At 37.3% G+C, this 475,616-nt stretch overlaps 22 protein-coding genes and 3 long non-coding RNA genes across 54 annotated transcripts in view; 12 read left to right on the top strand and 13 right to left on the bottom strand.

The window, feature by feature from the left end:
* LOC125260811 overlaps positions 1-1,840 on the top strand; it is a 2,432-nt gene extending 592 nt beyond the window's left edge. The window contains exon 2 of the long non-coding RNA XR_007183131.1: positions 489-1,840. This is a non-coding gene — a long non-coding RNA (uncharacterized LOC125260811). The remainder of the gene's footprint in view (positions 1-488) is intronic.
* A 5,997-nt stretch (positions 1,841-7,837) lies between these two features.
* Positions 7,838-31,968, bottom strand: bgnb (biglycan b). The gene is made up of 8 exons (XM_048179352.1): positions 31,705-31,968; positions 23,244-23,521; positions 16,935-17,047; positions 12,534-12,747; positions 12,296-12,406; positions 11,965-12,058; positions 9,167-9,305; positions 7,838-9,089 (listed from the first exon to the last, which is right to left on the bottom strand). Exons 2-8 carry the CDS (start codon positions 23,488-23,490, stop codon positions 8,892-8,894), a joined length of 1,116 nt encoding a protein of 371 aa, XP_048035309.1. The 5' UTR covers positions 23,491-23,521; positions 31,705-31,968; the 3' UTR covers positions 7,838-8,891.
* A 7,946-nt stretch (positions 31,969-39,914) lies between these two features.
* Positions 39,915-65,575, bottom strand: si:dkey-32e6.6 (extracellular matrix protein 2). 10 transcript variants are annotated; one of them, XM_048178509.1, is made up of 13 exons: positions 64,319-64,634; positions 64,045-64,138; positions 63,328-63,828; positions 60,493-60,588; positions 59,951-60,329; positions 58,980-59,044; positions 58,156-58,594; positions 57,917-58,032; positions 57,178-57,310; positions 55,381-55,538; positions 55,148-55,287; positions 42,358-42,684; positions 39,915-41,299 (listed from the first exon to the last, which is right to left on the bottom strand). In XM_048178509.1, exons 5-13 carry the CDS (start codon positions 60,105-60,107, stop codon positions 41,125-41,127), a joined length of 1,710 nt encoding a protein of 569 aa, XP_048034466.1. In that variant the 5' UTR covers positions 60,108-60,329; positions 60,493-60,588; positions 63,328-63,828; positions 64,045-64,138; positions 64,319-64,634; the 3' UTR covers positions 39,915-41,124. The 10 variants fall into 10 exon arrangements, with proteins under 10 accessions (XP_048034466.1, XP_048034469.1, XP_048034470.1 ...); XM_048178512.1 differs by lacking the exons at positions 64,045-64,138; positions 64,319-64,634 and adding an exon at positions 65,356-65,575 and having other exon boundaries at positions 63,328-63,454; XM_048178513.1 differs by having other exon boundaries at positions 59,951-60,073; positions 60,157-60,329; positions 63,328-64,634.
* tnnc1b (troponin C type 1b (slow)) lies at positions 64,797-66,752 on the top strand. The gene is made up of 6 exons (XM_048178514.1): positions 64,797-64,960; positions 65,595-65,625; positions 65,735-65,881; positions 65,978-66,092; positions 66,190-66,326; positions 66,429-66,752. The coding sequence occupies exons 1-6, from the start codon at positions 64,937-64,939 to the stop codon at positions 66,458-66,460; spliced, it is 486 nt and encodes a 161-aa protein (XP_048034471.1). The 5' UTR covers positions 64,797-64,936; the 3' UTR covers positions 66,461-66,752.
* A 2,254-nt stretch (positions 66,753-69,006) lies between these two features.
* On the bottom strand, positions 69,007-81,970 carry tktb (transketolase b). The gene is made up of 14 exons (XM_048177913.1): positions 81,690-81,970; positions 79,379-79,496; positions 79,160-79,273; positions 76,714-76,811; positions 75,621-75,812; positions 72,644-72,771; positions 72,333-72,529; positions 72,033-72,197; positions 71,276-71,432; positions 71,030-71,160; positions 70,832-70,915; positions 70,516-70,612; positions 69,994-70,113; positions 69,007-69,869 (listed from the first exon to the last, which is right to left on the bottom strand). The coding sequence occupies exons 1-14, from the start codon at positions 81,791-81,793 to the stop codon at positions 69,697-69,699; spliced, it is 1,878 nt and encodes a 625-aa protein (XP_048033870.1). The 5' UTR covers positions 81,794-81,970; the 3' UTR covers positions 69,007-69,696.
* Positions 81,971-84,125: 2,155 nt separating this feature from the next.
* On the bottom strand, positions 84,126-88,320 carry lrrc23 (leucine rich repeat containing 23). 5 transcript variants are annotated; one of them, XM_048179081.1, is made up of 9 exons: positions 88,118-88,156; positions 87,383-87,402; positions 87,118-87,230; positions 86,846-86,955; positions 86,465-86,727; positions 86,082-86,212; positions 85,854-85,990; positions 85,525-85,723; positions 84,127-85,409 (listed from the first exon to the last, which is right to left on the bottom strand). In XM_048179081.1, exons 3-9 carry the CDS (start codon positions 87,208-87,210, stop codon positions 85,368-85,370), a joined length of 975 nt encoding a protein of 324 aa, XP_048035038.1. In that variant the 5' UTR covers positions 87,211-87,230; positions 87,383-87,402; positions 88,118-88,156; the 3' UTR covers positions 84,127-85,367. The 5 variants fall into 5 exon arrangements, with proteins under 5 accessions (XP_048035036.1, XP_048035037.1, XP_048035034.1 ...); XM_048179079.1 differs by lacking the exons at positions 87,383-87,402; positions 88,118-88,156 and adding an exon at positions 88,182-88,320 and having other exon boundaries at positions 84,126-85,409; XM_048179080.1 differs by lacking the exons at positions 87,383-87,402; positions 88,118-88,156 and adding an exon at positions 88,182-88,320 and having other exon boundaries at positions 84,126-85,409; positions 86,846-86,949.
* A 1,226-nt stretch (positions 88,321-89,546) lies between these two features.
* On the bottom strand, positions 89,547-93,138 carry si:dkey-32e6.3. The gene is made up of 5 exons (XM_048179312.1): positions 92,536-93,138; positions 91,034-91,428; positions 90,798-90,958; positions 90,588-90,720; positions 89,547-90,515 (listed from the first exon to the last, which is right to left on the bottom strand). The coding sequence occupies exons 1-5, from the start codon at positions 92,792-92,794 to the stop codon at positions 90,345-90,347; spliced, it is 1,119 nt and encodes a 372-aa protein (XP_048035269.1). The 5' UTR covers positions 92,795-93,138; the 3' UTR covers positions 89,547-90,344.
* Positions 93,139-93,387: 249 nt separating this feature from the next.
* On the bottom strand, positions 93,388-118,288 carry usp19 (ubiquitin specific peptidase 19). 7 transcript variants are annotated; one of them, XM_048179307.1, is made up of 26 exons: positions 117,900-118,286; positions 116,399-116,728; positions 112,427-112,558; positions 111,653-111,789; positions 109,450-109,956; positions 108,995-109,328; positions 108,722-108,878; positions 108,572-108,643; positions 108,358-108,473; positions 106,200-106,423; positions 105,891-106,083; positions 105,667-105,800; positions 105,399-105,557; positions 105,049-105,159; positions 104,307-104,417; positions 104,078-104,179; positions 102,856-102,996; positions 102,605-102,723; positions 102,345-102,488; positions 101,038-101,375; positions 100,845-100,958; positions 100,545-100,761; positions 99,938-100,090; positions 98,274-98,440; positions 98,020-98,195; positions 93,388-94,485 (listed from the first exon to the last, which is right to left on the bottom strand). In XM_048179307.1, the coding sequence occupies exons 2-26, from the start codon at positions 116,562-116,564 to the stop codon at positions 94,345-94,347; spliced, it is 4,365 nt and encodes a 1,454-aa protein (XP_048035264.1). In that variant the 5' UTR covers positions 116,565-116,728; positions 117,900-118,286; the 3' UTR covers positions 93,388-94,344. The 7 variants fall into 7 exon arrangements, with proteins under 7 accessions (XP_048035264.1, XP_048035267.1, XP_048035263.1 ...); XM_048179310.1 differs by having other exon boundaries at positions 106,200-106,417; XM_048179306.1 differs by lacking the exon at positions 93,388-94,485 and adding an exon at positions 94,639-96,907 and having other exon boundaries at positions 106,200-106,417; positions 117,900-118,288.
* Positions 118,289-119,061: 773 nt separating this feature from the next.
* lamb2 (laminin, beta 2 (laminin S)) lies at positions 119,062-170,193 on the bottom strand. Its single transcript, XM_048179242.1, has 33 exons — positions 169,986-170,193; positions 169,761-169,832; positions 150,647-150,816; positions 150,404-150,539; positions 146,344-146,417; positions 146,075-146,263; positions 145,926-145,989; positions 140,890-141,092; positions 140,142-140,262; positions 139,861-140,049; positions 139,599-139,778; positions 138,551-138,663; positions 137,980-138,059; positions 137,740-137,875; positions 136,347-136,505; positions 136,113-136,240; positions 135,648-135,777; positions 135,359-135,551; positions 135,122-135,265; positions 133,751-133,982; positions 133,403-133,566; positions 130,419-130,643; positions 130,055-130,326; positions 125,643-126,085; positions 124,709-124,893; positions 124,273-124,514; positions 123,811-124,014; positions 123,535-123,679; positions 122,434-122,641; positions 122,194-122,335; positions 121,937-122,113; positions 121,704-121,863; positions 119,062-119,904 (listed from the first exon to the last, which is right to left on the bottom strand). Exons 2-33 carry the CDS (start codon positions 169,789-169,791, stop codon positions 119,768-119,770), a joined length of 5,376 nt encoding a protein of 1,791 aa, XP_048035199.1. The 5' UTR covers positions 169,792-169,832; positions 169,986-170,193; the 3' UTR covers positions 119,062-119,767.
* Positions 170,194-170,927: 734 nt separating this feature from the next.
* lamb2l (laminin, beta 2-like) lies at positions 170,928-228,647 on the bottom strand. 2 transcript variants are annotated; one of them, XM_048177433.1, is made up of 36 exons: positions 228,520-228,647; positions 218,535-218,610; positions 202,114-202,283; positions 199,182-199,317; positions 196,957-197,030; positions 196,650-196,838; positions 196,495-196,558; positions 195,277-195,479; positions 195,037-195,157; positions 194,750-194,938; positions 194,466-194,645; positions 192,363-192,475; positions 192,162-192,241; positions 191,746-191,902; positions 188,746-188,880; positions 188,483-188,644; positions 187,866-187,987; positions 186,022-186,142; positions 185,665-185,857; positions 185,377-185,520; positions 183,579-183,810; positions 182,615-182,778; positions 182,317-182,541; positions 182,023-182,237; positions 180,562-180,658; positions 180,107-180,479; positions 178,369-178,553; positions 177,694-177,941; positions 177,390-177,605; positions 177,166-177,310; positions 175,941-176,148; positions 175,714-175,855; positions 174,856-175,032; positions 174,604-174,757; positions 171,869-171,997; positions 170,928-171,702 (listed from the first exon to the last, which is right to left on the bottom strand). In XM_048177433.1, the coding sequence occupies exons 2-36, from the start codon at positions 218,569-218,571 to the stop codon at positions 171,683-171,685; spliced, it is 5,520 nt and encodes a 1,839-aa protein (XP_048033390.1). In that variant the 5' UTR covers positions 218,572-218,610; positions 228,520-228,647; the 3' UTR covers positions 170,928-171,682. The 2 variants fall into 2 exon arrangements, with proteins under 2 accessions (XP_048033390.1, XP_048033391.1); XM_048177434.1 differs by lacking the exon at positions 228,520-228,647 and adding an exon at positions 219,709-219,852.
* A 935-nt stretch (positions 228,648-229,582) lies between these two features.
* On the bottom strand, positions 229,583-233,159 carry si:rp71-17i16.6 (uncharacterized protein LOC100148415 homolog). Its single transcript, XM_048178780.1, has 5 exons — positions 233,038-233,159; positions 232,786-232,889; positions 232,581-232,678; positions 230,509-230,609; positions 229,583-230,408 (listed from the first exon to the last, which is right to left on the bottom strand). The coding sequence occupies exons 2-5, from the start codon at positions 232,863-232,865 to the stop codon at positions 230,238-230,240; spliced, it is 450 nt and encodes a 149-aa protein (XP_048034737.1). The 5' UTR covers positions 232,866-232,889; positions 233,038-233,159; the 3' UTR covers positions 229,583-230,237.
* LOC125260424 lies at positions 232,847-244,667 on the top strand. 2 transcript variants are annotated; one of them, XR_007183042.1, is made up of 7 exons: positions 232,847-232,973; positions 233,085-233,192; positions 235,752-235,874; positions 240,988-241,173; positions 241,411-241,537; positions 243,840-243,993; positions 244,533-244,667. It is a non-coding gene; the product is annotated as an uncharacterized LOC125260424 (long non-coding RNA). The 2 variants fall into 2 exon arrangements; XR_007183043.1 differs by lacking the exon at positions 241,411-241,537.
* On the bottom strand, positions 240,274-247,326 carry si:rp71-17i16.5 (phosphatidylinositol 4,5-bisphosphate 3-kinase catalytic subunit gamma isoform). The gene is given in 12 exon segments (XM_048178779.1): positions 240,274-241,542; positions 241,637-241,794; positions 242,128-242,239; positions 242,377-242,507; positions 242,750-242,840; positions 242,955-243,101; positions 243,550-243,590; positions 243,593-243,643; positions 243,721-243,946; positions 244,082-244,147; positions 244,428-246,352; positions 247,194-247,326. Coding segments are annotated over 11 exon segments (3,201 nt in total). The 5' UTR covers positions 246,348-246,352; positions 247,194-247,326; the 3' UTR covers positions 240,274-241,284.
* A 5,108-nt stretch (positions 247,327-252,434) lies between these two features.
* LOC125260788 (olfactory receptor 2AG2) lies at positions 252,435-258,402 on the bottom strand. The gene has a single exon (XM_048179315.1). It carries the CDS (start codon positions 258,096-258,098, stop codon positions 256,989-256,991), a length of 1,110 nt encoding a protein of 369 aa, XP_048035272.1. The 5' UTR covers positions 258,099-258,402; the 3' UTR covers positions 252,435-256,988.
* A 14,293-nt stretch (positions 258,403-272,695) lies between these two features.
* Positions 272,696-282,910, top strand: tnnc2.1 (troponin C2, fast skeletal type, tandem duplicate 1). Of its 2 annotated transcripts, none has more exons than XM_048178350.1 (6): positions 272,696-273,345; positions 278,920-278,974; positions 279,138-279,281; positions 279,445-279,559; positions 281,839-281,975; positions 282,443-282,910. In XM_048178350.1, exons 1-6 carry the CDS (start codon positions 273,325-273,327, stop codon positions 282,472-282,474), a joined length of 504 nt encoding a protein of 167 aa, XP_048034307.1. In that variant the 5' UTR covers positions 272,696-273,324; the 3' UTR covers positions 282,475-282,910. The 2 variants fall into 2 exon arrangements, with proteins under 2 accessions (XP_048034307.1, XP_048034308.1); XM_048178351.1 differs by lacking the exon at positions 272,696-273,345 and adding an exon at positions 273,696-273,823.
* A 1,362-nt stretch (positions 282,911-284,272) lies between these two features.
* Positions 284,273-287,099, top strand: tnnc2.2 (troponin C2, fast skeletal type, tandem duplicate 2). Its single transcript, XM_048178352.1, has 6 exons — positions 284,273-284,425; positions 285,419-285,470; positions 285,556-285,699; positions 286,166-286,280; positions 286,368-286,504; positions 286,595-287,099. The coding sequence occupies exons 1-6, from the start codon at positions 284,423-284,425 to the stop codon at positions 286,624-286,626; spliced, it is 483 nt and encodes a 160-aa protein (XP_048034309.1). The 5' UTR covers positions 284,273-284,422; the 3' UTR covers positions 286,627-287,099.
* Positions 287,100-289,026: 1,927 nt separating this feature from the next.
* Positions 289,027-291,224, bottom strand: taf13 (TATA-box binding protein associated factor 13). 2 transcript variants are annotated; one of them, XM_048178953.1, is made up of 2 exons: positions 291,100-291,224; positions 289,027-289,632 (listed from the first exon to the last, which is right to left on the bottom strand). In XM_048178953.1, exon 2 carries the CDS (start codon positions 289,629-289,631, stop codon positions 289,257-289,259), a length of 375 nt encoding a protein of 124 aa, XP_048034910.1. In that variant the 5' UTR covers position 289,632; positions 291,100-291,224; the 3' UTR covers positions 289,027-289,256. The 2 variants fall into 2 exon arrangements, with proteins under 2 accessions (XP_048034910.1, XP_048034909.1); XM_048178952.1 differs by lacking the exon at positions 291,100-291,224 and adding an exon at positions 289,750-289,908.
* Positions 291,122-299,903, top strand: slc35c2 (solute carrier family 35 member C2). The gene is given in 10 exon segments (XM_048178950.1): positions 291,122-291,258; positions 291,413-291,563; positions 291,911-291,974; positions 294,115-294,151; positions 294,153-294,188; positions 294,975-295,143; positions 295,295-295,378; positions 297,296-297,471; positions 297,647-297,776; positions 299,027-299,903. Coding segments are annotated over 10 exon segments (1,086 nt in total). The 5' UTR covers positions 291,122-291,147; the 3' UTR covers positions 299,155-299,903.
* Positions 299,904-302,232: 2,329 nt separating this feature from the next.
* On the top strand, positions 302,233-341,217 carry LOC125260538 (collagen alpha-1(XX) chain). Of its 2 annotated transcripts, none has more exons than XM_048178944.1 (42): positions 302,233-302,592; positions 303,500-303,612; positions 307,431-307,535; positions 310,298-310,441; positions 311,542-311,697; positions 314,171-314,353; positions 314,923-315,090; positions 315,659-315,778; positions 322,369-322,533; positions 323,123-323,281; positions 323,383-323,552; positions 323,819-323,948; positions 327,607-327,752; positions 327,854-327,983; positions 328,485-328,624; positions 328,885-329,011; positions 329,095-329,234; positions 329,381-329,513; positions 329,596-329,738; positions 331,880-332,009; positions 332,131-332,247; positions 332,363-332,509; positions 332,602-332,658; positions 332,961-332,999; positions 333,607-333,745; positions 333,836-333,978; positions 334,099-334,208; positions 335,470-335,628; positions 335,931-336,008; positions 336,127-336,213; positions 336,339-336,392; positions 337,554-337,649; positions 337,728-337,781; positions 337,873-337,926; positions 338,009-338,062; positions 338,146-338,217; positions 338,368-338,403; positions 338,485-338,551; positions 338,683-338,871; positions 338,985-339,062; positions 340,204-340,362; positions 340,457-341,217. In XM_048178944.1, exons 2-42 carry the CDS (start codon positions 303,516-303,518, stop codon positions 340,483-340,485), a joined length of 4,704 nt encoding a protein of 1,567 aa, XP_048034901.1. In that variant the 5' UTR covers positions 302,233-302,592; positions 303,500-303,515; the 3' UTR covers positions 340,486-341,217. The 2 variants fall into 2 exon arrangements, with proteins under 2 accessions (XP_048034901.1, XP_048034902.1); XM_048178945.1 differs by having other exon boundaries at positions 302,234-302,592; positions 307,472-307,535.
* On the bottom strand, positions 318,862-320,998 carry LOC125260544. Its single transcript, XR_007183066.1, has 4 exons — positions 320,938-320,998; positions 320,555-320,591; positions 320,316-320,413; positions 318,862-319,245 (listed from the first exon to the last, which is right to left on the bottom strand). It is a non-coding gene; the product is annotated as an uncharacterized LOC125260544 (long non-coding RNA).
* A 642-nt stretch (positions 341,218-341,859) lies between the features above and the next one.
* Positions 341,860-345,192, top strand: dpm1 (dolichyl-phosphate mannosyltransferase subunit 1, catalytic). The gene is made up of 9 exons (XM_048178951.1): positions 341,860-342,056; positions 342,242-342,341; positions 342,434-342,467; positions 342,539-342,615; positions 343,871-343,896; positions 344,033-344,128; positions 344,335-344,403; positions 344,495-344,609; positions 344,864-345,192. The coding sequence occupies exons 1-9, from the start codon at positions 341,926-341,928 to the stop codon at positions 344,966-344,968; spliced, it is 753 nt and encodes a 250-aa protein (XP_048034908.1). The 5' UTR covers positions 341,860-341,925; the 3' UTR covers positions 344,969-345,192.
* A 2,883-nt stretch (positions 345,193-348,075) lies between these two features.
* adnpb (activity-dependent neuroprotector homeobox b) lies at positions 348,076-358,323 on the top strand. 4 transcript variants are annotated; one of them, XM_048178948.1, is made up of 5 exons: positions 348,076-348,185; positions 348,490-348,694; positions 352,955-353,070; positions 354,801-354,893; positions 355,014-358,323. In XM_048178948.1, the coding sequence occupies exons 3-5, from the start codon at positions 352,963-352,965 to the stop codon at positions 357,843-357,845; spliced, it is 3,033 nt and encodes a 1,010-aa protein (XP_048034905.1). In that variant the 5' UTR covers positions 348,076-348,185; positions 348,490-348,694; positions 352,955-352,962; the 3' UTR covers positions 357,846-358,323. The 4 variants fall into 4 exon arrangements, with proteins under 4 accessions (XP_048034905.1, XP_048034904.1, XP_048034906.1 ...); XM_048178947.1 differs by lacking the exon at positions 348,076-348,185 and having other exon boundaries at positions 348,197-348,694; XM_048178949.1 differs by lacking the exons at positions 348,076-348,185; positions 348,490-348,694 and adding an exon at positions 348,740-349,437.
* Positions 358,324-372,432: 14,109 nt separating this feature from the next.
* On the top strand, positions 372,433-427,905 carry camkvl (CaM kinase-like vesicle-associated, like). 2 transcript variants are annotated; one of them, XM_048178773.1, is made up of 12 exons: positions 372,433-372,658; positions 405,261-405,285; positions 415,542-415,648; positions 415,846-415,977; positions 416,319-416,393; positions 418,273-418,411; positions 420,233-420,353; positions 420,447-420,522; positions 422,568-422,704; positions 422,813-422,891; positions 422,978-423,065; positions 425,506-427,905. In XM_048178773.1, the coding sequence occupies exons 1-12, from the start codon at positions 372,450-372,452 to the stop codon at positions 426,820-426,822; spliced, it is 2,505 nt and encodes an 834-aa protein (XP_048034730.1). In that variant the 5' UTR covers positions 372,433-372,449; the 3' UTR covers positions 426,823-427,905. The 2 variants fall into 2 exon arrangements, with proteins under 2 accessions (XP_048034730.1, XP_048034731.1); XM_048178774.1 differs by lacking the exon at positions 405,261-405,285 and having other exon boundaries at positions 372,526-372,658.
* A 9,090-nt stretch (positions 427,906-436,995) lies between these two features.
* Positions 436,996-454,256, top strand: uba1 (ubiquitin-like modifier activating enzyme 1). Its single transcript, XM_048177530.1, is given in 27 exon segments — positions 436,996-437,290; positions 439,445-439,561; positions 439,764-439,822; positions 439,933-440,101; positions 442,249-442,383; positions 442,521-442,627; positions 442,709-442,799; positions 442,921-443,053; positions 444,702-444,799; positions 444,894-445,040; positions 445,187-445,363; positions 445,476-445,583; positions 445,749-445,829; positions 446,301-446,453; positions 447,078-447,243; positions 447,354-447,550; positions 447,655-447,719; positions 447,811-448,006; positions 449,170-449,244; positions 449,346-449,435; positions 449,437-449,536; positions 449,686-449,774; positions 449,860-449,952; positions 450,044-450,235; positions 450,315-450,416; positions 453,027-453,127; positions 453,231-454,256. Coding segments are annotated over 26 exon segments (3,177 nt in total). The 5' UTR covers positions 436,996-437,290; the 3' UTR covers positions 453,367-454,256.
* A 3,226-nt stretch (positions 454,257-457,482) lies between these two features.
* Positions 457,483-470,376, top strand: arhgef3l (Rho guanine nucleotide exchange factor (GEF) 3, like). 2 transcript variants are annotated; one of them, XM_048178402.1, is made up of 13 exons: positions 457,486-457,891; positions 458,114-458,171; positions 458,288-458,350; positions 459,882-459,926; positions 460,142-460,249; positions 462,734-462,898; positions 463,361-463,423; positions 463,501-463,597; positions 463,676-463,752; positions 463,921-464,178; positions 467,090-467,260; positions 467,372-467,564; positions 469,505-470,376. In XM_048178402.1, the coding sequence occupies exons 1-13, from the start codon at positions 457,836-457,838 to the stop codon at positions 469,723-469,725; spliced, it is 1,575 nt and encodes a 524-aa protein (XP_048034359.1). In that variant the 5' UTR covers positions 457,486-457,835; the 3' UTR covers positions 469,726-470,376. The 2 variants fall into 2 exon arrangements, with proteins under 2 accessions (XP_048034360.1, XP_048034359.1); XM_048178403.1 differs by lacking the exon at positions 458,288-458,350 and having other exon boundaries at positions 457,483-457,891.
* Positions 470,377-475,616: the final 5,240 nt, after the last annotated feature.

Genomic DNA, 475,616 nt, shown 5'->3' with positions numbered 1-475,616 from the left:
TGCAGCACTCTGGGCGGGACTGACCAGATACGTGCCGAAAGCGCAGTGTGTTGTAGACTGCATCCAGAAAACCCTTAACCGCCTTTTAAGGGCCTGACACAGATATCAGTTCACCCCAAGTCACACCCCTAGGGTGTGTCCTGTAAGGCCATGGTGGGTGGGACACAGGCCACACCCTGAGTTGCCAAAAAAAAACAAAAAAAAACGACGACAACCTAAAAAAAAAAGTAACTGAAATCTGAAGTAGTTAAATTCATAATGAAACACAGTCAAAAACATTTCTGAATGACGTAGCAAAACTAATGCCCAGATATGATTATTTTAAAATACGACATCTGTGATGAATTGGCCTTTTTGTCGTATTGGTTCCTAGCTCTTGTGCAGCACGCTGGGCGGGACTGACCAGCTACGTGCCGAAAGCGCAGTATGTTGTAGACTGCATCCAGAAAACACTTAACCGCCTTTTAAGGGCCTGGCACAGATATCAGTTCACCCCAAGTCAGCACTTGGAGATAGGACTAGGGTGTGTCCTGTAAGGCCGTGGTGGGTGGGACACAGGCCACACCCTGGGTTGCCAAAAAAAAAAAAAACAACGTCGAACGTTAAAAAAAAGAAAAGCTAAATGAAATCTGAAATAGTTAAATTCATAATGAAACACTGTCAAAAACATTTCTAAATGATGTAGCAAAACTAATGCCCAGATATAATTATTTTAAAATACGAAATCTGTGATGAATTGGCCTTTTTGTCGTATTGGTTCCTAGCTCTGGTGCAGCACTCTGGGCGGGACTGACCAGATACGTGCCGAAAGCGCAGTGTGTTGTAGACTGCATCCAGAAAACCCTTAACCGCCTTTTAAGGGCCTGGCACAGATATCAGTTCACCCCAAGTCATCACTTGGAGATAGGACTAGGGTGTGTCCTGTAAGGCCGTGGTGGGTGGGACACAGGCCACACCCTGGGTTGCCAAAAAAACCAAAAACAACGTCGAACGTAAAAAAAAAAGAAAAGCTAAAAAAAAAAAAAAGGGCGACGACGAACTAAAAAAAAAAGTAACTGAAATCTGAAGTAGTTAAATTCATAATGAAACACAGTCAAAAACATTTCTGAATGACGTATCAAAACTAATGCCCAGATATGATTATTTTAAAATACGAAATCTGTGATGAATTGGCCTTTTTGTCGTATTGGTTCCTAGCTCTGATGCAACACTCTGGGCGGGACTGACCAGATACGTGCCGAAAGCGCAGTGTGTTGTAGACTGCATCCAGAAAACCCTTAACTGCCTTTTAAGGGCCTGGCACAGATATCAGTTCACCCCAAGTCAGCACTTGGAGATAGGACTAGGGTGTGTCCTGTAAGGCCGTGGTGGGTGGGACACAGGCCACACCCTGGGTTGCCAAAAAAAAAAAAAACAACGTCGAACGTTAAAAAAAAAGAAAAGCTAAATGAAATCTGAAATAGTTAAATTCATAATGAAACACTGTCAAAAACATTTCTAAATGACGTAGCAAAACTAATGCCCAGATATGATTATTTTAAAATACGACATCTGTGATGAATTGGCCTTTTTGTCGTATTGGTTCCTAGCTCTGATGCAACACTCTGGGCGGGACTGACCAGATACATGCCGAAAGCGCAGTGTGTTGTAGACTGCATCCAGAAAACCCTTAACTGCCTTTTAAGGGCCTGGCACAGATATCAGTTCACCCCAAGTCAGCACTTGGAGATAGGACTAGGGTGTGTCCTGTAAGGCCGTGGTGGGTGGGACGCAGGCCACACCCTGGGTTGCCAAAAAAAAAAAAAAAAACGACGACAAGCTGAAAAAAAAAGTAACTAAAATCTGAAGTAGTTAAATTCATAATGAAACACAGTCAAAAACATTTCTGAATGACGTAGCAAAACTAATGCCCAGATATAATAATTTTAAAATACGACATCTGTGATGAATTGGCCTTTTTGTCGTATTGGTTCCTAGCTCTGATGCAGCACTCTGGGCGGGACTGACCAGATACGTGCCGAAAGCGCAGTGTGTTGTAGACTGCATCCAGAAAACCCTTAACCGCCTTTTAAGGGCCTGGCACAGATATCAGTTCACCCCAAGTCAGCACTTGGAGATAGGACTAGGGTGTGTCCTGTAAGGCCGTGGTGGGTGGGACGCAGGCCACACCCTAGGTTGCCAAAAAAAAAAAAAAACGACGACGAACTAAAATAAAAAGTAACTGAAATCTGAAGTAGTTAAATTCATAATAGTCAAAAACATTTCTGAATGACTTAGCAAAACTAATACCCAGATATGATTATTTTAAAATACGAAATCTGTGATGAATTGGCCTTTTTGTCGTATTGGTTCCTAGCTCTGATGCAGCACTCTGGGCGGGACTGACCAGATACGTGCCGAAAGCGCAGTGTGTTGTAGACTGCATCCAGAAAACCCTTAACCGCCTTTTAAGGGCCTGACACAGATATCAGTTCACCCCAAGTCAGCACTTGGAGATAGGACTAGGGTGTGTCCTGTAAGGCCGTGGTGGGTGGGACACAGGCCACACCCTGGGTTGCCAAAAAACCAAAAACAACGTTGAACGTTAAAAAAAAAGAAAAGCTAAATGAAATCTGAAATAGTTAAATTCATAATGAAACACAGTCAAAAACATTTCTGAATGACGTATCAAAACTAATGCCCAGATATGATTATTTTAAAATACGACATCTGTGATGAATTGGCCTTTTTGTCGTATTGGTTCCTAGCTCTGATGCAGCACTCTGGGCGGGACTGACCAGATACATGCCGAAAGCGCAGTGTGTTGTAGACTGCATCCAGAAAACCGTTAACCGCCTTTTAAGGGCCTGGCACAGATATCAGTTCACCCCAAGTCAGGACTTGGAGATAGGACTAGGGTGTGTCCTGTAAGGCCGTGGTGGGTGGGACACAGGCCACACCCTGCGTTGCCAAAAAAAAAAAAAAAAAAAACGACGATGAACTTAAAAAAAAAGTAACTGAAATCTGAAGTAGTTAAATTCATAATGAAACACAGTCAAAAACATTTCTGAATGACGTATCAAAACTAATGCCCAGATATAATTATTTTAAAATACAAAATCTGTGATGAATTGGCCTTTTTGTCGTATTGGTTCCTAGCTCTGATGCAGCACTCTGGGCGTGACTGACCAGATACGTGCCGAAAGCGCAGTGTGTTGTAGACTGCATCCAGAAAACTCTTAACCGCCTTTTAAGGGCCTGGCACAGATATCAGTTCACCCCAAGTCAGCACTTGGAGATAGGACTAGGGTGTGTCCTATAAGGCCGTGGTGGGTGGGACACAGGCCACACCCTAGGTTGCCAAAAATAAAGGAAAAAAACGACGACGAACTAAAAAAAAAAAGTAACTGAAATCTGAAGTAGTTAAATTCATAATGAAACACAGTCAAAAACATGCCGAAAGCGCAGTCTGTTGTAGACTGCATCCAGAAAACCCTTAACTCCCTGTACAATTAGGGAAAAGCTGCCCTTTCACGTCAGGGAAGTAGGAAAGTTGTGGCACTGAACCATGTGCAACACAATTAACAATGGACCAAGAGTGCATTCTGCGCATTACACACCTTGGCCAGTTGGATATTTTGGCAAAGCTATTAGTTCATCCAAAGTCATCACTTGGAGTTAAGACTAGGGTGTGTCCTGTAAGGCCGTGGTGGGTGGGAAAAAACAACAACAACGTTGAACTTTAAAAAAAAAAAAAAAACAAAAAAAAACAAAAAGCTAAATGAAATCTGAAATTGTTAAGTTCATAATGAAACACAATCAAAACATTGCTAAATGATGTAGCAAAACTAATGCCATATTTGTGCCATATTTGTCGTATTGGTTCCTAGCTCTGATGCAGCACTCTGGGCGGGACTGACCAGATACGCGCTGTGTGTTGTAGACTGCATCCAGAAAACGTCTCAGGTTGCGTATGTAACCATGTTTCCCTTAGAACAGGGAACGATACTCTGCGTTTACCGCATATGGGGAACATCTCTGGTGAACAGATGTCTGAAAGCCAAGAATCAAACCACTCCAATAACATTGGCTAGCGACAGCCTGTGACGTCATCATAGAGTGACATGGAAGTATATAAGGAGCGCCTAGACAATCAGTCAGTACCTTATCGTCTTGAGGGACTGTTCAGCAGGCAGCCCTAGTCATGGCATGGCAACGCTGAGTCTCGTTCCCTGTTCTCAGTGAACCATGGTTACATACATAACCTGAGACGTTCCCTTTCGAAAGGGAACTTCAACTCTGCATTTACCGCATATGGGGAATGATATACCCATGCTGCCATGCTCGAGGAGAGTGCATTGCAAAAGATGGCTTAGACAAACGTTAGCAGTTTCGAGAGAAACACCCGAAGCAACTCACCCTCGAGTCACGCAAAGGCTGTCAGTGACAGCATTCCCTATGGCCACCAGCCCGAGCTGAGCCTTATAGAGGCCTTCCGTAGAAAGCCTACCAAGGCTGCTCAAAGCTTCTGGGACCAAACATTCCAAGGAAAGGAGGTCCCTTAAAGGAAATGTGGCCAGGGAACCGAAGGGAACCCCAGCCAGTCACTAAAAGGCCACCAGTGAGGCCGACTTAATCTAACATGGGACAAACTCAGTCTTGGCCAACCCTGTCTGTATACAGAATCTCCACAAATGCAATCTTCATAGAAGACAGCAAGTTAGAGCGACTGCAAAAAAGGCAGTAAGCAACTCAAACCCACGCGTAGAGACGGGCATCCTGGAGAGCAGAACTCAGCTGAATGCTATGAACCCTCTTATTGAGGGGATAATACTCTGCTCAATCCTAGGATCTACTCAGCGCCTGACTATTTGCACTGAGGAGGCTGTGCGATAAGGAACCCTCATACAGGGGAGCACAAACCAGCCTGGGGGCTGATCTCACCGAGAGGCTTCATAGAAGTCTTCAACCAATAATCAGCTTAGGGAGCTAAGCACAATTACAAAAACTACCCTAAAAGGGGAGTACAAAGCTCAACCTATCAGATAGACCATGCTATAGGCACATAATCATGGAGGCCGGAAAGGGGCCTACAACTTGACAAAAAGTTCTGCATAGAGAACTACATATCACACTAGTATACTTAGTCACATAGTGGGAAGTCCAAAAGCAGCCTGACAAGGCCACACACCTGAACATCTTAACTTGCTGGGAGCAAGAACAGACCACATGACTTCAGTAACAGCAGATAAGACTGTGAGTACCCACATAACAGTCCATCCAACACAAACCAATGAGCAGTGCACTCGGTAAAAGAACCTTTTACTCTTTAAAGCAAGAGGAGTACAACATACGCCATCATGCACTAAGGAAGGCCCAAAAACGAGCCTATAACCTCAGTCAGACACATGGCATCAGCCCGTGGCAGTGTTTCAGGCTCCAGGAGCGACAAATAACTGAACTACAAGGAGGTTAATAAGTCACCTAGGGCCCTGGCCAACTAGCAGCATACTCAGTAAAGCACCTCTAACTCTCTCAGCGAGAGGAGTACACTATAACATACACCAGCATGTTCTCAAAGGAGGCCCAGAGGGCCTACCTGTCAACACACGGCACTAGCTAGTGGCCACTAAAGTTATAGGAGCAAAATAGAACCAAGATACTTACGAGGTAGCTACTTAGCTCAACTAGAGCTAAAGGAAAAACCATGCTCAAGGAAGCAAATGCAGAAAAACTGAACAACAGTGCGGTTTAACACAAGAACTCACCCTGAGAGGCAAGCCACTCAGAAATGTATACTCAGAAATATGTACATTTTAGAATACAGTATAGGATGCACCAAGTATTCTTCAGTTTTATGCAAAACAGAAATAAGGCAAATCGAATATCAGATCTCTGTCATATGGCCAAAAAAAAATGCAACAAAAAAAAAATGCTTTTTTGCATAGTTGTGTTTGACAAATAAAAACTGTAACAATGTATCTTAAAAGGTAATTTTTTACCTTTGTCCCCACATTAAGTCCTTGAATTTGAGGGTACTTGAAATGTCTTTGAAATGTCCTTGAATTTGAAGTTAACCAAGGTGTGGGAACCCTGTCTCTGGTTGAACCTTGCTGAGATGCGGGATGCAGACAAAGTGTTCTTGACAACCCCAATCTCGCATGGCGGCCTCTTCAGCAATACTGTTGAGGACATCGCCCAGCAGTTCTTGGAAGTCCAAAAGCAGACAGAGACCATTTAACTCAAGAATCTGTGGTTTGTTAATTCTCTTCAACCTTTATTTAACAAAAGTTCAAAGAAAAGCTTTTTAATGTTTTCACTGACCAACTTAAGTGTATTTTGTAAATATAAACACATTTCGATTTTGATGGCTGCAACACACTCCAAAAGAGTTTGGAAAGAGGCATGTTTACCACTGTGTCACATCATCTTTCCTTTTAATTACACTAACTGAGGATACTAATTTTAGCACATGCTGAATGAGTCCTGGATTGTCTTGCTTCCCAGGAAAGATGTCATCTTGATGGCAGTCCCAATCCCAATATATGCCTTCATGTCAATGATTACTTCACACATATGCAAGTCACCCATGCCGCTTAAGCTGATGCACACCATACCATGATAGATGTTTGCTTTTGCTTTTATGCCACTTTTCATCAGAAGTCATGCTCAGTAATTTTCCAATGTGCTGTAAAAGAAAAGTTTAATCTTTTTTTTGTTTCAAGTTTAAAGTTGTGTTTACTGATACAATGCATCAAAAATAAAATATGTCATAACATTTAGTATGGGGAACATATGTTCACTATTAACTACGACTTTTGCCTCAATAAACTCTTAATTTACTTGACTGACACTTTAATTGACTGACACTAAAACTCTGTAAACTTGAATTTTTTTCACACAGTAATCTTCATTTTCAGTGAACTATACACAATATACATAAAATTGTCACTATCCACAATACAGATTGTTGCATTTTTGTTTTGCGGTATACTGTATTGTGACACAATATAATGCTACAGGTAGCTAATAGTGGAATTATTTTTATTATTATTAAATTATTAATATCTCATCAAGTTATGGTTTTGCTCTTTGTTTTTATTTTCAAAGTAAAGTTTGAATTTCATCTTGATAACAAGAAATCAGTTTTATACACTACTGTGCATCATGACCTTTTTGCACAGTATCATGGGTAAAACAGTAACTTCTGGTAAGCGACATAGTAAGAAAAGTGGCAGTAATGAGATATTAATGGGAAAACCACAAATACAACACAATTCTGCCTCACTATAATAGTCAATTTTTGCTGCATCATGAAATATATCAAGAATCTGGTTTTGAGTTAAATCAGTGTGAATAAATACATTTATTAAGCATTTATAATTTATATTTGGCAGGTATTGTGTTAAAGTCGCCCTTTTTATTCATGCAGTTATAACACTTATCAATGATTTATAAGGCATTTGTAAATTACTCCTTAGTCATTAACAAACACCTTTATAAACCAAAGGGAACCTTAATGTAAAGTGTTACTGAAACTTTCCATATTCCATACTAATATTTCATGCCAAAAACTTCATTCTGCCTTTAATGTTTTTCTGAGACAGCAATGACTTTGCATTTGCTTAAATTTTGCTAATTTCCTGACCAATCATTTGTGTTTGACATTTAAAAGCTTAGTGTTTAGCCATTTTGGGCATGGCCATTTTTTCTTTTTTATTGCCCAGGTGTGTGTGTGTGTGTGTGTGTGTGTGTGTGTGTGTGTGTGTGTGTGTGTGTGTGTATATAGGTATATAAACATACACACAGAGACACAATAACCTTAACATACAATACATTAACACATCTCCCACAAAGATTTAATGATTTTATATTTTATTTTTATGTATAAAATCTGGAATTTCGCTGGCATGGTTTGCAACAAGTAGAATGATGATCCAATGACACTGTGCTTGATAATTCACTCGATCAATATTTGGCATTCGTGTTAACTCAAGTTTTATTAGTCACAGCTTTCAAACCATGATGGTATGCCACTTCTGCTCCTGAAATCAAGCTGAAAGATATTTTATTGGAACATGCAGCAGTGTGCGCCACAGTAACCTACATGCATGCAGTGGTACTGCAAGAGAAAAATTACACTTAACAACAGGCTACAAGGAAAGATTTGGAATTCATAGAGAAACTGTGCAAAACAACATATCATTACAATCCTTTTCTGAATCAGCCTCGAAGCCAAGAGGGCTGGGTAAGAACATCAGGCATCTGACCGACTGAATCTTGAAGACATAATTATATTGTGTCTGTGTAAAGTTCCTCCATTGCCCTAAAGTACTCCCACGACAATAAGACCCCTGAAGCAAGGAAGCAAGGCAATGACACAAAAAAGGAGAAAAAAAGTAATCTAAAACTTGACAAACAACACAGATACACTTATTATAAGCACCATAAATTTAACATTTAGATTCAACCTTACCATTTCAACATCCCATCCAAACCATACTATTAATAATACAACATAAACTAATATAAAATAATAACAATATAACAGTACACATCAATAATATTATTATAAAAGTGTCGAGCGAACAACAAGCCCTTACAAAGTGAACTGATAATGTTAAGACTTTACGGCAACACACTTATGAAACAATGACCATTATACTGGTTTTGCAAATTGAGCCAGTTGTAAGAGCTCAAATGCCTTAGTTTTCCTTTTTATTTTCCAATACTTATTTTTATTGCCCTTGCCTTTTCTCTTTAGACTTCACAAACAAATACATCCAAAGATACATATTAAAAACTATTTGGAAACACTGTTTGTTGACACCCACTTTCTCCAAAGTTTTTCTTCTGTTTTGTTTCAATTCCAGCATTATTATTGGTCCCCAAATTTCCCTTTCATCCTTTCTCTATTTCTTATAGTTTCCAAACTGAATGGCCAATCGGTCACCAACACAGCGGAAGGTGGCAGGCTGCACCTCCCAGTAGTTAACCGGGTTGCCAAAGAGGCTGATGCCATTGTAGAAGCTCCTCTTCATGTTAAAACCTTGAGGGCAGAAGTCATTAACGGTCACTTGACTTATATTGTTGGAATGAAGGTAGACCACCTGAAAAAGAAACAAAAATCAATGATCTTGCATGTGCGAATGGGATACTTTTCATTCATCAGCTTAATATCTCGCACCTGCAGGTACTTCATGTCTGGAAGGCCCCTCGGGACGCGGGTCAGCCGGTTGTTTTCCAAATGCAGCTCCCTCAGATTAGGGACGTATGATAGGCTGCCATTCTCAATCATGCGGATATGGTTAAAACCCAGACCCAATCTGGCAAACAATGACAAGCACGACCATGAATAAACAACAGACAATAGATGGTCCGCGCACATTGTGGCAGACACCTAGTGAGGTGGAAACACAATAGACTGGAAATACTGTGAACAGGCACTGGGTCAACTGCAGTCCCGCAGGACAAGCTGCACTATAAAAATACAGCACATGCAGGATTTTTTAACAAAAAATTATTTTGTGTGCCATTAGTTTAGTATAGTTTTGAAAAATATCACTTTTTCTTTAATTTTCTAAATTTGGCTTTCGATCTCAATTTAGTTTTAAGTTTTTTTAATTGTGCATAATGAAAGTGATTTTTTAACTTTAAATTCAATACAGTTCTCATCCCATAAAGATAGTAAATTGTGTACCAAAATACTCGAAATAATAGAAAAGTTACAAAAGTTAAACATTTCATTTGTCACATTTATATCAAAATAGATGCAGTACTTTCTGACATTGAAATGTGCCATTGTGGGTACATTTAGAAGTAAATTGAGACCATCACTCCAGCATCTCCTGGGCATGTATGACTCAGTCAGCACCATTGGATGGCCCACACAGGAGAAAAACTAGTCACTGGATTTGCCAGAGTTTGCAAATTCAAACACACACACACACACACACATACACATATATATATATATATATATATATATATATATATATATATATATATATAGCTGAATCTCTGCGTTCTCTGAGGAGATACAGGTTCAAGATGTTAACAATCCTGTTGATCTTGAGTCAAATCAATTCTGAGGACTGGTTTGTCCCAATAGATCTGAGGGATATCCATCCATCCACAACAAAAGAAGTTCCTGAGGCTCGCTTGAGGGTGAAATATTCAATATCGGGTTCTTTTAGGCTTAGATGCCTTTGTACCCTTGTCATGTGGAGGAAACTGTCCCAGGGTCCTGTATTGGGGGCATCTTGTCATTGGAAAATAGCGACAACAGATGCGTCCCTCACAGGCTTGGGAGTGGTCATGGAGGGCCACTTCATAAAGGGTCTGTGGAGAGGGCATCATCTCTCTTGGCACATACATTTTCTGGAGATGATGTCTATATTTCTAGCTCTGAGGTACTTCCTCCTAGACCTCAAGGGCCATCATGTTCTAGTAAGAACAGGGGCCTGAGGTTGTACCCTCTGTGCAGACCGGTGAATCAGGTCCTCCTTTGGTCTCAAGGCAAGTTGCTGTCGCTCAAGTTGATGTATATTCCTGGGGACCAGAATTTGGGGGCAGACATCCTGTCGAGACAGGGACTGCGGCCAGGGAATGGAGACTCCACCCCGAGTCAGCTGAGTTGATTTGGAGGAAATTTGACCAAGAAGAAGTGGATCTGTTTGCATTTCAAGAGACTACCCACTGTCCACTGTGGTTCTCCCTCACTCATCCAGCTATGCCTTAAAGTGGAACACGTTCACTTTTTGGTGTAGAGAATATCGGTTGGACCCAGTTAACTACCCAGTGGCTTCAGTGATTTTTATCAACAAGCGTTAACAAACATAATATAATAATAACAGACCTTATTGTAAACCCTTACTACAAAAATATTGTTTTATTGCTAGTTTTTATCAGCACAATAGTTTTAGTTAACAACAATAACCTTGCACACTCCTGAGAATACTCAAATTAAATTGGCATTGTGAAATTTAAAGGATTATACTTAAAGGATTAGTCCACTTTTAAATAAAATGTTCCTGATAATTTACTCACCTCCATGTCATCCAAGATCTTCATGGCTTTCTTTCTTCAGTCAAAAATAAATTAAGGTTTTTGATGAAAATATTCCAGGATTATTCTCCTTATAGTGGACTTCAATGGCCTCCAAAGGTCTCCGAAGGTCAAAATTTCAGTGCAGCTTCAAAGAGCTTTAAACGATACCAGACGAGGAATAAGGGTCTTATCTAGTGAAACGATCGGCCATTTTCGAAAAAAATACAACTGTATATGCTTTATAAACACAAGGTTTTTTCTAGATAAGACCCTTATTCTTCGTCTGGTATTGTTTAAAGCCCTTTTAAGCTGCACTGAAACTGTAATTTTGGCCTTCAACCGTTTGGAGGCCATTGAAGTCCACTATAAGGAGAATAATCCTGGAATGTTTTCATCAAAAACCTTAATTTCTTTTCGACTGACGAAAGAAAGACATGAACATCTTGGATGAGTAAATTATCAGGAAAAGTTTATTTAAAAGGGGACTAATCCTTTAAGACAGTTTTTAATGACTAAATAGTGAAGTAACTGCAGCTGTTTTCAGTATATTACAATATATTCCTGTAAATATTCACATAATAATACATTTTCAGGGTGTCGAGAAGACAAACATATGGTCTATTTTCATGACTATCATGACAATCTACGACTCCCAAAAAGTTTAAAAATCTGTGTATTTTGTGTGAAAATGTAAACTCAATGAATTTTGTTACAAATTAAACTTGTGATAAGCATTATCTGTTTTATAATTAAATAAATAAATAAGACAATGCTTTTTTATTTATTTTTTTATAAAACAGACAAAGTTAATCACAAGTTATTTTCACATCCATAAGATTTCATTCACCAGGTGGCGCTATTGCTTTACAGAAAGCCCACCGGCAAAGAAAAGGCAAGTTGTATGTTGGAGTGCAAGAGAGTCATGAGACAGTTCACCTGTACAGGTGTTTATAGCGTCTCAGGTCCTCTAGTTCAATGGCTTGGATCTGGTTATTGTCCAAATGGAGCTCATGAAGACTGTCAGGGAGGTCTGGGAGGAGAGACATTCATCATTATATTATTGGAAGTTGCACCACATCTCTGCTCTTAACATTACATTAAAACTCATGCAAATTGTGATTTATTACCAAGGATATTCCTAAAGCTCATTCAAGTGAGAAATTGCACAAAGAAGAGTATTATCCAAATGTTCTTTTTGAAAGACTATCATTTGACAAGCGTTCACTCTTTAATGACTTGACTAATGACTAATTATCATAAAGAAAACCTTTCGGTATTCCAGTGAGTTTGGCCTCAGAGATGCGCAGGTAGTTGAGTTTCAGCCCTTTGAAAGCTCCAGGCTCAAAGCCACTGTTCTGAATAGGGTTTCCGCCCATCTCTATAAGAAGCATTCAACATCAGACAGAATATCCCATCACAAAAACCAGCAGGCTCCATCTAAAAAAGGAAATGGTTTGGTCAGACTGTAACCTCTATACCACATAATGGCAAGCGCGCATACAAACCAATGCAGTTCATGCTGCCCAGACCAGAGAACGTTCCTTCTGCAACCTTCTTAATACGATTCTCATGAATCCGCAGCTCCACCAGGGATGGGGGAAGGTTCTGGGGTACCACTGTCAGGAGGTTCCGGGAAAAATAAAGCTTTTTTAAGTGTCGGAGGGGTGTGAAGGCTCGTGGGTGGACTTTGGAGATCTTGTTGTTGACCAGTGACAGGGCCTGACGGGGGACAGGAAGAGGTCAGCATTTGGTTCATGGAAACTCATGAAGACATGATTAATAATAGCTTGACCATGATCATTAAATATGTACACAAAATTAAATGACTTTTAAATGATGATATAACTTAATATCTTAATTTTTTTTCTTTTACAGGCCATGTCAAATATTGTGTTTGGTTCGAGAGGCTGAATAAATATTAGGGATAAATATTGGGGATAATATGAGTTCTAAGAAGGGAACTAAAACATTCTGTTTGGCACCGGTGCGTGTTTCCAGAACTACAGGAACATTCTTCTTCAGACTCGAACTGTTTGAACATCCTGTCAGGCTGTTTTGCACAGTGCCAAATGTAAAGCAATGCGACAGACCGATTTTTCAAGAGTTAGCCAAAACATGCTTAAAAAAGGCTGTCTTGTTGTTTCTTATGTAAAATCTGTAAAATAAAAATCTTAAATATTAATGTTAAAATATTAATATAATAAAAACAGCTAAATCTTCAGTATTAAAGTAAATAGTGGTATATGGAGCTTGATGCGCAGCATTGGCCAACGGCGAATAAAAATCAAGCTGTGAGACTGGTGCACATCAGTGTACAGCACAAGAAACCATCTATAAAGTTAAACAGTTTTTTACAATCGCTAGGACCCATTTCTCAATACTTAGGTCATTTTTTCAAAACAGTTCCCTTAATCAACTTTCAGCTTGGCACAGCAGTATATTTCACATTAAAAATGCACTAAAACACTTCATAAGTCTTAAAATCAAGTCATTCTTCCTTAACGCTAGCAACGGTTGTCACCCAACAAACACAGTTTCCCCTTTTGTATAGATGGTAATAAAACTGAATCTAATTGTTTTAATAGTATTTCATTTTTTGATTTATAATATATTTCAATTTGGTATTACTGTTGAAATGTAGCAAATTGCTGTCAGTTTTGTATTAGGTTTGAAACTTTGCTAGGACACATTTCTCAATACTTCTTTCAAAATCTTCACACAGTTCTCCAAACCAACTTTCAGTTTGGCACAGCAGAATATTTCACATTCAAAATGAACTTAAACTTCTTTCCTGTAGCTCAGTTGTTAGAGCATGGCACTAGCAATGCCAAGGTCATGGGTTCGATCCCAGGATTGCACATACTCAGATACAAATGTATATTACAATGCAATGTAAGTCGCTTTGGATAAAAGCATCTGCCAAAAGCATAAATGTTAAACTACCAAAACACTACATGCATGTCTCAAATCAAGTCATTCTTCCATAACAACAGCAAAAGTTGTCACCCTAAAAACGTTCGTGTTACTAACATAACCTCGGTTTCCTGAGATAACGGGAAGGAGCACTGCCTCAGTCTTTTCTGATGCTATGGTAAAAATCTGTTTTCTCCGAATATTGAAGCCTGATTGGTCCACGTCTGTGCATCTACACTGACAAATGACTTATCAGCCCGCCAAAACAAGTGGGGCAGACTGCCTATTTAAGTCACGCTACAAGCCATTTAGAGTCAAAATTTTTCAAATGAGCAGCAGTACAGCAAACTATGCAATGCTCGATTCCGTTATATCAGGGAACCAAGGTTAAGTTAGTAACCAGAATGTTCTCTTTCAATACGGTTCACTCGCATTGCGTCAGTCTTTTCTGATGCACTGCAAAACGCCGGAGAACGTGGCGCATCGCTTTGATGACTTCTGTGCCACCGTGAAGCACTCAGAGAAGCCATCCACCACGGAACCAAATAAGCCTGAGGGAGAAACAGGGAGTCGAGGAGGGCTGTCTTGTTAGCATCCTTGATCTCAGACAGATTAAGCCAAAGGTGGCTCTCAAAGACCACCAGATTGGCCGCAGCATGCACTCTGGGCATGAGCGAAAATGTTGCTCTGCATGGGTTGGACGGGTGGGAGACTTTCAGCCATGGGCTGTGGGTGGGCAGAGTTTAGTGTATGCTTTTTTCTCTGTGCTGTCAACTGTGGTGAGGGCCACTAAAGAGGAGTAATGGACGCGCACTGAATAGGGGGAACGCCATGATTTTGTTAATTCTTCGTGGACCTTCGGGGAAGAACTGGGCTGGTCACTGACGGGGGGCCTGCTGGCAGCTCCCGCGTTGCAAGAACAATTCATCAAGATGGCTGCGGACAGGCTCTTCTGGAGCCAACCAGTCTAAGCCCAACTCACTCACTGCTTTGTTAAGGACACGGATAAGCTCCGAGGCCTGGCTGAGTCCATCTCTTTAGCCGGCGGGAGGGCAGAGGACAGAGACGTCGAGTCATCACATTCCTCCTCGGAGCCGCCAAATAAAACCATGCCGCTTGCACCAGAAAAGGGGCGCTGGTCATCACAGGTGAAGAGTACAGGCGATTCAGCACGCTGTGGGGAGAATGAGGCATGCAGGTGCTAGGCCGACCTGAGTTCACTGCAGCCATGTTGCTTTGCCCCGCGGCTCCGCAGTTTTTTCCATCTTGGCCCAAGGGGAGAAGTCCCGAGTCAGCTGTGAGCTGTCAGGTGCTGTTGGTCCGCTGCAGGAGGCTTGCTTCAACAGCAAGTAGAGAGGCTTCTATGTCGTTGTCTTTGGAGTCAAATTCTGGAGAAAAATTCGGACTCAAAATGGCTTGTAATTTGACTTAAATAGGCAGTTGGCCCCACCCATTTTGGTGGACTGAAAAGCCATTTGTATGTGCAGGTGCACAGACGTGAACCAATCAGGCTTCAGTATTCGGAGAAAACTGAGTTTCCCCACAGCGTCAGACTGACGCAATACGAATGAACCATATCGAAAAAGAGCATTAACAACAGGTAGCATTATACTACTACAGAGCCTCTAAAGATACATGGTGAAGAAAAAACTATGAGATGTGAGGAAAAATTATTTGGCCATGCTTTTGAGTTCGCTTGCAAAATGTTTGCGTTCCCCCGAGAAACTTTGCATTCTTATTTTCTTATTTTCTGACTGACAAGAGCAGGCTGTGGTCAATTTGGTTCGGGCCAGAAATGATATTCGCCTTCGGGAGCACATCTTGGACAATAACAACATATTAAACAATGTGGAAGCCATACGTTTTCCGACTACTGAAAAGGCGTCAGGTGTCTTTAAAACAGATATACTGTGTGCCTTTTAAAAGAAAAAAAGATAGAGTAAAGCAACTGAGGACTGATTATGTTCAGGCATGATCAGTTTCAAGATGCCTGTTGTGAAAAATTTCCAAAAAATCTATATCATTGTAATCACTAACTGTTTTTCCTAAATGTTTTTTTAAGAGGGTGATGGATGCTGATGAAAACCATCACAAATTCATATTTTTGGATGAGGCAGGCTTTAACCTGGCCAAGACAAGAAGGAGAGGTCGGAATTTAATTGGCCACCGGGCAACCCTCCAAGTACCTGGACAACATGGAGCCAATATCACCATCTCTGCGGCTATATCGGAAGATGGTGTGGTAGGACATAGACCTTGTATTGGGCCATATAATGCAGTTCTCTAGCACAATGCTAAGTTTTGAACATACATTTTGAGCCTGTGTTACAAGGGATGACTGTTTTGTGTCTAGAGTTTTGAAAAATGACATCAAGGTTTTGAAATTGGTGTTGAAATTATTGAAAAAAAAACATATTTTAGAAACATGTTAATTGCGAGCATACTGTGTGAAAACAACATTAATTGTGTTAATGGTATGGTCCGCAACAGATGGATGTTGTGCTAATTGTGTTTAGTTTTGAAAATGTGACTACAGATTGGACAAGCATGTTAGCAATTGTTAAAAACTTTAACAGGTGAAATTGGCCTGTAGATACATAGAGTTTTTGCTGTGTTTGTGTCTAAGTTAGAAAAGAATTCATGTTTTTTTGAAAGAAGAACTTCTTTTGTGATCACTCTGTGAAGAGCTTTGAAAAAGTGACCATACTGAGAAATTTCTCCTAACGATTGCAAAAAAACCCCAAAAAAACTGTAATATAATGAACTTTCTCATTTGAATACTGAGAAAGTTAAGTCACCACTTTGAGGAACACATAGAAGCCAAATAGTTTTCTATTTTACTTAACAACTGCAACTTTATTTTTTGTTCAGCCTCATCTAGCTTTATTTTCCCACTTGTCTCATTATTAATGAAGAGTAGAATTAATTACTTTTCTTTAAGTGACCTTCACCCTTTCTAGTTCTCATTTCTTCAATCAGTATCAGTGTCTTACATAGAGGTTTGTAAGTCCTTTGAAGTCATTCTCCTTCAGCTCTGTGATACGGTTGTTCTGTAGGTCCAGGAGTTTTGTGTCTCTGGGAATTTCCCTGGGCACTGCAGTCAAACCTAAACAAGATATCAACATGTTAACATGCTAATTTAAAGCATGCGGGTTATACAACATAGAGATCTGTAAACAAATCTCTATACAGACACACCATTAGCTCACCATCTGGTCTGGATTTCCCCATGACAGGGCTTCTTATTTGACATCAAAATAATAGAATTAAATAGTGAACACAATTGAAAGTCTTAAACATTACAGCATGTCTTTGACAAAAAATTTAGTTAGATATGAACCAGTTATTATGGTCATTTTCCATTCTGTGTCAGATTTTGGAGGTACAGGTATGCCGAATCTTTATATTGGGGTGACCTGAGGATGTATTGCCAACACTTTAAATTAACATTTTTAAACCATTTGGGTTCTTTTGCCAGACATGGACAACATCACAAAACTATATCTAAACTCCAACAGAACCACATCAAGAGCATAAATTCAGCATTGTGTCTGTTTTAGCAGTGCAGTGTTCAAGATTCTAAATCAGGCCAATGATTCATGATGATTTCCAGCAGAGCCCAATAATTTATACTAGGCTGGGTTCAACCTCTGTTCCCCTCCAGCCATTTATAATGTTCTTGAGAACCACAACTGCCAGGTCATCTTGCCTCCCTCACAAGAGAAAAGTAAAATCATTGAGATATTAAGCACATTATAGGGATAGTTCACTCAAAAATAAAAATTCTGTCATCATTTACTCACCCTCAAGTAGTTCCAAACCTGTATGAATTTCTTTGTTCTGCTGAACACAAAGGAAGATATTTGGAAGAATGTCAGTAACCAAACAGATCTGTTTGGTTACTGACATTCTTCCAAATATCTTCGGTTGTGTTCAGCAGAACAAAGAAATTCATACAGGTTTGGAACAACTTGAGGGTGAGTAAATGATGACAACATTTTCATTTTTGGTGAACTATCCCTTTAAAGAAATACATTTTGGATTAAAAAATAATAACCTAATCTCTATAGACACCACAGCCCATTGTCAATTACCTCAGAAAATAGTTTTGACAAAAAAAAGTCTGGATACCTTAATCAACTCAAGCATTTTCACAGAAAACTGAATGAAGACTTTTGTGTTTCTGTGCGGTAGAGTTTAATATGCTCCTTATTCACATTCTAGGGAGGTGCTGTTATCACATTAGTTTTGTCCACTGACGGACATAATGCCAGACCCTCAGAGTAAAGCTGGGCTTCGACAGCTGCCCAGCACATCACAGCCCCCCCAACCACAGCTTTACAGACATCTACAGCCCCTAATAAGTACATATTTTTTGATGAAGGCACATAACCACATAAATATATACACAATTGTGAACATCTGTTATGAATAAGAATCAACATCAATTCAATTAAAGCCTACATGGCAGAATAACTTCCAGATATACAAAAGAAAATAAGAGAGCGCAGTGGATGGATCAATGTATTACAAAGAAATCTTCATCACAGTGGGAGGAAGCATATAAAGAACCGCCTAAAGCGAGAGCTGTATTTTTCGATTTTATATAAAATCCACAAGCATAAACAAAGATGCAATGACATTCACAAAAACAAAAACACTTGCAAACAGCAAAACACATGGAATAAAGCATCCATGCGCATAGGCAAACACAGTCAGACACGCACAAACTAAAAAAGAATGCATATAATTAAAATAATAAGCTCCAAATTCCTAAGTTTTCGTTGCTTCTGTCAGTTCAGTGGCTGTAAATGTTCTATGAGGATCATAACTTGGGCAAACTTGGCTGGAGAAGGAGAGAGCGTGTGTATCTATAAGTATGACTATAAGGCAACAGCGGAGCTTCAATGGGTGCTGTTGGTGCCATGCTGAAAATACACAAAACAAACTGGACAAATTTTGCCTGACATCCAATTTCTTGAACCTACATCTATAACCCTGATCTTTTCACTTTCCCACATAATAAAAAGGCAAGCTCCGCCACTGCTTTATGGGTGTGCACACATGTATGGTGGTTGGTTGGTTTGTTTTGTTTATACAATTCTTGTACATGTTTGTCCATCCACAATTTGTGTATTTAGATTTGCAAACTGAATGATCTCTGAAAAGCATAACCTTCACTTGAATGACAAAAATTCCTATAAGGTGAGGGTGAATGGTTTAACAAATCAGTTTAGTTAACAGTAGTGTTTCCTCGTTGATTGTAGGTCTGTTATTTCCCATCCTTGGAAAAGAAAACAAGAGTATCTAAAAGCATTCACACTGAAAGTGGCCCCAAATGACCATTTTGTGGATGTATTGTTGACAAGGCATAACCCAAGACTATATCTGGCCATTCTGAAATAAACAAATGCCATCAAAGACTTCAAAATCTTCCTCTTTTCTTATTCTCCCTCTCACATTCCTTCTTACTTTCCCTGTCTATCTCTCACACACTTCCTGTGTGTGTCATAAAAACAACACAGAACCCCTCCTACATTTCAGTGGGAAATTGCACAGGCATTTTTCATTGTTTCCAATTCAGCCTGCAGTTTTCTTTGAGACTGTCAAACAGTCTTTATAAGATGCTGTAATTATGGAAATTAAACTAATATTAGAAAACAATCTTCAAACGTTCAATCAAACTATCACTCTAACGCACTTTGATGATTCATCCCACATGGAAAAAACCTATATAAACATATATGTTTCAATATAGGTTTTGATATAGGTTTTACATATATGTGACATATATAAAATTGGCCGTTTTCCTATATTATATGTACATATATGTACACATATATGCACACATATATGTACACATATATGCACACATATATGTACACATATATGCACACATATATGTACATATATATATATATGTACACATATATATATATATATGTACACATATATATATATATACATATATGTACACATAATATAGGAAAACGGCCAATTTTATATATGTCACATATATTAAAAACCTATATCAAACCTATATTGAAACATATATGTTTATATAGGTTTTTTCCATGTGGGACCAATTTCACGTGTTCGTGTAGCGGTGTGTTTTCTGCGTTGTGTCGTAATCAAAGACGGACTGCGAAAAATCTTGCCATCAGGTCCTCACTTTATTCTGTATAACACAAATGGCAATATATGAGGACTTGTGCAGCATACAAACAGCATGCGGCAGCAACGCACAACGCTGAGAAAGAGAGATATTAAAAGTAACTTAAGTAAAGAAAAATAATCAACGAAACATCTGAATGTACATCACAGAGGGGTTTTGGATTACAATCATACAAATATATCATGTGCATTCAGCTGTTACATGAAATATGGCCTTAATTGAATCACCGCAAAAACTTTGGGCGACCTACCGCTGTGATGTCTCATGCAGACTGGGAAGCAGCAAAGTGCGTCAACACCCCAAGTCAGCATGGCGGCAGGAAACCCCAAATATGGTCATGGCAAGTGGAATCACAAAATAATTGTCTAAATACATAACTGCTACATTCGCACATACATAAGTTCTTGCATAATGTTTTTCGTTAATTCTTAGTTTTTGCCTTGATAATAGAAAATATGAGCTAGGCATCATGTATGACAGTCAAAAATGAGATATGAGCTACAAAATGACCAGATCCTGCCATTAGCTATATAGAAGACATATCTTGTATGTATAGGGCATATGGATATGAAGAAGCAATACAGGAGACCTATATTTCCTGTATATGCACATATATGCACCTCAATTTTGCCTATATGTGGCATATATACACATATATGCAGTATATATACGCATATATGCAGCATATATATAGCATATATGCAGTATATATGCGCATATATGCAGCATATATATAGCATATATGCAGTATATATGCGCATATATGCAGCATATATATTATCATATATGTGCATATATGCAGCATATATGTACATATACACTGCATATAGGTTTCATATATGCGCATATATCCACATATAGGTTCTTTCCATGTGGGATTGTATAATGTAAATATCTTTAATGATTAAAGGACCTTCACACAAAAAATTTTATAAAACCATAAAAATAACTATACAGTAAGAATAACTATATTAGTGTCCATACCTATGGATGATAATGCTGTGTTTATTATAAACACATGCTGCAGTTATGCAGTCTAGAGTCTATAGCATTAAAGGGATAGTTCACCCAAAAATGAAATTTTTGTCATTACTTACTCACCTTCGAGTGGTTCCAAACTTGTATGAGTTTCTTTCTTTTGTTGAGCACAAGATAAGATATTTTAAAGAATGTGGGTAACCAAACACTTAATGGCACCCATTAACAAAAAATACTATGGAAGTCAATGGCTACCATCAACTGTCTGGTTACCGACATTCTTCAAAATATCTTCTTTTGTGTTCAACAGAAGAAACTCATACAGGTTTGGAACAACATGAGGGTGAGTAAATGATGACAACATTTTCATTTTTAGGTGAACTATCCCTTTAAATGCTCAGGTAGATCTGATTTGCTGTCAAGTATTTTATCATTCATCAGCTGTCAGATGTGTAAAGTATTTGAGTAAATGTAATTAGTTACTGTACTTGAGAATTGTTTTGGCTACTTTGTAGTTCTGCTGAGTACCAAAGATATTGGCAGCCTTTACTCTTTATTTGACTACATTTTTAAATAAGTATATGTACTCTTTAATCCACAACATTTGCAATAAGCAATGCAATTACTCATTATATTTTGCATGGCACTTAACTTTTTCTGCAGCAGTTTATTTCTGCTACAACAGAAGCAATATTGCCATCTACAGGGCATTGCAAGTACTACATCTACATCGTTTTTGCCCTTACTCACCGAAACTTGTCAACAAGACTACTTTACATGAATGTGAGTGCATTAGCAAGTAGTTGTGATTCACTAGCGTGTTATATATGAGATGAGGACATGACAGCCACAGATGAGACTAAAATCAGCACGTCCAGTGCAAGAAGGCTTTACTTTTTCCTTTTATTTAACCTTATTTTATTTATCAGTTATATGGAAGAGAGCATTTTGAAGGATATTAATTTACTTATGCTCTGTTTGAGCACTTGTCATTTATTACTCACCCTCAGATCTTCGTAATCTTCGGAACACAAATTAAGATATTTTTGTTGAAATCCGATGGCTCAGTGAGGCCTCCATGGCCAGCAATGACATTTCCTCTCTCAAGATCCATTAATGTTCTAAAAACATATTTAAATCAGTTCATGTGAGTACAGTGGTTCAATATTAATATTATAAAGTGACGAGAATATTTTTGGTGCACCAAAAAAACAAAATAACGAATTATATAGTGCTTATAAACACTGCTTCAGGAAACTTTGGAGCGTTATGAATCAGCGTATCGACTCATGATTCGGATCGTGTGTCAAACCAACAAACTGCTGAAATCACGTGACTTTGGTGCTCCGAACCGCTGATTCGATACGCTGATTCATAACGCTCCGAAGCTTCATGAAGCAGTGTTTTGAAATCGGCCATCACTATATAAGTCGTTATTTTGTTTTTTTGGCGCACCAAAAATATTCTCATCGCTTTATAATATTAATATTGAACCACTGTACTCACATGAATGGATTTAAATATGTTTTTAGTACATTAATGGATCTTGAGAGAGGAAATGTCATTGCTGGCTATGCAGGCCTCACGGAGCCATCGGATTTCAACAAAAATATCTTAATTTGTGTTCCGAAGATTAACAAAGGTCTTACGGGTGTGGAACAACATGAGGGTAAGTAATAAATGACAGAATTTTTGCATGAACTAACCCTTTAACTGAGACTTGATTGTCTATAGATGTTTAAGAAGCTGTTGTGTCAACCTTGATTTACTGATTTATTTTTATTATAGAAAATAAATATGATTGATCTTCTCACAAATCTGTTTCTTGTGTTTCACTGGCATGTCTCTTTGGTGTTGAGGACTAGTGCATCTTTGAGCCTATATTTAGTATGAGTAAAATACTTAAGTACTGTTAAAATCAGACTTTTACTCAAGTTGTTTTGAAATTGGTGACTTGTAACTTGTAATACCTTCTCACAGTAAGGTATCTGTACTTTTACTCAAGTATGATTTTCAGGTACTCTTTACAACTCTGTCAGCTGGAAAAAAAATCATTCTGAAAGTGATTCCAATGATATTGTTCCTCTGTGTTGTTATTGTTACAGCTGTGGTGTGAACAGACAGACAGACAGATAGATGTGATACTCACTCAGGTCTGAGCATTGCACCACGCTGACTTGACAATGGCAACCAAAGGGGCATATAGACACATCCGGTGGCAGTTCCTCCGTAGCTGATCCCTCTACATCTCTCATCATTACTGTCGTCAGATCTCCTCCTTCTCCGTCCATAGCAAAGTCCCAGAATCCTCTCTGCTCAAAGGGCAGAGTCAGTGAAGGAGCAGTCAGGCTGCAGACACTGAGCAGCAGCAGCAAGAGAGAGCGGCAGGACAACATCACTGAGATTCAGAGACTTACACGCACTGACCTGCAGGATCAGGAGAGAGAGCTTAATCGTTATTTATTTAATTCGATATAACTGTGTGTATTCACACAGGCCTATTAAACAGAGCCTTTAGTTTTCTTGGAGTAAAAGTGTTAACTACACAAGGGGCAATGTGTCCTGCAGTTATTTAATAAGACTCTATGTCTTCAAGTTCAGCCCGCAAACCCATTTCCTTAGCTCTGTTTATAATCAATAAAACAGTTTTCACAAAGTACATCAAAAGAACAGGATGGAACCAGGTTGTTATTAGGGGTTTTGGGAGGATATTGTAACATTGCCAAGGCTTTGACATTTGTCATGAGGGCATATTTAAACATTACTCAAAATTACTAAAAGTACTATTATTCAAAAGTGCATAAATTAGTTTGTTTCTTGATATTTAAAACATTTTAATAAGAGGAAAATTACTGAGTGCAACTATTTATTTCATCTTTTGGTATCGTATGCAGATTTTTAAAATAAAAAATATAGCGTAAGGGAAATTAAAAAAAACAAGCGGTGAGTCTGTGTCTGTAACACACGTCTGGTCAGACAGTATGTGGTGGTGGAAAAACTCAAACTGACCTTCTTAAAACATATCTTAAAACAAGCCATTCATTAGACAGGAAGGAGGTAGGAGGGAATATTTCTGACAGTCTCTGTTTGTCTGTGTGTGTGTGTTTGTGCATGTGTGTGCCAAGAAGGGTGGGGAGCCACCCATGATGTCATTTCTCAATGTGTTCCAGCTGAGTCCTGTGACATCGTCAAATTTGGGGGCTGAGATGTGGTTAAGGGTCTGGGGTTCGCAGAACCCACCAGAGGACCTCACTAATACCTTAAACATGGGCCTGTAACCTAAACCGCAAACTCGATTCAGCCACATACCCTCCACCTGTCACTTCCTGACTTAACCTTGGCCCTTGTGGTAAACCTAAACTAACCGAGGCCTAAAATTAAAGCCAACACCTGTTCTAAACCCAAATCGACCACCTAAACTCAACCTTCATCCTGAACTTTGACTCTGAATCATGCATACTCTAATACCTCACACTAAATGTGATAAATGGCTAAAATATATGCAACATAACATTACAATTATCCTTTAAATCCACCCAGATGCAAAGAAAATTCAGTAAATCTCATCTATGCCATCATTGATTGTCTACACAAGTGAGTCTCCCAAGAGTTGCCACAACACTTTAATCCATATGGTATTCCCTACACATACTGGGAAGAAACACATGTGGACAAGCTAGAGAATCCAGATGTCAGAGGATGCCATGTTTCCCATGAGAGAAACTCAATGTCTTCCCATCACAATTTACTGCCACATACAAATTTGTTCCCTCAATAACAAAAGTCGGGATGACCCAGTATCACATTCTCAGTTGTTCATTTATTTAGTTGTTCATCAATATCCTAGAACTTGTCTTTTGTGTTACTAATTCAAGAACACCTCCCATAAACTTCATTTTTTAAAGTTAGATAATATCTGCCGTATCTTTTGTCAGTTAAAGAGGATCACTGAGTTGAGGAATGTCTAAAAGTCATTCTAGACTAACCTCGGTTGCTATTTATGCATTGAAAACTCCCTGTAAAGGCTCCCATTATCTCAGAGCTATCCCACAAATGTTGTTCATGTAAATGTGTCTGCTGAGTCCTTTATGTCTCCCATTTCACACGGCGTCTGTGTCATTAACTGAGTAATGAGCATGGATGCTTTTGCCGTTCCCCTTGGCTACTCCTCAATCATCTTCTGTGAACATTCACACTTGTTATCGGTCTGAGGCAACATAACGATCTTTGAAATGGACTTACAAACAGACATTTACATTAAAAATTTGTCATGGTGGCTGACAGTTCCCAGAGCTGACCATATGGCTGATCCAAACATTTGCTAAATATCAGTTCATCCAAAGTAGGCATTAGAGCCTAAAGTATCCAATGGAATCCCATTCTTCATCCTGACATGCCAACATCTATGTGTGTTCCTCTCATATTGTCTGCCCATCTTTCACTTTAAAGTTAAACACTTGGGAAAGCGACAGCCGTTTTTTATGCCGCTGACCTGGAATAAAAGCAAACAGGGAAGAAAATGTACCCATTTGTAAAAATAGCAGCTAAATTATACCATGCTCCCCAAAAAAGGTCCGGTTTGGACTGGCCAGAGGAATGCAAGGAGAGGGCTGAGGCACAATTATACACAAGTCCTTGCATCCTGCACTCCATTTGAAAACTATATGCATTATTTATGAACACAAGCACCATAATATGCCATTTTTACAGGATAAAATACCGTTGCACTCAGCACTTCCACGCAGCAACTCTTTAATGAGCAGCTGCTCAAAAAAACAAGGTGTCTTGAGTAGGATTTCAATAGTTATGTTCACACATCAGCAGAATACGATTGTCTGTGCTGTTTGGAATACTAAATACGGTTCTACAGGGTTAGACGCTGCAAATAAAATAATTACAAATGAGATAAAAAAAAGAGAATTATTCTTAGAATTATTAAAATTTAGTTGGGAAAGATTTGTCTCTGTCCATATGCCGTTTCATCACATTTCATCAGTGTGCCAGTGTTTTTTTACACCACCAAGACACCACACAACAACAAAGCCATGGTAATTTGTGAACAATTGACTCTTAAGAGCCAGTCCTTTTCAAAGTTGATGTGTTAGAAGCAGGAAAAATGGGCAAGCGTAAGGATTTGAGTGAGTTTGACAAGGGCCAAATTGTGATGGCTAGATGACTGGGTCAGAGCATCTCCAAAACTGCAGCTCTTGTGGGGTGTTCCCGGTCTGCAGTGGTCAGTATCTATCAAAAGTGATCCAAGGAAGGAACAGTGGTGAACCGACGACAGGGTCATGGGCGGCCAAGGCTCACTGATGCACGTGGTGAGCAAAGGCTGGCCCGTGTGGTCCGATCCAAGCTACTGTAGCTCAAATTGCTCAAGAAGTTTTTGCATCACAGTTTGTTGCTTATGGGGCTGCAGAGCCGCAGACCAGTCAGGGTGCCTATGCTGACCCCTGTCCAGCACCGATGCAATATGGAAAGAAGCAATGTTCTGCTTGGAAACCTTGGGTCCTGCCATCCACGTGGATGGCATGTTCATGGAAACGGTATTCCCTGGTGGCTGTGGCCTCTTTCAGCAGGATAATGCGCTCTGCCACAAAGCAATATTGGTTCAGGAATGGTTTGAGGAGCACAACAATGAGTTTGAGGTGTTGATTTGGCCTCCACATTCCCCAGATCCCAATTGAGCATCTGTGGGATGTGCTGAACAAACAAGTCTGATCCATGGAGGCCCCACTTCGCTACTTACAGGACTTAAAGGATCTGCTGCTCACATCTTGGTGCCAGATACCACAGCACACCTTTAGGGGTCTAATGGAGTCCATGCCTTGACGGGTCAGGGCTGTTTTGGCAGCAAAAGGGGGACCAACACAATATTAGGAAGGTGGTCATAATGTTATGCCACATCGGTATATATATATGACAGAACCATAACCATTTATTTCTTTACAAACAGACAGAAATATTCTTACAAAACAGAGATATTTATATAAAGCATAAATACAATCAGATCACTAATGTTAGGGTGGTCAATGTCATGTTAGGAAAATGGTGTGAAGGTACACTATGGCTGTACCAGCAAAAGTAATACTTTTTAAAATAGCTTTTCCTAGAGGGTTTTACTGTACAAACTGGTAAAGCAATGCATGCTGACCTCACTGATCAACTAGTCGCTTGTTAGATGGGTGGTTGTCTATTGTGATCCATCACCACAGAAGATGATTGACCTATATTCATCATACAGACATTCAATCCACTATTGTCTGCTGTTATACAGAACAATCTGAGAGTCACACCTGTTAGTAAAAACACTTGTCAATCCCAAACAGTGTCTGTGTGAAAACAGCCAATAAGCAAAAGCCACATACACCTGATGCCTTTGACAAAAGCACACAAATAATTCTATCCCATGGCCTTAGCCAAATACATCAGTGGACAATCCAAAAGCTCATCGCACTTACGACTCCGACACCAGTCTAAAGACACACTCCTCTCCAGCACAGTGACTTGGTATGGCCTAACAACTGCTTCTGCTGTTAATTACACAGCATATACTCCTCAATGAGGAATGCAAACAGCTATTTCTATCACTCAAAATGTCAGTCTTAAAGTCGCATGTACATGTTAGTCTTAGAGACTAAGGTGAAAGTTAAAGTGCTGTATTCTCTTAGTTAAGATCATGTATGTCTGTGTATACACTCAAAGAAAAGTCTATAAAATATGGCCCAAAGTACCGTGATAATAAGACATTAGGAATGTAACGATATTGTCAATATCGTAGTATCGCGATAGCAAAATTGTCTCGATATTATTGTGGTCACATGACTGTATGAAACAATGTCTTCCGAGCAGAAAGTGTATTTTTTTTCCAGCACGGTTCCGAAGTGCGAGGAGCGTATCTCACCTCATGAATATTTCTGTTACAAATATTCTAATTATCACAGAAGCATACAAAGGTGTATTATTCAGATATAAACACTGATGTCTACTTTACCGATCATCTTATTTGAGTTGAATCTGTGGTAACACTTTTCAAGAAGGTTCATTTGTTAACATTAGTTAATGTATTAACTAAGCATGAGCAATACATTTGTTACTGTATTTGTTCATCTTTAATTAATAAAAATACAGCTATTCATAGTTTGTTCATTTTACTTCACAGTGCATTAACTATTTATATATATTTTTAGTGATATTTGTAAATTATCTTTCTAAATGTTTCGTTAGCATGTTGCTAATGTACTGTTAAATGTGGTTAAAGTTACCATCGTTTCTTACTGTATTCACGGAGACAAGAGCCGTCGCTATTTTCATTTTTAAACACTTGCAGTCTGAATAATGCATAAACACAACTCATTCAGAATCAATGTAAACATCAAAATAAACACTGTACTTACGCGATTAGACATGCTGCATGACGAACACTTTGTAAAGATCCATTTTGAGGGCTATATTAGCTGTGTGAACTTTTTTTATGTTGTTTAAGGCAAGCGCGAGCTCTTGGGGCGTGGAGCACGAGATTTAAAGGGCCACACACCCTGAATCGGCTCATTTCTAATTATGCCCCAAAATAGGCAGTTAAAAATATGAATTAAAAAAAATCTATGGGATATTTTGAGCTGAAACTTCACAGACACATTCAGGGGACACCTTAGACTTATATTACATCTTTTAAAAAAAAGTTCTAGGGCACCTTTAATACGCACATGACGACAGGGAGGTGACGGCGGTGTATAAATCGAGTTCTTGACTTCCCTCCCACTTCTGGTAGTTTTACTGAGATTTCTTATCCTGTGCAAATATTACAGACATCCTGTGGTAAAATTACATTACACTATCTACCCTTGTAAAACTAATCCCGTCTGAATAGGGCTTTAGTCTAATAAGCTTGTGAAACAATGCTGTTTAATATTTAGAACAATACGTGTCTTTTATCTGCATGAAACAATTAGTTACTGTCTAAATCTCCACCTAGTCTGGTGTTTCTGAAAAAGACAGACAGTAATTAACTAAATGTCAGATTTTAATAATAGAGCGCACAGCAGACGCCTCTCCAGAAATGACAGAGACTGAGCAGTACCCACACAGAGATCTCTCTGAACACCGCAGCATGTTTCCCATGATTACTGTAATAATAATAATAATAATAATAAAACACAAGACTAACACATTAGCCAAAAAGGGAAATTCCCTCCAAACTGTGAGGCATGCGTTTATGTCTGATTTGAATGTCTTTAAGACTCATTTGTAGAGTTAAGTCTAAAAAACAAAAAGCCAAGGCTATGACATGTCTACATGCTTATTTATTGATTTTCAATCAAGAGATAAAATATGTGATTTATTTAAGCAATGAAATAAAATAAGTAAAATGAACTACACAAAAAAGCATTTTGAACATTTACAGCTTATTTTATAATTACCCCAAAATCAAACATACAGTAGTTCACCTCTTATGCACATTATCATGTCCGTCAAAACTTATCATGTCCATCAAACTTAGGCTGGTTGTCGGATGGAATATTAGAATTAAAAAGCTGTGGGACAAGAGAAAAAGGTTTGGAAATACTGCTTTAGAAGAAAAGCAAACAACTTTAGTTATTCAAGTATGATTGTTAATCAAAAATCAAATCAACTACATGACAACTAACTCTCTTTAGAGCATTAGTAGACTGATAGTAGACTGTTAGTTACTTATAGTCTTTTGGGCGACCATCAAAATAAAGTGTTAGCAGATATCAACAAACAATCTACTAATACTGTGATGAGAGTTAGTTTACATGTAGTTGCAAAGTTACTAATAGTTTGTAGAATGTCTAAAGTGGACCATCAAAATAAAGTGTTACCAAATGCCTTTTTCATCTTTTAGAATATAACCATGAGGAGCTGAATGTTTAGAATTAAATTATGGCACTTATCTAACTAACATACCAAAGTTGGGAGGAGGAAGTTGTTCAGTTTGCACTAACCGTGGGAGCCAGTGAACTCACATGACCCTGGTGAATCTGTGGTTTGTTATATTAGTTGGTAAGGCCACGAATAATGCATTTCTCTCAAAAACAGCTTTGACACGTTAATTGTGGTTTGCTTTCAATGTTCAACACCCAATAAAATTCTGACATTTTGAAAATTCCCAGTGTAATCTGTTCTCACGAATAAAGTCAATCATCTAAACTGAGCCGTTTTGTCTGTTGCATACACACATGTATAGGCTACTTACTTTTTTCTGTCTTACTGACACACACTTTCTCTCCTGACAAACCATTGGGTGGTTCTGGGCTCTGTGCACTTGGCAGGAATTAACTGCTGGCTTGACTGTAATTTGTTAACTTCAGTCCCTAAAAAAGCTTCTGCCTGGCAATGTCTGTTCATGCTCTGCTTGAATGTGGTGACTGGCACAACAAAGAGTGAAGGCAGATCTGATCATCAGAGCAGCTGGTTGTTAAAAGAGTTATATAGAGTGTGAAAATTTTATTTTAAAAAGATATTGGCCATTTCCACAATTATATGTATAGACAATTCTGAGAGAGACTGAAAGAGAGAGAAAGTGAAGGCAACTGGAAAAGGACAGAGGTGCCCTGAAATTTCTGTTTTGGAACATGAGAGAAAGAATTCAAATGGAATTCAAATTTAAAAAAAAAAATACAAATAAATAATAAGTCGTCATTGTAAATGTGATAGAAAAGGACAGGACTTTTTTAGATGTTATAGTCGCCTTCCCATGTAGGGTTCCTCCACTGATTAGATAGATAGATAGATAGATAGATAGATAGATAGATAGATAGATAGATAGATAGATAGATAGATAGATAGATAGATAGATAGATAGACTCAGGGAGCAGATTAACTGTTTTTATCCTGAATTCAGCAAGAGTAACAGTCACAACGTCATTCAACATCTCCAAAACATCCGTCTTTCCTCTTCATCCACCCTCTCCTCTTTGAGTCTTAGTGTTCACATATATATATTTTACTCCATGTAGAGGGACATTGAGAAAGCATGAATTCTGTACATAAGCTAAGTGATGATTCTTTAATCATATACATTAGTAAAATTTCACTTCTCTGCATATGAGCTGATGATGTATCAAAACAAGCAGACTAAGAATTTTAGAATTTCCATGACATAAAAGAACATCTATCTGATTAAATTTAAAGTAGGAAGAGGATTTTAAAAGATCAAAACTCTGAATAGCAAAAAATTAGAATCGCCACAAAAAATAGCTAAATTAAAAAAAACAAAAAATATTTGATTTAAATTTAACACTTTAACTATCAAAACATATTAATGACATGCACCACCAGACCATAATTTAAAGCATCAATATCTTCACAACTCGTCCATCACGACCGTGCATGAATAAAGAGAGAGCAACAAGTTTGCACATACATAAGAAACATCATAATGCAATTCGTTGATTCAATGTGCCTCAAGGCTCGCTAAAGCTTTAGTCCATAAACTTTATATAGCCTACCTAAAAAGTTCATTATTCAAAATATCAAAAATGTGAGGGGTAGACAAATCAAAATGACAATATAACAGAACAGAAAAAAGAAGAAAACATATACTATACAAGTAAAGTAACTAGAAAACGCAGTTAAATACCACTCACCTTAATTTGGGCAGTAGTATTTCCACACTGTGAGCTCCTGCTACCGTATTTATCTTCAGTGTTTGTTATTTGGGCTTTAAATTATATATTTTCTTCGTCGTGGCTTGGTCTCCTGATGTTAACTATCTTAACTAACTCTAGTGGGTCATCAAGCCTGTATCTGTCAGTGAGACGGAGAGCTGGACTGGTTTACACACGGAGGAAACAGGCGAACACATCGCGCGGGTTTGGGGGTTGGACAGTGCCAGAACTTCTGCCAACCGCTCTCATACTGTCAGTGATGCGCACTTATGAAACGATTTATGACAGATTTAAAGTTCCATGATTTGATGGGGTTTTTTTTTACACGTCTTTAAGTGCAGTCAAGCAAAGGAAACGTTTTTTTTTTTACAACGTTGATATTATATTATCCATACCCTAGCAAAAAATGTCAACATGGTAGGATAACCGTGAAGTTTCCGCCAAAATACATTTTGTACCATATATGAGGCTATCCCAATAAATTAATGTGGTATACTATACTTTTATTTTTAATTTGCGTCGAATGTGAAACTCTAAAACAAAAACAAAAAATTATGAAAAATGTTAATAGTTCAGTTAGCAAGTTAGCCTAAAGCAGGCTATTACGTTTTTCTCGTAGTCGTTGTACGTTTAAGCATACATTTAACAAAAGCGTTTAAATGTTATACATTTAATAATAATAACAATAACCACTAAAATTTCGCTTATCAATCTACAGTAAAACAGTTAGCCTATAGATCAAGTGGGCTAATGAGGATGTTGGCACAGATGACAGGTTTAACTTGAAGGAATGTAATACCCTACAGTGACTGAAATTCATCCAAAATTCAAAAGAATCATTAGGTGTTATTATCAGTTTTGCTTGTCAAAACCTATTTCAAAAGAACATTCACTTCTTTGTAATTTAGAGCAAAAGCCTTCCACTTTCATCAAGGTGGAGGTAAAAAAAAAAAAAAAAAGTCAATGCAAAAAAACTATAATATAATCTCATAATAATATCAAAAAGTCAGTTCTATTTATATTTTTCTCTCCTCTCAGCTATTTCTTGTCTTTTGCAGTTTGAAACTGTTTAATATACCTTAGTAACACACTGCGACTTGTATTTAACTTGTTTGAGGTAGTTTCATAAGTATAGCACTTTCTGAGGAGACTGCAACAAAGAGATTCACTCAGATGCACTTCACAAAGCTGCAGGCAGGACGTTATAGTCTGCAAGGGGACATCAGTGATTGCATTAAAATGTACCCTAACATTGGACAGTAGAGAGCTACATAATCTAATATGAAGAGTACTACTTTTCTTCATCATGATTTATGGACATGCACATTTAATTCATGTAATGCTGAGCTATAGAAAGCACAATTTAGCTCATGATGATGCTGTTTCAGGTCTGTTTCCTATTTACCATTGGCAACCTGCACTGTTATTCATTTCAGCATTTAGTTAATTCTACTGCCAGCACCCACTCACTAAATGCAGCTGGAGGAATGAGAACAGAAACTGGTAGATTTTCTGAAGCTGACCAAGGAAAAATATTTTCCTGATGCTATATGCACTAATTATATTAGAAAAGAGATATAATGTTAATATGCATGGATACCTTTCATAGTTGGTTAAACAGTCCTTTCGCATGTCACACCTGAAATTCACCACTCCATCATGTACACATGGATCTTTCAGTGTGATGGAGACAATATTTACTGCCTCGTCTTTACTGTCCACTTTTTCATTGTTCACATTTCCTCACCTTCTTCTTTCTGTCAGCTATCCTCTTCATCTTTTTTGTTTGTGTGGTTCATCTTTTTTACTACAGTATAGGTCTGTAATGTGTATGAAGCTGGTCAGCGCCGAAACTACGCTGTTGTGGATGGATGCAATGCAATAATGTACTGAGAAGTATGTCTGTGCATATTCTTGTGTGCCATGAACGTTGTTTGCTATATCTTTTCTCACTCATTCCATTCTCTTTTCACTCTCTGTCATGGAATGCTCTGTGATTTGGGTTCACTGTCCAGTAGGGGGGTTTATTGGGCTGCTGCCCCCTTCTTGATCCTCTAATAACAAATACAGGAAGCTGCTGTCGCTGGACAAGGGCAGAAAGAGGACAACACAGAGTTTGTACATTTAAAAAAAAAAGTTCATTAGACCAACATTTAATTTTTGTACCATGTGTTTTTGACTATTGTAATATTCATTTGTGCTATTTAGACAGCAGGTGCATTATAGCTTTAATATATGCTTCAACATAAGCAGATGCTTTCATCCAAAAAGATTTACGAAAAGAAAATATGTTAGAAGCACTGCCTGCAGCTACAAGATACTTTTTTTATACAGTATATTATTTACTCTAATTACTGCTTTAGATTAAAAATAAAAAGCTAATTATGACTATAACGCTCGTAATTCTTCCAACTGCAACATTGTTTCTCATAATTGTGACTTTATAACTTTCAATGTAACCTATTTCACAATTTTAAATCTCACAGGTTGAATTGAATTCACAGCATATCTCAGAACAGAGCTTTTGCATTTGCTGGCAACGCTTTTCCATTCCTCCATAAACTTTACATTTGCTTGCAATTGCAAATACATTTGCTTCATATTTTTTACATAACCAGTTTTGCATTCACAAAAACAAAGTTTTTCATGTTTCCCCTCATGACCATGTCCCTTTAGGGGCATTATTTCTTATTTTAAGCTTTATCCAACAATTACTTTTTACTTTGAGGCAAAAAGACGAAAAAAATATTTGTTTTGCTGTTGAACTTTAAAGTTTTAAATTATGGAATTCATCCAATTGACATTGGGTTTTTCTTCTAAACAAAAGTAGCTGACTAGTCTGGCAGAAAATGAGTCAGAGAGAACATTAGATGTTTTTGCATGTCTTTGAGGATGCGTGAAGGCCAGCCTTGCCTTCCATGCAGAGCCCGCTGTACATGTGAAAACAGCTTGAGGCTGAATAAAGAAAGAACAGTGCTTGTCTGTGGGCCAAAGAGGATATGAAGGATAAGACGGATCTCCTCTGGGTTGAAAAACGTATCCTCAGTGCCCTTATTCTCAAGCGGAGAAATCTGAACCAGTCACAGCTTATGCTATCAAGTTAGTGAGTCCAGTCGACAAAAGATCTCTATACCATGGTCCCCTGCAGTGACTTTACGACGCTCATGACAAACAACAAAGCATGTATAATTTATATTACACTGCTGGGGAAGATGTTGAGATGGACTAAAGAGTATTTTTTGTTTTATTTAAATATGCTCCCCAAGCTAAAATCACTCTGAAAACCCAGCAGCAACATAAGCAGCATGAATTTTGTTGGTTGCGGTGGCCACTTTCTTAGACAGTAAAGCAGTGTTTTCAAAATGACTGTACAATTATGTCAAATCAAGGTTATTTTGCGTGCAGATCGGATAACCAATTGCACTGGCCAACTCGGTGCTTAGAAGTAATGTGTGATTATATGCTCAGCTTAGCTGGGAGTTACAGAAAAGAGTTTGTTGTACTTTTTGTTAAAATAGAAATTGTGAATTGCACTGCTTATTGTGTGGCTTCAAAAAATCCAGATGTGTGTATTTTCATTCTATAGAGCAGCTTTTTGGTTTTATGGAGTACCATTATCATTTCGTCAATCCTGGTGCACTGGGAAGCCGTCGGTTTTTAGGATATAAGAATTGTTTCATACCACATGCATAAGAAGAATGTAAATGGGGCTGCAGTGTTAATAACGGCCATAAATTATAAAAATGTTATCAGGAGAGAACCATTGAGAACTATTACAATCATGATTGTTACATCATGTCTTCATCATGGCACCTGTTAGTGGGTGGGATATATAAGGCAGCAAGTGAACATTTTGTCCTCAAAGTTGATGTGTTAGAAGATGGGCAAGTGTAAGGATTTGAGCGAGTTTGACAAGGGCCAAATTGTGATGGCTAGACGACTGGCTCAGAGCATCTCCAAAACTGCAGTTCTTGTGTGGTGTTCCTGGTCTGCAGTGGTCAGTATCTATCAAAAGTGGTCCAAGGAAGGAACAGTGGTGAACCGACGACAGGGTCATGGGCGGCCAAGGCTCACTGATGCACGTGGGGAGCGAAGGCTGGCCTGTGTGGTCCGATTCAACAGATGAGCTACTGTAGCTCAAATTGCTCAAGAAGTTAATGCTGGTTCTGACAGAAAGTGTCAGAATACACGGTGCATCACAGTTTGTTGCGTATGGGGCTGCATAGCCGCAGACCAGTCAGGATGCCCATGCTGACCCCTGTCCACCGCTGAAAGCGCCAACAGTGGGCACGTGAGCATCAGAACTGGACCACGGAGGAATGGAAGAAGGTGACCTGGTCTGATGTATCATGTTTTCTTTTACATCACGTGGATGGCCGGGTGTGTGTGCGTCGCTTACCTGGGGAACCCATGGCACCAGGATGTACTATAGGATGAAGGCAAGCCGGAGTGTGATGCTTTGGGCAATGTTCTGCTGGGAAACCTTGGGTCCTGCCATCCATGTGGATGTTATTTTGACACGTACCACCTACTTAAGCATTTCTGCAGACCATGTCCACCTTTTTATAGAAACGGTATTCCCTGGTGGCTGTGGCCTCTTTCAGCATGATAATGCGTCCTGCCACAAAGCAAAAATGGTTCAGGAATGGTTTGAGGAGCACAACAACAAGTTGTAGGTGTTGGCTTGGCCTTCAAATTCCCCAAATCTCAATCCAATCGAGCATCTGTGGGATAAGTCCGATCCATGGAGGCCCCACCTCACAACTTACAAGACTGCTGCTAACATCTTGGTGTCAGATACCACAGCACACCTTCAGGGGTCTAGTGGAGTCCATGCCTCGACGGGTCAGGGCTGTTTTGGCAGCAAAAGGGGGACTAATACAATATTAGGAAGGTGGTCATAATGTTATGCCTAATCGGTGTAAATTTGGTGTAAAGTTGTCCAGTAAAATATCCCAAATTGCTGCTAAAACTTGAAATCAATATTAGCTTTGATAAAGTGAAGTTTCTGTGAGTTGTGTGGACCAGTGTCTTCTGAGCAGTGAACTGCTAAATAAAGCATTAAGTGTGATGTGTGTGTGTGTCGTGACTAATGGAGATGAAAAATGTTCTCTAAGCATGAGACAAGGATTACTAGAATCTCTCAAACTTCCCTCAGAAGTCTGCTTGCTGTCAGATTATAAGGACTGTTCAAAAGGAGGAGATGATGCTATAAATAAAAGCCTTTAAGGACTTGAAAAGAGAACAATAATAATAATTGACCCACTGTGTATTTTACAGCAAGCACAGGATTATATGTAAGTGTCCAACAAATTAGACAGGATTTCTTAAAAAGAGGAAGGCTTTAGCATCCTGAAAGGCTGTTTTGATTACTGTGCATGTTTTTCATTATTGCTTGTTAATGTCAGGACAAAGAACATCAAGAACTAAGAAGTAATTTTGTTAACAAAGCTGGAAGGACACCAGGGTTTCTGTGGCCTGGATGTGCTGGAGAGGATCGCAGATCCTCAGCTTTCTGCTTGGCCCCAGTATCTTTTATAGTATTTCTCCCTTTTGAGGCTCCAAGAATACAACCATTGTGTTTTGCAAACAGACCAGTCATACTGTTATTAAACCTCTCCTCTAGGAAAAGGATCACAGGATCACCAGGAAACATGCACATTTGAACCTCAGAGCCATTATCCCTAAACAGCAGACACAAGCCCTGCTGCCTTATTGACTTTTAGGCCATGACACATTTGAGACCAACATATGGGATGTTTTAAATCATGTAGCATTTCTTTTTTCCCCCCGCATGCCCTATTTGAAATGTCCAGCTGCTGTTTTGCTCTCCAGATGTCGATGGAGCCACATGATGTGTGTAAATTTTACACTTTATTTTACAGTGTCCTTGTTACACTTTACATGTGGTTACTATAGTAATTACTATAAATTGTGCATAATTATTAAAGTTTAACCCCTCTTTTTTCTTTTACACGGTTCTCTGGAAAACCAAGTGATTTTCCACCTATGGCTGAACGGTTCTGAGTTGTGTCCACATTACCTAAACTACCCTGAAATACAAGTATATTTCAGCAATGCTTTCATGATTCATAATAGCTGCGAGTGGTATGACTTATAAGTACTTTAAATGAGTCCAAATGCCTTCAGTGTAATGTAATTCAAACTAAATGTGTCATGCCATAAGATTTCTTTTGAATGATCAGGCAAGGTCAGTGGGGGCATCCACAGCTTGCTGTAAATCATTTAGAATTGTGAGCTAGACATAGATGCTTAAAGAAACTCATCTTGAGGCGCTTTAAGCTTTGATAGATTACTTGGTTACGAGGATTCTGAGGTACTTATGTAAATTCCATTGAAGTAACCCGTTCCTACCCAGAGGCAGTTCTGTTGAATGAGCACAGAGGGGCCCTTTTCAGAGCTGTGGGCGTCATTCACACCTGAACTCAGCAGACATCACAGCTCATAAGTTCTATCTCATTACCTTGCCATTCAAGACATCATCTTTGATCCGAGGCCTCCAGCCATTCACCTGAGGCTTCACTCAAGAATCCAGCAGTGTGTCCTGAAACCTGAAATTCAGGAATAAAGATGCTGTCACGTCCCTGGGGGAAAAATTCCTTATTTATAGTATATATATATACAGGTGCTGATCATATAATTAGAATATCGTGAAAAAGTTCATTTTTTATTGTAAATTATTTTAAAAAATGAAACTTTCATTTATACTAGATTCCCTACATGTAAAGTAAAACATTTCAAACGTTTTTTTTTTTGTTGATTAGAGCGTACAACTAATGAAAGTCCAAAATCCAGTATCTCAAAATATTAGAATATTTACATTTGAGTTTCATTAAATGACCATCCCTACAGTATAAATTCCGGGTATCTCTTGTTCTTTGAAACCACACTAATGGGGAAGACTGCTGACTTGGCAAGGGTCCAGGAGACAATCATTGACACCCTCCACAAAGAGAGTAAGTCACAGAAGGTCATTACTGAATGGGGTGGCTGTTTACAGAGTGATGTATCAAAGCATATTAAATGCAAAGTTGACTAGAAGGAAGAAATTGGGTAGGCAAAGGTGCACAAGCAACAGGGATGACCACTAGCTTGAGAATACTGTCAAGCAAAGCCGATTCAGACACTTGGGAGAGCTTCACAATGAGTCAAATGAAGCCAGAGTCAGCGCATCAAGAGTCACCACACTCAGACATCTTCAGGAAAAGGACTACCAAGCCACTTCTGAAACAGAAACAACGTCAGAAGCATCTTACCTGGGCTAAGGAGAAAAAGAACTGGACAGTGAACAGTGGTCGAAAGTCCTCTTTTCAGATAAAAGTAAATTTTGCATTTCATGTTGAAATCATGGTCCCAGAGTCTGAAGGAAGACTGGAGACTCACAGAATCCAAGCTGCTTGAAGTCTAGTGGGAAGTTTCTGAAGTTAGTAATGATTTGGGGGGCCGTGACATCTGCTGTTGTTTGTCCATTGTGTTTTATCAAGTGCAAAGTCAATGCAGCCATCTTCCAGGAGATTTTGGAGCACTTTATGCTTCCATCTGCTGACAAGCTTTATGGAGATGCTGATTTCCTTTTTCAGCAGGACTTTAGCACTTCCAAGTGGTTTGCTGACCATGATATTACTGTGCTTTATTGGCCAGCCAACATGCCTGACCCCTGAATCTATGGAATATTTTCAAGAGAAAGATGAGAAACAGTCGATCCAACAATATACAGATGATCTGAAGGCTCAATAGTACCTCAGCAGTGCCACAGGCTGATCACTTCCATGCCACACTTCACTGATGCTGTAATTTGTGCTAGGAGCAAGTCATTTGCTGTAATATGTGCTGCCGACCAAGTATTGAGTGTACAAATGAACATACTTTAAACAACTTGAACTTTTCTGTTTTGAAAATCCATTTTTTGATTGATCTTAGGAAATATTCTAATATTTTGAGATACTGGATTTTGGACTTTCATGAGCTGTGCGCTCTAATCATCAAAATTTAAAAAAAAAAAAAAAACTTTTGAAATGTTTTACTTTACATGTAGGGAATCCAGAATATATGAAAGTTTCATTTTTAAAAATAATTTACAATAAAAAAATGAACTTTTTCACGATATTCTAATTATATGACCAGCACCTGTATATATATACATATACATACACAGCGCGTAAAATAAGTATTGAATACGTCAACATGTTTTTTTATTAAACACGGTTCCAATGCAGCAATTCACATAAGATTTTGAAGAGACATCATTATTAACTTAAGAAATCTACACAGAGAAAGAAATCATAAATTTACAATCCATAAAAAAGCTATGTGTAATAAAGGGAAATGATTCAGGAAAAAAAATATTGAACAACATTAACTGAAATTATATTTAATAGTTGTTGGAAAAACTTCAAACGAGCTTCAACATGCCTTTTTTCCGTGGTGAGCGTGCATTCTGTGGCAGTAGAGTGCATTTCCTATCGTTTTCTCTGTGAAAACTGTACCTGCTGCCTCCAAGTCTTTCTGGACCTCTTTCTGAGTGGTCCTTTGGCTACTCTTCTGACTAACCTTCTGACTCACTGATCAGAAATCTTGCGAGGAGCTCCTTTGCATGGCCAGTTGATGGTGGAATGATGTTCCTTTCAGTTGTGGAAAATGGCCCCAATGGTGCTTACATTTAGGAGTTGGAAAATACTTTTGTAACCAGTACCGTTGTTATTTATGGCAAAAATCTTGTTGTGAAAGTCTTGGGAGAGCTCTTTGCCTCTACCCATCATGAGATGTACAATACTTGCATTCAGAGGTGGGTAAGCTTTTTTCTAACCTAGCAACATGCACTAACCCAACTGATTCTAATTTGCATATAGGTAGGAGTATACTAAATCTGTTGCATTCTTGACCTGTCTTGCCTTAGTGTACTGCTTTTTCTTAGTGTGTTCACATCATTTTAATGAATTTTAATACCATTTTAATGAATTAATGTTAAAGTATTATACATGAATTTGTTTTAATGTCTCATCAGAATATGAAGACAGAAAAATACAATAAAGTTATAAATATAAAATAATAAAATCTTTGCAAATGCACCAAAGTATAAATGAATATTGTGATAGAAAGCCATTAATAATTGTCTGAGCCAGGGAGTTTCTGATCCCGCTTGTGACATTAACTTACAAGAAGAATGTTTTTATTACATACAAAAAGAAACAAAATAATGCATTTTATGCTACAAGTTGCTGAACATGACCCAAATGTGCATTTCAAGAGCAAGCATGCACACTATTAATAGATCTAATGAACCTGGTGTTTACAGTATTTAATCTGGGAATGACTGACAGCAGGAGGCAGGGAAAGGAAGGCTGTGAAGTGAGAGGATGATGTTTCTGTAGAAGTTCACTAGCCCTGTGTTTGGCTCTGGGGCTCCAGTATGATCTTGCTGCGGTCCCGAATGCAGGAGAAAGCAGCACGATGGATTTTCTGCACATTGATGTAGTTGTACTCTAAATGGACAGCTGACAGGGGAGATTCCTCCGTCCTTTTAACCTTACAGATTGATTTCACTGGAACAGAGCTGAAAACACAAAGCCATACATATGTTTCACTATCAAACGTTTCATTGCAGCAATGTACATATTTTCATCAGTATTTCTGTAATGTTTTGCAATAAAAATATAATTATTTAAACGTAAAAATCTGAAAAGCAATAAGACAAGAAACAATTTCCGAAAACAATTTAGAGTAGTTGTAGTAGTATCCTTGTTTTAAAAATGTTTACATATTTCCACTACAAAACAAGACAAAGAATGCTGATTAAGAAAATGATTACAGTGTAGTTATTGATCGATCCTGAAGAGTGTTTCTAGACCTTATTCATTCAAGTCTGAAGAGCGGTTTAGAGAGTAATACGCATCTTCATAATTACTGGCTGAACCCCAAAGCAAGCACACAAATATTTTGCAGTTCACGTAGCTCACTCTTGAGCTTGCATCAGCTATCATTTTGGTTGCTCTATCGTCTGCGTGTACAAACAAGCCTTTGAAATGCAAACTAAGACAAAAGAAATAGTCAAATCTGTGGATATCAAAATAGAGAGAATGTTTAAAGAAAAGGAAGATCAAAAAATAAATTAGTTGAGCTGAGTCTGAGCATGTGGGGAAAAAATCTAAAGGGAATGAGGATTTCAAGAAATAAAAGGCCAAAGTAGATGTTTAGATGTGATCATTGGCATAAAGTTAAGAAGGTTTCACAAATGAAGGTTGTATCCATGGGTATATATCAGCTTAACGCTATGGTTTTGTTCCAAAAATTAGTGAGACAATTAGCATTTTAAGGCATTCAAGCTGTGCTCCATAAACAAATATTTTTCTAATCATTATGCTGCCTTCTTAGATACCTAATTTTGGACAAGTTCTTTGCATTGTATGTATTTTTGGGAATTAAGCATCCCAGAATGCATTGCGATGAGCTCAGTGAAAATTTTCTTAAGATGGCATTATACATTATTCAATACTGCAAAGTATACACTACCAATCAATAAAATGCTGCCTTAGAAGGTAGCAGTATATGTAGGCTGTAGGCAGTGAGGCAACTCACTAGGTAAGGATCACAGCTTAAGTGTACTGTACATACCTTATACGGTTGTGGTCTAGACGCAATAGCTGGAGGTTCTTGAAGTGCCGCATATTGTTGGGCACCCTCTCAAACCTATTGTTGTCCAAGTGTAACTCCACCAGTGTTTGATAAACGCCACGAAATGACTTCCCCAGCACCCCGTGCTCTTCCAACAGGTTGTGGGAGAGGCGTAGGGACTGTAAGCCTGGGCGGAGGTGACTCAATGAGTATGGAGGAATGGAGTGAATGTGATTGTGCTGCAGGGAGAGTTGGCGCAAGGCCCTGGGCAGATCTGTGGGCACCACTGCCATCTGGTTATGGGACAGGTCAAGAGCTTCCAGCTTCCTGAGGAAACAGAAAGACAGAGGTGTGGTTTTACATCATGAAGTATATTAGCGGTAGGCAATATGACCAATATTTCATGTCACAATTAGTGTTGTCAAAAGTACCGACTTCGGTACCAAAAAATGTGACAATACCAGCATTTCCCCGCTGTGTGTATCTGTGTAAGCACTTGGTGAAGAGCGTCAAAGATGTCAATTTACAACATTTTTTGAAGCGTTGATCATTGTAGCCAATCACAGACATACACTCCTGAACAAAAAACTTAAGACCGGGGGAAACGTTACAAGTATTTGCAATTCGCGCTTTTGGATCTTAACCAGGTTGTAAGTACTGCGTCAAAATGCCAAAAGAAGAAACAGGAACAAGAGACAAAAAATAGAGAGTATGCAATTTATTGAAAACGCATTTAAACTCAAACAGGCTGTTCATTAGCTGATCAAAAGTTTAAGACCATAGCCCAAAAAACCCCCACAACAGAACTAAAAGTGTCAAAAAAGGACTCAGTATTGAGTAGCCCCACTCTTCTTGTTGATCACTTCAAACACTTGTTTCAGCATGCTTGATGCAACTGTTTCCAGGAGGCTGCTGGGAACGTTGCTCCATGTGGTGAAGATGGCTTCATGAAGGGCATCCATGGTCTGGAACTGATGTTCGTTTTGTAAACTTCCCTTGCCATTCATCCCCAAAAATTCTCAATGGGATTTAGATCAGGGGAACACACAGGATGGTCCAAAAGAGCTCTGGGAGAAGTCCTTCATCAGGCGAGCATTGTGAACTGCAGCGTTGTCCTGCTGAAAGACCCAGTCATTACCACACAGACGAGGGCCATCAGTCAAGAGGGATGCCCGCTGCAACATGTCCACATAGCCAGCCACCATTTGACGCCCCTGCACAACCTGAAGCTCCATTTTCCATTGAATGAAAAAGCACCCCAGATCATGATGGAGCCTCCTCCACTGTGCCGCATAGAAAACATCTCCAGTGGGATCTCCTTGTCATGCCAGTAGTGTTGGAAGCCACCAGGAACATCCAGGTTAATTTTTTTCTCATCAGAGAATAAAACTTTCTTCTACCTTTCAATGTCCCATGTTTGGTGCTCCCTTGCAAATTCCAAATGGGCAGGTCTGTGGCATGAGAAGAGATGTGGCCTTTGAAGACTTTTTGTTCTTTAAGCCCTTATCTCACAGAAGCTGTCTTATGGTTATTGGGCTGCAGTCAGCATCAGTAATGGCCTTAATTTGGGGCAAGGATCTGCCTGTGTCCTCACGGATAGCCTGTCAGATCCTTCAACTCAGTGCAGGTGAAATCTGTTTGGGTGTACCACTTGACTTTTTTCCCCCATAACTCTCAGGATATTTTAAGAAATGTAAAATGACTGTCTTACTGCGTCCAACCTCGGCAGTGATGGCGCATTGCGAGAGCCCTTGCTTGTGCAGCTCAACAATCCTGCCGCATTCAAAGACAGAAGGCCTTTTTGCCTTTGCCATCAGGATATCAAGACAGTGTGAAGTCTGAAGGAGAATGACATGAAAGCACTATTTTTGCACAGATTTTTAGTTTTTAAGGCTATGGTCTTAAACTTTTGATCAGCTGATGAACATCCTGTTGGAGTTTAAATGCAATTTTCAATAAATTGCATGCTCTCTATTTTTTCGTCTCTTGTTCCTGTTTCTTCTTTTGGCATTTTGACACAGTACTTGCAACCTGGTTATGATCCAATAGCGCAAAATGCGAATACTTGTAATGTTTCCCCCGGTCTTAAGATTTTGTTCAGGAGTGTATCTGTTGAGCGCGTGAACACAATGGCCAATCAGAGGTGTTTAAGAATTTGCTCAACAGCATTCAAAATGCTAGGGGGAAATGCTGGTATCGTCACATTTTTAAAGTTTCAGTACAGACTTGGTAACGAAGTCGATAACTTTGACAATCCTAATCACAATATTAGAGATGCACCGATTGATCGGCCAGGGATCGGAATCGGCCGATTTTCCTCATGATCGGCCCGGATCGGTGATGGGCCGATCAGTCTCACTTCTTACCGATTCCGAGCCGATCTTTTTTTTTACCAGCGGCACAGGCAATAACGTCAAATGCGCGTTCCCGCTCTCTTCTGTCACGGTGAAGTCAGTGACACACACCCGCGCGGGAGCCTTCTCTCTCACTCGCCTCATTCGCTCCGGTTAAATAGTGCTTACTGCGCATAAATTTTAATCATTTCCGCAGGTTTCGCGCTCACACCGAAAGCGCGCGCTCCACTAATCTATATTAGTGAAGCCACGCTCAGTCTCAAACAGAGATAGAAGTCAAACAGACTCACAAGTACCACAATAAGCGCCTTCCTGCGCTCAAACTGTCAAATACATACACAAGTATGTCAAAACCAGCGGCGAGTACACAGATAAACACTGTCAGTTTTGAATCGTTAAATAGCTAAGTGAACACATGTTGTGTGTAACAGTATTGGGTCTGTTGAACACCGTTCATAAACAGCAGTCCAATATTCCTGCTGCTGTCTGTCATGTTAATCAAAGAACAAAAGACAAAGAAAATCAGTTTCAGCTCTTGACTGAATACGTTTTATAACTTTAATGGTAAGAATTGATCTGTATTAATATTTACAATAAAGACTACAGAAATTAAGGTAACCAATGTAAAATAATACTGAATGTGTCATTTTACATTTGATTACTTTAATTTCTGTAGTATTTCTTACCTGAATAGAAACCCAGTTAACCCCAAAAAAACTTAGTTTCATAGCTCTCTTTATTCTATTGCATTTATTTGAGCTGTTTATATTTTATTACTGACTTTTACTTGACTTTTTTTTTTTAATGAAAATAAAACTTTGCATTGAAGAAAAGTAGATTTTTGTTTGTATATGTCAATTATAGTTCTTAGAAAGAAAATCAGAATCGGCAAAAATCGGTATCGGCCGATCTCACTTACAAAAAAAATCGGAAATCGGAATCGGCCAAGAAAATTGCAATCGGTGCATCTCTACACACTATGAGTAATTTTATTTAATGATAATGATATATATATAATAAAGTTGTTATGGTACCAATATTGTAGATACTGGTGAAATTTCACAAGTTTCAATACCACAAAAACTAAAACCATAAATATGTAAATATTGTTACATATGTAATATTTAACATGTAATCTGAAGAAATAGTCACTGAACCAATCAACACAATCAGTGGATGAATCTGAACAAATATTTTTCGTGAAGAGATGAGTCTTTAGGATGAAACTAAAATCCCCACCACTAGTAGTCAACCAGCTTCATCAGAAAGAAAATGCTTTGCTGATCTAACAGGCAGACTTGTTCTAACCAGCACGGACCATGGGAATTCATGCTTGTCCAAGCTGATCTTTACAACTTGTATTTGTGTAAACCGTGTTAGAATTTTTTTGATGTTAGTGTACATTGGTTGCAGCATATGTAGAGGGTTTCTCTCAAGTGCTGAAGGAGCTCGTGAAGTATTCTGCTGTGTTTGCACGGAGAACGGGCCCCATGGCAGGTCATTAACCCAGCACAAGACAGCTAGAGCCAAAAAAGCCTGAGAGTCATATTCGGTTAAGTGCATTTGAGTGTGTGTGTGCTCTGTGAAGGCACAAAGGCAGCAGAGCAGCAAGAATGAGTGTATGCGTTGTGGGGTTTTTTTGGGTGAAGGGTTTCGAGTTCGAGAGAGAATGTCTTGAAAGAAATGTTAGTGTATGAGAGGCTTTTGTGTTTTTCAAGAGGGGTCTGGAGGAGGCAGCTGGTGTAAGTTTACAATGTTAGTCTCAGCTGGAGTCAGGAGCACATTTCCTCTGCCTCCATAACACTAACGGCTGCCCAGTACACCAGTGCACTGAGGAGGGTCTCGTATGGCAACGAGGGTTATTATTACATCAAAAGCTACACTGACCTCCATGTGGTTTTCATTCACCCAACAAGCTCCGATACTGACCTTGAGATGAGAGATGAGACTGTAGATGTTGCAGACTGAATATCAATAAGGATCTCTGACAGTGAATGTAGCTGACAGAGGGAACCCTGAGCTATTATGTTTAGCTGTAGTTTTAAGTAAAATAAAGCAATAATTGGTATCAGCTAACCTGTGTTTTAAAAATCCACTGAATACTGAACAAAAACAGCTTTAAGTAATGTGTCAGATTCATTGTTTCTCTTTTTGTGTCGGTCTTGCCTAGGGCACAAAGGACTAGTGCCCCTCAAAAAAAGGTGCATGACGTTCCTGCTCTTTGGAAATAAGTATAAATGCTAAGAAGCAGAGGGAATTTTTTCCCTCTCTTTAGGAGATTTTCATCAACAGTTGGGTTGTTAAATAAATCCATAAACGTTTTATTATGCATGTGCGCAATGGACCACTGTCACAAGAGAGCCAACACAATAATTTACAGCCAGACACACAACACACACACACACACACACACATATATATGTATGTATGTATGTAATATATACTATATATACAGTTGAGCTCAAAAGTTTACATACCCCTTGCAGAATCTGTGAAAATGTAAATAATTATAACAAGATAAGAGGGATCATACAAAATGCATGTTATTTTTTGTTTAGTACTGTCCTAAGTAAGATATTTTACTTAACAGATGTTTACATATAGTCCACAAGACTAAGTTTGAACCCTTGATTCTGTTTTTTTTTTTTTTTTTTTTTTTTTTTTTTTGTGATGGTTGTTCATGAGTCTCTTGATTGTTCTGAGCAGTTAAACTGAGCTCTGTTCTTCAGAAAAATCCTCCAGGTCCCAAAAATTATAAAAAGTTCAAACATTCACTGATGCTCCAGAAGGAAACACGATGCATTAAGAGGGGGGCTCTTAATTCAAAACTTTTGAATAGGATGAAGAAGTCCAAATTTTTCTTATTTTGTTTAAATATCAGATTTTTCATTTAGTACTGCCCTTCGGAAGCAAAAGAAGATATTTTCACATTTCCTGGAAGACAAATTAAGTACAATTTACCTCAATATTCAAATTCAAAAAGTTTTCACCCCCAGGCTCTTAATGCATTGTGTTTCCTTCTGGAGCGTCAGTGAATGTTTGAACCTTTTTTAATAGTTGAGTTTGAGTCCCTCAATTGTCCTCGGTGTGAAAAGATGGATCTCAAAATCATTCAGTCACTGCTGGAAAGGGTTCAAATACGCAAAAAATGCTCAAAAACTTAAGATTCTGCAAAACCTGGAGGATTTTTCTGAAGAACAGAGCTCAGTTTAACTGCTCAGAACAAACAAGAGACTCATGAACAGCCATCTCAAAACAAAAAAACAGTGATAGATCATCCAGGTAACCACACACAGTATTGAGAATCAAGGGTTCATAAACTTTTAAATGGGGTAATTTTTATAAATTCAGCAATTTTTTTTTGTCTTGTAGATTATATGTAAACATTGTTTATGTAAAATATCTTACTCAAGACAATACTAAATAAAAAATAACATGCATTTTGTATGATCTCTCTTATTTTAATAAAATTATTCACATTTTCAAAGATTCTGCAAGGGGCCAATACATCCATTTCATTTGTGATTAAAATATCTTAAAATGTAATAAATTTATATATTTTATATTCTGCCATGATTTTATAACATCATATATCAACATAGTGCAAAATGGTATTAAAATTATGTGTTGAAGACATTACTTTTATGAGAAAGAATGTCCGGAAAAATGAATTTCATTGATGTCATTCAGCATAACCAATATAAAGGGACCATTTTGAATCAAGACATGCAGTCAATATCATGTGACATCATTCAGACACCTGCAAAGGACCACATGGTCGTGAAGCAAAGTAACTAACTCTCTTTAAACTATTTGAAAAATTCATGTTTTCACTTGCTCATGCGCATGTCCCGAAACATCAGGTCATTCGGTACAACTGTTATAAAACATGGAAAATGTTGTAATATTTTAAAAACTTGTACTAAATATAAAATGTTTGATTGTCCTTTTGCCAGCTAGCTAGCTAGATATCAGTCTGTTAGCATTGTTTGAAAATATCGTCATTCAGTATAACTAAAAGTGGCATTCAGTAAAACCGACATTTTGGTTAAACCGAATGACTTTTTTGGTGACAAACTTAGTTCATCTTGTAAAAAAATAAATAGATAAAAATAAAAAAACAAAAGTAGTGTTAACTGATTGTAAAAACCACATAATCTCATTAACACTTAATAAAACTTCTAAATTAATTATATCTCCATTATGTTTTTTTACGCTTTTAAAAACCTTCGTTTTATATATGTGTGTGTGTGTGTAAATAAATCATAATTAAAGAACATAAGAGCCTCGGATTATAAAGCAGTTCCAGGATTATTGGCTTCTGATGTCCTAGTCAGATTTGTGTAGTTTCCACACAGATCTCCCCCACTGACTAGCCAACAACGGTGGGCATCCTCAGGGAGCACTGCTATAATGAGAAGCAGAAGAGCACGGCTGCCACCACATGTCCACAGGCACACCGATTCAAGCGTTGCACAACCGCCCTTACGTAACCTGGCACGCGGGACAGGAAGACCACTGTCATGATGAAGCGCATTTCGTTAGATCTCATGTTATATCATGCATGCGGGAGACCCAGGCTCAGCCAAACTCAGCCCTTTCTTTTCGGGCACTATGATGAGATAACTATCTCCAGCTGAGGCTTTGCAAATTCATGTTCTTTTTCAGATTCAGAAGACAGGTTTTGAATATTTTTTTCACATTTTAAGAGTGAACAGCACCTACTTGTGTATATCTCTCCTCAAAACTGCTGGCTCTTGGTTGTCTCCTCAGGCAGAGACACTTTATATAACTCATTATAAAATAAGAATGTGCACTTCTAGTTAAAACTGCACTAACTTGCGTTTTTGTCTCCCTGTGTGAGAAAACAAGCAGTGCGTGTCCTCTGTCTCACCCCCCTGCCTCATTCCCGTAAGCTCAGTCCAGCTAGCGCATCAACACTGTCCTCGCCATCCATCAAAATCCTCAGTCTCAGGTCATTGGCCTGCAGAGGAGCCCTCTCCCAGCACACCCTGTTCTTCACCCCGAGAACCAAAACAACCCTCCAGATGACAGGGGGCATGTAGTGTCAATGCACACACACAAAAACATTGTGCACCTATATAAACACACCAGCATATAAACACACACAGAGCACTGTGGTCCTTTATCCCCAAGTTGCACAGATTCCCATGACATTTGGCTGCGTATTGAAGTATTGTCACTTTTAAAGAAACTTGTGACTCCCATTAGCAGCTAAGAGAATTAAACCATGAAGGTTGTTAAGTGCAATTAAAAACAGTAATTAGATTTAATAGGTCTGGCACTTGAATCTTTAATTATAGGATAGTTGCGGCCTAATGGTTACAGTCGGACTTGTAACCCGAAGGGTGGCGGGTTCGAGTCTCAGTACTGTCATGAAACGGAGGTGAATGAACAGCACTTTCTTTCACTCCCATTACCCACAACTAAGGTGCCCTTGAGCAAGGAACCTAATCCCCGATCACTCCCTGGGCGCCGCAGCAAAAACGGCTGCCCATTGCTCCGGGTGTGTGTTCAATATTCACTGCTGTGTGTGTGCACTTGGATGGGGGAAATGCAGAGCACAAATTCCGAGTATGGGTCACCATACTTGGCCACATGTCACTGTCATTTTTTAAAAGAGAAGGACAGAGCTCAAGGAAGTTAGGAAAGGCTATACACACAATGTTTAAAGGGTTAGTTCACCCAAAAAGGAATAATCTGTCATCAATCTGTCATGTGTTAAACATGTATGCATCACAAGCTAGAACAAACCTCACTGGCTCATGTGCGTCACATGTTTAAGCTTCTGTGTTTACCATGTTTGCTGATCATGATTTATATGTGAATAAAAGCCTAAATTAAATCTGTTCATCATATAAAGCATTTGGACTAAACTGCTTCATTCATATGGATTTGTTTTTGTTTGTTTTTTGGATCTTCAAAGTTTTAGTTGCATTGACTTTCAACGGAGAAACAGAAATCTCTCAGGCTTATCTTAAAAGATTAGTTCACTTTCAAATGAAAATTACCCCAAGCTTTACTCACCCTCAAGCCATCCTAGGTGTATATGACTTTCTTCTTTCTGAATGACGCATCCGAGCTTTATAATGGCAGTAAGCGTTACCAAATGTATGAGCTGAAGAAAGTGTCTCCATCCATCATAAACATATTCCACACAGCTCCGGGGGAAGTGGGGATGGGTTAATAAAGGCCTTCTGAAGCGAAATGATGCATTTGTGTAAAAAACAACAAAAAAAAAAAACATATTTAACAAGTTATGAAGTAAAATATCTAGCTTCCGCAAGTTACAAAGAAAGCGTAAACTAGCGTCGCCAGTAAGTTCATATCCGTAAGTTGAATAGGGAAGGTGTAGGACGTAGCGTAAGCTTTTTGAACTGCAAGAGTTTTACACTATCTTCGTAAGTATAATACGGAAGGCGGAAGCTATTATACTTCATAACTTGTTAAAAATGGATATTTTATTTACACAAATGCATTGCTTCGCTTCAGAAGGGCTTTAGTAACCCTCCGTGTGGAGTATGTTTATGATGGATGGATGTGGATGGAAGCACTTTCTTCAGCTCATACTCGTGAACCCTGTTCACTGCCATTATAAAGCTCGGATGCGTCAGGATATTTATTAATATTTCTCAGATTGTGTTAACCAGAAAGAAGAAAGTCATTTACACCTAGGATGGCTTGAAAGTGAGTAAAAAAACTTGGGGTAATTTTTTCAAAGAGGAATAAAAGTCTTATGGGTTTGGAATGACATGAGGGTGAGGAACTGATGACAATTTTCATTTTTGGGGTGAACTTTCCCTTTAAGTGTTTATCAGGGACTTTTATCCAAGGTGATTTACAAATGAGGGAAATCACAATTTCTCATACAGGAGCCATCAACTTCACTGAATTGGAATTTGAAATGTAATGGCAGGAAATGGAATTTACTGAATTGCAATTCAAAATCAACGCAGTTCATTTTAGGACCCTCGTCTGCAAGTTAACTTTATGTATATAATGTATGAAAATATGATGATAAACTTTACTATTCTTTACGGTTCTGAATTTCTTGGACTTCAGTTCATTTAAATTCTTTCTTACATTTCATTTCAATTCAAATTGCAATTCTGCATCCTGTTTGCAATTTAATTAAAATTCAGGAATTAAATTGGGCATCCTCAATTCAATTATGAATGGCACACAACCCAGAGTAGAACAGAAGCTAGAGCAGAAGTGCAAATGCAGAAATGTATAAAAGAGTTTATTTAAAGGAGGGGCCTTTGTTTATATGCAGGGGGTCTGTAATAGCTTGTTCTCAATAATTTCAATGGCAATTCTGGCACAGATCCCCAAAGAAGTACACAATTTGTCATCTTTGGACCAAATTCTAAGCTAATCATCTCTGATCACAGCTGGAAATGACTGATCACAAAGAGGCTTCAGAAAAATATCGTCATGGCTACATCTTTATTTATGTGTATATACTGTATGTGGCTGGGTTGCTACATGAGCGTAAGTTTGAGAAATGGAGTGGTAAGGAGGTGTTGATGGAGCTGGGATTTAGTGGTATTTACACTGGGTCCATGGTGCCGTTATAGACATTATTTGGGCTGACAGGCACTCATAAAGGCTGAAGAAATTGAAATAGACAGTAAAAGACCTGCCTTATCTCGAGGAGGTTCACAGATTTGTGCAGAGATAATAGTATGGTGCTGCAGTGTTTGGGTAGATCACAGACTCACACACGCGTGAATGCACGCACACACACACACACACACATCTAACAGCACAATTTGGTTACACTGTAACGTTATTTTTAAAATAAAGAGCCTGTATATTTGAGCTGATGGCTGATCAAAGCTTACTTACGCTCACTGCAGCTAATAACAGGTTACCTTAAAAAAGCAGCTGGAAAGCAAACAGTGCATCAGCCATGGCAACAGTTCCAATGATAATGCAGATGTTGATGAGAGTGAAAGCGAAATTCCTTCTATTCCCACTTTGAATGGCACCGTTTCAAAAAGACTTGCAATTCGCAAGAAAAGAAAATGAGTAAAAGATGTTAGAGCTGAATAATGTATTAGTATGATTTGCTGACGGTATGAGAGTCAGTGTAAAAGCGGGAATGGAAAAGACAAAAAGCTTACAAAGCAAAGAAAGTTGTAATGAAAGGCCTCATTTTACTGTATGCCGCCACTTTGGTCTGTTTCTCACAAAAAAGCTATTGTATAACTTCGGAAGACTTGGAATATAAGTCAAAGGCTACTTTTATGATAATGTTATGTTGCTTTTGTGTCATTTTAGAAGCTTGAAAGCTTCATTGTATATATCTGTACTTTGGCAACTCATAGAAATCCACAAAATATTTCTCAGCAGGAATGCTTGAGCATCACAGTCACCCCTGTATGAATCATACCCCACACATTCACCGTCACACAGCCAAGCCATAACCAGTGCTGTAAACCGCTTCATTTGGCTGATCAGCGGCCAGCCAAACATCTGCTTTCACCACAATACAAGTGCAAACTGTTATCCATGAGTGAGCTTACGCTTAATTACAAAATTTAGTAGAAATCTTCCAAGTACAATCCTACATAAAGTCTTTATTACTCATGCAGGGCTCCAGACTGCGCCTAAAACGGTCGCATTTGCGACTAAAAATATTAATTTGCGAGTGATATTTTTGCTTAGGTTGCCATTGGCGACAATACAAAATCACGTTATGACTGTAAAATTTGCATGTTATTTGCTAAAAGTCGACTTTGTCGCCGCCTTGCCTTAAAGTCAAAAGATGGCGTTGTTGCGCATCCTTCAGGCTCTTGCAACAGTGCTTCAGAGCAGCTCACAATCAATGATTAGCGCACATTAGTCTAATGCTGATCAATTATGACAAAGTTTATATTATTCATATTGTAATGTGTTGTAAACGGTTGTAACGACGTAGTTTTTTTATCTTCCTCATCTGAACTTGAATGAGCACTGGCAAAAGGACAGCACAGGCATTTCAAAATAAGAGTCCTGCTGTATTTTGGCCTGTTCATTAATCAAAGTCGTATGTATATCAATTTCCCCTGATTTTTATTTGGTTACACAAACCAAATTTAATATATTTATTTCCATATATTTATATTTATTTTCATTTGATTCAAAGTAAACTGTTGTAGCTTCAGGAAGGAAACATTAAGAACATTATTTGACACATATTATTCAATATAAAGATTATAGTTTTTTCATTGCTTGAAATAAATGTTAATACTGAAATAAAAATTTATAAAAACTAAACAGCCATGTTTAAAAACAACCAAAAATAAAAACAAAACAAAACAAAATATTAAAACTTTTAATTAGATTCTATAAAAATCTAATTGGATTCAAAATATTAACAAAAACTATAATAGTATAAATAGTGACATTCATTTCCCAGAAAAATCACAAAATGAAAATCCTGAAACTGTAAAGGGGAGATATATATAAAAACAACAGGAAGGCTAAAAGTAAGTGATTTAAATATTTAAGTTCTTAAAAAAATTATCTGGCGCCTGTTTTTTTCCCCCTATAGGCTCTTTAATGATTTTTTTTTTTTTTTGTCTGGAGCCCTGTCATGGAATTAAGTTTGGATTTCCAAAAAACTGGGACATGGTAAGTATGTTCTCTGGCTTGTTTTTCTAACTTCACCCCATCTCTCAGTGTGTCTGACAGGGCAAAGGGCAGAATGAGTGATGAGTGAGCACTCTGTCACTTCTGCCTCCCGTATAATACACTCCTGAGGATGAGTGATGCGAGACCTTGGAGAAGCACATCTACCATGGTCTCCGGAAACTATGAGGCAGATGCAGGCTGACAGCAGGGCCAGAATAAATGATCACCCTCCTTCAAATGATTCTGATGATGACGAACACACAGGAAGTGAATTCTACCAAAACACATTTAGCAACAGGGCGGGTTAGACTGCTCTCAGTGTGGTGTTTGTGCACCATCTAGTGGCTAACAAGGAAAATGCCAAGGAACCATTTATACATTTCATATTTAAATCCATTTTATAAAATGGGTAAATATATAAATATATTTAGCAGTTACAATTATAATTCATATATTTATATACATTTAAAAATTATAACAATATATTATATTAAATATTTTATATAAAAATATAGATTTTTTCACTATTTATGACAAAACTTGCACTGGAACTCTGTATATATAGATGATTTTTTTATGGAAACAATTAAATCAATTTGATAAATTTTGACAATTTATATTAAATATATGTTTTATAAAATATTTTCTATAATAATATAAATATATCAATATATATTTTATACAATTTATAATGCACTAAAAATGTTGAAGCAGGTTGCCATTCCTCGAGTGATAAATCTAAAACTATAATAATGTGTATTAATAAAGTATAAAAATGTGCATGTGAGACTCACGGCAGTTTAATCCAAGCCTCGGGGTAGATGCTGTTCTCTTTCAGGAGGTTGTGACTGAGATCTAACACCTTCAGGTGGACACACTTATCCAGAAGCCTGTCCTGCACCTCCACTATTTGATTTTCCTGCAACCTTAAGTCCTGCAAATACACCAAAACCTATCAAAATACAAAATCTCTAAACTTATACAGAGAAGCAAGTGACTGAAACATTGGCTGGAATACAGAACTGACCTCTAAAGATGGGGGTAATCCCGCTGGAATGGAACTGAATCTGTTTTTATCCAGTCGTAAATATTTAAGTGCCTTCAGAGGTTTGAAAGCCCAGGGTGCAATACTGCCCTCATAGAGGATGTTTCCTGTCAGTTCTAAGACTTGTAGATTAGTCAAGCCTGGAAAAAATTAAATGTTATTAGTTATTTCAGATGTATCAGTAATTTTTATTTATTTTGAGCTGTCCTGGACTTATACTGACACCTAGCGGTGTGGATGTGACCTCACACAAAAGCAGAAGCTAAATTATTTGTACTAATGACCTATTAGCAGTCTAATTTAGGTATATCTTCTGAGCAAAAGTGAAAGTTACTACGATAAAGCAAGTAATATTGGCCTGGGGTCTCATTTATAAAACTGTGCGTAGGATCCCTACTAAAATTGTACGTACGCGCAAAAGCTAGATTCTACGTACGCATAAAAAAAAAATCTGATTTATAAAACCATGCGTACGCCAGAACCTGTGCACAAATCCCTTTATAAATTCCAGTCAGCGGAAGATTGTGCGTACGTGCATCTCCACCCTGTCTCCTCCCCGAAATCACCATTTTTTACTATGCATAACCTCATCTGCATATTATTTCCATACATATTCCCATCCACGTGACACCACGGTTAACGCAGTCAAAGGTACAAGACATTGGAAAATATTAGATATGGACTATAAATGCAATTTGTGCCACACATTATATTGATAAAGATCACCCAATATCCTCTTTATGTTTTAGAATAAATATATCAAAACATCCATAAAAACAAAATTGTATAAAATACTTCAGATAAAGGTTTTAGAATAGAGTTGGTTGATTCATTAATTTCCACTGGCCAGATAGTATTTTAATAGTTTTAAACAATTCAAATCAAATTTATGCAGTTTTGCTGATAAGGTGAACATATATTTTAGGACATTTATAGACTATTTTTAGTGGAAACAGATCGGCCTACTTATTTATTGCAGTGTAAATACAATTGTCTGACTCGGCGCGTCACTGACAAAGTATTTTAAAAAGAAAACATGCAAATCTTACCGTTTTCCTCAAATTATATTCTTCAAATGGTAATTGTTTGAAGATCCTTCACACGACATCAACAGCTGTGGTTGTACAGTAAGATATTATTGGACCTATTCAAAATGGACCGTTCGACCACCGAATCCAGCAGTGTCTTCCATAATATCGAAGTTAAGTGCGCATCAATGATCGTCATTCTCGAAAAAATATTTTGTCATAACATCTGCAGTTTAGTTTAAAGAGGAATTATTGTGCTCCCAGCGCTCCTCGCTTTCATTAAAGCAGCGTGTCACTGGAAAAGTGATCGAAAGTAGCACATCTACTATCTCAATTCATATCACTTTTGTCTCCAGAATGTGCGTACGCACGGCTCAAAGTTTGCTTAAAGGTGCGCACATTCTCCTGTCAAGTTTGTTTTTATAGATCAACACCTTTGCGTGGGAACTGGCGTACGCACGTTTCCAGCCCCGTTTTATGCGTACGCACACTTTATAAATGAGACCCCAGGTCATGTGATCTTAACGACTCACTCCATGTACAATAAAACAATCTCCTGTGAGTGCACATTATTTTAAACATATTATCTAAAAGTACTATTCAGTTCTTTATCTGTAAACTGACAAAAAAATGACTAAAGAAGAACTCTGACGTTCCTCATAATAATGTTTCTACATCTAAACTTACATAAATCCATACCAAAGCCAGGAATAAACTCATGTTTGTGCAGCTGGCATGAAAAAGCACAAACCTTTGAAGCTGTGTGAAGCCAGTTGGTTTATTTTATTGCTGTTTATCTTTAGATCCTCCAAAGAAGATGGCAAGCGTGGAATTGTTGTAAGTTCATTGCCGTCAAGTTTCAGACTTTTCAGCTTTGTCAGATTCTGTTAAAAAAGCAGAAGAAAAAAAAAAACGACACACTTTTCAACTTGGGACTCAGTGGTTATATCCTGTCTGATTTGGGTCTAGTGAATAGTTTCCACTGTGCCTACGACCAAATGAAAAGCCTCATGTTGGTTAAATTATTTTAATGTTAAGACAGGTATTTCACACCGTGCTGCCCCAGACTACTGGGCCTGTATTATTTTTCATATACTGAATGTCATAAATTGCCACTGTAAATTGTGCACTTGTTTCCCTCCTCAAAGGAACATTTACTCTTCATGCTAATTTCACTAACATTGCATAGACAGTCCATTTTCCATTGGTCAGAGTTCCTATTTTCATGGAGCTGGGTTTGCTTTGGGAGTGTTGTGTTTGGTCACTTCTCAAGGTCTCCCAGTGGGAAATCCGGAATTATCTAGGCCCGACATATATTTAGCAGTTATAATTTGAAACTTTGTGTTTTTAATTTGTATGTTCTTAAAAATCCTGAATAAGATGAAACTTTTTTTTTTTTAGATTTGATGTAGACATGTACAGTACTTAAACTTTAAGCATTATAGATGTATATAACTGGTATAATTACAGGGATAAAGAAATGGCAGTACCATAAAGAGACTTAGGTCGAAAGAGGAGTCGTCCAGCATGTTCATACTTAGGTCAAGCTCTTCAAGATCTGGCAGTCCAGAAAAACCACGGGAAGGAATTCTTGTTAAGTTATTCCCTGTTGAGACAGCACATTGGTTAAAATGGCTGGGCTTATTACAAGACACAGCCGACATAAATTATAGAGTGTCTCAGTGATCCATATACTTATGTTGGATCTTTCAGCTTGTCCAGACCTTACCAGGCAGTTCAAGTATGGTGACTTCCAGGTTCGTGATGACTGGCAGGTGGGACAAGCCAATCTGCTTGCAGGAAATTCTAGTTTCTCCATATTGGCAGCCTTCTGGTAATGAGTCTATGAATCCATCTTGGGTCAGGGTGCTGTTAGAGGCATCATTCTCCTCCTCTTCGGCTTCCTCTTCTTCATTTTCCTCTTCCTCCTCTTCTTCTTCTTCCTCCTCCTCTTCTTCTTCTTCTTCTTCCTCATCATCATCTTCCTCATCTTCATCTTCATCCTCTTCCTTTTTCTTTGCTTTCTGCTCTTCCCCTTGGTCCATAAGGCGTTTTTTTTCCTCTTTGAGTTCCCTCAAGATTGCGTTTAGTTTCCCTGCTGCCCCACCCCATCTCTCCAACACAGCATTGAGCTCCACCCACACGGCCTCAGTTCGCCCCATAGCTGACTGGTGGGACACAGAGGGAACATGGCAGGAATCGAGCCCATTAGTGACACAGGAATGACCAGAAACATACTGAACAAACTAAACAAACTAAATATAGTGGACAAATAGCACAGACAGGAATAAAGGAGGTGGAAAATGAGAGGTTGAACATTAAGACGGGAAGCAAAAATAGGCTTATAATTAGCATTTATGGTATGGTCGTGCGATCTTGGACTGCCAGAATACACATACTTGTTCCACTGTAACAACAGTAGCAGCTTGTGCAGCAAACAGGCATTACTATGGGACATGAATTCAATATTTACTGTTTTCTATTTATTTCATCACACTATTTGATGTAAGAAACCAGGATAGTGATGTTTTGACTGCAGAAATACAGTCTCACCTTTGTATCTGTGGCAGTGTCGCTCGATTGCTTCGTTCTTTGTGCTTGATTGGCTCTCTTTTCACCTGCAAATTCAGCCATGATTCAACACAATTAAAAAGTTTTTAAAGAAACTAATACTTTTATTCAGCAAGAATGCACTAAAATGATCAAAAGTGATAGTAAAAACATTTACATTGTTACAGAAAAAAATAGTTTCAAATAAATGTTCTTTTGAACTTTCTAGTCTTCAAATAATCCTAAAATGATTATAGTTTCCACAAAAAGCACAGATGCTATTGATAATAATAAGAAATGTTTCTTCATCAAATCAGAATATTAGAATGATTTCTGAAGGATCATGAAGACTGGAGTAATGATGCTGAAAATTTAGCTTTGACATCACAGGAATAAATTACATTTTAAATGTATTAATATAGAAAACAATTATATCGTAAATTTCACAATATTACTGTTTTTACAGTATTTTTGATCAAATAAATGCAGCCTTGGTGAGCATAAGAGACTTTAAATGTTGAAACAATAGATACAATATTCAAAATGAAGAGAAACATGGTTTATACTCTTTCAGGTTGTCAAATGTTAGTGGGTCATATTCATAGTTAACGTGACTAACTACACTTGCGGTTACTCTGTTAGGACACCTGTGTGAACTTGAGGAGAACTAAAATCACCTTGAGAACAAATTATTGTAAAAACGGCCCAGAAATGTAAAGTTAGCTCAGTGAAAATCCATAATTTGTTTGCAAATAGCACTTGCTTTCATATTTTGTTATCTAATACAATATAATTCATCAATTTTAAATGAAGTGTCATTAAAAGACTTTTCAATGAGTTTAACTACTTTGAACAAGAAAAAGTATAACAGACACCATGAACTTTTTTTTACTTTTTGTCTGACCAAGTCCTGAGATTTCATCCTGTGCCACTGCTCTTGAAATCATAATTACTATAATTATTGCTCTACTCACCTGATACTGATTCTGAAGAAGAATCCACCGGTGGATGCTGTGAGGATGAAACATCAGTAAGAGGTGACAATGTGATGAGCGAATCCAGATCGTTCAGCGCTTCTCCGTCCACAACTAAAACTCCTAAGCACAAGCAGAACACCAAAAAAGCCTGCATGGTTCTGATCCGATCTGTTCAGATGCTCACTGTGTACCTGCAGGCTCACCTCCAGCTGCCCTCTTAAATTCTCTCTTAGTCAGTAGTGAGAAGGAGGAGGAGGAGAAGAAAACAGGGAGGAGATCACAGTACGTGGTTAGACGTGTACAAGGACCTTCATTGCCAGGAGTTCACAAAAATATCAACCCCTCCTTATAAAGTCAACGGTTGTGCCAACAAACACTAGAGTTGGGACAAAGAGAGAGAAAGAGAGGCAGGGAGATTATGGTCAATGTCAGTCACGTCATGCCACAATGACACAGTGTTCACACCTTGTAGCACTTGAGATGGACAAATGAGAGACTTATCCAAACAAGAGGGCAGTGAGCCCGACAGCCTGACTGACCCGTACAGAGATCTCTCTCCGACTCCATGTCTCGTCCTCAACATGTTCCTGCCTGGCACTCTGCCATTAGCACGTATGTAAGAAAAAGAAAAAGACCTTGCCAAAAGAGAAAGACATGGTTCTCTAACTCATAAAACAAACACATGGAGGCAGACAGGCATACAGACAAATGCAATGTGTTCTCAAAGCATACAGCTACACACTCCTCTTGTTTATGGAGATTACAGGCTGATATATATATATACAGTGGCTAAGTCACATTTAAAATGTCTGAATGTAAAGGCGTTTGATACTTAGACTGCATTTCTTGGGCTTTATTTTAAATAAATGCCATTGGGTTTAATATTTTGTTTTCTAATGCAATGACATTTTAAGTGTGGCATCAGTGTCGAAATAATACACAGTCTCTTTTTTATTTCAAGCATTAGTGTGAAATCAGAGATTTGGGAAATCTAACTGGCTGTGGGGGAGGACAGAAGGATGCTTAAAAAAGCCTGAGTTAAGGTTGGTCGAATGTCTCACACACACATACAAACAGACAGGCTCTTAGGGTCACATTGTATAGGGAGAGATTGTTTGCATTTACATTTACTCCATAAAGTATCACTGCAGAGCGAGATACTGCCTTGCAACTCTGTTTAAATTTGCTCAGACAACACAGGCTACAAAACGGGCAACAACTCTGAATGTTGAAATAGGAAGCTTATTTTTAAGTGCACTTGAGAAATTTTCATACCTTTTTTCATTTTTTTAATCTTATTTTTTATAACTTTATTCTATTAAACAAAAACATTCCATTTCTTTTAAAAATAAAATGCTCAAAAAATAAAAATTTTGTTACACACACACACACACACACACACACACTCCTAAGAACCAGGATTTTTTTTTAAATTATTTTTTATAATTATTTTTTATATTTATTATTTTTTTATTGTCATTTCATTGTTTGGAGCATAAGAAATAAATGGATAAAACATTTTTGAAAAAAGAAATTTTATTTAAAAAGATATTTTGTTTAAATAAATAAATAACAAGGCATGAATATCCATGTATAGGCAAAAACAATGGATTTTTTTTCATTCATCAAACAATTTTTAGGTTTCAGGATTTCCTTTAACCAAACATTGTATAAAGATGATTCTCAACTATGTTATGAAAGATATAACAAAATGATTTGATATACTATTTTACTCTATGCAATAGGCTATGTGCAGGGTTTAAGTGGGTTGCATGATACATTGTATCTAATTTGCATATTAATGAGTTCTTGCAGCAACATGTAATGAAAAATGATGTGTAATAATGGGATTAATAATTGGCAACATTTTCATAAGTGTATCTAATATTTCACAGGAATATTGATATATAATGCTTATGCTTTAAAGGGGTAGTTCATTGCAATTTCACTTTTTTAGTAAGTGTGTAATGTGGCTGCTTGAGCATAAACAATGTCTGCAAAGTTAGGACACTCAAAGTTCAATGCAAAGGGAGATATTTCCTTTCAAAGAGTTGTCTGTTTAAGGACTACAACAAACGGCTGGTAGGGACTACAACGAGCTTCTTCCTGGGTTGGTGACATCACTAACCCTAAAATTTACATAAACCCTGCCCCCGAGAACACGCAACAAAGAGGTGAGGCCATGTTATTGCATTACAGTACATAACACAAATGCAATAGCATATCATAAAAACAAGATGACAAATTATAACTGTAATTAAACTAAACTATACCTGTTCTATCTTCATGCAGCATATATTCTCTGGCTCTGTAAGCATCTCACAACAGTTCCTACACAAGCGATTTATAGATTATCATGACAGAATATGCTAATCAATGACTTTAAGATAGTTAACTCCACATCAGCTACATAAATTCATCAACTAACCGTTCAGAAACGTCCTGTTGCATTCTACAACTTCTTCTTGAGTCTCTCCATCATTGTCCGACTTCGGTTTGAACATAAAAGGCTGAACAGTTTCTGACATTTTCAGTGAGTCTGTGTGAGGTAATCGCTGTTGCTAACACTATGCGCTAACCTATAGTGCTAACACAAGCTATTAAAACTCTTTGTAGCAGCAGCAGCAGCTCATTTGCATTTAAAGGGACACACACAAAAACTGAGTGGTTTTGCTCACCCTCAAAAAGAGACAAATTTAACATGATATAAAAAATGATCCGTGGGGTATTTTGAGCTAAAACTTCACATACACACTTGACATCTTGTAAAAGTGGCATTATATGACCTTGATGTCCACTATAGTGGACGTATGAAATTGACATCCTTTTTTTTAAAAGAAAGTCATATTCAGATTTCAAACCCCGTAACAATTTCCTGAGATGTTGATTTATAACAATTTGAAAACTAGTCAGATTTAAACCATAATTACAAAATATCATATTTCCTTAAAATTGCAAAATTTTATCATTCAATCAATGTCAGTCACATTTAAAGTCCAAGGAGAGGGAGACAAAAGTCTATGCTTGGGTCTCAGGAGGATATATATATATACACTAAAATTATAGACTATTTATTAGTTTTCATTTAATTCATTTTAGTAACTGAGTATGCTTGTTCTAAAGTTACTTGGAAGAAATTTGTCACAAAATTTAGGCTTTTTCTAAACTTCTCCCAACACAACCAAGGTCCCTGAATCTCTGCTTCAAGTACCATTTTAAAATGGATGACCCTGTATTTCTGTCCAAACAAACAGTGGGTAAGAGTGAGACAGTATCTTGTAATTTTACGCTATCTGGCAAAACCACTTTGCCAGACTGCTGCTCTTCGTACAAATGTCTGTCCATAGTGAGTCACGAGCGTGTGTTCTGCTGACCTGTCCGGTGTCCAACTCCTTTGTCCTCATTGCTCCACACACACCTTCTGAACCGGTCAGTGTCTCAGCTGTTACATGTTCTCAGGATGAGGTGGCTGCGGTCGGTGTATGCTGGCCGTGGAGAAAGCTGCAGAGAACGTGGGCAGAGAAAGAGAGAACCAACATCATATCATTAGCTAGACTTCCAAAGTGAAAACAAGAAGAGCTTCCCCTAACACAGCAAATGTTTGGATAAATGAACAAGATTACACTTTCATACTTTTTATGAAATTATACTATTTGTGGATGAATTGTATGGGCATGTACTTTGTAATCTCCTACTCTGAGAGTCTTTTAAGGGAAGGTTCATGGCTAGTTGGTGGTTCTTTATTTAGGCCAGAGGAATCCAGAATAGCATAGCATATCATTGTGATGTCAGCTCCGGTGCCATTAGTCTTTCATCCTGGTTGTCTTGTGGCCTAAATGACACTGATGCTGTCTAATTTTGACATAAAATACTGACTGATTTGTAGAGAACGATGAAGAAGGAAAAAAGAAAGAAAAGAAACAGAAGGACCAATGTAATAATTCACAAAAAAGTTCACATGTTTTTAAGTAGCTCAGGCACAAGACGTGACTTGACTGCTGGGTTCACTTCTCTGGATTTAATTATAGAAATAAAGGTGGACTTGTGGTGCATGGATGCCACAGTGAAGCAGCTGTTTACATATCACTAACCTTAGGACTTGAATAATTAGATGTCTCCCCTGATCTTTCAATCAGAATTGCATTTAAAATGGTTCCTTCAGTCAAAAACATATTACTTTTTTATCTACAACAGAAAAATAATTTATGGATTCAACTATCAGAGATTATTTGAATATACTGTATATTGGGTCCAAAAGTCTGAGACCTTAGTTAAAGTGCTTCTTTTTTGCATTTAAAAAAAAAAAAAAAAAAAAAATTATCACTGCAAATTGCATTAGACACAAAATTCTGAGTGATTTAATACCTGAAATTCATGAACTCCACTAGTTTGTGTGAAATCTTATGATCATGTTGTCCAGCATGATTTAAGGTGATCTAAAGATTTCTTTAAAGGACCCACACCCTCAACAAACCCAAACAATGGTTAAGATTTAATAATAAGAAGTGCTATTGGCTTCTTTGATTATAGTCATTTAGCAGTGCCTGCCACAAGAATGGAGTCGTGATGCTTCTCAACAATGATTGGCAAATGCAGGTGACCGTTGGATAAGTTTAGAACTTGATATGGGGTTGTTGCGCAGGCTGCCTGGGAGACCAGTGCCAAGGACTTATTGTCATAACTCGAGTTCTCCTGCCTGTTGTCTCTGACATTCCTCCTCTATTTATAGCCCATACCATCCCTAACCCCTTTCCTTTTTCACCCATCCCTCGCTCTCTCAGATAGGGAAGGGGAGTGACAAAAGGCTTTGTCTTTTCTAAGCCATCCATTCCAGCCATAAAGGCCAAGGCAGGTGGCCCGGGGACTCTTCGTCCTGTGTCTGACGTGAAGAGAGGAGTGCTGGGTGACAGGGCATCAGTGCTGGATTACCTGTGAGGAGTTTACAGACAATTTCAAAAAGAAAAACCCTAATCCAGGACAGCCATGGATGATGTATATAAAGCAGCGGTAAGTTACGAATGCAATAATTATCAGCATTTTATTACATCTCAAGCTGCCTGAAAGGAGAGTGACCCTGTAATAAAGAGTCCCATATGTGTTTTTGTATGAAAGCATCAGCTAAATGATAAATTAATAATTGTTAATTTGACAGCTAACCTGTCCTTGATCATTTCCTTCCTCTGTAAATGACATATTTCAACATTACAACTAATAATCTGCCAGAGAAATCAATCAGTGCACTGTCAGGCTAGTTAGCACTCAAGTTTAAATCAATAAATGAAAATGGGACAGCTGCAATTTGGTGCCTTTTTAAGGGTATATAGCACACAACACACCATCGAAATGAATTTGTTCAATAAATGAACTCAACAAAATAATTGAAAAGTTTAGGTTTAGCATACCCCACAATAGCTGGTGAAATAGCGAAGGGTCATAGGCACTGAGACTAAAGCATTTAACAATGGGGCAGATGGTGTCTGGTGTCTGAAGAACTTTAAGCGAGTGACAGCTGTCATTCCTGTAAAGAATAGACCTTGGTCAGTCTCTGACGAATAGCATGCTATATAGTCTTACCACATATTGTATTTTTAGTTCAAAGTCAACTGGAGCAAAGTTTTGAGCTCTCTCTTACACCTAATAGGTGGAGAACTTGACAGAAGAACAGAAAAATGGTGAGTTTCTCTTTCTAATCTGTTAGTTTAAACATCACTGCATGCACTGTGATTAAACAAATCTCTCTTTATAAGAGTGTTGTTGACGTGTGACTTTTGTACCTGGCAGAGTTTCGCGCTGCGTTCGACATCTTCGTGCAGGATGCTGAGGATGGCTGCATCAGCACTAAGGAGTTGGGGAAAGTGATGAGGATGCTGGGCCAGAACCCCACTCAAGAAGAGCTGCAGGAAATGGTAGATGAAGTAGATGAGGATGGTATGTCGGATATTAGATGAAGATATCATTCATATTCACGTGTAGTTTATGGTAAGAATTGGGATTTCATTGCTGAGCGGTCTCTGTGCTTTGTAGGAAGCGGGACAGTGGACTTTGATGAGTTCTTGGTGATGATGGTGCGCTGTATGAAAGAGGAGAGCAAAGGAAAATCAGAAGAGGAGCTGGCTGAGGTCTTCCGCATGTTTGATAAGTATGGTCTACATTTTTCCCAAAGCATATTATAGTGTATTACATCATATCTAAAATAAGTTATTATACTAAATACGTTTTATCGTTGTCTCTTTAAGGAATGGAGATGGTTACATTGATTTAGATGAGCTGAAGAACATGCTGGAATCGACAGGTGAGGCCATCACTGAGGACGACATTGAGGAGCTCATGAAGGACGGAGACAAGAACAACGACGGCAAGATCGATTACGACGGTAAACGCATGCAGCAAAACACTCAAAACATGGTACATTTGTGAATATTTACTAGAAAAATGACCAATTTCGTAACTGAAATGCATGTTTTAATACCAACAGAGTTCTTGGACTTCATGAAGGGTGTCGAGTAAAAATCCCGTCTGACGGTCGGATACAAAAGCCATTCCCTGACCCAAAACAGTATCTCTGACGTCACCACACGGACACTCAACTCGGAAGCATGGAAAATTATCTATATTTCGTATATTTCAGAAACTTGTTGAAATAGGTCAATGGTGTCATGTACCGCTGCCAAGAATAGTAATGTTATTTGTGTTCAAGTAAAAAACATTTTCTGTACACAAGCCGCACGTTTTGTTCATTTCTTGCACAAATCTTTTTATCGTTTAAAAATCAATTAAACCAAGAACCAATGAAAACAGATACTGGAGTTTTGTGGCCTTTAGTATTTTAACTTTTCAGATAATCTATACGTTACTCTAGTCCTAAACGTACGGTATACAAAGATAAAGACGTTTTAAGCGCTTAGCATTTCTATGCGCGGTTTCATAGGCAGGTCAGTCCCAGACAAAATAAGTGCATGTTTGAGCTGTCTTAACTGAAAGCATCTTGCACTGATATCTTAAAATATGTCAGTGTCTTGGAGTATTTCGTCTTCATAATGTCAGTGCCATTGTTTTGTGTCTCAAGATCCACACCAGTTTTTTTCTTTCTTTTCCCAAGACACCTTTATAAAAGCTACTTAAACGTCCTAAGTAAGCCTTGGCTAATCTAAGCCCTAGCTGACTGTGAAACCAGCAGAAACTTAGTCACTATATTAAAGGTGCCCTAGAATCAAAAATTGAATTTATCTTGGCATAGTTGAATAACAAGAGTTCAGTACATGGAAAAGACATACATTGAGTTTCAAACTCCATTGCTTCCTCCTTCTTATATAAATCTTATTTGTTTAAAAGACCTCCGGAAAACAGGCGAATCTCAACATAACGGGATCATTAATATGTATGACCCTAATATTTGCATATGCCAGCCCATGTTCAAGGCATTACACAAGGGCAGCCAGTATTAACGTCTGGATCTGTGCACAGCTGAATCATCAGACTAGGTAAGCAAGCAAGAACAATAACGAAAAATGGCAAATGGAGCAATAATAACTGACATGATTCATGATAACATGATATTTTTAGTGATATTTGTAAATTGCCTTTCTAAATGTTTCGTTAGCATGTTGCTAATATACTGTTAAATGTTGTTAAAGTTACCATCATTTAAAACTGTATTCGCGGAGACAAGAGCCGTTTCATTTTCATTTTTAAACAATTGCAGTCTGTATAATTCATAAACACAACTTCATTCTTTATAAATCTCTCCAACAGTGTGTAATGTTAGCCATGGAGCATACTATCAAACTCATTCAGAATCAAATGTAAACATCCAAATAAATACTCACATGATCCGATCCATGCATGCAGTATGCATGACGAACATCTTGTAAAGATCCATTTGAGGGTTATATTAGCTGTGTGAACTTTGTTTATGCACTGTATTATAGTATAGTATAGTCGAGAGCTCGGGAGGGCAGGGAGCGAGAGATTTAAAGGGGCCGCGCAGCCTGAATCGGCGCATAGTTAATGATGCCCCAAAATAGGCAGTTAAAAAAATTCATTATAAAAAAATCAATGGGGTATTTTGAGCTGAAACTTCACAGACACATTCAGGGGACACCTTAGACTTATATATCTTTTGAAAAGACGTTCTACGGCACCTTTAAGACTATCCCTGCATCCCAATGTCCATAGTACTATCCATCCTAAATAGTATGCGAGATTAAAATAAGTGTGTCCCAAAGCGTAGTATGTTGAAAAGAGTATGCCAAAAGTCCCCGGATGGTCTACTATTTCTGGTAGATTTTCAAAGTGTGGATCCGTGCACACTATAAAGGCTAATATTGCCCATAACCCATGGCGCGTTGGACGAGGATTCAGTTCAGAACTACAAACACGAGTAAAGTGTTAAAAACTACAAAACATGGCGGATATGCGCAATCGACTCTGAGAGGTTTAAACCTGATAGAAAATATGTATTTAATGTTAGAGTTCTCCACATGAAAGACGATACGGTAGGAAATTAGCTAAATGAAATGTGGAGGATGTAAGATGATTGACAGGCCAATTTACGGTGACAGGATGCGACAGAGAGCAAAGACGCAATTGTATGACGTGATAGTATGTCCCAAAGCTTGTATACTCTTTTGCTACACAATCAAAAGTAAGTACTTTTGGTTCACAAAAAGAGTATATACTTTTAGGGCGTAGTATAAGTAAGCGAATTGGGACGCAGCATGTGTCTTGAGAACTAGTTTGACCAACTTGCAGTTAACCAAGGGGTAATCAATTTTCCAATTCCAATTACACCAATCTACCTTTTTATGTAACAGACTTAAAAAAAAAAATTAGGACCACTCTTCAAGAAAAACATTATTGTCTTAACTTTTAAAGGGTTAGAGCCAGTGAAGCACTGCAGAGGGGGCATCTGAAGTAACAAAAGGGGGCGATGACATAATGCAAAGTATTCCCAGCTAGAAAAACACGTGGCCCATTCACGTACATAGAAATCAGTCTACACAAACACACACAAACTCTGAAAATAAAGTTATACCAAGAAGCAAATAGGCAGATTGGCTGGGCAGTCAAATTTATTAACACATTACATCAAATTCAGTGAAAACTACAGGTTTAAACAAGCAACAACAGTGAGGGTGTCTCAGTAACATGGTACATTAAGTCAGCAAAATCAAACCACTTATGTACTCACTTTCCAAAACTGGGTTGTCCAGTAGTTTATGCAACATCAGTAAAAAAAAAAAAAAAAAAATATAGGCCTACTTTATTACTCCCTGAAAGCACCTTCACGCACCATTATCACCAAATGAATGTTTCATTTTTTCAGGATACTGGCTTGTAATAACTATAGGAAGCACACCGAGTTTGGGAAATTATGAAATGACAAGGTGACATGGTCTTTTTTTAAATGATGTTCAGAAATGTGTCAACTGGAATGGAACTCTGATTTAATCCAAGGATACACTCCGATAACCTTACAAACCTTTAAAACCCACTATTAATGCAGTATTAAAGATTACAAGGCGGCAAACCTGATAATGACACAAAATGAAAGCATTTCAGAGCAATAGGTGACACTATTGACTATAGTGCACAAGTTAGAGAATTTTCACACACTATGAAGTTAGGTATATCTGCAAGCCGTAAGCCTCTGGAATGACACGGATGTGTGGTGAGCTTGTCTCTTGGGTTGAGTTAGGAATGGAGAAAGAGGAAGGGTGTAGCTTAGGGTGGTTCAAAGAGTTTCAGTTGGCGAAAGTACGCTTGACGGCAGCAACGATACATTTTGCACTGATGCCAAACATGTCCAGAAGCTCCTGCGGTTTGCCGCTCTGGGGAACACGGCTCACGGCCAGCCGGTGCACCACAATGCCAGGCTCTTCACCCACTGCAGACAGGACAGCCTCGCCCAGACCACCTACAATGAGAACATAGGAACCAACATAAAATACCTCTCACAGCATAAGGGGTGAGGGCAGGGAATCTAGTTGTCCCATCTGATCTTGGTTTTTCACTTAAAAAAAAAAAAAAAAGCAGCTCACCCTCTTTGTAGTGGTCCTCTACAGTGATCACCTTTCCTCCTGTGGCACGAGCACTTTCCACAATAGTAGAGGCATCCAGGGGCTTAATGGTGAACGGGTCGATAATCCGAATGTTCACACCTTGCAAAAAATATATTTAACAGTTTTTTTTTGTGGTTTTTTTGTCAGCAAGCATGGCTATCTTCATGGCGAGAACAAAGTGAATAACAAAAGTCATACAATTAACAAAAACTAAATAAGACATAATATTAATAATACAAGACAAAAATGATAAAATACATTTGGTGATACTTTATCAGTTAAACGCATCTCTGAATAAAAATGTCTATTTACATTAAGACATTTGAGCACAACAGCATTGAAATATAAAAAAAAGAAAGCAATGTGCTTTAATAACAACAACATATAATATAAGTTAACAACTTACATTGCAAAGTTACTTTTTAATTTTCTAAAATGAAGCTGAGGTACTGTTCATGACTTATGTAATGCCCCATTATGGCCGGTAGGCGCTGAACAAACCTTCTTTGGCCAGTTGTTCATATGCTGCCAGAGCCTCATGCAGTGTTACTCCTGCTCCAATGACAGTCACCTGATCTTTGTCGGACTTCCGCACCACCTACAGGACAGAAAGAGAGTTGTTACTAAACTGTCGTGAAACAGACAGTTTAAACTGCCCAACAGGAGGCCTCATTTGCTCACTGGGTTACTAAATGGATTACACTGAACTGAGTTTCAGCATGGCTGCTAACTTTAGCCGTCATTGCAGTAGTGTGAAACTAAATTTAGAAACTATAAATAACATTAAAAGTTTTTTTTTTTAATTATTTATTCTCACCTTGGCTTTGCCAATTTCAAATTTCTCTTCAGCATCATAGAGGACTGCAGTGTCAGGTCGACTGGTGCGGATGAAACAGATACCCTGAAAGCAGGAAATAGCATGAACACTGAACCAAAGAACAACAGATTAACTCTCTGGTGACAAAATAATGACTGTACTTGTATAAGATCATCAAGTGGAAACCATAAACCATACCCTTGTATTGGCTGCAAGTTCCACAGCTCTCTCGGTAGATACTCCATCACTAGGGTAAAACAATGTGCATGTTGGAATAGCGCGGAACATTGCGAGATCCTCCAGTGCCATCTGTGAAGGGCCATCCTCACCTGGACAAAATTAAAAATAATTCATAGTCAAGTCTTTTCTTTAATCTGAAATAGAGAATGGTTTAAGTCCAGATAGAAAGCAAGAATACATGCATTTCCCATCATGATGCCTTACCAATGGAAACGCCACAGTGAGAGCCAACCAGGTTGACGTTAGACTGGGAGATTGCTGCCATACGGATGTGGTCATAGGCACGAGCAAAGAAGGCGGCAAAAGTGCTGCCGAATGCAACCGTGCGATCACGAGTGCCACAACCAATAGCCACACTCACCTGGATAGCAGCATAATTAAATACATAATATTATTAGACAAATTATATGGATGTTTTAAGTATTAAATTTCATTAAATTACATACATATACTTGCACTACTGCTCAAAAGTTAGGGATTTAAAAAAAAAAAAAAAAAAAAAATCCTCAAAATAAAACTCTTACGGACTCCAAACTTTGAACCGTAGTGTATATTTTATATTTAGTAATATATTTTAAACTGTTAATAAATCACTAAATACAACAAAACTTATTATATACTTGTGGCTCAATTTATAATTTATTATAATATTTTTTTGATTTTGACTCTAAATGAGAGATTTTTCACTGTGGGAAATCATGTCCTATTGAGTAAGCACTTGACATTGATAAATATTAGTCAGAAAGTGAATAGTAAAAGATAACATTTTAACAGGGTGAGGTCAGGCATTTACAACGCATGTATGAATAGTGCACCACACCTTCAACTTAACAAAAAGAGCTCCACAAACACAGTTTACAAACCTATTCATCCATGACACACACGGTCAGGTTTTACTTTTGCTTTGCCATCATGACTTGTTAATTATTAGTGCAAAGGGAAGAAAAATCCAGTTACACACCATGTTCTGCTCGGCAATGAAGCACTCAATGTAGCGATCAGGATGGGCCTTCCTGAAGATATCAGAGAAGGTGGAGTTCTTGGTGTCACCATCCAGGGCAACCACACGAGGGCTGGCATCTCCCATCCTCTTCAAGGCGACACCGTAAGCCTTCCTAGTGGATATCTGAGTGGCCAAACAAAAGCAGAAGCTTTATAAAGCCTCCTTTTGAGGAACTTTAGAAGAAAGGAAGCATTTGCTCAAAGAAATGAATCAGTCAAAACTCCAACAGCTATGAAGTATAATGTCTCAGTTCATCACCTTGTCTCCGATCTTGTATTCTGGAGGTGTGAGCAGGTGGATGGGAGTGAGGTCGGCTGGAGCAGCATCATCATTGGGCTGTTGAGGGTGGAGGGGCTTATTGGGGGACTGAATCCGACTCCGAAGGTCATTAATCAGCTCGTCCACACGGTCTTTAGGGATAGGCTTCCCATGCCAGTTATCCTGATCCTCAATGCCTGAACAAAAGAACAGGTCAGACAGTCAAGTATGAGGACTTTCATAATAACAGACATCAATGCTGATCATCATGATGTGCTGCTGGTCTTGCAGTACAGGATATGGTTAGTCACCTTTGAGGCCTTTGCCCTTAAAAGTTTTGGCTACAATGGCAGTGGGCTTCCCTTTTATTTGTTTGGCATGCCACATAGCCTTGCACAGCTCCTCCACATCATGGCCATCCACCACGTAAGTGTTGAAGCTGAAGAAACAAATTGGTTACATGTCACAAACAAAAAATACGGGCAAGGAAAGTGGTTGTGTTCAGAATGGAATACTAGCACACTGCTTATAGCTTAGTAGGCAGTAGAGAGTATATACACTATGTTAAGCATTGTTAAACATATGCAATAAGGTGAACAAATGAAAAATTTTGAAGAAAAACAAAAAATGCGTTCGGCTGAGTCATGTACAGTAAGTGGTTAAATATACTTGGACCTCGGCTCAGAATGCTTTTATGATGCAAGATTAATGTGCGAACACCCTTGTAATTCACTTCAACCTTTTCAAATTTTATGAATGATTATTTTAGGTTTAGGTGGCGTGTAAAGGAACTGGAAGTGAGCAGAGTATGTGTGTTTCTAAAGCATGTAGTGCCATCTGCTGTTAAAAACTAAGCTCAGAATCTGAAAATGCAGTCCAGCCTGGTCATAGTTAGTAGGGCTGGGACAATACATTGATTATCGATTCGCGGTACAATGAATCTGGAACGATAGTGATATTTTCTGAATGTATAGCGAATAGAGATTCGAGAGAGAATCGCGATTCGCGATACATTCAGAAAATATCACAATCGTTCCAGATTTTCAGAACTGCTTTAATTCTTCATGGCACGGATTCAACAAGGTGCTGGAAACATTCCTCAGAGATTTTGGTCAATAATGACATATCACACAGTTTCTGCAGATTTTTCAGCTGCACATCCATGATGCGAATCTCCCATTCCACCACATCCCAAAGCTGCTCTACTGGATTGAGATCTGGTGACTGCGGAGGCCACTTGAGTATAATGAACTCATTGTCATGTTCAAGAAACCAGTTTGAGATGATTTGAGCTTTGTGACATGGCATGTTATCCTGCTGAAAGTAGCATTCAGAAGATGGGTTCACTGTGGTCATAAAGGGATGGACATGCTCAGCAACAATACTCAAATAGGCTATTGCTTTAAACCAGTGGTCGCCAACCCGTCGATCGCGATCGACCGGTCGATCTTTATCACTGTTCCAGTAGCTCGCGAAAATAACAGAAATATGAGTACAAAAATACATTTATATTTCAGTCTTTGTACTGTATTTTTGTATTTGTTTTTAAGTTATTTTCTGGAGCTAACGTTACTGGGACAGACAGATAAATGTAAATAGCCCACGTTATGTCTAAGTCTGTAAACGGCCGTTAACAAGAGGCCAGAGACGCTGAAGACGGACGCGAAGAGAAAAGTCTGTAGCAGGCAGAGCAGCTCACTGTTCACGATGCTCGAAATATAGGAAGAAAATATAAATATTGAATTGGGGGTGAGGGATTATGAATTCATCTCCAAAAGGAGATCAGTCTTCAGAAAGATTTAGATGGCAATGGCATTTTATTTTCCTCTTACCTCCGAATAAAGTAGCTAATTATTAGCGCATTTCAGCATTGTTTACAGCGGTAACCGAGGAAACGCTGTATCACTGCCGCTCCATAAGCGCCACCTGCTGTCAGAGAGTGAATTTGCGTCTCATTCAGCCTGCTGTTTTTGTTTCATGCTTTTTTTTGTGTCTGTAGCATTTATAATTTCACAAAGATAAAGTCAGACCATTCTGTTTTTGCTTTAAATCTTGAAATTAAATCAAATCAAATCAACATTTATTTATATAGCACATTTAAAACAACACTTGTTGAGCCAAAGTGCTTTACATCTCAAAAACACAATAATACAAAATACCAAAAGAGCTTAAAAACAGACACAGTACCACAGTAATCATCGCAGCCAGAGTTCCAGAAACTAAGGGCAGCTAAAAGCCACAGAATAGAGGTGCGACTTCAACATCTATTTAAACCTAATCTAATTCAAATAAAAAACAACTACTCACGCAACGTGCGTAGCATCTTTGTTTGGATTGTGATTAAAAAGCAGTGGTTCCCTCTAATTTGAAAGGGCTATGTATTTTTGTTTATTATAATAATATTAATAATAAATATCTGCAACCAGTATCAGAATCGGCCAATTTGCTTGTAAAATTAAATAAATAAATCAGAATTTACATTGACCACAAAAAAAACAAAAACAAACTAAATACAGTCTGGGCTGTCTTTTTCTATCAAGTAGATCTTGTCTTTCAAAAAGGTCGAGGTCAGGGATCTTGGGCTTAAAAAGGTTGGTGACCACTGCTTTAAACGATGCCCAATTGGTACTAAGGGTCCCAAAGCGTGATAATATCGCCCACAGCATTACACCTCTAGCAGCAGCCTGAATTGTTGATATAAGGCAGGATCCATGCTTTCATGTTGTTTATGTCAAATTCTGACCCTACCATCTAAATGCTGCAGCAGTAATTAAGATTCATTAGACCAGGCAACATTTTTTCCAATCTTCTGTTGGGTTTGTGCAAATTGTAGCCTCAGTTTCCTGTTCTTAGCCGCCAGGAGTGGCACCCGGTGTGTCTTCTGCTGCTGTAGCACATCCGATTCAATGTTTGATGTGTTGTGCATTCAGAGATGCTCTTCTGCATACTTTGGTTGCAACAAGTGGTTATTTGAGTTACTGTTGCCCTTTTATCAGCTCGAACCAGTCTGGCCATTCTCTGCTGACATCAACAAGGCATTTTCGCCCATAGAACAGCCGCTCACTGAATATTCTCTCTTTTTCCAGACCATTCTCTGTAAACCCTTGAGATGGCTGGGCATGAAAATCCCAGTAGATCAGCAGTGTGTTTACATGCCTAAATGCACTGAGTTGCTGCCATGTGATTGGCTGATTAGATATTTGCAGTTGAATAGGTGTACCTAATAAAGTGGCCGGTGAGTGTTTAGTATAGCAAGAAATAAAACACAGCAACATCTGGAAGACCTACCCGAAAGCCTCGCAGCGCTCCTTGTAGGTGTTCATGTTGTGCTGCAGTGGTGCTGCTTCACTCTGGCCCAGACGGTTCACATCAAGGATGGCCACCAGATTGTCAAGCTTGTAATAGGAGGCAAAAGCCATGGCTTCCCACACAGATCCTTCTGAACACTCACCATCTCCCAACAGGCAGAACACACGGTAGCTAATGAGACAGTGAGATAAGACAGACGTGTCCAGTTACAACATCATCAAATTATCAGCAGAAACTGGAGTAAGCCATATTCAGATGGGACTAGTTTTCTAAATGACATTCGAGTTACATTTATCACTCGATGTCTGTGACTTTGTATATCAATTCGGACAGGACTAATATCTCCATGTTTATTAGAGGTGGAAGTGTGTTTTCAAGATGTGGGCGTTACAGAAGGTCATCTGCTGTGCTTGCATGCATCACGTATGATGTATACGTCTTAATTATTGATATAAAAACCCTATTTAAATAAACTTCACATGAGTTTTAAGAAATGGCTGCTTAAACTGCATAAGTGAGGAGAAAAATGTAGACAAGTATCTTGCTCTTACCTGACACTGATATTAAAATGGGCAGTCTTAGCAGTTAATTTGGCTCTATTAATTTTATAATTTTATTTTTTCATAGGGATTAAACAAAAGCATGCTTTGTGCACAAGATTGGTGCACAGACAGTAGCTCAGGTAGATCAAAAAATGCATGAGAAGCATTAGAATACTACAACAATCACAGACATTCGGATGTGATTCGATTTCTCAGAGGACCAATTTAGTTAGCGCAAACAGTAGGTAATTTGCTCTGGAATTTTTTTTGATGTTGTGATCACAAAATATGCCTGTGAAACAAATTTCCTCTGAAAAAAAAAAAAAACTAGTCCTGTCTGAATAGGGCTTATTACATCATAATTAGATTATTACTACGATCTGAGAGCGAAATCTTGTATGGACTTGATCACTGGCGCCATACCAGCATGAGATTTTTTATTTGGTGTACATTAAATGGCTCATGTAGTACAGTGGGTCATGGTATGAAAAAGAACAAAATAAGATGGCATGCTCTGGGAGAACACATACCTAGATTTATCGAAGTATTTTCCGGTGTAGGCCATACCGCAGGCAGCACCCAAACCCTGGCCAAGAGAACCTGTCGCCACATCCACAAACGATAGTTTCTGAAATAAACAGAAACGAGGTTATTTTCATGGTAACTGGTTATGTGAAAGACTTGATAAACTCAGACAGTATGATTTTATTTTAAAATAAATTAATGCCTTTATTCATTATACCTTTATTCATGCATTAAATTAATAGACAATAAAGGCATTTTTTAACATTACAAAAGATTTCTATATCAAGTAAATAGTGTTTTCCTGATCTTTCTATTCTTCAAACAATCCTTAAAGAATGCATTACGGTTTCAACAAAAATATTAAGCAGCACAGCTGTTTTCAACATTGAAAATAATGTTTAAGCACTAAATCAGTATTAGAATGATTTCTGAAGGATCATGTGACAATGAAGACTGGAGTAATGATGCTGGAAATTCAGCTTTGCCATCACAGAAATAAATTACTTCAGTCACGGCTAGGGGTGTGACGAGACAGGTATCTCACGAGACGAGACGAGACTCGAGATTGAGTTCACGAGACGAGACGAGACAAGATTTTTACACACTATTTTTAAGAAATCCTCAATGGCGAAATACATGACTAGAAAAAATATTCTGCAGGTGTCTTTAAAATGTTTTAACTAATCATCTTGTAATGAATGTAATTTCAGTTCTACTGAGTATAAATTATCATATGCAGTAAAAGACAACAACACTCAAGTACTGTAAAAGGTTTTGCCACTAACTCAACTGACTGGCTTCTCTTCTGTATGATTTCAGTCTCTTCAGACCTTACTGTACATGATTTATGAGCTTCTACAACTTTTGACCTCCTAACTGAAGTCCTTTCCTCAAACTGATCATAAAAACAGTATAAATAAAAATGGTAACACTTTACAATAAGGTCTCATTTATTAACATTAATTAACCAACATCAACTAACAATGAGCAATATATTTGCTACAGTATTTATTAATCTTTGTTTATGTTAGTTAATAGTCATTCATTGTTAGTTCATGATAGTTCACAGTGCATTAACTAATGTTAACAAATGAAACCTTATTGTTTGTGCTTAATAAGATTAAGAGAAAACTGTTATTCATTTTTTATGGTAATTACTTTACAATAAGTGCAACCAAAGTACAAATAAGACAATTTTTTTCTTTGATACAGAGCTCAGAGGTTACAACTACGCTGCCCAGCCTAAGATAGCTTTCATATTGACAGATATTTGCATTCATCAGGGAGCCGCTTTCAAAATGCGGGGTATTGAAATCGCGTTTGAATGCGCGCGCGCGTTTACTTTCACTTTTAGCGATCGCGCGTAACTCTGTAAATATGGAGCGGTGGCAACCGTTATCCAACTGAATTAAATGGTTTTTATTTAAATACAAAGCAAAATGACAGTGGAGGCGTAATGTAAACGAAGCGTGGCATATTCTTTCCTAATCATCCTAACACTCTGTCATGGCAACAACATCACGAGACTACTTTTCGCCTCGACGAGAAGTCTCGTCACATATTAGTCTCGCGAGATCTCGTGCCACGAGATCTCGTCACACCCCTAGTCACGGCACATTAAAGAGCGGCAAGTGGCATTTATCATTTGAATTTCATAATTAAATTAACAAACTTTCAAAGCTTATTACAATTTAATGTAATAATTATGTAATAAATAATTGTTATATGGGAAGCAGGCTACAAAGTTGTTCATTTAACAACTGAAAACACCATAGACTGAAAGATCGATTCTTGGGATTTAAGAATCGATATTGGTTAATCTGATGAAAATGAAAATGAGAATCGATTCAAATTGAGAAATTGATATTTTTAACTCAGCCCTATAAAATACATTTCTTTGTTCTGGTGAACACAAAGGAAGATATTTGCAAGAACGTCAGTAACCAAACAGATCTCGCCGCCCATTGACTACCATAGTATTTATTTTTCCAACTATGGTAGTAAATGGGGGTCGAGATCTGCTTGTTTACTGACATTCTTCTAAATATCTTCCTTTGTGTTCACCAGAACAAGGAAATTTATACAGGTTTAGAACTGCTTGAGGGTGAGTAAATGATGACAATTTTAATTCAATTTGGGTGAACTAACCCTTTAAATGGCATTTCTTTTATAATATTGGGTTGACTAAAATGAGGAGAAAAACAAAAATGTCAAGGTTCACATCTAATTCAGTGCGATTTTCTTTCTTCTACCGTCTACCGCAGTCAAATAGGAAAAGTAACAAACTAGATTAATCCAACTAGAATACTCTATGCATATTTCAAATCAAAATTTGATAAGAAAAAAAGAAAAAAGAAAAGATTTTTAATTGAATCGTGACCTCAAGAATCAATTTGAATCCAAGATTACCACCCCTAGTGTACAAGTGCTGATAAGAGTAGTATTACTCACAGGGGTGGGGTGACCCTCCAAGTCAGAGTCGACCTTACGCAGGTTCAGCAGATCAGACTCTTTGATGTATCCAGCCTCTGCCCAGGCAGCATACAGAATGGGTGCAGCATGGCCCTGAAAACAGCAACGTAAGGAGGAGGAGTACATTAATTCTCCAAGTACTTAGGAGGAAATTAAAAAGAGCAATGAAGCTCAACCCAACACAGAATGACAGCCCACCTTGGACAAGACGAAGCGGTCATTGCAGGGGTTACGAGGATCGTCGGCTTTGTAGCGCATGGTGTGGAAGAACAGCACTGACATGAGCTCTGCAGCGCTGCAGCACGAGGTGGGATGTCTGTGAGAGGGAACACACATCAGTATCATCAATCCATCCATCAACTATTAACCATCAGCTCAAACATGCTAGATGTTAAAGACCAATCAGACGTGCAGGTTATCTTTCACTAGAAAAACTAGAACATGATTGCAAATGGTACTAAAGGGCAAAAGTTGCTACTGTCATCATTGGGGTTTGAGGTGTAGTAATAGACCTTATCAATGACTTCAGTTACTGCCAAAACAGCTGCATACTATAGAAGCCATATAATGATCAATCGGGCTGTAGCCTCTAAAATCCTAATACAGGGACTACAATGCATTAGGATAAAGATTCGAGCCATTACGCACATCTTGCTTATTTTTTAAATGTATAAAAGCTTAAGTAACAGAACATTAACTTTCATTCTATACTTGTATATGTTTAAGCTTGAAAGAGTCATTAATTGTAATCGCATTGGAAAAGAACTTGTACATATTCTAAATTTTTCCTTTTGTGTTCCATGAAAGTTTGGATTGGAAAAACGTGAGGGTAAGTAAGAGGACAAAGTTTATATTCTGAGTGAATGGTTCGTTTAAGTGAGTGCGAGACTTACAGAACGGTCAAGCAAATTAAATTGCAGCACTGGTTACCAATCAAACACAAAACATACAGTTTGCACTTCAGTTAAGGGTGCATTATAAATCTGTCTGTTCCCCAAAGTGACTTAAAACTTTGAAGTCAGAGTTTGGAAAGCACTCATGCAATTCAGTGGTCACAAATCCGGCTGTTGAAAAACCTGTTATAATTTAACTGTGAGTCAAAATACATGCAGTCTTATGTTATTGTTCAGTATATTCTTAATTTTCCACCAAAGATAACACCATTGATGAATTACCATCTTTGTCCTATAGTGTGACTCATTTAGGCTGAAATGAAAAATGGAAAAGGGGTTAAAAACAAACCTTCACTGAACAGATTCAGAATGAAGGATTAGATTTCAAAAGGTACAGACAAACATCTATGTCACAATCAGTACTTCCTTGATATCTTGTTTAAACCACTACATGTATACTAGTGACTATACTTGAGAAGAGGGGGGAAGAAATGGATATCATACACAGAGAAATGAGAAGGAACAGAATAAGAGGAAGTGTCACAACAGTAAAACAAATAGTATCAGGTAAAAGTTAACACTCAGGGAAATTCCTATACAAGATTTACAATGAATGAAAGATTGTCGCATGCCAGCAAGGGTGTGTGCAGCGTATTGTAAAAAATTCAACCCTCTTGAGGCACAGTCCAAAAAGGAAACACTTTAATTTGCTTTTCCTTTTTGATATAATTCATGTATTTAATAATAAGGCAGTCTTTCTATATGTTAAGAAACTCCCCTTTTCGATTTCAGTTCATGTTGAGAAATGACCATCTGTGGCAATAATTTGGTCAGCCTCAAAAAAAAAAAAAAAAAAAAAAAAAAAAAAAAGAGAGAGAACTGCAGAGATTAGGCAATGTCAAAGCAAAGCTTTCCTTTTGTGCAGAACTCTCCTTATCACCACATACTTGAAGCTATGGTATGATGAAAATCAAAGGCATGGTTTATTCATGGAGACTAACAGCACTTTAACCCTCAGCACAACGGATATCACGAGTCCTGCACGCCTCCACGTGACAACCTGTAGGGAAACGTGTAGCCACGAGCTAGCAGAATTAATTAATTAGTTATGGCAAGTCCGAGTCACTTCCGCAGACCGGTTCGTTCGAACGGTTCGTTTCAAAGAACCGGTTCAAAAAAAAAAAAGATTCGACTCAAAAGAACAATTCGTTTATGAATCGGACATCGCTAAAATGATGCATATAACTTGAACGCAATGGTTAATTTAGAATTTACAAACACTGACACTTTATAATCCCACGTGCAGCCCCACATACACGAGCTAATTATAGGGGCGATGAGAGCTAAGCCAATTTTCACTGGTCATATGCTTTGAGGCCACGATGGGCTAAAAAGCTGTGAAATATATTTGGAGTCACTCGCGTAACGTTAGTATTAATAGCAATGCTAATGACTCGTTTGTAAAAACTAAAAAGGTCGAATGGTCCGCCCCCTTGCCAAGTTCACGTGTTACGCAGGACATTTGCACGACAAAATGAGATAAATGAGCGAACACACTTGCAAACTTGACCTGAAAAGACATAAGAATGAAATTTAATAAGTTCAGAAGATTTTACCCGGAGTTTGAGGCGCATGTTTGCTTGATGGAGTTAATCCTGAGCTTGTTCGCGATGTCTTTCAGGGCCTGCAGAGTTTTCTCGTCGGGTTTGTGATAGCTCATGTTTCAGCTGTGTGGGTAAATGAGATGAAGTAAACGCGAGTGCTGTAACTCAAATAAACTCTTCTGAGTCTACGTTAATCTGTAGTTGCTGAGATAAACGCAGTAAGCACCAGAGCCGAGCACGGTGTGGGACGCGGGTAACGTGGTTCGCTGTCGCTTTTAAGAGACGCGTTACGTCAGCTGTCAACTCATCCGCTGAGGCGAGCCATTGGACGAGACGCTTTTCGCAACAGGACTGCAGAAGACAGGTTGCCAGATCAGGGCAGAGACAGCAGACAAACAAAACACTGTTAAATCTCGCATATAAGATTAGGGTTTTAGAGAATTGAGGGTTTTTTTTATACTGAAGTAAAAGCTTCATTTGCGCACACTGTTACACTGTTTAAATGTTGCGATTGTTGTAAAATCACTGAAGGAGTAGTTGATTTAATCCATGATTCGTCGAGTCATGATGACAGAATTGAGGAAAGGAGTGTGGAAACTATTTAACCCTATCATGCCTGCTGTATCATCTTGATACACGAGTTTCTAAGGCCTCAAATTACCAAGAAAACTTTTCTGAAAAAAACGTTTCTTCTACATGCCTCCTCTTGATAGTTTATAATGTTTTAGCAAGTAAAGGCCTTTTAATATTTATTTTTTTGTGAAATCTTTGATGTTTTGAAAACGTAAATTTTATATTTCTAGATGAACATTTTTTCGACTGTGGCAACTTTTACTAGATTATTATATATATATATATATATATATATATATATATATATATATATATATATATAATATATATATCTATTAATTAAAGAGTCTAGTCTAGGTAGTCTAGGCTTTAGTCTAGGTAAAATCTCATTACAAACAATCAGTATTTTATTCCATCAAAAAAAAAAAAAAAAAAAAAAAAAAAAAAAAAACATATTTTAGTTCAGTTTGGACATCTGATGTGTTTTTCCCCCATGAGCTCCATATTCACACTATATCATAGCTACTATATAGACCATAAAAGCCTAATGTATCAAATGTGATACAAAACATACGGAAGAGGATTAGGGCCAAGCAATAATAAAAAAATAAAACCATCTCGAGATTAAAGTTGTTAAATTTCGAGAAAAAACTCGTTAAATTTTAAGTAAAAAGTCGAGATAAAATGTTGAGAATAAACGTTAAATTAAGAGAAAAAAAATCGTTAAATTTCGAGAAAAAAATCGAGATAAAATGTTGAGAATAAACTCGTTAAATTACGAAAAAAAACCTCGTTAAATTTCGAGAAAAAAGTCGAGATAAAATGTTGAAAATAAACTCGTTAAATTACGAGAAAAAAACTTGTTAAATTTCGAAAAAAAAAAGTCGAGATAAAATGTTGAGAATAAAGTCATTAAATTACGAGAAAAAAGTCGAGATAAAATGTTGAGAATAAACTCGTTAAATTACGAGAAAAAAATAGTTAAATTACGAATTTGTTCTCATAATTTAACGACTTTTTTCTCGTAATTTAATGACTTTATTCTCATAATTTAATAAGTTTATTCTCAACATTTTATCTCGACTTTTTTCTCAAAATTTAACATTTTTCTCATAATTTAACGAATTTGTTCTCGTAATTTAACAACTTTTTTCTCGTAATTTAATGACTTTATTATCAACATTTTATCACGACTTTTTTCTCGAAATTTAACAAGTTTTTTCTCGTAATTTAACGAGTTTATTCTCAACATTTTATTTAGACTTTTTTCTCGAAATTTAACGAGTTTTTTCTCAAAATTTAACAACTTTAATCTCGAGATGGTTTTATTTTTTTATTATTGCTTGGCCCTAATCCTCTTCCGTAATAACATGACACACATGTAAAGGTTTTTTTTTTTTTTTTAGATTTTTAAATTTTTTTTTTTTTTTTTTAAGATTTTGTCTAATGGTTCAATAAACTGTCCATTAAAAAAGAGATGTTTTTGACTATTTCCTGTCAGGCTTACAGGGTTAAAAACAGGGTTAAAAACAGGCTCTGCTCCTTTCATGTGGTCGGTTATAAACAAACGAGTTGAGGAAGTGGCAATTTTTGTTCTCTTGGTAGAATACCAAGTGTGTGGCATTGCAGAAAATAAAACATATATGTATAGATAAAAACATGAATGCATGTACAATTAACTTTTAAAATGGTATTTTTATTAGAATTTTACATTTTACAAAAGGCAAAAGAAAACAAAAAAGAAAAAATATATACGAATCAATGAGTGATAATATTAACAATAAAAACAACAATATAAAATATTATTAATAATTATCAATATCATCAACCATTAATAATATTAAAAAAAATAAATAAAAAAAAAGACTGAGAACCAGGGCGCATATGCAATTCCAGTAGTAAAGCACAAACAAACAAGCATTCAGTAGAAGGCAGAGCAGACAGCATATTATGTCTTACATTACTGATCAGAGCTAGCATTTAACTGGTTAAGATGATCCAGAAATGGTTGCCATATACTGTAGAATTTATCAAGGTTACCCATAATTCCATACCGGACTCTTTCCATATGCAATATTCCAGTAAGATAAGTCAACCAGGTCTTAAACTGAGGAATAGTATCCGATTTCCAAAGTCTTAGAATGATGCTCTTAGCAATAATCATTCCATAAATAATGGTGCTTTGTACAGAGACATTATGGTCTGACAAAGAAACAGAATATCCAAATAATGCAATCTCTGGATCAGGCTTAAACACAAAACTATACATGTCAGAAAACCACTTAAATATATCACACCAAAAATTATAAAGTTTAGGACATGTCCAAAAGAGATGGGTAAGAGAGCCCTCTGCAGATTTACACCGATCACATGTAGAAGAAATGGTTGGAAAAATCCTGTGCAATTTAGATTTTGAGTAGTGCAATCTATGCATCACCTTAAATTGAATTAACTGATGCCTAGAATTAATAGAACAAGAACGAATCCTGCTAAGGCTCTCCTCCCATACTTCATCTCCGATCTGTATACCTAATTCCTCCTCCCAGGCAATTTTTAAAGAATTCGTAGAAAAACTAACTTCTTCAGAAAACACAATTACAAAATCTGAAATCAAATGTTTGGAATCAGGTGAGCCCAACAATAGTCTATATATCCTTCTTCCCTCTGGCAAAGACTCAAAACTAGGCACTGCATGGCGTACATAATTTCTGATCTGTAAATATCTGAAAAAGTGTGTTGTGGAAAGAGAGAACTTCTCCTTCAATTGAGAAAAAGAAGCAAAATGTGTATTAATGTATAAATCTTACAAGGTAACTATACCACTCAACCGCCACATGTTGAATGTTGCATCTGAGCATGTACAATTAACTTGCAAACCTTGATATGAGTTCTCTTCAAGATAGGCATTATATTACAGTGATATGCACCCTGTTATCATATCTAGTGACACGTGCTATTTAGTGTTTTTAGTGTATTTAGTTTTTACCAACAGCTACAGCTATAAAGACCACATCAGAGGTTATACTGCATGAAATGGAACCAAAACTTTTTTTGATAGTAGACTTTATTGATTATAAAATTATATTTACAAGTATATTTCAGTGTAACACAGCCTATTCAGTTATCCTCTTGATCTTCAGCAAATTCATCTTCAAATTCCTAAAAAAAAGACATTGTTACAATGTAAAATTTAAAAATATTACCTGAGAAACTTTCAAATAAAAATAAAATGAAGATAATTAACAATAGCATATGCCCTAAACAGGTTGCCCACCTTCTCCTGGGCCGCAGACTTCTCTTCAGCTGTGATGGGATCCTTGTCCAGTCGCTCAAGCTGGGGGAGATGCGAGATCACATACATCCTGTAATCGTCAGTCTTCGCTAAAGGGTTCTCCAAGAGCACAAGGGCCTTCAGTGTTTGCCCGACACTCTCTAGATTTCGCAAAGCCCTCATAGAAGATATAAGGTTCCCTCTAAAGGTGTGAAATAGAGGGTTATCAGAGAGTGGTAATAAGACTGTCTATATTAGTGAAACACATTTGCTTCCTCAATTTCAGCCAAACTGAGAACATACCAAACATGGTGTGACTGTATTTCTGTTACCTGACATTAAGATACTGGAGAGATTTCATATTGGGGCTGAGTCCATCCAGTGTTTCTAACTGGTTATCTCTGAGGTTAAGAGTGTTGAGATTCTCAAGCTTCTCCAGACCCTCCAATCGCTTTAAGTTGTTCTGAGCCTAAATAGTTGAATGAAAGGTGTCAGATGGTAGTTCTAATCAGCATCATATACTTTTTATCTACCATAAACATCAATACGAGCAATTGTACCAGATACAAGTGGCGTAAATTGGGGAGGTAAATGGCATCTGTAGTTTCCAAACAATTTCCTCTGAACTCGAGAGTCACCAGATTGGTTAGATTGTGATATTCCAGGCCCTGCATGGTCTGGATACCATTACCTACAAATAAAGATTTGAAGCGTTGCTGTTTAGTGCTGCCGATAAAGTTGTATAGTTATTGTCTAGTGCAGATTACAAAGAAACGTGGCCAGTGCCAGCTCATATGTAATGAATCACATACTGTATGTTACACATAGCTAAATACACCACTCTAGATTTGCAGAAAGAAACCAATGTGGTTGGTACTATAGTAGAAAAAGATCTCATTATCACTGCAAAAGTACAATAACCTACTTAATGGACCTAACTAACCAGTGAGATTGAGGGTTTCCAGTGCTGGGCCTCCAATGCCCTTAACATCAAACAGGCGGTTATTGGCAAAGCTGAGCCACTGTAGGTAAGTGAGCTGGCCAAACGGCTGACCCTCGAACGTCTGAAGCAGGTTACCGTCTCCCTTCACCCACAACAGCTGAGTGAGGCCAGCCAATGGAGAGAAGTCTGACAAATGATTGGAAGAGATGTCCAAGTAGCGCAGATGGATGAAGGAGCTGATCAAGGCCAGGTCTGTCAGACCCCTGGTTTAGGCAGGTACAGTAGGAGCCAATTTAAAATGAGTAGGCTCAACTTTGTGAGATTCAGTAAATCTGCATGGCAATATGTTGGGAATAAGAAGAACGTCCCAGACAAGCTTACTTGCTTTTAAGGTCAAGTCTGACATAGGCATGAGACAGACCATTTCCTGTGCGACACAATAAGGACAAGCTTTTCGCCATCATGTCCTGGGTTAGCGGACAGGACTCTAGCTGATAATTAAAAAGAAAAGCATGGACATCTTCTTAATGTCATGTGATAGCCTATTAATTATTTTACTTTTAAATTAATATAGTATAATATATGTTAATATAATAAAAAGAACAATAAGAGGAATTAAAATAAAATAAAATGCCTAATACAATCTTGTTTACCTTATCCTCTTGTCCTGAAATCTCCTTCTCTTTCTCTTCATCCTCTTCCTCAGACTCTGCTTTCAACACCTCATCTTCATCAGAGACTGACATTGTTCTGCTGTCTTGGTTACCTTGTGGATCAACTTTTCACGTGTTAAAATAACGTTAAATGGTTTGACATTTAAATGAATAAATTCGTTCACATCATCAGCACGCTAGCTTTAGCTTCCTTGCTAGCCACTAAACTAACAATATAGGTTGTACCAAAAAAGAAACAACTTACTCAGACAGTTTTAATCAAAACTAGATGAGTAAAGTTCGTAGACAAACTTTAAGTTGGCTTGAAAAAGCTTAGCGAGAAGGTTTGTAGTAGTTTTAAAAGCTTGAAGTTTGAAGCTTTTCAGTTTGAATTAGTTTAAGTTTTAGTTTAGTAGTTTAAAAGGTAGATAGTGTGTGTGTGAGTGAGTAAGTGTGAGTAAGTGTGCGTAGACAGATATAGTTAGTTAGATAGATAGATAGTTAGTAAGATAGATAATGAGTTAGATAGATAGTAAGTTAGATAAATAATTAGATAATAAGTTAGATAGATAGTAAGTTAGACAGATTGTTAGATAGTAAGTTAGTTAGATAGTAAGTTAGATAGATAGATAGTTAGTTAGTTAGATAGTTAGTTTGAATGGCTCAGTAATAGTACATTGAATGGAAGCTTCATTGAGTTTAATGGGCTTCAGTTTGTTTTGATTTGAATTTGACAGCTGGAGGTTGATGGAATGTTCAGATTTTCAAAGTCTATGAGAGTTTTTCCAAGTTTGATCAGCATTTTTAGGAAAACCGTAAGTCGGATCAGTCTGAAAAGATATAGCAACCCGAGTCAGAACAGTCTGAAGGTCTGGGCCGAGTTTGGTGGTTGTACCTTTAAAGCTCTAGGAGGAGATACTGTTCAAATTTTTGGTCAGAAGAATAATAATAATATGTTTATATAGCAGATCAGTAAGTTGGCTTTTTCAAGCCAACTTAATAACGGAGTCAGAAAAGAATTAACTTAAATTTGTAGATGTGAACATGTTTTCTTTGTCACTCACCTCGCGCTGAATCGTGTTTATGGTCGTTACCATAGTAACACCACGTGTCTCTGAGCGCCCAAATATGCATATGATGCGTATTTTTTTTATCACGCATGTGAACATTTATTATATGCTCAAATTAAATGCCTATATTACAAATCTTGACCTTGAAGCAAATGTTTAGTAGATATTCAGTCTCCTGCACATATACACGTAAACTTATACACAACACGTTCGTTTAAAAGTGTAAACAAGTTGTAAATACAGAGGCAGTCAACGCAGTGCAAAGTGACCAGACAATGAAGTCCAAATAATTTATTTCTGTAGCATCTCTCCCAAACTACAAGTACAAAAAAACCTACAACTACAACATAACTTCAAAATTGCCATCATAAATAATGCATTAAATAACAATACACACTAGATATTGTGCAATGAACTTCAGTAGAATAACATCTCCCATTAGTGAGATGAAAAGGATAGAAAAAAAATCCTGCATTACACAGGAATCAAAAAGCATTAATTGTTGTTTGAATTATGTAATATGATTAGAAATAGTTTTTATATCAGATCCTTTACCTCAAAACTTTGAAACTATTGAGGAGAATGTAGTGTGAAACTGCAACATGTCATTTAAATAATGGCAATATGAGAATGTAACATGTAAAAGTGTGTAAAACAGCATATATGTCAACTCTGAGCTACTTAGAGGGATAGTTCACCCAAAAATGGAAATTTGATGTTTATCTGCTTACCCCCAGCGCATCCAAAATGTAGGTGACTTTGTTTCTTCAGTAGAACACAAATGATGATTTTTAACTCCAACCGCTGCCGTATGTCAGTCAAATAATGGGAGTGAATGGGAACTCGAACAATAAGAGTCAATAAACATGCACAGACAATTCCAAATTAAACCATGCGGCTCGTGACGACACATTGATGTCCTAAGACACAAAACAATCGGTTTGTGCGAGAAACCGAACAGTATTTATATAATTTTTTACCTCTAATACACCACTATGTCCAACTGCGTTCAGCACTCGTTTAGTGAGGTCTGATCGCGCTCTGACAACGGCAGTGATGCCTAGCACTCATTGAAGTATATGCGCGAGACATCACTGTCGCAGTTGGACATAGTGGTGTATTAGAGGTAAAAAATTATATAAATACTGTTCGGTTTCTCGCACAAACCGATCGTTTTGTGTCTTAGGACATCAATGTGTCGTCACGAGCCGCAGGGTTTTATTTGGATTTTTCTATGCAAGTTTTTTCGACTCTTATTGTTCGAGTTCCCATTCACTCCCATTATTTGACTGACAGACAGCAACAGTTGGAGTTAAAAATCATAATTTGTGTTCTACTGAAGAAACAAAGTCACCTACATCTTGGATGTGCTTGGGGTAAGCAGATAAACATCAAATTTTAATTTTTGGGTGAACTATCCCTTTAAAGCAACGAACATGTTAGAAATATTGTCAAATTCTGCTTTGGTTAGTCTCCACTTCGAACTGGTGTTAGAACAAACCAAAAGGGTTTAAAAATAGAATAGAAGTGCAAAAACAATGAATTCTTCTTCACAAAAAATGTCTAAAAATTCAAGTGTTTTAATTAGTGCTGTCAAATTGATTAATCGCGAATAATCAAATTTAACAAAGGTTTGTGTGTGTGTGTATATATATATATATATATATATATATATATATATATATATATATATATATATATATATATATATATATATATATATAGATACATACATTTACAAAATTTTTATGTTAAATGCAATCAATTGATTTGACAGCACTAGTTTTGATATGATTAACTTATTTAGTTAAATGCATCAAAATATAAATAACACTAAAAAACTATCTCTGATGTTCACAAACCCTGAGAATACTGTTGGTAGAACCATCTTCATGAGCATATAACAAAATAGATCTACAGAGCAGCTGCCAGTGCATTTATGATTGGAGTTAATCTGACCAATGACTATGATGGTAAATAATATATACTTCTATATTGATCTATAGACTGCAACATTCTTCATAAAGTGTGCTGATCTGTGGTTGTAGCAGAGAACATGGTTTTTCCACATATACACACATACCACAGGATTGTGTTTATGCATAATTTGTCGGTTTTATATTATGTGTTCCCCTGCATGACGTGAGATGCATCCGACTACACTGTCTGAATGTTCCCCTCATAGTTCTCAATGCAGATCTGGATGCGTCGGGTGAAATATCCAGGCTCAGAAATGGCCTTCAGAAGGTCGTTCTGTACCAGACACAGATCGTAGAGCTCTGACGTGGAGGCTGTTCGAGTCTGCAAGCCCTCGGGGTCCAAAAACACCTGAGAGTACAGTGGAATGGGTGAGACACATGGGACGCTCATTCTAATGAAGAGAAAATGAACATCACATACCTTAGGATGGACAATAGTGTCCTCGTCGTTTTGCCGAATGTTGTCATCAATGAAGATATGCTGAACTTTGGGATCGAAAGGGTCAATCCATAGTGGTTTTCCTCCTAAAATGGAGTATGTGTTCCGTGCCCACCTATTTGGGATAAACAAAGGCTTGATACTGATAATACAATATAATGTTTCTTTTTTGATCCACAACAGGCTCCTCACCAGTCAAAGTTGTCTTGGAAGCCACCCAGACCCTCAGCAGAGCTCAGATACTGGTACACACACCGCTCTCCGTCCCGTGTGGACACGTGTTCTTCTCCACGAATCAGCGTTGCACCCTTACCATTGCACTTGATGCGTCCGGCAGTCAAATTCACCTTCAGCTGTGAGAGGAGACAGTCCTAATGAGGCTCGCTTCATCTAGGACAACATGAAACCTAGTTCTGCATGTTAAATACCTTTAGAGCCGGGAGGTCAGGAAAGAGCGGATGTGAGCCTTGTTCGACGGCGTGCTGGATGGCAGTCAGAACACGGGGCAGATCTGTGCCAAACGTACGGAACAGGATGGCGAACTCCACACCCTGTGAAGCCAAGTCCTGCAGCATCTGGAAGAAGGAAGGTAGGATCCAGTGATACAACTTCCCATCTTCTCCCTTAACAGACAGCTCCTTATCTGCAGGTAAGTCAGACGGCCATCGGAGAAGTTCTAGATGTTCCTCAAGGACCTTCCGGAACCGTCGGCCTGGACCTATGGTGGTGAAGCTCGCCACTCGGCCAAACTGAGAGTAGTATGTGACAGCGCCCTCACAAGGCTGGAGGAGAGATGGTGCTTCTGACAACCACTCCCATTTACCTGCAAGTAGTGAGAATATGTGATGCTGAGAAACGTGAGTTATTATGCAGCAAGGCAAACACTATGTGCTATAATATTAAAGGCACATTATGTAATTTTTCTACCACTAGAGGTCGCTTATTCAAAACAAATGCATAACTTGATGACGCCTTGATTTTGTGGAACCATAGGAGGTGTTGTCTTCACGTCTACAGCTGGTGGAAAAGAATCCGACAGTCATGGGACTTTGGCAGAAATCATATTCATGGATGAGCTAATGTATTAATGATTTATTAACATTACTTTAGTATGAAGCAGGGTGTGGCTGAAAGCCGTTGGAGCTGAACAAGGCAGCTGGAGTGATTGCTAATGAGAGACAAGCGGGACACACGGCTCGAGAGCAGTGGAGACTTTATTATTCCACAGACGAACGCTTCCGTTTCTTCCGGTCAAGCGTATGTCATATTAGATACATTTGTTTGTTAAAAGTTGTTATAAAGCTAAACTGTGCTTTTGCGCGGTGGCTACTATGAGACACTTGTTGCACAGATCGATATTAGGCGTGGTACTCGTGGTAAATCAAGAAAACGAGATTTAAACAATAAGACACTGTGTTGAGCTATAACATAGGTTTCTGTCTATGAATGTATCCAAACAGTTGCTCATCTGTCTAATAAAACATAATATTTTTTGGCGTTTCCATGGTTTCTTCAAAATAAAACCGGATATCGAGGGTAACGCGGTTATGATGTCATTGATAGGCGACGCACGGACACGGTCCGTGTCCTAGTTAAAATTAAATATTTCTCTAGATTTAAACATTCTTGGAAACATTTGGTGTACATGCAAGTACACAAGTCAACAAAATATATAACATTGTTCTAGTGTTTTTGGATATTTTAATCCAAAGATCTTACATATTTTGCCTTTAAGAATACATATTTAAAAATGAAGTATATCGGCAGTGTATAGCGTTTTGTTACATTTTATATATATAAAAAATATTTTATATTTCATATTACAAAATGTATTCTACACATATAAGTTAACGTTTTTTCTTAATTTAAATTATTAAATGAAAGTTGAGAATTCTGGGTGTGTAAAAAGCCTTTAGATAAGTTGTTTTACCTTTTGCCATGCGCCCCCATGTCACCGTGGACAGAAAGTATTCAAGAGCAGCTACAGTTCCTTGTCTTGTGACTGCGTCAGATACAAGGATTGTGTTGTTGAGATCAAAGTGAAGGACGATTTTTCTGGAAGGTCTCGCCGGGATTAAATCAGTAGGGTCTTTATCTTGACCTGCCCCGTCAGAGTTCACGTCACTTCTGCATCCATTGGTTTGGTTCTGTTCGATACTTGTTTCAGGAATCCTCTCCGAGTTATACATAGTGCTAAAATATTTATATGAGGGAATATTTAAAACAACAAATATTCATAGACTAATAAAAGGTACTTCAACGAAGCCTAGGATAATTATCTCTGGCGACGAGTGACTGATGAATGTAAATTACGAGAATGACACTCATCTCAGTCAATTGAAAACAGCCTGACACGTGATCATCCCATTCTTTGTCTGTCGCGCAGTGAGTTAATGATACATTCGTTGGCTGCATTCGTTTAAGAAAGAACGTTTGACTAAAATCCGCTGAGCTCTCCCATAGACAGAGCTCTCCAAACCGGCTTTTGCGATGACAGCATGACTTCCTTGTCACTGTCAAATACCGCGAGAAAGAGCGGTGTTACCGCGCTTCACAAGAGAACTTTTGTGAGAGCGCCACCTACCTACTCCTGCCCGCCTTTAGGGTAATGTAGATGATAACAATGTGCATTGAAGAAAAATTTTGGAGTGAAGCATGACCTTATTTTTTTTTCATGGGATTTTCATGTGGTTCACCTGCTAATTAAAATATTTTACTTTAAACTTACACATGAAACATTTTTTGACAAATAAATATGCACGTACAGCTGTAACACCTAAGGTTGTTACGCAAAAAAAGGCTTTTATTTATATTAACCATTTGTTTTATTCACAGCAGCATTCTTACGATCAAACCCCCAGTTCCACTTTCTATGCAGTCCAATACGAAAACAAGGAATGGGGAAACAAGACAATCCACTCAAAACTTAGAAAAAAAATAGGAGATGATATATGATACACACTACTAGGGCTATTGTAGGTCAACATGCATCTCAGCCAAACAAGCTTTTGCATTTCCACAGGATCTGACATGGAGTAAAACAAAATAAATTTAAATCACTGGATTGTCTGAGAATGAAAGAACAGGACATCAAGTTCAGTAATGGCCAGAGTGTGTGAGGAAAAAAAAATAACCCAAACAATCTGCCTTGCCCACACTTAAAACTTCACATACAACAGCTTTGCACAACACTTCCAGACTCTTTACAGAGAAACACATCAGGCCAGGCGACACTTCAGTGAGAAATCAAACTCTTCTGTGCATCCAAACAAACCATGTTGATCTCACTCATTGATGGGTTTTTGCCAAAGTAACACCTCGTGTAAATACAAGCAAGATAAACATTGTATTAGAAACCTATCGTGTGAAATTGTGAATGACATAATTTCTAGGTGTTAAAATGTTTACATATACATAAAAAAAACAAACAGATCTGTGCAATTCCTCTTATGACTATTTAAATGTGCACCTTCCAGAATTATTTGTGAATGTGTTTGAGGATTAGTCTTTATTTTAAGCATCACTTTACTGTACGTCATCTGAACATACAGGCCATTTAGATCGGCTGTTTACAAACAGTCTCTGCGTTGGAAACGTACACCCAGCCTTTTTTTCTCTCCACGTTGCTAATGTAAATAGAAAATTGAGCACCTTTGCCATGCTAGATCCACTTGTGAGCATTAACGTCTATTTTTATTTATTTTTTTGAGGAAGCAAGTCTCCCTGACTGGGTCAAGTCTCAATCCACCTCTTCCATGCTGCTGTAGGACGGGGCGGCGCATTCTCCAGAGTGTGCAAACATCTCAGAGGTCACTTCCGTGTTCAACTGAGGGGGTCCGTCTGGGTCCAGGTCTGTCCCAAACAGTGTCTGGCTAGAGGCCTGTAAAATAAACCACCGTTATAGACAGAAACACAGCATTTTCTGAACGAAGTACATAAAACTTCCAACTGCCAATTTGTCCATTCATTATAAAAAAAATAAATAAAAAACTAATAAAAAAAAATAAAAAAAATCAGTGATTTCAAGACCATGTAATTTTGAATTATTTATTATTTGTGAAGAGCGTGGTACAGGCACTATTACAATTGAGCAGCATTTAGAGTGGTCTCAATTATTGCTGGGATATTTTGTGCAGCATCATAAATAGCATGAGCATTTTTTCATTTTTTTTTTTTAAGATTATATTTAAATAATCACTTACCCAAACATATTCAATTACTGTTTAAATATGATTACATACATAAATAATAATGCAGTCCTGTGCCCTTGATCAAAGATTTATCCTTAAATTAGAACCAATAACATTTCAAACAGGAACACCCATGATGACATAATGACCCATGACCTTAATGAGGTACAATAATATCTGATGGTATTGTTTTGGTCACGGCGTCCAGAGCTGAGGCATTCACAGAAGCCAAATGTCTTTAGGCTTTGTAGTGTGGACGGCCACATGAACGATCAAAGCCCACCAGCATCCCTGAGACTGTTGAAACTGCCACATACCCACAAATCCCAGTACCACTCATCTTACAATATGTGGATCTCATCTCAACTTAGAACATGTGCAGCTAGGCTTTGAATCAATGGATCAAAGTACAAAAAAAAACAAAAACCTCACTGATTTCCGTAGTTGGGTACAGAAGTACAGTAAGGAGCTGACCTGCCTTGCTGACTCAGAAAATGCTAACCAGTCAAGCTATTTTTAAACAAAACATATTAAACTCTTACCAGACTACTGACCAACTTTGGCAAAAAAAAAAAAAAAAAAAAAAAAAAAAAAAAAAAAAAGAGTAAATAATATAAAATAATTTTAAAAAAGTAACAAAAAAGTGAACATGAAACCATAAAATGAAGTAGCAAGATTATCCCACAATACAAAGAATAAGACTCCAATCATCTAGAGTCAACATGAACTAGAAGCACACACCGCTCATTTTACTTCTAGATGACATAAAGAAACAATGCAAGACAGGACCTGATTTCATCCATTGGAAATGATTAGTTTGCGAGAAGAGGGTGTTACACACAGAATGGTGTCAGAATTAATGAGTGCTAAAACAATGTCTAAATCGTTATCTAGCCATTGTTCAACATTATTTTCATCAGCTGAAACCAACAAAATATATATATTTTTTAATTCCAAAGATATAAAAAACCTTTACCTGGAGAATAGCATGCACTGAAAATTCATGCATAAGACCAGAAATATGCATTAGAGTAAATAGAGTATAACTAGAATAGTAAATAATTTTGAATTCATGTTAACTTTAAATTAAGCTCTGACATAATACACAAAGATAGTCATCACAGAGTTTAAAATGCCGCCATTATGCCGTTTATAAAGGCATTTAGGTTATATTGAAAACAGATGATACACAATGCTGAGCTCATCCAAAAATGAAAATTTATTGTCCTCATGTTGAACCTGGTGAACAAAGATAGTTTGAAGAATGATAGTAACTAAACAGTTTGAGTTCTCATTGACTTCCACTGTATGCGTATGGACAAAAAAAATACAATGGAAGTCAAAGGGAACCAAAACATTCTTCAAAATATCTTCTTTTGAGTTCTGCAGAAAAAAAAAGAAAGTGAAACAGGCTTAGAATGGCATGAGGGTGGGAAAAAAAAGAGAACATTTTCATTTTTGGATTATCCCTTTAATATTTGTAATTAAGTTGTTTTATTGGTTAGTTGTACAGCTAAAATAAAATCTGGCTAAAAATGAGGCAGCAAATAACGTCCTAACTGCTATTAGTATTAAATGAGTATACTAAGTACATTTATGCAAGACATTTTTCCTGAGTGTTTTTTTTAAACATTCTGGACAATGTTGTAAAACAACTGAAATGGGACGAAAAAAAAAAAAAAAAAAAAATCCTGACTGGCATGGCTGTGTGACTCAAGCTAAATAACATTGAAGTTGCCATCAAAGAGAGTCATGACTTACAGTACAATCAGTTTAAAGTGCAAATCTTTGTACTGAGGGTCTGCAGCTGCAGTGAGTAGTAAATCAAGCCCAGTTAGACCAGTATAACAAAGGATAAATGAGGTTGAACAGCAACGCTAGGACTGCGGCCACAGTGCCCAGGATGAAATATCTCAGGCGCTCGCCGTCACAGTAATCTGAGATGCCATCTCGTCTGCGGTGGAAATGCCCTCTCCTGTCCTCCTCTTCTTCTTCCTCCCCCAGCCTTGTCCTGGCTCTTCTTCCTCGTAGACCGGGGCGGAACAGGCTCCGAAGAGAGGCTTCTCGCTGCCCCTCCTCATCCTCCTCCAGTTCCTGCCATATCAGAGACGCCTGCGATTGGCGGAAACCTGTGTCAGCTTCTGGGAAAGGGCCTTGCTTCATCATTACACCGCAGAACACCAAATACACTTTCAGAGAGCTCACTGCTGTAGTTTCATATGCCGCTCACACACTGGATGGATAAGCAGATAAGCATGCAAGAGTAGATTCCAGAAGTAGCTTTTTGAATCAATGTACACACCCTGTAACTGAAGTAACTACTAAATTAAAGGCAAGATGTTTCCCAAGATACACCCATAAATAATCAAAAGGATGGACTACCGATGTTTAACTGGATCATGTGTGCCTCATTATCAATCATATAAATGACCCTGATGTTACCAAATTGCCCTCAAAGTTTTGCGACGGTCAGTCACACGTTCGATTGAGCAGAAAAGCAAGATGTGAAGCAACGTCTTGTTAAGGTGCAGTCACATTTACCATTGCGCTGCGAGATTTCACAGGCGAAATCCAGTCATTTCAATAGGAATCTGTGCGGTTGGGGGTGAAAAAGTTCCCCATGAAGATTTCGCTCATGTTCAAGTCGGTCATGCAAATTTACTTTGCTGACCAACAGAAAACTGCTTGGTTTGAAACTGACTTCTGTGTGAGCACTGCAATATTGTCATTGAACCTTTTTAGCCAATGATATTTCGCTGAAATATCGCTAATATGACCGCACCTTTACACATTGTTGAAACCAAGGCTCAAATGTCATTGCTGTATATTTATACCTTTTGAGATGCACAAAAATCATGAACAAAGAGAAAACATCAGAAAGAGGTCATGAGATCCTAACACAATTAATCAAAATTCAATTTAATCTATTAATCACGACTCTGAAGATGTCACATGGTGATTGTACTTCAGAAAATCTGAGAGAAAATAATCTCTCATGAAACTGCTAATTAAATTATAATCATCTAATGTTGTCTGGGCATTTTTTAAAAGAGACACCTCATTAAAAAATGAACAATGGAGAAATAGCCCTTTTTTAATGTTGAGAATGCACCAGGAACATTACCCAATCCCTTGCAACTTTAATGACCAAGTATATAGCTGCTCTACTAAGATTAAATGTTTTTCCATTGGGTTGCGGTGACATGAGAAGGTGCTGAGCTCACCTGACTGGCAGCACCACCAGTTGCAGCAGAGGATTCAGTGCCAAGGGGCCCCAGCAAGTGAGACGGCCTCTCCACTGGAGAGTTCCTGCGACGGTAAAACAGCACATAGGCGTAACGTGTCACCACCTGACTCTCTTCCACTGTTGTCACTGTGCTGTCATCAAACAAACGCCAACCTGAAACAGTAAGACATACAGTGAGATGTTTCACATCATAGCTGTTGAGATGTTATTGAGCTAGAAGAGCTCACGTACCAACATCGCTGCGCTGGCTGTTCTTGTCACTGGGAAGACGAGCGTAGGCCGTGTAGTGTCCTCCGATCATTCCGCCATAATGGTTGATCACAGCGTAGAGGTCATAGATAGGGGGCTGCTGAATGTCACCCTTATGACCAATACAGAACTTACTCAGGTCCAAGTTTCTGATGAGATCAGAAAAAAACTTGGTGAAGCATCCCAATCCAAAACATGGATGATACACAAAACTCGTTCATACCACCATTAAACTCCACCTAAACTATCAGGATTATTTTTGCAGTGGTACTAACAACTGGGATGCCACAATTATTAACAATATTAATAACATTAACGTTATTGCAGAGGTTTTCAATCATTTTAAAATGTTTACTTTGTATCAAAATAACTAACTTGTTTCAACCATTCATAATATATTAAAATTTATTTGTATAGCACTTTTTATAATAAATATCATTACAAATAGGCTTTACAGGTGATAACAGTTAGGAAAGGACTTCCCAGAAAGATTAAAGGTCCCGTTTTTCGTGTTTTTTTGAAGCTTTGATTGTGTTTATAGTGTGCAATTTAACATGTGTTCATGTTTCACGTGTAAAAAAAAAACAGTATTTTTCACATAATTTACTTATCTGTATACCGCTGTTTCCACTGTCATAAAAACGGGCTGATGACTTCCTTGTTCTATGAAGTCCCTCCTTCAGAAATACATAACGAGTTCTGATTGTGCCAGCGGTTCCTGTGTTGTGATTCGACAGCTCTGAGTGCACCGTGCCCGGAAAAGTCACGCCTCTTACCATAACGTGGAGATGCACGCGCTCAGTGTTATTGTAAACATGTCTTTAATTTTACCCTATCAATTTGAGCCGGAATCAGACCCGGTGATTGGACTGCGGGATGAAAATAACAGCGTTTCGACGACATGGCGACAAACACACTCTACAAACGCAACTCTTGTGTATTCCTGTGGGCGGAGGTTAGTCAAAAAACTGTTTTAGTGACGTCATTAAAGAAGGAAGTAGAGGGATGTAGTCCAAACTGGCCGTTCGATGTAGGCGACTTCTGTTAAATAAAATATCTCGCTTGGCATTGAACTTTGAGCGTTAAAATTTTACAGATTTTATTTATACTCTAACAACAACATTACACACTAACTAAAGTTTGAAACATGGGATCACGAAGAACGGGACCTTTAAAAACCTAAAACTTTAAAATGGACAACTTTAACATGGAACATATACATTCATACATTTTATATATATATATATATATATATATATATATATATATATATATAAAAAATAACACAATCATACTAAATCATACTTGGGGTCAGTAAGATTTTTATTTTTTTTTTTTACGGAATGAACATTCAGCAAGGACGTATTAAATTGGTCAGAAGTGACAGTAAAGGCATTTCTAATTGAACAAAAGATTTCCATTTCAAATAAATATTGTTCTTTTAAATGTTCTATTAAATCAAAGAATCTTGAAAAATATCTATTATGGTTTTCACAATATTACTGTTTTACTGTATTTTTGATCAAATAAAATGTAGCCTTGGTGAGCATAAAAGATTTTTCAACAACATTTAAAAAAAAAAAAATCTTACAGACGCCAAACTTTTGAATCTGTGTGCTAGTGAATGACTGTGAGACTAAGTGTACCTGACTGGGAAATCGACCATATCATTAATCTTGTCCCTCCATATGAAGCTCCTAAATGAGAAGCGCTTGAGCTGGATGATGAGCACGTTGGGAAGGCGCCAAAGCAGCAGCTGTTTAGAGGCCTCCCTGTGTTGCTGACACTTAGGACAGTACCTGAAGAAAAAAAAAATAATAATAATAATATTTAAATGCCATATGATGCCATTTAAAGTGCCCCTATTATGCTATATTAAAAGTCTCCTACAATACATTTACATTAGGGCTGTGCAATTAATCGCAAAACAATCGCGATTTGAGCACATGCAATTTCTAAATCGCATAAGACTGCAATTTTATTTATGAATTTATTTATATTTTAATTCAGAGTATTTTGGATTCAGGAGAGAGGATGTGTCAAAGAGCAAGGTAATTTGCAAGACCTTTGAGATACAAATAGAGTGTCTGAGGGTGGGTCAAAGCAGACGTTGTTCGCAGGCAGCCAATGAAAGCTATAGGCTGGCATTATGCAAATGTGTTACAAACCATTTAGGTGCATAATGGGGCACTTTAAACACCTTGCAAAAGGTATTTGATACTTCAAGAGTTTGAAATTGAGGTGTGTCCATACCATGCCTCTTCAGGGGCCAGCACCTCAGGTTTGGTAAAGAGGTTCAGGCACTGCTCTAAGGTGAAGTGTCCTGCCCTGGAAGTCTCCGTAGCAGAGCCCGGGTCTTCATCAAACTCCAGCTCTTTAGAGCGCACCAGCACATATTCCTTCTGCCGCTCGTTGTTCTTCCACACCAGCTCCAGCGTGCAGTCATCCGGCAGCTCCAGTACCAGATCACCTGTAGGTGGCACCAGGATGAAGATATGCTTCTCTAACACAAGCATTTTAAAAAACACATCCATCCAGAAACCTCTGACTGACCTTTGTCCTCAAGTTTTTTGTCCTCTTTTTGGTTCGAGTCCTGAATGGTTATGTAGAATTGAGACGCACTTCCACTCCCAGACTCAGAAGGCTGCTGATACCCGGTCACTACAGCTATCAATGAACATACAATGATGGACTATTCCTCCACAACAAACAAAGACTTCAAACAAAAAGCTTTAGACCAACTTACCTTCTGGTTTAATAGCCTTTTCACATGATGTTTCTTTCTCAACCAAAGAATCTTGGGAGCTGGTAGCAAGCTCACAGCATCCTGAGTCAATGGTGTGTGTGGAGAGTGTGTCACCATCTGCTGCGGAGAGTGTAGACACGGTCTCTGTTTGAGGGGCTGTGACAGTATCACCCTGCTCCGCTAGGTTTTCCACTTCTCCTGCAGATGGCGGCTCTTCCTCCTGCTCTTGACACTCTGAGACACTGCCCGCCATGGAGGTCAGGTCAACACGGGACAAGCTGGCCTCTGGGGATGTCCTACCGGACTGGAAAGGTGGCTGGAACACATTGACAGAGTACCTGCACACAGAAATGAAGGGTTGCACAGTGCTTGCTGGTTCCTAGTTTTTAAAAGATTTTTCTTTTTATGTCAGCACCAATGAATTTGCCAAAACTACTAAATAAAATAGCTAAGAAAAATAATAATTAAATATTTTATAAGTAAATGCTACAATAAATATGTAAAAAAAAAAAAAAAAAAAAAAAAAAAAATCACAAATCAAATACATTTTTTTAAAGAGTCATCAATAAATAGACAAAATTATATTTAATAAAGGCTATCAAAAATATAACAAATAAAATGGTTCTTAATGCTACAAAATAAGTAAATAAAATGTATAAAATATACAACTAAAAATAAAAAAAATGCCATTAAACAGACAAAAATAAAAAGCTATAAAATAAACAGACAAACAAGTAATTTATAAAATAAATTACTCCAATCATTTCTATAATAAACAAATACAAAATGCTCACAAAAATGCTATCAAAAATATAAAGTATATAAAAAATAAATACTATGGAATATACAGACAATTAAATAATTTATAGATAAATGACATCAATAAATGCTATAATAAATAGACAATAAACATAAAATGTTCACCAAAAAAAAATTTTTTTTTCTTGTACAGAAGATGCTGATAAAATCTGCAAAGCGGCTAAAAACTCTGTATTATGCTGCCAGGCCAGTAGGTGGCAATGTCACTTTGTAAAGAAACACTACACGCCCGTTGACTGAACATTTAATATGCATGCGCATGACGTTAACACCATTGTTTTCAAAAACTTGCACTTTGAAGGCAGTTTTCAAAAGTTTGCGTTTCAGGAATCCAAAATGCCACTGTGGTATAAATGAACAGCCAAAACAGAGAAAAGAAAAAAAAAGCCAAAACTGGTGTGATGTAAACATCCCCTTACTTCTAAAGCTGACCCATTTCCCAAAATACACAAATGGTTAAATAATTCTAAATCTAATTGTAATTATACCTAGAGTAGCCTTCCAGAAGCTGTGTGAGGCGGGTGTAAGTCAGCCTAGACTCAGGCACACTGATTAAAAACGGCAGTCCTATATTCTCCACATTGGGTCGGCACATGGTCTTGTGATTAGGCCAGTGGTTCTTCTGGCAGGCCCTGTAATCAGAGGAAAGAAACTTACCACCAACTAAACCAAGACAAAATCTCTAAATCCTAAGAGTGATCTCAGAGCCAGCACAACACATGCTTCTAATGAACAGATGGAAACTCACTGATTGCAGTAGCCGACACGGTAACAGCGAGTACAGCGCTTGAGCTTCTCGTCATCAGAGGCAGGAGGCTTCAGGCAGCCAGCACACTTTGTGATTGGGATGCTAGGTACCTGAGGTCTCTGAAGATCAATACAAAGACAATTAATACATGAAATCATAGCAAGAGAAAAAACAACAAATACTTGAATACTGACACAAACCCACAAATCTTAGGGAAAAAGGTGAAAAAATAAGTGATGGAAATGGTGTACCTGTTGGACCTTCAGCAGCACCACCCTCTCTTTGGCAAGATCTTTTGACAACATCTCAAAACAGAAGAGCAGGTCATTGGACGAGACCGTGTCTAAAGATTGAGACGGTGAAAAGATTCTGTGGAACCTGCCCTTCAAAACCTGAGAGAAAATATAGAGGCTTATAAATGGTGTACAAAACATAATAATATCACAAGTCACAATTAATAGAATTTTGTCGTCATTGCATTTCTGGCTTCCAACAATTATGAAAACAAGATAATCAAGATAAAACTAATATTGTGGCACATTCTGCTTTGCAATGTTAATTTAGAAAAAAAAAAGGGACATGCAAGATATTACAATGTACTAACAATGTTTCTTGGAGAAGAAAAATCAGAAAGAACAGTTTAAACAAAACAAAAAAAAAAGTTTCAAATAATCCAATCAGTCAATAATGTCAAGGATTTCCTGGCTTGAGCTGAGCATTCCTTAAGCGTGAATTCAATGGCATTTTAGTAAAACTGACTAAAGTTAATAAACAAGACAACAAATTATTGACTAAATTTAAAGTATATTTTCATTAAAAGACAAATTATTACTAATAATCAATGTGAAACTTAACACTAGAATTTGCCTTAGAGAAAAGGTTAATATATATATATATATAATTTTTTTTTTTTTTTAATAATTGCACTTTGTATCATTGCGCCCTCTTCTGGACTATTGATTTAAAAATCTGGGTGTTCACTTGTAATTTCACATAACTGAACTAATGTTTAAAAATATAATCAATTTAAAATAATTCACATTTTGGAAACATTTAAGTGAAAAATTTCAGTTTTGTTTTTGGTCCTACACCCTTTTCCTTAAAGCTTTCACCAATGGAATATGTTGAATATAGTTTACAAAAATGTTGACTATGTTTTGGAGTTTTCATTAAACATTATATCCACTCTTAAAAAATGAATAAATGAATGATGTTTATAATGACTAATCATGTAAATCAAGATTTCAATACTGACAAAAATAATTGTGATTTTGACCATAATTGAGCAGCCATATACACCAGCAAATTTTCTAAATCAAAATATGAATATTTTAGAACACAAACAAAATGTATCATAATAGTTTCTGGGCATTATATAGTAAAAATATGTTTGCATTTTAGTCTCTAGATAATTTACCAGAAAACATGGATCAAACAAGAGCAGATGAAGAGTTTAGAACAGAATCATCATACCTCTGCCAGCCTCAGATTCTCTGGTTTGGTCCTGACGCTGCGAGATATTGAATCCAGTACTTCAGTCGTGCTCGAGTTCTCTTTACTCACACTGACCAAAAACTGCACAAATGGTCGGCAAATTGTTTAGATCAAATATTAATTTGAAAATATTACAGATTAAGCCCTTCATGCCCAGGCTTACTTAGGTATTTCAGATTGTTGTGCTGTTTTTTTTTTTTCTTTTTACCTTGACTGGTTTCTTGTGAGGCTCTTTAGCAAAATAGAAAACAGTCAGCACCTTCTGTTTCTGAGGTAGAGGGACAGGCAAGTACAGGAAGGGGTCAAAGGTTATGGAAACCTAAAAAAAAAAAATTAAAAAAAAATTATAAAAAAAATGAAATAATAGATGAGTAAACTCCCACAACCATATAGCTAAGAGATACTAGACATCATAATTATCTGACCAACATCATCAAAAGTAATAAACATTTCCTAACACACAAAGGCGGCCTAAACTGGGGACCACTTGACTCAGTTTAGACCTGTATCAATATCCCATTCTGTTTCCCATACAAACCAAAAAGCCAAATCAAAAGTAACAGACACTTAAAGTGTTACAAAAGATTTCCATTTCAAATAAATGCTGTTCTTTTGAACTTTCCATTTAAAAATCCTGAAAAAAATGCATGTTTGCTTCTAAAAACATTTAGAAGCACAACTGTTTTCAACATTGAATATACATGTTTCTTGAGCACCAAATCAGCTTATTTATAATGATTTCTGAAGGATCATGTAAAACCTGAATTAAGTGACAATATTCAGCTTTGCCATAACAGAAATAAATTACATTTTGAAATATACAAAAATATTTTAAACAGTAATATTCAAGGGACCTTGTTTTAAAAAAAAAACAAAAAAAAAACTCCAAACATTTGAACAGTAGTATATACATTTGAATCATAGGTCTTGTTTTGCTCTTGACGCATTACCTTAGAACACACTGGACACACCAGCTTTGACTTGTACTGGCCCTGAAAGAGGTCAACAATGAAGGAATCGTTCCTCATTTTATGCCTCTGCCATGCCTCTTCTGCAATAACCTGCCAAACAATAAACAAGAACAACGTTCAGCAGATTTGTAACCATACTTCATAAAGCTTGATACTACTAGTAAGAATGCTTACGTTTGTCAGTTGTAAAACTTAATACAACATTTTTATTTGTTTTTTCTGGTATTTGCACACTCTGCCCCAAAGTATGCAATCTCTTCCAAAATTCAACTGAAACCCTTTTAGGTAATATTGTTCAGTATGTATTGAGACAAAAATCAAGAACTCACTTCATCCTGACGGCCGTCTGAGTCAACGGTCTCTGTATATGGTTTGTGTTGGATGCGGTTCAGGTCCTCATGCAGCCCATCTAGCAAGAAAGCCATGAACTCCTGAGCATCGTGCTGTGCGTAGCCTGTAAACTGACTGGCCTTACTGGCAACTATAGCCTATGAAGAGAAATGAAACACCTCCTGGTCATTATGGGTTTTTTAACCATTACATATGGAAAACTAGCGGAAATGGTATAACAGGACAGTTTTGTTGCTTCATTGATACCTTTAATTTGGAGGGTTGAAATGCGTGGTGAGTGCCCTTCCACAACGCTCGAAGTAGAACGGCAAAGCCAATGGCCAGTCGTCCACCCGTGCCCAATGGGTTAGTACAGTTAATCTCGGACTCAAATGCCCGGTCTGAAAACAAACAACACAAAAACACACAGCTGGGTAAGACACATAACCATATGAAAAGTAGCAAATCTCATCAACGAAAATGCCACTGACCGTGGAAATAATCCCTGAGCTCCCGTGTGTTGGAGAGGGACTGGATCACACTGTTCATAAAGCAAGTGTTTCCCAAATTGACTAGTCCAGTGAAGCCGGGGAGACACACCTTCTTCTCCTCTACTTCTTCAGCTCTCTCACTGCCTGCAGGAGGAGTGTGAGTCATGGGCTGCACCATGCAGGTGGGCTTGGGCTATGGACAGATGAAAAGAAAAGTCTTATCTAAAAGGTCTGAGACAAGTTATGGTCCACTAGATTATCATATGTGACATAAACATGATGATGCATCCTTATTGTCTGCTATATTACCGTTACAACAGTTGGTTCCTGTTTGAGGGACACGTGTTCTGGGACTGAGCGAGGGGCCACGGCATCCAGACCCGAGTCCTCTGGGGCTCGAGGGGGTTTGACTTTCTCCTCTCCCACACGTGGTTCTTCTTTAGCAGGAAGTGCATGCTGGCTGCTTCCTGGCTGACTCTTTTCAAGTGTGGAAGGGCTGGAGGGCACAGCAACCTTGGCGCCCCCCACTGCACCTTAAACAATAGACAACAGACAAGAGAAAAATAAAGCTTATGGTTAGCAGATAAAAGTCATAGCTTCAATATTCAATCATTTCTTATTAATATGTTAAAAACAGTTTTACTGCTTAATATTTTTGTGGAAATCATGATACATTTTTTTCAGGATTCTTTGATAAATAGAAAGTTCAAAACAAAAGCATTTATTTGAAATAAAAATTGTTTGTCTCTACTATCACTTTTGATGAATATTAAACGGTAGTGTATATATTATTATAACAACCACAACTGAACAAGCTACTTAAATTTGTAAAAAGTTAGGCTGGGTATTGTCAACCGCTTCATGATACACTTAATTTGTGAAGCATTACCATATCACAGTGTATCAATACATAACTGGACTGGAAAAGCCCTAGTAAAATGCAATGTTGGAGTGGTAGCTAAAATTGAGAGAAGGCTATGTAGAGCAGTGTGGGTCAGGAGCCTGGCATAAAGACAAGAACACATTGGCACATTTGGCTTGACCCCGTCTCACACTCGTATTGAGTTACTGGATCACTCCCTGTAGTCACATTCTTTTTCTTGACTGGTTCCCTCATTTCAGCATGTAAACAAAAACAGTCCAGCTTTTCCACAGTAATAATATAATATGTGTTCCCTATTACACGTCAGAGCTCTCTGAAAGATCAAGGGTCCAGTTGTTTTTATTTAACCAAGCCTTAAAGGCCTTTTCACACTGAGCGTGGTTAAGTTATGTGAATGCATAGATCCCTATGGAACTATTCACACCAGGCGTGATCATTCTTGACCAGTGTTTTGATTTTCTACCCAGTCGTTCTACGATAAAATAGGCTGTCCAATTAGATTTGAGCTTTAGATCACATACCCGGAGTCACTGCTGTCGCACAAAAGGGCGAGATTGGTGGCGCAAGAGAATGGATGCGGAGTTCTTTTAATCATTGGTGTCTGAGAACAGATTTATTCTCACGTTCTTCCACTTTAGAGCGCAGTCGGAAGTTATTACAAGCACTCGATGATGGTTTAAAGTCGGGTTTGAGCAAAAACATAGTAATAATCTCATAAGTTGTGATGTAGCTTAATGCTAATTGTAGCTCTAATTACACCTGTTACCCAGCTGCAATATTTTATGATGTATTAAGTAAGTTCTCATAAGATCTCGTAAGATCCCAATTTTTTTTTTTTTTTTACACCGCAGAAACTTTATGCAGGAACTAGGGACTTGGGTGTGGTACTCTGTGTTTCGACTGCAGGAACCAGGGTCTAGATGAAGTTCAGGGTAAAAATTTCCCCTTCAGAAAGTACCTGCTCACAGGGTAGTACTTTTTCGAAGCTCTGGAACTTTCAGGGGTGGGAATTGGGTGCTGAACATGCTGATTGGTTGAGTTCACGCAGCATTTTGATTGGTTGACTACATGCAGCATTTTACTTCAACCACCAATTTTAAAAGTCTGTTGCAGTGCGTACAGTAAGAGTTGTTTGCTATTCGAATCAACAATGGAGGTTAAAAAATACGACCGATGGACCAACAATGAGGTTTAGGCTTTATTAAGCTTATATTTGGAGGACAAAATCCATCTGGAACTGGAAAGTCGCACCCAGTCCTGTCACCGGACTTAATCTTCACAGTACTTTGGACCGCAATGGAAACGCAGACAGCAACAGGTCTGGGAGAAAAAAAGTTCCTGGAGCAAATTGTTCTGGGTAATTTCGGCGGAAAAGCAGCTATAGATAGCTTGTGTTTCTCGCGTAGCGCCAAACTTTTTTTATCTTAATATATACTTTTGTATGTTGTGTAGCGGTTGAGGTTAAAGCCAAATTGGAAAACCTACGAGATACATACATGAGGAAAAATGTATTTATACAAACACGTGTGTGTTTGTTTGTTTGTAAAAGACTGTTCAGAAGCAAAGAGAATCCAGGCAGCAGACCTTGTGTGGCAGGGGCCTCCAGACCCCCCCAGCGCTGACTGTGTCTCTTCTTCAGGGTGATGTCGATTCGGGACGGAGTAAAGGCATAGCTGGACTGATCTGGCTGGATTAGATTCCTGAAACATCAGCAGATGGAACCAATAAAGAAACCTTTAGAAACACACTCTTGATAAGTGGATCGACGGAGATTAGGATGCCCATCAGACAATCTTACCTGAGTTTAACCTGCCATTTAAAGACAGTGTTTGGTCCGCAATCCGGATGAAGGCGCAAAAAGTTGGGATCACTGTGGACAGTTTCAACAATTAATGGAAATATAGGTGTTTCTCATGAGGAAACTCATGAGTGCAGATTAATCTTTCACCTGGTCTGGAAGATAAGAGTGAAGTCTTGTTCCCTGAACAGCACCCTGGAGGTCTGCCGGCAAATTTCTTTCATGTAGACATTAACAACCATCAGGTCTGTCCCTTTCTCATAAGAGTCATTCTTCACCAACTTCAAGTTCACCATCGGCTCTGGACCTTAACACACATCAGTCATGAGAAATAAAAAGGTCAAAAGGTTTTGGGTCAGTAAGATTTTTTTATGTTTCTGAAAATCTAAGCGTCACAGTATATTACAAATGTTTTTAACTAACCTTCTGTATCCTCCTCATGGCTCCCTCCATGTGGCTCCTCCTTGGACTTGTCTCTCTTCTCCTCTGTGCAGCTCTTCTCCTCTGTGCAGCTCTTCTGAGGAGACTCCTCTCTCTTTGAGGATGTTGAAACAGGCTCTCCAGATCCTGATTCATGAGATGGAAGCACTTTAGGGATCTGGGTATCAGCTTGTGGCTTCTTTTCCTCCTTTCTGTTTCCCGTCTCATCTGATGCTATTTTTTCAGAGTTTGTTTTCATAGGAGAAGAACTCCTCTCCTGATGCGTCACCTTCGGCTCACACACAGAGGAAACAGTCTTGCTATCATCTGCTTCAACCTGTAAACAACACAAAGGACAGACCACAGGATGTGAGAGACTCTTTTTCCACCATTCTATTTCCTGCTGATTATTTTCATTTTCAGGTGAAGTCTCACCTGATTATTGTTATTAGTCTCACCTGAGCATTGCTTTTTGGCCTCCTGTCCACTCCTTTTTCTTTCGCCGATGTCTGGCATGCTTGACCTTTGACCTGCACCTGAGCCCTGTTGTCTTTTGCATTGCTAGATGAAGAGGCACCACTGCTAACGGCTGACGTGTGTGTCTTGCCATTAACTGCTTGTTTGGATTGAGACGCCATCGATGAGCAGGGAGCTAGAGGGGGCTCCTTTGTGTTTTTGGAGGGTCGTGTGGTACGCTTTGCGCTGGGCTCATTGATCGAGTCTGCTTTATCGCTTGATTTAATGTCTGCTACTTTCACGCCTGTGCTCTCAGTGAGCTCCACCTGTTTGCCTTTCATCCCTCGTTTCAACCCACGGTCGGGTTTACCTCGTTTTTGTTCAGCAGAAGTCACTGCGGGCGTTTTCTCAATGCTTTCGCTAGATTTTTCAGGCCGCCCTGTGGTTGACGGCTGGTGGTTGCTGCCATTCTCTGTAAGGATGTTCACCATCTCTGTCTTTTTCTTGTTCTGTTTAATGGGGAACATGAATAAATAAAGCTTGTCTGAGGGATCTCTGACTAGGCAAACATTCATGAACACTCAAAAGCTACTTGTGTGCATGGCAACACAGTTCTGACATTGCTCTTGCACAGACCAATAGGAAATATCTGTAACTTTCAAACTTTCTAATCATCCTAATAACTTATATATAACCCATATTATGCTACCAGAGTTAAATATTGTAGGGCCCTATAAAATTCGTTTTATTTTTTCCCAAATTCCAGTTTTATTTTTTCCCAAATTCTGTTTTTTCCATTTTAATTTTTCTGGATTCCTGTTTTTTTTCTGTTTTATTTATTTTTTGACTCCATTTTAATGGTTAAATTAAATTTTAGTAAATCAAAAAGCATGTCTAATTTATTGAAATAATGAATCTTGTCCAATTTACCAACAATTTAATAAAAGTTTAACAAAAAAAATTAAAAATTTTTTTAGGGCCCTAGGCATTTTTTAGGTAAATGAAACTGCGCTTCCGCATCATTTCAGAGGCACACAGGCATGCAGGATTCATGTTTAAATAGTCTTTTTGTGGTTTAATATTCACAGTCACTAGTCAATATCGCGACTTAATTTACGTGTACTGACCTGCTTTTAATTCATTCATCAAAAATTTGACAAATTCCGTGACATTCCGCGTTATATAGTAAATTTTGTTTTTATGACTGGATTCTGCAATTCCGTCCGTGTTTTTTGCATCGCGGAAATCATAGGGCCCTAATATTGTATTATTCATTTTATAATATTCTACTACTAAATAATATTTATTAATAATATAATTATTTTGCTAAATATGTTAAAAAACCTTACATAAAACCTTAAATTTCATTAATGACATTTTCAAACACCATCAAAAGGGATGTCTAAATAGACTAAAGGCCAATACTCACCGCACAGACAAATGCCAACAAACACCAACAAACAAGTTGGCCTTTAAATTTAGGATTTTATGAGAAAAAAAAAAAAAAAACATGTTCACACTGCCCCAACAGACACTAACAAACATTGACTGAACATGCTCACTAGGGTGAAAAACTCTGACCAACGCCAACAGAGGTAACACTAATCCAACAAAACCCAACAAATGTGTTTGTTGGTATTTGTCTGTGAAGTGTGAATTGGCCTTAATAAAGAAATTTGCATTAGATTAGTCAATTTACAATATTTGTATTAAATGTTTCGTCTCCCTGCTTCTTGAATCTCGCGCCGCCTGAAAATTTACACAAAATTTACAGAATTTCTTTCTAAGGAATGACAGCTGTCATCTGCCAATTGCTGCTTCTGCAAACCGCGGATCAATGCTACAAAGCAATACAAACTAAACCTGCGTCTCAATCAGCTCCCTAGTTCCCTAGGTCGTGAATCAGTATATCATGAAAGTATGTGGCTGATTCCCTGATCAGTGCCCTGACTACTGAACTAGGGAGCTGATTGAGACACACGGTAAACCTGCCTGAAGTTTTCGCATCGCTCTGCAAAAGTACGTCACCCGGATCGTTGATCTGATTGGTTGAAGGAATCCAATTGCGTGAAATGCTCGTTGAACGCCTCGTGTGCAGTAGGAAATACATAGCAAACTCCCCAGACCAATGTTCAATTTTAAATTGAGCTTGAGTCTGGACAACAGGAGGAAAAAAAAAGAAAAGAGCAGAGCATGTGTTCTTACAGCGAAGGTAGGCCACGTGTTGAGGGGGATCTTCTTGTGCATGACAAGCTGCAGAACATTTGTTTTCTCCTTATAAAGCAATTTACTGCAGGAGGCTTCAATCTCTTCGTGGAGATGACAGCTCCATTCACGGCCATCTGAGAAAACACAAACAGCACAGTACACTACTGTTCAAAAATTTGGGGATGGTAGGATTTTTTTTACGGTTTGTGAAAAAAGTCTCTTAAGCTCACCAAGGATTGATTTATTTGATCAGAAATATAGTAAGAACAGTAATATTGCTGAAATATTATTACAATTTAAAATAACCGTTTTCTATTTTAATATATTTTAAAAATTTATTACTGTAACAACAAAACTGAATTTTCAGCATCATAACTCCAATCTACAGTGTCACATGATCCTTCAGAAATCATTCTTATATGCCGAATTGCTGCTCAAGAAACATTTCTTCTTATCAATGTTAAACTTTTTATCAGCATTCTTTGATCAATAGAAAGTTCAAAAGAACAACATTTATTTGAAACAGAAATCTTTTGTAGCATTACAAATGTCTTTACTGTCACTTTTGATCAATTTAGGAGTCCTTTCTGAATAAAAAGTATTAATTTCCTTCAAAGAAAATAAAGAAAAAAAGAAAAAGCATCTTACTGAACCCAAACTTTTGAAAAATAGTGAACACTCAAAAGTGAACAAAGACAAACACAGCACACACTAACAAAAGACCAACATTAGCCAAAAAACGATAGACACAAGCACACATAATGTCCTTACCCGGCAAGCGGATGTGGCAGGCGGAATCGGAAAAGGCAGAATCGATATCTTCTACTCTCAGCACCCCAGCATCTCCACAGTTCAGCCTCACAATCACCTCGTACGCATTCTGCTTCCAGTCCAGAAACAAATCTACAGACAAATGAACATTCATGTTAAGGCTGGATCCATCACAAACACATCACATCACATCACATTACATAATAAAATATCACTGAAGAAAACCCTGACTGTAATTAAAAGTATTTTTCCATAAGCAGAGGGAAAACAAGAATATTTATGTACAGAAAACACAATGAATTATTACAAACTAATAGCAAAAATCAAACCTGATTTCATGATAACGCTACACGATCTGAAAGCCAATCATAGCAGAAAGCCCAACTCCCTTCGATTTCAAACCGCTCTGTTATTGAGTTTAACATAGGTGCGTGTTAGCGAGCAGGTCAGAGACAGCAGGAAAGAGCGAGAAAGAGAGCGTGTTTATCTCAGGATCAAGCTTCAGGGTCAAGTGACAGCTAGTCCCGTCCCTTAACTCTCTCTCACTGTGACACACAGATCTAAAAGGTCATCAAGAAACCGCCACGCCCCACAGCTGGGCTTCTATTCCACGTGATGTCATCTCCACTCTGCCAGTATCCCATGAGCCTCCCTTGTATGACAGGAATCAGCAGTCCAGAGATAGACTTCTCCCTCTGTGTAAGGAAGGTGCTCTGCTCCATCTCGCAGAGACAAAACACAACACTTTGACAAAAGAAAGACAATGGCGCACCCATATCGAATGCATGTAGAAAGGCCAATGAGGAAGGAATACTCTAAGTGAAGTCTTCTCATGCATGTGCCGGGCAGAGTCACTCCACTGACCTTGACAAAGCACTTCTTTACTGAAGCAGTGGCTCACAGGCTTGGATTACAACACTTCAGCACTCAGCACAGCACTGCAGAGGCAAAACACTCAGCAGACAGCAAACGCCAATGTATGTTTGTTAGGGCTGGGCGATATATCGCATGCGATTGTCACGCGCATTTCGTCAGTATAGCCGGTTCCCTGATTACCGCTAAATCGCCATCACCTGCTTTCAAATGGAGCGGCATTTAATAGACAGAGCCGTAGTTCACTGACAAGCCACGCAATATCGCGTTCATTATCGAAGGCGATTCATCTGCGATATGAACGCGATATTGCGTGGCTTGTCAGTGAACTACGGTTCTGTCTATTAAATGCTGCTACATTTGAAAGCAGGTGATGGCGTTTTAGCGGTAATCAGGGAACCAGCTTTACTGACGAAATGCGCGTGACAATCGCATGTGATATATCGCCCAGCCCTAATGTTTGTCAAACCTGTAGTCACGCATCTCAAGCAACCATTGGTAATTGTAAACTGAACATATTACCAGTCGACGTAGGTGTCGATATTTTTATTCTGTATTGTGACATACATACGAGCAAAGTGGTTATTAAAAAAAAAAAAATTAAGGGCAGGGGATTTTTTTTTCTATCAATTGGTTGTTTATTGGATGAAGGCATATCTGAATACGATCTTGCAGTTGATTGTAAGTAAGAGGCAGGGTTTATGCAAAGGAAATGATTGACAAAGTCTGGCATATGTAGCATGCTACCTAGGAGAAGTCAAGTTATGATACTTTAATTAAAGCTGCAATCCGGCATTTTTCCTTTTTTTTTTTTCGCCATCTCTGTTTGAAACCTGCAATTGGAGTCATATGCGGAATTGTTATCGTTACGTGCGTTGTGCCTCGGCACGGCTCAGCACGGATGAATCTAATGTTTCCTGTCAGTCACCGCACCGGTGTGGATACTGTACTTCAGAATCACAGATTCTGCGTCTTGAAAGTATGACCAATATAAGAATTTTCACCGGAAAATGTCATCTGAACAAGTAACATGTCTACCACTTTTGTTCTGACCAACTGAGCATTAGGCCTACAATAAATCGTGCCGTCAATGATGATTAAATCTAACGATCGCTTAGCCTGGATTATTATTATTATTATATTATTATTATTACTGTTATACTTTGTTCTCAAATTGTTAATGTTAACAACATCAGCATTGCGTGACTGTGTATTTAGTGTATATTAGCGTTACCGGTAGATTTCAATTTCTGTAACCACTCTGCTGTCTGAAGTCTTTTGCTTTTGACTACGGGTGAATCTCCAGTTGTCACTGATGATGGTCAGTGTCAGATTGACGTTTAATTATTTCAGCTGCTGTGAGAATAGGCTATAAATGATCCGCTACCAGCAGCATCCTCACTAGCCTGCACTCCTTTTTTACGGACAGCAACTTTAAATTACAAGGTCAAAAAAAGAAAAGAATCATATACATGGATGAAACCTTCACAATGAGATCACTAACATGCATCTAAAATGTTAGGGTGATACTAGGGTAAATTCACATTTCATGCCAGAAAGCATTATTAAGATATATAAATATCAGACATTAATTCTCAAGGTAAAAATGTATGGATGCTTGTTTCCATCACTAAAAAAAAAAAAAAAAAAAAAAAAAAGGTAATTGCAACTTTTTAACTCACAATTAACTTTTTTCTCAGAATTGTGAGATATAAACTCACAATTGAAAATTATAAAGTCAGAATTGTGAGCTGACTTTCTCAGAAATGGACTTTATGACTCACAATTAAAAATTGTATTCTCTCTCAATTGGGGAAAAACAATAGTGAGAGAAAAAAAATCAGAATTGTGGGATATAAACTTGCAATTGTGAGAGAAAAAGTCGCAATTACCTTTGTATTTTTTACCTTTTGTGTTTTCCGTGGCGGAAACAAGCTTCCATAAAAATGTGCAGCTAAACAATTAGCACAAAACAACAATGAAAATCATGACTATGGAGGTTACAATTTAAACTAATACAACTGCATTTGTTAAAAAGTACTTTTTTTAGTGTTGCAGTACTTATTTACATATGGAGTCAAAAGCACAAATAAAACAATAATAAAAAAAAAATGGTTCTGCATAAAAGTTATCTGAAAGTTAAACAATAATTATCTGTATTGGTCATAAAGCAATACTGATCTCTCTCATCCCCAGTCAACTGAAGTATATTCACACAAGTCTAAGAAGCTGCCATATACTTTAAGATTAAGATTCTTCATGAAAGCAAAGGACATGATAACTTTAGATAATTGAAAAGCAATCACTAACCAAACAAATTATTACTTATGGACATACATAAACATCCAACAGGGAAAATAAGGCTCATTTAACAACTGTCAGCAATGTGAAATCTGAGATCTCAGATCACAGCATTCAAAAATCACATTGTTGTTTTACTTTCATTATCACTTTGTTTTGATCAAAGATAATTACCAAATGATGATTATCAGAAATGTCAAAATAAGAATTGTCTAAATAAAACTGGATTCACTACATACCAACTAATACAAGCTTCTAATGCCACACAACAACCAATTCAATAGGCCAGCTATAGAAGTAGTGCTATAACTAAATCAATAGGGACTACCATAGCAGAACAATTACACAAGTTCAGTGTGTTTCACACAGTTCGTGTCTGTTAACTTCCCAGTTCCCTGTTTACCACACTATGCAACAGATTGGAATCCAGCCCAGCTCTGCACATGAAAATAGGACAATGACTATACCTTCAATGACTTTAACCTCTAGTTATGGGCCAGACTGCATTTTATACCGGTCAAAAGGACACTGCACCACAGACGCTTCCTATCAGATCATATTACATTAGATATCACTGCAGTACAACATTTATCCCACGCTATATTTTTTGCCCAAGTATATGAATCAAATATCTGTCTAGGTCCCAACGGCTTGATTTCCAAGAATAAAGCCTGGCAGAAGACAAAGCGAAAGCACAATCAAAAAGATAAGAGACAAAATAATTAGGGTACAGGACCTAGGTGAGATAAAATAATTCAGACCTAATTTGAGTGTTTACGAACCATTTCCTCTCCTTACCTTTCCTAGACTCTGTGCTAATGCCTGAGGCTGCCCGCTTGGCCTCTTTGCTCTCCTGGTTGACTTTGTCCTTCTGTTTCTTCTTGCTAGCGCTGACCGCATCGTCAGGTCCTCTCTGACCTCGCCTCCGACCCGATTCGCTGGGTCCTGTACTGCTGCTGGCCATCTTCAGCCACTTGCCGCTAATGGGTCGGCCGTCTCCGACCTCGCTCCCACTGCCGGAGCTGCTTCCACAGGGGTCTGGATCTGAGCTGTGCCGTTTCCTGCCTGGTCCAGCTATCTTGGCGGCGTTTCAAGTGAGAGCACTCCCAGAAGAGAATCAGAGGGAGACTGCAAACAAAAACAAAGGAAGTGTGTAATACGAATAGACTCTGGTGGAGGGAATCACCTGGGGCCCCATGTTAAAAAAAGTATTACCACGATGCTTAAGCCACGATACAATATAATTATGACATTTTAAGTATTGTGAACGCATATATTGCAATTTATTACCTTTATTTCAACTGCAAATGTCCCAAATGGAAACTTTGTCCACATTTTTATCTAATAAGAAACAATTTTAGTTACTTCTTGGCTTGAAAAATAGTAAAGCAAAACTGACTAGGTCTCTATGTGAAGCTTCTAAGCCATTTACATGACATCTCATACCTTTTATGTTATCTCTTTTCCTATTTGTTGAATATGTTTGGCAAATTGTATTTTGATGTGCAAGTATTGTGTTGTCACGTTTATTGATTAGAATTTAAATGGCAATATAAAAAAGGAAAAAGCACCTCTTACTTTAAAAACTAATGTGCTCGGACACATAAATGTTCAACCAAACCTTTTTATTTCACTGATTAGAGAATGTTTAATAGAAACATTAAACGCCAAACCACCAACACCGGTTACTGTCAGTGTCTTGACACTTCTCTGTCATTATCCAAATATATGGCGAATTTGGTGAAAGAGAAGATATCTTTGACTTCAGTAAATTCTATATTTCCTTTTGTTTTACATTTCAGTTGTCATACGAGAAATATATATATATATATATATCCATGGAAACCCAAGCAGCTTAAAAATCCATAACAATCGCTAATGCCGCGGCTGCTAACCCGACTAGCTTAGCCTGTTCGAGTAGATTCCACACTCTTTAACTCAAAACATGCCACCAACAAACTGTCACTTAACGTTCATTTTGTTGTAATGATGCTAAATATCATTTGTAGTAAGTGTGACATATCTTAACTTTGTTGTTTGGTTGTAGGAGATGCCGGTTAGCCGTGTGAGGAGCGAGCTAAATATCCGTTAAAGGGAACTGAGGCGCGAGGCCTCTCGCGCTGCGCCGGCTGTCCAGCTAATCACGAGCTTAGCTTCTAATAGCACGCGCTACTGAGCCGGAACACTTTACCGCAAGGTCGGATGGTGAGGCATTGTCAAAAGTGTGCATACCTGCAAGAGACGTGAGGGCGTTTTACGATATTTGGATATGACAGCAGTTGTTTAGATGAAATCTTACTTTGTTTCGTTGTTGTTCTGTAATGACGAGTCGCAACGGCTTGTTCTTTCTTTCGTTAGCGGAGCCGCAGCGACTCCAGCTTAATTCAGCACCAGGCTTCGAACACGGCAGCGGGCCGCCGATCTCCCCTGAGCCGCATCAGCTCGCCCCTAAAAACACAATGCTTCTTATTTCCGAAATAATCCTAACCAGGACCCATTCTGTTGCGTTAAAACAGAAAGCAAGCTGCTGTAAATACAAACAAAGACGCAAAGACGGTGCCCGTCCGTCACTTGATGAGCCGACCGCTGCTCTGTAACTCACACTTTGTCAGAGAACAAAAACAAAACCGGGTAGCAACGGCTATCACGCCAACCTGCTCCACACACAAACATACACACGGGACACTTCCGGACGCTGTGCGATTACAACCATGCGCAGATGAAAACGATTTAATGCATCAAAATAAACATAATAAATTATGTTATTTTGAATGCATCAAATTTTTTTAAATTAAAAATGTATCACGGTTTCCACAAAAAAATTACGCAGCAATATTATTCAGCATTGATAATAATAACAAATATTACTTGAGCACAAAATCAGCTTATTTAGAATGATGCTGAAAGATCATGTGACACATTAATAATTGATGCTGAAAATTTAAAATGTAATTTATTCCATCACAAGAATAAATAACTTTAAAATCTATCTACCGTTATTTAAAATTGTATATTTCTGGGGTTTTTTTTTTCTTCTATATTTTAATAAAAAATAAATGCAACCATGGTAAGAATAAGAGACTTTAAAAACATTTTAAAAATGTATAATGAACTATGTTGCATCAAGAAATTGTTTGGGATTTTCATATAATTTCTCTAATTTTTAAGGAGGTTCTATTTAGTGCTATTTTAAAAACAGAAAACAGCAATTGCATTTAGTACATGTGCATAAACATGGCTATTTTGTCAAGCACTGCAGGCTAAGATTTCCTGACTGCGGTGACAATTCAATAGCTGAAAACCACCCTGCAGTCTGGTTTCACTCTTTAAAGTGAATGTTAGATATTTATAGAACATATTTGACACATTATTTTTGTATCTGAAGGTGTTCACACATTAGATTTTTGTTCCTCATTTTATTAGTGTTATATGTAGAGAATGTACAAGAAATCAAATAGGGATATTATTACTTTTTATTTTTTATTAATTGTTATTGTTGGTTTTGATACTCATAAGAACAATCATGATGTACATCAATGTACATGATACACAACCAGTAAACAACAACTCATTTTACTTCATTTAACAATGTCTTTGTAAGTCTATTCTTACAGTAGTTTCTCTTAGACAGATATTCAGCCTATTATAGAAACTTTTCTTAGAAGACAACAAATGTAAAGTGTTTCTCATTAGAAAATGAGAGTGTTAAAATATCATTAAAATCAAATACCAAGCAATACCTGTTTTAAAAGAAAAAGGGCAAGCAGAAAATCTAAACACTACAACTTCTGTGCCACGATTCAGTGTCTTTTACATTCAAGCAAACTCAGTAACTTCATCATACAGTATTTTACAAGCAAATTTCTAATGACAAGAAAGTAGAATACTGCTCTGCCTTACAAAACACATGTGAATATCTGCATTTCATTCGACTCCGTAATGAAAATAGGTTAATGTAGTGTCTTTTGACAAAAGCCCTTCATTAAAACAACATTTGTTGCAGACATCGTGTCTGGTGGCAGTTTGGCATTGCAGGTTTGTTGGCAAACGGCAATTGTTGTAGCAGCCTGGGGAAAAAAAGTCATGAAAATGGCAGATCCTTTCAGACAGTAGTGAAATTTCAGAGACAGCAGCAGTCCAGCTGATGGGCTTCCTTTCTGTGACGGATTATTGACAGGTGTTGTAGATCTGTATCTGTTTATTGATGGCATGCAGGATTGCCTTCATTTTATCTTCTAGGCCATCCAGCTGCCTGGCTTTGCCTTCCAATACCTTCTGGTTTTCCTCATAGTCCTTTTCAAGCTCTATGGATACAAAATAACAACAAAACCAGGTTAGAGCTACAAGGAAATAAAACAATGACTGCCTTCCAAGAAAATGGCACAAGATCAATATTACTTGTCACCACAAGAGGGCAGACCACAAAACTGTATTTTCTGCAAGCTTTTTTCAAGGTAAATGTAGGTGTGACACTTGGAGACTCCATAAAAGACACCAAATAACCAAATGATATATAAGGAGACCTTAAAATTCATACATTTATACACACAAAAGCACCACATGGAGATGCCAAAAAACACTAAACCAACTGCCTTGACCTGACTGCATATACCTACTACCAATGTTGGAGGTAACACATTACAAGTAATGTGAGTTACATAATCAGATTGCTTTTTCCAAGTAGCTAAAAAAGTAATGCATTACTTTTAAATTTACAACACAATATCGGAGTTACTTTTTCCAATAAATAACGCAAGTTACTTTGATTTCCCATTTAATGAATGAAAGCTTTCCTGTCCGCATGTTGAGCGAAATCGTGAACTCATTTGGGTTTCATTTTTTGTTGTTACTGTTGAAGAATATCTAAACTTTCTTGTGTGAGCTGCGCCCTCTACTGTACAGGTGTAAATTTGCATTTCCTTCAGCCTGAGGCTTATTCATTTTACTTATGGTGTGAAAGGGCCTTAACATTTGCCAAAACTAGAATAACTTAAACAAGCATGCCCAGCCCAGATGAGAAAAACTAACGCAAAATTAACGTAACGCGTTACTTTCCATAAAAAGTAACTAAGTATTGTAATGCATTACTTTTAAAAGTAACTTTCCCCAACACTGCCTACTACAGTACACAGATCCATTTAGAATTACTAAACACAGCAACATACACATGACAAATCCAAACATTATCCTTAATGTGTGTGGAAAAACGTGAATGTACTGAAAGGCATTTGTGCATAAATACAATGTGTGATCAGTGCATCATGAATGAATTTGCTGACTGGATCATTGGATCATATATATTTTAAATGATATTTTGACATTTTTGTTTTTCCATTTCAGGGGGAAAATATATATAGTGATGAAGGCAGACATGTTAAAACAAAAAACATCAATGTCAATACAAAGACAGTGTCGCAACCAATCATGTATGCCACTGGTCATGGAAATAAAACACTTTAGATGTTTTGTATTTTCCTAATTTTTAACAGCAACAATGTACAAAAGAACAAAGGAAGCTGTTACGTATATATATATATCAAAAGCATTACCTTACAGACCACTTATGTTTCAAGAAAAGTCTGGGAGAATTGGTTTTATATAATCAGTCCATTTTCTCCAAACTGAAAAAAAAATCTTCCATCTGGGTAAGAGGAAAAAGCAAAGCTTTTCTATAACATATTATGTAATATGTCAATCCAGTCTTCAGCTGTAGGTGGCTCTGGTTCTAACTATTTCTTTGTAATTACTTTTTTACTGGCTGCAACAATAATTAACATGTTTCTTATCTTTGTTACTTCACACATCAAAAGTGCACAATTAAAAGGAATCACCACCTCACATGATATATATATATATATATATATATATATATATATATATATATATATATAGCCTATTTAATATTTATTTAACAAAATAATATTTATTCACTATATAAATACAACACCCAAGTATTTCCACTACTGGTCTCGGGCATTTCAGAAGAAAAGGTACTTCCAAATTCATAAAGCTATGAGGGAAATAAAGGAATTGTTAGGATTTATCTAACTGAACTGTAAAAATAGACTTCCTCCAGTTCTCTGTGCGTCTCCCACACACTTACCCGCCAGCCTCTGCAGTTTATCCTGGGCATCCTTTAGCAGCTCCTTCGCTTCTTCTCTCAGGCGCTCTGCTTTCTGCTTGGCGTCCTGCATTGTCTTCGCCTTACTGTCCATCAGACCCTGAACAGTACGGTACTTATCGGACAGCTCGCCATCCAGGATCTAAAACAGATGATCAAGTCACTCAATTCTGGTAAACAAAACACACTATGACAAACAGAAGACTGTCACATACCTCTTTAGCTTCATTGGCCTTGTCTCGGGCCATGGTGGCAGTCTCCTCCGCCCGTGCTGCATCCAGGCTGTTGTTGGCGCGTTTGGTCTTTAAGGCCTCTATTTGGCGTCCCAGATCTCCCAGCCTGTCCATGGCATCATTAAGATCTCTCTCACGAGCTGTGGTCTCTGACTGGATCTTTAGAAAGATTGCAAGAATGCTTGTGATCAATTTATAACCATAAAAATTCAAGTTAACCCAAATTAAGTTTGTTTTACCTGTACCAGCTGGTTCTGAGTTAAGCCAATGTCATTTCTAGCTTTCTGAATGGCCTTCTCTGCAGCTGCCTGGGCCCTGGTGGCATCATTCAAGGCCTTTTTCACACTCTCAGCTGTGCTCTTCACTCCCTCTGCCTTATTCCTTTAGTGAAAGAATATGGATTGTATTCACATTTACAAAGTGATGTACTAAAACAATACACAAATAAAGATAATACAACCAAATGTGCAGATAGTCACCTGGCTTTCTTGGCATCCAGCAGCAGCTGTTCTGCTTTGCGGACGTCATTCTGGGTCTGCTCAAGAATGGCGTCTACATTGGACAGACTCTTGACACGGTCTTTAATCTCATCTGCGAGATGTCGAATCTGCTCGGGAGAAGCAGGGATAGATAGTTCCAGCACCCGATTGGCCACTGCCTCAATGCTGTCAGGATCTGCCCCCTCTTCTGCAAATATTCAACATGACATGTAAACAGTGACCAAAGCATGAACATTAAAGGGGTTTCAGACAAGTATAATATAATATAATATAAAACGGTTAGTTCCTGTCCTTGATTCTGATTGGTCAATAGCTGTGTTTTATTCACGATAAAACACGGCTATGACTGCTTCACCCAACACAACACCCTTAGCAACCACTCTTAGCAACGTAAACTGTTTGTTCTCAATTGATATTGTTCATTGAAGCTTACTGTATTATGTAGAAGAGTATTGTGAGAAAGAGATAGTGTGAGCGAGTTTATTACCTGCATTCAGATTTAGCATTTTCCTTCAGGTCAGTTCTATGTTCATAATACAAAATCTGTTTAAATGTCCGCTGCAATATCTTGTCCTTTTAACAGTTAAGGGTTTTCCCGTGACTGACAGCACTAGTCAAAGCATTTGTCAGTTGCGTCTTGTTCCGTGTTCACAACACTTCAGTCTTTTCAATATAAAAGTCTTTGCTACTGACTGACACACTCATAAAGACAGTCTTTGCCGCCATCTAATGGCATAATAATGTAACTTCTGTTGCTGTTCACGGTTAGGAACTATTTTTTCCAGCGGAAGGAAGGCTTTTAGTGATTTTACTTCATGAATGTTGCATTGATACATATTTTTTGGCTTTAATATTTGTGTGGTAACCATTTTATAAAAGCAATAAGGTACTCAAGGCTAGTGCTGTATCATGAATAAGTCACGGCTGAAGGGGTTGCAGGCACTCCGCTTCACGTCGTGCTTAACAACGCCCTTCAGCCGTGATTTATTCACGATACAGCACAGCCTCTCGTACCTTATTGCTTACATATAATATAATATAATATAATATAATATAATATAATATAATATAAAAACTCACGCATAAGAAATTCACGAATTTGTTTGATGAGGTCCCTCAGGTCGTTGTTAGAATGATCCACCTTGTTCTTGGTATCACTAGCTTTTTCCAAAGCTGCCTGGGCTCTATCCTTAGCTTCCTGAGCCTTGGTCTTAGCATCTGCCACCTTAATAAGACCATCAAGACATCATAAGATGAAGAGAAAAGACTGAGCACGTTCTGGAGAATGTTAATAAACGGAATTGTCAGCACTGAAAACGCTCTAATCATGCTAGTCATTGGTCACAGTGTCACTACCTGCTTAAAAAGCTCTTCCACCACTCCCATAGCTTTATCCAACTCTTTTTCTGCATGCTTGGATCTATCCAGGGCATTGTTGGCCACTGCAACAGCTCCATTGCAATTCAGACCTCCACAGTGGCGTTTTCCCTCATCATCACGACAACCAGCACCACCACAAGGGCTGTCCATACATGGAGCATCACCCGGTGCTCCACACACCTACAACAATAATAAATCAAAAGTTCTAAAGTAAACAATATAATAATAAACTATAAAATGTTATTTTTAATAATATTATTTTATAATATTTTATACATTACAATGATTTTATATATTATAAATAAATATATACCTTTTAAAATAATACTTTTAAAATGCCATAAAAATATTTTAATTAACAATCTAGATGTATAATTGTATAACGGTATAACGGTTATAATTTTAAATTTGAGGTGTCCATCTTAAAGAGCTGCTTACCTTTTCATTGATTTTCTTGATGTCCAGATTTTGAGCTTTCGCATTTAAGTCTGTGAGTGTACGTTTGTTGGCAGCGTTTTTGCGGTTAAAATCATCTCTCTTTTGGGCAATCAGTCGCTCTGTTTTCTTGCGGGTGTCTGCTGATTGGCTCACTGTGCTGGGAATGTCAGAGGTAGATCTGTTGGCACGATGCTCTGCGTCACGTGACTTGTTGTACGAGGCTCGTATGCTGTCATATGCACCTGAGGAAGGATACCAAATATAGTATACTTTCCTTTTCCAATAACAAAGAGCAGTCAATGGGAGCTATTGATAAATAAATGCCACTTGTTTTGATATAAAATGCAAAGATGTTCAAACATTTGTAAGTATGGCCTAAAACAACACTTTTTGTGGCCACTGTAAGTGTATTAGTAAGACAGCATCAGTGACTAACCCAAGAAGTTGGAGTTCTTGAGGATGTCAAGCTGACGGTTAAGCTGATCTGAGTTCAGGTTGAGCTCTTTCGCTTCCCTCTCCAGGGTACTTAGCGCATTACTGGCCTCATAGTTACTGTCCTGCACAGCAGTCAGGTCTCCCTCCAGCTGGTTCAGTGTGTCCGTGGTCTCACCAATCTGAGCTCTGCGAGAGGAAAACATTATGTATAGACCATCAAGGGTGTAAAAAGTGAAAAATAATGTGAGAAAAATGGTAATATATGAAATTGTACTTCAATAATATTTATGTGAAAGTATGGGTACCATGTCAAATTTGTACTCATTTACTAGTCAAAGTATTTAAAGGGTACTAAGGGTGATTTTAAAACACTGTTGGATTACATCAAAAATATCTTAGTTGTGTTCCGAAGACAAAAAGAAAACCTTAAATAGTTTCCAAAATTAATTAGAAACTTAAGTGTTTCAAAGTAAAAAATATTTTCTTAGCAATTTATATTGACTGATATAAAAACATTTGCTAATTAATTATATACATATAAAGACATTTGCTATTTAATTAATCTAATTTAATCTAATAAATTTCTAACATAATCTAATGTAACTAATTCATTTTGGAGAAATGTAAAAATTGCATACAAAGAAAAAGCATTTTTTTTTTTAAATGTACAGAATATATTTGTTATAATGACCTGTAAAATTTTTACTTTGAAGGTCTAAATGAAATTGAAAAAAGTTATACGTTTCAATAGCACTCATAAATAATACTAGAAATATGTAACTAGTAATATATCTTTTTACTAAAAATTGAGTATAGTAATGATGTCTCGCCTGCCCGCCAACACCCTCAAATGGTCTTGCAGATCTTTCAAGCAATACAACAGAATTTGGGGTCTGCAAATGTGGTGTATCTGTCTGCCTCTAACCAAACTGTACCTGAGATCCTCTATCATGCCCATCAGAACGGTCACAGCTTCAGCGGTGCCATTGCGGGCATTAACAATGTCCCGCACCTGAGCCAGCATGTCCTCCAACTCTTTAAATTTTCTCTCGAAGGCTCGAGTCAAGCCGGTAGTGTGGAGCTCCTTGGCTCGATCTGTGAGAGCTTTGGTTCTGGTCGTCAGATCCTGAACTATGCGGTCCCAGTCCCCAAAGCACTGGTGGCAAGGCTTGCAATCAGGGAAGGTGCCAGAGAAGCCACGGGCACATTGATCACAGCGAACGCCTGACACTCCCTGCTGGCACACGCAATGACCGGTCACACGGTTGCACTGAGATGACTCGATGCCACGGGGGTCACAGTCACATGCTGTGGGAGGAGAAGTAACCAAATCAATAGGATTTTGGTGAATTATGATTAATTGTGAAGCAAAAATGTTCTAATTAGAGCATTAGAGTTGATGATGAAATGTGTTACAATGTGTTAACAAAAAGAGGAATGGATATATTTAAGATCAGAAATGTCAATATTCATATATGCACTTTTGATACAGGCAGTATATATAAATTTATGTACTTCTTTATGATTAATTCTTATCATATTTTCAAATTTACTTGATTGTACCCTTATGGTTATTTTATATTAAGAGTATTTCTATGTTCAATTGTTCTTTAAAGGTTCCAGTGTGACAGTACTGACACTTGGGTAGACATTGGACGCCTGCCAAGTACCAGAAGTGGTGTTTTTCAGAATTATTGCTCATTTGAATCTTCAAATATGTCTGCTGACATTTGCAAAATTCCCTATAGGGGTAAAACAACTATTTTTGACACTGGACCAGTAGATACGTAATGGGGAAATTAACCTTTCTTTTAGAACAAAAACATCAATTTGAGTGGGATGTAAATTTCCTATGTCCATGGTATAAAGCTGACGGGTCTTTAATAATTCAGCTTTTTCTCTCCTTTGCTCTCCTTGGCTTCTACTTGTCTCACGCAAATGTCTTAATTATTGCTCTTTTTGATCTTCATCTATTAGATACAATACTCTAAATTTTACAATACTCTAAATTTTATTATTAACTATTGACTGCCTTTATGTGATTTTACTTTTGGTTTTATTAAGTATTTTATATGATTAAAGTTTGCGTTGAGGGTAATGTTCAATTTTTCAAAGAGGATCATGCCTGGTATATTTCCCAAGTTTCTGCATCAACTACTAAATATGGTACCATATTGGTTATCAGAGATTTTTTAATTGATCAGTATGGATATTTAATTGTTCATACTCAACTATTACTTAAAGTTAACATCAATAATTTACTAACACTATTAAATGCAATCTTTAGCAAATTTCAAAAATGAATATCCATTATTATACTGTAAATTATAATGTTGTGATGCCTAAATTCACTTGTAGCATTAAAAACAATTCATTTGAGTTTTTTAGAGTTTTATTTTTCATTTATTTAGACAAAATTTTATAGAAATGTAATATTGTCCATAAATAATTCATATTCGGTTATCTACCATAACAGACAATGACCACAGAAGAGTCAAACTAACCATGCAAGTTCATCATCATTCATTCAACGCAGAAGAATTGATTGAAACTCATGGAACCATCACAAGACTTCTTCAGGAACTTCACAAATGGCTTCCACCGCAATGGCCATGCAAGAATCGTACATTCAGTGAGGTGAAACTATACTCTGATGGTTCTTTTTGTGGTTTAATGACTCTTTTCCATAGCTTCATCTCCTGTTCTCATTTCTGGTTTCATTCTACCACTTTTCATTTTACCTATGTACATGTGATTGTGTTTGTATGCATTTGTTAGATTGGTTGTGTTTGTTATTTAGTTAATAACATTTTTGCACAATACATATTTGGTTCTGACTCCCTGCCTGCAAATAACTGTCACTTAAATGATCTCGATCTTTTTACACGCTCTAAGTGCTGTAAATGCTAAGAAATAATTATTTTTTCTGTGGCCTTTTCTTATAATTAATTAATAATCAATACTGAGTGTTCATAGGATGAACTGATTAATTGATTGTAATGTTAATGTAGCTACATCAAGTTAATCTCATTAATGAGTTTATTTGCTACAGCATCATTACTCCAGTCTTCAGAAATCATTCTAATATGCAGATTATTTTTAATTATTTAAATTTTTTGATGAACAGAAAGTTCAAAAGAGCAGAATTTCTTAGAAATAGAAACATTTTGTAACACAGTTTAAAATCTTTACTGTCACTTTTGATCAATTTAACCTTTATGCGGTCTTCGGGGTCTTTTTGACCTGCAAATGATGTTTGCTCAAATTTAAAAAAAAAAGTTCTCTTAGTCCAAATGGCATGAGATTTTTTGTACGGTGGTTAACACTTTTAAGATCTACAAATAAAAAAAAAAATTGGAGTGATATCTTGTTTTTATGTTAGTGTAAAAAAAAAAGTTACGTTTGTGGTCTTCGGGGTCTCTGGAGACCCCGGGCAACAAAATGTAATTTTGTAACAATATAATATATTTTTTTAAAACCAATGTAATTTTACTCTGTATATTAATGTTTTTTCTCAACATTTGTGCAGTTTTTGGAGGATTTGTGATTTCTTTTAAATTTATATAAATAAATTAAAAAATATTTTTTGAAATAGGCATTTTATGCATGAACATTACAGGCTTTTGTATGTAAAATTCACTTTATAAAAGGCCTAGATTTCTAACTTTCATTCATGTGGATAACATGGATAATTTGACATGTAAGATTTTTGCCCATCTTTTGAAAAATGCAGTTTAAAAGTAAAAAAAAAATATCACTTTTACCAGTAGATAGCTGCAGAGCTCCACTATTTGCTATGTGCTATTTGAATGACTGAAAGACATCTTTGCACAAGTTTTTTTCAGTTGCAATAAAAATTACTTTGTCAAAGTGTAGCATTTTTTGTGCAGGGCAAAATCAGTTTTTCAATAATAATTTTATAATAAAAATAATAAAATAAATAATTTTTAATTTTGTGTTTGTGCGTGTGTGTGTGAGCATGTCCATTTTGTATTGGGGATGTTTTTTGCATTTTTGGAAGTGTGCCACTTCATTTCTGTCTGTGTGTGTTGTGCGTTGTTTCTGATTTTAAGAATGGATTTTGTCCAGTTTCTAAGTGGGGTCTCTGTGGGTTACATTATTGATGATATTATTGAAAAACTGATTTTTTTCAGTACAAAAAATGCTAAACTTAGTAAAAAGTCATTTTTATTGTTATAATTGTGATTTCATAACATTTAGATATGAATCCAACTGAAAAAAAATTGTGAAAATCAGTCATTCAAATAGCACATAGCAAATAGTGGAGCTCTGCAGCCATCTACTGGTAAAAATTATAGTTTTTTTACTTTTATAACTGCATTTTCCAAAAGATGGGCAAAAATCTCACACTAAACCATGTCAAATTATCCATGTTATCCCCATGAATGAAAGTTAGAAATCTGGGCCTTTCATAAAGTGAATTTTACATAAAAAGCTGCTTTTGCATAAAAACCTATTTAAAAAAATATTTTTTAATTTATTTATATAAATTTAAAAGATATCACAAATCCTCCAAAAACTGCACAAATGTTGAGTAAAAACATTAATAAACAGAGTAAAATTACATTGGTTTTTAAAAAATATATTATATTGTTACAAAATTGCATTTTGTTGCCGGGGTCTCCAGTGATCCCGAAGACCATGAGCGAAGACCGCATAAGGGTTAATACATCCTTGCTGAATTAAAGCAGTAATTTCTAAAAATATCTTACACCATATCCTAACCAGATGTGATGCTGTGTATCTTTTCTATGAGTTTTTGCGACGGTGACACATGACGATTCTATTTTAGAAACGTTTTCTTTTTTTCTGCAACACAAAGTATGACAATGATAATGGTATGTGGTATGGTAATGATTGTGTGTTTTATTTAATGTTAAAAGCATGTAATGTGTTAACTTTGAATATCATTTAGTGCTCCCAAATTTGTAGCTGTACTAAAAGCAACAATTGTTATTCACTTCAGATCTTGAAATTAAACAAATGGAAGATCGTTCAAACTGTGAACAAACAAGTGTATTCTATGACAAAAAATGTTTTAGTAACGCAGTATTTTATTTTTAATATTGTTTAAATGGTGTTATATGTGTGAATTTATGTACTTATTCATTTCCTTGCGAGTGCTGTCAAGATTAATCTCTGCTGCCTTGCACTTGCTGCGAGAGCCAGACCACAGGCTGCTGTGATTGGCTGTGTTTTTTTAATTGATTTTGTTGCATCTCGTAGTCGTGTCACATCTGGTGTGGTCGGACAATTTGCTTGTCACTGGAATCTTATCACATCTGGTTAGGACACGGTGTTACTGGCCCAAACTTTTGAACAATACCATATGGAAGACCGTTTGCCCTGAGTGTGTGTAGTATTTGTGAGTCAAGGGTACCTCATTACAGGCAGATGTGTAGGCATTGTTGGGGTCACACCCACAGGGCTCACAGCCTCGCCCACTTGCCAGGTTCCAGTAGTTGGGAGCGCAGTGATCACAAGTTTGTCCAATAACATGAGGTAGACACTGGCACTGTCCTGTGGCACGCTGGCACACACAGTCATCTCGAGACAGACACTGACTACGCTCCGTGCCCAAGAAGTTGCAGGTGCACTCTGGGTAGATTAACGTGTTGATATGTTTATCATCGTTATTACAGTAGTGCACTATAATGTAGAAAAGTAATTTGAGACCCAGGTAAACTCACTCCGGCAGTTGCGGCGGGAAGCATCTCCATAGTATCCGCTCTTGCACACACTGCAGTCCGGTCCTTCAGTGTTGTACAGGCATTTGAGGCACTGGCCAGTACGCTTGTCACATGCCTCAGGATCCGATAGGTCGATGTTGTTACTGCAACGACAAGGTTGGCACTGCCCACCGGGCCTAGAGGGGTCACCGTAATAACCAGGAGCACATTCTTCACAACGTGGACCTGGTTGATGGAAAAAGCAGGAGTTTAGTTGCATAAAGATAGAATTTTAAAATTTCTTTATAAGGTATCGGTGAAAAGATGAAAATATAAACTACTTTAATACACATGAAGGACATTTTTAACTCTTTCCCCACCAGCATTTTTGAAAAAAATGAACAGAGCCTCTGCTTTTAAACAACAAATTCGTTTAGTATTGGCCAGCTCTGGTCACGTGAACAGCACGACGCATGCGTGTGATGCTGACGCAAGAGCCAGCCAATACTGAGCCGCTGTTCAGACATAAACACTGAAGCTCTGCAATGAACAGGGGACAGACGAATTTGTTGAATAAAGTCATTATTTTTGTTTTGTTTTTTCTGCACAAAAAGTATTCTCATCGCTCCATAATATTAAAGGGTTAGTTCACCCAAAAATGAAAATTCTGTCATTTATTACTTACCCTCATGTCGTTCCACACCCGTAAGACCTTCGTTAATCTTCGGAACACAAATTAAGATATTTTTGTTGAACTCCGTTGGCTCCTTGAGGCCTCCATAGGGAGCAATGGACACTTCCTCTCTCAAGATCCATAAAGGTACTAAAAACATATTTAAATCGGTTCATGTGAGTACAGTGGTTCAATATTATAAAGCGATGAGAATATTTTTGGAGCACCAAAAAAAACAAAATAACGACTTATTTAGTGATGGCCGATGTCAAAACAATGCTTCAGGAAGCATTGGAGCACAGATGAATCAGAGCGCCAAAGTCACGTGATTTCAGCCGTTGGCAGTTTGACACACGATCTGAATCATGATTTGATACACTGATTCATTTATGCTCCGATGCTTCATGAAGCAGTGTTTTGAAATCGGCCATCACTAAATAAGTCGTTATTTTGTTTTTTTGGCGCACCAAAAATATTCTCGTCGCTTTATAATATTAATATTGAACCACTGTGCTCACATGAACCGATTTAAATATGTTTTTAGTACCTTTATGGATCTTGAGAGAGGAAATGTCATTGCTCCCTATGGAGGCCACACTGAGCCATCGGATTTCAACTAAAATATCTTAATTTGTGTTCTGAAGATTAATGAAGGTCTTACGGGTGTGGAACGGCATGAGGGTAAGTAATAAATGACAGAATTTTCATTTTTGGGTGAACTAACCCTTTAAGTTTGAACCACTGTAGTCACGTCAATGGTTTTAACGATGTCTTTAGTACCTTTCTGGACTTCAAAAGGTGCAATGTGTGGATCAGATGTGTGGATCAGATACCCTCAGATTTCATCAAAAAATCTTAATTTGTGTTCCGAAGACATACAAAGGTCTTATGGGTTTGGGATGACATGTGAGTACTTAATGACAGAAATGTCATTTTTGGGTGAACTAACCCTTTAAAGTATTAGAACAATGTCCAGTTATGACATTAAATTGTTAAGGAAATTAATGAATGAAATATTTAAGTGATGCAAGTGCACGCATACAAAATCTTCATGTAAAGCTCTACTAAGAATACAGTATAAGAATACATAAATCAAGTTATGAAAAATGACTCTCCAGAAGATTTTACATTTTAATCTTAATGTCAAATCATAATATACTCCGCTGTCTGAATATCACTGTAATAATCTCCTGAAGAGTGATGAGGTACAAAGCATCAGAGTGAAAATTTTTTCAACATTAAAAGATCTGAAACACTTTGAAGCTCAATTAGCTGTAATATTAATTCAGTCTAAATCGGATGCCATGATTCATGTATATTTATTCACTCTGTTGCTATGTTCAAATTTCTTTGCAGCCAAGTGCAACATAGAGACACACGCCTGCTTCTCTGGCTCAAAAGCTGGCAAAGGAACATTGATGCGTTCTCACTTCAAGTGATAGAATAGGATAGAATAGAATAGAATAGAATAGAATAGAATAGAATAGAATAGAATAGAATAGAATAAAATAGAATAGAATAGAATTTAAATAAGAGGACTAGAATGACAGAATTGAATAGCATTTGAATAGATCAAACAGATCAACCACCAGTAAAAATGATTTAAACAAAGAGCATAATATTATATTATTTTGTATTTCTACAAAATTTAAATGAACCATCCATACAAATGGATTCACTGAACTGAGCTGGACTTCCCAATGCTTAATATGAGAGAGAAAGAAGATTTTAGGTTACTGTTTAATTAATACAATTTTATTTCGATGTAAAGTTAAGCACTGGAAAAGCTTAGTTTTAAAAAACTACTAGTAGCTACATTTAGTTAGTTACTCCCCAACACTGCTCAGTCACATATTATTAAACTGGGTTGAGATTCACAGGGTTCTGCAAATGAACATGCAAGGTGTGAAGTGCGTGAGCCATGCGCTACGGAGGGACGGGAGGGGTGATGGAGGTCGGGCAGCAGAGGTGGGGTGGGTCTCCATGGTTACTCACGCTTGAGGACAGCCCCTGCAGAGCGCTTTACAATCCCTGTGTCCAGTTGAGGGGGGACAGGAGATAACACACATGATCACTGTATGTCTGATCAGACTGACAGTGGCCTCTGATTATGACATTTTCTGCATCCTATCCAGATGCAGATGGACTCAGGGTGTTAAATGGCAAAATAAAGCCCTATTCAAGCACTTATTAATTTGGGAAGTCATACAAAAACTACATTCTCCTGTCGCGTGTATGCAAGAAATGCAACTGCACATGACCCAGACCTCATCTTTATTAATTTCATACCATCCATCTTTGGAAAGAAAGAAAATTCTGAGGTTAAAAATACCTGTGTAACCCTGGTTACAGTTGCAGACCACCTGTTGGTTGCGGTTGTCTTGATAACATGAGGCGGCAAAGTGGCGTCCACTGTTGGGGCCCTCAGGACAGGGGCATGGTCGACACTGACTCCCTAAACCAATGGCTGGGTTTCCATAGTAACCATTAGCACATCTGTGTCAGGAGGTATTTATTACATTAGCTTGGGCAGAGAAACCAACCCTTTTTTTACTGTGTGCCTGCAAGCTTTAAAAAAATTCTGCTTTTCTCAAATATTTTAAGTGTCCTCTAATGTTAGTAATTATCAGATGAACCAAACAGCTTAAAACATCAAAAATGCCTGCTTTATTACTTGTACCTTTCACACTGGTCTCCTGCTGTATTGCTTCTGCAGTTGAGACAGGCTCCAGTCCTCTGGTGGCACTCATCAGCCTGGCCATTACATTGGCAAGACCTGCAGTTTGGGAAGCCCCAGTGTCCAGCCTGACAACCATCACAGCGCTGACCAAATGCACCAGGCCGGCATGGACACTGTCCTGTGTACTGGTCACAGAAACGGCTCTGAGAGCCCTCCAAACTACATTCACAAACTAAAGACAAAAAGAAATACGAATGAATGAATGAATGAAGCAAGGAAGGAATGAAAGAGCAAACAAAGAAAAAGAAAAAGAAAAAGAAAGAAACTAGTTTAACTAGTTGCTTATTAGCTTGCATATTACTAGAATATTGGCTATTTATTACTACTTATTAAGCACATATTAATGCATTATTCTGCATCACCTTATTCTACATTCTTAATCCTACCCAATACCTAAACTTAACAACTACCTTACTAACTATTAATAAGCAGTAAAGTAGGAGTTTATTGAGGGAAAAGTCGTAGTTAATAGTTTATATGTGTTTCCTATACTAAAGTGTTACCAAAAAATGAAATAAATGAAAAGCAAGAAACAAAGATAGAACAAATAGCAACAACAACAAAAAACAAAGGATAAAAAATAAAGAGAAAAAACAAATAAAAAGAACTAAACAAATAAAACAGACACAAAACAAACAGCAACAAAAGCAAAAGAAAGAAACAAATAAAAACAACAAATCAAAAACAAAAAACAAACAGCTATGATGAAAACAAAAGAAAAAACATAAAAAAATGAAAGAAACAAACAAAAACACATAAAAAGAAACAAAGCAAGAAACAAAGAAACAAACAGCAACAACAAAAACAAAAGATAAACGATAAAAGATAAACAAAGGAAAACAAAGGAAAGAAACAAAAAACAAAACAAGAAAACCCTAACAAAAAAACAGCAAAAGAAAGAAAGAAAAACAATTCCAAACATCAAAGAAAGAAAGAAGGAAAGAAAAAACAAACATAAACAAACAAACAAACAAAAAAGCTAAATGTTATTGATGTTTTAGATCAGTAAGATTTTGTAATGTTCTTAAAGGATGTCTTTTCTCCTCACCAACGCTGCATTTAATTGATCCAAAATACAGCAAAAACAGTAATATTGTAATATATATATATTGAAATATATTAAAATTATTATTTTAATTTGTAAAAATATTTCACAATATTACTGTTTTTGCTGTATTTTACATCAAATAAATGCAGCCTTGGTGAGCAGAAGAGACTTCTTTTAAAAACATTAAATAATCTTACCGATCTAAAACTTTTAAAGAGTAATGTACCAGAGCAGGGAAAATGGTTTTAGAATATGTCTCTTACGTTTGCATCCGGAAGGGCCAAAGCCATAAGCCCCCGGTGCACATTTATCACAGCGGCGGCCTGATATGTTGGGCCTGCAGCGGCACTGACCACCACGGACATCACACTCTGAGCTGAGCGAACCCTGAGGATCGCACTCACAAGCTGTGGGAAGAATGTACTTGTCTTAATAAAAACATATACAAACGAAACCAAACAAACCCCATCTCAACCCCTAAATTCATTGCTGACACTCACGCAGCGCGCCGTCGTTAATGAGGGCAGACATGCTGGTGATGAGTTTAGCACACACTTCACTCATCTGTGGGCGGGACACACTCTTGGCAGTCTCGTGGCAGCGGTAACGCTCATAGCTCTGCTTCCGCGTGACGGAGGCAGGGTCTCCCGCGGTAAACATCTCTAGAGAAGAGTAACGAGGGAGAAGGGCAATCTAGGGAGGTGAGGGGATGAAAGGAACAAGTCAAGATGAGACAGAACATGAAGATGACCTGATAAGAGTCGAATAAAATCACAGATTTATGCTTACAGAGTCAACAAGTACAAAGGCATTAGTGGAGGTAGTGATGCTGTTCCGGTCAGCGAAACGAATGAACTCCACACGCAGTTTGTAACTCACTCCTCTCTCCAAACACACCGTCTGAGGCAGAACCACAAACCTGCCGCAGTGCAGAAATATTATAAGCAAAAATTACTTTCTGAGAAGATTCTGGGATACAGAAGTGAAGGAAAACATTTGTCAATGACTTTATTTCTTCTTTAGAACAAAAAGGAAGATATTTTGAAAAATGTCTCGACAGTCAGTGATGTCATTTGTTGTTTTGAACCCCACTGACTTTCATTATATGGACAAAAACAGTTGAAACATAATTCAAAATATCATCTTTTGTGTTCCACAGAAGAACGAAACAACATGAGGGTGAGTAAATAATGACAGAATTGTTATTTTTGGGTGAACTGTCCCTTTAAACATTCATAGATGTGTTTCACAGACCTGGCACCAGAGGGGAGCGATACGGTTAGCAGATCATCTGCAGGGATGGTGTTTCCACATGGACTGCTGGTAGGTATGGGGCCTGGTCTAATCACCATAACACGGACTTCCTGCCAGTCCCGTGGCATCTTTTAAAAACACATAAACGCATGAGTATACCCATAACACACTTCTTCTCTGAGTATGCCTATGAAGCCAATGGGGAGACATGTAATGTCTAAGTGTACCGTTTACCTGAAGCTCATAGCGAATGAGGATGTCATATTCCATAGAATATGGAATGTTGTTAATGGCGAACTCCAGCGTACCTCCTTCAGGAGCCCGTGCAAACCCAGTGCCTGTCCACGAGACGGGACGGCCCGGCTGGTACTCTCTTTCCTCAAATGCAGAGCCCTATCAAATATATTTTTTATACATTTATAATATTTCATATTTATTTTTGATTTTAAATAATTATTGATATCGGCCAGAATTTTAATATCGGTACATCGGCCCCAAGAAATATTTGATCAATTCACTCTAAAAAATGCTGGGTTAAAAACAACCCAAGTTGGGTTGAAAATGGCGATTGCAATCCAGCGATTGCGTTGTTTTAACCCAGCGGTCGGGTTAAATGTTTGCCCAGTTTTATTTAACCCAGCTATTGTTTAAAATTACTATATGGCTGGCTTAAAATGAACCCAAAATAGTTTAAAAATAAAAATCAGACACATAATTACTAGAGGCAATAATAATAATCAAACAGTGAACATTTTTTAATATGCAATTTAATAAATGTTTATTGTTTAATTACTATTCATTAAACTTATTAATACATGTTCATTCATTAAACATTAATAAATGTTAATTTTCAAAATATTTTGTTTTTTTTAAGCGAGCCATATAGTAATTTTTAAACAATAGTTGAGTTAAATAAAACTACCCAGCAGATTGCTGGATTTGTCCATTTTCAACCCAACTTGGGCTGTTTTTAACCCAGCATTTTTAGAGTGTCTCTCAAGAAGATATCTATATTACTTTCCTTTTGATGTTCCCATTGATGTTTCATTTAAAAATATACACTAAAAATTGCTGGGGTAAAAACAACCCAAGTTGGGTTGCAAATGGACAAACCCAGTGGTTGGGTTAAATGTTTGCCCAACATGCAGGGCAGTTTTATTTAACCCAACTATTGTTTAAAAATTAGAATGGCTGGCTTAAAATGAACCCAAAATAGATGGGAAATTAAAAATCAGACATATAATTACTAGAGGCAACAATAATAATCAAAAGGTAAAAATGTATAAATAAGCAATTTAATAAATATTTAATTATTATTCATTAAACATTAATAAATGTTCATTTCCAACATATTTTGTTTTTTTTAAGCGAGCCATAGTAATTTTTTTAAACAATAGTTGAGTTAATAATTTAACCCAATCGCTGGGTTAAAATAACCCAATCGCTGGGTTTGACCATTTTCAACCTAACTTGGGTTGTTTTTAACCCAGCATTTTTAGAGTGTCTCTTTAGAAGATATCTATATTACTCTCCTTTTGCCACTTGGCATACACCATTGATGTTTGATTAAAAATATATGTTCTGTTACTTGAGTATCAAAAATTATTTTTCCCAGTTCTGTACTTACTTGACCCAGTTTGGCATTTTCAGCCTCATAGATGTAGTGGTCGAGGGCCATAAAGAAATACCCAGACTTCACCTGGTTACACTGGCGTCCAATCATGTGACTCCGACAGTGACACTGTCCTGTTTCCATTGAGCATCTGAAGACAGTTAATGACCCAAAGTACATCATTATTATGCCAATTAAATTTTATGTTTATTTAAAAACCGCTGAAAACCTGAATCCAAACTGAATAATACTGACTGGTTGTCTGTAGCTCCACCCACATCACAGTCACACCCTCTGCAGCCAATGGCATCATGACTCAGGGCCCAGTGCTCAGGCTGTAGGAGAAACACAAAAAACACACACAGGTGTGATGGATTTAATAAAAAACAAATATGACATTTAATATTCAGATTGTTGACTACAGGTACCATACAAAATACTGTGACAGAACTATGGTATGCTGATGGAACACCATGATACTTGATACTAACGAAAATGCCATTGTAAAAATAATAAAGAATTACCATGGTACATATTCATAAAGTGATATGACATCACTTTAACACTAAAGGCATTTATTACTGGTCTAATTTCAGGATGCAGCTCTTCCTTTCATGCCATTTTAAGCCGTGTGTAAACCTACACCATCTGCCATAAGCCCCTAGGCTAAATGCAGACATTGTTGAGCAAACATTCTCAGTTCATGTTCCCACCCAGTAGAGAAGATACAAGGTACCAGTAAAAGCATGCAGTGCTTACTGGTGAATGATAACCCAAATGTTCTCAGAGAGGTGTATGGGGAAAAATAAACTTCTAAAATACTTACCAGACATTGGTTGCAGCTGTGTCCAGTGACCAGGCGTTTACAGAAGCAGTCTCCACTAACAGGGTCACACTGAGAGCTCCCGGACACTGTACCCCTGGGGTCACATTTACATGCTAAAGCAGACCAGTGAGAGAAAGAGAATGATTGTGAATCAAGAGTAAAATATACCAGAAAAATGTCTGTCAAATAGATCACGGTCTAACTTTGATTGAACAAAAAAAAGTGCTCTGAAATGTCAATGTGTCTAATAAAAATATGCTAGCGTTCAAAAAATTTTTAATGAAACTAACACTTTTAATTTAATGCAAGGATGCATTAAATTGATCAAAAGTGGCAGCGAAGACATTTATAATGTTTCTATCTCTAATAAATGCTGTTCTTTTTAAGTTTCTATTCATCAAAGAATCCTGAAGAAAAAAATATTACTTTTTCCAAAAAATATTAAGCAGTACAAATATTTTCAGCATTGATAATAATAAGAAATCTTTCTAAATTTAAATATCAGAATGAATTCTGAAGGATCATGTGACACTGAAGACTGGATTAATGACGCTGAAAATTTAGCTTTGCATCGATTACATTTTAAAATACATTAAATTAGAAAAGAGTTCATTTAAATTGAAAAATATTTCACAAAATTATTCATTTTTAAAATAAACTTAATCTTTAAAACACATATAATTTAATAACACTATTAAATGCAATCTTTATCAAATCTCAAAATAAATTTCCAGTTTTCATACTGTATAATTTTGTGCTGCCTAAATTCACTTGTAGCATTTAAAATGGTTTAGTTTTTAATGTTTTATTTATATATTTATATATTGGTTATTTAGACAAAGTAGTATAGTAGTATACTTTAATATGGACCATTTAGTTGTATCAACCATAATGAAAAAATTATCGGCTTATTGTAACACGAGACAAGTTTTTAGTGTGTTATTTTTCATTTATTTAGACAAAACAGCAAATATTTTAATATATCGGCAATTTATTGGCTATAACATGTAATATAATCCTCAGCTGACTGGTATCAGCTTGTACTTACGTTGGCAGCCACGAGGGTCGCTAGCACTGAGTCCAAAGAAACCAGGCTTGCATTTATCACAGCGTGGGCCTTCAACGTTGTCTTTACAACGACACTGCCCAGCAATCATGCGCGAAGAGGGGTCATCATGCCCGTCACAAATGCCACCGTTCAGAGAACCATCTGGGTCACAGTCGCAGGCTGACAGAGAGAATAGACATAAGCAATCATATACAGTATTATGCATAAATGTATATGTCTAGCATTTATGTTTCACACGTACCCACGCAGACCCCAGGGTCTCTGATGTCTCTCATTGGATCCTGATAGTAAAAAGGTTTACAGGTCTCACAGTTGCGGCCCATGGTGTTGTGGAGACAGTTGTCACACACTCCTCCACTGACTTTTCCAGTAGCCAGATACACCGCCATGTCAAAATGACACTTGTTGGAGTGACCGTTACAGTTGCATTCTGGGAAAAAGAGGAAAGTGTTAACTGTGGCATTGGAAATCTATGTCTGTATGCACTGCATGAGCAATATTTATATGGTTATTGATAATTACTCTTGCAGGCGTTGGTGTTACGGCCCTCAGCTGGTCTCCAGGGCAGGTCATTATAGAAGTCATCACACTTTTCACAGTTCAACCCATTCGTGTTGTGTTTGCACACACACCTCCCGTGTACCTAGAGATGGAAACGGCAAACTTCATCTCGTCTTGTAGCATTAACCTCTCTGGCAACGTAATGTTTGTCTCTCATTACAATAAGCCGATAATTTTTTCATTATGGTTGATAGCAACTAAATGGTCCATATTAAAGTTCTATACTACTTTGTCTAAATAACCAATATATAAATAAAACATTAAAAACTAAACCATTTTAAAGTGAATTTAGGCATTACAACATTTTAAATGTACAGTATAAAAATGGATATCCATTTTAAGGTTTGCTAAAGATTACATTTAACATTGTTATTCAATTATTAGTGTTTTTTAAAGATTAACTTTAAAGTCACCATGAAATCAAAATCTGATGTTGTGTTTACTGGCACAAGGGCGGGACAACCTGTCAATCACATGACATCACAGTAACAGCAAATCACAACCCTGCAATCAATTTTTCAATAGACAATCAAGTCCCGCCTTACATTTTTTAATGTTCAGGAAGTCGTTTGCCTTGGATATACGTCATAATAGGGAAGAAAACTTCCATTTCCAGCTAACTTTAAGTGAGAGTTAGAAGACACAAAAGTAGTCTAAATGTAAAAACAGGTCAAAATGAGCATGTACATCTAGCTACAGTTTAACTCACCATGCCCTCAATGTCATCCCTGATGCCGTCGATAGGAGCACACTCGGAGGCGTGGCCATAGCAAAAGCAGTTGCCCCTGACAACCAGCTCATACATGGCATAGTAGTATTTCTCTTTGATCTCGGGCCGTGAGTCCAGCAGATTATCACCCAGAGTGTGCAGCTTGGTGAAGTTCAGACGGAGATTAGTGATTTTTAGCTGGTCTGCAATATGAAGACATTGGGGTTAGTGGAGGATAGTGGCCTATAAACCAACAAGAATGCCATTTTTGAAGTGAGAATGGATGGAAAACAGCCGAAAAGCTATAGATATTAGGTACACTACCATTCAAAAGTTCAGGGTCAGAAAGATTTGTTTTGGAAGAAATGTATACTTTTATTCAAGAATGCCTTAAATTGATCAAAAGTTATTTAGACATTTATAATGTTACAAAAGATTTCTATTTCAAATAAATGCTGCTCTTTTGAACTTTTCATCAAAAAATCCTGAAGAAAAATGTATCATGGTTTCCATAAAAGTATTAGGGGCCGTTCACAGAGAAAGCGTTTTTCCATGTCAACGCGCTACTTTTCCATTGTTTTTCTATGTAAACAAATGCTAGATGGACGTGTATGACCATTGCGCTTGCGTCTTTTGCAGTGTCTCGTGCATGACAGCTGTAACACGGTTCATAGATGTGGGAAGAAGGAGGCGGGAACCGGCGAACGTTCAACAAAACTTTAATATAAAATAAACAAAGAACAAAACGAAAGTAATGCCGGCAGACCCTCGCGGACGTCTGCCGGCCACACAAACATAATAAACGTAAAATAAAAGGCCTGGTCCTCTCTCGTCCTTCACTGACTTTTATTCCAGCTCCTCCGTGAGAGACTCGAGGCCGGCACGCCTCGCAGGTGACGCTCATTTAGTCATCACGGCTCTCGCCCGCCCTGCTCGTCACATACCCCCAACGCCCCTCGCAGGCCGGGGGTACTCCGCGACTGCGCTTACTCCCCCCGGGGCCTGTTCGGCGGCCGCAGCACCTGGGGGTGACAGGACATTCTTGGTCCGGTTCCCAGACACACTGCCGCCCGGTCCTCAGCCAGCCGCTCTTCCTCGCGGTGCATGCGGTGGCACTGGACGCTGTGGACGGCCCGATCCTCGACGCCTCCTGGCGGCCGGCGATGGCTCCTGTGAGGGCAGCCGGCACACGGCTCCTCCCCTTTCAGGCTCCGGCCCACGGCAGAGACTCCTCCGCTCCCTCCAGGTCCAGGACGGCAGCCACCCCACCTCGTCCCAGAGCAGGCATCCGGGTCTCCGCGGCTCCAGAACCGGCGTCTACACAACTCCCGCGTTCCGCAACAAAGCGACTTTAATCGGCACCAATACGGTTCAAATAAAGGCAAAGAACAAAACGAAATAAATGCCGGCAGACCCTCGCGGAACGTCTGCCGGCCATCAAACATAATAAAACTGAAAATAAAGTCCAGGTTTCCTGGTCCTCTCTCGTCCGTTCACTGAGAAAGTCGCTCCTCCTTTTCCATGCCTCAACGCGCTAGCTTTTCCATCCGTGTTTTTCTATGTAAACAAATCGCTAGATGGACGCTCATGTATCACTCATTCACCGGCCTTCGCGCCTTTCCCTGCACGTGCTCTCGCCCGCCCTGCTCGTCACAACAGCATTCTAAAAATGCGGTGCTCAAGTTAAAATCAGTTCAACTTTAAAAACGAGTCTCAAGACCTTGCGTTTTTTCCCCATTCCACTGTCTGCATCTCGGATTTTTCAAAGCAAAAATGCGTTCTGTGTGAATGAGCCCTTAGGCAGCACAACTGTTTTTTTTTTCAACATTGATGATAATAAGAAACATTTCTTGAGTAGCAAATCAGCATATTAGAATGATTTCTGAAGGATCATGTGACACTGAAGACTGTGATGATGCTGAAAATTCAGCTTTGCCATCACAGGAATAAATTACTTTTTTTTAAAATATATTCAAATAGAAAACAGTTATTTTAAATTGTAATTATATTTATCAATATTACTGTTTTACTCTATTTTTTATCAAATCAAATCAGATTTTGGTGAACACAAGAGACTTTTGACCAGTTGTGCATTAACTGTCTACAAATAAAACTGCAAGAAAAGACATTCTCAAAATGTCATGTACAGTAGTCTTGAACAGATCTGGCCCTATTAAAAAGAGTAATAAAAGTAACAAAGTGCTTATAATTTTGTGTTATGATGCCTAAATGATGTTGTGATGTTGGGAAAAATCAAAATTGCACCAAAATCGTAAATCACTCCAAATGATCATCAAGTACACAATCACGAACATCCAATTATGAGAACATTCCCCAACCCCTGTAAAAAAATCCCTAAACCCTGTTAACCAATGACCTCTGACCCCTTCTCCCCTCAGCCAATGGCCTGCTCATCAGTGGGAGGTCACAGTCAGTTGAGCGTGGAGGCCTTTAGCAGGAGTGTGGCGGATAGACTCCTGTTACGCTTCACAGAAACTCAATGAAGTGGGACTTGTGTGATTTATAAGGAGAAGAGTTGGAGGGAAAATCATGGCATTCTAGTCGTGTTTGTGTGTGTGTGTGAGAGAGAGAGAGAGAGAGAGAGGGCACACATCCCAACATCAGAGAATGCAGCTTCTGTGCACATGCTGTTTGTTCCAGTCATGCTCTATATGTCCAGTATAAGAGAAAGTGAGAGCCACACAGAGAGTGTGAGATCAATTTATACACACTCACACTGTGCATGACTGAGAACTCACAGCTGTATGGCAATAGCACCCTGACCGGCTGAACATTATTTGTTCATCCTTCTGAGATTGTCCCCATTTGTAAATCTGAACATTTCAATATGTAGGAAAGCAAATATTTGTAGAAAACATTTTTATTTAAAAATAAAAAAGACATTAATTACCACTATAACCAGCAGATGGCGGCAGAGCAGCATTTATTTGCTAATCTATTAGCCATTTCCTGTAATAGTTTTTCACTCAGTTTCGCTTTTGAATAAATATCAGGCCTAAACATTATAAAATCACTAGGTTTAAAAATACATTTTGTCAAAGTGAAGTATGAAGTACTCACAAAATCTCATGAAAAACAATAACTTTTCTTGCGAATGAATTACACAGAATAAGAAGTTGTCAGTCAGTGTAGCACAAGCTCAATGATTTTGGTTCACTTATGAAAACTCACATTTTATTAAATGAATCTAACTAAAGTACACAATAAATCTTTAATTTACAGTGTTAACAAAAGTGTGAAAACTGATGGTCGAATTAAATTTTGCTGAGGAGGAACATTGAGACACGTCTTTTTTTCTTTTTTTATATCATGTTTTAATGTTTTATTTTCAATAAGAAACAAAATACTGACTTCTTAATAGTTTTACAATAATCTTGTTCTGTACTTTTTACTGCAAATGCAATGTACGCATACATTTGTAATTATGTACTGTACACATACAAACAAGTTACAACATGCAGAGGAAATCTAAAAAAAGAGGGAAAACTGAGTGATAAAGCTTGAAGAAGAGAAAACGAAATGGCTATGAGATGAAGGCTGTACCTGTTTATATCTGTGTGTTGGGTTATTAGTATTCATTATATACTAGATGTCTCATCTGAAACTTTCATTCATTTGTTCATACTATCTGTTGGCAATTTAGGTTATTTCATAGCTCACTTTAAATTTTCATTATTAAAAAATACTGCAAAAGGTAAAACATATGTAAATGGACAAAAAGTGAATGAAGATCCAGCCTTTGATTAAATAAGCTCCTGTTAACCACAGCAATGTAACAGCAAAGCAGATTTTAGTTCTCTATTTAGTATATTTTAATTTAATAAATGAAATATTATATAAATGACATTATTAATATGATCATAAAATTATGTGGTAACGCATTACAAATAATTTGAGTTATGTAATCAGATTTTTTCAACTTTTTTCAAGTAACTAGTAAAGTAACACTTACTTTTAAATTTACAACAAAAAATGTCTGAGTTACTTTTAATATAAAACCATTTCTGTGCAAAAAGATGCATCTTAAAGGTGCCGTAGAACGTGTTTTCAAAAGATGTAATATAAGTCTAAGGTGTCCCCTGAATGTGTCTGTGAAGTTTCAGCTCAAAATACCCCATAGATTTTTTTTAATTAATTTTTTTAACTGCCTATTTTGGGGCATCATTATAAATGCGCCGATTCAGGCTGCAGCCCCTTTAAATCTCGCGCTCCCCGCCCCCGGAGCTCACGCTTGCCTTAAACAGCATAAAGTTCACACAGTTAATATAACCCTCAAAATGGATCTTTACAAAGTGTTCGTCATGCAGCATGTCTAATCGTGTAAGTATGGTATTTATTTGGATGTTTACATTTGATTCTGAATGAGTTTGATAGTGCTCCGTGGCTAAAGCTAACATTACACACTGTTGGAGAGATTTATAAAGAATGAAGTTGTATTTATGAATTATACAGACTGCAAGTGTTTAAAAAATGAAAATAACGACAGTCTTGTCTCCGTGAATACAGTAAGAAATGATGGTAACTTTAACCACATTTAACAGTACATTAGCAACATGCTAACGAAACATTTAGAAAGACAATTTACAAATATCACTAAAAATATCATGGATCACGTCAGTTATTATTGCTCCATCTGCCATTTTTCGCTGTTTTCCTGGCTTGCTTACCTAGTCTGATGATTCAGCTGTGCACAGATCCAGACATTAATACTGCCTGCCCTTGTCTAATGCCTTGAACATGAGCTGGCATATGCAAATATTGGGGGCGTACATATTAATGATCCCGACTGTTACGTAACAGTCGGTGTTATGTTGAGATTCGCCTGTTTTTTGGAGGTCTTTTAAACAAATGAGATTTACATAAGAAGGAGGAAACAATGGAGTTTGAAACTCAATGTATGTCTTTTCCATGTACTGAACTCTTGTTATTCAACTATGCCAAGGTAAATTCAATTTTTAATTCTAGGGCACCTTTAAGTATCCAGTTGGAGGTTAGAATTGTTAAGGTTCACTTACTCTGAATGTTAGGGCTGTAAGGGTCTTCGATCCGAATAGCAGGGTCAAGAACACGATAAATCACCTGAGAAAAGAGAAAGTGCAGTTCAGCAAACAAATTACATAAAAAAAGTTACTGATGCAAAGTATTCCAACTGAATTACTCTCACCTCTCCTTCTGTTGATGGCTCGATGTCCGAATATCTGGATTCGCAGATAACATCATCAACCTTACGAAGAGGACTCTGAGAAATTCCCGGGAAGTTGGACTCACAGTCGGAAGAGAAGTAACGGTACACCTGCCAGGTTCGACCAAAATCTGCAGATCGCTCGATCAACATGGCTGCCGGACGGAAAGTCTGTGTACAAAAACAATTGAGAGTATAAGGTCAGTTTTGGAGAGAAAGTGATTTCTTGGAGGAAAAAAACAAATTCTTACCTTAAATGTCATGATGAGATGAGTAAAGTGAAACTCTGCCTCCAGGTCCAGCTGAAGGTAAACGTCAGACTTCCCTGAGGAGAGAAAAGAGTTCATATTCACATTAATGATCCAAGGCGCCAACAATAGCTATCAGCAATTTCCCAAAAGTCCCTTCTACTGTAATAAGATGATGTCATGTAAAGAAGAAAATTATATCAAATACTCTTGGAGCTTGTGTGCATTGTGTGATATACCAGGTAAACAGTTTAGATGGTTAGTGGGTAACATTAGCTGAATTTGATTTGGAAATGTAATAAGGTTCTGACTCAGAATAACAATGCACAGCAATATGCACATTACAAACACAGTGTCCTACAGTGACTGAGCAAAGCTAGAAATAGATGGGGTGGTTTAACAATCTACTTTTGTTCTGTTCATTTCTTACTTTGACAGTTCATTATTCATCTGGAGTGACGTATTCTGCAGAGCTGGCACCATATAGAGCTCACCTGTGTCTCCCTGCATTACCATTACAAAGCTGTAACTCAGTCCACTGCTGCAGCCCTTTGTGTGACTGCTGGATTTAACATGCGTTTCATAATCAACAGCTAAACAGGAAGGAAAGGAACGCTGAGGAAAAGAGAGACAGGTTGTACCGCAGCCGAAGAGAATGAGGGGGGAGAGGCCAGCGGAGGTCAAGTGGAGCACAAAAGGAAAGTGGCTGAATGACTTGCTGTTTTTTCAATTCATGTTTCAGTGTTTCGGCTGGAAGAGGAAGTCGTTAAAGGCGTTAAGCCTCAAACCAGAGCACATGCCAAAGAGCCATGAAAAAGACTACTCCTACAGTATGTGCAGCACCTGATTTTCACTATAGAACACGTGACACGTCATGAAGAAAGCCAGAGAAAGGCAATTTTTGTCATCATTGTGAACAACATTAAATAATTATCCAATTAAATAGACACAATTGTCAATAACAGGACATTTAGCCTTAATTAAGCTGTCACTAAGTAGGGGGCAACTAGTTTGGGACCAAACTTTGGTTTCTCGTTACTGATAAACTTACATTTAATGTATTTGTTCATTTTCAATTGATCAGTTTTTTTTAAATGCCTTAAAAAGTACTGTAATTGCACACCAAAATGTACCGTATCTGGTATCCACTTGTATAATACCAATAGAGGGGCCATGACAGGAACCACTTGTGAGACATGTTCTACAAGTGCTGAACAACTGATCTACTGTTCATTATACAGCATTGTTACAGAAAAGTCACTGAAGCCATAGTGACCATGAGCAAAAATAGTGACCATTTCCTGAAAACGCCCATATTTAATTCGCTCATTTTGGTGCACACAGAGAAGACACATAGGGGCCTCAGGCACTTAAACTATAAAAGGAACTTTGTTACAATGTAAAGAGGTATTGTTTTGGATAAAATGACATATAATATCTAAATATAATTTCTGCCCCTCAGGCATCAGTGTTTGGGAAGCTTCTAGAAAGTGTAGCTTGCCAAGCTACAAGCTAATTAAAGTAGTAAAAAGTCAGTAGAGTATAAGCAATTAAAAAAAGAAGCTTACTACAAATAGCAATTTGTTTATATCTAAATACATTACTTCATATTGAGTAAAATAGCCAGTGTTGGGGGTAACTCATTACAAGTAACTTGAGTTATGTAATCAGATTACTTTTTCAAGTAACTAGTATTGCAATATTTTTTCAATATACAACAAAATATCTAAGTTACTTTTTCAAATAAGTAACGCAAATTGCTTTTTCACATTTATTGCTTTCCTGTCCCCTTGTTGAGAGAAATAAAGTGCAGAGGTGTTGTGTGCACTGTGTAGTTCTAGACTAAATGTGAACATGCATTTACTCATCTTACTTGCACAAAAACATTCAGTATTCCACAAAATGAATAAAACAGTGAAATGCAATCTCAGAATTTTACGCAATCCTGTAATAATTAACTATATTAGATTATATAAATATTTACTTTATTAACCAATGACTTTGCTGCTGACCTTCAGTGATCTAATTCAGCCATAATAATTTCTTCTCCCTTTTCCTATTCTTCTTTAAACCAGAATGGCGCTTTCAGCTTTTTCTTTGTTTGAGCTGCGCCCTCTACTGTACAGGCATAAATATGCATTTCCTTCAGCTTGAGGCTTATTCATTTCACTTTCGGTGTGAAAGGGCCTTATTTTGCCAAAAATAGAACTTTAGCCCAGCCCAGGTAAGAAAAAGTAACGCAAAAGTAATGTAACACATTACTTTTCATAAAAAGTAATGCAATTGGTTACTTTTTTAGGGAGTAATGCAACATTGTAATGCATTACTTTTTAAAGTAACTTTCCCCAAAACTGAATACAGCTATATTAAGTACACAATACAATGTGATATTAAAAACTACCATTTAGCATTTGGCGCATTGCACTGCTACTCGTTCAAAAATGTAACTTGTTACTAGAAAATTCTAAATTATTTTTTAAAATAAATCAATTACTATCATGCGAATATGTAGTTAAGTTTGTGGCATCTCTAATTTTAGTTAGTCACTCCCCAACACCCAACAATGCAGCCCACAAGTGCACTTAGCAGAGTAAACAATAAATGCTGAGTGCATTAGGTTCAGGTATTAGCCTGTAGCTTTTTCTTGCTCTATTTAAGTTTTCTGTCTTTCCATCCTTTTTCTTTTCCATGTTCTGCTCTATTAGAGTTTGGGTTTTCCTCTTTCATCCTCTCTGCCTCTCTGTGTGGGTATGCCAGCAGCAGGCTGTCTGTAATTATCTCTAATACTGCAGGGTTTAGGGAGTGTGTGTCAGGGTGAGCTTGGACATCTGAGCTTTGAAATACAGCCAAATCATCCAACAAACTTCCTCTGTTTCTGCACTCTTGTACATACTTCCATTCTGAACATCCATCGTAATTGTACTTCAAAAAGTTAGGGCTGTCATTATTGACTCATAAAGCCACTTATTTTTTATAGACTGTTTGTAATGTTTCTGAATTTTCCTCATTTGGGGGCTTTTGTCAGCAAAAACACATGTGATTATTTGTTATTAATTTTATTAGTTAATTAGCATATATAATTTCTATTTATATAATACTATAAAATATTTATATTATCATTTATATATATTTTTATTCACATTAATGTACATTACATACACTAACATTCAAAAGCCAAGGCTGCGTTTATTTGAACAAAAATACAGTAAAAACAGTAATATTGTGAAAAATATTATTACAATTTGAAATAAATGTTTTCTTTTTGAATATATTTTAAAATGTCATTTATTTCTGTGATGGCAAAGCTGAATTTTCAGCATCATTACTCCAGTCTTCAGTGTCACATGATCCTTCTGGTTAAAATCAAATCATTCTGATTAAAACATTTATTATTATTTATGTTGAAAACAGTTGTGCTGCTTAATATTTTTGTTCTTATTCTTTACTGTCACTTTTGATCAATTTAATGTGTCCTTGCTGAAAAAATGTAGGCTATTCATTTCTTTCAAAAAACAAAATCTTAATGACCCTAAACTTTTGAACGCTAGTGTATTTTAAAATATTATTCATAAATATTTAATTTAATTTCACTTATTCTATTAACTGTTTTAGACTAATTTGCCCCAGCACTGGACTTCATTCTGAGTGCATGCACCTCTCTCCCTCAGCCCCTGTGTTATTAATAGACGCTCTGAACATCAACCTTCTAATAATATATGTGAAGCGTTTCCAGTCCATGCCAAGCAGCTGGGTTTGGAGGGCTCAAGGAGGCAATCAAATTTCCTGCCAACATATTACTCTACATTTGACAAATGAAACCAAACGGATGTGTGGATTTCCATCAAAACATCATTGAAGCTGTAGATTAGGTTTTCTGTATGCCTTAATTAACAGCTGGCTGAAGTTGGAGCCATGGCTCAGCGGTTAACACAGACATGTTAAACTGTGTTGGCCATGCAGATCCAACTCTGACATATCTATGTCTTATAAAGCATAAAAAGCCCAAAAAAATACAGCTACCAGTTGAAAATGGACATTTGACATGAAAGTCTCATTCTCTCACCATTCTCGGACTGCCACCAGGACTTCTTGCGGTGTGGTTTGAAGGTGGTGATGACATTCTCGATGCGGTGACTGATGGGGTTTGAATAAGGATCATAAGGTCGCCGTGAATCACAGTGGAAACACTTCTTCTCTTCCTACATAAGGTCAAGAGTCAAAAATGGAAAGGATCAGCTCTGCAGCATCAGGATAGTCACAAAAAACTCAAAATGGTGTTTGTGTATTGTCTATGACGACTGGTGACCTGCAGATGGCTGACAATGCAGTAGGGTTCTCTCCTTCGCAGGCCGCAGGTGGACGATGCTTTCAAGTTCATTTCCCGCCCCACCAAGAGGTCGCCGGTTGCAGGGTAACAGCTTCCATGGGTGCAGCCGTGGGCATGATCAGGCTCCTGTGCGCTGGCCGTTGACAGGACTTTTAAGGAAACAGAGATAAAGGAAATAGACACAATGAGCAGAACATAATTGTATTTTTATAATGTTGTTCAAGTAGAAGATTTAGTGTACAAGAAAAAACTGAACATCAAATTTTTGTTCTCTTGCCAGTTTGGCCAACCAGAGCTCAAGCTATTTTCCATTAAAGTTCAGCAAATGCCAAGTTTCCACAAAAAGTCCCTTTAGGCTGTGGTGGTAGGGACCAACAATGCTGCCTTAGCATGATGGGAAATGATTTGGCTGTATAACAAAATAAATAAATAAATAAAAAATATTGTGGGTTTTTTATTTTTTTATTTGGCTATTCAGTTTCTCAAAGAATACCATTAGACATATTTTCTCAATCCCTCCTTGTTTCAGTAACAAAAAGTAGCTTAGTTGGTAAATTTGATGCTTTTACATGAATTAGATAAAACTTTTGTAATGATTCAATTAAAAATGATTAAAGGTGCCCTAGAACTTTTAAAAGATGTAATATAAGTCTAAGGTGTCCCCTGAATGTGTCTGTGAAGTTTAAGCTCAAAATACCCCATAGATTTTTTTTAATTCATTTTTTTAACTGCCTATTTTGGGGCATAATTAGAAATTGAGCCGATTCAGGGTGTGTGGCCCTTTAAATCTAGTGCTCCACACCCAAGAGCTCGCGCTTGCCTTAAACAACATAAAAAAAGTTCAAACAGCTAATATAACCCTCAAAATGGATCTTTACAAAGTGTTTGTCATGCAGCATGTCTAATCGCGTAAGTACAGTGTTTATTTTGATGTTTACATTGATTCTGAATGAGTTTGAGGCTATGCTCCGTGGCTAACGGCTAATGCTACACTGTTGGAGAGATTTATAAAGAATGAAGTTGTGTTTATGAATTATACAGACTGCAAGTGTTTAAAAATGAAAATAGCGACGGCTCTTGTCTCCAGTGAATACAGTAAGAAACGATGGTAACTTTAACCACATTTAACAGTACATTAGCAACATGCTAACGAAACATTTAGAAAGACAATTTACAAATATCACTAAAAATATCATGTTATCATGAATCATGTCAGTTTTTATTGCTCCATCTGCCATTTTTCGCTGTTGTTCTTGCTTGCTTACCTAGTCTGTTGATTCAGCTGTGCACATCCAGACGTTCTGCCCTTGTCTAATGCCTTTCATAATGTTGGGAACATGGGCTGGCATATGCAAATATTGGGGGCGTACACCCCGACTATTACATAACAGTCGGTGTTATGTTGAGATTCGCCTGAAGGAGCGAAACAATGGAGTTTGAGACTCCCTGTATGTCATTTCCATGTACTGAACTCTTGTTATTTAACTATGCCGAGGTAAATTCAATTTTTGAATCTAGGGCACCTTTAATTGTTTCTGTGTGTGTTAAAATCATTTAGTACATAAAGATAAATAAGAGTAATACCTCTGTTTGGGGGATATAAACAAAAACGATTCTTAATCATCATCATTTAATGAAAAATACTATATCAACTTATTTTCTACATCTTTCTATTTGGTCAAAAAGATTATTTCTCTGATTGAAAAACAAAACAAAAACAAAAAACAAAACAGAACTATCGAAATATTGCCAAAAGTCCTAAACACTTAACACGTTATCTTGAGTTAAAACTTATTGTATGTATCGAGAGAGAGAAAGAGAGACAGAGACGGCGGCTACGAGATTTCAAGTTTCAGAATAACTTTTTACAACACCCAACAGCTGCTAAACATTCCTGCCAGTGTCCCAAACAAACTCTATGTGAGATGATATTAGGGTTTGCAGTCAAGAAAGCTGGGACTGCTTCAGACAGGTGCTGTGATACACATATACACTCGTATATGTGATCTTTAATGTCACATTGTATTGTGTACTTAATATAGCTGTATTCACTTGTGTGCGTAATTTGTCTTATGGGTTTCTAGCTTTTAATCTCAGAAATCAAATGTAAACTAACACACAAATAGAATTAGGAAATCGTAGTCACGTGAATGAACGTGAGGAGCCTGGGAAAACTTTTGTTTACAGCATTTATCCTTCAGAGATCTGTGTCTTCAACACAAGACAGCTGCGTCTGTCTGGCACTGTACCATCTCTCACCCTTCTGCCACCAAATACACACACACACACACACACACACACACACACACACACACACACACACACACACACACACACACACACACACAAGTACCCGGCCTCACACATCAACACAGGGAAACACACTCACCTGGAGCCAAACTCCAAAAAAGTTATAAAGTAAACTACAGGAACTGATGGGAAATTTCCTGAGAAATGAATTCAATTCAAATTCAAGGGAAAACCATCTCCATCTCTTTTGCCAACAGGCAGAACAACTAACCACAGATAAGTCTAGATACAATGATTTAATCTTTCTGGCAGTGTGTTGACCACAAAACAGTGAGAAAGTGGACAGAAGCTGAATAATGGAAAGCAAAAGCTAAAATGTGAATGAGAGGAGTTCTTCTGCTATAAGGGTTAGTGCATGCAAAAATGAAACTCCTGTCATAAATGTACTCAGCTTCATGTTTCACATTTTGAAAAATCCATCGTTGTTTTGGACCCTGCTAAATTTCATTGTATGGACAAAAATTATTTTGTGTTCCATACATGATTGGAACAATAAGGTTGAGTAAATGATGACAATTTTTGGGTGCACTATTCTTTTAAATATTCTTGGCTATACAAACCCCAGCAGGTAGCAAGAGCAAAATGAAGTCACGGATTGAGGACGAAAAGTTCACTTTAGGGAATGACAAATGGAAATAGTTTCTCATTTAGTCGCTACACCCACAATGAGCTGATAATAAATGCTGACAGCGAGAACACGGAGTTCATGCTGTTGTTGTCATGTTTTTATGATGATCAAACCATGTGGCTTTAGTAGCCTCTCACTCATATATGCAAGTTTCATACTATGTCCGAAGTTCTGCTTGAGAAAGCTGCCCTTCGGTCAGTGTGTGTGCCACTCGCTGCTTCTGCCTTACATGGACAAGCTCTCAGGAATGTGGGAGGACAGCTGGCACGGCAGACATACCTCAGAGCTAACAAAGACCTGCTGTTGCCTTACTGTACTCACTGAGGAGATTTCAAACTAAACACCCCATAGTCAAGGTAGTCAATATGACAGAAATACATAAAATGCATACCATTCTTGGATGGTGTTGAATAGAATATACTGATTACAATAATGAATATTACAAAGAAAACTATGTAGTACAATGTACGGAACCCCAAAAATATGTAGGCTATATCGTGGCCACAAATGAACAATTAGTTCCCACGACTTACTAACAAGTCAACACGTTTTACTAATTCATTCCCTTGTTTTAAGTAAACTGTGCGCACAATTTAATCATTTGTTCCCGCGTTTTATTAAATCATGCACACAGTATAATTATTAGTTCCCTCGTCTTACTAAATCGTGGCCACATTGTATATGTTGCACTTTATTTAACAGCAAGGCCGTAACCATATCTTGAACACTGGGGGACCTTTTTTGTTTTGTTTTTTTGCGTTGGGGGGGCGATTAAATTAAATATTTAAAGGATTAAAAGGGAATAAGTAAGCAATAAGGTACAAGAGGCTGTAATGTATCATGAATAAGTGACGGCTGAAGGGTGTTGTTAGGCACGACGCAAAGCGGAGTGCCTGCAACCCCTTCAGCCGTGACTTATTCACGATGCAGTACAGCCTCACATACCTTATTGCAGCACTAGCCTCAAGTACCTTATTACTTTTAGAAAACGCTTAAAACATAATACAAATATTAAAGCCAAAAATATGTATAATACATATATAAGTAAACTTTCACTAAAAGCCTTCCTTCCGCCGGTAAAAAAATAGTCCCTGACCGTGAATAGCAACAGAAGTTACATTATTATGCCATTAGATGGCGGTAAAGACTGTCTTTGTGAGTTTGTCAGTCAGTAGCGAAGACTCTTACATTGAAAAGACTGAATTGTTGTGAACACGGAACAAGACACAACTGACAAATGCTTTGACTAGCGCTGTCAGTCACGGGAAAACCCCTTAACTGTTAAAAGGACAAGATAATACATCAGACATTTAAACAGATTTTTTATTATGAACATAAGACTGACCTGAAGGAAAATGCTAAATCTGAATGCAGGTAATAAACTCTTTTCTACATAATACAGTAAGCTTCAATGAACAATACCAACTGAGAACATACAGTTTATGTTGCTAAGAGTGGTTGCTAAGGGTGTTGTGTAGTGATACACAGAACCGTTGGGTGAAGCGGTCATAGCCGTGTTTTATTGTGAATAAAAAACAGCTATTGACCAATCAGAATCAATCAAAGGAACTAACCTTTTTATAAAGAAAAATAAATAAGAATGTAGTTATTAAGTAGTCATTTTAAACTATTTGCAAATAATATTTATAATATGCATTCAATCACTCGTATTCATATGTCTAATATGTAAAAAACAAAAAAAATTCTTGACTCTTCACATTCAATTATGAATTACATGAATTATGTAAATAGCATATGTTTCAAAACGGTGAAATATTTAAAAAAGTTGAGTAGCTTGCATCACTGGTATAAATTACTGTTGGGCGCTGATCATTTCTATCTTAAAACACTTACACTTGCTACTTACATCTTACCACACACTCTCTCCCTGCTCAAAGCGTCACGCTGGAATTCACACTCGTCTTTTGTGAACCTGTGAACCTTCTTTGATTTGATTGGCCATCTCAATCTTTTTGGCCAATAATGAGCCGGCGTTCTGACGTAGAACCCCTGAAGTGCTGCACTATGTTTACTACGTGATCAGCATAGGAGAATGACATGGAAGAGAAGAAATTGTTGAATAAAGTTGTTATTTTTGTTTTTGCACACAAAAAAAGTATTCTTGTCGCTTTATAAACATTAAGACTTCATAACGCTTCATAACATTAAGAATACAACCACTCTAGTCAATGTCTTTACTACCTTTCTGGGCCTTGTGTAATTGTGTTATAGTCTATTGGAGGTCAGAGAGCTCACGGATTTAATACAAAATATCTTAATTTGTGTTCCAACAATGAACGAAGGTCTTACGGGTTTGGAACGACATGAGGGTGAGTAATGACAGAATTTTCATTTTCGGGTGAACTAACCATTTAAGCTTAGGTTTAGGGGTAGGTTCAGGGTAAGTACTGTACCTAGTTATTACCAATTTTTGTAATAATTATAATAAGTACATGGTATGTACATGGGGAACAGGATTGTAAAATAAAGTGCTACCATTTGTTCCACTGTTTTATTTCAATCAAAATGAGGGAACAAATTAGTACAGCATGGCCACAATATACTAAACTGAGGGAACAAATTATTATATCCTGAGCATGATTTAGTAAAATTAGGGAATGAATTAGTAAATCGTGGCTATGATATATAAAGGTGCTGGTCATATAATTAGAATATCGTGAAAAAGTTCCTTTTTTTATTGTAAATTATTTAAAAAAATGAAACTTTCATTTATACTAGATTCCCTACATGTAACGTAAAACATTTCAAAGGTTTTTTTTTTTTTTTTTTTTTTAATTTGTTGATTAGAGCATACAGCTCATGAAAGTCCAAAATCCAGTATCTCAAACACTTGGGAGAGCTTCACAATGAGTCGAATGAAGCTGGAGTCAGCGCATCAAGAGTCACCACACTCAGACATCTTCAGGAAAAGGACTACCAAGCCACTTCTGAAACAGAAACAACGTCAGAAGCTTCTTACCTGGGCTAAGGAGAAAAAGAACTGGACAGTGAACAGTGGTCGAAAGTCCTCTTTTCAGATAAAAGTAAATTTTGCATTTCATGTTAAAATCATGGTCCCAGAGTCTGAAGGAAGACTGGAGAGGCACAGAATCCAAGCTGCTTGAAGTCTAGTGGGAAGTTTCTGAAGTTAGTAATGATTTGGGGGGGCCGTGACATCTGCTGGTGTTGGTCCATTGTGTTTTATCAAGTGCAAAGTCAATGCAGCCATCTTCCAGGAGATTTTGGAGCACTTTATGCTTCCATCTGCTGACAAGCTTTATGGAGATGCTGATTTCCTTTTCCAGCAGGACTTTAGCACCTGCCCACAGTGCAAAAACCACTTCCAAGTGGTTTGCTGACCATGATATTACTGTGTTTTATTGGCCAGCCAACATGCCTGACCCCTGAATCTATGGGATATTTTCAAGAGAAAGATGAGAAACAGTCGATCCAACAATATACAGATGATCTGAAGGCTCAATAGTGCCTCAGCAGTGCCACAGGCTGATCACTTCCATGCCACACTTCACTGATGCTGTAATTTGTGCTAGGAGCAAGTCATTTGCTGTAATATGTGCTGCCGATCAAGTATTGAGTGTACAAATGAACATACTTTAAAGAACTTGAACTTTTCTGTTTTGAAAATCCATTTTTTGATTGATCTTAGGAAATATTCTAATATTTTGAGATACTGGATTTTGGACTTTCATGAGCTGTACGCTCTAATCATCAAAATTAAAAACAAAAAAAAACTTTTGAAATGTTTTACTTTACATGTAGGGAATCTAGAATATATGAAAGTTTCATTTTTTAAAATAATTTACAATAAAAAAATGAACTTTTTCACAATATTCTAATTATATGACCAGCACCTGTATATACAAACTCAGTCTCAGTGTGGTACAGTGCAGCCTGTACAGTAGGGCAGAATGTGTTATCTATATCTCTGAAAACACAGCCACAGCCCACAGTGATTGTGGACCAGTGATATCCCATGATGCTCTGTGGTGTCCTGTTTGTCCTGTCTGAGTTAATCTCCTGGCATGACCCAGAGGATGAGGCAAAGAGAGAGCAACTCTTTCTCTGTCTTTCTCTCTCTTACATACATTCAGACTTTCTCTTGAATGTTTTCATACATTTTTTCTCTTCTGTAAATCTAATAAACCTCCATCCCTCTATTATCTGTAGTCTTCAGTTTCTGCTGGTCTGGGTTTGGTTCTGTGTGCCAGGTAGGGATTATCACAGCTGGGACTGTGCGCTTTGTTCAAGAGCTCCACTTTTTCATTTTCTTGCATCTCTGCCCCTCTCAGCTTTCAGAGGGGGATTGTTTTCGACCAGGGAAAGCAGAGAATCGCCTCCTTGTGTCTCTAACCCCAGAGAGACATTTTATCTTGGGGACTGTTCATTTGACGGGAGAGGAAAAAGTGACACTAACATAGCACATTGTTCAGCAGCTGAGTGACAGAAAACAGCCGGTCACTTTCTAAATAGTCCATTAAGAAGCACAGAAGCCCCTCTGAAACATTTTTAAGCAAGGTTTTTACACAAATACTGATAAAAGCCACTACACAAACTATCACGGGTCAAATTTTTAAATCTTGGTAATCAGTATGCATTGACCTTTGACTTACAGTCCACATTCATCCACCTGCTGCTGGAGTGCAAAAAATTAGGTAAGAATCCACTAGGGATCTGACCAGGGATGGATGGACCGTGACAGAAGCCAGAACTTCTAAATATGTCTGTACTGACACTTTGACCCTCCCTGTGACAAAGCTTCTAAGAATTCAACCCCAGATATGCACACAAGGTCTCTAGTGTCACTATATGCATCAGGGGTACCCACTATCAAGGGTGTAAGCTAAAAGACTGGGATCAAATGTAAAGGTTTAAAAATGTCATTGAAAACTCTACTACTATTCTGAAAACTGGGGATGTTCTTACTGTCCTCACCATGGACATGTTCCACTAAATTGTATTTTTTGAAAGTGTCCAAATATATCCATATGCTTAATTTTACACAGTTTATCTATTGTTTTATTGTTTAAAACCGCCAAAATTTGATTAGGTGAAATATTTCTCTTAAAAAGTTTGCTTGTGCTGTCTTTCTTTAAAGTAAATAGCCTCTTGGATTTTTAGTAATTCAATTCAATTCATTGGGTTCCCATTTGATTCAAAATCGATTATTGCAAATTCTGAATAATCCGATGCATTCATAATAATTAAATTGTCATTTTTGAATGTTGATGCACTGTCAGTATTATTTAAACATAAACAAGGCTGCAAAATACAGTAAAAATAGTAATATTTTCAATTTTAAATATATTTTAACGTAAAATTTGTTCCTGTGATGGCAAAGCTGAATTTTCAGCATCATTACTCCATTCTTCAGTGTCACATGATCCTTCAGAAATAATTCTAATATGCAGATTTGCTGCTCAAGAAACATTTCTGATTATTATTATTAATTATTATTGTGTTGCTTAATGTTTTGGTGGAAAAAGTGATGCATTTTTTTCAGGATTTTTGATAATTTTTTTGATGTTCAAAAGAACAGCCTTTACTTGAAATAACATTTTTTTTGTAATATTATACATGTATTTACCGTCACTTTTGATAAATTGAATGCATCCTTGCTGAATAAAACTATTAATTTCATGCAAAAAAAAAAAAAAAAAACTTACTGACCACAAACCTTTAAACAGTAGTATGTATATATATATATATACACACACAAATAATTAATATATTATAATTTAATAAGTACATATTTTAAATATGATACTTATTAAGTATCATGATTTTAAGGTGCCCTAGAATTAAAAATTGAATTTACCTTGGCATAGTTGAATAACAAGAGTTCAGTACATGAAAAAGACATACAGTGAGTCTCAAACACCATTGTTTCCTCCTCCTTATATAAATCTCATTTGTTTAAAAGACCTCCGAAAAACAGGCGAATCTCAACATAACACCGACTGTTACGTAACAGTCGGGATCATTAATATGCACGCCCCCAATATTTGCATATGCCAGCTCATGTTCAAGGCATTACACAAGCCAGTATTAACGTCTGGATGTGCACAGCTGAATCAACAGACTAGGTAAGCAAGCAAGGACAACAGCAAAAAATGGCAGATGGAGCAATAATAACTGACATGATCCATGATAACATGATATTTTTAGTGATATTTGTAAATTGTCTTTCTAAATGTTTCGTTAGCATGTTGCTAATGTACTGTTAAATGTGGTTAAAGTTACCATCATTTCTTACTGTATTCACGGAGACAAGACTGTTGTTATTTTCATTTTTAAACACTTGCAGTCTGTATAATGCATAAACACATCTTCATTCTTTATAAATCTCTCCAACAGTGTGTAATGTTAGCTTTAGCCACGGAGCACTATCAAACTCATTCAGAATCAAATGTAAGCATCCAAATAAACACTGTACTTACGCGATTAGACATGCTGCATGATGAACACTTTGTAAAGATCCATTTTGAGGGTTATATTAGCTGTGTGAACTTTGTTTATGCTGTTAAAGGCAAGCGTGAGCTCCGGGGGCGGGGAGCGTGAGAATTTCAAGGGGCCGCAGCCTAAATTGCGCATATTTAATGATGCCCCAAAATAGGCAGTTAGAAAAATGAATAAAAAAAAAAAATCTATGGGGTATTTTGAGATGAAACTTCACAGACACATTCAGGGGACACCTTAGACTTATATTACATCTTTTTAAAACACGTTCTACGTTCACCTTTAAAGAGCAGGTTTTATCAACAAATCAAGAAAGCAATGCATCCTCAATGCATAGACTATATATTTTTAGGTGTGGCTTGAGTGACTAAATACTTTTTGTGGCAAGGGCAGACAACATAAACACAACTGGTGTGACAGTAAAATCACCACTGTTTCAAGCTCCTCACATTTCTGACCACTGTCACAGCCTGAGCAAGACATGACAGTAATGATGATGCAGCATTCAGATGCCCTGGTGAGCAAATGTGAAATATAGAGAATACATGTGGATACAGGATGTTGCTGCTGGTAATCTTCCTCCCCTTTCACTGAGTTTATTTTGGCTCTGTGAGTCTAGTTAGTCTGACGAGAGGTGTCTGCTATTTGGAGCCCACTGCCCAGTCTCAAAGTCTGCATTCTCCTCTAACCCTAGTGCTATTTCCAGCTCCCGTCATATCTAGCTCCTCTCCGGTCACACATCCACATACATCTCTCCTAAAGTCTCCTTCCTTTCCTACGGCTCCTCCTATGACCAAAACAGCTGCAGCCCTGACAGATTAATTACATTACAGATGAACTGATGTCACTAATGGGAGATGTCCTTATAGGATTACAAATAATCAGTCTTTAGATACTTGTTTGAGTTTAAATGAAATACATAGATTATAAATTGTGTGTGTTCCTGCCCTTCTCTCATACGAAATTAACAAAGTCAATGAGAACTGTGCCAAAAATGTAAAAAACATACAATCCAAACAATCTGACCACATTCAAAGGTTTAACATGCTTACCATAAGTTTATCTGATCTACTGTATAAGGAAATTAATGTTCTACCATATACAGTTCAAAAGTTTGGGGTCAGTACGATTTTTAAAAAATAAGTTAATACTTTTAGTCAGCAGGAATCCATTAAATTGATCAAAAGTGACAGTAAAAACAATGTTATGAAATGTTCTCTTTTAAATAAATGCTGTTATTTTAAAACTTTCCATCCATCGAAGAATCCTAAACATAATTTATCACGGATTCCACAAAAATATTAAGCAGCACAATTGTTTTCAACATTGATAATAATAAGAAATGTTTATTGAGCAGCAAATCATTATATCAGAATGATTTCTGAAGGATCACGTGACACTGAAGACTGAAGTAATGATGCTGAAAATTCACAGGAATAAATTAAATCTTAAAATATGTTCAAATAGAAGTTGTATTAAAACTGTATTTAAATGGCACTAATATGTTACAATATCCTTGAACATTTAAATGCAGCCTTAGTGAGCAGAAGAGGCAATTTCAAAAACATTTTTAAAATCTTACTGACCTCAAACTTTTGAACGGTAGTACAAATCCTAGCAAAGTCTGTGAACTGACCGGTTAATTGCAAAAAAAAAAAAAAGCTTTCCTTAGTTCTAAACGGTTGAACAGTTGCCCTAATAAAAAGCCTCCACATAGTTTAGAGATGAGTGATTTCTGTTAACTAGTAGTTCTCCTTTGTCATTACATCCCTGCAAGAGTGCTGGCAATTAAATTGAACCTTACTATAAAGTGTTACTCAATAATAAGTTGAAATGTTCATTGGAGAAGTTGCTGGATGTGTTCCAGCTCGTTAAAGAGTTCTGTGAGCTGGTACTCAGGGGAAAACGGGTACAGCATGAATTATAATGTTTCTGCACACCTTCCCTTGACCTGCATGAGAGCTGAGATCATTCTTCATTCCCCTCAGGACAGCCTGTTAAAATACTTCATATCCTGACAATCACATATGGACGTATATACAGCTGTGACACATACGTGTGCACATCTGAAGTGAGCATGAGATTTTTCATGAATCAGAAGGTCAAAGGACTGAGAAAGTGTGAGAAAAGTGTTTTAATCAGTGTACGAATCATTCTTTGCAGTCGACTTTTTTTAATAAATCCAGCTGACAAAACTGTTCTGACTGATTTGTTCAGAAGACAAGCTTTTATGGTGCTTTTATGTCCTTTTTGAAGCTCTAGTGCATGGAAAAGAGCGACCAGAGGAAATAAAAATCACGCGGGTTTGGAATAACATGAGTGTGATTAAACAATGAGAGAATTTTTTTTATTAAACTATTCCTTCAACAACAGAACTTTTTATTTTTAATTTCTTTACTCACTTTGCCATGTGCATTTGATATACAGCCGTGGCCAAAAGTATTAGCAGTGACATACATTTTGTTTTTGTGTTTGCAAAGTTTGCTTCTTCAGTTGTTGTGGTGTTGATTTATTGCTTCTAGATTATTGTGCTGAGTGATCGGATGCATTTTAAAATATAGCTGCAAGCAGCAATTACGGGCAAGCCAACACGGCCAGGAGCATCAGACCAACTGCAACAGTGAGCAGTTAAAGACCTATTAAGATCATTTTAGGCAAAAGAGCTGAAAAATGATCAAAAATGAGGATTTACTGGTTCATCACTTTTGACCAATAGGTGGCGCTGTGTCCAAATTGTTGTGGTATGGTCAGAGTGAAGTGACAATGACACTTGCAAAGTTTGGTGTCAATATGTCAAAGCATTGCAGAGATACAGCTTCAAGAGTCATTTTTGCATCATGCCTGAAATTCTTTACACCGGTATACGAAAACTGTTTGACGTATCAACTTGAAATCCATAACTTTTTGTCGGCATGGTCTGAAGATGATACGGTTCAATTTTGGTGAAAATCGGAGCAACGGTCTAGGAGGAGTTCGAAAAAGTAGGTTTTTAAAGAAAAACAATATGGAGGACAGGAAGTTCAGCTGACTATGGCAAATTTGATATCTATGTTCTCAGCATGACCCAAGGAATCTACTGAGACACGTTCCATTACAATGGGTAAATAAAGTCAAAAGTTATTAGTATTTTTGTAAATTTTGTTATAACTTTTGACCACAAGGTGGCGCAGTGCCGAAACTTCTCAGGCTCCTTCATTGTCCCAATGCAATCGATTCGTCTTGAGCCAAGGAATCAGAGGAAAAAATTTTGTTTCTAGCCCTTATGGTTCAAAAGTTATTAGCATAAACATAAGTGCAACTTTGGACAGCTGGTGGCGCTAGATGGATTGAGTTAGAGACAAATTTGCGATGGACAAAGGTCAGACTGTTCTCTAACTGTGTGCAAAATTTCACAACTTTCCCGCAAGCGGTTCTATGGGCTGCCATAGACTTCAAGAGCGGAAGCGGAAGAAGAAGAAGAAGAAGAAGAATAATAAAAAAAAAAAAAAAAAAAAAGAAGCCAACAATAACAATAGGTGCCTCCGCACCTTCGGTGCTTGGCCCCTAATAAGAGTACGGAACGCCAACAGTTACAATAGGTGCCTAAGCACCTTCGGTGCTTGGCCCCTAATAATTGCAAAAAGCTTCAAAAAAAAAAAAAGAAAGAAAAAAAGAACAAAAAGAACAATTTTACTGTTTTTGGTCCTGGCACAAAATGACCACCTAACATCATTTCACTAATCATATCATCAGCACATGGGAAAGTGAACAATCACTCTATCATTCTGAATGGATTATAAGAGCAGACTGATTGCTAAAAAAGGAGGGAAGAAGTGCTTCCAATTATTGTGTTCTTGTGTTACCTCCACAGAAAGACATGCAGCTATCATAGCTTGGCTTCAAAATGGCCTACCATGCAAGGAAATTGCTGAAAAGAACATTGCACCTGAAAGAACCATTTACTGAATCATCAAGAACTTCAAGGAGAGAGGTTCAACTGCAGTGAAGAAGGCTTCAGGATGTCCCAGAGTGTCCAGAAAGCACCAGGACCACCTCCTCCTGAGGAGTCAGTGACGAAATCGTGTCCCCAGCAGTGCAGAGCTGCTCAGTATTGGCAGCAGGTGTGTGTGAGTTCATCTGTACGCACAGTGAGGCTTTGGGACAACGGCCTGGTGTCAAGAAGGGCAGCAAAGAAGCCACTTCTCTCCAAAGAAAAACATAAAGGACAGTCTGAAATTCTGCAGGAAGTACAAAGATTGGACAGCAGAAGATTGTGGTGCATAGTTTTTTCTCTGATGAAGCCCCCCTTCAACTGATTGGGACATCTGGAAAATCAATTGTCCGGAAAAGAAAAGGTGAAAGCTGCCCTGTGTCGTGCCAACAGTAAAGCATCCTAAGACCATCCATGGGCTCTCTCACAATTCTGCCCAAAAACACTGCCATGAATAAAGACTGATATAAAAATGTCCTGCAAGAGCAACAACTCCAATGATCCAGGAGCAATTTGGTGATGATCCGAGCATTTTCCAGCATGATGGAGCACCATGTCACAAGGCAAGAGTGATAATGAAGTGGCTCAGAGATCATTACATTGAAATTTTGGATCCGTTGCCAGGCAACTCCACGGATCTTAATCCCATAGGGAACCTGTGGTCAGTCCTCAAAAGGTGAGAGGACAAGCAGAATTCCACAAATTGTGATGAACTCCGAGCACTAAGAAGACAAATATGGATTGTCACCAGTCAGGATTTGGCCCAGAAGCTGATATCCAACATGCCAGAGAGAATTGCAGAGGTTATGAAGAATAAGGGTCAACACAGTAAATATTGACTATTTGCATATATTGAATGTTTTTTCAAGTAAAAGCCTTTAAAAAATATTAAATGCTTATCATTGTTTTCCAGTATACCATAGAAACATGAAGCTGCAAACTTTGTCACTGCCAATACTTTTGGCCACAGCTACAGTATATAATCTGACACTTCTCTCTTTAGAAATCTCTTTCCCCAAGGCTGAAATCTTATTCAACTCAACTCGCATAAACGGACATGTTTCTTTGCCTTTCATTTCATCACCTCTCCACCCCCCGTATTAGTCCTTTCTTCTATTTTCCCTCCTCTCCACCTCAAAGCTCTATGAAAAGTGTCGTATTGCCCCATTGTTTTGGAGTGCAGGGTTCTGCGGTGCTCATCAGCGGCAGCATTCAAGCGGCTCTATGGATCACAGCTACCGTCCTGAATGTGCCGGCCTCTACCTGTGTCCGCACCACACAGCTGCACGCTGGGGGATGTATGATCTCAGCACACATCAGAGGAATGAAAAAAGTCACAAGGCAAACAAGCTGAAGAAAGAGATTAAAAGAAGGAGAGTCAAAAGGGATTTTTGCAGTTTCCTCTCCTCCACATTGCACCAAAGCTTTGCCTGTAGATGAAACTTATGAACAAAGGTTCCTTATGGCTTTCATGTTCTTTTCATCAAGGGTTTCTTTTTATTTAATGTTTTTTTTTTTTTTCTGAAGAAACAGCTTGACAGGATTATTTCATGATTTTTGGAGAAAGACTGTGATGGAATTTTACGGTCCTCTAACACAAAATTATAAATTCTATCAATTATAAAGTGCTTATATATTGACTGGTCAGCACAAATTCATATGCCCCATTCACACAAATATAACAGGAGGTTGTCTAGTGGTATCATTGTTGGACGCTAGCAGACATTCCCACTGTCAGATGGCAGTTAAAGGTGCTAAAGAGGATGTTTTGTTTTATACATTTTTGCAATATTACTTGAAACTGTCTTTACTAACTCATAAAAGACTATTTATTAGGTGCACTGAAAGGAATAATATTAATATACATCATCTGTGCACGAGGTAGGGCCTTAAAAACATCAGATGATCGCGTAAACGATTGGCCCTCTGGCTTGTCAATCACTGCCATGACGTTCCTTGTGCAAGACGTGCGCGGCTGCGCGCTCCAGTAACTTTCCACACTCTACAGGCGCCGCATGCAATGTTTTTGTCAGGAGACAGGAGTAACAACTGCAGATTATGAGTTACCTGCGGTGAGTCCGACATAATGAATCCACTAACACGACAGAGCGAATGCCGGTGGTAAACACTCGTGTTCCAATACTCGTGCACGAGTTTTGGGAGGCGTTCCCTCGAAATGAGCTGTGAAGGAGGGGGGTTGTTCTTACGCATGCGCTCATTTCAAAAACTCACTAACAGTCTTTGGTTTCTCAGTCGACGAAAAGATCCTCTTTAGCACCTTTAACACTAATTGGACTTAGCTTTTGATAAAAACTGGGGTATGTAAAAGGGATATGTTGCTGGTAAAAATGTAAGAAAAAAAGATGCAATTCTAATTTGACAAGAAATGATTTACTAAAAATGAACATTTTTGATGAGAGACCCAGGCTCAATAATAAGGATGGTTTGCTGGCCCTTTTTAAAGTAATTTATTAAAATGATAATAAATTATCCTTGATTCTGATTGGTCAATAGCTGTGTTTTATTCACTATAAAACACGGCTATGACCGATTCACCCAATGGTTCTGTGTATCACTAAACCCTTAGCAACCACTCTTAGCAACCTAAACTGTATATTCTCAATTGATATTGTTCATTGAAGCTTACTGTATTATGTAGAAGAGTATTGTGAGAAAGAGATTGAATGAGCGAGTTTATTACCTGCATTCAGATTTAGCACTTTCCTTCAGGTCAGTCTTATGTTCAAAATAAAAAAAACCTTTTTAAGTCCGTTTTAAATCTTTTTAAATCTGTTTAAATGTCTGAAGTATTATCTTGTCCTTTTAACAGTTAAGGGGTTTTCCGTGACTGACAGCGCTAGTCAAAGCATTTGTCAGTTGCGTCTTGTTCCGTGTTCACAACAATTCAGTCTTTTCAGTGTAAAAGTCTTTGCTACTGACTGACAGACTCATAAAGACAGTATTTGCGGCCATCTAATGGCGTAATAATGTAACTTCTGTTGCTGTTCACAGTCAGGGACTATTTTTCTGGTGGAAGGAAGGCTTTTAGTGACAGTTTACTTCATGAAAGTTGCAATGATACATATTTTTGGCTTTAATATTTGTATTGTGTGGTAACCATTTTATAAAAGCAATAAGGTACTTGAGGCTAGTGCTGTATCGTGAATAAGTCACAGCTTAAGGGGTTGCAGGCACTCCGCTTTGCGTCATGCCCTTCAGCACAGCCTCTCGTACATTATTGCTTACATGTATCAAATAATATATCAATTTTGTGTTCGGCTAATGAAAATGTTGGCAGGGCTTACTGGCCCAAACAGGGCCAGAAAAAAAAAACTGTTTGCCTATAAATTGCAACAGTGCAAAATCATGAACAAAAAAATCAATGACGATAAATGCATGAAATGCTGATTATTTCTAAAACAGTTCTAACTACATCTATCTGTGGGCCAACTCTATCCACAATCAACTTAAATTAACTTTATCTTCATTAACAGGCAACCAGAACTGTCTGTGAACAATGTTGTCGTAGTCACACAATCCGTCAACAGTTCAAAGGCCTTTAAAATTAAACTTAGACAGGCAGTAGATGATAAATGTGACAGGACCTAAATAAGAGCATCTCCTCATCAGCTGTCTGCCTCCTACAAACCTGCTACTTTCATTAGATGCTCACCAAAAATAACACTCCCTCCACTCTGCCTCTGACACCTCCACATTCTCTCCAGCTTTATCAATCCTCTCAGACACAGAGGCTCCTGCCGAGCCCTGCGGCCCATCACTTACACAAAACGTACACAGCTGGAGGACAGCTGGACAGTAACACTAAATGATAAAGAAAGACATGGAACACAGTAAATGCACTGAGGGCACTGTGTTTAATGAGTGAGGTCTGGGGTATATATGAAAGCACTGATTTTGCCGAGTTAGCCGCGTTCCTGGATCAACATATTTTGATGATCCTGGAACAACATTTCCTGTCTGAAAATTTAGTCCTAAACATACCCCTAAACCCTAAACCTATACCCATAAGTTATCCCTAAAATCAGAGGGAAATGATATTGATACTACTGATGTAGAAGCACCAAACCCTGATTGTAAGCCTAAACTTGACATAAACTGTAAACTTGTCCCTCAAATCTGATTGGTGTTGATCCAGGAACATATTGTTGGCAAAATCAGGTTCTGCATATATGCAAACGAGACTGTGACTTTATCAGTATCTACAAAGTAATATACCAAATCTCTTTAATTGGATCTTAACCTTACTGTGGCTTCCTTAAAAGGCACAAGGAATCAAATTTTCCTTGGTAACTCAAACCTTCCTTCCAAATACAAAAAGCTCATTTATTAAAACTAAACTGCAATAATAACTTCTGAACTGCTGAAACTTTCTGATATCAGACGTTTACCGCATTCCTTGCCTAATTTGTGATGAGAAACTTGACTCTCCACCAATGAAGTAATAAGAAGAAAGCTGTATAGTTGCTATTGTACCAGATTTAGATTTAACAACAGAAGAATGAAAGAAATGTCGGAAAAGTTAGGAAGTAAAATGTGTAGGCAGTCAGTCAAAATGTGTGTTGAAACAGGGTTCCCAACTTTCCCAAATTGGCAAATTTGTAAATATTTTTATTCAAATAGCTAATAAAACTATTAGCCTACTAAACAGTTGAATTTATCTAAATGTACTACCAATAAACCATTTTAATAAGATCATGTAAATGTTCAATTTTGCTAGAATTTTTCTCCATTCACTTTAATTTGTTATTTCTAATCACAATCCCACTGAAAGTCATTCAAATAATGGCAAACTCTTAGCTGCGATTGCGAAGCCCTGGATTAGAGAAAGAAATGGTTGAGAAAAAGGAATGTGAAGGTCAGTATCCTCAAGTGAGCTGATTTAGTGTCTCATATCCAAAAGGTGTGCCTAATTCATCAAAGAACAATCAAGGATGCATATATCTAGCTAACACAATTCTTAAAGATGAGAGAACCTAGTTAATTCAATGAATGAAGAACTGTCACTCATTAATATAATACACATGGCCTTTTTGTAACCTGCTAACCTCGTTTCCCTTTTAGTATGCCCATAAATGTGTTTCAATTTAAACTAGACAGACAGGGGAAATAAGCAAATAAGCTAATTGGCTGCCGGAGGGGGGTAATAACATAGTCTGGAGACCTTTTGCTTTGAGAAAGAGCCTCCCTTCATGATTCAGTTTTAGTGTGGAGCATCACAACTCAACTAACCAGAGTCTACTGAGACATTCATAGAGTAGACTTCAATTATATAAACAGGTGCAAACGATTCATGGGTCTTGTGTGGGGGTCAGGCGCAAAGACATTTGGTGAATGTTTAAACTTGGCCATTCACATCTAAATGCAATACATACTGTAGGTGTAGGAAACACTTGCATATCAATATATGGAAAAAACTGAGAGCTTATAGTAATCTCTGAAAAAAAAAGCTCTCTCAAAAAGGGTATAGAGAAAGCAGAGGCAAAACAATTCATTTTGCATTTAACATCTGTACAAAACATATTTACATACATTGTAAACTACATTGTACAACTACATGTAAACTAATAGGTTACTAATAATGCATGAAGATAAAATATAAGATATTACGAATAATATCTAAATGATTAATAACAGTACAAAACCAGAACAGCATATAATGAAGAATATGATTCACTAGCTACACTTACCATAGATGAACAGTAAGAGAAGCGCGCGCATGGTGCGCTTTATGATGAGCTCCCTTCAACTGTCGCGCGCCTCTAAAATATGAAAATCACTAATCAGCTGTCACACAACTTCACCTTATATATATAAAATTACCGGACAAAGTGTACTTTCACATAAAACCTTTAGTAATATCAGAAACAAAACACAAACGTACGAAGCGAGTTTGAAGCGAGTAACGTACTCACATGTTTACTGTGATGTTGTCGATGGTCAAGCTGTTCTTTAAGCCAATGAGACTTTGAGAGATATCAGAGTCAGACAGACTTTCTGAAGTCCTGTTACAGTTATGGAAATGACTAATGGAAAACATGCGCTGGAGTCCCGTGAATCGTAAAGCTCCACGGTCCTCAGGGAAAGTGCTTTAGAAAAACAATATTCCACTACTTGCTTTCCGGAGCACCCTCTACATGAACGCGCGTAGTCGAACAGGAATGCGCGCGCTCCTCAAAACTGAATCAAAAGGACTCTCACAATAAACAGTAATAGTAGTAAAAACCCAATTAAAACATACACACTACTGTATTCATTTTTTTTAATGTGTTAAGGAAAGCTGCATGTTTTTAAGCAGCATGCAACTTAGATATTAATGCAAATAACACCATGTTAAACATTGTCTGGTTATGTGAATACAGCTCACAGAATGATTTTATTAGTAACTTATTTAAACCTGTCATATTCAAGCCAGACCTTGAGACCCCCAGTAACAGGATATAGCCTAAGCTTACTGATTTGACTTATTAAACATACATTTCTTATTAAATGTAGGACTATCAGGAGAAGACAGTCAAGATGAATGAAAAATATAGTGTGAAACAAATATCTGATTCATTCAGTGGTATGATATGAATATCAAGTAAAGCCACTGATCCAAACACAGATAAATGAACATGCGAGAGGATGAAGCAAAGATAAACAAGTTAATGGCATAAATTTAAAAGTTCAGTATATAATAAACCTGAAATTCAGAAATATGGATTAGAATCATAAACCTGAGGACTGACATAATGTTTCATGGTAATATGTCCCACAGTCTGTTGCATGTTTTCTACAATCTCTATCGCCCCCTCCTGTAGATCAGATGTAATTCATAAAATAACTTTTTCTTCATATAAATAAAACAAAAAAACTTTTAAATTCCATACCAAAGCTTTAATGTGTTCATATATGTTTTATACACAATATAAAAATATGATATGGCATTAGGCACTTCATTGTGTCTACATACACCGCTGTTCAAAAGTTTGGAGTCGGTAAGATTTTATAAAAATGTTTTTGAAAGAAGACATACTTACCATAGCTACTTTGTTTGATCAAAAGTACAGAAAAAACAGTAATATTGTGAAATTATAATATCAATTTAAAATAACTGTTTTCTTTTTTACTATATTTTGATACTGAAAATAAACATCTTATTATAATCAATGCTGAAATAACTGCTTAATATTTTTGTGAAAACAATTAAACTTTTTTTTTTAGGATTCTTTGATGAATAGAAAGTTCAAAAGAACAACATTTATTTGAAATAGACATCTTTTGTAATAATTATTAATGTCTTTACTGTCAGTTTTTTGCACACTTCATGAATAAAAGTATTAATTTTCTGTATCTTACTGACCCCAAACTTTTGAAAAATACTAGGTTACACAACAGTTTATTTAATATGATGGTTCTCAAACTGTGGTCCGATTTGTTGATTGGCTTATAAAAAAAAAAAAAAAAAAAAAAGAATTATCAAAAAATATAATTGACAAAAAGCACCAACGGCGAAAAAAAAAAAAAAGAATTAACTGATAGCGTTAACATTAAATGTGTTTGGATTGTGAATGGATTTATGATGACTCAAGGACATCAAACAAGACTTGGCATATTAGGTGATCTGCAATTAGTTTTTCTCCACTGCACCTGAAAGAGTTTGAGAAACCACTGATTCAGTAGTGAAGTTGCTGAATTTCATTGAAATAGCAATTTGGGTTGTAATGTAACAATATGTGAATCACACAGAGGGTAACAGAGGATAAACTGATTTCAGATTTCAGGATTTTGTCATTTATTTACAGATCCTACTGACAGTTGGTGTAGCGCATGACTTTTGATCGGATAAATTCTCTGACATCTGTAACGTTTTTCTCCAGTTCTGCCAGTTCATCTCGCTGCTGCTGCATTTTCTTCTCATTCTTGTTTAACCTTTTCTCCAATTCTTCAGAGGGAAACAGAAAAAGAGAAGATGAGAAAAGAGCCAAATACAGACTAACAGTCAAATAACTCAAAATTGAGTTTAATAGCAAAATGACAGTATAAATAACACATACTATAAATGCTTAAAGGGTTAGTTCACCCAAAAATGAAAATTATGCCATAATTTACTCACCCTCAAGCCATCCTATGTGTGTATGACTTTCTTCTTTTAGGCAAACACAATCAGAGTTATATTAAAAAATATCCTGGCTCTTCCAAGCTTTATACTGGGAGTGAATATAGCCAAGATTTTGGAGCCCAAAAAAGCACATCCATGCATCATAAAAGTAATCCAAGGCGTTAATAAAGACTTTCTGAAGCGAAGCGATGAGTTTTTGTAAGAAAAATACTTACAGGTGCTGGTCATATAATTAGAATATCATCAAAAAGTTGATTTATTTCACTAATTTTGTTCAAAAAGTGAAACTTGTATATTATATTCATTCATTACACAAGAATGATATATTTCAAATGTTTATTTCTTTTAATTTTGATGATTACAACTGACAACTAAGGAAAATCCCAAATTCAGTATCTCAGAAAATTAGAATATTGTGAAAAGGTTCAATATTGAAGACACCTGGTGCCACACTCTAATCAGCTAATTAACTCAAAACACCTGCAAAGGCCATTAAATGGTCTCTCAGTCTAGTTCTGTAGGCTACAAAATCAAGGGGAAGACTGCTGACTTGATAGTTGTCCAAAAGACGACCACTGACACCTTGCACAAGGAGGGCAAGACACAAAAGATCATTGCAAAAGAGGCTGGCTGTTCACAGAGCTTTGTGTCCAAGCACATTAATAGAGAGGCAAAGGGAAGGAAAAGATGTGGTAGAAAAAAGTGTACAAGCAATATGGATAACCGCACCCTGGAGAGGATTGTGAAACAAAACCCATTCAAAAATGTGGGGGAGATTCACAAAGAGTGGACTGCAGCTGGAGTCAGTGCTTCAAGAACCACTACGCACAGACATATGCAAGACATGGGTTTCAGCTGTCGCATTCCTTGCGTCAAGCCACTCTTGAACAACAGACAGCGTCAGAAGCGTCTAAAGACAAAAAGGACTGGACTGCTGCTGAGTGGTCCAAACTTATGTTCTCTGATAAAAGTAAATTTTGCATTTCCTTTGGAAATCAGGGTCCCAGAGTCTGGAGGAAGAGGAGAGGCACACAATCCACGTTGCTTGAGGTCCAGTGTAAAGTTTCCACAGTCAGTGATGGTTTGGGGTGCCATGTCATCTGCTGGTGTTGGTCCACTGTGTTTTCTGAGGTCCAAGGTCAACGTAGCCGTATACCAGGAAGTTTTAGAGCACTTCATCCTTCCTGCTGCTGACCAACTTTATGGAGATGCAGATTTCATTTTCCAACAGGACTTGCTACCAGTACCTGGTTTAAGGACCATGGTATCCCTGTTCTTAATTGGCCAGCAAACTCGCCTAACCTTAACTGCTTAGAAAATCTATGGGGTATTGTGAAGAGGAAGATGCGATATGCCAGACCAAACAATGCAGAAGAGCTGAAGGCCACTATCAGAGCAACCTGGGCTCTCATAACACCTGAGCAGTGCCACAGACTAATCAACTCCATGCCACGCCGCATTGCTGCAGTAATTCAGGCAAAAGGAGCCCCAAACTAAGTATTGAGTGCTGTACATGCTCATACTTTTCATGTTCATACTTTTCAGTTGGCCAAGATTTCTAAAAATCCTTTCTCTGTATTGGTCTTAAGTAATATTCTAATTTTCAGAGATACTGAATTTGGGATTTTCCTTAGTTGTCAGTTATAATCATCAAAATTAAAAGAAATAAACATTTGAAATGTATCAGTCTGTGTGTAATGAATGAATATACAAGTTTCACTTTTTGAATGGAATTAGTGAAATAAATCAACATTTTGATGATATTCTAATTATATGACCAGCACCTGTATAACTTTATAAACTGTAATCACTAGCTTCCGGTAAAGATCGTCTGCATGTTCACGAGGTTAGACACTTCTCGAGGTTCAAACAAATAGGGCTGGACAACAAACTCGAGCTTCTCTGACATTTCTCTTTAAAAATTCTCATTTTAGACTTCTAATTCGTGACCTGTGTTTTGTTTTGCTCTATCCTCTGCACTTCAGCGTTCGTCGATGCTCAATGAACTCGATTCGCATATATTCAAGCCAGTGATTCTAGTTTATAAAGTTATAAATATGGATATTTTGCTACAAAAACGCATCGCTTCGCTTCAGAAGGCCTTTATTAATCCCCTGGAGCTGTATTGATTACTTTTATGATGGATGGATGTGCTTTTTTGGGCTTTAAAATCTCAAGAAATATTCACTCCCATTATAAAGCTTGGAAGAGCCAGGATATTTTTTAATATAATTCCGATTGTGCTTGGCTGAAAGAAGAAAGTCATACATACCAAGGATGGCTTGAAGGTGAGAAAATTATGAGATAAATTTCATTTTTGGGTGAACTAACCCTTTAATGATAATGCCCTTGGCTCATAGGTTCAATTTAGCTGTCATAAAATTTCAGTGCTTTGCTTTAGTAAATGTTAAATGCGGTTGGACACATACTTTTGAGGTCGTTCATGCCCGTGATGGCCTTGTTCAGCAGTTCCTCTGCTTCTTTCTTCATCTCTATGGCTCTCTGGCTAACATTACCTTCTCCTCCCACCAAGTCTACTTTCTCTTTCAGCTCCTTGTACAGATTCTCAGCATTTATCAGTTCCTGGTAAACACAAACATGCACATACAATTAACATTAATTGTAATGCCAGAAGCATTATCTGAACAGCTACAGCCATATGTTCACACATATACAAAGACCTCTTGAAGTCCAGCAGCCTCTTGTGTTGCATTGTCCGACTGGGCTTTGGCATCTTTTGCCATCTCCCTGTTCTGCTCCGTTTTATTCTTCAATAAATCCACTCCATGCGACAAATTGGCCAATCGCATCATCACATCCATGAGGCTGATGTCTAAAATGAAGAGTTTGTCGTCAACCTGCTCAAGAGAGGGACAGAAAGGAGATTAGATCAGATCAGATCATACACTACTGTTCAAAAGTTTGGGTTCAATAAGATAAAAAAAAGGAAGAAATTAATACTTTTATTCAGTAAGGAGACATTAAATTGATCAAAAGCAACTATAACGACAATTATAAAAGAAGAAGAAAAATACATTTTTCTTGAGCAGCAAATTGGCATATCAGAATGATTTCTGAAAAATCATGTGACACTGAAGTCTGGAGTAATGATGCTGAAAATTCAGCTTTACCGTCACAGGAATAAATGACTGTTTACTGTATTTTTTATCAAATAAATGCAGCCTAGTTGAGCATCAGAAACTTTTTTCAAAAACATTAAAATATTTTTATAGACGCCAAACTTCTGAATGGAAGTGTAAGTATACAAGCATATATATATATATATATATATGAAGACTTCAGATGCAAAAGCCTCTAAGTACCATCTGAAATGTTCTCCTAAAATGAGCATTTTTATCAAACTTGTATGTTTAGGTTCAGTAATTAATATGTCATTTTTATTGCCATTAAAGTGAAATAACTAAACATAAACATACAAACTTGATAAAAATGGTAATTTTAGAAGAAAATTTCAGATGCCACTTAGAGGCTTTTGCATCTGAAGTCTTCATATATATGGAGCAAAATATCAGGTTTACCATGTTAGTGGTGTTCTGGGCATCCTTGAGGTTTTCCTGGGCTGTGATCATTTCCTCCTCAGCTTTCTTTATAGCACTTTGAGAGGTTTCAATTGCTTCTTTAGTTTTATTGATATTATTGCTCACTCCGTCAGCTTGTGCCCTGCGCAAACACAAAATCACACACACTAATCATTTACTGTATACAGATTTTTGTGTAAAACAGTGAACAACATTCTCTCACTTACTTTGCGTCTTGTGCTCTTTTAAGCAGATCCTTGACCTTGGCCAGTTGCTCTGAGGTGTGGTTGAACAGCGCCTCCACGTTGGTGAGGTTGTTGATCTTTTCTTTGATTTGCTCGATTATGTTGACTATCAAGGTCCTGTTGACTGGCAAGGAGATCGCCAAAACCTGCTGGGCCACTTTTTCAATGCTTTCTGGATCTGCTCCCTCCTCTGAACAAAACATGAGTTTTACTATTAAAACGGTTTTCAAATAAGGGCTAATTAGGCATTAATCATAATTAAACATTTTAAAATGACAGTTCATGCAAAAATTTAAACTTATTCACCCTCATGTTGTTAAAAATTTGAATGATTTTGGGCTGTTCCTCAGACAAAGCTATCATATTAGAAGTGTTGGATACTTATTGTTACACTACACTACCATTCAAACGTTTGAGGTCTATAAGTCTTTTAAAAAAAAAAAAAAAAAAAAAAATTAATACATTTATTAAGCAAGGACGCATTAAATTGATCTAAATTCATAGTAAAAACATTTATAATGTTATTATAATAAAATATTTCTATTTCAAATAAATACTGTTCTTTTGAATTTTCTATTCGTCAAATAATCCTGAGAAAAAGTATTACGATTTCCACAAAAATATTAAGTAGCACTACTGTATTCAGCATTGATAATAATAATGAATGTTTCTTGAGCAGAAAATCAGCATATTAGAATGATTTCTGAAGGATCATGTGACACTGAAGACTGGAGAAATGATGCTGAAAATTCAGCTGTGCCATCACAACAACAACAACAACAACAACAAAATTACATATATATATATATATATATATATATATATATATATATATATATATATATATATATATATATAAGATATAATATAATAGAAATCGGGTATTTTAAGTTTTAGTAATATTTTACAATGTGTGTGGTTTTTTTTTCAAATAAACACAGCTTTGGTGAGACTAACAAAAAACATTTTTAAAAAAATCATACAGACTGCATAATTTTGAAAGGTAGTATATTATGGTCCTTTTTTTTTTTCTTTTTTTCTTTTTTTGGACATTCTGCAAAATATATCCTTTAATCTTCCAGAAACGTATAAAAACACCTGAATTTCAAACAACACGAGGGTGAGTAATTTGAATTTTTCTCCCTTTAATGCCACTGCATTTCACAACACATCAACAATATTGAAGCATATTCACACGATCACTGACCATTCAAAAAATCTCTAATCTTCTGAATGAAGTCTCTGAGTTTCTTGTTGGAGTTCTCAAAGATATCTTTCTTGCTCTGCGCTTTATCGAGAGTGTCCTTCGCTTGATTTTTCACAGTCTGGGTGAGTGTAGCAATGTCTCGAAGCTGAGATGTAAGCAGAGATTATTTCAGGTTTTTTGTTAACACACACATACTGCACATGCTTAAACAGACAGCCGTTTACCTTTTTAGCCACGGTTTGTAACTCAATGCTGGCAGCGGTCAGGCTCTTATGAACATCATCAGCATGATCCAGAGCCGTCAGTGAGGCACCAACGGTTCCATTACATCCTTTTCCTCCACACTTCAGCACACCGTCACGGTCACGACAACCAGCTCCTCCACAAGGGCTATCTGGACAGCTACTATTTGCACTAGCATTGCCATGGCCACCACACACCTTAAGGTATAATAGAAACAAGGATGTGTCACTGATCTAGCTAACAATTCTCTGCCGTTCAGGTCTTTTTTTTTCCCAAAGTCTCTACCTTGTTGCTGAGATGATGGACCTTTCGGTCTATCTCATGAGCTTTTTCCTCCAGTTCAGACAAAGACCTATTGTTGGCGGCAAGTGTACGCAGGAAGCGATCCTTGCTCTCTTTCAGCAGGGCTTCAGTACGGTTACGTGTGTCTTGAGACTGTTCCACGGGACTTTGGGGTCCGTATACGGATGCATTACAGCGCTGCTCTGAATTCAGTGAACTCTGGTAGTACTTGCGCACATTTTCAAATTGCTCTGTATAAGAAAAATGACAAAAGACATCAACGTAGGTGATGAGGAATGAAAATGTGGTCTGATAATGAGCAGGCCCTGGTGTAATCTATAGAGTTTTTCTGCACATTTTTCTGGGCAAAATCTATGGAAAGGACTTAAACATTGTGAACAGGTTGATGCAAGCCATTTTACTTCCATAATTTGATGGAGAAAATTGTGTTATATGTCAGAATGGAGTCAGAATTAATGAGAGCTTACTAAAATAATATTCAAATATCTATTTGGCTATTGGTTAATATTATCCAATAGCCTAATTCCAGGTGAAGAGATTTTGCTGAAAAGACTACAAAGCCAAATAATGCATTCTTTGGGATGAAATAATTTTCATTAGTCAGTTTTGATTTCATGTGTTTATTCACATAATACTTGCTAAGAAATACTAATTTACCTGCCAATCCAGCAGTGAGGTAGTTCTCCAGCCCTCTGCGCAACTGGTGAAGAGTATTGTTCAAGTCTTTCAGTTCTTTCTCCAGTGCAGTTAGGTTTTGTTTCAGAGCATTGTCAAGGTCTGCTGTTCCATTCAAGTCCCGAATCACACCCATCAGACGCCCATCAGTCAAAGCTATTTCTGCTCTGAAATTATGTTTATTAAAAATGGAGAAAAATTCTAATTACCCTCATTTAACATGCAAGCAAAGTACAAAATAACTCACCATGTGGCAAATGTGACTAAAAATTATGTTTGGCGAACAATAAAATAAAACCTGTAAGACGAAAGTTCATCTTCAGAACACAAATCAAGATATTTTTGATAAAATCCAAGAGCTTTCTGACCTTCTTAAAGACAGCAACATTATAATAACCAATTTCAAGGCCCAGAAAGGTAGTAAAGACATCATTAAAATAGTCCATGTGACTACAGTGGTTCAACCTTAATGTTATTAATTCTCCAACGCTGTTCATGTTGTAAACACAGTGCAGCGCTTCCGGGTTCTATGTCAGAACGCTGGATCATTATTGGCCGACACTGTGCATGTGAGCACCACGACGCATGCGTGTGATGCTGACGCAGGAGCGGGCCAATAATGAGTCAGCATTCTGACGCAGAACCCGGAAGCACTGCACTGTGTTTACAATGTGGAGACTGACAGGGAAGAGAAGAAATTGTTGAATAAAGTCATTATTTTTGTTTTGTGCACAAAAAGTATTCTTGTCGCTTCATAACATTAAGGTTGAACCACTGCTGTCATGTGGACTATTTTAACAATGTCTTTAATACCTTTCTGGGCCTTGAAATTGGTTATTATGACATTGCTGTCTATAAGTAGGTTATGCTACGTTTACACCAGACGCGACTTGCGCGAATAAATCGCGCTATTCGCGCGTAGTTGGATGCTTGAACATTTTGAGCTTACTCGCTTCATTCACGCGTGAAAATCCCTTCACAACAGACACGAATTTGCGTCATGAGAGGGGCTCTCACGCTCCTTTATGTGTCCCAGACTCTCCCACTGCTTTCTGCACACTTCCTCTGAATAAACACAACTTGTCAGTGGGGAAATAATTGTAAATTACAGCGAATAAGCTCAATTGGTCATCTTTAGTTGGCTTGTAGTCTTAATATGTATATATATATAGCTCAAATTGAGTAAAGACCGTTTTTTTACAAATTATCAGATTGTCCGACCTCCTCACTCACTTTCTTTCAAACACGATCCTTTTTATTTCTGTTTCTATAAATGTATGAAGATGTACAGTGACGATGATTTTGTCCTCCATTGTTGTTTCGAATTTCTGCCTCAGCTCGCTATGTCACGTCACTACTAGAGCAAGCTCCTGATTGGTTAACGCGGCGCGGAAATTCACCAAAGTTCAGATTTTTCAACTTGCGCGATTCGTGCGAATCACGCGTTAAGCGCGTCAAACACCCGAATCGCGCCGCAGGATGTCAATTCGCGTCTTTGCATTCACTTAACATGTAAATCACTCGCGCTGCCAGCGGTGTAAACACCATTAGAAAGCTCTCGAATTTCATCAAAAATATCTTTATTTGTGTTCCGAAGATGAACGAAGGTCTTACAGGTTTGGAACGAAATGAGGGTGAGTAATTAATTACAGAAATTTCATTTTTGGGTGAACTAACACTTTAATAAACTGTAATGACATTAATAGTGTGCAGGCTTTACCTCAAGTCATCAATAGCCTGGCTGATTAAGTTATAGGTTCCCTCTTGGTCTCCATCTTTTATCAGATCTTGAACCTGTGCCAGCTTCTTCTCCAGTTCACGGATGCGGCTGTCACTGATTCCAGGCACCTCACCCTTCTCCAGAATCATGGCAATGAGATCCTTGATGTGGGTCAGATCTCGGCCGACCTGGCAGATGGCATCATCCCAGAGCTGGAAGCAGGGATGGCAGTGAACGCACTTGGGGAAGTTTCCGGTAAAGCCACGGGCACACTCATCGCAGCGACGGCCTGCAGCTCCCTCCTTACACTCACATGCGCCAGTTACACGGTCACACTGAGCCGTTTCGGACCCCAAAGGATGGCAGTTACACTCTGATCAGAGGGAGATTAAGCACTAATGATCTGACATGGAGAGAAAAAGGAGTTCGATGTACTGTATTTGTGCAATACTCACCTTCACACTGTACTCTGGGGTCACCCCAATGGAACATTTCACACTCATTGCACTGCTGTCCTCCAAAACCTGGCTGACAATGACACTGGCCACTGAACTATAGGTACAAAGAGAGACAGAAGAAAAGAAATAGGGAGTAAAAGAGGAGGAGTGATTAACAGTACATTTGGCCATGGAAACTAATTGCAAAAATCATTAAGCCCTGAAAACATACTCAAATCCAAGTCCTCTTCAGTGAAAAAATAAATTAAAAAATTAAAAAAATAAATAGTCAAAAATAAATACATATAAAACACTTAAATTGAAAGAAAACTAATATAATTATATCATTTAAATTTAAATTAAATTTATGATTAAATAATTTAATTATAATTTAAGTCTAAAATGTCTACTACAAATGCTTAAGGTAGTGAATTGATATTGTGCCCACTTTTTTTTTACGTTTAATTTTATATTTTAAATGTAAATGTAAATTAAATTTTTTTTTGGTGTAAAATGTACAATTTTTAATTTTGCAAGATAAACAATAATTCAATAGTTTGGTGTCTCTTATGCTCACCAATTAAAAACATTAATAGTGAAATATTATTACAAATTAAAAAAACTATTTTCCATTTGAATGTATTTTAAAATGTAATTTATTCCTGTGATGCAAAGCTGAATTTTCAGCATCATTACTTAGTGTCACATGATCCTTCAGAAATCACTACAATATGCTGATTTGGTGCTCAAGAAACATTTCTTATTATTATCAGTGTTGAAAACAGTTAATGTCTCCTTGCTAAACAAAAGAAAGTTTAATTTCTTAAAAATATCTCATGCTAAACTTGTGAACGGTAGTGTATATTGTAAATAATTAGTGCTAATTAATGCATCTAACATAAAAGTTTGTGTTTACATAATACTGTATATGCGTGCGTGTGTGTGTGTGTGTATGTATATATATATATATATATATATATATATGTGTGTGTGTGTGTGTGTGTGTGTGTACACACAAACACACACTGACACAGATTTAATAATATACATATATACACACACATATATCATGTAAACACAAACTTTTATGTTAGATGTGATTAATCGATTTGACATCCCTATAAATAATATATTAATAATTAGGTTTAGCCTTAGTATAATGATTAAATAGAAATCAAAGAATACATTTTGCAAACAACATGATGTTTTTATAATTTCAAGCTTAGTAACACTTTCTCATCACACACAGGTCTTATATTTCATTTGGGAGTCCTTGGCAAAATATAGTCACATCTCTTCGTGTCATAGTCCTATTGTACCTCGATGTTTGTTTACTGTTGTAAGGTTTTATGCTGCCATTTCAGGCTTATCTCTTTCAAAAAAGAGGTTTTAATCTTGAGAGATGAACCATGATAAAATAAAGGTTTGATAAGAAAGATTATGAATATGAAGAAAGATGCTGTATATCACAGGTCATACCATATTGCAATGGGTGCTGAGGGCATTTGGGTGGACACATGCACAGGGTTCACATCCACAGTCCGAGCCGAAGTTCCAGTGGTTGGGGGCGCACTGGTCACAGTTGTGGCCGATGATGTTTGGTTTGCAGGGGCAAGCTCCAGTCTGCTTATTACAGTAACATACTCCATTATTACAGTAGCCCTGTAAAGTGCCAGCAGTTACACAAGTACAGCCTGTAGGATGAGACAGAGTGCAGGATTAGACTTAAATGCATGAATTCATTCACAGACTATTTTATGTCACTGTACTTACGTCTACAGTCCCGAGCGAGTGCGTTTCCATAATAACCCAATTTACACTCAGAGCAAGAGTGGCCATCAGTGTTATACAGGCACTTGAGGCATTGTCCGGTTCGTGGGTCACATGACTCTGGGTCCTGGGGGTCAATGTTCCCGTTGCACTGGCACGGCCTGCACGTTCCGCCAGGCTGCTCAGGATCACCATAGTAACCAGGAGCGCAGCGATCACAGCGTGGACCTGAGACAGGACATTGTCAGTAAACCTACTAAATGAGAATCTAAAAACTATTGATTTACTGACTATATTTTACCTGAATATCCTTCACCACACTGGCAGAGGATCTGATTAGAGGCATAGTCCGTATGACAGGAAGCTCCGTTGGAATGTCCGCTGTCAGGGTGTCCTGGACACGGACAGGGGCGACAGTGCTCGCCAGAACCCAATACTGGGTTACCATAGAACCCGTTTACACACCTAAAGAAAGGATAGAATAATCAATACAATTGCTGTATAGAACAACATTTTATTAATTTTATTTCTATTTCTATTTTTATTTCTTGCTACATTTTTTTACAAGGCAGCCTGGTATTACCTGGTGTCTATTAGTATCATACCATACATAAAAATAATATTTTATATAGCTTTTTATTAAATAAAAATTATACATATTATATTTTTGTTTTGGATATTTTTACACTACTGTTCAAATGTTTAAGGTCAGTAAAATATTGTTTTTGTTTTTAACTCACCAAGGTTGTATTTATTTAATCAAAAATACAGTAAAAATGTTAATATTGTAAAAAATATTATTACAATTTTAAATAACTGATTTTTCAGCATCATTACTCCAGTCTTCAGTGTCACATGATCCTTCAGAAATGATTATAATATGCTGATTTGCTGCTCAAGAAACATTTATTATTATTATCAATGTTGAAAATAGTTGCTTTATATGTTTGTGGAAACTGTGATGCATTTTTTTCAGGATTCTTTGATTAATAGAACGTCCAAAAGTACAGCATTTATTTGAAACAGAAAAGTTTTTTAAAAGTATACTGTCACTTTTGATCAAGCTATTGCATTCTTGCTTGATAAAAACATGAATTTCTTTTTTTTTTTTTTTTATGTATTCACTGTTGTACTTGATATATAGTTTGTAACTGCCTCATCCACCTTTGCAAAGCATGCATTACATTGTGACTTAAATCAGTTACCAAATGTATTTTGTCACAGTGATTTGGTCTCATTGATGTAGTCAGTGTACTGTCTCTCACCTCTCACACAGCTGTCCAGCTGTGTAATCTCTGCACTCATAGCAGGCACCTGTTTCAGGGTCACAGCTCTCTGCATGGCCATTACATTGGCACTGCCTACAGTTGGGAAATCCCCACTGACCTGGTTGGCAGTTCGAGCACTGGCGGCCAATCGCCCCATGCCGGCACGGACACTGACCCGTCACAGGGTCACACTGATGCCCTACAGAGCCCTGAGAGTGGCAGTCACATTCTGTTGCAGACAGAGTAAGAGAAGTGAGAGACATAATTTAATTTAATCTGAATCTTAAAATAACATTTGTGGGGAAAATAAAAATAGTTACAATATAAAGTGTACATCGAAGTTGGTCCAATCAAAAGTGTAATAAAAATATTTTGACATTATACAACAGTTCTTTCTGGTTCTCGAATCTGATTGGCTGAGAGGTCTTTCCAGCCATGCGATATACTACCAATATCACCATGGGAAACGATTCACTATTTGTATCACTCCGCTGTCAGCATTCTCACAGCGAGTGTCATGGCGGACAAGCAAACCCACCATATTTGTATAGATACTACTGTTAATTTGTAATAGAATTTTTTTTCAAGAGTTTTTTTTTAGGCGAGAATATAATTTAGACCTCAGATATGCGATTTATATTTAAACATAGCACCTATTTGAAAATTTGTTTAGATGCTTTCAGAGATTTCCAGCATCGGTCAGCGACCGTTCAGCGCTCATATACCCGCAGAGAACAGTATATCAAACGGGCAATCGTTGGTCTTATTAATATATTACTTGTTCCAGAGCTAATAGATTTGGATTAAGGGCTTTATTAAGTTTCATAAGTTTATATTTACATTGAAATTAATTCCTGCACTAACTATAGCGCTGCTTTTATACGTTTGACTACAGTTTGAACGGTTTGCTTGTGTTTATTCCCTATTTTACTTCTTATACTGTTATAATGGCTACTGTTGTTAATTTAAATTTAAATATTTTATATAAATAACATGCTGTATTTTTTTGGTATTGGGAAAAAGTCCATTAGTGATTTTGACTTCAGTGAAAGTTACATTAATACGCAATGAGATGGCAGCAAAGACTGTTTTTATGAGGGAGTCAGTCAGTCGCAAGACTTTTATACTGAAATTGACTGAAACAAAGAACCAAGGAAGTTGTTTTTACTTCAAACATCTTACGAAATGCAACTGACAAAAATGCATTGACTAGCGCTGTCATGGGAATGTCTTAAAATGTTAAAAAAACAAAGATATCGCTTTCCTCAGCGAACATTCAAGCTGATTTTGTGATTATAAATATAAGACTGATCTGAAGAATATCAGCTAGATGTAGGTAATACACTAACTCAGGCGATCTCACTCATAATATGCTACATATTACAGTGATTTCAATGAAGCGACTCAACATTCCTTGGTTACTAGTTCTAAAGTGACGTTTTAGAATTAGTAACGGAGGCTTGGGCTCAACTATTAAACTGTCAACTTGAGATTTGATTCCGTGGCGGAAGGAAGGAGTTCCGTCACAAAAGAGGGTTTTTAAAGACACTGTTATTGTTCTTATTTATTTACACACTTGTGCTGTTGAACTGTTGTATAAATGCAATATCACATGAGTAGCCGTGCAATATTGCTATATATCAGCACGCTGTGATTGCATACGGCCGAAGCACAGTCGTGCTGATATACAGCCATATCGCACGGCTACTCATGTAATATTGCTCATATATTAATTCAAATAATCAATTAAAATGCTTATTCTCCACAAAGTCTCTGACAATAAACAGTGTCTCACCAGTGCAGCCATTAGGCCCAAATCCATACGTCCCCGGTGCACACTGATCACATTGACGGCCAATAACATTGGGTTTACAGTGACATTGACCTCCGACTTTGTCACACTCTGCACTCAGTGAACCCTGAGGATCACACTGACATGCTGCAGAAAGAAGCCATTCATAAGAATCTAAACAACAGTATGAGATTTATCTGAAGGAAAAAGGAATGGATGAGTTATAATGTGACTTTTTGACAGGACACTGAGTAAGGACATTTATCCTTTGACCCCATCAAAGTGACTCACCCAGGGCTCCATCGTGCATGATAGCAGAGATGCTGCAGATGAGTGTAGTGCACAGCTCGGCCAGCGCAGGCATCGGCAGGGTCGTGAAGGAATCCAAACACATGTACACCTCCATCTCCTGCCGTCGACGCTCGTCTGGGCCGTCATCACCCTGGAAACCAGGAAGCTCTTCATACCTGGGTATCAGCACGAGCTGTGAGGAGAGAGAGATAGAATAAGCATTTTTCACTCACCAGCAGGGGGCAGCGCTTGTATTATCTGTGGTTAGGAAATTGCACCACAAGTATTCCTTGTTTAAAGCATTTAATAACATATGTGTATAAATGACTGATAATGGTAAATGAGAGAGATTCTTACTGAGTCTATCAGGATGAAGGCGGTGAGATGTCGGTGAGACACGCCATGACGCTGGAAACGGATGGACACCACATACCAGTTGTTTGGCTCAAAGCAGAAGGACCTCGGCATTTCAATGTACCTGTCAAATATTATATGCCATCACTAACAGACTATTAATGCAGATTTCTACACGATATTTAAACATTAAATTACCAAGACAGACAAGTCTAAGCATATATAATGGTGTCAAAAAAATCAGATGGGTCTAATGAAAATCTTAAATTTCATGTCATGTCTAATTTAAGCTTGTAAAAAAAGTTTTAGTTCTAAAAAATAAATAAACATCACATAAATTGACAGGGATTATTTCAAAATACCATAATCATACAGTAGTCATACATACACAATCAAAATTCACAATTTGATAAACACAGAAAACACATCATTACAATTTAAAATAAACCTTTAGTATTTTAAAATATTTTAAAATGTAATTTAATCCAATGCTGAATTTATAATGATAACTCCAGTCTTCAGTGTCACATGATCCTTCAGAAATCATGATTCTAATATTTTCCTTATATTCCTTGATGAATATAAAGTCAAAATAACAGCATCTATTTGAAATAGAAATCCTTTTTAGCATTATAAATGTATTTAATTTTGATACATTTAATGCATACTTGTTAAATAAAGTATTTCTTAAAAAATATCAGTAGTGCACATATATGACCCTGGACCACAAAACCAGTCATAAGTCGCACAGGTATATTTGTAGCAATAGCCAACAATACATTGTATGGGTCAAAATTATCGATTTTTCTTTTATGCCAAAAATCATTAGGATATTAAGTAAAGATCATGTTCCATGAAGATATTTTGTAAATTTCCTACCATAAATATATCAAAAATGTATTTTTGTGAGTGGATATGCATTGCTAAGACTTAATTTGGACAACTTTAAATTTGAATATTTCGTCACCCTCAGATTACAGATGTTCAAATAGTTGTGTCTAGGCCAAATATTGTCCTATCCTAGCTTACTTATTCAGCTTTCAGATGATGTATACATCTCAGTTTCAAAAATTTGACTATTATGACTGGTTTTGTGGTCCAGGGTCACATATATCACAGAAATATGCATGTACTATGTGAGATGTGATTATTATTTATATTTATAAACTATTAATATACTAAAAGAGCTTTAATAGGGTGGAGCATGCAGCTCTGACCCTGACAGTTACATACAGCTGCTTCCTTTACCTATGTTAACAACATTCATTCAAATCCCTTTCAAGCACCAGACAGCCACCCTTATTTAGTTACCCACAGTTAGACAGCAGCTCCACAGTTAGACAGCAGCTGATAATGTCTGTAAAGTCTTATCTCTTGCCCGGGGTTTATTTCCACATGGAAAGGCTTAAACCGGTAACATATCCAGATTGAACTTCCTGAACTCACCTGACTGCCTCTCTCCTTTCTTTTTTTTTTGTTTCTCTCACTTTCTCACTCAGCCAATATCTTATATTTTAATTCTTTCAGTGTTTGCTCAAGAGGATATGCAGCTTTTGACAGAGTCTAATTTGCTCCTGCATTCCCTGAGCCTTGGGACAAGGCCAGAAATCAGATTAGAGTCAGATTACAATGGCACCCAAAAACTCAGCCATGCAGGAAAATGATCAAAACAACTGCCGTGGAACTAGGTTTCCCATGAAGAGGGGATGGGCAAATCAAAAGTTTTACAAGGTTTAAAAGAGTAGTACATAATTCTACACTTGCAAAAACTATGCATGAAGTGCTTACAAAGAAATATGAACGTGTACTTGCATCCAAAAACAAAGACATAAACATAATGATATTACCTCCTGTGGTGGGGCATCGTGACAGTGTATATCTGCTCTGTGGGCAGCATGTTTCCACAGCGGAGACTTGTGGGTAAATTCAGGGATGTCACGCTCACTACAGCCTCCCAGTCCTCTGTGGACTGCATGCAAACAAAAAGAACAGACAATATGATTATTAATAACATTCAGGCAAATATGAGATTTGTGATATTTATTAAAGGCATAGTCCATCTGTCATCAATCATTGGTTCACATTGACTTTCATTGTATGGACAAAAAATATAATGAAATAGTAAATGGGAACCAAAACAGTTTAGTTACCAATATAGTTCAAAATATGTTCTTTTACATTCTCTATTAGAATGAAAGTCATACAAGTTTGGAACAACATCAGGTTGAGTAAATGATGCCAGAATATTCATTTTTGAGTGGACTATCCTTTTGAGTAACTATTAAAGACACCGAACCAGATTAAACTGCTATCTGTGTTTCTGGATTCAAGTTGGTCTAAACTGGAGCGAGATGGTCATTCGTTGCAGATGGTATGACCAGGTCGTTGTTTTTTGGTTAGAGAAAATCTACCAGCTAGTAATCAGCTACCATGTTCCGAAACAATAGTGTTTCAGACCACAAACCTCTGGCTCGTATCGGATCATGATGTCATATTCCATGGCATAAGGGATGTTGCTGATGGTAAACTGTAGGCCAGCTCCATCTTTAACCCGAGCGAAGCCTGGCCCGGTCCATGTGACCATCTGACCCGGCTGTCTCTCTCTGTGTACTATGCTCACGCTGGGCTGAAAACAAACACAGATTCATATTAAATCAGATACAACAGTGAAGTGTAAGTATAGCAGCTGATGAATGCAGAGGTGCAGTTATCTGAAGAGGAACTCACCGTTTGTTGCAACTGTCGGATACGTCTCAGTGCTGCCCTCTGCTGCTGGGCGATGCGACGGTGGCGGCGGTGTCTTCTCAGCTGATTGTTGAGATGCTGCACACAGTCGGTCTCAGCCTGAGGCCTCAGGTTGCCCTAAACAACAAGCACACAAGCTATATTGTGCTCACTTTAATATTCAAGATATAACATTTATTTATACTTGATAACATGAATTGGAGAGTATGACTACAGTATGTCCAAAATGGCATATCACCATATTCTCATTCTAATCTTCTAGTATGCAGTATGCATACTATTTATTCCAATATGCATTATTTAAACTGTGCACACAGTAAGTACATTTCCAAATGTGCAGTAGCTCTTAGCAACGTAAACATATGATTGTTCTCTATGTTTTTCTATTTTCTCAATTTTGTTCACTGAAGCTTATATAGAAGAGTATTGTGAGAGAGATATCGAGTGACCGAGTGCATTACCTGCATTCAAATTTAGCATTTTCCTTCAGGTCAGTCCTATATTCATAATAAAAATCTCTTTGAATGTCCGCTGCAATCTTGTCCTTTTAACATTTAATGGGTTTTCCCGTTCCCTGCTGACACTGACAGCGCTATTCAAAGCATTTGCGTCTTGTTCCGTGTTCAAGTCTTTGCGACTGCGTGACTCGCTCATAAAAACAATCTTTGCCACCATCTAATGGCGTAATATGATGTAACTTCTGTTGCTGTCCACGGTCAGGGACTATTTTTTCCAGCGGAAGAAAGCCTTTTAATGATTTTACTTCATGAAAGTTGCATTGATACAAATTTTTTGGCTTTAATATTTGTATTGTGTGGTAACCATTTTATAAAAGCAATAAACCCGGTGAACTCCGCTCCGCGTCGTGCCTAACAACGCCCCTTAGCTGTTATAAATTCACTGTAAACCACGGCTTCTTGGGGCTTATTGCTTTAACAAACATGATTTTTAACATCTTTTGTGACTTATTACTTAATCAGGAATTCTAAAGTTGACATTTTTATATGAAATTGGATTTAAAATGTCATAATGAAAGACACTACCTGAAGTAAACATGCGTAGTGAGGTCATGTGACAATAAGGACACTACTATTATACAGTACAGTGTACTTCAAGTTAAAGTAGTATGCAGTATATCAATATACTACTGTTCAAAAATTGAGGTCAATATGATTTTTTTTAAAGAAATTTATACTTCTATTCAGCAAGGAAAAATTAAATTGATCAAAAGCAGTTTTGGGGAAAGTTACTTTTAAAAGTAATGCATTACAACATTGCGTTACTCCATAAAAAAGTAACTAATTCCCTTAGTTACTTTTTATGGAAAGTAATGCATTATGTTACTTTTGCGTTACTTTTTCTACTGGGCTAGGCTTGCTTGTTTGTTTTTTAATAACAAAAAAGTTCAATTTTTGGCAAATGTAAAGGCCATTTCACACCAAAAGTGAAATGAATAAGCCTCAGGCTAAAGGAAATGCGTATTAATGCCTGTACAGTAGAGGGCGCAGCTCAAACAAACCTTTCAGCTGTGCTCCCTTTCTGGATTGCAGAAGAATGGGATGCAGGAGAAGAAAGTTTAACACTCTTACTTCAGCAATAAAAACAAAAAATTAAACACAAATGTGATGATTAAATTCATTTTTGCTTATTAGTATGGCTGAATTGGATAATCAAAGGTCAGCAGAAAAGACATTGGTTAATAAAGTGAGATTAATGTATAAAATTTTTAATTTAACATATTTAATTATTGCAGGTATGAGTTTGCATTTCACAGTTTTTATTTATTTTGAAGAATACTAAATCAGTTTTTGTGCAAGTGAGATAAGTATTGCTCGCATTTAGTCTAGAACTACAATAACCATCATGTTCACAGCGCATACAACGTCTCTTAACTTACTCAAGATTTTTCTAAACATGGGGACAGGAGAGCTTTCAGTCAATAAATGGGAAACAAAGTAACTTGATTTACTTATTTGAAAAAGTAACTTGTTGTAAATTTAAAAGTAATGCATTACTTTACTAGTTACTTGAAAAAGTAATCTGATTATTACCTCCAACACTGATCAAAAGTGACAGCAAACACATGCATAATGTTAGAAAACTTTTGAACAATGTCCTTTCATGCACAAATGCAAAAAGCAGAGCAAAACTTAACACTATTTCTGAAAGAAGCTAGTGAGGTGGCAGACAGTGAAAGTGTGAACTGTAATGATGATGGTGGAGAGAGTGAGAGACTGTGTGAACCAGACAGTGCTGGTGTGCGTTTATATGTGTGGTGGGCATTAATAACTTGCTCTGACGGCTGGCATCTCTTCTGCTCTCTGATCTTATTCTGGGTCACTTCAACTGTGGACCCGTAAGCAATCTGTACTTCGTATGTGTGTTTGTTTGTGTTTGGTATAGTGTGTCCTAACAACCAGCACTGTCTGTCTGAGTTCCTCCGGAGGGTTCGGTGCCACTCCAAACCATCCTGGAAACACCTCACTTTATTATGATAGATTAAATGCTTAAAAATAATAATTTATTTTAACTGGAAAATTGGAAGACAATATTTTTTTGCACTGCAATTTTAACCAAAGCTATCACCAAACCCATTGTGACTCAGAAAATATGATGATATCAGATAGGCATGAGGAGTGTTTTGTGTCACACAGAGCAGCGGAAATGAAGATACCTGAGGGTTCAACTGACAAAGGAGACATTTTACATTTAACATATTACATCAACATTTAGTTATGTTAGGGGCTGAAGGATCCAAATGAACCCAAAAATCATGGAATTCTTTCACAGACATAAACATATTACTCTTCCCATGGCTCAATGATACCAGCATCGCCCATAAGAAAGAACAGACACCTATTCATAACAGTAGGAAGATTTATAGAAGTACCCTTATTAGTCTGCCAAAAGGAAAAACAATACAAAGTGAAAATGCCAGTATTAGGTGCTAATATGGTCTCTGTGCAGTTGAGCATTACTCACAGGAAGAACGGGATCATCAGGGGAGTGACCTATAGCTCCTTCTGCTTCATATTTGTAATAATCCAGAGAAGCACAGAAAAATGCAGGCTGGACTTCAGAACACTGCCGACCAATCAGATGAGGCCGACAGTCACACTGACCGTTGTCCATCATGCATCTGAAGGTGAAAGAGAAGAGTTTAGGCACATTTGTCATAGATTTCTTCAAATCTCTTGAAATTAAGGGCCACTTTGCAGTTTTGGCACTTCCATTTAGTTAAATTCTTTAGTTCAGTACCTATCCTAATCAAATCCCAGAACAATGTAGGACTTTAATCTTGGTATTTCAAAACTACACCCAGAAACCAGACACTTCCTTATTGCTAATCGAGGGTAAATACACTCATTTAAGTGCAATAACTGACATCAGTGACTCACCTGCTGCTGGTTGCTCCACCAAAGTCACAGTTGCAGGGTCTGCAACCAGCCAGATCATTACTGAGTCCCCAGTATTCAGGCTGTACACAAACAAAAATACATACAGGCATTTTATGAAGGTTGAATTTTCAAAATGAACGTGAATTAAAATAAAAAATGAACGTGATGGCTGTTATTTAGAGAGAGAGAGAGATCATGTACCAGGCACTGGTTGCAGTAGCGGCCAGTTACGTATCTTTTGCAGGAGCAGTCCCCACTGATCTGATCACACGGGGCTCCCAGCATGGTGATGCCACGGGGGTCACAGTTACATGCTGCCAATGACATTCACATATGTGGAACACATAAATGTCACATACAGAGGCTCCTAAAGGTATTTTCACACTTGAAAGTAGGGTAGGCAATTTTTTTCAAAAACACTTTTTGTTATACTGGTTGAAACTCTCTTCACATCCTGATTGCAATCAATAATAGAAGTGGTTTAAATAATAATAATTAAAAAAAGTACATATATCTTCTGTGGAAGTCTCAGGACCAAGAAATGTTCATCCAATCACTGCATTTGGTTTGAATGCAATGATACGATGTCCTACCTGCCTGTCAACATATAGTACTCCACGTACCCTGCTGGCGTTTGCTGCGTTCATGCCATAACTACTGTAACTGACCGTTCGCAAAGACCCGCCTCCTTTAGTTACTGTTGCTATGTCCGACAAGCCATGCCGCTCTCACGCCACACATCATGTTCTCACAGTGAAAAATACATTGTGAGGCAAAGAGGACACTGACTGTCATGATCACCAGTTGGAGTGCCCTAGTTAGCCACTAGAGGGCACTCCAACAGGGACAGATTAGTGTCTGTCTATTTATACCTGGTTTGTTTCTGCTTTTGTTATCGAGGTTTTGTTTATGGTCACTGGCTTCTGTTTGTGTTTTCTTTGTTTTATGTGGACTGATCTGTGGATTTTGACCCTTGCCTGTCTGGATTACGTTTATGGATTACCCAATTAAAACTGCATTTGGATCTAACCCTCTTGTCTCTGTGCCATCCGTGACAGAAACCTCGATCATGAATAGATCCAGCAGTATGGGTTTCTGGATCCTTCCTCCAGCCACAATGAGGGAGCGTATGGCTCGACTTCGGGTGTTGAGGGCTCTATGCCAAGAAGCATGGGAGGTAGGATGCCTCGCCCAGACGTTTTGGACGATGGCGGTGGGGCGGGATTACAATGATGCGGCACTGAAGGAAATTTTTAATAGCTGTCTTGATGACCCTCTGCCTCAATGGGAGATGGAAGGGCTTAAGATCTTGGATTTTTGGAGGTTCACTGAATATCTCCACCATCGGAGGCAATGGGCAACACCGGTTCAATCAGAACTTTTTCGTAGAGACTTTCCAACCGTGCCTCCCTCAGCGAGTCAAGACCCTGGCCTTCTGAGTCCCACTGGTAAGCGCAGGTTAAGGCGAAAGAGGTCAGCCCGTGAGTCCACTCCAGAATCCACTCCAGCCCGTGAATCCTCTCCAGCCCGTAAGTCCGCTCCAGAGATCGCTCCAGAGCCAGCTCCAGCCTGAGAGTCCACTCCAGAGCCCGCTCCAGCCTGTGAGTCCGCTCCAGAGCCCGCTCCAGCCTGTGAGTCCGCTCCAGAGCCCGCTCCAGTCCGTGAGTCCGCTCCAGAGCCCACAGAGGAAGTGGGCACTGAGTCACTGCCTCACCCACGTAAAAGGAGGAAGAGGAGGAAGAAGGCTTCCTTTATCCTTTAAGGCCCGGAGGCCTCCCCAGAGCCTGTTGTTGGCCCAGAGACCACAAACAGAGGCTGTTCTTGCATTCTAGCGCCTTGCCCTGCCGGCACCACCCAGGTCGTCTGCCCTGCCACCGCCGTCCAGGCCGTCTGCCCTGCCACCGCCGCCCAGGCCGTCTGCCCTGCTGTCGCCAACCAAGCCTTCTGCCCTGCCGCCGCCGCCCAGGCCGTCTGCCCTGCTGAAGCCCACCTGGTCAGTTCCTCCAGCACCGGCCTGGCACTCAGCCAGGACTCCAACCTTGCTAGAGCCCCCATGGTCTGTTCCTCCGGCTCCCCCCTGGCCTTCAGTCGGGGACTCTGGACCTGGCCCACCATCCCTCCCCCTGGTCCTCCTCCAGTCCACCTCCCTCCTGAGAGTTTTGTTTTATGTTTTGTCAGGTGGAGCGTCTGGTAGCCGCTCCGTGAGGAGGGGGTACTGTCATATTTCATAGTTAATATGATAAACTACACCTGTGTGAACTTAAGCAGACTTCAAACATCCACTAAACACATGCAAACACTTACGCTGGCATCCCAGTGGGTTGTCAAGACTGAGTCCATAGTGTCCCTCTTTGCAGTAGTCGCAGCGCTGCCCCCTGACGTTCTGCTTACAGCGACACTGACCACCAATCATAACCAGATCCAGATCAGTATGACTGTCACAAACTCCTCCCTCTACAGAGCCCACGGGGTCACAGTCACAGGCTGCACACACACAGGAAACAACATGAACAACAGGTAGGAGAAAACCAAAAAAAAAAAGTCCCATGGAAAGGATTTTTCTCAGAAGATTATCATAAACAACTTACGGACACATGCAGCCGGGTCTCTGATGTCTCTCAGTGGATCCTGATAGTAAAATGGTTTACAGGTCTCACAGTTTCGGCCCATGGTGTTGTGGAGACAGTTGTCACACACTCCTCCACTGATGTTCCCCGTAGCCAGATACACCGCCATGTCAAAATGACACTGATTGGAGTGACCATTACAGTTGCATTCTGGGAAAAAGTCACATATATTACGATTTTTTTTTTTTTATTTTTTTTTTATATTTGAATTAGGATAAGTAGATTTTCTTCATGTGTGTGTATCTTACCCCTGCAGGTATGTGAGTTATCAGTCTCGGCAGGCCTCCAGGGTGCATCATGGTAGAAATCTCTGCAGCGCTCGCAGTTTAGTCCCACAGTGTTGTGCTTACACACACAACGTCCATGAATCTGCCCGATTAAAAGTATAGGATATATTAAATAGTGTGCTTCATTCACAATCCATCAATGTAAGGATAATAAATTGTTACTTTAAATCAAAACTACAAATTAATCTGACTGACACCCACCATGCCTGAATCCCTGGTGGTAACTCCAGGTACTGGTGCACACTCCGACGCGTGACCGTAGCAGAAACAGCTCCCACGCACAACCAGCTCATACAGAGCGTAGTAATATTTCTGCAGCACGTCAGGACGGCGGTCAAGCAGGTTATCACCAAGAGTGTGCAGTTTAGTGAAGTTTATCCTTAAGTTAGTGATCCGCAACAAATCTGAGTGGAGATTGTGCAGCTGCTTTACTTGCAGTACAGTGAACTGGGTCCAAACTGAACACTCACTATAGTAAATGTGAGTTATTTACTTGATAAAGACAATTTTACTTCCAAGTTAACCATTAATAATCCCGTTGCAATAAAGTAATAAGATAATGTACATCCAGCCAGTTTTTAATAGCAAAATAAAACTCGAAAAGGTGTTCAGGACAAAGCAGAGGGGTCTTGTATACCACTGAAGGGGGTTATTTTGCTATAAAATCCAACTGGATGTACATTATTCTGCTTATTACACGGCTACTTGTCAAAAAAGTGAATAAGATTACACTTTTAAGGAGACGTTGTTACAGTGTAATTAAGTAAAATAAGTATTGAGTAATCTTATTTAACTACCTGAACTTACTATAGGTATAAGATTAGGGTTAGCTGCTTGAAGTTATACATAAATTACTATTATTACTATAATGTTAAAATAAAGTGTTACTGTACATAAGATGCAAAATATTGCTTTGAGTTTAAATATTTTGTTAGCTCATTAAACGCAAAGTTTCAGTGAAGAAAAACAGTCGCTAGCAAGCAGCTTAGAGTCTGGATGAACGATCAAGTTCAAAACGTTTAAGGGATAATGTATTACACAGCTTTTAATTACATAAAAAATGACGAGGACATGAAATATTGATTTGAGAAGAAACCTTTTTTAAAATCTTACCTGTTTATTATCTTATAATCCATTACAGTGTACAAAACAATCATTCTAACAACAAGACGAACACTTCAACAATATTATCATAGGCCAGCTATTAATACTGAAGTCCTCCGGTTTCATTTTACAGTAAATACAGTATTGTCGATAACTGGGGTGCAAGACGGCACCTATTGACAATGGTCATTATCAGGGAATAACTGACCTCAGAATGTCGTAACTGACAAGTATTTCAGAGAGCCGTGTAATAATAAAAAATAATCCACAAAAAAGTTACATGGTAAAAAAATGGTTATACTGTACTGCACTAACCCTGAATGTCAAGACCGTATGGGTCTTTGACATGGATCGCAGGATCCAGCACTTTGTAGATGACCTAAAATAAAAATATTACAATCACATAGTGGGAACGCTGCATCCAAAAGTAACAATAAATCACAGACCATCTTAAAATACCACACACTCACCTCTCCCTCAGTGGAAGGTTCAATATCAGAGTAGCGCTCCTCACAGATGACCTCATCAATAAACCGCAGAGCGTGGGCAGGAACCCTGGGGAAAGTCTTGGTGCAGTTGTGGGCGAAGTAGCGATATGGCCTCCATGTACGGCCAAAATCAGAAGAACGCTCAATCATCATAGCAGCAGGCCTAAACGTCTGTGGAGATGCAGACAGTTTTATTCACTTTCATTGATATACACTTTTACTGAATTAATTTCCTGATGTAAAAGTTGAAACTTGAGGTGATACCTTTGATCTCCATTTATATACACACCTTAAACTTCATGATGAGATGAGTAAAGTGGAACTCGGCCTCAAGATTTAGTCGAATACTGACATTCTCCTCACCTGCACACAATTGTAAAAAACAAAACCAAAGTCATAATCTACAAGTATTCAATTGAACTAGTAAACTTCATGACAATTTGGTAGTAGAATTACTTTATGTGTCATTAATTATCTTTGTATTATTTAGTGGAATCCATAAACCTGAGACCACTAGTGAAAATGTTTCCATTCTATGTTTTAGATTTTTTCCCCCAAGTTTAATAAACAGTATACACTAACTGTGTAACATAAATGCATATTAATAATAATTAATTTGAATATATATATTTTTTTAATTTTAACAACAACATTTATTTATTTATTAATACATATTATTATTATTATTATGTATTAAATAATTAAATAAGAGTGTAAAATAGAAACAACAAAAACAAAATAAATAAAAAAACATACAAACAAATAAATAAGTCTTTTCCCCCTTACAAATTATTGATTGAAAGAAATGTACACGAGTTTCATAATTTTAGATAGTTGATGTATTTTATGTCATAAATGTTCTTTTTTAATTTGGTGGGGTCCACAAACCAAAGACAACGAGTAAATATTTTTCCATTTTAAAATTCAATATACAATACACATTAATTAAGATTAATGTATACTAATAATAATTCATCTGAATAATAATAAATTCAACAACAACACTATTATTATCAAGTATTGAATAAGAAGAAAGTAAAATAGAAGCAAATAAATAAATAACTAGATAAATAAATATTTTTTATTTCCAAATCTTAAAGGGGACCTATTATGCCCCTTTTTTCAGAAAGTAATATAAGTCTTGGATGTCCCCAGAATGTGTCTGAAGTTTCTACTCAAAATACCCACAGATCATTTATTATACCATGTTGTACTGTAAATCCCCATTTTTGAGTGAAAGGAAAAACATGCTGTTTTCGTGCATGTATCTTTAAATGCAAATGAACTGCTGCTCCCCACCCCTCTTTCCAAAAAAAGGGCGGAGCCAACTGCTCGTGGCTCGGATTCTCTGCCAAAAAGGAAACTTCTGATATATGGTTTTCTGAGTACACACATCCAAAGCATGCACACAGAAAGCTCTTTCACGTGTTATTGCACTTAAACTGTCATATAGGTTATGTTAAAAACACACAAAGTTTACAAAAAAAAAAGTCTAAGTGTCTAAGGTTATGTCTAAGTGACACCAGCGTAATATCAAAGTCCCTTTAAGACAAGTCATTTCACTCAGCCGCCATCTTTGAAACGCCTCTCGGGCATTCATGTGCAGCTCCTATCTCTTTGAATGTGGAAACATCAAATTCTCCAAAGCTGTTTGCCAAGCTTTCGATTAAATTTCATATTTGAAATCACCAATGAACTCTGACAACAACTGTCTCAGAAATTTTGTTTCTAAACACTCGAATCATGACAAAAAAAACTGTATTTTTCAGGCTGAATCAAGCTAATGCGCAGTCCTAAATGCGCGTCTCTCATTTCGGAGGCGCACGTCTGACTGTTTCTATAGAAACCGGAGCTTCTAATGGCCTCTGCAGTGATGCGATGACTTTACCAATCGGCGATTTGCTCTTATTTAGAAGGCAGGACTTATTCCGCCATATTGCGCATTGCACTTTCTCCCATTCAAAACAGTACGAGTGACACGTCTTGTGTTATTCTATAGTCTTTGGTAATATACAGTACCTGCTTCTATATATGCTGTTATTATGAACAACAAAAGAAAAACAGAAAATCACTCACTGCTCTTGACTGAATAACTTAGGAGCTTTAATAAAAATGAATTTCTTATTTGAATGCTTCTCTTAAATGCTCTGGCGAGGAGATAAACATGGCAGACTGGGTACAGCTCACTCAGGGCAGGGTCTATGCTAATAGGGCAGAGTCCGTCAGCAGTTGTAGGCGGGGCCTAAGCATTTGTGACATCACAAAAAGATACAATCTGCAAATGGCTTGTTCTGAGACACCGCTTATGATTTATGGGAATTAAAAAAAGGGTGGGTGGATTTTTACCATTATAGGGTGGTTGTTTACACACACTGCCGCACACATTTCTGTTCAAGCACCATGAAAAAGTGAATTTTGCATAATTGGTCCCCTTTAAAACTAAAAGTTTAAGCAGGAAAAAAAAAAACATTATGTGGTCTCAGGCTTTTGGTCTCAAAAAACACATTCACACACCATTTACAGATTGCCACCAGGTGAGTTCTCCTCTGCTGTCTCTCTGGTAGATGACGTTCTCCACCCCGTGGCTGTTTCTGCGATAATCAGCATTGTATGGCTCCTGAGAGTTACATATAAAGCACTTATCTGAATCCTGTCATGAGACATAGAGAAAGAAAGAAAGAAAGAAAGAAAGAAAGAAAGAAAGAGTGAGAAGAAAAACACCACACATTTTGCAAAAACAATTAGCACCATCAGTGCAGTCTGACAGGAGCCTTTCCACACCTTTTTTTCAGGTACAGTTTCATTTGTAACAACATACTGTACACCCACATGGCTGGAGGCTCAGGTAGCTGCCAAGACATAAAAAAAAAAAAAAAAAAAAAAAATCTGGGTCATAGCCTGAGCAAAATGTTCCATCGGAATGGGGGGGGGGGGGGGGGGCAAGTTCCATGCCAACCTGGAAGCGGAGGAAGAGAAGGGTACGGGCCTCCTGGATTCAGTTGAGAACATGAGAGTTAGCGTGGATGAATGCCAGAACACTTTGTCTAAGCTGAGTAGTTGTCATGGGCAACAAAACCTCCAGCAGTGGCCTGGCTAAAACGACTGAGACACGTGTATTTCTTCAGCACCCTTTAAAAGGTCACAACAATAACCAGGAGAACCTCAGTATCTATTTCAGATCTTCACAAGCTCTGCAGGAGACGGATATCAGCACTTTTACAATATTGTGCTTACCACACACTAGACACATGCTTACTGGGGTAGTTTTGAGTGTGAGCTGCCAACAATAGGATTAGCAGTGATCAACCGGATTATGAACTACAGGAATGCTATGCTGGGGCCATGAAAAAAACACACTGTTAATTCTCTGGCATGACTTAACAGCTTTGTGGATTCACACAGTTTAAGTGTATACACTGAAATAGGGGTTAATAGAGATAACGTAAGTCACTCTGATCTATCTATCTACCTATCTATTTTTAATGTAATACAAGGGAATAATCATATCTGCAGGTCTTTGGCATAAAAGAGTTTGAAAACCCTTGGTCTACAGGATGATAGCTGAAAAAGGTATACATCTTGTAATGTAATTGGTAAAATTCACAGATCAAGTTAGTATCACATTTACTACAGTGATTTTTAAATAATAACAGAGCAGTCAATTAAAACTATTTGAGACGCATGATGGATAAATCACAACACAAACGGAAATGTGGGGAAGTAAAATAAAATAAATTGACAGAGCGCTGACAGGTAACACCTGTGCTGAGGAAAAAAAGGGTGTAACTCCTGGTCTAGGATGTGTGGTGCCTCCAGGCAGTTAAACAGTTTCTGTCAATTTTATGCAGCCAAAACACTTTAATGAGGGGTGAAATACATAGAACCTAAAAGAACATTTTAAATAGACATTCATAGAACATTAAACAGTCAATGAAAATGCATTTTATGAGGGCAGAAAAGAGTGCTTTATAGACATCTAAAGGAAAAGGGAGGAGTAGTGTTTCAAGATAAAAGAGGGATAGCAAACAGAGGTAGATGTAAGAAATGAATACAAGATCTTTTTAAATCACTCACACGTATCGAACAGAAAAGCCTTAGGCTGCAGATTTTACTGCTGTAAAAAAAAAAAAAAAAAAGGTGTGGCATAGTGAGCAACACACGTGCAAAAGTCCAACGTGTGCAGCATTCAGTAATCTAACAAGTGTGCGTGTGTGTGTGTGTGGGTAAGCTTTGCCTATACCAAATATTGTGGTGACTAGACATCGAGGAAATTGGCTTAATAAATGTTTTTGGGTGAACAACCTAAAATCCCTGTCATGGCAGAAACAGTATGATTAGCTAAACTCAATAACAATGATATATTCATGAATGGAAAATGTGTGTAAATTTACCTAAAAAAAAAAAAAAATTCTAAAGGGGCCCCGTGCACATGCACATCTATCTTCATATGACAAATAATTTCCGTCAACACAAACTGCAGGGAAAGGCCATACATGCAGGAGTAGAGAGCATGGTTTACACAACATGAGATCACGTTTCATGTTTATGTGCAATGTTGGAGAAAGATACTTTTAAAAGTAATGCATTACAATATTGCTTTACTCCCTAAAAAAAGTAACTAATTGCATTACTTAGTTATTTTTTAATTAAAGCAGTGTGTTACATTACTTTTACGTTATGTTTTCTCACCTGGGCTGGGCTTGCTTGTTTGTTTTTTAATAACAACCAAAAAAGTTCTATTTTTGCCAAATGTAAAGGTCCTTTCACAATAAAAGTGAAATGAATAAGCATATTTACGCCTCTACAGTAGAGGGCGCAGCTCAAAAAAACCTTTCAGCTGTGCTGCCATTCTGGATTAAAGAAGAATAGGATACAGGAGAAGGAAGTTCAACACTCTTATTTCTAAATCTAATCTAAAGTAATTTTTGTTTATTATTATGGTTAAATTGAATCAATGATTGTCAGCAGTAAAGACATTGGTTAATAAAGTGAGATTAAATACATAAAGTATATTTGTTTAATTTAATATATTTAATTATTTAATATATTTAATATATTTAATTATTGCATTTCACCGTTTTTATTCATTTTGAGGAATACTGAATGTTTTCGTGCAAGCGAGATGAGCAATGTACACATTTAGTCTAGAACTAGATTAGTCTAGATGTTCACACAGCGCACACATCACCTCTGCACTTTATTTCTCTCAACATGGGGACAGGAGAGCTGTCAGTCAATAAATGTGAAAAAGTAACTTGCGTTACTTATTTGAAAAAGTAACTTAGATATTTTGTTGTAAATTGAAAAAGTAATGTGTTACTTTAAAAGTTACTTGAAAAAGAAATCTGATTACATAACTCAAGTTACTTTTAATGCATTACCCCCAACAATGTTTATGTGTTTATATGAAAGAGAAGGAATGGTTCCAAAATAATGTTGGGTTTACCTGCAAATGACTGACAATGCAGTACAACTCAGGCCCATCCAGGCCACAGGTGGAGGTTGCAGTCAGATTAATAGCTCTGCCAATCAGAAGGTTCCCTGTTGCTGGGTAACAGCTCCCATCCATGCAGCCATGTGGGGCTGAGGGGATCTCCTGAGCCACAACTGGAAGAACTAGAGAGCACACAAACAGGAAGAGGAGGTCATTAACTTAACAGTGTATTCCATTTCACAGGGTTCCTAAACATTATTCAGTCGATATCTGTACACCTTCCCTTCGCTTGGCATTTTAGTGATTCATGTGCATAGTGCTGAAATCCTATTGTAATTGTTAGAATTTCCAAGGATCAGCATTCTCCCATAAAAGTGACCGGGCAGACCAAAACGTGAGTAGTAGAGACTTAAAACTTTTAAGGAATGGTAGTAACCCATCCCATCTACAAATGTCACCAAGGCTCGCCCCAACCGGCCTGATGGTGGCGCTACAGCAGTCAAAAGTGACAAAAGTGACATAATGACTCATAACTCATAAACCGAAATATTTTTCAGTGCAGAAAGGTTCTCTGGAGTCTGACTGTCAATAATTATGAAAAAAGTTTCGATTCGCGTCAATGACGGGACGCTAAAATGCTCAAAGTGGGTATGGCCACTTTTACTAAAACGGCTATCCCTCTTGAATGGAATGAGATAATTTCACCAAACTTGGACACTTATGTACGGGCTCGGTCTGTGTTTGCATGAAAAAGAATGCGGCGACTGGCCACTTGGTGGCTTTATAAAATAAAAAATTAAAAAACGGCTATAGCTATGCATCAGTCCGAATTTCTTGAAAACTGGCATGCGCTGTCTTTGTCCAAGGTCCCGCGATTGTCTAAGAGGACATTTACGTATCTTGAAAAACATGGCTGCCATCGACCAATGAATTTCGAGCGTCTGTCGGACAAGGTTAACGGAGGTTGTATGTGTATAGGATTGTATATCATGCGATTTTTCACACATGCCCACGACATTCATACCATATGATAGAACTCCTCATTCTGAGCAACTTTGCCTCTAGGAACTAGGACCACCGCTGTCAATTGAATTGTTCAGAAATATTGGAGATTTTTTCAAAAACCTACTTTTGCGAACCTGTCCTAGGTTTTTGGCTCAATCTCGATCACTATTAAAAAGGTTTACACCATATATTTCCTTAGTAAATTGCCTGTTTTAGCTGTAAATGGTCTTTTCCATCTATGATATAGGTGGTTACAGGCTTGCTAAATAAAACATAATACTTTTTTACGCATATGCTTAAATGCCTTCAAGCGCTTGAACCCCGATAATTGCTGCTCGCAGCTATAGTCCTGCATCGTCAATAATAGACAGCTAAGTTGAGCTGAATTTGATTTCAGGTATGCTGACATAATATACGGAATAACAGACATAAATGTCAAATAAATTGCACTAAGTAACATTAATATAATAATTTGAACAATAATTAATCTTAACAAAAACAACAATAAATGAATGAATAAATGAATGAATGAATGAATGAATGAATGAACAAATAAACGAATTAATAAATGAACAAACAAATGAATAAATATGTTGTAATGTGTAATATGAAAACATATTTGAAGGGCTGCGTCTCATGTAGGTTTATTTTAGTCAAACTTCAAGTGATGCACAATGACTTATGGGTAAATTTCCCTTTCCACCTCCTGTGAAATGATTTCTGATATACCCATATATGCCGTTTACAGTGCCTTTTGGACATACCTATTTTTAAAGAATGGGTGAGTGCAACTGAAACACATCAAGATAATGTAAAACAACCTATGCATTAGTTACACTACATTTTCTTTCCAAAACACCACACGACAGTCAATGATTGGACATTTTCATGGCATACAACCAGCACCGGCTTCTGTTTGATGACCTCATGGTCCCACCCAGGCGGCACTATCAAAGACTGAGGGTTTAGTTTCTCATTGAGTCAGGAAAATAACTGGCTTTGTTCCACATGGTTACCTCTGCAAAGGGCTCAAAATGCATTGTGTTTGCCTTTCAAAATCCACAGTTCATTATAAGGTTATCTGACATTGTCAAATCCAGATGTGTGGGAGGTCTTACATGGATTTTGAACATTCACCTCTAACTTTGTGGAACTATCATTAAGGAAGACTAGCACGTAACCGCACCCTTAAACTATAATACTGCAGAGGTCAAGGATTTCGCAGTTGGAGAATGCCGATAACCACGCGACCATACATCTCAGTGTATGACCTCTTTATCATTGAGAGGCTCTTGGAAAGGCAGTGTCCTGGTCAATCTTTGGGCCCCTCTGTGCTACCATTTTTCACACATCACTGACTCAGAATAATAATGCCATCATCTCAACACAGAATAATGAGAGAATGAGTGCGAGTAAATGAAGCAATAAGAGTGGACATAGTCAAGGCAGATAGAGTGGACGTCAGATCGCGTATGTGTGATGGGAAAAGACATTCAGAAAAACAAGATTCTGCTTTAAAAAAATACTATAAGAGGGATATATTACATTAAATTAGATTTTTAATTTTGTCAGTATCAGACAATATATTTAATTGTGCATGTTTATTTTCGTTGTTTTTATATTTATAGTAAATTGCTTTAGCCGTCATCTAAAACTCAAAGTAATTCTTTAAAAACACTAATAATTTAATAACGCTGTGATGATGCTGTGATGCCTAAATTTGCTTGTAGCATTTAAAATGATTGTTTTTCATTTATTTAGACAAAACAGGGTAAAATTTTTATATAATTGTATCAGCAGAATATCGGTGCATCTCTAGTAATTATTCTAAGAAATTAACAGAAATTGATCATTTGACTTCTATAATACAAATATGCCTGGTTTCACAGACAGGGCTTAGATTAAGCCTTAATGCATTTTAGTCTAGACTTAAGCCTTGCCTGTGAAACCAGGGAATAGTTTATTAAGTCAAGTCAAATTTATTTGCATAACACTTTCACAATACACAACTGTTTCAAAACAGTTTTACAGAAAATCATTTTAATAACTTCATACCTTGTAGTTGCATTTAGCATATTAGAGCTGAGCGATGCATTTTGCAACAATATAAACAAGCAGTTGAGATTTGCTATATAGTACATATCACTTCACGTGAGTATACTGTATGTATGCAGGTTGGATATACTATTTATCCAAGTTTTAATATATTGTGTATATAATAAGTCATTCAATTACTCAACACTGTTCTTTGCACAAGAGTGCAGATAAGCATATAAAGTTCATTGAAATACAGTCCCTTCTCAGGTCAGAAAAAAATGAAAACAAGCACCATAAATTCCATTTGATTGCATCAAGTTGCTAAACTAAAGTCTATCTGGTGTGTGAGGGCACTGAAAGTTTTTATGGTTATCTCACATACTGTAAAAATCCACCTAATGGAAGAATAAAAAGACTTTAAAGGGAGTTTTTTGCCTTATGAGACCTGATGCTGCATCCCTCATAACAGATTCCCTGAGGAAAAGGATGCATTTCACACTTTTTCTTCACAACTTCTCATGTTCTGACTAGCAAGGGTGAAAATGTGACTGTGAGTGTGTGTTTGGGGAGGGGTAGGCAAGAATAGGGTTTGACTTTTTTTTTGCATAGTCTGTTATTGAGTCTACATGCATTCTTTTCTCTTCTTCAAAGTGTCAAAACAAATGTGAAAAAGACTGATAGAGAAAGAGAGAAAAAGAGGCATTACCAATAGAAAAATGGATGAAAATACAAACAGTGGATTATTCCATCCATAAAAGTCTTGCAGTAGACTAATTAAGTAAGCAGTAAGGTACTCGAGGCTGCACAGAAAAATCCCCAGAGTTAAATCAACTCTGCTCAGAGTACATATGGTCCCTCTCTAAATAGTGTTAAAGTAACACTGAAGCAGAGTTAAGGTTAATGAGATAATTAAGCAATTAATAAGGCTGTGACTGAAGTCAGTTGTAGTTCTTGTGTTTCTCTTTTCTTCAGTGATTCTGCTTGTTAACAGCAGGTGTTCATCACTAATGCACAACCATTATTTAATTAATTGCTTAATTATCTCATTAACTTTAACTCTGCTTTAGTGTTATTTTAACACTATTTAGGGAGGGACCATATGTACTCTGAGCAGAGCAGATTTAACTCTGGAGATTTTGCTGTGTGTGCTGTATCGCGAATAAGTCACAGCTGAAGGGCGTTGTTAGGCACGACGCAAAGCGTTTTATAAAACAGTTACCACACAATACAAATATTAAAAATATTAATAGCCAAAAAATGTATCAGTGAAACTTTCATGAAGTAAACTTTCACTAAACTTTTCACCTTCCTTACGCCGGAATCAAGGACAGGATCAAGGACACCAATCAGAATTAAGGACAGGAACTAACCATTTTATAACTATAATTAAAGACATCTAAAACAAATACTGGTGTTATCTAATAGTTTGAGGCCATTTAAGAAAAAATAAAAAGCAGTCCAGTTTGTACTCACATGTGAATTTCAAGCTTATGAAAATAAAATTATATTTAAACATCTGCTCTTTTAGTTTGAGGAAGGTAAATGGTTGCTTGTCCCTGCATTTTCTAACACACCCACAAAACGCATTAGCTAACACACACCCTCTTTCCAACATGCCACATTTACAGCACGCAGAGATACAAGCTACAAGCAGTTCCAGCATACAGGCAGTTCCAGAGGCAGATGTGCATCTGCATAGTGAAGACAGTACAGGAATGCCAAGCCAGGAAAATGTCATTCATTAAGAGAAAAATTCCAGGTGTAAAAGTATCTCACACGGGTCTTACAAAATGCCCATCTGTAGCTAAGGAATGGCATTCCACGAGTCGATGACAAGCCGCCACATGTGCTGCGCTGCATGTTGCAAGAAAGCTGAGACCACCAGAAGTGACTGATGTATCTGCCATCAGCTATAAGCAATATGACTGTTCTCATGAGACCTAAGAGGCACAACATGTTGGTACCATTGCGGTAATCAGTTTATATTAGATTTTTTTTTTTTATTTATTGTTTTTTGTATCAAGTTAGTATTAGATATTTATTTGTGCATGCTCATTTCCTCTATTTTTACATTTAGATCACCTTTGCTATCATCGAACGCTCACTTAAAAGTTAATCTTTAAAAATATAAATAATTGAATAACTCTGTTAAATATAATCCTTAGCAAATCTCAAAATGAATATCCATTTTTCATACTGTACATTTTAATGTTGTGATGTCTAGATTTGATTGTTGGTTCACTGTGATTTCTATTGTGATCTCATATGATTGTCCCGCCCTCACGCCAGTAATAATAAAAATAATAATGTTTATTTTATATAGCGCCTTTCTACCAACTCAATGACGCTTTACAATAGAGCAATGTAAATGTAGAACAATAAAGTAGGGTAGAAAAGAAAATGGAAAAGTAGAAAATATAGCAAAATACAACAAAATACATAGTGCAGCTATACAAAATAAAACAAGAAGTGCCCATTTTGATTTACTCTGTGAAATGTTTAAGAATAGGTGGGCTAACATAGACAATGCACTGTCAAGTCCTGAACTGGAATGTGAAAAATCAGATAGTGAACCTACAGGCACAGACAAAGCAAGGCAGTCATTGTTGTTTGAAGTCAAACAAATCTTGACAGATCATGACAAGAACGTTCCTCCACAGATAATACTGATAAAACTGATTATGGTACAATAAAGCGCTTATGAAGGAATAGGTATAAGCAATGCATCCTAATGCTGACAGACCTATAGATTTTGTCTACATGAAGTTTATTCCAAAACAGGACAGAGTTCACAAAGTACACATGCCCTAAGACACATTCCATGACAATGGCACATGCTCACACACCTTGATCATATTTCTTGTACAATCATTAACACACAGTCTCACTGACCCACATTGAGTAAAGAGAGTACAATGGACACAGAGCCCATAGCTCCAGATAATGAACTTGTGCCAGGAAAAATGACTGTAAAACATTTTATCGGTGATGATTTGAATTCATGGTAAACAGTGGACAAACTTATTAAAGTGTCCATCTTCTGTTATAAAGTTATGAGTGTAACTTGCTCTAAATGGAACAAAGCAAACAAACCAACTTCCTGTTATTGAGCTTTTTATAGAGGCCTGTGACATGCCATCCACTTTTTTTCAGTTTTTAAATCAAGTCATGTTTATTTTAAAATGCTATAAAACTTGTCACACACTTTAAGGTGAACAACCTCGGGTGTACGGCTGCACGATTTTGCAATTTATTGCTAGTCGCAATTTAAAATGCAGGTTTGGATTGGTAATCTTTCATACTGGGCATTTTCCCGGTGGGCCGATGCACTCTGAGGCCAATTCAAGTGTTTATTTATTTATCTATTTTATTTGTTTGTAGGACTGGCCTATCATGCAGAGACAGCAGCCCATTTGTTTGTGTAATATATAATATATGTGTGCATGCTAGTGTTGTCAAAAATATAGATATTTTGATACAGATATTTTCTTTATTCCAGTACTCATTTTCTGCAATAACTGATACTAGCTGGAGTAGCCACGTGTTATTGCTCTCTCTTTTCGAATTGACAGTTTGACAAATACCCGCCTCCTCTCACTCACTCGTCTCATTCGCTCCGGCTGAATAGTGTTGTTACAGGGCACAGATTTTGGAGCACGGTTGTGGGTATAATTTTGTATAATTTTACTCATTTCTGCAGGTTTTGCACTCGAAGCCACCCCTCAAACAGCTTGCAAGTACCAAATTTTTGTGGCTAATTGCATTTAAATCGTTAAATACAAACAAAATTATGTCAAAATGCCCATCTTGGCTAGTATTCAGGTAAACATAGTGAGTTTTGGAATGTAAACAGTTGAGAAAGAAACCGCATGTTGTGTAACAGTATATTGGATCCATGCATAAGCTCTTAAAGTGACAGCAGCCTAATATTCCTGCTGCTGTTTGTCATGTTAATCAAAGGTGCCGTCGAACTGAAAATTGAATTTACCTCGCCATAGTTGAATAACAAGGGTTCAGTACATGGAAATGACATACAGTGAGTCTCAAACTCCATTGTTTCCTCCTTCTTATATAAATCTCATTTGTTTAAAAGACCTCCGAAGAACAGGCGAATCTCAACATAACACCGACTGTTACGTAACAGTCGGGATCATTAATATGTATGCCCCCAATATTTGCATATGCCAGCCCATGTTCAAGGCATTAGACAAGGGCAGCCAGTATTAACATCTGGAGCTGCACAGTTGAATCATCAGACTAGGTAAGCAAGCAAGAACAACAGCGAAAAATGGCAGATGGAGCAATAATAACTGACATGATCCATGATAACATGATATTTTTAGTGATATTTGTAAATTGTCTTTCTACATGTTTCGTTAGCATGTTGCTAATGTACTGTTAAATGTGGTTACAGTTACCATCGTTTCTTACTGTATTCACGGAGACAAGAGCCGTCGCTATTTTCATTATTAAACACTTTCAGTCTGTATAATGCATAAACACAACTTCATTCTTTATAAATCTCTCCAACAGTGTAGCATTAGCCGTTAGCCACGGAGCATAGCCTCAAACTCATTCAGAATCAAATGTAAACATCAAAATAAACACTGTACTTACGCGATTAGACATGCTGCATGACGAACACTTTGTAAAGATCCATTTTGAGGGTTATATTAGCTGTGTGAACTTTGTTTATGCAATGATAGAGTCGAGAGCTTGGGAGGGGGGGGAGAGCGCAAGCAATTAAAGGGGCCGCAGCCTGAATCGCCGCATTTCTAATTATGCTTCAAAATAGGCAGTTAAAAAAATTTATTAAAAAAAATCTATGGGGTATTTTGAGCTGAAACTTCACAGACACATTCAGGGGACACCTTAGACTTATATTACATCTTGTAAAAAACGTTCGATGGCACCTTTAATCAAAGAACAAATGACATAAAGGAAATCACTCACTGCTTTTGACTCAATAACTTTAATTGTAAGCATTAATCTGTATTTAATTTTTACAATGAAGCCTATCCAGTGTTATTTTACATTTGATTACTTTATTTAGTTTCTGTAGTATTTCTTACCCGAATAATACTATTAGACACACCTTAAGAACTTAAAGCCATATTTATGTCATTTGTCTCTTTACTATTCTATTGAAATGCCATTGTCTACATTTTATAAAAATATTAAACTGCCATGTAATAGTCTAATATTAAACACTAAGAAAAGAGATCTTACAGAGAACTCAATGGAAAGGAGTGAATGAAGTTGACTCTACAGGGAAACCTTCATAAGAATCAACTGGAAGCTTGTTTAACACCCCTTCATCAAAACAGGCTTTCCAGCCACTACTTAAAATCTTTTAAAAAGCCACGTATAAAAATCACACACCTGAGACTGTTATCATTTCCACAACATTCCTCTCATGCTCTAAATTCTGGCTAAACCTTTAAACACAGCTTTCTGGTCTACAGAAACAAGACATCAACCTTCAAAAAAGGCAGACAACATCTTCATCTCTTACATTTTCACACTTAACAGAACATCAGAGGGACTTTGTTAATGCAATTTATTCTAATGTCTGATGTTAGCATGTGTTGCTATCTAAGCTAATAATACCCTAAGAAGTCAATTAAAAGCACACTCAAACAAGTTTTATTACCAACACTCTTCAGTACTGAAAAAAAAAAATATTTATAATCGACACTTAACATCTTGGATGAAGATTTTTTTTTATTTGGTGCAGTGTATTATGGGATTGCCAAATGATACATGTATTGCTACCTCAGAATTAAACTAAAATGAGGTACCTAGCATCTTTGGGAGATTTTTTTCACTTTCACATTTTACTTTTACACATTCATCATACTACATACAACATAATTTTTAGTTCTTCATCAAAAATAGTATCTACTCAGATGGTATACAATTTCAGAAGCAACTCGGTTCTTGATCTGGGGTCACAGATGCACCATATAGTGCTACACACAAGGCTATAGCTCCAAAAAAGACTGCTGTTCAGAACAGCATTCGCATAGGGAGTGAACCTACAGTATGATGTCTAAACATGCCATCTGGGTAGGCAGCTCACTAGGGTTTGGAACAGAGCCAATGTTGCAGTGTTTTTCCATTTCCAGTCCATTTTTCCAGACATTTAATCTTTTAAATGTAATACTTTCAACAGGGGATATGCATTTAGCCATCTAGCTAAACGACTAGTGATTGAGCATATAAGGATCCTGATAAAATAATAAATGATGCACTGATAATTGCACTGTGCTACAATGAGAATAATGGGCCAAAATTAGCGTGTTGATCCCCCTCGCCCTCACATGCCAAAACTAATGGCCATCCTCAGCACTGTTCTCATTCCATCCTCAGTGAAGCACCCTCACTATTGAAATCCTGCTCCCCACTATTATTATCAACTTCTCTCCTCTTGTTCAGCTCTCTCTTTTGATTCAATACATATAGCAGAGTGTGAAAATGACTGAAACCTGCATCCCACGCATGAGCACCAGGACTGCAAGTGTCAGAAGCATGTGTTCTAACTGTTAGCTGTTAGCCCATCAAACTACAGCTACCCTGATCAAGAAAAGTACTCACCTCACTTAACTTAAAAAAAAACAAAAAATACAGGTGCAGCAGGCAAATAGCGCAGAATCTATAATGAGTCTAATTAACATAAAAGGAAATGTGCCAATAGTTATATACAGTGCAGCACTGCTTCAGTGCATTTAGCACCTGGTTAAACTGAATTACAAAAGCTTTATAAATGGGTCAATGAAGTGACGGGTCATTCTTTTGTTCAAAGGCCTTAATAATAATAAAAAACAAAGATATGACATCCAAGTATGTAAGGTAGTACAACTAGATCTCTTTTATTGAATCCAAAAAGCTTTAATTATATTTTGCCACATATAAAGGTATTTTAAAGATTTTGAAATGTCAAAAGTCATTTGGTTTAACCGTCCAAAGGCCAATACATCCATTTCATTTGTGATTAAAATATCTTAAAATGTAATAAATGTATATATTTTTTATTCTGCCATGATTTTATAACATCATATATCAACATAGTGAAAAATGGTATTAAAATTATGTGTAGAAGTCGTTGCTTTGTTATGAGAAAGAATGTCCGGAAAAATTAATTTCATTTATGTCATTCGGAGTAACCAATATAAAGGGACCATTTTGGATCAAGTCATGCGATCAATATCATGTGACAGGATGTGACATCATTCAGACACCTGCAAAGGACCACATGGTTATAAAGCAAAGTAGCTAACTCTCTCTTAACTATTTGAAAAATTCATGTTTTCACTTGCTCATACGCATGTCCCGAAACATCAGGAATTCAGTTCAACCGCTATAAAACATGGAAAATTTTGTAATACTTTAAAAAAACTTGTACTAAATACAAAATATTTGATTGTCCTTTTGCTGGCTAGCTAGATAGATATCAGCCTGTTAGCATCGTTTGAAAATATTGTCATTTGGTATAAGGGTCAGTGACAAATATGGTGCGGCAAGATGAGAAATTAAAAAATCTTTTAAAAACCTGTTTTAAAAGCATGCATCAGGTACGTTAAAATGTATATATTGTGTCTAAGTTGATTTTATGTTGATAAAAATGACATTTGCACAATTTTTTACTAAAGTTAAGAATGAATGTACCTAAAAATGTCAAATGGTGTAACCGCCAAAGAATGAGAAATATTAAATATGTTATCCACATAGATGGCATGTAAGCTCACTTATAGAAATATATACTTCAATTTAAAATATCAAATGAAAAATAATTTTATTAGTTATCTCTAAATGTAAATTTTAACGTGTTTTTGCAATATTTGGTGGGACACATGCTGAAAACACATTTGTTTTCTAAATAATCTTTGACAAATTATTTTAAAATTGTTTAAAATCATGTTATTACACTAAACTAGATGATTACATTTTATTCCACATTAATTTTTCTGTAAATAATTATATTTTTTATGAAAAATACTGGTTACGCCAATTGACACAAACCAGTTACACCACCTGACCATGTTGCTTCTACAGCCAAAGGCCATTGTTTGTTGAACAAATTGACACTGAAAATCAAGCATGACAGTCAGCAAGTTAAGTTAAGTGGTTTCAGTGATGAAAAACAACATCTGACAACAAGAAATAATCATAGTAATGAACAGTGAAATCATGTCTCATATATTTTACAGTTAAAGGGTTAGTTCACCCAAAAATGAAATTTCTCTCATTAATTACTCACCCTCTTGTCATTTCACACCCACAAGACCTTCGTTCATCTTCAGAACACAAATTAAGATAATTTTATCTCCCATAGAAAGCAACGAAATTACCCCTTTCAAGGTCCAGAAAGGTACTAAAGACATCGTTAAAACAGTCGACGTGACTGCAAAGGATCAACCTTAATCTTAATGGTTCAACCTTATTATGAAGAGACAAGAATACATTTTTTGTGCAAAAACAAAACAAAAATAGCATCTTTATTAAACTATTTTGTCTCTTCCCTGTCATTCTCCTATGCTGTTGACATGGTAAACACAGTGCAGAAACTCCAGGTTTTACGTCAGAACACCGGCTCATTATTGGCCGTGCCCTGCGTCAGTCTCACACGCATGCGCTGTGCTGATCACGTGATCAGCTTTGGCCAATACTGAGCTGGCATTCAGACATAAAGAAGGAAGGCTTCACTGTGTTACTGTGTCACCTGCGTGAGGATAATGACAGGAAGAGAAGAGATTGTTCAATAAAGTCATAATTTTCATTTTGTTTTTGCGCACAAAAAGTATTCTCATCTCTTCATAACATTAAGGTTGAAACACTGCAGTCACGTTGACTGTTTTAACAATGGCTCTACAACCTTTCTGGACCTTGAATGTGGTAATTTTGTTGCTTTCTATGGGAGATTAAAAAAAAAGCTCTCAGATTTCATCAAAAAATACCTTAATTTGTGTTCTGAAGATGAACAAAGGTCTTACATGTGTGGAACGACATGAGATTGAGTAATAAATGACAGAAATTCCATTTTTGGGTGAACTAACCCTTTAAGGAACAATATCTGATAACAAGAAATCATCAAAGTGATGATTTCTTAAGAAAAAAATATCTGATAGCAGGATCAGAATTCACTGGTGCTCTGTGTTTCCTTGCTTGAAACTATATCAATTTATCTATTGGGGCAAGAGGGGCTCTGTTATGTCGTTTTAATTATAAAATCTTAGAAATTTAATGAATTGTATTTTATAGATGTAAATTGTAGTCTTTGGTTAAATGCACAATATGTAAGACTTTTGGATTCAAATATCAAAAAACCACTTGGACAATTTTATATATTTTGTTGACTTGTGTACTTATATTATGCCAGATGTTTCCAAGAATGTTTAAACCTAGAGAAATAATAACCAGGACATGAGCCATGTCCGTGCGTCGCCTATCAATGACATAATACCCGCGTTAATCTCGGTTTCCCGTTTTATTTTGTCGAAACCACAGAAACACCAAAGACGCTTTAATATATTATGTGTTTTATTAGACAGATGAGCAACTGTTTGGATACATTTGTCGATGGAAATCTAATCATATTATATAGCTAAACACGTTTAGTCTTATTGTTTAAATCTTGTTTTCATGATTTACTGTGAGTACCATGTTTTACCATGCCTAATATGGATTTAGTTGACTGCAGTGTGCAACAAGTGTCTCATAGCAGCTGCCGAGCGAACGCACAGAGTAGCATTATAACAAATTTGAACACACAAATGTGTCTAATATTTTAAAACAGAGCTGCTTTACATCACATACGCTTGACCTGAAGAAGCAGCGACTGCGGCATAATAAAAGCTGTTGTCGATACGTTTGACGCACTTGTCTTTCATTAGCAATCACTCCATGATTTTATATTGCTTACATTTTTAAGTGAATGGAATAGAAATATTGAAGCTAATGTTAAACATTAATGTTCTAAACATTAATGTTGTGCAACATAATTATATATTATTTTACTGAATTACAGAGCTTTAATAATAAAGTTGTGGATAAAGCACCACTTTCTCAAAAAAATAAAACATTGAACATTTGAAAATAGTTCCAAATAGTAGTTTAGTTTATATTACATCTTTAATCTGCAATATAAACTAGTGATTTTGACTAAATTTGCCCCTAACAGAAAGGCTTGTAATAGAAGTCAAATGGTGTAACCGGTTACACCATTTGACATTTCAATTTAAAATCTAATTTGACAGGTATTATCATGGACACCTATGTAAGCACATGGCCTTTGTGGAAATATTTCAAATGTAATTTTTAAAGTCAATACACATTTTTATATTAATGATGAATTATCAATGTATTCATGGGGTCATACCATTTGACATGTATACCTAAGAATACCTAACCATACCCTAAAAATGTCAAAATATCTCATATTTTAAAGACAGTTACTAACCTTTGCATGCAGCATTTAGTGTCACAAGGGGTCCCTCTTTGTGATATAATTTCCTGTCACATGGTTTTCTTGCACAATATTAACAAAATGGCTCCTTGAGTGGTGGTTACACCACCTTTACACTTCAGGAATTTGACATGACTCCTATGATTCCCCAAATTATTTATAATATTCAGAACAATGGTGTTAAATTTATTTTTATTTACTATTAAATTGTTCTAATGTAAGATTATGCCAAACTAGATAATATGGTGTTTTATTGAGAATTTAACCTTTTTTAAACAAGATCAATTATTTGGTACTAAGTTTTTACGGTTACACCACATTGACATTTTTGCAATCAATCCCCAAATATTCTCTCAAAATTGATTAAAACCAGAAATTTTAGACTTGGTCCTCAAAAAAGAGAATGTATGCAAGTAATTTGCTAATTTATTTTGCAATTTTTACCCTTTTAAATTTAACTAAAACTATAAGGACACAAAAAAATGAGCGTCACGTCATTGACCCATAACCAAAACTGTCATTCGTTAAACCAAATTGCTTTTTTGGTGACAAAATTTATCCATCTTGTAAAAAATTACAAAAGCAGATTGATTGATTATAAAAACCACATAATATCATTGTTAACACTTAATAAAACTTCAAAATTAATTATATCTCCATTATGTTTTTTTATATAGTTTTAAAAACCTTATTTGTCAATGACCCAAATACATTTTCAGCATTTTTAAGTTGTTTAAAAATGCAAGACAGTTAAAAAAAATGTAATGTCCAGAGACATGCATTTTCAGAATGGCATTTCACATACGAGACACTGCAAAAGATGCAAGACGCAACCACAATAGTCAAACAAGTCTGTTTAGTGCAACCCCAGAAGCATTTAACATACTTCTGCGTACCCCCTCTCTTCCACTTAAGACTGCAGTCACACCTTTTCCATTAAAGGTGCTAAAGAGGATCTTTTCGTCGACTGAGAAACCAAAGACTGTTAGTGAGTTTTTGAAATGAGCGCATGCGTAAGAACAACCCCCCTTCTTCACAGCTCATTTCGAGGGAACGCTTCCCAAAACTCGTGCACGAGTATTGGAACACGAGTGTTTACCACCGGCATTCACTGTGTCGTGTTAGTGGATTCATTATGTCGGACTCACCGCAGGTAACTCATAATCTGCGGTTGTTACTCCTGTCTCCTGACAAAAACATTGCATGCGGCTCCTGTAGAGTGTGGAAAGTTACTGGAGCGCGCAGCCGCGCACGTCTTGCACAAGGAACGTCATGGCAGTGATTGACAAGCCAGAGGGCCAATCATTTACGTGATGATCGTGTAAACGATTGGCTGATGTTTTTAAGGCCCTACCTCGTGCACAGATGATGTATATTAATATTATTCCTTTCAGTGCACCTAATAAATAGTCTTTTATGAGTTAGTAAAGACAGTTTCAAGTAATATTGCAAAAATGTATAAAACAAAACATCCTCTTTAGCACCTTTAAGGGACAATATTTGCCCCCTTAAACTGATTTTCCAGTGCATTGTTTTTTACAATTATGAATACCTTTATACAATAAATAATGGTTTAAATAAAAAAAATGTTCAATAGAGAAATATACACAATGGTAAAAAAAGGATACTTTTAAATATTAAACTAAAACCACCAGTAGGTGGCGGTAAGTCACTGACTTAATGAGTGAGTCATCTAGTCATTAATTCATTACTGAATGAATGAATAAAGCAAGTGGCTGTATGGCAGTGTTGGCAAGATTGGAAATGTCCAAGTATTGTACCAGAAGCTCAAAAGATAATGTAATTTGATTTGAATGTCATGTATGAATGTCATGGCATTTGCCTGTTAGAAATACATGTTTGGTTTTAATGTTATTTTAGGGTTTGGTAGAATTAATGAACGGTAAGACTCAGCATTTTGATTGTGTACCCCCTCTGTCACCTCATGTACCCCAGTTTTGGAACCACTGCTTTAGTGCATGTTTACATAGAAAAACAATGAAAAAGCAGTGGAATGCAAAAATGTATGTTCTGTGCAAAAGGCCCCCAAAGCAGCACATCAGTTTATGAATTTGCCCCATGTATCTGTTTGCATGTTTTTTTTTTTTTTTTTGGTTGTTAAATATCGACAGAACTTTTCCTTGCCTTGTTTAGCAGAGTTTGCTGCAGGTGTACGCTTTCCTCTCCATAATGTATACCTTTCATTATGAAACACAAAGAAGCAAGGACACGCAAACACAATGCCTCTGATTGCTGCTCTTCAGAGAGAGAAAGGCCAGGCACTGATGCTAAAGAAGAGAGAGGGTAACAGGTTGGTCATGTTTTCGTTTGCTTAAGTCTAGATTGTTTTGTGTTGAAAAGGGCTCTCATGGGAGCTACTGTGAAAGACCTCCGGGGTGGGGGGCAGGTGGTGGTCTGTGTGTTTGAACTTCGCTTTGTTTAAGAAGCTTCATCCCCTGCTCACCTGACTGGAGAGTGAGACTTTGATAATGACATGGGATTGTATGTGTTGTCATCAGCATTTTATGATCCCACCTTAAAGGGATAGTTCACCCAAAAATGAAAATTCTGTCATCATTTACTCACCCTTAAGTTGTTCCAAACCTGAATGTTTTTCTTTCTTCTACACAGAAGAACAAATTTTGAAGAATGTTGGTAGCCACAGAATGATAGCCACTGACTGTCAGAGTATTTTTTTCTATACTATGGAAGTCAAAAGCTACCGTTTGGTTAACTGTCAAATGTTTGGTTACACACAAATCCTTCAAAATAGCTTCTTCTGTGTTCAGCAGAAGAAAGAAAAACATACAGGTTTGGACCAACTTGAAGGTTGAACTAACCCTTTAAGCTGACGTCTGGAAGGTAAAGACATGACCACCATAATCTAGTTTATGCAGAAATCTGTTCAATTCAATCTGTGACTTACCCAGAAGCAGAACACTTAAATATCTCGCCATCATCATGGGCTATCAAACAAACATGAGCAGCTGATTTCCAGGAGCCTGAAATACAAAGAAAAATAATAAAAATAGTGGTTCAGCAGCTGACAACCAAAATGCAAGTATCAGGTGCTAAAGCTATTCATACAGTGCATTCACAAGACATATGATTCATAATTATATAAAATGCATAAAATGTTTACATTATCTGAAAAAAAAAAAAAAACAGCATCTGAATGTGAAAAAAGCAATTAAATATAGCGATATGGTGGGATTGTTTCAGTATTTCACTCGCGGTCCCCCTAACCGAGTCACCCCAAGCGCAACCGCACCATATCTCAGAGCACTTGCCCGCTTGCTATGGCTCCGTTGTATCTGTATATTTTAAATATATTAGCGCACTAGACATTTCACCAAACTAATATTAAAGATTTAAAGTGAGGTAAACATGAGGAGGTGAGAGTGAAGCTAGCTTTGTCTGGTAGGACCATGAGTGTGAGCTCAAGAGAGGAGCATCGGGCCCCTGACTGCAGGCTCTTCAGTTTGCTGGTGAGAGGAGAGGAGTGACAGGTCAGCTCCACCACACAATGCCACAGCCTCCGTTTCCCACACAGCTTCCACTCCATATTTCACTGCTACTAAATCCTCTCTCAACTACTATAGACAACAAAACCGTTTCACTGATGTTATATCAGTCAATAAATACAATCCGTACACGGAGCCATTAAAATAATTTAATGCTAACTTAAACCCTGCTATAAGAACTCAAGTAACTGAAAAAAACGATAATTTTATGATTTAAAACCCCTTAAAAATTCTAAAATAAAAGAATTTACTGTCATATGGGACATTAAATCAAACCTCGCAGTCCTTAAATCAGTCTAGACCATACCAGGAAACAAAGGTATGATGCCTCATAGATAAAGAGCACATGTCATACTGTCAAATCAAAGAAGAAGGACAAAAGACAGATAAAGTGAATAACAAAATGAAGACAGGATTTACAGAGTACGGAGTCAAAACTGGCTGGCAAGACAACAGATAAAGCCAGCATGACCTGCACATCACCTGCATCTGTGTAGAACATCCAAAACACGACAGAGCCTCTGATTCTTTATCTAAAGCCTTATATGTGAAATACAAGAAACATATAGTACTCACGCAGCCACACAAGTTGATAAAAATCCTCTGGACAGGGAAGAGCCTTTCTCAGAAAGGCTCCCTTGGAGGCACAGAAAGAGAAGGACTTGGTGTGTGAGAGAGACTTGGGATGTGTAAAAACGTGTGAATGTGTAAAGTTAAGCATAAAAAAAGAAGAAAAAAACTTTACAGGCACAACTGGCCTTTCCGGACAAAAACAGAAGGAACGGCTTAAGCCAATCAGAGTGGACGGAGAACGGTTCCCCCGCCCTCAGCGCAGCAATGGGGTGAATGGAGAGTGATTCTTATTCAAATGCAGCTGTCACTCTGAAAGCCACTGTTTGAAAGGGGGAGCCGGTCTCCAGGCTGACGGAATGCACTGAACCATTCTTTAGGGGGGCGTTGAGCTGGTTAAGGGGTACAGAGGGGAGGGCAGTGATGCTTTGGCTTTCTCTGACCACACACACCCTCTTCCCTTCCAATACAACATTCAGTCTGAACTCATAGAAGGAAAAACTTGAAAGAAATCTATCTATTTATCTATCTATCTATAGGCCCAGTCGGACCAATAGCTAACATTTTTTACTTATGAAATAAATAAATAAATAAATAAATAAATAAATAAAAAAACGGACATGCAGATTTGCTTTGCTTGTTAATTCTGATCACTAACAAAGATGTCTTTCTTCTTTTTGTGCCATAAAAAAAAATTAAACAATTATATACTATTACTTTTTCTTCTTGTGCCCCACTATAAAAATGAAAAATACAAAATTTTGTAAAATGTCAGATTGTTTCCTTTTAACTTATGTAACTCCATGAAACACTTTTGTTGGAAAGCAATAAAACGTTTTGCAAAACTTTGAGACTTTCAGTTTTGACAAAACTTGACTTGTTGGCCAGCTAGATGGTGTTATCTTAGTGTTATCATGTTTAAATCAGTGTTTAAACAGTGGTCAATACACTAAATTCTGTATAAAATGTTCACGTTAAAGGGGGTCTAATGCTATTTCATGCATTCTGACTGTAATGATGGGTCGACAGAGTGAGGATCCATTTGCAGCTTTTTTTTTTTCAAGCTAGCCCTTTATTACGTAATTGTATGCCGACTTCTTCCGGAAGAGCGCGCATCAACCAGGGGAGCGTTTCCCAAAACCATAGTTGCTAACTAAGTTAGCAATTTTGTTGGTTGCAATACAATTTCCTATTGCCAACCAACTAAGTTGCTAACAGGTTAGCAACTATTCTTTTGGGAAACGCACCCCAGAGCGAGAGAGCAAGAGCACGCCCATCAACATGCTTAGTTCGGCTTTATGGAAGTCGTCGGCAGCCCTGCACAGGACTTGCTCGAGAAAGATTCGTCACTTTGTTTTTAGACTACGAAATCAACAATGTCACCAAAGAAGTGTGTTTTTGGTTGTTAGGGAAAGATAACCTTGCTTCCCAAAGAACCCTGCGTTAAGTGGAGCTGAGAGATTTGTGCTCACGCATTACATCGATGTGCTCTCGATATTTGTCATTAAAATAGAAACCGCCTTAAATTAACTATCAAAATAAGGAGTCGTGTCTGATAGTTGCAATCAATTTTTTATTGGTTAAAATGAATGAAGAGTATCTTGTGTTTTTCCGTGGCTGCTCAAGCCCTCAGGATCGGCGCTTATGGTTTCATAAACAAGGCCCAGTTCTACGCAGGATTTACAGATCGTTAAAAAAATTAAAGATGGAGCGGTCACAGCGATAATGATCCCGGTCATGAGTCGGAACCGCAGGTGGTAGGTAAAACTCATCAAATGTCTGTTTTGTTGGAAATAGGTGCCTAAGTGAATATAATGTAAACAACACAAACGTAGTGAATTCATAAATTCATTATTCATCATTCACTATATGCTATATTCATTATAGTGATTCAAAAGTTATCCATGGATAATGCAATGGTGTATTGTGTGTGTTTAAATACATTTGTTTAGCTGACCATCAATAGCTTGCAGACGATCACTACACAAAAGCTGCGCCCACGGCACGCCTCCAGGAACTTGGCTGTTTTCGGAAAGACTCGGTACAGCGTATCTGTCTTAATCTGATAAAACACATATGAATATGATATGAAGGATGCACTACTATAGGTACTCAAGATTAACATGAGATTGGCAGAAACTGTGTGTTATGTACCCTTTAACCAACACAAATGAAATATTACAGAGATCAATATTAATGTATAACATATTAAGACACTCCTTACACATTCACACAGTAAGTAAAGAGACTAAACTGCCACTGGTCTTCAATGTTCAATAGACCACCAGCATATCTGAGATAGCAACTTACTCCATCATGTAGGGCGCACACAGCTTTTAAGACAGCAGCTAAATGACTTCATCTGCAAACATGAGCAGAGTGAAGGCCAACCTGACCACATGAAGACAAAGACTACAAATCTGCACTCACTGAGGATGAGTGACTCATGAACAAGCAACGATGGGTGTGAAATACAGTAAACCATCTATTCCCTGAGATAGGTGAGAGTGCCACCTCACCATCTCAATTGCTTTGTTATGATAGTTATTGGTAACTTATTGAAACAGGCAAATGTTTGGAAAATTAATTCATTCATTTACTTATTTAGTAGTGAAGTAGACTAAATAATTCAATACCAACATTACCTGAATGAACTGACTGTTTTTCTCACTCCTTATCATATCGTAAAATATAGATATGCTGCTGAGGGCTCTTCTGTCAGATAAAAGCCCACAGCAAACGTGAGACTGAACAAGGCAGGTATAGCATACTTCTGATATCTCAGTCTATGAGTTCTAATGTCTGCTGGTGGGTAGCATAAATCATCTAAGTAGAGTAGATAAATCATCTAAGCTAAATATTTAAAACTGAGGAGCCATGACATGTTACAGCAGAAGTGAATCAATTATAGAGTTGAGCTGTGTAACTACTGGGCTAGTTTGACAGAATTGATTTACAATGTAATGTCTAAACCTCTTGAGATCAAACTGAAAGACCCCCTGTGGTGAAAATCAAGTTTTTAATGTTGTTCATATGTCTATCTGGTGTTTTAAACACACTTTAAGACAAACAATGTGCAAATTCATAAGTCAACACTAGAGTATTTTTTTCTTTAAAACTGCAGTAAACCAAAGACAGTCTCGAACCCGCGGTTTGAAATCGCTGACGTCACAAACTACCTTGTAACCAATCACGTCAACGTGCCGGCGGGTTTTAGCAGATCATTAACTGACCGCACAAGGGAGTCTCAAAAGAAGGTTATGCCGATATATTTTTCTGTTGATATGAAAAATCGGGTAGACTTAGCAATATGGCTGGTATATGATGCATATTACGATGTTATGATGAACTATATGTCTTTCTCCACTGATGTTCTGAGTTGTTCAAAGCGTTTCTAAGGATACTGATTGTTAGAAGGCAGCTGTCTGACTCGTAAATGTGAACATGGTTTGTGTATCATTAGCAACACATTATTAGCTGTTTGATAACATAGTCAAGTAAATGCTAATCATATTAATTACCGTTATGTGTCAGACGTTGTAAAAAGAGATACCATTGTGCAGCATGTCTTAGCTCGTGCGAGTGGGTGGAGGCTAATTAGCATATTCATAGATCCGTGTATATTAAATGAGGCAAGGGTGTAGAATTACATTCAAGCTATTATAATAAGGCATTAAGAATTGTTTTTCAAAGGAAAAAAAACATTTAAATATGTAATTTTGGAGATCAAAGATGAGTTTTAAGGGATAAATTATTGACTACAGGGGGACTTTAAGAACATAGTGAAATTCAAAACAAAACAAAAACTATTTTCAACACTTTGTGGATGTGGTAGGCTAATACATAAAACATTCAGACTATAAAAATATGAAAAATATGACCGCAACCTTCATATTCAGTATCAGGTAAGCAACATAACACACACAAAGCTTAATTTACTTTCCTTTGCTCAACCCATATAGAAAAACACCTACGCTAACTGAAAGGGTTAGTTCACCCAAAAATGAAAATAGTGTCATTCATTACTCACCCTCATGCCGTTCCACACCCGTAAGACCTTCGTTCATCTTCGGAACGCAAATTAAGATATTTTTGTTGAACTCCGATGGCTCAGCGAGGCCTCCATTGCCAGCAATGACATTTCCTCTCTCAAGATCCATTAATGTACTAAAAACATATTTAAATCAGTTCATGTGAGTACAGTGGTTCAATATTAATATTATAAAGCAACGAGAATATTTTTGGTGCGCCAAAAAAACAAAATAACGACTTATATAATGATGGCCGATTTCAAAACACTGATTCAGGAAGATTCGGAACGTTATGAATCAGCGGTTCGGAGCACCAAAGTCATGTGATTTCAGCACTTTGGCGGTTTGACACGCAATCCGAATCATGATTCGACACAAAAGATTCATAATGCTCCAAAGCTTAATGAAGCAGTGTTTTGAAATCGGCCATCACTATATAAGTCATTATTTTGTTTTTTTGGCACACCAAAAATATTCTTGTCACTTTAATATTAATACTGAACCACTGTACTCACATGAACTGATTTAAATATGTTTTTAGTACCTTTATGGATCTTGAGAGAGGAAATGTCATTGCTCCCTATGCAGGCCTCACTGAGCCATCGGATTTCAACAAAAATATCTTAATTTGTGTTCCGAAGATGGGTGTGGAACGGCATGAGGGTGAGTAATAAATTACATTATTTTCATTTTTGGGTGAACTAACCCTTGAACATGTTCCACTTGCAATGTCAGCTGCAGGACAGGTTATTTGTTTGAAAACAATTAAAATGATTAAATATATAAAAAGTCTGCAAGATAAGAAGAGCTGACAAAGATATACTATATACATATTATATACTGATTTGACTGCTTTCCATGGCATTTACATTTGCTATGTCTGGCTGTGTCAACCCATACATGCATCACTACAGGTATTTGAGTTGAATTCTGCTGCATTTGTGGGAGAGTTGCAAACTGGCTCAACGAATGATGTGAGTTTGAGATGGGACGATTGGTTTGTGTAACCAACATTAACAGTGGAATCCATTGCAATCTTCAAAAACAATCAAAAACACAAAACTCGAGGACAAAACTGTTCAATACACCTCCTCTAATAATAATATTACCACAATGTACTAGTTAGGATGAACATAAAAAACATGACTGCGGTTAACATGGGAGACATGTATAGACAAAGTCCAAACAGGAGCGTGCTTAGTTCCTCACATTAGGCTCTACAAGATTACACCATGTCTTTCTGATTGTGTTCAACTGTATAAAACAAGTTGACATGGTTCACATGTGATCTGCAGTGTATACCACAAGACTACTTTACAGCAGGCTGAGATGAAATCAGCTCAAAAGACCTTGAGCTTTGGCCTTGTGGTTCACAATCTTCAAAAATTAAAATAATCCATAAGAGCATGCCTGCTTTACGTATATAATCACACTGCTGTAAGGAGGATATTGAATCTTAATGCAGAACAGCAGGCTCTGGCTCCTGTACCTGGTTTTTAAAACCATTTATTAAGGTTAATCTCTAACCATACAACCTGAGTGCTCTCACGTGAGCTCACTCCCTCTGGCTTTTCCGGAGTAAGACTAAACAGTAGCCAAATGTAAACTTAAAACCTGTGCTCACCTTTAGACACAAAACTACTGCACTTTTAAGTGGTCAATGACTATCCAAATAAACAATCAATTTGCTAATAATTCGGTTGATATGCTAATCAAATCTGTTACTTGTTTCTATCTCAGGATGCACATCCCAGAGTAACTACAGTTTGTGCCTGCTCCAGTTTGGAAACTTAACCACTAAAACAATTACCTTACTAACTATTTATAAGCAGTAAATTAGGAGATTATTGAGGCAAAAGTTCCCCAAACTAAAGTATGACCACTGAAACAAATACACGATTTTCAATATTTTGTCTTCACTACAAAATGCTATGCAAAAGATGGTAATGGCTATACATTAATATATTCCCTATGCTTGTAATGTCATTGTGGCTCATAGCAATTCACTATAAAAACATCAAAGCACACCAGCAAGAAATAATACAGGCTTTAATTCTGTGTATACTTGCCAATTATTATGTCTTATACGCAGAACTTTAGGCCCATCATCATTTAATCATGTCTGTCAGTAAAGAATACCTCAACTGACTGATAAGACTGCTCATCTGCTGCTTCAAAAACCTGAAAATCCCAAGCAATCACAGGACTGACATTTTAAATAAGGCTCCAGAGAGAACGAGCAGCCAGCGAAGCTATCGTGAGAGACGCCGAATATGTTTTGACAGCTTTTCCTTCAGCTGCGAGTAATTATTGCAGAGGTTTCAGACGTAATCTAGCATTTCCAAAACATGTATTTAAACTAATCTCAAGAGTATCTGTGTTTGGGAGGGAGGATTTGCAGGTGGCATTGCTATCTATTAGGCACAACTAGGTCTTTAATAACTGTAGGAAGTTATCCGTTAACTTTCATATTCATTTCAATTGCTTCAATTTACCTGTAGTTACCAGCATCTACCAGCTAAAAGGGTCTGAAGATCCTGAAGCCCTCTTAGAGGTCTAGGACTCGTGGAATTCTTTGAACTTCACTGTCACTCACAGCAATAAGGCTAAAGGGCAAAAGAGAGCCGATTAAAGCTATACTCAGAAAAAGGGATCGTTTCCCATGCTTTGTGACTCTGTGCCTTGATTTGCCCTTTGTCCGACTGTCAGCTTAGACCCCTTAAGATTCATTAAAACATATGTTTATAAAGATTATGGTATTAATTCAACAAATGAAGCCTGTCTAAGAAATTCTATAATCGTCATCAGAGCATGCATGCACATTTGACAGCACTGACAAATGAAATGTGAAACACTTCTACAGAGTGTGCTGCAAAAGAACAAAAACAGGCAGATCTTGGGGAATGTACGAGAGTGTAAATAATCAGGCTTTACTGATACAGACAAGTCACTTCAAGGTCAATACCATACTGATGTGTCTGATATCTCAATGGTTTCTAAACTTTTAGAATGAAAATGAAAGAATCACATTGTCGACACCATTGTGTGACATCACACTCATTTACTCCAATTATACTTGACTTCACAAGCATCAAACACATTCTGTGAAAAGATTGTACTGAACACTTGGAAAGTTAAAAAGATAGTTCAACCAAAAAGGAATATTCTGTCATCATTTCCAAACCTGTATAAGTTTTTTTTTTTTTGTGCAGAACACAAAAGAAGAAATTATGAATGTTGGTAACCAAACTGTTTTGGTGACTTCCATTATAAGGACAAAAAAATTACAAATAAATAAACACTGAGACATTTCTTAATATCTTCTTTTATGTTCCACAGTTCCATACGGATTTGGAAACGACACAAGGGCAAGTAAATTGTGACAGAATTGTCATTTTTGAGTGAACTATCCCTTTAAGGTAGCCCTAGAAGAAAGTGATTTGAGCTCTTCTTACTTACATTCAGAAGATTTCACCCTTTTCCCAAGAGTGCAAGGGTAGGATTCAGTTTACGGTTTAATTCTCATGTTAAGGTTAATATAATCAAAGACATGCACTATGATACTTTATGAATTATTTCTAATCTTATGGGAACCAATTAGAAACCAAAATTCAACTTGACTACATGCATCAAATTTCCACATTTTCCACAGACATGATTAAATGCTTTGTAGTTGGTATATTGTAGATGTTTGTAGCTGATGTACACTCTAAAAAAAAAGTGCTATATAGCACTAAAAGTGGTTCTTGGCTTGTAATCATAGGGGAACCACTTTTGGTGCTATGTAGCACCATATCTTTAAAGGTGCTCTACAGCATCTTTGTCAAATGGTGCTAAGTAGAACCCATAAGAGGTGCCATGTCGCATTTTATTTCTTCAACAAAAATCAAGCTAAACAGCACCAACAGTGGTTCTTTGTCTCGTAAAGAACCTTTAAAGGGGCTTAACAGGTTCTTTGTCCAGCAGTGGTGCTATATACCACCTTAACCACCTCAAAGAACCACTGAAGAACCGCTGAAGAACCATACAGGGGCTAAACAGATTCTGTATACGGTAGCGGTGCTATATAGCACCTCAGTCATCCAAAAGAACCGGTGAAGAACAGCTGAAGAACCACTGAAGCACCAAGATTTGGTGCTATACAGCACTTAAAGTGATTCCCCTATGATTATGAGCCAAAGAACCACTTTTAGTACTATATAGCACCATTTTTTAGAGTGTAGCCTACACACTGTACTTTTTAATTCATGTAGTAGTCCAATCCTTAATATTTGAATTAGGCTACCTTTATTGCATCTTTCTGCAATGTGTTTTTGAAAATGTAAACAGACCACGAAGGTCTGGTCAAATCCCTTTTATAGCTACTGCAACTGAAATGATTCTCATGACAGACAGACCCCTATCTACAATCCCACATGACAAATGATTTATCTCTCTTCTGTCTGAGTATGCTTTTCCATTTCAATTCAAGGATAAACAGTTTTCGAAACGAGTCTGTACACTTTAGTCAGAGAGATGAAGACGCTGCGACCTGTATTTCACAATAATCGCATAACGCTACATAAATAAGTTCTCTCACAGGACATGAAACACATTATTACTAAAACCAAAGAAACAGCAGAAAATGTGCAGCATTACACTTGAAATGAAAGTTCATAGCCTATACACCGTTTCGACATACTAAGAGTTTGACTGCAACTTTTTAAAATAAGATTATAAACGGTAAAAGTGTCTGTGAATCAATCATAATACAAAGTTAGACAGTATAGCTAGCTTTAACTCTTACCTGTGGACTGACTCTCATAAGCAGAAGCGCTCCTCACGCGAGCTGCGCGTCCACCTGTTCACATGCACAGTTCACTGCTGAAGGAGGAGCCCACGCGGGTTTTCCCTCTCACAGTATTATAAACAGGTAAGAAGGGTGTTTGTATGGCGACGTCATGGCTTGTGTTTTAAATAGTCCTCAAATGACAAGTTTATCGTACACACCCAGTTGTAACTTGAGGGTGACTTGTGGTGGTCTGAAATAAGGTGGCAAAGTTTGTTATTTTATAATTCACGTTCATGTTATGTTATAGTTTATAGATTTATTGAGATCATGGCAGGCACGGAGATGACGTATTTATTCTCTGTTCATTTCATGTTTCATGTCATTACAATCCATCTCAATTATGTATTTCTGGACATGTTTTCCCTAGCGGACATTAGCTCATTGACAGCATGCCAAACAGTCCTCTCACGTGACTTGTTACCTGTATTTGTTAGCAGGTATCCCTGCTGCACAGTGACTGCTGCTAGAATGATTGATGTAGATGCTATGTGTGCGCGCGTTCTGGTAACATTTACACAGTGAAAAAATTAATAAAAGATCATTTGAAGTCTGATCTTTGCACATACTTGTGTTATGATAGTTCCAGCAGCTTTGAGTTCCAGAGCTCCACTCTGCAAACCTTCCCATCTGAGATGAAACACATTCAGTTTTCATTGTAGCCTAAGGCAGGTTAAGACTAGAGACATACATATGAGGCCTCTTCGATTATATGGTGGAAAAACTATTCTAAACTAATGCTTCAGTATGACTGCAGAGGATTCAAGCATTACAAATCCAGGGCCTTCTTCCTGTAGGCTAAACAAAGAAAAATCTGTCAAAATTGTATATTCAGATCATGATAATGATAAATAATGCCAATACTACATAGTAGTAAAAATGGAAGGTTCATGGAAGATCATGCTGAATTGTTCTCAGAGCAAATATTGGTTGTTTTCTAATTAGTTAGGCATGTAGTCTAGTAGTAGCCGTGAGAATAAGGGCAGTGAGTAGATGGTGAATGATGCATGAACAGCAAAGGTCAGGGGTTTTATAAGATTTTTAATATATTCAACAATGTTTTCTCTATAATTTTAGGGTTTCAGAATCTGAGGCATAAGTGTGGGTTTCAGCTGGTGGGTTGTGTCCCAAAGTGATAGATTCACAAAGGAAAAACTTACTTTTCTTTTGTTGTCCCGTCCCATAAGAGATGCTATATGCAACAAAATATAACTGTGCTTAATTAGGTTAGATATCAAAATATATATGCTTATCAACTCTAACTGCACAAGGTTGAAGAAAATATGTCCTAGACAACAACATATACAGGTTATAATATTGTTTTTAGATTGTGTTGGCTAAGTAAATTCTGGGTCCTGAAGCAAAACCAGTTGAAAACCATTGTGATAGGGAATAAGAATTGTTCCAGCACTGAGACTAAAAGACAAATTTACAATCTGCTGCCCCCCTATGGTAATGATGGGCAAGTACAAAGTCTAACTGCAGTGGAGCACATTAACTGACTCATTTACTGTATCAAGCCTGTGCAAGTCTCTAATGGGACAATAGAACAGTAAGTGCTGGAAAAGGCTGTAAATTAGTTAGTAAAGTTTGTCTATGTCCAAAATTGAGGCATATCCCTGCTTTCCATAGTCCAATATGTGCTTATTTGGTTGATTCAGCATTATGGTCAAAAATCACTTCAGTCCATTATTTATCCCATAGTCAAAAAGAGGATTGTGTTGTAGAAGGAGGGCAGAGATGGCCTGGTTTTGCTGAGCACAGCGGAACATGTATTTCACCCCTGCTAGGTGCATCAGATGGTCCTTTTTCACCTGTGTCTTCCAGTCTGTCACCCTTCTTGCAATCTGTTGAAGAAGAGCAAAGTATAACATTGCTGGTTGTCGCTTAGTAAAGACATATTTTGAGATTTCAGAGTTGAGTTAGTTGGCTGTAAGAGAAACTGACCTGATTAGTGATCACCATTGAGGGTTCAGTGTTTGATTCTTGCAGTATCTGTGCAGTACGTTGTCTCAGAGCATCCCACAGGGCAACGGCACTCATGTGATCTAATAACAGAGACCACACTTAATCATCTTAAATATTTCTTATTAATTTTTACGTCATGATTTCTTTTTTCCAGTTTTTACACACACACACACACACACACAAAATAAAACTTACTATCATTCAAAAGTTTGAGGTTTTGGCAAATTTGACATTTTTTGTTGTTGGTGGTGTTTGAAAGAAATTAATACTATTATTTCGAAGGATGAGCTAAATTGATCAAACATGACAGTAAAGACATTTACAATGTTACAAAAGATTTCTATTTCAATAAATGCTGTTATTTTGAGCTTTCTCTTCATCAAAGAATACTGTAAGAAAATATTAAGCAGCACAAATGTTTTCAACATTTATAAAAATAAGAAATGTTTCTTGAGCATCAATTCAGCATATTAGAATAATTTCTGAAGGATCATGTGACACTGAAGACTGGAGTGATGATGCTGAAAATTCAGCTTCACCATCACAGGAATAAATTACATTTTAAAATATTAAAATAACAACAAATTGTATTAATATTTCACAATATTAATGTATTTTTGATCATATAGATGCAGCCTTGGTAAACATAAGAGACTTCTTTCAAAAACATTAAAAATCATACAGACCTTAAAGCTGCAGTAGGTAACTTTTGTAAAAATGTATTTTTTACATATTTGTTAAACCTGTCATTATGTCCTGACAGAAGAATATGAGACAGATAATCTGTGAAAAAATCAAGTTCCTCTGGCTCCTCCCAGTGGTCCTATTGCCATTTGCAGAAATACACTGCTCCCGGTAAGAAACAACCAATCATAGCCAGGAGGAGTGTCTTAGCAGTGTCAATCAAGCTCGCGTGCGCACTGATCACACTCCTCTCATGCAGAGCGCGTACAGGCGTTCAAATTCAAGATTACCTGTGTGCCGCAGCTTTGCTTATGCCGGACAAACAATCCAAACTGCCAATTCCTCGAGTGGCACCTGCTCATAAAATAAAGACGGGTAAACGGAAAAAGACAGATGACGATGATAAAAAAGCCAAAAAGAAAGAATTAGATAGAGCCCGAAATAAAACGAGGGTAAATATCGGAGCGGCTTTTCCGAGGTGGAGGGAGCTACGTGTCCTGAAAGGATTAAAAACCGATGCAGAGTTAGCCACATTTCTGCTTGACAAGTAAGTATCCCTGCTTGATTTGTTTCATTTTTTAAGAACTACACAACTAAGATAATTTCAAAACAGGCCTGCCCGTCCCCTGCCTGATGCTTCCTCTTCTCCCCGCCCGTTGACTCCTCGAAGTTGCTGTGGTGTGGATTCCTCGTCGGAGCCCATTGACTCGGTGTCAAAACTCTAGCCGCATAACATACAGATAAAATGTCACGCACTGTTTAAAGCAACTATTGAAACCTACTAATTCACTGGCTTGTCATGTTGCTGAAATAATGTACTAGCAAACCTTATTTAGCATTACATATCGATAGAATAATTACTTGCATACTGTAACGTTAGTTACCGTTATATTATCATACTAGCTATTTATTACTTATATAAATAGTGCAACGTCATATAGTTACATTATATGTATTGCAAAATACGTAATGTTTTGAGGACCAAGATTGTAGTCAAAGTATGGGCAGGCCATAGTGTAAATCATATTGTTGATGTTTCGTCTGTACAAGTGAATGTGCCATAACTGTTTATCCGCCTGCTACTAGCCTGCACGTTCACGGCAGGCTCCGTTGTGATGGGGGAGGAGCTGTGGATGGAGGGCTGTAGCGCAGCATAGAGCAAGGGGGAGTGACCTGTGAGTTGTGCTTGTTCAAATTTTCAGGCTAAGTCAACGTTTTCTAAAAACTCCCTACTGCAGCTTTAAACATTTGAATGGTTGTGTATTCATAATCAAGTTTGCAAAATGATTATCTTATTGCACATGTAATAATACCCAATAAATTAACTTCTCATACAGTTCATCTGTAGAAATAAAAAATGTCAATACCTTTCATGTCATCTTTTAGCTGGGAAAACCAAGGGGGTATTTCCTTTGAGCAAGAAGAAGGGCTGAGGAAATACTCTGCAGTCGATTCATCAAACAAACTAAAACACAGATTGCCAGCTGATCAGTTTAAATAGTGCATTTTCAACTCACACTGTATATCAAGAACAGCCGTTTCTGAGGCCCACCATTACCCAAAACCACATACCTGATGAGGTATTGCTTGCATTTTAGATGGCAGTCATCCTGGATCAGCTCATTTTCCAGCATCATGTTTTGTTCTGTCATTCTAAAGGCGTTTTGACAGCACAACTGTGAGCAGACAGAGGATGTTACTTCTTGACAAAAGAAGTCAAATACTGTACCTGCCTTGTCTTTTGTAAAATTGCCAAAAATGTAAGAAAAGATCTTATAGTCCAAAACAAATGCAAATACAGCAAAAATAGACATATATTCTCACCTGTATTCATCCGGTCTTCATCTGTGACTTTCTCCCTGTACTCTTAGAAACACTGGGAGTGACATCAAGCTGATTGAGACGGATCTCGGTAGGGCCGTGCCACTCAGTTCAGGCAGCGGGTTGGTTGTGACATCCATGGAGATCCGGTAACCCAGGTGACAGAAAGCACCTGATTCCTCTGAGGAATGAGGACAAATAGAGTCCCATCCCTTCTGACACTTGCCTCTGCTATCCAGGGATTGTGGGATAGTATGCGTTGGCACAGAAGTGATGTGTGCATGTGTGTTTAATGATTGACTCCAGAGCTGCGGGTCCAAACATGTCCTGTTAATCCTAAAGCTGATGAACGAAAAAGAGGGAAACTGATGAGACAAAGTAATGTTAAAGGATGAAAGACAAATTCTGTCTGAATGGACAGCATGTAGATTTTAAACATATTGACTTCTGTACGCATATAAAAAAAACATGCTGATAATCATAAAATCATCTACTGTATGGTAGTTAGTTACAGATTTCAGTTGCTTCTGTTATAATTTAATGAAACATTGTAAAAACATAAAACCTTAAACACACCAAAAATAAGGTTGAGACTATCTAATATCAGAATGGATATGAACAATCAGAAATTTGATTCTGAGCTCTTGTCTTAAAGGGTTAGTTTACCCAAAAATGAAAATTCTGTCATTAATTACTCACCCTCATGTCTTTCCAAACCCGGAAGACCTTTGTTCATTTTCGGAACACAAATTAAGATATTTTTGATGAAATCCAAGGGGTTTTTTTTTATCCCCCATAGAAAGCAATGTAATTACCGTCATTCAAGGTCCAGAAAAGTAGTAAAGACATTGTTAAAATAGTCAATGTGACTACAGTGGTTCAACCTTAATGTTATGAAGCGACAAGAATACTTTTTGTGTGCAAAAACAAAACAAAAATAACGACTTTATTCAACAATTTCTTCTCTACTCTGTCAGTCTCATATGCAGTTGACACAGTTGAACGCAGTGCAGCGCCTCCGTGTTTACCTCTGAACGCCACCTCAGTGTTGGCCAACTCTGTTCATGTGAGCAGCACAAAGCCTGTGTGTGATGTTGATGCAGGAGCCGGCCAATAATGAATCAGCGTTCGGATGTAAACACGGAAGCGCTGAACTGAGTTCACTGTGTCAGCTGTCTTTAAAGGTGCCCTCGAATGAAAAATTGAATTTATCTTGGCGTAGTTAAATAACAAGAGTTCAGTACATGGAAATGACATACAGTGAGTCTCAAACTCCATTGTTTCCTCCTTCTTATATAAATCTCATTTGTTTAAAAGACCTCCGAAGAACAGGCGAATCTCAACATAACACCGACTGTTACTTAACAGTCGGGGTGTACGCCCCCAATATTTGCATATGCCAGCCCACGTTTCCAACATTATAAAAGGCATTAGACAAGGGCAGGCAGTATTAACGTCTGGATGTGCACAGCCGAATCATCAGACTAGGTAAGCAAGCAAGAACAATAGCGAAAAATGGCAGATGGAGCAATAATAACTGACATGATCCATGATAACATGATATTTTTAGTGATATTTGTAAACTGTCTTTCTAAATGTTTCGTTAGCATGTTGCTAATGTACTGTTAAATGTGGTTAAAGTTACCATCGGTTATTACTGTATTCACGGAGACAAGAGAGCCGTCGCTATTTTCATTTTTAAACACTTGCAGTCTGTATAATTCATAAACACAACTTCATTCTTTATAAATCTCTCCAACAGTGTAGCATTAGCCGTTAGCCATGAAGCACTATCAAACTCATTCAAAATCAGAAGTAAACAATATAACAGTATACAATACTCACATAATCCGACGCATGCATGCCGCATGCATGCCGCATGCATGACGAACACTTTGCAAAGATCCATTTTGAGGGTTATATTAGCTGTGTAAACTTTGTTAAGGCACTGTTTAAGGCAAGCGCGAGCTCTGTGGGCGGAGAGCACGGGATTTAAAGGGGCCGCAGCATAAAATCAGCGCGTTTATAATGATGCCCCAAAATAGGCAGTTAAAAAAATTAATTAAAAAAAATCTATGGGGTATTTTGAGCTGAAACTTCACAGACACATTCAGGGGACACCTTAGACTTATATTACATCTTTTAAAAACATAATCTAGGGCACCTTTAATACCTTTCTGGGCGTTGAATGATGGAAATTACGTTGCTTACTATTGGGGATTTAAAAAAAACTTGGATTTCAACCTTGGACAGAATTTAAATTTTTGGGTGAACTAACCCTTTAAAAGTTTTCTTGATTAAAAAGTCACCATGGTATTCTTAATATGAAAGTAAATGATGCTCATATGCAAGGTGCATATACATGGTTTGTTTTCCATGTCAAAATACTTTTGAATCAATGTACTGAAATAAATTTTCAATCGGAATAATTGTCTTTTAATCAATCAACATCAATGATAAAAGGAGCTGTAAATAATGCACATATTATGTTAACATAGCAATTTCTCTGCTAGAATACATATTCAATACGGTAATTAGAATGTGTTAGAATATGTTAATGTTAGATTAGAAATTCACTATGAGAGCATTGTTTTCCCTGCATTTTAATCATCTGTTGTTATTTTTTCCGCTTGAGCCCTGGTTGATTTCCGACCTACAGTGGTTTATAAGTTTACAACTTTTAACTTCGTCCCAACCATTTCCTGCCTTTTCACCAGCTACAAAGTGGTCTTTGCTGTACTCAAGGGGACGCCATACCTTTCAGCACGACCGATTTCAAATGGTGCTAGAAAACCCCAGTCCACTCTGAACACCAGAGGAAATCAGTCACGCTACAAAAGGTAAAAGCATAGCGAAGGACTGTTTTTGTGTGGCACCATTAAACAAGCTTTTAAATAAATAGCGCAAATGCATTTAAAGGTGAAAAACAAATCGAATGCCAATATCACTCAGTTGAAACACATGTCTTCTAGTCTTCTTCTAGTCTCATATACTCATATTGATTTATGAATTGCTTCCAGAGGACCTTTCCATAGATTGCATGCACATTGTTTTTGGTGGTTTGTGTGTCTCTGTGGTAATTGGTGGGCCCCTCTGAAGGACGCTGTAGCGTGTCATAGCAGCTTAGCCATGGACCATCAGTGCTGAAAAGAGGATACCTCCCAGAATCAGCATGGCAGCGGATCTGTGCGAGACGTGGGAATAACCAGCACAAACACACACACATTTGTCATTTTAATTGCTAGCTTTAATTGCTTTTAAATTCATACACTTTTATATATTTCACATCCTTTTAGTACATAAAATTGAAATAACATCCATCAGTCACTCAATTTTAAATGAATAGATTGACACTTAAAGGGACCATTCACCCTACTTACCCTGTCGTTCCAAACCTGCGTACTGTTATTTTTCAGTGGAACGCAAACAAAGAATTTTAAAATTATTGTCAGAATGTTTTTTGTCATAAATGACACTTTCTAGTGACCATTGGTTGTCAAGATCCAAAAAAGACTAGAAAAGCACCTTTAAATGAGCCCATACTACTTGTGCACTATATTCCAAGTCTTCTGGTGCCATACAATAGCTTTGAGAAACCTAAGTGATTCTCTACAGAAATTTTTTTTTGTTATACTGGTTGAAAGTCTCCTCATATCCTGATAGCAATCACTATGTTAAATGGTGTAAATGTTTTTTAGTTTCATTGAGTTTCTACCTTATCTTTTTTTTCCAATTATTATATTCGGTCTGAATGAAATAATGTCCTACCTGCCTGTCAACGTATGTTTTTACATACCCTCGTGCACCCTGTTTGCGCAGACATCATACGTCATCAGCGCGTTTAATGCTATGCAGAGTTTATGTAGACAGACGTCAGTCACAGAGCAGCGCGAACAAACAGCAGCCACTTTTTACATTTCTTACCGAATCAAAACAATGAGCTTATGCTGCGTTCACGCCATAACTACCGTAATTAAGAGATGGTAACCCAGTGACATTCTAAACGGACTCGGAATTATGCGTTTCCATGTCAACAGTATCAACACCGAAATTAATCTGCAGCAGTCAGGTATTACAAGCTAAGTTGTTTACATTCATTATTATTGTAATGTTATGTGCTTTGAGACATGAGTTAGTTTAATGCTGTCTCTTGTGATGCTTCTTCATGTGTTTTTGAGGAGGCGTGGCTTTGGATGATGATTTGCAGGGAGGGTGGGATTGTATGCTTTCAATGCTAGCAGGCTAACGTTAGCATTTCCCAGATCACCTACTGCACCTTTAAGTCATTATTCACCAAAAATAATCTTATCTCTTGCATCTGAGAGCAGCTCTCAAATCAAGTATGGTTTTTAATGGTGATGCTTGAAGTTATTGATGTCCAGCCTGCGCCATAACAGCCATATTTGATTTGAGATTACCTGTGATGTAGCTTCAGCTACTAACTCTGAAGTCTTTAATATTAGTTAAAGACTTTAAAGGTGAATAATGACTTCATTTTAAAGCCCTTAATATTAAAAATAAGTCTTGACATCACTCTTTTTGTATGTTTCCCTAATTTGCAATGTGTGCACACCTGTTATAAATCTCAAAAATGTGTTTTAGGGTTTCATGATCCTTTAAGTTTAGCCCCTGAGGCCAATGAGCTGCATTTCTGTCAGTTTTAGTTGAATGTAGTTAGCCACACCTGTACTTAACCAGACAGATTTGAAAAGAAAAGACAGATTTGATTAAAGACACACCTGTGGTGTGTACACAAATCTCTACATGTTTGCAGTCATTAAAAATCACACAAAATCAACTCCAATCTTTAACATTTACACCAGAAATCAATTGACGTAATATATTGACTTTTGGGAAAAAAGTAGTCCATTTCCAAAGTTACAGTGCTATTGTGAACAGAAATGTCACTTCACAGACTGATGTGTGAAGGCACAAGTATATGTTATGAGTCGATCTATTACTACAAGTATAAGATGCTAGCAGATGCTGCAGCTGTTTATTATTATTATTATTATTATTATTATTAATGCACTACATGCACTACAGTTGAACCACTGTAGTCACATGAACTGGTTTAAATATGTTTTTAGTAGCAAGGGAATGTCATTGCTGGTGATGCAGGCCTTACTGAGTCATCGGATTTCATCAAAAATATCTTAATTTGTGTTCCGAAGACGAATAAAGGTCTTACGGGTGACATAATTTTAATTTTTGGGTGAACTAACCCTTTAATTTTGTAATTCCATTTATAATTACACAGTTGACCCTTCCCTTACCCCTTAACCCTAACCATACCACCAAACCTGTGCCTAACCTTACCCATATTTCACCTCAATAGCAGCAAAAGTGTCTTGCAATTCAACATGAATACAATAAATGCATTGTACTCATATACTTTAAGTACATACTAGTTATTGACACCTAATATAAAGTGTGACCATGTTTTCTTTGGGCAGAAACTTGGAATTTATTTAATTTTAATGATTTTTCTCTCATCCCGTATAATAGTGTTACAGTGTCACACTAATCACCATAACGAAACTCTTTTACGCTATTATCCTGCAATGCAGAACAACCTGGCTATGTTCTTTACAGTAATTTGTTGTGTTATCACTGAAAATGCCTTTGCATTGATTTGATAACTAGGAAAATTACTGTTAAATCCTCACATTTTTTATGATGAGGGGAGACTGGGGGCTCGTCTGTCTGGTCTGTCTAACGTGAACTAGGTCAGTGCTCTTTTTTTGTGTTGGAAACCATTACTGCTTGTCTGTGTCCTCCACGTGCACTCAGTAACCAAGACTCAAACGGATATGAATTGACTTGCCCACTGGCACACCCTTTATCAGTAATTACTGGGGCTTCTCAATTATAAAAAGCAGGCTGGATCAAACATGGCCTTTTTTGAGGGTGTGACCTCAAGGAGAGCACATGGTGATGGGATATGACCACAAATCCATGTGGGTTTTAAAAGCAGGGTGTCATGCAGAGGATTTAGGGTAAAGAAATGCAGCAATTTCGAATATGGATTACTGTAATTGAACCGAAAGTCCTATAGGGTATCAAGTGTAAAGCATATTATTTGAGTCACAATAGATAATTGCAACCAATAAATATTAGCTTAAGTTCACAAGAACCATATTTTATATCACATACTTAAATAATGTTACTATTATCATGTATCGCAAATAGGAATAAATATAGTTTCTTGTAACTTGACAATGAATATCCTTTTCATCTATGTAACACTCATCTGGTCTGATGGAAGACGTTGGATCAGAAGCTGAAAGTCAATGTATTTGCTTATATATATATATATATATTCATCAACTTTCAAGCTATTGTGAATAGTCTTACCTTTAGATAAAGTGCAGTAAAAGAGATTCAAAATTCTTGTAGATCTCTTATAGTGACGAACGGACAGTCCCAAGAAAGGTACCCAGCCAGTGTGTGGGGTGACCATGTGCTCATCATTCTTCAGCAGCACAGTGATGCCGTCTTGGCATGTGTGTGTGTGTTTGTGTGCGAGTGAGTAAGAAAGAAGAAGCGAGGAAGAGTGAAATAAATGAAACAATGAATTCAGTGCTGTTTTAAAGACAAAACGTGGTTAAAAATGAGAAACGAGAAAAACTGAAAAATACCTTGACGATTAAAAACAAAGGGAAAGACTGAATAAAGAACAGCATGATGTGAGGATGCAGTGGATGAGAGATGAGAAGCTAAGAGAAGCATGGAGGCTTGTCTGTCTGGAAACAGTCTCTCAGACAGACTTGACAGCCCCCCGCCCATGCCCCCCAAACTGCTGGCTTTGAAAACACCCCTACACCCACCATACACCCCTCCCCTCTTTCCCTACCCTCACCAACAGCCATGGCAACTCCCCAACACTGCCTTTGTGAGGAGATTTTCGCATTTTTATGTTGTACTTTTAATACTGTTATTGAACTAAAACTGTTTTATCTCAGAGTCTTTTGTTAACAAGCAACGTGTTTTTAGATCTGTTGTCTCATGACCCAGTGCATGTGAGGTGAATATGGGCCAGGGTGCCCTCTAAAGGCAACCACTGTAAATAGCAGAATGGTACTCATGTGAGAGCATGCGATTACACTGTATACCTGCACAGCCTCATTTCTTGGTGTGTCATTCTTATACTGTCATGATACACTAACAGTCAAGATGGTCTAAATTTATCTGTGATTTGTGATTTGAATGGAAAAAAAATAACATGTATAGTAGCAAACAAAATTTTATTGTTTATATTGAACACACATTTTTTTTCTCCATGAAATTTGCATGATAAAATGTCAAATTTAAAAGGATAGTTCACTCAAAGTTGAAAATTCACCCTCACATCATTCCAAACTATTGCTGTCAAAAGTACTAAGTCGGTGCTTTAATTTTAAAAATGTGACGCTTTGAGCGCTGTTGAGAGGATTCGTAAACACCTCTGATTGGCCATTGTGTTCACTCACTCATCAAATATGTCTGTGATTGGCTACAATGATCAAAACTTCAAAAACATGTTGTAGACATCAATGATGCTCTTCACTGAGCGCTTACAGAGATACATGCGGGAGTGTTTGAAAGCACACAGGAGTGTCTAAATTTAAAAGCGATTTGAAAGCGGGAGCTCCCGCAAACATATCTGATGAGCGCGTGAACACAAGGGCCAATCAGGTGATCACGAAACCACTCAACAGCGCTCAAAACGTCACATTTTTAAAATTTCAGTACCGACTTGGTATCGCGGTCGGTACTTTTGACACTATTCCAAACCCTGATGAATTTCTTCCTTCCATGGAAATGCAAGAGAATATTTAGTCTGCCATACTACATTAATGTGCCAAATCTGAATTTGTGCATTTAAGTTCCATAAATGAGATTTGACCTACAGCAGAGGGAATGATTTTCAGTAAGTAACAACTTAAATTTCTGTCTGTTCTTTACATATAGCAACCATATGGCGCCAGAAGACTTCTAATATAGTGCAGGATTCATATGGACCAATGGTACTTGCTTTTTTGTCACCCCCTGGACACCATTTCATGTATGGAAAGAGCAGCATGAGCATGACAAACATCTCCTCATGTTCAACGTAGAAAATAAAATCAGCAAAATCAACTTTGGAAGATCATGAAGGTGAGTAAATGACAATCTTCATTTTTGGGTGAACTGTGCCTTTAGGTTGAATTGTAGCATGTGGATACATTACATTATCTGTCAGAAAGGTACATAGTTTCCCCATGTTTTCTATTTAATGCCCGCCATCAAGTGAAACCACCAGTTTGCCTGCACAGTCCAACCTTTCTGCTCGCAAAGTGCAATCTGCTGCAGGAAGTGATTCCGAGCCTCTTCTTCCCCTTGATCCTGCTGCAGTGCAGTACGTAGGTAGCGCATGTCCTGTGACGTGCTGAGCTCAGGAATTCCCGTGAGGAGCATTAGAGAGAAGAGCGTGACAAGAAGGCGAGACTGAGACCGGAGGGACAGATAGGCATTGATACAGGTATCCTAGAGAGAGAACAGATAGGCTGTAGCATTTTGTTGACTTGAGTTTAATAACACTGTAACACTGAGAAGATTTTGACAGTGCAGAAGAACATACCATAAATCTCTTGAAGTAGAGGCTGGGACGGCCTTTCACCCTGCCCATAACGTACAGGAAGTCAGGGGTGAGGACAAAGGGCACCCTTTCTCTGTTCACCCCCATGAAGCTCTTAGTGTTGCCCAAGATATGGCCAAAATCTATGTGGAACAAGTTGCCTGAGAAGAACATAAGACTTAATATTAGTTAGATTCTCTTTATACACATTCATTAGTAAAACACTTGTACATCTATTTATGCCCATATTCTGTGCTATTGAAACCTCTAAAAATCTTTTCATAATACTCTTTGGATGGATGGTAGATGTCAAATATCTGGCATGAATCGTATTTTAGTAACCAGCTGTAATGACTAACGTATTCCATAGATCATTTTCTTGTAATATGTTTTTGTCTGCATATTTACTGGTTTTGCAGATTCCTAATTCCCTAATGCAAAATGGCTTTTTTTTCTTGTCAGAAGCAAAGGACAAAATTAACTTGTTCTTTTACCTTGTTCAGTGATCATAATGTTGTCGTTGTGGCGGTCACCTATACCCAGCACATATGTGGCCACACAGTAGCCGGCACATGAGTTCACAAACTTCTCCATTGCTTGAAAGTGCTGTTGCACCAAAGTTCAAGACATAACAAAGAGAATTATCAGATACCTGCTTATCGACATCTCAGATCTAATGGAAGGTAGCTGACGGAAAGAGGGCAGCTCACATGAAATAGTATTAGTACACTATATCTGCTTACTTTTTCCTGGAATGGGCATTTCCTCTGAAGCCAGTCATACAAGGCATTGTTTTTGAAAGCTCCCGCCATACCTCCGTGACTCTTCTGAACTGAGGCAATAGTGATCGCATTTCGCACAATCTCAATCATTCCTGTGTCAAAGACAGATATACAGCGAAATGTCAGAGACAACAGTCAGTTTGTTGCTCATTAGACTTTTTTTTGTACCATGCAATTATACAGAATTAAGTATCCCTGAGTGCTGTGTCAAAATTATTATTTTTTTAAATTATATTCTTGCTTTGCTTTGCTGTCAATATTTGTTAAATGTTTTAAATGCTCTCACTGCAGAATTTACTGCTGTTAAAAGAACAAGAGTGAGAATAATCATTACCTATGCTATATCCTGTTGAAATGCATCCATAAGGCACCAGGTTCAAGTCTAAACCTTTTTCTTGCCAAATTGAATCCATGACCACTAGAGTCTGAAAAACAACATTAAAAATCCTTACATTTCTTAATAAATTAAGTTTTATAGTTGTTAGTGAAAATCGGTCTGTTTTGAAAATTGTTTTAGAATTTGAATTGTTTTCATTTACCTGGATGATAAGCATGTCCTGTCGGAGGTCATCTCCATGCTTAAAGATGATGCCAACAGGAGGAGAGGCTGGAGCTTCTGACTGTACGCAGGAGAACTCAAGCCAGAGTGGCTTTTTCTTAGAGGCCATGACCTTACAGTCTTTCAGCTGTGTGAGGGATAGTTTGAGTTTAATTCTGTCATTATTTACTCACCTTCTTGTCCTTCCAAACCTGTATGACTTACTTTCTTCTGACAAACACAATTGAAGACATTTTGAATAATATGTCAACGGGTTTTATCCATACAATAAAAGTAATTGGACATCCTACTTTTCAAAATATCTTATTGTGTCATATATGTTTGGAACAGCATGAGGGTGAATAAATAATTAGAGATTTTTTTCTTTTATGGTATACTATGTATTTAAGGGCTTTTTTTTTCATATCTGTTTATGAAGGCTTACAAACAGTTTAAGTTGAGAACAAGTTCTAGTTGGGTTGTGAGTAAATCAATCCCCCAACATAGAGAAGCTTATGTTTGCGATAAGTTTGAAAACTTTTAATATTCAAGCATATACTGGAAACCATATCTATAGATAAATATGATCAACTCACTATGACACTTCCTGCTCTGACACGGGGATCAAAAGGCACCAGAAGTCGGAGGGTAAATTGCACTCCTCCAGTAACTCCTGCAGCTTCTGAGGAGCTGACACACATACATGATGATGTAGATGTTTGTATAAAACACAAGTAGTACTGAGGGCACAGATGTTTGAAATTTACCTGTTGATGGAAGGTCTGTCTTATCTGGGTAGAGCACCTTTACTGCTAGAGCCACATCATGCAGGCATTTGACGCCTTGTACTTGACGCTGGAATTCAATCAGCATTGCCTCTCCACAGCCCAACAGGTATGCCTCCAGGATAACTGCCATACGCTGGCGGAAAAATGGACATCCTGCCACCTCACTCCGCAAATACCAGAAAAAGAAGTGTCCGATCCGTCTGCTCTGTGTTCCAGGAAATGGCGACAGTACATAGAGTTATCCTTTTTCAGGTGAATTGGTACTTTTGGTGAAAATTATAGAGATGTGAAACATCGTCTAATTAAGCATGCATTGCATAGCTAGAAACATATGACTCACCCTTAGTGCTCTTTTGAGAAGGAATCTTGCCAGACAGCTATCATGATATGGCTCGACTTTAAGGGTCTACAGAAATAGCATGCTTTATTGGAAATCACGGGTGGAGAAAATTTGGTAAACTTTATTTTACAGTGCTGTAGTTACACGTTACAAGTAACTAACCCTAAACCTAACCTAACTGTAACTCTATAGTAAGTACATGTAGTTAATTAATAGTACTCTACTTTGAGTTGAGTTGACTGTAAAATAAAGTGTAACCGAAAATTCCAAGAAAGAGCTCTTAGAAGGCTCATTACTTTGATACTGGCATTATTGTATAGGTCAGTATACTTTTAGAGCAATTTACCTGAACCAGCTGCAGCAGGTACTTAAGTACCTCATCATTAGATAGGATGTCTAATCTTTGAACTGCCAGGCTTCTGACTTTCATGTCTGCAAAATCCACACTCAGGAGCTCAAGAGCCACAAACAACTCTATGTCCTCTGGCTCCCAGTGACTCAACAGCCAGTAGACATCCTGGACCGCAGATGGCATCATCCAGTCGACGTTGCGCAAAAACTGGGGTAAATTTGAGGCATAGTGGACACTTTCTTCTTTGAGCCTCCTGAGGGTGAAGGGTGTTGTTGTAGGAGCCTCATTGGATGGGGAGGAGCGTCTGGATTCTCCTGAAAGGTCCAGTGTAGAAGGGCTTGAGATAGGAGATGTACCACTAAAAGAGGAGCTCTTGCCATGTGGCAGGACAACAGGAAAGCTGTAGCGATCCAGCATGAAGGTAATTGCCATTGATTTAGGTACATCAGGGTTAGTGGCGGTAGACAGCTTTTCCGCTTCATAAGTGAATGCCTCCTCGTCCCACTCTGGGAAAGCCCACATGTGCAGAGTGTGTGGACCTTGGCTAAGAAGGGCTCTGTGGTCAATCAGCTGGAGGTTTACAAAGTATAGTACTTGCCCTTTTCCCTTCTGGTAATCTGGTACTTTAGAGGAGTTTGACTTTGTGTCCTTGGTTGACGTGCCTTCTGTGGTACCGGCATTAATTGTGAGGCCTAATTTTGCTCCGTGAGGGATATCCCTGATCAGAATGTCAAATTCCAACCAGGTGTTCCACAGCACTTCATCTGTAAATTCTTTTGGAGTTGAACAAACCGATGACACAATCTTTCTACCATATATTATGATAGCTTCCACATGAACAAATGGAGGTACCTTACTTGGTAGTTCTGGGATGTCAAACCCTAAGAGTTTAACTCTGAATTTTCTCTCACAGTCCCACAGAGAAATCATCACAATGTCATCTACTTCCTTCCCTTTAAGGGAAAGTTCCTCGTGGGAGATTGAGAGACCTGTGAGACTGTCTACCAGCGGCCAGTACTCTCTGCTTACTGTGTTATCTGGAAGGGATGAGACGGCAACCACTGAGAGATGAAGCTCCAGTGAGTTTTTAAGGCAGTGCCTGACCCACAAGTAGTCTGAGAGCTTAAAGTTTCCACTCAAGAATTCCTCTCTGCCACACACCTTGAGGACATGATCAACAGACCATCCTTCGAATGACAGGTCCCCCTTTGGCAATGATTCCCAGAAGATCTTGAGGAGATCACTGGGGGTGTGTGTCAAGTCAGCATTAATGGAAATATTTGATCTATTATAATAAAGAGTCACTGAGAGTTTCCGCTGAAGATGACCTGGCTGGTCATTTGGGAGCACTGTGGAACTTGTCCATGGTTCAGTGGCATAAACTATAGGATCCCGGTTTTTCAGTTCTTCCCTTCGCGGTGTGGCAAACTTTCTTCGGGTATAGCCTAGCTCACTTAAACGATTAGTGTCTGAGGAGTCTAAATCATAGCCGATTAGTTCGTTCAGAATGCCCTGGAAGCGAATTCTCTCCTCAGAGGTAGTTTTCTGAGCCAACACTGTGACACAGACAGTCTGAAGACCATCAGTACCCTGGAACCAGGGCGCGTCCAGAGTTCGTAATACCTGAAAGTCATCATAAATTTCATACCACTCCTCCTCCTTCTGGTACAACAGACTGTATCGTTCTGGGTCCAGAAGTGCAAATGGCTCTGAAAGTCTGTTATTCTCCTGTACTAGCATACACAGGCGCACACGAAGTTGATGGACGCTGCATTGTGCTGGGAGTTTGATCTGAATGGGCTCCTGCCTGTCCAGTGACTGGAATCCTTCCCTGGCCGGTAACTTACAAATAAATACAAGGCTGTTATCGGAGCAAGGTTCCTGTTGCTGGTGTGCATCCCATTCGTTTTCCATGGATGCTGGAACGGAATAGGGTTTACATGAGCACTTCAGCTATAACTACTTTTATTTTAATATTAAGGTTAGTCTTTTCAAAACAGAGTTTGTCTTGCGTTTTTTGTGGTACAGAAATGAATCATAGAATCAGCTAGAAAGAAAAATCAACTAGTATCCAAGTTGAGCCATTTGTTTTAAACTGATTTTTAGTGTTTTGCTATGCAGTTACTTTTTAAAACCATGGTGTAGTTGTTATCTTGGTGAGACTATTTTACATTCCAACAATGTTGCTGGTAAACATTGAGTGTTGCTTCCTCCTTGCATTTCCCCGTCTTTGTTAAACTAAATATTTTCTTTAGTGCAAAAAAACTATTTTTTTTTTCTTAAAAGCAAATGTTTCATGTAAAAATAAATGTGTGTGTGTGTATATATATATATATATATATATATATATATATATATATATATATATATATATAGTAATGTATGTAATGTATTATAAAAAATATTATGTAACAAAAAGTTAACCCCACCTAACAATACAGCTTTTCTTACTGTACTCTCTCCTACTATAATAATAATAATAATTTACCAGTTGCAACTGTTTTCAAGTAAATACAGGTTAAGGAAGGTTTTGGTTTAAGGTGGCTACAAAGGTTTTGCAACAGACAAACTGGTTCTGCCAGCCAGAAGAATGTATCAGTCTTGAGCATTGTCATGCTGAGCTAAAGCCAAGTCAGAAGCAACAATCTTTTGTAAGTATTATACTGTATAAATAAAAAGTTGTGTTTTACAACATGTTTAAAATACCAACTAAATGTAAACTTATGTTGCATTATTATAAATCAGTAAAATTGCACTTACCTATTCAGCCTGTTTGTCTTTGGTTTCAGGTCCGTTTTTGTGGCTTGTGTGTGAGTGTGTTAGCAACAGTTCAATTTCCCTTACTGTAATACATCAGTGTGAAGTGACTGATTACACAACGACTCATCATTTCCTCATTCTTTTGTCTTTGTGCACCTGAGAGGAAGACATTTTTAATCACTTCAGACTTGTTTTCTCTTGTTGGTTTCATTTAATTCAGAATGGATTTCCCTTGACCAAATTTTATGTATAAATAGTTATTTTTATGACCTACTGGTGTATCCTAAATGGTTAATGTTTATGATAATGTCTTTATTCATATTATTTCTTTTATTAATTATTCTTTTACGTTTCCTTAATCATTCATATATTTTCTACTATATGCTCTGATATGTTTGAATATTTACAAATGTAAGATCTTTGGTGTTTTCTGTGCTGTAAGATTGAGTGGGTGTATGTTCCATTAGAATTACCTTTGTATCAAAATACTATATGTCTGTTTCCATCTCTGCAGACATGAGATAATTCAAGATCTGCAATATTCTCTTAATGGTGTCAAAACAACACTTCCTTCATCTATCTTTCACATTTGACCAGTCACTCTGACCTATAGCCATTAATTTAAATAAGTTAAGGGAAAATAATTAAAAGTAAGGTTGATCACATTCGAGATGCATTGCAGGTTTTAAAAAGTGTTAAATGTTGCAGTAAAGGCTGTGGACACAGTAAGTCAAATTAAAAGATTTATAAAAGAAATAGCACACTTCTCCTCAACAAGTAACACAATTTGAACAAATGTTGTGGAGGAGGTATACATCATAGTTTAATATTTTAAGGTTTTAGATGCTTGTTCATATCAATAACTCTTAATAGTAACATAGTCATATTTGTTTTAGTCATGTCTCTGCCAGGAAAAGAAAGTCTAGCTTGTTGGGCTGATTTGTTTTTTTCGTGGCATGTTTGCAGAGATATTCTTCATGCAGTTCACCTTGAATAAATGTGTTTAACAACCTCTTTAGTTACACACGGCCTTGCAAGCGAATGGTGAAATAGTCTGTATATATGGGCAATTATCCATTTTAGCACAAAATCCAGATCACAAAAGAAGCAGGGGGCCTAATGATTGTAGACGCTCTGAACTGTGCCCGAGCGCGTTTGACCCCAAAGCCCGGTTCGTTTGACAAGTGTGATAGCTCCGTTCCGTGCCTGGGCCCGCTTGGAAGAGGTGGGCCAGAACGCGGTTCGCATGCAGTGTGAGCGCTAACCGTGCCAGAGCACAGAATAGTTACTAATTTTGTGTGCGTGCAGCTACTGTCATCATTATGACAGCAAACATCTTTATTACTGCTTTGTAGTACACTTATCAATTCATGTAATTAATTTGAGTGTATTTGGGTTTATAACCGTTTTTTGCACCAATTGATTATAATTATAGTCTTTCTTTTCTACTCAAATTTCAAATGGAAACAATCAACAATATATAATTAAGCAATTACAAACGATTATAAACAATTATAATATATAGCATAATTAAGCTTTTTACAGAGCTGGCAACATTGAACTGAACTAAAGTAACATTTTTTTTGTCAATAAATAAATACTATACATATACACAAATTCAAATAAATAAATTCATACATATAAAAACACATACAGTACAGTCCAAAAGTTTGGAACCACTAAGATTTTTAATGTTTTTAAAAGAAGTTCCATCTGCTCACCAAGGCTACATTTATTTAATTAAAAATACAGTAAAAAACAGTAATATTGTGAAATATTATTACAATTTAAAATAACTGTGTACTATTTAAATATATTTGACAAAGTAATTTATTCCTGTGATGCAAAGCTGAATTTTCAGCATCGTTACTCCAGTCTTCAGTGTCACATGATCCTTCAGAAATCATTCTAATATGCTGATTTGCTGCTCAATAAACATTTATGATTATTTTCAATGTTGAAAACAGTTGTGTACTTTTTTTTCCAGGATTCCTTGATGAATAGAAAGTTCAAAAGAACAGCATTTATCTGAAATACAAAGCTTCTGTAGCATTATACACTACCGTTCAAAAGTTTGGGGTCAGTAAGAATTTTTCTTTTTCTTTTTTTGAAAAGAAATTAAAGAAATTAATACTTTTATTCAGCAAGGATGCATTAAATCAATCAAAAGTGGCAGTAAAGACATTTATAATGTTACAAAAGATTAGATTTCAGATAAACACTGTTCTTTTGAACTTTCTATTCATCAAATAATCCTGAAAAAAAATATTGTACACAAATATATTTGTACAATTGTACACATTAAATGTTTCTTGAGCAGCAGATCAGCATATTAGAATGATTTCTGAAGGATCATGTGACACTGAAGACTGGAGTAATGATGCTGAAAATTGAGCTTTGCATCACAGGAATAAATTACTTTGTGAAATATATTCAAATAGAAAACAGTTATTTTAAATTGTAATAATATTTCACAATATTACTGTTTTTTACTGTATTTTTAATTAAACAAATGTAGCCTTGGTGAGCAGACGAAACTTCTTTTAAAAACATTAAAAATCTTAGTGGTTCCAAACTTTTGGACTGTACTGTATATATCAGTATAAGACACGTATAATGGCAGACAGCAAGCGATATAGGAAGTGTGTTCATCCCTGTACTAGGTTTATTCCTGACGGGGACACACACGACATGTGTGTCGTTTGCATGGGGGTTAAGCATGCACAGGAGGCTCTCGAGGGAGCTGTCTGTGTGCACTGCTAGAAGCTCACCCACAGAGTTCTAAGATCACGCCGGGCACTCTCTGATAAGGAGGGTGCTTCGGTTGGCGTTCCCCGCGGGTCGGGTCCTGCTGTCGCCGAGGCACAGCGCCGATTTCTTTCGTGGGGTTCGCAGATGGAGCTGGCAGAGAGGGTTGAGACGGGCCCAGCCTTATCTTGCCCCTCACCTGCCAGCCCCAGTGTCTCTTCTCAGGCGGTGGAAGCACGCGTTGCGGTTTCTTCCCCCCAGAGAGAGACACCGGCGCTTCACCTCTCTTCCTCCGAGGAGGTTGATGTGGTGAGCGTCGAGACTGGGGAAGAGGACCCGCCATCCTCTTCCCCAGCATACGAGGAGCTCCTGGAGGTAGTGACCAGGGCTGTTGCCAAATTAAAAATCGATTGGCCAGCAGAGCGGGCAGAGACAAGACCAAAAAGCAAATTAGATGAGCGCTTTCTGCCCTCTCGGTCGCTACCCCAGCATCGGGGTTTGCCTTTTGTTCCCGATCTCCACACCGAGGTGTCGAGATCGCGGAGAAGGCCCGTGCAGTATAGAGTTTTCAGCCCCCAGACTTTTCAACTTTTTTTCCTGCGCACTCCCTTCTATGTCCCAACCGGGTTGGCGCACCCCCAAACCCCACTTCAAAAAAAAAAAAACGCAACAAAGCTTTGTTTTATCACCATATAAAGACTCATGTTTAATCATGCGCAAATAACCAGAACATGCATGACAATAATAACATCAACAAAGTTTCAATATAATGCAACAACGCTACGCACAAGCTAAGTGACAGACACAGGCTCATTAACAGAAAGCACGGTTATTTTCAGCAGCTTAAAAGAAACATTGCAGCAATAGGCTAGGCCTATTAAATGACCATGGAACTAGCATTATCATCATCATAACACAACGGTTATGGAAATTAGAACGACAGTATATTGAATTAAATTGCAATGAAGTTACAAACGATCCACAACATTAACTCCCTCGGGTCGGCGGTCACACCGGCGTGATCACCGCGGTTTTTTTCTTACCAGTGTGAAAGAGACTCAAAATACTCCGTCAATGTTGCACATACAATTAAGAGCTATACACCATTTTAATCTGTGGAATATCTTCTTTTATTTGTGTACACTCAGAGTAAAAACTAAATGTTGTGCTTTTTGTAAAATAAAGAAGACTAACATGATGCGTGATCTCTCGTCTCCCTCTGAACGAATCCCAATCTGATAGTTCTCAGAAAATGAACTGTAACTTAGTGAATACTAATCACAAAAAAATTAGACTTGTGTCTAAAGAAACGTTGAAATGTCAGGTTTTAAATCGTGTAAGTCAAATCGAAAACAAACATTCTGTGTTTATGTAATCTGTATGAAAAGAGAGCCATGTCAGAAGTCCTTGATTCAGCTCATTATCCGCTAATGCAGCCACGCCCACGCCCACGGAGCCAGCGCTATTCAGACACAAATTCAGTTAATACATGCATACATTGTCTCAATCATGTATTTATTGTCTTGAAAAGTGTTTTGAATAGCCATAGTTAGCGATCTCTGGCCTCTGTTAGTTCAGTTATTTCCTGGATTGCCTATTCTTCTTTAGCATTGGCATTTGTGGACTAAAAGTGCACAGAGCGCCCTCCGGCTGCAAGTATGAATTGAAAACAGTATCCAGCGTTCACAGTGATGACAATAAATAATAAATAAATATTACTCCTCTGTATAGAAAATTGACATAAACATGAGAATCCATCAATATTTCTCCAAATGTGCATGCTTTTAAGCTAAAAGCCTATATGAAATGCCATAGAGGTAACATAACTGTTCAGACACTTTGTATCATAGAAATGCATTATATTTTAATAATAGAATACCATTATTTTAAATTGTAATAATATTTCACAGTATTGCTGTTTTTTTCTGTATGTTTGATTTACATTATGATGAGCTTGAGACATGATCAACAGAGGGTTTTTTTTCACAGCCTACCTGACTGAAAGAGCTCATTATTTATGCAGCTCATTAGAGCTCTTTATGTGATTCTTTTGTCTTCTCAGGTGAGAATAATCCATTATTCATGATTATTCACGCCTCCACGCGTACTGTGTTTCTTGACGAAAGATGTTTTAGAAAATTTAAATCTCTCTATTGTTTTATATGAAGGAGTAGGAATGATAATTTTTACATAATTTTGAAGCAAAAACTCTAGTCTACAACCTCCAATACCCAGAAGTCTTGTGAACACAGATTTAATATATATTTTTTGGCCTTATTTCAGTGACTTAAGTTTTTTGTTTTTTCAATAACCACACATAAACGTTATTCCTTCAAATAACAAACATGTACATACATGTTCCTTACATATTATGGTAGCCTAGTTTGTGCTGAAAACAGTGTAATGACACTTTTTCCATTAATATGTTTATGAACGACTGAAAAAAGCACAAATGTCAGGGCATGTCAAAACTTCTCCAGGCCCCAAATCAGCCTCAGACCCCTGAGGGTTAAAGAGAATAAGCTCCGAAATAGATAAAATAAATAAAAACGAGGATCAATCTGAAACGTTTTAAGTGCGACAATAAAATTAGCCTACACACGATCCACAACATAATTAAGTAACAAAGAGCATAGCCTGCAGTGCATAAAAGAAGAGCAGTGCGTAAAAGAAGACAGCAGCTGTCTTCTACGTTTCTATCAAAAACTAATAAATTATGGCCATAGGAAGCAAAAAAAATGTGGGTGGGTCGTCCCCCCAAAATTTTGATTTCCTTGGTGTACAAATGTACATTTTAAGACGTTTGAAGGACAACAAACTGGATAACAATAACTTTAAAACCATGTCAACAAATACATACATTCATGCACAGTTTTGAGGCAGCTTTAATCGCACGTTTGGTCATTTCATTACTTAATTTACAACAGAATAACGGCGGTGCATGCCCGTAATTGCTTTTGCGCTTTTAAACTATAATAATCTATGCAGCGCGCACCGGCGCATTTGCGCGAGCAATTCTTGAGTTCGCGCCTCGAGCACAGTAGGCTAACGGCGGGTTGGAGTTTTACTGACATAGCCTGACAACATTTCATCTGACCGCAGTTCACTGTTGTTTAACTGAAAGTCCCCCGTCCTCACCGCGCTCGTTTGACTTGCGTCTGTGTCTGAGGTGAAGTTGGAATGCGCGTCTGAAAAGTGTTATTTCATCATCGGGCTCTGTGCTTTGAGAGGGCATTGACATATGACGTGCTCTGAAAAATGAACAGACAAATGCTTAATTAGAATCGGTAAAAGTGAGTGGGTCCAATATCATTTGTCTTAAAAAGTGGGTGGGTCTTGTCCCACCCACATACAATGGTTCCGACGCCCTTATAGTTTTTTATTTAAAATAAAAGCGATTACAAAGGAAATGTTTACTGTTCATTTTTTTTTATTGTATGGAAAAATCCCACAAACAGACCGCCATTACATTTTTCCTCTCGCGCACCCCCTGGTGGCAGCTCGCGTACCCCTGGAGGTGCGCGCACCACACTTTGGGAATCCCTGCCTTAGAATGAGCCATTTTTTATCTATATACAAGCAAGCACAAACCTCATTGCTTCACTGGCTAATGTACTCTCTGCTGTCTCAGACGACGACATATTTGAAGTGTCGGCCAGACGGCTACCGTAGCTTCTTCGAAGTTCACAACCTCACCGCTAGATGCCGCTAAAATTTACACACTGCACCTTTAAGAGTGTTAACATGTCCTTTCAGATCCTTAGGGAATTATGAAGTGTGTGATCACGATTATATTTCTCTTTAAGCATACTGTATCATGTCAAGGTTATATATCCTCAAAGCTGTTTCAAATTTGTTATTTTGAAATTCACAGACTTTGAGCAGCTATTTTAATTCCTTTCTTGTAATAGTGAGCAATCAATTAAATATTTAAAATATACAAAAATAGGTGATACTTTACAATAAGCCTCAATTTTACAGCATTTTCATTTTTGGTTAATGCTGAATATATATACTAACTACCAAATATGTTTTTTTTTATTGATTTAATGTATTCATATATGAATGAACTAATAAAAAATATATATCACAAACAGATTAATACATGTGTTACAGGCCCTGTGCAAAAGGCCGTGTTGGCAGATTAGAAAGTCCCTGTTAAAACAGGGAAAAAATGAGGAGACAGGAGCAAATGTCTGTGGCACATAATCCCCAGCAAATGTTTATTCAATGTTTTTTGTTTTTTTTCACATTGTAAACCAATAAATCTTCATCAATAAAATGTATTTATTTTTCTTATTAATGCACAAATGTCATTTTCTTTTTCATGTCAAAACAATGCACATTTCACATTTGTTTTTCCCCTTTTTTTTCACAAACATACATTTGAGATTTTCACTTTGTTTCTTTAAATCTACTCAGACAATTCAAAAGGTATTTTATGCATATAAAATCATCACACATGACTGAACATGTAGGTAAATGTATGTAAACCATACACATTTAACATTCAAGTTACTTATTTTATAATCAGAACTGCCATCAAACCAAACACAAATATAATATAAATAAACAAATAATGAACATAATAACCTGGGTAGGGTTGCACCAGCCGTTCATAAGTTCTTTCTTAAGTTGGAACATAAAGTCCACACTAGCGGCTTAGTAACTAACGTTACTAGCTAGTTTGTAACTAACTCTGTACTTTATTAGGTTGCACCATTTGTTCTTAAGGCAGAACGTAGCTAGTAGCTCGTAAGTTCTCCGTAAAGTAACGTGTAGTCGCATAATATGACGTTTACCCTCAGTGATCCTTCAAATACGTGAGAAGTTGTTGAAATGCCATGAATTTTAGTTTATCCTTCATTCTGACTGATTTTGCCTCACGTAGCTTACAGTAAAAAATAAGTTTCCGTTAAATACAATAGCCTACTTAATCATGAATATGTTTTTATAAGTAGGCTAAATAAATAACATTCGGTAACTGTATTTGAAACTAAATTAATAAGGATCAATAAATAAATACTGATACAAAAAAAAAAACATAAGAAGAGACATTTTTGATTATGAATTTATTTGACATGCACAACAAGGAGTGATAAGATCGATGCAATGGCGCGCTGTTTAACGGGTTCGTGTTGAAGAGTGGCCAAGTAATCTTTTCACAATGTTCTCTCTCTTAAAATGTAAGCGAGTGTAAAATATGTCAGCAGCATATCATATGTAAAGAATTAAGTCTGTCAGGTAAAACAAGAGCTTATTGATGCAGGTCAGTCAGTCTGCTATTTTATTCCAACCGTTACTCCTGATAGGAGGCTTCCGTAAATATTTAGTGTATACGTAGAGTTACGCTTCAACTAAATTTAACACAAACATATTTAGTAGTGCGTAAGTTGTAACTTAGTGCCCATTTACGTCAAAACTAGGCTACGTTATAATTTACACACAGCTGGGTAGGGTTGCACCAGCCGTTCGTAAGTTCTTTCTTAAATTGGAACGTAAAGTCCACACTAGTGGCTTAACTATAGCTAGTTTGTAACTAACTCTGTACTTTATTCGGTTGCACCATTTGTTCTTAAGGCAGAACGTAGCTAGTAGCTCGTAAGGTCTCCGTAAAGTAATGCGTAGTCGCATAATATGACGTTTACCCTCAGTCATCCTTCAAATACAGGAGCAGAAGTTGTTGAAATTCCGTGAATTTCAGTTTATCCTTCATTCTGACTTATTTTGCCTCACGTAGCTAACAGTAAAAATAAGTTCCCATTAAATATAATAGCCTACTACTTAATCATAAATGTTTTTATAACATTCAGAAACTGTATTTGAAACGAAATTAATAAGGATCAATAAATAAATACTGAAACAACAACAACAAAAACATAAGAAATTACATTTACTGATTATGACTGATTTTATTTGACATGCACAACACGGAGTGATAGGACCGATGCACACAGTGGCGCGCTGTTTAACGGGTTCGTGTTGAAGAGTGTCTAACAAAGTAATCTTTTCACATGATGTTCTCTCTCTTAAAATTTAAGAGAGTGTAAATGTCAGCAGCATCATATATGTGTAAAGAATGAAGTCTGTCAGGTAAAACAAGAGCTTATTGATGCAGTTCAGTCAGTCTGCTATTTTATTCCAACTGTTACTCCTGATAGGAGGCTTCCGTAAATATTTAGTGTATATGTAGAGTTACGTTTCAACTAAGTTTAATGGTGCAACACAAAAATATTTAGTAGTGCGTAAGTTGTAACTTAGTACCCATTTACGTCAAAACTAGTCTACGTTGTAACTTGCGCACAGCTGGTGCAACTGGTGCAAGAACTGGCGCCTGTATAAATCAAATTAAATGTATTTCACAGCGTCCACAAAATGGCGGACGATCTACGCATTTTCAATATCTTCACAAACCGGAACATTTATATACAATATATTTGCATTAAATGACTAGAGTGTATATTGTTTTGTTGTTGTGAAAGTCATACCTATTAAAAAAATGAGGAGACAGGAGCAATCGTGTGTCGCACATAATCCCCAGCGGATTGAGGATGAGGGCGCCGGCGCACAATGCTTCTCTGTACGAGTCCTCAGTTCACTTTCAAAATAAGTGTCCCAATCTCACTCAGCAAAATACAATGATTTACACTTTACATTTTTCAGCTTCATTTGACATGTAAAATATAAGCAAAAATGAAAAATAGTATATGGAAAATAAACAATTTTCATCCAAAATCACAATAGCCAAAATGAGTACATATTTTAGAGTGTCACAAATGCATTTTTGCTCATTGTTTGTTCCTTGTTCCTAATACATCAAAATAATATTAACAAATTTAACCTCAATGTAAAGTCAAGTTTACTATGTTTTGCATTCAAAGCATTTTGCATTAAAGTTTTATATTTTATGTTATTATAATCTCACTATAAACCTTGACAACAAGACCTACACATGACACACTCATCTATCTTCCTTCCATTCTGTTTCTTCAGAATGTTGCCAGGAGACTAAAAACATCTGGCAGTAGAAGATAATCCCGGGCTCACTTAACGGTTCAGCCTCCACCACCGCAGCAGCATAGGCAGAGCTTCCCTCACCTCCTTGTTGCGCAGACCGTAAATGAGTGGATTAATGCAAGGAGGCGCTTGAAGCGTCACCAGAAGCAAGATGTGAAGCGTCCCCGCTAACGTCCAGCCTCCGGGATTATCCAGCGAGCGGATCATGGCCATGTTGCCTTCAAGTTCCCACAGAGCATCCGAGGCTATCTTCAGAAAGATGGGGAGCAGCTGAAGCAGCAGCATTGAGCAGTAGAACATCACGGTATTGCGTGCCCTTTTATTGACTCGCTGGAATGGCTGAACGGCGTTGCGTGCCACTTGATACATGCGCAGGTATGAGAACGAGTAGGAAAAGATGCAAAGCAGCGCCACCATGAGCCCAACCACTTTGCGAAACACCGCAGCAGCCCGTGGGAAACCCAGATGGGACTCCAAGGTGTCCGGCTCACAAAGGAGTCCTGTAATGGGTTTGCCCAGCAATGAGTTATTGTGCCCTAAACTGAGCAAAGCTGTTATAATTGTCGTTAAGCACACTGAAATAAGCCACGTGAACCCGACCATGAGGTAAAGGCACCTAGTGGTTAGTATACTGAGGTAGTCCATGGCCTGGCACACGTACAGGTAGCGCTCAAGAGCCATGCATGTGATAGTAAACAAAGTGCAGAAAACACAAACAGTGTTAATAAAGAACTGAATGACACACCAAGCTCCGTACGGCAGCGTGGTCTTCTGCAGCAGGCAGTATATCACTGTAGGCCCTTGTGTGACAATGAGTAGAACGTCACTCACTATGAGGTTTTTCAGCAAGGCAAAGCGGCGCTCCCAGGATAAGTCTTCTGAACTGCCCAGACAACACAGGGTGCACCCATTGATCAAAAGTGAGATAATGGTCATCACCACAAAGACACACACCAGTACCTGCACAGCTGTATCTGAAGGCAGCATGGATCTGAAGAGGCAGCGTCCTTGGTCCAACAGCTGGAGGGTGTCTAAAGTGATGTTGCTGGCATTCTGGTTTGAAGTCGTACACGCGCAGGCTGCAGCCCATAACATGATACCCGGTAAAGCACGTGTGAAACGCATCTGGAGCGCTTTCATGGCAGCTTTGGATTTTGACAACTCTGAGCCTGATGTTCTGTTAGTTGTGACTGCACACGATGTGTTTTTATATGAGCTGGTGAGTGACTTGAATAAAGGTGGAGCTGAAAATTCATTCAAAGAGTCATAGGCCTATCTCTCGTAAAAAAAAAAAACCAGTAGAAAGAGTTCGCCTTGATTGCACTGGTAAGTAAACCCGTTCAAACCCATTTTTTTTTTATAAAGTCAAACCCACAGAGGTGTATTAGAATGGATTGTAATAATCATGAATTGTTCCTTTCTGACCTTAAAAAGATATTATAATACGCCTAAATATTGTAATGTTTTTATGTTATTCATTGTAGCCTAATGCTGTGGGTGTATGTAGGCTATGTGCATAATAGCATAAACCACTGATACATTTGTATAACGTTTGCAATAATGTATTGACATTACGAGGCGTTTTCTAGTAGCTTATGAGGCTATAAACCTTTGTTACACAAGTTATTAGTGTCTCGCGAAGAGAACCCCACACTGACTGCAAATTACCAACCAAACAAAAACGCATAGTCTTTCCATGGGTGTTGTCGCGAGTCGCTCTCTCGCTGATATACCTTATGATTTGGGAGTTAAATAGCCTACTTTTTTTTCACTTTGGTACTATTTTCACAAGTAGCTAAGGTGTACATTTTCAAAACTCACACTTGTAACACAGCTAGTCATTCTTTCAAAACTTGATCTCATGCTTTCATTCTAGTTGTACATATTTTCATTCTACATAATCAAAACACAAGATCATTGTGATATGTAATGAGAACATTTGGTTTAATCACCAAAACACAACAGTATGATCTTCTTTCAGTTTAATACTTTTAACAATCAGTTCATTCAATAGCAAACAATGCAAGATACATGTTTCAAATCACCCTTGTTGCTGAAATAATTACACAGGCTACAGATGCCACCTCAGAAAATACACTTAGGCTACATTAAATTACATAATTGACAAATTCCATATTGTTTTTAATAGTATCTTTGTTGTCAAAAGGTGTGAAGTATGACACAGTCATGAGGTTTTGTGCTAGAACAGAGTTCGCTAGCCAATACTCTCTCTCTCTCTCTCTCTCTCTCTCTCTCTCTCTCTCTCTCTCTCTCTCTCTCTCACACACACACACACACACACACACACACACACACACACACACACTTTGGTAGGCTACATGTGTGATTCACGGGATCTGTCCATGGGCGTAATTATTTTTATACTTTACAAACTGTATATTCAATCCCCTACACTAACTCTAGCCCTAAACCCCATCACAGAAAACTTTCTGCATTTTTACATTTTTTAAAAATATAATTTCATGATTTACAAGCGGGTTTCCGCATGGTCGATAAAAAAAAAAAATAAAATAATAATAATAAATCCAAACAAGGTCTAAAATTACTGCCATTAGTTTTTTTTTTTAATTGCTTTGGTGCAATTTCTAAAGCAATTGGTAAATTTTCAAAACCCTTATTACTAATATCACAACAGATCATCAAAAGTGCACTTTTCAAACATTTCAGCATTTGCAATTGTGTTAGTAGGCTACAATACACAAAAATCACAAAGCGTCCTTTTCACTACACAGAATAAGCGTTTCATCTATATAAATGTTTCATTCACAGTAACTGCCTTTCTGTCACGGACAGAGTAGGAGACAAAAGGTTGGTAAAGGTGAATGAGTTTATTAACAGCGTAGCAATGACAGATGATCAGGTAAGTAACGGTGATATAGATGATTGTGAAGGTAAACTGAATAGATAATACTGTCCTTTTCTCGCAGGTGGATGTCTCGTGGATGATGGCGGTTGCAGAGATGACTGTAACACACAGGAACGGTAGGGATACACTCACGCAGACACTTAGCACGAAGACGAGGAAGATCGCTGGACTGGAGAAGGCAAGTATTCTCACGATGCACGAGCATAGGAGTTTGAGTCCTTGTTTAAAACGAGACCGGACAGTGAACTGAGGTGAGTGCTGAGCTAAAGTATCTGCTGTGACTGCGTGATGATGGGGATCGGGTGTGTGTGTTTAGAACTCTGGTGATGGAGTGCGCAGTGATTGGCTGATGGAAGAGCCTGGCGGGTCTGTGACACTTTCATAATGCTACTACTATCAAACTTTTGATTTGCATCTCTTTTCATTCAGTTTAATACATTTGTCTGTTATTTAAAGGTGCAAAAGAGGATCTTTTCGTCGACTGAGAAACCAAAGACTGTTACTGAGTTTTTTAAATGAGCGCATGCGTAAGAACAGCCCCCCTCCTTCACAGCTCATTTCAAGGGAACGCCTCCCAAAACTCGTGCACGAGTATTGGAACAGGAGTTTTTACTACCGGCATTCTCTGTATCGTGTTAGTGGATTCATTATGTCGGACTCACCGCAGGTAACTCATAATCTGCAGTTGTTACTCCTGTCTCCTGACAAAAACATTGCATGCGGCGCCTGTGGAGTGTGGAAAGTGGGCCGGTTGCACCAGCTGTGCGCAAGTTACAACGTAGCCTAGTTTCGACGTAAATGGGCACTAAGTTACAACTTACGCACTACTAAATATTTTTGCGTTGCACCATTAAACTTAGTTTAAACGTAACTATACGTTCTAACTAAATATTTACGGAAGCCTCTGTCCATGAATAACGGTCGGAATAAGATGTCAGCCAGATTAGATCACACTGATGAGCTCGTAAATGATCATGAAGAACCGCAAGTTCGTCGACGAGTTTTACGAGACAGACATCATCCGTTGGATATTTATGATGATGTCGACATATATGCTCGTTTGCGTTTTAAAAGAGAGGGAATAATGCGGATAACGGACTTGATAGCGTCTGATATTCAGCACAAGACAGACAGAAACGGCGCTCTCTCCCCAAGCCTTCAAGTGTGTGTCGCCTTACGTTTTTTTGCAACTGGATCGATGCAAAATGTAGTAGGCGATTGCATACAGATCCATAAATCTACAGTATGTAGAGTGATCCGCAGGGTGTCACTTGCCTTGTGTCGCCACATGAATAACTACGTGTTGTATGCCAAGCATAAACGCACAAAATACGAACAGGCAAAAATTCCATGCCATTGCCAGTTTCCCTGATGTACTTGGCTGCATTGATGGGACACAAATCAGGATAAAAGCACCCACAGTAGATGAGAATGCGTTTGTGAATAGGAAGGGCTTCCATTCACTAAACACCAAGTCATCTGTGACCCGAGTTTATGTTTTTTAAACTGTGTTGCGAGATGGCCAGATTCAAAGCACGACAGTTTCATCCTAAGAAGATCAAACATCTTTGAAAAATTTGATTCTGGGAAGTATCGTGGCATTCTGCTGGGTGATTCTGCCTACCCACTTAAAAAGTGGTTGATGACACCATACTTAAACCCTTCCACACAGGCAGAGGAAAAATTCAATTCTGCACATACCAAAACACGGGTAACAGTGGAAAAAAGAATATGTGTATTAAAAAGGAGGTGGTCATGTCTTCATAGGGGTATGTGACAGCAGATTTTAATTTGTTTGATTATTTTATCAGTTTAGACTGGCTGATATTTCAGATAAAGAACAAGTTTTGAATACACTCCAAATGTGCTCGTTAGGAATTGCAATGGAGCCAGAGAGAGCAGCAAAGGTGATAGGAGCATGCATTGTATTGCATAATTTGGCCATGCTGTGGAAAATGCCAGTTGATGATCTGGGAGATGAAGAGATTGACGAGGTCCCGGAAGACCTCGAAATTTCAAGACCCAGAAGTGCAAGAGGGTGTAACTGTCAGGCGTTTCATCACACAGAATCATTTCACTTAAACTATACTATAACACATAATTGTCCTTTTTATATATCGTCAATATTAAGTCCATACACAAATTATTTACAATAACTAATCTTTTTTTTAAGCTGTATTATTTTCATAGACTATTTTTAATTAAACTTTAACCTCCATTCATTGTAGATATGACTCATCTCACCTCATTCTTCATCAACACAATTTGTAATCTAATATCTCTCAGTTGTGAATTCAATGACATATCCGAAAATATATTTATTGTAAAATATTTCTTCTTGTCAAATTTATTTCATGGTGTCTGCACACACATATTCAATAACAATACAATTACAAGAATAATAAATACTAAAACATAAATGTTGTTGTGCAAACAAGTTATTAAATAAACTAATAATGAACAGTAGCCTATATGTCTTAACAATTACACTTTAACCATTAGCCTTAAAGGTCCCGTTTTTCGTGTTTTTTTGAAGCTTTGATTGTGTTTATAGTGTGCAATATAACATGTGTTCATGTTTCGCGTGTAAAAAAACACAGTATTTTTCACATAATTTACTTATCTCTATACCGCTGTTTCCACTGTCATAAAAACGGGCTGATGACTTCCTTGTTCTATGAAGTCCCTCCTTCAGAAATACGTAACGAGTTCTGATTGTGCCAGCGGTTCCTGTGTTGTGATTCGACAGCAGTTTAACGCATCTTGCCCGGAAAGGTCACGCCTCTTACCATAACGTGGAGATGCACGCGCTCAGTGTTATTGTAAACATGTCTTTAATTTTACCCTATCAATTTGAGCCGGAATCAGACCCGGTGATTGGACTGCGGGATGAAAATAACAGCGTTTCGACGACATAGCGACAAACACACTCTACAAACGCAACTCTTGTGTATTCCTGTGGGCGGAGGTTATGGTGCGTTCAAGTCCTCCTGGGAATTTCGTATTTACGAGGTGGGAAGTCGTGTGTATGACGGTAGGTGCGTTCAAGTCACTTTTCCTCGGAGTATGATGGCGGTGTGCCATCTCTAAATTAATTACACAAAATAACAACACTTCTGCTTCTAGAAAATGTAGAGCAAAGAATGTGCATTAGCTGTATGTTGCTTTTTTAAGTTTTTTAATTAATTTATGAAGCCATTGTAAACTTTTTTGTTACATATTACATTTTTACATTGTGATGCTAGTGTATTTTTTGCTGGTAATCAGCTTACTTCGTTGTAAATAGAAAAGCCTGACAATGTCACTGCTAAATACCTGTAAGTATTGTGGTATTTCACTATGTTTCTGACTGACACGCCCCCAACTCGTACAGATCGGAGCTTAAAGAAAATTACGAGCTTACCACTGGTATTTACGACATTGTGGTGGCGTTTATGTCGGTTCTGCTCGTAAATACGATCTTTCCAACATGACTTGAACGCACCATTAGTCAAAAAACTGTTTTAGTGACGTCATTAAAGAAGGAAGTAGAGGGATGTAGTCCAAACTGGCCGTTCAATGTAGGCGACTTCTGTTAAATAAAATATCTCGCTTGGCATTGAACTTTGAGCTTTAAAATTTTACAGATTTTCTTTATACTCTAACAACAACATACTAACTAAAGTTTGAAACATGGGATCACGAAGAACGGGACCTTTAAACAATTGGCAATTAAACTATCAATATGACTACATTTCAACGATGTTGAAGGAGTAGCCAAGAGGCTTTAACTCCTCTTGTAATTTAATGATTTCTAGGTTTAGTTTCACATTTTCGAGTTCTATCTTTTTCCGTTCACTTTTTATTTTCAAGATCTCCTCTTCAACTTTAGCACATTCTAGTTTGATAAGCTTACGGCGGGTATAGTTTATGTCTTCATCCTGCTCATTTGGACGTTTCCTTTTCTTTGTATTTTCGACTAGCGGTTCTTTGTCTTGTGTGCTCTCTGGACGGTCTGTACGAAGGACAGGCAGATCTCCTGCTGATGCTGGCGCTACAATGTTTTCAGCGCAAGTTTCTGTTGCGAGTTGGCTGTCGCAAGTTGGCTGACTTGATGCAATCACCTGCCGATGAATAAACAAGAACTTGCTTTTGTAATTTTACAGAATTGTGTCCTAATTCACTTTGCTTTAAAGTATGAAGTGTATAATAATAATAATAATAATAATATTATATCACATATCACAACAGATTCAGAATACAGATTTTTTTCCCCGTTCCGTGGCTTTCATATTTGCTCATATGACTGGCACAATATGTATTTTTAGGAAACATTATAAGAATAAAATAATAAGAAACTATGAATACTTTGAGCAATGTCGTCTGTGGCTTCACTTCCACTTTCAGCTCCAGTGATTCCGCAGACGGTGGGTGAGTTGTCGCCAATTATTTCCAGGATAACGGTTGAATATGGGCTAGGCTCTGGTCTCGGACCACCTCCAGTGGGCACATGTTTTGTGCGAGGAAAATCCTCGATTGCTTGTGTCTTAAGGTCGCTCCACTTCTTCCTAACTTCCTTTATCTCCCTCTGCTCACAGCCTTTTGCATTTATTTTGTTTGTTATGTCCTGCCAAATCTCACCTTTTTTCGGTTTGTGACAGATGAGTTTAATTTGCTTTCAAGGACTGTTTTGTTTTCTTTGTATCCATCAATTAAAATAAGAATTTCTTCATGACTGAAATTTTTCTTCCTGTTTCTTTTCTCCTCCATGTGTGGGATAGATATCTTCAATTAAAAGTGTAATGTTTTGAGTTCGAAAACGTTTGCTTTAACGTCTTTTTTAACTTTCAGTTTTGGCCAGTCAAGAATAAGTTTGAAATTATGCGCTGTTCAGACTATTTCCTGTTTACCTATTAGAAGGCTTGTGATTGGGTTAAGAAAAATAGACGTCATTCTATGCCACAACGCATTACTTTACGGAGAGCTTACGACCTACTAGCTACGTTCTGCCTTAAGAACAAATGGTGCAACCGAATACAGTACAGAGTTAGTTACAAACTAGCTAGTAGTTACTAAGCCTCTAGTTTGGACTTTACGTTCCAGTTCAAGTAAGAACTTACGAATGGCTGGTGCTACCCTGGAGCGCGTAGCCGCGCTCGTTTCTCACAAGGAACGTCATGGCAGTGATTGACAAGCCAGAGGGCCAATCCGCGCACGTCTCTCACAAGGAACATCACGGCAGTGATTGACAAGCCAGAGGGCCATTGGCTGATGTTTTTAAGGCCCTACCTCGTGTACAGATGATGTAATATTATTCCTTTCAGTGAACCTAATAAATAGTCTTTTATCAGTTAGTAAAGACAGTTTCAAGTAATATTGCAAAAATGTATAAAATAAAACATCCTCTTTAGCACCTTTAATCCAACTGAACTTAATGGTTAATCAATGAATCATTTGGTACACCTATAGATTTCTATAGATATTTATTCTATAGGCAAGTTTTCTGTGATATGATATAATATACAGTTTATACAGTTTAAAAATAATCATTTCTATGGAAAGTCCCCATAAAACATGGAAAAATCAATGTGTGTGTGGGTGGGGGGGGCATGTTTTTGTGTGTGTGTGTGTGTGTGTGTGTGTGTGTGTGTGTGTGTGTGTGTGTGTGTGTGTGTGTGTGTGTGTGTGTGTGTGTGTGTGTGTGTGTGTGTGAGAGTGAGAGAGAGAGAGAGAGAGAGATACAGAGGGATTTGAAATTTCTGAACACAGAGAAGGACAGAGTACTAGGGAAAAGAACAGTACAGTATAACATCAGATTGATCAGAGCTGCATCAGAAGAAGGAAGACAGATGGCGTCATTTTACATTATAGTATGCCATGTGATACTGTAAACAGAGGTATTACCATGGTAGAGACTGCCACATTACTGTTACTCACCCTTATAAAGGTCAACTACAGTACAGATTCCAGTCATATGGTACAGTGAGAACATTTACTGTATTGGCAGCAAACTCTGTTCTAGCTAAAAACTTCATGACCGTATCATACTTCATCACACCTTTTGATAACACACTGAATAGATTCTATTACAAACATTATGGATTTTATGTCAATTATGTAATTTAATGTATGTGTATTTTCTGAGGTGGCATCTGTAGCCTGTGTAATTATTTCAGCAACAAGGGTGATTTGAAACATGTATCTTGCATTGTTTGCTACTGAATGAACTGATTGTAAAAAGTATTAAACTGAAAGAAGATCATACTGTTGTGTTTCGGTGATTAAACCAAATGTTCTCATTACATATCACAATGATCTTGTGTTTTGAAACAGCGATTATGCAGAATGAAAATATGTACAACTAGAATGAAAGCATGAGATCAAGTTTTGAAACAATGACTAGCTGTGTTACAAGTGTGATCAGTTTGGAGTTTTGTACTAAGAGTTTTGAAAATGTACACCTTACTTGTGAAAATAGTACCAAACAAATAAAAAAACTGTACCATCCTTGTTGGGACATTTGGTTCACAATGCAGTGTTTACCAGGACACCACACACACACTTTGAAAATTGTAATGAATTGCTTATAATTCATTACATTTGATTATCCATATTTGGAATTTGCAAATAATTTCTATAGAAACTATGCCTATAGAATCAAAATCTGTAGAAATCTATTGGTGTACCAAATGATCCACTATTAAACTCAGTTGGATTAAATAATAGACAAATGTATTAAACTGAACGAAAAGAGATACAAATGAAAAATTTGATAGTAATAGCATTAAGAAAGGCAGTTACTGTGAATGAAACATTTATATAGATGAAACACTTATTTTGCGTAGTGAAAATGATACTTTGTGATTTTGTGTATTGTACTAAAACAATTTGAAAATATGCTGAAATGTTTGAAAAAAGTGCACTTTTGATGATCTGTTGTGATATTAGTACTAAGAGTTTTGAAAATGTACACCTTATGAAAATAGTACCAAAGCAAATAAAAAAAAACTGTAAAATGTAAAATTTATCATCTTAAAAAAAATGCAAAAAAAGCACAAGCTTCAGTGTCAAGTTGTTGACCCGCCTCGATATGAGATCCACCAAACAGAGAGGTTCCCGCATCTCAGTCGATTTTTTTTGTTGTTGATTGGTTACAATGAATCTCGTGTTTTTCCGTGGGTACTCAGCCATATTTGTGGGTGCTCACTGCTCACGACGGGATCGGCACCTAACGGTTTTCACCCATAGAGGTCAAGTGTCAAGTCTTTGTATGTTTTTTTTTCTCCAAACCAAGAAGTCAGAAATGGAAAGTTGCTCCATTCCTTTTATACTAGGAGACTCTTGCAGGTAAAAAAAAAAAAAATCTAAATAAATAAATTGGAGTCATATCATTGTTACATTAAATAATTGATTTTAGATTGGCAGGAAATTATGGTTAATCATCTGTCCACTAAATTGGACATCATGCATCACATTTAAAGGTGCCCTAGAACTTTTTTTTAAAAGATGTAATATAAGTCTAAGGTGTCCCCTGAATGTGTCTGTGAAGTTTCAGCTCAAAATACCCCATAGATTTTTTTTAATTCATTTTTTACCTGCCTATTTTGGGGCATAATTAGAAATGAGCCGATTCAGGGTGTTTGGCCCTTTAAATCTCATGCTCCACGCCCCAAGAGGTCACGCTTGCCTTAAACAACATAAAAAAAGTTCAAACAGCTAATATAACCCTCAAAATGGATCTTTACAAAGTGTTCGTCATGCAGCATGTCTAATTGCGTAATTACAGTGTTTATTTTGATGTTTACATTGATTCTGAATGAGTTTGAGGCTGTGCTCCGTGGCTAACGGCTAATGCTACACTGTTGGAGAGATTTATAAAGAATGAAGTTGTGTTTATGCATTATACAGACTGCAAGTGTTTAAAAATGAAAATAGCGACGGCTCTTGTCTCCGTGAATACAGTAAGAAACGATGGTAACTTTAACCACATTTAACAGTACATTAGCAACATGCTAACGAAACATTTAGAAAGACAATTTACAAATATCACTAAAAATATCATGTTATCATGAATCATGTCAGTTTTTATTGCTCCATCTGCCATTTTTTGCTATTGTCCTTGCTTGCTTACCTAGTCTGATGATTCAGCTGTGCACATCCAGACGTTCTGCCCTTGTCTAATGCCTTTCATCCAGACGTTAATACTGGCTGCCCTTGTGTAATGCCTCAATCATGGGCTGGCATATGCAAATATTGGGGCGTACACCCCGACTGTTACGTAACAGTCGGTGTTATGTTGAGATTTGCCTGTTCTTCGGAGGTCTTTTAAACAAATGAAATTTATATAAGAAGGAGGAAACAATGGAGTTTGAGACTCACTGTATGTCTTATCCATGTACTGAACTCTTGTTATTTAACTATGCCGAGGTAAATTCAATTTTTGAATCTAGGGCACCTTTAAGCTACAACTATTATACTATTACTGTGACTGTTGTTCTTGAAAATACTTCATCGGCAGTAACATTTTTGGCTGTAAATAAATGTATTTGTGTTATATTGTAATTTGCAGTTATGCTACGTCAAAAAAGTAATCTGATTACATAATGCACATTCATCTGTAAAGCGTTAATTGTAACATCAAACAAGTAATCTGATTACATAATGCATATTAGGCCTACTTGTAATGCATTACTTTACTTGTGACATCCAAAAAGTAATCTGATTACATAATGCACATTACTTGTAATGCATTACTTTACTTGTGACATCAAAACAGTAATCTGATTATGTAATGCACATTACTTGTAATGTGTTACTTTACTCGTTACATCAAAAAAGTAATCTGATTACATAATGCACATTACTTGTAAAGCATACTTGTAACATCAAAAAGTTATGATTACGTAATGCACATTTCTTGTAATGCATTACTTGTAACATCAAAACAGTAATCTGATTACGTAATGCACATTACTTGTAATGTTATTTTACTCGTTAAAAATTAAAACATTAAAAAAGTAATCTGCTCACATATTGCATGTTACTTGTAATGCGTATGCCAATCACTGCTAATTTCAGATGAGATTTGAAAATGCCTGATAATTTAATTTAGCATTTTATAGTTTTCACTTGATGATCATTGTATTAATTGATTTGTTAAATACACACATTATTGCTGTGCTATTACTGTATTATGTTTAATACAGAATCTTTTTAGTTAAAAACATAAACGCAAACTGTCCACTCAAGTGGACATCTGAAAATCTCTCTGTAAAATATGTGTAAAAAAGTTCAAATCTTGTTTTTCATGCCCTGAGAGCAACAAAAACACATAGGAAAAAATTCTGACTGTGGTTATAATTCATGCATGAAAGGGTTAACATGCCAGTACATTTGACTTTATTTAAGCACAATGTCCATTTAACATCAAAGGTAGACTATTAAAATAAAACAATTAAGATAAAGTAAAATTAAAAATATATATGTGCGCCGCATACTAATGGCATAAATAGCTGCAAGCATTGCACAGATGCAAGCGTTGATCACATATGTCATCGTATTCTATTTCGTCTTCTTTTGTCTTTGGGTATGACTACTGAAGGAAGATTATAATCTTAATAGAAATAATTAAAAATAGACTGAACATGTGGTTGTGGAAGGATGCAGAAAGAGTTGTTTCAGTGTGAGGTAAGCGATTGTTTATTCTCTTGAGTTGTGATTGACAGGAGTAGATGATCATGCCCCTCCCAAACTCTATTAGAACTCCTTTTATCTGCATGTAAAAAAAAAAAAAAAAAAAAAAAAAAAAAATCTGGTTCAAAGGATGTTGATCAAACATAATCCTATAGGCCTATTATTTACTGGCTTGTATTAGCATTCATTCATGCAGTTGTAGAATCAGTGACCACTCTTGAGAGATAAAAGGGATTTAAGGGCAAGACAAAAGAGCGAGGGCGTACGCTCTCTCCTTATTTAGTTTGCTATACTAGTTGTTCTTCTCGAAGATTCAGCTGCTGTCCCTAAGAATGTCCAAGAATAGAGCGAAGAAAAAAGGAGGAGTGTTAGGCAGAGAGACAGGAACGAGAGGTTGACAGTTGCTGCTGTCATTTACCTCAGCTTAACTGTCTTGGAGAGCTTAGGGTGACATAAGGCACGCAGAGAATAAATGCTTTTTAACTGAGCCCCCAGAGGTTACCTATGTGCTGCTCACACTCTGCCTTATGGACTGGAGCGGAGGGGGCTGGATTAGAAACGGCGATCACAGGACACTCACTCTCCACTGAGTGATTTATTCATTTATGTAAATCTATCCCTAATGAGTAAGCAGCTATTCCAATGCTTAAAGTCATCGTCATAAGTTAATGGAAAATATTTTTTACTTATAGTATAGAGGTTAGTGAGACTAAAAGGTAGAGAGACTGAGGGAATTCCATTCATTCATTCATTCATTCATTCATATGTGAACAGATGAATGTGGGAGTCATATTTTAATTGTTTTTGTTTGTTTGTTTTTGTTTATGAAATGCTGACCTATATGTCAACAGATGAGTGTGGGAATGTCTTTCTATTTGTTAAAATCTGTGTGAACAGTATTGTATTTTAATATTACTTAATTATTTATTTATTTATTTTTATTTGTTCATTTTATCTCTCAACTTTGGCAACTACATTGACCACATCTGGCTCAAAATCAGCTTGTTCTTTCTGATGTTACAGAAGAGCACGTGTATCTGATGCCTGATCCTTAATTAGTCAAAATTAGTTATTAATATAGATAATAATAAGAAACTGCATGACTGTGAAATAATGGACAGTCTTCCATACATCCAGGCGTATAGTGAAAATGATACAAGCTTTAATAATAATGGGTCACCATAATTAAAATAAGTGGCCTTTCACTGGAAAGGAAGATTGCTTTCTTCCTGGAGGCATTGCTTCTGGATGAGCTCATTGTTGAGCTCAACCTTTATTTGGCTAATTAAGTCATTTTAACGAAAAGGTGGACTAGAAAAAATATTAAAAAGGAAGACGTAGAAAGGTTTTAATTAATAATTTTAAAATCTCATAATACTTTTGTGTACTATCAAGTTGCTTTACTATTTTACTCTCCAGTCATGCAATTTTGTCTGATATCCAAAAGTGAGGTTTCAGTTTGTGCCTTTAAGACCATGACACGAGTCTACATTTGGCTATGACATCTTTACACATCATGACACAGATTTTACTGTATTACAAGTTGAGTTACAAGTGTTTATAAGTGATAGTGTGTAGGTGTGTTATTGTGGTCCAAGGCTTGTCCCTTGGAGTAGATATTTGCAAAGCCTATGAAACTCTAGCAGTCAGAGGATTATTAGGAGAAACCAGATAAGGCATGGAAGGGTAATGATGACGAGCCTGCCGAGTCTAACAAGGTCACTCCTTGTTCTGTCACACTGAAGAAAATATAAACATAAGTAGAGAGTAAAAGAGAGAGAGGGGGGGAAAGCAGTTGTCTCTTCATGAAGGAGAAAATGCAAGCACAAAGGGACAGTTTACAGTAAAATTAATACTCATCCTCATGTTAAATGACAATTTAAACTTTCGCACACGTATGAATTTGGAAGACCTGTATACAATGAACGAGTCATTGTTATGGACTCCTTTATGAAGCTTTAATGGTGCCGAATGAAGGTATTTTTAGAAGCTTGAAGCTCCAGTCCCTTAAAAATTTTCCTTTTTGTATTCCACGGTAGAAAGTCGTACAGGTTTGGAGTATATGATGACAGAATTTTCATTTTTGGGTGAACTGTGTGCATCTGATGTAAGGGCCATGGGATACGAGTTGTGAATTACAGAAACAGCATATCACTGAATGAGTTGATGGCCTGTCTTAATCTTCAACATGTTTAACATAATCATTGATTTTGGATTGATCAATTTTTAGAGTTTACAACAAAAAATGCTGCTATAAGAGAAATCATTTTGTGACTGGTTGGAATCCGTTTATGAAATTTCTCAATTTTTATGCTGTCTGCAAACAGTGAGTTTCTATATATGTTAAAGGTTTTTTATGGAACCAGATGCCAATAGAGAACCTTTTTTTTTTTTCGAATGAAGTTTACTGTTAAGCTTTCTTTAATGGTACAGGCATTGAATTCTATTGTAAAGAATCTTTGGTAGTACATCCGGATTTCATTCATACACACAGCATCTGGAATCCTATACTGTCTGAGTAGGAAGGCCTTATAGCCTACTGTACATTTTATAAAGAATGAACTTCACAACCCTTAAAGTATGTTCTAAATAAGGAATTCTTCTATAAAACAGCAATTTTTAGGTGAAAAACCAAAACAACAACAAAAAATTGATTGAAAAGATTGTCGAGTTGAAAAGTTGGAATTAATATTCATGTCCACATAAGGGCTTTTCACACTGCGGCAAAGACTATAGAATAACACAAGACGTGTCACTCGTATTGTTTTGAATGGGAGAAAGTGTAACGCGCAATATGGCGGAATAAGTCCCGCCTTCTAAATAAGAGCCAATCGCCGAGTCATCGCGTCACTTCAGCGGCCGTTAGAATCACCGGTTTCTATAGAAACAGACAGACTCGCACCTCCGGAGAGACGCGCATTTAGGTCTGCGCATGCGCATTAGCTTGATCCAGCCTGAAAAATACAGGTTTTTTTGTCATGATTCGAGCGTTTAGAAACTAAATTTATGAGCCGGTTGTTGTTAGATTTTATTGGTGATTTCAAATATGAAATTTAATCGTAAGGTTGGCGAACAGTTTTGGAGAATTTGATGTTTCCCCATTCAAAGAGATTGCATGATGCCCAGGATGCCCGAGAGGCGTTTCAAAGATGGCCGCCGGTTGAATTGACTGCGCTTAACCCCGGGTTATCATCGTTCTAAACACCGTTTTTTAACCCGGGTAAAGGAACGTTTCACACTTGTAATTTTGAAGCGGGGTTAGCACCGCTTTTTACCCGGGGTTATGTCCGCTTTTGCATTGTTAACCCTGCATTACGGTGCCAAACTTGTACAGTGTGAAACTATGCGGTGTTAGAATGTTACAGCCAGACGCTTAGCAACAGACAACCAATCGCGTACTCATATTTGCCAGTTTTGGACAGTCACGGAAACACTGCACATTGTATATAAACAGTAAATTCAGTGTTTGACAGAAAAAATGTAAAATGCTTACAGGATTAATTGCTAACCCCGGATGAATTATGGGCGGCGTGAAACGTGAAGCAAGATAACCCAGGATTTCGTTAACCTGGGGTTTAGAACGACCCAGGGTTAACTCTTTCATGTGCGAAAAGCCCTATTTATTTATTTGCTGAGTAACTGTGTTATAAACTGATACAATGACTGACTTCCTGTATGTGCAACACATGCAAAGCCACACCTCATTGTCTTGTTGTGACTCACTGTTTCTTATTGTGTGTCAGTGTGGTCCAGATCCAAGTGAGCCAGTCAGCACCGACAGGGATACACAGCCAAGATGACTGATGGATGGACGGATTGACAGAGAAGGTGAAGAAATACAGGCATGTGGATAAGGGCACAAACCCTGCCCTGTGTGGAAAGCGAGTATAGCCTACATCTGTTTCTGGAAGCTTATCCACTGCCTAAATAACCTTTCATTGCTTTCCTTTTCTTTTCTTTTTTCTTTTTTTCTTTTGGCAGGGAAATGTTATTGAGACCACTTGTCCATCCTTCAGCTAAATATGGGGCAATAGAGGGCATATAGAGGTGGCAATGGATTAGAAAGGGATGAAGAAGAAGGGTGGGGCTTTTTTAAGTCTACACAGGCATTGGTTGACAAGTTCAATGTCTTGAGTTTCTTGTCCAATCCTGGTAATTTTCTAGAAAGGTGAGAGCAATATAAGGTATTATCAGGGGAGTCTGAAGACATTTGTCCATCTGCGCACATTTAGGAGGAAGGCTGCTGGACAGAAGACCGTTACTGTTTTCAGATACACTTTGATCTCACTAACAAGCTGTCAGAATGGTAAGATATCTGGAAAGGAGTGGACATGGGCAAGATGATTCAGTCAATCAGTGATCTTTGTATGATGGCAAAAAATGGATACATAGTTATTACTGGACAGTTTTCTAGAAGATCTAATGAAAAAATGGATATGTGCAGGATTTACATTTTACAAGGAGTAATTTTTACTTGATCTAAACCTCTAACCCGTATACTTGCATCTTAATGACATCAAGTCATATAAATTAATTAATAGTTTTACTTGAATAAAACCAGTTTATAGATGTTACACATAAATCACATTTTAGTGTAGAACTGTATGTTGCTATTGAGCCTTGAGTTTTAAGAGTCGTTTGGCTTGTTGTGTTTGCAAATATGCTTACATGTGCAAGTAATTTTCATAGCAGTGCAGTAGTTCATCTGTATATTAGTGAACTATCACTACTGTTAAGTATTTAATGCTACAAGTGATTGACAGGTGATTTCTCTTCTTTGCCTGTCATCTTTGATAGTGTTTGGCCTTGTTTGTGGTCTGCGGATACATGTGGTAATCCACATCATCTTTTGACATTTTGCAATGTCATGTTATGGTTTCTTGTGATCATGTACATGTGGCTCTATAAGAGGGCTGTATATTCATGTTGGTGTTGAATAGCATTTTTACACACAACCGACGACCGGAGAAGAGGGACAGCGGGTATTTGCTCCACAAGATAATATTGTTGTTTCTGGTTAGAGCTTTTGTGTCCTCCTCTACCCACCAATTAACAGACTAGACTCGCTAGAGAAGAAACGACGGTGAATATGTGTGGTGTTGGTTAATGACCGTTCGTTTTTGTAGGTATTTGTTAGACAGTTAGAGCTATATTTAAGCACTGTGTTCAGAGAGCGGGGCACAACCAAACACTTTTTGATTTTCTCAGTTTATGTAAATCCACATGGGGTTTAGAGTATTCATTTTTTTCCACATTAATTTCACACATGTCTAGTACAATTATGTGGTTTTGATTCATTATTACAGTGTATACTTTTTTCTTTATTTACCCCGGAAGAATTGAAGTGAAATGTGACAACATGCCCCATAGGTCAGGCACATTGTAACATGTGAGGGGCATGTTGTCACATGACCATATGAGTTAAAAATATTATCTGATCTAATGAAAAAAAAAAAAAAAAAAAAAAAAAAAAATATATATATATATATATATATATATATATATATATATATATAAGACAAACTAAAATAAAATTATTACATTTTTAAAATAAAATAATGATGTTTTTTTTAAGAATTAAAAATAAACTCATTTTGGAGTTTGACAATGAACACATTGCAACCAGGGCCCCGTGCTTGGGACAAGCCTATGGCATGATGGGCCAGTCCTTTTAAAAAATGAAAAGAAAAAAAAAAATCTCATATCGGCCCTAAAGCGCGTCAGCCCACCGAGAAAATGCCGGTATGCCCGATTACCAATCCAGCCGTGACCCCCCTCCCTCCACACACAGCTCTCACAGAACAGGAGACAAATGGATGTGCCGGAATGCTTTAGATTTCTTGAAATAATAATTTCTGAACATTGAACATTGACTCTCAGTCTTTATTCACCTGTTTCTCATTAAAATTTATTAAAATAATTAATGGAAATTACATTGCTTATGTCTTAGAATAGCATAGTTCTAACAGCGGGACACAGTGTTACAGCGTTCCCCATCTGTTCAATTCAATTCACATTTATTTGTATAGCGCTTTTCATGATACATATTTCAAAGCAGCTTTACAGAGAATGCATGTCAACATTACAATTTAAAGAATGCAGTTAGCAAATAATGTAATAATTTAGGCAATTAATTTACAATCACTGTTAGCAGTTTAACTGAAGGTAGAAGGTCCTGGGAAAATGAATTACATAGTAACAATAATTAGGATATATAGAAATTTGGGAATGTGCAGATAAAACCCGGCTAATGTCTTCTGCTAGTTATCGAAGCATTAAAGAAGTATCTAAACTGATAAATAACAGATTGGAGATTAAAATAACAGCAAATTTGTCTAATTTTAAATAACCACTAAAAACTGAGATGAAAAATTTACTTCAGCCAGAAATTTACTTTTGATATGGTTAAATAAATGCTCAGCGATTATCTTACAAAGATTTTAGAATTTTGGCACAATTTTTTCTCTATAGGCAATTAGTAAAGTGGCTAGCATGTGTGTAAATGTTTAAACCATGTGTGTTACAACTAACCCCGCATCAGTTTGTGTCCCGCTCACCACTATGTTGTTTGGCAGATTTCAAAGGTCTGTACATTTATCTTACATGGTCCAGAATACATTTCATGGAATCTAGCAAATGTTCTCAGTACAAGAACACATTAATGCCACTTTCAACAATGTATTAGCCATAGAGCACATCTCACATATGGAAAAGGATTTTTTTATTATTATTATTATTATTTCTTTGTATTTTTTTTTTTTTTTTACATTGCCTTCTTTAGGGAGTTCTGAAACACTACAATTAAATATAATTCCCTAAAAAGTATAGGCCTGTACAGTTAGATTCAATTTTTTTTTTTTATCATCTGTATACTGAAGTGTGACATGAGAGATCTTGTCATCATTAGGTAAATTAATTGATTTCATCCTCCTGTCACTTTCTTATTCTTTTCTGGCAGCAGAACCAATCTATGTAAATAATCATGTGATATTTATAACTCCTTTTACCTCTTCAATTACATCTTCAATAGAAACCCATTAAATCTGCCTCATTGAGGACATATGAATGGTAAATAGGCTAGAGTACATTCAGCAAATCATCCACAGATCTTTGCGATGTAGAGCTACAATATTAGTTATTTAATTCAATCAAGTAAGTAGTTCTATACATGTTACTTCATTTATTTTATTCATTTATTGCATATCCATAACCCCATGTTTATTTTTAATTTATTTTTACATGTTAAAAAGTTCTAAAAAGAGCCTTAAAAGAAATACAGTGGTTAGACAAAATAATGTGAACACCTGCAAAATAGGCAATATGTCTTTATTAAGGTGTTTTACCAAAAATGTGCCTTTAATACAGAATCCAGCCTCATTAGAATAGATTAATACAACTTGTGTCAATAATCTCCAGTTGAATATCATCGATCAGAACATCTGACAGTTGCTTCAGAGATGCTGAAGGAAGGAATCTGCTTCTCAGTCTTTTCTCCAAACCTGCCCACAGAAGTTTAATAATATTCAAGTCAGGTGATTAACCTGACCAGGGCAGATGGTGAAGTTCATCTTGGTGCTCCAGGTGTTATTATCATAACACCATCTTTTTCACATTTTAGCAGTGGTGTCTGAGAATATATTTTTAGCAATTGCGCCTCCTTTGTTGGCGTTAGCTTTGTGAGGTTTTCTGTGGTCAGTTTTTGTGGAAACATGGTCTTCAGGGTGAATATTGAGTCCGTATTCTTGTCACTTTTCTGCAGTTGTTCTATGTTGTTTGGACACAATCCTTCTTAGTGTTCGATCCCGATCATTCACTTTCAGTTTTTGCCCTCTATTCTTTTTCACTGATGAAGTCTTGCCATGCTTTTTGTACACAGTCTGAGTCATAAAGACTGTTGTTCTTAAAACACACAATTGGGCGGTTAAGTTAAATGCTCTTGTTAAATGTGCCCATTTCATACATGTACTAAACACTGCTGAAAGCCACTGATATACAAACAAGAGAATTTGAAGGTGCCCTAGAATTAAAAATTGAATTTACCTTCGGCATAGTTAAATAACGAGAGTTCAGTACATGGAAATGACATACAGTGAGTCTCAAACTTCATTGTTTCCTCGTTCTTATATAAATCTCATTTGTTTAAAAGTTACGTAACAGTCGGGCTCATTAATATGTACGACCCCAATATTTGCATATGCCAGCTCATGTTCAAGGCATTAGACAAGCCAGTATTAACGTCTGGATCTGTGCACAGCTGAATCATCAGACTAGGTAAGCAAGCAAGAACAATAGCGAAAAATGGCAGATGGAGCAATAAAAACTGACATGATCCATGATTACATGAAATTTTTAGTGATATTTGTAAATTGTCTTTTTAAATTTCGTTAGAAAGGTTGCTAATGTACTATTAAATGTGGTTAAAGTTACCATCATTTCTTACTGTATTCATGGAGACAAGAGAGCCGTCGCTATTTTAATTTTTAAACACTTGCAGTCTGTATAATTCATAAACACATCTTCATTCTTTATAAATCTCTCCAACAGTGTGTAATGTTAGCTTTAGCCACGGAGCACTATCAAACTCATTCAGAATCAAATGTAAACATCCAAATAAATACCATACTCACATAATCCGACGTATGCATGCAGCATGCATGACGAACACTTTGTAAAGATCCATTTTGAGGGTTATATTAGCTGTGTGAACTTTGTAAATGCACTGTATTATAGTTGAGAGCTTGGGAGGCAGGGAGCGCGAGATTTAAAGGGGCTGCAGCCTGAATCGGTGCATAGTTAATGATGCCCCAAAATAGGCAGTTAAAAAAATTAATTAAAAAACTCTATGGGGTATTTTGAGCTGAAACTTCACAGACACATTCAGGGGACACCTTAGACTTATATTACATCTTGTAAAAAAACGTTCGATGGCACCTTTAAACAACAAAAAGAAAATTGCAATGGTTGTTTTTTCACTGTAGCCTACACAAATGATATTAATCTCTATAATAATAGGTGTTCACATTATTTTGTCCAACCCCTGTAGATAGATGGATTATTAAGTGTCTTTACCACCTTAAGTATTTGGACATTCAATCATGTAAAAATGTATAAACGTGATTGCATCAAAAAAGAAAATATCAAACCAGTTGATTAATTTAGCTAATTATGATAAAAGCACAAGCTCATTTGTTTGATTTGTTTTTTTAATGTGTTGACTGTGTCTGTTCTTTATTTGTCATGGTTATTTCTGGAAAAATATTTTCCACACTTAATCCAATACTAGGAACCCCCTGTGAAGTTTCCCTAGTTCTAAATAATGAACAAAATCATTTTAAATTTTCAGTCTGATGTATGAAAGCCCCATGAGGCTCTTAGTAAACCATAATTTCTCTTTCTGATTAGCCCACTGATGCACAGGCGGACGCCCGCTCTTTCCTGAGTGAGGAAATGATTGCTGGTGAGTGTGAAGATTTTGCCCATTGCATTAGATTCACACTGCTTGCTTTTCTTAGGTGAATTGTTAAATTAAAAAGTTCTGGTCACACAGCCTTTCACATTCTGTCTTGGATTTGTTCTTCTTTTTTCTTCTTCTTTTTCTTTTTTGTCATCTGAAACCAAAGAGTTCAAGGCTGCCTTCGACATGTTTGACACCGATGGTGGTGGTGATATCAGCACCAAGGAGTTGGGTACCGTCATGAGGATGTTGGGTCAGAACCCAACCAGAGAGGAGTTGGATGCCATCATTGAAGAAGTAGATGAAGATGGTAAGTCTGGTCACAACACAAAAATGGACTACATTGAATGTGAGTTTGATTGCAAAGAGCTTGAACTTGGTTTGTGCCAACCACACTTCAGAAACCAAATACTCAAATTGTTCTCCTCTATGCATTCATTCTGTCCCATCACATCTAAGTTTTGCATCCTCAGGCAGTGGCACTATTGACTTTGAGGAGTTCTTGGTGATGATGGTCCAGCAGTTAAAAGAAGACCAAGCTGGCAAATCTGAAGAGGAGCTATCTGAATGCTTCCGTGTCTTTGACAAGTATGTCACTTGATGTCCGTACCAAATGAAACAGAATAGCAGTGTGAGGAAAAGTCATTGGATTTGTTCGGTTTTACAGTGTAGTATTTGGCTTGATATATGCATCTTGAAATCATTATTGTATATGAATCAAAGGAATAACCTGTGCTGCTTATTTTACATAGTAAAAGGTACTACATTTCTTTATCAATAAAGCTTCTTGTGCCAGCTGAGGGTACGATAGAATGAATGAAGCTTGTTAACAGATGAAAGAGCTTGCTAATGGATGTCGTTCTTCAGGTATTTCACGATCTCCTTGATTATTTGCAAATGCAAATCTATATGGTCCATTTTACGCTTTTAAGAAAAAAAATCTATCATTTTCGATATTACTGTACATAACATTGTTCATCTAGGTAGCAAGCAGTCAAGCGTGATCACTGCAGTGAAATCTCTGTCACTGTAATCTATAATTATAGCAAATTGCACTTAAGGGTCAAGACCACTTGTGTCTGGAAAAAAGTCTGAAAGGGACTTTTTCATTATTTTTCTTATTTTATTTTTCTTATTATTCTTCCTAAATGGGAGTCTATGGCAGCCCTATAATCCATACATAGGAAAATGATGAAATAGAGTACAATGATAGAGGTGGTCTTGAATAGTAATCTGACATACTTTGGGGTCTCTACAACATACTTGTCCAAAAACAAATCAGTATTTTTGTCAAAACAAAAAAAAAAATAGGTGTCTATGGATTCCTTGGGTCATGCTGAATACGTCAATGCCAATTTTGCCAGGATCGGACAAATAGCCTGTCCACCATTTTGAAATTTGTCATTTTTTTTAAATCCTTTGACATATTGGCACATAATTTTTACATAATTTTTTAATTTTGACATTTTTGCCAGCATTTCTTTAAGGTATCTGAAAAGTTTCACATCAAAAAGTTGTCTGAAATTCATTTTCTTGATGTATTTATGTTCCTTTATTTATGACCATCTCATTTGTCATTTTTCAATATGTTGCTGTATATGTAAAACAGTTTTTTTTCTACTACTCTAAATTTTGCCCAACTTTGTCCAAAATCATATCAGATGAGATGAAACACCTTTCCAAAGTCGACCGTGCCTGTATTTGTTGTCTTGTACAGTGCTATGTTATCTTTGCATGCTGGTTGGTTAGCATGCTACGGTGGCCGAGAGAGCTCAACCCGCTGCAAATGAAGATAACACATGCAAATAGAAAAAACACCAGCAAATAAAGAAAACATCTTCATCAGTTTGACAACACATGCGCTGCAAAAGTCCACAACACATGCAAATAGACAAACTGTAGTAAGATTAGCTAACTCCTCATTTAAAAAAAAAAAAAACAACTTGTAACACCTACATCTCTTCTCATTTTTTTCAGTACATATGGGCCACAAGAGAAATATTAAGAAATAAATTAAGGTTAAATAGTGTTATCAGAACATTGAAATAGAGCTCTCATCGCTGAGTTTTTAACTTTCACTTTCTGCAGTGAATAATTGACTGGGATTTGAGACATAAAATCAAGTAAATTATTTAAAAAATGCAAAATAATACCCCCCAAATCATTTGTCCTGGCGCCGGGACTGGCACAGACCACAAAATGTTATAGGGAACACATGTGTGATGTACCTGTCTGGGACCGCTGGGATTGTTCAATGTTTACTCGTGGTGTGCACCTGAAAGGTAAATTTTATGAGCAGGCCTATTTGCATGTGTTTTCTTCATTTGCAGCACATTAAGCACTCTCGGCCACCGTAGCATGCTAACCATTGGTCATTCTTTCTAATGTCACTTTTTGAACATCAGGATGAACATAAGCAAAGTTTAGAGCCAAGTTAGCTTAGCATTTTAATAATTTAGAGTGCTTAGGACTGCGCTTTGTTCATTCTCACATTGAAAGCTCTCCTCGGGATCAGCACAGATGTGTCCTCTACATACCTGACTGGAAGGTTCTGGGTTCAAATCCCATGTGGAACCACCTCAGACCACATGAAGTTCTGAATGCAATGTATTCTGAGCTTAATGAAACAGGCTTTCATTGCATATGGATTCATACTTACAATAAATTTATAATTAAGTTATATTGTCTTTTTTTGTCAAATTTATATGGTTTAAAATGAAAATGTTCAACATTATGTGCTTCCTTAATTATGTATGACACCATCACTTAAACACGCATGTAACCAGTCATCAGTTTAATGGAGAAACAAAAACATCTTGACATCACAAGAAATAATGTAATTAAAATGTCATATATTTTTTCAACAGAAACCAAGATGGTTGGATCGATCGTGAGGAGTTTGGAGAAATTTTGCGTGCCACTGGCGAGCCATTGGCAGAGGAAGACATAGATGAACTCATGGCAGATGCAGACACAAACAAAGATGGAAAGATTGATTTTGATGGTAAAGCAAATCTTATTTATTCTATTTTTATGTGCTGCTCTCATGTGGCAAATAAAGGTTCCAAAAGTGTTTTTTCGTAGCGATGGAATAGAAGAACCATTTTGGATTCACAAAAGAACCTTACATTTAACAGTTCTTAAAATAACTTTTTTCCCTTTAAATAACCTGAAGAACCTTTTCCATTATAAAGAACCTTTTGTGCAATGGAAAGGTTCTATCGATGTTAAAGTTTCTTCATGGAACCATCAATGCCAATAAAGGACCTTTATTTCTTTCTTTATTTTTAAAGTGTATAATGCATATACAGATATAAATACATGAATACTCATGGGAATTCTTTTCCTTGACAATGTGAGAGAAGACATCTTATAATCACAATAACTGAATGCTAAGGATGTTCAGATTTGTGGAGAGTGTGTGAAATGTGTTTGTATGATATGTCATCTCTTTTTCCATTTTCATTCCAGAGTTTCTTAAAATGATGGAGAACGTCCAGTAAGAAAAAAATTACATTCCATCCCCTCCAATCATTAATGAAAGCAAGTCAAGAGTACCGTGGACACAACACCCTGGTTTAAATCACCAGAAATAAAAATGGGCTAGAATTTGCATTAAGGGACAGAGAATTTTATAGCTCAGTGCTGATCCCCAAGGACCACACTATGATGGTCTCTATAAATAACCATCCAAACCTTTTAAGAGGAAACCACTTACCCCCAGCTGTCCCCTACTACACCTGCTTCTTCCCAAGACATTCTCCAGCCTTCCTTCAAGCCCCTTCCACTCTACAGTGCTTCAAAATAACCCTGCTGCAGTATTTACCTTGGAAACAGACTTAATGTTGTGTTGTCATGGAGTTCAGAAATCTCTTTCCTTTAGCTCACGTTAGCAGTGTCTCTGTAAATCTATTAAAAAGGCATGTTTTGGCCAATGTGCCTACTTGTTTATTTGTGATCGTGTTATCTAAAATGATCTCCTTGTGTTAATATTATTCATCTCCTTGTGTGTAAAAAAAAAAAAAAAATCAGCTCATTTACAGATAAAATGCTCAATTTCAAGCCTAAAAAAAGCTTGTTACAAAGCTAAAAATTTAATTTATAGAAGCTATAACTGAGACTCATGTGATCTTATCTGAAAAACAAGATCATCCCACCATGTTGGTTTCCAGTAGTCCATGTCCAAAATAGACAACACTTTGGCCATCTAGTAGATCCGTAGTGTTGTAGTATTTATCTTTTCATCTGTTGGTCTCTTCCGATATTTCATATGTACCCTGTGTTCAGAACAGTCTTCACATGGACAAGAAAGGTCATGAAAAAGATAAATTTTGAATCCTAAAGACAATCTTTTGTGCCTGGAGCATGCAAGTTATACATAAGTTCTGATCAGGGACAAAAGGTCAGATTTCCATGTTTTCGTCTCATGGTGGAAAGCCATGTGATCCTTTCCTTTGTCTTCAGGTCATACTGATTGAGGTATTATCTCTAGCTGTTAATGCAAATCTCCAGAGCTGCAATCAAGTGCAAACTGCACACCCGGACCTCTCTGCTCTCCTCAAAATCTCCTTTTAAATCACTCCATTTCTGCCTGAAAGTATATAGTCCGGAACCCCCTCCTCCGAGTTCCCCCACATCCTTCTCCAATCCAAGTCCTTATGATTCCTCAACCAGGAAGCATATGCTATACATGGAAACTTGAGTTTAGGCTCTTCAGGGTTTGGGGTACCTGTGTCGCCATTGCGGATTGTGGGTGGGGTGGAGTGGAGATTTAAATCATCTGCTATTCAGGGCGCGCTGAAGATTTGCAACACAGCACCTTCCCAAGAGGTTTAGGGTTTCTCAGCTTGACTAAAAGGGGGATGGTGCAGAACGCTATCGGCTCTCGCCATTTTAAAAATGAATTTCCATCTGTACACTTGAGAAAAAAGTTTATTTATTTTAAATTATTATAACATTAGGCACCATTTTAGCTTTCTCAGACTTAGTAGGAATTCTGAGGGGAATTGGTGAAAAGCAAAGACTGAGAATGAAAGTCTGCTAGGAAATCATGCCCAAACATTAGTGCGGTCAACATTAACATGGCATTTCCACAATTCCATTTTACCAGACACAAAAAATAATTGTTTTATTTGCTTTTAGCAGTTCTTCAGTTCTTCTTCTTCTATTAAATACAGGCTATCTGATAGTAAACACAGCAGAATAACCATTTTCCTGTATTCTTGCAGACTGTTCTTAAAGTGTACTCATTTCACATTTCTATTGGCTTATGGGAGCAGCCGAACCCTAAAAGTTCAGGATTCTAAATCCGGAGGCCTGTGGGCGGGTCTTGGGTGGCCTGTTTAAAGTGTGTCAGAACTGTCATTTGATGTCTAGTCTTTCTGTTGGGGTGTGAGCACGCTGACCACTGATTCTCTCGTGGATATAAGTGAGGGAGGCTAATCCACAACCATGGTAAGAGTTTAAATAATCTAAGCGGTCAGTTTTGCTAATGGACGCATGAAAACAAAAATGTGCAAATGGACTAATTGTCAAAAAATAATTAAAATTGCATCTATTAGTATGCATCAGTCATTATTGATAAAGGATTATATAAGGTTACAGTAGACTATTATTAATAGTTCCCTTGCATTTTTATTGCATGCATTATAATAAAGAATAAAAATGGTCATTCTTCAGTTAGGGCAACTTTGTTTGTCCCTAATGATTTCAAAAAATAAAAAATAATTCTAGTTTTGAATAATAGATTAAAATATACATATATATATTTCTGTCTTGGCAGAGATGTCTGACATAATATTAGAGTAACTTTATTAGGTGTATTATTTTAGATGTTATTTTAAATACATTCACAGTTAATTGACTGTAATTTTCGTTACCATCATCACACATTACAGCAGAATCCACTGTAAAGTAGCTCACGGACATGATTTACTTTTTTTTTCTTACTATGTATTAATGTTTTAGCATGAATGTGACATTAAAGAGTTCATTTTTTCCAAGATTTGAAATTGCCCCCATTGATTACCTGTAAATATATAAGAGTAGAGTGGTAGGCTACTAATGAGTGTTTAAAATAAGGGATGGTGGTCAGAAATCAGTAAGTGTGTGGACACTGACATCCTGCTATTTGATATGAAGCTGGTCAGCAGGCTAGGTTAAGGGGGTTGACTAAAAGCTGAGGCGACACATTCCAAGGGTCCTATTTCGGAATTACCATGTACAGTCACTGACTGAGGGGATAACGTCTTGAGTCTTAAAATAGTTGTAAAACTGTCCTGCAAGGGCACCATCTGCTGTTTGCGGTCTTAATTCATACAGATTATTAGGAAAACAAAAACAAATGACTCTCCAGAAGAACCAGGATGTCTCTATTATCAAATTAAGACATTGTACTGTTCATATCTAAAACTAACCGTTCATAATGTAACCGCTGTCTCTCCACAGACTGACGCGCAACAGGAGGCCCGCTCATATCTGAGCGAGGAGATGCTTGCCGGTGAGTGTACAAACAGAAAAATGATACTATATCAGCAATATCCGCGTTTTTCTGTGCAATTAAACTATATGCGTCTATTTCAAAGAGTTCAAGGCTGCCTTCGACATGTTCGACACCGATGGTGGCGGTGATATCAGCACCAAGGAGTTGGGTACCGTCATGAGGATGTTGGGTCAGAACCCAACCAGAGAGGAGTTGGAAGAAATCATCGAGGAGGTCGATGAAGACGGTAAACAAAATGTTACAGTTGAAAAAGTGGATATATAGTACAATATAAAAGCTTATTTTCGTGTGTTCTTGTGTTTCTGGCCTCAAGTATGCGCTGCATTCTCAGCGCTGCCGCAAGGGGCGATACAATAGACACTGATGTAGGCCTAATGTTTTTTACAGTCAGTTATTTATTTCAGGCCAAATATTGTTAAGGTAGAGCAACAATTTGAAAAGAATCTTGCTTGCTGAAAGTTAACATCCCGTAATGTTAAATGTATACGAATGGTCCTTCAGACCAAATGGAAGAGCACAAGTGAAGTATGTTGTACATCTGCGTTCGCATACTACTAGCGTAAAGTAGGCTATGTTTCTGGTCTACGTGATTTTGTCTATATACATTAATTATAAGGTCTGTTTGGTTTTAAGCATAAAAATGCAAATTTATCGACTGTAATAGCTAACGTATTTCATACTGGAAATTGTAGGCAGCGGATCCATCGACTTTGAGGAGTTCTTGGTCATGATGGTGAGACTCCTAAAGGAGGACCAGGCTGGCAAGAGCGAGGAAGAGTTGGCCGAATGCTTCCGTGTACTGGACAAGTATGTCATTTGATATCTTCTCGTCTACACCTGTTTTTGAATGTGACCAAGTCTCACTTTAGCATATGTAACACTGTCAATCTGCAGGAACGGTGATGGCTACATCGACAGAGAGGAGTTTGCTGAGATCATCCGCAGCACTGGTGAATCCATCTCAGAGGAAGAGATTGATGAGCTGCTTAAAGATGGAGACAAGAACAACGATGGCATGCTGGACTTTGATGGTATGATGTGGTTTATACATTTTAACTTATACATTTAAACTCTGGATTCTGATCAGATACTGAAGCAACACAATGTCCATTTTCCCCCAGAATTCCTCAAGATGATGGAGAACGTGCAGTAAAACAGAGACTCACGGACATTCCTCTCCCTCTCACCCTTGCCGACTGAAACCCTGCCCTCTCAATGCCACTCAAACTCACTTTCCCCTTTTGTCCTCTTTCTGCCTCCATCTCACCTCCTCAGCAGACAGACAGATAAACACCTGTGTGGGGTTTGCCAAGGTTGGGCTCCCACTGACCCTCATGCAAGACCCAAGGAGCCAAGCTGTGGTGTGGTTCACAGGTTCACCATGTTAAGATTTGCTAGAAGCACATGCCATGGTAGACCCCATGTTTGTGGGTGTTTAGTCTAGATTTAGTCTAGATCAGCAGCTTGATATCGCTGCATAGACCAATGCCAAAGCCACAACCGATTCACTGTATTTAAGAACAAATGCTTGAAAACAGAATAAAAAATAAAACACACATTGTTTAGTTGGTCTGACATTTTGATTTGTATGGTTTTGTTTTATCAATTAAACATCTTTTTTTTTTCCTCCCGAGTCTCTGACCCCAATTAGTTAACAATTTCTGTATATACTAAAGACTCTTAACTATTACTGTTTATGTAGCAGCAAAACCCTAACCCCAGACTTTTACAAATATCAAAGTGATAATTCACTTAAAATATGCAGTTCAGTTTTATTAGACATACTGTAGGAATAGCTCTGCTTTTCTATTGCACATTTAGATTTTCAAAATGACATTCTTTGTGTTCTGCAAGTGTGGAAATCAGTAAATTGTGTCTTGTTTATCTGGTCAATGGCTGCTGAGTATTATTTGCAAATTAAATGGTGGTTTAATGCTAATAATGCAAAAAGCTGAGAATTGAAAGCAGGTAAATGAAACCCATTCCTCATTTCGGTGATAGACATACACTAGAAAAAACTACCAAATGTTAAAAGAATAATGAATAAGTATAATAATAATCAAATTTATACTGCACCATGTATTAGTGTGATTTATACATGCATGTCTAAGTTATAAATAGCATATAATGTCACCAAAATTGAAGTTATCCTCCCACTGCAAGGTTACAATAAAATCCAAAACAAAAAATATGTATCCCAAACTCTATGCATTAGTTATATTTACATTATTGCAAATGTGTAAGCTATTTTAAATGCTTTTTATAATTTTGAACAATATCAGACACTATTTACCAAAGCAAACTTGGATTAACCCTTCAATTTGCAACAACAATGGGATATAATGTCATAGTTTTTCTTCGAAATATTTAATATTAATAGTAATTTTAAAAAAATCACACACTCACATACTCTGTTTCGCTATCTTTGTGGGGACTCTCCATAGGCGTAATTGTTTTTATACTGTTAAAATCGTATATTCCATCACAGGAAATTTTCTACATTTTTCCATTTTTAAATAACCATCATTTATGTTTATTAATCCATTACCCTGAAGGTGATTTCAGGTTTTAATATCCTTGTGGGGACATTTGTGACCCTGGACCACAAAACCAGTCACAAGTCACACAGGTATATTTGTAGCAATAGCCAACAATACATTGTATGGGTCAAAAATTATTGATTTTTCTTTTTATACTAAAAATCATTAGGATATTAAGTAAAGATCATGTTCCATAAAGATGTTTTGTAAATTTCCTACTGTAAATATATCAAATTTATTTTTGTGAGTGGATATGTATTGCTAAGACTTCATTTGGACAACTTTAAAGACGATTTTCTCAATATTTAGTTTTTTTTTTGCTCCATCAGATTCCAGATTTTCAAATAGTTGTATCTCAGCCAAATATTGTCCTATCCTAATAAACCATACGTCAATGGAAAGCTTATTTATTTAGCTTTGTATGATGATGTATAACTTTTAAAAAAATTGACCCTTATGACTGGTTTTGTGGTCCCCACCGGGATAAACACACACACACACACACACACACACACCTGGTTCACTATATTTGTAGGGACTCTCCATAGACTAAATGGTTTTTATACTGTACAAACTGTATATTCTATCCCCCTACACTAACACTAACCCTAACCCTACCCCAAACCTATCCATCACAGAAAACTTTCAGCATTTTTACATTTTCAAAAAAACCATAATTTAGTATGTTTATTAAACCATTTCCCCCATAGGGACTGCAGACTGGTCCTCACAATGTAATATAAACCTGTACACACACACACACACACACACACACACACACACACACACACATACACACACAGTGTAAAAGATACCTGCTGATCTTCTCACAGCATGCTATGATATTTTTATAAGTATCTTAGGGAAATTAATGTCAGCATATGTCAAACTGTCATTAAATACATTATATTAAGGTTGTTGTACGTCATCTTATAACTAAGAAACAGTCATGTTTCTTGACATTGAGTATTTGCAGAAATGAGTCTCAAAATAATAAAACCTTTTGTCTTCTATTAAAAGTTTAACAATGTATCTTTATTGTACAACAACTGAAAAACAAAAAAATATATAATAATCTTAGAAATCATCATTCAAACGAACTGTGAACGGCCATGCAACTGAAAAATACAGAACTAAAAGAAAAGTGGGCTTATGATTACAACAGGTAAAACTCCATTAAAGTCAAGAATAAACCCTTTTAGCGTCGATTGAATCAAATAATAGCATAGCAACCGACGGCAGGTTAAGACCCATAATTTGCCTCGTCAAAGGCTTTGCGAGCCTTCTTCAGCTCCTCGTTCATGGTGAGCAGGTCCTTCACTCTAGCAAACTTTCTAGGGTCCTTGCGGATGAGAAAGACAATGTCCTCCACCTGCACACGGCCCTGACGCCCTATAGACATCGCCTTGTGTGTCATCTCCGTAATGAACTCGATTACCAGATCCTCCAGTATGTCCACTGATTCGGTGTACGGATTTTGGTCGTCTCCAAACCCATACATCATGCAGCGAAGCTCCTTCGAAAAAAGCCGCTTTCTTTTACCTTGGCCCGAATCTCCTCCGTTACCTCCGTCGTCCAAATCCTCGTCAAAACCAGGATCATCCTCTTCCTCAGCCATTCTTTAAACGAAACAATGCGATGATTAGAAATAGCCATGTAAACACAAGAGTCGGTAAATATTATATAATATTATAAGAAGACAAACAGGCACAGTGTTTTTGTACAACATAACTTACATGTGAAAAAAGAACTGGAACAAAAACAAAATACACCGACCAGCAAATGTAAAGACAGGAAATACTGTTCATTCATTTACATCTAACACGACACTGGAAGAGACATTAAACCCGAGAGCGCCACCTAGAGTTCTGGATGACGGATATAAAGGGTATTGGTGGAAAGTTCGAAACTAATCAATTCAATTCAGTGATTCCTCTACGTCACAACGTGGCATTCTATGTTCCAAACATCCCAACAAAGTGAACAGAAATATGGCCATAATTTTCAAAAATGTCGTTGAATCAAAATATAGCTATAGTTATTTTTTATAGTAAATTTTATAAACAAAATCAAAAGGAGTCATTTAAAAAAAAATGTGTGTGTGACTTTGGATATTTGTTTTGGCATGCTAAACAATATACACATATATAATAAGTATGCTAGTATGCTATTCTGTACTCATTGCTGAGGTGAGATTCAGTCTGATTCGAGAACGATTTGTTTAGACCGTTTTTATTAACCGGTTCACCTGATTCACCGAAAAGATCCAAAGAACGATTGGAACGAAGATTCAAATTCAAAAGAACGAATCTAACAGAGCTAAAGCGTAGCTGATAGCAGTCCTCCTGTGCTCAGTTCACAGTGGCTTGGGGAAATAATTAGAGAATTCGCACACAGGATGAATATAATAATAATAAAGATTTAATTTCAAATCTGTTTAGAATTCAAATTTTCCGGGCTGCAGCGCATGTGTCAGCAGAGCAACGTCCACGTCACAGCAGAAGTAACTACACGGGGGAGTCTGACTGTAGGTTAGGTTCACGAACAAGTTGTTATTTGAATGGCACAATTCTAAGACGGATTCGCGCGGTAATGTCACCCTAGTGCTGTGAGAAGAAGCTCGCCTGCAAATGATGGTTACATAGTGTTTAATACTACCAGCTTTTCGTTTACAAGGACTATGTAAACAGTGAGGTAAGAAAATCTCGAGTACTGCCCTTAGCTAGTACTGGTTAGCTGTTAAGGGTACAGTCAGCGTGCTCAAACTGTCAAAGCAGGTAACGAGGTGCTCGCGAGGACTTAGAACCAACATTTAAGCTAGATTTTATGCATATATATATATATATATATAAAACCCCCTAGAGTTCAATGCTTAAATGGCTAACAAAACAATACATCTTACGGTTCATCCCGCACTTTACCAGACATTATAACGGTACCAGCTGTTCTGTTGCACTTTTCAACAAGTGTCACAATCGCGCACATCAAACTTTAGCCCTGCATGTTCTTATCAACCTACTCAGAGTTTGATTTTCCACATGTCAAAGTACTTCGTGACTAGCTCTGGTTCATTCATATTGTCTTACTTTCTTTTTAACAGTGTTTAGCTGTGCCTTGTATCCGGGTTGTCCAGGATGGCGTTCCCGATGCAGTTCCTCTGCAGGGCGCTGCGCACTGTGGGCCTGGTGCTTTTCTACTATGTGTTTTCCATTGGCATAACGTTCTACAACAAGTGGCTCATGAAGGTGAGATGTAGTTCATTGGCATAAAAATCTGCCTTTTCTTCTTGAAACTTGGGTTTAATTTTTCCATAAGTTTTGTTGTTGTTCTGTTTTGAAAAGAGCACTTTTATTTGGTTTTGTATAATGTCTGTTTTTATGCTTTTGTCATTTCCCTTAGGACTTCCACTTTCCTCTGTTCATGACCCTGGTTCATCTCGCTATAATATTCTGCTTCTCTACACTGACACGCTTTGCCATGCAGTGCTGGACGGGAAAGCCTCGAGTTACCCTTCCTTGGAAGGTTTACCTTTCTAAAGTAGCCCCAACAGGTGAGAAATCATCAGTGAGTCCAAAGACCAAAAATGTGTTTGAATGTGTGTCATAATGGTTGCTGAAGAGATTAAACCTTTAATCTTTTTGTTTATCCAACACACAGTTTGGGTGGGTGAAGTCCACATTGATTGTGTCAAGAACGGAGAGAATCTTTTTTATCGTTTTATCTCTGCTTGAATATTCTGGGGTCTTGTGACAAGAGCTTGCTGTAATTAACCACACCCTCATGATCAGTTCATGTTTAGGTTTTACCATGGATTGATTCATCCCATCTATAATTTGTATTATTGCGAGAAAGTGTTTAATCAAAATATCTATACAATTGTTTGTCTGTGTCCATCAGCCCTGGCGACAGCGCTGGATATTGGACTGTCCAACTGGAGCTTCCTTTTCATCACTATTAGTTTGTAAGCATGTTGTTTATTATCTTCTGAATGAGTGGATTTTATAGTGCTTGCAAAGCAATACTTTGTTTTTCCTCAGATAAATGAAATCCCTAAATACTACAGAGACACAGACATTCAAACATTTTGTAGATATTGTAAGTCTTAGATGTGCAAACAAATTTTTTTAATACATACTTGGTTCTGATTGGTCGGGTATGTGATTTTCCAGTCAAATATTTTTTGTAAAATTATAAAAATGTATGAATGTATGTATTAGTGTTGTTCCCGGCCACCAGTTTCCTACCATTCTCATAGAACACTTTTTCTCACATAATCTGATCATTTTAAATAAATATTTAATGTTTTTTTTTTTTTTTTTTTTTTTTTTTTTTTTTTAATATGTATTAATTAGTCTTATGATTGAGATCATGTAAAATCAGCTTGTCATTATTGCAAAATAATCCTCTGACATTTTAACAATTCATATCCACCTTGTATGGAGCTGACAAGAATCTAAATGTGTGTTGAGCGTAGGGCTGCAACGATTAATCACGATTAATCGCTTGCAAAATAAAAGTCTGTGTTTACGTAATATATATGTGTGTGTTCTGTGTATAATAATTATGTATATATAAATACACACATACAGGTTTAAAGTTTAGAAATATATGCATGTATTATAAATATATATATTTATATATATTTTATATTACATATAAACATAAATATTTTATATATAAATATAACATTTTTCTCAAATATATACATGAATGTGTGTGTATTTATATATACATAATTATTATACACAGAACACACACATATATATTACGTAAACACAGACTTTTATTTTGCAAACGATTAATCGTGATTAATCGTTGCAGCCCTAGTTGAGCGTCATGAAAGCGGCAACACTGCTCTGATGTTGCATTTCATTTACACAGAACTAAAGCCAAACTGAAAGGGTTAGTTCACCCAAAAATGAAAATTCTCTCATCAATTACTCACCCTCATGTCGCTCCACACCTGTAAGACCTTTGTTCATCTTCGGAACACAAATTAAGAATCCGAGAGCTCTCTGACTCCTCAATAGAGAGCAATATAACCACCACTTTCAAGGTCCAGAAAGGTACTAAAGACATCGTTAAAACAGTCACCGTGACTGCAGTGGTTCAACCTTAATTTTATGAAGTGACGAGAATACTTTTTGTGTGCAAAAACAAAACAAAAATAACGACTTTATTCTACAATATCTTCTCTTTGCTGTCATTCTCATATGTTGTTTATGTCCAGCACTTCTAGGTTCTACATCTAAACGCTGGCTCATTATTGGCAGAGGTTGTTCACGTGAGCAGCACGACGCATTCATGTGATGCTGGCACAGGATCCGGCCAATAATGAGTCGGCATTCTGACATAGAACCTGGAAGTACTGGACGTAAACAACGTACAAGAATGATAGCAAAGAGGAGATATTGTTGAAAAAAGTCTTATCATCCCTTCATAAAATGACTGTTGAACCACTGCAGTCATGTTGACTTTTTTAACGATGTCTTTAGTACCTTTCTGCACCTTGAAAGTGGTGATTATATTGCTGTCTATGGACGAGTCATATACCTCTCGGATTTCATCAAAAATATCCTAATTTGTGTTCTGAAGAGGAACGAAGGTTTTACAGGTGTGGAACGAGGGTGAGTAATTAATGACAGAATTTTCATTTTCAGCCTAATCCTTGAAGGCTGGAATATGCTAGACCACTTTTAAAATCCTAACCGACTTTGTAAAAGGTTACAAACTGGGCATCATACACTAAACGACATAGCATCACTCACCACCAGCCATTCAAGTCATTCCAAATGCAACAAACTCATGCAGAAATGTGAGTCTCGCTGTTTGGAGATGTGTGACAATGAAAACAATATGTGCTCTAAATCGACTTAAAATATCAAACATGTTTGATTTTCCCTGAATGGATGGAATCAAACTCTGAAGCTAAAAAATCTAGTCTGTGCCCAATCTGCCCATCATACATTACATGATTTTCAGTAAAATCTAGCAAGAACTCGTCCTGACTAAAAAAAGGGACCTGTGTTGCAAGCACTGGTGTTTGCTTCAGGAAATGCAAGTTAAATTGAAACTACTTGGGATTTTTGGGTTTCCTGTAGGTACACCATGACCAAGTCTTCAGCTGTTCTCTTCATTACTCTTCTTCTCCCTGGTCTTCAAACTGGAGGAGCCGGTAAGTGTGTTTATACACTTGATTTGTGAATAAAGGAGTAAAGGAAGTTATTGTACAAAATAAGCTACCTTTAATACAAACCCTTTAATTAAACATGCATTTTGCATATGTATAGGTTGTGTCAACGTGCGCTTGTCAAGTTAGGCATAGGCAACAATGTGCAGTATTTCATAAGACTTTTTTTTTTTTTTATGCTCTCTTTGCTGAACTGGCTGCGCTCTGTTCATATGTGTCCATATAATCATTATATAAAATATAATATATATAATCATTATTCCCCTCAGACTGGAATCAGCATGTAGTCTGCAGCAGTTACTAAGGCATTCCAATTGTGGTAATGAATGAAGTACATTTGAAGTTTTAGGTGATGTTAAAGGGCTGTTGAAATTATATTTACTACACCCACCATTAGAGCTTTTCTTGAGTGTTCACACTGTGTCTGTGAGACAAAAAAATTTAAGAACTACTTATGAGATATTATTAAGCCAACCAATTTTACCACCATTTAAAGCTGACATGAAACCCTATTTTCTAAATGCAATCAGTAATGCATGCAGGTGCCAACCCATTAAGTGGTTTAAGAGGGTAAAATCAATTGTAAAACTTATAGGAAGTCAGTATAAATCTTTTGAAGACCCCATGAAATGTCATGAATGCAGTTTTATTTTCTGTACTTCTTATTCAAACAGGATGTTGGGGCAAGAGATATCAAAGGGCTTGCCACCTTTTTTGGCTTGGTGTTTGTTGTAGGTAATGTGTACTGTCTGACTCTTTTGAACCCAACAGAACCCATTCCTGATCCTCGTGGTGTTGCTGATAGCCAGCGGTCTGTTCATGTTCACTCTCAAGTCCACTCAGTTTAATCTGGAGGGTTTCCTTATGGTCCTGTTGGCCTCTTTTATCGGAGGGATCCGCTGGACTCTCACTCAAGTGCTCATGCAGAAAGCAGAGCTTGGTAAGTCTTGGTGTGAAGAGAACGTTGAAAGTTTCTGTTAAGATCACTAAACTGTGTCAGCATGTTACGTTTTATGTTATGACCGGTGTTTGGTCTGTATGGTAAAGTGATGAATTCTCGTAATTCTTGTGTCCTTCTCTTTGCCACACAGGCCTTCAGAACCCCATAGACACCATGTACCATCTACAGCCCCTCATGTTCCTGGGCCTCTTTCCTCTGTTTCTTCTCAATGAAGGTCAGTCAGACACCAGGGTTTTTGTTTTTTCTTAAAAAATAAATGAATAAAATGTATTAAAATAGCATTTTAAGTATTTCACAATTTTACTGTATTTGTGATCAAAAACTGCAGCCTTGGTGAGTAAAAAAAAAAAAAAAATTTAAAATCTTAAAGACTCCTTTTAATACAATTTGAAAGGGTAATTGAAGTTTATTTATACACAAATTAAGGCCTTAAAAGATCTTAAGTTCATAAATTCATGGCATTAAATGTTGCATGCATTGCAAAAAAATTGTATATCTTCCTCAGTGTTTTTGTCCTCTTTTCCAGTTCAAATATCTAAACATCTTTAAATCAAGATACATTTATTTGAGAAATGTAAAATCTCAAATGAACAAAATTAAATGAGTTCATGCTTAAAAAACCAAATATCTCTCAATGAGTTACAAAAACTTCCCTTTGAATTAAAGGTGCTAAAGAGGATCTTTTCGTCGACTGAGAAACCAAAGACTGTTAGTGAGTTTTTGAAATGAGCGCATGCGTAAGAACAACCCCCCTCCTTCACAGCTCATTTAGAGGGAACGCCTCCCAAAACTCGTGCACGAGTATTGGAACACGAGTGTTTACCGCCGGCATTCACTGTGTCGTGTTAGTGGATTCATTATGTTGGACTCACCGCAGGTAACTCATAATCTGCAGTTGTTACTCCTGTCTCCTGACAAAAACATTGCATGCGGTGCCTGTAGAGTGTGGAAAGTTACTGGAGCGCGCAGCCGCCCGTCTCTCACAAGGAATGTCATGGCAGTGATTGACAAGCCAGAGGGCCAATCCGTGCTTGTCTTTCACAAGGAACGTAATGGCAGTGATTGACAAGCCAGAGGGCCAATCCGCGCACGTCTTTCACGAGGAACGTAATGGCAGTGATTGACAAGCCAGAGGGCCAATCCGCGCACGTCTTTCACGAGGAACGTAATGGCAGTGATTGACAAGCCAGAGGGCCAATCGTTTACGTGATGATCGTGTAAACGATTGGCTGATGTTTTTAAGGCCCTACCTCGTGAACAGATGATGTATATTAATATTAATCCTTTCAGTGCACCTAATAAATAGTCTTTTATCAGTTAGTAAAGACAGTTTCAAGTAATATTGCAAAAATGTATAAAACAAAACATCCTCTTTTGCACCTTTAAGTTGATTTTTTTTTTTTTTTTTTTTTTTTTTTTTTTTAAACCTGTTGGCAGATATTTGTACTTGTTTTAATCATAAACTCAAAAATCTTAATTTTGACCAATTTCACAGAAAACAAGACTTCATATTTGATATCATTTTGCATCTCCAGTAAATGCATCTTGATTTAAGAATATTTAGGCATTTGCACATTTGCAAAAATACTGAGGAAGAACATCACTTTTTTTGCAGTGTGATCAGAAGGTACAGTAAAAGTTTTTTTTCCATATTCTAGTGGTTGGGAGCAAAGCGATTCAAGCTACATTTTTTTTTAATTAATTAAAAAGATATCTGTTGGAAGTTATATTTTTAAACCCATTGTGTTTCTCTCTAGACATTTACATTTAGAAAACAAATTGATCTATTGTGTTCCCTTCAATTTATTCCTTATATTTTCTTCACTTGGTCTTAAAAGGGTCTTCAAAAAGTCTTAAATTACCTTCATGAAACTTAGATTCAGTACAACTAATATTACAATAATGTATACTTATAGTATTTTACAATTTAAATATAATTTTTCCCCCTTATAATTGTCATGAAATTCACAATGGAATACATCTTAATGGTTCTAAATTGCATTTCTTTTGGGGTAAAAAAAAAATCACCTGGCCCTATTTTGCCATTTGCTATATCTCTTGGTTACCAGTGTGTTTGTGTCTAAAGTAACCTGTTGCTTGCCTGTTTCTTCATCTTGTCATTCATGAGCAGGACTGAGTGTGAGCACCACAGAGAAGCTCTTCAGGGTCAGTGAGCTCTCACACCTGCTCTACTCCCTGGTGACTCTGTCTTTGGGTGGCTTGCTGGCATTTGGGCTGGGCTTTTCCGAGTTCCTGCTGGTGTCCCGCACATCCAGCCTCACGCTATCCATTGCAGGCATTTTTAAGGTGAGAATACATCTTCAGGAATTTCTTATAATATAGTAATATAAAAAGCTGCAGAAGCTCTTTATCTCTTCCTATTTATGTCCATTTCTCAGTTGCTCAGCTTGGTTCAAAGCCTGCATTAGACTTTAACCATTAATTTTCTTCACAAAGACATTCTCTCTGTCTCTCTCTGTAGGAGGTGTGCACTCTACTGCTGGCAGTGGAGTTCATGGGGGATAAAATGAGCACAGTGAATTGGTTGGGTTTTGCTGTGTGTCTCTCTGGCATATCACTGCATATTAGCCTCAAAACATACTATAACAAAGGTAAGACTCCTCCTGATTATGCCTGTAAATAATGCAATATGATGATTCATACAGGCATTTGGGTATAATGATAATACTGTAAGTTAAGTATTTATAGTATTTATAGTTGAGTATTTATACTGTAGCGACACAGTCAAACTGTGATAGTTGTGATTAGCTGTTCTTTGTTTTGCTTCGGCATTCATGGGGTTAATGCGTTGGATAATAGGATGCGAAAGAAAGCACGTAGAGAATGCTGCTTTTGTTACTGTTTTGATCTAAGCCATTCACTGTAATCCTGAATAAAAGCTACAGTGAGCGACATCTGTTTTTATTTAAAACACGACACTGCAAAGGACAATGTATACGTTTTTCACTTTATCAAATAGAATGAAATATGAATAGCCTATAAGAACGACAGTGTGATAAACAATGGCACATTCATTCATAATTCTGTTTACATAAAACACTGCAAGTTATATCATATGTTAATTTTTACTGTGGTAACTCCAAGCACTCAAACAGCACAACCAAGACTTATAAAGCTTATGTAATACACATAAATGTTTCACATTGTTGGCAGATGTTTCAACTATGTAACAAGATATTTTTCAACATTGGAAGTTTACAAAACAATTCCACACATGTAAAGGCAGGGACGTTGAAAATTATTTTAATAAGCAAAACTGTTACCCATTAAGAGCAGTGGGCATTAAAACAGTGTTTAAAAGAATGCCAGAAAAAAGGATAGAAAATAGCCTATTACTAAATTATGATGATATATGATCTATTTTTTTTTATTTTTTTTATGTAAATCTTGATAACATTATAAGTGGACATCAAAGAACATTATAAAATTAAAGAAAGATGTAGTTCATGACCACTTTAACCATGTTGTCGCACACCATTCTCATTTCTGTAATGTGGGAACATTTTGTTGGGTAGAAATAAAATCATCTTTTAATATATTTATTATTATTCTTATTTTTATATTTATTTATTATTATCAGCCCATTTTAAGAGAGACTTTCACATACAACTAGTTTGTGACCTCTTCTGGCATGATTTATTGTGTTTAATTGAGAACATTGCTGTAGTACAATATTGATTAAGATGGGCTTCTCAGAACTGTTTGTCATAAAATGGATTCTCAGTAATGTACAGCAGACACACTTAGAATGCCAGTTTTTGTATCTCTAATTGTTTTTGTTTGTATGGAGACCAGGTATTGGCTGCTCTTAGTCTGTGTGTACCTCTGTATCTTTTTATAGGAAATGGCCCCACGGTGAGGCAATTACCAGTCAGAGACAACCCAGACCTTGAGCTTCCACTTCTGCAGACAAAAGACGACTATTGTGAAGACACCAATGATGAAGAGGAGCATGAAATTCTTTATTAGTTTGTGAAAGACATGAATGTCCTTAATAGACTCATGGAATGTTCTGCTTTAAAGGCTCGTATCAATGGTCACATTGACCACAGGTACTGAACAAGCCTCATAAATGTAATGAATAAGCATGAGAAGACACTTCAAGTTAATGTACTGGGGTACATGTGTTGTCTGTCTCTCCATGATGCTGAGAGAACAGAGAATGCCTGTGCCCCTGGGAAGACGGGACAGAAAAGCCACTGGGTGATTAAAGGAATAGTTCACCCAAACTGTTCACTTCTGTCATCATACCCATTTCTAAACTATATGACTTTTTCTCCTTCTTTGGAGCACAAAAGGAGATGTTTTTAAGAGTGTCTTCCTTTAAATGAAAGTGGATGGGGACCAGGAACTGTTAAGCTCCAAAAATGTGCAATATTCCAAGGCCCCTGAAGCTGTATGATATTGTAATAAATAATTCATTTTGTCTCTGAAGAAAAAGTCACATGGGTTTTGGAAGACACTAGGGTGAGTACATTTGACAGAAGTTTAATTTATAGGTGAAATATATCTTTAAAACTACTTGTGGCATCAGTCTCAGCACAGGACCAATCTCTAAGTGGCCTTACACATTTGTTTACATGACAATAAAGGGTTTATTTTTACTAAATATCAATTTTATTTCAGTTGCCCACCATGATGATTTCACTAATTATGACGGAATGTGAGTGAATTACTTGCATGTTTTTTTAAAATAAAATGAATGAACTTAGAATAAATCTATCATGGATTCTTTCTCTTTTAACCTTATACAAGGCAACTTTATGAATGGCATGCATTTAGCCTTCTTCATCATTCAGCAAATGTTATCAACTCTTATTAGAGAGGGAGGCAGAATTCAGCAAAGCAGATTATATAGCCTAATTAGATTTGTTTGGAGTTTTCTTGCAGGTGGAGGGAATCCTATAAATTCATGAACCTTATTGAGTTCGTTGAGTTTGAAGTGAAGATCGAGACAGAGCAGTTGTTTCAGAAGATGGGAATGAATTCACTTAAGCAGAATGTATGCTTCGGTTTGCCTTTACGTCTCGCGCATATCCACACTTTCAGTCTACTTTTTATGCACTTCTCAGAAATATACTTTATGTACTTCTCAGAAATTGCACCTAGGTATACTTGACTTATACTGGGAGAAAAGTCTAAGTATATTTGGTCTACACTTATACTCAATCTTTTGATCGAGATATGCTTAAGTATAATTAAGTATTCAAAGTATACTTGGCTTGTAGTCTTGATTGAGTAGCCTATTAAATACACTTTTTTTATGTTTACATTGTTTAAAATACAGTCTTATAAACTTACATTGTTTGAAAATATTGATTTATAAACAAAACAGATATGTTCCTATTTCTGAGTATCTGAATTTTTGTGTAGGCTAGTCTACTGATAGTGTACATAGGAATGTATTTAAAATCTACTTTACTCTTTCCCCGCCATTGACTGAATTTTTCTAGCTATCCATGTTTTCGTACTTCTAGTACAGAATCTCCGGATCAAAACACACGAGAAGAAGCAGCTGAAACAAGCGATAGAAGATTGCTTGTGCAAATGTAAAATAACGTGATCATCATACATTAAACAGCATATAAATCACAATTGTCTTATGTTATTGAATGAAATGATAAACCTATGAAGAGGAAATATCTGTGAAGCTTTGGGGGTGTTGATGGACTCAATCTACTCCATCTGTGTTTTGATCATCAATCTGATCCAGGTGTAGTCTTTGACAAAAAAAAATTCTCAACTTTTTGTTTAAAATGTTGCTTTTCTTTATGAAACTTACCCACATTCAAGTGTTGATTTAAAAAAAAAAAAAAAAAAAAAAAAGCATGCATGAAGCTATAATAAAATGTTTTTAAAATTAAAGGACTGTCATTTTAAGTACCTAATACCTAAATTGGAACACATACTGAAAGTAAAAATATAATATAAATATGAAACTATAATGTTCACTTAAAATTACTTACAAGTATATGCAGTATAAAACTACTAAACTAGTAGTTTAATGAGAGTACAATTGTAAGTGTATTTTCATAAACTAAACAATGTACTACTAGAATTAAAATAGTAAACTACTATATTGTTTACTTGTAGTACAGATGCAGTACAAATGAGAATCGTAGTTGTGAACTAGTTGTGCACTTAAAGTTTACTACTGTTACATTTATATTACACTTAAAGGTGCTAAAGAGGATGTTTTGCTTTATACATTTTTGCAATATTACTTGAAACTGTCTTTACTAACTGATAAAAGACTATTTATTAGGTGCACTGAAAGGAATAATATTAATATACATCATCTGTGCACGAGGTAGGGCCTTAAAAACATCAGCCAATGATCGCGTAAACGATTGGCCCTCTGGCTTGTCAATCACTGCCATGACGTTCCTTGTGAGAGATGAGCGCGGCTGCGCGCTCCAGTAACTTTCCACACTCTACAGGCGCCGCATGCAATGATCAGGAGACAGGAGTAACAACTGCAGATTATGAGTTACATACGGTGAGTCCGACATAATGAATCCACTAACACGACACAGCGAATGCCGGTGGTAAACACTCGTGTTCCAATACTCGTGCACGAGTTTTGGGAGGCGTTCCCTTGAAATTCTTACGCATGCGCTCATTTCAAAAACTCAGTAACAGTCTTTGGTTTCTCAGTCGCCGAAAAGATCCTCTTTAGCACCTTTAAATGTTTACTTTTATACTAAAAGTGGGTCAATTTAGATCCAAGCTGCCAAGCACTCAAGCAGTATTGAAAAAGTACACTTACAAGTTTATTACTAGTACACGTTAAAAGGCTACTTAGTCCCGGTTTCAGAGACAAGGCTTAAGCTAGTCCTGGACTAAAGTGCATGTTTTAACTGAAAGAAACTTGTACCGACATATCTTAAAATATGTCAGCCATTGTTTTGTCTCAAGATGCACACCAGTAATGTTTTTAGTAGTGTATGTTTAGAAAAGCAACTTAAATATCCTGATTGAACTAATCCTAGTTTAGGCTAAGCCCTGTCTGTAGCCTATACTTAACAATATACTTGAACGTTACTTAAGTATGCTTCATAAAATGACCTTGAAGTTTAAACACATTATGGCGCCTCACATGCTCTAGTTACTGACTTTACGAATTTTTAGAATTATCTACATTCAAAAGCTTTAAGTATAAGCACAAAGTTTTGAGACACAACTCCTCTCTCTCTCGAGCTTTGCAGAACAGCTGATATACCACCCTGAGAATATTCCCCGCCTCTATATTACTAGAGGAGGGCACTGCACCCGTATCAGATTTCACACCTAACCCAACCAAAGTAGAGACATAAACGGGAGCGAATGGGAAGTGAATGACCGGGACTCAATGTGTTAACATCCTTTACCTGTGTGGAATGCGCCAGGTACACGCTTCAGCTTCAGGTAAACTACCTTATTTCCAATAGACCCTTATCAGAGTCAGATAGCGTTATATATTATGAGTGCGTGTGTGCTTTTCTCAATGCTTTGCTGCAACTTGCTGTTTTAAAATTAATATTTTAATTACCTTTGCCTCGCTGTAATTGCTTCTAGTGGTTCCTGTCTAACTGAGTGGAGCAGTAGCCTATCTATATAAGTCATGTAATGTTTGACTTAATGAGTAAAGACAGTAAAGTCTAGCCACCTAGTAATGCGTAGGTTTCATAGTGCTCTTGTGTAGCGGTAATAGCTTTCGACAGCTCACTGTAGGTGTGGTATCACAACAGATTCAACGAGGTCCCAATATCATATGTTTGTATTCAGCACAACAAGCCAATGCATGTAAATGCCGTCTTATTATGGCCCAAAGCAAGGGGAGTCCAATTAAAATAGGTGCCAAATTATTGCACTTCTCACACATAATATTTTTGTGAATCAGACCAGCACTTCTGAGAAGATTTGCTGTTCTCTCCATTGATTTTTTTTTTCTTTTTTTCTTAATGCTGGATACATACTAAATTACATTCAGGTTTGCAGACATGTCTGGTTATAAATATATAACAGGTGCTCAGTTTTCCCTCCCTCGTCTTGTAATTGTCTTCAACGGGCCTGTAATGACCACTTCTGGTGCAGCCTTTTCTGCAAGTGTCCCATCTCTTTTTTGTCCTTATCACTCCCTCTTATTGTTTAGGTTATATTTAAAGCTGTTGCATTAAAGGGTTTGGGATAGTCTCTGTATTCGGCCGGCTTCAACGGAGAACAGCAGCTTTACAGTGCTACTGTTTATGTTATTATGATAATCTTGCTTTGATATATATTTGGAGTGAATGAAAGTTATTTCGCGTTGCTCACAGTGACTATTTTCCCACAGGTCTTTAATTGATACCATGATGGCCCACATCTTTCCTCTCGTCCTCCTAGAGCGAACGACACTCATCCTGGTGACGGTTCTCCTTATGCTGGTTTTTGAAGTTCATTCCCAAGGTTATCTGTTGCCTTTTACCTTTCCCTCCATGATGCTCTATTTATTCACCAATATTACAATTCTGTCTGATTTTGAAAATTAGTTTTAATGTTATGATGGATAACAGAAAAATGGCTGATATACTATCAATGGCTCAGTATTATTTTGAGTAAATATGTGAAAAGTAAAAAACGGAAAAATCAAAAATCAAAGGTAATATATATGTAAATATATACCAGCAGACAATGATAAACTAAATATAATCCAATATAGCCATTTTTTGTAAGCCCCTAACACTTAAAATTTTCTATATGTTTGTTATTTCATTTTTACACACGTCTCTGCATCCTTGAAAATGGTCAGATTTAAGAGCCATGGATAATTGCTGGTGCTTCCATAATTAGATGCCCCTTTTCTAACCAAAATGCAAGGCCTGTGCACTTCCGAATGAAATGAAGGGTCAAGTAGCATTCATGCCCACAAAATAGCAATCCACATATAGCTCTTTTTGTGGGACAGGACTACATTTGCTTTTTCATTCATTTAAAGGTAAAGTGTATAATTTTATGATGTTAAAATATTCCTAGCCTAGTTTAATGTGCAGAAACAACTATAAGTTCATTTTCATGGTAGTTTCCTAGTGGCACAGAAATTATATTCATGTGTAAAAAAAAAAAAAAAAATAATTATTATATCTCCTCATAATGGAACAGTGGTATTATAGTACTAATATATAGCACTAATACTATATCATATATATTGCCTTAAAGAAATAAACAGTTTTTAGATAAGACATTAGTAAATGCATTCCCAGATGTTTTATTCTGTCTTTGTAATTATGATAGCATCTGAAATACTGTCAGAAAACACACAGCTTTGTTTTGTTTGTGAAATGTCATCTGCATTCCTAAAAGTCTGTCTAATGGGACCGAGTTTTCAACCCACATGCTAGAAAAGTGTGTTGTAACCCCACAAAACAATGAAAAACCTGTAATAGTCAGAAAGACATATTTAGACACTATAGAGACTTTTAGCCAAATGATACTGATTTTTTTAAACTGTCTAAATTGTAACTTTCCCCAAGGGAAGGAAATTTTTGGTTAGCAGTACAGCAGAAAAATAGTGACTCACTGCCTGAGGCCCTTGTGCAACATTGCAGAATCCTTAAATGCACATAGACCTTGATGGACGTTGCTACATTTGGGAAAGAAATTTGCCTTAAAATGCTTGGAATTATTTATGTGTCCTTTCTAGGCCTCTTGTTATCTCTGTCTTCCCTAGAGGATACATGCTGTGCGTGTGTTTTCCACACTGTTTTTGTCTGAGCAGTTGGCCGCACATTTGTTGACTTCTGGGTTGGTGGTGCTGCTGCGTCGGCCAGAAAGCTTCGTTTAGCCTCTGATCCACTGCCAGTTAATGCAGAGAATGGATATTTATTTGTTGCCAGTGTAAAAATGTTGTTACCTTAAGGAGCTATTTCTACCCGATCTGACCATTAAAAATGGCTTTTATTTATGTAATCTAATGCAGTTGTTTGCCATATTTAAAGGTGCCCTAGAATTAAATATTGAATTTATATTGGCATAGTTGAATAACAAGAGTTCAGTACATGGAAAAGACATACATTGAGTTTCAACCCCATTGCTTCCTCCTTCTTATATAAATCTAATTTGTTTAAAAGACTTCCGGAAAACACGCGGATCTCAACATAACACCGACTGTTACGTAACAGTTGGGATCATTAATATGTATGACCCCAATATTTGCATATATGCCAGCCCATGTTCAAGGCATTAGACAAGGAAAGGCAGTATTAACGTCTGGATCTGTGCACAGACAAGGTAAGCCAGCAAGAACAATAGCGAAAAATGGCAGATGGAGCAATAATAACTGACATGATCCATGATAGCATGATATTTTTAGTGATATTTGTAAATTGTCTTTCTAAATGTTTCATTAGCATGTTGCTAATGTACTGTTAAATGTGGTTAAAGTTACCATCGTTTCTTACTGTATTCACGGAGACAAGAGCCGTCGCTATTTTCATTTTTATACATGTGCAGTCTGTATAATTCATAAACACAACTTCATTCTTTATAAATCTCTCCAACAGTGTAGCATTAGCCGTTAGCCACAGAGCATATAGCCTCAAACTTATACAGAATCAAACGTAAACATCAAAATAAATACTTTACTCACATGATTCGATGTATACACAGCATGCATGACGAACATCTTGTAAAGATCCATTTGAAGGTTATATTAGCTGTGTGAACTTTGTAAATGCACTGTAATATAGTCGAGAGCTCGTGTGGCAGGGAGCACGCGATTTAAAGGGGCGGCGCTGCCAAAATCAGTGTATAGTTAATGATGCCCCAAAATAGGCAGTTAAAAAAATTAATAAAAAAAAATCTATGGGGTATTTTGAGCTGAAACTTCACAGACACATTCAGGAGACACCTTAGACTTATATTACATCTTGTGAAAAAGCATTCTTGGGCACCTTTAATAATAATAATAGATCAATTTTGTTTACTTGAATTAAACCTGTTCATTTAAATGTTACCACATGAAGCATATTTTTTATACCTCAAAATATATATATTTTTTTACAATGCATAATTTCACCATTCATCTGGAATGAATGAATCTTTTTATGTGAAGTAATTAATTTAGATGTTACCACATGAAGCATAATTTTTATACCTGATAAAACCCATCATTTCACCATTACCGATTTTATAATAATAATAATAATAATAAACAAAATATTTTGGCTTGTATTAAACCTGTTAATTTAGATGTTACCATATTAACTGTAATTTTTATACCTGATTTTTACAGTGCATTCCACCATTCCCCTCATTTTATAATAATAATAATAATAAATAAATAAAATATATTTTTTACTTGAATTAAACCTGTTAATTTAGATGTTACCTATATATATATATATATATATATATATATATATATATATATATATATATATATATATATATATATATATATATATATATATATATATATATATATATATATATATATATATATATATATATATATATATATATATATATATATATGAAGCATTTTTTATACCTGATAAAAAGTTTTTTTTTTTTTTTTATGCAGTGCATGAAACATTTCACCATGTCCCTGATTTTATTCCCCCAATAAAACAATCCGGGGACAAATGTATGAGTATACATACAGTATAAGGGGACAAAGATCTTCATGTTTTTTGGGGTCGTACCCATTGTAACACTCATCTGGGCTATGACGTTACAAGCATGCATCCCCTTCAGGCTGACCTTCAACCCCACCGAAAAGCAGATTTCCTGTGGTCCTCAACCCCCTGTTACCCTGCAGGGCATTACAGGGCCTGCTTTGAGCGATCGCGGACAGCTGGGGAGAGGGGAAGACGGAGCAGGAAACATGAAAGAGGGGATTGTGACAAGCTGGCATGTGGAAATTATGCAGATAAGCTGAAGACAAGGGCAGAGTTGAGCAAGAGAACAGTGATGAAGGAAAAGAAGGAATGAATAAAAAACTTCCCATTCAAATATTATAAATTCTCAGAGGGGAAGTTGAGGGAAAAGAAAGCCATTGAGAAGCTTGTAGAGGAAGACTTTGATCTTTCAAGACATACATTTAGTTGCACATACAGGCCTCTTTTCCCATGATTCTCTCTAGAAATGACATGCTTGTTTTTGTCCTCTCATCTGACTTATACATTGTGGACACAAACTAATCAGAATTATCAAATGTCTATCAGTCTTGCTAATGATGTGTTGTGAACGTGCATTTTTTATAAAGTCTTTGAATGCCTTTCCAGGCCGGCTGAAGCTGACTGTTCTGTCTGAAGATCGGCTGCAGATGAAATGGAAGGAGGCGGAAGGACCGGTGCAGGGTTACAAGGTCCGTGTGCGGCCCATCACAGGTGAGACTGCTTTAGTTATTGGTAAAGAATTAAGATTACATTATTACTTCTTACTAAAATTACCTTGTTAATTTCCCTTTTTGTTACTTTTTCTCACTGTCATATGCTTGGCTTGCTGGTATTTTTTACATTTGAAGTGCTGTTTTTTTTACCGTGGACAAAACTTTGCATGCAATGACATATTGGTACACTCCCGTTCAAAGGTTTGGGGTCAGTAAGATGTTTTTATAATGTATCAATAACATAAGGTAAAAACAGTAATGTTGTGAAATATTATTACAGTTTAAAATAAATGTTTTCTAATTGAATATATTTTAAAATGTCATTCATTACTGTGATGGCAAAGCTGAATTTTCAGCAGCCATTATTCCAGTCTTAAGTGTCAAATTTCTTATTATTATCAATGTTGAAAGCAGTTGTGCTGCTTAGTATTTTTGTGGAAATGCTAATACATTTAAAAAATAATATTTACATCTATTTTTTTTTGGATTTTTGGATTAATAGGAAGTTAAAAAAAACAGCTTTTATTTGAAATATATATTTTTGTAACAATGTAAATGTCTTTACTGTCATTTTTTTTACATTTTAATGCCTCCTTGCTGAATAAAAGTATTAATTTCCTACCATAGACTTTTGAACGGTGGTGTATGCAATGTGCATTCATAATGTACGTGATAACACAAAAAGGCTCCAGGGCACATTAAATTCTCCGCTGCTCTGAGGAAACACCCAAATTTTGTCCGCTACACATAACAGGAACTGGATTCCACTGAAGCACTGAGATTTATTTCATTTACCAGCAGCATTTTCACACTTTTGAAACTTCTGTATTTGTCATTAAATAAATCAAATAAATAGAAAGTTGCTTATTTTTAAAGTCAGCAGAAATTGAAGTTGCGATAATCTTTTCTTCCCTATTGTGCCATAAAAACAAGTAAAATGGCTTCTATTTATTTATTTTTTTCCATTGGGAATTGATTGGGTCATTATCCATTATCATTATCGTTATTTAGATTAAAGATTACGAGGGCACATGAATTTTAAAAAACTGTGTGCTCGGATAAATTCTTTTCAGTACATTCTTATCCCACTGAGTAAGCATTCAGAACAGGTGAGGAATGGGAAAGCAAGTTTTTTGAGAGATGAGGATATGAGGATAGTCATAACCTTTGCTCATATCACTTCTGACATCTCATCTTGTTTTTTTACCACTCTGTATGTGTCTATCTTTCAGTGAAACCCCTTCTCTTTCCCTCTCTCTTTCCCACCATCTCTCTCTCTCTCTCCGTCTTTTTCTTTGTCTCTCTTATCTACCGTTCCGCCCTTGTGCTCAGTTAGGTGAGTCCAGACAGGTCTGTTGCAGTCTCGAGAAAGTTCACACAGCAAAACAAACAGCACACATGCCCCAAAGTGCTCCAGGCAGAGACAGACAGAAATAGGCAATCATGTTTCGTAATTAAGTCTCACACTCGGCCATCTTTTGATTGCATTTATATTTAACTTCTGTGTAATGAGCATAATGCTGGCCATTCTCTGTATAACTATTTTCGTAATTCCCATAATTAATTCACATACCTTGAAATAAAAACCCCCATGCTGTGTCTCATTTCGAAGTCTGCACCCTCCGGAGGTCACGTTTGTCAGCAACATACGTCATTGAGGCTGCCTCATTTCAGAAAAGCAGCCATTACATTCCAAATTAAGAAAGAAATGACAGTAATTTTCACCTCATGAGGAATTCATTCAGTTTTATAATGGTTACTTTTCTGAAATGAGACATCCTCAATGATGTACATTTAACATGTAAATGAGGCAAGTTTACATGTAGATTAAGTACGTTTTTCTTTTTGGCACGCTCAAGTTCACAGAGAGAGACGGCAGAAAGCGCACCCTGTTTCTTTTCATTGTTTTACAAAAGCACAACATTTTGTGTTGAGTGCACACAAATAAAAGTAGACACTTCAAAGATTCAAAAGATGTATTACTCTTATCTGTATGACCAAAAATGACAGAGTATTTTAAGTGCAAGTGATCGCACCGGCGCCACCGTGTTAGCTGCACTACTATTCAGTTTTCACACTCCGCAAAAACACTTGAATAGCCCACATTTTTCTAAGTTAATGTTAAAGCGAGCAGCCATGTAAAGTTGCTACTACTTACATGTGTCAGATGATAAGCCATATTTGAGGTAGATGAATGATAGGGGAGCGTTTGGATGTCTTGCCTGATGTACTGTTACTACATTACCACATAGACCAGCTGTTAACGATCTGTTCATCACAAACTGCGTGACTTCGCTACTTCCTGTGAATTTTTTTTCCTGCGACTAATACATTTTTGGTCAACTAAGCCTTTTCTCGTCGACTAACGGTTAGTCGACTTTTAGGGGGCAGCCCTAATTTTAACAAACCTGTACTTCAGTATCAGCCTCTTTGCAAAGCTTCATTACATTGTGAATTCACACAAAAAAAAAAAAAAAATCTTCACTGACACACGCTGCTCCAACTAGATCTGACTGAAATGATCAGGGATATAGTAAGAAAGTCTTTTATATCAAAATTACAAGGGATCTTTAATTCCTCAGCTCAACCAATGGCATGAGTTTGGGGCGGGCTTGTCTGCTTCTCCACCCAATAGGGTTTGTTTGCAAAACCTGCTTGAAGCAGTCATTACGTTTTCAGGTTTTTGGTGATGCTAGTAGCATAAGCAATACACACTTAAAAAGCTTTAAATCTAAATCACCTTTTCTTTTTCTTTTCCAGAGGTTCAACAGCCAGAGCTGATGCTGACAACCACACGCGGCCGGGCCACGGTGGCAGGCCTGGACTCCAGACAGGAATACCTCCTCCAAGTCCTGGTGCTCAATGGGACACAGGAGAAACTCATTGCAAAAAGACGTTTTACCAGTAAGAGTGGAAGATGAGAGGACGTTGCTATGTGGTTGGTGTTTAGAAGGTGTTTAGAATTGTCGCTATGTGTTGCTAGTTGACTTGACCCAAGTCAAAAGCGCCAACCATCAACTCCTATTTGGTGGTACTCCAGGTTATGTTCCTGTAACCTCAGTGGATTCTTTCACCCATTTTATCATCTTCCAGGCTAAAATAATAAGTGTGATTACTTAGGAAACTAACCACACATCTCTACACTTCAAGCCATATGAGGAGTCATTCATGTCTGTACCAAAAATGGTAGAAGTTTAATATCAGGATTAGAGGCTTCCCATCCAACTGTTGTTGGAGGTGGGGGATCTTTCCAAAGATAAGAGTTTTTTGTGTGCAACAAGCATAGTTCCCAGCGGTCAGAAGTTGTCAACACACAGACCCAAAGTACAGAAACCTTCCCTTTTAACACATGACATACTCAACACAGTGGGGAACTGTCTGTAATTGACACTCTCAAATGGTGGATTCCTGCCAGATTACAGGCTGGGACTGACTCTTGTGTCTTTACAGGCACATAACACTTTTGGAATTCCATTTAAAACACAGTAATGTTCCACCAAAACGACCACCCTGAAAGAAACCTGATATCAGATTATGAAATGTCTTAGTAAAGAAACTGGCTTTGCATTTGAATTGCGCGTCAGCTGTGAATGTGCTAAAATAAGAATGCAGATGGGAGATCAGACTTTATTTCATAATAGCTTGGTGTTGTCATTGTCAAAAGATGTAGACTATGCCAAACATCTGTGATACGTTGGGATGAGAGATTAGGAGAGTAGGTTACTGTGTCGAGCCGTGCAGGTCTGTACAGGCCAGTGGTGTGGTTTGGCTAGAGGGCCATGCTTGCTTGTCTGGGGGGATTGTTCCATTGTTCCCTCATAAAAGCCAAAGCATCCACTCAGTTTTTCCATAAGGATCTGCTCATATATCAAAAAGGTGTTGGTGTTAACAAAATAGGGCTTTAATACGGTTTACTTGTTTTATGTAATCTGATGTACCTAATAGTTTGCTAAATAAATAAGCAAAAGTCATTTTCACTTTCCCTGTTCCTCATTTTCTCACAGTCGATGGGTTGCGTGAGGAAGAGTTGATCCGCAGCGGGAACAGGGAGCAGAAGAAGAAAACTCCCTCCATTGGCTCTGGATCTGGAGAGGTGGATGACGTGACGGAGGCTCTAGCAGCCCTTCCCACTGTTCTCTACCGAGAACCGACGACTACAGGTACAGTTTCCCAGGAGATTTGTCAATGCAATCTAAATATGTGTTTGTCAATTACAACCATTTTCAACATGGATAATAATAAGAATTGTTTCTTGAGCATCAAATCAGCATATTAGAATGATTTCTGAAGTATCATGTGACACTGAAGACTGGAGTAATGATGCTGATAATTCAGCTTTACCATCACAGAAATAAATTACATCTTAAAATGTATTAGAAGATAAATTATTTTAAATTGTAATAATATTTCACAATATCACTGTTTTTACTGTATTTTTGATTAAATAATTGCAGCTTTGGTAAGCATAAGAAACATAAGAATCTTACCAACCCCAAACATTTGAACTGTAGTGTATATTTCTTAATATTGTGTGTATACATTATCACATAAAATACAAGTTGATTTTAATATATTATAAAAAATAATATAATAATAATTAATTGAAGTACAAACCCGATTCCAAAAAGGTTGGGACACTGTACAAATTGTGAATAAAAAAGGAATGCAATAATTTACAAATCTCATAAACTTATATTTTATTCACAATAGAATATAAATAACATATCAAATGTTGAAAGTGAGACATTTTGAAATGTCATGCTCATTTTGTATTTCATGAGAGCTACACATTCCAAAAAAGTTGGAACAGGTAGCAATAAGAGGCCGGAAAAGTTAAATGTACATAAGGAACAGCTGGAGGACCGATTTGCAGCTTAGGCTCATTTAAAATGGGCTGTGGCAAAGTGGAAAACTGTTCTGTGGTCAGACGAATTGAAATTTGAAGTTCTTTTTGGAAAACTGGGACGCCATGTCATCCGGACTAAAGAGGACAAGGACAACCCAAGTTGTTATCAGTGCTCAGTTCAGAAGCCTGCATCTCTGATGGTATGGGGTTGCATGAGTGCGTGTGGCATGGGCAGCTTACACATCTGGAAAGGCACCACCAATGCTGAAAGGTATATCCAAGTTCTAGAACAACATATGCTCCCATCCAGACGTCGTCTCTTTCAGGGAAGACCTTGCATTTTCCAACATGACAATGCCAGACCACATACTGCATCAATTACAACATCATGGCTGCGTAGAAGAAGGATCCAGGTACTGAAATGGCCAGCCTGCAGTCCAGATCTTTCACCCATAGAAAACATTTGGCACATCATAAAGAGGAAGATGTGACAAAGAAGACCTAAGACAGTTGAGCAACTAGAAGCCTGTATTAGACAAGAATGGGACAACATTCCTATTCCTAAACTTGAGCAACTTGTCTCCTCAGTCCCCAGACGTTTGCAGACTGTTGTAAAAAGAAGAGGGGATGCCACACAGTGGTAAACATGGCCTTGTCCCAACTTTTTTGAGATGTGTTGATGCCATGACATTTAAAATCAACTTATTTTTCCCTTAAAATTATACATTTTCTCAGTTTAAACATTTGATATGTCATCTATGTTGTATTCTGAATAAAATATTGAAATTTGAAACTTCCACATCATTGCATTCTGTTTTTATTCACAATTTGTACAGTGTCCCAACTTTTTTGGGTTTGTACTTGACATAAAAGAATTTCATTTTCAGTTTGAAATATCAGTGTATGTCTGGTTTTTCAGTTTTCGCTCCAAGCTCCAGATGTGTAAAATGGTATTACTACAATAATGAGCTTTTATTAGTGACAAACCAAACATACTACTGCCCAAATGGGTGTTCAAAGCCAAGGAACTCTATGCCGACCTTCTGTCCCACCGCCTCTCTGTCATTATGCATTTTTTACTGGTGTAGCTACAGATAGTTGAACTGGCGCCAGCTCCTTCACTAACCTATTAATAAGAGTCTATTCACCCAAACACCTGTAATCAATGCTGCTGTAATGAGACAGGACAGGGCAAGGAGGGGATGCTGTCCACCTGTGCTGAATGTGCATTTAGAACAAGCTGGGGTGTGGGAATACAGACACCATCACTAACTGTGGACCCATTTCACAGTCTCCATATTTTGATATCCCTCAAATTTTCTTCTGAAACCTCTTAACATACATTAAAATTTAGTTTTACAGATAATTTAAGCTTTTGATGTTGTATAACCATTTTTGTGTGTGTGTGTTTAAAAATATTCCACTAGCTCACCAACTATGATGGTGTCATAGTGATAATTGTGTACTGACTTGCATATGGTGGTCTTGCATTTCTTGCATACTTGATTGTGATTAGTCTTGCATCTATTTATAGCCACAATTATATGTGCAAATGTGTTGATTGTCATTCACATCCTTGAGTCAAATTCACCTACTTTTAAGATGATTAAAATTCAAATTCACAGTTATAGTGTAACAGTGCCAAAACAGTGCCCCTTTTATTACAAAATGTATTGAAAATCTGAGACAAGATTGCTTTATTAGACTTTTATTTTGCTGCGGTACATATAATATTTTTATTTAGCTATTTATCTTTCATTCATGATGTCTTTTTCTTGCTTCTATAGAGCCTCCTGCTGTACCTGAGCTTGAGCCAGAAATTGACAGAAGCCCCAAAGAAAAGAAAAAAAAGGACAAGAATCGATCCAAGACTGAGGATAAAAATGATCAAGAGGATAATGGAGGGAAGTCAGTGAAAGAGGAAGTCACCAACAAACTGAGAAAAAACACCCCAACCCAACCTGTCACAGGTAAGGTGATTCACATTTCAGATGATTTAAATCAACCAGATGGACAAACAGCTATTAAAAAAGACAATGCACAATGTTATTGAACTCATGAATATGCAAATATAAATCTAAAATGCACATTGACTCAACCGTGATACAGGACAATGTTAGGGTCAGTGTTTAACAGAGGTAATGAGCTGTGCTGATGTTTCCTGTGTCTGTATAGTGAGGGCTAATAACAGAATTAGGGACAAACCAGAGTTAATGACACTGTGTAGGTTGTTATCAGGGCCCCTTGTGTGCCCTCAGGACTGAAATTTGTTCTCTCCTTCCTCCCATCTGTAAAAAAACACACACAAAGATAGGAATGCACCATGGAGGAACACACACATACTGTATATGTATTGACAAAAAATGCAAAATCACAAAGTGTTAGAGATATAGGAGCAGAGAGGAATGCAAGATGTTTGCAGGTGTGAAAAGACTCATGAAAATGCACAGGTTAAGAGACATTAAAAGACATTCTCGCACTCAATTTATGTTGCCTTATTAAAACAGCATTGTTTGAATCTTGCCCAATGTGTGTGAAGGTGTTTCCACACGAAAGCCGTTTGAATGCAGTGCTGGAGTTCAGGCAGATCTGGTCCTTCTTGTGGATGGATCCTGGAGCATCGGCCGCACAAACTTCAGAAAAGTGCGCGACTTCCTGGAGGGCCTGGCTGTCCCCTTTCACATCGGCCCTCAGGGCGTGCAGATAGGTAAGATGCATAACATTAACATTAAACTTTACTTAATTAAATATTTACTTAATGAAAGTTTATACACTACTGTTTAAAGGTTTGTGTCCAGTAAGATTTTTTTTATATATTTTTATTTTTGAAAGAAGTCTTTTATGCTCAACAAGGCGTTAACAATACATTAAGAACAGTAATATTTGTGAATATTAATACAATATAATATAAATAACTGTTTTCTAATTTAATATATTTTAAAATGAAATTTATTCCTGTGATGGCAAAGCTGAATTTTCAGCATCATTACTCCAGTCTTCAGTATCACATGATCCTTCAGAAATCATTCTAATATGCTTATTTGGTACTCAAGAAATATGTATTATTATCAATGTTGAAAACAGTTGTGCTGCTTAATAGTTTTGTGGAAACCGTGATGCATTTTTTCAGGATTCTTTGATGAATAGAAAGTTAAAAAGAACAGCATTTATTTGAAATAGACATCTTTTGTAATACTATAAATGTCTTTACTGTCACCTTCGATCAATTTAATACATCATTGCTGAATAAAAGTATTCATTTGTTGTTGTTTCAGCATTATCTCAGTACAGTGGAGATCCTCGCACAGAGTGGCATCTTAATAACTTCACCTCTAGAGAGCCGCTTTTGGAGGCCATCAGGAACTTCAGATACAAGGGAGGCAACACTTTCACTGGTAACTAGACATGTTACCCTTTATATTCCTTACCAAGCTGTTATTAATAAATATTATAAAAAGAAAAGCTCAGATTCTAAATTCTGATTGGCTGCATTCAGTGCACCCCTCTGAATGCACATTCTATAGTAATGTATCACATTGTTTGGCAACCATAAAAACCTATGAGCATTGGTCTGTAATTTATCAGTCTAAATATACCAGCCTATTTTACTTACAGGACTGATACTGATAACTTTAACAAGTCACTAGCCAGTACCAGTATGACCAATATACAAAGACTATAGAATAACACAAGACGTGTCACTCGTATTGTTTTGAATGGGAGAGAGTGTAACGCGCAATATGGCGGAATAAGTCCCGCCTTCTAAATAAGAGCCGATCGCCGACTGGTAAAGTCACGCGTCACTTCAGCGGCCGTTAGAATCACCGGTTTCTATACATGGGTTTCAAAGACGTCACTTCCGCTATGCCCGCCGCCATATTTGGGACCAGTCACAGCTGCGCGTCCTGTTTAAGTCTATGGTGACAGCAGCTACAAATACCAGAGGAAGGCCAACAAAACGCTCTCAGAAGGTTCACAACAAGTTTACAATATATCTGGGATATGTGGTGCTGTTAGCCGTTTCAACAGTCGTCAGAACTACAAATTTATTTGATTTATTTGAAAATATTGTGAATTCTAGTTGCTGTGTTTCGGCGTGTTGTTACAGGATGAACAAATTCACGACACCAGCTGACTACATTACTTAGTTCAAGTATGCGTGCATGATTTTGTGCAAATATAAGTTGTAATTTTATGTATATCTTGTATAAATATATATGAATTACCATATATAGGATGTGTCCCGTTGAGTTAATTAACCTTCTAGCAAAGCGCTTCAGTTTACGGGTGTTCATTCAGTGCGCGCAGCTCAAATAATACTGTTATCAAAATGAGATGATTTGAGAAAAAAAAATCTGTTATTGTTCATGATCCTTATTATTAATCAAACTATGTGTTGATGAAAATAATACTAGAACAATATAAGAGCTAGTTATTAAAAATAATGCATTCATTTTCTAAAAGAAATATTAAAGTTTTAATATTACTGTGTAGTAACGTTAAACATTTTAATGACTTAATCATTGCTGTTTGAGCTGCGCACGCTGAAGCTGAAGATAATAAAAAACCCATAAACTGAAAGTTAATTAACTCATCGGAACACATCCTATATAAAATAATCCAGATATTAATACAAAATAAAAATATTACAACTAGCATTTGCACAAAATCACGCACAGATGAACTTGAAGTAACGTCATTGAAACCCCGAAACACAGCAAATAAGCCCAAATAATTCACAACGTTATTTTACAAATATATACGATTATAATATCATGTATAAGAAGAAGACAGTCCCAATCATATTAATGTTTTGTCTTACTTTTTGAGCGCTCGCGCTGAAGCTATAGATGATCATCAGCTCTGTGGGTTATTTACCTCAACGAAACACATCCTTTATGAGAATAATCAGATATTTATACTTAATAAAATTAATAAGTTTTATCTGTACAAAATGACCCGAATGCACAAGTGAAGTTTGAACAAGTTATGTAATCAATGTAATCAAACTCAGTCGACGCGCTCTTACCACAACAACACGCTGAAACAACAACACAGAGAATTCACAACATTTTATTACAATAGTGTTCTCGTTATAATGTTATGTAAATGACAGTCCCAGCAGTTATTAATGTTGTGCATTGCTGTTTGGCTGCCAGTGGTGTGGTCCCTTCTAAATGAAGCCAATAATTCTGCCGATCTAACTACTTTGGGATCAAATACATTTGTAGTTCTGACGACTGTTGAAACGGCTAACAGCACCACATATCCAAGATATATTATAAACTTGTTGTGAACCTTCTGAGAGTGTTTCGTTGGCCTTCCTCTGGTAATTGTAGCTGCTGTCACCATAGACTTTAACAGGGCGCGCAGCTGTGACCGGTCCCAAATATGGCGGCGATAGAATACAGTGACGTCACATGAAACCCATGTATAGAAACAGTCAGACACTCGCCTCCGAAGAGACGCGCATTTAGGTCTGCGCATGCGCATTAGCTTGATCCAGCCTGAAAAATACAGTTTTTTTTGTCATGATTCGAGCGTTTAGAAACACAATTTATGAGCCGGTTGTTGTTAGATTTCATTGGTGATTTCAAATATGAAATTTAATCGTAAGGTTGGAGAACAGTTTTGGAGAATTTGATGTTTCCCCATTCAAAGAGATTGCATGATGCCCAGGATGCCCGAAAGGCGTTTCAAAGATGGCCGCCGAGTGAAATGACTTGTCTTAAAGGGACTTTGCCAATATATCATACATCCTTTAATATCTATTGAACATTTATGTCTTTTATCAAATTGTCATTGTCACCATTTATAAGCAATCATTTTTCCTGTGGTTAAAGGGATAGTTCACCCAAAAATGAAAATTTGATGTTTATCTGCTTACCCCCAGGGCATCCAAGATGTAGGTGACTTTTTTTCTTCAGTCGAACGCAAATTATGATTTTTAACTGCAACCGCTGCCGTCTATCAGTCAAATAATAGCAGTGGATAGGAACTTCAACTATAACAGTAAATAAAACTTGCTTAGACAAATCCAAATGAAACCCTGCGGCTCGTGACGACACATTGATGTCTTAAGACACGAAACGATCGGTTTGTGTGAGAAACCGAACAGTATTTATATCATTTTTTACCTCTAATACACCACTATGTCCAACTCCGTTCAGCTTCCGGTGTGTGAGGTCTGATCGCGCTCTGACACGGAAGTGATGTCTCGCGCTCATTGAAGTATCCCATACGGTAAAAAAATATATTTTCAAATATATTTTTAAATATATTTCAAAATATACAAAAAATGGCCAAAAAAATATATTCGCTAAAATATATTTTCAAATATAAATATATTTTCTAAAAATATATTTTTTGGCCATTTTTTGTATATTTTTAAAAAATATATTTTCAAATATATTTACATAAATATATTTTCTAAAAATGTATTTTTTGGCCATTTTTTGTATATTTAAAAAAAATATATTTTCAAAATATATTTTGCCCTACATATATTTCAACCCAAAAAAATACATTCACATGTCACATTTGAAAAACTTTTATTTGTTGTCTATAACACATGAACATTTGAATAAAAAAATCAGCAAGGAACATACTTTACAATGTTCAAAAAATTACAATATTCAAACAAATATAACTTTTTTGCTTTCAAGAAGTCTCAGCTTCCCCAGTTCAAATCCTCAAAGCCTCTTTGGACACATTTGGAAATCTCTTCTTGACTGTGAGACAAAAATCAGTTATTTTTTATAACTTAATGTTTCTAGTAAATTTTCCTTTCACCAAGTATTGACTTACCGTATATATGGCTGCCATGGTTTCCTCGTCAAGGGCACTTCTTCTATCTCTACCACTGTGCTCATACAAAAGACAAAACACAATAACTGAACATGTGTACAGGTACAGAGGGCATGCACTTTGTCTTCTGACTAGTTTTGGATTTCCTGATATTTTTGTTTACACTGGAACTAAAACAATTACATGTATACTGGATTTTAAAGATATTTAATGGGCATATTTTTGGACAGTACAGTAAAGAAACGAATGATTGAGGAGAGGTCGAATTAGCCTTTCTTTACACTTCTGCATTGCATTTTCACTTTTACAAATGAAGGGATAGTGGAATATCACAAAGTCACTCATTTAAGCTAACTTAAGTCTAAGGGATAATCCACCCAAAAACAGAAATGATCTCATTTACTTACCCTCAAGCTTTTCCAGTTGATTATGACATTCTCTTTTTCTGTGGAATACACACAGAGATATTTAGAAAAATAATCAATCTCTGTGTGTTCACACAAGAAGGTCAAAAACCAAACAAAGTGAACATGATGGTAATCCACATGACATCAATTGACAAATCAACTTCTTCTGAAGTGAAACAATAGGTGTGTTTGAGGAAAATACTATTATGTTATATTTGTTACACTACAGATTTGCCAACTGTCCAATATGGGCTCAAAGTCAACATGTTGTAATTTGTGATGTGTGTTTTAAAGCTTGAGTCATTTGGAAGCACAGACCTAAAAATATTAGTATTTTTCTAACACACACCTAGTGTTTCACTTCAACTAGGGTCAAGTTGACTACTGTTGTTTTTTACTCTGTGTGGTTTTTGAAGTGTCAACTTTACACTTGCACTCACAGAGATGGATTATTTTCCAAAAATCATCATTTGAAAGAAAGTCATAATTATGAGAGTATTTTCATTTTTGGGTGGAGTATCCCTTTTTTTTAGTATTATCAGAAACAACAACTTTATTTTTCTTAGCCCAAAAAAAAAAAATCTGTAGTTTGGCCTTTATATTTAAATTCAACTGTTGAATTTTGAATTCTGTTAATTTCATGTTTATTACTGTGAAGCTCTTTTGTATAAAGTGCTACAGAAATGAAGATGACTTGACTATGAACATTATCCTGTACCTATGACTTGTGGTCAGAGGCTCTCCAGCACAATCGTTGGGCTGGTGGGGCGGACAGCAAGTGGACAAGCATCTTGACAGATGGGTTTGGACCCGCACCTGTTCCAGACAGAAAGAGATATTAACACAAGTGCAGAGAACATATCAATTCATAAATTACACAATAAAATAATATAATTTACTTAACAGTGCTTAATTTAAAAATATATTTTACTTCTTAAAGTGTCTCATCATTCTCACCTTGTTGCTGTTGCACAAACTATCTCCTTTTCTGCTACTGAAAATAAAAAGTAGATTTTTTACAGTAATGAATGACACATGTAAACCTGTAGGTCATGACAAATAAGCATCTTTTGTTATTGAATCACTGGCTCAACTGGTTCATTGAAAACAGTTTGTCATTCAGCAGAAAGTGAATAAAAATTATACTATAGTAACCTAGGCTGTATTAATATTAATAATAATAATATTAGTAGAAAAATTGAGCGTATGAATGCCATTAATGTCAAACCAGCATATGCCTGAACTCTAATAACGAGCGAATAACGTGTGCCTAATTAACAAGTTTAGTAAAACATTTAAATTTAGCACAAAAAAAAAAAAAAAAAAAAAAAAAAACTTACGTTACAGGCTCCACTATCAGTGACAGGATCACGTGAGCATCATCGATCGACAACAGCAGGCTCCCAAACACTCTACAGAAATTTACAAAATATTAAACAGTTTTTTGTGTGTAACGGTTTTCACTAGTGTCCAAATTAAAAACAAACGTTAAAACTCTGTAAATACATGCGTCTCCTCATGTGAGCAAATTAAACAAAAATTTACAAAGTTAAAAAAAAAATGACAAAACAAAACATTAAACATAGTAGCAATTAACATTACATTTGAAAAATGACGACTAAAAATAAAGTTATGCTCTTACCTTTTACTCCGAGAACTCCCGTTGACTGACGACCGTACAGATCAAAATGACGCGCATGCGCAGTAGCGCTGCTAGTTTTCCCATTCAAATTACGTCACAGTTAACATCGTACATCTAGCGATTTTATTCACTATTTATATGTAATTGATGTAGATTTAAACGCTATATTACTGACAATAAATTAAATAAATTAATTAATTAATTAATAAATAATAGACTAAAACAAAATTTTTATTCTGAGGTGCCATAAACTCTGTATTTGTTGGGAAGATCATATGTGAACAAAGTGGTCAATGTGGAAAAATCGGGAAATAATTTTTTCCCGAATTCAATTTTTTCTGTAAGTGTTTAAAATTCTTCTAACATAATGGATAGTTTTGATTGCAAGGCTTTCTTCCAAATTGCATTGTCGACTGTACGATTGAAAATGTATTTTCTTGCGCCCTGAAATATATTTTTATATATAAATATATTTCTTGCCCCTGAAATACATGCATATATTTTAATTAAATTGACAAAGTTCAAAAATATAAAACACTGTTTGTAAAAAACATATATTTAAAATATATTTTGGCCAGATAAAATACATTTTTTTACCGTATGGGATATGGGCGAGACATCACTTCCGTCGTCAGAACGCGTTTTTTGACCTCATAACAGGAAGCTGAACGAATACATAGTGGTGTTTTAGAAAAAAATTCATAAAAAAAGTTTCATGACAAAACAAAACGATTATACATTCATAGTAGCAATTAACATTACATATGTGAAAAATGACGACTAAAAATAAAGTTATGACAGACGGCAGCAGTTAAAAATCTTTCGACTGAAGAAACAAATTCACCTACATCTTGGATGCACTGGGGGTAAGCAGATAAACATCAAATTTTCATTTTTGGGTGAACTATCCCTTTAAGGGGGATTCAGCATCCCAAAGTATACCTATTACCCATTGTAAAGTCACTGAAATGCACAGCATCTTTTGGTTTATTGCTTTTTGTCTAATAATCTTAACTCTTGACTTCACAAATCAAAGTAATCCAGCAGTGGTGATAGGATTCATTTATGAGACCAATACATGAATTTGTCTTCTGTGGCCATTTTTAACATTATAATGTCTATTACTCAGGTCAGGCTCTCATCCATGCTCTTGAGAACAATCTCAAGGAGGAGGTGGGGGCACGGCCCAACACCCCACAATTCCTGCTGCTTTTAACTGATGGTAAATCTCAGGATGATGCCATTGCCGCAGCCAACAGGCTGAAGAATGCTGGCGTGGAGATAATTGCTATAGGTGAGAGACTTTCTTAGCGAATTGCACATGGAGTGTAATGAATTTCAGAGAGGCTCTGAAGGTAATGAATACTCTGCCATTCAAAAGATTGGGGTCGGTAAGGTTTTAATGTTTTTGAAAAAGTCTCTTATGCTTACCAAGATTGCATTAATTTGATTAAAAATACAGTAAAACAGTAATATTGTGATATATTAGCAGTGTTTAGTGTCATATGATCATTCAGAAATTATTCTGATATGCTGATTTACTGCTCAAGAAAGTTTTATAATTATCATCAATGTTGAAAACAGTTGTGCTGCTTAATGTTTTTCTGGAAACTTTGATAACTTTTTCAGGATTCTTTGATGAATAGAAATTTCAAAAGAACAGCATTTCTTTGAAATAAAAATCTTGTCTGATCAGTTTAATGCATCTTTTTTTGAATAAAGTATCCTTTAAAAAAAATACCCCAAGCTTTTGAACGGTAGTGTATATATATGCTATTATTATATGTTTAGAATGACCTTTATTAGTAGTTATGTTTGTTTATATATATATATATATATAATAGTTTTATATATTTTTTTATTTCTTTCCCACTTATGTCCAGGTGTGAAAAATGCAGATGAGGCCGAGTTGAGGCAGGTGGCATCTGAACCACTGGAGCTGAATGTGTATAACGTGAATGATTTTCCTCTGCTCAGTAAACTGGTGGGAAGACTAGCACGCATCCTCTGTGGCAAGATTGAAGATCGTATTAAAGCGAAGAGTAGGTCAATCACACACATATATGTCTTCGTTATATTGATCCTACAAATTTCTTCAATGTACTCCCTTTAAAATGAAATGGCATGTGTCTATGGTAAAAAGGAATGGAGCGACCCACTCAGGACCCAGTCCTGTCTTATCCCAGCCCAACTGATCTGCAGTATATAGGACTAGGCTCACGAGAGGTGCGCCTGCGTTGGACGGCCCCCAGCAAAGGTCCCCAACAGTACAGAGTAGTGTACCACACTGCTGAAGGACAGAGTCTGAAAGAGGTGAGCCTTAGTGTCTTGTACTAAAAAGTCGGCATCTACCGGCCATTGGTACACACTTAAATCTATCTGCATGTAAAGATGTAAAAAGCTATAATTTCTTGTATCAGACGGCAGTGTTTATTTTTTCTTACTTTTGAGCACCAGGAATTGAGGAAAGGTTGGTTTGTTGGTGCTACCTACAGGACATTTTCTCTGCTGCAGTTATAATTGCATTCAGAAGACTCACTTTATGCATGCATTATTCACATGTTGTTGATTGGTCTCAGGTGGTGGTGAATGGAACAAGCTCCACAGCACTGCTGACAGGACTGTCCTCACAGACACAGTACCACCTGTCCATCTTCCCTGTCTATGAGAACAATGTGGGCTCTGCTCTCAGAGGAACCTTCACGACGTGTGAGTTTCAGCACTGAAAATGCTCATTCATAACATTTCCTTATTTATGCTGTTCCAAGACCACATTGAAAATCTATGAAAGTAAATCAGTAGCAAAACCCGAGAGGTTGCTGATTTGAATGTGAGAACTTGCCGTATTAATATTTGTATTTGTAAATTGACGCAGACAACAATCAAAACACCCGTGTTACGAAGTTGTAGTTGCAGACTAATAGTTACAAATGTCTAAAATGGCATTCACATAAACAAAATGACAGACACAAATGTGTGTGACATATTTACTTTTGCACTTTACTTCAAGTCGGCGCTTACAACTTCTCAGATCTGGCAGTACAAGTTCAATTCCTGGTGCTTTGACTTTTGCTACTCTTTTTGCAATATTCCTGTTGCAAAACTGACTTCAGCACTTGAAAGCAGATGTGCGAGAGCAGAACGGGGGTGTGTGTGGGGGGGTGCCTGACCAATGAACAACGCCAGTGTACGCACTGTTCGTATACCATGAGAGGGCGCTATTTTTATTTAATTTATTTTTTTACAAAATTTTTAAAATTGATTATTAAAATCTATCTGCGTAAACTCATTATATATAAAGAGAGCAAGAGAGAATGAGAATATACAGTACAGTCCAAAAGTTTGGAACCACTAAGATTTTTAATGTTTTTAAAAGAAGTTTCGTCTGCTCACCAAGGCTACATTTATTTAATTAAAAATACAGTAAAAAACAGTAATATTGTGAAATATTATTACAATTTAAAATAACTGTTTTCTATTTGAATATATTTCACAAAGTAATTTATTCCTGTGATGGCAAAGCTGAATTTTCAGCATCATTACTCCAGTCTTCAGTGTCACATGATCCTTCAGAAATCATTCTAATATGCTGATCTGCTGCTCAAGAAACATTTAATGTGTACAATTGTACAAAATATTTGTGTACAATATTTTTTTTCAGGATTATTTGATGAATAGAAAGTTCAAAAGAACAGTGTTTATCTGAAATCTAATCTTTCGTAACATTTTAAATGTCTTTACTGCCACTTTTGATTGATTTAATGCATCCTTGCTGAATAAAAGTATTCATTTCTTTAATTTCTTTTCAAAAAAATAAAAATAAAAATTCTTACTGACCCCAAACTTTTGAACGGTAGTGTATAATGCTACAGAAGCTTTGTATTTCAGATAAATGCTGTTCTTTTGAACTTTCTATTCATCAAGGAATCCTGAAAAAAAAAAAGTACACAACTGTTTTCAACATTGAAAATAATCATAAATGTTTATTGAGCAGCAAATCAGCATATTAGAATGATTTCTGAAGGATCATGTGACACTGACGACTGGAGTAACGATGCTGAAAATTCAGCTTTGCATCACAGGAATAAATTACTTTGTCAAATATATTTAAATAGTACACAGTTATTTTAAATTGTAATAATATTTCACAATATTACTGTTTTTTACTGTATTTTTAATTAAATAAATGTAGCCTTGGTGAGCAGACGAAACTTCTTTTAAAAACATTAAAAATCTTAGTGGTTCCAAACTTTTGGACTTTACTGTATAAAGGTGTGCGTTTGTGTGTTGTAAGGGCATGGGGGATATGGGTGAAAAGAAATCTGATTGGATATGACGTAGATGGTTAATGTTTATATATTATAAATAGCCTATATATTAGGCAGTATCTTAGTGAAAGTGCATTTCTTCCTGTTTTCTTCCATTGAGAAAGTTGCATTGTATATGACGCAAGCGTGCTTTGGACTGGAACGTTAAGTGCAGTGTGAGTGCAGGCCAGCGGGGGAGTGGGGAGGGGGGACTCAGTACAATGCAAACGTGCCTAGTGTGAATAATGTGCCTGTGCTATTTGTACAGCCATTAGTGATCAATTACAGTTTACCTCTATGGAGACACCATAGGTGCATTTCTGATTGGATGTATTTTAATAAGGGTATGAAGTTGCATCATACTTTTATTACTTTGCACCAAATGATTATAATTATAGTCTTTCATTTCTACTCAAATTTCGGAAACAATGGAAAGTGGAAACAATCAATAATATATAATTAAGCAATTACAAACAATTGATTTGTAAGCGCCGACTTGAAGCTGTACAGCGAAACTGAAGTAAAGTGCAAAAGTAAATATGTCTCTCACACATTTGTGTCTGTCATTTTGTTTATGTGAATGCCATTTTAGACATTTGTAACTATTAATCTGCAACTACAACTCGGGTGTTTTGATTGTTGTCCGTGTGTGCAAATCGAAACATTCAGCTTTTCACATCAGGGCTGTGAGTGTAAATTTCAATTTACAAATACAAATATTAATACGACAAGTTCTCACATTCAAATCAGCAACCTCTCGGGTTTTGCTACTGATTTACCTTCTTAAAAATCTGGGGTTCAAAACTTGGACATGAGAAAATTTTAGAATTTGAAAACTTTAAAGAAATAATTGTAATAGTAAAATGAATTAGAAATATTTCATATTCTGCACTATTGTATCAGGGGCGATTCTAGGATTTCGATAGTAGGGGGGCTCAGGTTCTACACTACCTATCAAATCAATCCCTGAATATTGAATACATTTCTAATCATTTTTAAATAACCAGCTAATATTCATTAATATTCATTGAGAATATAGACAAACTTTATATTACTGTAATTGTCTAGATTGGCAATATGCAGGTAAAATATTTTTTGTATGTAATGTTTTAAACACTATTATTTTTTTTAGTTACATTTGTCCAGTAAAATTAACTTCAAAGAAGATCTACATGTATCATTTTCATTCATGGAGATAAATAAATGAAAGAAAACGTTCTGTGCTTTAGTGGAGGATTTCTGTCACCAAACACTTATAACATGACTTGACTTGAAATTAACACTTATAACATCAATGACTTGAAATTACCACTGTAACCAGTAGATGGCTGCAGATGACCACTCATTGGCTCATTTTGCCATTTCCACTCTGGCATACTCTTTTTATAGTTCTTTTCGCATTTTTTGCTTTTGGATTTATTATAAAATGAATATTATAACACATTTTAGCAATTTTATTCCACTGAAATATGAAGCATAGCACAAGTAGGAAAAGTCACAAAGTCTCATGCCATTTAGATGAATGGAATTTCACAAAATAAATAATTAAGCCCAGATTTTACAGTCATGAATTGCTCCCACATCATATTATGTAAACTTCATTTACGACAAAGAACTACACAGATGCAGATGTCATAATAATCTATCAATAAATGCACACATGTTGTCCTTGAAGAACACGCTGAATAACGCTGACTGAAATATGGGGATGAGTCGAAGCCTGCCACCGGTTTCATATGAGTTTTAAAGGGGACTTATGCTGCCTTCACATACTCTCAGAATTATCATAAATATTAGTTTCTTAGGTAAAAAAGTGCACATGAACGGCCTCTCATGTCGAAACTTGAATACGATAAGCTCGTAATCATGACTTCAGAAGTGGGAATTATCACATTTCCTATAGCACATGAAGGCAGCATGAGGCAATCATGAATTCATGTACATATTACGGAGGTAATAAAAAATGCTGCTTACATTAAAGTCATTCTGAAAATTCATGCAGATTTTTTTTTTATGCTGATAATATAATTTGGATGAATGAAATGCTCTCCACTTTAAAGTACCATTGGCGATACCTGAGGCTCTAGAGGTCACCGCCTCCTCCCCCAGCAGCCTGCGAGTACGCTGGCAACCGGCCGCAGGAGCCACGCAGTACATGGCCTTATACTCCGCACTCAATGATGGAGAGCCTGATGATGCCAAAGAGGTGAGTCTGGAATCCTGTGATGTCTGGCCATATGGTTCAGTGTTTCTAATTATGTTACAATGGTTTGATGCCTTTCCTGTGCTCTTGTTTTTTTGGACCAGGTGAAGTTTGGACCTGCTCAGACAGACGTAGAGTTAGTGGATCTGATGCCATCCACAGATTATTCAGTCACACTCTATGCTTTGTATGATGAGGACCCTAGTGACCCGATCACTGCCATCGGCACCACATGTAAATATCGATTCATTATCAGCATTTACATAGAAATGTATCTACCTCTATCTGAGGTCTGTGCAGGACTGATTTTCCTGCTCACACACACTTTTATCCGGACTTTTAATTGAACGTTTCCAAGAATGGTAAGGAACAGTTCCAGTTATATTTCCACTTGAGCTTGGTTCGGCACAGCATGATTACAAAACGTTCTCAACCCGGAAATCTCAGCACGGTTGGCTATACCAAATGCTGAACGACCTTTGATTGATGCAAAAGAATCACTGAATCATTTTAAACCAATTCATCGCAATAAACAATTCACAAAAACTGATCAACTGGGAATTCCCACCAGTACAGGAAATTGAGAACAGATTTCCACCTCCAGCTCAGAAGTTTAGTCCCTTGCTGCAACAAATTGAATTGAGTCTTGCAGGAATCCCATGGGAATGCAGACCTCTTCCTGTGTCTTTTGCTCATTCCCTTTGTTCTTTCTCTCGCCTGTCTATTTTCTTCCAGTCCCATTGCCGTCTCCTCTCAGTTTGCAATTTCCCATGGTTAGTCATAGCACTCTGAAGGTCACATGGGTCCCTGGAGCTGTCGATGTTCCTGCACACCGCATCGTCTACAGTACCAATCACGGCAGTGATGTCAAGCAGGTAAGCAGATCTCAGAAGTCTCTTGTTAGGTGGTTTTTGATGAGGTTCTGATGTCCCAAACAGCTTTGAGTCTTTCTCTTTCGTTCTAGTAATACGAGCAGAGATTAAACTTTTTTTTTTTTTTTAAGGAAATAAATACTTTTATTAAGCATGGATGCATTAAATTGGTCAAAAGTGACAGTAAGGACTTTCATACTGTTACAAAACCCAAACTTTTGAGCGGTAGTGTACAGTATGTACTCATTCTCTCTGTTTCTCAGGTGGAGGTCAAAGGTGTGAACACAGTGTTGCTGCAGAATCTGTCTTCCCTCTCCAGGTATCTGGTGTCAGTCCAATCACTCTATGAAAAGGGCCTGTCCACTCCCATCACAGCCAATGTCACTACCTGTAAGTTACACACATTTTTCACAAGTTTCATTTCGTGACCCCAGTTTAGAAGATTGTTGCTTAAATGCTCTCTGATATTTCAGTGAGGGTCCCGGCTCCCTCAGATCTGAGAGTCACTAACTTCTCCGGCAGTGACATAACGGTGCGATGGGAAGCCGCGGCAGATGACGTGGTCTCTTATCTCATCAAATGGATCTCCCTCAGCGGAGGAGACCTCAGGCAGGTTCGCTCCAACTCTAGCACTTCCTGTGTTATGTATGTGCAGTCAATACTGATTGAAATAGCTTTGATTACTACATGAATTTAGTAATAGGTAATTATAGGTGATAGTAATTTGGTAATAGGTGGTGATTCATGGGTATATTCCAGCTGACAGTAGATGGGGAGAGTGAGGGGGCAATCTTGGAAGAGGTTGAGGAAGATAAGGAATATCAGATTTCACTCTCTGCACTATATGCCGATGGGGCTCAGAGTGAGGCTGTGGCCATTCGATACAGCACCTGTAAGTATATAAACTCATACACATATATAAAAATTGTTTGACTACAATACATGAATAACTTGTTTTTTTTGTGCTCTTTTAGTGTCTGGAGGTGGTCCGAGCAGTTTATCCATCTCAGAGGAGACAGCAGTCAGTATGCTGGTCACCTGGGTTCACCCCAATGCCCATGTGCTGCAGTACCGTGTGTCTTACACTCCCCTAAATGGGGATGCGAGGGAGAACTCGGTGAGTGCTTTTAGAAGAGTGAAACTTATTTTGTATTGCCTATGTGTAGTTGAATTGTTTTGTCCCAAAGGCACTTAAAACCACTTAGATCATTTTAGCAGCTGCATAGCAATGGCCTGACAACTTCTGAATGGCCAAACACCAATATTTTCTTCAGACAATGTAAAGATCTGGTTCTAAATGAAAACATTTATGATGATTGAAATTAAAATAAAAAAATATACACTACCGTTCAAAAGTTTGGGATCGGTAAGATTTTTAATGTTTTTAAAATAAGTTTTGTCTGCTCATCAAGATTGCATTTATTTAATTAAAAATACAGTAAAAATATGGAATATGGAATATTGTGAAATATTATTACAATTTAAAATAACTGTTTTCTATTCTTCATCATTACTCTAGTCTTCAGTGTGACATGATCCTTCAGAAATCATTATAATATGCTGATTTGCTGTTCAAGAAACATTTATTGTGTACAATTGTACAAAATATTTGTGTACCATATTTTTTTTTCAGGATTCTTTGATGAATAGAAAGTAAAAAAAAACGGCATTTATTTGAAATATAATCTTTTGTGTCTTTACTGTCACTTTTGAATGATTTAATGCATCCCTGTTGAATAAAAGTATTAATTTCTTTAATTTCTTTTCAAAAAAATTAAAATAAAAATTCTTACTGTCCCCAAACTTTTGAACGGTAGTGTATAATGCTACAGAAGCTTTGTATTTCAGATAAATGCTGTTCTTTTGAACTTTTTATTAATCAAGGTATCCTGAAAAAAAAAGTACACAACTGTTTTCAACATTAATAATAATCAGAAGTGTTTGTTGCGCAGCAAATCAGATATTAGAATGATTTCTGAAGGATCATGTGACACTGACGACTGGAGTGACGATGCTGAAAATTCAGCTTTGCCATCACAGGAAATAATTACTTTGTGAAATATATTCAAATAGAAAACAGTTATTTTAAATTGTAATAATATTTCACAATATTACTGTTTTTACTGTATGTTTAATTAAATAAATGCAGCCTTGGTGAGCAGACGAAACTTCTTTTAAAAACATTAAAAATCTTACCGGTCCCAAACTTTTGAATGGTAGTGTAATTGAAAAAAACAAACAAACAAACTACAAAACAATTTAGTGACTCTCAAATTAATAAAATAATGACCTCAGATTAATTTTAGTTTTTGACACCATATATTATGAAATCTTACAACCCATCCTGATTAATCATAAAAAAGCCAGTTGATAATAACACTAGATGGCCTTAGAGATAGATGTTCGGGGACTAGATGTTTGGGGTCAGTACGATTTATTTTTTTTTAAAGGAAATTTATACTTTTATTTAGCAAGTATGCATTAAACTGATCAAAAATGACAGTAAAGACATTTATATTGTTACAAAAGATTTGTATCCTAAATATTACTTTCCATTCATCAAACAAATAATGAAAAAATGCATCACGGTTTCCACAAAAATATTAAGCAGCACAACTGTTTTCAAACATTGATGATAATATGAAATGTTTCTAAATGAGCATAATAGAATGATTTCTGAAGGATCATGTGACACTGAAAATTGATGCTGAAAATTCAGCTTTGCTCAGCTCAGCTTAAAATATATTCAAATAGAAAACAGTTATTTTAAATAGTAATAATATTTCACAAAATTACTGTTTTTACTGTATTTTTAATCAAATAAATGGAACCTTGGTGAGCATATCTTACCGATATGTTTACCGACCCCAATCTTTTGAATGATAATGTGTGTATGTTATATATATATTTGAGGATATTATTATAAAGATTATACTTTTTAAAAAATATGTTAACATATTTAAATGCTATAACTTAACTAACTTTTGCACCCCTAAAATACTAAAAAAAAAAGAAAAAGAAAAACATTGAAACTGAACAGTTGTGAAAAATCATGAACAAAAAATAAAAGTACAAATTGAAAACAAAAAATAGAAAAACAATGAATAAGTATAATGAACCAAAGGATAAATTGATAATAAATAAAGGTAAAAACTAAATTAAAAATAATAATAATAACCCTGAAACTTCTCACTATTTCTTGATTTGTTTGTTGTGTTATAAGTGTGGTGTAATATTCATGTTGGTTATTTTGAATAGGTGTCATTGCCAGGCAGAGAGAGGCGGGTCCTACTGCAGAATCTGCAGCCAGACACTCGTTACAGTGTGCTGGTGACTGCTGAGTACCGCAGCAGAGAGGGCGGCAGTGCCTCAGCCCAGGGGAAAACCAGTGAGTCACACACAAACACACATAGTATCTTTAGTATTACATGTGTACTGACCAAGTATATACTTTGCACTGCCAGCTGTGTCTTGAACTTAATCTCCTGTGTGTTTCTCTGCACAACCAGCCAGCCTGCGGGTGAGCAGCGTGAGTGTGGTACGGTCTGACCACTCCAGTATATGTGTGTCCTGGAGACCCGTACCAGCAGTCAGTGGTTATCGCATAGTCATCCAGGCCCTCAGAGGTACCAGCTCTGAAATGAAGCATCATAAAGAATCATGAAACTCTTTTTTTGGAAAACTTGCTGAACAGGCAGTTTGTTTTGTGTCATTTATTTCTCTCTGAACGTTTATGCTCAGATAAACAGACTAAGGAGGAGATAGTAGATGCTGGCAGCAGCAGTCACTGTTTCTCCGAGCTGCAGTCTGAAACTGTGTACCGCATCAGTGTGCACTCCCGTCTGGGAACAGTAGAGGGCGCTGCTGTTACCATCCTTCACCCCACAGGTCAGAATCCTGTTTGAGACAGATTTCAGCCCAAAAAATGACTGATGTTATGTTTTTCTCAATGGTAATAGCAAATGATTCTCTTTATAAAGCAACCGCTCCTGTGAGAATTCAGGTTCCTCCTCGTCTGCATCCCATACAAAGAGAAGGTAAGAGTTAAGGGCAATTCATACCAAACACAAATATTTCAATGAATATAAAGTGCAAAGAAGATTTTGAATAGAAACAATGCATACTTTTTTGATCTGTTCATATCAAACCAATTCATTCGACATCAGAACAAAGCTATTTTTCTTTGGTGAGTGGGTCAATACTGAATGCAAATGTACCGAAAGCAATTCGCTTTGCTTTTCCACTTCACTTTTGGTGTGAACAGACCTTTATGCTGCTTTTGGTAAAAACGCAGCTTTCTTCAAACATAACATGCTTTCTTTCTTTCTTTCTTTTTCAGTGTGTCCTGAGATGACGGTCAGAAATCATGTGATTAAAGGTATGGTCATACTTTTGCATACTTGCATAGAATTTTAGGTGTACATATGATCATTTTATGCATTTCCCGAGAAACAAATCCATGACATTGACTTTTTAATCTCAACAACCAAGATATAGTCTACTGCCTTTCTCAGAAAGCAATATTATGCTAATGCAGGGCTCAACAGTAAGGTTTTGTCTGTTTACCCAGTCAAGCCAATATTTCAGGTACAATATTTTTTTTCAATTTCTCATTTTAATATAATTTTTGTCATTTAATAGATTAATATTTTTTTATAAAAAAAAAAAAAACATTTAATATTTTAATGTAATTTTTGCATTTAATATTCAATTTAAAATAAAGTATTTTTAACAGAACATATTATAAATATTATCAAATGTTATATTTTCTTTACAAATAAAATTAGCTTGGAAATTAGTTATTTTCATTATTTGCTTTTACAGAAAACTCCATTCTTATATTCATAAACTCTCTCATACCAACCCAGAGTTAACAGGCCATCCTTATTGTTTAGCCCTGAACTATTAGAAAATGTGAATTTGTGTGTGTGTGTGTGTGTGTGTGTGTGTGTGTGTGTGTGTGTGTGTGTACATGTGTTTTCTAGGATTCAACATGATGGAAGCATTCGGTCTGACTCAGAGAGCTCACTCTACTATTGAGGGTGTGGCAGCTGAACCTTTCATCTTCAACACCTTGCCCAGTTACACCCTCTATAGAGACGTACAGCTGACCCAGAGCACAGGGTAAGAAACACAAACATACACATGCACATATCATTAAACAGCCCAGTTACACCCTGCAGTCATCGCTCACACCCTGCGTGTCTGTCTCAGCTTTATCCACCCGGCTGGATTTTCTCCAGAACACACCATCAGCATGGCCTTTAGGCTCTTGCAGGATTCACCCAGGGAACCGTTCGCCCTCTGGCAGCTCACGGACAATGACTTCCAGCCCAAGATGGGGGTAGTGCTGGACCGTAAGCACCTAGACATTTTGTAAATAAATTCAAGAGTGGTTTGAATTCAAAAGCCAGACTATTGAATTGTAAATCCCTAGTCAAGTTCATTAGATCCTTCTTCTCTGTTCTGTTATTTAGCTGAGAAGAAGCTTCTGCTGTATTTCAGTCTGGACTACAGAGGAGAGATACAGGAACTGACCTTTGACCAGCCACAAGTCCACTCGGTTTTCTACGGCAGTTTTCACAAGGTTTGTGCAAACGTTACTGGTTACTCATGCTCAGTCAGAAAAGCTTTACAGAATGATTTCCATTTCAGAATTTCAGAAAAGGATTTTTATTTGCCATTTTACTTGAATTATGTTTTTAAATTAAAGGTGCAGTAAGTGATTTCTGAGAAACTCTGTTGATATTTGAAATCACCAAAACAAACATGCCTCTACCCAAAAGGATCACACCACTATCTTGATAGCTCCGCCCCCAAATTCACAAACACGCCATGTAACACAGGCACCTCCCCCCTTACTGCTGATTGGCTGAAGTGTGTTTTGGTGCTCAGTGCGCTCCACTTTCAACAGCGTTCCTCAGAAATCGCTTACTGCACCTTTAAACAATAACTTGAAATCAGAATGGAGGTAAACGCTTGTGAACAGCAACTAAAAAGAGAAAAGCCTCATTTGAAAGTTTAGAAAAAGAAAAAGGTTACAAGCATCCCACCTTTTTCTGGGAGAATTTCAATAAAATTGTGTTTTAAAACTGTGCAAGCTTGTCTATAAAATGGCAGATAGTTACAGTTGCGAAGGTAGGATTGGTCAGAAACTATTTAAAGGTGCCCTACAATCAAAAATTGAATTTACCTCGGCATAGTTGAATAACAAGAGTTCAGTACATGGAAAAGACATACATTGAGTTTCAAACTCCATTGCTTCCTCCTTCTTATATAAATCTCATTTGTTTAAAAGACCTCCGGAAAACAGGCGAATCTCAACATAACACCGACTGTTACGTAACAGTCTAGATTATTAATATGTACGCCCCCAATATTTGCATATGCCAGCCCATGTTCAAGGCATTACACAAGGGCAGGCAGTATTAACGTCTGGATCTGCACAGCTGAATCAACAGACTAGGTAAGCTAGCAAGGACAATAATGAAAAATGGCAGATGGAGCAATAATAACTGACATGATCCATGATTACATGGATCATTACATTGGGGAGCGAGAGATTTAAAGGGGCCGCAGCCTGAATCGGTGCATAGTTAATGATGCTCCAAAATAGGCAGTTAAAAAAATTAATTAGCCTAAAAAAAATCTATGGGGTATTTTGAGCTGAAACTTCACAGACACATTCAGGGGACGCCTTAGACTTATATTACATCTTTTAAAAAGACGTTCTACGGCACCTTTAAGGCAGGGCTTAGAGAAGTGTCTTTTAGTAAGGGGAGAAAAGAGATACAACACTAAAGCTGCCTCTGATTCTTTTTTATCTCTTTACCTGATTTGATTGGCAGATCCATTTGTCAGTCAGTCAGGTGAGCGTATCACTGTCTGTAGACTGCCAGAGGGTTGGTGAGCGGCCCGCACGTCCCTTGGGAACTTTGCCTACTGATGGCTTTGAGATGCTGGGAAAACTAGTGAGGACACGTGGACCTCACAGCGGATCTGCAGCTGTGAGTCTCACTTCATGACCAGAAACACTTCAAATTCAAATATGAAATACAAATATACAAACTGTACATACACATCCGTCCAAAAGTTTGGGGTTGGTAAAAATTTTGGTAAAAAAGACAGCATTTATTTGAAACATATTTTTTTGTAACATTATAAATATGTTTACTCTCACTTTTGATCAATTTAATGCATCCTTGCTGAATATTAATTTCTTTAAAAAAAAAAAATCTTGCTGACACTAAACATTGAACTGCAATATATACACACATATTAAGGCTATATGTATTGTATTTTTTTCTAGTTTCAGCTGCAGTCCTTTGAGATTGTGTGCAACACTACTTGGGCATCAGAAGACAGCTGCTGTGATCTGCCCTCACAGGTACACAATCAATCTAGTTTGTGTTGACATCTCAATATGGATGGCACTGAATTACTCTATGTAGTGCAGGATGCCTTAAAGTTGCTTCTGTTTTTTAATGTCACTCTCTGTTCTCTAGAGAGACGAGGAGAGCTGTCCAGCCCCTGCTTATGCTTGCACCTGTACCACCGACGTCCCTGGAGCACCTGGAGACACCGGGCCACCTGTGAGATTACAACGCTGCATTTTAAAACCGACACTGACATTAGAAAGCTTGTGTAATCAATTAATAGTTGGTTGGAATAAGTAGTGTTATGATAATTATTAGTGTTATGATATGCCTGTTTTCAGGGGAGACCTGGCCCTCGTGGGGAGAAGGGAGAAAAGGGAGAGTTGGGCCAAAAGGTAGGGCAACTCGCATACAGACAATGTGGGGTTTAAACCTACAAACCACTAAGCCACACCACCACATTTTTCATTTTACTGATATTAATATTATATACTACCATCAAAAAGTTTGGGGTCAGTAAGATGTTTGAAAGAAGTCTAATTTATTTGATCAAAAATGCAGTTAAAACACTAATATTGTGAAATATTATTACAAATTCAAATAACTGTTTCGTATTTGAAACTGTAATTTATTCCTGTGGCAAAGCTAAGTTTTCAGCATCATTACTCCAGACTTCAGAGTCACATGATCCTTCAGAAATCATTCTAATATGCTGATTTTGTATTATTTTTCAATGATGAAAACAGTTGTGCTGCTTAATACTTTTGTGACAACTAGTACATTTTCCCCCCAAAATTTTTTAGATGAATAGAAAATTAAAAAGAACTGCATTTATTTGAAATAGAAATATTTTGTAACATCAAAAATGTTTTTACTGACATCAAAAATGTCTTTGATCAGTTTAATGCATCCTTGCTAAATAAGTGTTAAAGGGTTAGTTCACCCCAAACTTGTCATTAATTACTCACCCTCGTGTCGTTCCATATCCCTAAGCCCTTTCTTCATCTTCGGAACACAAATTAAGATATTTTTATTGAAATCCGAGAGGTTTCTGTCCCTCCATAGAGAACGAATGCAACTATCACTTTCAAGGTCCAGAAATGTAGGAAAGTTGCGTTGTTGACGCGTGAGTCTGAATACAACACGCGTGTGTTGTGATGCTCTCGTGAACATGCGTTGCATGTCAATATTTTCATAAATAAAGTGGTACTTTTTTTTTTTCCTGCAAACAAAGCACTCGTGTTGTTTCATAAAATTAAGGTTAAACCACTGGAGTCACATGGATTACTTTAATAATGTCTTTTCTACCTTTCTGAATCTTGAAAGTGTTAGTTGCGTTGGATCTCTATTCAGGGACAGAAAGCTCTCAGATTTCATTAAATATATCTTAATTTGTGTTCCGAAGATGAACGAAGGTCTTACAGATGTGGAACAACACCAGAGTCAGTACCTAATGACAGAATTTTCATTTTTGGGTAAACTAACCCCTTAATTTTATATGAACAGTATTGTATGTCTTATTCATGTGTTTCTGTCCCTTTTCTGCTTCTCTCCAGGGTGAGGTGGGCCCACCTGGTAAACCAGGCCCTGAAGGTGGCTTTGGCACTCTTGGACCTGCTGGTCCACGGGGAATAACTGTAATGGGCAAAGTGGTACGTCTACACTTGTTCTACAGAGAAGATCTAGTGCATTTGGAACAGATTAAAACTATCTCTCTTTGTCTATATAAGGGTCCACCAGGAGCAAGAGGGGAAAAAGGAGATATCGGAAGACCTGGGAGTCAGGTGAGCTTTTAGGCTACGTTTGTAGCTGGTCATATTAGTAGTGTTTTTCATGCTTTCTAATTTCAGGAATTTCTTCACTCTGTGTTCGTAGGGTTTACCAGGGCCTCCTGGTCCAAAAGGTGAAGAGGGCATCCCTGGTCCTAAGGCAAGTCTCTGTGTGGCTCAAGGCTGTTATTGTCAGAATGTTCAGTCTGTCATTCATCTTTCTGTCTGTAAATTTCCCACAGGGCACCAGAGGAGTGGAGGGTAACATTGGCAGCCCAGGAATCACAGGGCCAAGAGTAAGACAGCCATATGCATTTAAGGAGTATCTAATGCATGCTTTCATTGCACTTTTATTTATATTAGTGTTTACATTTTGTAGGGTTTCCAGGGTATACCTGGTCATCCAGGGCCAGTAGGAGAGAGAGGGCCACTAGGTCCTGTAGGGCCCACCGTGAGTAAAACTCTATTTTATCCAGCCAAGATAGATGTCCAGAAAGGATGTTTGATATAATTGGGGAAAAAAAGAATGGATAAAATTGATTAATGTTAAGTAGATGTTCCAGATGGGAGTGTTTAATACTACATTATTTTTTTTTCACAGGGTCTTCCTGGAAGTAAGGGTGAGAGAGGAGAGAAGGTATGTTACAAAAGTACATGTTTGCTATTTGCATAACCTTAAAATAGATTATTTTGTTTTAATAATTATTTTGTTTATTAGGGCGAGCCACAGTCGCTTGCTGTGATCTTCCAGCTTGTTTCACAGGCCTGTGAAAAGCTTGTGCACAGTATGTAGTACATTAACTACAGCCATTTTAATTTAATCAAAGTAAATGCAGAATTTAAAAGCAGCTTTGATGGAAATCTTGGCATGAGAAACTGCATTTCAATTATGAGTTGATAATAAATTGTGTTCTAGATGAAGTGCTGAAGTTGGATGCTTTTTTGAATGAGATGAATCGAAAGCCAGTGCCCATCCAGGAACCAGTAGCGCCACCAGGAGAGCCTGGTATACCGGGGGGAAGAGGGTCACCTGGATCCAGAGGCCCTCAGGGGCGACAAGGAAGCAGAGGGGAGTCTGGGAGACCCGGGTACCCTGGTGAGCAGGGTAAGCCTCCACACTTTTTTTTTCTTAGGCTACTACAAAAACTACATCTGATGGTTGCCATTAGTCACATTTTGAATTTAAGTTATGTACATAATTCTGTGATTAACTTCTAGGACGCAGAGGTATGCCGGGTGAGAAAGGGTCTCCAGGAGCAAATGTGCTGGGACCACAGGGAATAAAGGGTTTTGCAGGTATTGAAATATATTTGTGTATCACATTGCTGTGTTTGTAAAAATGTTTAATGGGGTTGTCATCATTTTATCATCATATTTGTGACCCTGGACCACAAAACCAGTCATAAGTCACACAGGTATATTTGTAGCAATAGCCAACAATACATTTTATGGGTCAAAATTATCGATTTTTCTTTTATGCCAAAAATCATTAGGATATTAAGTAAAGATGAAGTTCTATGAAAATATGTTGTACATTTCGTACCATAAATATATAAAAATTAAATGTATGCATTGTTAAGGACTTCATTTGGACAGCTTTAAAGGCGATTTTCTCAATATTTAGATTTTTTTGCACTCTCAGATTCTAGATTTTCAAATAGTTGTATCTCGGACAAATATTGTCCTATCTTAACATTTTTATACAAATAATACAAGCTTATTTATTCAGCTTTCAGGTGATATATAAATCTCAATTTCAAAAAACGACCCTTATGACTGTTTTTTTGGTCCAGGGTCACATTTAGGTTTCCTGTAGCAAAAGTGTCAAAAACATTTGTATTGTACAAAAGTATTTTTGTCTTGTCTTCCAATAAAAATATCTAAATGTCTTTAAAAAAAGTGTAAATTTACTGGAGGGGCAAAATTGACACTTTGCCGGGAGTTTGACTGACAGGCGATCTAACCAATCATAACGCCAAATCCGCCGTTATGTCTGACAAAGCAGTCAGGGGAATTAGTAGATAAACTTTGTGGACTTGAATGTGAAAAAAGGTGTGTTCTGACGTCTTTCCGCGGTTGAAACAACATTCCTTCTGATGTTCATTCATGTTAATTTGATGATATAAATGAACTAGTAGGATGATCTATTCATGAGCCACTTGATCTGAGGCACTACAGTGATCTGTCACGACACAAAAAAGAGCCACAACACAGTATTGTTTAAATTTCTTTAAAAATTACAAAATTTGAGACTTTGTTTCATATCAAAGGTAACCTGTTCTGTCTTTTCTGTCGACGCGTTTTCAGCTTCCTCTTTGCTCTGCAATGCATTTTTTCACTGCGTGAGAACATGTATGGCTGGCGTGATCTTTGCGAATTTTTAGGGTTAAAACTGAAAAAGGTTTAATAGCACCAATATGTGTTTCTACTTCACCAGGACCTCCAGGTGAAAGTAAAACAGGGGAACCAGGTCCCAAAGGCGAGGATGGTAAAGCAGGACCTCCAGGTATTCCAGGAGCTTCAGGTCTGCGAGGAGAAATCGGACCCCCTGGTGTATGTGACAACAGTGGATGTTATCAAGGACCCCCGGCTGCAGGTAAAGAAATGTGTCATTGTGACCACCATGAAAAACAGTGTAAGCCTATGTTTGACCATTGGGTAAAATTACTGTATGTTTTTATCTTTTTTAGAGGACCCATACCTCGGATACCAGCCTTGAGTTGAAAAGTCTTTTACATCAGCACTGCCAGAATCCTCTCTCTCCCCAGACTTTGTATAAGGACACTACGTGACATAATGGATAAAGAGATTCTGCCAGACGTTGACTTTGAATGAGCCTGTTGATGGAATCTTTTTACTTTATTTTCTCAAAGTGGTAGCTGATCTCAGCTCAATACACCCATTCTGAGATCAACAAAGCACTGATCATCCTTGACCCTGACTGTGTTACCCAGTATTCAACCTGATCTGCTGCTGCGACACAACGGCAGATTCAAGTACAGAACTATTTGTGCAGCACAGAGGAATTCACAACAAACTCAGACTCTATTTTACAGAGACAGACGAGGAAGGACATCCAGACGAGGAACTAGTGTGTTACTGAACAATATCCGCACTAAGAATGTTTCTGCTATTTTACATAATGTATTTTATTGTATTTAATGCACTATATGTGTGTATATTGTTGAAGGCATATTACTTTCCATTCCGGTTTCTTTCTCTTTCTGATTTTTGTATTTTAAAAAAAATATGAAATAAGAAATATTTTGCAAGAGCAATACATATGTTGATATGAAATACACTGTGATATTATATTAATTGTCTTTTTACATATGCAGAAGTGTTGTCCATAGTATTTTATAGGATTATACTAAGTGAACTGGTCTTTTGTTTTTGTGTTAATTCATGTTTATGTAAACCTGTATGAAATGAAAAAAGTTGACTCACCTGAGATCTGTCATGGTGTTCGTGTTCACTTTCATTCCAGACAAAATCAGTAGTTATCACTGCTGTTTACAAAATACCATTTTCACAAGCATAATTTTAGTATGCAAGCAGTAGTGAAACCCTTAATAACATGTAAGATCATTTTCAAGAAACTTTTTATCTTTTTGATGTAATCTAGTTTCAAATGACTTGCTTAACACATCAAATCAACAAAAGAGCACAAAATCTATGAGCATTTCAGGAGGAAAGCCTTTTATCTCAGTGTAAATGACAGACGTCAGTGCAATGAATATTATTTTATGTCTTTATAATTGCCAGATGGAGCAACAAACTGCAAAGAAAAATGTGTCCATTGTTTCTTTTTTTGTATTGTTTTTCAGTAAAGGGTCAAATGTGGTATTTTTATTCGTATTTGTTACATTTTTGCGTATAGTATTGATTTCTTTCAAGACGTTATCCCAATTTAACTAACAAACAACTTTACTGCAAATTGAAGCTTTAAACCTTAATGTCTAAGTGAATTGTATTGTGAATTACACATTACTATTGTACAACTGTACAAGACCATTGTTCGATGTTTTTCACTCGCACTACTCGAATTGTTAAAATATTTTTCGTTATGTGCTCCGGAACCAAAGGATAGAGCTAGTGATTTCCACGGACAACGCGTCTGATGTAAACATCCGGTGTTTATTTTGTCGGAGACGCCAACATGGCGAACCGTAGAGGTAATGCGAAGACCCGGGAGCAGTCTGACAAATATTCTGTTTTGTTACCAACCTACAACGAGCGAGAAAACCTCCCATTGATTGTGTGGTTGCTGGTGAAGTACTTCGGCGAGAGGTAATTGTGTTGTTGTGTGTCAAGAACCGGAAAACACCCACTTGTCAGATTGTAGAAGTCCTAATGATGAGCTGTCACTGACATCACAGAACATAACCACCTGATTAGAGAGTCCCTAAGAAGAAAAGGTATTTCATTTGTTTTAAAAAGAGTGTTCTTGTTCAAATGACCATGTTTTAATGCAGTGGCTACAACTACGAGATCATAGTCATTGATGATGGTAGTCCAGACGGAACACTGCAGATCGCCGAGCAGCTGCAGAAGATATACGGCGCGGATAAGATTGTGAGTTGTGCATTATAATACACACCGCATGATTGACAGCTCGTACAATATTGAAAGAAATCATGAAAATATGGCATATCTCTTCTTTTTAGCTCCTGAGACCGCGAGCACAAAAACTGGGATTAGGTAAATTGGTTCATATTTCTTAATACTTCCTTTAGAGCAACACAGCGTGACTTACGTTCATGTCATTTCAGGAACGGCTTACATCCACGGCATTAAACATGCGTCAGGAAACTACGTTATCATTATGGATGCAGATCTCTCACATCATGTAAGCATTCCTTGATTGATTTTGTACCTCCTTGAGTAAATCCTGGTATTCAGTGTTCCCACGGCCGTGGAAAAGCTGGAAATATTTGTGTTTTCCAGGTCTGGAAAAGTCATGGAAATTATTGTCATGAAAAGTTCTATAATGCCTTAAAGGTGATAGAGAGGACTTTTTCGTCGACTGAGATTTCAAAGACTTGTTAGTGAGTTTTTGAAATGAGCGCATGCGTAAGAACAACCCCCCCTCCTTCACAGCTCATTTCAAAGGAACGCCTCCCAAAACTCGTGCACGAGTATTGGAACACGAGTCTTTACCACCAGCATTCGCTGTGTCGTGTTAGTGGATTCATTATGTCGGACTCACCGTATGTAACTCATAATCTGCAGTTGTTACTCCTGTCTCCTGACAAAAACATTGCATGCGGCGCCTGTAGAGTGTGGAAAGTTACTGGAGCGCGCAGCCGCGCACGTCTCTCACAAGGAACGTCATGGCAGTGATTGACAAGCCAGAGGGCCAATCATTTACGCGATGATCGCGTAAACTATTGGCTGATGTTTTTAAGGCCCTACCTCGTGCACAGATGATGTATATTAATATTATTCCTTTCAGTGCACCTAATAAATAGTCTTTTATCAGTTAGTAAAGACAGTTTCAAGTAATATTGCAAAAATGTATAAAACAAAACATCCTCTTTAGCACCTTTAATTGGTGAAATATGTATCTTGGATATAGTACAACGTGTTTACAAACCTGAGCGACAGTGAATAATTCGTGAAAATCACTCTTTTGAGTCGGACCTTTTTTAATTAATCTGTATTTCTGCCACATAATAAAAAAATCATTATTTGGTAAAATCATAAATATGACACAAAAAGTCATATTTATGAGATACTAAGTCATAATTATGAAATAAAAAGTCTTAGTAAAGACGTAAGTTATTATTATGACAAAAGACTTTTCAGTCGCATAACAAAATTATTTTTTTTGTCAATTATGACTTTGTTTTCTTATCAGCAGTGGGATTCCTTAGAATCAAAGCGGTTCACAAAATTAGTCTGAATGACTCCTTAGCGAATGTTTGAATGTGAATTAATTGGAAATGTCTTGGAAATTGATTTGCCAAAAAGTTTTGGATTGCTTCAAGCATGTTTACTCACATTTTCAGAAATTTAAATAAATCATTTGTTTCTGCTTCGCTGAGTGAAACCTTCGGTAGTGAATGTGTACTATAAGTGATTTATTTTCTTCTCCCTCACAGCCAAAGTTTATTCCACAGTTCATTGAGTAAGTCATTTCCTTTCTATTACCTCATGCCTCTGCTGTTAAAAGACTTTTTATCTGTTCATTATAGTTTTGCTACAATAGCATTATCACATGCATTTGTATAGCAGCCACTTACATGGATTTGTTATTCGTTCAGAAAACAGAAGGAGGGTGGATTTGACCTGGTGTCTGGCACAAGGTACAGAGGAGACGGTGGTGTGTATGGATGGGATCTGCGCCGCAAACTCATCAGGTATTTGACTGGAAATTTCAGCTGACTGAGGAAATGCATTTTGTAATAACTGCCAAATATATTAGAAATTTTGCATCCTTTTGAAACTCTATCTATATAGTTTATTACTGCCACATACACACATATTCTGCCACACATCAATGTCCATGTTTATGATTGATTTTATGGCACTAGATTACTGTATTGTAATGATTATTTTCTTTTAGTCGTGGGGCAAACTTTATCGCACAAGTGCTGCTCAGACCAGGAGCATCTGATCTCACAGGGAGTTTTAGGTTAGTGCATGATAATAAATGAATTTTTGCTTTTATGACATGTTTTTTTATACTACATTATTTTAATACTCTTTCCTATCATGTTTTTCAGGCTTTATAAGAAAGAGGTTCTTGAAAAACTAGTAGAGCAGTGTGTGTCAAAAGGCTACGTGTTCCAGATGGAGATGATTGTCCGTGCGAGACAGCTGGGATATACAGTGGGGGAGGTCAGCACATCTCTCATTCTACGTTTCCTATAAATGTTGTTGTCATTAATATAAATAAATACATGTTTTTAGAGAATCATTTACATAATAATAAGACTATTATGACTGTGAACTATTACTGTATTATACTGAACTAAATTACATTGCGTACATTTATACTTTCAAGTAAAGTTTTTTTTTCATAGCTATTTCAAAGTAGCAGAGTGCTTTATTTTATAGGTCTCTGAAAGTGGTCTTGTCTGTCTATTACGCAGGTTCCAATTTCATTTGTGGATCGTGTTTATGGGGAGTCCAAATTAGGTGGAAATGAAATTGTCTCCTACCTGAAAGGATTGCTCACTCTTTTTGCCACTACATGACCCTTTGACCTCATTTGGTTGTGTTACACTTGGTGGATAACTGTAGTGGATAAGCTCATTATGATGAGTTATATGTTGCATATCAGGCTACAGTAGCTTTTGGATTGCTTGGATTTGCCACCTTCCATCTTTCACTTAGTCTGGTTAATTATTAGACTATATTTTGAAATGTACATTAAAATGTAAAAAACCCCCACACATTTTAATAAAAAGGACCAAATTGAGTAAGCTGACTTTTTTTTGAAAAAGTGGTAAGACTTATTTTATATAAACTAAATTACTCTTTAAAATGTTCTTTATTGATTTTAGCCGCGTTTCCACTGCAGAAACTTTACCCAGGAACTAGGAACTTTGGGGTGGTACTCGGTGTGTTTCAACCGCAGGAACCAGGGTCTAAATGAAGTTCCGGGTAAAAAAAATCCCCCTCTGAAAGTACCTGCTCGCTAGTTAGTACTTTTTCAAAGTTTTGGAACTTTCGGGGGTGGGACTTGCATGCTGAACATGCTAATTGGTTGAGTTCATGCAGCATTTTATTTCAGCCATCGTTTTTTAAGTCTGTTGTGGTGCGTGCAGTAAGAGTTGTTTGCTATTCGAATTAACAATGGAGTTTAAAAAATATGACCGATAGACTGACGATGAGGTTCAGGCTTTATTAAGCTTATATGCGGAGGACGAAATCCGGCGGGAACTAGAAAGTCACACACAGTCCTACGTCACCAGACTATCTTCACGGTACTTTAGACCGCTATGCTAGCAATAGGTCTGGGGGACAAATTGTTCCGGGTAATTTTAGTGGAAACGCGGCTATTGATGATTCCACAAAGAACTTTTAATATCCGTGTAACCTTTCCATTGCACAAAAGTTTCTTTATGGTAAAAGAGGGTTTTTTAGATTATTAAAAAAAGGTAGTAGTAGGGAGAATCAATGAATTACGAATAAATTAACTGCCATAGTGAGAATAATGTGTAATCAATAAAAAAGTAACTAGTCTGATTATGAGTATTTTAAAACGTAATGTAATCTAATTGAAGTACTTAATTTTTGGAATCTGATTAAGTAATCCAGATTACATATAATCAGTTACTACGCAGCACTGACGATAACCGTAATCATGGTATTGTGGCAGATGTAGGCCTGGTTTCACAGTCAGGGCTGAGATTAAGCCAGGATTAGGCCTTAGTTCAGAGCCCGTCCACACGGAGACGTGTTCAGATGTATACGTAACATTTTTTGTATCGTATCACCATTTCATCCAGACGGATCCGGCATTTTGGGAGCCTGAAACCACTATTGTTTAAAACCGAGTCCCAAAGTGGATAAATCTGAAAACGACACCCTTGCATTTTCGTGTGTGCAGCTAATCCATATATTTTGCGAAACGATGATGTCATCACCCCATGTCTCGACCCCTCGACTCGCACGCTCCATGTCGTCTTCTCCGTTTTTAGTGTATCTGTCAGATATGTCAGATATTTCTTTCAGATATTTCTTGAGACGACGACGTGTTTACGGAATTTGTTTTTAGAACGAGAAAAAAAAAAAAGATTGGATGGGGAAAGCTGTGGCTTCCTGTGGATATGGCCTCAATTAGGGCATTTAAAGGTGCAGTGTGTAAATTTTATCGGCATCTAGTGGTGACGTTGCGAATTGTAACCAACAGCTCAGTCCCCTCCCTTTCAAATCACATAGAGAAGCTACGGTGACCGACACAGGACAAAGATGTCATCGTCTGAGACAGCAGCGAGGAACCAGTCAAGCAAATGCACTCTGTACAGCAGTTTGTCCGTTTAGGGCTACTATAGAAACATGGCGGTGCAAAATGGCGACTTTGATGTAAGGGGACCCGCAGTGTATGTAGATAGAAATGGCTCATTCTAAGGTAATAAAAAACATAACGGTTCATTATGTAAGGTATACTTTATACATCACTGAAAACAGTTTGGTATATTATACAGTTCTATTGATCCTCCTAAATATTAAACACTGGACCTTTAAATAGCTTTTATAAATGTACCCTAGAAAAAAACATTACTGGTGTGCATCTAGAGACAAAGGTTACTTTCAGTTAAAACAGCTCAAACATGCATTTTAGTCTGGGACTTAAAGGTTCATGCAACCTTTTGAGTGTGGAATTCAAGCACTTTTCAAGAACTTTTAAGTGCTTCACACCATTTTTCCCAGCGCTTCAAAGTCAATTTAAGGTGCCCCCCCCCCTACATTTTCTTCTCGTGCTCCTAAAATAATAAGGGGCTACAGTGCTCATAGTTAGTCTGGAGCCCTGTACATTATTTTTCACACTAAGAAAAAATTATTCTTTTAAGAACTGTTCACTAAAGGTTCTTTGGTGAACCCAAAATGCTGCTTCTATTGCACTGCTCTGAAAACACCCTTTTGGAACATTTATATGTATATTGATTTTTAATTTTTTTTAACAGCCTGGAAAAAACCCCTTCAGAACAAATGTGTTGTACATTTATGAGAGGCTATAAGATGCATTCCCTGAAATAAACATTAAATGTTGCAAAATTATTTTGCTTATGCAATGTATTTGGACATAATCGTCTGGATGTATAATATTTGTATATTTCAACTTGCATGGACTTGTGATCAAACTGATAAGGTTGTATTATGCACTGAATTTCACACATCAGTCAGTGTTCCAGGAATACAATAGACTACATCCTATGAAGAGATACTGCCATCAATCTAGTGTACACTATCATGTGACGTATCCAAAAAGAAATATTTTCTCCTCTCTGGGTTTAGGATGTTCAGTCCCAAATGACACCCCAAACTTGTGTAAGGTAAGGAATTGCCCTGGATGAGTTTGATGCTGCTAACACCAAGGGGGTAATAACTCCAGAGCTCAAGGCCCAGAGGGTGGGGGAATCACCATGGCTCACAGTCTGCAACCCCAGCACTTGACATGCAGAAGTAGTCCCGGTGAGTTGCGCATGAGCGCGGTACAGCGCCACCACCCGAACTCATGATGCTCAAATGCTGGCTGAGTACTGAGGCACTGTATACATCCGACTCTCTGCGGGGGTAGATACCAGATGCAGAATTGACGCATACGCCTCTACCCAATCAAGTTTCAGCCGATGGCGCCCCCTATGGGTTCATTCCATGTAACTGCACCCAGGGGCTGTTTACACCAATTTCGGGAGCATTTAAGAAAAGGTTATATGCAAGCACTGACACACTTGTGCATTTCAGGTAAGCAAAGGTGGAGGGTAAATATTGGATTGGTGGTCGTCTGACACCTCTCACCACATAATCCCACACCCAACGCCTCTCCGTCGGCACAATGCTTTTTTTATGCTAATCAAACGCACATGTCACTTCCGCCCTTTTTCACACGCCATTTTGGATAGTATAGGTACTGGACCGGGTTGTATTGTTTAAGTGGATGGCGGATTACGTTAATTGCAGTCAATTATACCGTCCTCAGCGTCTTGTGGACTGTGCATCATCGCAAACGCAACACGCGCACGGCGGCTCACGCTCCTTTTTCCTCCAGGACCCCCGTAGACCAGCACAGGCAGTGCCAGATGAGTTGCAGCAGCTCATTCCCGGCAAACAGACAGCTCTGGGTCGGCCCGTGACAGGAGTCGAGCTCCCTCTTTCGGCGTGGTGTGTCCGCCCGTGAAGCGGAGGACGAGGCGCTCAACTCGGGAGGCGGGAAAGTGACATTACGGGCTGCGGCTTGCGGGAGCGCGGGTCAGGTAAACTCTCTCCCCGTTGTGTGTTTGGGGAACGAAACCGAGTGCGACTCAACTAAGAGACCTGCTAACTCGCTTCTAAGTAAGACCTGGAGGGAGTAAACCCGACCCTCAGGTGGAAAATGTAGCTTATCGCATGTGCCATTAAGCAGGTCGTGAATTAAAAATAAAGTTTTTATGTGTTCTTACCGTTGTAACTGTAAGGTTTTGGTAGCCGACCGGGGGTTTTCTCATTTACACAGACCCTAAATCAAACCACTCACTCCAGCTCACTGTTATATATCTGTTTGCTATGACAGTTTTAGGCTAACTCATCACGAATAGCTCGCGCTGCAACGAATCAATCGTTAAAGGGACCTTCACCAAAAAATAAAACCAATTATGTCATCTTTATGTTGTTCTTCTAAACTCATTGTTTTCCCTTTGATATGCTAACGTTAAATGAAATGTTAGATGTTGCATTGAAAAAGATGCGCTGAATGGTGACTGGGGCTGTCATTCTGCCTGACAGCTCCTTTTGTGTTTCACAGAAGAAAAGAAAGTAGGGTTTGGAACAACATGAGGGTGAATATCATTATTAATATTTATTGGTGAACTGTCGCTTTAATTAACGAACCAGCGCTGTCAGTTAAACGTGCGCAGTTTTACTAATAACGAACCAAAGTTGGCGCTTACTGGATTTGATCGTGTTTGACATGTCAACAAACCAAACAGTCCAACGTGTGACTGTTATTGGACTCTAATTGGTCAGTTGTTCTTCTCGTCAGTGTGTTGTCATGTACTTGTGTACTTGATTTTGCTCTGTGTAGTTTGTATTGTTAGTCTATTATTAGTCAGTCTGGTCTAGTATTTTTACCATTCTGTGTAGTTGTAGTATAGATGTCATTCAGCAAATTGCAATGCTTGAATTTTAATTTAAGCAATTTTACTTCAGGAACTGTAGCTGTGGTGTTGGGCCTCTTATGAACAGATGATGCTGAATGTGTTTGACAGCGTTATGTTTTTCTCATTAACACAGGATTCATTTTTTTTGGGATATGGACGACCATGAGATGGTTAATCATGTGATAGATCAACATATATTTTAATTTTCAGTTTCATTAGTTGAGATTTGCTTGTGTACATGCGTGTGTTTGTATACCAAGTCATCTGTATTCTAAGGGAACATCAGATAACCTCCATCCAGAGCAGACACTGCAGATATGGCTTTCCATACACTGGCCTCTGCTGTTGCCTCAACAGGAGGCGCCATTCCAGGGCTGTAATGCAGAAGGCTGCATAAAGAAAGGGAGTGGAAAAAGGGCAGGCAGAACAGGGAGAGGCTTATATAACATGGAGGAAGAGCTGTTCTCTAGCGCCATCTACAAAGGATGGGAGAAAGTCAGCGAGGAGATGAGGAACGCCTAACCAAAGAGAGAGAGCCCCCATTCAGTGCCGAAGTGAAACTGCTGCTCTTTGTTCAAGCAGGGTGTAATGTGTGATGCTTGTCATTGGTGAGGCCAGGAGCTGATGCAGGTTTTCCCATGATGAATACAGGTCAGATTTGACCTTTGACCTTAGTTGATCTTTGACCTCATTTCTGAGGGCTGCAGTGGGACCGGCCTTATTTGGCGTTGCAGTTGTACATGTTTATTTCTTCATTAATGATATTCGTTAAAGAGCGCAGATCTGCAGTGCTGATGCTGTAGAATGTTGGCCACAGATTTGTTGGATGTGTTTGTTTTTCGGTTTTGCGATCATACTTTGAAACCGTGCCATCCCAACCAGGAGTACATATACATCATGTACTGAAGCTCTTTTACTTCATGAAGGATTTCAATTTTGCTTTATTACATGTAAAACAGATGTAATAATACACTACCATTCAGAAGTTTGCGGTCAGTAAGATTTTAACAAAAGATGCATTAAAGGGTTAGTTCATCCAAAAATGAAAATAATGTTGTTTATTATTCACCCTCATGTCATTCTACACCTGTAAGTCCTTCGTTCATCTTTGGAGCACAAATTAAGTTATTTTTGATTAAATCCGATGGCTCAGTGAGGCCTCTATAGACAGCAATGCCATTGAACTTCTCAAGATCCAGAAAGGTACTCCAAAACATATTTAAAACAGCTCATGTGAGTTCATTGGTTCAATCTTAATATTATAAAGTGACGAGAGAACGTTTTTTGCGCCTAAAAAAAAAAAAAGACTTTTCAACAATATCTAGTGATGGCTGATTTCAAAACACTGGTTCGATTCTTTTGTTTCGAATCAGTGATTCGGAGCTCCAAGTCACATGGTTTCAGCAGTTTTTTCAGCATTTTGACACGCAATCCGAATCACTGATTCGAAACAAAAGATTTGAAGCAGTGTTTTGAAATTGGCCATCACTAGATATCGTTGAAAAGTTAATTTTGTTTTTTTGGCACACAAAACGTTTTCGTAGCTCGTAACTCTTAGCTTTATAATATTAAGGTTGAACTACTGTACTCACATGAACTGATTTAAATATGTTTTGAGTACCTTTCTGGATCTTGAGAAGTTCAATGGCATTGCTGTCTATGGAGGCCTCACTGAGCCATTGGATTTAATCAAAAATAACTTAATTTGTGCTCCGAAGATTAACGAAGGCCTTACAGGCAGGTATAGAATGACATGAGGGTGAGTAATAAATGACATTATTTTCATTTTGGGGTCAACTAACCCTTTAAATTGTGAGAGTAAAGATGTATCAAAAATGAGAGTTAAGACATTTGTAATGTTAAAGGATTAGTCCACTTTAAAAAACATTTTTCCTGATAATTTACTCGCCCTCATGTCATCCAAGATGTTCATGTCTTTCTTTCTTCAGTCGAAAAGCAATTCAGGTTTTTGATTCACTTCAATGGCCTCCAAACGGTTGAAGGTCAAAATTACAGTTTCATTGCAGCTTCAAAGGGCTTTAAACGATACCAGACGAGGAATAAGGGTCTTATCTAGTGAAACGATTGGTCATTTTCGAAAAAAAAGCTTACGCTGTATGTCCTACACCTTCCCTATTCTACTTACGGAACAAACGTAGCGCCAGTTCCATTTTTTCCGTAAGTAGAATAGGGAAGGCGTAGGACATACATTGTAAGCTTTTTGAAGAATACAGAAGTGTGGTTTTGACGGAAGAACATGCAAGGCGATCATTTGTTTATATAAAGCATATACAGTTGTATTTTTTCCGAAAATGACAGATCGTTTCGCTAGATAAGACCCTTATTCCTCGTCTGGTATCGTTTAAAGCCCTTTGAAGCTGCACTGAAACTGTAATTTTGACCTTCAACCGTTTGGAGACCACTGAAGTCCACTATAAGGAGAATAATCCTTTAATGTTTTCATCAAAAACCTTAATTTCTTTTCGACTGAAGAAAGAAAGACATGAACATCTTGGATGACATGATGGGGGTGAGTAAATTATCAGGAAAATTTTATTTGAAAGTGGACTAATCCTTTAAATGGCAAATCAGCATATCAGAATGATTTCTTAAGGATCATGTGACACTGAAGACTGGAGTAATGATGCTGAAAATGCAGCTTTGCATCACAGGGATAAATGTCATTTAAAATATAATATATAATCAATAGAAAAGTTGTTTTAATGTAGCCTTGGTGAGCATAAGAGATCATTCAAAAACATTAAAAAATGTTACCAACCCCAAACTTGTGAACAGTAGTGTATTTAAAGTTAATTGTAATAATCCCATAATTTTATAAAACATTAATGTATTCAGTTCCTTTTTAACAAAACAGTATGTAAGGTTGTTTGGATCAGTCATATAGACCACCACATATACATGTACAGAGGTTAATTAATTGTATAAGTACCATTAATGACAATTACATGTGAAATGTCTCATCTGAATGTCATTCATGTATAAATTTGTTGGTAGTGGTGTCAGTGAAGAAGACATAAGTAAAATGAGAAAGCGATATTGTTTGGTGTCAAAAGTAAGTTGTTTAGTATTCAGCTCATTTTCCCAGGCTGTGATGAAGACTTAGAGAAAGATGCTGACTGACTCATTTGTTGTGCTTTAGACCTATTTCTCTCCTTGTGACCATTTCTCTGACATGAAGCTATGTGGTCTGGATTAGGGTACATTTAAATGGTCAGATTGATCGTATCACAGTGAGAGAAACTGATATGATTGATTTATAACCAATCAATGATGTTTTATTCATGCATTGTTCTCTGAAATCATTCAAATAATACAAACTGTGTTCATTCATGATGGTAATAATGTGATGAATTTCAGGTGGCAGAATGTTTCAACTCCCAGTGAACAACCTCAGCAGTCTAAGGAGAGCTAGGAAAAATGTGAAAAAAGTGCTGGGTGACATTGGCTTGGAGTTTTGCAGGGAGCACATTGATGTAAGTAAATTTGATGTTTGACTGTCTACATACTAACTATCACGGACAATCTGATTCACCTTTAGACAGCTCCAAATGATTTGTGTTTCCACGTTGCATTCTGTGGCCAACCAGCTTTTTGGTATGTTTTTACTAGGGATGCTCTGATCAGGATTTTTGCGGCCGATACTAGAGTTGTCAAAAGTACAGACTTCGGTACCAATCAGTACTGAAATTTTAAAAATGTGATGCTTTGAGCGCTGTTGAGCGGATTCATAAACACCTCTGATTGGCCTTTGTGTTCACGCGCACATCGATATGTCTGTGATTGGCTACAATGATCAACCCATGGGAGCGTTTGAAAGCAGGTGTCTATCAGCAGACTGGTCCACGATAGATGCCTGCTTTCAAATGTTCCCATGTATATCTGTGTAAGAGCTCGGTGAAGAGCTTCATTGATGACTATTTACAATGTTTCTGAAGTGTTGCTCATTTAAGCCAATCACAGACATATCCGATGAGCACGTCAACACAATAGCCATTCAGAGGTGTTTACGAATTCGCTCAACAGTACTCAAAGTGTCACATTTTTAAAAATTTCATTACCGACTTGGTACCGAAGTCTACCGAACTCTAGCTGATACAACTACCGATTTCTTGTCATCATAATCGGCCGATCCCGATCATTTAAACGTAAGCTCTCTGTTGACTTAATACTTTTCCAAAAAAAAAAAAGTCCATGGCCTCATTTGTTAGAAAACCTTTCAAATTTGGAAGAAAATAGATTTTGATCATGTTTGGAGGTTCTTAAATTACAACACTGCTGAGAAAACCACAGAAAAAATTATGCAATTTATTGATTTGTTTTTTTTTATTGTTCATGCTTGACATGATGACTATTAGAAAGTATATGACAGGTCATAAAATCAAGTTTGAGCTTGTTCACAATCACGTCAACTGCATATGGGCCAAATTTTGTGTTGGCATCTCAAAGTAATCAAAAGTTTGGCATTTGTAACCAAGGTAACCTTTTTATTAAGTTTATAAAGCATAAAAATATTTCTAATTATATAGAATAAGTAACGAGTAATAAGATCCTGGTTGATGATCGATGATCTTCCAGTGATGTTTCAGCTGTATGCACCTATTGTATGGTGCATGGTAAATCAAGACCTGTCAATCTGAGCGATCAATCCAATCAAAACGCGCTCCAGCTGTAAAAGTATCCATATCGTCAAAACACATCGTCCCTACCCACCATACCCGAGATCCAGTTTCCATTGGTTCAACTTTCAAATGACGTTGGAAAACATGTCACATCATTCTGTGAGGATTTTCTCAAGATCTCTGCATCATGTTATGTTGTGTGTGGGCTAATTTGAATCAAGACAACCTGCTCTAAACAATGTGCGATTTACTATGGTTTACTAAGTTTGGCTAAGTTAAAAAGCAGAACATGCCTTGAAATGTTTTAGAAAATAGTCTATAAAAATATGTTGGTAAAAGGCTGTTTATTACTATGTATTATGTTGGTGTATGTAAATAAAAATAGAATGTGATGTTTGTTTAGTGAAGATCAATCAGATGAAAATATGCTTTGATTATTTTAAACCACATCCTTATTATTCTTTTTATGTGTAAAATTGTATATAATAAAATTCTTCTATAAGACTTCATATTGTCTTAATCTTTATTGTATTGAGACAACGTTATAAAGTCTTTTTCACTCTGTACTTTATTTTCCCCTCCAGGACTATAAGGATTTTGTTCCCAATGAGTTCTACATTAAAAACACTGCATGGGACGATGTGTGTATGTGGGATCCCTCAATGACCAAATCACAAGTGAGTAGTATCTTAAGTGTTACCTAAAGCCAGGAAAATAATTTTTATAATCTTTTGTGTCTGTTTGTTTTTGAGCGCATCTCCATATTTTCCTTACCCATTTGTCCTCTGTCCTCTTAGGAGTACCGCTCAAAGCCGTTCTGTTGTTCAGGATGTACATTCTCCTCCAAGTTTTTCTCTGCCTACAAGAGTCACTTTCGTAATGTGCACAGTGAGGACTTTGAAAACCGCATTCTCCTGAACTGCCCCTATTGCACTTACAATGGGAACAAAAAGACTTTGGAGACACACATCAGACTGTTTCATATGCCCAACAATATGGTGCGCCAGAATGTTGGAGGACCTCAGGGAGCAGGGGTTGGTTTGAAAGATGGTGCTCGACTGGATAAGACGCGTGATAATATAGAGCAAGCAGTGTACTACTGCAAGAAATGCACTTACAGGGACCCACTATATAATGTGGTGCGAAAACATATCTACCGAGAACATTTTCAACACGTAGCGGCACCGTACTTGGTGAGGCCTGGTGAGAAGATAACACCACCCAATGGGACAACAGCAGGCTCTGGTGCAGGAAGCAATGCTGATTCTGGTGGTGCCAACAGTACGAGCACAGCCATCCACTGCAAACGGTGCCTATTTGTACCCCGTACCTATGAAGCCCTTGTGCAGCATGTCATTGAGGACCATGAGCGCATTGGTTATCAAGTTACTGCCATGATTGGACACACCAATGTAGTGGTACCTCGGGCGAAGCCTGTGATTATGGTGTCCCCTAAAGCTCAGGGTGATAAGGGCCTCATTGGTGTAATGCCAAAGGGTACAGTAGTGACTGGGGTACGGCCTTTATCCACTCAGCAGCTGAGCCGAATTGTCATTCCTAAAGGGAGTTTGAACTCAAGTGGTCTCCTGTCAGGTGTTCACCTGAAACAGGGAGCGTTTGGTTTGAAGCCAGGGACTACACAATCCTTGACCATCGGAGGACAACAGGTTCAGCTCTCAATCCCACAGCAGTCTCAAACAAGCAAACCACAGCTTTCTGCTAGTCTCCGCAGTTCGGTTTCTGCATCTGCATCCACTTCCATACTAAAGATCCCTCAGCTGAACTCTCGAGTTCAGGCAGCAGCTACTACAGTGTCATCTGTTACCTCCAAGAAGGGCAACTCTGTCATCGGCACATCTTACACTCAGAAATGGAAGATCTGCACCATCTGCAATGAGCTGTTTCCAGAAAATGTGTATAGTTCACATTTTGAAAAGGAGCACAAAGCGGAAAAGGTACCGGCGGTGGCCAACTACATCATGAAAATTCACAACTTCACCAGTAAATGCTTATACTGCAACCGTTACCTACCTAGCGACACGCTTCTTAACCACATGTTGATACACGGCTTATCTTGCCCGCACTGCAGGGCCACATTCAATGATGTGGAAAAAATGGTGACGCACATGCGAGGGGTACATCCCAATGAATCCGTAGGGCCACGGACAGACTCCCCTCTTACTTTTGACCTCACACTTCAGCAGGGAAATCCCAAGAATGTCCAGCTGATCGTCACCACGTATAACATGCGGGATGCCCCAGAAGAATCTGTGGCATTCCATGCTCAAAACAACGCATTACCACCATCATTGCAGGGGAATAAACAGGTTACCCCACAAGTCCCAAAGATACCCTCAGATGCCTCAGACGTCATACCGGCTAAGGCTACACCCCAAGCAGCTGTACCTTATAAGAAGGATGTAGGCAAAACACTTTGTCCTCTCTGCTTCTCGATTCTTAAGGGACCTATCTCAGATTCTCTAGCTCATCACTTGCGTGACCGCCATCAAGTTATACAAACGGTTCATCCTGTGGAGAAGAAGTTGACTTACAAGTGCATCCATTGCCTTGGCGTCTACACTAGTAACATGACAGCTTCCACTATCACTTTGCATCTTGTGCACTGCCGGGGTGTCAGCAAAACTCAAAACGGCCGGCCTGCTCCCTCTGCGAGAGTTGCACAGGCTCAGGGTGCTGGTCTCAAACGGGCAGGTTTAGCAAATTTCGACCAAACTGAGCCAAAGAGAAGAAAATCCGGAACCGATGACCAAACTGGGCATAGCCCACCAGTTTCAATTGACAAACAAGACGACCCTGTAGTCTTTGCCTTGGACCCGAAGGGTTACGAGAATGAGTCCTATGAGACACGAAAAGCTTTCCTCACTCAGTACTTCAACAGGCAGCCTTACCCCACTCGCCGAGAGGTGGAGAAGCTTGCATCCAGTCTCTGGCTTTGGAAATCTGACATTGCGAGCCACTTCTCAAATCGAAGGAGGAGATGTATGCTGAATTGTGAAACGTTAAACACTCGGGTCCTGCTGGGATTTAAAATGCAAGACATTGTAGATTTGCATCATCCCATTAAGTTTGACTCAAAGTGCTATTTCGAGAACCATAAAAATGAACATAAAAATGACCATAAAAGACGAACTTCTAAGTATCGCATAGGCAGATCTGCAAATGCCATTCGCTTTCGGCAAAGAGCTACAACCAACGGTGACCTGCAGCTGAAGCATGGGACGCTAACAAGGGGTTCTGCCAAAGCCTTGCTTTACTCGAATGGTCAAAAGACCATCATAGGGAGCAACTGTAATGATTCAATGAAGAGCACCTTAAAACCTGAAGCACTTGTCAATTCTGAACCAATTGCTGTGGACTCGGACAGCGATAATGAGGTGAATGTGCAAAATGCTAGTCTCAATGCACAGTCCCTTAGTAGTGAGGAGCCAGAGACAAATGATAAAGTGGAAGGAAGTGACTCTGACATCAGGGACGACACCCACAGCGAAAACGGCTATGGGGCGAAAGACTTGTTAAATGAAACAAGGCAACGAAAGGGCGAATGTCAGTCAGGTATCACAAACAAGCTTGAACAATCAGAGACTCAGTTAACCAAGCAACAGGTCTGATTTCTGGACAGGGTGAATAAAATGCACATGTATACTTTTGCTGTACTTTGATGTACACCAACAATGCTGCCTCATTGAACTTCTGAATCTGGACCTTGGTTACATTACAGATAAGGATCTGCTTTTCCCTCAACACCTAAAGCCATTTGAGAAAGGCAAAAAAGTCATGTTTTACAGTTTGAAGTATGAAGATGAATGCAAATTGTTTGCTTGTGAAGCTGGGGTTGACCTCCTTAGGATAGGGAAAGAAAACACTCAACATTCACCAAACAATACATGATTTGCCTTCAGTTTGTTCCTTTAACACCCAGAAACATAACCATACTTGTTGATGTTCCTTCAGCCACTCCAAAAGGAGTGATTATTAGAACCAACAGGTATTATTAAATTTCATGGTATCAAATAGTATTGGTAGTGTATATTTGTACAGTCTTTTAGATATGTCTAAGGAGATGTGTAGGTGTACTCACTGATTTAAGAAAAAAAAAAAGATTTGCTATACTTTTTTGTGCTCACACTTAATGTTCATATGCTCTACATTGGTTCACATAGACAATGGATGTGGCTTCGGTGGCTGTTTTTCCTGTTTACTTTTATTAACAAAAGTATAGCATTTTTGCTAAAAATATATCTAAATATAAATAATGCAAAATAAAAGAACAATCTCTTGCTTTTGTTTTGCCTGTTTATAATTGAAGCATTGTTTTTTTTTTATAAATATATTCACCATCCTGTAACTTGTGTTTTGCTTCCAGAGCAGCTTTCCATACATCCACATCTGCCCTAACGTACAAGTATTTGGCAGTTAAATTGACCACTGTAGCATTGTGCTAAGTAGACTAGCCTGTGTTTGGTTCAGCCTCTGTTGACTGCTATTGTTTTCCCATTTTTAGCAGTTACACACTTAAAAAAAAAAAAAAAAAAAAAATCCTTTGGCTGGATTCTGTTGTGACATGGGGTCCAGAATGAGCATCTCTATTCAGTCTAACTTTCTGTATGTTTAAATTTGTGACCTCCAGTTTATGTTGTCTGTTGTTTTTGTTTTGTTTATCCCCTTTATTCTATTTTTCTTTGTCACTGCAAGCATTTCTGAACAATAAAGTGCTGTTTTGTCCATCTCACAATGCTTCTAACCCTGGTCAGTCTCTATCATCTTTGTCTTTTTCTACTTTCCTTTTGACCTTATGGGTTTGGACTGCTGCAAACTACACTTTTTAGAGGTCACTCTTTTTTTCTTTCCTTTGTGGACTAATATGCAAAATATGATGTATAATATTCAGTATTTTCTCTTAAAAGTTGAGTGTAGGTTGGCCTGATAATTTGAGTAACACTGTTCTCAACTCCTCATAATGCAATTTTCTGATCTCGCTGTTCTTCATTTGCTTGGGCACAGAGTTTGTAAGGGAGCTGCACATTTCAGTTATTAGAACTTGAGACTTTCTGGTCTAAAAATACAGTAATGGAGATTATATGCAACCAAACAGCATAGGATGCATGTGTATAATGTAGTTAAGTCAACATGAAACAACCAATTTCATCACATTTCTGAGTGAAATAGGATATTTACTGGATTGATAAAAAGGGAAAAGAGGGGACCGGTTGAAAAACGGGCTTTTACTTTTAACTCACACAAGATGCTCAAGACCTCAACTCACTAGGTAATGTTAACATACACAAATTTTAGACAATTTTAGAATGAATCCAATTTCAGATTTTGAAGTTCTATTTATGAACCCCAAATTTTGCAATCTGATTCACATATTAGTTTACATGTGCATTACATGTATTCTGAACAAAAATTCAGCTCGTGCGGTGTGCGGTGAGCATCTTCAGATCCGGAAAAAAACATTACGATAATGTCGCCGGAGCTATTGTGAGCATAATTGCCATTTTTGCCTTGATGACAAGGCAAACATTTGTCTTGTTGATTGGATGCTGTCATAGTTGGGTAAACTTATAGTAGTGAAAGGTAGACGACATTTTACAAAAGATGGGAAAAATAGAGTTCATCGATTGAGTTGGTCAGAAGAGAGAAAGATGCCAAATTTGCCGTCACTCTCTCAGCCGTTGAATCACCTTCCCAGCAGCGTTAGTAATTGCCATTTACTGATATACTGATTACTGATAAGGTAATATAACACAATATGTAGCGTTATAAATGTGAATTACATTATTTTTTGAATGAAAATATGAAAAACATTACTAAACGTGTCGTCACAGTCTATGAAAAGAGTCCATTATTTCAGGTCAACACTACCCATTCCAATTTAATTGAAGTTCAAGCTCAATTGGATAAATTAAGATGTTTACATGAAGGATCTTCAGTCTGACTGAGCCATCAATCCAAATTATAAAAGGATTATCTGGGTGCATGTAAATGTAGCTACTGAAATCAACTCAGATTTGTTTTTGCAGTCTGTATGTCATGAACTGTACTGATTGTGACCCTGAGGTCAGTCTACTCATGACTATAAAGAGAATATAATTTATTGTAGGGGTTTCAAAATGGAGGAATGATATGGCTGTGCACTGTCACTCTTCAAAGAATGACTTTTTTCTGCTATGCGAGTCTGAGGGAAAGAGAACAGCATGTGTGCTCCAGTTAGTGGGTGTGGGAGGGTTGGGGACTGAGGGAGAGAGCCTGAAACTAAGACCTATCAGGCTGGCTGATGGAGGCCTGTGCATGTCCACAGAGCAGTATCAAACTGGGGGAGGGGAATGAGACTGACTAGAGGAGGGAGAGGAGGAGATCATTGGAAAGTGTCTGTGGGGAAACTCTGTAGTGCCTCCTACAGTCACAAAAGCGCTCTGCCACTTTTGGTGGAGAGATCTGGACTTTCAGTACTGAAACACTGCTGCACATGCTTGAAATCTGATGTTTCTATCAAAATATTCTGTCATATCATGGTATGGTCAATTAAAATGAATTTATGTTAGCAGGAATATAAACACAGTGATCAGTGTTGTGGTTGTTAATTTAAAATTGCAGTCCGTAAGTTTTGCCTCTTTGTCGCCACCTCTGTTTGAAACCTGCAATTGCAGTTATTTGCGGAATTATCATCTTTACGTGGGTTGTGTATCGACACGGCTCCTCAACGTGGATGAATCTAATGTTTGCTGTCAGTCACCACATCGGTGCGAATACTGTACTTCGGAATCACAGATTCTACGTCTTGGAAGTATGACCAAAATAAGAATTGTCATCAGAAATTGTCTGAACAAGTAAGTAACATGTCTGCAACTCTTGTTCTGACCAACTGAGAAAAAGCATTACAGTAAACCGCGCTGCCATTGGTGATTAAATCGATCGCTTAGCTCGGATCACGTCAAACCGTGCAAACAATATTAGAGTTACCTTTATGTTTCAATTTCTGTAGCCACTCCACAGTCCGAAGTCTTTTGCTTTTGACTATGGGTGAATCTCCAGTAGTCTCTGATGATTGTCATTTGGACCTTTCTGGATTACAATCTGCCATCAAAATGATAAGTTTAATTATTGCAGCTGCTGTGAGAAAAGGCTATAAATGATCCGCCTCACATTCCATATAGCCTACTAGCAGGGACTCCTTCTTTATGTAAACAGACGTGACATAAATACGAACGGCGACATGCTCGAATTTCACATGGAAACCCACCAGTACCAACTGAATTATAAAGCATTATTACAAGCGTGAATCGGGCTAAGGTGAGGAGATAGTTTTGAACACTGGCTGATTATGTACTTGCTCAATAATTGATTTTGGATTATTTTTAACCAAAAAGGTTACAGACTGCAGCTTTAAACTAAATCCATTAAATAATCATATAAATCATATGAAATGTTGTAATGGCAAATTAACAGACAAAAATAAATAAATAAACAAATAGAAATATTAAATAAACTAATAAAAATGACAAATGCACATAATAAAATTACAAAAACTTAAACTAAAATTAAATTGAAAATGTAAAAATATTAAAGCTAATTCAAAGTATTCATAAATACTATAATAGTACATAAAGAATACTAAGAATGATTTTAAAATGATTTACCACACAATGACCAATTATGTGGCATGTCACAGTAAAACCAATATGAAGCAAACAAAAAAAACAGCAGATATGTTGGTAGTTACAAACAAAATCAACAAATCACCCGCTTTCGATTAAAATCAACCATTTTTTTATATCTCGTGTCTGTCTGAATGTATGTCAGTGTGGGTTTAGTATGTTCACATTTTAACCAACAGCTATTTTTACTTTTATTTATTGTTATCAACACATTAACATGTTCATGGCTTTTAGGTTTTTATAGTTTATTAATGTTTTTGTTGTTGTTGTTGTTGTTGTTTTAAGTTTGTTTTCAGAAGAAACTGACTGAAATATGCATTTATTATTTATATAGCTCTGGCTTCTACTTGAGAAACATGCACATTGAGCATGTTGTTTCAATTTGAAAAAAAAAATGAAGAAGAAGAAGTGAAGTCTTTTGGTCATGGTCAGAGCACGGCTAATGTAGGACACAAGAGAGTCAGGGACTGGGCCATAAGGTTAGAGGGAGAAGTGAACTGCTGTAAAGGAAAAAGCTGGCAACTAACCATTAAAAAAACACTTTGAAAAGGAAACATTTACTGAATGCAAAGAGGTCTTTTGACTCTCAAAACATTCAAGGACATTGCTCAAAGGTTGTTCTAGCTCAGAACTGTTTAAAGTATGTTATAAAATCAAGTAAAAGCTCTTCTTCAAATGTTTTGGGTCCGAGTCAACAACTGTGTGTTTGATTTCATCATGTGTCTTATTCATTCAAATCGAGGTTCTGTATTTTAAAATATATATTTAGCATTTTTGTTGCATTGTTGTTATTTGTAAATATTCTTTTCAGTAATTAACATTAAAGTGATTCACATTTAAATAAAAAAATAATTTTTATTTATTTTTATTAAAATTGTTCATACATTTAAATATAAAATAAATAAAAAATATGAATTTAAGTTATATATTTAGCATTTCCTTCCAGAACATGTTAATTTTACAACTATATATTGTTTTCAGTAAATAACATTTAAGTAATTGACATTTAAAAATATATATTTTAATTAGTTTGTTAAAATTCCACATACATTTAAAATAAAATAAAATTATGAATTTAGATTTTTTTTTTTTTTTTTTTTGCATTTCCAGCAGAACTGCATTCATTGTTATTTGTATGAATAAACATGTAAATATTAAACAGTAATTAAATAAAAATTTAATTACATTAAATTAAGATTACTTCAAAATCTCTTGCTGACAGATGTAAAAATGTCAGATTCAGGATGAGATTGTTGTCTATTATCACTAGATGGCAGTGTTATAAAAAGGGTGTTTTGCAGGGCCAAATGAAACCTGCTTCTGCAACACAAGGCTGAAAACTAAAAGGGAAAATAGGAAGACAGAAGGACACTAAAAAGAGCTGGTGTTGAACTATGAATAATTCATCAACATGCACAACAGGTAGGAAAATGTTACTTTTCTGCTCCAACTTTTCTGTTGTATACATGGTATAACAGTATGGCGTTTTAACTGGTACATGTAGCACTTCTGTAAGATCAGAGCTGGCTGTGGAGGCTACTGATGTCCAGCGGTGTGTTATAGGTCCTGTTGGCCAGCACTGAGGCTGGAGTGCTTATGTAAGGGGGATCTCAGTGGGGCTTTCCATTGCACAGTTGGAACGTTCTCAACTCTGCTCCTGTTTTGGTCCCCAGCCACAAGAGCAATCTGTGCCCCTCTCCGAGTTCCTGATGGCCGGAACTATAAACATGGCCTGTTTACCGCTTCATGTACTATGATTACATGCACCGCATATCTAATATTATCTCTGTCATCGACATAATGTTTTAAAAAGTATCCCTTTGCTGTCATTTTACAGTCAAAAAAGTAAAAAAATCAAATTCATATTCTGCTAGATATCAGTGCTCTTTTCTATTTGTAAGGTAAATCAATAATTCAAAGAGTTTTTCAATTCATGCCTATTGATTATTCATTACTTTTTATTCAGAGAGGAGAAGATTGAAATGAAAGCAATGCAATAAAATAATTTTAGGCTTGAGTTTTTAGTCATGAATTATTGACAGGTTTTTCTCTTTAAAATTATTCACTATTCACAGCTTCTGCTCATTATGCAAAATGTCTATCTGTAAATTGGAGGTGGTGATATGTTTCCATCTTTGTTCTCATATCACCTCCTTCATACTCCTTCATTTTGCAAATGGGTTTTTAACCACAGAGACTTACATGCATTCATTTTAGGACAGTTGAGAAACCGTGATTATAAACACGGTGATATATGGTAGGGTTACTTCATATATCTGGTCAAATCTTGGTACTCGATAGACACCAGTTTGAATCAGTCACTCTCATACTGCCTTTAACATGACTCTGATCTTTTTCAGCAGAGTGAAGCAGTCTTTATTCTCTAGATAATACAAGCTCAAGGTCAGCGGAATAGTTTGAGAGAAGCAACATACAAAAGCAACAACCATAGCCTCAGTCAATGCTAAAGAAGCTGCTGATGGTGTGTCTGTGTGTGCATGTGTGTGAGAGAGAGAGCAAAAGGTTAAAGCTGACAGTTCTTACAAAAAATTTGATGAGCCAAACTGGATACAAAAGAAAAACCTTGAGTGGGACGTGTGCAAATGAAATGTTTTCACGCAGAAAACTGTTAAAGACAAATGTAGCCTAATATGAGGAAGAGACTGATGCTGCCTGTGAATAATTAACATTCATTTCTAGATAACCTATGTTGTAATATTGCCTATATTGTGTGCAATAAGGCACGTGAGGCCATGCTGAATTGAAAATAGTGATTATCTAAAATAAACTGATGTAAACTGCTTTAGATACAAGTGTTTGCTAAATAAACAAATGCAAATCGAAACCTCAACCTCCGCCACCACCTTATCTGTAGCTATGTACACAATACAGTGCTTTAAGTGCTTCTATTGCTTTTGTTTAATGAAAGTACTGGAGTTTGAATTTATCTTCGAAGAGACAGACGGCCAGGGACTGAGAGGTAAGACAATTCACTGCGCTGCTTTTAACACTTCAACCTTTCCAGTTGTGGGGGGAAGTGAGCGATTGATTTGTGCTGTATCTCTTATTATGGGGCTGAATGTACATTCTTATTTTGTTGAATAGTGCATGTGTGAAACAGTTAAAAACCACCTAGTGAGTGAAAGAATCTCCACTCTGACCCAGTTCATGCGTTCTCTCTTCAGGGTATAACTCTTTTTATTAGTGACCTCTAAAATCTGGGGGAAAGACTGCTCTGGGTCTAGATACATTCATTTTCTAAAACAACCTGTGTCTTCTGCATATTATAATACTGATTAATAAGGAGATGGAACTGGAACAGAGAAATTCATATTCATTCATCTGAATTTTGGGGTGGGTGGTGGGGGTCCTTCTCAATATCTGTAGTGATAATGGTCTTGGTTAAATTGCACATATATGTGTTTTTTTAATCTATTGAAATAGACTTGCTCATTGCTCTGTGAGTATCAACATGACATGGATTTATTTATTCAAAAATGACATTGAATACACCTCTCATTTAAAGTATTTGATCAAATTGACTGATTGACTGTTTATTAATACTTTAAAAAGATTTTATATGCCAAATCATTTGATGTGACCAACATGCAGAAACATAGGCTGCGTCCAAAATCGCATACTTCCCTTCACTGTGAACCCAAATAAGTTGGCAAAACTAAAAAAATTTGAGGTAATCAGTTACATCAAATTTTTAAAGTTAAGAAATCCAAAGTTTAAGTAAGCAGAACGGGTAGATTTCAATTGTGTACTCATATATTTCAATTGCTCTTAAAGGTGCTAAAGAGGATGTTTTGTTTTATACATTTTTGCAATATTACTTGAAACTGTCTTTACTAACTGATAAAAGACTATTTATTAGGTGCACTGAAAGGAATAATATTAATATACATCATCTGTGCACGAGGTAGGGCCTTAAAAACATCAGCCAATCGTTTACGCGATCATCGCGTAAACGATTGGCCCTCTGGTTTGTCAATCACTGCCGTGACGATCCTTGTGAGAGATGAGCGCGGATGCGCGCTCCAGTAACTTTCCACACTCCACAGGCGCCGCATGCAATGTTTTTGTCAGGAGACAGGAGTAACAACTGCAGATTATGAGTTACCTGCGGTGAGTCCGACATAATGAATCCACTAACACGACACAGCGAATGCTGGTGGTAAACACTCGTGTTCCAATACTCGTGCACGAGTTTTGGGAGGCGTTCCCTCAAAGGGAAGGGGGGTTGTTCTTACGCATGCGCTCATTTCAAAAACTCAGTAACAGTCTTTGGTTTCTCAGTCAACGAAAAGATCCCCTTTATCACCTTTAACTTGAAATATTTGAGTATGTTAATTCATACATTAAACTTAAAATTATCAAGTAATCTTAACTTATATATTTTATATAAGCAGACAGGAAGTGAAGTGGGAGAGAGTGAGGGGGGCAGGATCGGGAAAGGTCTGCAAGCCCGGACTTGAAAAAGCGCAAAGCGCAATGGCGCTATATGTCAGCACGTTACCCACAAGGCTATCAGCGTCAACATCTTAAATTATATTTTTAGTAGTGGAAATTTAGCTAGCTATAGATAATTCAGCAAATTCTACTTGGTAACTCAATGCTTTGATAACATTACCTTGTGACTACACATGTATAATGTTTGTTTTGGTATTAAATGATGAGTTCACTTTCAAATGAAAATTAGCCCAAGCTTTACTCACCCTCAAGCCAAACCTAGGTGTATATGACTTTCTTGTTTCTGATGAAAACAATCAGAGAAATATTAATAAATATCCTGGTGCATTCGAGCTTTATAATGGCAGTGAATGAAGAAAGTGTTTCCATCTACATCCAGCCATCATAAATATGTGCTCCACACAGCTCCGGGGGGTTAATAAAGGCCTTCTGAAGCAAAACGATGCATTTGTGTAAAAAAAATATCCATATTTAAACAAGTTATGAAATCAAATATCGAGCTTCCACACGAGCCACCTTCCGTATTCAAGTTACGAAGAAAGTGTAAACTGACGTTGCGTCAGTTACACTTTTTCCATAAGTTGAATATGGAAGGAGTGGGACGTAGAGTTTTACACTTTCTTCGTACAATGAATACGTCATATACACCTAGGATGGCTTGAGGGTGAGTAAAGCTTGGGCTAATTTTCATTTGAAAGTGAACTAATCCTTTAATATATATGTATTTATTTATGTATTTATGTGACAAAAGAGTTTATTGTACACTGAGTCATTAATTATCACCACTAAAGACTGAGGTTTAAAAAAAATACAACTGTTGCCACTAGAGGGAGTACATTGTGGGTTGCTATGGTGATGCGCATTGTGTTTACTTCAGACACTATGAGCTGCACTCCAGGAAAGCCACTAAGTTTTCTTCTTGTCATTTATTTCTCCTGATAATTCAGGGTTTTTGTAATCTGTTTACGTGTTCCACGCCCGGGACCCGTAACATTAGCATAGCATGGCAATTGCTGAAATTGTACGGCAATATTAAAGCTTTTTGAAATGCTAGTTCTCAATTCAAGCACATGCTCCACTTGTCACCATGATGGTAGTACCCCAAAAAACCCACATAACAGAAACTCTTCTAAATTGGGATAGCAAAGCATTAAACACTCCTAAATCCACCACTTAACATTAATCTTGCACAAAAAAAAAACAATATCAAAAATTATAATGTAAACCACGGATTAGATAGAAATTATATGTTTTTTTCTATTCTTTATTGTGGACTCTCTCATATGTCATTGACTCTCTCAACTCTTTCTACAGCTGCAGTTTTGATTGGCCAGAATAAGGGCACATCTCGCACCTATTTCAGACGTGCAAGCGACAATATACGTGCGTGTGTGCGCAGAAAACTAGATTTCAATGGCCTCCAAGAAGAAAGAGCAGGCTAATTGGAGACCTCTGTCTGAAGATAACACAGCTTTCGTGCACGAAAGGCTTAAAAATAGTGCATATTTTTGAGCTGCTCATAGAAATCCTTTTCAAAATAAGTTTTCAAAATAAATTTCACCTTTTCCAAAATATCAGCCATCACAGAATGTCCCATATTTCTCCTCACCATTATGTCCATGTGATTAATGAACTCCTCCGACTCACTTCAGTCAATGTGTGCTGGGACAGAATCGCTTAAACCAGCTTTCATTGACCAGCCAATTAAGGACTTTAAAGTTACGCTCACACAAAGTATGCCACTGTCAATGTGTTCATTTACTGGATCAGTGACATTCAGACACAGATGCTGGACTGGACATATCCCTTTATGATTTACCTCTATACTCAGTTAATGTCAGAGTAATCCCTGCCCTACATCCCCATTCAAATATAGCTTCATAATTAAGGCCATCTAGTACACGTGACCGATAACCCATTAGCCAGGGAACGATTCCTTTTAACTGTATTGTATGATCATAAAAACTGTACCAGACTAAGCATATTGCGTAACTTATTCTGCATCTTCTTAGATTAAGATATAGCTTATTTCCAATATTCTCTGTAGAAGATTTGCCTTTATGTAACTTTTTAAGTTAATTCAAGGACATGCAATTTCTATTTGTGTTAGATTTGTATTTGAAGACAGTTTTAGTGGAGCATAATACATCCATTTTGGTCTTCATCTCTCCAGCAGACCCCATTTCAATCTATGTTGTCTTTAAGCTACCGCACATCACAGTTACTGCACATTTTTATTATATATTTTCGAAGGATATTATTTTCCTCTGAAGAAGGCTTTGTCACACAAACCCAAGGCCACAGTGTGAACTCATGTGGGCGAAAGCCAAATTTCACCCTGAAAGGCTATCTGAAAAAGACAAATGCGTGTTAGTTCCAGCACAGGAAATAACCGTATGATGAATAGCATTGCACCGGCTGCCTTCATCCTTTGATCACTAATTCTGAAATACATCAACATATCAGTGTGTGTTTGTAAACCACTGCACATACAGGTTTCTTATTTATGTGCATTCAACAGATTGTCATTTAAGTCGTGATCTTCTTACTTAGATTGCAACTACATTTGGGCAATATAATGATTACAATTAAATGGTAATGCATGATGCAGGGACGCTGTGTAGCTGGTTCAATGGGTGTGCCTGTGGTCCAATTATAGGTTGTCTTACACAGGCCTGCCAGTGGGGCCATTTCCTCCCTTCTTAAAACCCAATTGCTAATTATAGAGCTTTTGATTTTATGGACCATGGGTCAAAGACAAGTCTGACTTAAGGCTTTGTTATATTTTATTTTGGTGTTTTATGTCTGTGTGTTCAAGAGAACCACTAAAAATTCACTTGTGCACAGCTAGTTTTCATTCATTTATTTATTTACTTTAACTATCAGAGTCACACTGTATTGGCTTTATATGACAGTTCAAGTCCTTGAATCTGATTGGCTTAGCAGCATTTCATTTTCTGTGTACATGTTCCAGACAGTCAGACTATATGAGTGTCTGAAATCGCTCACTTGTTCACTCGTTCGCTATTCCTATAGCATTCAAGTCCACTGTATGGGAAGAAGGGAATGAAAATGAGTGAGCGAATTCGGACAATAACGTAAATATAATGCATAAGCGAACTGTCGCAGACAGTTTTGTCATAAATGTTATGCCTACCCTGTAGTAACATCTTGGCTTTATTGTAAAATGGATCATATTGTAAAACAGTAAAGTTTATTTGTCACACATTTATTGTATGTTCATAATAAAGAGAACAAAACAACTGGTTGTCATGTTTATTCACTATTGTGTTTATTTGTTATATTAAAAAAACACTACTTTTGTCACATTTATTTTATTTGTTTACTTAAAATAACATAAAATAACAAAATAACTTAAAATGAACAAGTGTATGATCATACATTATGTACACAATATTATGCAGTTGATATTATGCATCTGTGTCATTTAGCTTCACAATATCTGCATATAGATGCATTTTAATTAGCAAAAAGTTGCCACCTCCAATGTTGTCATCTGCCATCTTTAATCTTTTGTGCTCTATCACCGTCTCGCATTGCAATGTGGCAAATAGTCAGTTGCCGAGTACATTGATTGTACACTCAAAATCAGAGTGCATTGTGGGTATAAAGAGTAAAGCAATGTAAGGAAATTATATTGTTCACTCAGAATTTGGACACCACTACAAAATGGCCGACACCCAATATAGTGAACTATATAGGAAATACACTGTAAAAAAAAGAATTGTTGGTTTAACTTAAAAAAGTAAGTTACCTGGTTGCCTTAAAATTTTGAGTTCATTGAAATTAAAAATTTGAGTTAATACAATGACGGCGATTGGTTTAATCAACAGAAACTCAAAATATTATGTTATCCGAACCACATTAATTATTTAAGTTGATTTGACAAAAGAAAAAATGTTATAACAAATAGCTAATGTGTTTAGTAAGTGATAGTCTTTATAAGTGAATCAATTGAATCATCCAGTCAACCGATTCATTCAAAAAAACTGATACATTTGATTTAGGAATGAAACAGCTGACTGTCTTTATGAATGAGTCACTGAATCATTCATGCAACCTATTCCTTCAGAGTTGCATATTGCTTCATACAAACACAGCTGCTGCCATTTTGCGTCTCATTTATTGAATAAAGTAAAGATGACCTAAGAGGATTTCACTATTAATGTTACTGTAATATTGATGATTGTTTTGTGTATTGTAGGCCTAAAAGAATTTGAATCAATATTTCATGTACACTTATATTTTAAGTGTATTTATTATTATTATATTAAAATATATACAGTAAGCAGCTTTACATATCCATATCTGCTCTGTGTTGCTAGCCATAATGAAATCCTTGAGGCTATAATTGTGTTTAGCACAATGAGTTTTGATGTTGAATTTCTTTCCACATTATGTTGCATAACCATCTAAATTAGAGCACATTCAGTTTTATGTTCTGACCTGTCAGGTATAGTTATCATGGAATGACGTGATAGTTGTTTTCTTGAGAAAACAAAAATAATTGAGCATATTCGCAGTCAAAAGCGGAAGCAACACACGCACAGGGTTAGTTCCTGCATAATTACACAGCCATCTGTCCGTATCCCATTGGCACACTATAGACCTTGTACAGCATCGCTGCCCTGATCTCTGTTTGGTTCAATGGTTCATCCCATTAAGAAGAGACTAGCTCTTCCCAGAGAGATATAATGGCTATAGACTGGAAGAAAGGACTTCTCATTTTCCCATCTGACTGATGAACTTCATAATGGCGTGAGACCACGCAGATTACCAAACTCATCCTTACATGCTGAGATGCCAATATTATTTCATTTGTGGAACACTACTGGTATGTCTAAAGCTTTAATGACAACATAAAACCCCACAAAACTCATTAAGAAACTCTGATATATTATCTCGTCACTGCACGTTAACGCACAATACTATTCAGCCTATAAAATGTCCAAGTAAAAAGAAAACTGGACACGAGAGTAAGAGATTTTCGCCACCCCACCGTGCTTTTCATCTGATGCGCAGATAATGAAATGATTTTTGTTGCAGTTTAATCCGATGTAGTAATCCCGTCGCTCGCAATCTGCTAGTGCTTCTCAATCCTAGTCCTGGAGGGCTTTTGAATGTGTCCCTTATCTGACACACCCAGGTCTCGCAGTTTCTACTAAATAATGTTTTATTAACAAAGTTCGGGAGGAGCACGTTCAGATAATCTACCCAATCAGTGCAAGAGGAGGGTTATATATAGAGGCATCTTACTTCTGTTCCATGATATTTTTTCCAGCATCCCTCCTCCACCCCAACTCATCATTCTCGATTATTCCTATCCCATCCAGGGGTGTGTTTGGGGGGGGGGGGGGGGGTACTCTGGTTTTGGTGTCCTCTCCTCAGACAGCACATCAAATATGCATATTTTTGTGTTATATCTGATTAAATGTAAGTGTGAATGAGCCAATTATATAAATCAGGTGTTAAATAAAAGAGACACACAAAATGTGCAGTGGGGTCCAGAATTAAGAACCACTGCATTAGTCACTGCAAATCCTTTCGGATACTATTAAATATTTACAAGTTGTAAATTTTCTTTTTCTTTTTTCTTTTTTTTATTTTTATAAAGGCTCTCATAGTTTGCGGGGGCCCAGATGAAGGGGCCCAATAAGGTCCAATCGTGTATTTAGCTAATTAATTGGGTCCAGGGAAGAGGAGATCCATAAAAGTCTAGTCCCAGCCAGGGCCATCACTAAAATTCACAGGACCTGGCTGGGACTAGACTTTTATGGAAAAAATAGTAGGCCCTACAATCGCATAGGCCTACCTTGTGGGGACCTGCCATTGCTCACAAGGAAAATGGCTAATTAAACAATGTTTTAATTATGATCTAAAAACGTAGAAATGTTTGTGTGAGGGTTTTGAGAAAATATCAACACCATAAAAACACAATAGAAGTCAATGGAAACGTCTATACGTGTGTGTTTGTGTGTGTGTGTGTGAGAGAGAGAGAGAGAGAGAGAGAGAGAGAGAGAGCAAACTGGAGAGGGAGGGAGAGATTCGGTGATCCAGATGAAAGCAGAGATTATTTATTTCTCTGGGGAAGAGAGAAAGAGGGAGGGAGGGACAGACAGCAGCATTGCTCGCATAGTCTTGTCAGAACTGCGCCGATCTAATGCGTCTCTCATAAACGAGCCATTAACAGCCGATCAAGGGCTCGCAGTCTTCAAAGTTTGGATTTCCTCATCTATCCCGTGCGTACTCAGTGCCAATCCGAGCAGGTAAAACAACTTTGGTGTATTGTCATAGATTTTTGTTTTATGTCTTTCCTCTAAAGCGTTTCCTTTTTATCAAATAGCACCGCAAAACCGGCGGAACATCTGTTGAAACAAACTAGGGCATCACGATTTCTTTGTTTTCTGATTTCATGTTCAAGTTTATAGATTGCGCTGGAGTTTGTGAGGGAAGCATTCGTATAAAAATCAACCTGTCGATGTGTGAGGTTGAGATGCTGTTTCTCAGCGCGAGATTGCCTCAAGTGTTGCGTGTTTTAATTATTCTTGAAGTAATTAGAGCCCTGACCGCATTTACACCGAAAAGTTGTTTAACACGTGATTTTCAGGCTACCCTTTAAAAAAAGAACAGCGTGAGAGAAACAGTTGAGCTTTCTGATGAGCGACGTTGCGTGAGGTTTTCGAAACTGTTTTAAGAGCAGGTGGAGTAGTGCCGAGTAATGTAACGATAAATAGCCACGAAATTAGAGCGAGACTGGTTGGAAATAACAAATTAATTATTAATAAGGCACATACTATGACATACTGTTCCCTAATGGGTTTATCAACGTGTTTAGTGATCATTACTCGTGACTGAGCACTTGTTCTTGTCGCATTCTTTCCTCCTATTGTCATGTTGTCCTTGCCATTACTGAGATATTCAGCCATTTATTGTACAAGTAGGCTTAACTCGAGAGTGGTTGTTTAGGGCTGAGAGAAATTCAGGGTCAGCCTGTGTGCGTATACAGCTTTGCTATATTGCCACATGACCTCACAAATATAGTGACATAACATATTTAACATTTTGAAAATCAAGGACATTTGAAGTGGTTTTTACTATTTGAAAGGCTCAAGAGATGTTTTATTTTCTGTCTAATAAAGTCGAAAGATTTTATGTGTTGTGTAGGTTATCTTAGTATAAAACATTTATGTGAAGTTCTCACTAATATAGATTCAAAAGTCTGCGCGCGTGTGTGTGTGTGTTCTGAATGCATAATGAAATATCCACAAACACACATTGACATTTTGATGACATTTTTAATTTCCATTGGAGTTTCACCTGTTTTTTATAAAGTTACTGTTTTTCAAAACAGGTGCAACTCTAATGGAAATTAAAAATGGTTGGTTTTTGGTTTTGTTACACTAATTCAAATTTATCTTTGTCAAACCATCTAGTTCTCTGGCATTAATGTTTATTATTGTTTTCAGTCAGTCATTATAACCAGATGCCTTCAACTTTTTCATGAAAAGGACTATGTGCTTACATCGCAAAGGCATTCAAATACTCATTACTTCATTTTATCTTTTGGTTGAAGTTGTTTAAATATTCTGGGTTTATTTAATGCATCATTTCATTTTATTTTTTTACAATCAATAATTGGCAGTACCATCACTACAGTAGAATAACAGACTCCCTGTTGGTCGTATCATTAATAGCCCATTGAAGATATGCCTGCCCTCAAGTTCTTTGTTAATAGTGTTCTGTGAATTGCTAAACACACTGAAAGAAATCCAATGCTTTGTAGACAGAAAACATCAGACAAATTACATCTGAGATCTTCATTAGCTATACTAACATTTCAGCTAAACTTCATAAACGAAACCATGAAAATTAGGGAGGTCCTGCCTTGCTGTATGATGATGCAGATATCAGTATTGTCAAACCTTCTAGAGCTTTCAGCTGCAGGTTGTAGCTGCTGAAACAGAGACCGTTTTACCCCGTGCCACACTTAAATAGTCTTTGCAGCCAGAGAGGTGTTTGTGGAAGTGACAGACGCACCCACAGGTGAGCTGTGAGCTCGGCTGAAATTTTGCACATCCTTTTAACACATAGCAGCATGATGCTGGAATTCCTAGCTAACACTCATTTACAGGATTTCACAAATGCTAAGCTTCTAGAACAGATCTGTTATAAATGGTTAATGGCCATGACCGACTCCAATTCAGAATGTGCCAAAAAACGGCGGTTGAGCGGAAGAGCAAATGGGCCACAGTGGATTAGCAATAAAAATAAACAAACAAAAAAAAGTTGGGAGTGTGGATGCGGGATTGCATTACAAGAATGAAAGAGACAAAATGAAATGCAAATACATTCATTGGTGGTCTAGAAAATGCAGCCCCGTTAAAATCTTATTCCCTAAAAATAAATGTTTTGGGTAGCATTCAAGACCATTCAATTCATCAGGGTCAGCTATGGGGTAGAGTATTAATCTCTGCCAGGATGTTTTTTTTTTTTTTTTGCATTTTTATTTCTATAACTTTTGTTTATTTATTTATTTTGAAGTTATATTTTTGGCTTTTCTGCCATTGTTTGAATAGGATAAAGAAAGACCAGGAAAGGACCATGAGCCAGGACTCAAACTTGGGTCACCCAAAGTGCTGTTTCACCATATGTCGGAGCGCTGCCTGTAAGGATATTTGGCTCTGACTGCAGTTTAAAGAATATCCTGTTAAATTTACCACAAACAGCTGTGGTTGCCAGGAGTTCACCATAAAAAATATGGTGACAATGTTTCAGTTATTACGTGATGGTATTAGGTACACTTTATTATTATAGGCACACCTTGCTAGTACTGTGTTGGACCCCCTTTTTGCCTTCAGAACTGCTTTATTTCTTCGTGGTATAGATTAAACAAGGTGCTGGAAACATTTTCTCAGATATTTTGGTCCATATTGACATGATAGCATGATGCTGCAAATTTGTCAGCTGCATATTCATGATGCGAATCACCTGTTCCACCACATCCCAAAGCTGCTGTATTGGATTGAGATCTGGTGACTGTGAATGTTCAAGAAATCAGTTTGAGATGATTTTAGCTTTGTGACATGGCATGTTATCCTGCTGGAAGTAGCCATCAGAAGATGTGGTCATAAAGGGATGGACATGGTCAGCAGCAATACTCAGGTAGGCTGTGGCATTTAAACGATGCCCAATTGGTCCCAAAGTGTGCCAAGAATGGTCATTTGAGTTATTGTTGCCTTTCTATCAGCTTGAACTAGTCCGGCCATTTTTTTCTGACCTCTGGAATCAACAAGGCATTTTTACCCACAGAACTGCCATTTACTGATATTTTCTCTTTTTCTGACCATTCTCTGTAAAACTATGAGATGGTTGTGCGTGAAAATCCCAGTAGCAGTTTCTGAAATACTCAGACCAGGCACCAACAACCATGCCACATTCAAAGTCACTAAAAATCACCTTTCTTCCCCATTCTGATGCTCATTTTGAACTTCTGAAGATCGTCTTGACAGTGGCTGCGTCTGAAAGCTTAGGCAGCTGACTTGTGCCGTTTGTGCACGAAGGTACCTCACAAAACTGATTTCGGACAGACTTCTGAGGCTGCATAACGGTCTAATAATTTACAACAAAATAGAGTTTTGGTGATAACTAAGCAAATATTTAATTACTACAATAATAATTTCTTGCTAGAAATGACATCAAAAGTGGAAAACGTTGGTCAAAAATGTACATTTACATACAAACTGACCACCAACCACTTTCAGATGCCATCTTTATTTTTTCAACTGTCTCAACTGTCACGGAATGGAACACACAGGATTGTGGGATATCAAATGCAGCAAAGGATACATCTATGCTGATTTCAAAAATCGATAAGATAAAGGTATCTCAGGAGACAGGAAGTAAAGCTAACATTGGATTCGGACGAGCCTTGATGCCTTCCCATTTTGGAATGCATTCTCCAAAGCCTGGTAGCTCCCCAGGAATCCTCCCACTGCCCATCATGGTATTCCCTGACCAAGACCCCTCTTGGCACAGGCACACTGACACACAGTTGGCCCAGGGCCTACACAAATATGCATTTTCTCCAGTGTGCCTGACTGCACAGACACTGCGAAGTCAGGGAGGACAAACGACAGGTTGTGTTGGTTGCGCCATACTGGCCCACCCAGACTAGGTTCTTGGAGCTCACGCTCCTAAAATCAGGAGCCATTTTACAATCTCCAGGTTGAGCTGGTTTCGTTTAGAGTGTTATCATGTATGAACAGGTAACTTTCAGGTAACCAGCTGGGAGTATTGCTTGGACATAGCGTCTTTCCCCTCCCTGAGGTAGTAATGTGTACTTTTTTTGTGAGTTTCCTGTTCGGCGAACACTGGACATCTTTCTAACCTCCAACACCCATCAGTAGCCGAATTCAGCGGAGGAATTTGATACCGTGCCCACTACACATGGTATGCCCCTTCTCAGGTGAGCTTGCGCAATTGGACTAAGTGCACCATATGTGCTGATTCCCTGGCAGTAATCCCATATGATGTATTCTCCACTGTTCAGTTTCCCTGACGGAAAACGCTGTATCTTCGTTCTGCTTCGCTCTGCCACCAGTCACTGTGTCTGTAGAGCTCATCTCTTTTCAGGTAGGACCTACCACAAGGACTTTCTTCCATGTGTGTTACTTCCCTTTTGATAAGTCCATGTGATATATTCTCCCTTTGGGCAGGATGTGGCCTCCACAGTGTCCTTTCTTCTTCACACTTCCCCAACTCTTGCTAACTCTTAGTCTGCACAGCTGTAAGTTTATTCTTATTCAAATAATAAAAAACAGAAAAGGTCAAAAACAGCTGAAGCGACCTATTCCCATTGTACCAGTTCCAAGTACTGTCCTCTGTCCCCCTGTGGGATGAGGGACTACACAGCTTACATGGGGCTTTGAGAAGGTTACGATGTAGCGAGTGCACTTGTTACCTTGCTGACATCTGCACCACCAAACCTTGTAACATGGTTCAACTGGCGTTTTCCATTGGGACCACTAGTGTCACTACATCGACACAACAAAGTGACAGATAGGGAACGTCTTGGTTACTTATGTATGTAACCTCCGTTCCCTGATAGAGGGAACAATACATTGTGTTCCTTCTGCCACATCACTGAACTACCTGTTGATCAGAGGTGTTTGGGGCTCCCAAGGGCGACCCCAAGTGTCACTACATCGACACAATGTCTGGTCCCCTGCATCAGAAAACAGAGGTTACATCAGTAACTAAGACGTTTTTCATAACAACTTTTTGTTATACTGGTTGAAACTCTCTTCACATCCTAATAGCAAAAAATAATAGAAGTGGTCTAAATATTAAAAAAACTGTGGAAGTCTCATCAGCATGGTCCTTGAGGCTTCGCAGAATTCTAAACAGAGCACCGCAAACAAACAGCAGTCACCTTTTACAGTTCCTCCTGAACCAAAACAACAAGCTTATGCTGCTTTTCCTGCCATCTATACATCTGTCTATACAAATGGACTGCTCTTATTGGTTGGTCCACTAGGTGACAGCACTTGGTTTGACTCTTGCATTTAAGAACTACTCAAAGAAAACAAAATGCATATGTGAAACAACAAATACGTATATGTGAGGAGGAACATTCTTTGTACAGCTTAAAACACACAGTTTCTGCCAATCTCATGTTAATCTTGAGTACATATAGAGTAATACTGCATCCTTCATATCTCCGAAAAGTCTTTAGTTTTATCATATTTATAAAAGATATTTATAAAAGATAATTCACTCCTTTGGTGACAGGAGCTGCATCTCATTTCAGAGGCTGCGTCCTCCGGAGGTTGCATTTGAAGGCTGCATACGTCAACAAGAATGTCATATTTAAGAAAGTACCATAATAAAATTGACTGATATTTATTGTGAGGTGTAAAATACTGTAATTTCTTTCTTACTTTGCAATCCTTTTATGACGTGATACAGGCCATACTTGAAAAAAATTCGGCGAAACATTTCTACAACCGGAAGTTGTATATTTGGCACAGAAATACGTCCAACTCGTGTTTTGCATGAGAATGAAACTCTTTAACAGTGTAAATAAGTCAGAATGCATGAAATAGCATTACACCCCCCCTTAAAGTTCAAAGCATTGTAAACATAACATAACCATCCTATGTGACTCATTGATTGTCCATACTAATTAATGATCAGTAAAGTATACTAAAAAGCCTAGAACACTCAACTGTGTGCAAGACATAACAGCAGACAAAGCAAACCCCAGATTTTAGTATGGCATTTCTCAGCCGTCTCACTATAGATGCATATCCTCCATCCAAGAGGGTTAAATGTGTCTGATCGGGGGACTCTCACAAAGGTGGCAATGAAATCAAGTCAAGACAAGCATCCAGACAAGATTAAATTCCCAGCCGCGGTTTCCAAGAAGCCCATGAACGTCATTCCATCTTTTAACAGTGAATGACGATTTTGACTTAAAATTACATTAGACATGATCAAAACAAATGTAACATCTTACACACATTCACTGTTATATTGACATAATGGTGCATTGAATTAATATAAAAGCACCCCAGAGTCCACTGATATGCCGAATGTCAGCATCATTATCTGCGTTTCTACTGGGTGAAGCTCTGAATCATTTCAACCCACATCCTGGTTTCTATCACCTCCAGCTACTCAACAAATTACGCCACTTATGAGAGTAAGTGCTGGCAACCCTGAGCTAGACAGAGTGGAGAACCTCAGCGAGAACATATGCTAGCGATTTTACATTTTTCAAATGGCTTGTTATCACAGTGTGGAAACATTACATACCACAGTCTCCATAACATTAGTGGAGGGAAATCACAATCAATGAGTCACAAATGAAGCTCTATAAGCAATCGGTTATTTATAAACATGCTAATGCCCATTAGCGCCGTGTCACACAATATTGTTTTCACCTCTTGGATGGTGCCAATTAAGTGGTTACTTAATTTTGGAGACTCATCACAGCAGCTTTCCTCAAGATCTGAGACAAAATATTCAGTGAAAAATAATGCATACACGTAACCCACCATATGAGCATTATATGAAGCCTTTCTCTTCAGTTTCCAACCAGTGCAGCATTCAGTCCGACTCCTGTGGGCCACCTTGATGCTAGACTACATATAGCAAACACTTTCAAGTTAGATTCGTACCTTTTGCCCACACACTACACACCTCCCACAGATGCGTTTTGTAAATGGACGGGTGTATTTCAGTACTGCAGGCGTCTAAGTCTCTTGTCCAACATTCAGCTCATAAGCTCAGATGTGCTGTTTGCAGTTTTAAACAAATGAAGTAAACACGTGTTAATCATATCAGCCTACAACAAATGAGCTATTCTCCTTGATGGATTTGTAATCTCTATAAACACCCTCCCATAATGATGAATGAAATAGGATTCATAAGAAGCTTGTGAAAAATATTCTCATAGGTTTTATAGCTCATATCTAATCAGCTTTACAATATCTATAAAATTGTGATTGGGACTGTTTTATGTGCAGCCTGGATAGACACAGGGTGCTTTAAGAATAAACTTAGACATAAGCTCTGATCTCATTAGTATTTTTTTTAGGTATTCATACAAAATGGTGACATAAGCATTGTTTGGATATGGATGTATTGACAGCATCTGCACGGGTATGTTTGTAGCAATAGCCAACAATACATTGTATGGGTCCAAATTATCCATTTTTCTTTTATGCCAAAAATCATTAGGATATTAAGTAAAGATCATGTTCCATGAAGATATTTTGTAAATTTCCTACCGTAAATATATCAAAAATGTATTTTTGTGAGTGGATATGCATTGCTAAGGACTTCATTTGGACAACTTTAAAGGCGATTTTCTCAATATTTAGATTTTTTTTTGCACCCTTAGATTCCAGATTTTCAAGTAGTTGTATCTCGACCAAATATTGTCCTATCCTAACAAATCACACATCAATGGAAAGCTTATTCAGCTGTCAGATGATGTATAAATCTCAATTTTAAAAAATTGACCTGTATGACTGGTTTTGTGGTCCAGGGTCACAAATGTCTTTAGATGTATAAAAAAATCTTAACAAATCCTATATATTATTTATTTCTTATTATTATTTAAATGTATGTAAATATATACTTCTGTAGTGTACTATTATTTAGATACAATAATAATAATGTTCTATTAACAATAATAATTGACAATAATTTTAGTTACAATATACATTTACACTATTTACACATTTTTAAAGAAAAGAAAAGAAAAATTAAATGATTCAATAATGATTCAATGATGACAGAATTTTAATTTGTTTTAAAGGTTAAGCTTGGGTAAAGTGATGGACATATTTAATTAATGTCATATACCATAAAACCAACCTATTCAGTAAATTCAATATTCTATTCAACTAAAATATTCTACTGTAAACTATTTTTTAGTTCCTTATTTTAGTTCATTCAATTTTTTAAATCACTAATTGTTAGTTCATACAATGTTTTAGATGCTGTCAAACATAAAAGGAATCCACACACAAAACAGATTCAAAGTATATGGATGGAAAAGTTTGTTGTTATTATTATTGTGCACAGTCACTTTTTTCTAGTGCATTTTGGTATTCAGTTGTCACTTTATATGAGAATCTTCAGTAACATAGTACTTTTCAATAGATCTTGAACTTTGAATTTCTTTGGTGTGCTGATTCCTTTTTTGTTTTTCATGTTTTGTAAACTGAATTTATGCACACAGAAAATACTTTTCATGTACAAATTGCCACAGGACTTTTTCATATTTTTTGCAAGTTAGATGCTGTCAGTACATTAATAATGTTAATGTATGTGTGCTAGAACAATGCTTTACATACAAATACCTGTGAATACTAATGTCATATTATCAACATATCCGCACTCATTTACGCTCATACACACGTTGCTAATTAATACATTAATTAGCTTGAGGACACGTATTATGTATGTTTTAAAGGTGCCCTAGAATCAAAAATTGAATTTACCTTGGCATAGTTGAATAACAAGAGTTCAGTACATGGAAATGACATACAGTGAGTTTCAAACACCATTGTTTCCTCCTTCTTATATAAATCTCATTTGTTTAAAAGAACAGGCGAATCTCAACATAACACCGACTGTTACGTAACAGTCAGGATCATTAATATGTACGCCCCCAATATTTGCATATGCCAGCTCATGTTCAAAGCATTACACAAGGGCAGCCAGTATTAACGTCTGGATCTGTGCACAGCTGAATCATCAGACTAGGTAAGCAAGCAAGGACAACAGCGCAAAATGGCAGATGGAGCAATAATAACTGACATGATCCATGATTACATGATATTTTTAGTAATATTTGTAAATTGTCATTCTAAATGTTTCGTTAGCATGTTGCTAATGTACTGTTAAATGTGGTTAAAGTTACCATCGTTTATTACTGTATTCACAGAGACAAGATAGCCGTCGCTATTTTCATTTTTAAACACTTGCAGTCTTTATAATTCATAAACACAACTTCATTCTTTATAAATCTCTCCAACAGTGTAGCATTAGCCCGTTAGCCACGGAGCACAGCCTCAAACTCATTCAGAATCAAATGTAAACATCCAAATAAATACTATACTCACATTATCCGAAGCATGCATGCAGCATGCATGACGAACATCTTGTAAAGATCCATTTGAGGGTTATATTAGCTGTGTGAACTTTGTTTATGCACTGTATTATAGTCGAGAGCTCGGGGGGCAGGGAGCGTGCGATTTAAAGGGGCCGCGCGCTGAATCGGTGCATAGTTAATGATGCCCCAAAATAGGCAGTTAAAAAAATGAATTAAAAAAAATCTATGGGGTATTTTGAGCTGAAACTTCACAGACACATTCAGGAGACACCTTAGACTTATATTACATTATATTGTGAAAGAACGTTCTAGGGCACCTTTAACATTCTTGGAGCTCAAACAGTAGATCATGTTGCTAACAATGCCAAGGACATGTAAATGCCAAAGACATGTAATTAAAGGCATTGGCTATTTAGATGCTATTTACATTAAGTGAAAATAGCAATATATTCTATTTACACTAAGTGACAATAGCTGCATTTTCTTAGTGATATGCTATTTACACTAGGTGAAAATAGCGATAGATTCTACTTACACCATGTAAAAGTATCAGTTCTTTGCAATAAGAGTAAATAGTAATTAGATGCCATCTATTATTTATATTGGCAGATACTATTTGTACCTCAGTATTTTTGTACATTAACAGGATGCAATAATATCATAGAGTGTAAATGATTATATTAAAATTGGATGCTGCCTTATTGGGAGAATAAAAACCCTCCCTACACCTAACACTATAAACACTTTTAATATTATTAAACACTCGTTCCCAGCTTATTTCCACTTTTAGAACATTATTTGAATTTTTATTGAAAATTAACGCGAGCTCTGAAAAAAAGGCAGATTCGAACCCGCGTTCTGCTGCACCACTGAAGACATTGAGTTCCCCAAGTCTTTTTTAAAACTTGAGTGGCCCAACCAGACATTGGTGGGCGGAGCTAGTGTAAATAGCATTTGCCAACAAGGGATGCACTTAGTGTAAATAGACACTACGTTAATGAAATGCATGATAACTGATAAAATATAGAAATTGAATAGAGTGTAAGTTTGGATAAAGCATGTTTGTATGTGCATAAAAAGAATGATTCAGTGTTTCAAAGAGGCCAGAATGTTGTAGATACATAGGAAATATATGTCTTGATCTTGTTAGAAGATGTTAATTGTTGCTTTTAAGTGCCCCATTACCCCAGCACATGCCCTCATTCATGCCAGCTGAGGTTCTTCTCCACAGCCATTCAGTGAACCCTCTCTGGGGGTCATAAAGAGTTAAGCTCAGAGTTTGGAGCACTGCTGAGATGCCATGCATCTGCTGCAGTCGTGTTGAACACCAATAATTTACACCCCCTCTAGCACTCTTCACTAACATATTAAAAAAAGATAATACAATTATTTTCACAAATATGCATATATAGGATACAAAGGATGAGTTGGTCCCCTTAAGACCACCACAGCCCAGCCCTTGAAGTGTCATGATAGCCCCTTTAGCAGAAACTAACACAGGAAGAGAGTGGCAATTATAGTATAATTGAGATAAACTGACAACTAAGCCATTATGGGGTCATGTGAGTCTTAACGCACTCGTTCACGCTCAAACATTCTCTTTCTCTCCATCAAATTACTTTTAATCATCTACATTATGTCATTTGAAGCAGAGGCGCTTTCCACCAACTCCACCTCGCTTAGGTTCCTTTTGCAGCATAATTTTGTTTCCGTTTGCATGTGAAATAGACAGAACAGCTTCCACTTCATCATTTGTTATAAAACAAAGCAAATAAAGAGAGAAAAATAATAGTGGTTGGGGGGGAAGCAGGGCTTTGTGAGCGAGATATGCAAGTTGAGGCTTTCCGCATCACAATGAAAGCTGGCGCTTTTGTTTGCGCTTTTGTGACGGGCGATGCTTTCTATTACGTTCAAAGTGCGGTAAATACATGCGGGACACGGGAGTAAGCATAAATCAGTGATGAGGACTCTTCCCTGTAGCCTTGTTTTGTCCGCCATTACTCCCAACTTGAGGATAAAGAGAGATGGAAAAAGAGAATTGAGAATGAGATGAGGAACAAAACGAGATGAAGCCTTTGCCATTGAAAGCTTGATCCTTATTATGATAGCAGTGCGCTATACGTACTCTTGTCATTTTAATGTTGTCCCACATTGAGCCACTAATCTTCCTCTTTCTGTTTATTTATCTAGGGAGGAGGAAATAAAAACACTGCAGAACTGGAAATTAAATTACTGCTTTTGGTGTCATAATATAAATGTCTGATAATCTAATTCTGTTTATATTAAAGACAGTGATAAATCACTGTTCTTTTTTAAAATCGTTATCATAGAACGGGCAAGGTGTGTTATTCAGCTCATAGCAAACCACAAAACAGTAGATCGTAAATGGTAGATTCATAAATTGTAATCCTTCAGATTATTGAACAGCAGTACAACTGAATGTAATTTCTGCACCTTTGTTGGCACCAAACAGAACTGACCCGGCCTTAAAAGCATTACTGAACAATCATATTTCAGAAACTGTTGCCAGCCAGCATTTTCTTAGACAAGCTTTTGCTCTGCAATTTAAAGAAAAAATCCAAAGATATGGAATCTTTAAATAAATCTTAAAATCAGTCTTCAAAAAAAAAAAAAAAGGGAAAAAAAGTGTATGGTAATAGATCACTGTCATTTTAGTATCATTGAGATAAATTATAGTTTTATTGTTTTGAAGTAGTTTTTATTTTTTGTTTTTAGTATTAATATTAGTTATTGTTTAGTTTTAGGCCTCATTCACACTAGTGTGTTTTTGTTTTGAAACGGCGTTTTAAAATGAAAACGATCCTCGTCTACACTGACGTTTCCAAAGTATTTCACAAAAGATCTCCGTCTACACTACACGCCTGAAAATGGGTGTCACGTGACCTTTCATGCACACTGGGCATACGCATACAAGTGTAAACAGTTGCCTCTTGCCTCTTGAAAGTCTCAGTTTTTGAGGTTCGAAAACGCCGGCGTAGTGTAAACGACAGGCATAACCATAGCAAAACTAGTGTAAACTGGGCCTTAGTTAACTATAATAAGCCAGTCATGGATTAAACTGTTGTAGAATCATACAGTAAATAGTTCTGTTGTTATTACTTGAAATCGCCAGCAGGTTGCTTTTTTCCTAATTGACTGTGAGAAGCATTTTTAGTTGCACTACTGCATAATTTAACTTTTTTAAAAGAGAAATATCAGATAAAAATTCTTTGCAATGTCAAATTCCAGTTTATGTCAGAAAACTATCCAATCAATTTTTACCATTTTATGAGCACATTTTACTGAAAACCAGAATAGAGTCCAGTTAATTCCCATGGGATGTTTTGTGAAGCATGTCTGAGTTAGCAACAGTAACCAAGGGGTGAGGCTTAGCAAAGGAATAAATTAAAAAATAATGCTCATTGGTTGCTAAACAGAGCACAGACACTATTTGTTGAGCCGGTAGGGATGTTCAAGCGCGTTCGTAAAAATGAACCAAATATATTTGCATGTTTTTCTTCATATTAAGCTGAGATAGGAGAAAATATCAAGAAAATTACACGATTTATTTAAAGGTGCCCTAGATTCAAAATTTAAATTTACCTTGGCATAGTTGAATAACAAGAGTTCAGTACATGGAAAAGACATACATTGAGTTTCAAACTCCATTGCTTTCTCTTTCTTATGTAAATCTCATTTGTTTAAACGACCTCCGAAGAACAGGCAAATCTCGACATAACACCGACTGTTACGTAACAGTCGGGGTGTACGCCCCAATATTTGCATATGCCAGCCCATGTTCCCAACATTATGAAAGGCATTAGACAAGGGCAGCCAGTATTAACGTCTGGATCTGCACAGGTGAATCAACAGACTAGGTAAGCAAGAACAATAGCGAAAATGGCAGATGGAGCAATAATAACTGACATGTTCCATGATAGCATGATATTTTTAGTGATATTTGTAAACTGTCTTTCTAAATGTTTCGTTAGCATGTTGCTAATGTACTGTTAAATGAGGTTAAAGTTACCATAATTTCTTACTGTATTCACGGAGACAAGAGCCGTCGCTATTTTCATTTTTAAACACTTGCAGTCTGTATAATTCATAAACAACTTCATTCTTTATAAATCTCTCCAACAGTGTAGCATTAGCCGTTAGCCACGGAGCATATAACCTCAAACTCATAGAGAATCAAATATAAACATCAAAATAAATACTTTACTCACATAATTCGAAGCATGCATACAGCATGGATGACGAACATATTGTAAAGATCCATTTGAGGGTTATATTAGCTGTGTGAACTTTGTAAATGTGCTGTAATATAATCGAGAGCTCGTGTGGCAGGGAGCACGCGAATTAAAGGGGCGGCGCGCTGAAAAAATCAGTGCATAGTTAATGATGCCCCAAAATAGGCAGTTAAAAAAATTAATTTAAAAAAATCTATGGGGTATTTTGAGCTGAAACTTCACAGACACATTCAGGGGACACCTTAGACTTATATTACATCTTGTGAAAAAGCATTCTTGGGCACCTTTAAAACTTATTGACTTAATGTTGCAAGGTAGCGAATGAAAAAACATATTCCATTTTCTTCCAGCCGTAAAAAGAAATGATTGATGTTTTAATATAGCTGTAGAGTCGAACAATGTATTGTTTAAACATTTTCACAATCTGACTCATGTGTTCTGTCCTCCTACAGACATTCTTCGTATTCTGCCCTTTGGCCTGTTGTCTCCTTGTTTTTGATCACTTTGTTTTCCCTCCTTCTCCTGTCCTCCTTTCTGCTGTCTTTCCCAACCAACTTCTTCAAGAGCATTTACCCATCCGTGATAGCAAGTCAAGTGCTGTAGCATCATACACACAGTCATGCGCACACGTACGCTCTGTTGTTAATATATTCTATTTAAAATCCATTCACCCCTCAACACACTTCTACACGCTGCCCCTCTCTGGGCGTACTTTAAATAAACAAACCTTTGATGTCTAATCTAATGTTAGATATGTAGGAGGCTGAGACGATTGACTACTACAGTACTGACAGAGAGAAGAGCTATTGCACAACGCATTATTGGAGTATCAAGCGAACACAATGCATGGGAAGTAAAGGGAAATGAGCCTGCGATGTCTTTCACTGACCTGATTTTAGATAATCCACCTACTTAAAACTCTGAATCGTCACCTCTTGGTCCTATATTTGGCTGCTTTATAACCGATGTGCCTTAGGTTAGAATATAGGAGATGACGCTAATTGCTAATCTGTTAGCGCTGTGAGTTTTCGTGTGTTGGTGTGACAGGCGCCATTGACAGTTTACACTGAGAGGAAGCAGCCAAACTCTCCAGATGGGCAATTTTCAGTGACTTTGGCCTGCTGATTCACTTTCCTCTGTGGTCGGCACTTCTGACTTCCAGTCAATGTGTTTTCTTCATTGAGGTAGCACTGTGCTAATTTGCATATGAGCTGTAGAGGCAAGCATTTCAATCTCTTACGGGGACAAACATCAGAATCTGTATTACAACAAGTTAATGAGTTGTTAAGTACCCTTTGCGATAGTGTGGGAAATTTTTCAGCCTGATTGTTAATTTCAGTCTGTGGGCACAAAGAGGATAAATGACGCTGAGAGTTTTCGTAACATGGCCACCATTATCTTCATTTCAATCATCAGATCTCGCTTTGCAAGAGAGCGGATTTCACTGCTGAATATTTTACACTTGCCTTTCTGTTCTCTCCCCTTTCATTTTCCTGCTCTGGTGCTTTCTTGCAGCTTCTCTGGTCTTCGATCTTTGAAGCTGATGGCTTTAGTAGAGGACTTGTCCCTTCATTACACTCTCCCAACATGTGACTTCTCTAAAAACATTCAACTGTAAAGTTTGAATTTGGAGTACTGAAGTTGGCAGCCTTTTATATTTAATGTTACTTTTTTTTTTAATCAATGATTTTATTCATAAATATTAAAAATTCCTTTAAAAATTACAGTTGAGGACATTTGCTACACAAACCGAATTTGGCAGCCTGTTGATTGACATCCATGTACTGTGATGAGGGCAGGACACATTAGGGTTGGGTAAAAATAAACATTTTCCAGTTAATTGTATCTTGATTTGAACAGACAAAATGTCTATGTACTGCGAAATAATGGACATAAAACATGTCTTTCTATTGAGCTGTTTTGGATGGACGCATGCAATATAAGGCTTGATTGTAATCCGATTCATGAACAAATTACTCTTTTGAATTGGTTCTTTGTAGTGAATCAAAAACATACAATATTAGCTATAGCAGTATTGTAGAATGTAGATCCCATTCACAAACAAATAAATATCTAGTTCAGTCATGAAACTATAATTTGTTCCCTTGATTTACTAAATCATGTGCATTATTTACTAATTTGTTCCCTCGATTTATAAATCGCACGCATGATTTAGCAAATCGTGCTAAAAATTTAGCCTACTATTTTATCCTGCATGTCATGTGCGGGGCTCCATACAATCACATCATTACCGCGTGACACAAGCTGATTGGCCTCTGCTGATCCTGTAGCCAATGAGATTGCTTGCTCATCATTTAAATAGTTTGGTTCAGTGTTTTCTGTAAGCTAGTTCTGCAGCGCTCCTCTGAAACCCTCCACCTCCCACAGCTCCACCTGCCTAGATCTGCTACAGGATTTATGTATGTCTACTCATGCAGCAGCATATCTTACATGCTCACATCAGCGTGTCATGTATATTTTGGCCGTAGCAAGCCCATACTTGCTAAACAATAATCAACAGCAGCAGCTGATCTAGTCCGCCAAGACCAAATACATTGCCATATTCAATAAGATGCCAAAACTATTCCGAGAGTTGTCATGATTGAACTCCTGTGAGTCTATTTTGTAATGAATCATTAAAAAACAGAAGTCTTCATGAGTTATAGATTTATAAAAATTTTATACATTATTTAAGCAAGAAATACAAGTTGAAGTTTACTTAAAGGATTAGTTCACTACAGAATTAACACTTCCTGATAATTTACTCACCCCCATGTGATCCATGATGTTCATGTCTTTCTTTCTTCAGTAAAAAAAAAAAAAAAAATTAAGGTTTTTGAGAAAAACATTTTCTCCATATACTGGACTTCAACAGGGTTCAATGGGTTGAAGGTCCAAATTGCAGTTTCAATGCAGCTTCAAAGGGCTCTACACAATCCCAGCTGAGGAATAAGGGTCTTATCTAGCGAAACGATTGGTCATTTTCTAAAAGCTAAAAAATTATATACTTTTTAACCACAAAGGCTCATCTTGCACTACGTAATCACATTGGAAAGGTCACACGTGACATAGGCAGAAGTACGTGGTAGGGCGAAAAACTCCATCTCATTATTTCCTCCAACTTCAAATTGTCCGAATCATTTTTTACTTTTATCTCTAAAGGCCGTTTGACTTAGTCTTGCAACGTTTGCTTTTAAACACTTCGCTTGGTTCTTCCGCCTATGTCACGCGTGACCTTTCCTATGTGATTACGTTACGCGTGGCACATCGCACAGCTAGATCTTTTTCTGGGATAGTGTAGAGCCCTTTTGAAGCTGCATTGAAACTGCAAATTGGACCCACCGAACCTTGTTGAAGTTCACTATATGGAGAAAAATCCTGGAATGTTTTCCTCAAAAACCTTAACTTCTTAAGAAAGAAAGACATAAACATCTTGGATGACATGGGGGTGAGTAAATTATCAGGAAATTTTAATTCTGAAGTGAACTAATCCTTTAATTTGCTATCCATGGAGGATATTGTGTTTATTATTTTATATGTAAAAAAATAAAAGTAAACAAATAGCAAATGAACTGCAGTTTGGACCCTATAAAATTTTGAAATGTACCAACTTAGAAGGTTTCGTGCATAATACGCCATTAGCTGAGAAATTTTATTTCATTTATTAGCAAAATTAAATATGCCCAAATGAATAAGAACTGAATTTAATGGAATCAAAATCAAGAGCTTGTGAATTTGAATCAAATCAGGAAATCTGTATTGACACTCATCCCAAGCACACATTTATATACAATCCCCGTTACTGTTAATTTTAGTACATATTTCCAGTTTTCCTGCTTGGCACATTTCCAGAAGGCCAGCGAGATTTTCATTTGAAGTTTGGTCCCTTTGGAATTCCCTTAATATTTCATACATCTATTCCAGCCACTAACTAATTACCCCAGTACAGTGTCAAGCCCTACAGTACAGAGCGAGAGATGAAACTGTGCTTTTGAATGACTGAGGGTGGGGGGGATGGAGGAACACATCACCGTTAGTTTAGCTGGAGAGATGGTGTGAACGAGATCAGCAGTTTGCTTTTGAAAGACATCACGAACGTTCATTCCAATTTGTATGGATGCTTTTTGAGTCTATGCTGTAAAAATGAAGTGATCATAGAATTTATAATTAAAACATTCAAGGCAACAGTTTGCATGTCTTGTTCTGAGTTTAATTAAATTTCTTTAGTATTTTGAAGTTCTCATGATGTAAAATCTGCTATAAATGACCATATAAGAAAATGAATCCTGCATAAAAGACAACACATTTCTAAACATGCCAGCTAAATCAACAACAGTAGTGAAAAAAAACCTGGCAAATGGTCAGTAACCATATTAATTATGTATGTCCCAGTGCATGCTGGGAAGAAGGTGCACGGGACCGAACTACGAAGCATTTTTTAGGTTAGGGATATTTGACAATAACAAAGAGACAAATAAAAAAACATTAATCATATATAATTTATATATAAGCAGCATTTAAATACAATTATTAATATTATTATTTAAGTTGTTAGAAGTAAATTATTATACTATTGGTAATTTTTCATGATTATTTTATGCATTATTTACTCATTTTTGCAGTTGTTTTTTATAGTTCACTGTCGTGAAGAGACAAGTCAAAGCATTTAAAACAACAAGCATTGCACTGATGCTGAGCTGTTTTCTCTTGGTACCATCCACTTAAATCATTTCAGGTATTTTTTTTCTCTCTAGCTCTCCTTCATCCTTCTCTTTTAACCTTCTACTTTGTTCACTCCATCCCTTATCCCCGCTGTCTTCTCTATTTCACTCGCTTGTTCTTGCTCTTTCTCTCTCTTTTTCCCTCTGATTCTCCCAGGAGCCCAACTGACCTAATTCTCCTCCGAAGACATGGCTGCACTCGCATGGGCGCGCAATGCTGTTTCTCACACTTGCATCTTCCGTATCCCAGATTTACCTCACCTTGTGAAAAACAATATTTTTTTTATTTCATCAGCTGCAGTAGGTCCATGCAATGTCCTTATTAAACTACCACAAAGCCATTTTTTTCCATTCACAGCAAATTCAGCAAGGTGTTAGCAGTTTAAAACTTTGTTTCTGGTGTGAGTTTACTTCCTCAGTGGACCCATTATTTATGTTTGTTGCCAAGTTCTTCATTAGCTTGAAGACCCTTCTGATAGGGAGGTCTGATTAATGAAGATTAAAGCAGTGGTTCTAATTTGGTGGGTCAATCACAAACCAAAATGGGTCACAAGTCTGTTTAGGTTGGTTAGCAATATAAATAGGCTTATTAACTTCTTAAAAAGTTTTCTGTTGTTTTTGATGGCAAACCCGTGTGTCTAGTCAAACTTAAATTCACTTTTCACTTGATAGAATCAGCGATCGGTAGCAGCGTGGCTAAATGTCTACATTTCTCAGTAGAGTACCGTTTGTTTTTTACAATTTGTTTGACAATTTTTCTTCTTATTTTTTTTTAACAGAATGTTGCTATGCTTATTATATGCTAAATGATTTATCCATCCAATTTTTCCATTTATTAAATTCTTGTGCCCTCAATCTTTAAAGGGTTAGTTCACCCAAAAATGAAAATAATGTCATTTATTACTCACTCTCATGTCGTTCTACATCCGTAAGACCTTCGTTTCATCTTTGATGAAATCCGATGGCTCAGTGAGGCCTCTCTCTCCTCAAGATCCATAAAGGTACTCAGAACATATTTAAAACAGTTGGTTCAATCTTAAAGGTGCCCTAGAATTAAATATTGAATTTATATTGGCATAGTTGAATAACAAGAGTTCAGTACATGGAAAAGACATACACTGAGTTTCAAACTCCATTGTTTCCTCCTTCTTATATAAATCTCATTTGTTTAAAAGACCTCCGAAGAACAGGTGAATCTCAACATAACACCGACTGTTACGTAACAGTCGGGATCATTAATATGTATGCCCCCAATATTTGCATATGCCAGCTCATGTTCAAGCCATTAGACAAGGGCAGAACGTCTGGATCTGCACAGCTGAATCAACAGACTAGGTAAGCAAGCAAGAACAATAGTGAAAAATGGCAGATGGAGCAATAATAGCTGACATGATCCATGATAACATGATATTTTTAGTGATATTTGTGAATTGTCTTTCTAAATGTTTCGTTAGCATGTTGCTAATGTACTGTTAAATGAGGTTAAAGTTACCATCGTTTATTACTGTATTCACAGAGACAAGAGAGCCGTCGCTATTTTCATTTTTAAACACTTGCAGTCTGTATAATGCATAAACACAACTTCATTCTTTATAAATCTCTCCAACAGTGTGTAATGTTAGCTTTAGCCACGCAGCATAGCCTCAAACTCATTCAGAATCAAATGTAAACATCCAAATAAATACTATACTTACATGATCCGATGTATGCATGCAGCATGCATGACGAACATCTTGTAAAGATCCATTTGAGGGTTATATTAGCTGTTTAAACTGTGTTTATGCTGTTCAAGGCAAGCGCGAGTTCCGGGGGAGAGGGAGCACGAGAATTAAAGGGGCCGCAACCTATATATCGGTGCATAGTTAATGATGCCCCAAAATAGGCAGTTAAAAAAATAATTTAAAAAAATCTATGGGGTATTTTGAGCTGAAACTTCACAGACACATTCAGGGGACACCTAAGACTTATATTACATCTTTTAAAAAGAAGTTCTAGGGCACCTTTAATATTATAAAGCGACAAGAATACTTTTTGTGCACCAAAAAAACTAACGACTTTTCAATGATGTCTAGTGATGGGCGATTTCAAAACACTGCTTCAAATCTTTTGTTTCGAATCAGTGATTCGGATCGCGTGTCAAAATGCCAAACTGCTGAAATCACATGACTTTGGTGCTCCAAATCACTTCCTACGATCAAGTCAATTCCTGAAGGATGAAATCAAATCCCTTCTTGCATTTTTCTTATTGCAAGGCTGCTTTTAACTCCACTTTTAGACATAAACTCGCAAACTTCCCACAGCCATTTTGAAGTGCGTTCAACTTTAAGTTGGCGAGCAAAGTTTACTTGCAAAGACCCTCGATCCCTTGACCGAGGGAGCGAGTCTACTCAATATGTACACTTCAGGAAGATCCATAAACCACAACCCTGTTGAAAAAACCAGCATATGCTGGTTAGGTATGTTTAAAAGCATGGCAGCTGGTTTGAGCTGGTTTATGCTGGGCCTTATTTGGTCATGAGCTGGTTTAAGCCGGTCAAGTGCTGGTCCTAAGCAATTAGCTCCAGCTCAGGACCAGCTTAAACCAGCTCATGACCAATGAAGGACCAGCATAAACCAGCTTAAACCAGTGGATTCCAAGTGATCAAGGGCTTAGGGTGTTCCATGTAAACCCATTTCAAAGGTTCCCCCAGTAGTGCAACATAAGCAATGACTACATCCGAGTGAACAAGATGGAGGGAAGTGAGCGAGGGAAGGGCATAAAAAATTGAAATGACTTAAATGCAGCCCAGAAGCCGTTTCACTCGGATATAAATCACAAAAGCGAAGAAAAGACTACTGCAACTTTTGTTTCATGCTGACTTGAAGTCATTTAGGTTTTTTTTTTTTTTAGTAGCTAAGCCATTTTATTTAATAAGTATCATGGTGGCGTTGTTAAACCCTAAAGCGTTATGTTTTTCTTGACAATATTTCAGAAATAAAGTTTTCTCTGATGATTGATCAGAATTAGAACGAGCAATATCCGATTTGGGAATGACTCTTTTGAGTCTGTTCTATTAAATGAATCTGTCAATCCTTTGAATCATTGAAGTAATCAGTTTAGTTTGAATCGATCAGAGCAGATCCAACTTAAGTGACTCACTTAACTGAATCAGTTGGGTGGTTCGTCCAACTTCACAGAGATCGCTTCTCGCGGCCTGGGTAACAACTTGTGCTCTTCTATAAAGTACAACCCGAGTAACAGCTCACATGTCTATGGACATTGAGTCACCATGGTCACACCTTGGCATAGCGAGTTAAATGAGATTAACACACATATATATGGCTTGTAAACTGCTATGTGGGTGTGTTGTAAGGTATTTCTATATTTTTTTTTAGTGCACCATATAATTTAGCTTTTTTTGTGATTGTTACAAACAATGAATGACATTACAGTTTTTAATTGGCTGCATGCAGAACAGATGCTCTCCATTTCTGTTGCCAAATCTGACTTGTATAACAACGTTCTACTCAAAGCATTTGTCCATTGCTGATTTAAATCTGAAAATTGTATCATCCCAGGTTATGTCCTTTATTCGCTCTTCTTTTTATGTGTGTTCTTTCCACTTTCACATTTTAAAAAACAGAGGCTGAGCACGAAGAGGGGGAGCTGGGTAAATGAACAAAGGATCAAAGCTTCATGAGAATAGAGAGATATAATGTGGAGACAAACTGCTTAGAGTACAATCATCAATTGGGTTTTGAGGGGAAAAGAATATACCACAGCTTCTGTAATGGTTAATTTTACATTAAAATAAAGTAGTGAAGAGTGAAGTAGCTGAGGCATTTTTCAAACAGAACCTTGAACAGTCTGCAGTGTTAGTTTAGCATCACAGCTGGTGAAAGAAAGTGCCAGAAGGATGTGCGTGCGTGAGAGAGAGTGGAAATGCATGTGAATGTCTATAGGTGAGCTGAGTGTTTTGATTTTACTTGCACATGTGCAATTATCGATCAGTCAACCTCAACATTATGCGCCAGAGAAGGTTCATATAAATCTTAGATACAAATCGATAATTATTACACCATAAAGTCCACTATCTCCACCACTAAATTTAACAGCTGACAGGCCCATTTAATGAATAGTATACCAAGAGAACTAAAATACTGACACATTAGAAAGCAGAGCGCTTTGTCATATTATTAAGCTTTAACAAAACGTTAAAGTTTTTGCTTGAATGCGATAGTTACAAGAATTAAGTGTGATTAATTATAAAAATAACCAGACAAAGAAAAAAATCATGCTCCCTGACCTGTAGGTAAATTTAGCATTTTCATTCCATCTGAGCAATTCAGGGTTGAAGTAGCACCTTCCTGTTTTTGCGGCTCTTCAAGCTGTTCCTTGCTGTAGGGTTGCACATGAGGCCTTGCATAACATTAGAAATGAGTAGGTGAGGTTTATTTTTAAAGGAATGATCTGGGTTTAACAAGTTCAGATTTATCGACAGCACCCTGTCGATTACCACAGACAACTTTTACTCATCCCTCAACGTGTAAAACGGTTCTAAATTATTTTCAGTGGTAATTGACTGTATGTCACCAATGTTTCCGATAAAGCTTTATTTGTACTGAACCAGAAACTTTCATTTTAACAAGGTGCCTGATCGCATCAGTCTAACCTTTACAGTTTGTGTGACACATTTCAGTGTGGTTTGTTTTGTGGACCTGCCTCAGTGTAATGGTAAAGGCTGTTATTGACTATAACAACTATATTAGACCTGACAGCAAACCCACACCCCGTAAGGATTGTTACTCGTGTCACATTTGAAAAGGGCATTTACATGGATGTAAGACACAGAAACAAAAAATTGCCCATTAAAATGAATATTTTGGGTAAAGACAGTTTAAGCGCTGTCAACGGCATGTGTGGCATGCTGTCGAATATCACAGAAAATAATTCTGACTTATCCTTCAGTTTATAAAAAGCAAACAAAAAGTGCAGTTACAATATTCATTATTAATAAACTGTTGTTGTAATTATTGTATTTATTAATGTTGTATTTATTAATGTTTTGAATTAGCTTTTATTTTTATTATATCAGTTTCCATTTTAGTTTAAAGCAGAACTAAGTAACTTTTTTACCTTCATAAATAGTTTTCTAAGTCCTTACGATGGTTAATTGACTTGTAGTGGTGTGTTTGAGGCGAGCACTAACCTCCTCTGGCACGTCTACGCCAAAAAACAGCACTCGCAAGTTGAGCTGCGCCGACCCGACACAATCTCGCCTCATGTTCACGTTCACGTGAGAGTGACAAAATGCTTTACGGTAATTAAAAAACAATGTATATGTTATGACAATTTCGAAAATTACCCACCTCCATCAAGATTTCTTGTACTGTATTTGCAAAACTACTGCGCTGGTGAGCGTTGTAGTCGTTGTAGTCCAGAGCTGCGCTTGGAGCATTTACGACAGTGTGATACACTGAAGGAACCTGTAGGGGGAGCTTCGCAAATCTTACTGAGTTCCGCTTTAAGATTTAGTAATTCTGTTGTGTGCTTTTGTCATTTTCATTCTTTTTTGTTCAGATGATTCTATATAGCTTAAATTTATTTTTATTTCAGTTAGTTGCCAAGGCATCATTTCTATTTTTTGTATAATATTACATTTATATTTTAATATTTATATTATATTTAGATTGTATTTTATTTCAGCTTTATTTCAATTACTGAAAATTATTTTTAATAGTTTTATTTTGCTCTAACTTAGTTTTTTTTGGATAAAAAGTAACAAAATGACCATATTGACGATAACCATAGATATATAAAAATAGATTCCTCATTAGTGGCTGTTTCTTCGTAAGGCGTCCGCCATATTGGAAATACCGGTGAACATTCGAAAGCAAGTTGCCTGTGCGTCTACAATCATAGACACATGTATGACTATTTATATCTGCAATAGACTTCAGCAGACGATTTTGCTTAACTAACACAATAGCTGATGAAGGCATCAGCTAGTTACCATAGTATAAAAACCTGTAATATTGAGTTAATACATATAAAAACAGAAACCAACACATTCTCACCTTTGAAAGGTTATCCCATTTCTTCGGGAATTTAAATCTCATGGGTCTCACAATCAGAAGCTACAATCTTGTGTGGCATCTTTAGCCGCGTTTCCATTACAGATTTGTGCAAAACTTTTTGCAATATTTTCTAAATATCGATAAAAACTATTGCGAAATGATGACATTTCTATTAGCAGATGTTATGCGACTAAAACGTCTTTTTTTCCTCTCATAATAAGTCATTCCAAAAATCATGGCAACGAATGTTTTAGATTTACGTATATCCCAGCCACTGCACTAGCCATTATTTTTAATCAAAGGAGATGTAGGCATGTTATCCAAGCATTTATGACAAGGAAAGCTCGGTTTTTCTAGGTGTTTCTCGCTCCTATCTGCTTTGAGGTTTTGCAAAATATTCCTTTTTTCGAAATGCCTGAAAAACCACCTCAAGCAAGCGTAAAATGTTTTGCGATATATGGGAGTTTTTGAGAAACTGATGTTTTCATTGGGCGTATTTTCAATTTGTGCAATTTAACGGGTAATGGAAACACGGCGACTGTGAGTGATGACACATTAACCGTTCCAAGATGGCGGGCGCGCCAATGTGTCTAGAGTGGTCGAATGTTGCATCTACATATACATATCTATGGATGATTACACAAAGAATCGGTGTTCAAGGCTTATCCTGTTTCAGTACACTAAGCTTACAATATTGATTTAAATGTTGAGCATTTGATTTCGATTTGGTGGGAAATTGCATGTTTACATGATCTGTCCTTGCTTTACATCATGTTTGTAAGTAAAGATAAAAAGATCTGGGCTTTATGTTGGCAGTTATGTTACTTCCTCATATTACATTATTTTCATTGTTGTCAGACTTTCTTCTTACTGTCAGTGGTGAAGAAAAGGCAGATTTACATGAATTAATAAAATGTTGAAGACAACTACCATGAAAAAACAACTCTTCGAGTATCTTGCGATAAAGAGGCCACATTTCCGTAGTCGGATGTTACCATTTAGTCTGGTGCTGTGATCAGCCCATAGACTTCCCCAAAGTACATTATTGTAAACAGACAAACATAAAATGTGAAACTACCATGTTTTTGGTGCAGGAAACCGTAACCTTATAAGTGAACATAAGGGGAAAAAATATATATATATATATATATATATATATATATATATATATATATATATATATATATATATATATATATATACAAAACTCCATTAGTATACTCATCATACTGAAAGTTTGGATATAGTGACTGTGGGTGGATTTAATTTCTGGGTCACACAAACCCCCTTCTTACAAACATAATAATTAGATGTTCAAATCGGCAGTGACCATGTGTCCGTTTCATGCCTGAATGCGTATGTGTGTGTGTAGGGGCATGTTGTGTGTATGTTCAGCTGAGTAAGTGCATCTCAGACCAAAACACTGAGCAACCCAAAGATTTGTCCATAATGCTAAATTAAAGTCACAGTTAGTCGGTGAGCAAGTGTATCTTTGCTCATTACAGCAATAAGCATGAATTACTGCACTTCCTTTCAGCGATAATCCACTCAATGCTAATGCATAATTCATAAAAAAACAGCAAGCGAACACATATTTACCCTCTCAACTCTCTATCACAACCTGTTTTTGTTCCTTTGTCCAAATGTAAATCTGCCAATCAAGCTTCAAACAAGAATGAGGCATTACGTTTTATTACTCTGCTAACCTTCCTGTGTTTGTATCTCAGTTTTGGACTACAGCTGTTCCTCACTCGTCAAATTGATTTTTGCTTTAGTCAGTCGCTGCTTTTATCTGCAGGTGTCCATTGACCAAAGGTTACACACACCAGCTCCTGTTTTAGCTCCACTGTCTCCCCTCTGGGAGATATACAGTATCTATATAGCTGAAGAACAGTCTGTAGGGAGACAGAGAAAGGTAATGATGCGGATGTCTTGTATGTGGCCCCGGCTGCATGAGACCCCGGGGACCTCATTTAGATTCTGCTTGGACACAGGAATCTGTGTTAAAGAAGCAGCAGAATTGCTGAAAGAAGGGTCTCATGAAGGGCCCTTTTACCACAGCTGCCAGCATGCTTTAAAAACTCGTTATAAAACAAACCGGAGCAATAGTCACATCTCCTGCTGTACCGGTCGGGCGAGAAGCCCGTCTTCTAGCTTCAAATGGCTTCGGTTATATTTGATTTCTGCTAATGGGTTTAATGCAACTTAAAAAATGTTGGGTTTTTTTGTTGCAAAGAACCAGAACCCATTCACAGCTCTGTGTTTCTGCCGCAAAGCAAGTGGCACGAGCATCATTTCATTGAAATCCATTTACAAGGCTTCATTTGCATTTGTTTTGGAGCTTGGTTTTAAAATATGTCCATAATTCTGACAAAAAAAAACTAATAAATACACCCACTGTTCTTCCCTCAGACTGATGTTGTAAATTTACATTGGCGCACAGAGTAAGTTTGCTTATTAAAAAGGCGGGTGTAAATAATTTTGCTTGCAGACAGTTCAGTGATGAGGGATCTATGAACTATGTGGAGATCGCTGATTATAATTGGGCGGAGGGTTCGCTCATGCCGCGAGCAGACAAACGGCTTAAAAAAGGATATGCAACATTTGCATTGGCTTCTCAGATGAAGAAGAGAGTACAGCGAGCAGCAGGAGTGCCTCATTATATAGTGGCAAAACCACAATGAAATCAATTTGTGTCATCATAGGTAACGATTCCATTTAATGTTTAAGACAATAGGAGCAAATCGAAGTCTCAGACAGGAAGACAAATGGAAGCTTTGATGGTTTCTGTCTTTCTAATGAATAAAATCTGTCCTCCCACAGTCTTGTTGTAGCCTACCTGCGGACTTTTAACACAATGAGTTTCTCTCCTCTGCCTACACGTGTCTCAAAATACCATTATGGATACTTTAACATTTCTTCTGAATCATTGAACCAGTTTTTAGGGCATATTTACAGTTTTTATTTTATTTTTCTTTCCCTTCCCACTGGCATTCAAAACTTACAGTCTCTCACTTCTGCTAAAAATGAATCACAGATTTTCATGAAATCACATCGCACTTCAGCTTCTCATCAAATCTTCTGTCCAATCAAATGCTCTCTAGAATCTGAAGTCCGCCCCCTACACTATAAATCAGACGCTGATTTGAAGCTGTGGCTGAAATCAGTCATTTGTTCACACATTTATTAGTTTCTATATGGTGAATGGCACATAGTGCACTATATAGAGGATAGGGAACGATTCAGACAGTGTAAATATGCTTTCCATTGACGCGAATGAAGTCCGTTTTCGCGTTAGTGTCACGTGAACAGCCACAGCGTGAGCAGAGACATGAGAGCACAGAGCCTATCATATATGCGAGTCAGCACAGGCCACAAAACGTACTGGACCCATTTGAATTCTTCACATAATGCTGTATTTTAAAGTGATACTGATGAGTTTAGGAGGAGAAACGGTTAGAGATTAGAAGGAAACCAAAGCTTTACGAGCTCAGCGGCTTTGGCCGAGCTCTGATATAAACGAAACGCTATAGACCATAGACATCATATAGGTAGACGCCCTATTGGCCGCTGGGCGCCGAGATTTGCGGCCGCCATCTTAGACCGGTCGTACTCCTAAGTTGCGTCCCAATTCGCCTACTTATACGACGTCCTAAAAGCATTTACTGTTTTTGTAAAGAAAAAGTACATACTTTTGAGTGTGTAGCAGAAGAGTAGACAAGCTTTGGGACATACTACCTCGTCATAACTGCGTCTTTAACGGACGTTATGTCGCTTATTTACGCAACCTGTAACTGTTTAAACTACCCTGTCAATCATCTTGTCACAGTTAAAATCCTCCACATTGAATTAAATTTATTTTCCTACCGTTTCGGAGAGATGTAGTCGCACGTTGATCTGCCAGTCATGGGTCTTTCATGCAATAACTCTCCTCATATTTGCATAATGATGCATTTAAAAGTTAATGACCAAACGCATCGTTATAAATGTTCACAATGCTGTTGCAGATTAAATATAATGTGGATAACATTTAATAAATATATTTTCGTCAGGTTATATTGATTATTAATTATTCAAGCCCCTTTATCTTAACCGCTCTGCTTAACCGTCGGACCTCGCAAGTGTTTTCCACATAATTACTATTCAGATCAGAAGGAAGTTCGAAAGCACAAGAATGCGCTCAATGCACGAAACTTACTTTTAGCGTTAGGTAACGTTAAGTGCCTATTACCAACACAATCCAATCTGAATTTAATACATACATTGTTCGACCGGACAAAATAGTTATTTGTGTTTGTGCACGTGATATCAGGAAGCATACACACATGACGGCAAAGCGCAAATCGAGTTACTTCTGCTAGTATTACTAAAATATCGTATTTTACTGCAACTATCTGTTTCTGCTTCTTTATTATATCTATAATGTGTGATTTATAAATTACCTTATATCCTACATCACATATTTTGATTTTGGACGTCTGGTCACTTTATATCTTATTATATCAGAATATTATATAACTGTTAAGTCTACTATGAATATTAAAATACATTCAACAATGTGTCCTGTATCATAGCTACATGAATTACCTTTGCAGCAAAAAAAAAAAACCCGAGTCAAAATCAGTTAGGTATTCAGTGAGATATGATTAATTAAATGCGCTGACAGCTCATTGCACCTGTCAAACAAGTTACACTGAGTGGAGCTGGCGACCGATCCACGATGGCGGCTCCACGGCTCGTCCGTGCCAATCCATGGGTTTCAAAGACGTCACTTCCGCTATGTCCGCCGCCATATTTGTGACCGGTCACAGCTGCGCGCTCTGTTTAAGTCTATGGTGACAGCAGCTACAACTAGCAGAGGAAGGCCAACAAAACACTCTCAGAAGGTTCACAACAAATTTACAATATGTCTGGGATATGTGGTGCTGTTAGCCGTTTTAACAGTCGTCAGAACTACACATTTATTTGATCCCAAAGGAGTTAGATCGGCAGAATTATTGGCTTCATTCAGAAGGGACCACACCACTGGCAGCCAAACAGCAACGCACAACATTAATAACTGCTGGGACTGTCATTTACATAAGATTATAATTGTATACAATATTGTATTAAAATATTGTGAATTCTAGTTGCTGTGTTTCGGCGTGTTATTACAGGATGAACAAATTCATGACACGAGCTGACTACATTAATTAGTTCAAGTACATGCGTGCATGATTTTGTGCAAATATAAGTTGTAATTTTATGTCTATCTTGTATAAATATATATGAATTACCCTATATAGGATGTGTTCCGTTGAGTTAATTAACTTTGTTTACGGGTTTTTATTCTCTTCAGCTTCAGCGTGCGCAGCTCAAACAGCAACGATTAAGTCATTAAAATGTTTACAGTAATATTAAAACTTTCATATTTAAAAAAAAAAAAAAATACATTATTTTTAATAACTAGCTCTTATATTGTTCTTGTATTATATTCAGCAACACATGGTTTGATTAATAAGGATCACGAACAATAACAGATTTTTTTCTCAAATCATCTCATTTTGATTATTTGAGCTGCGCGCTGAATGAACACCCGTAAAATGAAGCGCTTTAAGTTAATTAACTCAAAGGAACACATCCTATATAGGGTAATTCATATATATTTATACAAGATAGACATAAAATTACAACTTATATTTGCACAAAATCATGCACGCATGTACTTGAACTAAGTAATGTAGTCAGCTCGTGTCGTGAATTTGTTCATCCTGTAATAACAAGCCGAAACACAGCAACTAGAATTCACAATATTTTAATACAATATTGTATACAATTATAATCTTATGTAAATGACAGTCCCAGCAGTTATTAATGTTGTGCGTTGCTGTTTGGCTGCCAGTGGTATGGTCCTTTCTGAATGAAGCCAATAATTCTGCCGATCTAACTCCTTTGGGATCAAATAAATGTGTAGTTCTGACGACTGTTAAAGCGGCTAACAGCACCACATATCCCAGACATATTGTAAATTTGTTGTGAACCTTCTGAGAGTGTTTTGTTGGCCTTCCTCTGCTAGTTGTAGCTGCTGTCACCATAGACTTAAACAGAGCGCGCAGCTGTGACCGGTCACAAATATGGCGGCGATAGATTACAGTGACGTCACATGAAACCCATGGATAGGCAGTAGCATTCGATAGGGCATCTAGCTATATATGATGTCTATGCTATAGACCCCTTAAAAGTTTGTAAACATTGCAACGTTTCCTGGTGGGCGGGGCTTAGCAGGAGGCAAAAAGAGACGCTGGACTCAATGTTGACAAGCGTTAGCTAGCATGTTTTAGGAGGGATTTATTAAACATAGATGCAGAAGAAGGTTCAGAACTGTCCGAATATGTACAGTCACTGACTCTGCGGGACCGTGACAGCCATTTTTGTAAATTAACTTAAGACAACATAGACAACATATGAATTACTTTCGGGTGGTTCGGGGAATTTTGTCAAGGCTTATTGTCTAATGTAACCTAACGCTGGGCTAACTATGATTATGGCTAGCAATGTGGATTATTTTAAGAGACCATTCAAAGGATGGCACACACATCTATCGCTGTATGTTTGTTTAACTTTTAAGCTAGCTAGTGCGCTGAAAGTTGGCGACTTTTCACCTATAAAACAGAAACTTGCTGATTTGTACTAGATAAAACCAACACACCATTACATATGCATTGATTATTTTACCTGATATGAAGTGTGCACTGCAAACACGAGCATTATTTATGATCGTTTCCGTCCAGTCTGTACGCCGTATTGCTTTCAACCACAATTATCTTTTTGATTTCTGTGAAGGAATGTCTGCCGGGATCTGGTAAAACTTTAGTTTTGAACCAAAAGTCCTGTTCCTTCTATTCTGGCAGCCAAAAACACAACAAGACGACATTTTAAAATCAAAACCTCAAACTTTTAGCGCGCCCACTATTAGTTCTTATTTATGTTTTGCCTCCAGCTAGAGCGGTGACGTCACAGTGACGTAGGCGATTAAGGGGTCTATTAGCTATTTAAAAAAAAAAAAAAAAGAATGGGCAGGGCTGTTCGATATATTTCTGTTTCAGTTGAAATTACGTCAACGCATTGAATAATGCTGCGCGTTCCAAGACACTTAAGTAGGCCTTTAAAGGGTTAGTTCACCCAAAAATGAAAATAATGTCATTTATTACTCACCCTCATGTCGTTCCACACCCGTAAGACCTTCATTCATCTTCGGAACACAAATTGTTGATGAAATCCGATGGCTCAGTGAGGCGTGCATTGCCAGCAATGTTACTGCACCTCTCAAGATCCATAAAGCTACTACAAACATATTTGAAACAGTTCACTTCAATATCTTAATATTATAAAGCGACAAGAATACTTTTTGTGCACCAAAAATACTAAATAACGACTTTTCAAGAATATATGGGCCGATTTCAAAACACTGCTAAAGAGCTTTACGAATCGAATCAGTGAATCGGAGCACCAAAGTCACGTGATTTCAGCAGTTTAGCCGTTTGATAGCAGATCCGAATCACTAATTCAAAACAAAAGATTAATAAAGCTCAGAAGTGTTTTGAAATCGGCCCATATAGATATCGTTGAAAATTCGTTATTTTGTTTTTTTGGCGCACAAAAAGTATTCTTATCGCTTGATAATATTAAGATAGAACCATTGAAGTCACATCAACTGTTTCAAATATGTTTTTTTAATCTTAATTTGTGTTCCGAAGATTAATGAAGGTCTTACGGGTGTAGAACGACATGAGGGTGAGTAATAAATGACATTATTTTCATTTTTGGGTGAACTACCCCTTTAAGGACAAATGGAACATCATTTATTGTATGCTATCAACGCATGTAGTAATGTATATCTGGTAATGTAAATGTATATCTTGAATGTAAGTCCCTTTGGGTAAATGTGAATGCCAAATGCATTAATAAACAACAACCACAACAACAACAACAAAAATCAAAACCAAGTCACATTAAAGTCTCATTAAAAATGTGAATTCTGTCCTCATTTACTCACCCTCCTGCATTTGTTTCTGCTCTAGAACACAAGATAAGATATTTCAAAAAATGTTTTAGGTTTTTTTGGTGTATATAGGCTACAATGAAAGTTTTTTTTTTTTTTTTTTACACCATTGTCTTTCATTGTATGGACAGTTGAAACATTTCTCAAATTATCTTCTTTTTTCCACAGACGACAGGTTTGGAACGACATGAGAGTGAGTAAATTATGACAACATTTTCATTTTTGGATAAACTACCCCTGTTTTTGATCAGCTAATCACAGTGACGTGGAGGCAATACCTCCTTTCATGTGACTTTTCACCATGCTTTAGGACCTTGAGTCTTCTCCTCCATCATGTACTGTTGATTATTTTCTCATCCAAATCTCACCCTGTATATCACAAGTGGTCTGTTCTCTCCCAGTTCTTTTCAATCTGTTCTCCTTCCTGTTTGTGCTCCCTGTGTTCTCACCTATAAGCTCAGGGATCAGGCGCTCATTCTAGTCACGTACATCATGTGGGACCTACAGAAACAGGCAAAATTCAACATCCATGTCTTCAGCATCAGTCCTGGTCAATTTGTAGCATTCCACCTGAAGGGTAACAGATTAATTTAATCCAGGCCTTCACTGCCCTTCCTGTATGGAAGCTGTCCTTTTGCATCAGCTCCAGATTTCTGAGCCTCCCTCCTGAGGAGCAGACAGTTTGGATGAGCATCTTGTGTTTGAATGAGAGCCCTTCCCTCCCTCCTCCCCTGATCTGTGGAGCATCCAGCTGCTCCAAGCAGCAGCCCAGCTGGACTCACTCAGCCTGGGTGGGGTTAACGCTGCCCCCTTTACATTCATGCCAAAGTCAATTCTAAGAATTCACCACTGAAGTCAGACATGTTATTGATTGTGGAGTCAATCCAAACTCAAATGGATGGGTTACTTAAAATATGAATCCAAGACTGTTTATACTTGGTATTAACATCTGCCTTGGGACTCACTGTTGCTTACAATATAGTTCAAAATTTAAATTTCACAACAAATGTGATATTTTAGTTGAGTAAACAAACTTGGGACATGATTGTCAGTACATTTAGACATCTTGTATATAGTCTAGGAAGAATGAAATAGTGAACTCCTTTTTCAGACAATTAAAATGAGTAGGAAACTGTAGCTTTCAAGCTATAAAAGGAAATAAAATGTTAAAAGTGGTCTGTATGTGGCTTATGAATTATTTTTCTAATCTGAAGTCAAATAAAAGCTTTGTAAGGCAATTAATATTCAGTAATATGATCGCTTTGACTGCATCAAATGAGGACAAAACTTGAACTGAATAATGAATCTGTAGAGCTGCTTTACAGCTCCATTTTATTTGTTTCATAATTAATGAATTTGGCAACATTAACAATGTTATTTTCACAATCTGTTTTATTTAAAGCACTATATACATAAATGTGACTTGTAGCAATGTCCAATTCATGAATTAAAGGGTTAGTTCACCCAAAAATGAAAATTCTGTCATTTATTACTCACCCTCATGCCGTTCCACACCCGTAAGACCTTCGTTTATCTTTGGAACACAAATTAAGATATTTTAGTTGAAATCCGATGGCTCCGTGAGGCCTCCATAGCCAGCAATGACATTTTCTCTCAAGATCCATAAAGGTACTAAAAACATATTTAAATCGGTTCATGTGAGTACAGTGGTTCAATATTAATATTATAAAGAGACGAGAATATTTTTGGTGCGCCAAAAAAAACCAAAATAACGACTTATTTAGTGATGGCCAATTTCAAAACACTGCTTCAAGAAGCATCGGAGCATAAATGAATCAGCGTATCAAATCGGCTGTTCAGAGTGCCAAAGTCACGTGATTTCAGCCGTTGGCAGTTTGACACGCGATCTGAATCATGATTCGATACGCCGATTCATAACACTCCGAATCTTCCTGAAGCAGTGTTTTGAAATCGGCCATCACTAAATAAGTCGTTATTTTGTTTTTTTTGGCGCACCAAAAATATTCTCGTCGCTTTATAATATTAATATTGAACCACTGTACTCACATGAACTGATTTAAATACGTTTTTAGTACATTAATGGATCTTGATAGAGGAAATGTCATTGCTGGCTATGCAGGCCTCACGGAGCCATCGGATTTCAACAAAAATATCTTAATTTGTGTTTCGAAGATTAATGAAGGTCTTACGGGTGTGGAACGACATGAGGGTGAGTAATAAATGACATTATTTTCATTTTTGGGTGAACTAACCCTTTAATCATTCTTTTGAGTTAGTGAATCATTTGATTCAGTTCACAAGGATAGGTAAATGAATCTGCATTTTTGGGTGAGCTATTGACCACTGAAGTCGGCATGAAATGGAAATTCACCGTATCTACTTTGTAAATGTATGTTATTTATCTTATTATGAATGATTCATCCATTTCTTAAAGTTTGACCTTACAATTTTACTATCAGGTATCATATGTCAGACTTCTCCAATCATTTACTTCACTTAAACCCCGCCGTCCATCCACTCAACAACTGATGAATTGAACCAAGTCACCGCCATACTTTTTTTCTTTTCGATAATCCATTCGGACGTACATCGCAAAAATGGAAGTAAAGATCTGACAACTTTAACACAAAGTGCAAATGGGGTCCTGTTTATATTTCCTTTTAAAGGAAACTTCCAACACTCTGTGATAAAATTGTTGATTCCACATAACATGTAATTGTAACAAAGAAGCTGAACCGAAGGCAGAATATTTGCTTTACTAATTCGGATGAGTCTTTTCTCAATATTTTCACTACATCTGAGGCTTCAGCTGAGGCTCTGGCAAAAATTACATCTAGCGGTGCCAAAATTCTGTTTCAGAACACCAAATGCATAATAAACCCAGCAGGATGATAATGATTATGGTGTTTGTCTGTGAGAGGTGGACATGAAAGCGTGACTGCACGCTATAATTTAGCACCAGATTAAGAAAGGGAAAGAACTTCTACTCTCCATGCTTTGACTTTTGAACTTGTTGCTGTGCTGGATTGTGAGGAGGTGTGTGTGTGTATGTGGGTTTGGGTTCAGATGTGTTTGGAGAACAGCACAGCTCCTCTCATCCATCCTGTGGGATTGGCTCTGGTGTTTAATGTGTGTGCCTCTAGAGATGAAGATTCATTGCTTTAATAAGAGCAGTACAGACAGGAGAGAGAAGAGTGTACCATTAGAGAGAAGTGTCTTGGGGAAAGCTGATGGTGAGGGTCTTATGGTCTTTAATGATGGAGGGAGGAATCTGTTGCAAACTAGTCTTTGTAGAAGGCACCCCTCAAACCCTTTGTCGCTTCCTCGTCTTTGTCTTGTGTCTTTCTTGAACTCGGTCTCCTGTGGACGTGTTGCCTTGTGCAGGCTGGGGGAATGTTCGAATGCTAATTTTGGACCGAAAGATGGGTGTGTGTATGAAACGGGTGGGCGTGCGCAAAAATAGCCATTATAAATATGCATGGACCCTCAATTAAAACAACATACATTTCTGCCAGAAATGATCTGAGAAATCACAAGCTCTGAGACAGTAATCCTTAATCACACCGCACTCCGCAATGGTACATTAACAAAGTCGTCTCTACAAGATTGACTTTTTTTCACACCGGAGAGAGAAGGATGTGCGATTCATTACATGTAATACAGGCCACATATTGAGTGTAGCTAATGAGCGAGGGCTGTCAAATGTGATCCATCCTTCCAGTGCAAGGTTCCCATCAAAACATGCGCATCACTACCCTAATGTAAGCATGTCACCTCCTGTATTTACAGCCAGCTCCGGAGGGAATCTGCGGTCGTTGTGAATATATCTTGTCATTTAGTTCATGCCATACGGAAAGAGTGTTAAAAAGAGCCTGTAGGAGGGAAGTAGCAACTCTGGCTCAAAACGTATAACTTCCTGCTCTACACAGTGGCCCACAGCCATCCATCAATGACAAGTCATAGTTATTTTCATTGATTAAGTTAAAGGTTCCCTAGAACGTTCTTTCACAAGATGTAATATAAGTCTAAGGTGTCCCCTGAATGTGTCTGTGAAGTTTCAGCTCAAAATACCCCATAGATAAAACTCCCTATTTTGGGGCATCATTAAGTATGCACCGATTCAGCAGCGCGCGGCCCCTTTAAATGCTCACGCTCCCCGCCCCCGAGCTCTCGACTATATAACCCTCAAATGGATCTTTACAAAATGTTCGTCATGCATACTGCATGCATGCATCGGATCATGTGAGTATAGTATTTATTTGGATGTTTACATTTGATTCTGAATGAGTTTGAGGCTGTGTTTCGTGGCTAAAGCTAACATTACACACTGTTGGAGAGATTTATAAAGAATGAAGATGTGTTTATGAATTATACAGACTGCAAGTGTGGCTCTCTTGTCTCGGTGAATACAGTAATAAACGATGGTAACTTTAACCACATTTAACAGTACATTAGCAACATGCTAATGAAACATTTAGAAAGACAATTTACAAATATCACTAAAAATATCATGATATCATGGATCATGTCATTTATTATTGCTCCATCTGCCATTTTTCATTATTGTCCTTGCTTGCTTACCTAGTCTGATGATTCAGCTGTGCACATCCAGACGTTAATACTGGCTGCCCTTGTCTAATGCCTTGAACATGGGCTGGCATATGCAAATATTGGGGGCGTACATATTAATGATCCTGGCTGTTACGTAACAGTCGGTGTTATGTTGAGATTCGCCTGTTTTTCGGAGGTCTTTTAAACAAATGAGATTTACACAAGGAGGAGGAAACAATGATGTTTGAGACTCACTGTATGTCATTTCCATGTACTGAACTCTTGTTATTCAACTATGCCAAGGTAAATTCAATTTTCCATTCTACGGCACCTTTAAAGGGTTAGTTCACCCCAAAATGAAATTTCGGTCATTAATTACTCACCCTCATGTCCCAAACCCGTAAGACCTTCAGTCATCTTCGGAATACAAATTAATTCATTATTTGATGAAATCCGAGGGTTTATGAACCACATACGCAGCAACGTCATTGCACCTTTTGAGGTCCAGAAAGGTACTAAATACATCATTAAAACATTCTACGTGACTACAGTGGTTCAATGTTATGAAGTGACAAGAATACTGTTTTGTGCGCTAAAACAAAGCAAAAATAACAACTTTATTCAACAATGTCTTCTCTACCCTGTCAGTCTCCCATGCAGTTGATGTAATGAATGCAGTGCATTGCTTCCGTGTTTACATCTGAACTCCGGCTAAGTATTGGCCGACGCTGTACATGTGAGCAGCACGACACGAGTGTGATGTTGACGCAGGAGCCGGCCAATAAGGAGCCGGCATTCTAGAACATGGAAGCACTGCACTGTGTTTACTACATCAACCGCATAAGAGACTGACAGGGGAGAGAAGAAATTGTTGAATAAATTTGTTTTGTTTTGTTTTTGCACACAAAAAGTATTCTTGTCGCTTCATAACATTAAGGTTGAACCACTGTAGTCACGTGGACTGTTTTAACAGTGTCTTTAGTACCTTTCTGGACCTCAAAAGGTGCAGTGATGTTGCTGCCTATGTGTGGTTCAGAAACCCTCGGATTTCATCACAAATATCTTAATTTGTGTTACGAAGATGAATGATGGTCTTACGGATTTGGGACGATATGAGTGTGAGTAATTAATCACAGAAATGTCATTTTTGTGTGAACTAACCCTTTAATTATTATTATAAAATAATATAATATCTCGGGGGCCGGACTCAAACCCCACGTGTGTCCCCACAGGCTCTGCTGCCCTTTATATTTCAGAAGCAATGCACTACCCTCTGTCCCACTGCTCTGACAAAAGTGTTGCATTTTTAAGATGACGTCAAGTTAAAAATAGTTTAACTTTTTAAAACATGTCTGTGTTCTGTTTCATTCTGCTGCGCCTCATCTAGTTAAATTTGAATGCAAGAAGACATCTTATGTAAAGACCCCCTAAGAAACGTGTCTGATTGGGGTCAAGTCAACACGAAACCAGACGATTCACGAAACTACTTGATTTTAAAAATATCCCTACTCCATCAATGGCAGTACTTATATTCTATTTATATTATGTTTGTGCATATTTTTTATTGTTGCAACCTGCACGTGAATTATTGTCAACATCACAAAATTATGTTCTCATCTTGACTACATCTTAATTTAGACACAAGCCCCATGACTGCCAGGCACTCTTGTAACATGTTTTTTGGGTATCATATTTTATTTATTGAAATGCGGAAATGTTCTAACAGGCCTGACACATACAAATCATCGTGGCACAATTTTATTTTAATTGACTGTTATCGAGTTGTTGTGTGGTACCAGAAGGCAGGTAACAGAAATAGCTATGCAAATACAACAAACATGATATCTCAGAAGGATACGAAACAATGGCATGTTGACTTTGCTGTAGGATGAACAGCTGTCTAGCAAAAGCTAGAAAGTGCCTCGATGATTTTAATGTCTTCACTTCCTTTTCTTAGCTGACAAAGCCTCACAATATAGATATCACAAAGATATCACAATATTCCAGTTTATCGCTTCAGATTTTCAGCATAAATTCAGCATAGTCCAGTTATGTAATATTTCACTTGTTCCCGACCTCTCCTACTGTATCCCGACCCCTCCCTTGCATGGATCCATGTGAGGGATTAGGGATTAGGGGCAGGAGCCGGAGCTGGATTACACAGATGACAGTCCAGTGCTCTCTCTTCTGATAAAGATGCTGTCACGTCTCTCATCACGCTCTTCCTCACTGATACCATCAGTCTTAAAGATCTGCGGTTTCCCTGCACTGAGAAACATGTCCTCCCAACCATCTGTTGAATTATTTTCACTTGAGCATTATATTTCTGATCTTGTAATTGTGTGATAGATCAGAAACACCTTTTCAAAAATGAGATTTTTTTTTTTTTTTTTTTTTTTTTAAATACAATAAAGATATAAATTGTGTTGTTTGGAGTAATAAACATCTATTATCAAGCAAAAACATGATATCCTTGTTGCTGAATGATTTTGTTTGTGTGTGTGTGTGTACCTAGTATTCCAAATGTCACCAGATGACACCAAATGTCCCCACAAGGATAGTAATACCAGTACATTTTGACCTTATGTGGACATTTTTTTGGTCCCCATGAGGAAAACAGCTTATAAATCATACTAAATTAAGTGTTTTGAAAATCTAAACATGCAGAAAGTTTTCTGTGATGGGTAGTTTTAGTGTAGGGGATAGAATATACAGTTTGTACTGTGTAAAAATCATTACGTCTATGGGAAGTCCCCATAAAACATGAAAACCAGTGTATGTGTGTGTGTGTGTGTGTGGCAATTGTATGTGATGTTGCTTTTTTTAAAGGGGTGGTTGATAATAATTTCACTTTTTTAACTTTAGTTAGTGTGTAATGTTGCTGTTTGAGCATAAACAACATCTGCAAAGGGAGATATTTTCTTTCAAAGAATTCTCTGTTTAAGTACTACAACAAATGGCTGGTAGGGAGTACAAGCTTCTTCCCGGGTTTGTGACATCACTAACCCTAAAATTTACATAAACCTTTCCCCCGGGAAGACACAACAAAAGGGGGTGAGGTCATGTTGGGCTGCTTTAGAGAAGAGGAAGAGTTGTTGTAGTAGAGTTTTGTTACCATGCCGTCCTTTTACACTGGACTGCTTCACAAACGAAGGTAAATTCATTGCTGGATTTGCACAAAAGATTACGGCACATGCTGGTCGATGAGTTTAATCAACTCCTCAGCAACTACATAAATTTATCCACTAACCATTCAGAAATGTCCTGTTGCTTTCTAGAAGTTGTAACTTCTTCCTGAGTCTCTCCATCAGTGTCTGACTCTGGTTTGAACAATGTAAAGCCGAGTTCAGACTGCACGATTTTCAAAGTAGTCGGGTCACTGTTCTTTTCACACTGCATGACTATCTTGGCCAGCATTCAGTCGCTGCTGTGTTCATACTGCACGATGGATCGGCGACAGAAGGTTTCACACTGCGTGACTTTACAATAGGAAGAATCGCCGACAACTCTGTCTGGCACGCAAACTACGTTTCACAACCAAACACACACGAGATGTGACAACGCGATATCACGCGTGCAGGACCGGAGTTATTATTATTATTATTAAAAACGGTAGCCCGCAAGAAGCTTGCAATACGAGTTGCCTGTGCGCTGATTTGCAGCGAATATAAGAAAAAGAAAAGAAGAATATGGAGGAGGAAATGGTTGGGGAGACTGTGGATTGTGTGTTCTGCAACGAGAGTTGGAGATAAATACATAACTTTTCAATGTGCTGCTGTTGCGGATGGTCAAGCAAATGTTTGTGTTTTGTTTCCGTTTGATAGAATTGTAATGTTTATGTGAATGAAGCCATGCTTGCTGATGTTGTGGTCTATAACTCCTCCCCGAACTCCCCACTGCTCTGTATCTTGCTCTCATTGGCTGTCGGTCATCGCCGATGTAGTTTTCAGTCAGAACACTTTTCACACAGCAGGATTTTGAATCGCCGACAGGTCCAGATATTTAGCATGCCAAATATCTCACGGGCGTCGGCGACTCGTCGGCGTCTTTGCTCATTCACACTGCGTGATTGTCACTCGCGTGAACGAGCACCGATTTGCCTGTGATTTCGGGCATTTGTCGGCGATTTCTTAAAACCTGTCGGCGAGCCAAAATCGGGGCTAAAATCGTGCAGTCTGAACTCGGCTTAAGGCTGAACACCGTTGCTGTTAAAGCTCTGCCCTCTTCTGGAAAGTGGGCCGGGAGCAGCAGTTAATTTGCATTTAAAGGGACACACACTAAAACGGCGTGTTTTTGCTCACAACCAAATTTGACAAGCTACAATAAATGATCTGTGGGGTATTTCGAGCTGAAACTTCACAGACACATTCTGGGAACATCAGAGACTAAAGGTGCGTTCACACTTGTCATGTTTGGTTCAATTAAAACGAACCCTGGTGCGGTTGCTCGGTTAGTGCGGTTCATTTGAACATACGTGAACGCTGCCATCAGAACCATGGTGCGCACCAAACAAGCGGACCGAGACCGCTGAAAAGATGGGTCTCGGTCCGCTTCCAAACGAACTCTGGTGCGGTTCGAATGATATATGAACGCAACACGGACCAAAGACATGTAACCGAACCAAAAACAGGAAGACGAGACCCTAAAAAGGACAGAATCCTCACGCATGTCGTTTTTTCTCTTCATAGACGCGAGTTTGCCCATGACAGGCATCAGACGCGCGTCTCCACGCAGTAGATTGTTTGTGTGTGTGACGGAGGGATTCTCGCCGCTGTTTTGACAACTTTACACATTTTATAAACTCTTCATGAGTTTCCAGCTGGCCAAAATACCATCACATGCAGGCTACGCACCGCTACGCACACACAACGAGCACATTTACCTCAGCCCACAGCACTGTTTTGGATGTTCGGTAAGTTCCGTCTCAAAATAGGCAATACGTCATAAAATCCGACCAATCACGTTGTGAATGTATCCCTATGCCTGAAGGTTCGGTATCTTTTGGTTCGGTGATAAAATTGCCAATCTGAACGCTAATCGGACCAGGACTAAATGTTTTTTTTTTTTCTTCTTTGGTCCGGACCAAATGAACCAAACGAACCGAACTACACGTGTGAACGCACCCTTATATTACATCTTGTAAAAGGGGCATTATTGGTCCTCTTTAATAGAGAGAAAATCATGTGGTTTATTATTATTATGCAAGGTCATTATTGACTACAAAGTTTATTATTAACTAAAAACTAACAAAATCTGCATTCCTGTGACTTATATCCATTGTTTATTTATTCATTTATTTATTTATTTATTCACTTGTATGTTTATTTCTAGAAAATACTGAAATCACACAAATCAAGATTTTAAACTGTAATTAGACATGGCCCAACTTTAAACATGGTTGAAAATTGGAAAACCCATAGCCTAGAAAATGAATGGAAAATAAAATATCTCCTTTCTGAGAGTTAAACATCTCCTTTTACTGACTCTTGTTGTGGGAAGTGTCCTATAATCAGTGAGCTTTATTCATGAAGCACAAGCATGATGAATTTCTGTGTAGCAAATTGTCACATTCCATTCAATGGGGCGATTTATGGAAAAAATTAACTGTTTTACAAGAATGTGTATATGTTTTACACAGAAATGGTTCTGCTTGTGTTGGATGAATAATGTCCAATATTTCCAGTTGATATTTTGCATTCCAAAAATGTATGAAGTTGTTTTTTGTTTTGTTTTTAAATCTCCTTTCAGTCATGTTGAAACAGCATTCATTAGCACTTCGCAATTTCTGTGTGGTGGGACCTGTCTTGGTGAGGCTAGTTTGGGAAGACACATGCTCCTCTAGAGTGAATGGCATTAGTTTTATTGAGATTGATAGCTGTATGTGTATGTGTACGCTTCTTGTTCTCCTCTGGACAGGTGGATGCTGTCATGCCATTTGGGTGCCTTGCTCTGCGAGATGGGCGGACATACAACAGCCTGTCAGACGTCACTGACAAATACGAGATTGGACAGGTCCTCAAGGCGTGAGTGTGCATAGATCTGCCATTATAGCCTTAAGAAAGCCAATCCATCAATTACAGACACGTGATCTCATTAAACAATAATTCAGAACGTGTTTCTCCCAATCCATCTCAGTAGTTTTTAGTATAACCGATTCACAGCCATAAGGGGTATGTATTGTAGCATAAAATGCAGCATTCAGTATAATTTCTCTCTGCAGGAAAGAATTTTGCGAGCTGTGCCTGGTGAAGGAACGACAGACGGACAAGGTCTATGTGTGCAAGAAATTCCTCAAGAAAGATGGCAAGAAAGTGCGGAAGGCAGCCAAGAACGAGATCATGATCTTGAAAATGTACACGGTGACTCAAAACATCAACAGATGATGTAGGGTTTTGTGAGAGTGCTGATCTGAGAGGATAGTTTGCCCAGAAATCAAAATTCTACCCATGTGTCATTTCAAACATCAAATTCATTTTTCATCTCTGGAGCACAAAAGTAAAAATATAGTCTTCATTTTTGGGCAAACTACTCCTTTAAGGATGGGGTGGAGAGAAAGATGGAGAGAGTAAGAGAGGCTGAATGTATCACTCTTGCTGTGATTATTTCTGTCCTCTTTTTGAAGTATTATTTTACTCTTATTTAACGTGAGATGAAGAAACTATTCAGCTTTTTGCTGTCATGTGTTTATTCCAGGGTCAAACACCCAAACATCTTGCAGCTGATTGATGCATTCGAGACCAGGAAAGAGTTCTTCATCATACAAGAACTGTGAGTCTGACCTTGCGTTTACCGTGATCAGTCACGATCCCTTCCCAGTGCCATTCAGTAGGCCAAGGACACATCTCTCTGCATCAAAACATCACTCCAGAAAATGCACTTATTCTCCCTCCGCTCCACATGCAAATATCCACATCTAGCCAGAACTAAAAATCTGACATGCTATTACAGCTATTAAGATTACAGTAATGAGAGACTACAGTAGAAAATACAGTTTTTGGACATTTAGTCATTTACCATTTCCATTTCAATCTTAAAGGGATAGTTCAGAAATGAAAATTCTGTCATCATTTACTCACCCTTAAGTTGTTCCAAACCTGTATACATTTCTGCTGAACACAAAGGAATATATTTGGAAGAATGTTTGTAACCAAGCAGATCTCTCACCCCATTGATTGCCATTGTATTTTTTTCCTGTTATGGTAATCAATGGGGGGCGAGATCTGTTTGGTTACAAACATTCTTCCAAATATATTCCTTTTATATTCAGAGATGTATACAGGTTTGGAACTACTTAAGGGTGAGCAAATTATGACAGAATTTTGTTTTTTTTTGGGTGAACTATCCCTTTAAAGATCCTATAGAATGATATTATATTTAGCTTGGAGGATTCTGGTTGCAAATCTGACATTATATTTGATGTGTTTGAAAAAGTTCAAATGTCATTTTGGTGGCAATGGTGTGTCAGAGTTACACTACAAATTATTCAAAATTAGATGCTCAAGAAGTCAGATGTACAATTACATACATAGTTTAATAATATGTTTTTTTTAACATTTTGAGAACATATTATGAGATTTTACAGTTTCACATTTGTGCATCACTTTACATATTAGCAAAATGTTCCGATTCAGATTGAAATTTATGAAATTTAGTTTTCAGTTTGATTTAAAATGTAGATTTATATAACAATATAACAATAAAACATTTGAAAACATCACACTTTCTTAATGATTTGGCAAATGTGGGCAGTTCTTTATGTAATTGTATACCAAAATCCTTCTAATATAGTGATATTTCCTATGTTTTAAAATTCACTAATTGTTTTATGTTTGGTGACTTACCACGAGATTGCATTTTGGTCCTTTCTGAGGCTCCGGATTAATCCCGAATTATCCTGAATATCCTGAAATAATCCTATAAAGTAGTTGATGTTTTGATTTTTTTTTTTTTTATTCTTTTTTATAATGACTCTACAAGTTTGATTAAACCATCAACATATGAGCAAAATATTTTATATCCTTTAAATATTTTAAATATGACAGAAGAGCAAAACACTTAACTTGGTTAAGGTATTTATCTGACAAAATTATTTGGCAAACTTCAGCTACAGGTTTTATTTTACTATGCAAAAAAAAAAAAAAAAAAAAATGCATAGAAAAACAAAAAGCTCACAGAAATAAGTATACATTGACTATAACATAATTGGTTCTTTCTTGTTTTTGTATATTTCATAATTTCTTTGTATGACAGCCTGTAATGTTTCATTGCATTATCAAAAATAAAACATTTGACTTCAGGCACAACTACGCGATACGCTTGCAAAATCATAAAAAAATAAAGGATAAAGATGTCAATTTTCCTAGGTGTGGCGACTTTTCTTATGGCCACTACTGTATATGTAAAAGATGTATGTCAAACCATTACAGGGCTGATGTTGTATCTGTATCAGCTTTAATTGTTTCCGGCTGTCAGTCCACCTCTCAGCTCAAGGTCCCAGTTAGTCAAAAGCCCTGGAGCACTGGCCCCGTTGCTCCAGGGCATAATCCATCCCTAACCAACCTTACTACCAATTAAATATAGTTTAAATAAGGATTAACTTTACACATATCTTCTTTTATCTTATTTTTTGACTGTGTGTTCATCACAGGGCTACAGGTGGAGATGTTTTTGATTGGATCTTAGACCAGGGGAACTACACAGAGAGAGATGCCTCCAATGTGATCCGTCAGGTCTTAGAAGCAGTGGCGTACCTTCACTCCCTCAACATCGTCCATAGAAATTTAAAGGTTGGTAAGCAATCATAATATGATGTTATTTATTAATGGATAGTACGTATATAAACACCATATGCACTATAGGCCGGTGTAATGTCACCTCGAATCAAAGGCTGTAACTCTGTTTTAAAGTTTTGGTTGCTCTGTTTTTAAATATGTGAGAATTGTGCAGTAAAATATCCAAAAACCACTAGGCCAGTATTATATATTTTGTTCACTTGAGTATTTACAATATCCCAAATGTTTGCAACTATTTGTTGACCGTTTTACCCTCGGTTTCTGGTTTTATTTTGTAGAAACCATGGAAACACCAAAGACACTTTAATATTTACATGTTTTAATAGTCAAGGGAACAGCTGTTTTGATATATTTATAGACAGAAAACGAATTATCGTTATATAGCACGTTTAGTCTTATTGTTTAAATCTAATTTTCTTGATTTTTTGCGAGTACAATGCTTTACCATGCCTCAGAGAAAAACACTATTTTGTCAAGTAGCTAACATAGCATAATCAAATGCAGCTTTATTTTTAGTAACAGTAATACAGCATTTTCTCCATCATACAATATGTTTTAAAATTAATTGCATGCCATTTATCAAAACAAGCCATCCAATATTTAATATGATATTCTAATATCGATCTAGCTTACTGCAGTGTGCAACAGTGTCTCACAGCAGCAGCCGAGCGAACGCACAGAGTAACCTTATTACATTTTCAACACACTCAAATGTATCTAATATGATAAACAGAGCTGCGTTACCTCATACTCATGACTGGAAAAGCGGAAGCGGCGCCAGCGACTGTGTCATAATAAAAGTTCCGCTGCTCGCGGCATGTGTTGCGCAATCGCTCCAGCGGCCTCGTTCAGTTCCCACAACACTCGTCCTGCTCTGCTTCATACTACAGTAACGTTAATAATCTCATCCATGAACATGAATTCTTCCCGAATCCTATCCCAATTCTTTTCCACCGGCCATTGATGTGAAGACCACATGTCCCAAGATTCTGCGCTCAACCTTGGTGTCCTCAAGCTACGCCTTTGTTTTGAATAGGCCTCTAGCGACCTCTAGCAGACAGAAAATATTACATATTGCACCTTTAACCTGTGTTAATGTGTGTGGTGGGGATGTTTTTGTCTGTGGAGTATTAAATGATAATCAGTTATATTAATCAAACGCCTATTCCACTTTGACTCATAACACTGTACAACTGTAATATTGCAGGTGCTCCCTGTGGGTGTCATTATTGTTCAAAACAAATATGAAAAGAATAAACAGAATTGCCACCTCCTGTGGTTCTAATGCTTCATACTAAAGTCATTAAGGTTATGATGCTGTTTGTCATGAGACAGCATGTGTTTGCAGTGCCCTCTAGTGTATGGCAGTAACACGCTGTGGAGGACATTAGCATCAGACATTCTCTATTATGTGTGTATGCATCTCATTTGCTCAAAGCTCAGTCTTCTCAGTAATGCATAATTGTGTGTTGCCTCCTGGGTGTTTTTAGATATAGCTTTGATGCATTTACTTTTAAGGCTTGTGCCTGAAATATCACAGAGTGAGATTCATATATTATACCGAGTAGGTCAGCTGTGGGTTTTCAGATTTATCTTTTAAAGAAAAAACTCATTCTTCACATTGAGAGCGGGTGAAGGGCGTGTTCTGTCTGGTCTCTACTGAAAGACGAATATCAACTTTATTTTGGGACACAGCGACCTCTTATTCACTCATACTTTGGCCTGATGCCATGTTTTTCCTCCTATCAGTACTTTTAAATTAATGTATTGATTTTTTGTTTTGTTTTTTACCCTCTGCCTTTTCTGTCATTTCAGCTGGAGAACTTGATGTACTATAGAGAGAGTAACCACAACAAAGTTGTGTTGCGGGACTTCTACCTGTCCAGGTTTGAGAACGGCTCAATCACTGAACCCTGCGGGACACCTGAGTACCTGGGTATTTATTCATCATCTCATGATCTTTATTTTTCTTTAACTTTGAGTATGTGAAGCAGTAACCTTCACACCTGTTTCTCATATTTCATGTCAGCCCCTGAAGTGGTGGCGCGTCATCGCTATGGAAGACCAGTCGATTGTTGGGCAGTGGGGGTCATTATGTACATACTGTAAGTTAGTGTTGGATTTAAAAAAAAAAAAAAAAAGAAAAGAAAAGAAAAGAAAAAGAAACGAAATCATGAGATTTAAAAAAAAAAAAAATCAGTTTTTCAATTCCAATTTATTAATATATATTGTTCCAAAAATGTATTATATATGGTAGTGGCCAAAAGTGATTAAGTTAGATTAAGCCATCAAAATATGAGGAAAATATTTGATATCATATATAAAATATTTTAATATTTTAAATATGAGGGAAGAACAAAACACTAAACCTGGTTAAGGTATAATAATAATAATAATTCTAATAATAATCAAAATAAAAAATATTAAATTAATTAAAAAGCTCAGAAAAAAAGCATACAATCACTATAACAGAAATAGTTATTAATATTTTGTTGATTCTCTCTTGTTTTTGCATGTGTTCATAATTTCTTTGTGTAACAGCCTGGCCAATAATTATGCTGGTACAATTTGTCATGTTTTATTGCATTATCAAATAATTGACTTTACGCAATCTTTAACAAATTTAAAAAAAATATTTGAATAAAGAGTGAAGATATCATTTTTCCTAGGGTGGACATCACTTTTGACCACTAATGTATGTATATAAATCAAAGTGTAATCTCAGATAAACTGTCAGTTTAATAAAAAGTAAATGTTTTCAAGATTATAATTTAATTATATTTCAACAAAAAAGTAAAATGACAATTTTATATATATATATATATATATATATATATATATATATATATATATATATATATATATATATATATAAAATTGTCATTTTACTTTTTTGTTTTATATATATATATATATATATATATATATATATATATATATATATATATATATATATATATATACACAGTGTATAATGTACAGTATATATATATATGTACAGAATATACAGTGCATCAATGAGTACACCCCCTCTGAATAAATACAAAAGATGTATTTTCTTTATGATCACTAATACAATTCATGGAAAGATGGCAAAACTAAATTGTATTAAACATATACATAATAAAATCTGAGAAATATGTCATTAATAGCCATAAAATAAGTAAATTAGCCAATTTTGTTTAAATTAAGGATTGCAGAAATGAGTACACCCTAGATTTAATTCAACAAATGTATAATATTCTAGTACTTAGTATGCCCTCCATAATTTTGAATATACTGCTCTGACCCTTCTTGGCAAGGAGTGTACAAATTCATGACAAATTGTCACATCTGTCCTGTTTAACTCCTGGATGATGAGCTCTTTAAATGCCCTGATCTTTAATATCCTCATTGCATATCCTCATTGTCATGTTGAAAAAATGCCCAACAATGCAGGGAATGAGGAAAGGGTAACATCTTCTGTTTTAAATTTGTGTATTAAATTACACAGTGGTGTGGGAATTCATGACAGCATTGATAAAGCACAAATCCCTCACACCTTCAGCAAGACCAAGTCCATTGTTTTTGAATTTCTGTGTTACTTTTGCTATATTTTCACATTTAAAACAATGATTTGGTAATCTTCTTGTACCACTGTCCTCTTTTGTGCTAAGAAATAAGTCTCCTGACAGTTCTCTCCCAAGTGGTTCGGTTGTTGTCAGCATTAAGTCTGAGAATGATTCAGTGGGCTATATAACACTTTTAATTGTCAAGAAATTACTTCTCTTTAAATGTTTTGGTTCAACATACTTACCTGTTGATCAAACATGGGATCAAACATTTAGGAGGGTGTACTCATTTTTGCTACACAACATTTTATCACCTTGATAAGAAAATCTTACTTTCCTGAATAATTTTGACATGCTTCTTTGGTAATTGATTAAGCAGACTTGCTGGAACATTATATCTCTAAAGAACCCTAACATGTCTTCCAAGTAATTGAGTAATTGATGACTTTCAGAAGTTTCAGGTTTTCGGGTTTTTATACATATATATATGAAACACTTAACAGTAAATGTACAGCACTTTCATACCTAAATACTCATGATCTTTATGAGGAAACGTAGCAAGGAGAACATAATACAAATCATACAAATCTCATTTGTAGGTTGTCTGGAAACCCTCCCTTCTATGATGAAACTGAGGAGGAGAACACCGACATGCACAACCGGATCATCTTCTGCCGCATTGTTGCTGGAGAATTTGAATTTGATTCACCGTACTGGGATGACATTTCCCCTGCTGGTACTAAGATCAGGAACTGAGAAGCTCCTGATCCGGACTAGTAATAATTAAAATGTTTATTTCATTTTATTTTTTATGCTTTACCACTCTTTCTTTCATGTCATGTAGCAAAAGAGCTGGTCTGCAGACTTATGGAGGTTGACCAAATGCTGAGAATTACTGCACAAGATGCACTTTCACATGGATGGTAAGGCTGTATACAAAAGAGCAAACATTTGATTGCTTTCAGAGACAATACCTCCTCTTATTTTTATTTATTTATCTATTTGATAGGATCGCTGGAAATGGGGCTTCGGAAAAGAATCTGAAGGAAGGAGTCTGTGCTCAATTTGAGAAAAACTTTGCCAAGGCAAAGTGGAGGGTAAGAGGAATTTAATTTCACACACAGCAGTCATGTGCACTTGCCAAATGCCTCTAATAATTGCATTACTCACCTTTCTAGCAAACAGCACAATAAATAATAGGATAATATATAAGGACAGTAACTGTAAAAATGATAATGGCAAATAAAGCTGTTGTTTAATAAAGGTTCTGATGGTTATTATATTATGTTTGCTTTTTCCTTGCATGTGATACCCAGGAGTTGAAGGTACTGTTGATATTCGCGGGGCAGCCTAGAGACAGAGATTCTTTTCTCTGTATAACAATCTTTGACTTGGGCACTCATATTTCCTTTAGCATCATACCTAGTGTACGTTAATACATGGCTGTAGTGTCTCATGGCCTGGCCTGATTCTTCAAGCTACGATCATGCAGGAAATATGTAGTTCAAGTTGGATTGTTGGAAAGACTCTCGCTGTACTTAAGCCTCCCTGTATCTGAATACCAGTAACTAACAAATTTATCACTGCCCAGCTGGTCCCATGTGCATTCAGTCATATGCCGTCTGGCTTTTACTCACAGTGTCCTTAATATTCCAGTTTGAATATTCCAGTTTAGCCCTTCATTCACTCAGACAAATCTCCAGATTGACTATTCATCGTAGTGTCACATGTATGTGTATGAAAAGTTGTCCCATGTGTTTGTGTGTGCCAGAAAGGACCAAAGTGGTCCTTATGAAAAGAGAGAGAGAGAGAGAGAAAAGGCGAAGTGGGATGACATACCTTGGCCCTGATTCATTTATTCACATCATGCTTTTGCCAATGACACATACATATCAAATTAGGGGTCATCCTGTATGTGTGCTAGGGATGGGCACGAGTGGCAGAGCACTCAAAAGTAACAGCAATTATCGATAGTCAATATTTGCGATGCTTTACTTTTTTTATATAGATAGCTTAAAGGATTAGTTCACTTTCAAATGAAAATTACCCCAAGCTTTACTCACCCTCAAGCCACCTAGGTGTATATGACTTTCTTCTTTCTGATGAACACAATCTGAAAAATATTAATAAATATCCTGATGCACCCGAGCTTTATAATGGAAGTGAACAGGGGTCATGAGTATGAGCTGAAAAAAGTGCTTCCATCCACATCCATCCATCTTAAATGTACTCCACACGGCTCCAGGAGGTGGTTAATAAAGGCCTTCTGAAACAAAGCGATGCATTTGTTTAAAAAATTATCCATATTTAACAAGTTATGAAGTAAAATATCTAGCTTCCGCCAGAAACCAGTTAAACTTTTTCCGTAAGTTGAATAGGGAAGGAGGTATTTTATTTCATACCTTACACAAATGCATCGCTTCGCTTCAAAAGGCCTTTATTAACCCCCCCAGAGCCATGTGGAGTACATTTAAGATGGATGGATGTGGATGGATGCACTTTCTTCAGCTCATACTCGTGAACCCTGTTCACTGCCATTATAAAGCCCGGATGTGTCAGGATATTTATAAATATTTCTCCAATTATGTTCATCAGAAACAAGAAAGTCATATACACCTAGGATGGCTTGAGGGTGAGTAAAGCTTGGGCTAATTTTCATTTGAATGTGAACTAATGCTTTAAAAACTGGGATGTACTGATATAAAAAATTCTGGCTCAATACAGATAAGCTGATAATAATTATGTAATGATAATCATGTGATGATCGATAAATGACCAATATTAAAATTCAACTCTATTTTGTCTAAATAAATGTTAAATAAAACACTAAAAACTCAAATCAACTGTTTTAAATGCTACAAGTAAATTTTAGGCATCACAACATTTTAATATACAGCATGAAAAAAGGATATTTATTTTAACATTTGCAAAATATGAAATGTAACAGTGTTATTAAATTAATAGTGGTTTTAAAGACTAACTTTTAGTTAAGTTTTACTCTTTTAAGTGTATTTTAGATGATGGCAACGGTCATCTAAATGTAAAAATAGAGAAAATGAGCATGTATAGTTAAATATCCAATATAAACTGATACCAGTAAATTAACACTTCTCTAATATCGGCAAATAATCAATAAGGTACCATTATATGTTGCGCATCCCTTAAACATTTCACTCAGATCAACTTTCATTGTTTCGTTCAGACATAATTTTTACTTGCAGTTCTTGCATTTTCACATTCAAAAACAGCTAGAACCAAATATATCAGAACAGGGTTTCAATGTTGATTCATTTCAGTTCCTAAAAAATTATGTTTCGATACACAAAAAAAAATGACACGCCTCCCTCTGATGCAACAAAATTACTAAAACGCCCATCTCTAATGTGTACATCTCATGAAAGTGATAGAGAGGGAAAACTGCTACCACAAATTGCCACACTATTAACAATGCATTTCACCTCCATAGCAAAGAAGACCTTGCGGTACTTTATAATTCACTGGGCACTAAGTGTTTGGTGTTTTTCATTTCACTTTCAGAAAGCGATTCGTGTCACCACATTCATGCAGCGCCTCAGAGCCTCTGAACTTGGATCGTCTGATAGTGCAGTAGAAGGCCAGGGCGAAAAGGTCAACTCAGATGGATTAGATGGTAAGGGGATACAAACAGACTCAGGTGGCGTTTCTACTATGAGCGTGTCCCACGAGGTGTCCGTCGAAAGTAAATCCATGAAGAATCAAGAAGAGGAGAAAGCAGGACATATAAAAGTAGAAGAGAAAAAGGCAGAGACCCTTGCCCAATCAAACAGCTCTTTAAAAGTACAAGCAGAGGAGCTGAACAAGAGAGAGTCTACCGAATGCTCTTCTGAAAGGGAGGACAAATCATCAACAGGAGCGAGCCAGAAAGCAGCACCCATCAAGACCTCAGACAGCCGAGAGGACAACATCCCCGCAGAGCCAGAGCCCACAGCTGTTGGCAATGTTGAGAAGAAATCACCTATCCCTGATACTCCAAATCGACGCAAGATTGCCGCCAATCTCTCAATGGATCATGCCTCATGTTCAGATGCCAAAACCGGTACCTCGTCAGAGGGAAAAGAAACACCTCTTCAACCAGAAGACAAGAAAGACACAGTCCACGATATGGCCGCAAGCAGCTGGTGTCAAACACAGCTCCCAGAAGCAGTTGCAGAGAGGTCAGCAGAAGTTGGGGCGACTTGCGAGGTCAACCCCAAGAGCAGAGAGTTGAAGAAAGGACGACCGGACAAGGGGAGCCAATCAGTGAAAAACATCCAGTGTACGTATGCGGGATTGGGATCTTCAAGTCTCGGCCATGATAAAACGGTATTTGAGCAGGAGCTGCGGGAGATGGTCCATGGTGCATCAGGGTACGGGAGCACATACTGTTCAACCTACTCTGTCGGACAGTACAGTGGTCTAGAGCCAGGAAGTGGAGCCAGCGCGGACTGGCAAATGGATTGTGTAATCGAACAAATTGAGAAGCAAATGGCTGCCGTGCTAGAGAAGATCGAAGGGGACATGCCTTCTTTGCTGGAGCAGATCAGCGATCATCCTGAGACCCTTCCGAGAGCAAAAAGCGCCAGCTCTTCCCCATCACCCCGATCTCGCTCGTACCATCATTCGACCCCGCCACCCCTTCCCACCACACCTCGCCCAGCAATGCCTTCTCTACCACACCTGACCATCCCGCCTCCTTCGTACCCACCACCTTCCCCACCCAGTCACATCCAGGGTCACAGCCATCCAACTGCTGATGAGGGTAACAGCGATGGCCAGAAGTCTACAAAGCGGTCTGGCCAATCACCAAGGGGAAGTGTGTCAGGAAAAGGCCTGTAAATATGCTAAGAGGATGTGAATGCTCAAGAATAAAGTAGGTGCATTATGTAACAATACAATCTTTAGGATATGGATTATGGATCCATGAGTACAGCATACCTTTTGGGGCTGTACAATGATCTTTGGGGCTTAAACGCAAAAGAGCCTTGTTATTGATTGTATGTGATGGATAAGAAGCTTTTTTTTTAATGTGTAAAGAGGAAAGGAACTGAGCATTTTGTATTATTAGAAGAAACAGTTATCCCACTTGTAAATGGTTCTGCTCTTACACTACCAGATTATAGCAAACACTAATATGTTTCCTAAATAACAATTTCATAATTGTAATGTAGAATCCGTGGAGAGTTTGGATACAAAAGTTTATATAACTTGAAAAGAAAAAAAAAACACCTTTAATGAAACTTGTTCCCTTAAAACAAGTTGGCATCCTGCTCTGTTTTGGAGAACCGCTGTGCATTTGCTCTTCACCAGGTACGAACTTTGGAGGGTGTTATGATTTTTGTCACTTCATCCATCTTGGATTTTTGCTCTGAGATAGTGAAGTTGAAGCAGTGCATCTGTGTACTCTCATCAATCATTTACCTTCTGTAGTATTTCCAATAAGACTAGTTCATTTATCATTCTTATTGTATATTCTCACATTGTACAGTAGTTTCTATAAGTCTCTGCCAAACATGACAGTCTTTCATTGATTGAGAATAATAATTCTCAGAGTGCGATAATTGATCATAACTTTGAGACTACTTTACTACTATATTCTCTTTCCTGGCCTTTTTTTTATTATTTATTTATTTATTTGCTGTTGTATGTGTCCATATACATGTTTGTTTAATTCTCATTCTCTCACTCTCTTTTCTCAATTTATGATGCATACTAGTATATCTTTACATTGTATAGTACTTTTGCTAATATATTCTAAAGTAAGCTCTAATGTCTATATGTAAGTCCTCGCAAATGTTTGTGAATTGTAACTGTGGCTTCCACCTCCCCAAATATTATATAGTTTTTGGTGATGTGAATATTCTTCCAAGTTATTTTTTGCACTCTCTACACAAATATTTCAATAAAATTCAGATCAAACCATCTTGTTTTAGGCTTTTCTTTTGGCATGACATCTGGATTGGTATAAAATGACAGTTGTTACATAATCAGCCTTATAGTAAATATTACAATTCCACAATGACTTTGCATCATGTATGACATTGTGAAAGACATAGACACATGCCATCTATCAAGTTTGTTACCCTAAGTATAGATGTTGCTAGTTCAGCATGTATGTATTTGTGAACTTAAGTATTTGGTGATACTTAGTTCAACTTTATTTGACTCAGGGTCCATTAGAGAAGAAGAAAATACATTAAAAAAAAACACAAAACAGAACACTTAAAAAAGACAATTTCTCATATGTGACTGGTATTGCACCACACTATGCTTAGGGTTTGACAACAGCATAATAACAGCATTCTGTGAATCATCCAGCTGACAAATAAATTTATACATCAAATTTCTCATTAATGCCAGAAAATATTTTACTCTTGCCTTACAAAATAAGCACTTGCACTGCTCTTCTTTTCAGCAGAATCCTCATACAGTCATCGTAGGCAATCTGAAGCTTACATGGGTTCACTTTTTAAACTTAACCCACAAAGGAGCAGTATAAAAAGAACTATAATATGCTCTAAAAAGGTTTATGCATGCATAAGATAATTGATTAGGATATTACCAAGCATACATCCAGTCTTACAGTCACTTAATGGTTAGAGAGTCAGACTTGTAACCCGAAGGTTGTCATTTTGATTCTTCGATTTATTCGCTCCCCAGGTGCTGGAGCAAAATGGATGCCCACTACTCCGGATGTGTGTGTCTTGTGTCCAATGACTTGGATGGGTTAAATGCAGAGGGCAAATTCTGAGTATGGTTTACCATACTTGGTCTTCAGGTCATATCACTTAATTGTTCTGACAATTCATTAAAAAGGGCTGGTAAGAGTAGATGCCCCTATGGCAAGAAGAACCGCAACCCTTGGGCTTGCAAACTTTAGGTGTTCAGCAGTAATTTGATCTAAACCACCAGCTTTCCTATCTGTGAGCTGAATTATTGCTTAATAATTAGTTGTAATCAGGGCTTGACATTAACTTTTTGGCTGTAAACTGAAATTATATTCAACCCGCCAAAGTGGCTAGTGGGAGTGGCTGTCTTACCCGCCACAGCTGAAATCTACCCGCATTTGGCGGGTTAGCGGGTGTTAATGTCAAGCCCTGGTTGTAATACTCCATATCAGTACAGGAGACAGTTTCCACTTTATTAGGCTCGTTTATTACATTGTTAAAGAAGGCTGAATAATGCTGTCTCCACAGCTCAACTATAGCCTATTCTTTGCTCCAGAAACACCCTCTATAGAGGACTGTAATGTCTCATTGCTCCTATTTAGTGCTCTTACATCCTTCCAGAAATCATTTACATAATTAAAGCAGAATTTTTGCCATTGAGTCTGCTCTCATCATTTGTTCATCTTTACAGACATAATGAACTGCATATTTATATCTAGCATTGGTTAACTTTTTGGCCAAGAACAGGCCCCTGTCTGGGCCTACCTGCTAAGTGCCTAGTTCGAAGCTTTACGAATCTTTTGTTTAGAATCAGTGGTTCGGAGCGTGTATCAAACTGCCAAAGTCAAGTGAACCATTGAAATTTTTTTAAACGTATTGAAACACTTATGATGTAACGAAGCCTCGTTTACTGAAATCACGTGACTTTGGCAGTTTGATACGCGCTCTGAACCACTGATTCGAAACAAAATATTCGCAAAGCTTCGAAGCTTCATGAAGCAGTGTTTTGAAATCGCCCATCACTAGATATTGTTGAATAAAGTCGTTATTGTGTTTTTTTGATGCACAAAAAGTATTTTCGTCACTTTATAACATTAAGGTTGAACCACTGTAGTCACATGAACTGTTTTAAATATGTCTTTAGTATCTTTCTGTGCACTGAAAGTGTTAATTATCTTGCTGTCAATGCAGGCCTCACTGAGCCATCGGATTTTATCAAAAATATCTTAATTTGTGTTCTGAAGATGAACAAAGGTCTTACGGGTGTGGAACGACATGAGGGTGAGTAATAAATGACAGAATTTTCATTTTTGGGTGAACTAACCCTTTAAATGTTTTCTTAGCTTCAGTATGATATGCAGACACTCCTTTTTCCACCCTGGCTTATTCTTGTCAGTGTATAAAATATGGTGTACCAACCTTATACACCGCTCCCACAGTATCACATAGCACAAAAAGCTGTACCATGAGAAATTTCATTACAATTCACATCTGTACATATAACTGCATCTCTGGGTAGTACCACCTCATTCAAAAGGGTATCAGTTTTCCCATGATATGTTATAAGGACATTCTCTTTCGTAAGTTTGGTCCAGTCTAATTTACCAAGCCGTCCCTCTTAAACTCATAGTTCATCTCAGACAGTCCTTCAATATCAGTAGTCATTAAAATTATACATGATCTGATGATCAGATGTAGAAAGAATTTCCATTGATTGTAGAGCAGAATGAGTTTCAGCCTGTCATAATACAGTGGTCAAGCCATGAGGCTGTGTGCCAGGCTTCACTTATATGTAAGTATATAGCTATGCATAGGTAAGAGCATTTGACTGGAAAACATGACTGGTACACAAATTAAAAGTGTTTTGTTTTCTCTTTTCACAAGTAGCTTTTATCTACAGTCCATCTGACAGTCATTAAATCACTTTGTCTTAGCACTTTGCCACTTTCCTGTCAATTAATTAGATACTGGCATCTTCTCTTGGTGTATTTGTTTAGCGACACAAGCCTCTCTTAAATGCACTGTCACTGTCTGTTACAGTTACAGATGCATTTAACTCTGGAATTCCCATTGCTTAAAACATTGTTTGGCATATTTCCCAATCGTAACATTATTTATCTTTGCGTTTACATACTCTATGCCTGTGATTTGTTTGCACAATTAATTGTCTGTATTGTTAATGTCCTGCAATCTGAGCCTCCTCAATGCCAAGAAAACCCTGCTTTGAAAATGACAAATGGGCAGTTGACATGAATTGTGTTGACAGTGACATCTTAACTGTTTTTGCATACATTTGCATTTTACATGCATTATTATGTAAGCGGCTTTTATGAGCTAATTTATTGAAACACATGAAAATTTGTATTGTAAAACATTTCATGAATTATAGCATGCCCATTTCAAATGATAGCGAGAAGGAAAAACAAATGGTACAATATACACGTTCATATGAATTTTAACCTAAAATCTTGAGGTTGATAATAAAATACCATGTTCAACACAAAAGCAACTTGACGCACATTTCAACCAATAAAAACTACTATTCCCATAATGCATATCGCAACCCAAGCTTTGGGCGAGTCTATTTTGTAACTCAATGGGGGGATATCAATTGTTAAATTATGGTTTCGACAAACTGTATAAAATGTTTTCATTATTTCCACATTACGGTAGTTATAATATATTACTCGAAACGTTTGACATTTGACCATCTATGCAATGCATGTATATACCGGTCTAACATGAACACGAGTTTGTGTTATTTCCCTGTATCTTGAATAATAACACAACCTCAACTCAAACTCTGCACATGTTGGTTCTACGCTCATGAACTGAAGAATACTTGCTGAACTGTTAACGGTACAGGGAATAGCCGGTCAGGCAACAGTCCAGCGTCCCCTCACACTGGAAAGTCACGGAGCTCCCGCCACTTCCAGGGATAAAGTTACAGAAACGGTTTGATTTGACCTTTTTGTTGTTTATCTTTTGCCCGCGAGGTATTTCTGTATTCAGTACCGTGGAGAGGCCAAGTAATATCGGATGTGGTGAGTTCTGCATACTTATGTGCCTAGCTAATGCTAACTAGCTAACGTGTCCACAAGAACACAGTTACAGCTAGCCAAAGCCAGGTTTTACCGCTGAAGTCAGCTAGCCAGACGCAACAATTTGCCTGTAAATTTTAACTGGCCACTTTAGGAACATCCAGCTAACAGCATGCACGAGACAATGCGCTCCATGCGCGCATCACGAGCCGGGGATAAAAGAAACCAACTCATCCTTGCGGAAAAGTTGGCTAGTTCTCCCGTCATATGGTTTAGGTTATTTTTCAGAATTCCTTCATGCTCTGCAAGAAGCTTGTGCTAAGCTAACAAGCTTCGTTTTTGCAGGCTAACGTTATCGCATAACGTCCTCGCATCGTTTCCAAGAAAGCTAGCTTGGAGAGATAGCGAGGTAATCTGACTGCCTATAACGTTATATCTGCACAACTGCTTAAATTACAGTCTTTAAAACACATCTCAAGATTCACTTGAGGAAAAATAGACTAAATACATCAAACTTGTGGGATGTGGGGTACCCGGTCATTGCTTTGCTTCTCTGGTTAGATCACCCATCATTAAGCCTCAACCTTATGTAACCCTGTGCATTGTTAGCATCGATTCGCTATACTGTAAACTGCAGCTTGTTTAAATCCCACAAATCCCCTCTTTAGTACGCATATATCTGAAATCTGAAACTACCATCTTAAGATGGTGTTTTGCAGCGAGCTAACTGGCTCACGCGAAGTGTGAGGTTTTGACTATCAAGTGCAGGTGCGTGAGCGGCAGAAAGATGCGATGCGTTGGGGGTTGTTTACATTATTTGTACCTGCTGTAAAGGTAACTCACACAGGGGACATTTGCTGCTTTTATGCTCCATATGCGAGAATAAGCGGCCCACTTGGGCCTTTGTCACAAGCATCACCCCATCCCCCAACGCTTATTCCTCTCATTTACAAGAAAGCCCATGCCTAACCCCTCATTTTGGTAGTCATTGCTTTGAAAAGGCACTGTTTTCTATGGGTTGTTGGTTTAGGGGAGGTAAACTGATCCATGCAGGGCAATGAGGGAGATTATTCAGAGGTTATGAAAGCATCATTCCATTTAGGTGCATTTAAACTTTGGATGAATGTAGATGTTCTTATAGGCTTTTATGTTATGGCTTTATTTTATGCCACTCTTTATCCCCATATGCATGCAGGGTGAAATATTTTACCCACTTGGTTTGTGTCAAGTATGTCTGCTCCTTAGTAAAATAGTTGTGACCTACTTTACAGAGTCAGCTGTCAATGAGCAGGTTGTGTGTTTACATTAGGTAGAGTGAATAAGTGCAGGACCTGCTTTATTGTTTTGGTACATGTCTATTAAAATATCTCATATAAGCATCAAATAAGCGCTTTTCAGTTCCTCCGGCCATTTAAAAATATTCTGCAAATTTGAATTATTATTTATTGCAAAAAAGGTTTTGCATGCTATATATAATGTATTGTAATGACTAGAATGCTGCTTTGTCTGACCTGACGGGAGTTAGTTCATACTGTTTCCCATCACTAGTAATAAATATTCAGTTATTACCAAACTCACATGTACATTTAATTTTGGCTATTAATTGTAGATAAAGCATATCTTTACATTACTGTAGCATAAAGTGGCATTGAGAGACATTCACAACAATATGTTTAAAAACTGTGTCTACATTTATGAGCATAAACATTTTGCATCCACAACAAGATTATAATTGTATTGTTTACATATAGCATTTGAAGAGTGTATATAACCCTTAAATGGGCAGGGACATTAAATATCTCAGAAAATGCTTTTGTTATTTTGCAATACATTAGGACTCAAATAATACGTCTCATTTTTCCTCAAAACATTGCTTTCTACCTTCAGTACTGTTTGTATCTCTCATGTAATTCCTATAGGATTTAAAACGCATTTAAAAGAATGAGTTCACCCAAAAAAGAAAATTCTGTCATTTTCTCATCCTTCATGTCATTCCAAAACTGTTTGACTTTCTTCTGCAGAGCATGTTGGTATCCAAATAGTTTTGGTTACCATTGACTTCCATTTTATGGATAAAAATACATACATTTTTCAAAATAACTTCTTTTATGTTTCACAGAAAAAAACAACAGTAGCGGTATTAACATTAAGTGGCATGGTGTCTTACGCACAGAAGCCATTGGCACATGTGCTTAGTGGCACATCCGGTTTTCATTGGCATGTGCCAGCAGATAGTGCCATGTGCCAAAACTTGTGATGTGCCGATGGACAATGTTGTGGAACATGTAATTGTGACACAAGATCCTAAATAAATAGTCTAATTTAGTGATTTTAAAAAAGTATCAATTAGATGCATTTACAAATCAGTAATATTTTTCAAACATGTAAGTTTTGGGCACATCTGTATCTGAGTGGCATGTACCACTGAATGCTATGTAATACCAGTGCCACTGTTTGTTGTCGATCACGCAAACTGCCAGTTCTAGGAAATGCACAAAATAAATCTATCATGGGTCACTACAAATATCGCATTAAAGGGATAGTTCACCCAAAAATGAAAATTATCCCATGATTTACTCCCACTCAAGCCATCCTAGGTATATATTACTATTGGAGATATACTGTATTTAAAAATATCCTTAGTCCTCCAAGGTTTACTATGGTTGTGAATGAGGGGCCGGCGGACGACCGTACACAGAATTTGCAAGTCGGGTGGTGTATTTGTTTGTGAGTTAGATGGTAGCACAAACAAGTAATCGGAGTCTAATATTGATCTAAATAAATATAGGTATAATTTAATTATGTGGTTACTGGTTCTCATCTATGGCTTTAAAGGGTTAGTTCACCCAAAAATGAAAATTCTGTCATCATTTACTCACCCTCAAGTTGTTCCAAACCTGTATAAATTTCTTTGTTCTGCTGAACACAAAGGAAGATATTTGGAAGAATGTTTGTAACCAAGCAGATCTTGCCCCACATTGACTATCATAGTAGGAAAAATAAATACTATGGTAGTCACTGGGGAGCAGAACAAAGATATTCATATAGGTTTGGAACGACTGAGGGTGAGTAAATGATGACAGAATTTTCATTTTTGAGTGAACTATCCCTTTTAATATTGCACAAATAATGTTATGTAACTGTATAATAAGAAATAAAACCATTTTTAACAATGTTAACATGCATTCTTTCTGGAGATGCCTGAATATTCTGATAAAGTATTTGACTTGCTGTTGCCACATTTTAATAGACATCTAGTTTAATATAATATATCTACAGACCTACATTACTCTGCATTTTGAAGAGCCAGTGTCAAGGTCCAGCACACTTATGAATGGTTGTTCAGTTTTCATAATGCATTTCAGAATGGTGGGTGTCACTATAATGGTTTGTGGCATTTTTTTTCTCTCATGTTAGTTCACAATATGAAATACTTGGTGTCAATTTGGTGGCACGTACCCCTGCTGGTTTCACTTTTAATTGTGGCCACCTATCTTTTTTTAGTTATCTAAATAGTGACTATATTCTTTTATAAAATCAAATGACAGCTGAACTATCATTCCTATGCAAGTTGAAAAGTTATCAAAACTGCATTACAATATGTATAAAAATACATTGTAAAAATTTATAAAAAACAACTTCATAATAAATAAATATAAATGCATACAATGGGCCACGAGGCAGATGGTTGGAGGCAGCCTAATGGTTGTAACAATTAACCCTGGGATGTAATAAACCCTATGTTTAAAAGCAACTTCTTATATTAATTAAATGACGTTCTTCCGAATAGTGCGTTTTACACCATCTACAATATGCGGCAGACAGTGGCATGTGTCACTAGGCCCGAACCTGTCCTGGAGCACCCCTAGCACTGCACATTTTGTATGTGTCCCTCATCTAACACACCTGATTCAACTCATCAGCTCATTAGTTGAGACTGCAAGATGTGAAATGGGTGTGTTAAATAAGGGAGACATACAAAATGTGCAGTGCTGGGGGTGCTCCAGGACAGGTTCGAAAACTCCTAGGCTATTGGAGGTGCCACAACATACGGCGACATGCCAGTGGCACATGATGCAATCCACAAGTTTTAGCAGCACATGCCATTGACAACTGGATGCGCCACTAAGCATAGCAGCATGTGCCAATGGCTTCTGTGCATTAAATGCCATGCCACTTAAAGGAACACTCCACTTTTTTGAAAATAGGCTCATTTTCCAACTCCCCTAGAGTTAAACAGTTGAGTTTTACCGTTTTCAAATCCATTCAGCCGATCTCTGGGTCTGGCGGTAGCACTTTTAGCATAGCTTAGCATAGTTCATTGAATCTGATTAGACCGTTAGCATCTCTCTCAAAAATGACCAAAGAGTTTTGATATTTTTCCTATTTAAAACTTGACTCTTCTGTATTTACATCATGTACTAAGACTGACGGAAAATTAAAAAAGTTGCGATTATCTAGGCCGATATCGCTAGGAACTATATTCTCATTCCAGCGTAATAATCAAGGAACTTTGCTGCCGTACCATGGGTGCAGCAGACGCAATGATATTACGCACCATCTGTGACCCCCTGTTTGCACAGGAAGCGTGCCTTGCAACCATAGAGACATTTGTGAGAGGTGCTGCGTAATATCATTGTGTCTGCTGCAACCATTGTACCAAAGTTCCTTGATCATTACGCCGGAATGAGAGTATAGTTCCTAGCCATATCAGCCTAGAAAATCACAACTTTTCATTTTCCGTCGGTCTTAGTACACGATGTAACTACAGAAGAGTCAAGTTTTAAATAGGAAAAATATCAACTCTTTAGTCATTTTTGAGAGAGATGCTATGCTATCAGATTCAATGAACTATGCTAAGCTATGCTAAAAGTGGTACCGCCAGACCCAGAGATCGGCTGAATGGATTCACAAACAGTAAAACTCAGCTGTTTAACTCTAGGGGAGTTGGAAAATGAGCCTATTTTCAAAAAAGTGGAGTGTTCCTTTAATGGTAATACTCAGAAAAAAAGACATTTTTCAAAATAACTTATGTTTTACAGAGGAAGTCATGCCGTTTTGGAACAACACTTTTTTGGTTGACTGTCCTTTTGCAGCATGGGCTCAGTGCTTTATCCACAGCATCTTGATAATGTGGTTCAGTTCAATATGCACTTCTGAATATCAATTACAGAACTCTAAAGTCCCGGCATATGCAGTATACGTACTTGAAGTGGGCGGGTTTTCCGTAAAGTCATAGGTAGGGCAGCCAATGGGCGACTGCAGAGGATTGCAGCACTCTTGGCGAGTCCACCTTTTCCTGTTCCTCCTTATCGGAGCAGCTCCGCCCCTGTGCCACAGCTGCCATTTTGGTTTTGTTCCGTTCGCTGAAACAAAACCAGAAACGCGATACAGGCAGGCAGGCAGCAGACTGAACGACACAGTGACTCGGCAGGATAGTGAAGGGGGCTTTCTCACAGCATCTCGCCCAGCGCTGTTCGTGCTGTTGCTGTCCGTTTTCTCCTCGCATCTACATCAACCCACAATCCGCACCATCTAAGTTAGTTTCACACGAGGAGCGGTTTGCTGACACTGAGAGTGGACTGAGAAGGATTATTGGTAAGAGGCAAACCATTGCACTATGAGCTAGCTCAGTACAAGCAGCTGTCTGCTTGAATAGAGCTTTATAGCGTGTATTTCCTAGCCTTTGCTCGTATAATTGCGCGGTGTTTGATCGGCATAAATCAGATCGTTGTATTTGTGCAGGCGCGGAGTTATTTCATTCACTGGTTAGCATGCGAAGTTGTTACTAGTGAGCTAGGCCTCAGGCTCAGTAAACTGGCTGCACCAACTATTACAATACATGTAGCAGGCTAGCAAGCTAGGTGTCTAAGAATGCCCTCGTGTTGCCTGCTAGTTTATCATCCGGTTAAATTAAATCAAATCAATGATTAGTGGCACGCGACCTGTTTGGATTTCACTTGGCGTGACCGTTTAATTTGACGTTTGATGTCTTGACATACTGCAGATATTTTTTTTTTCTGTCTCGTCGAAACGGAAGTGAATAGCTGAAACGTAGCAGGTGTAACCGTTGATGTTTACGTGATAATCTTAGAAATTTTTTTTTTTTTTGCTTATGTCACGCACGGATTTATTCGTGTTTCGGTTTTGCTTGGGTCATCCCAAATCAGAGGGTGGGCACATCAATCTGCTCGTACCGTAATTTTGATGTGCAAGATTACGTCAAGATATTAAGTTCACTTCGCCATCTGTACACTAATGGAATTTGTTGGTATTCTTCTGATTTTGTTAAAGGGACAGTTCACCAAAAAAATAAAAAATTGTAATTTTCTTACTATCACTAAACCTGTATGACTGACTTTCTTCCGGGGGGAAAAATGGAGTTGTCAGGCAGAATGACAGCCTCAGTCATTACTATGGAAAAAATGAAAGTGAATAAGTCATTTTCTGCCTAACAACTCTTTTAATGTTCCTCAACTCATACAGGTTTAGAACAACATGAGGGTGAGTAAATCATGACATAATTATTATATTTTAGGCGAACTATCCCTTTTACAAAATGAAGTGTTCTGTTGACAACGGCACGATTGTATGCGGAACTCACGAGCGCAGTTTGTAGTCATTCTAGAATATACGATCTGATTCAATGGCCGTTGAACTCTAACCAAACTGAACTTCATAATGCTCATTAGTTTCATGGTGAACTATATATGTGGGTGGATAGGTAACCGTAATGTTATAAGAGTTTGTGCTACACGGAACAGGTCTTGGGATGTGACATTCACTGCAGTTTTGTTTTAATGAATCAGCGGTTTTGTTAAGCAGAATGGGTGAGCCAATAGATGCTCGAGCCATTCACCATAAACACAACGCTTCTGTCCGAGAGCTATTTATAGCCGAAGAGCTTAATCTTGCGGCAGAAATCAGGCTCTCCTTGTGCTGTGGAAAGACAAACCTTATTGTTGTAAATCCTCACATAAGTTAATTTAATGTAGTTTGGTGCTTTCCTTTTTATTTTATTTTCTTTTCATTGTACAAGCTCATTTAAATGCAGTTATTTGTGAAATATGAGTAGTCTTGTAATAAAACTCCGCCTTTGTTTTATAGACCAGAATTCCCTTTGCCCTTTTGAATGACACTGACTTCACTGCATTGCTGTACAATCAATTTTATACTCTTAAAGGAACTGTCCAGTGCTGAAATAAACATTTATCTGTGTAAGGAGGGCATATTTTAGCATTCGCCTAACTGCACGTTACATTTTACACAGATGATCATTTGTTTTATAGAAGTTGCATTGCTGAAATTTGTGCGTTTTTGTTCCATCTTGGCTGTATACCCAGATCTTAAAACATTTTTGTTCAATAATGTATAAAAGTACAATTAGTAAAGCATATTTTCCTTGTGCTTGCATATTAAATAATGTATTCAAACCATCTGGATGTTGCTATTATTGTTCATTTGCGCCACTGCTTTCCACTTGTTTGTGGGAGTAACGCGAGAGCTTTTGGCAAGTCCGACCTAGAGCAAATAACCTGAATGCTTTTAAGCCTCTAAGATGTTAATTGGTTTGTCTAATTAGGGAAACTGATATGTTATTCCACCAAAACTAAGTGGTCTGTCTCTTAATTTTCTCTGTTAGATGTTTAATGTGATCTGCAGTGTTTGTTTGTGTAATAATATTTAGGCACTTTAATCTCATAATATTTGCTTGAGAAACACAGAGATTGAATTTTCTTTCTTCTCTTTTAGATGTCCAGCTCGCCGCTGTCCAAGAAGCGTCGCGTGTCAGGATCAGAGACGAAGACGGGATCCCACTGCTCCTCCTCTAACTCTGTCAGAACCGAACTGTCCCACACACCAGCTAACGTAGGTTCAAAACTAACTTGTTTGGATATAACTTGGACCTCTAGATAATCTAAATCAATATTGATTGATTTAATTGATGTGCATTTTTTGGTTAAAATCTTCATTCTTTACTGTGCCTGGTTGTTGAAAGGAAGCCAGTTTCATAAGTCATGTGCTTGGCTGTCTATTTATAGTCTGTTAACTGTGGTTTTGGTCTCTGCAGGGCATGGCTAAGAATGGAAATGATGCTGAGATCGACGAGGGTCTGTACTCCAGACAGCTGTGAGTTTGGCCTTCATTTCGGTTTGATGTAGTCTTGTAATGTTCTTTTTGAGCAAATAAGAGAGACTTGATAACATGAGGAGTGGCTAAATTTAGAATGTGTCTCTCAGGTACGTACTGGGCCATGATGCTATGAAGCGCATGCAGAGCTCCAATGTTCTGATCTCAGGGATGCGAGGTTTGGGTGTAGAAATAGCCAAGAATGTAATTCTGGGCGGAGTCAAGAGCGTCACCCTGCATGACCAGGGTGTGGCCGAGTGGAGGGACCTTTCATCACAGGTCAGTGGTTGATCATGACTCATAATAACTGCAAGTGTGTGAATGCAACACACAGCCACTGCTTGTAAGCACTGAAAGGAAGCTAAAAATATCTAAACTAAAACAAGCATAAAACTAATGCTGCATTTGATGGCACAAACAACAATTGAATTACGATACAAAGTTGTTGTTTTTTAAGGAAATTAATGCTTTTATTCAGCAAGAGTGCATTAAATTTGTCAAGTTATAATAAAGACATAATATTACAAAAGATTTCTACTTCAAATAAATGTTGTTCTTTTGAATCATGTTCTGTTCATCAAAGAATCTTGAGAAAAATGTATCACAAAAATATTAAGCAGCACAACTGTTTTTAACATTGATGATAGTAAGAAATGTTTCTTGAGCAGCATATCAGTATGATTTCTGAAGGATCATGTGACCGAATACTGGAGAAATCATGATGAAAATTCAGCTTTGCAATCACAGGAATAAAATGTATTCAAATATAAAACAATTATTTAAAATTGTAGTAATATTTCAGAATATTACTGTTTTTACTAGGGGTGTGACGAGATCTCGTGTCGCGAGACTAAAATGTGACGAGATTTCTCGTCGAGGCGAAAAGTAGTCTCGTGATGTTGCCATGACAGAGTGGTTAGGATGATTTGGAAAGAATATGCCACCGCTACGTTTACATTAACGCCTCCACTGTCGTTTTGCTTTGTATTTAAATAAAAAAAGCATTTAATTCAGTTGGAACGGTCACCGCCGTTCCATATTCACAGAGTACGCGCGATCGCGAAAGTGAAAGTAAATGCGAGCACGTATTCAAACGCGATTTCAATACCCCGCATTTTGAAAGCGGCTCCCTGATGAATACAGATATCTCTCAATATGAAAGATATTTTAGGCTGGGCAGTGTAGTTGTAACCATCTCTTAGCTCTTTATCAAAGAAAAATTTGGTCTTATTTGCACTTTGAATATTGAGAATGCGATTATGGTTGAACTTAATCTAAAGTACCATAAAAATGAATAAGTTTTCTCTTAATTAGGGCTGGGCGATATATCGCATGCGATTGTCACGCGCATTTCGTCAGTAAAGCCGGTTCCCTGATTACCGCTAAATCGCCATCACCTGCTTTCAAATGGAGCCGTAGATCACTGACAAGCTACGCAATACCGCTTTCATTATCGAAGGTGATTCATCTGCGATAATGAACGCGATATTGCATAGCTTGTCAGTGATCTACGGCTCTGTCTATTAAATGCCGCTCCATTTGAAAGCAGGTGATGGCGATTTAGCGGTAATCGGGGAACCGGCTTTACTGACAAAATGCGCTTGACAATCGCATGCGATATATCGCCCAGTCCTACTCTTCTCAATCTTTTTAAGCACAAACAATAAAGTTTCATTTGTTAACATTAGTTAATGCACTGTGAACTATCATGAATTAACAATGAATGACTATTTTTATTAATTAACATAAACAAAGTTTAATAAGTACTGTAGCAAATATATTGCTCATTGTTAGTTGATGTTGGTTAATACATTAATATTAATAAATGAAACCTTATTGTAAAGTGTTAACATTTTCATTTATACTGTTTTATTTCTATGATCAATTTGTGGAAAGGAGTTCAGTTAGGAGGTCAAAAGTTGTAGAAGCTCATATATACAGTAAGGTCTGAAGAGACTGAAATCATACAGAAGAGAAGTCAGTCAGTTGAGTTTGTGGCAAAACCTTTTTCAGTACTTGCGTATTGTCATATACTGCATATGATAATTCATAGTCAAAGCAGAACTGAAATGACATTCATTACAAGATGTTTAGTTTCAAATACATTTCAAATACACCTGCAGACTATTTTTTCTAGTCATGTATTTCGCCATCTTGTCTCGTGAGATACCCGTCTCGTCACACCCCTAGTTTTTACTGTATTTTGCAGCCTTGGTGAGCCAGACACTTTTCAAAAAAAAATTTTTTTTTTAAAACCGACCCCAAACTTTTGAATAGCAGTGTACATTAAATTAAGACAGGATTATAAAATACAAATATTAATAAAAATGAAACGGCAGTGTAATATTAATAATATAGTAGTAGTAGTAGTAGTAGTAGTAGTAGTAGTAGTAGTAGTAATAAAAAGTGTTTGTTACATGTCTTAGTTTTACCTCCGTGAAGAGGATCTTGGGAAGAACCGTGCCGATGTCAGTCAGACTCGACTGGCAGAACTGAACAGCTATGTGCCTGTAACCTCCTACACTGGCGCCCTCACCAATGAATACCTGACCCAGTTTCAGGTACTGCCATTATTCTCCACTGGAATAACACCTGAACACATGGACTAAATCCTACTTTTTCCACATACATATGGAATTTTGCATTAGTTAGTTTTAACCGAATTTGAGTTGCCTAAAAGGTGTTTGTGTTTGACCAGGTTGTTGTGCTCACCAACTCCAGCCTCGATGAGCAGACACGCATCGGGGAATTCTGCCACAGTGATGGCATCAAGTTGATCATTGCAGACACACGTGGGCTGTTTGGGTAAGAATATCCCCTTTTGATTTGTGTGCAGTTATTCATGTTTTTGGATAATATTCTCATGTATGTTATGTGTTTAAATAGGCAACTATTCTGTGATTTTGGGGAGGAAATGTTGGTGTTTGACAGCAATGGTGAGCAACCGTTGAGCGCCATGATCTCAATGATCACAAAGGTAAAAGCCTGTGTGACGGTAGCATTAAGCCTTGTTTATTGTAGAGTCAGAATGAATCAAGTGTCACGTTGTCGTTTGTTAAATTTCTTTTGCTCTCTTTGCCTTGTGTGTGTGTGAAAAGGACAGCGCTGGTGTGGTTACGTGTCTGGATGAAGCACGACATGGATTTGAGAGTGGAGACTATGTCACTTTCACAGAAGTGCAGGGCATGACAGAACTCAATGGTTGTGAACCAGTAGAGATCAAGACACTGGGTGAGTTATCAGGGGGTTTCTTGCTGTTGCAGACCCAGGAACACCCACCCAGATTCTGTCAGCCCAGGAACCCCCAGAATACAAAATCGTTAAAAAAAAAAAAAGGGTTCTCAACCCTTTTGACTTGAAGCCCTTCAAGTTTCAGAATTCCAAGAGTTTTAATTGCTGGGTGTTCTTCAAGCATTACACTCTTTAACCAGTAAATTTACATGACTCTTCTAGTCATTCTGGATTTACTTGCTCACAAAATATTTTAGTGTTCTGAATAACTGCAAAATATTCGTTATATAAATGCACATGCCATTTTCAGATTTTATTAATGTTCATGACCAGACTTGAAATCGCACATAAAAGTAGGCTCCCTCATATGTTCAGAATTTTGTCTTATGTAAAATAAGACCTTTTGAGTTCTCCATGGAAGTTTAACCCTACTACACTGTATAATGCTTAATTGAGCATTAGTTAGAAAGCTAGATATTTTTTTAATAGTTAATAAAAAGTCAGTGTACATCTTTTCCACAGACCCCTGATTAAACACTAGTTGTAGATGATACAAAACGGCTAAATAATCAACTATTGAATGTCACTTAGCAAAATAATTGAATAAGCTTGACAAACTTCAATGTTCAAACTGTGTTCAGTGGATTCTTCTTTGCCTTTATCATCTTCCTCATTTTGTGTCAAAACCATATGCATCTGTCTTTATCCTGGCAAATTTACCTTTTTAGATGTCTGGAGACATCTAGTTGTTTTGACAGGTTTTAACTGCTGTTTATGTTGGCCTACTTATTAAAATGTAACTGGTTCAGCATGAGGCAACAAGCGTCAATCACTTAAGCAACTGATCACATCAGTCAACTACCTCTTTCCTGAAGGAACAGGATCTTATGAATGACAGAAATAACATCCTGGAGTCTTAATGGTGCTTTTCTCACTGCGTGGTACTACTCTGGGGTGCATTTCCCGAAAGCGTCGTTGGTGAACCATGGTTGTAAGTCCCATTGAACTCTATTGGTAACGACGGAACTTGCGACCATAGTTTGCTTTGGGAAACACACCCCTGCTCGGCTCGGTACGGCACGGCTCGGCTCGGCTCGCTTTGTTTTCGGTTTGGTTTTCCATTGCAATTTAGTACCGCTTCAAAGTGGGTGAGATTATAGACTGATCATATAGTTGCGCCTCCTACTGCCGTGGATCTGCTCCTTGTCTACCAATGAGTCTGCACCTCATGTACTGACCACGATACAGCCATTTCTTTTTTCAAGTGCAACTGTCATTTAAAGTCAAGTCTCGCAAACAAATGATACTGCGGTTATTGTTACTGACTATTTAAATCTAGCAGGTTTGGTGTCTCGTGTTTCAAATCCAATGATGCTGGTAGGGAAGATTCTCTCTGACCAATCAGTGATCTGAAGTGTTTACACGTCACATTTAGTATCGGTACGGCACGCTTGGAACCTCCACCGAACCATACCGAGCCGCCTCATGCAGTGGGAAAGGGCCAAAAAGTGAGCCAAAGTGAGCCGTATTGAACCATACCATGCATTGGTGCATTGAACATTTTATTACTGTTACGAAGGGTGCCATTAACCGTACACCATTGAAGGTCAGTGGGCTGTTTTATGTGACTGATGTCCTCTGTCTTCAGGTCCTTACACCTTCAGCATCTGTGACACAAGCTCATTCTCTGACTATGTGAGAGGTGGTATTGTCACGCAAGTGAAGATGCCTAAGAAAATTGCCTTTGTAAGTTGATACCCCTGCTGAGACTAACAATATGGAAATCATGTAAAGTGAATATTTTACTGGATTTCATATGCACGCTTCTTTCTTTGCCCAGAAATCCCTGTCCTCCTCCATGGCCGAACCAGAGTTCATGCTGACTGATTTTGCCAAATTTGATCGTCCAGGCCAACTGCACGTGGGCTTTCAGGCGCTTCATGCATTTGTGAAGAAGCACAGTCGCCTACCGAAGCCTTGGAGTCAGGTGAAGACTTGTTAGTTTTGTGTAGCCAGATTTCTGACAACTGCTAATGGATGAATCCACGTTCTAGCTTATTCTGGCCAAGAACTAATATATCTGCTCATACTCAGTGACTCAGCAATGATCTCTTTCTCTCTGTACTGCTGCAGTCGGATGCGGACGAGTTTGTGATTCTGGCTGAAGAGGTGAACGCTGCACAGACCGGATCTGCCAAGCAGGAGCAGCTGGACCAGGCAATCATCAAAAAACTGTCCTGTGTGGCTGCTGGAGACCTGGCACCCGTCAATGCCTTTATTGGTGGGCTTGCTGCCCAGGAGGTTATGAAGGTAATACAGTCTCCCATTATAGCTTCGGATCAATGAGATATATTAGGAACGTTTTGCATTAGCCTCATCTGTCATGATCTGTTAAATGTTTTTTCTCTCTTCATCTGCTCAGGCCTGCACAGGGAAGTTCATGCCCATCATGCAGTGGCTGTATTTTGATGCTGTGGAGTGCTTACCTGAGGTTGAGGATGTCGTCCTTGCAGAGGAAGAGTGTGCACCTGTGAGTGCCTCTTGTCAATCACCTTCATTTTGCAAGATATTTCCATGTCTTCAGTATTTGTTTGATATTAGTGGAGTTGACATTAGCAGAACTGAACAGCAGCACACTCAGAAGATTGTGGGTTTCATACAAAGAATAATTTATTCAATCATCTGTTTTCTACAGAGGAATTGCCGCTATGATGGCCAGATTGCTGTCTTTGGATCCAAGCTGCAGGAGCTGTTAGCCAAACAGCGATATTTTCTGGTGAGGAGCTGAAACTGGTTTATCATTTATCAAGATGGGAGACAATTACACCATGCCAATTATGCAATTGTACCATGCTTGCTTTTTCCCTTAAGTTATATTGAGCCAATCAAACAAAATTGCTGTTATTGTAAACTTGTTAAAAAAAAAAAAGGAAAAAAAAAAAATTATTAAAATAAATCTAAAATTGAAATATTAGATGGAAAAACTAAAACTTGTTTCAGTTAGGCAATGTTTCTAATTTTAGTTTGAGTTGAAGTACTAAAATTACTAACTTAAAACTTAAAAAATAAATTAAATCTGTTTAGAAGTTTAAATGACAAAAGAACTTTACAAAATTACTATAAAATTAAGCTAAAAAAGTATAACTTAAGCTAATTTAAAATATTAACAACTATAACAGTTTATAAAAAAATAACACTGCTTTAGTCTCTGAAGTGTTAATTTTAGTGACTTATTTCTTGTATTCAGGTTGGTGCTGGAGCCATTGGCTGTGAGCTGCTGAAAAACTTTGCCATGATGGGCTTGGCCAGCGGTGAAGGGGAGGTCATAGTCACTGACATGGACACCATAGAGAAGTCCAATCTCAATCGACAGTTCCTCTTCAGACCCTGGGATGTCACGGTGAGTTTGACCTGACACATTATTAGACTGAAGGAGGATAGAATTTTGGGGAGAGAACTTGATTATGGTGTAATCTGTGCACATTGTTTGATTTTGGCCATCTGAGACAAATTTTGTAAATCCTAAAAGATTGCTCTGATTCGCCAAAATCTGAAGTCTTTGAGCGCTGATTTGACATGTTCACCAACAGCCGGTAAATGACCATTTTGACATTCTGTCAGAAGATATGATGTACAGTCCTGGAGTGTGACTTCTACGACAACCGTCAAATCAAAAACCAATAGGAGCACAGAACTTGATGCAGTTAGCGAGACAACAAAACACCGCTTGCTCCACACACGTCTTTGTTTTTTCCAGTTTTCTTTTCAAGAAAATCCATGATCAAAATTAACATGAGATTGTTTTTATTTACTGTCCACCATTTCTATCCTGCATGTAAATGCGGCTCACAGTCACCCAACGTCCATTTTTACCGCTTCTTGACTGCCGTACAATCTGACATTATTGACAACTGAGATTCTACAGTGGGGATCATGTTCATACAGTTTTACAAGCAACAGCCATAAATCATACAGCGTGCACCTGGCTTATGGTTGCTGATGACTTTGTTCCTCTTTTGAGCAGAAGATGAAGAGCGAGACCGCCGCTGCAGCCGTGAAGCAGATGAACCCGACAGTCCGAATCACCGGCCATCAGAACCGTGTAGGGCCGGACACAGAGAAGGTCTATGATGATGACTTCTTTGAAAGCCTTGATGGAGTGGCAAATGCTCTTGACAATGTTGATGCCCGTAAGTAAGAGTTTTAGAAAGTAAAGCGGCTGGTCACGTAGGCCACTTTAAAATGTAATGGTCAAATAGCTGCTTGTGTGAAATCGACTCGGCATGCTTTGATTTTCCAGGTATGTATATGGACCGGAGATGTGTGTACTACCGTAAGCCATTGCTGGAGTCTGGTACTCTAGGCACCAAAGGGAATGTGCAGGTGGTCATTCCCTTCCTGACAGAGTCATACAGCTCCAGCCAGGATCCTCCAGAGAAGTCCATTCCTATCTGCACGCTCAAAAACTTCCCTAATGCAATCGAACACACCCTCCAGGTAACAAAGTAATATTGCGATAAACTTCTGTTGTCTTGAGGCTTAAGTACTTGCATTGACCTGAACTGACCTTTTACTTTTTATCCATCCTCTCATTCTCTTAGTGGGCTCGTGATGAGTTTGAGGGACTTTTCAAGCAGCCTGCTGAAAATGCCTTGCAGTATCTGACGTAAGTTCCCGTCACCTTAAACAACCCTGTAAATTTGCCACTCATGGTGCTGTCAGTCATTTTAAGATGTAATATTCATATCCCTCCCCAGAGACCCAAAGTTTATGGAGCGCACTCTGAAGCTCCCTGGAGCTCAGCCATTGGAGGTGCTGGAGGCAGTATACAAGAGCCTGGTGACAGACAAACCACGCAACTGGGAGGACTGTGTAGCTTGGGCTCGCAACCACTGGCAGTGTCAATATAACAACAACATCCGTCAGCTACTGCACAATTTTCCTCCAGAGCAGGTGAGGCCTGCCTGTTCTCATTTTATCAGCTCTCAGTGGACTATGCTTTCATTTTCTGAACTTTAAAGAGTTAATGACATGACACTTATTTTCCTATTAATCTGATTAGATTTATTTATTCAAATACATTAAAATGCTATTTATACATACATTGACTTGAATAAACATCTTTTATTCGGTTTTATCATGCTTATTTAAATTTATAAAAACATTTAATTGAGGCCTAAAGTCTTTTCAGTGATGTAGCCTTTGGCGATGTTGAGGTGTCTTTAAAATTCTATCTGACATACCCTGTTACCCCAAAGGTTAAAGAGACTTGTTACAAAATCCTGTTCGGGATAAATCCATAGTGGAATTTTTACAGAAGAGTTTTCAGTTTGTTCTTATTTCCTGAAACTTTTGAAAGGCTTTTTTACTACTGTAATTTTTACCTGTAAATTTTGGGTTAATGGTTTGTAATTGGCTTTTAGTTAAAAATAGTCATATTTATTCCTTTAGTTTTAGGAGATAATATATTTTTGAAGAATATGTTGAATCCCCTTTTTAGTGCTGTCCTGGGCTGCGTTTCCCAAAAGCATCGTAAGCTTAAGTTGATCGTAACTCTATTGAAACCAGTGGAGCTACGATCAACTTGGGCTTACGATGCTTTTGGGAAACGCTACCCTGGTTTACATCTTTAAGTCATGAGTCCATTCCATTTCAAATCTTGCTTTTTTTGGATGTTAGTAAGTATGATGTGCCTTTTTATGTAGGTATGCTCTCTGTCCAGCTTTGTAAATGTGCAATAAAAAATGTAAAAAAAGATTGTAAAGTTATAATGTTAAATAACATTTAAAATAATTTGCATTCCTTTTTTCCATTTCATATTTCTATTTCAATGTTTGCTCATCAAAATATCCTGATTTAAAAAAATACGGTGTTATAATGTTGCAGACCATTTTCTTTTGAAAGTAGTTTTATCTATAAATCTTTGTCATTTATGTGCTTTAAACAAACGCTGCCCAAGAACACTTCGAAGATATTGCTTCCAGCACCCCCCCCCGATGTTCTCCAAATTGCCCTATTAAAAAATCTTTAACATGCGTTTAGAAAATGGGGTTAATTTCCATGATTTTACTACTTTATTGAACATTATTGTAATATCTACCTCTCTCTTTGTCCAGCTTACCAGCTCTGGGGCACCATTCTGGTCCGGTCCAAAAAGATGTCCTCATCCATTAGAATTCAGCACTAACAATGTAAGTATTCACTGTTTGAAGACTCAAAAAAAAAAAAAAAAAAAAAAAAAGACTCCTTTTGAAATTACATGCATTGTGTTAAATTACATTGTGATTGGCAGGATCTTCACATGGACTACATTATGGCAGCAGCTAACTTATATGCCCAGTCATATGGCCTGCCAACCTCAACTGACCGCCCAGCTCTGACCTAAGCTGCTGCAAGAAATTAAAGTGCCTGAGTTTACACCCAAGTCAGGAGTCAAGATCCACGTGTCTGATCAGGAGCTGCAGAGTGCCAATGCATCAGTCGGTAAGAGAAGAGGTGATTGACAACACTTGGGTGGGCGTGGATTTGAAACAATATTTGAAAAAGTGTAAAAAGACACTAAAGCAAATGCAAGGTTTTACTGTCCTTGCATTGCTCATTCTATTATTGATGCAACTTGGTCTTTTTTTCAGATGACTCTAGGCTTGAAGAACTGAAGACACTGTTGCCTTCTGTAGAAGCGACCTCTCAGTTCAAGCTCTGTCCCATTGACTTTGAAAAGGTGCCGCTTATAACTCAACCCCAATTTCCTGGCCAGTAGAACTTCTGAACTTCAGTTAAAATGCTAATTATGTTCTCTTCCTCAGGATGATGACACAAACTTCCATATGGACTTTATTGTAGCGGCTTCTAATCTGAGAGCGGAGAACTATGACATTCCTCCTGCAGATAGACATAAGGTGAGAGGGCAAGTGAAATGGTTTCTCAATCTGTCTTGGGAGTTAAATCCTCATCATTGCAGATCCTCACCTTTTAGTTTTCTTATTTCAGAGCAAGCTCATTGCTGGAAAAATCATTCCAGCCATCGCCACGACGACAGCTGCTGTGGTGGGTCTGGTGTGTCTGGAGCTGCTGAAGATTGTTCAGAAACACAAGAAGCTTGAGTCCTACAAGAACGGCTTCATGAACCTTGCTCTACCTTTCTTTGCCTTCTCTGAGCCCATAGCTGCCCCCAAGCACAAGGTACGCTGCAGCATTCTCCATTACAGCAGCATCACTTTAAATGACTAAACTAGTCTGACATTCTTGCCTTCTTTCACAGTACTACGAAATTGATTGGACGCTTTGGGACCGTTTCGAGGTGAAGGGCATTCAGCCCAATGGAGAGGAAATGACACTCCGACAGTTCTTGGACTATTTCAAGGTAATGTTTGATGCTCATTGTTGAAATGTTTGAAGAAACAAGGGATGGGCACTGAAGTTGATTTATTCATTTGAGTACTTGACAGATAAATCAACCGATTTCTTCGTTATCCTGGACTGTGCTTGCTGCGATAGTCTGTGTTACCGGTGTTCAGCCGCAACACTAGTTGCATCACTTGCCTATCACGGCACCGCCCCCCACACCGTTGTTTAATGTTTTTTTTTTGTTTGTTTGTTTGTTTTTTATAGTAATAAAATCTTTTAGTTCAGTTAGAGAACAGACAATACAATTTAAAAACTGAACGCATCTGCTCAATTCAGTGTGAGTGAACAAAAGTCACAGCACATCAGCAGCAGGAGTCAGATTTCACCTAACTTCACCCATTTCACCTCACTCTTGACTGACAAGACGATGGCAGAAGATTTGGTTTCAAAGCGAAATGTAAAAGCGCCTCTTTAAGCGAGTTTGTCATTGTACTGTTTTGTTGTTGCTTTTCATTAAGAATAATGAACCCACCATTGCTGCCCCGAATTGCCGCTAATTTGAAAGTAAAATGTCTTCCTGAATACCATCACTATTATCAACGTGACACTGATTTCATAAAACAGTTTAACAAGTAGTTAAAGGTGCCCTAGAATCAGAATTTGAATTTACCTCAGCATAGTTGAATAACAAGAGTTCAGTACATGGAAAAGACATACATTGAGTTTCAAACCCCATTGTTTCCTCCTCCTTATGTAAATCTCATTTGTTTAAAAGACTTCCGGAAAACACTCGGATCTCAACATAACACCGACTGTTACGTAACAGTCGGGATCATTAATATGTATGACCCCAATATTTGCATAATGCCAGCCCATTCGACGCATTAGACAAGGAAAGGCAGTATTAACGTCTGGATCTGTGCACAGACAAGGTAAGCAAGCAAGAACAACAGCGAAAAATGGCAGATGGAGCAATAATAACTGACATGATCCATGATATCATGATATTTTTAGTGATATTTGTGAATTGTCTTTCTAAATGTTTCATTAGCATGTTGCTAATATACTGTTAAATGTGGTTAAAGTTACCATCGTTTCTTACTGTATTCACGGAGATGAGTCGTTGCTATTTTCATTTTTAAACACGTGCAGTCTGTATAATGCATAAACACAACTTCATTCTTTATAAATCTCTCCAACAGTGTGTAATGTTAGCTTTAGCCACAGAGCATAGCCTCAAACTCACACAGAATCAAACGTAAACATCTAAATAAATACTTTACTCACATAATTCGAAGCATGCATACAGCATGAATGACGAACATCTTGTAAAGATCCATTTGAGGGTTATATTAGCTGTGTGAACTTTGTTTATGCAATGTATATATAGTCGAGAGCTCGTGGGGCAGAGGGAGCGCATCTCTTAAAGGGGCCGTGCTGAAAAAATCAGTGCATAGTTAATGATGCCCCAAAATAGGCAGTTAAAAAAAATAATAAAAAAAAATCTATGGGGTATTTTGAGCTGAAACTTCACAGACACATTCAGGGGACACCTTAGACTTATATTACATCTTGTAAAAAAAACAATCTAGGGCACCTTTAATATTAAGTCACTTACATTTTTAGAAGGAACATTGACTGTTTTTTGTTCTGTTTCAGCAGTGAAAATAGTTCCAAATAAACATCACAGCAAACCATATTTTCTTTACTGTGCTTTTGAGTGATTCAGCGTTTTGAACAAATCGGTTGAGTCAATGATTCAGTGACCCATTCATAAACATAATCACGAATGAAACATAATCATGAATGAATCAGCCGTTTGAACAAATCATTTGAATGAATGATTTGCGTATTAAGAAGGTCACTTGCCACCTACTGGCGGTTTACTATCATTTTCACCCCAACATTTCGTATTAGTATTTTCAAAAAATATTTAAAACAATCTCCTAATATTATTTAATGCAGTTGTAATTTTTTTTTATTGTAAATGATTTAATTTGATTTGATTTGATAGCCCTGTTGTGTGGTATTCTAATTATTCGCCCCTTATAAAAGTAAAAAAAATCGGGGTAAATATCACAAATATGTCAAAACTGCAATATTCTAAAAGAATATTCAGAATAAATTAATATTTACACCACACAAAAATCTATTTCCGGACAAGCAACTTTTTTACTCGGCCAAGTAAATGATCGATTTACTTCTCCATAGGACAAGCACATGACAAGGCTTAATGTTGAGCCCTGCATGTAGTCTTAATGGGCCGCATTTCAGTCACTATTTCATATTTCATTTTGTCTTCATTTGTATTAAATCAAAACAGAATCCAGAAAAAAAATGAAAAGCCATATTTGGAAAAAAATAAAAATAAAATGGATTTCAGAAATGCAAGCTTAACTCTTAAAGTTTACGTGTAACCAAGATATGTTGTTTACATTAATTCTCGAGCAAATGTGTTGAATGCATTTCATTCTCCATTAAAGCTGTGACATGAATATTGTGATTAAATATTGATGTAGAATGACACGTGAAAAATATAGTGAAATTAGGCCATATCACCCAGCACTATCTCTTGTATAAACAGGCAAACTTGCGTCTTTTTAATCACACTCTGTTCTTCCTTCAGAATGAACACAAACTGGAGATCACTATGCTCTCTCAGGGAGTTTCCATGCTCTACTCTTTCTTCATGCCCGCGGCCAAGCTTAAAGAAAGGCTGGAACTGCCGTGAGTTTGTTTTTCTTATGTTTTTAGACATATAGAATTATAATCATAATGGCACATAGAATTGAAAAAAATTACATTCTTTAACTTTGTTTTGCTCCTATAGGATGACTGAGATTGTGACCAAGGTGTCCAAGAAGAAACTGGGGAAGCATGTTAAAGCACTAGTTTTTGAGCTCTGCTGCAATGATGACACAGAAGAGGATGTCGAGGTCCCCTATGTCAGATACACCATCCGCTGAGAGGGCTGTTGGGGTAGGGAAGGGGACATGTCGGAGGAGGGAGAGGGCGGCCCACTGGGAATGGGGAGCATCAGTATGCTTGGAGAGCCCAAAGAGAAATCCAACTCTTTTTTCTTTTTTTTTAATTATGATTCAGTTACTGAATAATATAAGTATTAAATCTCAAACACCCCCTCTTTCTCTATTGGTTGAGCTCTCTAGGGTATGAATTAATCAGGCTGGTTATCATTTGGAATATGGGGAGCATGTGAATCTTTGGCTGTAACTTATTTGAACTGGTTGTTGTAACACAGCTTCAGTGTATGAATTAATCTGTACACCGATTGTCACTCCCTCCCTCTGAATCATCTTTTTCGCACTGATCTCTGTTTTTGTCCTCATGATACATTTCTGGGCAGCACCATCTTGCTTTGTATTCTGGAGAAAAATATTGACTAATGCCAAAAAATGGAGTACAAAGGAAAAATATCAGTTATGTTCGCTTAATTTTTTCAAATCGCTGCCTTGGCTTGATGTCACGTTTAAATGTAACTTGAAATGCTCTTTTTGGCCAAGGTCTTGGAGCGAGTCGGTCCACTTACTGAACTCCTTCTCTCCCATAGGCCCAGTGGGAACATCCCTCTGCCTCTCTGGCTTCTGTATGGGTTGGGTTCAGGAACTTGCACATAACTTTTTTTTTTTTTTTTTCCCTCCCCATTTTTTTTTATTTTAATTTTTTTGGCAAACTTCTGGTGTACACCTTGTAGAACATAAACTCTGTATTCTTTCTACTTTGTTTAAACTCCAAAAAACAAAAAAAAAACAAACAAAAAAAACATTACAGTACAAAAAAGTGATTTTACTCTGTAATGGGAGCACTTAGTGTGTTAGTGAATAAAGTTGAAAACATTTCCTTGCTTTATTGTCTTTTCTTTGCTATTGTTGTTTTTAAAATGTATCTATAAAGTTAATAAAAAGAATCTGCAGTTAAGCAAACTGGTTATCAGGAATATTTCAGTGTTTCTGTCACAAAGCTGCACAGTACACATTCAATCCAGAGTATTTTTGTTTATAGAAGGAAAGAAAAATCTGGCGCTTAAAAACATTTTCATAATCTTTGTTAAAATATTTCACAACAATAATAAATAGCAGAAATAAATAGTCTGGGTCAAGGCTTTGAATGAATATAGATAATAGAATTTAATCCAACTGTTGACAGTTTTTATGCGCTGTATTGTGAGTCAATCCACTTAAACTGGACCACTTCATGACATGAACCTTTTTGGTTTAAATTCCCTCCAGTTTGGCCGTTACACTGTTTTGAGTCACTGTCTTATTGAAAATTATCCAACTCCCACTTGCCTTGCAAATTACAGCACATTGTTTTTCCGTACGAGTTTCAACTTGTCCCTCTTTTTGTACTGATTTATCTCAACCCTGCTGCAAAGAAGCTCAAAGCGTGATGCTGCCACCGTTAGGCATCACATTTGAAACTGTCTGTGGTGCTGTTTTAGTTTTACTCTTGCTCTTATCTCACTACAGAATCATTCTCCATGTGGGCACATGTGGTTTTTATTAATGGTACTTTTCAAGAATAGATGAAGTTTGGTGCTTTGTTACTTTTTTTAAAAAGCAGTCGAGGCACCATGTTTTTTGTTTTTTGTTTTTTTTATTAACCTAGCATCTGCAGTAGTGAGTTTTAAATACAATAAATGTGTATTAAATTAACATGTAAGCAGAAAGACAATTAAATCCCATTCCACTTTTTTTATACAGATTTTTTTTTTTTTATATATATATATTTTGTATTTTTAGGGGATTTTATGGTACTAAATTATATTTATGTAATAGTTGTGATCCATTTATCACCTGTTATTCACTTTTTGAGCATAGACCTGAAAACGAAACTGTCATAAATACTGATTGCTTTGGAGCACAGACTTTAGTTTGGTCTCTTTTTATAGAAGACCCTTGGAAAAAAAAAGTTTAAAACAAAAGAAAAAAGAAAGTTGTAGAAGTTTATGAAAAATGCATTAAATACTATTTTTAAATTGTGTATGAAATATATATTTTCCAAAACATGTTTTAGTCTAAATCTGTGAGAAAATCAAAGCTATAAATCTAAAGTTGTGTTCCAAATTTGTGTTTGACATCTCAAAAAATGAGCTTTCAGTAAGATTTTGTTTGGACGCAGTACCAAACGTTTCCACTAGATAATTCACTTCCCATTCATTTCCAATGAGGCCATTTTTGACTGCGAACAGTACAGGTGTGACTATTTTTTCCAGGACAAATGAACCTTTCTGAATCATGTCCATGTTTTTGTGTGTTTTCACATAGCAAGTGCCAAAACCTTTACCAAGTTTCGTACCATTCTGATGAAGTAAAACATTTCTAAAAAAAAAAAAAAAAACGGTCAAAAATTACCAAACAGCACTAGAAGGTTAAAACTACGGAAGCCCTGAACCACATGGTGAAAAAAAAAAAAAAAACTTGTTTGGGAGGGAAAAAAACCCCGAAAACTTATCTCGTTATTTCGACATATTAAGTCGTTATTTCAACATAAGTCATTATAACTACATATCTCGTTATTTCAACATAAGTCGTTATAACGACATATCTCGTTATTTCAACATAAGTCGTTATAACGACATAATATCTCGTTATTTCAACATAAGTCGTTATAACGACATAATATCTCGTTATTTCAACATAAGTCGTTATAACGACATAATATCTCGTTATTTCAACATAAGTTGTTATAACAACATAATATCTCGTTATTTCAACATAAGTCGTTATAATGACATAATATCTCGTTATTTCAACATAAGTCGTTATAACGACATAATATCTCGTTATTTCAAGATATTAAGTCGTTATAACGACAATATCTCGTTATTTCAAGATATTAAGTCGTTATTTCAACATAATATCTCATTATTTCAAGATATTAAGTAATTATAACGGCATATCTCGTTATTTCAACATAAGTTGTTATAACGACATAATATCTCGTTATTTCAACATTAGTCGTTATAACGACATATCTCGTTATTTCAACATAAGTCGCTATAACGACATATCTCGTTATTTCAACATAAGTCGTTATAACGACATAATATCTCGTTATTTCAACATGATAAGTCGTTATAACGACATATCTCGTTATTTCAACATAAGTCGTTATAACGACATAATATCTCATTATTTCAAGATATTAAGTCATTATTTCAACATAATATCTCGTTATTTCAAGATATTAAGTCGTTATAACGACATATCTCGTTATTTCAACATAAGTCGTTATAACGACATCTCGTTATTTCAACATGTCGTTATAACGACAATATCTCGTTATTTCAACATAAGTCGTTATAACGACATAATATCTCGTTATTTCAAGATATTAAGTCGTTATAACGACATAATATCTCGTTATTTCAACATAAGTCGTTATAACGACATAATATCTCGTTATTTCAAGATATTAAGTCGTTATAACGACATAATATCTCGTTATTTCAAGATATTAAGTCGTTATAACGACATGATATCTCGTTATTTCAAGATATTAATTCGTTATTTCAACATAATAACTCATTATAACTCATAATAACTCAATAACTCATAACTTCATTGTCTATCAAGTATGATAAAGGACAGTTACTCATCAACGTCTTCAGTGGTGCAACGCTAAGAGAAATGTGAGTTGAACAATTAAAAACTAACATTTTGGCCTTTTCTGAATAAATTTAGTCTAAATTTGCAACCATGTTAACTAATTCTGTTTTTATTATTTTATTTAAAGTTGTTGCTAGGAAATAATGAAATGAGAAGGATTAGGGTTTTAAATTTTCAGGGCTACAAAAATGTTCAAACCTCATTTAAGTGAATAAGAATAGAAACTGCTCATATAATATATACTTTGACCATCAATGTTTTCTAAAGGTTCTCAAAGAACATTGTTGAAAATAGGCCTTCATTTCTTGTGAATTCTTTTTTTGAAAAACACTTTCTTCCTGACATGCTTCAAGAAAAGCCCAATTTATGACACGTGAGGATCTTTGTCACATATCTCTGTCGTGTCATGATCTAATCAACTGAGCAGTAGACGCCACTGACTGTATCATTTTCAGAAATGGGTCAGAAGATTTGGTTTAGCTTCCGTCCTCTTCAGTGATGGCGTTATGTATGACTGGCGTAATTACACAGAGAACCAAGGATCTGTCACAGAGACGTTAAAGACTGGTGGTTTGGCTTCGTTCTGCCTGACAACAGGAAGTACACATTTTTTTCTTGCACAGGATGTGGTTTCAGACATGCAAGTGTAAGAGGAAGAGGGGAGGGCTGGAAGAGAGTGCACATTAAGTTTTTTGTCTTTTCTTTGAAAAGTTGGAACAGGTGCTTCTAAGATTTATGGTCTGATTTTTAACCTAATACTCTTTTATTTACCGGCGTTTCTTTTCATAAGCACATCTGAAGATGCTATGAGAGAGGAAAATATGGAGCCTGAAGAGACGGAGGTTGATTCACCACCTTCCTGGTATGACTTTTTTTTTTTTTTTTTTTCACAGATCATCAATAGTTACTTAAACTAAGACGTTTTGGTGCCTAAATATCATTCTGATTGACTGTTGTGCCCTATAAATTCACTTTAGTCTAAAGTCCATATACTAAAGACTAAAAAAGATAATATTTGCATTATATTTTCTAAGATTGTCTTTTCAGTGTCACAATACCACTTCTTTTTATATGACTTTTTCAGGTCTCCTGTATCTAGAGACAGACTCCTCACATGCGCCAACTTATCAGATTACGCAGGGGTAAGATTTGTTTCGGGCATAAATCTTCTACAAAAAATTTTGTTGGACAGACCTTGCACTGTAGGTCTTGTTCCTTTGAGGGAAACCAATGTGTTATCTGTTGGTTTTCTGAGCAGAAGAAAAGAAAACAAGACCCAAGTAGTGATGCTGAGAATTCAGCCCGAATCTTGGAGGACTGTGTAAGTTGTTGTCTATGATATTAGATACAACATGTCTGTTGAAAAACATTTCTGAAATGGAATATACTGGATGTTTGAATGTGATAATTTGAGCATCTGTTACAAAAAAGCCGCAGTGTTTCCTGTTAGGCTGTCTTGAGGTGATCTAAAGATGATCTACTCAAAGGTTAAAGCTCCTCCCTATAAGCTTTAACTTAATAATTGATTATTTATGACATTTAATGGCCATCGATTGGGGAGTGTAATGTGGTGAAAGTGGTCTGCTTGTTTGTGCTCTACACCGGAAACTTGTTAAGACAGACCAGGTGACTTCATAACAATCAATGGTTTTCCTGGTCTGTTACACAAGGCATCTAGAGAATAGAGCATTCATAATTCATAGCCATTTTTTTTTTTTATAGAATTGAAGGAAGGCTACAGTAAAAGAATTAAGCAACTTGTTCTCAGCTGAGAAAAAGGCTGACAGGAAAAAAGTTTTACAACTCAGTTTCCTGTCTCATTCTGCTACATGCACACACTCTGAGTGACAGAAGTCTCACTTGCAGTTGGCATTGGGTTTCTTCAACTACCTGCATTTTTGACTCTGTGGACTTATAAAAAATAATCTCTCTGAAAACATACTTAATTATCGATAAAAATCAAAAGATTGGATGTGGAAGCTGTGCAGCGGTGTGGTGAACAAGTAAAAACTGTTAATGTAAGGTGGCTTGAATTTTGTATTGACCAATTAGCATCTAGGACCAGAACTATGTGTTTTCTAAATTGGGGCTAATCATATTCTGTGGTGGAAATGATGTGGCTGAAAGGCCCAGTTTTTGTGTCAGAGGATAATTTTTTAGCTAGAATTTAATATATCATAAAAACACACCATATTTCACACGTTTGGAATAATTTGGCAAAATTACAGCTTTATTGGAAATGACGCACATGAAAATTCTGTGATATATATATCTTGATTTTTCTAACTTATCTTCACACAATGCGTGGTTCATTTTTCATATTGAGCTCTTCACTGACGTTGTCATCTTCTTGGTAACAAAATATTTTTTTTTGATATAACTATATATTTTGATAATTCATTTTTGCTGTGGAAATTAAATCGTAATTTGTCTAAAGGTATTAAGATATTGATATAAAGACAATACATTTATCATTATTCATTTTTTAGATTATTATGGTTTTTAAAATGAATTTTATGATTTATTTCACAACTGAAATCTGGTTCAAACTGTCAAATCAAGCAAAAACAAATTATGAAATTTTTTTTAAAAAAAATCCACCTTCGTATAGCAAAAAAAAAAAAAAGTTTTAATCAAAAATGCATGTAGCTGAAGAAACACCCACTCTGTGTGAAAGCAAATGCATGTCATTGTTCTCTTATACTGATACTGCTGTATTTACTGATGTTTAGATATTTGGATATATACATATACATACTTTATCTATAGCGTATATGTTTACTGCTTTCATCTAATTGGTTGTGGTTATATTCTCGTGCTGACATCTGTGCTATACTTCACGTCTCTTTCAGGAAGACGATGACTTTCCCATCAGTGACCACATACAAGATTCTGAGGTACAGAAATTAACATGCATCTTTGTTCCTAGTACCTTTCTGCTGAACACAGAAATGATCCGTCAGCCTTCATAGTAGTCAAAACATCACAATCAAAATCTGAGAAAGCTGTGTCGGTTAACTTTCTCAGTTTCAGTGAATGACATTTTTATGGTCCATGTAAACATGTAAATTTTAACCGTGACCCTCATTCTCTGCTGCTGGCCTCATATTAGGGTCCATGTAACAAAAGAGTCAAACCAGTAGACAAAAGTGCTTCAGTCACTGGTATCATAACACCGGTGAAGACCCCTGCACTGAAACGCTTGGGCCAGTCCATACAGGTGAGTTATGAAGACACTCAGCTTTTGTCATCCATCTTATTTAGCCAAAATGTTTAAACCATTTTTAGTTTAACTATCATCGGCAATAACAACGAGAACTACATTTTGCTAGGTTTTTTTTTAGGAGTTTGCTAGGTATTATATATTTTTTAAATCAATAAAGTACATATGTAACATAAGGTAGATATTATAAATGTATTTAAATGAATAAATTACATATATGGTACATTTATATTTAAATATATACAGTCAAACCAAAATGTATTCAGACACCTTGAACATTTCATTCATTAATACAGTTTATTCACTAAAGTTTTAAAAAATGGTAATAAAATATGACAAGATCTCAGAGTTAAACTGTGTCAGAAAAAAATTAATCTTAGATAATACTTAAGCAAAACATGGTCAGGTCAAAGTGTTTGAATAATTTTTGGTTCCAAATATTTATTAATTAATTATTTTATTTTACTAGTAGTCCACTGTATGAAGAATTTTTGGGTATAATATGTCACAGTTTACTTTATTTTGCTATCCTCACTTACTTACATAAATGAACTATAGTGTCCTGCACCTACTAGTAAAAATATATCAAAAATGTCTGAATAATTTTTGGTTTGACTGTATATAATATATTATATTTATATAATATGTATATAAAAAAATATATATATATATTTTTTTTATTATTTATTTATTTATTTATTTTTTTGGAGGGGGGGGGGGGTTATATAACTTTTATATATCATTTTCATATACAGTACAGTCCAAAAGTTTGGAACCACTAAGATTTTTAATGTTTTTAAAAGAAGTTTCATCTGCTCACCAAGGCTACATTTATTTAATTAAAAATACAGTAAAAACAGTAATATTGTGAAATATTCTTACAATTTAAAATAACTGTTTTCTATTTGAATATATTTCACAAAGTAATTTATTCCTGTGATGGCAAAGTTGAATTTTCAGCATCATTACTCCAGTCTTCAGTGTCACATGATCCTTCAGAAATCATTCTAATATGCTGATCTGCTGCTCAAGAAACATTTAATGTGTACAATTGTACAAAATATTTGTGTACAATATTTTTTTTCAGGATTATTTGATGAATAGAAAGTTCAAAAGAACAGTGTTTATCTGAAATCTAATCTTTTGTAACATTATAAATGTCTTTACTGCCACTTTTGATTGATTTAATGCATCCTTGCTGAATAAAAGTATTCATTTCTTTAATTTCTTTTCAAAAAAATAAAAATAAAAATTCTTACTGACCCCAAACTTTTGAACGGTAGTGTATAATGCTACAGAAGCTTTGTATTTCAGATAAATGCTGTTCTTTTGAACTTTCTATTCATCAAGGAATCCTGAAAAAAAAGTACACAACTGTTTTCAACATTGAAAATAATCATAAATGTTTATTGAGCAGCAAATCAGCATATTAGAATGATTTCTGAAGGATCATGTGACACTGAAGACTGGAGTAACGATGCTGAAAATTCAGCTTTGCATCACAGGAATAAATTACTTTGTCAAATATATTTAAATAGTACACAGTTATTTTAAATTGTAATAATATTTCACAATATTACTGTTTTTTACTGTATTTTTAATTAAATAAATGTAGCCTTGGTGAGCAGACGAAACTTCTTTTAAAAACATTAAAAATCTTAGTGGTTCCAAACTTTTGGACTGTACTGTATATATATTTATATTTTTAATGTACATGAATATATATGATTTCAGTTTTACACACTCTCTGTCTCACACATATACACTGCCTTTCAAAAGTTTGGAATTAGTAAGACTTTTTTAAGTCTCTTTTGTTCACTAAGGCTGCATTTATTTGAACAAAAATACAGTAAAAATTGTGAAATATTTTTGCAATTTAAAACAATTGTTTTCTGTTTAAATATATGTTATAATGCAATTTATTCCTACATTATTTCAGCATCATTACTCCAGTTTTCAGTGTCACATGATCATTCAGAAATCATTCTAATATGCTGATTTGGTTCTTAAGAAACATTTCTGATTATTATCAAAATTCTGAAAACAGTTGTGTACAATTTTCTTTGATAAATAGAAAGTTCAAAAGAACAGCACTGATCTGAAATAGAAATCTCTTGTAAAATTATAAATGTCTTTACTGTCACTTTTGATCAATTTAATGTATCCTTGATGAATCTTACTGACCCCAATTTTTTGAACAGTAGTATATACTGTTACAAAAGCTATGAGCAATATTACTGTTTTACTTTATTTGCGATTAAATAAATGCAGCCTTAGTGAGCATAAGAGACTTCTTTCAAAAACAAACAAAAAATACTTTTTTTTTTTTTTATATATATATATATTTCAGTCCTTTTTATTTAGATCTGTTTTTATACATTCCATGAAAATATAAATTATATCAATTTTATGTATAATATATATATGAGTGTGTGTGTGTGTGTGTGTGTGAATATATGAATATTTGTTTTGTTTGCTCAGCGTTCAATCAGTTTCCGGACAGAGGCCCGGCCATTGCCCCCAATGCCAATAAGAACGCGTCAGAAGGCCTCTTCATTTCCACGGCGGCGGAGCAGCCAGCTATGGAGTGATACAGTGGACAGTCTGAGCCACGAGCTCAGTACCAAAGAGATCAAGCGACAAGAGGTGCGGTAAAGCTGCTTGAATTAAAGCCACAACACAAAGGAATGCTTCATACTCTAAATGTATTTGCATGATTAATTCAACTCTTACTTAAAGTTACATTCTCATGCTGGGGCTTTAATTAAAAGATTCAAACTAGTAGTTTTGGCTCATGTACCTTAATACCTTTTTAAAGAGCTTTCAGCTGCCCAACCCTGTCTTCACTACCTTAGTTGTGAAACAGGAAGTGAGCTGGTATATGAGGCCATGTTCTCTATTTCAGTGTCAGAATTTCCTCTAAAAGAAACTAGCTCTACCACACAGTAGCAATGAGCACTGGCAAAACTGACTGGTAACTTGTGACACTAGCAGAGTTTTAAATGTGTGTGTGTTTGCGGTGTCTTCTACAAGGCCTCATGAGAGCTACCTGTACACTTTTAACCCTTATTTGAGTCTCATTTAACCATTTATTTTCTTCACCCGCAGGTAATCTATGAGTTAACTCAGGGAGAGAAACAGCTCATTGAGGATCTTAGTCTTGTGAAAAAGGTTTGTCCAGAATTCAACAGGTTTGTCTTTATGGGATGGATTTATATAAGAGATTTTAATTTCAACTGTCCTCGCAGGTGTACTATGAACCGATGTTGAAATTAGACATCATGACAGAAAGCGAGCTGGGACAGATATTTGGAACCCTTGATTCTTTAATACCCCTTCATGAAGGTAAATGTCAGTGAACTCTTTGTAGGTGTCTCTTTGAAGCGTAATGATGTATTCACTACTATTTGCCTGTGCGTTCAGATCTTTTAGCTCGTCTTGAAAATCTACGTGGAGCAGAGAAGACTGTGCAGGAGGTCGGCCCGACCATGATGGATTGGGTCAGTCTAACATTAGAAAGCCTAGATAATAACAAAATATTTTTTATAGTCCATAATTCATTCTTAAAACATTTTTGCCTCTATTATTATTGACCCACATTCAAGTTCACCCACATGACTTCATGAGAACATCTGAGGTGTTATAAGCTCTTTGCTCTCCTTTCATAGTTTCCCTGTCTGGAGGCGTACATCACATACTGCTGTAACCAGGTTGGAGCAAAAGCTCTGCTCGATCAAAAGAAACAGGACCGGCGGGTTGAACATTTCTTGCGGCTGTGCCAGGAGTCATCCTTCAGCAGAAAGCTGGACCTGTGGAACTTTCTGGACTTGCCCCGCAGCAGACTGGTGAAATATCCTCTGCTGTTAAAGGAAATCCAGAAGAGCACTCCACCTGACCATCCGGATGAGGAAGTGTTGCCTCTGGCTGTGAGTTTAGATGCTTCCACATACAAACTTACGTTGGATATCAGGGCTTGACATTAACACCACCCAAAAGTGTAACGCGGTCACTCCTTCTAGCCACTTTGGCAGGTTGAATTTTATATTTAATACATTTTTCAATTGTAGTCTTTTAAAAAGGCATCTGAAATAATAAACTAAGTGTAATGTAGTGTTGTCAAAAATAGAGATTTTCCGATACATATCAACACTAAAATATCTGAAACACCAATACTAATTTTCCACAGAATAGATACACGATACAAGCTGCACTTTCTCGCTCTCTCATCTCTCCGACAGCGAGTTGACACACAAACCTCCCTTCCCTCAATCACTCATTTCAATTGATCTGGATGAATATTATTGGTGTTACAGGGCTTGAATTTTGGCGTGGGATTGCGCATAATTTTACTCATTCCCGCAGATTTTGTGCTCTCAGCCAAAGTACGCGCACATAAAGCCGCCTCTCAGTACTAAATTGAGTTATTTTTTGCTGCTTATTGCACTTAAACAGTCAAATACACAAAAAATAATGCCATAATGCCAGTCTTGGCAAGTATTGACGTAAACACAGTCAGTTATGTTTTAAGTGAACATAAACAGTTGAGAAAGATAATGCACTTGTAACAGTATAATGGATCAGTGCTTCAGGTCTTAGGCCGGTTTGTTTTTATAAGCTGGTAATTTATAAGCTTGATAGTCTTGAAAGTCTTAAAAGCCTTGTGTTAACCATTGCTGCACATGAATGAGGTAATTACCAATAAAGCTTTGTGTTTTACATCATCTGCTGCGTGCATGTTAATAAGACAGCAAACTCTGGTTTAATTTGTGTATGCTAGATCCTATAGCTGTCTGTGTAATAACTAAAATAATGTTTATATATCATATTTTTTGGCTAGTTTACTTTAGTTTTTTATGATAACCCAAACTGAATAATTAAAAACAAGTTTAAAGGTGCCCTAGAATCAAAAATTGAATTTACCTTGGCATAGTTGAATAACAAGAGTTTGCGAGAGGGAGCACGCGATTTAAAGGGGCCGCAGCCTGAATCGGTGCATAGTTAATGATGCCCCAAAATAGGCAGTTAAAAAAAATTAATAAAAAAAAAATCTATGGGGTATTTTGAGCTGAAACTTCACAGACACATTCAGGGGACACCTTAGACTTATATTACATCTTTTAAAAACTGGTTCTAGGACACCTTTAAATGAGTAAATCTTCTATAAATATTTTTTAATATTAATATTCTTTCCCGACATACTACAATTCTTGTTAAAACACACTAGATATGCTTATTCTGTGCATTTTGAGCACTTTTTGTGTGAAATCATATTTATTTTGTCCATCAAAAGTGTACTTTCACTTTAATTGAGCGTTAGCAGCGCAGCAAAAATAGACCCAGCGCCGAAACGATCGCGGCACTGCTGCTTCTGCTCTGCTACGCGCTGCCGCGCAGCCTCTGCTTTCAGTGTGAATGCTCTCATCTGTTAATATGGACACCGAAAAAAATATGCGCTGCTTACGCTCTACTGACGCGTGCTGTGTGAAATCGCCCTTAAAGTGACAGCAGCCTAATATACCTAAAAATATCTATATGGCAGTTTTTCCCCATGGTATCAATGTCAAAATTGTGGCCAATAAAAATGCTATGCCAGGCCCTGTTGGATATGAATCAGTGTTTTGAACAAATTGGTTGAGTGATTGATTTAATGATTCACGCTTAAAGCCAGTGGCTGAATTTGAAATAGCATACCAGCATATTCTTACTATTTGTGCCATATAAATATATGAGAGAAATTGTAAGAGTAGTATGCAAGTATGCAACTTGAATTCAGTCAGAATTAGATTTTTTTAGTTCAGAGCTATTGTTTACTAAAATGAAAACTTTTAAAAATAAATGAAGCTGAAATAAAATTAAACAAATAACAGATGAAAAACTTAAAAAAAAAATTTAAATTAGAAATGTTGCCTTTGCAACTAACTGAAATAAAAAAATCAAGTTGAAGCACTAAAATTACTAAAGCGGAAATAAAAATAAATTAAAGCTAAATTGAGATTTTTTTACTCTTTTTTTAACTACTTAATGTAAATGTTAATTCAAAATGTTATTAAATACTATAATACTATATGAATAATACTTAAATAACACTAGTTTAGTTTCTAAATGAATCAGTGTTTTTAACTGTGCAGTAATCTTTCTGAGAAACACTTTTGATAATAAAAATCGACACCCTAACAGGCATACCCCTTCCTTAATTGCTCCGCCCCCAAAATAACAAATGCACTATGCAATACAGGCAACTATCAGACAGCTCGAGCAAGTATGGATGAATCAGCTGTGATTCAACAACAACAGCAGCATACAACAGCGTATCTTGGTTCTGTGAAACATAGCAACGACCAATGTTACTCACGTATCGAGCAGAAACAAAGCAACATTCTTTGGTAATATTTCAGCCATCTCTCTTTCTACAGTCTTTCTACAAAAGAAAGACTGGTACAATACACTTTGTTTTTTCTCCTATTTACACAGCCAGGACTATGTACAATCATTTTTTCAGCAAACACAAAACAGATGTCTAACAATATTCATTGTTTGTTTAGATGTTGATATAAATTTCAGCAGTGTTTCTCAGAAATTGCTTACTGCACCTTTAAATGAATCGATTGAGTGTTTCTTCTCCACTTACTGGTGTAACAATGCAACCAGCAAAAAGAGTCACTGAAAAATCCCCACCGCTAATACACTGACTGACAGTCTTTCAGCAATGCGCAAACATGGACAAGTGGAGTGACACAATTTCCAGTGCTGTTGGACTATTTTAGGAATGCCGATCAACCAATCAAATTCAAAGACTAGAACTAACTGTTGTAACTCTTTGATTTCTTGTTACCTCAGATGGATCTAATCCAAAGGATTATAACAGAAGTCAATCTTAAAACTGGGGAGGCTGAGTGTCAGTTTTACAGACGGGGTCTGTGCTACTCAGAAGACAGCCAGAGGGTTTCAGAAATACAGGCCTCTCGTTTTTTGTACTGTCATGGTGAATTGAAGAGTACTAAAGGACAGGTAACTCATACATTGTAATCTGTTAACAAAAGAGCTTTTGAATTAACACAGCAGGTCTAATAACTAAACGCAGTTCACACTTATATGCTACTCCCCCTTTCTCCTCTGTAGAAGCTGCATGTGTTCCTCTTTGAGCTGGTTTTGGTTTTGACTCGACCAGTGGCACAGGACAGGGAAGGACCGGTCCAGTTCCAGGTGTATCGTCAGCCCCTCCCAGCTGCTCACCTCCATCTGGAGGACCTACCCGATGGAGAGCCAAGCAGTTCTGGATCCTTTCGTGGGGCCTTTACGGGCAATGATAAAAGTAATGACATTGCATCTTACACTTGTAATAATAATAAAAAAATAAATAGAAAAATAATAAAAATATTAACCATATTTTAACCAATTTTGCTTGCAATCAATAATATGATTCAAATCAATAAACATTATTTTTTTATTATTTAGTTTGACATCAGTGTCTAATTAATTTCTTTTCGGGCAACATACCTAAATTATTATATTTTTCAATATTAACTGATATATTTTTAAATGATATTATTACATTATTTCCTTTGTTGTGTTTTTTAAAATGAAAATTTAAATTTGTATTAACCCTCTGGTAACCCTCATTTTTGGCCAAAATGTTTTGCCGTTTTATTTTTTTATTTTTTACTCCATTAGAATAGTACGAAACTTGGTGACTTTTGTCCCACTTCCTATATGAACACACAATAAATTGGGGACGTGATTCGAAAAGGCTAAATGGTCTTGAAAAAACAGTCTCTGTTTGCTGTAAAGTGATTGCTATAGGCAATTAATGGAAAATATGAAAACGGCATATTCTTGTTGTCACAATCTACAAATCTGCCAAAAAAAAAAAAAAAAAAAGAACTGCAATGAAGGGGTTAAACTCAAAACATCAAAAGTGAAAATGACACTCATTCACATACATACTTTCACAACCTCACACACACACATATGAACTGATGTGACTGTAACAGAGCAAATTCTTGCTAAGTTGTGAAATAATATCAATCATTCAGCCACAATACAGGAAAAAACACACAGCATTGAAGGGGTTAAACTCTAAACAAAGCATGTAAAACAGACACACACAAACACATACATACCACACATGTATACACACAGAAATTAACTGGTGAGACTAACAAATTCAAAAACATCCAGAAACTTTAGGCAGGTGCTCGATCAGATAAAGCACTTCACTGAAAATAAACAGGAATCGGCACACAAGCCCTTGAAAAAGGTTTGTCCTTTGTTCCTACAACATATCCTAATGAATTCTGTCTTTGTAGATTTTCAGAAGTTTTTTAGAACGTTATGACTTAAAAGTTGTTTTTGTTTTTTTTTCATTCATTTCTCCATGAACAACGTAATAAGAATCTGCCCTCCTCAAAATGTTAAAGTAGTTCACCAACTCTAGAGTTTTGCATACTAAATCCACGTTTATTCCACCAAAAAATTTAAATCCTTCATTAGAATCATACTATCGATTGGTTGAAAGGGATGTGTAATATAAAACTCAGTATTATGATCAAGAACTTTATCGACAACTTGGAAATTCATCTTTTTACATTAAATTGAGAGGTGATCTAACAGCAACTTTTAAGACTGAGATACATGAGACATTGCAATATTTTCTTCAAAGAGGTGATAAAAAACTTGATTATCCAACCACAGCTGTGATATATATCTTATCTAAAGTACATAAAGATATTTTAAAACCACCAGGTAAAAATATCATGAGGGAGCAGAAGTGACAGTGTGCTGATTCTGTTTCAGAGACTGTAACAAAGCAAATTTTGAGAAATTGTGAAATAAAATCAATAATTTATTCAAAATGCTGTACACACATGCAGTAATGAAGGGGAGACATTGTAACATATCCAAAATGCACAATTGCAACATATCAATAATGCACAATCTTCAGGTTTGACTGTAATCATAATGCAAAAACTAACACTTTAAATCAACATTTCAAAAAAAAAAAAAACTTTGACAAAAGTAGCCTTTGATAATATCTATATACAAGTATATAACCTCACAAGCGTGAGGCCCAAATGAACAGCACCAGAGGGTTATAAAGTGATTTTTTATTTTATTTACTATTGCTTTTATAATGAATGCAATGGTTTAAAAGTTTGAATTGTTTATTTGACCCTTTTATTTGAGATTGGAGACTTTCTAATTGCTTTTTTCATCTCATTCTAATTCCACATTTTCTGCTTTTGCCGTTCCCAGTGAAGAACTGTTTCCGTGTGAGCACCACAGGCCGCTCCAAGTCTCAATCCCACAGCCTGCAGGCTAATGACTCCTTCAATAAGCAGCAATGGATTTCTTGTCTGCGCCAAGCAATGGTCCAGTCACGGGACAGACAGGCTCAAACCAGCCCTGACCCGGCACTCTATAACAACATCGCTGAACTGAACCTTAACTCTGATGTGGAGATGCCAGACACATAGGCCAGGGCTACCGGTGCTCTCCAGGTCAATGGTTCATTCACAATCACAGGATTTCACTTGTAATGTGATTGTGACCGTGCCAGCCGACTTTCACAGGACAAATAAAATCACGCACTTGCGGTTTCACACCCTATCTGGAAACTGTGAGAATAACGTCATGTAGCTATATTTGTATACTTCATATGTGGATGTTTGTTGGTGTCAGATGTCTAATGGAGGGAATATTTTGTATTAGATGTGTGCTTTTTGCTTAACCTGTTTATTTTTTTACATTGAGAATTTTGTGTGATATTTGTTGAATGTGATTAATGGGACGTGAACCATTTCTCAGTTCCTCATTCCTATAAATTGTGTTTAAATGACATATCATTCCTCTCCATCTGATCTGGTCAATAAACATTAGTGCAATCTGAACGGTAACTAATCTTATGTGCGGCCAGGCATTTTGTCATTGCACTTTGGCAGCATTAGGGCTAATAGTACTGCAAGTCTTTTATTGATATAACCTGAATGTAACCTAAATGCTTATTTTTGCCATTTCTCTTAATTTAAAGGTACTCTGAGCCATTATAAAAAGGTATTTGTTTCCATTTTCCTTTCAGTGCATAATGGTTACCGTTTTGTTTTCAATAAACTGACAACTTCCATAAATGTGGACCTATTTAGTTTTTAACAAAACACAGTTAAGATTATTATCTGTAGCCTATGCATTGTTACAGCATAGACTAGTGCTAGTTGTCACACTTTTTACTCCAAAGTATATTTCTCATGGTAGGTTTAGCCTTTCTTTTACAGTTACAATTACTCTAGGCACATATCGTGAAGTCTTTTTTCTACATTTCACTGTTATTTCCCAATAGTAGGGCATGTTGTCACACTATACAGGATAAGTTGTCAGCTGAATCTGCTATAAATCATTATAGGCTTTTCAGTTAAATTTAAACCAGAAGGGTGACCCCTAAAAAAAAACACCCACTTGTTCCTGCTCGGTTTTTACAAAAATGCGCAAATGAGCTGTTTAATGAACGGGCATCTGTGTGCTGTATATAGAGTAGACAGCTTCAGTGATTATAATGGGTTTTATTTGCTTTTGAAGTGACGCGATGCTCGCAAGTGTCAAGCCCTATGGTCAAGCCCTGTTAGCGGCTGAACGCCAGTTGGTGTGATGACGTATATACTATTCGTCTATCATGTCTTGCTTTGGAGACAGGTATGTATTTGCTCATGTGATGAAGGCCTACATAAAAATACAAAACCACTGCTAGAGAAAATGCACATATGTGTAATTGACTTTTGACTTATACCTTGTAGTTAATGAGAGACAGCGAATGGGACTTCCACAACTTCCCAGTGACAACTAAGCCCCTGTTTCATCCACTAATATAGTAATTAAGACTATAGGGAGAGAACAGGTATGGTTGTGAGTGACAAGGGGAGAGTTGTAACACCACCAATTCCACCAATCAGGGATAAGCAGTCCTATGATTATTTCAGTGTTTACCTACTTCCTCCCAGAATGGATGTCAAGGCTGGAAAAAGGCACATTATGTAATGGTAAGAATGTTTTTTGTTGTTGTTGTTTTTAGCCAAAACTATATTTTGTTTAGTAGGCCTACTTAAACGTTTGCAGATAAAATCATTTAACTTTTATTAGATTAAATTGTAGTTTCTCAGGCAAAATGTGATGCAATTTTAACCTGCTACTTTAAAACCATTATGCTAATATGGCTAGCTAAACAATGGCTGGCAGGGATGAGGTGGGTTGTAACAACTTATACAGGGTTAAAGGGTTAGTTCACCCAAAAATGAAAATTAATTACTCACCCTCATGTTGTTCCAAACCTGTAAGACTTTCGTTCATCTTTGGAACACAAATGAAGATCCTTTTGATGAAATCTGAAAGCTTTCTGTCCCTCCATAGACGGCCTACACAACTGAAACTTTGACGCTTCAAAAAGTCCTGATCGGAAAACTAATCCATATGAATTCAGTGGTTTAGTCCAAATTTTCTGAAGACTTGATTGCTTTTTGTGATGAATAGATTTAATTTAGGCTCTTATTCACATATAAACATTGATCAGTGAACATAAACAGAAACTCAACCAAACCTGAATGACGCGCAAGAACAAACCTCTCCGCCTGTTAAGTCGTGAAGTAAGGAACACCGTTTCTGGGTCGTTTCACTTGAGAATGGCATATCGACGGCCGTTTATGAGCGCTATTTATCCATGTTAAACATTTGACATTTTAAAGTTAAACATATAAAATACTTTCAGTCTACACAACAGTCTACATTAGAGGTGTAACGATACGCTCAGGTCACGATACGGTACATATCTCGATACGGAGTTCACTATACGATATACGGAGTTCGCGTGTCACGATATTTTAAACAAAATCTTATTTGAATTTCAGTTTCATTTATTTTAAAAACATTAACAAAATTCAATACTTTTCCTTGTACATACAAGATCACATTTCAGGTTTAATAAAAACCTTCTGTATTCAAATAAACAGCTGAATAGGTCTGTCTGTCACTGAAAAAAAGTTAAATGTAACATGAACTTAGAATTAAGAATCCTAAGGGACCGTTCTCATATCGCGTCTAAAAACGCGTGGAAGGCGCGGCCGCACCGCTTCTCCTTTCCAAAGCGCTTGCGCTCCCGTGGCGTCTGTTGCCAAGAGGATCAGGAAGTTTCAGCAAAAGATAAATTGAGTTCTAGCCCTTGCATTAGCTTTACTACTAGATATATTTATCGAGATAAGATATAAAAACCACCCTATCCAGCTATGATCAGCTGTTCGGCTGAGGTTTTGAGGTTTTGTTACGGAAAGGCCGAAGCTGATCGGTTGGTTCATGTCACATGACCTTCTGAAAAGCTGAGAATTTTTCATCTCGATGCGCCTGGAAAACGCACCGCATGCGCGTCGCGACCGCGTTGCTTCCATTATGAGCGCGCCTGCCGCGTGGCTACATTTGAAACTGACTTGCACGCGGAAAAGACGCAATATGTGAACGTCCCCTAACTTCTTAAAGCAAAGCATAGCAAGCATCTTTTGTTTGTTTTTTTTGTGAGCACAGCTGTTGCTGTGGAACTGCGGTTAAAGAAAGCCACGCCTTTTCTCACGCGACCAAGCGAGACTTAGGCCGGGTTTAAGGTGCGTTCACGCGGCCTCGTAATTCCTGTAGTTACGAGATTCTAGCTTGTAAAATGCGTTCACGTCCTCGTAGAGATCGTAATTACAGCTTGTAAGCTGGGAGTTTTCTGAAAGCTCCCACATGTACCACGTGGCCGCTGTACCACCTGACCGATGTAGATTCATTTAGGCGTTGATAGTGATGCCATGGAAACGCTTAATTCCCAGTCAAAGGACGTGAACAGCTCCGAATATAACGTCACGTGTTGCCATTTCAAGATACCGGTAAATACGAGGTGACGTGAAGGCAGCTTAACACTGCACGCGCGTGTGCGGCACGTTACGGCTGCGACGCGGCTACCGGAGCTAATACGCGGCCAATGCTCGTGTTTACACCAGCCGCGGCGCGGTGCGTTTGAGAAGCGTCCCAGAAGCGGGTCGCTGCGCCGCTTCGCTAAAGATAGGCACCTCGCCTATTTTTGACGGACGCCACGTCCAAGACGCGCAGCTCAAATACAAAATAAAGTCAAAATAATCACCCTGAGTAATCTCCCGCTCATATTTCACTTCACTACGATGCCAGAAACTGACGACAAGAGATTCGAAGTTGAAAAACTTGAAATTTCTTTGTTTTTATTGTCCATAACTGGAATATTAAGTGTAAAATTATTATTAACTTCATCTGTAGCTACAGCAAAATAAATTATGGCATAGCAATAAACACAATTAAACCGGACAATATATAACAATTTAGCCATTAAAACATGAAAAAAATCAACGAAAACAACGTCAGACAGGCAAATCTCGTGGTCTCGCGAATCCAGCCGCTTCACTTTTGAAATGCTTCTGGTGTGAGTTGACACCGTTCAGAAGACGGAACAAAAACATGCCGGAGCCGTAACGCAACGCACACGCGTGCAGTGTAAACGATGGGTGACGCGAGAAACGTTTAAACCTGCTTGCAAGATTCGATGTGTGCGCGAAACACTTACTGAACTAGAGCTGACACCCGGCTTCTCTCACTGCCACCTCCATGTTGCAGAGAAGGTCACGTCGGCAGCTCAACCAATAAGATTAGACTGCCGTCATATCGTAAAAGTATCGCCATCACTCTACGATACATATCGTAAAATTTTTGCATCGCGAAATATCGTACTGCGATATATCGTTACACCATAGTCTCCATGCTCACAGCGTCACAGACATTAATATTTTAATGATTTATAAAAGATGAATCACTGTCTGGTCATCTGGGATTTTGGTATGGAGATAAAGGTTATGATTATATTTTTTTGGTAGTATTACACCACATCGTGTGTGTGTATATTAGCACCATTTGTTGTTTTCTTGTGGTATGAGATAGAGCGTTTGGACACGGAAGCGCTGCCGCGTGACCATCTTGCGGAAGCTCAAACGTGCTACATAACACACGAGAATGAGCCTCATTGGTTATGCAGCATGTTTCATCTTCCGCGGTTTGTTCTTGCGCGTCATTCAGGTTTGGTTGAGCTTCTGTTTATGTTTGCTGATCACTTTTTATATGTGACTAAAAGCCTAAATTGTCTGTAGTAAAAGCTGTCTATGGAGGGACAGAAAGCTCTCAGATTTCATCAAAAAGATCTTCATTTGTGTTCCGAAGATGAACAAAAGTCTTACAGGTTTGGAATGACATGAGGGTGAGTAATTAATGACAGAAATTTCATTTTTGTGTGAACTAACCCTTTAAGCATAAATATTGTTAAGGAAGTTTGTTCACAAACTCCTGAGTCAAACAGTAAGTTGATTTGAGCTATTGTCAGTCACAGAAAGAAAGAAATTGTTCTGTATACATGGGTTTCATGTGACGTCACTGTATTCTATCGCCGCCATATTTGGGACCGGTCACAGCTGCGCGCCCTGTTTAAGTCTATGGTGACAGCAGCTACAACTACCAGAGGAAGGCCAACGAAACGCTTTCAGAAGGTTCACAACAAGTTTATAATATATCTTGGATATGTGGTGCTGTTAGCCGTTTCAACAGTCGTCAGAACTACAAATTTATTTGATCCCAAAGTAGTTAGATCGGCAGAATTATTGGCTTCATTCAGAAGGGACCACACCACTGGCAGCCAAACAGCAATGCACAACATTAATAACTGCTGGGACTGTCATTTACGTAACATTATAACGAGGACACTATTGTAATAAAATGTTGTGAATTCTCTGTGTTGTTGTTTCAGCGTGTTGTTGTGGTAAGAGCGCGTCGACTGAGTTAAACATTGATTACATAACTTGTTCAAACTTCACTTGTGCATTCGCGTCATTTTGTACAGATAAAACTTATTAATTTTATTAAGTATAAATATCTGATTATTCTCATAAAGGATGTGTTTCGTTGAGGTAAATAACCCACAGAGCTGATGATCATCTATAGCTTCAGTGCGAGCGCTCAAAAAGACAAAACATTAATATGATTGGGACTGTCTTCTTCTTATACATGATATTATAATCGTATATACTTGTAAAATAACGTTGTGAATTATTTGGGCTTATTTGCTGTGTTTCGGAGTTTCAATGAGGTTACTTCAAGTTCATCTGTGCGTGATTTTGTGCAAATACTAGTTGTAATATTATTTTTATTTTGTATTAATATCTGGATTATTTTATATAGGATGTGTTCCGTTGATTAATTAAAAAGTTGAAAGTTAATTAACTTTCAGTTTATGGGTTTTTTTATTCTCTTCAGCTTCAGCGTGCGCAGCTCAAACAGCAAT

The sequence above is a fragment of the Megalobrama amblycephala genome, linkage group LG24 (assembly GCF_018812025.1).
Source record: "Megalobrama amblycephala isolate DHTTF-2021 linkage group LG24, ASM1881202v1, whole genome shotgun sequence".
Taxonomy (NCBI): Eukaryota; Metazoa; Chordata; class Actinopteri; order Cypriniformes; family Xenocyprididae; genus Megalobrama; species Megalobrama amblycephala.
The sequence above is the reverse complement of the archived record's forward strand: the minus strand, read 5'-3'. Positions and strand labels throughout refer to the sequence as shown.

Coding starts and splice junctions, on each gene's coding strand:
- si:rp71-17i16.6 (XM_048178780.1), bottom strand. CDS start 232,865: ATGACAGAACAAAACATGATGCTGGAAAATGAGCTGATCCAGGATGAC. Junction 230,610..232,580: donor GCTAAAAGATGACATGAAAG/GTATTGACATTT, acceptor CTCTGTTATTAG/ATCACATGAGTGCCGTTGCC. Junction 230,409..230,508: donor CAATGGTGATCACTAATCAG/GTCAGTTTCTCT, acceptor CTTCTTCAACAG/ATTGCAAGAAGGGTGACAGA.
- camkvl (XM_048178773.1), top strand. CDS start 372,450: ATGAAAGCAGAGATTATTTATTTCTCTGGGGAAGAGAGAAAGAGGGAG. Junction 415,649..415,845: donor ATTGGACAGGTCCTCAAGGC/GTGAGTGTGCAT, acceptor TTCTCTCTGCAG/GAAAGAATTTTGCGAGCTGT. Junction 415,978..416,318: donor GAGATCATGATCTTGAAAAT/GTACACGGTGAC, acceptor TGTTTATTCCAG/GGTCAAACACCCAAACATCT.
- arhgef3l (XM_048178402.1), top strand. CDS start 457,836: ATGAGAGAGGAAAATATGGAGCCTGAAGAGACGGAGGTTGATTCACCA. Junction 463,753..463,920: donor GCCCGACCATGATGGATTGG/GTCAGTCTAACA, acceptor CTCCTTTCATAG/TTTCCCTGTCTGGAGGCGTA. Junction 467,261..467,371: donor TGAAGAGTACTAAAGGACAG/GTAACTCATACA, acceptor TCTCCTCTGTAG/AAGCTGCATGTGTTCCTCTT.
- tnnc1b (XM_048178514.1), top strand. CDS start 64,937: ATGGATGATGTATATAAAGCAGCG. Junction 65,882..65,977: donor AGATGAAGTAGATGAGGATG/GTATGTCGGATA, acceptor TGTGCTTTGTAG/GAAGCGGGACAGTGGACTTT. Junction 66,093..66,189: donor GTCTTCCGCATGTTTGATAA/GTATGGTCTACA, acceptor TGTCTCTTTAAG/GAATGGAGATGGTTACATTG.
- tnnc2.2 (XM_048178352.1), top strand. Junction 285,700..286,165: donor CGAGGAGGTCGATGAAGACG/GTAAACAAAATG, acceptor TGGAAATTGTAG/GCAGCGGATCCATCGACTTT. Junction 286,281..286,367: donor TGCTTCCGTGTACTGGACAA/GTATGTCATTTG, acceptor GTCAATCTGCAG/GAACGGTGATGGCTACATCG.
- usp19 (XM_048179304.1), bottom strand. CDS start 116,564: ATGGCCAGCAGCAGTACAGGACCCAGCGAATCGGGTCGGAGGCGAGGT. Junction 108,644..108,721: donor ACTCTTATCTTCCAGACCAG/GTGAAAGATTAA, acceptor AACTGTCCACAG/TGATCCCAACTTTTTGCGCC. Junction 102,997..104,077: donor AGAATCTGAGGCTGGCAGAG/GTATGATGATTC, acceptor ATTTTCTCTCAG/GTTTTGAAGGGCAGGTTCCA.
- lamb2l (XM_048177433.1), bottom strand. CDS start 218,571: ATGATGATGGCGAGATATTTAAGTGTTCTGCTTCTGG. Junction 185,521..185,664: donor CATGCACGATGGAGCCCTGG/GTGAGTCACTTT, acceptor TTCTTTCTGCAG/CATGTCAGTGTGATCCTCAG. Junction 174,758..174,855: donor AGGCTGCTGGACTTCAAGAG/GTCTTTGTATAT, acceptor TGTGTTTACCAG/GAACTGATAAATGCTGAGAA.
- dpm1 (XM_048178951.1), top strand. CDS start 341,926: ATGGCGAACCGTAGAGGTAATGCGAAGACCCGGGAGCAGTCTGACAAA. Junction 342,342..342,433: donor TATACGGCGCGGATAAGATT/GTGAGTTGTGCA, acceptor TCTTCTTTTTAG/CTCCTGAGACCGCGAGCACA. Junction 344,610..344,863: donor TGGGATATACAGTGGGGGAG/GTCAGCACATCT, acceptor TCTATTACGCAG/GTTCCAATTTCATTTGTGGA.
- si:dkey-32e6.3 (XM_048179312.1), bottom strand. CDS start 92,794: ATGTATAACTCGGAGAGGATTCCTGAAACAAGTATCGAACAGAACCAA. Junction 91,429..92,535: donor ATGGGGGCGCATGGCAAAAG/GTAAAACAACTT, acceptor CACTACTTGCAG/GTAAATGGGAGTGGTTGTCA. Junction 90,959..91,033: donor CTGACCTCCCGGCTCTAAAG/GTATTTAACATG, acceptor CTCCTCTCACAG/CTGAAGGTGAATTTGACTGC.
- taf13 (XM_048178953.1), bottom strand. CDS start 289,631: ATGGCTGAGGAAGAGGATGATCCTGGTTTTGACGAGGATTTGGACGAC.
- lrrc23 (XM_048179077.1), bottom strand. CDS start 88,278: ATGCGTGATAAAAAAAATACGCATCATATGCATATTTGGGCGCTCAGA. Junction 86,728..86,845: donor AGACTTGACCTTAAAAGCAA/GTAAGCTTGTCT, acceptor TGCCTAAACCAG/GGGTCTGACAGACCTGGCCT. Junction 86,213..86,464: donor GGAAACCCTCAATCTCACTG/GTTAGTTAGGTC, acceptor CTTTATTTGTAG/GTAATGGTATCCAGACCATG.
- bgnb (XM_048179352.1), bottom strand. CDS start 23,490: ATGTTGTCCTGCCGCTCTCTCTTGCTGCTGCTGCTCAGTGTCTGCAGC. Junction 17,048..23,243: donor GGTGCAATGCTCAGACCTGA/GTGAGTATCACA, acceptor TATCTTGTTTAG/GTTTGACTGCAGTGCCCAGG. Junction 12,407..12,533: donor GGGCAGCATGAACTGCATTG/GTTTGTATGCGC, acceptor TGCTTCTTATAG/AGATGGGCGGAAACCCTATT.
- si:dkey-32e6.6 (XM_048178512.1), bottom strand. CDS start 60,107: ATGCAGGCTTTTTTGGTGTTCTGCTTGTGCTTAGGAGTTTTAGTTGTG. Junction 55,288..55,380: donor GATTACCCCCATCTTTAGAG/GTCAGTTCTGTA, acceptor GTGTATTTGCAG/GACTTAAGGTTGCAGGAAAA. Junction 42,685..55,147: donor GAGGCTTGGATTAAACTGCC/GTGAGTCTCACA, acceptor CTGTTTCCTCAG/GAAGCTGGAAGCTCTTGACC.
- LOC125260538 (XM_048178944.1), top strand. CDS start 303,516: ATGATGGCCCACATCTTTCCTCTCGTCCTCCTAGAGCGAACGACACTC. Junction 335,629..335,930: donor CTCACAGCGGATCTGCAGCT/GTGAGTCTCACT, acceptor ATTTTTTTCTAG/TTTCAGCTGCAGTCCTTTGA. Junction 338,872..338,984: donor CGGGTACCCTGGTGAGCAGG/GTAAGCCTCCAC, acceptor ATTAACTTCTAG/GACGCAGAGGTATGCCGGGT.
- LOC125260788 (XM_048179315.1), bottom strand. CDS start 258,098: ATGAAAGCGCTCCAGATGCGTTTCACACGTGCTTTACCGGGTATCATG.
- adnpb (XM_048178946.1), top strand. Junction 353,071..354,800: donor TTTGCAGGGAGCACATTGAT/GTAAGTAAATTT, acceptor TTTCCCCTCCAG/GACTATAAGGATTTTGTTCC. Junction 354,894..355,013: donor CCTCAATGACCAAATCACAA/GTGAGTAGTATC, acceptor CTGTCCTCTTAG/GAGTACCGCTCAAAGCCGTT.
- tnnc2.1 (XM_048178350.1), top strand. CDS start 273,325: ATGGACGGATTGACAGAGAAG. Junction 273,346..278,919: donor TGGACGGATTGACAGAGAAG/GTGAAGAAATAC, acceptor CTTTCTGATTAG/CCCACTGATGCACAGGCGGA. Junction 278,975..279,137: donor GAGTGAGGAAATGATTGCTG/GTGAGTGTGAAG, acceptor CTGAAACCAAAG/AGTTCAAGGCTGCCTTCGAC.
- lamb2 (XM_048179242.1), bottom strand. CDS start 169,791: ATGCGCGCGCTTCTCTTACTGTTCATCTATG. Junction 146,418..150,403: donor CTGGTGGCAGTCCGAGAATG/GTGAGAGAATGA, acceptor TTCTCTCCTCAG/GGAAGTCTGACGTTTACCTT. Junction 138,664..139,598: donor CGACCCTCGTGGCTGCCAAC/GTAAGTACAAGC, acceptor GGTCTGCTTTAG/CATGTAAATGTGACCCCAGG.
- tktb (XM_048177913.1), bottom strand. CDS start 81,793: ATGAGCTATCACAAACCCGACGAGAAAACTCTGCAGGCCCTGAAAGAC. Junction 72,772..75,620: donor GAGCGCTGCGAGGCTTTCGG/GTAGGTCTTCCA, acceptor TTGTTTCTTCAG/CTTCAACACTTACGTGGTGG. Junction 72,198..72,332: donor AATACAAGATCGGAGACAAG/GTGATGAACTGA, acceptor TTGGCCACTCAG/ATATCCACTAGGAAGGCTTA.